Source organism: Eubalaena glacialis, chromosome 4, assembly GCF_028564815.1.
Source record: "Eubalaena glacialis isolate mEubGla1 chromosome 4, mEubGla1.1.hap2.+ XY, whole genome shotgun sequence".
Classification (NCBI taxonomy): Eukaryota; Metazoa; Chordata; class Mammalia; order Artiodactyla; family Balaenidae; genus Eubalaena; species Eubalaena glacialis.
The window spans coordinates 131,188,716-131,681,542 of NC_083719.1; the positions used below are offsets into that span (position 1 = coordinate 131,188,716).

General features: G+C 46.0%; 5 protein-coding genes across 7 annotated transcripts; 3 read left to right on the plus strand and 2 right to left on the minus strand.

Annotated features, from left to right (window-relative positions):
* Positions 1–167: 167 nt before the first annotated feature.
* On the minus strand, positions 168–689 carry LOC133090092 (glycine cleavage system H protein, mitochondrial-like). The gene has a single exon (XM_061188365.1). It carries the CDS (start codon positions 687–689, stop codon positions 168–170), a length of 522 nt encoding a protein of 173 aa, XP_061044348.1.
* A 32,781-nt stretch (positions 690–33,470) lies between these two features.
* On the plus strand, positions 33,471–255,169 carry GALNT10 (polypeptide N-acetylgalactosaminyltransferase 10). Of its 3 annotated transcripts, XM_061189890.1 has the most exons (13): positions 33,471–33,718; positions 126,564–126,650; positions 143,788–143,890; positions 146,508–146,646; positions 169,090–169,256; positions 213,883–214,068; positions 218,329–218,512; positions 223,975–224,092; positions 238,662–238,769; positions 243,898–244,119; positions 246,306–246,422; positions 250,423–250,572; positions 251,063–255,169. In XM_061189890.1, the coding sequence occupies exons 1-13, from the start codon at positions 33,560–33,562 to the stop codon at positions 251,219–251,221; spliced, it is 1,899 nt and encodes a 632-aa protein (XP_061045873.1). In that variant the 5' UTR covers positions 33,471–33,559; the 3' UTR covers positions 251,222–255,169. The 3 variants fall into 3 exon arrangements, with proteins under 3 accessions (XP_061045873.1, XP_061045874.1, XP_061045875.1); XM_061189891.1 differs by lacking the exon at positions 126,564–126,650 and having other exon boundaries at positions 33,472–33,718; XM_061189892.1 differs by lacking the exons at positions 33,471–33,718; positions 126,564–126,650 and adding an exon at positions 67,013–67,080.
* A 10,963-nt stretch (positions 255,170–266,132) lies between these two features.
* Positions 266,133–280,990, plus strand: SAP30L (SAP30 like). The gene is made up of 4 exons (XM_061189895.1): positions 266,133–266,856; positions 271,740–271,862; positions 274,076–274,174; positions 275,712–280,990. The coding sequence occupies exons 1-4, from the start codon at positions 266,659–266,661 to the stop codon at positions 275,838–275,840; spliced, it is 549 nt and encodes a 182-aa protein (XP_061045878.1). The 5' UTR covers positions 266,133–266,658; the 3' UTR covers positions 275,841–280,990.
* A 13,415-nt stretch (positions 280,991–294,405) lies between these two features.
* HAND1 (heart and neural crest derivatives expressed 1) lies at positions 294,406–296,653 on the minus strand. Its single transcript, XM_061188367.1, has 2 exons — positions 296,102–296,653; positions 294,406–294,510 (listed from the first exon to the last, which is right to left on the minus strand). Exons 1-2 carry the CDS (start codon positions 296,651–296,653, stop codon positions 294,406–294,408), a joined length of 657 nt encoding a protein of 218 aa, XP_061044350.1.
* A 167,926-nt stretch (positions 296,654–464,579) lies between these two features.
* On the plus strand, positions 464,580–466,386 carry LOC133090591 (eukaryotic translation initiation factor 2 subunit 3-like). Its single transcript, XM_061188990.1, has one exon. It carries the CDS (start codon positions 464,580–464,582, stop codon positions 466,311–466,313), a length of 1,734 nt encoding a protein of 577 aa, XP_061044973.1. The 3' UTR covers positions 466,314–466,386.
* The last annotated feature ends 26,441 nt before the right edge of the window (positions 466,387–492,827 follow it).

The following is a 492,827-nucleotide window of genomic DNA, read 5'->3' on the forward strand; positions in this document are numbered from 1 at the left end:
CCATTGTATATATGTGCCACATCTTCTTTATCCATTCATCTGTCGATGGACACTTAGGTCGCTTCCATGTCCTGGCTATTGTAAATAGTGCTGCAGTGAACACTGTGGTATATGACTCTTTTTTTTTTTTAAGTTGTTTTAAACTAGTTTATTTAGGGGTTCCATTTTCACTCCTCAATAGATTTTATGTATTTCTCATATGCTTCTTCATTCATTAGTTCATCTAGGTCTGAAGGGTTACTGAGTGTCATCTTGATCAGCCAACCATCTTCATAACAAGATTTGTTGACAAGTCCTGGATTTTCTGCTAGAGCTTCATTAATTTCAGTTACTTCTCCTGATAGAGGAGAATAGAGTTCACTAGCAGCTGTCACACTTCCCAAAGCACCAAATTCCTCTTGTTTGTTCAATTTTGTCCCAACTTCAGGCAGACTACAGTAAACAACATCTCCCAAAGCTTCCTGTGCAAAATTGCTGATTCCCACTGTTCCAACACCGTTTTCTGTTGTTACCCATTCATGTTTGTCTGTGAATTTATGACCCGACAGCAGAGCCAGTCCGGTGTGCTGCGCCCTGATGGCGCGCGCCCACAGTCCCCACGGCCGCGGCGGGCAGGGCGCGTTGGGCGCAGAGATGGCACGCAGGCTGCAGACTGCGACCTGCACGCTCCGCGCCATGCGCAGAGCCATGTTCGCAGGGGTGCAGAGGGTCTCCGCACAGCATCTCCATTGTGGTACATGACTCTTTCTGAATTATGGTTTTCTCAGGGTATATGCCCAGTAGTGGGATTGCTGGGTCGTATGGTAGTTCTATTTTTAGTTTTTTAAGTAACCTCCATACTGTTCTCCACAGTGGCTGTATCAGTTTACATTCCCACCAACAGTGCAAGAGGGTTCCCTTTTCTCCACACCCTCTCCAGCATTTATTGTTTGTAGATTTTTTGATGATGGCCATTCTGAATGGTGTGAGGTGATACCTCATTGTAGTTTTGATTTGCATTTCTCTAATGTTAGTGATGTTGAGCATCCTTTCATGTGTTTGTTGGCAATCTGTATGTCCTCTTTGGAGACATGTCTATTTAGGTCTTCTGCCCATTTTTGGATTGGGTTGTTTGTTTTTTTGATATTGAACTGCATGAGCTTCTTGTATGTTTTGGAGATTAATCCTTTGTCAGTTGCTTCGTTTGCAAATATTTTCTCCCATTCTGAGGGTTGTCTTTTCGTCTTGTTTATGGTTTCCTTTGCTGTGCAAAAGCTTTTAAGTTTCATTAGGTCCCATTTGTTTATTTTTGTTTTTATTTCCATTTCTCTAGGAGGTGGGTCAAAAAGGATCTTGCTGTGATTTATGTCATAGAGTGTTCTTCCCATGTTTTCCTCTAAGAGTTTTATAGTGTCTGGCCTTACATTTAGGTCTTTAATCCATTTTGAATTTATTTTTATGTATGGTGTTAGGGAGTGTTCTAATTTCATTCTTTTACATGTACCTGTCCAATTTTCCCAACACCACTTATTGAAGAGACTGCCTTTTCTCCAAGAACATGGTATATCTCTCCATCTCTTTGTATAATCTTTAATTTCTTTCATCAGTGTCTTATAGTTTTCTGCATACAGGTCTTTTGTCTCCTTAGGTAGGTTTATTCCTAGGTATTTTATTCTTTTTGTTGCAATGTTAAATGGGAGTGTTTCCTTGATTTCTCTTTCAGATTTTTCATCTTTAGTGTATAGGAATGCAAGAGATTTCTGTGCATTAATTTTGTATCCTGCTACTTTACCAAATTCATTGATTAGCTCTAGTAGTTTTCTGGTAGCATCTTTAAGATTATCTGTGAATAGTATCATGTATCTGCAAACAGGGACAGCTTTACTTCTTCTTTTCCGATTTGGATTCCTTTTATTTCTTTTTCATCTCTGATTGCTGTGGCTAAATCTTCCAAAACTATGTTGAATAATAGTGGTGAGAGTGGGCAACCTTGTCTTGCTCCTGATCTTAGTGGAAATGGTTTCAGTTTTTCACCATTGAGAATGACGTTGGCTGTGGGTTTGTCATATATGGCCTTTATTATGTTGAGGTAAGTTCCCTCTATGCCTACTTTCTGGAGAGTTTTTATCATAAGTGGGTGTTGAATTTTGTCAAAAGCTTTTTCTGCATCTATTGAGATGATCATATCGTTTTTATCCTTCAGTTTGTTAATATGGTGTATCACATTGATTGATTTGCATATATTGAAGAATCCTTGCATTCCTGTGATGAACCCCACTTGATCATGGTGTATGATCCTTTTAATGTGCCTGCAGAACACTTTAAAGTTCAGCTTTCAAGTTCATCGACTCTTTGCAAGTCATAGCAGCCCCATTTTACTGGTGAAGAACTTGAGGCTCAGAGAGGTTGAAGAATATCTTCAAGGTCAGGGAGCTGGGAAATAATAGAGTTTGGACTCGCACTCAAGTCTGCCTGGCTCTGACTGTGCTTCGGCTGCACTCTGCTATCCCTGTACATGCAAACACACACACACACACACACACAGATGCACACTGCAAACACGTCCAGATACTCTCTGATTACATCCTTATCCACATGCCCAAACACAGAAAGAAAGTTCACTGACATGTTGCCAGTGGGTCTAAGGAAGGATCTGTCTTTTTGAAAAATTTCTGGCTTGCTTGTAGCCAAGGCTTGCAAACTGTACATAGCAGCTTCTCAGAGATATCCAGATGACTTGGTTCAATAGATTTGCTCTGACATGTAGAAAGCAAAAGGTAGAGATGAACATTTGGGTTGTGTGTTTGATTTTTGCAGCCCTTCCTGTCTCGTCTCAGATTGTCCTTCATTCTCACAATAACCCTGTAGGTAGTCATGGAGGAAACTATTTTACGCTTTTAACAGGTGGGGAAACTGGGAATCAGGGTGTTCGAGGGTAACCCAGATGCCTCCAGCTCCATAATTGTCTGGGGTCCCACTTCTCTTCGATGCCCAATAACCATAGTCCAAGCTCCCTTCTACCTTGTCTTCAGGAAGTCCACTGCACATCTTCCCAAGTGATGTTATGGGTACCCAGGAGGAATGGTTAAATGTTCTAGCCATCTCTCCTGGCTGTCCCATGTCACATCCTAACTTGAGCAGTTCTTTGCTCTGCTAGACATCTCTGACTGTCTCACGACCTTTGCTCTGGATTTCTGATTTTCTCCTTTCTAAGGTAAGGACACCAACCCTCCCTTAATTCTCAAAGCACATCTCTTTGGGTGCTTTTTTGGCTATAAGTAACAGAACACCCAACTCAAATAGGCTTAAACAATAAAGAACACTTTATTCTGCTTTATAACCAGAAGTTCCAAAGTAGGGTAGCTCCAGGGCAAGTTAATTAAGGACCCAGGTTCTTCCTACTTTTCCCATCTGCCATCCTCATGCATTTTGGTTTTGTTCCAAAGCGAACTATGCTTTCTCTGGGTCACATGTTGGCTGACACTATTCCAGGCATCATTGGTAGAAACAACACTCAACAAAGAAGAGGTCTTTTCTTCCTGTATGTCTCTTTGTGTCATTGGACAGAACTTTGTCACATGAGGAAACTTTTCAGTGTGACTAACAAGTTCATGATTTGGATTATAATGATGGTTTCACACATGTGTACATGTGCCAAAACTTATCAAATTAACTATGAGCAATTTATCATATGACAATTATGCCTCAGTATAGCTCTTTCAAAACTATCTACTTAAGTAATGAATCAATATTGCGAAGAACTGAATGTCTGTGTGCCCCCCTCCCCCCCACAATTTATATGCTGGAATCCTAATCCCAATGTGACGGTATTTAGAGGTGAGATCTTTGAGAGGTATTTAGGTCATCATGAGGGTGGAGCCCTCATGAATGGGATTAGTGCCTTTGTGAGAAGAGGCCAGACAGGTAGCTAGCTCCTTCTGCCATGTAGGGATACAACGAGAAATGGGCAGATGCAACCCAGAAGAGGTTCTCATCAGGACTCAAAGATACTGGCACCCTGATCTCACACTCTGAGCCTCCAGAACTGTGAGAATAAATTTTGTTGTTTATAAGCCACCCATTCTATGCTATTTTGTTATAGCAGCCTGAATTAAGACTTACTTTCTCCTGGTAAAAAGTTAAGACATAATATATAAAGTGAAAACATCCTTTTCCACCATCCCCCAGTCCTTCTAGGTATCAGATTAGTATGTATCTTCCAGATCTTTTTCTATATATTTATAAACATAATGGTACCCATCGAATGTATATAGTATCACCTACTTCCTTGTTGTTACTGTTTTTACACAAAAGTCACATTGTATGATGATGTTGCACCTTGTTTTTTTTGAACACAGTACTTCTTGGGGGTCTTTCTCAATCAGTATTTAGAAATTCATCTCATTCTTGTTAACTTGCAAGATACAGGTCTATCACAGTTTATTCAGACATACCTCTCTGATGAACTTTAATTTGTTCCCAACTTTTCACTATTTGAAACAATCCTACAACAAGCATCCTTGGACCCTCCTCTTTGTGCAGAGTCCCATGACTTGGATCACAGGGCAATAGGGTTTGTACAATCTGAATTACCCTCCAAAGTGGCTGCACCCACAAGCAGTGGTTAGAGCACATATTTCCCCATACCCTCACCAACATCTGACATTATCAAAAAATTTTTTTGCTATTGGATGGATTAAAAAGATATGTCCTTGTTTTAATTTGCATTTTGGGGGGAATTTTCTCAGAAAAATAGATTCCTGAGTCCCATTCTCAAGCGTCCTGATCTGAGGCTCAAGAATCTGTGTGATTTACAACCTTCCCAGGTGATGCACAGAGAGGTTTTGGAACTAGTGCCTGAGGACCAGCGATGTCACTTCCAGATCTGTTGTTCTATGATCCTCGAACTCCTGCCTTCTCCTAAGCCCATGACTTGTTTAGGCCCAGTGTCTACACCATCTCTGCCACTTATGATTCTGTTTTCTCCATGAGGGAAGATTTTTTTAAGACAGAGGAAGTCCTGGCAACTATGGCCATTTACTAAGTTGGCTCTTGGAGCCATATTTCAGATGTCACTGAGGAAATTCTACCCCTCAGAAAGAAGGGACTAACATGTGCTAAGAATCTAATGGTTTCTAGATAAACATACTGGGTTTACTGGACACTTAACCTCCACGTGTTCATTTAAACCTCACAACAACCTTGGGAAGTATTATTGTACCCATTTTACACATGAGGGGACTAAAGTTCAGAGAGACGTAGTAATTTTCCCATGGTCAGACAGCTACCTAGGGGCCCCTGTTCCAGCTCTGTTGGGCTCCAAAGTCTGTGCTCTTTTCATTGTATCGCTTGCCTGCAAACTAGGGTGTCCTAGTTCCTAACTTCTGAAGGTCTCTAGAAAAGGTGCAAATATTTCATGGAACAAGTATTATTTTATCTTACTTAGCATGGAGTAGCTTATTTGATTCAATCCTGGAGAATTTGTTCCTGAAAATATGGACTGGAGAATAGATGGACTGGGGGTATGAAAGAGAATGATTACGTTTTACCTCTGATCATCCCTGCTGCTTCCCTCTTCTGGGATTAATGTGGAAGAAGAAAAATAGAAAAGCGGCTTGTATCACAGAATTACAATCAAGTATTCAATTTCTTCAGCTTTTTTTCTAACTGAGAAATTTCAAAGAACAGCATATACCAAATAACCAAGTATCCACCATCTAAAAATGACAATTCAAAAAATATTTGTCAAATTTCTTAAAAATAAAATAAGCAACATATTGCTCATCTAAAGATGATTTCACTTCCTCTCTACCTCATCCCCCAACAACCTCAGTCAGAAATTTGGATTATCTCTGCCAAATTTGTTTTACATTTTCAGCTGTAAGTATGTGTTAAATAACATGTATCATGAACAAATAAAAAAATTAAAAATTGAGTATATAAATGGTCTTTCACTGTAACTTTTATTCTGCTCCCTGCTTTTCTTCTCTTTATGCTATACCACTGAGAGCTCTTTAAAAGTTAAGAATCGTGTCTTATTTAATCTTTGCATCCCTGATGACCTAGTACCTTCTGGAGGCTCAGTAAATCAGAAAGGAAAGAAGGAAGGAAGGAAGGAAGAGAGGGAGGAAGGAAAGGTGGGAGGGTGGGAGGGAGGGAGGGAGGATGGATCAGTCTTTTGAGTCAGAACCTCCTGTGTGGCTCCCAATTAGACGTGAGGGTAATTAAAGAGGCATTCTAAGTCCATACCGTGATTTCCCTGCCCCCGAGAACTGTTCACGTCCATTAGAGCAGGCAGCTCCTCCATCCTTTAACCTGCTCACCATCCTGTTCTCCCAGGAAGTCCCAGGCATGGCTTTGAGAAGTTTGGGGCCACACAGCCGCCTCATGTTCTCAGCTCCAGTGTGGTCCAACTCTCGCTGGTGGTAAATCAACCAGCCAAGGCTGAAGCCTGCATTACTCTCTGTCCCTCAAAAACCCTCAGGGATTTGGGGAATTAGCTGCCAGTTCAAACACTTGTCTTCCCTCCTTTCCTTCTCCTACTCTGTGTTTGTCTCTGTCAACAATGGAGGGCTTTTCTGGATGACTGTCTCTGCCTCTCTGAGTATCTTTCTCTGTCTCTGATTCAAAATTATGCCTCTGCTTCCCTTCCTCACCCCTGCCTCTACCTTCCCACCCTTCCCCTTTCTATCCCCTGAGTCTAGCTGCAGCCATAGATCCAGGAGCCCAGCTGGGCCATAGATCTCTCCGATACTGCTGTTCTTTCCCTCTCACTTTTAAGAATGCTTTTTATGGTGGCTTCTAGCACAAACAGCTGTTGGAACTTGTTTGAGAAAACCTCGGGGAGCAGATGCTCTGGCAGTCCATCAGATTCTTCTTTGCTCTGCAATCTGAGATGGACTGGGGAAGAAATGCATTCATTGATTAACCCATTAAACAAATACTTATTGAGCTTCTATTATATGCCAGTCACCGAGGTGGACACTGAGAATATAACAGTAGGTAAAACAGCCCATGTAGAGTTTACAGTCTAACGGGAGAGACAGATATAAATCTAAGAGCCACTTAAACATATAAATAATTTATCATAAATGGTGATCAATACTTTGAAAAATTGTCCACAGTGTTCTAATAATAGTTCATGTCTGTCGAATGTTTATTATATAACTGCCACTATTGTAAACATTTCACATACATTTATCTTAACAAAAACGTAGTCCTATTTTACACATGATGAAACTGAGAACAGTGGGGTTAAACAACTTGCTCACAAGTACACAGCTTGTGGATGGAAGGATCAAGATTTTTTTTTTTTAATTAATTAATTAGTTTATTTTTGGCTGTGTTGGGTCTTCGTTTCTGTGCTAGGACTTTCTCTAGTTGTGGCAAGCGGGGGCCACTCTTCATCGCGGTGCGCGGGCCTCTCACTGTCGCGGCCTCTCTTGTTGCGGAGCACAGGCTCCAGACGCGCAGGCTCAGTAGTTGTGGCTCATGGGCCTAGTTGCTCTGCGGCATGTGGGATCTTCCCAGACCAGGGCTCGAACCCGTGTCCCCTGCATCGGCAGGCAGATTCTCAACCACTGCGCCACCAGGGAAGCCCGGATCAATATTTAAACATAACGTGGGGATTGGGGAGCAAGAGGAGGAAAGTCTTCCCCAGGGCTCTGTTTCCTTCTGTGTAGGAATAGAATTTTCTTTCCCAAGATCACATAGAGAGTAGGAGGCAGAAAAAGGACTGGAATCCAGCCTCCTAAATCCCAAGCTAATCCGTTCTAAGGTCAAATAAGCTGAAATGTGAAGGTTGACTCTGTTACTAAACTATTTGACTCTGTTACTAAACTATGAAGCCCCATGGGACTTCCCAGAAAAATAAAGAGGAGTATGGGGTTGGGTGATGGTAGGGAATGGACACTTTCCGCTAAGTTGGGCTGGTAGGGGCTTGAGCCTCTAACCCTGGGATGCACTTGGGGATGGTAAGCTCCTTGAAGGAAGGACTGTGTTATCTTCTCTATTGCATCTCCAGAGCTTAACACAGTGCCTTAATCATTATTTATTGAAAAAATAAGTTGAATCAAATGTGAAAAAGATAGAACAGATGGAAGCTCCATGTTTCTTCCAAGTTAGGGGTTTATAATTCCAATAACTTCATTTCTTTCCACTCTCACTAATACCAGCCAGCAGTGCAGGGATATTCTGCCAGGTATCTGGGTCAGTTTCTACCCTTTCTTTTCAATCTGCATATCCAAAATATATCCTCCTGTTTCACAAAACTCCCTTTTTATTTATTTTTTATTTTTTTGCTGATTCAGTTAAGAGCTGAGTTTGATCTAGAAACCTTACCTCTTAAGTCTCTTTTGATAAAACAGCCCCCAGAGCATCCATCTCTCTGAAGCCTCTTTATGAGTTTTGGAACTGAGTAAAATGCCGACCACTTTCAGGATAATTACATTGGAGCAGACACATTGTTCCTGGAATCTGTTTCCCAATCTGAGTAAACAGATCTTGGTCCTTTTTATGCTCTTGTAATATGCATTTCCTTCTCCATTTTTCTGTCTATCTGGAGTGCTGCCTGTGGGTTATTTAATCTCTGGACCAGGGATGAGGGAAGGATTTGTTTGGGAAAACATCTTCCACAGGACATTTGTCTATGAGGGGGCCTTTGGCTGGGGGGCTGCTCTTGGCTGATGCTCGCACATTCAACGGCTCTCTCTATCCCACAAAGAGGACAGGGAAGCCAAGAACTGCTCAGCAACCTTATGAAAGAGCGAAGAACTAAATCTACCCAGCAACTCAAGAGCCTTTAGGCTGAATCAATTAAAGCAATGCCCGCTGTCGCATCTTTCTTGTAGGTGATGTGCTACATAAGGGCAAACATGTGGGAACCACAGTAATTAAAGTGGCAGAGTCAGAACTGGAATCTACATCCCAACTCTGCCACTTAAATTAGCTGTGTGACCTGGGACATGTGACTTAAGCTCTGGTGGCATCAGTTTTCTCATCTGTGTAATGGAAATAATAATAGTATTTATCTCAAATACTTATTATAAGAATAAATTCAGATAATACCTTTAGTGCCTACAGATGATGATGATGATCTGTGACATGCAAAGTATTTTCACATTTGTGCTTGCACTTGATCACGTTTTCCTTGCTTTCCTAGTAGAGGACCTGCGTCAGAACCATGTTCTTCTGACCTTCAGTCTCTATGCTTTTTTATTCTGGGCCATACCAAAGGAGTTTGACTTGTTCTCTGTGACTCCTAGGACAAGGAGACAGAAGCTACAGGAAGACAGCTTGGATTCAAAATAGGGATATTTATTTTTAATGGTCAGAAGTATCAAAAAATGACTGCCTCAAAAAAGGAGTGTGTTTCCTGTCCCTGGTGGCACCCAGGCAGAGGCTGTCCAGCCACCTGAAGAGGATGTTGTAAAGAGAAGGGAAAGGTTAGACTTGGTGGCCTTCCAATTCTGAGAGTCTGAGCTTCTCATCAGAACAGGAAGTGTCTGTTTCTGCAGCTCTCCACCCCCATACTCCTCATTATTTTTCCGGGAAATCCCATGAGGCTTGAGAGTTTTATCTGTAGATCCAGCCCTCACGCTCTAGCCTATTTGACTTAAGAACCAGATTTCTTTGAGATTCAAGAGGCTGGGTTTTAATACTCTTTCTACCTCCTATTCTCTACATGATCTTGGGAAAGAAAGTTCTGTAGTTTGTACCTGCCCAGCATCAACTCCCATTCTCTGCTAACAGTTCCTCCACCTCCTTTGGGGACCACTCCTCTCTTACTCTCAGTCCATGTGGCTCTAGTGAGATTGTCTCATCTCCATGGTCAGCACGTGACCTAGGTATAACCACAGAATGTTCTGGCTCCCTGGCTACAGTAATTGGTTCAGGAATGGGCATCTGATTCAAGTTGGAGCAATCCGAATCCATCCCAAGTCTTTTGCTACAACTGCTGAGAAAGAGAGGCTCTTTTTCTGGAGGTTGCTAAGCTGGTAACATGCAAGTCTGGATTTTCTGGGGTCTACACAGGGGCAGAGCCTGCCTGAAAATGAAGTCAACACAAAGCAAAGCAAAGCTAAGAGGTAGTGAGAACAAATCCTGATGACATCATTCAAGTGCCTGAATCCAACAGTACCTGAAGTTAGACCTACTTCTGGAGTTTTTCAGTTACGTTAGCCAATAAATTCAGGTCGTGTTTGGTTTTTAAATTTTTGGTTACTGAATTTGTTTATTTCTTGGGTTCATTTGACTTGTATTCCTACCACATGTAACCAAGAGTTCCGACGAACACCTATCACAATGCGCTCGAGTGAGGACTTCCTGTAGAACATGAGTCTGGAGCTGCTCTCTTCTCTGTATCAAGGTATACCTAGTAAAATCCTTGGTAAAGACTGCTAATTATTTAATGTGTCACTCTGTGCAGAGAGCCATCAGGATCTTAATCAGAGCCATCAATACCTTAACCAGAGTGAAATTTGGGACCACTTCAACCACTGTCATAGTTATCTCTCATACTCCATATGCAGAACTCTAGTCTTTACCAGCATTTCCAGGAATTGCCCCCAACCCCGCTTTTTAGTGAATTAAATGACCATTCATCCACCAAATATTAAAAGCACCTATTATGTGCCAAGCGTTATAACAAATTATGTTTGGAATACAATGATGTGTGAGATACTAAGAAGCTTACAGTAAAACCAGGAGGCAGCATTTACAGGGAACTTTTATAAAACCAACCCCATGTGTCTGTCGTTTTACTAATTTTTTTTTATCTCAATTTCATATAGATTTGCTATTATGAATAGAATATTTTTTCTTTTACGTTTTCTAATTGGTTATTACTAGCCCTTAACTTTTTTTTTTTTAATTTATGTATTTATTTATTTTTGGCTGCGTTGCCTCTTTGTTGCTGCGGCAGGCTTTCTCTAGTTGTGGCGAGCAGGGGCTACTGTTCTTTGCGTTGCGTGGGCTTCTCATTGTGGTGGCTTCTCTTGTTGCGGAGCACAGGCTCGAGGAGCACAGGCTTCAGTAGTTGTGGCACGCGGGCTCAGTAGTTGTGGCACACGGGCTTAGTTGCTCCACGGCATGTGGGATCTTCCTGGACCAGGGCTTGAACCCATGTCCCCTGCATTGGCAGGTGGATTCTTAACCACTGCGCCACCAGGGGAGCCCTGTTTTACTGATTTTTTAAACTCATAGTAATACTTTATTAATTTCCTATTGCTGCAGTAATGAACTACCACAAACTTAGTGGTTTAAAACACACAACACAGTCCTGGATATCAGAAATCTGAAATGGGTGTCACTGGGCTAGAATCGAGGTGTCAGCAGAGCTGTGTTCCTTCTGGAGGGTCTAGAAGAGAATCTGTTTCCTTGCCTTTTCCAGCTTCTAAAGACTGCCTGCATGGCCCCTCCCACCATCTTCAAAGCCAGCAGCACAGCATCTTCAAATCTCTCTCTCCCCCTCTCTGATTCTACATTCCTGCCTTCCTCCTAGAAGGACCCTTGAAATTATACGGAGCCCACCTAGATAATCCAGGATAGTCCCCCCATGTCCGGGTCCTTAACTTTATCACATCTGCAAAAATCCCTTTTGTCATGTAAGGTAACATATTCACAGGTTCTAGGGATTAGGATATGGACATCTTTGGGGGACACTTATTTTTCCCACCACAAATACAAATAAGTCGGTATTATTATTACTATTCCCATTTTACAGAGAGAAAAATTAAGGTTTAGAGAGGTTAAAGTAATCCTCCTGATAGCTAGTAGGAGCCAGAGCCTTGATTCGTCCACAGCAGGTCTGATTCAGAGTCCATATGCTTATTCACTGTTATTCTGCCTGCCAACCCAAATGATTGTGGATTTTAAAGTCACACAGACCTGGGCAAGTCACGTAACTATCCTGTGCCTTCCTTTTGTCATCTGCAACATGGAGCTAATAATTTTATGTTTAGGAACAGTTGAGGTTATGCATGTGGCACTCTTCGCTGCACTGTGACTGGCACATAGTAGGTGCCCAATATGTGGCCATCATTCCTACAACTGTTTTTCAAAGGTGTCAGGGGCCTGAAGAGACAGATTCAGTGCCCTTGAATGGGGAGAGCGGCCCTGTCCCAGGAGGAAATGCTCACCTTTGGCTCAGAGGTATTATGTCTCCAAGGACACCTGCGGAGCTCAGGTTGGGGGAATACTTTCTGCTGGCTTCTAGAACACTGGTGAGAAGAGAGCTAGCCAGGTTTAGACATCTGGGGAGCAAGCCTAGGGCCAGACACAGGTGGGGTGTGGGCCTCTCATTGCCAATTGGTGGCCAGATGAGCAGATAAAGGAACCTCCTGCTCTCCCACTCCCCCGACTACTCAGCTCCTTAAGAAATGGCACGTCTACCCATCTGCTCAAACAAATGACTGGCTAGGCCCCTCTTTGAGAGAATGTACTTGGGGGGTGACCACACACCCCAGTCCCCCAGAACTTGACTGCTGGGGGCCCCCTCTGCCCTTGTCCCCGGCTGAGCTGCTTTGCTGCAAGGGGCGCCTGACAACAGAAGGACAGAAGAATTCATCACTCTCCTAACTTGTCCATTTGTCTTCGGCTCAGAGGGTCCTGACAGGGGAGTTTCCAGGGACCGCACTGAAGCGCACATCATTTCTTGACAGAGACACATGGCGGTGATTACACGCGGCGTTAGGCACAGTCACTGCAGCTCGGCGGCTCCAAGTCCTCTCCTGAGCACAGTCTCAGACTGCCTCCACAGCCTCCCTGGTGTCCAACTCCTTTTCTAAACCACGTGTGGGGATGGAGAAGGGGGAGAGGTGGGGGGTCAGGGGGTACAAGAGGCCCGAGACAGGGCTCTCCTGCCCTGAAGTGGAGATGAGGGGTCCCTCTGTCGGCACAGTTGAGTGGGGCAGCCTGGAATGAACTTCCCGCCAGCTTCCTGTCCAAGACACAAACGCATTCCTTCCATTCTCAAGCATGAGACTCGAACCCAGATCGCCCTGGGAAAGGGAGCATGGTGACACGGTATGAAGGACTAACAGAGCACTTCCTGACGTGAAAAAGAAGATGGAAAAAGAAGATGGAATCTCAGAGGTTTTCATGGCCATCAACTCCAATTCCTGTGCTAAGGTTTGAGTCCTTGCCTAACTCTGTCAGGTATTTATCTGGCATTTTCTTGCACACCTTCCTGGACGGGGGCTCACTTCTTAGGGCAGCTGATTCCATTCTTGGGCAGCTTTGACTCCTAGAAAAGTGCTTCAGATTGAACAGGAACCTGTCTCCCAGAGGCTGCTCTTGGTTTGGCCTTTCAGTCTACTTTCCCAATCACAGTGTTTCTCCAAGAGATGCCTCTTTTCTGAGAATCATATGGGGAGCTCATTAAAATGCAGATTCCTGGACCCAGCCCTGACCTGGTGAATCAGAATCTCTGAGGCAGGAACCTAAGGATCTGCATTGATAAGAATGCCTGATCTGTAAGATGAGCATTGTGGGGCCCCTGAAATGAATTCAGGGTGGTGCCCCCACACAAAGAATGTCCAAAGGGAAAGCCAGGAACCCAGAGGACAAACTTTTTCAACTTGTCAAACTCTGCCAATGGTGGGGTTGACTGAGGAGGAAGCCACATCAAATAGGGACGGACTAACCCAGGCAATCCCAAATAACAGCTAATACTAAGTACCCACCTGCATTAAAGGCTTTGACATAATCCCTCTGTGTGTAGGCGCTACAGTTACCTCCATTTAACAAGCAAGAAAACATGTTTAGAGCGGTGACTTGCCCAAGGAAATATATCTGGGAAGTGGCAGCGTTGAGGTTTGTCTGACTCTGCACCCCTGCCCACCATCTGCCAACTTGAAAGGAACGCCAGATCTAAACCTCCCAGGTCCAGGCCCCTTCCTTGATCTCAATGAGCAGACAAAGTTGTTGTCATTTAAGTGTGGAACCTGCTTTCACCCTCACCTCCAGGGTGAAATCTCTCCAGGTGCTTTTGAGGGGTACAGGCCAGTCCCAAGGAAGGCAGGGCTACCTGGGGCTTCCAGATGATGATTCTGGCCCTGGGGAACAGCACAGACCCTCAGGGAACAGTTCTGCTTCCACAGGCTGCTCACCTTACCCGGTCACTCCCTCAGTCAGGCCCACCCCAAACATTTGCAGGGCCTGAGCAAGGGTATAAATGGAGGCCCACATAGCACATGTCTGAATCTTTAGACGTTAGAAATTAAGGTAACAAACTGTAAAAACAAACAAACAAACATGTTCTAACTTCCTGTCTTGACAAATATTCTTTCATTGTGGCCTGGAAGGCCAAGTTCAAATTTAGCATTTGAAGGAGCTCCTCCCTGGCACTTGGCAATGTGGGGAGAGCTGGTCCCCAGCCCTGGCTCCTGGCACGGCCTCCTTTTTCTTCCACACTTGACTCTGCCCCACACTCCGAAAGCCTCACACACATGTGAGAGGACCACAGGCTGCACATCCTAGCTCTGTCCATGTGCCCTGCAAGCAGTAGTACCTTGGCCCCCCTGGGGCTGGGTAGAGTCATTCTGGGCAGCCTGCTTGGGTCACGACCCCTATCCGGCTGTCTCTGCCCCCTGAATCCATTTGCAGCAGGAGCCGATCATGGGGGCTGAGATGGGAGAGGTACCCTGCATTAGTATGTCAGTCAGCCTCTTGGGGGCTGCAGTCCCCTCTCTCAGCCTGGCACCGGGCCTGGCAGAGGGGGCTGGAAGGCAGCCCCTCCCACGGCAAATGAAGCACGGGACAAGGAAATGAAATCTTGAGCTATCACTCCAGCCTGCAAACGAGAGAGAGGGAGAGGGAGAGGGAAAAAGAGAATCTTATACTTCAGGCAGGGAAGGAGGTCACCTAGATCATGAGATCATATCTGCTTCACGCCTCACCTGAAATTTGCTTATTCAATCTTCTTGTCTTTGGATTTTAAAAAGAGTGTGATGCATCTCACTTGGGGATGATATCAGCTCCAATCCTATAGGTCAGTGATTACCAAAGCACCCTCTCGACTAGCAGCAGCAGCTTCACCTGTCGTTAGACATGCCAGTTCTTGGGCCCCAGTCTGACCTACTGAATCAGAAGCTCTGGAGGGGCACCCAGCACTCTGTGCTTAACAAGCCCTGCTGATGATTCTAATGCTCACTGAAGGCTAAGAACCACTGATGCAGGCCAAGCAGAGCCATTGATTGTTTCAGAGCTGAGTAGTGATCCGTGAGAGTTGTGTTCATCAAGCTGTATTCATTCAGCAAATATTTGCTGAGGGCCAAACACTGTTAGGCACTGGGGATTCAAGATACCGTCTGTGCCCTCAAGTTGCTCACAGTCAAACTCAGGAGCAGGCTAGTAAACAGATCAGTACACTAGGATATAATAAATGCTAACACCAGACAGGTGGAGAGTGCTGTCCCGTGGAGGAGTGTCAGGTAAGACTTCTGAGAGGCAGCTCTGCCGAAACTTGGAGAAGCAGGCATTGTCAGACACAGAACAGAGAGCGGTGAAATGTTGCTGGTGACAAAGGCTCTCTCCTTGACCAAACTTTCATCAGGCTCCTCTTAGTCCTCTTCTCGACTAGGCCATGACCTTGGCCCCCATCCTGTCTTTGGTCCACCCAGCCCAGTCTTAGCAAAGACTCCTGCCAAGTCACCCTTGAGATCTGATCAAATTCCTCATCCCTCACCCTTGATGTCTAAGCCCTTGGCCTGACTTTAGTGAGAATCCTGTTAGGCCAGTTTAGCAAGAATCCCCCTACCCTTGACGCCTTCTCTTAATAATTTTCCATCCATTGACCCCTTTGCTCTGCTCATTGTTTATAAGTTCCCAGCTGTCTGTTGTATCGTGAGTTGAGCCCTAGCTCTCTCCCCTATTGCAATACCCCTACTGCAATAGTCCTGAATACAGTCTTCCTTATCAGTTTAACAAGTGTCAGAATAAATTTTTCTTTAACACTGGACAGGGCAGCAGTTGTGCCGAGACTTAGAGGAAGGAAAGAATATGGCCCAGCCTGTTTAGGCCCTTAGGCCAACAAGGAGGGAAGCCTGGGGAACAGGGCCTTGGGAGGCTCTCCGAAAGTTTGGAGTTTGTCCTGAAGGCAGTGGGAAGCAGGAGGAAGTTTTAAGCAGAAGCATAGCATAATTAGGCTTTCATTCTAGAAAGGTCTCTCTGGCAGGCTGCTTCATGGTGAATGGATTGAGGACCCCAAGCCTGGAGCCCTGAGAGACCAGTGAGGAGACTACTGTCCCTGAATCAGAAACTCAAGCATCTGAATGTCTAATACCGTTCCCTGGTCAGTCAGCCGCAGCCAGGGCTGAGAATCACTGAAGTAGGAGGTGAAAGTGAAGAGACCAGAAGAGGGCAGGAGCAACGGAGAGGAAGGAATGTGTATTCGGGGGGTTGGGAGGATGTCCCCCAGGAGTCAGTGGAAGTCATCGGAGAGTCACTGCATTTTCAGAAGGCAAATCATGAGACTGCACAGGGGTGGTTAGTGTCTGAAAGCTTCATCCTCTTTTTCCTAGGAGCAAGAAAGATGCTGGATTTTGAGGAAGCTAAACCTCCCATAAATGAACCATTTGACTTAAGGAGTTTGATTAAGACTCATTCATTCACTCTTTCATTCATTCATTCAAGAAATGCTTACTGAGTACCTACTGTGTGCTGGGTGCTGTGCAAGGTGCTGGGGATACAGTAGTGAACAGAGATGGTCCCAGTCTAGTGGGTGAGGACGACTTTATACAAGTAATGACTCTAGTAAATGAAAAATCACAACTGTGCTAAGTGCTATGGAGGGAAAATACTTAAAGGATATATAATAGGGGATGTGACCCAGCTGGGGGGATCTGGAAAGCTTCCTTTAGACCATGTCCCTTGTCCTGAGGTGCAAAAGATGAGTAAGAATTAGCTAGGCTAACAGGGAGGGGGTGCTACAGGCAGAAGGACAGCATCAAAGGCTCTATGGCAGGTGGCCTTTAGCATCACCTGTTGGGCTCTTCACAGGTATGCGGGCCCAGATTCTCCAGTCTATGGGAGAAGCCTCCCCAGGCTGTAACCCCTGACACCCCTTTCAGAAAGCCCACTGTGGAACTGGTGCTAGCAGAAAACCCCATGTTCCCCACAAGGGGCAGATGGCCAAAGGCCTGTGTGAGTGCCCTGGTGGCCTCCCACAAGCTGACAGGAGAGGCCCAGGTGTGTGAGCCCAGACAACCTTGCAGTGAGGTCATCGCTGTCTCCCACGGGAGAAGTGCTTCCTGACAGCTGCTCTGTAGCGATTCTCCTTCAATTTCCATTTTATAGCTCCTTGTTCCCTCCTCAGTGGGAGGCTGTGTCTCCAAAGAAGTCAGGCTGACATTGCAGGCTGCAATTATCATGCCCTTCCCCTGGCTGAGATTACCTGGTCATCTCCCACCTTTGGTACTAAGTTTCCCTGCATTTATTCTATTGCGCAGATATTTATCAAGTACCTGCTGGGTGCTACAGCGGATGGGAATGGATCCAAACAAAATTTGGGATGGCCTTTCCATCACCCAACTCACAGGTGACCCCACACAGCCCATCAACAAATGTTTGTAGAGGGATTGAAGGATTGAGGTTAATTAGTATTATTTAAAGCCCCAAAGGTACCCACAAGAGAACTAAATATTGCAACATGTCTATCGAAGATTTGTAGGCAGAAGGCAGAAAGGGTAAGTGAGCTAAATCCTCATTAATCACATTAAGAAGTCAATAGATACTGTCTAGAGTTGATAAATCAAGGAGCACAGGTAATAAAGCTTTGACAGGAACCACCAGAGAATGACGATTAGGAGCCCTCAGGTGTCTGGAGTCTAACATCCTGAGATGAAATTCCATTTCTGTTGCTTACCAACTGTGTGACCTTGGACAGATCACTTAACTTCTCTACACCTTAGTTTTCCCATCTGTAAAATGGGCATAATGATGGTACCTACCTCATGGGGTTATGATGAGCACTTAGGGAAACAATGTACATAAAAGGATTAGCACAGGGCTTGACACACACGGCACACACTCAATAAATGTTAGCCAAGGCTAAAAGCAGGAACAGTTTAATAAAGGTTGGCCTCTGGGGAATAGGACATGGGTTGGGGGTGGTGTTGGGGGAGAAGGCAGCTGCTGTTTATTATAAGTTCTCTGAACTGTTTAATTTTATGACCATATGCACATACCTCATTGCTGAAAATAAAATTTTTAAACATTCATACAAACTGGGTGATTACTATGGAAAACTGGACGTTGACTGAATTTTCTGGCTTGAGTATCTCTGTTCCCACAACATTCAAACTCCTCCCCCCTTCCCTGTCCCATTTTCACCCTCAGTTGCCCTCATCCCCACCCCTTCTTGTTCCCTTAGTTCCTGTTTGTCTCGATTGTCCCTACTCTTAACTGCTCTCTGTAGTACTTGGTGTCTGTATTCATTTGTTGGGGCTGACATAACAAAGTACCACAGAGTGGGTAGTTTAAACACAGAAAGTTATTTTCTTCTGGAGGCTAGAAGTCCAAAATCAAGGTGTTGGTAGGTTTAGTTTCTGCTGAGGCCTCTCTCCTTGGCTTGCAGATGACCGCCTTCTCACTGTGTCCTCACGTGGCCATTCCTCTGTGCACCCATCCCTGGTGTCTCTCTGTAGGTCCACTTTTTCTCTTCTTACAAGGACACCAGTCACACTGGATTTGGACCTACCCTAAGGGCCTCATTTTAACTTAATTACCTCTTGAAAGGCCCTGTCTCCAAATATAGATTCTGAAGTACTGGGGGGTCAGGGCTTCAACATATGAATTTGGAGAGCATGCAATTCAGCCTGTAGCAATGTCCTTGAGCCATTTGGTGCCCTGGGGCCCAGGAACCTGTTGCAATGATATTATGAGGCCCAGGGCCAAATATTAAGCACATATCTGGGGTAGACAGTACCACCTGTGCTAGCAGGCTGTGGCATCTGCCACAAGGTGAGTGATCCCAGGGGTTCCTAGAAATGTGCACATCCCTCTCCAAGCCCTTTATGCACACTCAGATGTATGACCGCTCACCACATAAGGGTCCTGGGACTCAGGGCACCAGGACTCCTCCTGTACTCTGCCACCATCTCGTTGTGTGACTGTGGACAAGTCACTTCCCTTTTCTGAGCCTTAATTCCCTCCTCAATAAAATGAAGAAGTCGTTTGTCCTAAGAGACTTGCATTCTAATTCCTGCTCCTCCTTCCTCAATCTTTGTAGTCTAGAAAGCTTGAGTGCTTGTTTTCTGGTCTCTGAGACAGCAAAGTATATCCAATTCAACTATCTGGAGGCTCCTCCACCCCTCATGAGACAGATGCCCTCCCCATCCTCCACTGCTTCGAGATCTGGGGGTCTTGCCCAGCCTGCATCTGTCTATCCTTCCTCTGGTTTTCCTTTGGGGCAGGGGTGAGCCAATGAGACTCAGTCCTGGGATTTTTAGTGAAGCTATTTGAAAAAAGAAGTCAGCTTCCCCTGGCATTCCTAGCTGTCAAGATAATGTAAACCTGGAGCTACCAGCAGGCATCCTGTCACCTGGAAAGAGTAAGCTGCCTGAGGGCAAAGAACATATAAAGATGAAGCAGACTTGAGAAAATTTCTGGGGCTTGATGACATCCTTTAAACACCCGGATCTTGCTGTGCCTGAAGGCAAACTACCCTTGACTTTTCAGCGAAATAAGGCATAAATTTCTTTCCTTCTTTTTCTTTTTAAAAAAAATTTATTTATTTTTATTGAAGTATAGTTGATTACAATGTTGTGTCAGTTTCAGGTTTATAGCAAAGTGATTCAGTTTTACATATATATATTCTTCTTCAGATTCTTTTCCATTATAGGTTATTACAAGATACTGAGTATAATTCCCTGTGCTATGCAGTAGGTCCTTACCGTTTATCTATTTCATACATAGTAGTGTGTATATGTTAATCCTAAACTTTTCATTTATCCCTCCCTCCCTCTCCTTTCCCCTTTTGAAACCATAAGTTTGTTTTCTAAGTCTGTGAGTCTATTTCCGTTTTGTAAATACATTCATTTATATTATATTTTTAGATTCCACATATAAGAGATATGATATTTGTCTTTCTCTAATTTACTTCACTTAGTATGATAATCTCTAGGCCCATCCATGTTGCTGCAAATGACATTATTTCGTTCTCTTTTATAGATGAGTAATATTCCAATAAATATATATATACTACATCTTCTTTATCCATTCATCTGTTGATGGACATTTAGGTTGCTTCCATGTCTTGGCTATTGTAAATAGTGCTGCTATGAACATTGGGGTGCATGTATCTCTTCAAACTGGAGATTTTGTCTTTTCCAGATATATGCTCTTTCCTTCTTTTTCTCTTTATTTGTTTATCACCCACATCTTTTTTTAAAATATCTTTATTGGAGTATAATTGCTTTACAATGTTGTGTTAGTTTCTGCTGTACCCACATCTTTTTTGAACTGGTTTTCTGCCACTTTCTGAGGAGGAATCTTGTCCTTGAACATTGTTTATCTTCAAGAAAATCTTTCCGATGTTCCTTCTTTTTCTTAGCAAACTCTGAGGAGGAATCTTGTCCTTGAACATTGTTTATCTTCAAGAAAATCTTTCCGATGTTCCTTCTTTTTCTTAGCAAACTCCTACACAGCCTTCAAGATCCACCCAAACATCACCTCCCGGTGACCTCTCCCATGGACCCCTGAGAAAAATGAGAGGTTCCCTCCTCTGGGCTCTCATGACAGCCTGTACGTTGCTCCAATAAAACATTTAACAATTTATATCAACTTTTTGCATAGTTGTCTGTTCAGATCCCTGTATTTAAATGTTTGTTCATCTTTGAACCCTTAGTGCCTGGATCAAGGGATGGCACACAGTTTGCGTTTGATGAATGAGGGAATGAATAGTATATAACCTGAATCCTTCTGCTGTGACATCAGCCCTCATTTTCATTGCTCAGAAGAAATAGAAACCAATTTGTCACTCTGCTCTGCGTGGATTAGTCACAGTTTAATCAAGAGTGGCGTGATATATTTACTAAGCTAAGTAAATGCTAAAAAAAAATTCCAATTTTAATGCTGAATTGTCAGTGCTTTTATATGCTTACTCTCCCTTGCTACTCACCCCTCTTTTACTTACTTTGGGGGCCACATGGTGTAATAGACTGGGAGGTTGGAGAGCTGGGTTCTAGTCCCCAGTTTTCTCTAGGAATGTGTGGAGCTCATCTTCATCATGATGGGGCTGGACCAAATCAGGAGTTGAAACTTCTAAGACCCACAAGGGCTGTAGTGTCAACTTGGCCTCAGTGACCACTCAGCCCCGGTTTGTTATGACCATGTAGGAAGACAGGTCTAGTGCTGCCAGATCTTGCAGTTTTTAAGAGAAGTTGGGAGTGTAGGTTTTTATATAGAATGAGTACTTTAAAAAAAATATTATGTGCACCTAGGCTGTAAAGATTCAGGTGCTCTCATACACTGCTGATGGGAGTGCAAAAAGATTAGACCCCTATGGTGGGGAATTTAGCAATATCCTTCAAAACCACAGATGCATTTACCCTTTGACCCAGCAAATCCTACTTCTAGGGATTTCCTCTGAAGATTCACCTCCATGCTACAGAACAAGGTAGGCACAAGGTTATTCATTATGACATTAATAGCCCAAAATTGAAAACAACTTCAAATCTCCTTTTGAGATTCTGGGGACTGTTGAACCTTGGTTTATTCACACACTGTGGAGTACTTTGCAACTGGAAAAAAGGAATGGGACAATCTCTCTGTATTTTTATGGCGAGATCTCCAGGATCATTTACATGATAAAAGCAAAGTGCAGCACAGTGTATAGAAAGTGCTCTTGAAACTCACATCCCCCAGCTGAGGACAGAGAGCCTTTGCAAAGCCTACTGCATTGGTTCTCTCCTAGCTCTCCCTGCAGCTGGGAGTATGGGCTGTGTGTGTGTGTGTGTATGCCTGTGCATTTAGGCCTCCCAGGGTAAGTGGCAGGGACCTGTTTACTGCAGACCTCCTACAGGGACAAGCACTGCCCAGAGAGACATTGGCAAGACAAATATCCCATTAGAATGGCCTAAGACTGTTGGACTGGATTCCAACACTATTAAGTTCTAATATCAGTTCTGCCCCCAACAGCCATTGAGGACCTTTCTCCTTCCTCCCACCAAATACAGTTGTTATTTTTATGTTCATTTTTTACAATGCCTTTTCTACCACTGGACTGTGAGCCCCGGGAGACCATGATTGACCTGTTTGCCCACCACTGAAACTCTAGCACTTGTCATAGTGCCTGGCATGTAGTGGGTTCTCAATAAATAACAATTGAATGAATGACTAAATGACAAAAATGGGTGATGGACATAAAGAACTTAACATAGTACCCAGGCATGGTTCAATTACAGGTGGTAGTAGTTTACTTAATGTTAAGATGGTGGTGATTACAAGTTGTATGACTTTAGGCAGATTGATAAAATCCCAAGCCTTGGCTTTCTCATCTCTATTATGGATACAATAATACCTATTCCCAAGTGTTGTTATGTGTATTAATGAGATAACATAGGCAAATCACTCAGTGTATGGTTTGGCACATAAAAGATAATAAGCAGTGGTTCTTACTAGACAGAAACAGCGTAAACCAAATAAACTGAAGAATCAGGCAAATCCCTAGATGGATGTTGAAATGCAAAGGGCATTGCACAAACAATGCTCTCTCTGCACTTTCCACCGTCCTCTTACGTAGAACAGCCATCCGTTCTTCAAAAAGTGCTGGTTGAACAGATACCACGTGCTGAGCACCATGCCAGCTGCTAAGAGTAGCAGCAAAAAATGACTAATTAATGAGTCTGAGTTTCTTCTTGGGGTGATGAAAACATTCTAAAACTGATTGTGATGGTGGCTACACACAGCTCTGTGACTGTACTAAAATCCATTGAACTGGACACTTGAAGTGGGTGAATGAAATGAATGGCATGTGAATTATATCTCAATAAAGCTGCTGTTAAAAAGCAAAGAAATGAACAGTGGACTTGAGTCTACCCCTTCCTACTTAGGCAGGTCACTTCACCTCTCTGCTTCAGTGTTCTCTTCTGGAAAATAGGAATAATAATCAAACCTACCTCAGAGGGTTTTGGTGAGGATTAAAAGAGAGGCTGTTTGTAAAGTGCTAACTTAGAGTTTGGTATGTAAGAAGAGCTCCATCAAAGTTAGCTAACAGCATCCCCATCATCTTTATTAATATGTAAATGCTAAAATAGAAATTACACAAGTAGTGTGGGGAAAATTAAGCTAGTAGTATGGGCTCTTAGCTCCACTGGGTGGCAGGAGGAAGGAGTCAGTAAGGAGGTGAGGGAGGAGCAGATGACACTGAAGCCGGCTGAGAATGCGTCCAGACAGAAGGATGTGAAGGGCAGCCTAGAAGAAGGAACAGCATGAGCAAGGGCATGGGGATGAGAGACCACAGGATTAAGGTAAGGAACTACTGGCAGTTTTGCACAGGGTTCAAGGCCAGCAACTTGAACTTTATTGTGAAGGCAGCGGGGAGATCACCAGCAGGAAGCAACATGGCAAGTCTGTGTACCAGAATAGTCACTATGGTGGGGAGGATGGACCTTAAGAGATGCAGGACTGAAGTGGTGGAGGAGTTAGGAGACTACTGTAACAATTCAAGTGGCAGATGATAAAGGCTTTAACTTGGACTCTGAGACTAGGGTATCAAGGCCAAGGCTCCTTTGATCATAAGGGACAGAAGCTCGCTCATAACTTCAAGGAAAAGTTATACAGCAGGAAAGCCCACAGAAGCCCTAGGGCAGGGATCCGGATCCGGGCAGGCATCCCAGAAACAAGGACTTGAACTAGAAAACCAGGAGGCAGGGCAGTTATTTTTCATAATTAACTCTCTTAGCATCTCTATTCCTTGCACCTCTGCTCCATTGTCTTTTTTTAAACTAATGCATTTCTTGTGTTATTGATGGTTTCCGCTTCCTTGTAACTTCTCCTTGTGTGCTCCCAAAAAGTAATCTCCACCCTGATGCCCCCTGAACTTCCACCTTCAGGGACCACGACCAACTGCCTTCTTCCCTCTGTGCCACTTGATTCCAATTTCTGAGACAGAATCTGAGTGGCTCTGCTCATCCTTTTGATCCAGGTCAGGCAAATCATAGGCCAAGGGCCAGCCCATAGATGAGTGTCCACAAGGTAGAGAATTTGGCCATTTGAGGTAGAGAGTTTTGATCAGGGATTCTTCTTGCAGGCACCTGAAATATGTCTCATACAGTAGGCCTGGAGGGGAAGGGATACATGGAAAATGTATTTGGCAATAAAATCAGCATTATTAGGTAATTGTTTGAATGTGGGAGGTGAGCTGGAGTGGAGGCAGGGATGACATCACGGGTTGGCTTGGGTAACTGGGTGATCTCTCAGCTCCACTTTCCTCTGTGTTGGTGCTGTTCTCAGGTTCTCTGGAAGCTTCTCCACTTGATTCAGTCAGGGTCTCAGCAGAAAATGCATAGTTCTCCCACGCTGGGAAATGTGAGGCACGTAAGAGGACAATGGGAAGGGTATAGGGTAACAACAAAGAACAGTGCAGTACCCTGGGGCTAGAATCAGTGGTGTGCTGTCCAGCCCTGGCCTGAAGGGGGAGGGGAGGGCAGTTCTCAGAATCCAGAGAGGGAGGCCTGCCTGACAGCAGCTGTGGTCTTTAGTGGTGGACGCAGCCAGACTGTGACATCATCCCAGTAAGGAAGCTGGGAAAAGAAACACCCTGACCTGACTCTGCTCCCTCTTTTTGGTATCCTGCCCTGGCTCCCCAAGGGCTAACCCCAACAGGAAGACAGAAGGCAGGGAAGCCCACTGATGTATGCTATATAGCATCCCTGGGGCGGGGAGGAACAAGGGTAAGATATCCAGTCCACTCCTCATGGTGGGTCTGGAAGGGACCACTACATCCTGATAAAAGCCACAGAATTCAAATGCGATTGTTCTATTATATTTTGCCTTGGGTAGGTCAGGTATACACCCCTGGACCAATCACTGCAGCAGGAGCAGAGAGCATACTCTGATTGGCTAAGCCAGAAGCTGAGGGTGGAGTCAGCTCTGATCCAACCTCCCAGCTGAGATGCAGGAAGGTAAATCCCCAAAGACTAATCAGAGTGTTGTTAACTGACCAGATTAAAAGAACAGATGTTGGGACTTCCCTGGTGGCGCAGTGGTTAAGAATCCACCTGCCAATGCAGGGGACACGGATTCGAGCCCTGATCCGGGAAGATCCCACATGCTGCGGAGCAACTAAGCCCCTGCGCCACAACTACGGAGCCCACAAACCACAACTACAGAGCCCCGTGCCACAACTATTGAAGCCTTCGCGTCTAGAGCCCATGCTCCGCACCAAGAGAAGCCACCTCGATGAGAAGCCTGCGCACTGCAACAAAAAGTAGCCTCTGCTCGCTGCAACTAGAGAAGGCCTGCACGCAGCACGGAAGACCCAATGCAGCCAAAAATAAATTAAAAAAAGAAGAACAGATGTTCACTACTGCCCATAACGGGACTCATCGAGGACTTTTGAGCGAGGGTGGGAGGTGCGGGTGGGGAGTGGAGGGCGGTGGTGTTCCTGTTAGACTGATTAGGGGGAAGAGACCAGGGTGCACTGGTGAATGAGTGAGCCCGGTAGTAAGGGATGAAGCTGCGCCCTCTCCACGCCTCAGCTTCCTAGCAGGGACGAAATTTAACATTCTGTGGCTCCAGTGCTCACCAGCAAGTTGTTAACAAACAAGTTCAGCCTCTCATCAAGAGTGTAGATGTCTCCAGTAAAGACCACCAAGTCTTGCTTTCCGAATTCATTCCTTGCAGTTAGACTAAGACGAGACCTCTCCGGACCCACTGAAGTTTGCTGGAAGGTGCCACCTAGTGGAACATCCAATGACATGCCGCTTAGACCAAAGGAAACCGTGAAAAGGGTTTTCGAGCGGAAAGCCACGGAGCAGTAGTTCGCTCAAGCTTGGACTCACCTAGGAATGGCTGAGTCCTACCTCCAGAGGTTCTGACTTAACTGGTCTGGGGTGCCGGGTGGGCATCCAGAGTTTTAAAAGGTCCCGAGGTGACTCCATGTGCAGCCAAGGTTAAGACCACTGGATTATAGAGTACCCAACCCTTTATATTACAGAAGTGCCCACAGACAATGACACTTCTCCACGAGCCTCAGACTTCTAGGAAGTCCCTTTCCACTGCACCCTACCACCTCTCTGTTTGTATTTTGTACAACTTTCTTCTTTTATGCAAAAATGAAAAGTAATTAAACAGGAAGCCCTGATATTTATTTTAGCGGCAGTGCCAGGAGGAGGGTGGCTCCCTCTACATCTGATATGTGCATCTGACCCTTCTGACTAATACTCTGAGATGTACCCATCCAACGACGTAGTATATTGGCTCTTTGAGACATATGGCCTTCTCTGTTTGCTTTTTTTAAATCGTCATATTCTACCTGAGGCACCTTCCGCCTCCACTGTCTTGATTCAATAGCATTCCTTTATAGTTGGCAGGATAGGTTTAATTGGCATCTCAATGTGGAAATGACAAAGTAGACTCCAAGCGAGAGACAGGCAATTTTCTGTCTAGAGGTCATTTCAAATAGGCATCCTGCAAACCCTTTCTTTTTGTTCAAACCAGGAGCTGAAATGCCACTAAATGCACACACTGGACTGAACCACCATGTCTGGCTCCCCTTTTCGCATCCTACCTTGCAAGATTGAATCCCAGAATTTTAGAATTAAAAAAGACCTCAACAAGCATCTGGTTCAAAGGCTTTATTTAACGCAACCATATTCTATATTTATCTAGACAGCTCTAATTCCCGTTACCACATACATTCCTGGATCCATTAATGATAAAAGTGATGCTCAGAGAATTGGAGTGACAGGTCTGAAGCTGCACAGGAAGGGAAGGGCAAAATCTGGACTGATCCAGGCTTATCAGAGCCATGTGGGGAAATTTCAGCTCCAGGACTTGGGTTCTCTGGCTCTATATTTAGAAGTTTGAACCTTGTTAAATGGCCAGCCTGGTAGAGCAATTTGGGTCACTGACACCAGTGTTAATGAGTTTCCTGAGTGCAGGTTTTAAAGAGGTGAGTGATTTATTTCCCAAATGTTTGTTGAGAACCTATATTGGGCCAGGTACTGTATTAGGCATTGAGGATACGCTGGGGAGGAAAACAAACAAACAAATGAACAAAAACAAGATGATCTCTGCCAGTGGAGGACACAGTCCAGTGGAGGACACAGATATCAAACAATCACCCTGTAACTGGAAACACTGTGACTGTTAAGGAAAGGCACTGCTAAGGGGAGCTTAGTCTGTTCAGGGAACTCAGGCAGGCTTCTCTAAGCGTGTATGACAAGCTTGACCATCTCCAAGAAGAGGAGGAGCAAGAAGGCTTCAGGCTTGCACACACACAGAAGTCCAACACTCATAGTTTCTTGGGTTTTCCTTAGAGTCAAGCTGACCTCTCTCTCACCAGCTTGGAAATGATTTCATTACAGAGTCACGATTATCCTCATTTAACGTATGAGGAAACTGAGGCTCAGAGTAGCTAAGGGACTTGGCCAAGATCAAACAGTGTTAGAGGTAGACTGATTATCAGGCCAACACCTCCTGACTTGCTGATCCATTCCGCTTTCACACCCCCTCAGCTCAGGCCTAGGCCAGACCAGCCAGAGGGCAGAGCCCTTGACAAATGGGGCCAACCACACTGAGAAAGCCAAGGTAAGGACATCTAGTAGGAAAGGTTTTCGTATCCTCATCAGGAAGGCTGATGGCCTGCACCTGTCTTGTTGCCTCTCTTCCAATTGACCCTTCTTGCTGAAGGATGTCCTGGGGAGACTGAAAGTTCTGCCTGTTACTCATGACAAGTGGAAAACTGAAGAGTGAGCAAGACAATAAGCAGATCATAAAAATAAAGGAAAAGAAAAGAAAGAAAAGGAAGTAAAGATGGGAAGATGGGGGAAGAGAGGAGATACTTACCATTCCTCAAAAGTGTGCATTAAACACTTTCTATGTGCCAGGCACGTATGTTCCAGGACGTGGGGACAGAGCAAGAATGATCAGTTGAGATCTCAGCTCCATGCAGCTGACCTTCTATTTGGAGGAACTCAATAATAAACAAGTCAACAAGCAAATACATAAAACTATGACCAAGAGGGATATGCATTATGAAGAGAACACAGCAAGATGGAAAGTACAGAAGAGAGCACTTTGGGTGGGTGGTCAGGGAGGGTCTCTGTGAGGAGAGGATGTCTAAGCTGAGATCTGAAAGCCGAGAGAGAACAACAGTGGAGGAGGATCTGGGGAAACAGCATTCCTGGCAGAGAGGCCTTGGGGCTGGAATGAGCATAATGCATTCAAGGACCAGGAAGGAGGTGGGTGTGGCTGGCTTGGAGGGAGTGACAAGGAGCGTGATAAATGAGATCGGAGAGGCTCGGGCCAGAGGTGGAGGTTTTTGCCATGCAGCTGAAATCCTGTTCATCCCTCCTCGGTGCTCTTATGGGTGCTGGACTTTTACTTCACCTACAGTTACTAGTTACATTAGGCCAGCATCTGCGGTAAGCCCTTTATGCGAATTATCTCATTTAATGCCCACAATAGGCCTAGGACGGCTCACTCTGAAAGCAACATTTCTTTTTATTTTTTTATTAAAAATTTTTTAAAATTTTATTTATTTTATTTTTTAAAAATTTTATTGAAGTACAGTTGATTTATAATGTTGTGTTAATTTCTGCTGTACAGCAAAGTGACTCAGTTATACACATATATTCTTTTTCATATTCTTTTCCATTGTGGTTTATCACAGGATATTGAATATAGTTCCCTGTGCTATACAGTAGGACCCAGTTGTTTATCCATCCTATATGTACTAGTTTACATCTGCTAATCTCAAACTCCCAATCCATCCCTCCCCCACCCCCTACCCCCGGCAACCACAAGTCTGTTGTCTTTGTCTGTGAGTCTGTTTCTGTCTCGTAGATGTGTTCATTTGTGTCGTATTTTAGATTCCACCTATAAGTGATATATGGTATTTGTGTCTTTCTTACTTCACTTAGTATGATAATCTCTAGGTCCATCCATGTTGCTGCAAATGGCATTATTTCATTCTATTTTTATGGCTGAGTAATATTCCATTGTGTATATGTGCCACATCTTCTTTATCCATTCCTCTGTCTATGGACATTGAGGTTGTTTCCATGTCCTGGCTATTGTGAATAGTGCTGCTATGAACATAGGGGTGCATGTATCCTTTCGAATTACAGTTTTGTTTGGGTATGAAAGCAACATTTCTTGTTCAATTTCAGTTGATGACTAGATCAGTTTTCCCAGGAAAACAGCCTGAGCTCACGTGCTGCTCACATGTCTCCAATGGTATTGTCTTGGTGCGTGAGATACAGCACTGAGAGGATCCCTCACCCCCACCCCCGGGCCCCACCACCCCATGCCCAGTGCACCCCTGAGATTAAAGCTGGGTTCATGGGCTAGAGCTTCTACTGAGGACTGAACCGGCTGGTGTGCAGCTTTGATCAATAAGTCACTCAGGTAAGACATAAGAAACAGCTCAAATCCAATTTTGTGCAGGATCCTCCTGGGAGCTGGAAGGGGTGGGGAGGAGAGAGACACGGAAGATTTTCCCATACATGACCTCAGCTGCTATACTTCGCTCAACTCGTAATTATTTAGCACCTACTGTGTTCCAGGCCTAGAAGGAGCCACAGCTTAGCTTCATATGGTAGAGCAGGAGTAGGAGCTGAAATACATGTGCGCTGGCACCGCTAGCTCTGCTTTGGCCCAGGGCGAGATGGGCACCCTTTTTTCAAATTCCTCAACCTAGAAGGAGCACCAGTTTTCTGATTCACAAAAAGAGAAGTGTGTGCTAGCAGAGGCAGGGCATAATGCAGAAGACAAAAAATCACAAAGTTCCTCCTTGCTTGGAGCTCACATTCCAGAGAGGGAAACCAAAAATGATACCTGTTCTGAAGAAAAATCAAGCAAAAGGAGATGATGGAGGCGATCTCTGGTATTTTATCGATAGATCAGCTGGTGAGGGACGCTCTCTCTAAAGAACATTTGATTTCGTTCCTGAGAGATGGCAGGGAGAGAAGCGCGCAAAGGTTTAGAGGAAGAGATGCAATGGCACAGCCAATTTGCAAAGGCCCCGAGACCATTATCAACCTGGTGCATTTGAGGAATATAGCAATAAAATCAGTGTAACTAGAAGGGAAGGAGAGGGCACAATCTCGAAGTCAGGCCAGATCACTGAGGGCCTCATGGGTTGTGGTAAGGATACTCATAGACTATTCTAACTTGAAGGGAAGTCGTAGGCCAGTTCCCAGGAGCAGAGCGAGCCTCATGTTTGTAAACGGATCACTCTAGCTACTGTTTCTAGCACTGTGTGTGGTGCTGTGGAGGTGCATAAAAGTGTTGCCACATTGTGTTTCCCTCTAGAAACTTCCACTTTTGTCAAAGAGACCGGATGGAAATTCAATTACAGAAACACTACAGCAACTGCAGGATAAAAACCATAGGGCTATTCAGTGCAGTATTATTCACCATAGCCAAAAAGGTGAAAATAATCCAAATGTCCATCCATGGATGAATGGATAAGCAAAATACGTATATATATACAATGGAATATTATTCAGTCTTAAAAAAGGGTGAAATTCTGACACATGCTACAACATGGATGAATCTTGAAAACATTATGCTAAGTGAAATAAGCCAGACACAAAAGGTCTAATATTGTATGATTCCACTTATATGGAGTACCTACAATAGTCAAATTCATAAAGACAGAAAACAGAATGGTGGGTGGTTACCAGGGGTTGAGGGGAATGGGGGGGGTGGGAATTGGGGAGTTAGTGTTAAACGGGTACAGAGTTTCAGGTTGGGAAGATGAAAAAGTTCTAGAAATGGAGAGAGGTGATGGCTGCACAACAACGTGAATGTACTTAATGCCACTGAATGGTTAAAATGGTATTTTTACCACAATAAAAGAATTTAAAAAGGCATAGGGCTAGGATCTAGGGATGGAAGAGTGGGTATTCTAGGCAGAGGTAATAGCAAGTGCAAAGGCCAAGAGGCAGGAATGTGCCTGGTGTGCTCTGAGGAACAGGAAGAAGGCCAGTGGGCTGGGGCACAATGAAGAGAGTAAAGGGTGAGGGCTGTTCATAAATAGCCTTGTAGGACCTTGTAGTTCCTTCTAGGAATCCAGTGGAAGATGCGAAGCCATTGGAGGGATTTGAGCAGAGGGATGATCTTACCTGATCTTTGTTAAACCAGGAGCATTCTGGCTGCAGCTTTCTTTAATCTGAATCTCACTTGCAAACAAGGATGAGAAAAGCACTTACCTCACAGAGTAACTGTGAGCATTAGAAGAGGTAACGCTTGCCAAGGGTTTAACATGGTGCCTGGCATAGAGTAAGTATTTCAATAAAAGGTAAGCACTACTGTGACAAATCCAAAGACAGCAGCCCCCTGAGGAGGAGTTTTGGAGGACTTCATGGAGGAGGTGGCAGTTCAACTAGACATAGAAGGATGGACCAGGTTTCCACCGACAGAGATGGAGAAGAGCAGGCTTTCTGGGTGGAAGGAGCTGCGTGGTCCACAGCACATGAAGGAAAACAGCCAGCAACTAGCAGGGCAGGGCAGAAAGCAGGAGAGAATGTTTGATCAGCTCTAGCCTAGGTGATGGGAGTTGGGTTTTTTAAAAATTAATTAATTAATGTCTGTGTTGGGTCTTCTTTGCACGCGGGCTTTCTCTAGTTGCGGAGAGCGGGGGCTACTCTTCACTGTGGTGCGCGGGCTCCTCATCGCGGTGGCTTCTCTTGATGCGGAGCACGGGCTCTAGGTGCGGGGGCTTAAGTAGTTGTGGCACACGGGCTCAGTAGTTGTGGCTCGCGGGCTCTAGGGCACAGGCTCAGCAGTTGTGCCTCATGGGCTTAGTTGCTCTGCGGCATGTGGGATCTTCCCGGACCAGGGCTCGAACCGGTGTCCCCTGCATTGGCAGGCGGATTCTTAACCACTGCGCCACCAGGGAAGTCCAAAGATGGGCGTTTTGAAGGTTTTGTAGCAGATGTCAAGATCCGAGCTATGATTGCGGAAAACTGAATCTCCACTGCTCACCCTGGAGCTGGAAGAACTGGGAAGCAGGACTCATCAGGATGCTGGTCCAAGGCTGGGGGGCTAGCAGCTAGCCAGGCACGGGGGTCAGCGGCTGGGCTGGAGACCCAGAGAATCAAGAGAACGCATGTGGGGATGGCAAAAAGGAAGGCAACCAAGAGGGCGCGTCGTTCCTCGGCATCAGAGAGGAAGCAATTAAGTGAAGAGCACTGCAGGAGCCACAGGCATCGCCATCGGAGTCGGGCCCCTTGGCGGTCCGTCCGCAGAGCCCAGACGGCCCGACTTCCTCAGAACCCTCACCACGGTTATAGACACATTCGCTTGTCTAATGCGATTATGTGTTTAATGTTTCTGCTCCCAGATGTCAGGGCTCGAGCCTGTTTTCATTTCATCCCGGTGCCTGGCACAGTTTGCTGAGTAGCTGAAGGGGAGATAGGAACCGACAAAAGGTTTCGAGAAAGGGCTCCGTGAGCTGAGTGCCCAGAGGCACACGTAGGACTGGAGGGCATTCCAACTCCAAGGAGGCTGTATTCGCGTGAGAAAAAGTCCTGCAGAGAAGCTCCGGGCACCTCCCCGCCGGTTGGCAGGGACAACAGACAGGTGGCGGGGTGGGGTGGGGGACAGCACACCCCAGTTTACAGAGGGCATTCACACCTACTGCCAGGAACTCGGAGGGAAGAAAACCAGGGCCCGCCCACAGAACCTCGCGCGTGCAGCGCAGCTGCGGCTCCTTTTCCCGCCTGGGAACGCCGAGGCCCGGGGGGCAAAGGAGGTCCGCAGGTCCTCGGGACCGACCCTCTGGGGTTGGGAAGTCACAGCCCTACTCCCAGGCGCGGAGTGTCCGGCCGGGCTCCAGCACGATTTGCATATCCCTGGGGAGCCCGAAAACTCTCGGCTGGAGTCCGGAGCCGAAGTGGCCGGGCGGGACTTTGGGGTCCCTGGGAGCGCGTCCCAGCCCACACCAGTTAGCGCCCAACTTGCCAACTCCCCGACTTTCGCAAAGCTCCCGCGGGCGGGGGAGCAGCGGAGGAGCGGGCCGCACCATCGCGGCCCGAGAGGGGGGAGCGGTCTGCACTGGGCCCTCGCCGCCTCCGGGCGGAGCAGAAGAGCAGCGAGAAGGCCGCGGCTCGCGGCGTGTGGTTTTCGGCAGCCGACCGCGAGGAGGCGGGGTGGGACGCGCGGCTCGGCAGGACTAGGGGGCGGCTGTGTTGGCGGCGACCCCCCCCCCCCCCGCGGTGGCTGCGCGGTGGCGGAGTCCGGCTCCCCGGCCGGCGAGCGGCGGAAGTGCCGCGGAGTTGGAGCGGGGCCGGCGCCGCGGTCGCTTCTCTTCGCTGAGGTACTGCCGCCGCCGGGCGGACGGGCGGACGCGCGGAGCTGCGGGCGGCGCGGCGGGGCCGGCGGGGCGCGGCGGGGCTGACCGGCCCCGATGAGGCGGAAGGAGAAGCGGCTTCTGCAGGCGGTGGCGCTGGTGCTGGCGGCCCTGGTCCTTCTGCCCAACGTGGGGCTCTGGGCGCTGTACCGCGAGCGGCAGCCCGACGGCACACCCGGGGGATCCGGAGCAGCGGTGGCCCCGGCGGCCGGACAGGTGAGTCCCCCAGTTGCCATGCAGTTGGAAACACGCTCTTCCTGAATTCACTTCTGGCCTTCGGTTCCTTCCTTCATCGGCCCCTGTCTGCCTCCTCAGAGTCAGCTCCAGAGACTCCTCGGTTCTTCCCATTGTTTTAGATGGGAAAATTGAGGCTCAGGGAAGGATAGGACTTACATTACGTCCTACGTTATTCAGAAACCGAACCAACTGATGCCCAGTGTGATGGTCTGTTTCTTACCATAGGTTACCATCCTCTTTTCTGTCCCTGTCTGGTGTCCCCTCACCTCTTCCAGCATCCCTCTCTTTTGGAGGATCCTGCAGCCCTGTATCCCAGGATGACTCCTTCTTCTGGAGATGCTGGTCCTTCTATTTGGTGTACAGGTCTTTTCCGCTTTTCCCCCCACCTGCTGATCGCGATGTTTCCTACTCAAGTCAGCTCCTTTTCTTGTTTACCCATCTGCCCAAAGAGACACCTGGGCCTTCTTCCTCTCCACCCTCCTTCTTTCCCAGCCGTCTTTCTTTCCCAGATCCTGTAGATTCCTCGGAGGATGCAAGGATCACGCTCTCCTTGGAGCTTCAGGCCCTGGGGGATGGTGGTGGAGCTCCTGGTCTTTGAGGGGCCTGCTGCCTTTGACTTTCTGGGAATCCAGAAGTGGGGGCTGTGGTGGGAGAACCCTCAAATTCCCCAGAGGCTATTTGTGCCCAGTGCTCTGAGGATGGAACATCAGATGCTTCCCCTGTCCCTTCTCAGAGTACCCATGACCCCTTCTGAACTTGTCCAGGCTGATTAGGTGTTGTGTTTCTTGCAGCCAAGACTGAAATCTTAATTATTTTTGCCTCCTCTGAACTCACCTATGTACATTTGTGTGTGTGTGTGTGTGTGAGAGAGAGAGAGAGAGAGAGAGAGAGAGGAGTACATGTAGACTGATAGCAAAAGCTCTGTCACATCACTCGTACTGTCCTAGCTCCTAGCTCAGTAGGTGCCAGTGAGGCTATATATGCATGAACTGTTTCACACAGTGGGACATTTCAGGTTCTCTTGTGGGATTTGCTCGGTCCCGTGGGAAGTGGATAAGTTGTGCATCAGGGTTGAACTTGACTGATGGTCAGCCGGATAAGGGAAGAGGCTGACTTTGGATGGTTTTCCTTTCTCGTCCCAGGATCAGGCTGCTGTCTTGAGTACAGAGGGCTCTTTGCGACAGGGCTGACCAGTTTGAGGGCAGCCTGTCATTCTGGTCATTGCTGCAAACCATCCTGGAGGACCTGGTTAATCCTTTTGGTAGATCTACTGTTTGGAAAGTAAGGCCCCAACTCCTTTCCTAAACCCCTGGTTCAAACCCTGACAGCTGACTTCGACCCCTCTCTCTTAAATTCTGTATGTATATGGGTTTTTCCTTCATGAAATCTGTTCCCACCCTGTACTAGCATCAGGGTCAGGAGTTCAGGGTCCTGTCCTCAGCTTTACTATTAACTTGCTGTGTGTGTCCTTGACCACCTCCCATCTCCCTCTCTGAGCCTCCCTTTCTCCATCTGTAAAATGTGGTTACTGGTCCAGCTCCAGCTTTCTGTGATACTGTCAGTGAACCAATGTGGAGGGCAATGGCCACTTCTTTTTCCTTTCCTGAGGCAGGAGCCCCTTGTAGCATCCCTAGCTGTGAGGACTCCGTACTGGACACAGCCCCAGATCAAGGGGGCATTGTCCTGCCCAAGTGCAGACTCTCCTTTGGAATAGCTGTAGCCAGTTCTTTTTTTTTTTTTTAATAAATTTATTTATTTATTTATTTTTAGCTGTGTTGGGTCTTCGTTTCTGTGCGAGGGCTTTCTCTAGTTGCGGTGAGCGGGGGCCACTCCTCATCGCGGTGCGCAGGCCTCTCACTATCGCGCCCTCTCTTGTTGCGGAGCACAGGCTCCAGACACGCAGGCTCAGTAGTTGTGGCTCACGGGCCCAGTTGCTCCGCGGCATATGGGATCTTCCCAGACCAGGACTCGAACCCGTGTCCCCTGCATTGGCAGGCAGATTCTCAACCACTGCGCCACCAGGGAAGCCCTGTAGCCAGTTCTGAAAGAGCTCCTGACATTCTGCCTCTGCCTGGAGAAAGCCCTCGTATTTCATTTGCTGTGGATGCCAGAGAAATCCTGATTTTCATTTTCTATAGATCCAGATGTGTAGAGAGAAGGTCAAGGTTAACTGCCAGTTTGGCCTGAGCTTTCAAAGTAAATTAGTCACTTTCACAAGAGGGGATTGATGGAGTAAGGCAGCCTTTTGGGCAGAGAGAGAGGGGAGCAACAGCTGGGCGCTGTCGGAGCCCTTAACTGAAATGGACAGAGAGGCTCATCTGGGAAGGTCTAGTTCTTGTTCATTTCTTTTTCTCTGGAATATCATGAAGGGGAAGAGGAGAAAGAAGTGGTAAAGGGGTTTGGTGGTGGTGGTAGGGGGTGCCAACTGATGATCCTTGCTTTAAAGAAAATATCTTAGCCTCCTGGGAGCAGTAGAATGGAGCTGTTTCCCCAACGATCAGCTCTTCTAGGTGCCATAGGATTCAGCATTCATCTGCTGCCTTTCAGGAACACCCTGCCAAATTTCCACACAGCCCCTTTTTGTTTCACTCTCCTGCAGATGCACAGCACTAGGCTTGGCCTCGAGTCCTTTTGAATGTCAGCTGGCCTCAAGGGAGGAGGCTGACTTCTCAGAGTGCTGATGTTCCATCCCTCATCCCAGAGCGCTGGAACGTGCACGTACCACATCAGGCTGCTATCTGGGGAATCTGGCATCTCAAGCACACAGAGCTTCTTTCGACAGGGCTGACCAGTTCTGAGCTCAGCTTGTCACTCCTGTAATTGTTGAGAATTACCCCAGAGCACCTCATTGATCTTTTGAGTAGAAATAACTGCAGAGGCTCTGGAGGGAAGTCGGACAACAGGATTTTATCCAAATGAAAACTATATTCCTTGTGGATTTGAGAGAAGTTTCCTTGATGGTAACATACTCACCGTTTTAGTCCTTTAACTCCTTGATTTCTCCACTGGATTAAAGAATACAGGATTTTAAATTCAGAGCGTTTATCATCTGCTAGAACGTAAGTCTGTGTAACTTATGCTAGCTTATGCTTAGTGTACTACTGGAGCTGGGTAGGGCAGCTGATTTGTAAAGGACACATAAAGCTTCAAGGATTTGAGCATTCATCTGGTCGTACAGCTGGCTTCTTGGAAAGTTGCAAAACCAAGCAAGAAAAGCCAGTCTTGAAGCCATCTTCATTTTAATTTGGGGGGTGCCTCTCATTTCTAGTCCCAATCTGCTTAACAGCTTGGTTTAATTCTCTGGTCTGTTTCATATTCCAGGCTTGGGAACTGGCTATTAAGAACCCGTGTTAAGAAATGTGATGCAGTCCCTCCCCATTTCTGAGCCATAATCTCTTGTGAAAATGACTTCATTGGATAATAGCAAGCATGCAATAGAAATTGGTGGGATAATGGAATACCAACGACTTTAATTTTCAAATATCAAGAGTTTTTCTCATTGTGTCAGAGCTGAACTTTGTTCTTAGAACATCCAGAAATCAATACTTCCCTCCGCCCGCCCTGTTTTTTTATTCTTCCTGGTGGCAGAGCCTTACCCATCAGGAAGTTAAGTACCACAGAAATGTAGCCATGGAATGATTTGTTTAATTTTCTACAGAGGGGTTGGGATCCTTTAGATTGCTAATCACTTCTTTGTCTGCTTGCCCAACTGAAATCTGATGCCACTGGGGAAGGGTTGTTGATTTACCTGAGCAAATCTGACTTCCTGCATTCTTTTTTCATCCTAGGCTTGCAGTTTCCTAGGGAGCCCAACTGAGAAAGGTCTGGGAACAGAGGCCTGGGTTTTAGTTTGCTCTCTTGCCCTGAACTCACTGTGTGACCTCAGGAAAGTGGTTTAACCCCTCTGGGCCTTAGATTCTCCACCTGTGAAGTGAGGGCTTAGATTCAGAAGGAGAAAGGTAAATGTGTGTCAGAAGAGTGCTTCCCATCCCCTGGCCAGGGCAGACATTGCTAATCAATCACTTTCCCTCGAAGCCCAAACTTGGCCTCCGACTGTTTCTCAACACTGCTACTCAAGTGGAGTTAATGGCATGTTGAATCTTATTTGCACTGTAGGGGATAGATACTTTGTTAGGACTTTCCCAACTCCAGCATCCTGGGGTTCTGTGAGTTTGGAAGCTTGTGTTGGAAAGGCCTGGATAGCAGAAGTGTGTTTAAACAGGCCGCCATATCTACCTTGTGATGAGACCACTACTTAGGGATATGTTTATACTCTAATGCCTTCTCTCAGGCTGTGTTCAGCCTTTAATCTGTTGGCTCCAGTGACATGATAACAAAGAATGGAATCAGGAATGTAAAAGCAAAGGCCATTTAAAGGATAACCATCTTGCTTGCTAATTGTACCTTGTCCGCAGTCAGCTCTTACACAGAGATGGCATCAGGATCTCATCACTAAAAGACACCCTGAGGCAAACTTGGCAGCCAGAAATGTGTCCCGTGGCAGCTAAATGCTCACAAGGTGTTTGCAGTGGGCTCTGTATCATGCATATATCTGACTGTATGTCATGTATGTGTCAGAGCCAGCAAGGGAAGAGCTGATGCCCCCTTGCCCCCGATGCCCCCGATGCCCCCAGGAAGACTTAAATAATTTGAGTCCTGCTTCTCAGAGAACCATTGTCCTCATGCCCAGGAAAGGAGGTAGGCTATACATGCCTGAGTTCCTGTGGCTAAGGAGTGCATCGTGGCCTCTCCTCCCGGAAATGTCTTGGCATAGAAACCACATCCTCTTCTAGCACATAGCTTAAGCCTTGGCACTTGGAAGACAGTCAGAACATGTTTGCTATAGGATCTATGCGTGTCAGAGCAGGAAGGGTGCTACAGAAGTTATCTAGTCCAAGCCCCTCATGTAGTAGATATGGAAACTGAGGCCCAGGAGAGGGGAAATCAGTTCTCAGAGGGAGGGAGGCAGACCAGAGCCCAGTTCTTCTCCAAGTTCTTGCTCTGTTTCACCATGCATGTTTTTTCCCTTCACATCCTAATATTTGATCCTTCTCTACAATTATATCCCTCATGAGCCAAGATTATCACTCCCAGTTTTGGAGGCCAGTACGTATCGAGACCGATTATCTGCTGGAACTTACCAGGCTTTTTTGCAGATCTATTTTTGTAAATTTTCTTTCCGAATTTTTACAGTTTTAAAGCAAGTGAAATGTATTAAATTTTAAGGTGGCAATGGGATCCAGCAGGGCAATAGAGGAATTAAAAGGATGCATAGCATGTGGCACCATTACTGCTCCCCGTGGCAGACAGAGCCAATCTGAGTCTAAGAGCCACCTCAGATTCTCTCAGTTGCAGTTAACAGAAGGAATTAAGCCACGTAGGCTGAACTGAGTAAGGGAATATATTAACTCCTGTAACTGCAGTGGACTTCAGGTGTGGTATGATCTAGAGGTTCACATCGTAGACTGAGCCCCCAAGGTAGCAAGAAATGGTTGTAGCTCTTTCTCACCTCGTATCCACACCCAGATCCTACAGGAGAGAGTCTGCTTCTTCTGGTAGCTTCTTTATGAGAGAGTGGAAACTTGTTTCCTATAAACTCTAGCAAGACTCCTTAGGTGTTATTGGCCCAATTTGGATCTAACCATTCACACTTGTCAGGAGGATGAGCTATGCTGATTGACCTAACCCACCCTGCAGCTAGGGGTGGGGTCAGGCCACCCAAATCATAGGAAGAGCAGTTTCCAGGAGAAAAATCTGGATGCTGTCATGGGGAGGAGGGGAAATGAAATCTAGGGATGAAGCCAACAAATGTCCACACCAGAATCCTGCTGACACAGTGTCCCGGGCAGTCACTGCCGGGCATCAGACCTGGGCCTTGAGATAAAACCTCTCTGCTATCTTGGGCTCAGTTTTTTTTTTTTTTTTTTTTAAGATTGATTGATTGACTGATTGATTGATTGATTGCTATGTTGGGTCTTCGTTTCTGTGCTAGGGCTTTCTCTAGTTGCGGCAAGTGGGGGCCACTCTTCATCGCGGTGCGCGGGCCTCTCACTATTGTGGCCTCTCTTGTTGCGGAGCACAGGCTCCAGATGCGCAGGCTCAGTAGTTGTGGCTCACGGGCCTAGTTGCTCCGCGGCATGTGGGATCTTCCCAGACCAGGGCTCGAACCCGTGTCCCCTGCATTAGCAGGCAGATTCTCAACCACTGCGCCACCAGGGAAGCCCTGGGCTCAGTTTTAGTTACTGAACCTGCAGTCTGGAGGTCCGTATTCTCATCCCAGCTCTGCCACCCCCTGGCTGAGATGATTCACTCTGTGGGCCTCAGTGTCCCCGTGGGGAAAGCCCGGGCGCAAATGCTTCCAGCACAGGGTAAGTGGAGGGTTAAGATAAGGAGCAGTTAAAAGCTGCTTTTATTTAATCTTATGAGTTCTGCTGCCGCTTTCCTTTCCCCTCACAGGTGTTCTGAGAGCTGTCCCTCTCCCCCACTCCTCCACCCCCCATTAAAAGGCGGTTCATTGAAAATTTGTCTCAAGCTGAAAAAGAACTTCTGTCTCTTCAGCTTCGAGTTTTTTTCTGCCTGGCCCTTCTTAGCTGGAGGAGGCGGAGTGTTCATACTTTGGAAGCTAAACAATTCCGCTTGCTGTGGTGGGTGGGTGTGTATTTATGAGTGTGTAGCTTTCTCTCCATGTGTCTCTCTCCTCTTATCTTTGGATAGTTCCTGTTTGCTGCCCTCTGCTGAGTATAGATAGGAGAGGGAAGGGGAAAAGCAGGCCCATTTCTTCCTTCTCTTTGGTTTTGAGAAAATTCTGAGCTTCAGATGCTGAATGGTCTTCAGATTTCCTAGATGATAAAAGCCACAGTACGAAATGACACTAACAAGAAAGATGATGATGTAGATGATAAGATGGTAATGTCAATAATAATTAATAGCAGCTACCATTTATTTAGCACTTATTCTGCTAGGCATTGGACTCATAAGCCCTTTACCTGTATGTCTTGTTAAATACTCACAATTATAGACAGGTGGGAGCCAGTGAGGGAGTGGAGGCTCACAGAGGTACAGGTATTTGCCCAAGGATGGCCCAAGGATGCACAGCGTGTGGTTGTGGAGCTGGTATTTAAGCCTGTGAGTCTCTGACCCAGCGCTGAGGCAGGAGAAAGACCCTGCTTTCCACGCCGCCCCTCCACCCCTCCTGGGAGGCTGCCATGGGAGCCCAGATGTCTGCACAGAGGGGAGTGACCATTGCTCTAAGACTGAACTTCCTCGGTGAGCCCACAAGGTCATTTGGTGACCTTGAAGAGGAACCTTCACCCCACCCCTGCCGAAGCCCCATTGGCGTAACGACTCCCCAATCTCACTAGATTGAGACACTGTGGAGCAACGTGTAGGGCTTTGGCTTTGGAGCTACACTGCCTGGTTCAGATCTCTGGCCTTGGGCAAGTCACTTGACCTCTGTGCCTGGAATTCTTGGCCTGTAAAATGGGCATAATGTTAACTCTGGGGGTGGGCATTCTGAGGGTTGGATGAGTCACTGTGGGTGAGACCCTGAGCACCAGGCCTGGTACAGAAAGTGCTCAGTGAGTGTGGTGCTGCTGCGTGTGGGCAGTGCCTGGCTTAGAGTAGGGATCCATTCTTCTTGGCCTCCCTGTGGCGGAGGTAGGGAGGGATGCTTATATTGTCTTTGTCTGGAAGGTGGAGGATAGGTGGTTGGCCTCATGGCACAGGCTGCTCTTTGTACCCCACTCCCTGACTCTTTGGAATCTGAATCAATCATTGGGGGTGCCCACCTACTTCCTCCCTGAGGAGAGAACACAAATCCTCTGCATCCTTCTAGGCAATATTCTTTGCCGCTTCCAGGAAGTATTCTTTGGTCACTCTAGCCCCCAGGGGTCTCTCACCCTGCTTTAGTTCCCCTGAGCCCCCGGCTTTTTCTGCCCATTTAGACCAGAGGCCTTTCCAGGAAGGCATGGTCCTTTCTTTCTGCTTCTCCCTCCCTGCCCCTGTCTGTGTGTTCTGTGAGTCTCTGGACCTCCACACATGCTGCTCCCTTGCCTCTGACACCCTTCTTCCCTGCCATCTTGCCCCTAAACCTGACTCACCCCTGCTGGGGCAGCCGTCTCTCCTCAGGGGTCCAGAGCCCCTTATGAAAACATGCAGTGTAGTCATCATTTTTGATCTGTCCAGCCTGTCTGCTCCTGAAGGAACCTCCATCCCAGTAACCCTCTCTTGACTGCCCAAAGTATTTGCTGAGGGACCGAAGGAGCAGGTGAGTGAGTGAATGATGTGTGGGTGCTCGGTGACTGCTGGCCGAGTGCAGGAAGCCTGACCTCGGGGAATGGTTCTTCTGGAACTGCGGGGCGCTTCGGCGTCCCTGAGGAGCCTGGTAACGGTGGAGGCTCCAGGACCCGTGCCCAAGGAGCCTGCTTGGGCCAGACTGGGGTGGGCCAAGGAGCCATGTATTCAGCAGATCCTGCTGAGAATCCAGCAGGGAAATCTCTCCTCTCCGCCCATGTCCCCAGCTTGTCAGCACCCACAGGAGGCAGACCTCGCCTTCCTCCCCAGGTGCTTACTCCTTTCCCCCCAGGAGCGCTTTGAACGTCTATTCCTGGGGAGTGTGTTTAGCTGCAGCTTCCCCAGGTTGCCAGCCAGCTCTCCCCGGGGGACTCTGGTGCCTGTTAATAATGGCACCGTGTCAGATGCAGACAGCTCAGAGTCTGGGATTGGCATCTGGGATGGGCCGTGCATTTTGCAGATCCCTCTGCAGTGGGCCACAGGGACTCTCTGGGGCCCTAAAGCTTTGCTTTCCGCTGGTGCCTGTGATCTGTTGCCTTTCGCAGTTGGGTCCTCTGCCTTCCTGCTGTGGGGGCAAAGGTGAGATGCCCACAGAGGGGGTGGGTATTGAACTCAGGGCCTTCCCAGGAAGGGGTCACATTATGGAGACCCTAGGGGCCTCTCCCTTGAGTTGGAGAGAGTGTGTGATTGGGAACTGGACCCCTGATTCCCAGGCCCAGCTCTGCCTTCTCCTAAAATGAGCACAGTCAGCATTCCTGCGTTGTGTCGTGGTGATTAAATGACATTAAAGGTAAGAAAATGAGCAGAGAGGTTCCATGACGTATCCGGGGCCACACAGCTGGGAAGTGATGGAAACAGGGTTCCAGCCCAGGTGTCTCCCTCGAGCAGAGCAGAGCTCACAGCCCGAGGCTCCCTCCTGCTGCCTTGCCATCCTCTGACCTTGGGTGAGTCCACCCTCTTCCCCAGACGGACGTGGGAGGTTATCGCTGAGAGCGCCACGAGCCTGGTTCTTGGATCCATTGTGTTGGCTCTGGAATGCTCTTCTGCGAGCCGAATGCCTCAGTGCAGTATTGCAGCAGGTCCCACGGGCCGCCTGGGAGCCTCACTCCTGGGCAGCTGCCCAGTTAACCGGGGTTGTGTGTTTGGGCTGGTCTCGCCCTGTTACAAATGTCAGCCTCCTGGAAGAGGGAGAGGCCAGGGCTGCTGAGCAGAGCGGGCTGGCGGGGCTTTGGAGGAAGGGGGTTTCATAAAGGGAAACAGGTTGGAAACATCTTGGCGGGGGAGTGTGTGAAAATCACTTCCTGCTGCTAAAGCACATTGTACGTGCTCAACTGAAAACTGTTATTTCTGCATGCCTCCTCCTGAGCATTGATCAGTCAGCTGCTGACAGTTGAAACGCGTACCTGTGTGCGCGCGTCTGTGAAATAACCAGTTTCTAAATTCAGCACCTAACTTTACTGAAAAATTAGTGACTGTTTTTGGGGCACCAGGGACTATAGTTTGAATTCCTGGTTATTTTATTGGTAATAAACCTTAATGGCTGTCTCCTTCAGATAACTTCTTTTATTACTTTATTTGACGTTTGTATTACTTTAAAAAAAAAAACAACTTTATATGGTATTTTATTGGAGGTTGCAAACTGGTGGCCTGTGGGCCACGTGTAGCCCAGAGACATGTTTTGTGTGGTTCATCCAATGCTGGCCCATAAATGGTTGGATGTCTTTATTTTTAAATGTTAGTAAGTTGTTGTCACTACCTAAACATTGGAATATCTCACACTTTTAAAAATTATCTTTTCTGGCTTTTGGGGGAAAATGGAAAGGTCTAGCAGCCACAAAAAGTGGCTGGATCTGGGTAGCAGCTGCCCCGTCTAGACAGGCTCCGGCTCTTGAGTTGGCTGTGGCCCCTGCCACATCTTGTGATCTCAAACCTGGATTCCTCACCCTTTCCTGTAACTGTGCTGGCCTCTGGGGACATTGGAGTTTGGGAGCCCTGCTTTATAACCTGTGTCCAGTTTGTCACTTGACAGATGAGCCAGCCGAGGTTCAAAGAGCATAAGTGACAGGACAAGTGACAGAGCCAGTGAGCTGAGGCTGGTCCTCTGACTGAAAGCCTAATGTACTTTCCAGGGGGGAAAAGGTGGTTACTTAGAAATGTAAAATATAAGCCTTAGGCTCTTGAACAGACTCACTTAAGTTTATATCTGGATGATTCCTGCTCTGTGTGAGACTAGGAACCACTTGCCTTGCCTCTCTGTGTCTCTAGGGGTTCTGAATCTGAGGTCCACCCTGTCTAATACAGTTTGTTCCAGCTGTGTCAGGGGCGTGTAGGTTCATTAGCGATGACGTGAGCACAGAGTCCACTTTGTTTTCTGCCTGTGCTTCTTGGCGTGTCGGGGAGCCCCAGTATGTACACTCCTGTTACAGGGGGAGTGCTAGGAGTCTGTGAAATGAGAGGGAAGATGGCTTTCCCAGCAGAAACGGCACATGCCTTTTGGGGGTGGGGGCGGCCCTCAAAGGCATCCGGAGGGCATTTCTGGGAAAGAGCCTGTGTGAAGGCAGTTCAGCTGAATGTAGCCACCCAGGTCTCTGAGGACAGGGCCCTTTGCCAGGGCAGGAGTGGCTGCAGCTCCATCCCCCTCCCTACTGGAACCTTCCCTTAGAGGTTCCAGGTGGCTGCTGGTGCGGCAGTGGGGTGTGGGAGGACAGGGCACGGTTGGTGTGGTGGCCAATCCTGGGCTGAGAGTTCCGTCTCTCTTTCTGCCCTGGCACCACAGAGGTACCAATAACCCGCATTAATCATTGCACTCTTGCTGCCTGCCGTGCCTGGGGCCCATCTCATTTCTCCACTGTTATAAGTGCTCTTACTATGGTCATTTTGCAGATGGGAAAACGGGGGCTCAGGAAGCGTTAAGTAACCTCTCGGGCCTGCAGAACAAACAAGTGGTGAGACTCAGACTCAGATTTCTGACTCTCAAACTTTGCTTAACTGCCTCTTAACTGTCACGTTTTATTGATGCCCGTGGCAAGTCATTTGACCTCTCTTGGCCTCCATTTCCTCATCTATAAAGTGGGGATAATACCTTCCTGGCATGTGAGCAGAGTACAAGTAAAAGGGCCTCATCAGCTTTGAGACCTGAAACTCTTCCTGCGCCCCTCACTTTGGGCAGTTGCCAGATCTTGCCATCTGGTGTGTTCACTTTCCCGCTGGGGAGGGCGGTAGGGTCTCCCCGTGAAGTCTTCTCTGTGTGTCTGGGGTGTGCCTCTCCGGGCCTCCCTCCCCAGCCTGGATCCTGGCTGGGCCGCTGCTCTTCCCCTCCCCTGGCAGCGGGAGAGGCAGCCAAGAGCCCTGCCAGGGAACAATGGGGCACATTAAGAAGGCTGCCAGGTGCCAAGCCAGAGGTATTAAAGGGACATTTGATTAGTTTTAACTAATTGTCAGGGTTTTGCTCTCTCTTTTTTTCCTCTGTAACAGTTAAGGGGACAAAAAGCCCTGGTGTGGATTTCCTCCCTCCGTGGTTTGTGTGGGCTCTCTTTGGCTTTGGGTGTGAATTCGCCTCTTTCACCCCTTCTGATTCTCAGCCCTCTCTTTTCTCTGTGTGTGTGTCTCTCTCCCTACACCCCCACTCCCTCCCTACGTGTCTCCCCTCTGCTGTGTGTGTCTCTCTGAGCAAATATGATGAGATATGAGACTGAAGAAGCCATCCGCCTACCACTGTGGAATCCACAGTTCCGGGGGACTGTCTTTCATCTTGCCCTGTCTCCCCCAACTGCATCCCTGCCAAATGGTCAGCCATCGTTGGCTTGAACACCTCCAGTGATGGGGAACTCACTTCCTGTAGCTGAGCAGAGTCCTAGGTAATAATGCGGTGGCTCAGTGTGGCCTAAAGGATTTCTGGAGAGTCCACCACTCATCTTTGCAGGCTCCTCTCAAGTCTTTCCCTTCCCAGAAAGTCTTCTTTGACCTTCCTGCGAGAACTAATCTCTGTCTCTCGGAAATGCTTATAGAATTTAATCTGTACAGCTTCAGTGGCACGAATGTTGTAGTGCTATGTTTTGCCATTTCTCTAGGCAGAGGGAAGTTATATTGAAGGAGCTTTCCTAGCAGGACAGCTGAGAGGGCTTCCAGCTGGAGAGAAGGGGTTCCAGAGAGCTGCCATTTGGGCCTAGGCTTCCTCCTGTCTCTAGAAATTCCACCCCCAAACGTGGCCAGTGTATTTTATGTATTCTTGTAGCCCAGAGAATATTTTAGGCTTTGCAGGCCATATGATCTCTGCTGCAGCTCCCCAGCCCTGTCATTGTAGTGTGGAAGCAGCTGAGACAATACATAAATGAATGGGCATGCCCTGTGCCAGTAAAACTTTATTTGCAGAATCAGGCAGCAGACTGGTTGGCAGGCCCTGGTTTGCTGACCCCCTGTTCTGGTGTTTTCCTGGTGGAGGAAATGCCTTCAGTTGCTGTGTGACCTTGGGTGGGTCTTTCTCCAAGGACCACATCTCCCATGGATGAATGGACTGCTGTGGGTTGAATCGTGTCCCCCCCGAAAAGATACGTTGAAGTTCTAATGCCAGGCCCTCAGAATGTGACCATACTTGGTCATTGCCGATGTATTTGGTTAAGATGAGGACATGCTAGAGTAGCATGGTCTTGTGTGACTTAATCATGTGTGACTGACTGGTGTCTTTATAAGAGGAGGGACACAGTGAAGGAAGACGGCCATGTGAAGTCTGAGGCAGAGATGGGAGCTGTGCTGTGTAAACCAGGAGGCCTGGGGTGACCAGCAGCTGGAAGAGGCAAAGGCGCATCCTCCCCCAGAGGCTTTAGAGGGAGCCTGGCCTTGCCAACACCTCACTTCTGAAGTTGTAGCCTGCAGGACTGTGAGACAGTAAATTTCTTTTTTTAAGCCATGTAGTTTGTGGTAATGTTTTCTGGCAGCCCTAGGAAGTTAATGCATGGACCATTTTCTCGTCAGATTGTTTTATGTGTGTGCATGAGTGTGTTTGTGTGTTGTGTTTGGGTGGAGATGGACAAAACACTGCTGGCAAAGGCAGGGATAATTGTCTTAATCTCTTCTAGCTACTTCAGTTCCTTTTTAATTCATGGGAAAAATCCTCACTTCCTGTGGAGGATTAGCTTATTACCCTGCACATATGTATTCTTTAGCTAAAGCCATTCTCCTTGTTAAGAGATCAACCTCTTTCAAATTTTTTTTTAACACTTAGCCATTAGCCTTGAATACCAATGAGTAAACACATGTTACATTCTGCCTTTTACCTAACTGCATTGTCTCTTTTTTTTTTGAGTTCCCACTACAGTGGTTTCAACAATTTGTTTTTGTTCTGGGTCCCACCTCAGTTGATTTGGGACGGGGGTCATTACTATGTGATAGGTATGGAAAACAGCCCCTGCCTTCAGAGAGCTCCTAGTCTACAGGGGACATAGTCAAGTTTACAGTGATGTGGTGCACAAGGCAGAGCAGCCTAAGTACTGAGGGAGGGGTCAGCCAGGCGATGCCAGGAGGAAGGGGTCAGGAAGGACTTCTGAAAGGCAGTGACTTCTAAGGTGGCCCTGAGGAAGGTTAGGAATTTAGCAAAGCACCCATACTGGGATCGGGGTCTCTCAGGTGGCAGAGTCACTGCACATTTGGATGTGAGAGTCACTGCAGGGAGTGAGGGCTGTGTCACCGGGGCTCTGATTGGGAGGCTGGGCCTCAGGACACAGGGAAGCCAGAGATAGAGTTTGCACAGATGATGGCCTAATCAGAGGTATGCCTCAGAAAGGTGGAAGTGGCAACGCAGGAGGCACCGGAGGCCGGGGCAGCAGGTTGGAGGCTATGGGAGTGGAGGGAGAATGAATCCATTTGTCTGTATCCTGCACCCTGCTGTGGACCAGACGCTGTGCCAGGTAGTGAGGCCACCAAGCTGCGTGAATCACAGCCCCTGAGCTTCAGACGCTCATGATGGTAACTCCTCTGCAGGCTGCTTTGGCCAGACACGGTCTTAAGCACCTTACATACATTATTGTTCTTAATCTTCATAGCAATCCAATGGCAAACACGCTATAAATATCCCCATTTTATAGATGAGGGCACTCAGCACCAAGAAGATGAACTATTGCACCCCAGGTCACAGAGCTGGTCACTGATGGAGCTGTGGTTGGCCTGCAGGGTCCTGAGCTTTCACCACCACACTTGGCTCCTCGCGCCAGCCGAGTCACTCGGGATCCAGTGGGATCTCCCTCTGGTAGCCGCGGGTACGGGGTTATATGTGAGCACACAGGAGAGCCAGTTAGCCCAGATGGATGGAGGGGGGGTGGTGGGAGCAGGGAACGCTTCCAGAAGGAGGAACTCCTGACCTAAGTCTCTGAAGGCAGGGGCAGGGCTGGGGAGGGGTGGGGAGCATAGGGATTCCCAGCAGAGGGGAGGCACAGTCAAAAGCCCAGAGTGGGGAAAACCGTGTGGCGTGCGCAGGGTCTCCCAGGTTCAGTGTTGCTGGCCCCTAAGGAGTAGAGCCAGGAGTGGGCCTGGGAGAGGCTGGGGTGTTGGTGGGGTCAGGTCCATGGGCTGGACTCCACATGGCGGTTCCCAGAGACGTGAAGGGTGTCGGGCAGAGAAATCATGTCATCAGACTTGCTCTCTGATGAGTCTGGAGATCTAGAGTTGAAAAAGACCTAAGAAGTCCTTTTGTCAACTGCTGTCAGATGTCTGCACGTGAGGCCAGGTGGGACAGAGGAGCTCCTAGGACAGCACTTGCGGGGCCCGAGCGCTCCAAGCGCGGGATGAGACCCAGAAGGCTCAACCTGTGGTTCAGCTGGCTTTGGGGCCTATAGTTCTATTTCATTCAACATGTCATTGATCCAGCAGATTTTGACTAAATCCTGAATGTGCCCAGGAGGGCTCTCTGCTAAGCACTTGCCATTCCAGGAGGAAAGGACATGGTCTCTGCTCTTGTGCCCTTAAGGAACTGCTGGACCTCTAGGCACACAGTTCCAGGGCAGGGATGTGAGCAATTGGTGGAGTGGGCACGGGGCCCTGAAGGCATGGTAGAGGATGCACAGCAGCCTTTGAGCTGACCTCTGTGCTGCCCCCTCTCTCCTCGCTCCCTCCCCACGTCACCCGCAGGCTTATAAGGCCACAGCTTTGCCTGGTTTGAATCCCAGTTCTGCTCTTTACTAGCTGTGAGACTTTGGGAAAGTTATTGGATCTATTTCCTCTGTTAAAATTTTAATTTAAATCAGGATTAAATTAATTCACATACACAAAGCACTTGGAATAGTGCCTGGCATATAAAAAGTGGTACATAGATGCTGTTTTTATGTCAGATCCAGAATCCCTTAGCCTAACCCCTCTGTATGAGGCGTATTTTAGGATTCACAATTATGTTAGTCAGGGTTCTATCAGGAGAGAGAAACCACCCAGTAATCTGGACATGGAACTTTGAGTATAAAGAACTATTAACTGTGACAGGAGATTGGAGTAATGAAGGATTGGCTATTACGAAGTGAAGAGAGCTCTAAATATGTTCTAAAGAACGTGGGAATAGCAGATACAGGAGCAGCCACTAGCCCTCGGGCAGAGATAGAGCAGCAAGAAGCACACCCCGACTCCCGTTGAGACAGAATTCCTAAGGAAGATCTCCGCCCGGGCAGAGAGAGAGCTCTTAAGGAAGAGGGCTGAGATCTTGACTTTGTTGGGGAGGGAAGAGCTGTGCTTACTGAATGGCAGAGGAGTAGCTCTGGTGCCACGCCAGTGAAATGTGCTGGAGAAAGCTGTTTGTGGTGGGGTAAGCCGTTCTTGGTGAGGTGTCTCATGGAACACATTCAGCTACCAAACAGCCCAAGGGAGTAGGTGTTAGGGGGAAGCTGCCGGCAGCTGGATGCTGCTGGTCACTGAAGCTGGACGATGGAGAAGGTGTGCTTGCTACAGGAGCCTGGACCAGAGAAGTCATCCATGCTGCCTGCCTGGCAAATACACCAAAACCAGGATGAAAAACAAAAAAACAAAAAATCCTTCTGCAGTGTCTCTCTAGCATCTGCTGATCACTGTTAATATCATGTTATATGGCAAAGGAAAAATGTTTAAAGGGCCCAGATCCATTTTCGCACAGCTGTCAAAGAAGGTGGATTTGAAGTTGAGAGGCAATAAGTTGTCGAGTGGCATAAGAATCTTTCTGAATTAGGAAAGTTAATACAGAGTACACACTGCATTATGTAATAGCCCCAGCAGGGTCTATGGTTGCTCCCTATAATCATAACACATTTTTTTCCCTGTGGCAAAAATGTAAGAATATTCACACTAAGTGAATAAATAAAGACTATAAATAGCCTTATGTCTGTTCAGGTCAGGTTTTGTCATTAAACGAGTTCTAAAAAAACCTTTTGGATTCTGAAATCAAGGCTGAGGGACTGTTGACCCATATTATTTTCACTACCTTTCTCCAAGCAGCAGCCAGAGTGGTCTTTTGGAAATATGAATCATGCCACTGGCTCTCCTGGGGACCCATCAGTAGCTTCCTGTTGTTCTGAGATACAGACTAAACTCCACTCCAGGCCCCTCCCCACTTTGCCTCCCCCCTCCGCCCTCCATTCTACTGACCTTCAACAAGCCATGCATTCTCCTGCACAGAGTCTTTCTCATCGCGTGGGCGCTCTTCCATTTTACCCTACCACACACACACACCCCATGCATGCATGCGTGCAAACGGCTTGGTTAAGGCTGCCCCACCCTTTAGATCTCAGCTCAGGTGTCCCAACCTCAGGGGAGCTTTCTGATCCAACACCCCCAGCACCACATGCACACCCGCCAACCCTCACCCCAGTCGAGGCTTTTTTACTTTAAAGCACGTGTCTTAGTTTGTGATGACACAAACTTACTGTTAGTGTGATTATTTGATTAATATGTCTCCCTACTAAACTATTCTATAAGCACCATGAGGACAGTGGATGTGTCTGTTTTCCCCCTCATTATTTTATCCCCTGTGCTTTACCCAGTGCCTGGCATATGACATATTTGATCAGTGAGAAAATGAATGAACAATCTTGGATTGGATCCTGAAACAGAAAAAAAATTAGCATGAAGGACATTACATCAGATCAATTGGCAAAATTTGGATATTGACTGTAGATTAGATAATAGTGTTGTATCAGTGTTAAATTTCCTGATTTTGATGTCCTTAGTCACAGGAAATACACACCAAAGAATTTAGGACTCAACGATTATTATGTCTTCAACTTTCTCTCAAATGTTTCAGAAAAAAATTATAGCTACAGATAGATGGGGGAGAGGGGGAAAGAAAGATAACAGGAAGGTGGAAAATGGTGACAACAAACATGGTTGAAAGATTCACTGTGCTTTTCTTGCATCTTCTCTGTAAGTTTGAAATTATTTCACAACAAAACATTTTAAAAAATTTGGTGAATACAATGGACAGATCATCCAAAATGAAAATAAATAAGGAAACACAAGCTTTAAATGATACATTAAACAAGATGGACTTAATTGATATTTATAGGACATTACATCCAAAAACAGCAGATTACACTTTCTTCTCAAGTGCTCATGGAACATACTCCAGGATAGATCATATCTTGGGTCACAAATCAAGCCTTGGTAAATTTAAGAAAATTGAAATCATATCAAGTATCTTTTCTGACCACAACGCTGAGACTAGATATCAATTACAGGAAAAAATCTGTAAAAAATACAAACACATGGAGGCTAAACAATACACTACTAAATAACCCAGAGATCACTGAAGAAATCAAAGGGGAAGTCAAAAAATACCTAGAAACAAATAACAATGAAAACACGACAACCCAAAACCTATGGGATGCATCAAAAACAGTTCTAAGAGGGAAGTTTACAGCAATACAATCCTACCTCAAGAAACAACATCTCAAATAAATAACCTAACCTTACACCTAAAGCAATTAGAGAGAGAAGAACCAAAAAACTTCAAAGTTAGCAGAAGGAAAGAAATCATAAAGATCAGATCAGAAATAGATGAAGAAGAAATGAAATGATAGCAAAGATCAATAAAACTAAAAGCTGGTTCTTTGAGAAGATAAACAAAATTGATAAACCATTAGTCAGACTCATCAAGAAAAAAAGGGAGAAGACTCAAATCAACAGAATCAGAAATGAAAAAGGAGAAGTAACAACTGACACTGCAGAAATACAAAGGATCACGAGAGATTACTACAAGCAACTGTATGCCAATAAAATGGACAAGCTGGAAGAAATGGACAAATTCTTAGAAAAGCACAACCTTCCAAGACTGAGCCAGGAAGAAATAGAAAATATAAACAGACCAATCACAAGCACTGAAATTGAAAAAGTGATTAAAAACTTCCAACAAACAAAAGCCCAGGACCAGATGGCTTCAGAGGTGAAGTCTGTCAAACATTTAGAGAAGAGCTAACACCTATCCTTCTCAAACTCTTACAAAATACAGCAGAGGGAGGAACACTCCCAAACTCATTCTATGAGGCCACCATCACCCTGATACCAAAACCAAAGATGCCACAAAAAAAGAAAGCCACAGGCCAATATCACTGATGAACATAGATGCAAAAATCCTCAACAAAATACTAGCAAACAGAATCCAACAGCACATTAAAAGGATCATACACCATGATCAAGTGGGGTTTATCCCAGGAATGCAAGGATTCTTCAATATACACAAATCAATCAATGTGATAAACCATCTTAACAAATTGAAGGAGAAAAACCATATGATCATCTCAATAGATGCAGAGAAAACTTTTGACAAAATTCAATACCCATTTATGATAAAAACCCTCCAGAAAGTAGGCATAGAGGGAACTTACCTCAACATAATAAAGGCCATATATGACAAACCCATAGCCAACATTGTTCTCAGTGGTGAAAAACTGAAACCATTTCCACTAAGATCAGGAATGAGACAAGGTTGCCCACTCTCACCACTGTTATTCAACATAGTTTTGGAAGTTTTAGCCACAGCAATCAGAGAAGAAAAAGAAAGAAAAGGAATACAAATCGGAAAAGAAGAAGTAAAGCTGTCACTGTTTGCAGATGACATGATACTATACATAGAGAATCCTAAAGCTGCCACCAGAAAACTACTAGAGCTAATCAATGAATTTGGTAAAGTAGCAGGATACAAAATTAATGCACAGAAATCTCTTGCATTCCTATACACTAATGATGAAAAATCTGCAAGAGAAATTAAGGAAACACTCCCATTTACCATTGCAACAAAAAGAATAAAATACCTACGAATAAACCTACCTAAGGAGACAAAAGACCTGTATGCAGAAAACTATAAGACACTGATGAAAGAAATTAAAGATGATACAAACAGATGGAGAGATATACCATGTTCTTGGATTGGAAGAATCAACATTGTGAAAATGACTATACTACCCAAAGCAATCTACAGATTCAGTGCAATCCCTATCAAACTACCACTGGCATTTTTCACAGAACTAGAACAAAAAACTTCACAATTTGTATGGAAACACAAAAGACCCCAAATAGCCAAAGCGATCTTGAGAAAGAAATACGGAGCTGGAGGAATCAGGCTCCCGGACTTCAGACTATACTACAAAGCTACAGTAATCAAGACAGTGTGGTACTGGCACAAAAACAAAAATATAGATCAATGGAACAGGCTAGAAAGCCCAGAGATCAACCCACGCACATATGGTCACCTTATTTTTGATAAAGGAGGCAAGAATATACAATAGAGAAAAGACAGCCTCTTCAATAAGTGGTGGTGGGAAAACCGGACAGCTACATGTAAAAGAGTGAAATTAGAACACTCCCTAACACCATACATAAAAATAAACTCAAAATGGATTAAAGACCTAAATGTAAGGCCAGACACTATAAAACTCTTAGAGGAAAACATGGGAAGAACACTCTTTGACATAAATCACAGCAAGATCCTTTTTGACCCACCTTCTAGAGTAAGGGAAATAAAAACAAAAATAAACAAATGGGACCTAATGAAACTTAAAAGCTTTTGCACAGCAAAGGAAACCATAAACAAGACCGAAAGACAACCCTCAGAATGGGAGAAAATATTTGCAAACGAAGCAACTGACACAGGATTAATCTCCAAAATTTACAAGCAGCTCATGTAGCTCAATATCAAAAAAACAAACAACCCAATCCAAAAATGGGCAGAAGACCTAAATAGACATGTCTCCAAAGAAGATATACAGTTTGCCAACAAACACATGCAAGGATGCTCAACATCACTAATCATTAGAAAAATGCAAATCAAAACTACATTGAGGTATCACCTCACACCATGCAGAATGGGCATCATCAGAAAATCTACAAACAATAAATGCTGGGGAGGGTGTGGAGAAAAGGGAACCCTCTTGCACTGTTGGTGGGAATATACATTGGTACAGCCACTATGGAGTACAGTATGGAGGTTCTTTAAAAAACTAAAAATAGAACTACCATATGACCCAGCAATCCCACTACTGGGCATATACCCTGAGAAAACCATAATTCAAAAAGAGTCATGTACCACAGTGTTCATTGCAGCTCTATTTACAATAGCCAGGACAATGGAAGCAACCTAAGTGTCCATCGACAGATGAATGGATAAAGAAGATGTGGCACATATATACAATGGAATATTACTCAGCCATTAAAAGAAACGAAATTATTTGTGGTGAGGTGGATGGACCTAGAGTCCGTCATACAGAGTGAAGTAAGTCAGAAAGAGAAATACAAATATCGTATGCTAACACATATATATGGAATCTAAAAAAAATGGTTCTGAAGAACCTAGGGGCAGGACAGGAATAAAGACGCAGACGTAGAGAATGGACCTGAGGACATGGGAGGGGGAAGGGTAAGCTGGGACGAAGTGAGAGAGTGGCATGGACATATATACACTACCAAATGTAAAATAGATAGCTAGTGGGAAGCAGCCGCATGGCCCAGGGAGATGAGCTCGGTGCTTTGTGACCACCTAGAGGGGTGGGATAGGGAGGGTGTGAGGGAGATGCAAGAGGGAGGAGATATGGGGATATATGTATATGTATAGCTGATTCATTTTGTTATACAGCTGAAACTAACACACCATTGTAAAGCAATTATACTCCAATAAAGATATTAAAAAAAAATTTGGTGAATAGAAATAAATGAATAAAAGGGGAAAAGGATGCTAGGAGGAGGACACGCGTCCTTTTTGCAGGGCAGCTTGCTTCCCCCAGAGCAGGTGATCTGAGAGAGAGAGCAAGCAGGAAGCCACAAACTTCTGTGACCTAGTCTCTGAACTCGTACGTTGTCACTGACACTTTATTCTGTTAGTTAGAAGCGAGTCACTAAGTTCAGCCTACGTGCAAAGAGCGAAGAATTAGACCCCACCTTTTGAAGGAAACCATCACACAGTTCCTGAAGGCCCTACTGTGTGCTTGGCACTGTAGGTGGTTGAAGGGATCCAAGGCATGGATCAACGTCTGTCCTCTAGAAGTTTACATCTGTTTAGGGAAGTAAGACGTGCTCTGAAACTGGTCATAAGAACCAAACTATCCACGGCAAACCAAGTCAGAATGGATAGCAAAGGAGAGCTCTTTGGAGCAGTGACACCTGGGCTGGGCCTTCACGGGTGAGCAGTAACTCCCTTGGTTTTTGACCATGATTGTTGGCACCATTGTACGTGATAATGAATACTGATGGTAGCATTTGGTGCTGTCCCCGTGGCAGGCACTGTGCCAAGCAGGACTGCCTTATAGCACATCTCCATTTGTGAACAGCATTCCTTAGAATTGTGAAATGAGGCAGTCCTGATGCCAGGCGCTTCATTTATGTTACCTCGTTTATTGCTTTGAACTCCCTTATGGTGTCACTGTTATAACCCCCATTTTACAGATGACAGGATATGGTTTAGAGAAATTAAGTAACTCATGCAAGATCACACAACTGGTAAGCGGCAGGGGGTTAAGACCACAGGCCCTGTAGGTTTATTTATTTTTAATTTATTTTATTTACTTATTTTTGGCTGCGTTGGGTCTTTGTTGCTGCACGCAGCCTTTCTCTAGTTGCGGCGAGCCGGGGCTACTCTTCGTTGCGGTGTGCGGGCTTCTCATTGCAGTGGCTTCTCTTGTTGCGGAGCACGGGCTCTAGGCGCGGGCTTCAGTAGTTGTGGCATGTGGGCTCAGTCGTTGTAGCTCGCAGGCTCAGTAGTTGTGGCACACGAGCTTAGTTGATCTGCGGCATGTGGGAACTTCCCGGACCAGGGCTCGAACCCGTGTCCCCTGCATTGGCAGGCGGATTCTTAACCACTGCGCCACTAGGGAAGCCTGGCCCTGTAGGTTTAAATTCCAGCTCCCCTACTTTAAACTTTCAGAGCCTCAAGCAAGCGACTTTAACCTTCCTGTGTCTCAGGTACCTCATCTGTAAAATGCATATACAACTATTTAATGTTCTCCGCGCAGGGCCTGGCATGGGGTAAGCATTAGCTACCACTGCTGTCATTATCAGCTCAGAGTGAAACACACAGCTACGCTGTCCTCAACTTCTTCCCATTAGTTTGTTATAAAGGGTTGAGATGAGAGACGCAAGTGGTGACTACAGCCACCCACTCTTCATGTGCAGAGATCACGAATTTGAATGGAAAAACAACTCGTCCAGGCTGAACATGCCACCAGGGCTTAAGTGACTGATTCTGCCATTTCCAGTTTCTGCTTTATTTCCGTGAGAGAGTGAATGCTTCGAGAGGGATACGTGCCCGTTCCCTCCTCTATGTAGGAGGAGGGCCAGGTAGTGGCCAAGCTGGGTTTTAGGAAGCTGAACTTGAGTTGGCAACTTTCTTTGGAAGTGCTTTCCCTGTTGGGAAGCAGTGAGCACCGTATTGGATATAGGTCAGCATATAAGTCTGTGCTGTGTGTCCTTGAGCCAATTATTAAACTTTTCTGGGCTCCAAGGGCCTCTTTTACTAGAAGGGCTTGGCAACCCCTCCTCTCCAGCGTTCTCCATCAGGAAGAAGATGGAGAGGGTGTTTTGAAACCCATAAAACTCAGGTGCTAGGCTTTGGGACTCTTCATTCTCTTCCAGCCGTTTGAGGACTTGTGGCTGCTTTAAGCGCTTGGAATCCAGAAAGGCTGTTTGATGGGAGTTACTCCCCACCCCCGCCCCCCAGCCACGCACACCCTCTTTGCTGAAACATTCTAGAGAAAAATCAGTTTCAATCTTAATTCTGAGGATCCAAACAGCCTCCAAACAAAATCAAGAACCAGGTGGTTCTCTTTTTGAAAGTTCAAACCCGATACCCAACCTAGGGGACTTATCTTTTAGAGTTAATCTTTTTTCTTCTTTAATGAATTGGCATTTGTCTTCTGTGCCTGTTCGTTATGGAATTTATCCAAATGCTCCATTCACTGTGACTCAGAAGCAGTGTGCACTCACACCGCCACCCCCCGGCCCCCCGCCCCCGTGAGAACGGCAGAACCTACTTTGAAAAAAAAGTCTTCCTCCTTTCATTTTCTCACTTTAGACTAAAACGCTTCCTTTTTTGTAAACTTAAAAAAAGGGACTAATTTTCTCTTTTTAAAATTCGGATATACATGGACCAATTTTTAGAAAGATTATTGCACATCTCAATATATTCATTACCTGCTGAGGTTCTGAGTGAGTCTCCTCTGAATCATCTGGTGGCACAAAGTGATGGGAGGGGCGTCAGGCAGTTACCTGTACTGGAGGCTCCTTCTCAGTGTCTCTCCTCCATTTTCTCCCTGTTAAACTGTACCAACCATGAGATGAAAAGGGGAGAGGCTGAGGAAAGAGGAGGAGGAGGAGGAGAAATGTCGGCGAGGAGCCTGGGGCTGTCAGCGATTTCTGCTCTCCCGCTGTCTGACCGCAGAGCAATTACTTAAACTCAGAGCCCCGTCCCACCTCTAAAATGGGGATAATGACAGCATTCGCTGTGTCTCAGGACCGTGGCCATGATTACCTGAGAAAATACGTGTGGGAAAAATGCGTGGTAAATGCCATTATACTGTAGTTGGTTGAGTTAGGATTGTGTACACGTATAACTCATGTGATTAAAAAAAATTTTTTTTAAGGGTTGCTTTTATTTTTAGAAACAGAGTTTGAGTTGGAAGGGAACCTTAGGAATCATTTAGTACGACGTCTCACCCCAGGGAGGAGTCCTGTCTGCAGCAGCTTTCAAAGGTAGTCGTCTAGTCTTGGCTTGAATAGCTCCAGGGACGTGGAGGTCACCACCTCTCCCTTTTCTTCTTTCTCTTCATCATTCCAGCCCTTTCGTTCTTCTAGATACAGGATATACCAGTGATTTTTCTTTTCCCTAAAATAGACAGCAAAAGAATAATGTCACGGTTAAAAATGAATGAGCGTGCCGTGGCGTGCATTATGCAGATCTGCTGTCTGTACACACGGCTGCTGGAGGTATAGTCACCACTCTCCGGAGTATTTGAATTGCTTGTTTCGGGGGGTGGGATCTGGAATTCTTTTTACCAGAAGCCACTGAGTTATCAGGACTAAGATTGTGGCCTTGCAGCAGAGGGAGGACCGGGTAGGGCCCTCTCTGCTCTGTGCTCTGAATCCCTTTCTCTTTTTCAGCTGGTGGTTTTTCTGGCTCTAGGTAGATACAGATTTATCTGAGAAGTCCAGTCTGTGGCAGTAATCGTTACCTTCTCTCCTTCCCCTCTTCACTTTCCCCTCTGAAATGGGAAAGAGGGGAGCACTTGGTGTAAAGCCCCTTTGCTTCAGGCCTGCTTCTGCCACTGGGGTTCTCATACTTTTCAGTTTAGGATGTAATGGTGAGGAGGCAAGGGCCAGAGCTGGGAGGATCTCAGAAATCATCCCAGCCAGCACTTCACAAACTGTGGAAGTCCAAGTGGGTGCTTCGGATTCTGTAAACATTGTTTCAAATTGTGTTAATTCTTTTTAAAGCTGTAATAATAAGGAAAAAAAAAATTAAAACCACTCATCTGTGGGTTTTTTTGTTTGTTTTTTGGCTGCGTTGGGTCTTCATTGCTGCGTGTGGGCACTCTCTAGTTGTGGCGAGCGGGGGCTACTCTTTGTTGTGGTGCACAGGCTTCTCATTGCGGTGGCTTCTCTTGTTGCGGAGCGCGGGCTCTAGGCACGTGGGCTTCAGCCGTTGTGGCACGTGGGCTCAGTAGTTGTGGCTCGTGGGCTCTAGAGCACAGGCTCAGTAGTTGTGGAGCACGGGCTTAGTTGCTCCACGGCATGTGGGATCTTCCCGGACCAGGGCTCGAACCCGTGTCCCCTGCATTGGCAGGCAGATTCTTAACCACTGCGCCACCAGGGAAGTCTCTCATCTGTGTTTTATACTACATTTTTACATGTTGAAGATTACCAGCTTATTCTTCCACATCTGTTTGATTGAAGAGAATCCTGATGTTATAGGGCAGGTTGCATTAAAAAAAAAATGCATCTGCTGTCCATTACATCAGAAAAGTTTTCTCAACATTGGGCAACTAAAGCAAAATAGAGAAACGGTACTTTGAGGCAGGTGTAAGCTGCAAGCTGTTGTCTCTAACTCCTGAGGTCAGATTATTTATATTGATCAAAACAACCTCATTTGTCCTCACTGGTTAACTTCACAGTAAGGACATGTTATTAATTTGAAAATTTTAAATTTATGATAATAAAATGTAACTTCCTAGGCTTAGTAATGAAAGACGTTACTCATTGAAAACCTACCACCCTTTCAAAGAACATAGAACTGGCATCCCTCAGTGTAGTTTGGGATGTCCATCATCACTTGCTTATTAAGTTATGTCCCAGGTAGGTTGGATAACAACATGATATTTGTATTAGAAGGCCTGCCTATTGGCAGCTACATTCATATTTTCATGTTCATGTCCAGGCAACTGCTTTTTACTTCTGAGTAGACCCTGGCAGATTTTCCCCTTCTAAATTTTGTTAACGTCTGAAAGAGAAAAATTCTCCTCTCCTGTCCTCATGCATGAGAAATTCTTTCCTCTGCCCAGCACCAGGTGGTCATGCTTTAATTATAAAGGCAAAGCCTTTTACCTCTTATCTAGTTTCTTTCCCATGTACTCAGAGGCCTGTTGGGCAGTTTGCCCACAAAAGTCACTCCAGCAGCCATGGAGCACCTAGGATGATAAATAGATCACCCCTAGGCCTCCTGGAGGCTGAGCAAGCGCCATTTCCTACCTCTTCCTCCTTTCACTGGGTCGCTTTTCCACCCTTTTGGTCTGTCTGGCCGATCTCCCTGCCCCCACCCCTCTCCTTCCCAACCTTTGTGAACTACAGTGGCCCAGCCTCAAGTCCCGTTCTCCATCCCGGTGATGCTGATGGAGCCCAAGACTTGTATGTTCTGTGACCCCTGTGGAAAATGAGGATATCACCCCACCCTTCCTGCTCACAGGGTGTGTGTCAGGGGCAGGGGGGCAGTGGTGGTAGGGGGCACTGAGGGCTGAGGGGATTGGAGGTTCTGCTGCCTCTTCCCCTTGGAGCTGGTATCTGTGCTCTTTAACCCTTCGGCACCCCAGTCCTGTCTGCTGGCATATCTGTTCCCTCCCTTTCTTATCCCAAGAAAACAGGTAGAAGAGAAAGGAGATGGGGGGAGTTCCAGCTTACCTTCTAAATGAAATAAAATCAGTGAAAGTTCCCCCACACACAGAGTCAGCGCATTCCCCTGCCCCGTCATCAAAACAAACCTGGTTAAGGGACCTCTCCCTCAGATATCACCCCCTCCTCAAGCGGAACACAGGCTCAGCAGTCATAAAAGCCTGGATTTGAATCTTGGCTCTGTCATTTTTTATAGTTGTGTGGAACCACAAAGAAGATGCTTGACCTTTTTGAGCCTCAATTTTCCCACCTGTAAAATGGAGATAATAGTTACGAACGTCATAGACTCACGCTAAAGATTCATTGTGAGACTATATAAACAGGGCTGTGCCTGGCACTTTGTAAGGGCTCAAAACTAGCTATTAATCTTTTGGCGATAGTTGGCATTTGGAGCCTGTTTTCCTTTCTACAAATAAACTGTACAGTGTTAATTTACCTGTCTTGCCCTGGATAGAAATGTTGGGGTGAGGGTAGAAGAAAGGGAAGCATTCCATGGGATTTGTCCCCTTTACTCCTCCTGCCAACTACCTTTCCCCGGCCCCTCCCGTTTGATCAGGAGCAGGACTGTCCCAGTCCCAAGAGCAGAGAAGAGCCAGGGCTGCACATTTAGTCTTCTTGGAGCGGGCGTTTTGCAGCCAGCGATGCCATTTCTTAACGTGCTGTCGGCATCTTCTCCCTCCCCACCTTGTAGGTCCCTCTCGCATTTCAAAAGCCCTCCCAGGAGGACTTCAAGATAAAACACTTCCACCCTGGGCAAATCGTTTTCATTGAATTCTCCAGTTCGCTGTCTCCAGTGCTGAAGAGAGACATTTTAATTAATTACAGTCCCCGTGGGCTCAAGGATCAATAGCAGTAAAGAGCCGTGGGATGAATTTCTAGCCTCTGCTCTGTTTCCAGCTCTCTCTGTGACCTTGCACGAGTCGCTCAAAGCCCTCCAGGCCTCGGTTTACTCCTCTGTAAAATAGGAGTACCTGTTTTTTCCAGGAGTGCTGGGAGCCTCCAAAAAGGTAGGGTGATCAAAAGTATTATACACTGTAGAGTGCTGGGCACAAGTAAATTATTATCGGGATTATATTTATTCGAATCAGGGATGTTTCTCTTCTGAGCCATTTCTTGAACCTTCTTGCTTTTGCTTCTTTGATAAGACCAGCTGGCAGGTTCCATCTCTCTTTCTGAGCGTGAGAGAAGCAAGCAGCCCAGACGGAATTAGGCAGGTGGGTGTGTAGAGAGCGTCCTGCTCTCCCAGCCCTAAGTTTCTCCAACAAGGAAGAGTGATCATACTAGTGGGACCTGGGATAAGAAGCCAAAGCCTGGGATTTTTCCGAAGGGTCCTGGCCCCCAACTGTTCTGACATTCACTTCTCTGGCCACCTCTGGCACTGAACCTTTATAACCATGAACAGAAGCCTTATTTATTCCAGCCTCTTCTTCTTTCTTCCTGCAGTGTATTCTACACACAGCAGCCAGGGTGATTTTTTTTTTTTTTAAGTTTTTTTTTTAAATTAATTAATTAATTAATTAATTTATGGCTGTGTTGGATCTTCGTTTCTGTGCGAGGGCTTTCTCTAGTTGTGGCAAGCGGGGGCCACTCTTCATCGCGGTGCGCGGGCCTCTCATTATCGCGGTCTCTCTTGTTGCGGAGCACAGGCTCCAGACGCGCAGGCTCAGTAATTGTGGCTCACGGGCCCATTTGCTCCGCGGCATGTGGGATCTTCCCAGACCAGGGTTCGAACCCGTGTCTCCTGCATTGGCAGGCAGATTCTCAACCACTGCGCCACCAGGGAAGCCCCAGGGTGATCTTTTTGATGTACAAGTCTGGTCATGTTCCTACCCTGCTCAGAGACCTCCCACGGCTTCCCACAGCCTTTAGGACAAAATCTTGAGTTCTTGGTGTGGTGGCCCAGGCTCCGCGTGACCTGGCCCTGTCAGCTTCTCCAGTCACCATCTCCTGCTCCCCCTCCAACTCCCTTGGGTCCAGCGTAGCCCACCCACCATCCCCAGACACACATTCTCCACCTGGTCCACAGGCCTCGGACATGCTGCCCATTGGGAATTCCCCTGGCCTGGTCCTCCACATGCTTTGGGTCTCCGCTGAGACGTCTCCTCCCCCAGCAAACCTTCCCTGACCACCCTGCCTTCCCTCAGTCTGGGTGGGTTCCCCTGGCACCCTGTGCTTGGGAAAGTTATGGCCCCATCCGTATCCCAGGACAGTTCCTTTCCTTGGTAGTTTCCTCTCACCTTGCCTACCCCCTACCAGTGCGTGAGTTCCTTGAGAGCTGTGCCTGTATGACTTGTGGACTGTCATAACCCGGGGCCCCTAGCATGCCTCCTGCCGCAGAGTGCGTACCAAATAACAGAGTGAAGAGTGGACTTAGAATGTTACCACTGGATGAGAAACCTGGGGGAACACCATCACCTGGGCACCTCTCAGACGCCAGCTTCCTGACCCCACCCCAGCACGGATGCAGGTTCCTGTGGGTGTGCCAGGAATCTGCATGTTTAACAAAAAGCACACACTCAGGTGGTTCTGATGCAGATTTGAGGTCCTCTCAGCGATCTGGTCCAAGCCTTGCATTTTGCAAGACAGGAAAGTGAGGTCCTGAGATAGATAGTAAGTGACTTCTGCAAGATCTCAGTTCCCACCCCATCCCTCCCTCTCTTTCTCTCTCTCTCTCTCTCTCTCTCTCTTTCACACACACATTTCTGTGAGATAAAGTAAGGGTCCAACACTTTTTTCACTCCCAAAATGTTGATCTTCAAGAAAGCCATGGGAAGCACAGGAGAGAGAATTTTGTCTTTTGTCCCTGTTCTAACCTTAGATCTGAACTAGGAAACCTTGGCATATTTTTATTTCCTTTCCATAAAAAGTACCTACCTCAGAATATGGGCTACTTATTTTTAAAATTCGAAACAATTACTTTCAGTCCGAGATGTATGTAATTTTTTAAAACGTAGGAAATCCCTGATGTTTCATTTTTCCGTTTCAGAGATGATTTGTAGAGAGTATGAATTATCCTGCCTGGTGCCACGAGGTCTGTTTTTATCCATAAGGGGATGCTGCGAGTAAACTGAGAGGACATATTTACTGTTGCTTATAGTACGCAGTGAGGCTGCCTCTCTTTAAAGCTCGCTAGAGAGAAGCCATGTAGCAACATGTGTTTGTAATTCATTCCACCAGCTCATTAGGACAAAATGGGGAGGAAGGCTCCACCAGCTCCACATGGGGCAGATAAAGTGGAGCGTGTTCAGAGGAAAGCTCTGGGGACGCCAGGGAGTGAGGAAGGACTAAAGAAACTGGATGTTCAGGTTTTCATAGAAGAACCAGAGGCTGCAAATGCCTGAAGTGCTGGGATGGCAGGGAGAGGGCATGAAAGGCAAGGAGAACCTGGACCTGAGGGTGGGAAAGGCCTTCCACTGGAGGACAGGGAAGAACTTTCCAGCAGTGGAATCCTGCCAGTGAGTGTCCTCAAAGGTAATGAGTTTTCTCATCAAGAGAAATGTTCCAGGCTGGGGCCGTCTTACGGGCCTGTCACAGGACATCTTGGGTGAGGGCTGGTCCGGACTAGATGAAGTGCAAGTCCCCTTCTTGCTGACTGGAGAGCAGACCCAAAGGCACCCAGGCTACCCAGGGAGCTCAGTGAGGGAAGGGTTCTCTGACGGAGGCTGTGGGCAAGTGAGACGGTTGTTCATTCCTCAGCTCCAGCTGATGGCTTGGGAATGTGGCGCCCGTGAAGCCAGATCTTCGGGTTTTTCAAGAAAAGACAGACTTCTGGATTTTTTTTAGGTGGACTTTGCGTTTTAAATATTGCGCAAGCCAAATAAAGCCATCTGTGCCTGCTGGGTCTTGGCTGTGGTCTGCCAGTTTGACCCCTCACTTCCAGGATTCTCAGGGTTATGTGCGCTTCAGACTTTGGGGGGCAGATGGGTGTGAACTGAGTGAGGGGGGTGGGATAAGGATTATCTCTGCTTCCAGCAGATGGGGAAACAGGACACCTGGAGGTTCAGGGGCTTCCAGAGAGACCCAGTGCAGGGTAATAACAGTTGAGGGCTAGAACTGGGCGAAGCAGGGTGAATGGGCATGGTCACGAGTGCAGTTTCCTGACTTGCCTATTCTACTGACATTTCACTTTTAAGCTTTTCTCTAAAAATAATGTTCGATGAAGAGAGCACTAGGAAGGCAAATACTTCCTGGGGGTAGGGCTGGAGCAGGGAATCCAGCCTCCCAGGGCCACTTTCCTTCCCTGTCCTGCACCCTCCAGGGGCACCACCTGCTTCACAGGTACTATGAATGGCGCCCCCTGGGGTTGTGCTGTGCTCAGTCTGCACGTTCGTGCCTGGAGCCACGTGAAAACTCTACCTCTCCTGTCCCCCAAGGACCTGTGTCTTTAGGCCTCCAGCCATGCCTGAAATCTCCATTATAACTCTGCTTTTGGGTGAAGGCGTCAGGGCACTCAGAAATCTCTTTTGAAACGCACGCAGGAAAAGAAGAAAGCCCACAGGAATGCAACCTGACATCTGTCTCAGGCTCGAAGTACTGGACTGCCAGGGACTTGGGCACTGAATAAATTAGCTTTGCCACGAAGCCAGCCTCAAAGAGCCAGTCATATCCAAACCACATTTATGGCGCTCCCCGCTGCAATTCGAGGCCTGTCTGCCTCGCTTCCTAACTCTATTTTATGCTGAGACGGCACTTTCAGGAGCAGCTTTCAGACCAACGTTAGGCTTTGCTCCCTTCGCCCGTGAATGGCTCACTTGCTTTATTTTGTTGTTGTTGTCGGTAAGTTTTTTTTTTAAAGTATCAGTGCTTTCTTTTCATACAACTTTGTTGAGGTATATTTGAAGTACAGTAAACTGCACACTTTAAAAGTGTGTAACTTGATCAATTTTAACATATATATAAACCTGTGAAAAGATCATCACAGTCATAATAAACATTCCTATCATCCCCCAAAAGGTTCTTTGTGCCCCTTTGTAACGTATCTCTCCCTCTGTCTCCACACAATCACTGACCTGCTTTCTGTTTCTCTAGATGAGCTTGCATTTTCTAGAAATTTATATAGAAGGACTTATACAGTTTGTGTTCCTTTTTGCCTGCTTTTTTTTTTTTTTTTTTTTTACTAAGCATGATGATACCGAGATTCATCCCATTCACCTGTTGAGAGACATTCGAGGTGTTTCTAGCTTTTGGCTGTTACAAATCTAACTCTTTTGAACATTTGTGCGCTAGTCTGTGTGGATATATATTTTTGTTTTCTTGAGAAAATACCTACAAAACAATAGAATGGCTGGGTGGTATGGTAGGTGTGTGTTTAATTTGTTAAAAAACTACCAAGTTGTTTTCCAAAGTAATTGTCCCATTTTTCATTCCCACCATCACTGTGTGATAGAGTTCTTGTTGCTCAGCAACCTTGATGGCACTTGGAATGGTCAGTCTTCAATTTTAGCTGTCCTTATGGGTGTGAAGAAATGAAATTTACATTTCTCACGTGTAATTTACATGCTCTCATGAAGAGCATCTCTTCATGTGTTTATTGACCATTTTGTATCTTTTGTGAAATGTCTATTAAAATCTTTTGTCGATTTTTAATTGGGTTGTCCTATTGAGTTTTAAGAGTTTTTTTATATATATTCTGTAATACAAGTCTCTTGTCTGATATATGTTTTGTGAATATATTCTCCCAGCCCATGACTGTGCCTTTTTGTTTTCCTAAAAAGGTGTCAGTATCATCTAGTAAAATCTGGAGCATATGGAGTTTCCAGGGATAAGAAAGACATTGAATATTTAACAAATGTGACAAACCTTAAGAATTCTGTAGACCCTTAATATGGTACCAACATGAATGAAAGCATATTTAATATCATATTAATTCTTGATTTGGAAATTATTTTGCATAATTTGAAAAACAAACACCATACTAGGTACTAGAGGAGATAGAAAGAAAAGTAGAAACATCATCAAACATGGATACTCTTCTCAGGAGAGTCACATCCATGGCAGAGGGGGTATGACACATGTATTCTGATAATAATTATTGTTATAAGCTATGGCTTTACTGGCATGATCTCAGTCAATCTTCAGAATAGTCCTCTGATACAGATTTTCCCCACTTTGCAGATGAAGAAACTGAGGCTTAGAAAAGTTAAGTAACTTCCTTAGTTCATACAGCTAGGATATGGCAGACCTGCATTCAATGCCAAGTCTGACTCCAAAGTCCATGTACCTAACCTTTAGACTAAATTGCCTCCCAAATAGAGCATAAGATAGGATGTGTTAAGAATCATAAGAGTGTTGTAAACAGGGTGTTATAGAGTAAGAAGTGAAAAAATTTATTTTTGGCTCTGTACCAGGAAGCACCATGGAAGAGTTAACATTTGATTTGGGCCTTGAAGAATGTACCCAGCCTCAGTAACAAAGATGGCAGAAGGGGAATGCTTGAAGGGAACAGTGTAAGCAAGGACTCAGAGGTGAGAATGCTCATGGGATCTATTGACTAAAGCCTAGTATTCTTCAAGGAGAATGGTGAGAGAAAGGGTGATGAAAATCAGTTCTTAAAAGGCCTTGAAAATCAGGCTAAGATGTATGAATTTGATTCTGGAAGGCAGTTGTGATCCATTGATTCATTTGAGCAGGAGGGTGGTGGGTAGTGATTTCATGGTGGCTGTGTATCATGATGGGATGAAGTCTAGATGGACAAGGATGTAGAAGAGGGGCAGAAAGCAGTTGAGGACCTTGTGATCCCTACTGTAGGTACTGAGGGCCCCAACTAGGGCATTAGCCATAGAAATGGACAGGAAGGGATAATTCAAAACTGGAAGCTATCTTCCATCCATACATGAATTTTTAAAAAATTAATTAATTAATTAATTTATTCTTGGCTGCATTGGGTCTTCGTTGCTGTGCACAGGCTTTCTCTAGTTGCGGAGCGGGGGCTCCTCTTCGTTGCGGTGCGTGGGCTTCTCATTGCGGTGGCTTCTCTTGTTGCGGAGCACAGGCTCTAGGCGCACTTGCTTCAGTAGTTGTGGCATGCGGGCTCTAGAGCGCAGGCTTAGTAGTTGTGGCGCATGGGCTTAGTTGCTCTGTAGCATGTGGGATCTTCCCGGACCAGGGCTCGAACCCGTGTCCCCTGCATTGGCAGGCAGATTCTTAACCACTGCACCACTGGGGAAGCCCCGTGATTTTTATTCTATCAACTTTTCTGTAATCTGGGATTAATTTGTCCCAGTCCCTTGCTGCCTCCTCCTTCTTTGTCCATCTGTATCTTGCATACTTCATTGCTCCCAGACAGTGGCCAGGGAAAAGAGAGAAACTCCATTTGTCCTGTCAGTAATTTGTTAGCTAATTCTGATAAATGAAGTGGTGCCTGGGTGCCTGGAGAAGGCTGAAACTTCTGGCCAAAATGAAGCTTTATATTATTCATACATTTCTGTATTCATTCAGTTAACCATATTCATTCATTTACCATTCTGATGTGTTTTGTCCAACTCCACCAAGCAATTCTCCAATTCTTAGTGGCACTGAGTGTCCTACAAATTTAACTCAATTCTGACACTTTTCTACTTTTCTAGAGTTAGTGTCAGATGCCACAGGTTAAGGGCTCAGTCCCACAAGACTACCCCACTTAAGATGCCAGTCACAAGTCCAGGTTGTCACCTGTGCTTCTGACTATCTAGCTGTAAATCAGAGGTTCCCACGACCTCTTCCTCGAGTTCAATTAATTTGCTAGAGCAGCTCACAGAACTCAGAGAAACGTTTACTTATGTTTACCAGTTGATTATAAAGGATATTATAAAGGGTACAGATGAACACCCAGATGAAGGGTGAGGTCCAGAGGGTCCTGAGAGGAACCAGGGTGTGCCACGATCCTCTCATGTGTACCAACCCCCAGAAGCTCATCAAATCTCCTTATTCAAGAGTTTTTATAGACATTAATCTGCAGCAGCCCCCTTCCCCTTCCCAGAGGTCCGTGGGTGGTCTTTCTAGTGATCAGTCCCATCCCAGGGCTACCTGGGGGGGTCGCACCCTAAGCAACCTCATTAGCATAAGCTCAGGTATACTCAAAAGGGCTTCTTATGAATGACAGAGGACACTCCTATGACTCTGGAAATTCCAAGCGTTTTAGGAGCTTTGTGCCAGGAACCTGAGACAAAGACCAAATATGTTTCTTATTATACCGCAACCATCCATTCATCCAAACATTTACTCATTTGGCAAACTCTTAGTCATTTGATATTTATCAAAGTGTCTATTATGAGCCAGACACTATGGTAGGTGCTGAAGATACAGTGGATAACATAGCACAGCCTCTGTCCATAAGAAGTTCACATTTTAGTGGAGAATTATTACTGCCATCTTCTTCTGGGCTTTCTTATTGTCTCACCTTTTCATGTTTTTTTTTCCCCCTGCCCTTTCTTGCCTTCTTTTGGATTTTTTTCTCATTTTACTTTTCTCTTCTCTTCAACTAAGAAAGTTCAGTATTCTGTTTCTACACTTTGAGTAGTAAACCAAGAAATTTTAACCTGTATTTTGAGTCTAAAATTAATCAATATACTTACTCTTCTTCCAGCCAATACAAGGATCTTAGTGAACCCCTCAGCTTTGATCACCCCCTCTTCTGACTTACAAGCTATTGTTGTCATGTATCTTAGTTATTATTTTTAATTCCATAAGACTGTACTCTTACGGTTTCACGCAAACCTTCCAAATGGAATCACTTTCCTTCTACCTGAAGCATATTCTTTTAAATTTCTTTGAGTAAGGGTCTCTTGATAGCAAACTCTAGGTTTTGCTTGAGAACTTCTTTATTTTGCGCCTGTCCTTGCTAGTTTGACAGTTGTTTACCCTTATATATTCAATACATTATTCTACTGACTTCTGGGTTCTGTTACAGCTGTTGAGAAGTCAAGGGGTCATATTGAAACAGGAGGGAAGGGGACAGGGCACAACCTTTAAAAGAATGATATAGCCATAGTACACGGTGAAAACTAGTGAGAACCAACTGGGTCCAAGATGGCAGAAGATTCATGGCTATCTTGGACCCAGTTGGTTCTCACTAGTTTTCATTGTGTACTATGGCTATATCATTCTGTTAAAGGTTGTGCCCTGCCCCCTTCCCTCCTGTTTCAATATAATGATTATTCCTTTACATTAAATCTATCTTTTCTCTGGCTACTTTTAATATTTTGTCCTTTTTGATGTTCTGCAGTTTCACTATGATGTAGATTTTTAGAAACAGCTTTATTGAGGTATAATTGGCATAGAGTAAATTGTACATGTTTAAAGTGTGTAATTTGGTAAGTTTTGACCTGTGTATATACTCGTGAAACCATCACCACATCAAGATAATGAACATATCCATCATCCCCCAAAGTTTCCGATGTCCCTTTATGCTTGTAACCCTTCCATCCTGTCCTTTCCATTCTCCTCTGTTCCCCAGGCAACCACTGATCTACTTTCTATCACTATAGGCTAATTTGTATTTTATAGAATTTTACACAAATGGAGTCATACAGTGTATACTTTTTTTTTTTAAGCTGACTTCTTTCACTCAGCATAGTTATTTTGAGATTCATTCTTGTTGTAGCATATATAATAGTTTGTTCCTCCTTATTGGTTGGTGATATTCCTTTGTATGGATATGCCACTGTTTGTTTATCCATTTACTTGGTAGATATTTGGGTTATTTCCACTTTGGGGCTACTGTAAAGTTTTTGTGAACATTGATGTTCAAGTCTTTCTATAGGCATATGCTTTTATTTCTCTTAGGTAAATCTGTAGGAGTGGCATGGCTGGATTATATGTTAGGTGTATACTGTTGGCCCCCCATATCCACGGGCTCCACATGTGTGGATTCAACCAACTGGATTGAAAACAATTTTTAAAAAAATTCCAGCAAGTTCCAAAAAGCAAAACTTGAATTTGACATGGGCCAGCAAATATTTACATAGCATTTATGTTGTATTAGGTATTATAAGTAATCTAGAGATGATTTAAAGTATATGGGAGGGCTCAGGACCTTCAAGATGGCAGAGGAGTAAGACATGGAGATCACTTTCCTCCCTACAAATACATCAAAAATACATCTACATGTGGAACAACTCCTACAGAACACCTACTGAACGCCGGCAGAAGACCTCAGACTTCCCAGAAGGCAAGAAACCCCCCATGTACGTGGGTAGGGCAAAAGAAAAAAGAAAAAACAGAGACAAAAGAATAGGGACAGGACCTGCACCTCTGGGATCGAGCTGTGAAGGAGGAAAGGTTTCCACACACTAGAAGCCCCTTCACTGGAGGAGACGGTGGGGGTTGGGGGGGAAGCTTTGGAGCCACAGAGGAGAGCGCAGCAACAGGGGTGCAGAGGGCAAAGTGGAGAGATTCCCGCACAGAGGAGTGGTGCCAACCAGCACTCACCACCCCGAGAGGCTTGTCTACTCACCCGCTGGGGTGGGCGGGGGCTGGGAGCTGAGGCTCGGGCTTCGGAGGTCGGATCCCAGGGAGAGGACTGGGGTTGGCTGCGTGAACACAGCCTGAAGGGGCTAGTGCGCCACAGCTAGCCGGGAGGGAGTCCAGGAAAAAGTCTGGACCTGCCTAAGAGGCAAGAGACCATTGTTTCGGGGTGCACGAGGAGAGGGGATTCAGAGCACCACCTAAACGAGCTCCAGAGACGGGCACGAGCCGCGGCTATCAGCGTGGACCCCAGAGACGGGCATGAGATGCTAAGGCTGCTGCTGCCGCCACCAAGAAGCCTGTGTGCAAGCACAGGTCACTCTCCACACCTCCCCTCCCGGGAGCCTGTGCAGCCTGCCACTGCCAGGGTCCCGTGATCCAGGGACAACTTCCCTGGGAGAACACATGGCACGCCTCAGGCTGTTGCAACGTCACACCAGCTTCTGCCGCCACAGGCTCGCCCCGCATCCGTACGCTTCCCTCCCCCCGGCCTGAGTGAGCCAGAGCCCCCTAATCAGCTGCTCCTTTAACCCCGTCCTGTCCGAGCGAAGAACAGACGCCCTCAGGCGACCTACACGCAGAGGCGGGTCCAAATCCAAAGCTGAACCCCAGGAGCTGTGCAAACAAAGAAGAGAAAGGGAAATTTCTCCCAGCAGCCTCAGGAGCAGCGGATTAAATCTCCACAGTCAACTTGATGTACCCTGCATCTGTGGAATACCTGAATAGACAATGAATCATCCCAAAATTGAGGTGGTAGACTTTGGGAGCAACTGTAGACTTGGGGTTTGCTGTATGCAACGGACTAGTTACTGACTTTTATGTTTATCTTAGTTTAGTTTTTAGCGCTTGTTATCATTGGTGGATATGTTTATTGGTTTGGTTGGTCTCTTTTTTTTTTAATTACTCTTTTTATTTTAATAATATTAAAAAATTTTTTTTATTTTAATAACTTTATTTTACTTTTTGTTTTCTTTCTTTCTTTTTCTTCTCCCTTTTCTTCTGAGCCGTGTGGTGACAGGGTCTTGGTGCTCTGACCGGGTGTCAGGCCTGAGCCTCTGAGGTGGGAGAACCGAGTTCAGGACACTGGACTACCAGAGACCTCCTCGCCCCACGTAATATTAATTGGCGAGAGATCTCCCAGAGGTCTCCGTCTCAATGCTAAAACCCAGCTCCACTCAAAGACCAGCAAGCTCCAGTGCTGGACACCCTATGCCAAACAACTAGCAAGACAGGAACACACCCCACCCATTAGCAAAGAGGCTGCCTAAAATCATAATAAGGTCACAGACACCCCAAAACACACCACCAGACACGGTCGTGCCCACCAGAAAGACAACATCCAGCCTCATCCACCAGAACACAGGCACCAGTCCCCTCCACCAGGAAGCCTACACAACCCACTGAACCAACCTTACCCACTGGGGGAAGACACCAAAAACAACGGGAACTATGAACCTGCAGCCTGTGAAAAGGAGACCCCAAACACAGTAAGTTAAGCAAACTGAGAAGACAGAAAAACACACAGCAGATGAAGGAGGAAGGTAAAAACCCACCAGACCAAACAAATGAAGAGGAAATAGGCAGTCTACCTGAAAAAGAATTCAGAATAATGATAGTAAAGATGATCCAAAATCTTGGAAATAGAATGGAGAAAATACGAGAAATGTTTAACGAAGACCTAGAAGAACTAAAGAGCAAACAAACAATTATGAACAACACAATAAATGAAATTAAAGATTCTCTAGAAGGAATCAATAGCAGAATACCTGAGGCAGAAGAACAGATAATTGACCTGGAAGATAAATAGTGGAAATGACTACTGCAGAGCAGAATAAAGAAAAAAGAATGAAAAGAATTAAGGGAAGTCTCAGAGACCTCTGGGACAACATTAAACGCACCAACATTCGAATTATAGGGGTCCCAGAAGCAAAAGAGAAAAAGGGACTGAGAAAATATTTGAAGAGATTATAGTTGAAAACTTCCCTAATATGGGAAAGGAAATAGTCAATCAAGTCCAAGAAGTGCAGAGAGTCCCATACAGGATAAATCCAGCGAGAAACACGCCAAGGCACATATTAATCAAACTATCAAAAATAAAATACAAAGAAAAAATATTCAAAGCAGCAAGGGAAAAACAACAAATAACATACAAGGGAATCCCCATAGGGTTAACAGCTGATCTTTCAGCAGAAACTCTGCAAGCCAGAAGAGAGTGGCAGGACATATTTAAAGTGATGAAAGGGAAAAACCTACAACCAAGATTACTCTACCCAGCAAGGATCTCATTCAGATTTGATGGAGAAATTAAAACCTTTACAGACAAGCAAAAGCTAAGAGAATTCAACACCACCAAACCAGCTTTACAACAAATGCTAAAGGAACTTCTCTAGGCAGGAAACACAGAAGGAAAAGACCTACAAAAGCAAACCCAAAACAATTGAGAAAATGGTAATAGGAACATACATATCGATAACTACCTTAAAGTAAATGGATTAAATGCTCCAACCAAAAGACATAGACTGGCTGAATGGATACAAAAACAAGACCTGTATATATGCTGTCCACAGGAGACCCACTTAAAAGGGTCATACACCATGATCAAGTGGGGTTTACCCCAGGAATGCAAGGATTCTTCAATATATGCAAATCAATCAATGTGATACACCATATTAACAAATTGAAGTATAAAAACCATATGATCATCTCAGTAGATGCAGAGAAAGGTTTTGACAAAATTCAACACCCATTTATGATAAAAACTCTCCAGAAGGTAGACATAGAACTTACCTCAACATAATAAATGCCATATATGACAAAACTACAGCCAACATCATTCTCAGTGGTGAAAAACTGGGACCATTTCCACTAAGATCAGGAAGAAGACAAGGTTGCCCACTCTCACCACTATTATTCAACATAGTTTTGGAAGCTTTAGCCACAGCAGTCAGAGAAGAAAAAGAAGTAAAAGGAATACAAATTGGAAAAGAAGAAGTAAAACTTTCACTGTTTGCAGATGACATGATACTATACATAGAGAATCCTAAAGATGCCACCAGAAAACTACTAGAGCTAATCAATGAATTTGTAAAGTTGGTGGGATACAAAATTAATGCACAGAAATCTCTTGCAGGCATTCCTATACACTAATGATGAAAAATCTGGAAGAGAAATTAAGGAAACACTCGCATTTACCATTGCAACAAAAAGAATAAAATACCTAGGAATAAACCTACCTAAGGAGACAAAAGGCCTGTTGCAGAAAACTATAAGACACTGATGAAAGAAATTAAAGATGATACAAACAGATGGAGAGCTATACCATGTTCTTGGATTGGAAGAATCAACATTGTGAAAATGACTATGCTACCCAAGGCAATCTACAGATTCAGTGCAATCCCTATCAAACTAGCTATGGCATTTTTCACAGAACTAGAACAAAAAATTTCACAACTTGAATGGAAACACAAAAGACCCCAAATAGCCAAAGCAATCCTGAGAAAGAAAAATGGAGCTGGAGGAATCTGGCTCCTGGACTTCAGACTATACTACAAAGCTACAGTAATCAAGACAGTGTGGTACTGGCACAAAAACAAAAATATAGATCAATGGAACAGGCTAGAAAGCCCAGAGATCAACCCACGCACATATGGTCACCTTATTTTTGATAAAGGAGGCAAGAATATACAATAGAGAAAAGACAGCCTCTTCAATAAGTGGTGCTGGGAAAACCGGACAGCTACATGTAAAAGAATGAAATTAGAACACTCCCTAACACCATACATAAAAATAAACTCAAAATGGATTAAAGACCTAAATGTAAGGCCAGACACTATAAAACTCTTAGAGGAAAACATGGGAAGAACACTCTTTGACATAAATCACAGCAAGATCCTTTTTGACCCACCTTCTAGAGTAAGGGAAATAAAAACAAAAATAAACAAATGGGACCTAATGAAACTTAAAAGCTTTTGCACAGCAAAGGAAACCATAAACAAGATGAAAAGACAACCCTCAGAATGGGAGAAAATATTTGCAAACAAAGCAACTGACAAAGGATTAATTTCCGAATATGCAAGCAGCTCAATAACAAACAAACAACCCAATCCAAAAATGGGCAGAAGACCTAAGTAGACGTGTCTCCAGAGAAGATATACAGATTGCCAACAAATACATGAATGGATGCTCAACATCACTGTCATTAGAGAAATGCAAATCAAAACTACAATGAGGTATCACCTCACACTGGTCAGAATGGCCATCATCAAAAAATCTACAAACATTAAATGCTGGAGAGGGTGTGGAGAAAAGGGAACCCTCTTGCACTGTTCATGGGAATGTAAATTGATACAGCCACTATGGAGGAGAGTATGGAGGTTCCCCAAAAAACTAAAAATAGAACTACCATGTGACCCAGCAATCCCACTACTAGGCATATACCCTGAGAAAACCATAATTCAAAAAGAGTCATGTACCACAATATTCATTGCAGCTCTGTTTACAATAGCCAGGACAATGGAAGCAACCTAGGTGTCCATTGACAGATGAATGGATAAAGAAGATGTGGCACATATATACAATGGAATATTACTCAGCCATATAAAGAAACAAAATTATTTGTAGTGAGGTGGATGGACCTAGAGTCCGTCATACAGAGTGAAGTAAGTCAGAAAGAGAAAAACAAATACCGTATGCTAACATATATATGAAATCTAAGAAAAAAAATGGTTCTGATGAACCTAGGGGCAGGACAGGAATATAGACACAAACGCGGGGTATGGACTTGAGGACATGGGGAGGGGGAAAGGTAAGCTGGGACGAAGTGAGAGAGTGGCATGGACATATATACACTACCAAATGTAAAATAGATAGCTAGTGGGAAGCAGCCACATAGCACAGGGAGATCAGCTCAGTGCTTTGTGACCACCTAGAGGGGTAGGATAGAGAGGGTGTGAGGGAGATGCAAGAGGGAGGGGATATGGGGATATGTGTATACGTATAGCTGATTCACTTTGTTATACAGCAGCAACAAACACAACAATGTAAAGCAATTATAATCCAGTAAAGGTGTTTAAAAAACATTAAAAAAAAAAAAGTAAATAGGAGGATACTATACCATTTTACATAAGGAATTTGAGCATCCATGGATTTTGGTATCCTCACGGAATCCTCAAACCAGTTCCCTACAGATACTGAGGATCTGCTCTATTTAACTTTTTAAAAATTGTGGTGGTACCATTTTAAGTTCCCAGCAGCAGTGTTTGAGAATTTTAGCAACTCCACATCCCTATCAACACTTAGTATTATCAGTCTTTTCAATTTTAGCCATTCTAATAGGTGTGTAGTAGTATCTCATTGTGGTTTTAATTTGTATTTCTCTGATGACCAGTGATGTTGAGCATCTTTTCATGTGCTTATCTGCCCTGTGTATATCTTCTTTGTAATGGGTTTGTTTAAATCTTTTGCCCATTCTTTAAAAATTGGGTTGTTTTGTTTCTCATTATTGAATTTTGATAATTCTTTATATTCTGGATACAAGTCTTTTATCAGATACATGGTTTGCAGTATTTACTCCCTGTGGCTTGTGTTTTTATTCTGTTTACAGTGGCAGAAATTTTAAATTTTGATGCAGTTTGATTTATCAGTTTGTTCCGTTATATATCATGTTTTTGGTGTCATATCTAGAAATATTTGCCTAACCCAAAGTCACAAAGTTTTTTTTCTTATGTTTCCTTCTAGAAGCTTTATAATTTTAGGTCTTAAATTTAGAGCTGTGATCCATTTTGAGTTAATTTTTGTATGTAGCATGAAGTATGGATCAAAGTCCTCCTCATCCTCTTCCTCCTCATCCCCATCCCCCCTCCCTGCCCCTCCTATTACATATTGATATCTAGTTGTTCTAGTATTATTAGTTGAGTATACTGTCATTTCTCCACTTAATTGCCTTTGCACCTCTGTCAGAAATCAGTTGTTCATATATCTGTGGGTCTATATCTGTACCCTCTATTCTGTTTCATTGATTTATTTATTTTTCTTTTTTTTAAATTTCTTTTTTTTTCTTTTTTTAAATTTTATTTATTTATTTTATTTATGGCTGTGCTGGGTCCTTGTTTCTGTGTGAGGGCTTTCTCCAGTTGCGGCAAGTGGGGGCCACTCTTCATCGCGGTGCACGGGCCTCTCACTATCGCGGCCTCTCTTGTTGCGGAGCACAGGCTTCAGATGCTCAGGCTCAGTAATGGTGGCTCACGGGCCCAGTTGCTCCGCGGCATGTGGGATCTTCCCAGACCAGGGCTCGAACCCATGTCTCCTGCATTGGCAGGCAGATTCCCAACCACTGTGCCACCAGGGAAGCCCCTATTTGTTTTTCTTTATGCCAGTACCACACTGTCTGGATTACTGTCACTTTATAGTATGTCTTGAAATCAGGTGTTAGTTATCTAACTTTATCCTTTTCCAAAGTTGTTTTGGCTATTCCAGGTGCTTCGCATTTCCAGATGAGTTTTCGAGTCAGTTTACCAATTACTGTAAAAGAGCCTGCTGGGATGTTTATTGGGATTACATTTAATCCATTGGTCAGTTTTAGAAAAATGGACATCTTATCAATAGTTATTTTGTATATTGCATAGCTTTTTTGATTGAGTTTTTTATTTACCTTAGCAATGTTTTGTTGTTTGCGGTCTTTACATCTTTTTCAGATTTATCCAGCGGATTTGATAATTTTGGATTTTCTCATGAATGTTATTGCAAAAATTTCAGTTTCTTGTTCATTGCTAATATTTTAAAATACAATTTTTTTGTTTGTTTTTTGGTTTTTTAAATTATTTTTATTTTTATTATTTTGGGCTGCATTGGGTCTTCGTTGCCGCATGCAGGGTTTCTCCAGTTGCGGAGAGTGGAGGCTGCTCTTCATTGCGGTGTGCGGGCTTCTCATTGCGGTGGCTTCTCTTGTTGTGGAGCACAGGCTCTAAGCATGCAGGCTTCAGTAGCTGTGGCACGTGGGCTCAGTAGTTGTGGCTCACAGGCTCTAGAGTGCAGGCTCAGTAGTTGTGGCACACGGGCTTAGTTGCTCCGCAGCATGTGGGATCTTCCTGGACCAGGGATCGAACCCATGTCCCCTGCATTGACAGGTGGATTCTTAACCACTGCACCACCAGGGAAGTCCCCAATTTGTTTTTTAATATATTGTCTCCTGCAAACTTGCTAAACTCACTTATTATAATAGCCTTTTGTGTACATTACATCAGTTTTTCTACATAGACAATCATGTCTTTTGCAAATCTTTTCAGTCTAGGTGACTTTGTATCTTTTTCTTGCCTTATTGCACTGGCTAGAAGCTCCAGTACAGTGTTGAATAAAAGCTGTGAGAGTGGATATCCTTGTCTTGTTTCTGATCTTTGGGTGAAAGTATTTATTCTTAATGGTGACATTATACGTGATGCTAACTGTAGCTTTTTTGTAAATGCCCTTTATCAGATTGAGAAAGTTCCTTTCTATTTCTAGTTTCTTGAAAGAGTTTTTTTTTTTAAATCAGGAGTAGATGTTGGATTTTGTCAACAGCTTTTTCTGTATTTATTGAAATGATTATTTGGTATTTCTTTTTTAATCTGTTAATATATGGATTATATTGACAGATTTTGGATGCTAAACCAACCTTGCTTTCCTGGGATAAACTCCACTGGTCATGATTTATTATTCTTTTAATATATTGTTGGATTTGATTTGCTAAAATTATATTTAGAATTTTAATATTTGTTTTGAAGAGGGTATTTTTGTGTAGTTTTCTTTTAATGTTTTTGTCTGGCTTTGGTATTAGTGTATTTTTTAAATCCTGCTTGGCATTAGTCTTTCAGAATCTTGGATTATTGTCTTTTATCAGTAGGAAATTTCTCAGCCATCATCTCTTCAATATTTCCATTGTCCCATTTTTGCTTTCCTTTCCTACTGTAACTTTAGACATTTTTAAGAACTTTCCACCATATCTTCCATGTCTCTTAGCTTCCTTCAAGTATTCCTTTTTATTTGTTTTTTTATTAATTTTTATTGGAGTATGGTTGCTTTACAATGTTGTGTTAGCCTCCATTGCACAATAAAATGAATCAGCTATACACATGCAGATATCCCCTCCCTTTTGGACTTCCCTCCCATTTAGGTTACCACAGTGCATTAGGTAGAATTCCTGGTGCTATACAGTATGTTCCCATCGATTGTCTATTTTATACATAGCATCAATAATGTATATGTGTCAATCCCAGTTTCCCAGTTCCTCCCACCCCACCCCTTTCCCCCTTGGTATCCATACATTTGTTCTCTATGTCTCTGTCTCTGTTTCTGCTTTGCAAATAAGATCATCTGTACCATTTTTCTAGATTCCACATATATGCGTTATTATACGATATTTGCTTTTTTCTTTCTGACTTACTTCACTCTGTATGACACTCTCTAGGTCCATCAACGTCTACAAATGACCCAATTTCATTCCTTTTTATGGCTGAGTAATATTCCATTGAATATATATAGCACATCTTCTTTATTCATTCCTCCACTGATGGACATTTAGGTTGCTTCCATGTCCTGGCTATTGTAAATAGTGCTGCTATGAGTATTGGGGTGCATGTGTTTTTTTGAATTATGGTTTTCTCTGGGTATATGCCCAGTAGTGGGATTGTTGGGTCATATGATAGTTCTATTTTTAGTTTTTTAAGGAACCTCCATACTGTTTTCCATAGTGGCTGTATCAATTTACATTCCCACCAACAGTGTATGAGGGTTCGCTTCCTTTTTTTTTTTTTTCCTCAGTACTGCATTCTGAATAATTATCTTGGAGTTCTCTTCTAGTTAATCAGCTATTTGAGCTAGTTAGGCTACTGTTTTACCTACCCATTGAGTTTTTTTTTTTTTTTTCCTGGTAGTATAGTTCTAAAAGTTGTATTTAGATATTTTTCAAATCTACTTGTTCTTTTTCATAGTCTCATTATTTTTTCATATTTTAAATCCTTTCTATTTATTAAAGCATGTTAAACACATTCTTTTTCTGATCACTGAAGGGTTTTTTGGCAGGTCTGGTTTTGCTGTGTGTTTTTTTTCACTGCTTTTCTGGTACCTCATTTCTTTATACATTTTGTATGTTCATTTGTTTTACCATGGACTCATATTTCGTGGAACCTTTTCTGTGGGAATTCTCTGAAGGTGTGTTCCTCCAGGAAAGATTGGCATTTGGTTGTGCCACATACGTGGTGGGATCATTTTACATTAAATTCTCAGTTTGAAGTTTTCATACCTCCCAGGTACTCTGATTATGGACCACAAACTTGTACGAGGGTTGGCTTGTGGCAACAAATTCTCAAGAGAGATTCTTTCCCACCCCATTTACTCATTGCCGAAATTTGAGCCAGTCCTCTGGGTGATGTAGGAGTCCTAGCTCTATGTGATTGCTGGTATAGAGTGGACCCCTATACAACTCCCCACCTGGTGTGGACTCTGGCTTTGTCCTCTGTGTCCTGTGTTGTAAGAGGATGTGCAAATCAACACTGGTGTTAACCTGTTTTAGTAAATGCCCTCAGACAAAAAAAGCCAGTTTCACTTCTCCTTGCTTCTGGGTTCCTATTTTCAGTTGGTTTTTGGTTTCTGATTATTTCTTACTTTCTTGCAAACTTACCAATACATTTAAAAATATGTAATTTGTTTCCTTTATTACTTTTTTATTCTGCTTTTTTGGTTGTTTTTAGGTAGTGGTTTATCAGAGTATCCAGTCTACCATACTTCTGGAAATGAAAGTTGGGCCTCAAACATTTTATGTTGTGGTTGTTAGAAACTGTTTCTTCTGTGGGATTAATTGCATTTATGTCAGTTTTGGTTTTCATTTCCTTTGGTAAACACCAGAAAGCCAAGGGAGGGAGGGGTTTATTTTTATTTTTATAACACTGTGTTATTAAGACCATCTAATGAAGCCCTGGACTTTACATCTTTCCCTTTTACTAAATCACCTAAGCCACCAGAGTTGAGGTTTTGTTTTAGTTTGATTAAAATACCTGTACTCCACCACATCTAGAGTCAGCCCCTTATTATATACTCTCATACTGTTCTTCCTGAGGGCCTATTGCTAACCAGCTTTGTGAACCTTGGGGTTGCTGTCTCCTTATTTGTAGATGAGGGAGATCGGTTGGATCTGTAATTCCCAGTCACTGGTCCACAGACTTGTTCCAGTTGTTGAAATTTTCACCAGTCCAAGGTAAAATTAAAGAAAAAATGGGGAGAGAGCAGTGAGTTTTATCAAAGAGCTTATTGTGTTACTTATCCCAAGTGGATATCTTTCCAACTTGGTATAATACGTCCTTTATTTTCTGAAATGGTAGCAGACGATAGGTTGTTTGTCTCCTTGGTTGGTTTGAATGTATTTATTGAACAGAACACAAAGCTGATAACATTAGGTCTCTTCCCAACATTTTGGTGTCCGGGGGGAATCTTTTCAAGTACATCGAAATCAGAAGTCAAGGAATCGCCAGGTTAGATAACTTTGAAATTGAACAGCCTCAGCTTTTCCATTGTATAGAGTGGGAGAGATGACTTTCCTTTTCCTATTAGCTGTAAAGTTTGGGTTTTGATTAACTTAATTTTGGGTTTTATTTTTCACCATGGGCATATTAGAATGAGAGTGAAGCCCGCTCTCTTGGGAGGAACGAGGCCATGGTGGGGCAGTACCTTGGTCCCTCGTCTCAAAGTCATGCACGTGTTTTCTAGGTCATGGTTTTGGTAGCAGCCTTATTGATAGCATATCTCTTCTGTGTACACTTTTTAGCTCTCTGGGTTACAGATAAGTCCTTTGACACTTGCATGCTTGCCTTTGCATTCCAGAATCCTAGAAACCCAGGTTTTCGTGCCCATCAGCTTTTCTGCACAGGATTCTGGATACTTTGGGTTGTGGATTAGCTTCACTCCAGAGAGCCTGTTAATTCACATTCCCTTGCAGTATGTCAGCTCAAAGAAATGCTGCAGGCATGGGTGGCTCTCTGCCCTCATGGGAGGGAGAGCCAGAAGGCTCAGCAAACAGCACAGTGACCTGTGAGAATCTTTAAGGCAGTGGGAAGAAACTGAAGGAAAAATATTTTAAGCAGATTTTTATAAAATGTGACAGTATTAGAAAGCCAGATCACGGGTGGGTTCAAGGTCTAGCTCCATCTTTCATTGCTGTATGGCTTCAGACAAGCTGCTTAATTTCTCTGGGCCTCTTATTTTTCTCCTTAATAAAAATAGAAGGCTGTTTTCTGTCCTTCTTCCTGTATTTGTTTGAAGGTTATTTGACTATTGTATGTAATTTGGTTATTATAAATGAGCTACTGTGGGCTATAACAGTGGTCAGATGCCAATAAGATTTATTGATTTATTCAGCGCACAAGGCATAGTTCTATGGGATGGGGGTGCACTGGTGCAAAAACCACTCCCTGCCTTCAGGAAGCTTGCATTCTAGTGGAAGAAACAGATGATAAACAAGCGAAAAACATTAATAACAATGATGTTGGGTGCTGTGAGGGAATAAACAGGTTGGTGCAGGAGAGTCAGGGAGAGGGTTCAAGGAAGTTACTATGAAGAAGTGATGGTCAAGCTGTGACCTGAAGTCTGGAAAGAAGCCAGGAGAAGAGTTTTAGGCAGAAGAAACAGCAAGGACGGGGCCCTGAGGCCACAGAGAGCTGGCTTGCTTTAACACTAGAAAGGAGTGCACCGTGGCTACAGGGCAGGACTTGTACTGGATACATGGTTAATTTTATACAGTGTGAAGCAGCTTCAACTTCCTTTCACTTTTTTTCCCCTATTTTTCAAGCTTATTTGTCTTGGAGAACAAAAATTAATTTGTAGATATGTTCTAGATATTAAAAATCATTCCTAAAAATATCTTTAGAATGCAGAAGGGAGAATACTATGCGGTAGAGTGTGGGCTGTGGAGTCAGTTGCCCCTCGGGTTCTCATGGGCTCTGCCACTTAGGAGCTGTCTGACCTTGGACAAGTTACTCAGCCTTCCTGAGCCTCAGTTTCCTCATCTATAAAATGAAGATAGTAAACCCTGAGCTCCATCCCTCAGAGGAATGTTATGTATATAAGATATTTTAGAGGAAATGATAAATATGAAAATGTGTGGAGGGTTTAAAGAGCATTATTAACGGGAGAGAGGATGTCTTGTCTCCCGGTTGGCTCTTTGCAAATCCCAGGCTTGCTGGGCTGTCGAAAATAGACAACTCAGAGGCCATGTGCCTTGGCTGGGGTGAATCAGTGCTAGCGTGCAGGTAGGTGGGAAGCCCATTCCAGGGCCGTGTCCTTCGCGTGCTGCAGCAGCAGTATTACAAGGAGGTAAATGAATAATAAATGAAGGGCTCTGAAGTCAGGCTGCCCCTGTAAGATTTCTGTGCCGAGGAGACTCAGCAGAAAGGACACGGCCTCACTGTGCCGTCTCTGCAAGGAGAGGCCGGCTCTCTGCAGCCGGCGCTGGCGGAGCCAAGGCTCTGGTCTCTGAACACAGTATGTGGCTCCCAAGGCGTGGAGGCCTGGCCGTTGCCCTGGGTTGCCCAGTGGGTTTTGTGGCAGCGCTGAGATGGGGCTGTAGCTCTTCAGAGCGCCACCCCAGTGCTCGTGGCACCGTGGCCCTCTGTGTTTGGCATTCTGAGATGCTTACTCATTCAACAGCGCATGGGTTGCGCACCTAACCATGTTTCTGATACTGTGCTAGCCCCGAGGATACCGGGTAGGCAGGGCCCTCCCTCGTGCCACGTCCAGCCTCATTGGGAGCCAGGTTGTTAAGTACTGTAATGGCAAGAAGGTGACAGAAGTGCTTTTGTGGGTCAAGTGGAGGGTGCAGTGGGAGCACACAGGTGCCAAACTCGGATTTGTTTATGCTTTGGGGGACCCTGGGAAAGCTTCTTGGGAGAAGTACCATTTAAGCGAATATCAAAGGATGAGGTTAGCCAGGTTGGAGTATGGGATGAGGAGAGGATTCCAGACAGAGCATCCTGCTTGTCTGACTGGGACTTGACCTTGAAGGGTTGAACAGTGAGGTTTGGGACCAGAAAAGGTGGGTGGGGGTCTTGGAAGGAAGATGTGCTCCGTGGTGAGGAGTTTAGATTTTATCCCAATGTCAGTGAGAAGCCGTTGTAGGGTTTACATGGTCAGGCTTGCATTCTGCATGGGTCGCTGCAGCTGCTATGTGGAGACTGGCCAGGAGGGGACCAGGGAGCTGCTATGTGGAGCAGCCATCTGGGAGCCGTGAAGCCCAGGCAGGGGACGATGGAGAGGAGTAGACACATTCAAGAGACAGACATTTAAGGGTTGGAATTAACAGGACCTGGGACTGTGCCTTGCTCCTTAGGGAGTTCACTTTTCTACTGAATATCTTATGCAGACATCATGAGCCATGGTACCAGCATCAGGTTTACTGTGAAGCTTCACGGCCCCTCCCCTCCACGGCCCTGGGAGGGGCCTAGCAACATGTTCCATGGTCATATGTTCTCTTAAAATTTGCAGAAGCGAGATGGTTTAACCACACCCAATTAAGACCGCTGCCTCTCTCACCTCTGACTCCCCCTCCTGGCCCGTGGTATTGGGGTGACCACAGGCATTTTTAGGATCCTACAGTGAGAAAATTGAGTTGGGACTACATCTAGCAACATATAAAAAATACGTCATGTGCCTATCTTCATTTCATATTCTTTCTCTTAAAGAGCCTCTCCTTACCCCTATCCTCACCCCCCAAAACACAAACATCAGGTCCCACAAAACTGGATCTGTCCATGATGGTGGCTGTGATTGTTCCTACCTGTGCCCTTAGTGGCTGGCAGTGGTGGCAAGAGCCAGAAACTCTGCTCCAGGTAAAGGGAAGGCTTACGAGGCTGTAAGCGCCGTGTGCGGGTATCAAAAGTGCTAGCTTGGAGAATGCCGTATGGACTTCTTTTTCTTTCCGTAGTTGCATCTTGGGCACAAAAATGATGGCGTTTACTCTGTGCCAGGTTTTGTTCTAAGCGCTTCACATCGTGACTCATGTCATCCTCAGAAACAAGTTTATGAAATAGATAGCATTACCTTCATTTTACACGTGAGGCTAGTCCTGGTTAGTAAGTGGGATCCGAACCCTTGGAATTGGCCATTAGAATCATGCCACACGGGCTGCGACCAGTGCAGTTGCCCAGGGCCCTGTGCTTAGAAGGGCCCTGCACTTGGTTCATTGCTCTGCTCTTGCCACCTTGAAATTCTTAATTTTTGAACAAGGGTCCCTGTGTTTTCATTTCGCCTTGTCATTAGACCTGGGCAGGGTCCATGCCCTCAACCTCTCACTACATTATTCAGAATATGGAACAAGCTGCCTCATAAGGTAGTGTGTTCCCCGTCCTTGGAGGTATTCAAGCAGAGGCTGGATTACCCTTTGGCAGGAATGCTTTAGAGGGGACCTAACTGCCGGATGGGAGGAAGGTGGGAGGTTGAGGTAGACAACCTTTAGCATCTAAGATCCTCTGAGCTGAGATTCTACGACTCTGTAACTTTCCTTTCCACAGCTTTACGAAAGTCAGAAACTAGAGGAAACAGGCCCTGAGGGAGATGGTTTAATGCAAAGAATTTTGTGAAAAAGTGGGACAGTTCCCAAAGGAATGAAATTTGTGGAAGGGCACAGAACCTGGAGACATGTCCTTAGACAGCTGGTGGTGGCACTGGGCCACAGTCCCCTCACAGCCCAGCACAGGCCTGCTTCTCTCCCCACGCTCATCAGAAATGTCCCTGACCAGCTGCACATAAGCCAAATAAGCGTGAAATGGGGGGACCTCTTGGTCTTAATGATGGGTCTGCAGGTTCCACCCCCGGGTCACAGGCCACAGCGACAGCTGTACACACTGCTTAGGGCAGCACAGATGGGCTGTTTCTGAGGCCGCAGTGACACCTGTCGTCAGGCCATGCTCTTTGAGGAACTACCTCCTGGAGACAGGAACACTGATTTGAGCTCCAGCTCTGGGGGGACCTTTGGGCGTGACTTCCTCAGGAGGTCTTAAACTGTGTTTTCTGGAGCCCTGGGGCGTGTGTGTGTGTGTGTGTGTGTGTGTGTGTGTGTGTGTTGGGGACTGAGAGTGGCAGTGAGAATGGGAGGAACAAATAGCCCTCCAGATGCTCTCTTGTGGCTGAGCCTCTGCCTCTCAATTCCAAGACCCTGAGCAAGTTATCTCATCTCTCTGAGCCCCAGTCTCTGCCTCCGTAAAGGGGACATGAGAGGAGGCATGTTAACGCTTGACTTGATCCATTTTATCTCGGTGTTTTCATTAACAACACAGTTTGTACAGTGCCTTGGGGTTTTCAAGAAGCTTTTCACATATGTGATCTCACCAAATTTTCCTAACAGCCAGAAGGTCGTATCGCCCTCATTTTATTGATCAAGGCACGGAGGCTACAAAGTCAGGCCTAGAAGTTCACAGTTGCATGAAAATCGGGATCCGTTGTGTTTTCTAAGTGTTTGCCCTTTTGTTTGTTGTGCTGATGACAGGGTCCCACAGTTTGACATTTACGTAGTCCCAGGCCTCTCTGAGTGCACAGTGATGTGTGTTGAGGTTTGGGAGCCCTCAGTGTGCTCCGTCTTACGTCTGCTGTGGCTGGAAGGGGACTGGCAGGGCCCTCTGGATCCCGAGCTCTAAAGCTAGACCCCGCGTGTTCACAGCGCCAGTCTGTCACTCACCAGCTTGCTGCATGACCTGGGACAAGTGGCTTAATCTCTCGGAACCTGAATTATCACGTGTGTAAACTAAGGACAGCCATAGACCTACCACGTGAAGCTCTTGTGAGAATTCAATAAAATAATCCACGTAGGATGCTTAGCCCAATGCCTTACCCAATACATCTTAGCTGTCGTCATTACTATTATTGTAATCATTAGCACTTTCACACTAAGTGTCTCCATCTTCAAATTGAGCCACTTTCCATATTTTGGCCATTATACATAAAGCATTTTTAATAAACTTGTTTTTAGGTTTGAAGTGGTAGGCTCTTCTGGTTTTCTTTTTAGCATCTGTTAGAAGTATTTTTAAAAGCTCTGTCTGAATTCATGGGGAGCCCCTGTAACTCCACTTAAAAGCAGATCTTATCACTAAAAACCCACAAAACACCTACGTGAGAATGGAGGAGTTGGACCGTAATTTATGGCGTCCGCTTCTCGCTGCCATTTGGCATTTTGCAAACTGCCACTGCCATTAGCCATCACTTCTGGTTTTTATGATCTTGTGGTTGGAGCACTTTGATTCTCATAAGAGAAACAGGGTCACATTTAGAAAATGTACCCTATGCCGAGCTGGAAAATTAGATCCCTGAGGGTGGCTGACGGATGGGGCCACACAGGGAAGTGTGGCCTGCCAGCCAGGCCGAGGTGTGCCCTTTCCGTACACCCCAATTGGATGCTGTCTTTGTGTCTCAGGCCTCAGCCGGCCAGGCCTGGGCTTTCTGCTTGGCAGTGACCTGGGTCTTGGGCAAAAGATGTGTCGCTAAGTACCAAACCATTTTCCACGTGGTTGCCCTTAACAGCCTTGAGGTTGGCAGAGATAGAGCTAGGATTTGGCCGGAATTCCTCCATGGCCCTAAACTGGTTCTTCACATCCAGGTAGTGCAGAGCGTTTGGAATATTGCAGGTGAGAAAGCATGAGTTAAGTGTGGCAGCAACGTACTGCACTAGCAATAGGCGAGACACTGTCTCCTACTTTGGGCCTCAGTTTTTCTTGTGCTCAATGGGAAGATGTGATCTGAAGGAGCTCTGAGGACCATTCTTCCAGCCCATTGAATTTCTTGATTCCCATGGGATGCTTGCCTACCAAATTTTACAGGACTTTTGGGCAATAGAAGTTGAGGGTTGTCAGAGGAGGCAGGAAGTCTCATCTAAGTTGCAAATTAAAAAAAAAAAATCAAGATATTCACTGTGTATGAAAAGGAATACCAGGTCCATCATTCTTTAATACATCAGCATACTTCTGAGAGTCTGTCCATCTGGAGGGTCTCCAAGACCTCGGACGGGTCTCTCCTCCTAGACCCATTTCTCCCTCTGTAAAATCCCTCTAGGATACTACGTTACATTAAATATCCATGTCTACTTAGGCTCCTCTTGGCTGTGATCGTTTCTCAGACTTTCCTTGTTTCTGATGACCTTCACAGTTTCTAGGAGTCCTGGTCGGGGATTTTCGAAGAATCTACTGGAATTTGTCTGATGTTTTTCTGATGTTTAGACGGGAGTTATGGGTTTTTGAAAGGAACACCACAGAGACCTAAAGTGCTATTTTCATCACATATATCAAGGGTACATACTATCCATGTGATTTATCACTGCTGATGTTGACCTTGACCACCTGGCTGAGGTATGGTTTGTCAGATTTCTCCACAGTAAAGTTACTCCTTTTTTCCTCCTTTCCATACTGTACTCTCAGGAGGGAATCACTGTGCGCAGCCCTTCCCCTCCTCTTTTGGGGTCATTCATGTGTTTCGTGACACTATTGACTACCCCGTACGTGCCTGGCGCAGCACTAGGGACCAGAAATAGGAAGGGACAGAAGATGGGGCGTCTGCCCTCAGGAAATTCGGGGTCTAGGAGGCAAAACAGAAAGTAGGCTTGCAATCACAAGCCCTTGTGGTAAGCAAGAAGGTTCTGCAGGAACACAAACAAAGTCCCCTCACACCAGGCTTTCCTATTTTATGTTTCTGTGCTTTAAGTGAATTTTCCTAATTGCCCTACATTTCCTTCAACCGTAAAATTTTAAATGTTAAAAAAGAAAAAAGAGGCCAGCTTATTTCCTTTCCAGACTTACCCTGTGACTCCTGGATGTTATTTTTTTAAGCATCCACGTCGCACTTTCCCTGTTGAAAGCATTTTTTACTCATTAATTAGTAATCCACATTAATATGCAGATTGAATTAATCTATTTCAGGCAGAAGTTTGTCCTGAGGAAGCAAAATAGCTTAAGTGTTATTCCTCCCCACCTGCACCTTTTCTTTCTCCCCAGCCTCCCACCCTCTATCCCAATCATTATTAGGATTATTGCCGTGATTATTTAATGCTGATGGGGTACCGCAAGTGGCTGCTGTGCTTCCAGGAACTCGGGGGAGGGTGCGTCCCTGTGCTCTGGACTCAGAGCTGCGCAGAGGCTGCCGTGGGGGGTTCATTAGCTCTCAGAAACTGAAATTGGCCTCATAAATAGTCATCCTCAGGAAACGGTTTCCGCTCTCCTGTTTCTGTTTCAGTTGCACTAAGCTGAATTCCTGTTTGGCTCTGTTATTGTCTGAGGAGACTTTTACCTTCAGAAAAAAAAGTGTATCCTCCATAATGTACCTTACCATTTATTGAGCTCTTACTATGTACCAGGAGCTCAGCACACCTTACTAGGTACCAGGAGCTCAGCACACCTTATATTCAATTCACAACAGCCTCCTGGGCATGGCTCTGTTGGTTTGCCTCCTTGTAGAGATGAGGCAGCTGAGGCCCAGTGAGGTGAAGGCTCAAGGCTGATAAATGTCAGAGCTGGGACTTGAACCCTAGACTGTAAAGCTCCAAAGCCCTCCCTCTTCATGCCTGTCTTTGGTCTATCTTTCAAGGCCTTCCCAGCCTCTCTGCCCACTTTCCCCCATGTCACCATGTCCTCCTCTTCTCGTAGTGTCAGGTGGGGAAGGCTTTCCAAGGCTATTTCATTTCTGTCTCATTAGAACTCTGCAGGGTAGGGGCTGGCTTCATCCCCACTATAGAGGTGAGTCTGGCTCAGGACCCCTCTCCTTGCCCAGCTCAGAGTCACCATCCTGGGCAGGAAACATCTCTGTCATCACCAGCCACCTGTGGAACACCACTTATTGGCTCCTGCTGGGGTTGTAGATGTAAACGTTCCTTCCCTGCCCTCAACGAGCTCATATTCTACTGGGCGAACAGAACACCTGGAGTTCCAGGTGTCTCATTTAATTGGGCACTTCTGTTTCTGGCCTTGGAGTAATAGATGTCTGCTTTAATAAGCAATTACTACATGCCAGACCTTTTGCTCAGAGATGGATATCCCTGACTCTTGTTCATTCCTCATACCCTCCCCAGGAGGTGAGTTTGTTGGAATCCCCATATAATAGGCGAGGAAATGGAAGCTCAGAGAAGACTGAATTGTTTAAAGGACAGACACTTAGGACGTGGAAAAGCTTTTGTTCAAACCCAGATCTAGCTGAATCCAGAGCTCCTTATTGAGTTACCTTGACTGCTTCCCTTTTAGTATTGCCTCTGTGTGTGTGTGTGTGCACATCCATATGCAAGCTTACACTTACGTGTATGAGGTACAGGACTAGGTCAATGAGGGACACGATTCTAAACAAGATGTGTCCCTATTGTTTTGCGCGTACAGGCTGACGGGATGAGAGACCCCAAAAAAACCCTCAAGTGCAACTGAGTATGATAGATGCTACAGGGCAAGTCCTGGTTCTGGGTGCCCTTGGGCAAGTCTGTCAACGTAGCCCCAGTTTCCTCACCTATAACATGGTGAGGAACATCTCCCAGGGTTAAGATAAGGTTTAGAAGAGAGGAAGTACATAGAGCACTTGGTATGTGGTAGGTCCAGTGAATGGTAGCCCTTCCTGCCAAAGTGTTAGTGAGACCCTAATCACAGGGTCGACTACTCAGTAAGGGTCAGCTGGACACAATTTTGGGGACCTCTCAGTCTGTTGGTCTTGTATCCACAATGAGATGTTAGGATGCTTAAGGACATGGACCATTTCTGATAGTTTTTTTAAGGACATGGACAATTTCTGGGTTGAATGTGAGCCTCCCTAGCACACAGAATAAATGCTCATGGATTAATTGAAAACAATCCTATTTTGTGGCTGGGGAACAGAGTCTGGGAAGCTGTGAAAAGTCACGCAGGGGTAGCTGTCAGTATTTTATTTAGGAATCTCAAGTGTTGACAGGAGTCCAGCTCCATGGATGAGGAAAGGGAAATTCAAGGCCAGGTACACCGAGGTGTACTAAACCATCGAGAAGATGCTGTTTCACTGTGCAGCAGAGTTAGACTTGGGGTTGAGTCCCTTTGGCTACCTCCTAGCTACATGACCGGAGCCAGATACGGCAGAGCCTCAGGTGTCCTCACCCGTGATTTGGGGGAAGAATACCGGCCTTGCAAGTTGTGAAGATTAAATAAGATAATGATCAGAATACATTTAGCACAGCTTTCCTGGGCAGAGCAGAGATTAAATGTTCAGTATACGGCTGGAGATGTTACTTTGAGGGGGGCTCCTTGCCAAGAATCTGAGCCCCACAGAGTTCTGCCTGAGGGATGGTCTATTTCAGACACGTGTCATTCTCACTTTTGACTGCGGCTCTTTCTGGAAATGCCCATGAAAAGAATGTGTGTTTGCCAGTTAGATGAGGCTCCTGTGGAGAAGCCCCACCCCAGCCCATTCCTGAGGAGTCTGAGCTTGGAGTTTGGCAATTCCTTGGAATGCTGGGCCAGAGCTGGGGAGCAGAGCTGCAGGCTTAGCCAGCCCAGAGTTCTTGGATTGTGGAGAGAGACATTTGGGGGGAGAGGGAGGATGTTGTAGAATGCTGCAAAATACAGATAAGCTCAAACACAAAAAGATAATCCCCAGTGATTATGATCATTCAGAGATAACCACATTTATATTTTAGTATCTATCCATCCACGTTTTGTTATTGTTGTTGTTATGTGTCTTAGTTCAGGCTGCTATAACAAAGTACCAAAGACTGGGTGGCTTATAAACAACAGAAATTTTTTCTCACAGTTCTGGAGGTTGGAAGTCTGAGATCAGGGTTCCAGCATAGTCTGGTTCTCGTGAGGACCCTCTTCCACATTGCAAACTGCCGACATCTCGTTGTATCCTCACATAGAAAGAGAACCAGTGTGATGGTATTTGGAGGTGGGGCCTTTGGGAGGTAATTAGGTCACGAGGTTGGAGCCCTCTTGAATTAGTGCCACTCTTGAAATGCCTTTAGACAGCAATACTCTTTTCCCAAAGGAAGTTTGAGAAAACATAATCATTTTTGTCCAGTGCTCACTCTGAGGCAGACCCTATTTAAGGAATTAACTGTATTAACTATTTTAATCCTCACGATGACCCCATAAGGTAGAACTATTATTGGCCCTGTTTTACAGATGAGAAAACCGAGACACAGAGCGGTTAAGCAATTTGCTCAAGGTCACACAGCTCCTATCTGACAGAACCAGGAGTCGAGCCCAGGTTGTCTGATTCTGGGTTGTGCATTATTAACCATAAGGAATATTGCCTCCTTTGATTAAATCTCAAAGCGAGGAAAAGTTGTTTACATGGGAAAGCACGGCCGACTCCAGGAACACTCGGGTCCTCATGGCACAGGTCCTAAGTTAAAGGGTACCTGGGTGCAAACAGGAGGAGTCAAGTCATTTGTTCAACGAATACAGTGTCTCCCATCTGTCCCCTCCGTGAACTGCCAAGTGCTCAGGAGGGAGTGAGGGTGGAAAGCGAGAGTCATCCCTGCTCTCTTCGAATTAGTGGCATTTAAGTTTCTGAAATGCTCGAGTTCTGAGCTCTAAAGCGTACTTAGGGAGCTTCTAGTCCATAGCCCTCGTTTCACAGACAAGGATCAGCGACCCAAGGACGGAAGGCGTTTGCCCAGCAAGCGAGTGGCAGTGCCGGGAACCAGAAGCCACGTCTCCAGCCCAGTGCAGGACCGTGACAGCAAGCTCTTAGTTTCCATTGCCACATTCCACACCAGCTAGGGGTGAGAAGGCTCGTTTTCTCCTAAACGGGGCGCTTTGACCATCCTGGGCGCTGAATGGCTGCCTGGTGATGGATAGATGACAGTAGTTAGATATCGTGCATATGGCCTGCTTTACGTATTGCATGATCACAGCCACATTTGTATCGTGAATCATTCCAACCTGCTTCATCAAGAGATGGATTTCAACCCCTCAGAGGCTTTCTTGGGGACTACCAGATCAGGTTTGTTCTGTGAGCCCAGAGGGCAGCGCTGGGACTGGTGAGACTGGGGGAGTCCACCACTTACCCATTTAATAAATGAGTTTAGAATGCCTTTTCTATGCCAGGGAGAGTGCTCAGGAAAGAGTGACAGTACAGCAGACAGCAAGGGTGGCAGATGTGGAAACATGTCCAGTAAAATGGAACAGGTACTGTGAGAGAAGCAGGTACAGCAGCCAGAGAGGGCACAAAACAGGGATGGTCACTTCCACCTGAGAACAAGACTTTAAGGAGGTGCCAGCTCTGGGCTACGTCTGGAAAGATGAGTGTGGATTTGCCAGACAGATGGTTGAGCATTCCTGGCTGAGGGAACAGAGCACAGTGGTGTGAAAAGTCCACAGTTTTTGTGTCCCCAAAGTAGTTAGGTGTGGAGCATGCGGTCAACTTGGGGGGAACCCAGGTGTAAGATAAAGATGGGGTGCTGATCACCACGGGCCTTGTGGGTTCTGCCCAGGAGCTAGAACTCGACCCTGAGCAGCTCAACTTTGCAATCTAGAAAGCTCACTGGACTGTAAGCCCAGAGAGCAGACTAGAAGGGGGACTGGAGGCCAGGAGACCCTTTAGAAGACTTGTGTGGGGGTGCAGGGGCACGAGATGAGGACCAGAGCATAGTGTGGCAGTGGGGATGGACATGCAAAGACAGAGAAGAGGCTAGATGTGGAAACAGTCAAAGAGGTGAAGTCAGCACGACTTGGTTGCTAGGGGGACATGGGGAGGAGGGGCAAGGTGATGCTGAGGAGAGCAGTGACAGCTGACATGCATGGAGCACTTAGCTGTGTGCCAGGCGCAGCGCTTAGCACCCAACACAGGTTATCTCATCTCAGCCTCACCACAGGCGTTGTCCCTGTAAATACGCTGTCCTCACGTTAACAGCTGGGAAACTGGCTCAGAAAGGTGAGAACTTGCCCACAGTGACAGAGAACGAGTCGCGTAGCTGAGGTTTGCACCGAGGCAGTCTGCTTCCAGCTCCTGCTTTAATTATTCTGGACCACAGTTGTTGGGGTCTCTGGCTTCCATCACTGGGTGAACGTGGGCACTGTCCTCTGCTGCCGGCCACATAGAGGAGGCAGAAGGGGGTAGGGTGCCCTGGTCTTATTGTCCCAAATTAGAGCTCCAGAGAAGCTGTCGGGAGGTATGCAGAAGCACTGGGAGTGGCTGAGCATGGCTTTGAAATAGCTTGCAGCGGCTTTGCTGCGGCACAGCTTTACTTTCTTTTCTGATGCTGTGGGAAAGGCTCTAGACTGGGAGTCAGACTAGTTTAGCCTCTGCTGCTTTTCAGCCACAGGACCCTAAGTAATAAGTCACTTCAAGTCCCTGGGCCCGCCCTTTACCTCCCTGCATAATGAGGTTGTTGGTCTGGTCTTCCTGTGCATGAAAATCACCTGGAGGGCTTGTTCAAACACAGATTTCTGGGACCCACTCCTAGAGTTGTGATTCAGTCGGGCGGGCGGCTGGTAGGGCCTGGGAATTTGCATTTCTGATCACTTTCTAGGGGATGCTGCTGCTGCTGGAGTGGGGACTGCACTTTAAGCACAACTGTCCTAGGTGCTCCCTCTGTCCCTTGAGCTTATGGCTCCATCCCCGTGGGCAGGGACACACTAGGCAAATGGACACTCTCATAGTAATACCATAGAACATTCAGTCCACAGCACAGAGCGTCAAACCAGTGAAAGGGGTGGCACTTTGAAATGACAACAGGGTACAATTCACCCTGCCCTTCCATCTTCTTCTACTCTTGTTTAACCTTTCTCCATCACCGGTCACCCCAAGTCCAGATCCTTCGAATAACTTGTTTCACTGTGTGGTTTGGGGATGGATGAGTCAGTGGAGGAACCCTATATACCAGCTATTGTCAGGGCTAAGACACCTGCCCTGAACAGTTGATGGATTAAAAACACCCAGGATGGGCATAAACTCCCAGATCCTAGGGGCTCACCAGCTTGAGAGATCAAACTCCTAATAGGGTAGGTAGCCAATAGGCTAACCTTCCACCTTGGTTTCAGTGGCCTGTGGCCTGAGCTTTGCCACTGGGGCAAGGAAAAGAAAATCTTCTCTCTCTTGCTCTCCACCAGAGCACTCATCTTGGCCCCCTTGGCCTTCAAGGGCATATAAGGGAATGTTTTTTTTCCTGATCACACTCCAGGCATGAGCAGCATCACGCCTTCTCTGTGACCCTGTGCCAGAGATCTGATGAAGAAATTCCAGGGAGACAAATGGAGATTACATGGAAATCAATCACACGCAGCTGGTGTTCTCTGCAGGCAACTGTTCAATTTTATTTCCTTTTCATTTTTCTCCCCATTCCCTGGGATCAGCTCCTTTAAGAGCTTGACACCAGCTAGACTTGTGTGATTAAGTGGTAAACTTAAGCTGGCTGCTGGAACCTTCTGTGTGTTTCTGCAGAAATGGGAAATTGATTGTTCAGGGCAACCAATGGGTCATGAGTCCTCTGGACCACTAAGAGCATGGGGACTGTTTAAAGGTATTTCTTGGAGTGGGCTTTTTTATGATTTCCCCTTAACACTTACAATTTGGGCTGCTTTCAGCTGCACGTAATGATATGGAGATTCATTATCTCACATAACAAGAACCCTAGCAGAAGGACAACTGTGAGATTAATTAATTCAGTGGCTCAGCAACATTATCTGAGATTTGTATTCCTGCCATCTTTCTGCTTTGCCATACTCGGCATGTTCTCCTGAGGTTAAAGTTCCTCATTGTCTCAAGATGGCTGCTGTAGCTCCAGCTATCACTTGTAGACACAGAAACCTGCAGGATGGATAACTGGACAAAAAAATCAGAGCTCTGTTAGGAAGGAGGAAGGGGTTGGAGTGAGAAATGACCACCGGGCTTGTTCAATCTAGGAGTCAATCCTTGTTCAGAAACATTTATCCTTTCTCCTCTGCCTAAGACTAATTAAGTACAGACATCTTGTCCTGGCATGATGAGTCTTCCACAGTATGCCCTCAACTTATATTTCTTGGTTTTATTTTGTACTGTTCTCTGTGTAGAGACGTTGGGCAGCCAAACAGGACCATTTTCTATTGCCAGAATTTGCCACAAACCTCATTTCTACCTCCTTGCCTTTGCTTAGGCTGTGTCCTGTGTCTGGAATACTCCTTGTCTGTGATCCTTGTCTCTCAACACAGACATGTCAAGGGAAAGGTATAGAAATGGAGCCTTGGGAGTTCCTTGGTGGTCTAGTGGTTAGGATTCAGCACTTCCACTGCCGTGACCCTGGTTCAGTCCCTGGTTGGGGAACTGAGATCCCACAAGCCGTACAGCATGACCAAAAAAAAGAAGAAAAGAAATGGAGCCTTTCTCTTCTTCTTCCCATCTCTATCTTTTAAAAACAGTCTTTTTAATGCAAAATAAAATACAAGATACAGAAAACCACACAAAACAACTTCAAACTTAATGAATTATTACGGTGACTCTCCTTGCAGTGACCACCTGCCAGAAAATAGAACATTGCCAGTCCCTCCAGAAACCCTTCTTGTGCCCAATTCAATCATCATTCCCTTTTGCTCCCTAATAGTAACCTTACTTTTATAGCAGTCACTTCCCTTCATTTAAAAAATAGATTCATCACACCAGTGTGCATCCCTAGCAGTTTAGTATTACCCGTTTTTAAATGTGATGTTTTTATAGTCTCTTTTAATCTACAGGTTTCCACTCTAGTCGTTTCTTTTACTTACAATTTATCTATTAAGAACCCCGGCTGGTCAAGTTTCCAACAGTCTAGATTTTGCTGATTGCACATTCGTGGCTCAAGTTATCATGTTTCTCATTTTTCTTTATTTTCTGCAAATCAGCAGCTGGATCCAGAGCCTCAGTCAGACTGATGTTGATCCCTCTGGCAAGAATACAGGCGATATTATGCTTCTTTGTCAGGAAGCACGTAAAGTCTCTTGGTATTCTGATTCTATCGTTTCTTCTTCATTTATTCGTTGGAAGTCTCTTCAAGTTGGATCCTGAGTCCTGTGGCATGCTGCACTAATCTTTGATAGCTTCCTTTCTCTCTGCTATATAACGATGTTTCAGATTCATCTGGTACATTTCCTCGCTTGGACCTAGAATCAGTCATTTCTCAAAGAAGCCCTTTGGTTTCTTTTAGTGGGGAGTGATATTTTAAGACCATTATATGGAGACTAGAGATGCTCTTTGCCACTGGACTTGCTCCTGACCTTTTCATTGGACAGGGGTGGAAGATTATAAATAAGTTTATATTTATATTTTATTTACATTTAAAGATAAAATACCCAATGACATTGGAAATATATGTTTAATTTAAATTCAAGATTCTAGACTTTTTTTTTTCTTCTTTTTCTCTATTACATCTGTTATCGCCTTTCTTTACATCAAAAACCCAGGCTTTCAATAACATAAGCGATAGTAGAATTAGACTCTTTTTTCTCATCTCACATTATATACACAGCAATATCAGAATAATAATATTACTAAAATATGATTACTCAAAACACTAAAAAATCTTTTTTGCATATACACTCCCCATTCTCACCCCATTTTTTAAATAGTTGTCCTTTATCTGTATTATACTACCCTTTCCCCCTTTACTCTCACTTTATCTTAGTTCTGCAGGTAGCTATGTATTTAATGTTCACCATCAGCCCGTATGCTGATACCTCTCTAGTCAGAATGGTTGTCTGAAGCATGTTTTCTATTAGATTCCTTAGAAAGGGCTCATGGGAACAAGAACAATATTTCTTGAGTTCTTAAATGTTGATAACATTTGTGCCCTTAGTAGTAGAAAGTCAGTTTTGCTAGGTATAAAATTCTTGGTTCACATTTTCTTTCCTTGAGTGTCTTGAGTATGTTAATTCCAGTTTCTTCTGATACAAAGTGTTACTGTCAGAAAGTCTGGTGATAATTAATTTCCTTTGCCTTATGAGTACCTTGCCCCTTTTTCTTAGGTACCCAAAAGTACACTCCCTCCCCACCCCTTTCTTCCTTCCGTTCTCTCAGTAAATTTACTGGATTATGCCTTAGTATTGGTTGTCCTGGATTGAAATTCTTAGTTATGCAATTTGCTTTTTCAATATGTACTTTCAAATGTTCTTTTTTCTTAAATTTTAGGAAATTTTTCTTGAATTACAGTTTTAGTATTTTTTCTGTTGTCTTGTGGTTTTCTTCTTCAGAGACTCCTCTTAAATATATGCTAGATCTTTTTTGCTTATCTTCATTATTTGTCACTTTCTCCTTATTCTTTTTAAAAAATTTCTTCTTGACTTAAAATTTTTATTCTTTTTACCTATTGAGGGCATTAAGTGTTATGGGGTTTTTTGTTCTTTGTTTCTTCTAGTTTAGTGTTCATTTCTGAAATGATTTCTTCTTTTATTGCTAATTCTTTTCTGGTTTGTTACCTCATTTCTGAGTCTTTCTAATTCTAATTTATGTTATTTCATATCTTGGAGCATTTTGTTAATGTCTTTTAAGCTTGTTTTGAAATACTAGGTTACAGTTTTGATCGATTTTATGAGCATGTTTTTCAAGCATGCTTTCATTGCTCATAGGAATGCTATCCTGCTTCCTGTTCTTTTTCAGATAATAATTTAGCATAAGATTTGACATCAGTACTTTGCTGTTGTTCATTTGTTGGTGAAATCTATTTTCTTGAACTTTCATAAAAAGGTGGGGTTTAGGAAAGCTTTTCTAACTTCATAGAGCTTCCCATTCTCTCTCCCTCCCTCTCCCTCTCTCTCTCTCTTTCTGTCTCTTTTTTTGGTGTGTAATGTTTAAAAAATATGGTGGCTTGACTTCCCTGGCAGTCCAGTGGTTAAGACTCTGCACTTCCACTGCAGGGGCATGGATTTGATCCCTGGTCAGGGAACTAAGATCCCGCATGGTGCATGGTGTGGCCAAAAATAAATAAATAACTAAACAAGCAAATAAATAAATAAAATGGGGATAGTTAATACCACCCACATCTCATAGGTTTATCGTAAGGCCTAAGTAAAATATAAATAAATAAATAGATAAGCAAAAATATGGTGGCTTGCTTTCTTAGATTTCCTGGCTCTGTTTCCTTCTCCCACTTTTATCTGAAACTCCTCTTTCTTCTATCTCCATCGTTCCTGTCCTGTTCAATTTGGACTTCACTCAGCAGTTTCTCCTCAGTGGAGATGTTGATCTGCCCTGGCAGATCAGCTTCAAGAGTTCATAGGGGCTGGGCTGCTCCAGCCCTATCAGACCTGCTTACTGTGGCCCTCCTATACTCATCTGTTACTAGATTGGGCAAGAACCCTCCAAGTTTTAGCTGCTGTTCTCACACTGGTGTATTGTGCTTTCCCAGTGAATGCCCATTGGCTGTGTGGTATCCACTCTAGGACTAGCAGGCACTGCTCCCATTGCTTCTTTTTATCCCCCTGTACAGACACCAATAACGTGCAAGACTAGTGCTTATTGGTGGCTTGTTCTCACTCACCTATTTGTATTTTAGGGTTCATGGGGATGCCTTGTGAGCTAATCTGGTTGTAATTGTTGTTCCATGGGTTTTGTTATCTATTTGCTTTGTGCAATTATGTGAGGATTCAGAGATAGTGGAAGAACCGTGCCACCTCTAGTGCCATCTTTCTTCTTCATCACCTTAATTCCTCCAGTGCCTCTTAGAGACATAGTAGATGCTCATAAATGTTGAGGTTATGCAGAGAATTGTTCCTGTTGGCAGAAGAAATATTTACCTGGAGGTATTTGTTTTATGCAGCCCTTTTGTTAGCAAAATTTCTGTGGAGTGTTTTTTTCTGTCTTCAGACAACTTTTATTAACTAAAAGGTATAACATCCAGTCAGGAATTATTTACTGGCATCAATGCCTCTTTGAAAAATGTACATAACCCTAGGAAGACAAATAAATTTTTATGTCAGATGGTGATTCTCATTGGTTGATAATGACTTTCTGAAGCCTTATGTTTAAGGAGTCTAAGACCACATCACAGCTCTCCGGGTTTATAAGTTAGGGTGCTTTGGGCTGCAAGTAACAGAAGGTCAACTCAAAATAACTGAAACAGTAAGAGGGTTTAATATATTGCAATAACAAGGAGTCCAGGGTTCAGGCTGCTTCAGAGCTAGTTAGTTTAACAGCTCAAAGATGTCATCAGAGACCTGTTTCTTTCCATCTTTCTTTTCTTTCAGCCTCAGCATGTCTGCTTTTTTTTCCCTCAGAGACGCAAGATTCCTACAGGAGCTCCTGCCAGGAGCAGAGAAGACAGTGTTTTCTGCCTGTCACCTTTTAATCAGTGAGGAAATCCTTCCCCAACCTCTTCCTCTAACCCCAACAGACTCCCTCCATTGGTTCTATCCTTGAACCAATCCTTAGTAAGGAAAATGGGACCACCAAGATTGGTCCAGACTCACCAAGATAGATTCCTCAATTATGTGAAGGAAATATGGTAACTATAACAAAATTAGGGCTCTGCCAGCATGGCACAAGGGGAAAAGGGCTCTTAGATAAGCAGTTGCAGTGCTTGCTACCATGAGATGTTCATGATTGATTAACTAGTCTACTACAGGCATAGGACAGAGATGCCGGTGTCCTGGCCTGTATTTGTTGCACCTGGCGTGACCCTTTACAATTTACAAAAATGCTTTCTCATCTCTTTTCTCTACTGTTGTTCTAAACTACCCTTGATCTAAGCAGATCAAGGATTATCAATCATCCTTATTTGATAGTAGTGACACTGACACCCAGAGAGGCAAATTGCCCCACACAGCCAGGAAATGACAGAGCAGGGCTTCCAGACTACAGATCCAATGTGCCTTCTACCTTCTCATACTTTCCAACTCTTGTTACTGGCTGAAAACCAGGTTCCTTTTCCACAGGCAGGAAAGAGCCACTAAAAGGGAACCTGGGAGGTTACCAAGGCTAGGCCTTGTCAGTGTTACAGTCTAGTCAAGACCTTGCCCTACAGGAAGCCTTTGTTTCTTCTTCTTTTTTTAAGTAACAGCTGTATTAGGGTATAATTTAATAAATTTACCATACCATACCATAAAGGTTGCCATTTTAAAGTGTATGTTTTAGTGGGTTTTAGTATACTCACAGAGTTGTGCATCCACCACCACTAAAGCCTTCATTTCTTAGTAACCTTTGCCTCTGGAGTGGGTCGGTTGACAGAGGAAGAGCCTTATGATGGCTCCCTGAGGTCTCTGAGCTACTTGTTTCTCATGGGTAACAAATGCAGATTCCTGAAGGGGTTCTGAAGGCTCCTTGCATGAATGATGCCTGGCTGTGTGAGGGAGTGGGGCAGGTTGTGGAGAGTGTGGAACGCACCCCCTCTAGTGGGGCCTCTGCTGGTTACTTAGCTGCTGTCAAGAGTGGCTGTGCTGGGTTGCCAGGTCTTCCGGTTACACAAGAGAAGCTGGACATTTGGATCTCTCAGAGAACTTTCTGGATTTCTGGTGGTTGTCAACATATGGTTTTGTCTTTAAAAAGCAGTGTGTGTGGTCCCTTGTGTTATAGATTGGAGGCGACCTTAGACCTCTAGCTTGAGACCTCTTTTCTTTGACTGTGTCTCATTTTATTTAATCTATTTTCATTTTTTAACTCATCTCTTCCATCTGCTTATTATTTCATATCACCAAGTGAGTAAGGTTTTCCTTGTGGGTCACAAGAGCCAGCCAAGTACCAGGTAAGCCCCTAGAAGTTCCATTAGCTGAACGTAATTGTGTTCTTAAATGTTAGGAGTAAACAGTCCCAGGAGAGAGGGAGGGTTTGTGATAATCTGGTTCTCATGTTTGTCTTCAAACACTGTCACACTGTTTGGATGAGGTGGCTTGGTTTCCACCCTTGTTTCATAGTCAGCCACTGATGTTTTTGATGTTAACACTTCTATGTGGGCTTCAACAGCTGTCTCCCCATACCCAGCTGCTCACACCATCCCCACCCATCTTATCTTGCGCCCTAGCAGAGGAAAGAAATGGTTGTATTTGATTGGGCAATGCTTTGCTATTTCGCCTCTTTGTGGTTTTTACACTAACCCTGTGAAGTTGTCACTCCCATTTTAGATGTGTAGAAACTGAGGCCCGGAGAGGTTCAGCAAATGCCCAAAGCCTCTCCTCTGGCCACTTACAGAGTCAGTTTTGAATCCTGTCTGCTGACTTCAAAACCAGTGTTCTGTTGACTTCTTTATGCTTTCTTGCCCTTCTGATTGTACTTTTATCTGAGTGAAGCTGCCTGACGCTAGATCTTAAAGTTGAATTTTAGAGGTTAGCAAACCTCACTTCGTCTCTGCCTTCCTAATATTTTCTATTTTTTAAAGAATGTTGGTATTAGGACTCTTTCAGTTGCAAGTGACAGAAACTCTTCTCAAACTGGCTTAAGCGAAAAAGGGTATTTATTGGATTATGTAACTGAAAAGACTGGGGATGCACTGCCTTCAGGCGTGGCTGAATCCTGGGGCTTCAGTGTCTTCGGTAATCTATGCTTAAAGCTGGTTGCTTCTTGGGCTTCCCTGGTGGCGCAGTGGTTGAGAATCTGCCTGCCAATGCAGGGGACACCGGTTCGAGCCCTGGTCTGGGAAGATCCCACATGCCGCAGAGCAACTAGGCCCGTGAGCCACAACTACTGAGCCTGCGCGTCTGGAGCCTGTGCTCCGCAACAAGAGAGGCCGCGATAGTGAGAGGCCCGCGCACCGTGATGAAGAGTGGCCCCCGCTTGCCACAACTAGAGAAAGCCCTCGCACAGAAACGAAGACCCAACACAGCCAAAAATAAATAAATTAATTAATTAAAAAAAAAAAAGCCGGTTGCTTCTCCTCAGACTGGCTCACGCTCCCCCTCATGGCGGCAGGAGGCCTTTGGCAGCTCCAGCAGCAAGAGAAAGGCTCTTTCCTGATCCTTGAGTCATAGTCACTGAGCCAACCTCCTGTGTCCACTCTGGTTTATGACTTATCTCTAAACCTTTCTTTGTAGTCAGGAGGAAACCATACTCTGGTATATGAGTCAAGTCGTCACTCGTGGAACTGAGGGGGAGGCCAGCTCCCTAAACCTCATGCACTGACAGTGGGAGAGGGCTGGTTCCCCAAGGTCAGCGTGTAGGTTCTAGAAAAGCAAAGGAATGAAGATTGGGAGGGCAGTTGCCTGCTTTTGTGTTTAAAACAGCAGATATTTTAATGTTCATTAAGTGTGCTTAGGACCAAAAAACACTATGGATAAGAATCGGGCTTTCCAAGAAAAAAGGGCCGAATACAGAATTTTAATAGCCCTTCAGAAACAGGTAATATGTTATGAGCAATTCACATATACTCTTAAAAAAATAAAAGGACCATTGGGACATTTGCCAAACCCATACCTTTCATAATAGAAAAAGAAAGGGCAAGCTTTATTTTCCCACGCATAACTAATATGTGTACAATATAGATTTCCTAGGGTCTTAACACAGCTTCCTAGCAGAGCAGTGCTTCATTTCTCTGGCATCATTAGGGAGTGAGGTTTTGTGGATGAGTGGATTTTACAGATATGTTTGTGCTTTTAAGATTTAAATCTGTAAAAAATGTATTTCTTAAAACACTTCTTTGTACCAACAGAAGATGCTGATACATGAACATAAATAAACGTTTTCTAAGCCATTTTGCTCCACGCTTCCAGAAGTTAGGATATATGTCAGTAGGTGTGAGAATCCACAGAATAAACGTGACCCTTCTTTTCTGGACATGATTTGGTGGTGGTGGAGATCGGGGGGATGACAGTACTTATATGAAAATAACTGTGAGTACATTATGGAATAGAAGGCTAAATTCTTAGGAGTTTTTCAGAAGAAACCTGAGTTGATTCAATTGCTAGCTGGAGTCTACCTTCCCTCCCTACCTATCCATTTCTCCCATTCATGTCCATGTGTCTTTAGGGAGAAGTAGACCTCTAATGCATTCAGAGGCTACTTAGGCTCTTTGCCTCTTCACCAGTATCTCTAAGCTGCTTTTTGCTTCTTCAGTGTGTATTGTCTTGAGCTGTTCTTCATCACTGCTTGGTCTCAGGAATAATTGAGCATTGCCAGGAGAGACCAGACAGTCAAGCTTTTAAAAATGAATAACATTGAAATTCACACATATACCTAAATTCGTAGACTTGGCAAGACAGGAGTTCTGTTATTTTTCTATAAAATAAATCCAAGTGCTATGGGACTTGTTCAATGTGGACCCATACTGGGAAGAGATTGGGGAAGGCTTTGGGACTCTGACCACCAGTGGCCTGGCTGTTCATGGCTATTCAAAACTTATAGTTTTTATCATGAAGCTGAATAATTGTTGGTCCCCAGTGAGGCCTGCCTCTGTCATATTTGATGACAATCCAAAAGTGCAATTGTTATTTCTCTTGGATGGTAGTTTTTTAAACTTTATTTAGTTCAGAAACCTTTTTTGTTTTACTTTTTATTTTGAAATAATTTTAGATTTACCAAAAAAAAGTTGCAAAAATAATCCTTTGTACCCTTCACCCAGCTTCCCCGAATGTTAACATCTTTCACAACCATAGTACACTTATCTAGACCATGAAACAGTATAAACCAATCTATAGACCTTATTTGAACCTTGCCCACTAATGTCCTTTTTTCTGTTTCCAGATCCCACATTACATTTAGCTGTCACATCTCCTTAGTCTCCTCCAGTCTGTGGCGTTTCCTCAGTCTTTTTGTTTTTCATGACCTTGACACTTTTGAAAAGAGTAGCCAATTATTTTGTAGAATGCCCCCCAGTTTGGGTTTGTCTGATGTTTTCTCATGATTAGTTTGATACATTTGAGCAAAAGTACCACAGAAGTGACATGTGCTTTTCTTGGGGCATCGTATCAGAGGTACAGGATGTCTTATTACCAGCGATGTTAAGATCATGTAGGCCAGGTTCCTCTAGGGTAAATTACTATTTTCCCCTTTGCAATTAATGAGTCTCTTGTAGGGAAATACTTTGAGACTATGTGAATGTCCAGTTTGGGACATTTTTCTTCAAGGGATGTTTTATGTGAAAGTCTAGCATAGAAAACAGGTAGAAGTGACTTGTTTTTAATGAAATGGACATGGGATGGGGGCAGCAGCCCAGCAGCCTCTTCCCCTCTCCCTCCCTAACACTACCCCTGAGCCTGCTCTGTTGAACCCCTAAGCATCTCTGGATGCTCTTTGAAAATCATGGCTCTGGTTTTGGCTTTTCGTTTTTACAATATGTACACATTGTATAAGCCCCTGCACTCAAAATATTCTGCAAGATGGTATTCTTTCAAATTGAAATTAGCCAAGTTATATTGAACTTAACATGATGTATCAGCAAACATTTATTTAGCACCTCTGTGTACCAGTCACTGTTCTAAATCTAGGGAATAGAAAAATCATAGAACACAGCCCCTACCCATTAGTCGTGCATCTTTTCTTTCAGAACAGAGAGGACTTTATAATCTAGACCCAAGAAAGAACTGTGAAAGGAGGAAACAAACACACAAAAAAATCGGCTTTTTGGTGAGGGAAAGATACTTGAGGATTTGGGGTTTGTGTTTTGAGTGAGTGCAGAGGACACTGTGACCTAACTAGCCATCAGGCCTTGGTCATAAGCAGTACTTTCCCTCTGAGAAGCATATGTACTTTAGTGGGGAAAAAAATAAAAGAGAAAGAGAGACAGTTCTAACCACCCCTGCCCAAAAAAGAGCCACTGTTTGGTCTTTTGATTCTTCTTCCCATATTTGAAAGACTCCAAATTCTCGTCCTTCACGGATGAGGTGTTTTAGCTGTCCGTAATTACATTATTATTCCACACACTGTCGGAACGCTTCTTGCTGAGGAGGAAGGATTAGGCCGAGGAGGCTGGAGCGAGCGTGTAGCCTGTCAGCTGCCCCTCGCCTGGCAAAGGAGATTATGCCTCCGAAACGGAGGTTTCTGGCCGAGCCTTTGTTACTTAATTAGTCTCCTGTCTCTTTTCCCTTCGTGACAGTGGCAGGATCCCGGATGCACCCCCTTTTAGACGAATGCAAATGCCTCTAACGAAGTTTTCTAATCGTTCCTCTTCAACAAATCCGAAAATTGTCAGAACCACTCTAGTCACTGGAAATTCAAGGGTGGAAAATAAGCTTTAAAGGCATATGTTTCTCAAGGGAGGAAAGTAGCAAATACCATCTCTTTAAATTCTGTTTAACATGAAGCCTTTATTGACTGCTGATGATGGTTCTGCACAGTTCAGTGCTCTTTTAAGTGAATATTTAGCTTCTTCACCAAGTCAGTACGGCCTTGTGGATCTGTAAATTTAGATGCTGATCACCACCAGAAGTCAATGTATAAAACGGTTACAGTTTAGTAAAGTGGTAATAGATCTTATGCAGTATCAGGTTAAAGGGAATGTATAAATATTGCTTTATGAACCAGCTTCTGCAGAAAATAGACACCGGTTGCTCTCTCCCCTCTCTGTCTCATAGGATGAGTTACGGGATGGCCCTATTAACTGCACTGGAATGTGAGGTGGGGTGGAGGGGGTGACCCATTATTAAGCAGCCGCATCCAGCCAATCAGCCTTAAAGAATTTGACTTCAAAGGTCAGTAAAGATTCCCGGCACTGTTAATTTTATTTTATGAGGCACCACTGAAACACACCAACTCATGCCTTGTCTTTGGTTTTTGATGAAAAAAAGGAAGAGATGAAGTTTTGAAGGGTCCTAATAGATTTGCCCTAAAGAGCAAGCATTAGTTCAACCTGTGCGTGTCACAAGTTGGGGACCTGGGAAACGAAGGCCCAGAAGGAGAGGGACCTGGCTCTTGGCGCTGTCCAGCAGTGTCACATGCTGCTGGTGAAGTCAGGGACCTCAGGGAGTTTACTCAGAACCTAAAATCCCTGACCTCTGGGCTCTTCAGGAGTTGAGGCCCTTGGGCACCGGAGTTCGCCCATTCCGCAGCTCTGTGTTCAGTGCCGAGGGAAAAAATGTTCTGTTGCCCTTCTCCCACAGGCCAAGTAGGGCCCAAGCGAGACTTTTATTCTTCCGACCTGAGGCATGTGGCTCCCTCCACCTTGGTAGACCAGAAAGCCCTGGACTCAGAGTCATGCCCTCTGTGAACAACACCTGAGGCAAATCACAAGCCCAGGTTAGGGGCCCTGTGTGGACTCTGCGGTTCCCTCAGCTTAGCAGTGCTCACATTTTGTTGTTGCTTATTTAATTGTTTGTCTCTCCCGCACAACTGAAAGCTCAGGATGGGACATTACTCCCTACCTGGCTCGCTGTGGTGCCCCCAGAGCCCGACATGGCACCTGGCACGTGGTGGACCCCTTGTGATTATTGTTCAAGAATGAATGAGGTCAGCCCAGATCTGTGAGCCTGCATCTGCAAAATGGGGATAACTTGACCCCTTTCTACCCTCTATGGGGACAAGTAAGATAACATACCTGGAAGAGCCACGACATGCTACAGAAATGTGAAGAGATAGTTCACGTGAGTTACTGGTAGTAGTGTTACAGCACAGGCTGTAGCTGGATTGCATTTAGCTCCTAGAGATGAAAGACACCTCACATGTGTTCTTCTCCTCCCACCTTATAGATTAGGGAGGGCCCCAGAGAGGTTGCTTTACCTGCCAGCATCGTGCAGGGATTCCGAAGCTAAGCCAAGACCTGGTCCCAGGCTCCCTGATTCCTTCCCCTCAGCTCAGTGCTCCAAGTCTTCATTCCTGCTGGAGAAGCTATGGAGTATTTAATTGGCTAGTCTGTGATGTGCAGCATGTCAGAGCTCATTACTGTGGTGGGGCCGGTGGGTGTCCCTCTCCAGAGCCAGCCCCTGTTGTAGTTCAGCGGCCCCAATTAACTTCAGAACTCAAGGCAGCCCAGCTGCGCAGGTGTCCCAGATCCCCCAGGGCCCTGAAGACGCGCTGTCCTCCACCTCAGCCTGACCTGCTGCCCTTTCCCTGAGCTCCTTGTTGATGCCGAACAGAAACATTTCCCAGTTAAGAGGCACGAGATCATTCTGCTTGGCCCTGAGCTGGGCTCCCAGCCAGAAGTCTTAGCAGGCTGGGGTGGTTACCTCCCCGAAGGCTGCATGCTCAGCGCCCCAGGCTGTCAGTGCAGCGGGTAAGAGACAGGTGCGGTGGGATCCACCAGAATCAGGGATGAAGGCCTTCTCTGGACTAGGCTCTGTTTTTATTCCTTTATTTTAATGTTAACACCAGGAAAGGCAAAAGGAGGTTGGGGAATTGGCCCAGATTCAAGAAAACGAAAAAGACATGGGAAGTAAATATGATGCAGAACCATGATTCTATCTTGGTTTGAGGAAAAGATACCTATACAAACGGTTTGGAGACAGACAATGGCAAGTGTTGGTGAGGATGTAGAGAAATTAGAACTTTTATTCAATGCTGGTGAGACTAAAATGGTACAACTGCTTTGGAAAGTAGTCTGCAGTTCCTCCAAAAGTTAAACATAGAGTTACCATATGACCTGGCAATTCCTCTCTCAGGTATATACCTAAAAGAAATGAAACATATGTTCACACAAAAACTTGTACATGAATGTTCATAGCAGCATTATTCATAGTAGACAAAATGTGGAAACAACTCAGATGTCTGTCAAATTATGAATGGATGTACAAAATTTGGTGCATCCTTACTATGGAATATTATTCGGCTGTAAAAAGGAATGAACTACTGAGCCATACTACACCTTTATGCTAACTGAAAGAAGTCAGACACGAAAGACCACTTATTATATGATTCCATGTATATAAAATGTCCAGAATAGGCAAGTCCATAGAGATGGGACATAGATTAGTGGTCTCTAAGGGCCGATAGGGAGGGAGAAATAGAGAGGGACCGATAACGGTACAGAGTTTCTTTTTGGGGTGATGAAAATGATCTAGAATTAGATAGTGGTAACGGTGGCACAACTTTGTGAGAATATTAAAACCCACTGAACTGTACACTTTAAAAGTGTGAATTTTCTGTTATATGAATTATGTGTCAGTGTAAAAAATAAATAAAAAGTAATTGGGGGACAACGGGGAAATTTGAATATAGAGTGTATGTGAGACCATAGTTTATATCATTGTGGCGGTGGAATTGTGGTTATGTGAGAATGTTCTTTTGCTTGAGAGATTGCATGCTGAAGTACTTAGTGGTCAAGTGTCATGACATCTGCAGTTTACTTTCACATGATTCAGCAAAAAATGCATAAAAGGTTGGTGAGCAAATGTGGTAAAATATTAATAATTGGTAAACATAAGTGAAGGGTGTACTGGTGTTCTTTTTACTAATTCTTACAACTTTTATGTTGACATTGTTCAAATGAATAGGTTAGCAAATAATATTTTTAAAAGGCAGGGAGGTGGAAATGTTAGAATTCTAAGGGACAGATGTAAGTCAGAAGGCCTTTGGGCTGTCCCCCTTGACCCCTTAGTCTTTGTCCAGGATGAGGCTAAACAAACACTTGTCTCAGCCTTCCTTGGGGGAAATGAATTCCATTTCTGAGCAGTACAGACCCCCACTCGGCTGTTCTTAGGGACACTTAGCCAAATGCTGTGGGCCCACGTGTTGACTGTCAAAAGAAGAGGCTTTCTTCTGCCCTCCCGTGGGCCAGAGAGACGGCCAAGGGGGCCTCTGCTCACAGCTCCCTCCCTGACCTCATTCCGAAGTGAAGCAGAGTTTCCTCTCTCTGTCCGTGGGAAACGCTAAATCACCAGCAAGCATAATTTCTCGAGAGAAAGAGTTCTCAGTGAGTTTTCTAAACCTGACATGTTCTTCCCTTGTTGGCAATATTTAAATTTAGGGAATGATATACGAAATCTTGTCAAGTCTTTTGTTTCTTTTCCCAGTCCCCCAAGTATGAAAACAATCAGCAGGGTCTCAGGCAGTCTTTAGACTCATCCCTTCCAGAACAAATGGTAAAACCAGTCATCGGGAATGTTAGACCTGGCAGGGACCTTGGAGCTGCCTCGTTTTCCTGACGCCTCCAAGGCCTTCCCCAAGCAAAACCCACCACCCTCACACCTCGTGCCCATCCAGCAAATATAGTCAAGAGCGCTTGCAAAAAAGAGCCTTTAAACCAACAACTGCTTTTACAGTGTGCAAGCTAATTTTTCAATGTGCAGATTTGCTATGAATTTATAGAGTGTTTTGATTCTAAATTCACAATGTGCATCTTTAATGGCTCCAAGTTGGGATAATTTCATGCTGTTTATATCCTAGCAGCAATGGTTTATGTATATTTCCTAAGTTATTACCCTCCTAGAAGAAGAGTGAACAACCTCCTTTTACAAAAGACAGTCTCATATGTCCTGGTTTAGTGCATCTCTCTTCAAAGGCCATTTTGCATTGAGATGTGAGGAAAACATGACAGCTGTTTGAGGCACTCACCCCACTTTGCAAGCAGGTGGGTTTGTGGGTTTCCTGGACCCTCGTACTCAGCTCCCAGATGGCCCTGCATTTGAGAATCACCAGTAAGGCACTTTGCAGTCTCCTGGAGTTTTTCCTCTTGAGAAATTTTTCAACCTTATTTCTGGAAAAGAAAAAAAAAAATGTCGCCCACCTCCCTCCACTCCCATCAGGGAAGAACTTTGTTATTGTGCAACGAGAACCTTAAAAAAATGATCTGGGAATTTTCTTTTTGGGAGTCCAGCCTGAGGAGGTAATCAGAAACGTGAGATGTAGAGGATGTTTATTGAAACTGAAAATAATTTTTTGTTGTAGTAAAATACATATAACATGAGAAAATTTTAATAGTAGAAAATTGGAAGCAATTAAACGTCCAGCAGCAGGGGATATGATTCATCCATGTATTAGAATATCATGCACCCTTTGAAAACACTTTCAAAGAACTTTTAATAACAGGAAATTTCTCTTGACACAATGATAGGTGAAGAAAGCAGGTTCCAGACCTCCAATTAGGTCTTCAGATTTCAGATTTCAGACACATGCATTGAAACAAGATAAAAAGGGTAACCACAAAATTATTAACAGTGGTTCTTATTGGCTGGTGGGATTATGAAGGATTTTTTTAATTAATTTTTTTTAATTTTGAGATAATTGTAGATTTGACAGGCAGCTGTAAAAATATTTCAAAGAGATCTGGTATACCCTTTACTGCGTTTGCTATAGGGGGTTTAAATTTTTGTGTATGTGTGCTTTTCTCTTTTTCAAATAATCTACAGTCAAAAAAGAAAAACAAAAAACACACACAAAAAATCTACAAGCAGGGAACATAAATTTAAGGACTATCATTTAAAAAAAACAAAAAAACAACGTATTCATCCTTCTGAAGAACCTTGTTCCAAGTTGTAATCAACGTCCCCTTTGCTTGTATCCCCACAGCCCTTTGCCTGGCCTTTCGGTCCCCTGTAGATCTCAACACCTACTAATATTGTAGTTAATTGGGTCTTTGCCTGTGTATGGGCTTCCATACAGTGAGTTTACGTTGGAGAAACAAGGCATGCCTTCCAGAAGCATCAGGTTTACTCACACTCTTTGGAGAAGAGAGGACAGAAACACAATAATCTTATATTACAATAAAGTTAAAATAAGACATCCATATTATAGAGTGGAAAGTAAGGTTTGAGACGCAAGATGAGTATTTAAGACAAAGTCAAGTCGCTGTTTGGGAAGCACAGCTAGTAGCTGTTGAAGAAATGCTTCTTGAATTGAACTGTGCCGTCTGCTCCTTCAGCTGGCTTCTTGGGGGTATGTCAGGGAACACACAGCACTGTAAGAAATCACTGGGGAAGAGAATGATTGGAGCCACTATCCTTAACTATAAAAAAAACTCTTTAGATTTTTTCTCTGCCCTAGGGCCATGTCTTGCTGGAGTGCACACTACCAGGGAGTCAGGGGCCTGGGCTTGGATTTTTGACCCCAGCATTGACCTCGGTGGGAGCCTGGCAGGACATCATGTCTCTGGGCCTCCTTCTCCTCGCCAGCAGAATGAACTGTTCAGACCATTGCTCAGGGCCCTCTAACTCTAAGATGCTAAGGTCAGTCAGCCTGTAGCATGTGACTTTCCCAGGCTTCCCAAACTCCTTCCACCTAATTGAAAGTGCACAATGAACCTGCAAGGATTTTAGCATCCTCAGAAGTTAGTCTTCATTGATTCAAGTATTTCTCTACCTCTTTGGTGAACCTTCCTGTCAAAACTTCTCTTTTGTCATTAAAAAAAAAAAAGCCTCATGAGAAGGAAGGTTGTAGACATTAACTAAGAGAATACCCCTCTTTTTCTCCCCCTTTTCGTTCCCCTAAAGATTATCTTGGGGATGTCAAAAGCAATTTTTATAGGCAGGTTGGTCTTTTACAAGAGATGTGTTTACAAAGCATGAAATTAACATTTTTGCACAGAGCCAAATAATTGCTTATAACATGGTGACTTTTGTAGTAAGTTTGCAGCTTGAGCAGTTATTAGCAAGGTCAGATGGTACATGCAATAATGCAATTAGCAGACCTCATCACCAAAGCGAAGTTAGCCAAGCACCTTGTGAGGGAACAGGTTCCTCCTGAGGAGTTTGCCCACGAGGTCATTTCAGATGTTGGGAAGAGTACAGTCTATTCACACTGCAGTCCACCGAACACTGTAGTGTTACAGGGCCACCCCACTCCTGGAGCTTCAGACTCCTACGAGCCTGCATACAAGCCTACACTCCTAGAGGGGCTGAAAAGGCTCACCAAGCAAGGTCCAAGCACTTTACTGCTCATGAGAGGGTTGGCTTCACCTTAGACTAAACATCACATTGGAATTAGGGAGTACCAGATGACAGCATCTCTGGGGGAGAGATAATAGAGCAGACAAGTTCAGGCCAATAGCTTGCACATTCCAGTAGCAATTCCTTTCAGGAAAATCTACTCAAGGAAGCATGTTGATGTGTGATTTTGGGCATGCATTCTTACTGGTAATGTTAGGTGATATAACAGATCAACCCTGAAACATCAATGTCGTAACCCCACAGAGATTTATTTCTCACTCACAAGTTACACTCTGGCCTTGGTCTCAAGAGCGTCCAGAAGAGAGAGGGAAGTCGGGGGGAGATGGAATTATTGAGAGGTTCTCAGGGAACTTGGCTACAATTCATTTGGGAAAATATAAAGAATCTGAGGTGCTCTCATCTTTTTGTGGCTCAGATCCAGGCATGTGGACAGAAGAAAACTCTCTCTTCCTCTGTGTGCACCCCACTGGCAGAGTTTGTACTGTAAAACAAAAGGAGCAAATAACTGTTGGAGATATCCTCTACTGCCTGGCTGGGGATCAACTTGCACAAAGCAAAGAGTACAAGCCTTGGAGACCTACAGACCTGGGTTTACCACTTACTACATCTTTGGCTTTGGGCAAGTTACTAGACCCTTGTAAAATCCTGGCTACTGTCTGCAACTTGGAGATCATCATTGCACCCACCTCCTAGGGTTGTTTTGAGGATAAAATGAGGTAATGCATTGAGAGGGGATTATTCCAGAGACCAGCACATAGTATGCACACATCATCTATCCACTCATTCTGTTTATCCCGCTAACATTTTTTGAGCACCTCTGTATGTCTGCTGCTGTGCTAGGTGTTAGCAAGCCAGGTGGACAGTGAGCTCCTGCCCTTCTGGAGCTTATAGCCCAGGCACAGATATGCATGAGTTAAATAATCACCCTAAATGAAGGTTTCCTTACTAACTTAGTGCTCTGAAGGATAGGACCGTGCTGTGTTTGCCAGAAACCTAGGCTGAGAAGTCAGGGAAGACTTCCTAGACAAAATGGCATCTGAGCTGAAATGTGAAGTTTGTTTGATGGAGCAGAAACAGGGTGTGACATGTGTCCTTGAGGAAATAGCATGTGCAAAGGTCTCATGGTAGGAAAAAGGGAGGTACCTTTGAGGAACTTAGGAAAGTGACTGGAGCTCTGAAACCCAGGGAAGCATGTGTAGGAGGGACTGGAGAGGTGGGCAGAGGCCAGGCCGTGTAGAACCTAATACGGCTGTTACGGAGTTTGGTTTCATCTTAAGAGGCATGGGAAGCCACTGAAGGTTTTTAAGCAGGTGCTCAAAAACTGTTAAACTCAATAAATGTTAGCTATTATTGTTCCTTTCCGGGAACTTTTATCCTATATCCCAACAATGTTAGCTCTCTTACAGGATTCTGTGAATACATAATTTTAAAAAGCCAACAAGCCTATCGATCTGTTTGGCAGTCTGAGAGCAGGATCTGTAATATGCCAGAGCCACTTGGTCCATTAGGATGTGCTTCCTCCTCTAGGTGGGATTGGAAGGGCACTAAAAGCAGCCAGCATCCAGGACAGAAATGTGACACTGTGAGAACAGGAGCAAGGCCAAGCTGGATGTGGCCGGGACCAGCAGACTCTACAGGCTGAACCGGGTAGGCTTCCACAGCCCACACCAGGCCGGCTCCAGCCCTGTGACAGTGGTGGATACAGGCTGGCGGGAGGACACCGGTGCCAGGGAGGGAGGCTGGCAAGGTGAAAGCAAACACGACATCTGCCTTAGAGAGTCTGGGAGGGAGCTCAGGGCTGGATTGGCAGAGGGCAGGGGGAACTGGGCTCTGGGTCAGAAGACCCAAGGGAGACAACCCAGATGAAGGTGGGCCCTTGTCTGAAGGAAGAAGAAGTCTGGGCTCTGAAACTAGTATACGAAGTCCAAGTACCTGACCAACATGAGGATGCTGAGTCCCCAGATCTGGAGCCCAGCAATCCTACTCTTTCTCCTTCCAAGGGCCAGATTGATCCCCAAATCCAGGTGGCTTGGCTGAGACTCCTGGTGGGGATCAAGTGATCCCAACTCTCAGAACATATTTGACACTTTATCTGGGGGGCTCTTGTCTATCTGGTTCAAAACTGGAGCCCCCGGAAACTCTGCTGCCTAGTAAAACTTGTGTTTCACGTCTTTTGGCCTTTATCCACTCATCTGTCTATTTCCTGTGGTGAATCCTGAAGTTGGAACAGGACAGTATGTATTCCTCATGCCATACTTTTATCTAGCTCCAGTCTAGTTGTGGGACTGGATAACCAGTCATAGAGTTACCCGAACTCAGCATCATTCTGCTGAAGAACAAGGGCAGGGCCAGACTGGCGGATGACTCAGCAGGCTTTTTACAGATAAGAAGTGGATGGGCAGAGCGATTGCTGCTCTGGTTTCGTGGGTGACCCAGCTCAGAAGATGGTGAGGACCGCTTCCACGCATGTGTGGCCCTTCATAGTCACAAAATGCTTTCGTGTCCGTGGTCTCCTTTGAGCCTCCATATGCTGAAGGAGTAGCCTGGGCAGCTGTTACCCTCCCCCCTTTTCAGGTGAAGAAACTGAGGCCTGGTCATTAAGGGTCCCATGTGAAATCACAGCTCCTGCATCAAGAAGTGACCAGTTGGGATTAAGCTGCTGGGAGGAGCTTGTGTTGCTCACTCTGTGTCTTAAAAAAGAAGAGAGAGAGAGAGAGAGAGGAGAGAGAAAGTGAACTTGGACTAGAGACTTGATTGGAGAAACAGTAGCCTGGACAAATATTTAAATCCTGTAAATGAGGGCGGGGCTATATGTAACGTAGATAGTACTTCGTGTGGGGTTAACAATGGAGTCATGGGTTTCTTTGGATGATTTTGCTACATTCAGGCTTTCCAAGTCCAAGGGCATGTATGGGTGTGTCTGTCTGTCTGTCTTGTGTCTATGTCTTTCTGGGGAGGAAGCTCAAGTTAATCTGTCTATAAACTTTGCATTCTTTGAGCCCTGATATATTTCAGACACTGGCCCCATAAGTGCCACATGTCCAGTCATCTGTGACTCCTTTAGGAAACTAAAACCCACACCAAGAGAGGGAAGGAAGAGTTGAAAGCCAGAGATGCAGGTAGGGTCCACGGCACATTCAGGTCAGCCGACAGAGCGTGTTCTTAGAAAATCAACCCTCGGTGGGGTGAAGACAGAGAGACTGCCCCACCCACTCTGCCTCCTTCTTGTGTAATTTTTAAAAGCATGAGAAATGAAATGGGGCCCTTCCCATCTGAGACAGCTATTTTCTCAGGTCTCACGCCTTCCTTTTTTTTCTTTTTTTTTTGAATTTTTGAATTTTATTTAATTTATTTTTTTATACAGCAGGTTCTTATTAGTTATCTATTTTATACACATCAGTGTATACATGTCAATCCTAATCTCCCAATTCATCCCACCACCACCACCCCCGCCACTTTCCCCCCTTGGTGTCCAAACGTTTCTTCTCTACATCTGTGTCTCTGTTTCTGCCCTCCAAACCAGTTCATCTGTACCATTTTTCTAGGTTCCCCATATATGTCACGCCTTCCTTTTGAATAGCCCGAATAATACATCTTATAATTATGCCCTGCCTGGCAGCGTGTTTCTGCCTTCTGAGTGATAGCTGAAATTTCTTGGCAAGTGAATGCCATCCACAACCAGCCTCTCTTTTCCCACCCTGGTTCCCAGTGGCCCCTCTGTGGCCATCTTCCGATCCACACTGGCCTCCAGGGCTGCCTGCCCCACAGTACTTCAGTCATTTCATCAAGAAGGGTCTCCCAACCTCCTTGTTTATCCCAGGGGCACAGGGAGGGCTGAGCCCCACTCCAGAGGGAGCCATACCAATCTGATTAATGAAGGTAAATAGGGGCGTGATCGGCAGTGGCTTAAGCTCCAGACGGGTAAGCTGGGCAACAGCAAGGGTCTGCACCTCCACTGGCAAGTCAAGTGGGATCAGTTTCTTCACGGGTCCATGGACTTCTCTCATGCTCGAAGTCCTCTTCAGGAGCCTTGAGAAGGAGCCGGGCTGTTGGATAACGGGGGGAGGGGAATTGCTGGTAGTCTGCCAGAATTGCCATGGGTGTTTTGTCCCCTTCAGGAACATGATGTGGGCAGACGTGATGTCAGAGGCCTCAGGGTCAAAGGCAACTCCCAGCTTTAGGAACTTGAAGAAGTCCCTCCTGAGCTTTGGGTTAGCCAGCTCCATGTCCCTATCCCGGCTGCCACTTCCTAATTAGTTTCCTCATCTGTAAAATGGGATGACGATAGTGTCACCTTCCAGGCTTGTTGTGAAAATAAGACTTGTAAATTGCCTAGCATAGCCTGGCACATAGGAAACCCAATAAACGTTGGCCCTCTGGGTTTTCTCTAGGAGAGAAAGAGGCTCTGTCTTCCAATACACTCTTTACTATCAGGAAGGAAATGGGCTCAGCTTGGAGATGGGTCCAGGATGGGAAGCAGATAGGAAAGGGGGCCACAGATGGGCATTGCCAGGGGAAACACTGAGGTACAGGAAGCAGACAGGAAGGTTGGGAATTGTGGGCGGCTGCCTGTGGGCCAGGAGACCAGTGGAGAGGTTGGCAGTGTACCCAGATAGGCAGTGAGGCTCTTGACAGATCTCTTGAGGCCGAGGATATGGAGATGTGGCCCCTTTTAGGACTTCGATTCAAGCCTGAGTTCCAGTCCAGCAGCCCCAACGGCTTGCTGAACATGCACTTTTATAAGCTTGAACACTGGCCAGTTGAAAACGTGATTCTGGTTATTTCTCCATCATGTGAAACAAAGACTGTGGGGAAATAGTCACATGAAAAAGACTTGAAATTTTCCTGTTCAGTGAATGAGGGCAGAAGATGCATAATATATGGTTTCTGAAGCTGCAGGTGGTTTAGGGAGAGAGTTTGCAATTTGGGGAAACATTTAATACTTTTGCAAGTTACAAAGGAACAGAGAAATGCCAGGAGCTTAATGTCCAGGATAGCCCTGGACGAATACTCTCAGACAAGCCAACCTCAGGGGCTCAGTTTCCTTATTAAAAATTCTGGAAGGGAGAGGGCAGACAGCAGAAGCAAGAACTACAATCCTGCAGCCTGTGGAACAAAAACCACATTCACAGAAAGATAGACAAGATGAAAAGGCAGAGGGCTATGTACCAGATGAAGGAACAAGATAAAACCCCAGAAAAACAACTAAATGAAGTGGAGATAGGGAACCTTCCAGAAAAAGAATTCAGAATAATGATAGTGAAGATGATCCAGGATCTTGGAAAAAGAATGGAGGCAAAGATCGAGAAGATGCAAGAAATGTTCAACAAAGATCTAGAAGAATTAAAGAACAAACAAACAGAGATGAACAACACAATAACTGAAATGAAAACTACACTAGAAGGAATCAATAGCAGAATAACTGAGGCAGAAGAACGGATAAGTGACCTGGAAGACAGAATGGTGGAATTCACTGCTGCGGAACAGAATAAAGAAAAAAGAATGAAAAGAAATGAAGACAGCCTAAGAGACCTCTGGGACAACATTAAACGCAACAACATTCACATTATAGGGGTCCCAGAAGGAGAAGAGAGAGAGAAAGGACCTGAGAAAATATTTGAAGAGATTATAGTCAAAAACTTCCCTAACATGGGAAGGGAAATAGCCACCCAAGTCCAGGAAGCGCAGAGAGTCCCATACAGGATAAACCCAAGGAGAAACACGCCGAGACACATAGTAATCAAATTGGCAAAAATTAAAGACAAAGAAAAATTATTGAAAGCAGCAAGGGAAAAACGACAAATAACATACAAGGGAACTCCCATAAGGTTAACAGCTGATTTCTCAGCAGAAACTCTACAAGCCAGAAGGGAGTGGCATGATATACTTAAAGTGATGAAAGGGAAGAACCTACAACCAAGATTACTCTACCCGTCAAGGATCTCATTCAGATTCGATGGAGAAATCAAAAGCTTTACAGACAAGCAAAAGCTAAGAGAATTCAGCACCACCAAACCAGGTCTACAACAAATGCTAAAGGAACTTCTCTAAGTGGGAAACACAAGAGAAGAAAAGGACCTACAAAAACAAACCCAAAACAATTAAGAAAATAGTCATAGGAACATACATATTGATAATTACCTTAAACATGAATGGATTAAATGCTCCAGCCAAAAGACACAGGCTTGCTGAATGGATACAAAAACAAGACCCATATATATGCTGTCCACAAGAGACCCACTTCAGACCTAGGGACATATTCAGCCCTAAAGTGAGGGGATAGAAAAAGATATTCCATGCAAATGGAAACCAAAAGAAAGCTGGAGTAGCAATACTCATATCAGATAAAATAGACTTTAAAATAAAGAATGTTACAAGAGACAAGGAAGGACACTACATAATGATCAAGGGATCAATCCAAGAAGAAGATATAACAATTATAAATATATATGCACCCAACATAGGAGCACCTCAATACATAAGGCAACTGCTAACAGCTATAAAAGAGGAAATCGACAGTAACACAATAATAGTGGGGGACCTTAACAGCTCACTTGCACCAGTGGACAGATCATCCAAACAGAAAATTGACAAGGAAACACAAGCTTTAAATGACACAATAGACCAGATAGATTTAATTGATATGTATAGGACATTCCATCCCAAAACAGCAGATTACACTTTCTTCTCAAGTGTGCACAGAACATTCTCCAGGATAGAGCACATCTTGGGTCACAAATCAAGCCTCAGTAAATTTAAGAAAATTGAAATCATATCAAGCATCTTTTCTGACCACAATGCTATGAGATTAGAAATCAGTTACAGGGGAAAAAACATAAAAAACACAAACACATGGAGGCTGAACAATACGTTACTAAATAACCAAGAGATAACTGAAGAAATCAAAGAGGAAATCAAAAAATACCTAGAGACAAATGACAATGAAAACACGACAACCCAAAACCTATGGGATGCACCAAAAGCAGTTCTAAGAGGGAATTTTATAGCTATACAAGCCTACCTGAAGAAACAAGAAAAATCTCAAATACACAATCTAACCTTACACCTAAAGGAACCAGAGAAAGAAGAACAAACAAAACCCAAAGTTAGCAGAAGGAAAGAAATCATAAAGATTGGAGCAGAAATAAATGAAATAGAAACAAAGAAAACAATAGGAAAGATCAATAAAACTAAAAGCTGGTTCTTTGAGAATATAAACAAAATTGATAAACCATTAGCCAGACTCATCAAGAAAAAGAGGGAGAGGACTCATATCAGTAAAATTAGAAATGAAAAAGGAGAAGTTACAACAGACACCACAGAAATACAAAGCACCCTGAGAGACTACTACAAGCAACTCTATACCAATAAAATGGACAAGCTGGAAGAAATGGAGAAATTCTTAGAAAAGCACAACCTTCCAAGACTGAACCAGGAAGAAATAGAAAATACGAACAGACAAATCTCAACTAATGAAATTGAAACTGTGATTAAAAATCTTCCAACAAACAAAAATCCAGGACCAGATGGCTTCACAGGTGAATTCTATCAAACATTTAGAGAAGAGCTAACACCCATCCTTCTCAAACTCTTCCAAAAAATTGCAGAGGAAGGAACACTCCCAAACTCATTCTATGAGACCACCATCACCCTGATACCAAAACCAGACAAAGATACTACAAAAAAAGAAAATTACAGACCAATATCACTGATGAATATAGATGCAAAAATCCTCAACAAAATACTGGCAAACAGAATCCAACAATACATTAAAAGGATCATACAGCATGATCAAGTGGGATTTATCCCAGGGATGCAAGGATTCTTCAATATATGCAAATCAATCAATGTGATACACCATATTAACAAATTGAAGAATAAAAACCATATGATCATCTCAATAGATGCAGAAAAAGCTTTTGACAAAATTCAACACCCATTTATGATAAAAACTCTCCAGAAAGTGGGCATAGAGGGAACCTACCTCAACATAATAAAGGCCATATACGACAAACCCACAGCAAACATCATTCTCAATGGTGAAAAACTGAAAGCATTTCCTCTAAGATCAGGAACAAGATAAGGATGTCCACTCTCACCACTATTATTCAACATAGTTTTGGAAGTCCTAGCCATGGCAATCAGAGAAGAAAAAGAAATAAAAGGAATACAAATTGGAAAAGAAGAAGTAAAACTGTCACTGTTTGCAGGTGACATGATACTATACATAGAGAATCCTAAAAATGCCACCAGAAAACTACTAGAGCTAATCAATGAATTTGGTAAAGTTGCGGATACAAAATTAATGCACAGAAATCTCTTGCATTCCTATACACTAATGATGAAAAATCTGAAAGAGAAATTAAGGAAACACTCCCATTTACCACTGCAACAAAAAGAATAAAATACCTAGGAATAAACCTACCTAGGGAGACAAAAGACCTGTATGCAGAAAACTATAAGACACTGTTGAAAGAAATTAAAGGTGATACCAACAGATGGAGAGATATACCATGTTCCTGTATTGGAAGAATCAATATTGTGAAAATGACTGTACTACCCAAAGCAATCTCCAGAGTCAATGCAATCTCTATCAAATTACCAATGGCATTTTTTACAGAACTAGAACAAAAAATCTTAAAATTTGTATGGAGACACAAAAGACTCCAAATAGCCAAAGCAGTCTAGGGGGAAAAAAACGGAGCTGGAGGAATCAGACTCCCTGACTTCAGACTATACTACAAAGCTACAGTATTCAAGACAGTATGGTACTGGCAGAAAAACAGAAATACAGATCAATGGAACAAGATAGAAAGCCCAGAGATAAACCCACACACCTATGGTCAACTAATCTATGACAAAGGAGGCAAGGATATACAGTGGAGAAAAGACAGTCTCTTCAATAAGTGGTGCTGGGAAAACTGGACAGTTACATGTAAAAGAATGAAATTAGAACACTCTCTAACACCATACACAAAAATAAACTCAAAATGGATTAGAGACCTGAATGTAAGACTGGACACTATAAAACTCTTAGAGGAAAACATAGGCAGAACACTCTTTGACATAAATCACAGCAAGATCTTTTCTGATCCACCTCCTAGAGTAATGGAAATAAAAACAAAAATAAACTAATGGGACCTAATGCAACTTAAAAGCTTTTGCAAATCAAGGGAAACTACAAACAAGCTGAAAAGACAACCCTCAGAATGGGAAAAAATATTTTGAAACGAATCAACGGACAAAGGATTAATCTCCAAAATATATAAACAGCTTATGCAGCTCAATATTAAAAAAACAAACAACCCAATGAAAAAATGGGCAGAAGACCTAAATAGACATTTCTCCAAAGAAGACATACAGTTGGCCAAGAAGCACATGAAAAGCTGCTCAACATCACTAATTATTAGAGAAATGCAAATCAAAACTACAATGTGGTATCACCTCACACCAGTTAGAATGGGCATCATCAGAAAATCTACAAACAACAAATGCTGGAGAGGGTGTGGAGAAAAGAGAACCCTCTTACACTGTTGGTGGGAATGTAAATTGATACAGCCACTATGGAGAACAGTATGGAGGTTCCTTAAAAAACTAAAAATAGAATTACCCTATGACCCAGCAATCCCACTACTGGGCATATACCCAGAGAAAACCATAATTGAAGAAGACACACACACACACACACACAAAAAAAAGAAGACACATGCACCCCAATGTTCGTTGCTGCGCTATTTACAATAGCCAGGCCATGGAAGCAACCTAAATGCCCATCGACAGACGAACGGATAAAGAAGATGTGGTACATATATACAATGGAATATTACTCAGCCATAAAAAGGAACAAAATTGGGTCATTTGTAGAGACGTGGATGAATCTAGAGACTGTCATACAGAGTGAAGTAAGTCAGAAAGAGAAAAACAAATATCGTATACTAACGCATATATGTGGAACCTAGAAAAATGGTACAGATGAACCAGTTTGCAGGGCAGAAATAGAGACACAGATGTAGAGAACAAACGTATGAACACCAAGGGGGGAAAGCGTTGGGGGGGTGGGGATGGTGGTGGGATGAATTGGGCGATTGCGATTGACATGTATACACTGATGTGTATAAAATGGATGACTAATAAGAACCTGCTGTATAAAAAAATAACTAAAATAAAATTCAAAAAAAAATTCTGGAAGGAATACTCAGTAAATGATTAATAGTGCTTATCTCTAGGGAGTAGGTCTAGGGGTTGGAAGTGGGAAGAGATTTTTATTTTTCATTGTATACCCTTTTGAGTTTTTGAATCTTTCACCATGTGCCTTTATTATTTTTATAATTGCAAATCGAATTATAGGGTTTGTCTTTTAAAAATGCAATGAAGGGTTGGCTTAGATCACTGGTTTTCAAACTTGTATTTTAGCAGTAGAACACTGGTCGTATAATCTTACTCGGAAGCCTAATGAATGTAGGACGAAGAAGAAATCTGATCCCTTATTGCCCAGGGTCCCCCGCCCCCAGCTCCTGGTTGCTGCATCTCTAAGGGATCCATTGAATGCAGTTTGGGAATAACAGATCTAAATGATTTCTCTCAGGCACCTCCCACCTCCCCAATCCTATGCTTCCCTTCTGTTTAGCAAAGAAGCTGGGGCGTCCTAGCCCTGAGGTACAAGCTGCTGCTTCACTGCATAGCTGCAGATGCCCCCTACCCCTCTGGGGAGTCAGCACCTGGGAAGGCTGAGCTGTGCACCGGCTGAGTGTTGCTCAGACTCTGGGGAACAGCAAACAGGTCACCCTTAGATGGGTTGAAATGATAGAGGAATGTTAACAGGTGGATTTTGCAGCTCTTCTAGGTAAATCTGAACCTGGGGCTTTGATAGGCAGGATGCTAAGGGGACGGTGAAATGGTATGAGGTGGGAGAAGACTCATTCACCTTGTAAAAGTGTGGTTAGGAATGTAGACCTACTGCTTGTTTACACTATGATTTTGGCGAACTACTTAGCTTCTCTGAGTCTCTTGTTGAATCTGTAGAAAGGGGGAATACTTGTGCCTACTTTCTAGGACTGTCGAAAGGATTAAATGAGATCGTAGGTCTAAGTGCCTGCCATAGTGCCGTGCACATGGTAGGTGTTCAATAAATGTTGGTAATTCTAATCATCATCGTCACCAAGTTCCTAGACAAGTCAGAAAATGGCCTTGCTATCTCTTCCCGTATATTCTTAGTTAAATCTTTGACCTCTCAGGACCTCAGTTTCCTTACTTATAAATTAGAGGTGCTCAGGAATTGCAAATGGGTGGCCCGCTGGACCAAATCTAGCGTGCAAACATATTTGTTTATCCAGATAGTATGTTAAAAGTCAAGAAGTATTCTCCAGAAATCTGAATTTTCCAGACTCTTAAAAACTGAGCATCTGTTTTCACTGACCATCACTTGGCAACTTTTCACCAGCCTCCATCCTCTGTATTATCTTACACCTGACCACCCCCCTTCACCTGCAGGCAGTTGAGTTGGCAAAGCCTAGACTAGAAGGTTTCAGGAATTCTGTGGCTCTGCCACTTTTTCATCCCATGACCCTGAGTATATCCCTTCATCTCTCTGGACCACCACGTTACCATCTATAAAATGAGTGAGTTGAGCTTCCAGCCTTGGCTTTCTTTGAATGTTCTATTCAGTCCATAAACCTTTACCGAATTCCTGCTATTTCCAGGAATTTTACCAGGCATTTGGGAGGATGCAGAGAAGAATAAGAATGGGTGTGGCCCAGAGATCTTTTACAGCCAGGCTGCCCCAAGTGTAGACTGCAGAATGGCACCAGTACACAGTGCAATAAACACAGAAATTGAAGACAAGCATTTAGAAACTTTTATGGCAGTTGGACTTTGCCACAACAGCCAAGTGCGTGCTCAGTGGACGTGCTTTGTTGAATAGATATGGATCACTTCACGTGTTGTCAAACTTGTGGTGAGTTACAGGCGCAAGCTGTGTACTCATTCAAGCTACTATTGCTGCTTTACAAACCGCCCCAACCCTTAGTAGATTAAAACAACAGCTGTCATTTACTTGCTCACAGATCTACAGTGTGAGCAGGGGTGGGCAGCTCAGGTCACCTCTCCTCCACACACTGCCTACAGGGTGGCTGCACCGGGGCCCATGCGTCCACTTCCAACATGGCTCAGTCACAGAGCTGGCAGGCTGGTGCCTTGGTCGCCTTTCCACGAGGATGCTTCTTCTGAGCAGCATGGCTGGGTTCCACTGGCCGCTGTCCTAAGGGAGCTGGGCGGAAGTGCATGGCCTTGTTATGATCTAGTCTCAGAAGTCACATTGCTTGAAGGATTCACAAAGTTCTACCCGACTTCAGAGGGAGGGGATCTAGATCCCATCTCCTAATGCGCTTGTGGAAAGGTTCTAGAAGAACATGTGGGACATAAGGTTTTGTTGCAGCCGCCTTTGGAAAATATAATCGGCCACTCTATATGGAGATGTATTTGTTTTCTGTTGCTGTGTAACAATGAACACAAACTTGTTTTATTAAAGCTTACTGTATTAAAGCAATGCACATTCTTTAGCTCAAAGTTTTATAGGTCATGACTCCAAGTTTACTCAACCGGGTTCTCTACTCAGGGTCTCACAAGGCTGAAATCAGGGTGTCGCCAGCCTGGGCTCTGGTCTGGAGGCTCTGGGGAAGAATCCACTGCCAGGCTCATTCGGCTTGTTGGCAGATTCAGTTCCTTGTGGTTGTAGGTTGGGGTCCCCATTTCCTTGCTGGCTGTCAGCCAGGGATTGCTCTCTGCTCCTAGAAGCCACACACATGGCCCCTGGATATTCAAAGCCAGCAATGTCACATCAAATTCTTCTCACTCGTTGAGTCACTTTGACTTCATGTACTGCCAGATGGAGAAAACTCTTCTTTTTTGTGTGGCTAGATTATGTCGAGCTGGATAATCTCTTGCCACATAACGTAATCAGTAGAGTAATAGCTCATCACATTCCCAGGTTCTACCCACACTCAAAGGGGAGGGGAGTGTAAGAGGATGAGGGTGATTGGAAGGCATTCTTAGAATCCTGCCTGCCACAGATGGTTTGGTTCGCGATGAATTGAAATTAAAACGAAGTGGTTCTTCATCACAGATAGTTTGAAAGCACTGGTTTAGGACCCAGTAGAGAGGAATGACATGTATGCAAATGGCTGTAATTTGGGACCTTAAGGGCTAACTTCCAAAAGGAGAAGGGTAGAGAGGGCACAGTGAGAGGTCAGTGGGAGGGAAGATTATTGTGTAAGTGGAAGGGGATAGAATTAGGGTTTCTTGAGGATGTTGTATTTGAACTGAGCATTGTAAGACAGGTATAATTGGGATCTTTTAAAAATAAGGCAGGGTGGCAGGATTGCAACAGTTACATTTCTGTTTGGTGCCTTGGATGCAAACACAGAACTGAACTGAATCTTCTGAATCCTCTCTAAAGTCATTTTATCGCTCTATGACCACAAACAATACTACATGGCAAATGACCCCAAAGCTCAGGGGCTTCAGACAGCAATCATGTGTTATTGCTACGGGTCTATGGGTCAGTTGGGTGGTTCCTCTGGTCCCGGCTGGGCTGTCTCATGCATCTCGGACCAGCCGTGGTGGGCTGGGCGGCTCTGCTGGCCTTGCTGGGCTCTCATATCTTTGGGGCTTGGCTGGCTGTCAGCTAGTCCGGTATAACCTCGGTTGTTCTTCACACGGTTCCTCTTCCGCCTGCCCCTCCCCTCCTTCTAGCATATACTAGCCTGGGCTTGTTCCCTTTGAGGAGACAGACGAACAAACACGAGGGTGGAAGAGTGCAGGTCTTAGAGGCTTGGGCTCAAAACTGGCACGCTGTCACTTCTGCCTCCTTCTTTTGTCCACAGCAAGTCACCAAGCCTGCCCAGATTCAGAAGCTGGGGAAACAGACTCCATCTCTCGGTGGGAGGAGCCAGAGGATCCCACTGCAAAGGGTATGGACACAGGGAGGGCTGGAGGATTGGGGCCACTCTTTCAATCTGTCTACCACAGGCATCCTGAGAAATCTTACTAAATTCTCTAGACGAAAAGAACAAGAACCCCCTCCCGACTTCAACTCCATTGTTTCTCAAGCTAAGCAAAGGTTTTTGGAGAAATTTATGTGTGAGAAACCATCTGGAAAATGTACAGTGGTCCATTAACCAGAGTTATAAGAAGCCAGGCGTCTAAAACAGTCTGCAGTCTTCTGTGTGAGTAGAAGGCAAAAGAGGAAACTTTCTGGGCAACCTGATCACCTTTGCTTCTGTGGTACCTTCACCAGCCCACATTAGACTCATCCTTCAATGCCCAGCCCCAGTGCTCTCTGCAGAACTGTTCCCAGAACAATTATTTTGGGAGAATAATTCTTTTCCCAGGTTCCAGTAGCAATTTTTAGAATGAAATGGTATCAAATCTGACCTTTGATGTAGACAAAAAACATTTCTTTTATGTTACTTCCTGAAGCACCTAACCCAAGGCCAACAAATAGTAGTTGCACAATAAACGATCATTAGATGAATAGATGAATGAATGGTTAGATGAGTAAATGGATGGCAGATGCTTCCACACTTGACTGAAGCTTTCTTTTAGAAGAATCTGATATTATCATAAACTTTATTTCCTTCTCTCCAAATCAGTATGTCAACTTGAAATCTTTTGTAGTTGTTCCATGTCTATGTGCTTGAAAGAAAAACCTGGAAAACTGATTGCACAGGGGAGGAACCCTGTTGTGTTCTCACTCATAAACCCTATCATTATTAGCATAGCATTGCAAACTGAGGTCCATGGGTTCCCGAGGATATTAATCATTCTCTAGCTGAAGGGAGTGGCGGGGCGGGGTGGGGGGGAGGGTGGGGTGGGGAACTTCTCATCAGATAAATTTGTGAAATGCTGGATTAAACAGTGAGGCAGCTTTCTTTTTTGTGAGACTTCACAGAGCCTTTAATAGCTAATATACATCTAATGTATCTCCAAGAGAGCATTAGAATATGTAAGGGTTGAAAATTGGAAGGATTACTTTTTGTGGGTGAGGCAGGGCAGGGGTGCAGGGAGGAGGGAGGTATAATTTTTTCTATTGTGGTAATACATAACATAATATTTATCATTTTAACCGTTCAGAAGGGTACAATTCAGTGGCATTAAATAGATTCACAGCGCTGTGTAACCATTACAACTACGCCCAAAACTTTTTCATCATCCCCGACAATAACTCCGTTTACACAATAACTCCCCCTTCCCGCCCCCCACCATTACCTCTATTCTGCTTTCTGTCTCTGTGAGTTTGCCTATTCTAGGTCCCTCTGTTGACTAAAAAAAAAAAAAAAAAAAAAGCACAACATGAGAGTTGTGAGTTAAGTTTTATCTGGGGCAAAATGAGGACTATAGCCTGGGAGATAGCATTTCAGGTTGCTCCGAGAAACTGCTCCAAAGAGGTCGGCGGGGTTGGGGGGGGGAAGTCAGTATATATGTGATTTGGGTGAAGCGAGGTACGTGCAATCAAGCACACACGTTTGCAGAAGGTAGCGCTGGTCACGAGGAGCAGATGTCTCCGTTAATTATTTTAGTGCTATTCTAGATATGAGGAGATGCAAGAATTAGGCTCGTAAAGTCTTATCCTGAAACTATCTACCTGAAGACCTGTTCTGCCAGTTTTTCCCAGAGCACCAAGTGCCTCATTCCTGATCTCCACCCTGAACCGCTTTCAGGGTGTGTTGAAGGTCAGTGGCTGCAGTGGCTAGTGACTTCATCTTTGTAGAGGCAGATGGCAAGTGCCAATTTTTAGTTGGCACCTCATATAAGTGGAATCATATGTGTCCTTCCATGTCTGGCTTATTTCACTCAGCGTAATATTTTTGATGTCCCTCCTTGTTGTAGCATATTTCAGAATGTTATTCTTTTTCTGGCTGAATAATAACTATTCCATTGTATGTATGTGCCACATTTTGTTTAATCCTTTTATCTGTTGAGGGACACTTGAGTTATTTCTACCTTTTGACTGTTATGAACAATGCTGCTGTGAATGTTGGCATAACAAATATCTGTTTGAGTCCCTGCTTTCAGTTCTTTTGGTTACATACCTAGGAGTGGAATTGCTAGGTCATATGATACTTCTACATTTAAACTTTAGAGAAACCACCAAACTTTTCCACAGAGGCTACACCATTTTACATTTCCACTAGCAATGCATGAGGGTTCCAGTTTCTTTGCCAACACTTGTTATTTTCCGTTTTTTAAATTATGGCTCTCCTGGTAGGTGTAAAGTGGTATCTCCTTGTGGTTTTGGCTTGCATTTCCCTAATAACTAATGATGTTGAGCTGTAAGAGTCCTTTATGCATTCTGAATATAAGTCCTTTATCAAATGCCTGTTTTGCAAATATATTCTCCCAGCCCATGGCTTGCCCTTTGAAGAACAAAGGTTTTTAATGGCAATGAATTCCAACCTACCCATATTTTACACTTTTGTGTCCTATTTGAGAAACCTTTGCCTAAACTTAGGTCACTAAAATTTGCTCACATATTTTCTTCTACAAATATTATAGTTTGGCTCTTATGTTTAGGTCTGTTATCCATTTTGAGTTAATTTTTGTGTATGCTGTGAGGTGTAAGGATTGAGGTTTATTTTTTGGCACGTGATACCTAATTTTTTGACACCATTTGTTGATAAGATCATCCTTTCCCCATTGCATTTCCTTAGCACTTTTGCTCATAATCAGCTGATTATATACCTGGACTCTCCACCCCATTCCCATTGATCACATGTCTTCCCTTGCTCTAGTACCACACTCTCTTGGTCACCGTAGCCCTTGAGCAGGCCTTGCAATTAGGACGGATTAAGTTCTCCAACTTTGTTCCTCTTTTTCTAAATTGTTTTGGCATATTCTTCTAGATCCCTTGCATGTTAGTTTTACAAAGATCGCATTGAGTCTCTAGATCAGTTTTGAGAAGATTGACATCTTAACAATATCAGGTCTTCTGATCCATAAATATGATGTATGTCTCTGTTTATTTAGATCCTTGATTTCTCTCAGCAGTGTTTTGTAGTTTTCAGTGACTAGGTCTTGCATAGTTTCATTAAATTTATCCCTTCAGTATTTAGTATTTTTGATGCCATTGTAAATGATATTTTTATTTCCATTTCCAACATTTCGTTGCTGATATTTAGGAATACAATTGATTTTCATGTGACAACTTTGTATCCTGTGACATTGCTGAACTCACTAGTTCTACTAGTGCTTTTGTAGATTCCTTAGGATTTTTTAACGTAGATAATCATGTCATGGACAGATATTGTTTGACCTCCATTCTGCAGTCAAAAAATGGAGACCTAGAAAGACAAGGGACCTGTCTGCTGTCTCACTGTTCATAAATGCAGAGACAGGAGTTTGAAACCTGGATCTTCTGGATCCTCCTTCAGGGTCCTCTCCACCACACCCAAGTTGCTTCTCAGGATTTCAGGCCTCAAGAAAAGAAGCTTGTATCAGCTGAGACTAGATTTGAATGGTTAAACACAAAAGAAGTTTATTTTTCTCTCACTTAAAAGTCTGGAGGTTTGCATCCCAGGGCTGGTATGACAGTTCTGCTTCATAAAATCCTCAGGAGCCTAGGCTTCTTCCCACAAGTAGCTTCACCATCCCTAGGCCATGGACCTCCATCTCATGATCCAATATGGTGGCATTTGCATTCTAGACAGCAAGATAGAAGGAGTAAAGAAGGAAAAGGTGCCCACCAGTGATGTCTTCAGGTAGGTTCCGTGGACTGCCACACGACACCTGCACCCACATCTCTTTGGATAGAACCCAGTTGGGCCACACCTAGCTGCAAGGATGTCTGGGAAATATCATCTTTATTCTGAGAAGTCATATTCCCAGCTGAAATTTCTGTTACTGTGGAAGAAAAAGAGAACAGCTGCTGGGGGATAAACAGCAATTTCTGCCACAACCTAAAGGGTAGGAATCCAGAAAGGAAACAACTTGAAAATTGTTGACGAAAAATTAATCAGTCGATCTAAGAAAGAACTGGACAATTTTTTTCGAGCCAAATTTGAGGATTATAACCGGGAAGAGCATCTCAGAAAGCTCTGAGAACTGTTTTGCCAGTTAGAAATCAACGCACAGTTATATAAGTTTTCTGAGACAGGGGGCTGTGTATCAAATGATGTATTATTGACAGTTTACATAATCCAGATCTAAGTGTCATCCTGGGGGGTTGTGTGACCCCCTTACAAAATCAGGAAGGAATGTTATCTTTTAAGGAGTTGTCTTGTTGATGGTAGGAGAATGTTGCTCTTTATGGTTGAGCAGGTATTCCTGCAGATGGGGGAGGTTTGGTCGATACACAATGCACAATGCAGATACACAATACACAGTGCGGGGAGAGGGGAGGCCAAAGGGCAGAGAAGACTTTTTATGTTTAAATTTTTCTCGTCTTGCTATAAAATATGAATTGTATTTCACAAAATGAAAGGAGGAAAAAGGTGGCAGAGTTCAAAGTCGGTTGCATCTTTTACAGATCATTTTAGGATCAGGTGAGCCAGCTCTCTTTAGTTTTTATAGCTCGTTAAGTTGACCTGAAGCCATTTAGTCAGAGGATAAAGTTAATCCTCAGAACCCCTTATGGTATTACATCCTTGTGACTATATTAGACATGTCTAATCATGGATGACCTTCTTTCATCTAGAAAAGATAAAACAAAAGATGTCTCCTCATTCATTTGGTCAACAAAAATTGCTATCTCCTACCCTCATGGACCTCACAGTTTGAGGAGAGATAGGCAGTAATGAAATAAGCACCTGAATGAATGTGAAATCACAAAGGAGCCATAAGGATGCTACAGGGGCACACTCAGGGACTGTGATCTAGTCAGGGAGGTCAGGGAAGGTTTGCCTGAGGGTTTGGATTCATTTCTGCAGGAGAGGCTACTTTCATAGCAGAGTGGTGTATTCTGAGAAAACCATCCTTTGTGCCATTGTGGTTACACCTTACGAATCCTGCCTGGGGCACTGTACGAGTAAGAGATCGTTATTTAAGAACAAGGATGCCAGAGTGAGAGTAGGATGGGGGTAGGGGAGGGGGTAGGTGGAGGAACTGCTCAGGGACTTTGAGAGAGTCCTTTGTGGCTTACACCCCAGGAGAAATGGAGAAGAGGAAAGGAGTTCAGAGGTTCCAAGATGGCAGGTCGAGGAGGCCTGGATCATAGTCCAGTCAGAGACTTTCCTTGGGGCCCAGGAAGGAGCCCAAAGAATTTTGGGAGCCCAGAAGGAATTTTCTAATAACTGGAGTCACCTGTATGGAGGAAGAGAGCTTCCCATTCTCTAAGCACCCAAGCCAGACCCAGGGACCATCCATGTGCCGTAACAAAGAAAGGGTTACTGGGTCCAGTGGGCCATCAGAGGAGGTAGCATCTAACCTCCCACTCAGCGTCTAGATTCTGTGACTCTGAGACCTGGAACAGGGGAAGGTCCTAGCAGTTGTGGATGAGGGGAGGCCAGTACCAGAGGAGGGGCCAGCCATCTGTCACTTTCTGCTTCTCCACTTCCTCCTGCTTGGGGAACCTTTGCAAGCAGCGAGCAGAAAGAGAGCCTGAAGAAATCAACCAGCAGACTTCAACCTACCAGATGTACTTGGGAATTCACTCTTCCAGCTTAAGGCAGGCGTGGTAGATGGGTCCCGTCCTCTGGCCAACACTGGTTAACTGGTAAGGGCCGCTTGGAGCACAGTGTTGAGAAGGATTCTCGGAGTCTGGGACCCATAAGGAAAAGTATTACAATAGGTTGGTGATGCCTGCCTTTATCCTAGTGTGATTGTGAGGAAGAAATGGGATGATATATGTAAAAAATGCTTTTTAAATTGCAAAGTGCTATCCAAATAATAACTAATAACGGTAGCTATGATTTTAAGTGCTTCCTAAATACCAAACACTGCTAAGAGCTTTACTTCTCACAATAACCTTTACGTTAGATACTGTTAATATCCTGCCTTTTACAATCGAGGAACCACGGCTTGGAAGAACAGTGTAATTTGCCTAAGGTCGCACAGCTAGTGAGTGTAGAACCGTGACACAAGCCTAGGTGTTTCTGACTCCAAAGCAAGTGCTTTTATAGACTTTGTTTTGCTGTCTTCAGAATGTAGGGGATTATAACTGTAATTATTACTATTAATAGAGCAACTATTCTATTACTTGGGGGCTCAGCCCTAATTCCCCAGCTAACGGGGTGTGTTTGCAGCCGTTTTTTGGTCCCTGGAAAGGTTGGAGCTTGCCTTCTGTTCAGCTTATCAATACTGCCCGCCTTTCTCCTGACCCGTCCGCATCCGCTCTGCAGAGCAATGTAATGACCCTGTGTTACGCTCCGTTCGCCGAGCCTCTGAGAAGAGCACTTTTTAGCAGGCTGCCTGTGGTTGTTCAAGACTCCTCGTGAACAAGGCACAGAAGGATGATTCACTTCCGCAAGTCGTGCTTTCCTGAGAGCCGACTGTGCTCCCCAAACCTTTCCAGGCACGGAGATGTGGGGAGCAGCGGGCCGACGTGTGGTAGGAACTCTTAGCTGTGATGATTACACGCATGGGGTGGTTGGCAGTTTGCAGAACACTTTCATATCGATTTTCTCTCCAGGCCTCAGTTTTGTCATCTACAAAGTGGATGTAAGGACAATAATGATATAGTAAAGTCTCATCTTTCGAAAGGGTTAGGTTATAATAAACTTACCACTTAAGGTGAAAATAACGTAAAATCAGAATCACCCTTGACAATCACCCATGGAATATAAAGACAAACCACCTCTCAAAGGCCCAACTGAGGGCTCCCCTGGTGGCGCAGTGGTTAAGAATCCTCCTGCCAATGCAGGGGACACGGGTTCGAGCCCTGGTCCGGGGGGATCCCACATGCCGCGGAGCAACGAAGCCCGTGCGCTACAACTACTGAGCCTGCGCTCTAGAGCCTGCGAGCCACAACTACTGAGCCTACGTGCCACGGCTACTGAAGCCCGCGTGCCTAGAGCCCGTGCTCTGCAACAGGAGAGGCCACCGCAATGAGAAGCCTGCGCACCGCAATGAAGAGTAGCCCGCGCTCGCCGCAGCTAGGGAAAGCCCGCGGGAAGCAACAAAGACCCAATGCAGCCAAAATTAGATAATAAATAAATAAATAAATTTATTAAAAAAAAAAAAAAGCCCAACTGAGGCAGTTTTTCCTCCAGCATTAAAACTGATGACTATTTCTCTGGTTGAAGTCATCACGGTGCCTTCTGAGGTAATGAAAATACTTATCTTCCAAGAGTAGGCTCACTCGGCACCAAAGTGCTCACAGTACCAGAGGCCAGAGGGAACTAGGGAACTAGGCCCCTGAGGACATCATCCAGGATACAGGCTCGCTGAGCGTGGGGACAGGAGGATCACCAGCCTCCCTAGTTAGGATTTCTTTCTCTTTCTTTTGGACCATGTGTCACTGAATTCCTGAAGCTTTAACTATATATATGATACAGTTCTATTAGGTCTGATTTCCTGACTTGCTGTCTATGAACAGGATTAAAGCTTGAAAATAACATGTAATGAAGCAAACACCAGGCTGGGTGAGGGGAGATCTGGGCTCAGGCCCCAGGTCAGCTCCACCTGCATCAATGGCATCTTGGGCCTATGGACCTTCAAGATGAACTTATCACCCAAGTGTCCGAGTCCTGAGGCTGCATTTCTTGACTGCAGACTTGCAGGACCCTTGTGACTCTATTAAAAAAAAAAAAAAAATGCTTATGTCCATCCCAGCTTCTACCTTCCTGCCTAAACTGGCGTCATCTCTGCCTATACCACTGTGATGATAGCCTCCTCCCTGTGTTCCGCCCTTCCTCTTGGCCTCCTAATCCTTTCTCCAGTGGCTATAAGAGAGCTTTCCAAATGCAATCTGATCTTGCCGCCTCCTTCTATAAAATACTTCATTTCCAAACGCTTCTGGGGAAAGACAAAACTCTCATCCCTGCCCACCTCTCATCCCCACCAGGCTTCCCCTCCTTCTCTGTGCAACACACACCCCGATCTTCTTTTAGTCCCTCCGGTTTCATATTTGCCCAGCCAAATATGGGCCTTTGCACATCTTCACTTCACCCTCTGTCTGAAATGCTCTGTTCTCCTCTCTCTGCTGAGTTTATTCTAATCATACTCCATCTGTTTCCTCAGGGAAGGCTTTCCTGACTTTTCTGTCTGGATAAGACCCTCCTGATCTGATCTGATCTGAAAGAAAGGGACTCTCTTTGCACCATGTATCCTTCTTTTCTGCACAGGCCACTGTAACTATTTAAATTTATTTGTGGTTCTGGATTAAAGTCTATATTCCCTTCTGCCACACACACTACTATAAGCTCTATGAGAGCAGGGCCCTTATCTGTGTTGCTCATCAGTGTATTCTTCTTTTATTTATTTATTTATTTATTTATTTTTGGCTGTGTTGGGTCTTCGTTTCCGTGTGAGGGCTTTCTCTAGCTGCGGCAAGCGGGGGCCACTCTTCATTGCGGTGCGCGGGCCTCTCACTGTCGCGGCCTCTCTTGTTGCGGAGCACAGGCTCCAGACGCGCAGGCTCAGTAATTGTGGCTCACGGGCCCATTTGCTCCGCGGCATGTGGGATCTTCCCAGACCAGGGCTCGAACCCGTGTCCCCTGCATTGGCAGGCAGATTCTCAACCACTGCGCCACCAGGGAAGCCCATCACCAGTGTATTCTTTATACCTAGCACAGAGCCTAGGCATGTGCTTGTATTCATTAAACATGTAAGTGGATGGGCCGATGGATGGGTGAGACACCCAAATGAACATTGTCAAATGATCAGTGTTGTTGTTGTTTTGTTTGTTTTTCCGGTGATAAACCCTTTGGAAACTTCCTCTGAAGAAAATGGTACAAGTTGCAGTCATTCTTTTAGAATGAAAGAAAAGTTACTGAAGGCTCCATTTGCCCTTTAGATAGTAGGTATTACAAACATCTTGGCTCTTTTTCTCTCTGCTGTTTAAAAAGTCTTTTAATGAGCTTTCACACCGTATGTAGCGAATGACCTTTTCTAGAGTCATCTGTACAAAACAAAAGGGTGAATTGGACGAGTAGGTTGCTTCTGCCCTTGGAAGCACAGCATCAGCCTTTTTAAACAAGGGTTCCTATTTGTGAATGACCTTACCCTCTTAGGGAATGGGGCCCCGCCCAGATTTCAGATTCCGACATCCTGGTGTTGAGACCACAGAGTTATCGGAGCGAGGAAAATTGACACGCCTGATTCCTGGGTGGAACAGCAGGACTTGCCTGACGTGGCCACGGCCGACTTCGTCAGTCTTGTGGTTGCTGGGTTATAGTGTCTCTGTCCATTCATAAACAGTGCCCTTTAGGGGCAATTGTTTTCTCATACTGCTTGGTCCTGGTTGTAGTGGAAGGTAGGTTTTCTCAGAACAGCGGCCTACCAGGTGAGGGCTGGGCTTAGGTCAGCTCATTTGTCTGACTTCTGGAACGCCGGAGAGCGGTCCTCAGCCTACAATGAGGGTACATTGCTTCTGAATGAAAACAAAATCGTGTTTCTCTCTGCATCTATCCCAGGAAGAGGGGGACTCTGAGATTAATTACAGGTGGATAGGTAGTAACATTTTGTTCTTAGACCTCTACTCCAGCCTGTTCCTTGCTCCAAGACCTTTTGTGGCTCCCACCTGCCAAACAGCTCAAACGTAAGGCCCTCAGGTTCTGGTCCAGACTTCCTGGCCTCCTTGTTCCTGACTCTCTGTTGCATCCCACTCACCCCAGCCAAATCAGTCTCCTTGCCACTAAGGAAACAGGTCCCTTACTTTCTAACCTCCATCTCTTTGCACATGCTTCCCCTCCAGCTGGGCTCCATCCCCCCAGTCAAAACCCTACCCATCCTTTCAGGCAGCTATCAAAGACCTTGCTTCTGCAGGAATTTTTCCCTGATGGTCTTAAGTAGAATTTAACCTTTGGCTCTTGTAAATAGCTTTAGAATTCATCTGTACAACTTTCAAGGCACTCACATTACATACAGTGTTGTGTGTTTTTTCCTTTCGTATATCCATGCTGTTTGTTGAGGCCAAGAATTATCTTATTTTTCTTTATTTCCTCCACAGCTGTTTGGACATAGTAGGTCCTTAATTCCTCAGTGGAGTCATCCTCTTTTATGAGGTGAATGAAGAAATAAAACAATTCAGCTTATGTCCTCAAAACTCATGAAGAAAGTACATTTATCAGTTGTTCAAACTCCCTTGCTTAAAGCAACTTTATGCTTTTGGCTAAATTAAGTCCTCCCCAGCCCTCTTTGAAGGATAACCTTGAAGGCAACCTTGAAGAGAATACTTTGCTGTGTTGTCTGTGTGTGTGTGTGTGTGTGTATGAAGGTTATTAGAATAATCTACTTAGCAGATAAACAAATGTTTGGAATTACATGGAGTCATTTAAGCCTCAAAGCAAAATCATTCCAGCGCCTTTGTAGGGTTATTTGAGAGGAGGGTTGGGGGCAGGGAAGCTATCCTAAAATTTGCAGCAGAATCTAATCCGTTATAGTCCTCAGACCCTGGATGAAGCAGATGCCCTGCTCAGTTTTCCTTTCCACATTGCCGTTTTTGAACATACAGCCCTTTTTCCATTGTTTTGAAGACACTAGCCAGCTCAGCCAGAGACACAAGTGTCGTCTCTGAGCGGTAGCTGCCGAGTCGGCAGTGCTGGGATTAGAGTATGTGCTTTAACAGACCTTTCTCCTTGGGCAGAATACAGCTGGCTCACTTCACCACCTTTCTTCCTTCCCTCCAAAGGATGCCAGGCACACTAAATAGTGATTAAACAAAAGATTAAAATTCCATTTGTGTGTGTGTGTGTGTGTGTGTGTCTGAACACTAATCGATTCTTTCAGTGGAATGTTAAGTAAAAGCATGCAGATACCAGAAGCAGTTATTTAGAGCGGCCAGTCAGAATCCATTTCCAATTTACTGTTTAATGTGATTTCCACAATCATTCTGCCAGCCTCCTCCCCACACTCTCCCTCGCCTCCCTTGCCCTGTGCTCCTCCCCAACCTCTCTGCTTCCTGTAGCAAAAGGACATCTGGGAACAGAGGGCAAGGAAAGTAGCAGAAGATGGTTGCTGAAGGAAAATAATCACAGCTTTTATAGACAAATCTGTGAGTCTGCACAATTAAAGAAACTTAAAATTACCTCTGGATTGAAACCCAGACATGCTTTTTTGCATAACATTAAGTGATTGCCATTGCATAAGAATCGCTGTCTTTTGAGAAGCATTGTTCGTGTTTTTCTTGTTGCGAAAGGTCTGTGGCATTTGTTTCTGTTGTAGAATGCCACTATTAACTAAGGACTTTCTTCTTTCCTCAAGAACAGCGAATTTCCACGTGGGCACATAACCTGCTGTTAATGAGGAAACTCTCTAAGTCCTGTAATCAGCAATAGCCAGTTGAATTGGCTCAGGTGTTCAATAGGTTCCTTCTGCAGGGCTCCCAGTTTTATTATTAGATTCCCATCTCTCTCCTTTTCCCCCAAACATGACCATCACATACACCAGATCATAATCCTTCTCCAAAAATAACGTATTAATAGTTGCACTCCTTTACCGAAGGGGCCTAACTTTGTGCCAGACTCTGAGCTAGATGCGTTGTATAGATGAGTTCAGTTCATCCCCTCAGGTGCAGGTTAACCTGCAGGTTATTCTGATAGTTTTCCCTATTTATCAGTCAAGGAAACTGGGGTCCACCTGCCCAGGGAGTAAAACCTAAGTTTTTGCATCTCTGGAATCAGAATGCTCTGAATCATCCAACTAGACTTCCTGCCCCATTAATGAGCAATCATTCATTCAGTCATTCACCTGATATTTACTGAGGGCCTAAGGTATTGACCTAGGAACACACAGTGACAGCTCAAAACAGATGTGCCCCTGCCTTCAAGGAGCTCACAGTCTAACCCAGGGAGAGAACAGCCAGATCTGGTTTGGTCTTTGGGGCTGACAAACTATGGGATTTTGGGCAAGTCTGTTCTACTCTGTTAGCCGCAGATTTCGTATCTGCAAGTGAGGCAGCTGGATTTTGACAAGTGGTTTTCCACCTTTATTGTGAATCACATGGGGAATGTGTTTAAAGACATCTTCCTGGCCTCCTACGCCCAGATATGTTAATTTAATAGGTTCAGGGTGGGGTCCAGGCATTTGTATCTATAATGAGAGCTCAGGTCTCCCAAGAACCGTCCTTTGAGAGAGACTGATCTGGCTATAAAGCCATTAGCATCTACAAAGGATCTGTGTTGTCATGCCTGTATCCCCAGTGCCTACCACAGTGCCTGGCACATAGTAGATCTCGATAAATATTTGGCAATAGTTGGAATGATCTATCTGTGGGGTTTCCATGGGTGGATGTCAGAGACTCCTGATCAAAATTTTCATAAAGGTTTCTGGATAGGATTCTAAGGGCCCTTTGGGCTCTGAATGCTCAGTGGTTTTAGGATCGAAACCAACTCCTTCTCTGACCAAAAGCTCAGACCTATTATTGGAAATCTTTTAAACTTGTATAGTAAAATTTGAGTCCTGTATCTAGGTGATTTGATGAAATGTCAATTTACAGTAGATTCTTAAAATCCTAAAGGAGTTGGTACCCACATTCTATGTGTAAACTCTGAAAGTCCTCCCGATAACACAGTTTGTGATTTTTCTCGGTTGATCTGAAAGTACCTTTTGGGCAGGTAGTGCTGTCTCTATTTTCCAGGTAGGAAAATCGAGGTGCCTGTGACTCTTGTAGCTTGTCCAAGGCCACACTACAAGGGCTCTCTCCACTAAAACCCAACGTGGGAGTCAAAGAACATAGCTCTTATTCTCTGGCCTGCTTATGTGGCCTTGGTTGGGTAGCTTGGCCTCTTTGGACCTCAGTTTCCCCACCTGTAAGATGGGAGACAGGTGGACTAATTGTTTCTGAGCAGCTGCGTAGCTTGGTTATTTGAGGACCCCCCTAGTAACATGTTTAGACATGCGGAAGTCCCTATGGCAGCAAGCTCCGAAGTCCTCTTAGTTTAGGGAGGAAATAAGAACTAATGAGACCACCTAAAACAGGCCACCTCTGCAGATCATTCCAGAGGGACATGCATCATTAAGGCAAAGGCAATGAGGTGGTAGAAGCTGTTAAGTGTGAAACTCCCAGAATTTTGGAATCTTAATTCTCTACCCTGTTGGTTCAGCAATTCACTGTTCATTCAAGGGAGTTTACCTCTATTCGGTCACAGCTGTGAGATTCAACCCCGTGCCCTGTTCCCAGCAGTGTGAGAAGACTTCCACAAACATATGGAGGAAACAGTGTCCTTTCTGGACTCTTAGACTCTTGAAATGTCCTTGTAAAGGTCGCCTCACCCTTGCTGCTCAAAGTGTTTTTCAGGCATCAGCAGCATCAGCCATCCCCTGGGAGCTTTTTATTTATTTATTTTTTTATAAATTTATTTATTTATTTTTATTTTTGACTGTGTTGGGTCTTCGTTGCTGCGCGCGGGCTTTCTCTAGTTGCGGTGAGCGGGAGCTACTCTTCGTTGCAGTGTGCAGGCTTCTCATTGTTGTGACTTCTCTTGTTGCGGAGCACGGGCTCTAGGCACACAGGCTTCAGTAGTTGTGGCTTGCAGGCTCTAGAGCACAGGCTCAGTAGTTGTGGCGCACGGGCTTAGTTGCTCCGCGACATATGGGATCTTCCCGGGCCAGGGCTCAAACCTATGTCCCTTGCATTGGCAGGCAGATTCTTAACCACTGCGCCACCAGGGAAGCCCCCCTGGGAGCTTTTTAGAAATGCAGAGTCTCAGGCCCAGCCCCAGACCTCCTATATCAGAATCCATGTTTAACAAGATCCCCACGTGATCGTACTGTGCAGGAAAGTTCGAGAAGCACTAGCCCTAACCCCGCACTTGAGTCCCCTCCTTCACATCCTGATAAACAGGCGAGCATCCTATTCCTGGCCTCCTCTATCTTCTTCCAAGTGCCCCTGTTTCATCCTAATACCAGTCCAACTTTTAGAATTTCTTCGCTATCTTAAACTAATCCCTCAGTCATTCAGTAACTTCTGCCCTTGGCACTCACGATAGCCTCAGGGCCTCAGAGAACAAGACAGATCCTCCTGTGTCCCCCACGGCTTCCCATCTCCTAGTCCTCATACAACAACACAGTTTCTAATCTTCCTCATACATACCTGTATGTGGCAGCCTGTTGCAAACTCACTGGGGCCAGGAAAGTAAGACAAGTGAGAGATGAGAGCCAGGTGAAATGCACTAAAGAATGGCGGGGGACTGTGGCAAAGTGGAGAGCCATGTGCTGCCCCAGCTCGGTCAGAGCATTGACGTGTCTTTTGAGTTTTCAGGAGAAGCCAATGAATCTTGATAAAACAATAAGAAATCCCTCCATTTTTTTCATGCTGGCAGTTTAAAAAAAAAAAAGATCCTCAGAAGCCACCAGGTTGTGTTTGCCAGTGATCATATCTAAGGTTTTTGTGACCTTTGATGATGAATATCTGCTCAGCTTGGATACAATAGCCCAGGTGTAGCCTGACCAGCACAGGGAGGCAGGATTATGGCCTCCTTCATTCTAGACCAGTAGTTCTCAAACGGGAGTGTGCATCAGAATCTCTTGGAGGACTTATTAAAACCCAGATTGCCGGGCCCCACCCCCAGAGTTGCTGCTGCTACTTCCTGGGCAGGGCTCTGGAATCCGCATTTCTAACAAGTTCCCAACTGGTGTGGATGCTCCTGGTTCACGTTTTGAGAACCACTTTAGATTCGTTCCTCCCATTAAGGCAGCCGCGGTTTGCAGAACCTCTTTAGGTCCACCAGTGACCTAACGTCGTCAGTAGAAGTTCCCAGTCTTTGGGTAGCAGAAGAGGGAGAAGGAACTGGGAGGGAGGGCTGGAGGAAAGATTGCTAACCAGCTCTTGACCGACCAATCCTGACATCTAGAGGTAGAATATTTACTTCGGGCAGATCCCTGACCCATTCCAAGATTCAGTTTCCCTGTCTGTGAAATAGAGCAGTGGCCCCAGCTCAGTTTCCAAGTATATGTGTTCGCTTGTTCGGAGATTTGATTGTCAGTTTGTTTTTAGCAGAGGACCTTTTAAAAATGAAATCCCATATGGAACCCCGGTATAAAAAACAGACAGATGCATTGCGGGTCTGATTGAAGGAGGGGAGTCAAGCTCTTACTCTCAGCCTCCACCTTCCCAAGGCAGCACTGAAGGGTCTCCTGTAGAAATGTAGCTCACCACAGTTGAAACCTGCTGAAGGAACTTCCAGCTCAGCTCCTGTGATTTCTAAGCCCCCGAGAACTGTTTGCAGGCACGTGGCCTTTGTTTTTGCCCTTTGTTTTTGCAGTTTTCTTTCCCTCTCTGACCACAACGTCTGGCATGCCCACTTTCAGAGTTTTCTTCTTGCAACTCGGAGAGGTCTGTAGGAGAGGGAATGCCAAGGATTGTTATTATCATTAGAGCCGTTGTGGAAAATCTGCTAACGCGAGAATCACCCGGAGCCTTAATAAACAGGAGTAAGGATGATTTTATTCCAGTGGCTTCTTGTGAGTGCTAATGTTCCAGCACACCACGCATTCAGGGACTAGTTAATTATATAGGAAATAGGACTAGTGGATTCTGCATGCCACAGTGGCAAGAACAGGTGTGCGGGGTTTTTAATGGGTGAGGTGAGGTGGAAAGCTGTTCTCATGTAGGTGAACACAGGTCCTTAAACAGCCGTGTGGAGCAGTGTTACCTTGGGAAGATTCTTACTGAGCCCTGGGGCCAAGTCTTTAGACTGGACTCTTGGCGTGGGAAAGCATCTGGCACCTTCTGATGACCCCAGACACTGGAATGCAGCCTCCTTTAATTAGGGAAACTGCTTCCTAATGGGCCCACCAGCATGGGCTCACCTTCCGGAACACAAAATAAATGCCTTCCTCTCCCAGCCCCTGGGACTGCTCTCCTGTGGCTGCTATATATTCCTGTTTTCTTTCAACCATCTAAGTGCTTGTTCAGACCTTCCACACACATTTGACAGCTGTTCCCCCTCTTTGGGACTGGGCCTTCTTTGGGACTGCAGAGATGACCAAGACCCGACTTCTCTTCCTGTGCTCTGTGCTCCTTGGGCCCAGCCCAGCCCTGCCGTGCTCCACCTGCACCTGGAAGTCTATGCCCAGGCCATGTGCTCTGCCTGCCTCTCATTTCGCTTATCTGAAGCCCAGCCCAAAGGCCCCCATGTCCATGAAACCTTCCCCAGTTCTCCCAGGCAGAAGTGAAGTCCTCTAGCACTTTCTCCAGACCTCTCACCCAAGATTCACTGCCTCTGCCCTGTCTAGTACGGAGCCACTAGCCACCTATGGCTCTTGAGCACTTGGAATGAGGCTGAACTGAGATGAACACAAGTGTGAAATACACACTGGATTTTGAAGACTTAGTACAAAAAAAAAAAAGGAATGTAGAATACCTCAACACTTTTTTCCACTGTGTGTTGAAATGATAATACTTTAGATGGAGTATATGGAGCTAAATGAAATATATTATTGAAACTCACTTCACCTTTTTATTTTTAATTTGGTTGTGCCGGGTCTTGGTTGCGGCACATGGGATCTTTAGTTTCTTCATGCGGGATCTAGTTCCCTGACCAGGGATCAAACCCGGGCCCCCTGCATTGGGAGCATGGAGTCTTAACCACTGGACCACCAGGGAAGTCCCTCACTTAACCTGTTTTTAAAAAAATTTTTAAATGTGAATACTAGATAATGTAAAGTTATATATGCAGCTCACCTAGGTGGCTCACGTTATATTTCTGTTGGACAGCATCACACCTACCTCTTTCTCTCTTCCATGAAAGGAATGTCTGTCCATCTGTTTTCTCTGCCGCGGGTTTGTAAGTTCCAGGAGGGTGGACACTGTGTCATCTTTCTGAACTTCGCACACCTGGCTGGCACGGAGCAGGACTAACAAAGCTATACTGAGGAAATTAATAAATCAACCAATGATGACAGACATTCAGTCAATACTGAAAGCTCCCTTAGGCAGTGTAATTTCTGGGTCTCTGTTATTAAACTTATTTCCCCTTTTCTTCTATTTCACAGTTTTTGTCTTTTTTTAAGGGCTCACACAATCAGCAAAAGAAGACCCTTTTCTTGGGAGATGGGCAGAAGCTGAAGGACTGGCACGACAAAGAAGCCATCAAGAGGGATGCTCAGCGTGTAGGTACGAGAGCAGAGCATCCACGGACGGTCCCCGGGAGAGTGTTTGCACACGCGCATGTGTGTGTGTGCACGTGAATGTGTGTGTTTAACGGGGGTATCTGGACCTCCTGTTGACTCCCTGTCCGTTTGCCATCATCCTTCCCCTGGTTCCTGGGATCCCCTGCTTCACCTGTTAGCTGACCCCTTTCTCCACTCACATCACCAGATCCACTGCCTTCGGGACTTTGCCCTGCTACCTCTATGGTGATAGAAAATGTCTCCCTCCTCGAAGATATTTTACCACTAAAATGAGGAGCAGTAATCGTAAGAGCCAACACTTATTGAACACGTATGGTGAACAAGGCCCAAGGTCCACACTTTTGTTGGTGAAACTCCTAACCAACCTTTGTAGCACATTTGATGAGAAGGGACCTGGAGCTCAGAGAGGTGGGGTAATTTGCCTATAGTCACACAGTGAGAAAGAGGCAGACTTGGGACTTGAACTCAGGTCTAGAGGACTGAGTTGATCCCTACCCAGCACCATAGCCACAAGGTTGAATGAATCTAGTGGGCTTCAGCTGAAGTTTTCTTTGCCTAATTAGCCTTTGGAACTGTTGCTGTTACACTGCAGAGTTGGGAAGGGGTGGGGTGGTGCAGAAATTATGTGGCGAGTCATCTCGAGAGAGAGCCTGGGCTAGGAGCCAGGAGAGCAGCTCAGGTACCACCTACCAGCCATGTGACCATCAGATAAATTCCATACTCCTGGAGCCTCGGTTTCCCCCTCTGTCAGTGGGGCTCATGCTTCCTACTTTGATAACCTCAGGGTGTTGTTGTGAAGGTGACAAAGTATAATTTACAATACTGGAAAGCACCGTAGAAATATAAGGGATTGTATTTTATTCATTTTTATCTCAGAGGTACCCACCACTATTGATTTTTTTTTTTTTAAAGTTATACTATGAAAAAACCAGATGACAATAAGGTTCTGAATAGAGCTGATGTAACAACTGATGGTCAGGGAAATCGAAGACAGGACATGCATTTTTCTATATGCCAGTGATTTAAAATGAAGGGGGGCGGGCAGGTGCTGCCTACATTAAGAAAGGAAACATTTGAAAAGAGCTAATTTTCCAGGCAGTTATACCGGAATTATTAGAACATTGGGCTAACTAGCCAGAAAAGAGTAAGCAGTGGCGACATTACTGAGAATAATAATAACCAGCATGTGTTGAACACTCACTGTGTGCCAGGCATCTTGCCCTGCATTCCCTCCTTAATCATCACATTGAAGCTTCTCATCCCAGGGAATACAAAGGGCAAAACTCAAGACGTAGAAAGGCTGAAGGTGCTCCTGAGGTGACACAGCTGGGAGCAGCAGGGCTGGGCTTCAAACTCCACTCTGCCCAGCTGCAGGGCCTGAACTCTGAATCGCTCCCCTGCACTGCCTTCCCGAAGCTTCCCTCCCGGCCTGAACAGATGCTTCTGCTCTTCTTTTTCTGCCTGTTGCATTTGTGTCCCTTGCGGGATCTGTGCTGGGCACTGGTCAGCAGTGTCTTATCACAGAGCAATGCAAGTTACAGGTGGCAGAGTCCTCTCTCTCGTTGGGCTGGATTGGAGTAGACACCACCCCTGGGCTCCCCTCTTTGCTTGCACCTTCTCATCAAGCTGATGTTGTCAACATTTACTTTGCAAAGTAAACGGGGTGTTGCTCAGTCCACAGGCTCCAGAAGGTGAGGTGATGTTGAATCACCTGACTTTTATTACCCTTTCTTCCACACCCTTGCCAATGGCAGATGCTTGGGCTATTATTGCAGGGGTTGGGGGACATCCCCACCTACCATCTGCACCCTGGGAACCCAGAGAGTAATTTCCTGGAGCATCAGGGACTCTCTCCCCAGATGGATTGTAAAGAGAGAGGAAAACTGGTTCTGGATCCACCCAAATCCATTGCTCAAAACAACACTTTTCAGGCAATCCAGGCCTAGGCTAGGCAAATCTTAATTTGTTTGCTGGCTTAAAAAAAATCAAAACATCGTTTATCATTTGTGGCAATTTTGATTTATGTATAAAGCTTGCCTTGCCTAGAGAGTAATCATAGTATTTCCTCACATGGTTTATAGGGTTTATAGTTTACAGAAAGCTTTCATGTATGCAACCTCTCATTTGACTTTCTCAGCGTGATGTGGGTACCAGACAGGAACAAGCTACATGTAGTTCAGAGAGGTAGTACTGGCCCAAGGTTGATCAGCTCATAGGCAAGTGACCTGGCCTCCCGTCCAGGTGATCAGACTTAAAGGTCAGGGATGATTGGGGCTCCTGGCAGAGTGGGGGAAGCATGGGCTTTGGAGCCCAGAGACCTGGTTTTATAGCCTTTCTGAGTCCTGGTTTATCTGTCTGTAGAATGAGAGCTCGTATGCCTACCCTGACAGCTTTGCTGGGGAGATTACATGAGAACAGGTCTGAAGTGCATGCTACGCCCGTGGCTGAGTCTCATTCCCCTCCCCTCTTTAGTCCTGCAAAATCTGGAGGAACACTGTATATCAAGTGTAAAGTTCTATCTTGGTGATTTAACCATATTTTTCATCTTCCCTTCCCCACTCCATTTAATTGGCAGCACTGACTTTGCTCTTTGCTCCTAGGAAACGGAGAACAAGGGAGGCCCTTCCCCATGACCGATGCTGAGAGAGTGGATCAGGCATACCGAGAAAATGGATTTAACATTTACGTCAGTGATAAAATCTCCCTGAATCGCTCTCTCCCTGATATTCGGCACCCAAAGTGAGTGTAACATCTCTCATCTTCTGGGATCTAAGGATTTTGCCCTGGGCTCTTGTTGAGAATTAATTAAAGAAAAAGGTACATAAAGCACTGCTGGAGGAGATTTCCTCCTGTTACCTAGGGCCTTCGTGCACAGGTTCGTGTGATCAGATTCTCCTAGAATTTAGAACTGGTGTGGCCGAGGGACAATATTGTCTCTCCAAAAGAGTTGGTCTCCTTCCTCTTTTCAACCAGCGGAAACCATAACCTCTGTATTTCCTTTTTTGACTCTGGCCCACAGGGAAGTCCAGACCTCAATTTGCAAGACAGTTGCAGCAGCCGTTTCAACTCTCCCTTTCTCCACCTTCTGTGTGTGACATTTTTATTTTTTATTTTTTTAATCTTTATTTTAGCTATCCTGTGCACCTATACATCTATATGTTGGTTATAAGCTATCTCAACTCACTTTGAGAGAGAACATATCATAATGATTATAAAGATAACAGTGGCAGCTAACATTCTTTGAACAGGTAGCGTGTGTCAGGCACTTCGTTTGCATTGTCTCAGGTCCCTGTGATGTAGGTCCTGTGATGATGCCCATTTTTACGGATGAGGAAACTGAGGCTTAAAGGGCTATTATAACTCATGTAGGGCCACACTAAGAAGCTGAGCCAGTTCTTGAGCTCCAGTTCAACCAAAAACTATACTCTGGATCTTAAGCCATCCTGCCTCCCCTTTTTAATAGGAGTACTGTAGTGGTCATGGTGATTTTCTAGCAGAAGGGTACCTCTTAAAGTTGCTGTGCATTAGCATCACCTGGAGGGCTGTTAGTTCGAACACAGGACCTTGAGCCTCACGCCCATGATCCCTGATTCAGTAGATCTGGGTCGGGGCCCAAGAACTTCATTACAAGTAAGCTCCCGTGTGATGTTTGTGGGGTCCACACTTTGGGAACCACTGCAAGCAGATTTCAAAATTGTCTCTTCACGAAGGCAGTACTGAGTAGAAGTGGAGCATAAACTGTTTTGCTCAGGGACTAAGAAATTAGAAGCTGGGAAAAGATAACAACAGCTAACACTTATTAGGTACTTACTGTGTGCCAAGCATTATTCTAAGCCAGCTGTTCTCAGAGTGTGGTTCCCAGGCCAGCAACAGCAGCATCACCTAAGAGCTTGTTAGACATGCACATTGTTGGATCTCAGCCCAGGTCTACGGAATCAAAAGCTCTGCACAGGGGCCCAGCCGTCCGTGTTTTAACAAGCCCTCCAGGGGATTCCGATGCAAAGCTGAAGTTTTATATATACATTCTTTTTTTATATTCTTTTCCATTATGGTTTATCACAGGATACTGAATAGAGTTCCCTGTGCTCTACAGTAGGACCTTGTTGTTTATCCATTCTAAATGTAATAGTTTGCATCTACCAGCCCCAGAACCAAGGGTACTTTAAGTGCATTAATTCAGCCAAAGCTTCCAAAAGCCCTATGAGATAGGTACCTTTATTATCACCATTTTACAGATAAGGAATTGAGGCCAAAAAAAAAAAGGTTAAATAGTTACCGTGAGATGATACAGCTGGTAAGAGGTGGCACTAGAATTTACATGCAGGGAGTCTGACCTAGAATCCATAAGTCATAAGCTCTTTCCACCTATAAGGACTCAGTTGGTAGAATGTAATAATAAAGAATCTTGATAGCATGTGTGGCTACTTACAAAAATGCTTTCTGCCCGCTTACATCTTTCAGTTCCTGCAATAGTGCTTTGAGGTTGGCATTTTTATTATCATCTCCACTTTGTAGATGAGGAAAGCACACAGCTAGGAGTCCCCACCCGGAAGGTGTGCTGCTTGCCCAGGACTGGGCCCAGTTTGCAAGGATTTCTTGCAGCGAGGGGAGGGAGCGAGGGCCTTGAAGGGCTTGCTCGGGGGTTTGCACTTCATTTCATGGTCTTCACTGTCAAGCCCGGGATTTTTTTCACCTAAGTCTGAGAATGTAATTCAGATATTACTGATGTTGTTGGATTCAGAACTGTGACCCGACTCTGAGGGTCAGAAACTCAATTTATATGTTTAGCCCCTCGCAGAGTTCAGAATTCTTCACTAATTTCATCTTTCTAAGTCTGGGAAAGAAGTTTCATCTGGGAGCATTATTCTGTCACCTCAGCTACTGCTCTGTGGTTCTGTAGGTTCTCAACTCTGGCTATACCTGGGGTGGTTTTAAAAAAATACAAAAGCTGGGGCCCTACCCCAGCCACTGGAGTCTGAATCTCTGGAGGAATAGCCTGGGTCTGAGGATCTTCTGAAATCTCAGAACGTGATTCTCGCATATAGCCAGGGTTGAGAACTGCTGGTGTGAAATAAGGAATATTTTTACAGTGAGAGAGAGATGCTTTCATCCATTCATTCATCTGTTCATCCAGTAAATGTATATTCACGGTCTTCTGTGTACCAAGCCCTGTGCTGAATACCAGGAACACAATGATAAATGAGCCATTATTGCTGCTTTGGGCAAGAGTGGGGGGGGGGTGGATGGCAGAAGCAGGTCATTACACCACAGATGAGAGCCAGTGAGGGGGTGGGCACAGGGTGCTTTGGAACCCCAGGGGACACCCCCACCCGACACCAGCCTCTGCGGGAGGACATTGCACGTAGAGGACTAAGCAAGATGGTGCTTTGCCTTAACAACTAAAGGGGCGAGTCTCCCAGCTGTTAGAGGGAGAGCCAGGGGCGGGGAACAAACCCTTTTGTCTCCCAGTGCAGTGCTCTCTCCCGACAGCCCAGAAGAAGAAAGGTCTTCATAATCAAGGCGTCCTAGGACCCACAGATAGGTCTGTGAATAGAATTCAGGAGGGTCTGTAAACTTGGATGAGAACAACATTGCATTTTTCTTTTCATGAACCTCTCACTGAAACCTGGTGTTCCCTTCAGTTATGACTGTAGGCAACGAAGCACCTATGATATTTTCGCCAAAAGAAATCATTTACTTTCCCATCACTTTACAGATATCTCGAAATGTCACAGATACTCATCACTGCTTTGGAATGAAGATAGTTTTTAGAACTTCCACTAGATCTTGTCATTTAATGTGTTAATGAAGAAGCACGTTTATGACTCTATTTCAAATTCTTTTATTATTTTTTTTTAATTAATTAATTTATTTATTTATTTTTGGCTGTGTTGGGTCTTCGTTTCTGTGCGAGGGCTTTCTCTAGTTGCGGCGAGCGGGGGCCACTCTTCATCGCGGTGTGCGGGCCTCTCACTATCGCGGCCTCTCTTGTTGCGGAGCACAGGCTCCAGATGCGCAGACTCAGTAGTTGTGGCTCACGGGCCTAGTTGCTCCGCGGCATGTGGGATCTTCCCAGACCAGGGCTCGAACCCGTGTCCCCTGCATTGGCAGGCAGACTCTCAACCACTGTGCCACCAGGGAAGCCCTCTTTTATTATTTTGATAACAGTATTTCAGTCTAACTGGTTTCCTTTACAAGCTCATCTATTTTATTTTATTCATTGTACACACTGTTCTGAGAAGTGATGATAGGCTTCACCAACCTGGCAGAGAGGTTCAGGGTTTGGGTTTAAGGGGAGGAGGCCCAGTTCTGTGTGGATGTGAATTGAGCCTAAGGCTCTCCTGTATTACCAGCCCACCCACCCAACCAGTATCTAAGTTATGGCAAAAGATGTCGCTAAATCCAACGCTCCTGACACCCACCCTTTTTTAGAATCCCGTTGTGGAAGCTGACTTTTTTTTTTTTTTTTTTTTAATGGTAAAGATGGATTTTATAAAATCATTAAGCTGCTTCACTTTACAATTTGAGGGAAGGGGCTACAGTGGAATTTTGCAGAGCTAAGAAAATTGTTTACATTGCTCTGATAAGAAGCAGTTTAATATGAACATCTATAAACATCCATTTCATATTTGCCATAGTTTGTTGTTAATTTTTTCACATGAAAGTTTTGTTTTTTTTGCTTTAAGCCTTGAATATGTATTCATTAAGACTCATTTAAGCACTAGAGCACTGCTAAAATTCCCTGATTTAAAATATCCAAGTTTCTGATTACATAACAAGACCTCAAATATTTGGCACCTATACAACTGGCACCTTTCAACAAATGGAATTCTAGGCAGAAGTTAAGAAGAGCTATTGAGAAAAGCCAAAGGCACGAGTTCAAAGGAATTTCCTGGTTGGGCAGGTCTCTGTAAAAGCAAAGTGTTCTGGGATGGATTGGAAAGAAAAGCATGCAACTAAGCACACTCCATCCTGTAGGCTCACAGGGCAAATGAGCATTGAAGCTGAGCTGAAGAGGAGTAGGAGAGCAGTGATGAGCAGCAGGAGAAAGAAGAAATACCAACAGTAAAGGAGGGGAAGGAGGGTTAAGGCATGATTGGTATAAGATAGACCAGTATGAAGAACAGGAAAGGAAACATCAAGAAGGGAAAGAAGAAAGCAGAAGGACAAGGGTGTGAAAAAGAGGAAATAAAAATATGAAAGATCCAAACCAAGGAGAAATGGAATCTTATCCAGAATATCCTATTATGTTATAATACCTGAAAGTTAAGAATTCACTCTATTTAATCTTTATTAGTCCACATTGGCAAATAGCAGCACTTATTTTGATAAGATAAAAACTCAAATTGCTTACTCAATTGCAAGAAACTGTCTCACATGGATTATCCCATTGGGAAGCCGACTTTTCATAAATGAGTTGACAGATGTCTTGAAGAGCTTTTCTTTTTTTCCAGGGGAAGTGGGGAGAATCTTTCCTGCAGTTTGACAGCAGAAATGTGTGAAGAAGTTAGAGCAGTCAAGCCACTCAGTCCCTCCTGTTGCTTTTAGCTTAAACAACTTCTCTGGCAGGAGCTGAGGTTTATGTTTGCCTTCTTCTCCTTCAAACTGAATTTTGGCAGCAGCCTGTCAAGGACAGGACCAAGGGGCTGTTTGTTTGCGCCAGCTGCATTTGCTTCCTCCAGAAGCTGCACCAGGGAGCGTGCAGCCACGGAGAGTGGAGACTAGGTGGTCCGGCCCCACCTGCTGGGTTTGCATGTGGGAGGCGGCCAGCTGGCTCTGAGCAGGCCTGCCCTTGGCCCCTCCTGCCAAGGGAGCAGGAACAAGGATGGCTGGTGGGCTGGCCCACTTTTCTTCTCCCCGGGGGCCCTGCTGGGCTGCGTGGCAGCCACACATGGAGGCCCCCTCCAGGGCACAGAGCTGGTAGCAGCGGAGTCCCAACTGCTGGAAGTTGCCCGGTCTAAAAGTTCCTGGGCACACCCCTCCGTTGGATGATCAGCTTCTTCCGTGCAAAGATTATCCATGATGGGGGTGAAAGCAGCCTACAGTCCTGACCTGCTTTCTCCAGTCGATGAATATAGCTTCCAGTAATGAATGAACCTGAATGGCATCTTTGTCACAAGAAAAGGCCCGAGTCTACCAGATTCCTAGTTCCATGCTCCTTCTTGATTTTTCCTTTTTGTTAAATTAACATGGTTACTTTATGGTATGTGCTCAATTTCCTCAAAAGAATTTATAAGCTCATATTATTATAATAGGCCTGGATTCTGTTGAGTGCCTTTACATCCCCAACAGGCTACAAAAGCAGCAAGGGATCTTCATTCTCAAAGAATGAAGATCACTGGAAATAGTAACTATGTGGGTAAATATATACAATTTTTTCTTACTGTTTAAATCTTTCAAAAAGATATCTGACTGGGGCTTCCCTGGTGGCACAGTGGTTGAGAGTCCACCTGCCAATGCAGGGGACACGGGTTCGAGCCCTGGTCCGGGAAGATCCCACATGCTGCAGAGCAACTGGGCCCGTGAGCCACAACTACTGAGCCTGCGCATCTGGAGCCTGTGCTCCGCAACAAGAGAGGCCGCGACAGTGAGAGGCCCACGCACCGCGATGAAGAGTGGCCCCCGCTCACCGCAACTAGAGAAAGCCCTCGCACAGAAACGAAGACCCAACACAGCCAAAAAATAAATTAATTAATTAAAAAAAAAAAAAGATATCTGACTGTGTAACCCAAAATAATAACATATCCTTGCGTTTAAAGCATAGATAAAAGTAAAATGTATCCCACCATAAAGGTTAGAGGGGAGAAATGTAATATAGTAAGGTTCTCCTACTTACAAAGTGGTATAATGTCATTTGAAATTAGACTTTAAAAGTTAAAAGTATATAAAAGTATATACTGTAAACCCTAAAAGGAGCACTCAAATGGCAAAACAAAGAGTTGTAGCTAATAAGCCAACAAAGGGGATAAAATGGAATCATGAAAAATATTCGGTTAATCCAGAAGAAGGCAGAAAAGGAGGGAAAAAAGAACAAAGATCAGAAAGGAAAAATTGAAAGCAAGTACCAAGATGATGGACTTTAACCTAACCATATCAATAATCACATTAAATAATCATAGTAATTACTTTAGTGGAAAAGCAGCTTGTCAGATTAGATAAGAAAGCAAGATCCAACTACATACTGCCTGCAAGAAACACACTTTAAAGATAAAGATACAAATAAATTAGAAGTGAAAGGATAGAAAAGATCTTCTGTGCTAACATTAGTCAAAAGAAAACTAGAGTGACTGTATAGTAATATCAGTCAAATAGATTTCAGGACAAAGACAATTACCAGGGATAAAGAAGGTCATTTCGTAATAAAGGGATCATTCATCAAGAGGACATAGCAATCTTAAATGGTTAAGCAACTAATAAGAGAGTTTTAAAATACATGAAGCAAAAACTCATAGAACTGCAAGGAGAAATAGACGTAACCACAATTATGAAATTTCAACACTTCTCTCTCAATAATTGATACAACAAGTAGACAGAAAATCAGCAAGGATATAGTAGAGTTGAACAGCACTGTCAACCAGTGTGACCCAGTTGACATTTGTGGAACACTCCACTCAATAACAGCAGAATATGCAATCTTTTCGAGTGCATACATAACATTTACCAAGATAAACTATATTCTGGGCCAGAAAACAAGTCTCCATAAATTTAACAGGACTCAGGTGATACAAATTATGTTCTCTGACCACAGTGGAATTAAATTTAGAAACCAATAATAGAATAGTGTCTTAAAATTTCCAGATGTTTGGGAACTATGTAACTCACTTAGGAATAACAGATGGGTCCAAGAAGAAATCAAAAGGAAAATTAGAAAGTATTTTGAACAGAATGATAATGGAAACAGAATATATCAGAATTTGTGGGATGTCACTAAAGCAGCATGTAAGGGGAAATTTTGTAGCATTAAATGCCTATATTGGAAAAGAAGAATGGTCTCAAATTAATGACATCAGCGTCTACTTTAAAAACTAGAAAGAGTAAGTTAATCTAAAATAAATGGAAGAAAGGAAGTTTTTTAAAAGATCAAAGCAGAGATCAGTGAAATAGAGAATAGAAAACCAATAGAGAAAAATCAATGAACCCAAAAGCTGGTTCTTTGAGGTGGTCAATTAAATTGATGTCTTAGCAGCCTGATAAAGAAAAAAAAGAGAGAAGACACAAATTATCAATATCAAGAATGAGAGGGCTTCCCTGGTGGCGCAGTGGTTGAGAATCTGCCTGCCGATGCAGGGGACACGGGTTCGAGCCCTGGTCTGGGAAGATCCCACATGCTGTGGAGCAACTAGGCCCGTGAGCCACAGCTACTGAGCCTGCGCGTCTGGAGCCTGTGCTCCGCAACAAGAGAGGCCACGATAGTGAGAGGCCCACACACCGCGATGAAGAGTGGCCCCTGCTTGCCGCAACTGGAGAAAGCCCTCGCACAGAAACGAAGACCCAACACAGCCAAAAATAAATAAATAAATAAATAATAATTTAAAAAAAGAATGAGAGAGGTGACATAACCACAGATTCTATTACTGTTGAGAATAGTAAAGTAATATTCTGAACAACTTTGTTCCTATAAATTCAACAACTTAGATGAAATGACAAAGTCCTTAAAAGATACAAACTACCAAAACTTACTCAAGAAGAAATGATTCATTTAAATGGCCCTATATCTAGTAAAGAAATTGAAATTATATTAAGAACTTTCCCACAAAGAAAACTCCGGGCCCAAATAGATTCCTCGGTGAGTTCTACAAAAAATTTAGGAAATAATACAAATTCTACACAACTCTTCCAAAAAGTTAAAGAGGATGGAGTACATTCCAACTCATTGTGAAGAAGCCAGCATTACCCTGATACCAAAACCAGACAAAGACAACACAAAAAAGAAGATTACAGGCCAATATCGCTGATGAACAGAGATGCAAAAATCCTCAACAAAATATTAGCAAACCAAATTCAGCAATACGTCAAAAAGATCATACAACCGTGATCAAGTGGAATTTATTCCAGGGATTCGAGGATGGTTCAACATCCACAAATCAATCAACGTGATACACACCACATTAATAAAATGAAGGATAAAAACCATATGTTCATCTCACTAGATACAGAAAAAGCATTTGATAACATTCAACACCCATTTATGATAAAAGCTCTCAATAAAGTGGGTGTAGAAGGGACGTATCTCAACATAATAAAGGCCATATGTGACAAACACACAACTAATATCATACTCAGTAATAAAAAGTTAAAAGCTATCTCTAAAATCGGGAACAAGACAAGGATACCCCTTCTCACCACTCTTATTCAACATAGTATTGAAATCCTAGATAGAGCAGTTAGGCAAGAAAAAGAAATAAAAGGCATCCAAAATGGAAAGGAAGAAGTAAAACGGTCACTATTTGCAAATGACATGATTTTATATACAGAAAACCCTAAAGACTCCACCAAAAACCTATTAAAAATAATAGAATCCAGTTGGAAATGGATTTGTTATCGTGGTTTGCTAAGCATTGCAGTATCCACAACATCCGGATAGAAGGGTAGGGAATCAGAAAGAGGGAGAGCACTGAAGGGAAATCACTCCTTGGACCCAGAAGAGCTAGAGGCTGAGGACCTATTGAGGGACCACCACCTTCCTTCCATGATAATGTGGCCTTGGTGTTGCTGGGGGTTGAGAACCAGGAAAGCCTGATGTTTATAAATATATGCAGAAACACACAGGGAATCTTCTGGAATGGTGATGAAAGCCCAAGCAGGAAAGGCCTGGGATGTAAAAGAATTGAGTTTTTCTGGCCCAGAAGGCATCACCAGTTGTGCATTCATGGGACCCCAGGGGACCAAAGGAAGCTGTTGGCAGAGCTGCTGTCTGTGTGCTTGGGCTCCTGCTGCATGGACACCTCATGAATGTATTCAGAGCTAATTAAATCAGGAATTTAAGGCAACCGTGTATGTGTGTTAGGGGCTCCTTTCTCATTCCTCCATCCCCGATCTGTTGCCCACCTAAATGCAGCCTCCTCCTACTCATTTATACTAAAATGATCAAATGTCAGTCCCTGCCTTGAAGAGATCTCAAGCCTATTAGTCAGTTGAAACTTTCTCTGCAAGTCATTCACTCATTAATTGAGCAAATACTTATTGTGTGCCTACCATGGGTGCTTATTACTTACTAGCCTACTAGTGTAGGCTAGTCCCTGGGAAAACAACAATGAACAAAATGGGCAAAATTTCCTTCCCTCTTAGAGCTTACATTCTACTGGGCTGGGGAGGTCATAAACAAACAAATGAATATATTTATTTCCCAGTGATGTAGGGAAAGAAAGAAGCAAAGTAAGAGGTAGAAAAAGTGATGAGAGAGGCTTCCCTGGCGGTCCAGTGATTAAGACTCCGTACTTCCACTGTAGAGGGGCACAGGTTCGATCCCTGGTTGGGGAACTAAGATCCCACATGCCGCGGGGCACAGCCAAAACAAACAAAAAAAAGTGATGGGAATAAGGTGTATTTTATTTCAGTGGTCAGGGAACGCTTTGCTGATTAGATGACATGTGAACAGAGAAATGAAGAAGTGAGGGGCCTAGCAAGGCAGTTAACTGGGGGAAGAGCCCTGCAGGCAGAGGAAACAAGTACAAAGGCCCTGAGATCATCATGCTTGGCTGTGGTACCCAGTGAGCCAGGAGGAGAGTGATGAGAAACAAGGCTGGAGGAATGTCAGGGTCATGGTGGGGCTTTGGCTTTTACCAAAGTGAGTAAGATGGGAATCCCTGGAGGGTTTTGAGCAGAGAGCGCCATGATCCGATTATCATTTTCGAAGATCCCTTTGGTTGCTATGTTAGAATAGACTGAGGTGGCCAAGGGTAGAGACAGGGAGAATATAGTTAGGGGTATATTACAGACTCAGACCACAGTGGGAGTAGAGATTACCAGTGGCCGCATTCTAGATATACTTTGAAGATGGAGACTACAGAATTTACTTACAGACAGTATAGATATGAGAAAAAAAAAGGAGTCAAGGATAACGCCAAGGTTTTTGGCCAGAGCGACTGGGGAGATGGAGTTGCCATTACAGAAACGAAGACTTTGGGAAGAGCAGGCTTGGGGGAAATCAAGATTTGTATTTCAGTCAAGGTTAAGATGTTCTAAAAACATCCAAATGATGATGTCAAGTAGGCAGTTGAATAAATTATGCCATTTGTGTTGTGAAAAATGGAAATGGTGGTGGCATCCTTTTTTGATTATATTATATATTATATTGTGGTTTTAATTAACTCACCTTCCTTGAATAGCAAGAAATGTCTAAGGCATAACAGATAGTAAATCTAAAAATGACCCAGGATCAGCTGTGCTCTGTGGTGTGGTGTGGTGTGCAGGATGATAGTTTGTGTGCCACATTCAGGTCAAAGTGAGGGCGGTGCACATCTTCTGCCATCTACAATGGGAGTGAATGGCTGGAGTCTGTGCCCACCCGTCTCCCACCCCCCCAACACACAGTGCCAGGAGGTATGTCAGACCCTCTGTACAACAGTGAAAGGCTTGGAAGATGTATTTAGTATGTATTAGCAGTTCTTACCCTTTTTATCATGATTTGTATGGTGGAGTAAGCTCACTTGACACTTCTGTAATGGAGTGCTTGAGTGTAAGATTAGCGCCCAGAGATCCTCAGGATGAGAGCGATCCAGACTCCCTAGTTTGGCAGGTTGTTAGCAAGGCAGTTGTGTAGGGAGGGGCAGGGGGCAGAAGGAGGCTGTAGCCTGAATGATTTGTGAGCTGGGAAAGGAAAAAGTCCAGGTTTCTTTGTAGCATCACTGATTCTACAGGAAACTTCAATCGTCTGTCCTCTGAAATTAAATTTCTCTCTTCTGAGCAATAGTGTTTCTTCTAAGACAACAGTTATTGATCCATCAGACCTAATATTGGGATTTAAAGGTGCTCATAAGCCTTAAAATGAAATGGCAGCCAATAAAATTTCTCAAATTGACTCCTTTTCTTGTAATTTTTAAAACAGATTTCAGTGAATTCAGCCCTTTTGTTGAAATTACGGAGATAAATGGCTTATACACAAAAATGGCTGCCTGTCAACTGAAAATCAAACGGGCATGTATCCCATATGATTTATGCTGGGTGAAAACCACTTGACATCCACGTGCGCTGCTGTGTGGTTTGTTTTCTCTTATCATTTCTGCAAACAGACGCGTTTTCTAAGTCTTCTTGAAATGCGTGCTGTGTTCTCCATGAATACTAAACGCCTGCCATTTATCTAGTGCTTGTGTGCCAGGCATCGTGCTGAGCACTCCACCAGCCTCAGCTCACGTGTTCCCACTTTGAGGTTTGGTGTGACGACGTTTTCCTTTCCTTTATGTTTCAGCATCCTCTTCTCATTTACAAAAACTCTTGTCACAACTCTTTTGTGATTCTGGCCTCTCTGAAATCGTTTGTGTCTAATGGGGATTACTAGCTCCATTTTACAGATGCACACACTAAACCTCAGGGAAGCTGAGTTCTTTGCACCAGTTCACACAGCCTGTAGAAGGCAAAGGAGACTCACACCTGGACCCCAGCCTGTGCTCCTTCTGCTGCATCATGCAAGACCGAGACCCATTCCTCACAGGGAAGGAAGCAGACATTTTTACATTCGAATCCTTTGTGCGTGAAGGTTCTTGGGCCAGGCGTAGCGAGCAAGGTTGGCTAGATAAATGGACACAGCCCGGACACTGCTTGAGTTGCCTTTCACTCCCGCTGCTGAAGGTAACATATGCTTGTCCAGGAGCAGATAAATCGCCCTCAGTAAAATTGGTTACAGAGATGAATTTGATTTCTAAGTGGTATTGCCCTCGAATGGATTTAAGGGAAAAGAGAATAATGACTGGAAGATAAAGACAATTATCAATTCTCTCCCTTCATTAAGATGGTATCACGGGCAGCATGATGATAAGAAAAGCGAAGCAGCTCCCCTTGGGAGCAATGTGACATAGACTAGAACATAACTCCCTCCTGATTGTAAGCCTCCTTCTCCACACCTTTTTGGGGGACAAAATCAATAGTGCCCCCACCCAGCCAGCCACCTGCAACCCTGAATCTGCCCAGGTAGTGAATGGTATCAGTTTAGCATTCTGTAGACTTTTCCTTTGCTTATGCAACATATGGAGACATAGCAAGAGGTTTGGGGTTTTTTGGTCTGGGGTTTTTTTCCCCCACAAAAATGTGGTCATACTCTGTGTATTTTATTCTACAGGTAGCTTTTTTCGCTTATATTATGGTCGCTTTTCTAAGACATTTCTAATAGCTGTATAATATAACACAGGAATCTCATAAATTCAACCATTGCTCTGTTGACAGGCATACAGGTTGTTTCCATTCTGGAAACACTGGCAAAAACACCCTTGAACATGTTTCTTTACATTTTAGTTTCTTCTTTTCTCCTCTGTCATGAATCATGAAGAATCTTGATATTAAAGCCCGTTTCCTCCTTACCCTGTTGGCCTGACATCTGGCATCTAATGGGAGGTGTGGTCCTTATGGTTGTTATTTCATGCTGATAATTCCGGGCCTCTTGACCTCACCTACCGTGTTGATTAACCAGAGTTCCTCCCTCCTGCTGTCAGCCTGTGTTTAAAGTTTGAGCACATGGAACGCTCTGCATGTTACGTCTGCAGAAGGACCAGTTTTATCAAGTGGGACAGCCATGTGAAGAAACTGTTGGGTTTTGCTGTGTGCTTTAAAAATTTTTGCTGTTGTTGTTGTTTTTTTTACACCTGTCTCAAAACTAGATATGATCCGAGCAAAGGGCTTTCCAAAATGTGAGTTCAAAGGGAGAGGCAAAGACTGCACAAACCAAGATCCTTTAAATACTGCTTGTACCTGAAGTCTCTGGTACAGGTTAGGGGGCACAAAACTGGTGATGAACTGGTGGTGCAGAGGTGCATAATTAATACTAATAAGCTTTGTTATTCTCTTAACTGCCTGTTGAGAGGAGGGAAGAGCAGGTGGGTGCAGCAAAGCCTCCCCTAAATGGAAAAGGACCTTCAAAAAGGTGTCAGCCTCAGCACATGTTGTCACACTAATTTTCCGACTCCTCTGGTTCCAGCCAGACTGTGTTAAAGAGAAACCCACGCCTGTCTCATCCCCCACAGAGCGGGAGAGAAGGGCTGCGGAGCCGAGCCTCAGCTGTAGAGAAAAGGCTTGCTGTCGGGTATGTCAGGAGAGGGCCCAAACCTGCATCTGGAGGGATGATGAGGGTGAAGGGCAGGAGCTTTTCACACTCTGCCCACTAAGATCCAGTTTCTTCCTTTTGTTCCAGAGCCTGGAGCTATTTATAACTTCCACTAAGCTTCTTGGGGGCTCCAGAGCCCGTAAGACATAGTCTTTCTGAGAATGTTGTATTATAAGGAACTGTCCTTTATACAAAATACAGAGGGGAGAATTTCAGAATTTTGAACTTAAACCATTTGCTGGAAAATGACCTACACCGTGGCCTCGGGGAGGTGGAAACTCACATTTCTGAGCCAGATGCTATACCAGGTACATTCACATATGGTATGTCATTTATTCCTTGGGACGGCCTTAATAGGAAAGAGTTTTATCCCCGTTTTGCCCACGTGGAACCTGAGGCTTAGGGAGGCTGTGACCTTCCCCAAGTGACGCACTTCTAAGTGACAAAGGTGAGATTTGAATCCAGATCTGAGGGTCTCTTCAGCTTATGCCCCTTCCCTTACCACGGTTTCCACCTTGGGAAGTACCCTTACTGAAGCCCCTTGCCCTTTCCTGGCATGGCCATCCCTGATTCCAAGAGAATTGAAATCAGGAACGTTCTCTTTGATGTGAGTTCTCCTCCACATTTACCTGTCTGCAAGGCCGGAGCTAGCTACTTCTCCCTCCTTGTGGCTGTTTTAAGTGTCCATTCTCACCTAGTTCTCCTGTCATCCTCGTGGTGTTACCATCCCCACTTCACAGATGAGGAAACTGAGTCTCAGCAAGGGATGGAAAGCTGCCCCAGGTCTCACAGCTGCAGAGTAGCACAGTCGGGATTTGAAACCAGGCCCAGAGCACTCTTGCTCCCTTAGGCACATGCAATATTGGGTGTGTTCATGGACTTGCACTTCTTTTTTTTTTTTAATATTTATTTATTTATTTATTTTGGCTGTGCTGGGTCTTAGTTGTGGCATGCGGGCTATTTAGTTGCGGCATGCAGACCCTTAGTTGCAGCATGCGAACTCTTAGTTGCAGCATGCATGCGGGATCTAGCTCCCCCGACCAAGGATCGAACCCCGGCCCCCTGCATTGGAGCGGGGAGTCTTATCCACTAGACCACAAGGGAAGTCCCTGGACTTGCATTTCAATTTGGTCTGTGGATAGTGTCCCATGTTAGGTAATTAAATTTTTTTTTTTTTTATGTTCCCTTCAAAATGACTGGATTGTTCTTTTTCAAGGTTGACTTGGAGAGAACATTTTTGAAATGCTTCTCTTTGATTTTGACTTCTTTTCTTTTTTATTCTAGTGCTCCAGAATTAAGCCCTGAGGGTGCATGTTAAGGGCCAGTATATTAGATTCATCTTTATGCCCAAGGGCTCAGAATCCTTTAGGGAATATTCAGCTGGGGGCTGCTCAATCCCCAGTGAGTCCTCCTACTGCCTCCCACGCCCCACCTCAGGCCTCAGCCCAGGCCACTTTCTCCTAGTCAGTGAATGATCAAAGTTCTCTTCCTGCAGCATGAGAGAGGCTGCCCCCTTCAGGTCAGAGGGCGCACCTGGGGAAGTTTCTGCCTCTGTCCTTCAAAAGCCATCCTTAGTTCCAAAACAGATTCATGTGACTGATGGGGCTTAGAGATTATCCAGTTATATCAGCAAGATCCTTAATAGTTACAAGTGACAGAAACCTAACTCAAACTGACTGAAGAAAAGACAACGTATTGACTCACATAACTGAAAAGGCCAGGAGTAGACGATGGCTTCTGCCAGAGCTGGATCCAGGTCCCTAAATGATGCCAGCAGGAACCTCTCTCTCCAGCTCTTGGCTCTGTTTTCTGTTCTGCTAACTTCATTTTAAGATAGGGAACAGTCTGTATGGTGGCCCCAGGCAGATCAGACTTCTATCCTCCCACGTTCATTTTCAGAAGAAAAGAGCTTCCCTCTCTCCCAGCTGTCTCAGCCAAGATTTACTCTGATTTACAGGTGCCCATCCCTGAACCAACCACGGGGGCTGTGGAGCTGGGATGCTCTGGCTGAGCCAGGCTCTCTTGCCCACCCTCAAGGCAAGGCAAGGACCTCCGCCAAACCCTGTGAAATTTAGGGCTGGGAGATTTCCCAAGGAGAATCAGGATGCTCTTACCAAAAGAAGGAGAAGGAATACAGAGCAGGCACGCCAGACTTGCCCTTTGTCCAGCTCCCTTAACGACATAAGGGGAACCCGGGGTCCGGCAAGAAGATGGGACTTGGAATGTTGCATGGTAGAGCAGAAACCAGAAGCCAGGATTTCAGACTCCTACCTAGTTCCCGCAGTTTTTGTTTTTTTATCTATTCATTCTTCTTTTTGCTTGTATAATTAATAGTACATTACCCCTATAAAAATATTTATGTATACAGGACAGATGGGTTTCAATCCAGGCTCCAGCTCTTACCAGCTGTTTATTTGACCTCTCTGCCTTGTTTGCTCCTCATTGTAATGGGAGTAATGATAGTCCCTACCTCATAAGAGCATTGTGACAATTAAATGACTTAATGCATATAAAGTGCTTAGAAAGTGCTTATTATGCCCAACATAATAGAAATCCTTAACAGATATATTCTGTTATAATCATTGTCATCTTCCAGCTTATTTTTTAACTGCTATCAGTACTCTCTAGTTCGAATTTTTCATCATTTATTTAATCTTTCCCCATTGATGAACATTCACTTTGTTTCTACTCTTTTCACCATTTCAAAGTGTGTCAAGGAGCACCCCTGAACGTGTGAAGGAGCACGGTCCTCACGCTGTGAACATCTAACTCAACTTTGTCCTGTTGAGGTCGGAACCTCATCAGACTGTGAACCAGATAACAAGGGAAGTGCTTGGGCAAGGGGTGGGATGTTTTGCACTCAGCTCATAGTCGTAAGGTTTGAAATACCACAGTTGCCTCTTCCTTTATGGTGTCTCCTGGGGCCAGAAATACTGAGCCAAGGGGTCACCAAGATTGATGTCATGTGATGGAAATGTCATGGTGTCCCTGCTTTGACCTTCTGTGAGGGCATTGCTCTGCCCGTTCCTGCCCCCGCAGGGCCCCTTCTAAGTGTCTCAGGAGCCCACTCTGTATCTGGGGACCCATGGACACTGGGAGGCCATCAAGTCAGTGTGCCATGTGCCGTGCTGTAGAAACAAATATTTGTTCAGAGAAGAGCTTGGAGGAAGGCATACCCTAAATGTTTCATGGAGGTCAGCCCCCGGTGTCAGGATGTTGAAGTCATTAGCGGTTGTCTTTTAGCCTTTCTGTGTTTTCCAGCCTTTCATAGTGAGCAATTACCACTTTTGTCATCAAGAAAAATATTGTAAGCATTATTTTAAGTAAATACTCTCTAGATTTGAGGCTTGGATCCAAGTCACTTTCCACTAGGGGCTCCATTTCCTCATGTGGAGAACGGGGTTAGCACTCCCAGGTTTGTCTCCCTCCCAGGGGCTGGTGCAGCTTAGAGAAAAGGGAGAGTGCTCTATAAACCGTCAGGCACGTTGAACTGGGGAAGGAGGAGGTTATTATTGTCTGGTCGTAGCCAAACCCAGCCTCTTTGCATTGGGAGCAGTGCCCCAGTTGCCCCGTCCCAGAGACCACACTCTGAAGGCATCGGGCAAAGGGATGCTTCGAGTTTATCACACATACAAGGACTGAGCATACTCTACTGTCCAGTGTTGAGATCTTAAGACACAACATGCAGACAGGTCTTAAAGGTGACAGCTAAGATGGGGGTGTCACTGGGGTGGGTGGTGGCCTTCTCTCTTCCTCCCTGCCACCCCCAGGCCTCCTCTGTCTGTTGCGATCTGAGGCCTAATAAGAGGAGGAGAAATGGGGCTTTTCACATGGGCTCCCAACAGGGAGGTGGTCTGTGGGAGAGTCTGTGGAACCAAGCTTCCTGCTGGATACCGGAGAGATTCATTTCAGCATGGCACACAATTTTTTATTTAAACCAGTAGACTAAGCTGGGACCAAACTAATGACGAGTGCCTGTGGCAAAAGTCGAAGTGCCATTTTGTGTTTATTTAGTAAATAAATGAGTGGATGGTTAGAGGAGGGAGAAAAAGAGTAGACCCTCCTTGCCTCCCCAGAAGCACATGATCAAGGCTGAGCCTTTTATTTAACTTCTGAATAATTTTTAAATCCAGGATTGGGTTAAACTAGAAGTGAATTTAGTCTGTTGTGGCATCATCTGCTTCCCTTAGTACATGATGGTGTTTGTGTATCTATCGGCAGGCTGTGGGCCCCAGCTCTGGGGTTCAAGAGAGCCAGGGCTCTCTGCGCCGTAATAGCGCTGTTGTATTTCACCCCATGGACCCCAGGCAATTTATTACAGCTAGCCCCCCCCTCCAACCCTGCCGCAACGAGTGAGCCTCCTGTGAAATTGGATGGAAGGCAAGAACTCTTGTAGAAAACTAGATAGCACCTGTCTTTCTTGGCCACAGAGGACGCAGCCAAATTAAGGGAAAGGGATTTTTGAGAAGAGGTGCTTTCGTTCATTTGTGAAGGTCGACATAATGAAGTTGGAAAAGGCTCCCCCAGAAGACTGGCTGAAATGATCAAAGGGGTTAGAGAGGTGGGGGAAGAGGCGGAGAAGGGCCCGGAGGTGGGGCCTGGATAAAAGCAGTGCAGCCAGATGCAGGAGCAAGAGGGGACATGAAAGAAGGAGAAAGAGAGAGACTGACCTGTCCATCAAAACTGGACTGCCAGAATTAGGGGCACCCTGTCCATGCACCTGTAACTGGGCTCACAGCCAGACACCATGGGTTCATTCCTGCCCTGTCCCACCCCCCAGCTTCCCTTGGTGCCTCTAGCAGAGGTAGAATTTAAAGCTAAGGAGACTGTGGACCCTGACCTGTTTTTTCCTCCCAGCGTTTCTTTCTGAAAATTGTCAAACATACAGAAAACTTGAATGAACTGCACACAGAACACTCATCGAGATTCCCACCATCGAGATTCTGCAATTAACATTCCTCTAATGATTTTATCACATATATATTTTTTTAAAGATTTAATTTTGTATATTATTTTTGGCTGTATTGGGTGTTCATTGCTGCACGCAGGCTCTCTCTAGTTGCGGCGAGCAGGGGCTACTCTTAGTTGCGTTGCGCAGGCTTCTCATTGTGGTGGCTTCTCTTGTTGCGGAGCACAGGCTCTAGCGTGCAGGCTTCAGTAGTTGTGGCACACGGGCTCAGTAGTTGTGATGCACGGGCTTAGTTGCTCTGCGCATGTGGGATCTTCTCAGACCAAGGCTCGAACCTGTGTCCCTTGCATTGGCAGGTGGATTCTTAACCACTGTGCCACCAGGGAAGTCCCAAGGTGGGCAGTTTTGTTATTCCCTCTTGGCCTGACTGGTCCTCAGCTCCCCTTTTCTGGGCCCTGGGAAAATCCCTAATATCTCTGTTGAAATATACCCCTAAGATGAAAAGAAATGAAGAACAAAAGGAATCTTAAATTTTCTGTAATCATATTGTTAGAAATAATATTAATATTGCTTTTCTGAAACTATTGTACATTATAGGAAAAAAGCAAGCAACTGTTAATGTTAAGAACCTAGATTTTTAGCAAAAGAGTTAGAATATGTAAAACCAGAGAAAAACCTAACAAGAAGAGAAAACTACAGACCAATATCCCTTATGAATATAGATGCAAAAATCCTCAGCAAAATACTAGCAAACCAAATTCGGCAACATATAAGGAGGATTATACACCATGACCAAATAGGATTTATCCCAGGAATGCAAGGTTGGTTCAATATATGAAAATCAATCAATGTAATGCATTATATTAATAGGATAAAGAACAAAACCCATATGATTGTATCAGTAGATGCAGAAAAAGCATTTGACAAGATCCAACACTTCTTCATGATAAAAACATTCAACAAACTGAGAATAGAAGGGAGTTCCCTCAACCTGATAAAGAGTATTGATGAAAAACGCACATTAACATTATATTTAATGGTGAAAGATTGAAAGCTTTCCCTTCTAAGGTCAGGAGCAAAACAAGGATATCTGCTCTTGCCACTTCTATTCAACATTGTACTGGAGTTTCTAAACAGTTAGACAAGAAGAAGAAATAAACAGCATCTAGTTTCAAAAGAAAGAAGTAAAACTGTCTCTATTTGCAGATGACACTGTCTTGTGTATAGAAAATCCTAAGGAATCCACACCAAAAAAATATTATTAGAACTAATAAATTAGTTCAGCAAGGTTGCAAGACACAGGCTCAATATAAAAAATCTATTATATTTCTGTACACTAGCAAGGAACAATATGAAAATGAAATACATATTTACTAGTCATTTCTCCAAGGAAGATATACAAATAGCCTATAAGCACATGAAAATAAGCGCAGCGTCATTCATCATTAGGAATATGCAAACCAAACTGTAATGAGATACCACTTCACACCCACTAGAATGGCTATAATCAAAAACCTGGACAATAACAAGAGATGGTGAGCATGTGGAGAAATTGGAACCCTCATACATAGTTGATGGGAATGTAAAATGGTGCTGTCACTTTGGAAACAGTTGGCAGTTCCTTAAAGAGTTAAACATGGAGTTACTTTATGGCCCAGCAATTCTACTCCTTGATATATACCCAAGACAATTGAAAACATATGTCTACCCCAAAACTTGTACGTGAATGTTCACAGCAGCATTATTCATAATAGCCAAAAGGTAGAAACAACCCAAATGTCCATCAGTTGATGAATGAATAAATAAAATGTGTTGTATTTGTACAGTGGAATATTATTCAGCCATGAAAAAGAATGAGGTACTGATGCATGCTACAACATGAATGAACCTTGAAAATATTATGCTTAAGTGAAAGAACCCAGACACAAAGGCCACATGTTATATGATTCCATTTGTATAAAATGTCTAGGATAGGAAAATCCATGGGAACAGAAAACAAATTAGTGATTTCCAGGTACTGGGGGCAGTGGATAATGGGTAGGGACTGGGGGCAGTGGATAATGGGTAGTGACTGCTAATAGATATGAAGTTTCTTTTGGGGGGTGATGAAAATGTTCTGGAATTAGATAGTGGTGATGGTTGTACAACTTTGTGGATATATTAAAAATTACTGAGTTATACACTTTAAAAGGGTGAATTTTATGTTGAATTTTATGGTATGTGAATTATATCTCAATAAAAAAGAGGTACAATATAAAATTAAAGTTTAGTAAAACTCTGTAATTTTATATGTTTATGAAATTGTATATATATATGAAATTTTAGCATAAACTCATATCTATTCAAATATATCTGTAGTGCTGACCACCGTAAAGGCGTAGAAGCCATAACCAGCATAATAGTAATGAATGTACTTAGTGCCCATATTGCAGCATCTAAATGGTTATATTGATAATATTAAAGAGCCAAGGTTCCTTGGCAGAATGGTTGATTCCAGGTTAGAGCAAGAAACATACAGGTTGAGGCTGGAGAATCTTTTGATACCTTTTGTCAGAAAACAAAGAAGCTGTCTGTACTCTGTGACCATGTGCAAAGGACTAGGAGCCAACTTGAGAAGACCGCCTTGGGCTAAAAATAGGCTTATTTGGGAACCAAGAAGAATAATACTAGCACTGAATTGAAACATATTAATTATGTTAAAATTTATGAGTTCATAATGAAAACAAATAATTGGCCATCTTTGGAGGATGCTAGGGAACCAAGTCCTTCTGAAAATCAGTAAATTAAGAATCAAGAACTTAGCCTATCTTTCCTGTACTTCAGTGTAGCCAAATAGTTGACATGGTAAAGTTTTTCTCCATGGAAGTATTCCAGCTAGTAAAGAAAGAATGATAGAATTAGAAATCACCATTTTGCAAACCCCTGATGAAATAAAGGATTTAGATGCGAATCATCTTTGGCCACCAACATCACAAAAGGAAAGACAACTGGACATTATGCGTTTCCCAAGGAATGCTCACACCAGCACCTATGAAGAGGCTGCCAGAATATCTCATCGAATTAGGTCAAGCCTCTAGATCTAACTACCAGTTTACAGGAGGCAAAGTGGGGCAGACAGAGGAACATGTTGAGAGACACCACATCAACGCAGGAAGCAAAATGCAGACTGTGGGAAATACCATAGAACAAATGACCCAGTTTCTTAAACAAATAAATGGTAAGGGGAAAAGAGACCTAGGAGATGCATCAGCTAAAAGCGTAATGTGGGCCTTGTCTTGATCCAGATTTAAACAAACCAGCTGTAATAAGACACAAAAACATCAGGGAAGTTTGAACACCAACTAAATATTTGCTGATATTAAGTAACTATGTTGATTCTTTGGGGTATTACCATGATATTAAAGGCCCACAGGAACAGGGCCTTCTGCCCCCAAGCTTACCATGGGGCTGGTGGAGAGCAAAGGAGAAAATGTGCCCTCTGCCCACAGGGCCCAGGGAGGGAGAGAAGAGGGGCCAAGCCAGTGAAGCCCAGTTTATTCTTCCAGGTTTAAGGACACATGGTTTCTCCTCCATAGAGAGGAATGTGCAAGGGGTGGGCAGAGAGACAAGAGTGTTACCGAAGGGCTATCTTCTACATGGAATCATGAGGATGGACAACCATGTTCCTATCACAATTGAGGCATAAACAAGTTAGTGCATGTAAAGCACCAAACCCCGGTGCTGCTCCATCACTGTTGGGGGTTGTTGTTCTGTAACTGCTCGTGTACAAAGCTGGGTGGGGGGGTCGTGTGTGTGTGTGTGTATATCCCTGTGCACTCTGTGTGCAGGGATTAGAGGCAGGACTTTGGGATGCCAAGTAGAAGAAAGTTGTGAAGTGACCGTGGTGTCCCCAACTTTCACTCATTCCCTGAAGCCTGGAGAGGAAGTAGGAATTGCAGTTAGCTGAACCACGTGCGTGAGTTCTCCTGGCAACATGAGAGCTGAACCTGTCCTCTCCCTGTCCCCCCGTGTCTCCCTCTAGCTGCAACAGCAAACGCTACCTGGAGACGCTCCCCAACACCAGCATCATCATCCCCTTCCACAACGAGGGCTGGTCCTCCCTCCTCCGCACCGTTCACAGCGTGCTGAACCGCTCGCCCCCGGAGCTGATCGCCGAGATTGTCCTGGTGGACGACTTCAGTGACCGAGGTAGGGCCCATTTCACCCAGCTTCCCACCCTCCACTCTCCATTCAGTGACTTGCCAAAGGGGTGGTAGGTTTTCCCATCTTCAGCAGCACCAGCATGTGGGCCACCATGTACTGATGCTTGAGGCCATGAACCTGGCACTGAACACAAGTTTCTTACTTAGTCCTCACAACGACCCATGAAATAGGTTCTGTTTTTATCCCATTTGTATCAACGCAGAAGTGCATTAAGCTGCAAATAATAGAGAACTTTAAATAATAGCTCAAACAAGTAAGGGGTTTATTCATTTATTCATTCATCTGATAATGAGATCCAGGATTGGTACAGCTGCTCGAGTCTATCATTGGAGAACCAGACTTCTTCTCTCTTCCCACTTCCTCATCCTCATGGTTACAAAATGGCTGCTGTACCTCTGGGAATTCTACCTTCCAGGCAGGAAGAAGGAGGAAGGGCAAAGAGAGCAAAGCCTCTTCCTTTGAAGACTTTGCCTTCTTATTCAGGAAAGTCTCCCCAGAGGCTTTTGGCCAGAACTCTGACATTTGGGCACCCGTATCTGCAAGGGTGGCTGGGAACGTGAGTGTTCTGATTTTTGGCCTCTTTAGTAGAAATAGGAAAAGAAGTGGATTAGAGAAGGTATCAGGACAGCCCACCTACAGTATCTGCCACACCACTTTACAGATGCAGCAACTGAGGCTCAGAGAGGTTAAGTGACTTGCCCTTGGTCACACAGCTCTTAGATGGTGATGTGGTGACTAAGCCACGTCTGTCTGACCCCACGCACATGATCTTAACCACTAGACCACACTGCAGAGCCTCTTCACTATGAGCCTCACCCATGGGTTTAAGAGACACAGAGGTGGAGCCACAAATGAAATCCAAGAAGAATTAGCCCTCCAGCCAATGGTCTCGAGCTTATTCTTTGCATCAGAGCTTTCACCACTTGCAGCAAAATCAAGAGAAGCCCTTTCCTCTTCTCACTTTCTTGTAGAGGCACTAATAAGTAGTGAAGAGAGGGAATCTAAGTACACTCCAGAATAATCAAAGCTGAGCTGCTTGCCGCCCCGTTTTAGTACTACACCCCACTTACGTGGCGGGGTGTGTGTGTGTGTACACACATATACATACACACACATTTTGAACTCAGTTCCTACCATCTCTAATTCTCCCCGTAACTCTTTTTTTTTTATTATTTATTTTATTTATTTATTTTTGGCTGCATTGGGTCTTCGTTGCTGCGCGCGGTCTTTCTCTAGTTGCAGTGAGCGGGGCTACTCTTCATTGCAGTGCGCGAGCTTCTCATTGCAGTGGCTTCTCTTGTTATGGAGCACGGGCTCTGGGTGCCCGGGCTTCAGTAACTGTGGCTCACGGGCTCTAGAGCACAGGCTCAGTAGTTGTGGAGCATGGGCTTAGTTGCTCCGCGGCACATGGGATCTTCCCGGACCAGGGCTCGAACCCGTGTCCCTTGCATTGGCAGGCGGATTCTTAACCACTGCGCCACCAGGGAAGCCCTCTCCCCTAACTCTTGACATACACTCATTGTCATGGGACCCTTTACTTTTCCTTCTTTGCTCTTATCACATCAGAATTAAAATATAAATAAGTGTAACATGTGAGCATTGTGTGTGTAAACATTGGCCTGTCGTGTGTTTCCTCTACCAGATTCCACATTCTGAGAGCTGGCACCACCCCATCAGTCTTGTTCACTACATATCCTCAACTCCTTAGGCATATAGTAGGTGCTTAATACATGTTTGACAACTAAATGATCAGAGCTCGTTTCCTCTGTTCCCTTAGCACTTCCGCCATGGTTACAATAGCATCCATTATATGAGATTTATTTGTGTCCCTGAAGCGAGGTCTGTGAAGTCACCTGTGGGTGTGTCTCCTTGTGTCTGTAGCACCATTCTTTAGCAATAGTTACCTCTTTGATCCTGGCCCTGTCACTTATTAACTCTGTGACCTTGACCCAGTCACTTAATCTCTCTGTGCTTCAGTTCCCTCATCTGTAAAGGGGAATCTACCTCTTAGGTAGCTATGACTATTAAGTGGGTTAATACATGTCAAGTGGTTAGGACAGTACATGGCACAAAGTGAACATTAGAAATAAACATTTAAGCTTGGTATTATCATTATTACTGTTAACATTATTTATGGCTAGTTTGTTGGAGTGGGTGTCAGGGATAAATGTACAGACATGGTGGTACGGTCTCCCCCTTTCCGTGGGTGAAAGGGCTTTGCAAATTGTAAAGCACTAAAAAAATGTGCTATTGTCCCATCTTCCGCCTAAATTGTCTCCCCATCCATTCACCATTTCGGGGACCATTTCTATGTGCCAGGCCCGTACATTATCTCATTTATTCTTGACGACAGCCTCTGAGGGAGGCCCTGGGGTCTCTGCGTCTCCGATGAGGAGCTGGGGTCAGGTGACTTGCCCAGACTTACACAGCCAGTGAGCAGAGCACCCAGACCCGTGGACTCAGAGCCCCAGACCCGTGCTCTACCGCTGCCTTTCCTGCCTTTCGTCCTTTACCCCTCCTCCTCTCCCAACCTCATCCTTCCCCCAGTTTGGGCCCGCCACCCCCAGGCCACGGGCTCTCAGCCAGGTGGTGAAAATGAATATAAATGAGCACATTGCTCAAGTCATTAACTGATGTTCATTTACTGTGCTGCGGCAGACACAGCCCCTGCTCCTCGGGGTGAACACCCGAGCCTTCCTTCAGGTTCTTGAGAGCCACAGCCGTGAGGGTTGCCCTCTGCGCTTGGCTCCCCTTCTTCGTGTACCAGCCACCGCAGGGCCTTCTGTTCTGGAGCACGCCAGGCTCCATCCTGCCTTGGGATCTTCTCGTGTTCTTCCCTCTGCCCGGACATCCTCTTCCCAGCGCTTCCCACGGCTGGCTCCTCTCACTCTATCTTCACTTCAGTCCCCCACCCCTGCCGCTGTGCTCTCTTCTCCACGTGGGGTCACAGGGCTGTTTGCTGACCTATTATTAGCCTTCCTCATTAGACCATTTGTGGTTAATAAATGTTTGTGAATTAGTGAATGAATGAATGAGGGGGGGCAGAGAAGAAGGGAAAATATGTGGCAGCTACAGCTGTATCCACACACAGGGAAAACCATCACTCGCAACAGGGTCGTCTTCAGTCAGCGAGATAGATGTGGCTGTGGGAGACACAGCGGTTCCTTTGGTGACCGGTGCTGGCCCACGTCTTTGGGGTTCAGGTTCAGGTCCCTGTCGCCTGTTTTCTGAAGCATGGGACAGACCCATAGCACTTGGCAGGATCCATCTCTGAGTGTCCCAAGGCATTAGTCCTCCAGAGGGAGAGTGAACCCGGCATCATCCAGATTAGAAACAGCAGTTCTACTTGTTGGGTTAGAAAAGAGCTTCAAGGTCATCCAAGGCTACTGGCTTTGAACGTGTGCCTCTGAGCAGTAGGGGGCCCAGGAATGCGTCAGGGAGCGCTGTGAGGGCTGTGAAGAACCTCACAGGTGCAGGTGGGGTTCACGTACCTCTCCTGGCATGGTCTATATTTGGTTTCTGGAAAATTGTTCACTAAGAGGAACTCCACTGCTTAAAAATGTGTGAAAATTGCAGATGTAGCAGCCTACTCATTGTACAGATGGGAAACCTGAGTCCTGGAGCAGTGGACAAGCTTAACTTAAGAGCACACGGCCAGCTGGTTGCCGAGGAGAGACAAGAATCCCCACTCCACGCTCCCTGTACAGCCTGTCCCCTCGTCTTAGCTGTGAATGTGAAACATCTGCAGAAGCACGTTACTGTTTTCTACCCCCCAGGATGCTTCTCAGTGCATCACTTTCCACTGTACTGAAGAGCAAACTTCTTGCTAAAGAGAGCTCGTTATCAAACACGACCAATCCTGGACCATAATGGTTTATGCTCCAATATCCCAATTTCCTCAGTGTTGTACTCAGTGATGAAAATAATGTGATCCCCCCCCCAATAAAAAAAGACCGTAACAATCTTGAGAAAGAAAAGGTAAATTTTATAAGAATGACATTCACCAAGTAACATCTGTTTCTCCAGAGAGCAAAAACATTAACCCAATGCAGTACCGTTCCCAAACCCTAGTAAGATAGAGAAGAGAATGAATACTGTCCCCTTTCACAGACAGGAATGAGAACTGAGGCCCCTGACTGTTGCCCTTTTTTCTCAGTGAATGGGGCATGGAACCCAGAGGAGAACTCTTACCTCATGCCCCTCAGTCCTGCACATTAGCTGTCAGATTTTGCAACCTGCGTTCTTCAGAAAAGCAATCATTCTTCTTGTTTCAAGAAGAAATTCTCAAGGCAGCTTTGGAAGAAAAACTTACTCAGCAGTGATTGTTTTAAAAATGAGATTTGAGAGAAACAACTTCAGAATTATAGAGAGGCCTGTCTCAAGTACGGCAAATATGGGCCATCGTGAAAGACGGATTTCTCTGGGCCACGTGAGCAGAGGCAGTTCTCAGAGTTGAAATTCATAGATGCTAACTACAGGCTTGATTGGCGCTGCCTGGCAGAAGGCATTTTCCTCTGAAATGAGCCTCTTCCAGGATCCTCAGGGCAACTAATTTTAATTTGGCTGAGGGTCAAGACCTCGGGTAGGAGACAAAATTGGAGCAGATGAATTCTTGAAATAAGATCCAGAGCTTTGTGCAGGCAGCACTGGGGACTAGAGTGAAGGCAAACGGCCCCGGAATAATCCTGGCCCTGCTTGCAAATAGAGCACTGCGGAGTTTTCCAGGGGGCTCCAAAAGCTCTTCAAATGTGGAGGCTTGGCTTGAGGATGAGGAAGACATAGAGGTGTTTTTGCACTAGTGGGAGAAAGGTGAGAGTGTAGGGTGGCAGACCTGCCTCCAGATTACATTGCCCAGATAGGAGATCTTTATTAGGAAAAACAAAAGGGATCTTTGTTCATTCGTTTCTTTCTATTCTCCTTCCCCTCCCCATTTCCAAACAATATTGGTTTTCCAAAAAAAATAGGATATGTAGCCATGGATGGGATTATTGTCTTTGGATGAACTGTGGGCCGCCTGGAATGATGAGGTGCAGAAACGAAAGGCTATGATATGATCTCACTGACATCATTTCCCCCAACTCAGCTCCCCATCAGCAAACAAACAAAAACGTACACATGGAAGGGTTCCCTGAAAGGAGGTTCTTAAGCAAGCAAGCGTTTGTGGAGCTATCAACAGATTGTTGGCGGTGATTGGTGCTGGAGGGAGTGTGGACATTGCAGGGCCCGTTAGTACACATGGTAGAGGCTCTCACCCTTGAGACCAAGGTCCCAGCTCTTCCTTCTATGATGGGCTTATTAACTCTGACCTGCGCTGTCACACCATGCCAGTCCTGGAGACACGTCAAGGAGATCCGTTTGCCCTGACCCGATTTGCATTGCAACGTACCACTCTTGACACGAGCCCATCAGCATCTATTTCTCGTTTCTTGTCATCTCTCTCGAAGCCTTAGTTTGCTTCCAGGACCACCACAACTGTCGGGATGGCCATTCCCCACTTTCACCGTATTGTTTGGGTTCTCTTCACCTTGAGTTTTGTGCTGCTGATTTTGTTTTTCTCTACATTTGTCCTGGTTTCATTCATATTCATATATTCAGCAAAATTCATGAAATGACTCTGTGCCCGTCGCTGCAGCAGGTGCTGGGGCTACAACGGGAATAAAACAGACTTCTCTTCTAAGGCTCACATCCAGCAGGGCAGACAAACAAGGTAAGGGGCAGTCGTAAGACCATGGAGTATGTGCGCCTTGGTGGAGGTCCAGGCGCTGTCGAGCACGGAGAAGATCAGGGAAGACTTCCCAGAAAAAATTCCAGCTGAACTCAATCCTAAGGATAAGCAGATACTGCTCCTTGGGGTAGGGAAGGGAGAAGAATGTTCCAGGCAGAGGGAACGTCATGAGCACAGGCTAGGAGTCAAGACAGAAATGTGGAAAGCGCAGAAAGAGCCATGCATAACCTCATCTCCTGGAGGCAATTACTGTTAACATTTAGGGTTCTCCCCTTTCCCAGTGTTGTTTTTTTTTTTTAACAGGCCTTATTTTTTAGAGCAATTTCAGGTTCACAGCAAAATTAAGCTGGAAGCACAGAGAGTTCCCATCCACCCCTCTACCCCCTACACATATCCCCCCATACCCACTCCCTCATCAGTGTCCTGCACCTGCATCAGAGGGGTACATTTGTTACGATGGATGAACCTACAGCAACCCATCATTATCGCCCAAAATCCATAGTTTATATTAAGGTGCACTCTTGGTGTTATATATTCTGTGGGTTTGGACAAATGTGTAATGACATGTGTCTAGCATTGTAGCGTCATATGGAGTAGTTTACTGCCCTAAGAATCCTCTGTGCTCTGCCTATTCATCTCTCCCTCCCTCCTAACCCCTGGCACCCACTGACCTTTTTACTGTCTCAGTTTTGCCTTTTCTAGAATGTCTAATAAAATTGGAATCAGACAGCATGCAGTCTTTTCAGATCAGTTTCTTTCACTTAGTAATACGCATTTAGTGTTCCACCATGTCTTTTTATAGCTTGTAGCTCATTTCTTTTTAGTGCTGAATACTATTCCATTGTCTGAATGTACCACCATTTACTTATCCATTCACCTACTGAAGGGCATCCTGGTAGCTTCCAAGTTTGGGCAATTATGAATAAAGCTGCTCTAAACATCAACGTACAGGTTTTTGTGTGGACGTAAGTCTTCAGCTCACTTAGGTAAATACCAAGGAAGGTGGCAGTTGCTGGATCATATGATAAGAGTATGTTTAGTTGTGTAAGAAACTGCCAAACTGTCTTCCAAAGTGACTATGCCATTGTGCATTCCCACCAGCAATGAATGAGAGTTCCTGTAGCGCCACATCCTTGCCAGCATTTGGTGTTGTCAGTGTTTTGGATTTTTGCCATTGAAATAGGTGTGTAGTGGTTTCTCATTGTTGTTTGGATTTGCACTTCCCTGTGACATTTGCTATTGAGCATCTAATCTGCCATCTGAACATGTTCTTTGGTTCCCAGTGTCTATTCATTTCCATTTTCTCTTTCATACCCTCCCAATCCCCCTCCAGTTGCAGGCCAACTGAAGTAACTCATGTCAACAGTCTGGTGTGTATCCTTCTAGACCACTCTGCATCATAACACTAACATGTAGTAACAAGAGCTAATACTTATTGAGCATTCGTGCTCAGTGCATTTACCCATTCATCACCTCAGCACTGTTGTGGCTTCTGTCATTCCCAGTGTGAAAACCACTGGACTCAATGATCTCAGACCTCCTTTTTCTACTTAATAAAGGTAATATTTTATCCCCATTTTACAGATGAGAAAACTGAGATACAGAGAGGTTAAGTAAATGGCCAGTCTACTTTAGAACAACGAGGCAGGACTTTGATTCAAAACCATGCATTCTGATTCTAGAACTTTTGCCCCTAATCTTTACATGTTTTTTCCTCCCCTTTTAATGGGATCATACTGTACACATTGCTCTTCTTTTTTTTCCCTGTTAATGTATCACAGACATCCCTCAGGTCAATAGGTATAGTGCTAACTCATCTGTTTTTTTACTAGCTAGATAATAATCTATAATGTGAATCTACATTTAGCCCTTTTACATTACGCTTTGTGTAGTGGACATCCAGTTATATTTAACTTTGTATCCAGGTTTCTTCCACTAAGTTTTCTACAGTCATTTCCCCCTTGTCGTTATAAAATGACTATCACATCTCTCCTCCTCTGAGTCAGTTGTGAGACAGAGACAGGATTCACATGACTCCGGAATATTAGGCGTATTGTTGGAGAGGCTGATCCAGAGAGCACAGCACGGATCTGTCCCTACCACTTTGCTCCTGAACTGACTGATGCAGGGACAGGCTGAGCAGCGAGGAGCTGTGGGCCTCCCTGGCAGGGCAGAGCCTGTGCCGGTGAGTGCACCACAGCAGGGAAAGCATAAATTAGCAGGCCGTGTGGGCAGCATGAGCATTCGTACTTTGGCCTGCCCTGTGTCCCCTCTCCTGGCCGCCCCAGACATGAAATATTGTTCCTTCTTTGGAACTGTGAAGGCAGGGGAAACCGTTCCATCTTACAGATGACAAAACTGAGGCTCTGAGAGATCGATAGGAGGTGTCCTAAACTGCTTACCTGCCCTTAGAGGAGTCCCCTCCTGGTTAGTCATCCTATTTGACGGGAGGGATCCATCTTCCCCATGATGGGTTCTGTAACCTTAAGAATCACACTTTCTATGTATCAGTCTCTAGGGTGTCTTACCACTAAGAAAATCCACAGGTTTCTTGATTCTCTTCTCCTTTCATATAACATCCTGAATGCTTCTCCCATCAGACTCCAAAGGAGAGAGCTGCTAAGAAGATTAAAGCTGTTACAGAATATCAATTAGTTTATAATGGGGGAAATCTATAAACCTTTTGGTGGCTATCTGGCAAGAACACAGCATGCAGGAGTCGATATGCTTATGGTATATTTTGTGCATCTTAAAAAAAAAAACCAGGATTTTGTGAATCAAGCACTATATAAATGATTTACTGGGATAGCAAAAAAAAAAAAAAAATCAAATAAATCGCTCAGATTGCATCTGAAGCATCAAAAGCTCTGATGTTTGGGAAAGAATCGTTTCTGTAGTGGAAAATAGCTGCATTATATTTTCAGAAAGGTGATGCTTCTATAGCGGTAGGCGAGCCTTCTATATTGTAAAAACTTGGTGCAGCAGAACTGTGCTAAATTGCTGATACTCTCCTGATTTTCTTGTGAGGATTGAAGTCTAACCTTTTCCACTGTTTTAGTGTTCCCTTAAAAATTAAATGGGGGGAAGCAAAACCCAATGAAGCAGGTGACTGGAGGTCCTTGGAATAAGGTCCCCAGGGAGAGAGCCACAGAGCTGCCCCCCTTCTGTCATAGTCTTTCTTCAGAAAGCTCCTGGGCCTTTCTGCCAGCTTAGGTCTGATGTGAATTGTTATTTACTCAGGGCCTAGAGGGAAATGAGATTTGAGGCTGAAATAAAAGAAGGAGGTCCCTTAGTACCTCACTTGATCGAGTGCAAATCATCCAAGTCCTTTTCCCATCCTTCTTTTAACTCAGTAAGTGGGGAGCTGAAAGAGCTGGTTTTGTCTGCCTCATAGAGGGGAAGAAGCAGTAACAGCAATAATAATAATGCTGTGTAACACCTAGACAGCACTTACCATGTGCCAGACACTGTCGTAAGCAATTTAAACATATTATACTTAGTTTTATTGAGAGCCTCTTAGCCAACATTTGCCTAATGGGAAAATTCACATTTAATAGAAAATTCAAACCCAAGTACAAGGAATTCACCTCTTCTCCATATCCCACCCCCTAAATAAAACAACTTTTAGGTAAAAACAACAACAAAACTGCTAGGTAAAGATATGAAATGCTCAGTCATGCCATCTGATATACAACCATATGTCTAAGGAAGTATGTTCTGCTGTTTTCGTTCACAATCAGTGTAACTGGACAGGGCCGGTACCCAACTCAAGTTCAGCTGCTTGCCGCTCAAAAGGCCAATACTCAGGAGACAAGTGTTGGCGGGAAATGAAAAGTCTCTTTATTCAGGGGCCAGCAACCTGGGAAGATGGTGGACTAATGTCCTAAGACCATCTCCAACTTGCCGGTTAGGAGATAAAGATTTTGAAAGCAGTGTGAAGGAGGGAACTGCAGGGTTCATGATCAGCTCATACACAATTCTTGGATGGGTTGGCATCAAGATGAAGCTTCAAGCGTCACCCCTGTTCTGGTTTCACCCGGTCTGAGGTCTCTGTGCTTGCGGTCCGCAGTTTTCTGGTGGAGGTCTGCTTCCTGTAAAAACAACTTAGGAATGTGTGTCAGGCCTTTATCTGTATCTTTCAGGGACCTGGGAGTTCAGTGACTCTGGGGCTGATTTATAGTCTCAATTGTTACCAGTTTCCCAGACCAACAAGTATTGTTAGTTTCTACATCTTCACATTTCCTAATCATTAACTCCTGAGCCAGCCTTTTGAGACTCAGGTGGGGGGCCTGGGAGACTAAAGCTTTTCTACAAAGAAGAGGCAGGTGGAGGACATGGGGGGGGTGTCAGGGGGTCTGTCCTGGGAAGGCCCCATAGGGTCCTGCTTGGTTACATGAATATTAGCCAGCTCCTCTAAATAATATTGGTTCTAGCAGGTTAACGAAGCACATCGGCCAAAAAGTAGGCATCAGCTCTAACCTACTGACCAACACCAGACCCATGGGCAGCTGTGAAATGACTCATTGGCAAAAGATATCAGTACTTCAGGAATTCTTCCCAATTTCCTTGCAAAACTTCCAGTCCCCGAAAGGTTCAGTCACGTCTTTATCAGGCAGCCACAGCTCCAGAGCCAATTTTGGTTTGATTTGAATCCAGAGGCACCTTCAGATCTGTAAACACCGGAGGCTTAAAATGTTTCCAGTTTTCATAGCCAAAAACAGGCAATGCTTGACAGTTCTGAAGATCAGGAAGGCCATATCCAGACATTTATACATCTCTTATTTATTGCAAAAATTAAAAGGAGAAGATTGCAGCCCTGTTAATCAATATAGTGTTCGTGGGCATTGAAGTTTTCATTTCTCTTTTCTCTCTTTTTATTCTCCTGTTTTCCTATCTGAAACAGAAAAATCTCATGAAAATGTAATTCTTGCATCATTGTATAGAACAAAGAAACAGGCATGTGAAGACCACAGTAACACTCTTTCCTCTTGTACTATTTAGGGACGTTGGGTCCTGTAAAGTATTAACAGACGCAGACTGCCTTTTTCAACCTTTGGGATCCTTGTATACACTCAGGTCCTTCTCCTGAAAGACCAAACTACTCATTCCTCCCAGAGTGATAAAAATACATATATTTATTTGTTAGCTTCATGAATGCAGACCTCTTCAGAGATGCCCACATTGTTTATGAGCAACCGGGAATCTCAAAATAACCAATAACTCCCACCGTCTACTGTGCCAATTAATGAATGGGATTTATTGGGCATTGCTAATAATATGTAGTGAGGGTGAAAACAGGTGGAATTATAAGGCTGTTTTCTGCCCAGTCTTCTCAGAAACTTTTAATTTTTTTTTTTTCTGTGTGCTGTCAGAATATATGGTCTGGAATATTCTAAATAATAACTGCACTCCAGTCTCCATTAATGGAAAGCTCAAACTAACAATTACCTTCCCAGAAACCTCCACAGCAGCCAGCAGATCTATTTTAACCAGGCAGGAGGAAAGACCAGCCCTGACCTTTCCCAGAAAACATGTTTCTGCTTCCTTATGACAGAAGAAGCAATACTTTTAATTCATGAGTGAATGAAGATGACCTGTAAATAGACCTTCCTCCCGAGCAGAGTTGACTCTCAGCATTCTTTGTCGTAGACGCAGAACCCTATCGCCCCCATCTCGCACCCTTTCCAGCTGATGGAAGACAGGGTGGCGTAGTCAGTTTGGTGGACTGCTCTTCACCTACCATTCATTCCTTGTGATCTTGAAGGGACAGCCGGTCGGTGATACCACCCAGCCACGAAGGAGGCTCCAGCCCACCTGGCCGGTGCCGTCCCATCCCCATGGCCACGGTGATTCATCCAAGGCGCCAGCCTGTGATGCCAGCTGAGCCTGACCTAACTCCAGGCCAGTTCTGCCCCTGTCCTTTCCCCTCCCGTGAGCCAATACACCGTCCTCTTGCGTAAATTCATCGCGGGTGGGTTTCCGTCACTCCCAACCCACAAGCCGTAACTACCATCCTCCCTTTCACGGGTCAGGTGAAGATTAAGTGAGGTAATGCACTAGAGATAGCGCAGGGCCCAGCCCACGGTGGGCGTTCAGTAACGGTGCTCACCGGTGACGCTGTTGTGGTGATGGGGTTTATCATGACTGTCCACAGGGCGGTGAGCGCTCGGCTACCCCATCTACCTCAAGAGTCTCGTTACAGGGATTAGATGAAACTAGAAATGTGAAAAGAGCCTAAAGAGCTAAAAAGTGCCATAAAGACATAGAGGAGGATGCTGATTTCCACAGAAGGCAAGAACCCTGAGGAGAACCCTCCAGTCAGGTGGCCAAGGAGAAAGTGACCTCAAAGGCAGGCAGTCCACGCCGGGAGTGTGTCCTACACGGTCTCCGGTTCCAGCTAAGTTCACGTAGGGCTTCTTAACTCTTATCCCTATCAGCACCAACTGAGGAGCTAGTTACATTGCAGCTTACCAGGGCCCACTCACAGAGATTCTGATCGGTGGTTCTGGGGTGGGCCCCAAGAACCTGCATTCTCAGCAGGCAGCTCAGATTACTTTGATAGAGTTGAAATGCTGCTCAGACTTGGAAAACACTGGATTATAGGAATAGAAGACCGTATATCACAAATAAATGCTTTGTGATACAGTTGGATGGTGATATCTTTGGATGTAGATCCTGGATTACCTTAAGTGCAAAACTGCATGGCCCTTATCGGAGGAGCTAAGTTAAGATGCCTTCAGCCTCAGTCAGACCCCTATTTTTCAGGATGCCTTGTCATAAATAACTGCCTCACTGTAACAGGCCAGTGCGGATTTATGGTCCCACATTTAATTTCAACCGCTATTCATTAATCCTGATGATCTCACTTAAATTATTAAACAGTCATATTCCAATTTTGAGGGCACTAATTATATCCTTGAGAGGCTGTTATTATCTGGATGATCACATGCACTCAGCCAACACTAGACTGTTTTCTCCCCACTCATCAGAATTTTATACTTTTTCAGGATTTTGTTAGTTGCTGAGTGTGTGTGTTTCATATGACAGGATCTCACTGCTGAGGAGTTATGAAATATTAGAGCAGGGGTTCTCAAATTCTGGTGCACATAAGAATCACCTGGAAAGTATGTTTAACATGCAGATTCCCAGGCCCCACCCCAGCATGAGTCCAGGTTCTCTTGTCTGGGTGGAGGCTGGGAATCTGCATTATAACCAGCTCTCTGGGGATTCTGATCCAGGCACTCCTGGGAGCACTATAGGGAAACTGAAGCCCAGAGAGGGGAAAACTCTCATTCACAGCCCCACAGGAGAGCCACAACCTACATCTCTGGCCTGTTGTAAGGACCAAATGAGATAATAGATGGGAAGGCACTTTGGAAAGTATTCAGCACTCTATAAATACAAGGAGGCACTATTATTTTCAAGCTGGAACGGCTTTGTGACAGAAATGGCTTGGCGCTTTCTCTCTAAATTACCATAATCACCTGTTTGAGGCCCCAACCAAGCCCATAACTCTAAATTCACCAGACATGGAATAAATTCCTCCTGAAATGTCCAATAAAATGTTTTTTGATGTGAGAATGTGCTTGGGTCCCTGCCTGGTCCTCAGTCAGAAGCACCCTGCCTTCTCCACTGCTGTCCTATCTATTCTGGGGTAGACCAACATCTCCAATTTGGGGGTACCTGGCTTAAAAGCCCTGCTTTCCAGCACATGGATTTTGATCTTTCCTGGGACATTTAAAACTTACCAGTGAACCTTTGTGCCCCCAAAAGCGCTTTCTCCGTATGAGCTCACTTCTAACCACTTTCATGGCCTTAGAAATAGAAAAACTCAAGTCAAGACAGCCGGGTTTGGGTTCTTTCAGCTCAGGGTACTCACCTGCTTATGTGTGCTGGAGTAACCTGGAAGGCCGGGTCAGTAATTCTGAGAGCTACCTCTGTGCACCTGTTCCACGTCTGTCCTGCTGTGTCATGATTAACTGGACAGCTCTTAGGAAAGCGTTTCCTCATATTGAATTATACTTCTCCTCGCCACACCCATCAACGGAGTCTACCTCTGCCCTGATCTTCCCATGACTCCCTCCAGGTTGCTGAAGACCCTGTTTGTATCCCTACCCCCAAGTGCCTCCCACTGCAAAATAAATTCCTAAAAAAATGTGGTAGAGTGAGTTCAAGAACAGGCACTCCAGTTCTATTCACATTTCAACCTTTATTTTTAAATATTTCTTCCACACTCCCGCGGATCCTATCTTTCAGCAAGCTCTCCACATGTAAAACCTCGAGTTCAGGCTTTGCAAGTTACCCACACACACAGTCTATTTTTAAATCTGGAAGAAATCAAGGCTTTCCACTGATGGAAGAGAGCTTAGTGTTCCCAGGCAGCACGACTTCAGAGTTCAGGGAATTTCTGCCCTGCTTTCAGGAATCTTCACCCAGCCTCTACATTTTAGAGCGGAGGAAGGGAGGCCCACTGGGTACTTCAGTCAGGTGACTGGTTCATGACCAAGTCCTGCTCCCAATCAAGGAACGCCTGTGGCTGGCGGGGTGCAGTCCCCACAGCTGTCTGGCGCCTCCAGAGGTCAGGCACACAATCACAGCCGTCGGTCCAGACTGTTCCTGGTCAGCAAGACCATCCATTGTGCTCAAAGGGCAAGGCTGCAGCAGCACGTATAGACTCCCGGTTTGTCCTTTTGTTTTCCTTCACTGACTTAATATATGAGCCAAAGCTCATCCTTGAATACCTTTCAGGCCCAACTAGTGCAGTCAAGTATCCGCCCCATTTTAACATGTTAGCTAATTGCTAACACAGCATATACACTGCACTCTTTCAACAGGACTGGACAACAGTTTCAGTCATCTAACAAAGGCATTTTCCCTTATGACAATTTCTTTGGATGCTCGCCAGTGTCTATAGCTAACTTAATTACCCAAGCCCACCTTGGCAGTACCAGGAACCAAATTTCATGACCACCAACTCCCCTGTAGATACAGCATAAAATTATGCATGTGCAAATTATTTTTGAAAAAACTAGATGCAAAACTTTAAGTCGTTTGGGCTTTGGATCCTTGGGTTCTAAGCACCCTAGGTTTAGAGTCAGACAGTAGGGTGACATTGAACTAGTACTTAACCTCTCTGTGCCTCAATGAGTAACACTGGGCTACTTCCTTAAAGAGTTGTGCAGATTCATTGAGATATTGCTCGTAGAGGGCTTAGAACAGTGGCTGGCTCAGAGTAACCGTGGGTTAACCATACCATAAGCATTAACCTGGATGCCATAATATTCCTTGATTATGAAACTCTCTGTGTTCATCTGTTCCTTCTTTTTCCTTCATCCCCCTTTGTATCTGCAGCTTATGGACCCCAAAACTTAAACTTCATTATTAATAATAATAATGTATGAGAACAATAGTAAATGCCACTCTTTATTAACACTTAATATGTGCCAGGAAGTGCTAATTCATGATCTCACTGAGTCCTAGGAGATTGGCATTATTGTCCTGATATTACAGATGATAAGACTGAGAACTAGAAAGATTCAGTTCACACAGCAAGCAAATGGCAGAGTCAGGGTCCAAACTCAAGTTTATTTGGATCCAGAATACTACTTTATTATGTATTATTTCGTCTATGACGGTAGGAATAGCATGGAAGGGTTTTATGCTTTATATTTTCCTATTTTATTTCTTATAGATTCATTCACTCTTGACTCCTTGACTTTGAAAATCAGGGGGCAGGTTGACCTGGGATGGAATATCCACCTATCAGGAAAATGAATGAAAAACTAGACATTTTTCTGCCTGAATCCCCACATTTGATTTGCTGAGGAATTTTCCCCCTCTAAAGCAAAGTGTGATTTTCTTTCCCTTCAACCTTCATGCCGCTGGAAAATTTTAAATTATTCAAGACATTGAAGGTTTATTATCTACTGCAAGGCTGTAATGTAATTGCAAGGTATCATTTAAAGAGCTGTCTGTCTGTATGAACCACCTTGTTCTGAATACCTCCTGCTCCTGATAGAGCGAGATGTGTGTGTATCTATCAGCGGTGGTTTATAACTGCCTTAGATCAACCGTATTATTCTTTCTCCACGGTCCAAGCCCCCAGATAAATGTCTGGTGATGCACGGAGCATTGAAATCATTTGTGTATCATCAGTGGTTTATTTCTCTTCTGTCATTTGCATCTTGATGGACAGCCATGTGTTTGAGGGATTTCATTTTCGTTACAGACTTCGATCACATTGCCCGTGTGTAATACCAATTTGGATATTAACCACCCCAATTAGGGAATGCTCTTTCAAATATTATATCACCCCCAAGTGTGCTATTCATACCATGTTCGTCATGAAGATATAAATGCCAACTCTTGTCTTAGTCTTGCTTTTGACACCTGTTTCCATATAGAGAGGTAGCCTTTCCCAGTGTTAATCATCAGTGACAAGAGAAAATATCTTCGTGTGGGCGTGGGTGGGGAAGATACATCATTTTTTCCTCCGTAAATGTCTCATCAATTCAGTGGCATTATGGAGTAAAAAGTTCATCAAGTGACGTTTCCAGGTATTGATATGGAACAAATAGACCAGCTCTGGTTCCAGCCCTGCCAGTAAATAGCTTTGTGACCTTGAGCAAATTACATCATCTCTTTGGGCTTCAGTGTCTGCATCTATAAAGTACGGATGACTTCTCACATCCTGTCAAGCTTTAAATCCTAGAACTTTAGGATGACTTTCCTCACTTCTTCCTTAGATTTTAAAGTTAGAATTTGATGCCTTATAGTTGTCTTAATGAGTATCAGTTATTAGATACAGCATTTCCCTTAAGAACAGCTGAGGTCTGGAAAAGTATTTGCCCTTGCACAAAATGACCCAATGGCTCTGTTTTCAGAAACCCAGGTTTGGTATTTATATTTTTTCCTAAATCTTCTTCCTTGTTGCGTGACTCTTAGATGATTTTTACTTCTTGTCACTTCCAGTGTGTCTGTCCCTAGGAGTCTTTTCCGCTTCTAATTTGCTATTTCAGATCAGCTTTGGAATCAGAAATCCAGTTATTAAAGTTATTAGAATTTTATCTAAAACAGGGGGTAAATAGGTCCTAAGTGGGTGACTCAAGGCTCTCGCCTAAGCCATGATTGTGGGCGCCATGTTTAGTGGCCTCACAGAGGGCCACTTAAATTCACATTTAGTTCTAAATGGGAATAATCAGGGAGGGCTTCCTAGAGGAGGTATCATTGCCTAATGAAGGGGGTTCCTGGTCTAAGGGAACAGCATAAGCAAAAGCACAGGGGCAAGATAGTCTGTCAGCAATAGATTGATAGTAGTGATTATGGGGAGACTGCCCTTTGAGTGAACAACTTCTGTGCTTCTCTGCTGCGCTGGGAGCTCAATATTTCCCAGTCCCTACTGGGACATTATCTGACAAAGGGGTCCACGCAGGAAATACAATCCGGGAGATTGTAATTTAAATTCTGAAATATCAGAATTTCCAGACGTTTAAGAAACAGTATGTCAGTGTTTCTGGGTCAGTGGGAACAGAATGTTTGAAATCAGAGCTGGTGCAAATAATGCAGGATCTCAGGTCACCATGATTATCAATTACAGAAGAACCATAAGTCACAGCCCCTCCTGAATCCCTAGAGCTGTGCTGATACAGTAGCCACTAGACTACTATTTAAATTTAAATTAATTAAAATTCAATAAAAGTAAAAATTCAGTTTTTCAGCTGCACAAGACACATTTCAGGTGTTCAACAGCCTCACATGACTAGCGGCTGCCACATAGGACAGCACAGACACAACATCACAGAAAATTCTATCGGATAGTGCCCCTCTAGACGGCCATGTGTGAAAGAACAGTTAACATTCACCCCCACAGAGCAGGAGGTGGAGGAGGGGGAGGGTGGGAGGTGGAGCTTCGTACAAAATGTCAGGATTTGCCCCGTTCTTCAGCATGGCCAGGGCTGGTGCAGGATCCTGGGTCCACAGTCCACAACTCAAAAGTCCACTGTAACCCATGCAGGGGAATAAATTTACCCCTACTCTGCTGGTGGAAGTGTAAGCTGACAGTGTGAATCAAAACTCCTTAAAAACATCCTTTGGGCTTCCCTGGTGGCACAGTGGTTAAGAATCCGCCTGCCAATGCAGGGGACACGGGTTCGAGCCCTGGTCCAGGAGGATCCCACATGCTGCTGAGCAACTAAGCCCGTGTGCCACAACTACTGAGCCTGCGCTCTAGAGCCCCGAACCACAATTACTGAGCCCGCGAGCCACAACTACTGAGCCCACGTGCCACAACTACTGAAGTCTGTGCGCCTAGAGCCTGTGCTCCGCAACAAGAGAAGCCACCGCAATGAGAAGCCCGCGCACCGCAATGAAGAGTAGCCCCCACTCGCCGCAACTAGAGAAAGCCCGTGTGCAGCAACGAAGACCCAACGCAGCCAAGAATAAATAAATAAATTTTTTTTTTTTTAAAAATCCTTTGATCTAGCAGTTCCATCTCTAGAAGTTTTTCTGAGGAAACAATCAAAGATGTGCAAGTAGATGTATGGACCTGTATGTTCACTGTAGTGTTGTTCATATAGCAAAACCGTATGGGACTAGCCAGTAGTGTGCTGGGAAAAGATAACCAGCTGGGGTGGAGGTGGGGAGCCCTAATTTTTGTAGCATTTGCTGATTTCTGTGGTGTGAAAACTCCTCCCGTAGCTGATTTCAAGCTACCAAAATAACATAGAGTTGAGAATATTTACAGTTGCGTCTCATGAGCCTGTACAGCCCACTTCAGCACCCCACTGGCAAATAGCCTAAATGTCTGAAAAGAGGCAACTGATTAAATAAATCACGGTAGAAAATGCTGTGAAGCCACTGAAATCAGTGGTTCTCAAATTGGAGTGATCATCAGAATCACCAGGAGGGCTTGTTGAAACCTCGTTGGCTGGGCCCCCCGTTTAGGGTTTCTGATTCAGTAGGTCAAGGTCTGGCTGAGAATTTGTACTTCTAGTGAGTTCCCAAGGAAGACTGATCCTGATGGCCCTGAGTCCACACTTGCAGAACTACTGTTGCAGAAGAAAATTTGATGACATGGTTGTTACCAAAAAGATCCATTTTGTAAATAAAAATTTTGTGAGTATATATGTATGTATAGTAATAATTATAATAATAATAATAGCTACATTTATCGAGTTCTTAGAATGTGATGAGCACCGTGCTGAGTATTTAACATGCATGATCTTGTTTAATCCTATTATCTTATTTAACTGTTCTACAAAGAAAGTTACATTAATGTTATCCCCATTTTATGTATAAGGAAACAGGCTTAGAGAAGTAAGGAGTCACCCCTTCTCTGGGTCACACATCTGGTGGGAGGTGGGACTGGAGTTTGAACCTGAAGCTGACCTTTAGGTCTGCCCTTGGACCACTCCAGTACGCTGCCTTGTGTACACTCGCTCGTGGTTCACCTGTGGCTACACAACACTGAAACACGACCCAATACCTGTGGTTATTTCTAGACAGTGGCATCACAGGAGATTTCTGTGGTTTTCTCTGCATTTTTATGTTTTCCAAATTGTCTACAGTGCAATATTTTTATAGTCAGGAAAAATATCCCACTTAGTAAACAAATAAGAAAGGCCATTGTACCCATGGTTTACTGTGTATACACCTTGCCCTTGGCATCCTTTGGGCTGGGCACTTCCGTTCTCTTTAGCCCAAGGTCCTTCTTGGCTCTGCTCAGCCACCAGCATCTGTTTACCACTTTAGAGTTTACAGAGTTTCCACTTTGGGTAGCTTGCCTGATCCTCACAGCAAGCCTATGGGTTAAGACATCTGACTGCTTCCATTTTACAGATGAGACAGCCGAGCCTTAATAAAGTGAAGTGACTTGTCCAAGGTTACACGTCTAAATAGAATAGTTTTCCCTTCAGTTATGACTCGTTTATTTTCTGGTTCCCCCTGCTAGTTCACAGTGCAGTTTAGTAGTTCCCATTTACTGAACACTTACTTTATGTTAGGCATTTTACTGAACAGGACTGCACTAACTTCACAACAACCCTGGAAGGCAGATATTATTAGCACATTTTTAGGGATGTAATGGAGACTCAGAGAAGCTAAGTGCCGTGCACAAGGATACATAGGCAGTTTTATGACTCCAAAGCCCATTGATTCATTTGGAGAACATTTGTAAAACACCTGCCATCTAACTTGCTCAGCAGATGCCTGAATTTCTGAGACCAGCCGTTCCTGGCCTGACTCTGCACCCAGCACGCGCACCTGGCAGGGCTCACAGTGGGAAGGCTTGCTCTGCCAGCCCTGGGCTCAGACCACTGTTAAGCACCCTGAACTCAACGCAGCAGCTCTGGTAGGAACAACTCTGGGTGCTGACAGCTTCTCCCCAGGTGGACAGAAAGTTCCCTCTATAGGGGTGTTCACCTAAGGAGACTGGCCTTCGATTGAGTGCTTTCTATGTGCCACACTCAGTGTTAAGTGGTTTGCACTCACTTCTCCATAATTTTTCACAGCAGGCCTATGAGGTGGGGATAGTGTGATCCCCATTTCGCAAGTGCAAACCCTGAGGCTGGGAGAGGGGGAGTGACTTGCCCAAGATCACACAGCTGGTACGTGTAGAGCTGGGAGCTTCTCTGGGCTGGGCGGGCCCCTGGTCCTTACCACTGCTTTCTGCCATGACGCTGCCTGCCCCCAGAGGCCTTGTCTGTCATTCAGGCAGCAGAATGGAATTGGCCTTGGACCTGTCACTGACACATGCCATTTTTTTTCAATTATGCCAATTACACATCTGTTTGTGCAGACACCTGTTTAGTGGCACTTAATGCTATGAAGCCTTGTTCGTGGCTGGTGTCCATTGGGTAAAGCCCGAGTTGAATGGCAGAGACATCAGCAGGTGTGTGAATGATGGATTGGCTACCAAGTACGGTGATGGTGAGCTCTGAGCCCTGCCAAGTGCCTGAACACGTCACGTCAGCCACCACAGCTGCACTGTCATTATTTTCTGGATATGTCAAGGGGCCAAACTTCCATAGCAGCTTAAGAAATTTTGTTCACAATTTTGGGTTGAAGAAGCCTTTGATCACACCAAGGTTTTATATTAGGACATAGTTATAGCGGGGAAGAAATTTCACAGGGCCCCCCAGTGCAGGCAGGCAAAAAAGTAAGCTTTTTTAAAAGAACGGAATTTTCTTTTGTCATAAGCTCGGTGTCATATGAAAAGTGATGCTTGGATCCAGGGACCCTCACCGGCTCTGACCCGCCCCCTCCTGTCTGGTAACTGCCCAGTCAGTCCCCAAGCCCAGGCCTGGGTTTAGCTCTGGGGAGCAGTGAGGGCTGTGAGGACTCACTCAGCGCATGTTCTTCCAAAGGTATCATCTCTGTGCCAGGACCCTGGCTTTGCCAAGAGTTCTTATTTTTGTTTTCCGATGTTGGTTCTGGCCTCCGTCTCCAGGGGTGGTGTGGGCCATGGTGGTTTTGGTTTTGCTTTGTTTGGGGGAGGGGAGGTGGTGGTGGTGAAGAGAGCGAAGCAGCAGTTGAGAGTAAAAAAGGGTAGCAGTGACGCCAGCACCCCCAAAAATAACCTTTTTTAAATATTATATTATCCTAGCACACATGATTTAATCATTAACCAAATCCCGGGCCAAGGTTCTCATGGGAGAAGCACTTTCCACCCCACCCAGAGGAGTGGAACCAAGTTGCCGAAAGGCCTTTTCTCACTTCCCACCTTCCACCCGCTCCCTGGAGGAAACCAGGCTGCAGGGGATCGCGGTGGCCCTAGGCTGCAGTGAGCAGTGTCCCTTGGGCGCGCTGGCTGGAGAGGAGAGAGATCACTGAGCCAGGCCATCTGTGCCTCTCCATGGCTCCACGGTCTCCACTGGGTCCCTGCTGCAAGCCAGGTCTCCAGTGGGACTTTAGGGATATCCTGATAAACCACCAGACGCGGTCCCTACCTTGAGGAGCTGGGGTCTAGAGGCAGATGAAGTCTGTGCTGCCAGCAGAGAATGGGCAGCAGGTAGTGGAAGTTCAGAGGTCAGAGTACCTTCTTCCCGCTCACCTTGTCCTCCTAGCAAACTGTTCACCCTTCAGGACCAAGCTTGTGAGCCGATCTCTTCCCCCATCTCCCGTCCTCAGACAAGACAGGAAGGGTCCTTACCTCCTGTCTGCCCCTCTCCTGAATCACTCACGTGTCTACCTTCACAGGGCAAGATCCAACATGGCCAGGAGAGCGAGGCCCAGAGCCCAACCTACCTGTCCAACCTCACACCCCCCAGGACCCCCCTCTCTCCTCATCATCACTTCCTTTCTGCCTCCTCCAATTCCTCCTCACCTTCCAAGTCCAAGGTGATCAGGTCCTCCCGCCTCCGAGAAGGCTTCTCTGATGCTCTAGCCCAGGCTGGACTCCCCTCCCTGGGGTCCTGAAGCTTGCATGCCGAGCCTGCAGGGTGGACCCTCAGTGTCTGGTCCCTCCTGTTCCAGGCCTGGCATCTGCCCCTCCAGCTGGAGAGTGAGCCCCTGAAGGACAAGGGCACAATGGGGGTGGGTCTGCCAGAAACCTTGTTGGCTATATGAGCACCTGCTTAAAAATGATGTGTTTGAGGCTGCAGCTGCTATTGAATGTCCAAGAGTTGATTTGGGGGTATCCTGACTTTTCTTTTTAAGCGAGAATCTCTGATCCATTCACTCCTCTCCCAGCATGAATAAGTTGGTTTGCTCCCATTTTGCAGATGAGGTCACTGAAATGCAGAGGGTAAGCGACAAACACGTCACGTTGACTCCAGACACCATCCCCCATTTCCGCTCTCATTGTAATCCAGCAATGTTGGCTACATGGGAGTAGCCACATTTTAGAGATGAGGAAGGTGAGGCCCAGAAAGGATAAATGTGTGGTCTGAGGTCACACAGCAAGTTCAAGGCCAGACTCACTCAGGCCCAGAACCCGGTCCACAATAAGGTCCACCCTGCCTCCCAGCCCCTTCCCCTTCCTCCCGTCGCAGACCCAGGGCCGCCTTCAGGCTTTCAGCTGCAGGACTGAGGGAGACCTCATCTCCCGAAAGCCTCTGTTCTGATGTTTAGAACAGGAATGGACTCTGAATTCATTTCATCTTTTAGCGGAAGCATAAAGGTGTCTCCAGCTAAGAAGATTACGTCTGCATTTATAAGACCCGCTGAGTGTGCCAACCCCTCCTCTCACACGTGCTGGAGACCCCGCAGCTGCGCACACCTCTGGGTTGATGCCAGTGTTCGGTGTGGAGATGCCCCCACATTGCCCAGATTGTCCCTTGAGCTTTGTGCCTTCCCATCTGCACGTGAGAGGAAATACATGGGGAACCCTTGAAACTTGAAGTACCTGATGCTTCTTTTAGGGAGAGCAGGGAGATCAGGCAGCCAGGAATGGTGTGAGGGTTCAGGGATGAGGGGGAGAAAGGGTCTGGGAGGGCAATCCAGGGCATGGGGCCAAGGGAGGGAGCCCAGCCCATCGGGAAACAAGTCCTCAGGCCCGACTGTCGCTGACTCACTAGTCACCCAGCGAGCCCTGCCCTTCTCTGGGTCATAGTTTCACCCTCTGTGAAGTGAGGAGAATGGCCTGTATCTATGGTTTTCCAAATTTTTTTCTTTCTTCAATAATGAAACTTTTTTTAAATTAAATAAGTTTCAGGTGTACAGCGTCCTAGTTCCGCGTCTATATGCACTACAGAGTAATCTCCACCGCAAGTCTAGTTACCACGGAAAACTTTTTTCAAAAGAAATTTTACCCAAGAGCCTGATGTGAATATGTTTTTAATTAGAAAGTTTTTAATTGAAAATTTTAAAAATTTTAAAATTATATTAATTAAAATAATTTAAAGTATGGCTTCTCCCCCATGAAGGTAGGAGGAGAACCTGGGTTCAACTCTAGGGCCCACAAGTGAAAACCATTGACCTCTGTGGTTTCCCAGCCATGGGGTCTATAGGGAGGAAGGGCCGGCAGGGGTGGTCCCAGATCAAGAGGAGCTTCAGAGGCTGAACTCACAAGGGCCTCGGGTTCCAAGGGACCCCTTGTTGTGCCTGAGACCAGTGTTTCTGAAGCTGAGGTTCAGTGGATCCAAGAGTTAGGTAGGTTTTATTTAATTTCCTTTTTCCTTTTGATTTTTAATCTTTTAAACTATTATTTTAGCAACTGTAGAGACACTTTGCTGGGAAAATTCACACTTGGAAGTCAGAAACCTTGGTTTCCTTGGTTAGTATTTCTCAGATAAATCCTTGGGTATGTTTATGGAAGAGGTCTCCGTAATATTTTTCTTTTAAGAGGTACTGTGCATCACTTAAATTTGAGAAACCTTGGCTCAGTTCATGCCAGAAAAACTGCCGAGTGAGCACATTTTGACCAGGAAGAGGGCTTGGTGTAAGAGAGTGGTCCAAGGAGGACAGGATGCAAAGGTGATTGCAATATAAGGGTAAGCACAGGAGAGCAAAGGCTGCATATCAGTGTGTACGTCTGGGCCTGTTCCTATGCAATATAAAAACCAAGCAAAACATCTGTAACCATATATTTTTTCCCCCAATGCTTGGAAGTATATAGATCCAAGTGGTAACAGTGGCCTGGGTGGTGGAATTACCCGTGGTTTTTATTGTCTCTCTTTTCTGATCCGTTAAACTCCTTTGGTCTTAGAGAACCCCATTTGGTAAATTACTGCTCCTTTGCTCTAGGTCATAAACTTCTAGCTTTGAAGAGTTTATCTTCTTTTCAAGGTGCTGGATACAGCCCCATAGACCTTCTTGTTTGACCTTCAAAATAATTTTTTAAACCTGATTGAATTGAGAATATTTAGAAGTTAGGAGAATTCCACTAAAAATCTGGTACTCCGGTTCTCCTGGTATCATCTCTGGGCCCACATTCCCATGTGACCCCAGCTAGGTTTGTGGGTTTCCATCTGGTCCATGTCACACACATCCCTCGGCTGCCTGGCCCTGGAAGCATGTGGGCCCCCTCTTGTCTCCATCCTGGGGCCCTTTAAGCATTCCGTAGGGTCTGCCCCCACTGTGAGCTGAGGTGGGGACTTACGTGGGGCCCCGGGTGCTCCAAAATTTAGGATTTAGGGGCAGTGACTGAGTTGGAAGAGAAGGTTTTGAGACCCTTTTGTACAGTGCTTTACATAAGATGAATGGGGGAATAAAACAGTGTTTGGGGGAGCTTCCTCTGATTATATCCTCAGTAAGTACTGAATATTAGACCAAAAGCATCAGTGAGGTGTTGGTACCTCTACCTAGCAGTTCATCTTTCTGAAAGGGCCAAATGGAAAACAGTCTTTACCATTTTTCTCCTGAGATGAAACTCACAGAACCCTGGGAAGGAGTTGGGTTTAGGACAGTCAGGTGCACTCTGGCCTTGATAAAATAGAAAAAATGGAATTTGAAGTGTTGTGTGTGTGTGGAGGGGGTGTCTTTAGAAGATGTAAATTGGGGAAGCGGGGTTTCCTTGGGGTCTCCAAGGTAGAAGCCCTTTTTCCTGGCTTTTGGTGTAACCACAGTAATAATAACTATGGCTAACAGTGTTACTACTCAGTTTGTCCCAGACCCAGGGCTTGCTGAGCACTCGCATATGTGATCTCGTTTCATCCTAACACCTTAAGAGAGGAGGTTCTATATTATCCCCACTTCTCAGATGAGGAAACGGAGGCTTAGAGAAATTTAAGTGACTTGGCAGCGCTGGTCTGTAGAAAAGCAAGACATTCGACCTAAGTCTGCCTGGTTTGGAGCCTGGCTGTTAACCACTGTGCTGTATGTACTCCCACTCCCATCTGTGTGTCCCCTTTCATTTTCACGACTGCCAGTAATGATGATGTTCCCATTCTCTGCATCTTTAAGCACCCTCTTATGTAAACAATCCTGCCTGGCCAGCAGGAAAAGGGTTACCATCCCCATGTAACAAGAAAGTGAGGAAAGCGACCTTTGTGGGGTCACACAGCTAGTCCTGATTCTAATTCCTCAGAGCATTCCCAGGACACGGTCCCCTTTGATGGTGGCCACGCCCTCCCCAGCAGTCCCGGTCCTTCAGAACTTGTTTCCACAAGCCTCTGCCTCATTGGATGCGCAGTCTTCAGAGTTGAGTTCCCCCGGCCCTGTTTTCTGCCTGTGTGTATGAGCCTTGCCACCAAAGCCTTATTAATCATTCAGAGTTGAAGGTTACCAAGAAGAATATGCCAGAGTGTGACAGGCCATTAGTATTTGTGTTGTAAGGAAACCAGTAATCATCTTAATTGGTGCACACTTTGGAGCAGAGCCGAGCTCTGTTCTGAAGGCTTGTCTCCTCCTTCATATACCATTAACGCGTCAAAAGCCACGGAAACATGCCTCCCTAACCACCGCTGTCCCCAGAGGCAGCTTTCACCCCTGAAGTTCTGGGCCAGCCAGGTTAGACAACCTTCTTCAGTCAGACCAGCTGAGTGGCGGTGTCTGACCCTAGGAAAGATTTATGAGGTCGGTGGGGCAGCCCCGCCTCTGGGGAATTCAGGCCCAGCCCCATGGTTTGGATGGTGACCAGATTTACCTCCGAAGACGCAGGTCTCCCCGGAGGCCAGGAGCAGCCTGCGGAGGAAGAGCTTAGTCCCCCTCCCCTGTTCTGTTCTTCCCAGCGGTTATTCAGTGACCGACCCCCCCCCTCCCCAAATCCTAACAAGGTCTGGGTTGTTTTGTTTTTCTTTTCTTTTTCTTTCTTTTTTTGAAGGTTTACTTCCCTTTAAAAAAAATATGTAAGTCCTCTCCTTCCTCACCTCTCTCACCAGAGACTCTTGGAGGAGCAGGGCCTGGCCCACTCTTTGAGAGCATTTCTTTTATGTATCACCCCCAAAAATGATGTTGTCCAGCCCCACTTTATCTAATCTGTATTATGACAACAGAAGCTGTTTTTCTAAATCATTATTTTATTATATCCAATATGCCATTTAAAATATACCCTCTCTCCTCTCTCCTCCCTCCACCCCACCCTCCTTCCCAAGAGTCTCACCATTCTAAACAGGAACTGCTGGGGGGACAAAAATTGGGAATTCCACTTTGGAGGGAAATTTGGAAGTACCCAAAAAGTTTTAATGTGCACATCCTATAATCCAGGAATTCCATTTTTCGGTGTCCTAGAGAAATAGTCACCATGTCTATACCACGAGGCACATACAAGGATGCTCACTGTAGCACTATTTGTAAGAGCACCAAATTAGAAACAACCTAAGTGCCCATCAGTAGAGGAAGGAGCATAAACTGTGATGTATCACTAATATGGAATATGAGGCAGCTATTAAAAACAAGGCACGGGATCCAAATGACATAAACAGAACTCTAACATGTACTATAAAGTGTAAAAAAAGCAAGCTGCAGAACCATTTATTTATAAATGCACACACAAACAAAAGCAGTACTTTATGTTTTCAATGTGTACGCATATGTTTGAGTAAACATATTAGAAAAAGGCATGGAAGACATACTCCAAACCGCTAACAGCCATTACCTGTGAGGCAGGGAAGTGAAGTAGGATCAAGGATCATAGCAAAAGAAACTAAAGAAACTTTACCCTCTTGTATTTGTAGTTTTGGGGGTATTTTTAACAAGGAGAATATGTGTATTATTTCTCATTTAATTAAAAAATAATACTGTCTTAAAGAAAAGAAAGTGTTTGACCCAGCAATTTATTTCCTGCAGGGTTCAAGAGATTTTAGCATGTTCCCTTTCCAGGGTTCGGGGGAGGGGTGGGGTGGGAGGAGGTTTATGTCTTAAGCCTTTATAAGCTAAATTTTTGTTTCTTAGCAAAGCCTCTATTTGATACTCATACATACTTAAGAAATATCCCTTTCAATTGAAAGAAATCATGCATTACTTCTTCACTGTTTATTAACAAGCTTTTTCACTGGTGAGAAGACAGTGGACTCTGTATAGTTATCTGTTTAAGGCTCTGTTTCCTTTGCATGGTTTCTTTCTACCTAGAATGTCTTTCCCCACCTCACCACCCTAATGATTCCTTTGAAACTCTGCTTGGGAGACCTCCACTCCCCTTGGTCCCCTCCCCAACGTTCATCCAGTCCTCGGGTGCTGCTGCTAATCTTTGCACATGCTTCCACTATTAAAGGAAGGCACGGTGGTTAGGAACACATGCTCTGGAGTCACACGGACCTGGATTCAAGTCCCTGCTCTGCCACTTACTAGCAGTATATAAGATCCTCCAACTCTCCAAGCCTCAGTTTTCTCATCTGTAAAATGGAGATGACAGTCCCACTTGTAGGATTGCTATGGGTGTTAAATGAGATAATACTTGTAGGATGCTTGGCACCATGTCTTGTACAGAACCACTCTCACTGTGTGTCAGCTGTTGATGTTATTCTTGTAGCAGAAATATCTTCCTTGATAGACCTGGGGCCTGAGCTTGGTTGTCTTGGCTTCTGATCTGCTCACGCCCTCCCTGGCAGATAATGGAGGCTCAGTTAAATGTTATTTTGCGCTGAACTGTGCAATAAGGAATATGGAGGAATGGTGTTCCAGACCACGGGGATTTTCTACTAAGGGGACACGGAAGCCCCAACAGACGTAAAATATTAAAAGAGGCCATCAAGACAGTGGGTTAATTGGTGATATTTCATTTATTTTCACAGATCTGATTTGCAAAATGAGCACGTATTGTACACTTTTTTAAATGCTCTCCCGTGCCTAGAGGAAGGCAATGGTAACCCACAGGAACGGGGCCACCGGTGGGTGAGAGGCAGGCCTGTGACAGACCCAGATAGAAAAGGCACTGAGGAGCCAGGGGCTGTTGCTGTCATGCCACAGACCATACTACCTGGCTTCTGGGGGATGCCAGATGTCCATGGCTTTGCAACCCAGACGGCCATCTGGGTCTCTGCATGGGAACAAGATGCCTCACCAGGGCTGAGAGCCTCTCGCCACAGCGGTCCTAGGCCAGTGCTTTCTCTTTGGTCTTAAGCTTATGATATCCCAGATATGAGCAGCTCCTTCTGTTCTGCCCAGCAGTAAGCGTTAGAGGTGTGTGTGTGTGTGTGTGTGTCTGTGTGTGTGTATTTGAGCACAGGTTAACAAATCACATACATGCATCGAGCAACTCATACACAACCAGAGGACTGGAAAAATCTGTCCAGTGCTGCTCTGGGTTCAGAATACACAAAACCCCCAGCCCATGTTGCCTCATACATACCCACCCTGTGGAGTTCCCTTGAAGGCAGCATTCCATGTGTTTTCTAGCCCTTGACACACTAAAAAAAATACAACAGTGATGTTTAGAGAATTCATACAAAAATTTTAATGAATGAAATCATATTGTGTCTAATACTAGGTTCAAGCAACTTTGCCAGTGGTTGATTTTGAGAGTTTGGGTTTAAATGAAATAAGATTGACTATGAGCTCGTCATTGTTGAAACGGGGTAATGGATACAAAGAGAGAATTCATTAGATTTTTGTGGATATTTTTGTATATGCTTGAAATTTGCCAGAAATAAATTGGTTGATTTTTTTCCCTGAGGTTCAAATTCTCCTTTGAGAACATGTTTTACTTTAATCTGTACTTTTTAAAAGGATTGTTGTTGGTGGGAAATAAATTCTTAATGAGTGTTATTAAAAAAGAAAAAAAAAGTCTCCACTTTAGCAACAGTGTCAGCCTGTCAGTTTCATATTTGTTAAAGGGCAAAAGTATTCCCCTGGGGGAGATTTTCCTGCTCAGTGCGCAGGAAGAGAAAGCTTTCCTTACCACCTTTTCCTTTCCTTACTGATTTGAGGGTAAAATCAAGATTATCTTCTGTAATAGGGACATACAAGTCAATGAATTGATTAAAAATATCTAGTTCAATTTAAAAAACAACAACAACAACAACATTGAAAGTACAAGTTACTCCACTGGGGCAGGGAGACAATTACAGGGGCAGATAAGATAGGCTAGAGCTTATGGAAAGAAAACCACATTCTCTCCATGCTGATTACTAAATGCATCTCAGAAGGAGCCACTGGGTTAAAGGATTAGGTCCTCAGAGCTGGATCTTCACCAGTCTTAGAGCCTTTTGTATGGACAGGCAGGTTGTATTAACAAGTATGTCATCTTGGAACCGTAGAATCACACAGTCCCAGGGCTGGAGGGGGCCTTCAAGGCCATGCCATCTTTCTCCAATGTTTGAGTCTTTTCTACGGTTTGCATTGTAAGTTCAGCCTCTGAATTCTTCCAGTTATGGACAGCTCACTGTCTTATGAGCTATCTCATTCCTTTACTGGACAGCTCTTATTATTAGAAATCTCTTTCCTTACTTTGAGCTGAACTCGCTCTCTGCAAACTTTTTCTTCTGGATCTAGTCCTTTCTTCTGAAGGCAGACAGCATAGTGTCAGAGACAGGACATGAGCTACAGAGGCAGAGAGCCTGGTCTTCTAGTCTACCAGTTGTTGACTTTGGGCAAAGTACTCCATCTCTCCCAACCTTAGTCTCCATGTCAGGCAAAATGGCGCTGCTCCCCTCACCTGGGTTAATTGGTAGATCAAGAGAGATAGTAGGAAAAAGGTCATGATAGATCTACATGTACTGATATAGAGAGATGACTATGACATATTGTTAAATGGGGGGGAAAAAGCAGGTTTCAGAAGAAATAGATAAATAAGCACAAAAACACTGGAAAATTGGGTGAGCAGTACACCAAACTATTAAGAATGTCCATCTCTAGTGGATGAGACCAGAGTGGCTTGTCACTCACATGTTACCTTCCTCCATGATGGTTAAAAAAACTTTTTTTTATAACAAATGCATCATATTTAGGATCACAAAAAATTAGTAAAGACTTCTCCATTTTAGAAAGAAAAAGATAAAACATTCAGAACACTTTACATCCAAAAATGAAGTCTACCTGTATCAGTTGCGGTGTTTCTTTCCCTGCGGTCTGTCTGAATTGTTGAGGCATGCCCTAACAGGATTCTGTGCAAGTGTGCACCTACAGGAAATGGCCTTAAACATTAACCATTGTTAATGACTGCTTTAGGTTCTGCCCCCACCTGCCTCAGGGCCTTTGCATTTGCTGCTCCCTCTATAGCACCTTGTAATCAGTTTGTGTTATACTGAAGGATGGTCACATCTGAAACACAGCCATCTCACAAACAGACTTGGATATGATGGGCAAAGATATACCCTTTCATTAAGTGGGGAGTGATATTTGAGTGGGAATTTCATGAGTGGTTAGTTCACTGATAAACATCAGCTGTGAAGTTGACTTTTGCTTCCTGATGCTACCTCCTATGCTTAGAGACTCACAAGTGAATACCTAGATGGCAGTGCCCCCTGAACATGCTTGATGTCTTCCCTTGGGTGACATGTTGAGCCATGTCATGGTGACATGGATTTTAAAAAATAAAAGCAGCAAATGACAAGGAAAATATATCAAGCCAGGATCATTCACCAGACATCTGTTAGCACCTGCCACATGGCAGGTGCTGTGAGGGATGGGAAAATAAATCACACTCAGTCCTGCCCTCAAGAAGCTTGCTGCTGGGCAGAGAGACACAAGTCCTGAACCCGAACGTGCATGGAAAGCAGAGCACGTGCTACACTCAGTGGCGTCAGGAGAACATCGTTCGCACAATTGCTGATTCAGGAGCACTTTGAGCTGATCCTGGAGGGAAGCATAGGATTCCCTGGGACAGAGAAGCAGAGAAGGATGTTCTGAGCTGTGAGATTTGCAAGAGTAAAGGAACAAAGGCAAGAAAATTAGTCAAGTGGTGTCTGCAGAGAGAGGATTGGGTGCAGGGTTGAGATGGGAGATGGATCTGGAAAGGTGAGCTCTGGATATTGCTGGGAGGCCTGAAGTGTCACCAGATGACATCAGTAGACCTGTGCTGTAGCAACAGTGTGGATGGGAGGAGAGGTAAGGGATTAGAGGCCAAGATGACCTCTGTGCACAGGTTAGTTCCTGATGTGGAAGTTTCTGTGAATAGCTGAAGATACCATGGTTCCTCCTCCGGTGCTAACCAATTAGGAAGCAGAGAGGGAAGAGGCCCGGATGAGGTCTCAGGACTCCAAAAAGCAGAGGTTTCCAGAGGTTGGGTTGGGATTTGGGGGGATAGGGAGCAGTAGTTAGAGAGGGTGGTAAGGAAAGCTTTCTCTTCGTTGGCACTGAGCAGGAAAATCTCCCCCAGGGGAATACTTTTGCCCTTTAACAAATATGAAACTGACAGGCTGACACTGTTGCTAAAGTGGAGAATTTTTTTTTTCTTTTTTAATAACACCTTAAACGATAGGCATGGAAGCCAGCATCCTAAATGAAACACATGTTGCTCTCCAGCACCTGACAACCTGACATAATTTAAGAGCAGCTACCAAGAACACACAACTGGAATTGCCCATGAATCTGCTCCCCTGGATGGGCTCCAACTGGGCGAAAAAGTGGGGATGGCCAAGTCCAAGGGACCCAGCCTTGTCTTCTCAATTGTAGCTGATTGGTGGGGAGTGGCTTTCAGAAAACAGGGGTCGCTGTAATTAACTTGATAGTGGTAGTTTCTGGTATGTTTTTATTTGTCATCTGATTATTAAACAGATTTATGACCCTACCCACCCACTGAAAAGGGACCAATGCATTTAGTTGAAGTTAAAAGTGGAGATAAGGCTGCCTGTTTAGATAATAGCATCTCTTTTTTAATAGATCACTCATCTTCTGTGAAAGAGGGGAGAGGAGTTAATTTGTGTGATGAAGTGCTTTCTATTTCTGGGAGCTGGCTGTTGGATGTGATTGCTTGAGGAAGGAGTGTAATTCATTCTTGAAATCACCAAAAGCATGTTCAGGCCAAATACCTGTGCCCTGAGGAGTGGGGTAATTTGTAATGTGATACCAAGGAACAGAGGGGCTTGTGGTTTCAAAGCAACTGTTTGGGGAAGGTGTACAGTTTGTCTTTAGGTTGGAGGTCAAATTCCCATTCATTCTCAGAAAAGTGCCAGAGAAATACAGGCAGATCTCGGAGGTATTACAGGTTCAGAAGTGAGACACATGAATTTTTCTGGTTTCCCAGTGCATGTAAAAGTTATGTTTACACTACACTGCAGTCTAATAGGTGTACAATAGCAGTGTGTCTAAAGAAAACAATGTACCTACCTTAATTTCAAAAGTACGTTATTGCTAAAAAATGCTAACCGTCATCTGAGCCTTCAGTGAGTCATAGTAGTAACATCACTGTTCATAGATCACAGTAAAAAAATATGAAAAATGAAAAAGTTTGAAATACTGCAAGAATTACCAAAATGTGACACAGAGACACGAAGTGAGCTGTTGGAAAAACGGCGCTGACAGACTTGCTTGACGTAGAGTTGCCACAAACCTTCAATTTTGTAAAAAACGCAGTATCTGCGAAGCTCAGTAAAGTGAAATGCAATAAAACGAGGTTTGCCTGTAAACCTAACAAGTTAATCTAAGCCATCAGACCAAGAGGCCACTGATTGTAAGGGATGGTGAAAAGAGACACATTAGGGCTTGAATTCAGAGAAAGCACCACTAGTTGTGTGATCATGGGCGGTGACAGACCCTTCTTGAGTCTCAGTTTCTACATCTGTAAAATAGCGTTACCCCTCATAGGGTTGCAGTGAAAGATGTGTGTGGGATGAGCCAGCCAAGTACCTGGGACAGCTCCTGGTGCCTAGTAGGTGTAAACCCGAGTCTGCTGTCTCCTTGGCTTCTGGCTTCTGCTCAGGGACTCACTCTGTTTCCACTCTGGATGGAGAGCACCCGGAAGAGTCCATGTGCGCAAAACTGGAGGGCTTTAGACTTTACTGAACACTTGATGGAAGCGGCAGAGGAGGGGTTTGCATCACGTATGTGCTTTGCTCTGACTCTTCCCGCCACACAACGCCCAGCCTACTGGTTCCCCTCTCCTCCTCCCAAAGGTTCCCCCCAGAAATGCATTTTGTTACTGGAACGTAACAAAATGGGAATCAGAATCTCCGAGGCTGCCCAGTGAGTGTGTGAAAACCAGGTCCCCTAGGGTTTCTTAGGGCTGTGGTTTGAGAAGCCTTGCTGTGAGCATCTCAGGAGGTGCATTCGTCTGTCAGATCTTTTCTCACTTGAAGGTGAGAGGAGGGTCCTGGTGGGAGGTGAAGGGGAGTCCAGGCCAGGTGGGGACCACTGTGAGTCTGAGGAGGAGGATGAGAGGGCACCCATCCCCTTCACAGTTTTGCTAGGGTCAGGAAATAGTTTTGGATTCCTTGGAGAGCTTTAGTTTTTCTGTTATTCTAGCAGGAAACATGGGGTTCTGTTTCTAATCACTTACAGATCCTAAAATAGTCATCCCTTGGTATCCATGGGAAGACTGGATCGAGCACCATCACCACCACACCCTGCCCTCACAGATACCAACATCCCTGGATGCTCAAGTCCCTTATATAAAATGGCGTAGTACTTGCATATAACCTACGCTCATCCGAACGCTTTAAATCGTCTCTGGATTACTTATAATACCTAATACGATGTAATGCTATGTAAATAGTTGCCACAACATGGCAAATTCAAGTTTTGCTTTTTGGAGCATTCTGGATTTTTTTCTGAAGATTTTCAATCCGTGGTTGGTTGCATCCCCAGATGCAGAACCCACAGATGCAGGGGGCAGCTGTATGATCACAATCGCCTAGATTTATTTCTCTGAGGTCACCGTCTGCATTACGTTGGACCAGTGTCCCTCAAACGTTTACACGCATCAGAATCACTTGGAGAGCTCGTTAAATTCCAGATCGACAGCCCCACTCCTCTGATTCAGGCGGTCTGGAGTGAGGCCTAAGAATTGGCATTTCTCATAAGTTCCCAGATGATGCTGTTGCAACTGGTCTGGGGATCACACTTTGAAAACCACCCTGTTAGAGCAACAGAAAGGAATGTGCCCAGCAGAGTTCCTGACACACAGCAGGAGTGCAGTAAGTGCTTTCTTGATTAAACTGAACTGAATTCTCCCTGGCAGAAAGACCTTCACTAAGGGACGGTTGGTTCACTACTTTCAGCAGTGCAAGAAATGGCTCCTTGATAGTGAATTGTATGCTTTTTAAATGAGTAAATTGTATGATATGTGAATTATATCTCAATAAAGCTATTATCAAGAAGCGGGGGAGGAGGGGAAGAGGGAAGGGAAAAAAGAAAGAAATGGTTGTTTTTTCAAAAACACACATCGAAAGTGTCTGTTAATGCCTTAGAATGTGTTATAAGAGGACCCGCGTCAAAGGAGAATGGAAAAGGCCTTCTAGCTGAATTCGGAGGCCCCTTTCAGCTCTGCCACTCTCTGAATCTCCTCCTAGAACTCTGGGCCAGAAAAAGGATGTCTCTCCTGAAGGGCTCGTCTGCTTTCCTTTTCCAAACAATAAATGATGCCTAAATGCCTGTACATTTCCCCTGCCAAAAACCCATCCTGGTGCAAACGTAGCTTTCCTTCCTGACCTCTCTTTTAAATTTTCCTGCTATTTATATTTACCTGTCTGCAAGTTTTCCAAGCAAGTGAAAGCCCTGGACACCCCAGGGGGTAGGAGATAGGGTTGAGGTTGTGGGATTGGAAACTGGTACCCACCTGGCAGAATGGAGAGACCAGGGACTTTGAGGGGTGGTGTAGTTTCATGGTTAATAATGCCCACTTTGGCACCAGAAACACCTGGTCTGATTCCTGGCTGTCACCTCCTAGCTGTCTGAACATAGATTGGCATAGAACTTTTCTAGGCCTCAGTTTCCCCTTGTCTAAGATAGTTCACACTGCCTGCCTTAGAGAGTTGTTGTAAGAATGAAACGAGACAATGTGTGTAGGTAACAGTGCTTAACACTGAGCCTAGGCACACGGTAAGCACCCAGCAGAAACCATGACACTGACGGTGACGATAAAGATGAGAGCGTCTACCTCATGTTAACAATTGTCCTTTGGCTAGAAGCACCTGAGTATCAAAATAGGACAAAGGGTTTTGCCTGCTGTTGTGAACCCTGCCCACCTCCAAATGGATTGGCAGTGCCTTAGAATACAGTGGCTAAGACTTACAAGTGAATAAATCAATCCTGGAAACAGACGAGCTATGACACTTTAATAGCCAGAAGCCCAGCGGAGCTGAGATATGACAAGACCCAGAACACCTAGAAGTCCCAGAAGCCAGCCCAAGCGTGCGGAAGGCAGCCTCTCCCGCTGCACCTCTGCACTATTGACAACACCCCCGAGGCCAGAGAACCAACAGGAATTGGTCTGGTTTGTGACTTGTTCCTTACTTCCCCCCTCCCCTTCTTCCCCCTCTCTCTCCTTCCCCTCTCCTTCCCCCTTCTCCTCTTCCCTTGCGGTCCCATCCACGGGGCCCTCTCCCATATGCTTGGTGTCCTGCCAGCTCTGGCGACACACAGAGCTCCTTTATTTTTGGTGCCCCTCAGCAGGAGTCTCTGCAAGGCTCGATGGCACCAGAGATTGAAGCTCTGGACTCTGCTTGGGAATTAATTTGATTACACACAGCAGTAGAGCAAAGATTCCTGAACAGACTGACAGCAGCCCAGACCTCAGCAGCCCAGACAGAAGGACCGGCTTGGATACAGACTCTGAGGCAGAAGGGGTGGGTCGTCCTGGGGCCTTTGGACGCCTGAAAGAAGATGACATGCAGGGGGCAGGAAGGAAGGGAAGGGCAAGATGAGGCTGAAGAGGGGGAAGGACCCACCATACACAGCTTGTCATCCTTGGGAAGGATTTTGGACCTTCTTCCGAGAGCCACGGAAGCCGTGGAAAGGTTTTAAGCAAGAGAGCGGAAGGGTGCCACGGTGCAGTCCTCTTCTCTTCCAAGAGGCCCCCTGGACTGCGCGTGCAGACTGAAGAGAGACAGAGTGGACGCGGGGACAGCAGTCATGGCTCTTTTGGTTGGCCATAGACCACAGTGGTCCAGACAAGAGACAGCAGTGGCCAGAACCGGGGCCGTGTTCTTGCTGTGTCATTGTTTCGATGCCAGTGTATGAGAACCTCTCTTCTGTCTCAGTGTCCTCAGGCTGCCGCAACAAGGCATCACAAACCAGTGGATTAAAACAGCAGAAGTTTAATCCCTCACAGTCCTGGAGCCTAGAAGTCTGAGATCAGGGTGTCGGCAGGGCCATGCTCTCTCTGCAGGTTCTAGGAAAGGATCCCTCCTCGCCTCTCCCTAGCAATGCTTGGTGTTTCTTGGCGTGTAGAAGCATCACTCCAATCTCTGCCTCTGTGGTCAGTGGCTTCTCCTTGTGCGTCCAAATTTCTTCTTCTTATAAAGGATACCAGCCATTGGATTAGGGCCCACCCTAAATCAGTATGACCTCATCTCAACTTGATTACATCTGTAAAATGCTATTTCCAAGTAAGACCACATTCCTAGGTACTAGGACTTCAACATACCTTTTGGGGAGGACACAGTTCAACTCTCAGCAACTCCTCTTAGTGCAACTCCTGGTGCACAGCCCACCAGGGAGAACCATCCTCAGAGTTCTAAGTGCCCTTCAGACCAGACAGGAGGGAAAAGCTCCATTCAACACAGGAACCAGGGAGGCTGCAGTTCCCGGGGAAGTATGTGCATTTTCAGGTGGGATATACAAGGAGGACCAAGGAAGCACAGACCTTGGGTTCTGGTCCTCACTCAGACCTCAGTAGCTGAGAGATTTAGGGCAAGGCCTTCCCTTTCCTGAGCCTCAGTTTCCCCTCCAGTAACACCAGAACTGATGATACCTGCCCAGAATTGGTGATTGCGGGGAGTCCAATGAGATAATCACCAAGGATTTCCTGAGAAGATACTGGGTGCCCAACATTGGGACAACTCACTGGGTGTGTTCCTAGGAGAGGGACAGCTAGTCCAGAGGAAGCTGTAATATCCTTCCATGTTAACCTCCCTGGCTTTTCCCCTCTAATGGCACGATGGTTACAGGCACAAACTCCATCAGCGCCAATATCATCCAGTGGGCAGGGGCGGGGATGAAACGAGAGAGGCCAGCAGTGACAGTTCCCAAAGCTGAGTGATGGATCCTTGGGGCTTTGTTATTCTATTCCACTTTTTTTTTTTTAATTTATTTAGTTTATTTATTTTTGGCTGTGTTGGGTCTTTGTTTCTGTGCGAGGGCTTTCTCTAGTTGTGGCAAGCAGGGGCCACTCCTCATCGCAGTGCGCGGGCCTCTCACTATCGCGGCCTCTCTTGTTGCGGAGCACAGGCTCCAGACGCGCAGGCTCAGTAGCTGTGGCTCACGGGCCCAGTTGCTCCGCGGCATGTGGGATCTTCCCAGACCAGGGCTCGAACCCGTGTCCCCTGCATTAGCAGGCAGATTCTCAACCACTGCACCACCAGGGAAGCCCCTATTCTACTTTTTAAAAAATATGTTTGAAATGATTCTTAATTTTTTTAAAAAAAGTTTAACAAAGAAGCCTACAGACTCCGGAGCCAGGTTGCCTGAGTTTAAATCCAAGACCTGCCACTTACTGTGTAGACCTGGGCAAAGTTATTAAATCTCTCAGTGCCCCAGTTTCCTCATTAGTAAAACAGGGATACCAGCCTGCCTCGTGGAGTGTTTGTGAAGATGCGATGCGTAAATGCATGTCGGGTGCTTGGGTTCATGCCTGGCAGGGAGTGTACTAGACACATGGTGACCGTTATTTACAGAAGTAATGGTACCAAACATCATCGTGTTGCTGATCCAAAGTCATCACCTTCAAGGGATCACACCCTCAGCCTTGCAGATCCTCTAACCCATGACTGCCACTTGGACACTGTCTTGGTTTGGGTTTCCTGAAGCAGATCCTGAGACAGGATTTGAGTGCAAGGAGTTAGTTTGAGAGGAGATTTCAGGAAACAGCAGCAAGAGAGTGGGGAAGTGAGAAGAGGAAGGAGAGACAGCCAGGAAGGGTGCCTATGCCGGGCACCACGGCAGGCAGCCATGGTGACCCCACTGGGAGCCAGCACAGAGCACGTGCTCGGGGTTATCCCGCCTGAGGGGCGAGGGAGCCGGGGCGGTTGTGCACACACACGACGGCCCTCGGTGGAGGTCTACCACGTGGATGCCGAGCCCCAGGCAGTGGCAGGTGCTGGCAGGTGGGAGGCAGGCAGGCAGAGAACAAAATGCTGAAGGGGTCTGGGCAGGGCACCCAGAATCCACCTGGGAGCACTCTGGTAAGTGCTCTTTGAACACCTGCGTAGAGCCTTACCCTGATGGGGGCTCACCTTCAGGATCAGCCTCACCACCCCCACCCCCATTGGATGGCTGTGGCTCCTCATGAGATTAGGGATAATAAGGGCAAGAGCAATTCTGTATTGCTGTGCCATCAGAGCAACCCCTGCAATGGGAATGATGCGTCTGCGGCATTAGGACAGCTGCCTTCCTGCTGCATCAGGGCAGACATCTCTCAGCCCTGGCATTTGCACGCTGAGCCAGGGTATAGCCTCAGAGTCTTTCTTAACATTGCTTTAGCTATCCATTACACACCTGTGAGCACAGGCACTTCCATGAAGCCTGTTTGCCATCCCTGTCCTAGGGCTTATGAAGGTGGGGGGAAGTCCCGGCGTGGAAAACGCCGTGCCACAGACTCACTGTATGATTCTGGGCAAGACAGTTAACTTCCGGTCCTAGCCGTCCCTCTCTGGGTAGAATGGAGGGTCTGACGGAAGTGAGGCAGAGATGGGGTTTGGTGCTCTGTTAACAGTCAGGCAGGGATGGGTTTTAGACCTTGGCTCCATCATTTATAAACTGTGCACCTGGGGGGGGGCGCCACCCGCTCTGAGCCTCATGGTGTCTTTTTGTATAAAAGGGGGCCATAGTACCCCATTTGTAGTGGTGGTGTAGGCGACAGAGATTATGTATATACAGTAGAGAGCTCCGTGTGTGAGCAGGGCCTCAGGAATTGTTCCGTGTAATTGTCATCGTCAGAACCATCATCATCTTCATCTAAAGCCCCTTCCAGCTCTAAAATTCTATGACTTTACGGACTGTCCTCATCCAAGAAGACAGTGTGATAAAATAAGGCAACAGTCTTGATTTTGTGTAAATGTTTCTAATAAGGACAGGAGGAGCATAATTGCCCCTAAATAATTGTGCCGACTTTGCCACAAGCTGTCAAAAGGCCTTAATTGGTCCATCTGTAATGACTGCGGCCATTTGCGTTTGGGGTGATTTAGCAATGGGGCTGTGCCCGAGCAGGGCCCTCAATGATTAGAGCCGGACAGGGGGATATATCTCCCTCTGTTGGGAGTAGTGGTGTGTGGTATAGGAGATTATCTCATCCTCGTGTTAATGACCTACCAGCTGAACCCAGCCAAGAAGAAGCGCTGGTCACAAGACAATGACTGTGGATTTTTTTTTCTTTTCTTTAAAGATAGTGTTCCTGCCCAAACAGCAGCCTATCTGGAGCGTGATCATGCCTCTTGCTATCTTGTCTCACTGCCCAAGAAAGTCTCTTTTGGAAAGATTTAGTCCTTCAATTAGGGCAAATTGATTTCTGCTCTCTACAGAGCCACTGTTCCAAAGAGAAGTGGGAAAGGGCCGGAGAAGCCGTATTAATCTTTGCAAGCAAGCAAGAGGCGATCTGGAGTATTTTTCAGCCTTCCAGCCTCAGGTTGTATATGAAGTTAATCTTTCCTCTGTATATCTTTTAATTGCTCTGACTTGCAAGATGCCAGAGAACAAAACACACCTCATCTCCACTCTTTAAGTTTCTGGAGACTTAAGTGTCTGGAGCAGTGTTTCCCCAAGTGCGCCAGCACAAAAGTGATTAAGCGGTACCTAAGATGGTCTCAGGTGGCCCGGAGACTTTGCATTAAGTAACATTGACTCATGGGGAGAGAATGCTTCCTCTTTTCAGCTCTCTTTCATTTCCTCTGATTACCCTCAGATGGAAAGTCTTGGCTGGTTGCTCATATCTCCCTTCTTGACAAAGAGGGAGGCAGGAAGATCTGGCTAAAATCTAGTAACGTCGCTTTATTCTTATTTGTTTGGGTTTTTAAATTTATTAGCTCTTTATCACAAATGGTACCGATTTTCCATTTATAGTTTTTAATGCTTCCTTTTAAAATAAATTAAATTTTTAATTGAAGAAAAGTGAGCTGGGACTTGCCTGGTGGCCCAGTGGGTAAGACTCCGCACTCCAATGCAGGGGGCCCGGTTCGATCCCAGGTTGGGGAACTAGATCCTACATGCATGCTGCAACTAAGAGTCCACATGCCGCAACTAAAGATCCCTCATGCCACAACTAAGACCCAGTGCAGCCAAAATAAATAAATAAATATATATATATTTTTAAGTGAGTTGATTTAAAAAAAAAAATCTTAAATAAATCGTAGTGAGGTTGGCAGAAGTGGCAAAAATCGTGCCAGTAGTATATGATTATGAGAGATAGGGAAAACACAGCTAGAGAGGGGAAAGCCTCATGTTTCTACAGAGAACCCAGCAACTTACTGGCTGTATGACCTTGGGCAAGTTTCTTAGCTTCTTTGAGCATCAGTTTTCTCATCTGTCAAATGGGGAGAACTGTAATGCAGAGTATGATTTTATGAATCAAGGGAGATAAAATATGTGAAGCTCCTTTGCAAGTCATAATCTGCCTTACCAGTGAAAATGGTTCATTTCTATACAGGTTAGAAAAATAAAAGGTTCAGTGGGTTCTGGATCAAGCAGTCAAGGGGCCCTGCCTCTACTGTTAACTGTTGCACCTTCCCTTCTCTGGACTTCAGCTTTCTGTCTATAAAATGAAGAGACTGAACTACTCCAGTGCTTTCCAGGCCTAGCTGTACATCAGAATTACCTGTGGGTCAAGTAAAACCAAAGATGCTGATGCTGCCTTCAGTTTACCAAATCACAGTCGCCTGGGAGGCTGCCCAAGCAGCTGTATTTGCAGCCAGCTCACCAGGTGATTCAGCCACAGCCCCTGAATTAGGAGGGCCCTTCCAGCTCTAACTCCAGATGGAGTGAATTCAGAGCAGAATTATCTGACTTCTTTAACCCAGCAGGCTTGTTCATATTATTGCAAAAGCTCATTCTTTTTCATTGCTGAATAGTATTTCCACTGTATGGATATACTACATTTTATTCATCCATTCATCTGTTGATGTGTATTTGGATGATTTGATTTTCAATTTGGGGATATTATGAAAATTGCTGCTATGAACATTAGTGTACATGTTTTCATGTGGATGTATATTTTCATTTCTCTTGGATATACACCTAGGAGTAGAATTGCTGGATTGTATGGTAACTGTGTTCAACTATTTATGGAACTGCCAGACTGTTTTCCAAAGTGGCTGCACCATTTTACATTCCCACCAACAGTGTATGAGAACTCTTATTTCTCCACATCCTTGTCAACACTTATTATCTTACTTTTTCATTATAGCCATCCTAGTGAATGTGAAGTAGTATCTCGTTATGATTTTGATTTATATTTCCCTGGTGACTAATGATGTTGAGCATCTTTTCATGTGTTTATTGGCCATTCGTATATCTTCTTTCAAGAAGTGCCTATTCATGTCCTTTACCCATTTTTTTAAATTGAGGTAAAATTCACATAACATAAAGTTAACCGTGTTAAAATATACGATACTATGTTAAAGTATACGATTCATTGGCATTTAGTACATTCATAACGTTGTGCAACCATCACCTCCATCTAGTTTCAAAATATTTTTACCACCCCAAAAGGAAACCCCATACTTATTAAGTAGTCACTCCCTATTCCCCTCCACCCCAGTTCATGGTAATCACTGATCTGCTTTCTGTCTCTGGATTTACCTATTCTGGAATTTCATACAAATGGAATGATATAATATGTGACCTTTTGTGTCTGGCCTCCTTTACTTAATATGATGATTTCTAGGTTCATCCACATTGTGGCATGTATCAGTACTTCATTTCTTTTTTGGCTGAGTAATATTCCATTGTATGGATATATTCCATCTTTGTTTATCTATTTATGAGGTGATGGAAATTTGGGTTATTTTCACCATTTGGCTATTGTGAATACTGTTGCTATGAACGTTCACGTATAAGTAATCAAAACATTTTTTAGGGACTTCCCTGGTGGCGCAGTGGTTAAGAATCTGCCTGCCAATGCAGGGACATGGGTTCGATCCCCAGTCTGGGAAGATCCCACATGCCTCCGAGCAACTAAGCCCATGTGCCACAACTACTGAAGCCTGTGCACCTAGAGCCTGTGCTCCGCAACAAGAGAAGCCACCGCAGCGAGAAGCCCGCACACCACATGAAGAGTGGCCCCCGCTCGCTGCAACTAGAGAAAGCCCACGCGCAGCAATGAAGACCCAATTCAGCCATAAATTAATTAATTAAGTAAAAAAAAGAACCCAAATATTTCAGAGAGAAGCAAAAACAAAAAAACATTTTTTAGCTGTCCTGGATTCCTTGATCCCTTGCATTTCCATAAAGTTGAGTATCAGCTTGTCAATTGTCAATTTCTGCAAAGAAGCCATCTGTGATTTTTTTGACCACATTGAATCTGTATATCAACATAGGAGGTATTGCCATCTTAACAACATTAAGTCATCTGATCCATGAACGTGGACTATCTTACCGTTTATTTTGGTTGTTCATTTCTTTCAACAGTGTTTTGTAGTTTTCAGTATACATTTTGTACTCACTTTGTTAAATTGTAAATGGTATTTTTACCATTTTAATTGTATTTTCAAATAGCTTTCTTATTTGCTAGTCTATAGAAATACAGTTGATTTTTAAATGCTGATTTGTATCCTGAAATCTTGCAAAGTTTTCCTGTTCTAGTTTCTTTGTAGATTTCTTAAGATTTTCTGTGTAAACAATCATGTCATCTACAATTAAAAATACTGCTACCTTTTTCTTTCCAATCTTTATGCCTTTTATTTCCTTGTCTTACCAGTTGCACTGGCTAGGAATTCTAGAACAGTACTAAAGTGGAGAGAAAGTGGACAGCCTTTCTCCTGCTCTTAGTAGAAAAGCATTCAGTATTTCACCATTAAGTAGGATATAAACTATGGTTTTTTTGTAGCCATACTAGAGTTTTCATAAAGGGCCGTAACCCTGATTAAAATCAAGAGACACTAACGTTAAGGCTGGCACTTTTAGTAGAAAGAGACTGTCTTTGAGATTTATTTATAACGGCTTTTCCAGGCATGGGCCAGAAGCCAGCCTACATTAGAATAAGCAAGAAGAGGAATTGGTTGTTATGTTTAATAAGAACATCTGGGAGTCTCTCTACTTCAGGCACAGGGGGATCTGGAGAATCAAAATGTTATCAGGATAATGTCTCTCTCCATCTTTTCACTCTCTTTTTACATGTTGACTTCAGTCTCAGCAGATCTTCCCACCACCTCTCATCACCTCATTTTGCTAAAGATGTCACAAGCAACTCCAGACTTAGGGCCAACCAACCTAGCAACTCTAGTAAGAAAAAAGGGCCTCATTTTTCAATAGTTCTGAAAAAGAATTCTCAGGATTCATTGTTTGGACCAATTCAGGCCACATGTCCATCCCTGAACCAATCACTGTGGCCAAAAAAATGGAATGCCCTGATTGGTCAGGCCCAAGCCACATGCTCCTCCCCCTTGGAGATGCAGTCAAGCCCACCCAAGTCTGAAGGACTGAGAAGGGGAGGGGCAGTTTCCCAAAGAAAATCAGAGTATTGTTGCTAGAAAATGAGGGAATGGGTCCCAGCCAGACATAAACCACAGCTGCTAACGCCCTCGTACAGAAGGTCTCTCTGTGTTCCAGGTCTGGCACTAACACTGGACCTCTTTAAACTTCAGTTTCCCCCTTTGCAACACACAGGTGGTTATTCCTGCCCTTCTTCACCCTATCTGAAAGGTCCAATGAGACAGTGCACTGGAAAGCTCTATCTAAACTGTAAAGTGCAGTGCACATGTAAGGAAGGGGTCACAAGAATGATTACTCACCCATCTATCCATCTGTCCTCTTCTCTCTTCCTCACAGAGCACCTGAAGAAGCCACTTGAAGACTACATGGCCCTTTTCCCCAGCGTGAGGATTCTACGAACCAAGAAACGGGAAGGGCTGATAAGGACCCGGATGCTGGGGGCCTCAGCAGCAACTGGGGATGTCATCACATTCTTGGACTCACACTGTGAAGCCAATGTCAACTGGCTCCCCCCCTTGCTCGGTAAGGGAGGCTTGCAAGGTGAGGTAGGCGGCCTGGAGTGAGCCACTGGCCTCCGGTCCTGCTTTCTGCAGGGAGTCATCTACACTACAAGGCTTCCCTTGCCTGCTTGAGATGCACCCAGCACAATGCCAGGCGCCACGAGGGTATCAGGCCCTCAGGAGTGCTCAGAGCAACCTTAAAAGTTCTGTCCCTTCATTTTACAGAGGAGGAAGCTGAGACTCGGAGAGGGGAAGTGACTTGCCCGAAGTCATAAAGCACATTAGTGTTAGTGACATGATTGCTTCTCCCAGGTTACTTCAGGTGTTATTGGAAAGCAAGCCAAGGCTGCCTACTGCTAAGAGCCAAATTGTAGGGAACACCATCATACCAACTTAGAACAGTTATTATTCACTGCACTGCTGCTGTGAGCAGGGAAGGCTGTAAGCTTTATCTTCAGCCCTCACAAAACCATGCCAGGTCGAAAGTCTCCCCTTTTTATAATAGAAGAGACTGAAGTTCAGAGATTTTGAGTGACTCACTTGGTCCCTTGGTCAGTAAGTGTCAAAGTCACCATCTCTCTGGCTCCAAAGTGTATCTTCTTTCAGGATTCCACACTGCCTCCCTAAATTCATTTCCTCTTTGGAGAGTTTCTGACCGCTCTCAGGTAAGGGCTCCAGACAGAGGGCAGTGTGATCCAGGAGTCATCCACGTAGCCTTGTGGACAGAAGGGAGACACGAGGCCTGGCTGCTCGGCAGTGAGGTTCCTTATGGATGGCTGAAGAACCAGGTCTGAATCCCTAGGCTCTGAGCTTTGAGGAAGGCACTGAGCTGCTGCTGACAGGTGGACGCTGAAGAGGAAATGTCCTACTGGGGCTGGGAGTCAGGTGAGGGACAGAGATGGAGGCAGATTGGGGAAGATCTGTCAATCCAGAGAGAAAAGTGAACGCCTCAAAAATGGATGGGTATGCTCTCCGTAACAGAAAGCATAGGGAGCAAAGAGCACTCGAGTTCAGGGCAAACTTGAGTGTGTATCAGAATCACCTAGAAGACTTGTTAACACACAGAGTGCTGAGTTGTTGGTTCAGGAGGTCTGGGGCGGGGCCTTAGAAGCTGCATTCCTAACAGCCTCCGGGTGGTGCCAGTGCTGCTGGTCCAGAGACTGTACTTCGGGGAGCACTGGTTAGGCCCCCATTCAGAAGTGAGGACAGAAAGCAAAACCCACACGCTTTAATGGGATAACCCAGCAAGTTTGTTTCCTAACACAGATCAGCATGAAACTCTAATATCAGATGATATGCTTCTGACCCCAAGGGTCCAGGATCCCACTGGGTTAGGAAAAGGATATAACCCAGATCTTCTGGTCAACTGTTTACTTAATTAAACCAAGAGATCTGCATCTGCCTCTCATGACTGGAAGAGAACAAAAAAGAAAAAAAGCTTCACTATAAATCACCTAATTGGGACTTCCCTGGTGGTCCAGTGGTTAAGAATCCGCCTTCCAATGCAGGGGACGAGGGTTTGATCCCTGGTCGGGGAACTAGGATCCCTCCTGCCATGGGGCAACTAAGCCCGCATGCCGCAACTACTAAGCCCATGTGCCACAACTAGAGAGCCCACGTGCCACAACTACTGAGCCCACGCGCTGCAACCAGAGAAGCCCGTGCGCCATGACGAAAGGTCCTGCGCGCCGCGAGGAAAGATCCTGCGTGCCACAACTAAGACCCAATGCAGCCAAATAAATAAAATATTTGTTTTTAATTTAAAAAAATAATAAATCATCTAATTTATAGTCCTGAAGGAACATCGCGTTTGGGGGGGGTCATTCAGTGACTCATAAAGAGACTGAAGTGGTAGAACACGAAGCTGAGCTTGTGGTTAACAAGCCTTAACCCTTGTGTTAACAGCCTTAACTCTGTTTCTATGGAAATATATGAGGGTAATTTTCATAATCTGCAGCCATACATGGAAGAAACATTCTTCCTCTTCTTTTTCCCTTTTTCCAATAGAAATGTGAACCACTGGTGTAGATGTAAAAGTCTATCCCTTCTAATATGAGCAGCTGACCAAGCCCATCACGGCTTTTGTCTCTGAAACCGTGAACATGCACAGTTCACTCTGCCTTCTTTGGAAAGTAGGCATTTCTGAGCCTGAAAGGAATTCAGCTCCCCTGAAAGGAAAGCCACTGTTGATCATCATTTTCTTCATCTCTGTCACCACCATCATCACTGTCATCATCATCATCATCATCATCGTCGTCGTCATCATCATCATGCCTCTGCTAGTCCCTTATCTTTTTTTGATCACAGCCCACATTTGAATGTGACTGGTAAAGCGGACAAGGCAGGCCTTATTATCCACATATTGCAAATGAGAAAACTGAAGGGCAGAGAGAATGAGGGGGATACTCACCCTCCCAGCTCCTGCTTCTGAGCTGCTTTCAGCGATCCTGGGCACAAAGGACGTCAGCAGAGGGCTCATCACGTGCTCGATGCTGGGCTAAGCATCTTGGCCCCATCGTCCCACTTGGTCTTCACAGAGATCCCAGGAAATTGGTGCTGTCTTCCTCCATTTTGTCGGCCAGGAAACAGAGGTTCAGAGGCATCAGATAACCTTTTCCAAGGTTATACTGTTCGTAGATGACAAAACCAGGGTTTGCACCTGGGCATTGTGTCTTCAAGTGAGTACACCACCGTGGACTGCTACCTCTGATGCCACTGCCTTGACCTTACACCTCCCCCAATCATCCAGCATCCGGCAGAGCACTGTGTCCTCAGCACACACCCTCCCTGGAAGGGAAATCCCTCACGTGGCCATGAATTATCAGGAAGGGAGGCTCTTTTCTAGATCTTTCCCTGGGAAGATTCTTCTGCTTCCTTAAGAATCCCTAGGGAGCATGTCCACAAGGCAGATCCAAGCTCCACCCCAAGAGATCCTGATTCAGTGGGCCTGGGGCAGGCCAGCCCTAGGGGGGTTTTTAAACACACCCTCAGTGCTTCTGGCACTGGTGGCCCCAGATCTACACTTGGGGACACAGCGTCAAAAACACCATTTCTCAGTTTATTGACCATGTGCCACAGTTAGAAATACATTAGACATGTCAATCCAGTACACAAATGTACACACTGATGCAGTATGACTGAAGTATTTCCCAAAACTACTTTCCCTCATCACCTAGAATGCACCCTGACATTCTTTTTTGCTTCACTACGAACACACACACACAGTTTCATGACCCACCTATGGATCGTGTCTTGCAGTTTAGAAAAAGGCAAAACTTTTCTTTGCTTTCTCTCCTGGAAGAAAAATCTGCTGTAGCTTGATGAAGCCTGGGCCCTAGGCAGCTGCCAGCCTACCCTGGCCCTACCAGGCTCCCCATTCCAAGACTTGGACTCGACTCCTGGCCCAAGCAGCCAGGCACCCAAGCACAGCCCACTTGCCCCTCATGGCAGATCATCTGCCCCAATCACTGGCACCTCCTGGCTGTAGTCAGGGCTTCTTGGCAGGAAGCGCACTAAAGGGCAGAGAGTGAATTTTATAGAATCAGCTTCTCCCTGGCTTGAAAGGGACATAGAGCCATCTAGGTTAAGACCCCCGTTTGCTATCTTGAGTCACCTTGCCTGCAGCATTCCTGCAGGGCAGAGGTCCACCAGGCCCTGCTTGCACGCCTCCAGTCCTGAGGAGCACATGGGATAGTCCGTTCCCTCTTCAGTAGTTCTGACTGTTGGAAAACATGAGCTGGACTCTCTCGCAAGGACCATTTGTTCTCTGACGGCAGCTAGGAGGTGTTGGGGAGCTTCAGGGACAGGCAGTCTGCCATGAGGGGCAAGTGCTGGAGTGCCTGCCTGCTGAGCCACAAGTCAAGTTCAGGATTGGGAATGGGGAGGGCCAGAACAGGGACCCTCCCAGAAGGAAGTTAATCTCTTTCCATAGCAATGCTGAGCATGATAGACACCTGTGCTCAACACCTTCAAGCATTACTGTATCCAGTACTCCTGCAACCAGACCCTCTTCTCCCCATTTCACAGAGGAGAATGCTGAGGCTGAGATGTCATTTATGTAGCTGGCCCAGGGCCCTCTCAATGGATGGCAGGATGGGCTGGGAGCCCTGGTCCATCTTGCTTAAAACTTGTGCGCTTTCTTCCTCACGGATTCTCAAACTTGAGTGTTCAGAGAAATCACCCAGGAAACATGTTAAAAATGTGAATACGTTGCAGAGCAGGGTCATGCACGTAGCTCCTCTCCCATCCGGCCTCCCTAATGGGCATCTCTTGGCTTTTTCAGACCGCATTGCTCGGAACCGCAAGACCATTGTGTGCCCAATGATCGATGTGATTGACCACGACGACTTCCGGTATGAGACGCAGGCGGGGGATGCCATGCGGGGCGCCTTTGACTGGGAGATGTACTATAAGCGGATCCCGATCCCTCCAGAACTGCAGAAAGCTGACCCCAGCGACCCATTTGAGTAAGTACAAGTGACCCAGGCCGGTCCCAGTGGCTGACCCCAGGGAGCCCTCCCCAACACACACAACTCAGGATTGCCACCTCCCCCAAAAGTCCAGTGCAGGGGAGCCAGGGCAGACATCCCCAACAGAAGCACAGTCCCTCCCAGCTCGTCACAGAGCCTTGGCTCACGGACCACCAAGCTGATCACCTCTTCCTTGCCCACCCCGAGGACTGCCAGCCCGGGGTGGCAAGCCTAGCACCCAGTTGTAATCATCATCATCATCGTTGTCGTTGTCGTTGTCACCACCATTTATTGCACACTTTCTAAGTGCCAGGCGCGGTGCCGAGCACACTACACCACGCTGATCCTATTTAACCTCCAACAGCGTATGTAGTAAAAATTATGATCCATGTTTTCCAAATGGGGACACCAAGGCTCCAAGAGGTTAAGCAGCCTGTCCAGGTCACGCAGCTGTGAAGCGGCAAAGGCTCAGTGCCTGGCAGGTCTGTCTGCCTCTGGAGCCGACTTTCCCATCCATCAATTACACCCTCTTGGAAGTATCAGGGAAATAGCTTGTCCCACGGTGGAAGTGTGGGGTGCGGGTGTGTGGACCGGACCCGTAGCATCCTGTAATGGCAGAGCTAGAGGGAGCCTACAGGTAACGAACTCCAACCCCTTGCAGATGAGGAGACTCGGGCTCCAGGACAGGGAGGGGCTTCCCTGGGGACACAGTGGGCTAGTGGCTAAGCCAGAAGCAGAGCCCAGTGCCACTCTGGTACCCCAAGCTCCAGAAGGGTCTTTTCTCCCACAGTGGGCTCGCCATCCCTGCAGCTGTCACATGAGCCACTCCAGCTCTCCTGCCAGAGGTGTGGAAAGACCTCTGGGTACAAAGCCAAAGTCCAGCCTCTCCAGCTGTACTGGTTTCCTGATTAGTTTCCTAATTGTCGCTGCAGTAATAAATTACCACAAGCTTACTGGCTTATTAAAACAACACAGGGACTTCCCTGGTGGTCCAGGGGTTGGAGCTGCGCACTTCCACTGCAGGGGCCGCGGGCTCAATCCCTGGTCGGGGAACTAAGATGCCGCGCGGCGCAGCCAATAAATAAATAAATAAAATAAAACGACACAACTTTATTCTCTTAAAGTTCTGGAGGTCAGAAGTCTGAAAGGGTCTTACTGATTTAGTGTTGGCAGTGCTGCGTTTCCTTCTGGTGCCCCAGGAAGGGATCCATTTCCTTGCCTTTTCCAGCTTCTAGAGGCTGCTCACATTCTTTGCCTTATGACTCCCTCCATCTTCAAAGCCAGCAACATAACATCTTCCAGTCTTCCCCTCCTCCCTCTCCTTGTCTCCCCCTACACCTCCCTCCCCCTTTCCTCTCCCAGTCTCTTGCTTCCATCATCACGTCTCCTTCTCTGACTCTGACCCCCCTGCCTCTTTCTTCACTTATAAGGACCCTTGTGATTACATTGGACCTATCCAGGTAACCCAGGGTAATCTCCCCATCTCAAGATCCTTCACTTAGTCACCCTTGCAAAGGCCCTTTGCTGTGTAAGGCAACATCGTCACAGGCCCCGGGAATTAGGACATTGGCTTCTTTGGGAGGCCATTATTCTGTCTACCACCCCTGCCTAACCACGGCTTAGCCCCGGTGAAGTCCAGCTGCTCTGCATCACCCTCCCCATCTGAGAAAGGGGCTGTTGGCGGCTCAGCCATCTTCATGGGCGCAGTGCGCCCAGGGTTTCTGGGGGGCCCCTAATGCTGTGAGCCCCAGGGAAGGCTCAGAGCTAGGAAGAGGTGGGCTTGCTTGAGGAAACGGAAGGTGACCGGGGCAAGAGAGTAGCATGAGCTGAGAGTGGAGGGCATGAGTGGATCCCCCGTGCTTCCTCAGCAGGCCAGACGTTTGTGCTCTGGTCCTGACCTCCTGTATCCTAAACATGGTCAAACACTACTACTAGAGCCCTTCTTAGGCCACAGATACGGTTTAGCCAACACCACATCATGCAGCCAGGTCCTACCCCAGTATGCCCCAGAGTCGGCCCCCAGTCGTCCTGAATTCTTGGAGAAGAATGCTAATAACAGGAGTAACTAACATTTGGCCTGACTTGGCAAAACAGTTCCAGCTGACATGACCGTGCTTGAGTCTCACAACATGCCCTTGGGTGTTGTTGGAACTCTCTCCACTTGACTGATGGGGATCCTGTGGTTCAGAGAAGAAACGACACTTGCCCAAGGTGACAAGTAGCAGAGGCTGAGGTTAGGCAGGCTGCTCCAGAAAATGGAATTTTTAGGGTAACCAGAACCCCCTTTTATGGTTTGAATCTTTGCCATAAGCCGACTATAGGCCCTAGATCTTAAAGGTACATAATGGTGGGTCTTGGCCCATTCAGTCTCCTCGTTGCAGGATGAGGAAGGGGTGGGTGCAGGTTGTGCAGCTGGTTAGAAGCAGAGGCCCAGCTAGTTTTGTCTGCAGTCTCAGTCTCCTCATCTGGATATTAAAGGAGTTGGCCCAGCCCTAGAGAAGGGACTCTCAACCCTGGCTGCATGGTGCCATCACCTGGGGAGTTTATTTAAAACAAAGAATAATAAGATAATAATAATAAAGTTATTAAAATAAAGTTAAAAATAAAAATAAGAAGAAGAAGAAGAAGTATAACAGATTCACTTTGCTGTACACCTGAAACTAACACAACATTGTAAATCAACTGTACCCCAATAAAAATTTTAAAAAAAGAAGAAGAAGAAGAACCACCCAGGCTGCCCCTGAGTCCAGTTACACCAGAGTCTCAGGGTGGGGAATTTAGGCGTCAGTTCCCAGATGATGCTGACATATGGCCAAGTTTGAGAGCCACTGGCCCAGATGCTTCCCGAGGGACTCTCCATCCTTTGTACCCTCCAGTTCCTTCCAGAAGTCTCTCTTCTGTGTTGCACTCGGACAAAACCCCAGGAACGGGCCACTAAGAAATCCTGGTCATTGTCTGCACACCTCCCCATGGTGCTCGGCAAGTGGGCACGCTGCAGGCCCAGAGCCGTGTCATGATATTTGAAAGACACAGGCTTTGGTGGCAGCTCATCCACTTACTAACTACATGCCCTTGAGCAGAGCATATAGCATTTCTGAATTTCAGATTTCTCCATGTGAGAAGAGGGCTAGTAATAGGGCTTTGTGAGAGCTGGTGATGTTGGTGAGGTGAGTGGCACACACCAGATGCTCAGAATTGTTGCTATTGTTACTGTTGAACACAGCAGAAAACAGACCAGGCTAGAGGAGAGGCCTCCCTCTGGAGGTGAAGCCTCGAGCATCCAAAATGCCTTACAGCTAATATCCTACCTATCCTACCACGGCCCCTGCCGCTGGCTTCCACCCAGGCTGATGTTTTTGTGCAGAGTCTTAGGTTTGATTTCCCATGAAGCACCGAGCCAGAAGCACTCTCTGCCCTCCAAGCATCACGGCTCCAGCCAGAAAAACCCGAAACCCTACAACCTTCATAAGACAGAAGACAGTTGATACTAATAACACCTTACTTTCCTATAGTACTGGATACTTTCAAAACTGTACTAGCAATGTGAGCTAGCAAGTGTAGCTCTACGTCCCTGTGTAGATGGGGAAAGCAGCTCAAAGAGGTTAAATCAGCACTGTCCTATAGAAGTATAATGCTACTCGCATACGTACTTCTGAATGTCCTCATAGCCACGTTAAAAAAAGGTAAAGGGAAGCAGATAAAATTCATTTTAGTAATGTATTTCATTTAACCCAGTATATCTAGAATATTCTCATTTTAACATGTGACCAACGCTTTGAAATTATGAATGAGATCGTCTCTGTTCTTTTCTTCACATTAAGTCTGGGAAGTCCAGTGTGTATGTCACACTGCCAGCACCTCTCAGTTCAGACCAGCCACACTGCAAGTGTCAGTAAGCCGCATGTGGCCAGTGGCTCCCGTACCCAGCAGCACAGGGTTCCGGGGCTAAAATCTTCACCCCAGACCCACCACAGGTTTGGGGAGAGCTGAGGTTGCAGTGAGGATTTCCCCGTTTCTGATCCGGGCTCATGAGGTCAACGTGAGGAGTAAATTCATTTTGGTAATAAATTAGCTCAGTACAGCGCTTGGCAGATTCAAGGCCTCGGTCAGTGATCAAGGGAGTCCTTTCTAAAGGGGTCCGCTCCTGTGCTATCAGGGCCCATCTACTGCAGGAAGCCTCGCAAGGCGTGTGGGTTAACTCACCTCTTTCCAAGTCAGTCCACTTCCCCTGAGCGTGCAGTTTCCCAAGCCAGGAGGGGCCGCGGAGGTTGCTGCTGGAATGGTTTTCCTTGGAGGGTTTGGAGTTTTCTAGTGGAGTCAGACAAGACCACAGCCACTCAGAGAGCTTTTCACACAGCAAACACTGGTGGCCCCTCCCAGGTGCTGGCCCCGCGGATGGCGCCATGGGAAACTCGGGCAAGCCACACCCCACGCTTGATCATCTCTGCCCCCCGAGCTCGTGCTTTCTCCTCCTGGGTGCCTTCCCCTCCCCCAAGCTCCCACTTTGTTCATAGCCACCTCGAATGCCACCCCTCTGAGCATCCTTGCTTGACCCTTGCCCCAGCTTCCCTCCTCACCCCGAAAATCTGGAGGCAGATGCTCCCTCCTTTCCCGTAGTGCTGGCTGCACCTCCCAGAGGCCCTTGTTACACCCCACCTGTCTTCTGGGCCCTCCTATCCTGAGGTGGCTGCCCTGCCATGCTGGCATCCCCTGAAGATTCCATCTGACCCTGATTTACCTCCAAATTCTTCCAGCATCTGCTTCTCAGCTGGTACTCGATGAAGAAACGAATGAGAGAATGAATGAGCGGAGTTAATCTTATCCCAGTTTAACTGAAAGAACAGTGACTGTGGCTTCTTCTATAAACTCTCAGCAGAAAAAAAAATATCTGTGCTGGGATTACAGAGTGAGAATCATCAAACAATCTTATCCAAAAACACAGACTCCTAAGCTCCATTCCCCCAGAGACTGTTTTGTAGGTCTGGGGTCAGGCCCAGGAAGCTGTATGTGTTTTCATCTCTCTAAGACATTCTACAGCCTGTCAAAGACCTGATTCAGACCATTTAATCAATGGGAGGACTATAGATTAGATATAGATATGCATATATATATATATATATATATATATATATATATATATATATATAGTACAGTTGCAAGGCCCACAGGGAAAAAGCACTATGATTTCATTTCACAGGTATTCTTAGGTGTTAACCATGTAAAGGAATTTTGGGTCCATTGGTTAAAATGTAGCATTTATGAAGAAGTATAGGCAAGAAGGAAGAAAGCCAGGGGCCTCACTCAGAAGGGCTTTGGATTCCCTGCTGGACAAGTGGGCTGTGTTCACAGAGCAGCGGGGGGCATCACCCCTGGGAGAACAGCAGTGTCCGAGAGCAGGATACCCAAGGAGCACACGGCCAGGACGTCCGCGTTTTCACACCAGGTTCTTCTTCCCGCAGGTCTCCCGTGATGGCCGGCGGACTGTTCGCCGTGGATCGGAAGTGGTTCTGGGAGCTGGGCGGGTACGACCCAGGCTTGGAGATCTGGGGAGGGGAGCAGTATGAAATCTCGTTCAAGGTGAGCTCTCGGGAAGCCCCCTTGTCCTTGGCAGGGCGCCCGTGGGGCCTGTCCTGGCAGGCTACCTGCTTAGCATCTGTCTGAGCCTGGTGAACAAGTCAGGAGCCGCCAGCCACTGCTTGCTGTGTGTGTGTTGGTAGGGGGGCGGAGCGGAGGCGGCAGCATGGAGATCCTCAGGTTGCCAAAGGCTGGCCTCAGCCACAGCTCTGGCTGGTGTTTGCCTTGCGTTGTCCCTTCTCAGATGACAGTGTTGGAATAAGACAGGCCTCACTTCCACTAGAGATGGTGTGTCTCCCATTGAGACGCCCAGCAGACCAGCAGAGGGGAAGAGAGAGCACAACGGCCGAACAAGACACGTGGGCCAGCAGGAAGCTCTGCTCTGAGAATGGTCCCCTGGCCTCATAGAAGCCAACTTGTCTTTAGTGGTTCCTGGCCACCCCTCTCGAGTCTTCCCTTTGTATCTGTCTCTGCTGGAGTTTGATGCACAGAGACCAGGGGCGAAGAGCTTGAGTTGTGGAGTCAGAGAAGCCTGAGTTCCAATCCCAACTCCATCACTCAGTAGCTGTGTGACTTTGGGCAAGTTAGATTACTTCTCTGAGCTTTCTTCCCTCTTCTAAGAGAATAATCATACTACCTACTTTACAGAGCTTTTGTGAAGATTAAATGAGATAATATCTAGAAAGTGGTTAGCACCCAACCTGGGGACACAACCAATTAATAACTGGTAGAAATTATTAAAGAGTCAGTGAAAATATATTTACTATAACCTATTAGACCAGCCCATGTGCTGTAGAAGCTTCTGACAATGGTGGTAAAGGAGGTGATGGTTACTAGTTAACTATGCAAACTTCTGAGGCCCCATTCCTCCCCTTTTTGTGAGATTTTTGTATTGATCTCAAGTGAAGAACAGAAGCTTAGTCCCTCTGAGGGGAAGGTTAGCTTGTCCTGTGCCCCTGTGGTCGGCCAGGGCCTGCTTTTAACACCCCTAGAACCCCTGGTAAGGCATATCCCCAACCCATGAGGGATGGCCAGCAGCATAACTGGGCTGAGCCCTGTGAATACGCAACCCAGATGCCTGCCAAGTCGGGCATCAACTTCTTACGTAAAGGACCATTGTCACACACGGCAATTAAGGTTTCGGCGCTGGGGTTAGATTGCCTAGGTCAGGTCGTAGCTCTGCTACTTCGTACCAGCTGTGTGATCTTGGACAAAGAATCCTTAACCTCACTGAGCCTGTTTCTGCTTCCATAAAATGGGTTTAATGATACTTTAATTCTCACAGGGTTGTTGAGAGGATTAAATAAGTCCATTCTTGTTAGGTGCTTCTTAATAAATATCCTAAAAATTATTTTCATTATTGTCATTGTCCTCGTGTACACCACTGGGTGAGCAGTTCAGAACTGGGGGACATAAATTCTTGATTAGCAAGAAAACAACCTGGAATTCTACTGAAACATTATTTTGGTTTGAAAGGCAGTCTATGTCCCTTTTACCTTCAGACTTCTGAAGTTGTCTTCCATAAGGGGGCCAGCCCCCTAAATAAAACTAATATTAAAATCCAGGGGTGATATTAAAAATATTTAACAACAGTGATGACACAAGCGCCAACCAGTCAGAGCGGATGCCAGCTACCAACAACTGCGCACGCACCCTGGTATGCAGCAACTCAAGTGCAGCCGTGATCAGAGCTGGCAGGACCCTGTGTGGAGCCCTTCACAAGTGTTGGCTTATTTAATCCTCAAAGCAACCCTAGGAGGGTGGTATCATTATTATAAACATTTCACAGGGGGGCAAGTGGAACTCAGACCCAGGTCCCACACAGTTGAAACTAACAGAACCAGGACCTGAACCCAGGTCTGCCCAACTGCAAAGCCCATGCTCTCACCCGCTGTGTTGTATAGGCCTCTGCAGGGACATGAGAGCACTTGAGAGGAAAACTAGCCTAAGAGGTTGGCTGTAATCTCTTACTCTTTCTTCTCAGTTTTTGCCTCCTCCTGGGGTTAACTTACTAGGATATCCTGCAGCCTCTCAATGAAGTGAACTAGTAACAGTCTAAGTCAGAAATAGGTTTGCTCTCCCAGCCAACTCTGATCCATCAGTAGGAGCTGCCCCAGTTCTGTGTTAATATGTATTGCAAGGCTGTGTCTGAGCTTATCAGAAAAGGAGTGGTGATTGATTAGTGATGTCTGCCCTGGGTGCAGGTTTGGCAAGTGATGACACGTATGTCATTTATTTAGTATCCCTAGCCCATGCAATCTAATTTTCCAAATGCACATCCTTACAGTGGAATCACATACAAGGAATCAGAAGAGTTTTAACTTCACAGTTCCTCAATCTGTCAATTAAACAAACTTAATTTATGAAGTTTTCTACTAAGTTTGTTTCCAGAAATGGGCACATCAGTGTTCTGAGTTCTCACCAGAATGTAAACTTCAGTAGGGTAACGATCTTTGTCTGTTGTATCCCAAGAACCAAAAGGATTGCCTGACAGGGAGAAGGCACTTAATAAAAAATTGTTGGTTGAATACTCAGAGCAGGTGTAATACTGGCCAGAACCAGCCTCCTTGGTCAAGAAGTCCCCCTTCAGAAGCTCCCTCCGTGGAGAAGGGTGATTGGAGAAAAATGAGCACAAAGGAGTTTCTAAACCCAAAATGATTTCAGTCTGTGCGTTTCAAAGACCCATTTGATGATGCTCATCAGGCAATTATGGCAGAACAATTGGCATTTTCCCACCACAGTTTATTTACAAAAGACACGGTAATGAAGCCGTATTGAAAGTCTCTCATCCGGGAGGGGGAGGGAGGCTGGCTCCTGTTGCCATTTGATCCAATTATCTCCTTCACTCTGGAGAGGAAATGAGACAGTGTAATGAGGAGTCCCCCAGGTCTGGAAGGGAGACATTTCTCCCTGGGCTTTCTCTCTTCGGGCTTTGAGAGCGCGAGTTCCTGGAGCCGGGGGCAGCCCCTCTGCCAGTGCACTGTCTCCCGGGCCCCCGCGGAAGGCCTGCCCACAGCGCTGAGGGCACAGGAGAGCCCGTTCTCGTCTGCCGGCGACGCCTCCCTGGAATGCCGGCTGTTCTGTTGCAGCCAGAGCAGGGCATTTACGAAGGGCCAAATTCCCTCTGATTAATCTCTGCTGAGATCCCTTTTCTTCTTGGTGACAGAGAAGAGAGACTGGTCTGAAAGGCATGAGTGTATTTTCAGAAATTAAGATAAATTGATACGTTAAAAAAAAAAAAAAAGACAAATTGATACGTGCCATCAGGGCTGATGGATTAATAATTTGGTTCCAATTTCAGACCAGGCCATCTATCCTGATGGGAAAACCCCAGAAAAGATGTTCCGAAGGCTCTGAAATTTCTAGGAGAGTCATTGACTCTTTTTTTTTTTCCCTCTCTCTCTCTCTTAGCCGACAGAGCTTCTGTTTCCAAAAGGCACGGTCACATATGAGAGTTCTCCTGCTTGGCAGTTAGACTCTTCCCAGTTCTAGTGGTCGGATAAATCTTTAACCCTGTAGACTGGCCTACACCCACCTCCATGAGCTGCTTACCATCCCTTGCTTTCTCTCCACTCTCCTCCGCATTGCGTTAGTCTGGACTCTTGGTAACAGGTAACCAAAATCCTGGTCAATCTGACCCCAATCTGACTTAAGCAAAAAAATTAGAATTGATTGGCCCACACAACTGAAATTCCAGGGTAGATCCTCCAGGCCCGGCTGGATCCAGGGACTAACCCATCTCATCTAGGCTCCATCTCGCTTAGTCCCTCAGCTCTGCTTTCATCTGGGTTGGCTTTCCTCTCAGGCAAGTTTTCCCTTGTGGAAATACCCAGCAGCCCAGTGGGAAAAGAGCTTCTGTTTCCCATCATTCCTGTAGTAAGTCCCCAGGTTGAGTCTCACTGGCCTTCTGGTCCCTTGCCCCTCCCTGAGCAATGTTCTGATCTGTCAGCTGCAGTCTGAGTCTGATTGGTCACATGCCCATCCTGGAGCTAGGAAAGTGAGATGAGCTGGTTCCCTGAAGGAAAGTCCGGGCATTGTGTGCAGAAGGGGGAATGGAGGTGGGGCAGGGCAGACCACAGGTGTCCACCTCACCCAGCCACATGGAACTGCTTACAAGCCCCAGGCTCACATGCCTGGCTATCTTTGGAGGCATGCACTGTTCATTTTTCCTGAAATGCCCTTCCTTAGTCTGGCCAACCCACAGTCATCCTTCTGGGTTCGGCTCATCTATATGGCGTCCTCTCAGCCTTACCTGAGCTCCCTGTGATGCTTAGGGACCACCCCAATGTCACTCCCAGCATGGCACCCAGTACCTCCTGTTGACAGGACCCAAGGGTTGGCCTGTCTCCCCCACTGCACTCTGAGCTCCCTCGAGGTAGGGAGTGGGTTTTGTCCATCTCTGTACCCCAGTTTCTGGCCCATAATAGGTGTTTTAAATAATTGTTAGCGGCATCAATTCCTATCTGATACAGCTTCCTTCATCCTGCTCTTCCCAGGCTTACATCTGCACCTTTGGGTAATGGCGATGTGACGAGAAAGGTACTCAGTGAGAAGGCAGGACGCTGGCTTCTCATCTCTGCTCTCTGTCCACCTGGAGACCCTGGACCAATTGCCTGATCTCTCTGGCCCTCACATCCCAGATGGTGCTGATAGAGTTTTCCTTCCTACCCAAGAGAGGCTCAAATCAGATGCTGTGGAGAAAGCCCTTGGCCTTACGTGGATGCGAGGGTGGTTGGATTAGAGGTGGTGGTGGCAGGACCAGCAGAAAAGGGACCTGCAGTGTCCCCAGGAGGCTGAGGTTAGGATGTCTTCAACTTTGAGGTCCAGGAGAGGAGAAGTGTCCACGGGACAACATGGCTGAGCTGGCGTGAGAAAGATGTGGGCCTTGGGGCAATGTAAGTGGATATATCTTTTGTTAGCAATTTGGCAAAATCTGTTACATTTCAAAGCAAGCACATTCTTTTACCCAAAATTTCACACCCAGGAGTTTAGCCAAGAGAGACAGAGCAAAGATTGAGGTAGGAGCTGTCTGTTGAAGCATTACTTATGAAAGGGGAAGACTGAAAATGACCTAAATGTACATCCTTAGGGCATAAATAAGTTAGAGCACATCCCAACAGTGAAATATTATGTAAAAGAAGTTAGATGCCTCCAAAATTAAGTTTTAAAAGATGTGAAAATTTTGTTTTTATGTATGTATATATAGTCTCGTTTTAATCTTAAAAATATGACAAATGCAAACAAACAAACAAAAAAAACTGAGAAGAATCTCCTTCTACCAGCTAACGTTTACTGAGCACCCACGTGCAGTAACGTGGGGCCCCGTGCCCCCCCATTTTATAGATGAGGAAACTGAGCCTTAGGTTAAATCCTTCCACAATGTCACGTGGTTGGAACAGGGATTTCAGCCCTGCTGTCTGACTTCAGACTGATCCTTTGCCTTGATGTACTCTGACCCACGGTGCCACGAAAGCTTCCCGTCCCTTGGGGCATCGGGGGTGGGAGGGCTACAGTGTGGCTGTCCCTTTCTGCTTCATTGTTTCTGTAACATTGAATGCGTTCATCATCAGTACATATCACTTCTGTAATCAGGAGAAAAATTAATATTTTTTTTTAACCGAGAAGAAGGGAAGACTGTTGTTTCTTCAGCCTCCCGGCCCTCCCCCTCCCCGCCCCATACACATCCCAGTGCTTCATTTGGACCATTTGCAAGTTCAGGGATGAGATTCTCCCCCAAGTGAGGTCTACAGAGAAGGGAGTCACGGTGAGGAGACCCCCAGGGAAGGATGGAGACCCCAAGCGCACCTCTGCAGGGTCTGTTCCAGGAGGCAAGGGCAGCAGCCTGCTGCCCTTGGAGAGAAAGATGGAGACGTACAGAGGGTCCCTTGGGGCAGGCTCGCTTGAGCAAGGGGGTGACAGAAAGCCACACGAGGGAACGAGGGAGAGCCTTGTTCCGAGAGGGAAACCCACCACATCTGAGCAGAGGCAGGAGGCCTCAGTGGTGGGTGGGTCTGCATAGTACCAGCACTGATACAGTTACCAATGGCCAACCCAGCCCCAGACTGCCGTGGGCAGATTTAAAAAAAGGGAACTCTCAGATTTTCCTTCCTTGAAACTCATGTGTCATCAGGAGGGTTGAGTGAAATAGGGTGTATGAAAAGAAAGTAGTATGCACACCAGAAACGGGTGAGGAGTGATGTTGTGACCTGATGCCCCAAGTTCTTAGTGGACAGGGCCAGGGTCCCTCAGCTGGAAGGTGGCAGAGCCAGGGCTAAATCCCAGATGTCCTGACTCTAAGCCCACTGCTCATCTCATTCCACCTGGAGGGAGGGGGCAGCCTGGAGAGAGGCCACTGCTACAGGGAGGCCCCGGAAGTCAGGACCAGCCCTGAGGGGGTTAAGTTGCCGCCCAGGAGGGCCTTCGGGGCCCCCACGCAAGTGCCAGCCTGCCATCGCCTCTCGCCATCCCTTCCACCACCCCCTCCCAGCCCCCTCTGACTCAGCCCAGCTGCAGTGTCGCTGCCGGGAACCCGGCGCTAGCTCCTTCCTTCGCTGGGTTATCCGAGGATGCTGGGAACTTGCTCTGCCGCAAGCAGCATTTTCCTCCCAGCCACACGTACCCAGACTTTCTAAGAGCTGTCTGCCAAGAACAGGGAAAGCATTCTGCTCCTGACTTTGAGCAGCCATTTGAAATTCCATGAGTGTCTCTGTCTGTGGGCACCTGCCCCTCCCACCACTCCTCCAGGAAGATGGCTTGGAAGCCCGAGGGTCACCTGCAGTACATCGCTCCCTAACCAGCCACGCGCCCATCTCTTCATGCCTCGGTCTTTTATCGCTAAAAATGGAGATAAGAACTTCTTCAGAGGTTATAAAAACTAAATGGTAGGGACTTCCCCGGCAGTCCAGTGGTTAAGACTCCATGCTCTCAGTGCAGGGGCACAGGTTCGATCCCTGGTCAGGGATCCCACATGCCACAAGGCGAGGCCAAAATAAAAAACTAAATGGTATAAAACGTTTGTTTAGCCTGGAGACAGACAAAAAGAAGGCAGTCAGTGAGTGGTAGCTGTTTGGATCAGAACCTTCATGTTAAAAAAGGAGGCATAGTACATTGGCTTTGGAATCAAACCACCTGGGTTCAGGTGAAAGCTCCATCAGCTAGTGTCTGTGTGACCTTGGGAAAGTGACTTAACCTCTCTGGACTTCTTGTAAAGTGGCAATAGAATGATCCTTATTGCATAGTGTGGGTGTGAGCATGCTATTAATCAAAATGTGTTAAAAGCTTAGCTCAGCGCCTGGCATACTGTAAATAATCGATTATGATAGCTGTTAACGTCAGCACTGTGGTCAATGTGTATGGGCTGCAGTTGCAGGAAGACAGGCGTGGAAGGAGCTTTGAGGCCGGCAAGACAGAGGCCAAAGACCTTGGCTCCGGGCCCAGCTCTGGAATGAACTCTGAGTGAGACCTGGGACAGTTCACCTGCCCTTTCTGCTGAACCTTTACTTCCTCATTGAAAGGACACTAATAACCCCAAGCTCACAGGGCTGTCTAGAGACACAGTGTGAACTGGCAGACACCATTGTCCTGAGAGGGGCTGTCACTAATCCAGGAGGCACTAGTTCTCAAAGTGTGGTCCCCAGCCCAGCAGCACCAGCATCACCTGGGAACTTGTTAGAAACGTAAATTCTCAGAGCCCACGCAGAGCTGCTGAGTCAGACGTCCCAGGGGTGGGACCCAGCAGTCTGTGCTTTAGCAAGCTCTCCGGGTGATTCTGATGCTCACTCAAGGCTGAAAATCGTGGCTGTAATCAGTAGGTAAGGTCTTGTACAGAGTGGATGCTCAGGCTGGGGTGTGGAAAGATAGAGTAATGGGTAGGTTGGTTGGCAGGTTGGCCCACAGGTACCAACACCTTCACCCCACTTTCAAGGCTCTATATCATTGGGTCCACACTTGGCTGCCAGTTTCTGTTCCATCTCTTCCAACAGGGTTTTAGAGCAAGGCTGACCAATGACCAGGCTATGTGTGAATGAATGAATGAATGAATGTTTGTACTGGGCTGCATTGTTCATGGAAAGAAAAGCACATGTGCCCAAGAGAGCAGAAATGTGAGTGCACTGCAGCTGGCTCTCAGCAGCCTCCACACGTGGCATCCAGGGGGTGTGGAGGGGATCGGAGGTGACCGGAGCAGGGGGCAGAGGCCTTGACCGCAAGCCCAGGGTGACCCCTTTGTCCTGCAGATAATACAAGTGCCAAGAGGGGTCTTTGTGGAAGACCATGATAGGGTCAGGACCAGGCTTTAGAAAGATCAAAGGTGCAGTCTCAGATCTGCCTAGTTCTGGGGGCCCCCACCCCAGATTCCACTCTGGGCTCTGCCACTTATGAGCTGAGGAGCCCTGGGGAAGGCACTGGACCTCGCTAGGCCTCGCTTTCCTCATGTGTAAGAGGCATGCCAGTACCTCCCTCACTGGGTGGTTGGGAGATTGCACTATTTCAAATATGAGGCAAAACCTAACAGATCCTGCAACTTAACTGAATTCATTTATTAAAGGAAAAAAAAAGCCCTAATGTAAGGCAACCACCCCCCATTTTTTGGCCAAGTTGACTCTAAACACCTCAGGATATTGTTTTTCTTTTTTAAATTAATTAATTATTTTATTTTTGGCTGCATTGGGTCTTCGTTGCTGCACACGAGCTTTCTCTAGTTGCGGCGATCAGGGGCTACTCTTCGTTGGCAGCGCACAGGCTGCTCATTGCAGTGGCTTCTCTTGTTGCAGAGCACGGCCTCTAGGTGCGCGGGCTTCAGTAGTTACAGCACGCGGGCTCAGTAGTTGTGGCTCGTGGGCTCCAGAGCACAGGCTCAGTAGTTGTGGCACACTGGCTTAGTTGCTCCGCGGCATGTGGGATCCTCCCGGACCAGGGCTCGAACCCGTGTCCCCTGCATTGGCAGGTGGATTCTTAACCACTGCACCACCAGGGAAGCCCCAGGATATTGTTGAAACAGTCAAATATTCAATTTATTAATTTAGATACACATATGCTTAAAACTATATTATATAAAATCGTATATTAACCTAGAAGTAAATTTAAATGGATTTTTAAAAGAAAAATAAAATTGGGTTTTTTCCTGCTCTTTTACCAACTGTACCCTGTAACCAGTATAAGCATCTAAAATGAACATGAGTGGGATCCTTTCATGCTGGTGAGACTTCCTGAAACAGTATCTTGTTGTTCGAAACAAACTAATATGTTCAAAATCATATGAACTTCCAGAAGACATGGATCCAACGCCATTCCTTCTTTTCTGAAGGGAAATTGCGTGGCATATGTGTGGCGCCCTCCACCAGTAGCGCCAGCCACCATGTGCCCAGGTAGCACCATTAGGATTGCTCAGAGTCCTCTGTGCTTCAGAATTACCTCATTCCAGCCTCATCACAACCCTAGGAGGGAGGCACAATAATACATCCCATATTGCAGGTGAGGAAAATGAGGCTTTCAGATTCATAAAACTTGCTTAAGAGCCAGAACCGAGCTCATCCCGGCTACCCTATGTTCTTCCTAAGCTCACAGATAATGCAGGATAATTGGTGACGATTATTCTTTTAATTGCATATTAATGGTGCAGCTCCCAAGCGCAACTGAACAGGGTTTGGACTTCATCGGGGTCCTCAGCCGAGCTGCCAGCCGCAAAAGCCATGGCTGGCTGGTCTCTTCTCCCCTCCCTGGGCAGGTAGGGTGCCCATCCATTACTGATTGGTTTCCAGGCAGCCGTTCCCTTGAGAGAGAGGTTTCGCCCCGCCGCTGCTCACTCGCGGTCCCTTCAGCAGGACGGCCCCTTCACCACTAACTCACCGGGGCCCACTGTGTCTTCCTGATGCTCATCACCACTCGCTTCTTTCCTCCTCAGTTTAGGAGGTAAGAGCGAGTAATTGTCTTTTATAGACACTGTAATGAAGCCTGTCATCACACAAAAGAAGTTTGCTAATAAAATAAATCAAAGCAGCAATGAAAATGGATGGGGAGCCAGCTTTTACAATTAGATTTGTACTTGTCTAGTGGCATGGTGCTTCCAGGGAGAAGACTGATCCACAGGAGAAAACAGCACCAAGGAACGAGATGGCAGGGTGTGTTTGGAAACTCCTTATGGTGGAACAAGGCTCCCAGAGCAGACAGCTGCACCCCCCGTGGGGGTGGAGACTAGGAAGGGGAGGGAGGGAAGAAAGCTGACAGCAGAGAGGGGCTGCAAGATGTCATCTCAGTGGCCTGTCTTTGTCCCCATCCATATATGATGGGGTTCCGGCCAAACACGGTTGCAGCTGCTGCCAGCTCTGCAGCTCCCCTTCTCTCTGCCACCAGCTGGGCTCTTCTCCTGCCGGTGTATCACTTGGGGGAGAGGAGAAGACCCTCGGGCAACCAAGCCCCGTGACTGTACCCCACCTGCCTGGCACTGTCATTCTCCTGGTCAGTTGCAGGTTCTGCCACCCAGTCTGTTTGAAAAACTACATCATGTCTCTGAGCTTCACTTTATCCATTTGGGAAATCAGGCCATAGGATAAAAAATACCATGGTGTTGGGCAAAAGGGCAAATACTGTATCATTTCAAGGTGGTGGTATTTCTCGTTCTTTCGCAATTAGAAATGACTGACATTAATCAGGTTTGCTACGGCCAGGCATCAGGCTGAGTGCTCTTCACAGCTTGTCTCAGTCCCTCTCGGCAGCCTTGCAAGGTAGCAGTGACTGTCATCCCCAGGTCACACGGCTGCACTGGTGGCGTTGGGATCGGAAAACAGTGTCTGCTCATAACACCCCGTGCCGTGGTTTTTGTGGGTCTTGGGTGGCTGCTGCCTCAGCTGTGAAGGAAGGGAGGTGGGGGGCCTGAAGGTACACAGGTAGGTGACATGGACCATGAGCTGAACCTGGAGTCCAGGACCGGATCTGCCCAGCTCCCCAGCCCACGGCAAGTCATGTTGTAATTGCATGCCTCCAGCTTCTGTCATGTCCCGGGATGGAGAGGCCCCTCCAGTCTTGGGATCCTGCCAGATAACCAGCGAACACCACGGGGGTGGTGCCTGCTATGTATGATGTGTTCTGGGGGGCCAGAGGGAGTTCTGAAGGGTTGAGTGTACCCTGAGCTGGGCCCCTCTCAGACTGCTCAGGTGCTCCCAGAGGACTCAGGGGTTGGGAGCAGCTTTTGCTGAACAGGTGTGCGTTTCTCTAAAGGCAGTTTGAGTTCTGACTCAGCCGTCAGTGAGTCATGTCCAGGGCAGGGAAGCCGTGGAGTAAACCCATCGTCCAAAGCCAGCACTCCTCCTGGGCTGCAGACATCCCAGGAATCTGAGGGCATTTTGGATGCCTCAAACCTCTGAGTAGATCAAGGTCACCCTGGTCCCTCAGGAACCTTCCGGCTGATGGCCAGCGTGGTCAGGGCCAAAGAAACCCGAGGTCACAGCACAGGGAAGGATTTGGAAATTGATAATCCGTCTGCATAAAGGAAGGTTCCCTGCCAAGCAGAGCCAGAGACACAGCCTCATTAGCTAATGCGAGTTTAATATGGAGTCGAGAGAGCTGGACACCGGCCTAGTCAGCTGCCCAGGAGACGTTCACAAATAGAGCAGGGTAAGCTGTCCTCCACCTGCTCAGTGCTGCTCTGCCTTCCAAAAGGCAAGGGCAGCCCAGCGGCGACCTGGGCAATATCCACCAGACAAAAACATTGCTTCCACATCAGTCACTTTGTATAAAGGAAGAGTCATTGTTACAGGATGCTGGCGCCTGATCAATGTCTCCTGCTTTGAAAATAAACTTCTTGGCTTGGCCTTGACATTAATCTACCATCAGGAGCCCATTATCTCAAGACCAATGTTCTGTTCTATTGACTTGCTCGATTTTTTTTTCTCCCCCAAGATCAGAATATAATTGCATGTCTCCAGGCAGCATTTCCACTAATTGCAGGCCCACGCATGCCTATCCCTTGTGGGAAGCCCAGGACAGAGTACATCTGGGGTGGGGAGGAGACAGTTGCTGGCAGGAAGTGATGGGGGACTGAGGCCCCTCAAGTGTGCAAGGAGCCCTTCTAGAGCCCCTGAATTAATCAAGATACGGAGCGGAATCCCCAGTATCCTGTCAAGCAGTTCAAGGTGGAAAAGGCTCTTCTGCACGGAATCGGGGTTGTAGATATCCCCACTCCTGCTCCTCACTCCACAAATGAGGGAATACAGTAATGAAATTAATAATAAATGTCCCAAATCCAGCCATGTCCCACCATCGCCACAGCCCCACAAACCCTAAGCCATGACTGCTTTGTATCTACAAAAGCCCCCGAGGCCTTCCCTCCCCCAATCCTGAACCCTACAGGCCATCCTCCACTCCACAGAGTCATCTTTGTAAAAGAGAGGTGGATTGTGTTGTGTCCCTCACTGAAGACTTTCAGTGAAGACTCCTAGTTCTGCTGCAAGAGACCCTTACGATTGTCCCACTCACCTCTGTGACCTCCCCTCCCCTCACTCCTGCCTTTGCTCCCTCTGCTCCAGGCCTCTGGCTCCCTACCCCAGGGCCTTTGCACTCGCTCTTCTCTCCACCTGCTCTCTCACCCTTCAGATCTTTATTTTATTTTACCTTCTCATCATTTAAGTCTCGCCTCAAATACTCCCTTCTAGGTGAGGCTTTCCCGGACAGGTGGGGGTAGCGCAGCATCCCATACCTCCATCCAGTGAGTCCATCCAGTTACCTTGCTTTGGCTTCCATAGATCACACATCACCATCTGAAAGTCCCTGTATTAGTTATCTACTGCCACAGGAAAACATAATCTTAAAGCCATAATAGACAGTTATTATCTCAAAGTTTGTGTGGGTCAGGGATTTGTGAGTGGCTTAGCAAGATAGTTCTGCCTGGGTCTTTCATGAGGTTATAGTCAGGGTATCAGCCAGGGCTGTGGTCATCTGAAGGCTTGATTGGGGCTGGAGGAGCCTTTTTTAAAAAAAAATATTTATTTATTTATTTATTTATTTACTTGACTCACCGGGTCTTAGTTGCAGCACATGGGATCTTTAGTTGCGGCATGCGAACTCTTAGTTGCAGCATGCATGCGGGATCTAGTTCCCCGTCCAGGGATGGAACCCGGGCCCCCTGCATTGGGAGCGCAGAGTCTTAGCCACTGGACCACCAGGGAAGTCCCTGGAGGAGCCACTTCTAAGATGGCTCATTCACGTGGTGGGCAGGTTAGCACTATTAGCAGGAGGCTTCAGCTTCTCACCACCTGTACCTCTCCATGGGGCTGTTTGAGTGTCCTCACAACATGGCAGCTGGCTGCCCCAAAGCAAGTGATCCCAGGGAGCAAGGTGGGAGCCACAGTGTCCTTCGTCATTTCTGTAGTATCCTGTTGGTTACACAGGTCAGTCCTCATGTGCTTCATTTGGGAGGGTGCAAATACCAGGAGGCAGGGATCATTGGGGGCATCTCGGAGGCTGGCCACCACACTCCACCTCCACGAGAGCAGGGGCCTTGGCCAACTTATTCACTGCTGTATGTGCCTAGCAGCATGTGTGGCATGTAGCAGGCACTCCATAAATATCAATCAAATGTATGAATCCATCATTTGTAGTATCTCACACTGCTGTGACTGGGTGCCATGTCCTGTGCTAAGCACCTTACCTACAATACCGCATCCCCTGAGCCTGCCTCATTTAATCCTTTACAGGTGAGGAAACTGAGCCTCAGAGAAGTTAGGTGCCTTGATCCAAGTCACAAAGCTGTATAGTGGCTGAGTCAGGATTTGAACCCAGGACTGCCAGAGGGGGTCTGTTTAGGCTGGGCCCCTCAGTGGGTTGATTGTACTTGTTAAGAGTTCCCACACTGTTGTCAGACCAGGGTTCCAACTCAGGAGATCTCTGTGATACCGGTTGTGGAGGGAGACACAAGGAGAAGCATCAGCTCCCGCACCACAGGCAGCCTTGCCCGCCTCTGCCCTGCAGGAGAGTCAGGGCAGGGAGGCAGGGGACTGCTCAGGGTGACCCAGCAAGATCTAGAAGGAAACAACAGTATTTAATGCCAGAGTCGGCAAATACACAGCCTGTGTGCCACCTTGTCCCCTGTCATACCTGCGGACAGCACCACGAAGTGATCACCACAGTCTTTCCCAGAGAGCCCCGCCTACCCCTCACAATTCTCACACTTGTCCAGAGGTCAGACTCTAGAGTCAGCCTAAGCTGGCTCTGAATTCTGGCTCCACCATGTACCAACCCTGTGACCTTATTCTTAGCTTCTCTGAGCCTCGGTTTCTTCATCTGTAAAATGGAGCTCCGTTACTACCTACTTGATGGGTTTTCTGACGAGGCTTCCGTGCAGCTGTGCGTGCGAAGCCCATAGTGTAGTGTTTGGCCATGAGTAAGCACTCGATGCCGTGAGCTGTTTTTACTGCTGTTGTCACTGCTGTGTTTTCCTACATCCCTAGTTCTGTGAATGGGGGCTTTAGTACACAGTCCATGCTGATGCTTCCGATGAATGCACGAAGGAACGCTGGCCTTTGAGGAGGCTGTGAATTGGAGGCAGAAATATCATCTTCTCTCACTTCTCACCCTGCAGGTGTGGATGTGTGGAGGCCGCATGGAGGACATTCCCTGCTCCAGGGTGGGCCATATCTACAGGAAGTACGTGCCCTACAAGGTCCCCGCCGGAGTCAGCCTGGCCCGGGTAAGGTGGTGGCTTTCCTAGGGGGTGAGAGGTTGGCCTACGACCATTGGCGGAGCAGAGACACCCCGTGCCCTAGGCCTAGTGGTCCCTAGGAGTGAGGATGTGCCCCTCCCCCCACCCTCCAGGTGAAATCCAGTTTAAAAGAACTTACGCGAATTCCCTGGCGGTCCAGTGGTTGGGACTCCGCACTTGCAATGCTGAGGGTATGGGTTCTAAGCCCTGGTCGGGGAACTAAGATCCCACAAGCCTCGCAGTGTGGCAAACATAAATAAAAATAGAAGAACTTACTTAAAGCCCTGCTTAATCACTTATTAGCTCTGTGACCTTGGGAGGGTTGCTGTAAGGCTCTGTTTACTCCTTTGCTTCAAGGAAGCTCATTTTTTCCAACTCTTAGCATGGCCGGGAGAATTAAGGAGATAATGCAGTTTCCCAAAGTGTGACCAATGAGATGATTTTAGGTGGTCGACGTAGGAACATTTTTATTTCCATGTGTTGAAATTAATGTGGATTAGAAATTAATGTGGATTAGTGTAGCAAATTCATGATTTCACAGACATTATTACTTAGGATAAAGCTAAAGTAGGTACAAAGTTAGACTAGGGGTGATTTAAAGAAACATGTTGGTTAAAATTTAATACAGGTGGAGTGGTGTGTTTGGGAAAGACTGAGATGGCACTTAAAAGCTCCTGGCACAGCAGTGGTTAATAAATGTTAGCGTCTTTCTCTTCTCCTCACCCCCTCTCCACTTTCATGCCAAAAATTCTGTGTCAAACTGTTTTAGTGCCTTAGAATGGTTTGTATCAATCATTGGTCGAATTAAAGTGGCACTATCTACAAACGGCAATGTAAGCCAGAAGTTTTTGTTTTGTATTATTAATATTTCACTAAACCTTAATAACAAAATTTTTAAATCTTAAGGGTCTTGAAAAAAATCAAGGTGACCCCAAAAGAACAACGAAGAGGTGGGAGGGTCCCCAGAGGGTAAAGAGAGCCGCAGGGAGGTTTGGTGGGATCTGGAAAGGTCACCACACAGATATGCCTGTTGGAGACCCCCCACCTCAACCCGTGAAGACGCCTCCCGACAGCGCCCCCCCCCGCCCCCCCGCGAGCCTGTTTGGCTTCAGTCCACACAGCCTCCTTATGCCCAGGCCACTGCCTCCCCCTCCCCCATCACCTGACAATCAACGAATTGTAGCCTCTGGGTCTCGGAAGGGCCCTTGTCCTGCGACTTACAAGAAAGACCAAGAGGCTCAGAGAGGCAGCTGTCTCCCCAGGCTCCATCCAAAGGTGGGATGCTGGGCTCTGGAGGCGGCCGGGGCTGCTACGGGGACCGGCTTTGAGGAAAAAGAGAACCAGCAATGCCCTCTAGTGGTCGAAGATTCCAACGACAGCCGTACCAGCCATCCGCGCTTGGGACAGCCTTGTCTCATGCGGGGTGCGAGGTCTAGTTCAACAGGAGAGGCAGGAATCACGTTTCATCTGAAATACCGTTGGCAACCCCAGAGGAAGGAGCCAGGCGGGAAAACCGCGGAGTCGCTCAGTAAGCCCAAGACTGCGACTCTTCCAACTACTAGGGACTGTGGGACCATTAGGACACCTCTTACCCCTGAGCAGGACCACTCCCAAAAGCATCCTTTCCCTATCCAGAGCTGTCACGTATTGATATAAGACTTGCCCGGTAAAGACACACCACCACCTCCTGTTTATAGATCCATAGATGAACTGTAGTAACACATTAAAAACTTCCTGAGCCAGGCATTGTGCAAAGCATCTTACATACTTATCTCACTTAGTTCTCACTTTTTTTTTTTTTTTACTCTGAGTTAACAGAATCATGTTCTTTTTTTGTTGCGGAGCATGGGCTCTAGAGCGCGGGCTCAGTAGTTGTGGCGCATGGGCTCAGTTGCTCCGCGGCATGTGGGATCTTCCCGGACCAGGGATCGAACCCGTGTCCCCTGCATTGGCAGGTGGATTCTTAACCACTGCGCCACCAGGGAAGTCCCCTCACTTTTTTTTAATCCTTATTTTAGAGGTGAGGACAGTGAAATGTAGAGACACAAAGAAACTAGAGCCAGAATTCAAACCCACTTAGGTCTGACCAGTGCCTGGCACAGAGTGGTTGTCCTTTAAATAGCGACTGCTATTGTTATTAGCAGTATTAGTGTCAGCATCAATATTAGCAAGACTGGAAAGTTGATTTCAATGTCTTATCTGAATTCTGTGTTTTCACATTTTAACTCCTTTTTTCACCTGTCAGTACTGAATCAGTCTCCTGTTGACTTTAAACCAGTTAAGTCTGAGCAGTGCCCATGTAGGTTGGTAGGACCAAAGGTGCCTGAATCAAGCTCTCCTAACTTTTTATTACAGTATCTAACTACCCTCTCTTAGTTGCAGATCATATTTTACATGTTTTTTCCATGTTTTAACAACCAGATCCTTCTAGAGTATTGTCTCCTAGAACATCGTATTGATAGATTTGAGGAGAGGTATCCTAAAAGCCCCAAGAGAGCCAGATAAAGAGGGAAACCAAAGTCTTACTAAAGGTATACAGATTCCAGAAGGACAAATAGCCAGGGAGCAGTGGAGTAGCAATTCAGGAAGGATGAACTGGCCACCAGCTTGCCTGCCTCAAAAAGAAGTAGCCAGTCTTAATTTATTTACTAAATTTGCTAAGATCCTTCTCGTCTGTGCCTCTGGGCAAGGGGTCTTTGGGAAGGCAATAACAGAAACCCACTCAAACTTGGCAAAACAAAAGTTGATTTTTGTTTGGAGACTTGATTCTGGACAATTCTCTGTGATCCAAACTCAAGAAAAGCAGGGGGGCCTCAGACAGGACTTGGACCCAGAACTAGGAAGGTGTTAGGAGTAGGGATAAGAGGAGCACACCGCCTGCTAAAATCCGAGAGTCCTTTTCATGACTCTAGCAAGGGGAGAGGTAATAGAAATAAACGTAAAGTTTACTTTACGTTTAAAGTAAACGTCCCTTAGTTTGGCCCAGTAACTGTACAAAAGTTCAAGATCTGGGAGAAATGACTTACTAAGCCATGTCTGGAAAATGCAATATTCATTAAAATAGTAATTTGAGTATCATTTAAAATTAGAATATTATTTGATTTGATCCTTTAAAAAGCATCCTGGTGAATTTCAACACCTTTCCTTGGTCAGATTGGCCATCCTTGCCTGTGGTTGGAGAAGAAACCACGGTGGTCTCTCATCGTCCCTGTGGCTTGAGCAAATCAGACAGGGAGCCAGAGGACCTGGGTGGCAGGGCAGGAAAAGGAGACTCTTCAGATGTGCTGGCCCACTTAGGCCTTCAGCTTCCTCTGGGCACAGTTTTAAATTAAACCCAGCCTCTGCTGTGCAGGGGCCTGGGGGGGATAACAATGTTCCTGAACTGATTTCTGACCCACTGTTGACCTCTTCAGCACTCAGAAAAAACGAGACAGCGGCAAGGAAATTTTGTAGTTTCCCAGTCCCAAACTCAGAGCCAGCAAAAGTGAGGAGTTGGTGGATTTGGGCTTCGATGCCAGGGCCTTCCTCCTGTGAGCTTCCTTCCTCCTTACTCAGGAGTTGGCAAACTATTTTTGTGTGACCTGTAAGCTAAGAATGGTTTTTACATTTTTAAATAGCTGAGGGGGGAAAAAATCAAAAGAATAATAATATTTTGTGACACATGAAAAAATCAAATTTCAGTGTCCATAAATTTTGACACCCACACCCATTCACTTACGTAGTGTCTAGGGCTGCTTTATAGCTACATCAGAGTTAAGACCACATGGTCTGCAAAGCCTAAAATATTTACTGTCTCACCCTGTACAGAAAACATTTGCCAACCGCAGCCTTACCTTCTGCCTCTAGGGCAGTCATTTACACTAAGGTGTGAGTGATTGATAACAGCCTAAAGTGCTAACTCGCTTTTACCCTTCAGAAGGAAATCTGGATTGCAGTAGGGGGGAAATGATATGATAAAGCCTAGAGAATTAAAGCGGGAGAGGTATCCTGGCAACAGCCTGGGGTTGGAGGAAGATGTTGGGAGCAGGGAATTTCCCCTGAACCCTGATGCTTTGCTCTTCCAAGAAAAGTAAGAGGTTCTCAGCAGATGGGATCTACACTGCAGGTGGAGTGAGGGATTTTCATCACAGTTACACAGAAGAATTCACTTTTCCTCTCTCTCCGAGTCTACTCACAAACAGGATGTTTCCTCACCTGCTGCTGCCTCTACTTACCAGTAATATGGTTGTCATTTTTTATTGATTATCTTTGTGTTTTGTAATCAAAGTAGCAGCAACCTTAACACCTCAAAGGATTGTTAAAAATTCCAGCTGCTGAGGGAATTTTACCTTCTGGTTGCAAATTATAATTCGTTTTTAACCAGGCAACTTGGGCAGCACTCTTAGTTGAATGTGACAAAACCCAACTCAAATTGGGTTAAGCAGAAAGGGAATTTACTGACTCATGTAAATGGAAAGCTCTGAGGTTGTTCTGGCTTCAGACATGGCTGGATTCAGGAACCAAAAGAAGTAATGTGTTCCTGGCTCTAACCCTCAGCTCTGCCTCATTCTGGGTTGACTTCAACTTTGGACAGGCTTTCCAAATGGCCCAGCAGCTCTCGGCATCTTACCCACCAGATCTTACCCAGCAATTCTTCCCCATAGTTACGGAAAAAAAAAAAAAAAAAAAAAAAAAATCCGGGGCTGATGCCTCTTGATTCTGATTGGCTTGGCCCAGGTCACATGCCCACTGCTGACCAATCCCTATGTCCGGGCTATCTATATTCCCATTGGCCAGGCTGGGTCACATGCCTTTCCTTCAGCCACAGGAGATAATAGTGAGGCAGGGGTGGGTCCCCAAAGGAAAATCAGTGGGAGGCGATCTGTAGAAAAAGAAGGGATGCAAGATGGGCAAGAAAACCAGCAGCAGTGTATTATTCAACCGTAAGTTGTAGAGTCCTTAAAATATGCATAAATAATAAATAGAAATATAGAAGACTTCAAAACACGGTGGGGCTGTGGTCCTTGATGCAGCATAAAATAAGAAAGGTTGACCTCCACCTCCAGGACCCTTTGCACCCACTTTTCTCCTTGGCCCTTCGGAGAGCCTGACCCTTGCACCTGCCTATCCCTTCCAGAACCTGAAGCGAGTGGCAGAGGTGTGGATGGACGAGTACGCGGAGCACATCTACCAGCGCCGGCCCGAGTACCGCCACCTCTCCGCTGGAGATGTAACTGCCCAGAAAAAGCTCCGCAGCTCCCTTAACTGCAAGAGTTTCAAGTGGTTTATGACCAAGATCGCCTGGGACCTGCCCAAATTCTACCCACCTGTGGAGCCCCCGGCCGCAGCGTGGGGTGAGGTGAGTCTGAAGGGCCAGGCAAGCCACATAATTGGGGCCCGGCACAAAATGCACGTGCGGACCCCAGGTCCAAAGGTCAGAGAAAAAAGTGCCGGTAACACAGCATTGGAAATCAACTATATTTCAGTAAAAAAATTTTTTAAAAAAACAAAAACTTATCGTCATCTAAAAAGTGCCAGTAGAGGTATAAAATATAAAACTTTTTACTTTCTTTCGGTGGTCTCTCTTAGCCTTGTGGTGGTGTTTTTGTTTGTTTGCTATTGAATGTTATAAGTAGAGAAAAATTAAAACTTTAAATTATTAGTGTGAATTTTACCATTCATCTTTATATTCTGCAGTGCCAGTTTTAAAGGCAGTGAGAGCATTTAACTCATGTACAGTTGGTGAAATTTCACAGTCTGTATTTCAGACCTTGTCCATGCATTTGTATTTTTTACCAGAGCAGTGGAAACACTGCACAAAACTAACTCAGCTGTTTTTATTTCACTTCTTGATAATGTACACGTCCTATCAACAGTCTCTACCTTGGGCTTACTGATGAATGAGAGAGAACTGAAGGGAAAGGAACTGTGGGTTGCCCCCTCCTTCCCTTTGCTTCTGTGCTGTTATCTGCTGCTGAAGTAGTTGGCTCATCCAGGGAAGCATCACAGAAAGGACATGATAGGGCTCCCCAGTCCCTCCTGTGTCTTTGACCAGCGTTCCTCTTTGTGCAGCTGAAGCCAGTTCTGATTGGCTCCCAGAAGCTTCAGGCTGAGAAATCCCAAGCTTGGCCCAACCCAGCAGAAAGTAAACACCTCTTTCCCAGTAGAAGAGCCAGCAAAGGTCCAGGATTGAAGTCTTATCCTTGGATTCTGCACCAATCACTGTGGCCATTGGAAGAAGGGGGAAGCAAGGGTAGGATGGATGCTCTGGCCACGGGATGGGCCAGGAGCCGTGGCCCCGTGGAAAATCAGGGCATTTTTACCAGAGGAGGAGAGACACGCGCTGGGCCGGCAGAAACATCAGATGTTACTTGTTCACACAGCAACTTAGAGGGACCGTTCCCAACTAAGCCATCTGCGTAGCCCCGCCCGACACCAGCATGAGTTTTCTAGACAAGGTGTCATCTTGATTTCCCTCATGAAGCTCTTCATTTCTTTGCCGCTTTATTGGCTTTCTCCCCCGTGTTAGTTCAGGTCCTCCGAGAAGCAGACACCAAGATGGGACTAGACGTGCAAGAGACTTACTGGGGCAACGCCTGAGGAAAGAATTGAGCAGGGAGGCAGGGAGAGCCGTCAGACCGTGATGCTGGGGAAGAAGGGTCCCAGCCTGCAGTGAGGCTCTAAGGAAGTCTGGCCGTGTTAACAGGCAGTCTTCTGGCCAAATCACCTGCCAGAGGAGCACGCATCCCCCTGGGGGTGGGCCTGCCTCCCTCAAACGCTGGCTGGGGGCGGCGCCGGGGAGCGTGGCCTCCTCTCGGACACAGTGGTGGATGCAGAACACGGCAGCTGGGTGGTCAGACCCCTGCAGCCGGACATTGGAGTTGGCCTTTTCTGAGCCCCGACACCCCCTACCCCTCAGTCGAACGAGGAGCCACGTCTGTGAAGTAGGAGCTGCACGATGTGATGCCAGCACCTGGCACGGTGGCTTGCCTGCTGTCCGTGCTGGCTGGCCACGCGAGCGCCAGCGCCTCCACGCTCCCACGGTGTTCCTCCCCGCACGCCACCCCCACCTTAGTGAGACCACTGTTCCTCTTTGGAGCCTCCCATTCACCCGCCCTGAAAGGCGGAGCCTCCAAGGCCCGACGGCAAAGGCCCTACACTTTTTCTAGAGTGGTTTTCACGGCATAGTCTCTAGATCACCTGGAATGAGGGGAAAATTTGATCCCTGGACCTGTTGGGTCAAATTCTCTGGGAGAGGAGCCGGGGAGTCCTCCTTTTAACAGCCCCTCCCCTCCAGGCTCCCGCCACCACCCCAGGACTCTGTGTGCTCTAAGACAAAGCAGGGTTTAGCAGAGCGGCTCTCTGTGTTCCTTTATTGAGGGGCTCAGGGCCCACCCACCAACCCAGGGCAAGCTTTATTAGGACAATTCAGCACTCAGCCCATGTGATGCCTCTGCCTTGGTTCCCTCCCCCCACCCCAGCAGGGGCCCAGGCAGGTATCTCGAGGTGGCTCACTGGTCCACTCTTTGCTTCTTTCTTGTCCAGATCCGCAATGTGGGCACAGGGCTGTGTGCAGACATGAAGCATGGGGCCCTGGGCTCCCCACTGAGGCTGGAGAGCTGCGTCCGGGGCCGAGGGGAGGCCGCCTGGAACAACATGCAGGTAAGGGCCGCTCCTCAGGACCAGTAGTCGGGCTCTCTGTGCCATCGCGGCCTGCAGTGCTCACATGGTCAGGACTGGGAGGGAGAGGCCGTGGGTCAACGATGAGTCTCGGGACTTCCCTGGTGGCGCAGTGGTTAAGAATCCACCTGCCAATGCAAGGGACATGGGTTCGAGCCCTGCTCCAGGAATATCCCACATGCCACGGAGCAACTAAGCCCATGCGCCACAGCTACTGAGCCTGTGCTCTAGAGCCCACGAGCCACAACTACTGAGTCCTCATGCCCCAACTACTGAGCCCGCGCGCCACAACTACTGAAACCCGTGCACCCTAGAGCCTGTGCTCCGCAACAAGAGAAGCCACCATAGTGAGAAGCCCATGCACCGCAACGAAGAGTAGTCCCCACTCACCGCAACTAGAGAAAAGCCCACGCGCAACAACGAAGACCCAACACAGCCAAAAATTTTAAAAAAAGATTCCATGCTTCCAATTCAGGGGGCGCAGGTTCGATCCCTGGTCGGGGAGCTAAGATCTCACACAGCACGGCCAAAAAGAAAAAAAATGTTGAGTCACAGGTCAGCCCAGGGTATGCATTATAAGAGCCTCCTGAACACCTTGGAAAGAGGAATCCTGCACATCAGTCTGGACTATTGGTTACAAATGACAGACACCCAGCCCAAGTGGCCATTAACAGAAAGAGGGAGTTACTGGCTTGTGTCACTGAAAAGTCTAGATGATGTCATCAGGATCTCTCTAGGGTCTCAGCTCTGCTTCCCTCTCTGTTGGCTCCATTCTTAACCTGGCTGTCTTCCCATGTGGTGGCAGATGTGACCACCAGCAGCACAGGCTGCCAGCCCCCCAGTGGAAAGGCATATCCTTTCCAAGAGTTCTGGAGAAGTCCTGGGGCTCTCACACGTTGGGTTTCCTGAGTCAGTGATGATGGGGGTGTGATACAGTCCTCTTACTGACCTGGGCCAGGAATAATGCCTGTTCTCACCAGCCCGAGTGGAAAACATCCTGGTTCTATCAAAGAAATTGACATTGTAGTTGAAAATATCCCCACAAAGAAAATTACAGGCTCATAGTTACTGGTGAATTCTCTCAAATGCTTAAAGAAGGTAAGTTACTGATTCTACAGAAACTCTTTCAGAAAAGGAGGGACTACGTCCCACCTCATTTTAGGAGGCCAGCATTACCTTAATAGCAAAACCAGACTAAAACATTATAAGAAAACCACAGAGCAATATCCCTCATGAACATGATGCAAAAGTTCTAAACAAAAGTTTAGAAAATTATATCCAACAATATATGAAAAGGGTAATACATCATGGCTAAGTGTAATTTATCCCAGGAATGAATGGTTGGTTTAACATTAGAAAATTAATCAATATGATTCACCATTAACAAAATGAAAAAGAAGACCATATGATCACCTCAGCACACCCAGAAAAACCATTTGACAAAGTCTAACATCCATTTCTAATAAAAACTCTCAGCAAACCAGGACTAGAAAGGAACTTCCTCAACTTGATAAAGGGCATCTGTAAAAATTCTACAGCTAACATCATACTTCATGGTAAAAATCTGAACGCTTTCCCACTAAGATCAGAAACAAGACAGGGATTCCAACCTTATCATTTCTATTTGACACTGTTCTAGAGGTTCTAACCTGTGGCAAGAAAAAAATAATTTCATCCAGGTGGGAAATGAAGAACAAAAACTGTCTTTATTTGCAGAGTATGTGATCATCTATGTAGAAAATTCAATAAAATCTACAGAGAAGCTACCAGAACTAATAGCTCAGTTTAGCAAAGTTGCATGATACAAAAGTCAATTGTTTATATACTAATAGTGAAGAATCAGAAGTTAAAATTAAAAACAAGCATTTACAATGACAAAAAATATGAAATACTCAGGTGTGAAACTGACAAAAGATGTGAAAAACCTGTGTACTGAAAACTACAAAATATTGCTGATAGAAACTAAAGAAGTTCTAAATAAATGAAGATACATACCGTGTTCATAGGTTGGTAGACTCAATAATTGATATCAATTCTATCCAAAGAAATATATAAATTCAACAGAATCCTAACATTCTAGTAGGCTTTTTTGTAAAAATTGAAAAACTGATTCTAAAATTCATATGGAAAATGGACAGGACCTAGAATAGCCAAAACAAAATTTCAAAAGAAGTACAAAGTTAAAGACTAACATTGATTTCAAGATGTATCGTAAAATGTCAGTAATTAAAGGTGTCATATTGACATAAAGAAAGATAAATGGAACAGAATAGAGAGTCCAAAAATAGACCCACACGTATGTGGACAGCCAACTTTTGCAGATGTTCAAAGGAAATGTAGTGCACAAAATATAATCTTTTCAACAAGTGGTGCATATCCATATGCAAAAAAATTTTTTCAATAAATACCTTAGACTATATACAAAAATTAACTCAAAATGGAGCATTGACCTAAACATAAAACCTAAAACAAAATATTTTAGAAGAAAACATAGGCAAAAGTGTTTGTGACCTTGGTAACCCAAGCCATGATTTCTTAGATACAACACCAAAAGACAATTCATAAAAGAAAAAAATTGATAAATTGGACTTCTTCAAAATGAAAAACTTCTGTTCTTTAAAAGATACTGTTGAGAAAATAGAAAAGCAAGCCACGGACAGGGAGAAAATGTTTACAAAGCGTATATCTGATAAAGAACTTATATTTAGAGTATAAAATTTCTCAAAACTTAATAAGAAAATAAGCAATGCAATTTAAAAATGGGCCAAAGGTATGTACAGACATTTTTAGCAAAGAAGGCATGTCAGTGGCAAATAAACACATCAAACATGCTTAACTTCATAGTTATTAGAGAAATGGAAATTAAAATGATAATCTATTAAAAAGACTAACCATACCAAGGGTTGGCAAGGATGTAGATGAATTGGAACCATGCACACACCGCTGGTGGGAATGCGACTGGTACAACCAATTTGGAAACCAGTTTGGCAGTTTCTTGGAAAGTTACACAGGGATCCAGCCATCCCTTTTCAAGGGATTTATCCACGAGAGAAGAAATTATGTATACGTCCATACAATGGCTGGTACACACGTGTTCATAGCAGCTCTATTTGAAATAACCAAAAACTGAAAACAACCCAGATGTCCAAGAACAGGTAAACTGAGTACCATGCAGTGAAATAATACTTGACCATAACAAGGAATGAACTACTAATAAATGTTGTTATAACATGGATGAATCTCAACAGAATTGTGTTGAGTGAAATAAATCAGACCAAAAAAATACATACTGTCTGATTCCTTTTATATAAAATTCTAGAGATTGTGAACTAATCTCTAGTGATGGGAAGCAGAGGAGTGATTGCCTAGGGGCATGAGGAGTGGAGAGGGACAGGAGGAAAAGATTACAGAGGCGCGTGAGGGTGCTTTTGGGGTGATGGATACGTCCACTACCTTGATGATGATGATGGTTTCACGGGTGTCAACTATGTCAAAACGAATCAGACTGTACACTTAAATGTGGGCAATTTATCGCATGCCAAATATTGTTCAGTAAAGCTGCTGAAAAAAAAGTTTATCGACCAAATACAATATGTGAACCTGGTTTGGATCCTGATTCAAACAGACTGACTGTGAAAAGAAACATGTAAGGCAGTCTGAGAACACTTGAACTCAAGATATTTGATGACATGGAAGATTCTGTGGTAACTTTTCATTGTTATCATGGCATTTACTGAAGTCATGACACCTGGTGTGGTAGGATGTCCAGGATTTGCTTCAAAATAACGTGTGGGTGGGATATGGTGAGGGGAAGGCTGTAACAAGATTTGCCGTGAGTTGGTAATCCTTGAAGCTGGGTCACTGGGACAGGTGTGGTCAATAAACTTTTTTCTGGACCCCTGTGTTTAAAATTCCCCATAATTACAAAAAAAGAGAGTCCCCTAGCTTTGCTGCCCGCGTCACGATGTGCCTGTGTGTACAGGTGTTCACCTTCACCTGGAGAGAGGACATCCGGCCTGGAGACCCCCAGCACACCAAGAAGTTCTGCTTCGATGCCATCTCCCACACCAGCCCCGTCACCCTCTACGACTGCCACAGCATGAAGGGCAACCAGCTGTGGAAGTACCGCAAAGTAAGACAGGGTGTGGGGGGAACAGGGAAGCCTGCTTGATTAAAAAAAAAAAAACTGTGGTGCCTCACTCCTGCTCCCCAGAGCCCCTCCCTCACGCATTTGTTCCACAGACCTACCATGCCCGACCCTCCAGTCATCAAGAGAAAGCAGAAATTCAGCTTTTTATTTGAAGTCTCTAGAATCTTAAATGTTGGCAGCTGAGCCCATTTCTTAAAAAAAACCACCTTGAAAGCCAATGAAATTTGACTGGAGATGGGCAGTGATTAGGGCCCTGGCCCGAAAGTGGCAGGCATCACTTCTGCCCGCATCCCAGCGGGCACAGCTCAGGCACGTGACAAGGCCAGCTGCAAGGGAGGCGGGCAGTGCCCACGGTGTGCTCGAGAGGAGAGCCAGACAGGTCTGCGAGCCTCCCTCCCTCCTTGTTCTTACTGCTGCTGCTGTTTGTTCACCTCCCCAGCGTGGCCCGGCTGATAACCTGCCTGTTTTGCAGGACCAGACCCTGTATCACCCCGTCAGCGGCAGTTGCATGGACTGCAGTGAACGTGACCACAGGATCTTCATGAACACCTGCAACCCCTCCTCTCCCACTCAGCAGTGGCTGTTTGAACACACCAACTCAACAGTCTTGGAAAAATTCAATAGCAACTGAGCCTTCACGTTCCCGTGGCAGGCCTGGCAGGGTCCTCTCCGGCATTCACTGCAGCCTCCCTCTCCCAGGAGAGGCAGGGCTTCTGCGGACTCCGTCACATAAAAGCTGCTGGCCAGCCGGGCCAGGGCAGAGGGGGCGCTTGAAGCTGGGCCAGGTGTCTGCCTGGCCCTGCAGGCCCCGAGTGGTGGAGGCGGGATAGAGAGCAGACCCCACAAGAGGCCCCACTCAAGAGCAGAGCCTGCTGCACCCCTGGCGGCATCATGGAAATCCAGGAGAGCCTTCAACTTTGTCACCACGTTCCCTTGAGCATTATGCGGGAGGACTGCCAGGGCAGCTCTAGACCACCCTAAAATGAGTCCTCCAAGGCTGCCTAGCCTTCAGGTGGCTCATACATGACAGTCCTGCAGAGAGAGAGGCAAATTCTGTCTGCAGGGGGGCAGCTTTTAGCACCAGTGCCACCCATCTGCAGCAGAAGGGAAAAAGTCTTTCTTGGGGCCACTGGTTTCAGCCTTTGAATTTTTGCCTGCCCAGCATCTGTTCTTTGTCACAGCCCCAGGAGATGCAGTCGAAAGCCATGCCTCGGGCCCTCCGAGTGTTCAGTACTGACCACTGGCCAACTGCCAGGCCTGGGGGCAGCAGCGCGACCCGCAGATATTCCTTTGCAGCTGTGGACAGACGGGATGTCTCCCCTTGCTCTCAGGGTACTCGAAATGCCCATTTTAGTGCTCTCCGGGCACAAGGACAGCCCAGCCACCAGCTTTTCAGGACTGTGTTTCAGATGGCCTTGGGCCTGTGGCACGGGTCCAGTAAAAGACCTCAAAACTAGAAATTCTGGCTGAATTTCCCTCATCAGTGCTTCCATCTCTCTCTCTCTCTCTCTCTCTCTCTCTCTCTCTCTCTCTCTCTCTCTCTCTCTCTCTCTCTCTCTCTCTCTCTCTCTCGGCCAATTGCCTGCCTCAGGAGAGAAACAGAGGTGTGAGGTCCGGAGGCCTCCAGGGTGGACCGTGGGCACGATGCCTAGCCTCTGACTCATCGTGGTTCTGGTTCTCATATGGAATTCTAGAATTTTTAAAGAACTCTGTACTGTGATCACAAACTAGAATGCCACATAGGATTCTGGTATTCTAGCATCCAATATGGATTTCTAGGATGCTGTGATTAGCCAGCCAAGTGTAAAACATTGAGGCAGCCCCCAGCCTAGAGACAGTCTGTGAAGTCCAAGTTTGGTGGTGCTGGGGGAGGGGGCAGGGGACCTGTGTCCATCAGCTCTTACCGGAGGCCTTGGTGTGACACGGTCCTCAGCCCAGACCTGAAGCCCTGCCACCTGCCACCATGGTCACAGCTGCAGTGGAGAACAGATCCCAGTGTCCCATGAACAGACGTGCACCTAGCTCCATGCCGGTCCTTTGTGTTTACCTTTCGCTTTGTTAATTATATGTCAGCCTCCCAGAGGGCTCCCAAACTAATACGAAGTGTTTCTGTAACCAGCCTGCCACCCACTGATTCAGAAATGGAAATCGCAGTCTACAGCCCTCGGCTTCTGCCAGCTAGCCCAGGAAGTCCTTGAATCAGTATTCCAATTAGAGTCGAGCCTCTCGATTGTGTTATTTACCAATGAAATAACTGAGACATAAATCTGGGAGCAGAGCCACGAATCTGCCTTTGAGATGCTGGCTGATCTCAAGGCTGTCAGTTATCTGGGGAGGGAAGTAAACACTCCCGGCCACCACCACCCCGATTAAGCGTGCAGCGGGCAAAGTGTCACTTCCACTTCTGCCTCAGCACAAGCCCTGCTCTGGCCACCTGCCCGCAGGAGAGGCGGCCCCGTGCTTACAAAGCCTGCTTGTCGATCCCTGGTGTCTTTTCCAAGGGAGTCTATATCTTTAGAAGTGGCCCTCTGTAGGAAGGAGTCAAAGATGAGACCCATTCCAGAATCTAGGATAACAAGAGTGTCGCAATTTGGGAGAACTGAGTTAGGATTCATCATCAGAGAGTAATTCAGCATCATTAAAATAAAAACTGTGCCTTTTAAAAAGAAAAAATGCAAATGTACAGCCAATCCCTAAACTTGAATCATTTCCTAGTGCCTTGCTAGACATAAAGGGGCGGGGTTGGGGGGAGGGGAAACATTTTTGGTGGTGTGTGCAGTTCCTGTTGGATGAGTGTGTGTGTCTTAATGTCTAATTTCAAGCAGGAGGCGTTGGGCCTAGAGCAGGATCTGAGACAGCAATGCCTCCCAAGGGCCAGAGGCCAGAAGTCATTCCATTTAATGCAAGTAACACCCCAAATTTAAAGGGTGACTGGATGGCTCGTTTAATCTGTGGCCAAGAAGGGCCTCAGCAGCCCCTGGGAGAGGGCCCTGTTTGGAAGCCACGCCTGCAGCCCCCAATCCCACGCCCAGGTGGAGTGCGGAGCACTGGCTAGGTTTCCAAATGGTCCCACTCCAAGTGGGTGACAGGATGCATGTGGAAAGCAGGAGCAGCGGCAAGCAGTCCTCAGTCGTCCTCTTTTCCATCCTTTGGTTCTCCTTTTGAGTCTGGTTTTGCACCCTCAACAAGGGATGGGCAGGTCCTCTGAGCACTCTGGCATTTGTAATTGCTGAGCCCACATCTGTAGATGCCGAGACTTGACATAGATCAGTTGACATGGCCAACTGATCGCACATACTAGCCACCCATTGTTTTGTCTTCATTTTGGAAAACCACCTGGCTCAAGGATCCAGGTCCCTGCTCCACCCCGACTGATGGTCAGTCAAACAGCCAGGAGCCTGTGGAGGTGCTGTCAGCCAGGTAATGGGTGAGAATGTGGACCCTTTTTCCTTTAAAGCCTTTCTTCTGAGCATGAGGTCACAAAACAGGGTATGGCTAGAAAGTATCATGCCTGTGTGGCCCACCAGCAGCCTTTCCAAAGGGGGACTCCAGAAACATTTTGGAATGCAGAGAGCATCTTCACTGTCAGTACAAGGCCTTGGAGGAGGTGGCTAAGCGTGCAGGCACATGTGTGAAAAGCCATTCGACCTTGTGCTTCCAGTTGGAGCTTTCAACTTTTAAAACAGTCCAGGAGCTATCAGTTCCCTATTTTTGGAAGAAGTAGCTCAGAGGCAGAAGGGAGTACATCCACAAAAGAGATCTAATGGGAGATACAACCTTAGGACCTGGGGAGGAAGAGCCGTTCTTGTTGAAGATGTAGTTCTTGTTGAATCTTGTTGGATTCCCAAAGTCCACATTATATTCGCCGCCTGTTGAATTTCTTTTTCTCCTTAAGAAATAGGTGATGTCCTTGAAGATGGCACCATATTTCTTTCTGTGCGTCTCTACTTTTCGTCTCTGAAGTTTCAAAAGAGTGGCGAAGCACTTTACAGTAGTAACTGAGAAATCTGGACTCCTTGCTTCAGGGATCCCTTGTTTGCACAGATTGGGTGATCCTTTGTAATTCTTAGAAGGCAATGCATTTTTAATTAAGTTTTCTGAAGATTTCTAAGTGTGGGAGAAGGGCAAGGAGTGAGTTCTGTCCTGGAATTGTTTTCTGCTTTCAACTGATGCATTTTTGTGAAAATCCAAGTAATATGCTTGTTCAAACTTGATCTTGAGCCAAGGCCCACTGTCACCTTTGGGGTGGGAGTTGGACCTACATTCCAAGCGACAAGGTCCTCTTAACATCCACTCCCAAAATGGCTTTGATTCAGCCATGCCAGCCAACAAGGTCAGGGTCCTGCTCTGTTACAGGCTTGAAGGTGGATCCCAAAGGGATTACAAGCAAGGAATATTTGAGAAGTCAGACCTCGGATTCCATAGAGAAAGCTCGAGACCGCCAACCTCTCATCTCCTGCCTGGAAAAGTGAGCCTTTGTGAAGACCTGACTTACCATGTACAACTGTGATTGTGACTGTTGTTGAGTAAACCTCCAGACTTTTTCTCTAATGTGGTCTCTGGCTAATTCCTTGTCCTGCGCCATTCTCCAGTCCATCACTCCCCGTGTATTCGTCGAGCACCCGCTCAGTGCCCAGGGCCTCTGCTAGGTCCAGAATAAATTCCCAACAGCCATCGTTCTAGAGAGGAAGGCAGACCTCAAACAACTCACCGCGATGATTTCAGGTGTGAATAGGGCTATGAAGGATATAAACAAGGTATTTTAGAGACTGGGGTAGGGATCAACGTGAGGTAGGATAGTCAGGGAATGCCTCTGTGAGAGCTGGATGATATGAGGAGGGAGTATGATCCAAGAGGCAGTTTGGTGGAGGAGCATTCCGGGCAAAGGGAACAGGCAGTGCAAAGGCCCTGAGGCAGGAAGGAGTTCACAGACTTAGGCGGGGTAGCCCACAAAGGGTCTTACACCCAAAGACCACACCCACGAGTGGAGGATTTCAGTGAAAATATGAAACAGGCTTAGCTCATGTCTTATGTTCACCCATGAGCCACAAGTCCCTGCTTACCAAAGCATTGTGATGCTTCTGAGTATTCGATTACGTAATACCATGTAGTGGAAAGAACACTGGTTGGCCCGGCTCTGCAACAGACTCGGTGAGATCTTGTGCAAATCCTGCCCCCTAGCTAGGTCCCAGTTTTACACAGTGAAGTGAGTTTTTTGATGATGCTTCCAGCTCCACCTGTGCTCCTGTGGCTGAGTCTTGGGGTGGGGCTGCAGGAGGCCATGAACAGAAGCTATCCTGGTGCTGTCGTTCAGAGCCCACTAGAGGGCGCTGTGGACCGCGGCTTGGAGAAGGCTGATTAACCGAAAGGGGGATCTGATCGCTGGCCACTGCGGCAGGTTTGAGCCCTGGAACAGGAAGGTAGATATTGTCTTTTGTAACTCGTGTTTTTTGTTGTTGTTGTTGTTTGAAAAATCTTTTACCACCCATGAATTCTAAACATTTTAATGGTTTCTTTAAAAAGATTTTACTAGGAAATAAAGGGAGGGAAGAACATTCCAGGTGTAGGGGCAGCCTGGGCAAAGACCCTGTGGGGGGAGCATGACAGGTATGAAGGTCAGTGAGCTGGAGCAGAGTGGGAGAGACAGAGGAGACGAGAAGGAGGGGCAAACCGAGCCAGGCCCGGCGGGGCCTTGCGGGCCATGTTACCGAGTCTCTGATCTTTATTTTAAAAGCAGCAGGAACCATTAAAGGGTTTGGGCAGAGTGAGAGCGTCAGTTGTGCCTTTGACGGACGTCTAGAGCCAGGAATGAGTTGCTCAAGGTGCTAGGCACGTACTAGGCACCTGGAGCCCGCAGAGTGAGAAACAAATCCAGGGCAACTGGCCCTCAGGTGCCTCTTCAAAGTCACTGACAGCTGAGGCGGGGGGGGGGGGGGGGGGGGGGGGGGGGGGGGGGGAGAAGATCACGTTTCTCATCCGTTTTAGCCCCTCATCCTCCAAGTCTGCAAGCAAGCGGAGAATTCAAGGTAAAAAAGCGCTTAGCCGGACACACAGTGGGAGCTCTTTTGTGTTGTTGGCATACTTATTGGGAAACAGATTCAGAGAATTTACCAGTGTGCTGAAAGGTTTGCATTTTCCTTTTCTCGCGGTGGGGTTGGGACTTCGGGGCTCCTGGCACTTAGGACTCAATAAGTATTTGATGAATGGACAAATGGATGAATAATCTAGTTTCAGATTACACTTCAGGCCTTTTTTTCCTCCACTCACAGCCCACGGATCCTATAGTGAGTTCTACTATGTTTGTTATATGCTATTTGCCCTTGAGAAAGTCCCTTCCTCTCCCTGGGCCTCAGATTCTCCTTACAACCATGAGAAGAAGGGGAGCAAATTAGATAACGGTCAACCTGGAATATTCTAGTTCCACAAATCTTGCATCCAGTATTTTGCAATGGCCCAGATCGTGTTAAGGATTTATTTTCCAAGTTCAGCTATGGGATGGGATCCCCTCCTGGTTCTATTATTGGTGTCTCCCACCCTCGAGCTTCTGGGCTTCTGGTGAAGTGGGTCCAGGACTCGGCATCCGAAGCTTCCTTCCTGCAGCTGCTCACAGCTCTGCCAATCTCTGGCCTCAGGCAGCTGGCTCCTCTTTTGTTCACCCTCAATGCCTGGGCTGCCCAGCTTGGCAATACCTGGCGTCCCAAATGGTGCTCAGGGCAGCCTGCGGCTCTTGCCTTCAAGTCTGACTTGATTCAGGTTGGCAGGGTGACAGCCCCGGGCACACTTCACACCCACTCACACACACAACTCCATAGAAACAAAAGAACACACGGTGAGCCCTCAGAAAAAGCAGGTTTCTTAGCAACTTTACAGCCTTCGTTCATGAGCTACTTGAAATTGAAGCAGCGTCTGATCTCCTGCCAGCTCCTGCCTGGGGATGGGGAGAAGGGGATGGTGGGTCTGCCTTTGCTGGAGCTGAGAGCTCAGCTTCCCCACCGCTGGCCTATCAGTCAGCCTGGGAGGCAGAGGCCTAAATTCCAGATTTGTCCAGGTTCTAGGAGAGTCCTCGCTACGGTTGCTTCACAGCTACAGCTGCAGAATTCAATCAACAAACCATACTGAAACATGTACTGTGGGCTCGTGGTGGTCCATGCTCTGTGCCCAGAGTGGTTGATCCCACCTCTGTCCTCGGCTCTGGAAAAAGACAGGTAAATAAGGGACCACCTGCAACCTCTAGAGCCTAGTGATGAGAACAAACAAGGACACAGACAGGTGAGAAGAGAATAACTTGATTCCTGCTGCACTGCCTACAGGTTGCAGTTTGCACTATTTTAAAACTTGCAGCTTTACTCCAGGCCTTTAGAATAAAACCCAAACTTTTTAGCCAGGCCCAAAAGGTCCTTTGGAGCTGGCCCCTGCCTGCTTCTCCATCACAGTCCTAACAGGGCTTAGGTGCCCACACAGGCCAAGGCTTTCCCACCTCCAGACCCCGCTGGTCCCTCTGCTTGGAATGTTCTCCACCTGCTCTGCAGCTTCTTTTCACCCTTTGGGTCTCAGCCCAACTGTCACCTCACCTCTTGATAGAGGCTTCTCTATCAAGAACAGACCCACACACATCATTCACTCATTCTCAGCACCTCTGTAGCTCCCCTCCTCACACTTACCCTAATAACACAGTCCGTTCTCGTGATTCACAGCAGTTTCATTCTATAAAGTCACCATGGACACCAAATGAGCGAATACAGACCCATCGCTCCTAGGCGAAGCACAGGATTAGGTTCCTGCCAGCCTCTGGTCACCACATTTTCATCAAGCCATCAATACATAACCTTGTTTTATGTGCATTTCTGTTTCAAGACACTTCATTTCATATAGATCATTAATTCATTCACATTGAACACACAGCCAACACGATAACTCATGCCTCAATGAAACTTATCTAACATATATCTTTTCTCCGTCAGGCACATCCCAGCCTTCTGTGCTTAGGAACGCTAGGCAGTACCTCAGCACTATGCTTACAGGGCATTTTAAACCAAAGCCATCAACTAAAGCACAAAAATGTAAACAGTGCAACACAGAATAAGATGGCAAGAAGGACTTTTGTTTACAGTGTGAGAGCTGAATTGACCTCAGCTGGGAACATGCGTGGTGGGTGACTCCAGTTTTTCTCCACTCTACACATGCACACGTCCAGAAGTGACCTCAAAAGTGCAGCAAGTATCGGTTTTGAGGTTACAAGTACATTTTAGTGAGTAGGCAAATTTGCAAACACAAAATTAGCAAATGAGGATTATTTTAATTATCAGTTATTTTATTCCTTCATTTAGGTGTTTGATGTCTTTCTCCTCCACTGGACTTCATGAGGGTAATGCTCTTTCTGTACTGCTCACCATTTTATCCCCAGCTCTTAGCAGAACTGATTCGGACTTTGGAAATTGTTGAGCTATTGTTGAACCAAATACCTATCTCTGGAATTTTCGTTTTGTGAGATTTATTAATACTCATGATTTATGTCACTGTTAGTTGCATATTTAGTGAGGGCCAAAATAAAACAGCTTTCTGGGGCTTCTTCCTGACCACACTCACAGAAGATTGATGGATAAATCAAAACTTGATTTTTTCATGGGCATTAGAATTTTCCAGGGAGGCAAATAATTACATGCAGTTTCCTAGTCTCAGCTGAATTATTCCTTAGAAACTTGCTTGGTAACCTAGCATTAAAGAAAGAAGTGGAGAGGGCTAAGGGAATTTTTGCCTTCCCCATGACAGAGTATACACAGGCCCCTACATCCATACATAAATTCATTTCTGAAAATGTGACTAGTCTCAAAAGTCAAACAACAAATGCATTCTGTCAACAGAGCACATCTGTTCCTAGGTGATAAAATATGGTATAACTCTTCCAATTACACTTGCATTTTTGGATACAATCTTTGATGATATATATCCAGTCTTGGCTAATATAACTTCAATTTGATTGTTTTCCTTCACAAATCAAAAAGCAGGCTTAAGAACATCCAGTGGAGGCTAAAGGTTCATTCCTTTCAATAAATCTAGTTATTTCTCTTTTTTTCCAGTTTTAAGTCAGTAAAATGTTATCTTTTAAAAATTTTTATTGGAGTATAGTTGATTTACAATGTTGTGTTAGCTTCTGCTGTACAGCAAAGTGAATCAATTATACATATATACAAAAATTACATATATACATATATAATTACACATATATCCACTCTTTTTTAGATTCTTTTTCCCACAGAGGTCATTACAGAGTATTGAGTAGAGTTCCCTGCGCTATACAGTAGGTTCTTATTAGTCATCTATTTTATACATAGTAGTGTGTATATGTCAATCCCAATCTCCCAATTCATCCCTCCCCCCACTTCCCTCCTGGTAACCGTCCAAGTTTGTTTTATACATCTGTGACTCTATTTCTGTTTTGTAAACAAGTTCATTTGTACCATTTTTTGATTCCACATGAAATCTAATTATTTCTATCTTTATATCAATTATAAAGAGTTAATGATACACATACTTCCTTTTTTAAACAGCCTTATTGAGCTGTAATTCACCCATTTAAAGTGTATAATACAACGTTCTTAGTATATTCACAAGGTTATGCAGCCATCACCACTTCCTAATTCCAGAACACTTCTGTCCCCCTAGAAAGAAGCCCTGTACCCATTAGCCGTCACCCCCCACCCCGGCCCCCCGACCCCAAGCCCCTCAGCCGTTGGCAACTGCTAATCTTACTGTCTCTATGGATTTCCCGTTTCTGGACATTTCACATAAATAGAATCATGAAATATGTGACCTTTTGTGTTTGGCCTTCACTTAGCATAATGTTTTCAAGGTTTATCCATACTGTAGCATGTATCAGTACTTGATTTCTTTTTATAGATGAATAATATTCCATCTTCTGGATAGAATTTTGTTTATCCATTCATCAGTTGATAGATATTTGGGTTGTTTCCATGTTTTTGGCTATTGTGAATAATGCTATGAACATTCATGTACAGGTTTCTGTGTAGATGTACCCTTTCATTTCTCTTGGGTAGATACCTAAAAGTGGAATTGCTAGGTCATCTGGTAATTCTATGTTTAACATTTTGAGTAGCTGCTAAACTGTTTTTCCAAAGTGGTGTCACCACTTTGCATCCCTCCTAGCAATAGATGCAGGTTTCAATTTCTTCAGATCTTCACCAACACTTGCTGTTGTCTGTCTTATTGACTGTAGCCATCCTAGTTTGTGTAAAGTAATATCTCATTGTGGTTTTCATTTACATTTCCCTAATTATTAGTGATGTTGAGCATCTTTTCATGTGCTTATTGACCATTTGTATACACTCTTTGGAGAAATACCTATGCAAACCCTTTGCCCACTTTTTAATTGGCTTGTCTTTTTATTATTGACTTGTAAGAGTTCTTTATATATTCTGTATACAAGTCCCTTATCAGATATATGATTTGCAAACATCTTCTCCCATTCTCACTTGCTTGATATGCACATGCGTCACATCGCTACTGTTGGTACTTTCACTTTTCCATTCACACAATTTTATGTGATTAAGATGCAATAAAATAATCAAGTACTTTCCCAATCATTGCTGGGCAGATGGATATGGAGACCGCCCATGCGGAAACTGAACAGTTGGCGGATAAGCAGTGCCACCCTGCCGTCTTGTCCTTTGATGTCTCTTTCCCTAACATGCAGAAACCTGAACTCAATGGGAAGCTTAGAGGTGTCATCATGTAACATATGAAATAATAACTACCGCTTATTGAGCACTTACTATGTGCAAGACATTGTGCTAAGTGCTTTACATTTATCACATTTGATTTTCACAAAAGCCCTATAAGAGAAGTACTATTATCTCATTTTATAGATGAAGAAAACTCAGGCTCTTACAGTTTAAGTTGTCAATGGTTCTACAGCAGATAAATTGGCAGAGCTGGGATTCAAACCAAGTGCTTCAGAGTAGGGCGCCCTACTCTGAATGAGGAAAATAAGGCTAAATTTATTCCATTTAGATGACTGTCCTTTATTTTGAGATTCTTCCTACTTTTTTGGTGTTCTGTATCGCCTACTAACAGTACCAAAAGACGGTGTTTTTCTTACCGTTATTATAAAAGAAATATAGTCACATGGTAAAATATTCAAATAGGAAAAAGCGTTAACTTCAAATTCTTTCTACCTTTCCTTCCTTGACCTGCAGTCTCCACCATAGAGGCAACCACAATTACTAGTTTGTGTATCCTTCATATATATATGTGCATGAATGTGTGTATAAAATTTTCTTGAAATACGAATGGAACTTATACTCTACATACTGCTTTGTATCTTTTCTTTTTTCACTTAATAAATATCTTGGTATCATTGAATATATTTAATTTATTGAAAAAACGTTGACTGAGTCCCTACTCTGGTAGCCACCAGAATTGGAGAATTAGTGTTGTATGCACTCGAGCTACAGCAGCAAATAATACAGACATGGTCCCTGCCTTCATGGAGCTTATATTGTAATGGGAGAGACAGTCACACAACAAAAAGAATAATAATAAAAGAGATTAATTGCATATTGTGATGAATGCGAATAAGAAAAGACACTGAACAGATAACAGATGGGCGGGGGAAACCACCTGCTCTTAATCTCTCTGGGGAGATGACATTTACATTAAGACTTGAGGGATGGAGCCAGCCATAAAGGAGCAGGTGGAACAGCATTCCAGTCAGAGGGAACTGCCAGTGCAGAGACCTTGAGGTAGGGAGGAGCTTGGCCTTTTTGAGGAACTTACTGAAGAATAATTAGAGCCGAGGCACAGGGAGCAGCGCAAAGAGATGGCAGGGGGCAGTGTCAGAATGCACTGGGAAGCCGGTGAGGGGCCTTAAGGAGGGTGTGGCATGGTCTGGTTTGTGTAGATGCTCCCTAGAGAACAAGTGACTTAGTGACCAGCTCAGAGGCCAGTGAAACACTTCAGGCAAAAGATGATGGTGGGCTGGGCTAGGCGGCTGGCTGCAGAAAATGAAGCCAAGAGGACAGATTCTAAATATCTATTGGAAGTAGAAGAAAGTGTCTTGATGATGGGTTGGCTTGGAGTGGGGTGAGAGGAAGGGAGAGTCATGGGTGATGCAGGTTGCAATTTATGAGTTTGGGTGTCAGAGAAGGTTAACTTGAACATCGTGGTCTGTGATGCCTCTGGAGCATTCCAAGCAAGGAGCTGAATGTTGTTATCTGGAGTTCAGAGGAGAGGTCTCAGCTAGAATTATAAAGCTGGGGGTTATCAACCTGCAATTTTAAATATCTGGGGGTAGGTTTGGGTATGGAAAAGAATGTTATAGTTACTGACTCAAGTTGCCCATTTAAAAACCTAGCTTTTCTTAAAGGCTTTAAGTTCAACTTACAAATCTTGTTATTCCATTATAAGTCTAGTAATTTTTTGTATGAAGATAAAGACAATCACTTTCACTTGTTCTGATTACTATTAAATTAATTCTTAAGTTTAGTAGCTTCAGTCCTCAAACATTTAACAGACTTACAGCCTTAATTAATCAAATTTCCTTAGACATTTCAGACTACAATTACAAAATTAATATGCCTGATTTTCTCAAACACTTTAAATGTCCAATAGGGCAGACTTACAAATCTAAAAAGCCAGATCTTTCTAAGCACTTAACCATGCATTGTAGATTAATTGCCTAAAGTTATAAATGTAACAAGTCAGATTCTCTGGGCCATTTCAAGAATCTTAAATCCTACACAAAGCAGAACAAGACCACAGAACCTTCTCTCCTGTATTCATTCCTTCAATATCTGAATATTTATTTATATCTCCTCTCTTTTACTTTTTACAGTAAATCTGTAAAAAGTTACAGATTTACTCCCCCAGCAAGCGGATCAGAATTTTTTCCAAATATTACTATTTGGACCTAACCTATATAACAACATGGGGAAAGCTTATGAGAAAGCTTTCCTTGAAGAAAGACTATGAAATTGTATGTAAAGGATGGTTAAAAGCATGTGCCCCGCCCCCAAGAAAATACATAGAGGCTGGGGGTAATTAGGAGAGAAACGGCACAGTAATTTGAACAGGGCAAGGTTAATATAAAGATTTATTAATTGTAACAGGGGACTGTAGTAATGAGGCATTGCCCAGTAAGAAGTAAAGAGAACTCTAAAGAATACAGGAATAGCAGATGTAAGGAGCAGACAACACTCCTGGGGCTGAGATAGAGCACCCAGGAGAAAGGACCCCCTCCCCTCCCCCACCAGAAGGGTAGTGCCAGGGGAAGCTGGTGCTGAAGAAACTGTGTGTACTGCAGTAGCCTGGCGCTGGATGCAAATGCTATTTTGAAAAAAATATATGTGGGAAATGTAGGAGCTCTTATCCATACCAATCAGGTTTGAAAGCAACATCACACACTGCCTTGTACAGATACCCAGCTGTTTTCTGTGTTGATGTCTGAGCTCCCCTGCTAGAAGATATCCTCTTTTAAAGCAAGGATTATATTTCATCTTCCTCGTGTGGCCAAGCCTAAAGTGAGTATACATTATATGCTCAATAATTTATTTTTGAATATATGAACTCTGAGGGAAGAATCTTACTCAACTTGCCTTTTTTCCATTAATTTTTTATTCTGTTTTCCTACTGTAAAGGCAAGAAATATTTATCGGGGAAAATGCAAAGGTAGAATAAAGGGAGAAAAATATCCATCATAATTACTGTTGGTACTTTGGTGTATTTCTTAGGCACAAATAGTTGTTTTTCTTTTTTCTTTTTTTAAAAACATAGATGTACACACATCATATCCCATATGCAATGTTATATCCTGTATTTTAAACTTAACGTAAATAAAGCACTTCTCCAACTCATCAACTCTTTGTTGAAGAGTCAGTGGTGAATTATTTTATTTAGAAAACGTTTACACTGATGTTATGAATGCAAATGACTGCAAAATATCTCATTCTGAAGATGTTAGGTTGTTGATCTAACCATTTCCCTTGTGAAACTTTTGGTTCTTTTTAAAGTTTTCCTATTATAAATAATCCCATAATGAACATTGTTGTGTATAAAATATTCTCCGGTAGGCCGATTTCCTAAAATGGCTGACCCACATGTGAAATTACTAGGCTAGTGGGTACAAATACGTTTAAGGCCACTGAGGAAAACTGAAGATCATAGGACATCTGCTTCTAAACATGAAAACTGGTAGCTTCGCGTTTTCAACAAGACACAAACCAGAAGCCTCTTCAATGCCACCTAGTACTACCAAAATAGGTACACGTGCTTAGCTAACGCTCCCAGTCCCCTCCACGCCCCTCCCCCTGAGAAAATGCTGCCCAGCCCTAAAAGACTGCATGACTGCATGACCCTGGGCTAGTCCCTTCGGGCCTTTGGCCCTCATTTGTCCCCAGGCTACCCAGTGGAGAGGTGGCCTGACTAGGCGTGCCGAATTAGAGGATTTCCCTACAGCCCTGGGTGTGCGTTTGAAGTCCTGGGCGCCGAACCCCAAGCTCCGGGGCTCCGCAGGGCGCGGTCACCTCGCGGGTAAACCCGGAGGCTTAAAGCATTAGAAGCTACAGTTTACAGAGCTCCAGGGAGGGCCCAAAGTACGACGAGCCCTTCTCCACGCCGAGATTGGCCCAGCCTTTTCTACATCTCCTGCGCAGCGCCTCCTCTTCCCCGCGGTTCACCTAGACCACCCTCCAGACCTAATCCTGACTTCCGATTCTTCCCAGCGGAAGGGTCACCCAAGCCCCTTGGGTCCCCTTCCCTCTCTCCTTTTCTTTCCGCGCCGACCAAGCCAGTCCCAGTCTCCACAGTGGGGGGTCTCCGCCACCCTAAGCTTCTGACCACCTTGCAAGACCCGCCATCAGACCCCCATCACCTCTTCTGCACGTCTTTCCACGTTATCTGTCCCGATCGTCCCTCTGTCTTTCCCGCCACAACTGTCTTTCTCTCCGATTTCTATCCCGCCGGTCTGCGGGTCCTCTGGCCCTGGTCCTTCCGTTTCACCCTGTCTGAACCTCTCATGACAGTTTCTCTATCCCCTTTAGGTCCCCCCTCACATGCCCCTCCGCGTATCTCTCCCTCTGCGTCCCCGCCCACGTCTGCACTTCTGTCCCCCGAAAGTGATCCTCCGTACCCGGAGTCGGGCCCTGCGTCCAGCCGGGACCCTGCTAACCATCCATTCCCGGGCCCGGAGAGTCTGCGGCCCGGTTCCCCTCCCTCACCCGGGGAACTCTTCCCTCTACCACTTTCTCTACTTTGAACCCATCCCAGCAGAGTCCAGGAAGTAGCCAGGCGCCGGGGACTGGCGGCGATGGCGCCCAATGGGACGCGCCAGCGGCGGCGGCGGCCCCGCCCAGAGTGCGAACGCGGCCAATGGACGCGCGGAGGCGGGACTTCCGCTGTCCCGCGGAGGGCGGGGGAGCGAACTGTTGTGGTGCGGAGCGTTGGGCGGGCGGCGGCCGGGCGGCCCAGGGGCTGCCGGGGGACTCGGGGCGCAGCCGAGCGGCTGCAGGGGTGGGGCGGGCCGGACGCGCCGCGGGGCCCGGACGCCACGGGTTCGAGGCCGGGCCCCGCGCGGGGAGGCCGCGCCACCCCGGGGGAGCTGCCCGGCGGCGAGTTTGTCCGGCACCCGAAATAAGGCGGGAGCCGGCGGGGGCCCTCGGAACCCCCTGGCAACCCGGGCCTGGAGTCCTCGGGGAGCGGCTGCTTCCTGGGACGCCCTCCCAGACGTCCCCGCCGAAGGGTAACGGTTAAGGGCCCCCGGCAGAAGGCGCCTCCGGGTGACTCCCGGCGGGGCCCTGCGAGCCGCGGGAGCCGACCCCGGGGCCGCGAGCGGGGAGGAAGGGGCTTGGCGGAGACGCGGGGCCGGAGACCGAAGGAGCGGGAGCCCGGCGGAGCGGAGCCGGGCCTCCCGGGCGCGGGGCAGGGCAGCGCCTCGGCTGGAGACGGACTCTGGGACCCTCGAGTGCGGGGGCCTCGGCAACCTGCCCCGCGGGGAGCGCGGCCGCGGAGTGGCCTACGGGGGACCCTCCCCCAGAGGGGCCGGCCCGGGGCGGGGAGATGAACGGCTTTAGCACTGAGGAGGACAGCCGCGAAGGGCCCCCCGCCGCCCCCGCCGCCGCCCCGGGCTACGGCCAGAGCTGCTGCCTCATCGAGGACGGCGAGCGCTGCGTCCGGCCCGCGGGCAACGCCTCCTTCAGCAAGAGGGTCCAGAAGAGCATCTCGCAGAAGAAACTCAAGCTGGACATCGACAAGAGCGTGAGTCCGCCTCCGCCCCCGCCCCCGGCTGGGCCCCCGCTCCGGGCAGCTCTCTGGCCGCTGCCCCGGGCTGCGGGCGGGACTCGGGGGCCCTCCCCGCCCTGGGCCTCGCCGCCCTTTATCTGCAAACTGAGGAGTTGGGCTTGCAAAGGCCGCTCGGCGCTGGTGGGCTCTAACTAGGACTCTGCCCAAATCCGGGAGGTTAGCGGCGGGGGCTCCGAGGACCCTTCCTGCCTGGGAAGATTTGACACCAGTTTTTAGCTCGTTTTATTGGTGTACACATGGGAGCAGGAAGAGGTGGGTTCATTTGGTTGGCCCACGGAGGAGCAGGTATTAGGGAGGAGGTGATGAAGGGACCCAGCTCTTCTCCAACTTCTCCCTCCTTCTCGGATCCGTGTTATTCCTTCAGAAAAAGAAAGGTGGCAGTTACGTCCCTGTCTGGGGCGGCCTCAGCTTCTGCAGAGGGTCACCGAGCTCGCTGCTTAGCAGGCAGCTGTGGGGACATGGGATTTTCAAGGATGTGGCAGAAATAAGACCAAGATCTGGTCTCGGGAGGTGGCTCTGGCAGTCGAAGTGACGGAAAGGAAGAAAATCCATTTTTATAGGGTTAACTTCTTTACAGATGCCCGGGAGGGTGGAGGTGGGTAATTTAAATTTGAATAGAAAACTTTTTCTGTGTGATTTTACCACTTCTAGTTAACTATTCTAAAGATGTGCCTATTGTCAACCAGTTAAGAACTGTTTAGTTTGACATTTGTTGCTGCAAGCCTTAAGTGGCTGTCTGGTGATTAGGAATTGGAAATAAGTTAGAGGGGTATTTAATATTCAGGTAGACCAGCTAGGAGATTAGGTGGTTAACATCCATTCTCTTTTAGGACCAAAATTTCTCCACTTTGGGGGGAAATCAGAGATTGCTTGTTAAACTGAAAGGGCACCCACTTTTCCATTTCTGATTTTACAACTGAAAATGAGGCCCAGAGATAGGAAGTGACGGTGCCAAAGTCACACAACACCTAAGAGGCTGGTTAATTTCTTGAATCCGTTGTCTGATTTACTTCCAAGCCCCATGCATAAGCCTTGATTAAGTCTTTAATAAGTAAAAAAAAATCTTCCCTGCCCTTCCTTCTACGCTCTTCACTCTCACCCCCTTTTTTTTTAAGTTAACAATTATATTTGCAACTCTTGAATGAAAAGATGCTACTTTTAAGTGGTTGAGGGTGAGTTGATGGCTTTCTTAGTACAAATCTCTATCAATGAATGAATAAATGAATGAAAGGAATTCATCTAAGGAGACAACTGGCTAGAGACTATTGTGGCCTGAATTAGGACATGTATGAAGTGAAATGCTTAATTCTAAGACAGTAATGAATTCATCCTCATGGAAACACTGCCCGCCTTCTGTTTAGGTTGTTGGGAGCCTTTACTTGAGCAGCTTATAATAATATTTTACAGTACTAAAAAAAAAGAAATTCCCAGTTCTTTTAAACCCACCATCTGAACAATTGTGCTGCCGCAACTGGGGCTCCATTTTCCCAGTGACCCCACTGGAAAACCTGTGTTGGGCTCTGTTGACTGTTTGACACACGCTGTCTAGAAGAGAGGCAGCCTGAGCCTGGTACTAGAGTTCCCAAAAGGTAATGCTTCTGAAGGAGTAGGATTTCAAGGCAGTTTGAAATTACTCACAGTTTGTTTGAAGGTGGTGTTGTGGAGTCATTACTTCTGAAAGGGATTCTATTTCATTCTCACAGGCTTGGGCAGGAATTCAGTTCTAAGTAACTGCTGTGTTACAAGAATTTTTAGCTGTTGCAGAAAGTGAAACAGGAAAAAAAACACTAGAGCCTTTTCTACCACCCTCCTTTCTCCACCCCCAACTCCCTAAAGGCCACTGGGCTCTGAAATTTCTGAAAACCAATATGTACTTGAAAACGGTTAAGGAGGAATAATGACTGTTTATCTTGTAAAAGGGTCTAGCAGAGAACCTTTTTAAATAATAGCACCTTAAATCCTACTCAGGCAGTTTAACTTCTCTCATGTAGACATTGGCAGTGTTCTGTGATTTATTAAGATATAACATGCTTTCAAACATCCCTCCAATTGACATATATCTGCTTTTTTCTGGAGAAAAGTAGAAGTGGAGAATAGAGTAAGGAAAACATTGCAGGAGGCAAGGACGTGTGCCAGGGGTTAGAAGGTCTGGATGACCTTGGCCAGGTCATTTCTCCACTCTAGGTGGCTTCAGGTTATCCCTCTAGAAAATGAGATGGGAGCTAGGGGGGTTACACTGGTGATTGCTGGGTTGTCTTCCATCTAGGATTCCATTATTCTAGTGTCCTGACCTGAAATCTCCCAGCCACAGCTTTAGGAATCACGTCTTCTGCCTGTTCTTTTTCCAAGTCTGTCGCTATGAATTTGAGGAACAGCTTAGTCTCTCAGACTTTACATGTGAAACTAGCTAACATGAGGGCCAGCTTCCTGTGAGGGATGTAGGGTATGCTGTGAGTGTGCTTTCTTCCCTCATAAAAGCACATCCAGTAGTCTATACATCAACTAGATGAGATTCTTTGAGACAGTGACAGGTGCTGTGTCCACAGGTCATTTGACAGAGTTGAATCTGGCAAAGCTATTCCAATTTGTTGCCATATGTAAATGTGGCTTTTACTGGCCTAAGCTGCTTTTAGATGCAAGGGGATGGCTGTGTTGATGCAGCAGCATGTATTGATTACCTGCTGTCTGCAAGACACCCTCACAATGTAAACTTAAAACTACTCATGACTCACTAATCCAACCACATGAAAGTGCTAATTCATCTGAATAAAAAACAGTTTTCATTATTTTCTCCGTGAAAAGGCCTGAATTAATTACGCTGGTTTCCTATCAGTTTACTTTTATCTTTAAGCATTTGAGGAATAAACTCAAATTCAGAAGTCTCTCAAGAACATTTGCGCAACATCTGGTTCAGTGTTAACAACCCCAAGTCATTTACACAGTCATCCTCCATTCAACCCTGCTAGTTATGTTCTTTTTTTTTTTTTTTAAAACATCTTTATTGAAGTATAATTGCTTTACAATGGTGTGTTAGTTTCTGCTTTATAACAAAGTGAATCAGTTATACATATACATATGTTCCCATATCTCTTCCCTCTTGCATCTCCCTCCCTCCCACCCTCCCCATCCCACCCCTCTAGGTGGTCACAAAGCACCGAGCTGATCTCCCTGTGCTATGCGGCTGCTTCCCACTAGCTATCTATTGTACATCTGGTAGCGTATATATGTCCATGACACTCTCTCACCCTGTCACATCTCACCCTTCCCCCTCCCCATATCCTCAAGTCCATTCTCTAGTAGGTCTGTGTCTTTATTCCCGTCTTGCCACTAGGTTCTTCATGGCCTTTTTTTTTTTTTTTTCCCTTAGATTCCATATATATTTGTTAGCATACTGTATTTGTTTTTCTCTTTCTGACTTACTTCACTCTGTATGACAGACTCTAACTCCATCCACCTCATTACAAATACCTCCATTTCATTTCTTTTTATGGCTGAGTAATACGTTCTTCACATCTTAGCTGCTGTTGCCACCTTCACTTACTATTATAATAAGCCTCCAGTCTGCATTAGAAAAGCAGCAGTTGTATCCAGCTTCTTTTTTAAAAAAGTTTCTTATTTATTTATTTATATATTTTGGGCTGTGTTGGGTCTTCGTTGCTGCGCGCGGGCTTTCTCTAGTTGCAGTGAGCAGGGACTACTCTGTTGCCGTGCGCGGACTTCTCATTATGGTGGCTTCTCTTGTTGTGGAGCGTGGGCTCTAAGTGCGCGGGCTTCAGTTGTTGCAGCACGCAGGCTCAGTAGTTGTGGCACGGGGGCCCTAGAGCGTGTGGGCTCAGTAGTTGCTTCACATAGGCTCAGTAGTTGCGGCTCGCGGGCTCTAGAGCACAGGCTCAGTAGTTGTGGCGCACGGGCTTAGTTGCTCCGTGGCATGTGGGATCTTCCCGGACCAGGGATCAAACCCGTGTCTCCTGTGTTGGCAGGCGGATTCTTAACCACTGCGCCACCAGGGAAGTCCCCCAGCTTCTTTTATGTTGTTCCACCTTGTGAGAATTTCTGCACCTCTTTCCACTTCTCTTTGTGGATTGGATGTGTGGTGATGCAAGAATTATAAACAGATACACAGAAATAGTTTTTCAGAGGGTTGTCATCGTACAGTAGTAACTGTTGTCAGTGTAAAAATAGGATGTCCTCTCTACCATTACCACAGTGCCTTCTTTCCTGCTCCTGGGGACCGTGCATTCCAGCGAGGTATAAGTTCCTAACTCCTACAGGTCTGAAAATGTCACGTCTCTCCCTGCTTCAAAAACCTTGGGGGACCCTGTCTTGTTTGAAGGAAAGTCTAAGCTGTTCTCATGCCCCTGACCCCTGAATTTCTCCTGATGCTCCTACACAGGCAGTCACCTCCATCTAAGTGACATGGTCTCCTCAGGGCCTCCTCACTCATGCCTTCCATCGGCCTCATTTGAAACCTAAGTCGTGGCTTTTCCCATCTGGAATGCTTCCTGACTACCTGCAAATCCTCCCTTCTGGTCAGGGACCTCCACTCTAGCTAGCTCAGCCGCAGGGCCTTGCCCTTTGCTGTATCCATACCATTTGTTGTATTTATCATTCAGGGGAGACTTGGTTTATAACGCACTGCCTAGTGTGATATTAGCGTTCTCTTTGAGGGGTTCTCATTGTGCAATTCAGTAGGCAACTTGTGGAAATGATGGCTTGCATCTTGTTCTTCCTTCGGTCTCTCCAATGCCTCGCAAGGGAGAAAAGCCCCATAATTTGACAGATACCTGTTGCTGTTTCCATGGAATTGGCAACTCTGACTTTAATTTGCTTCCCAACAGGTAAGACACCTGTATATTTGCGATTTCCACAAAAATTTCATCCAGAGTGTACGAAATAAAAGGAAGAGGAAGACAAGTGACGATGGTGGAGATTCTCCTGAGCATGACACTGACATTCCTGAGGTAAAGGTCCAAAACTTTACCTTAAGAAAGCTGGGAGAATGGATTCTAACCTGATCCTTACCTCTGGCCTGGTCTAAGAAGTAATTTTGGTCTCCTCTGTGTTGCTGTGGTGTATTTGAAAAGTGAATCATAGAATCACAGTAATATGGAATCTGAGAGCTGAAAGCTTAGAAATCAACTGGTCTGACTGCCCCACAATTTTACAGACAGGCACAGACACTCAGGGTCACACACACAGTTTGGGGGCCCCAGTCCAGTGCCCTCTCCAGTAGGCTGTGCTGACTTTCTTCAAAAAACCCCTGAGAAATACTTAAATACAACCACAATGTCAAGTTTTTAAAAACTTTGTTTTTGCCCTTAAAGTTAGAGACTGAGTGTATATGGATTGGGGGAAGTCATTTCCCCTCTGTTTTCTGGTCTGCAAAATGAAGGTGTAAGTTGTCAGGTCACACCAGCTCTGATTTTCTATCACTCTCTGATTCCTGGTCCAGGCTCGTTCCCAAAGATCTATTCCAAGGTCAGTTACACTGGCCCAGGGTTTCTCAACCCTGGCACTGTTGACGTTTGGGGCAGATAATTCTTTGTGGTGGGGCTGTCCTGTGCATCGTAGCATGTTCAGCAGCATACCTGGCTTCTACCCACTAGGTGCCAGGCACCCCCCCCCCCACCCAGTGTCTCTAGACACTGCAGGTGTCCTCTGGGGGGCAGGATCATCCCCTGCTGAGAACCGTCGCACTAGATGATGAGCCCTAGGCTTCTCAAACCAGAAGCCTGCCTTTCCTTCAAGGTGCCAATGTCTATTAAGCAAGGCTACGGGGAGGAATATCGAATTTCCTTTCTATCTAAATTGTTTTCACTTAAGACTCAGCAAAAGAAAAACCATTTATAATGTACACTGAATATTTGATGCATGAATATTTCATAAGGCAACCGCCTGTTAGCACTCAGAGTGAAAATGACTGTGTAGGAATAGAAAGAGTAGGCGGGCCTTTGTCTGCAGATGTGGAGGAAACCTTTGAAAATATGGCCCTTTCCCTCTGCCCCTTCCTGTGTCCCCTTTTCTAGCATTGGTTTACAGTATCTTTCTAATGCTTTTAGCATTTTTATTATTATTTTATGAAGAAATGGATGTATTCACTTTCTAAATGCTTTTCACAAAAAAAAAAAAAAAAAAAAAGGTTTGAGGAATGTTTGAAAAGAATGAAGGACTTTGGTCCCTCATATTGATCATTCATTTTGTTTTTAAGTGCTCTCCACCTGCCTGAAGCAAGAACATCTCTTTTAGAGGCAGGTAAAGGCAGCCCAACTTTCTGGGCCTTCAATATTTCATGACTGTGCAGCTTTCCTCTCTTCCTTTGTTAGAAAAAAAAGGGAGGGTCCTTTCCCCTCTGTTACCCAGTCATCTGCAGAGACCCTGACCTGCTGATTTGTACATTTGCTACAGTAGCTTTGAGCTTTCTCTGGAAGGCTGTTAAGGATCCTAATACCCGAAGGCTGAGCCTAGGGGAGAACTATTTGAGAATACCAGTACTTCCCACTGTCCTCTGTCATGTCCCTCTATCTACTCTGTGCCGAGCTCTGGCCTGTCTTCCTCCAGGATGTCTGTCTGCTTTTACCTTTGCTCTCCATGCCTGCTACCCCCTCTAGCATCAGCACCCCTGCAGAGCTCAACTTCACCATCTCATTTCTGGACCATTGCTGCAGCATCTCCCTCCACTGTCCCTCCACCCCCCAGTCAGTCTTCCCACAAACCACCACAGATCCATCTTCCTAGAACAGCGCCCTCCCACCTAGGTTCTCTCCTTCTGCTTGTCAAGACACGCTACCACCCAGTCTCACCTTTTAAATCCATCATGAGAGCCTCTGACCCCCAGCCCATATGTCCTCTCATGGCTTTTCGAGCCCATGGCCTTCTCTCTCATTCCCTCCTCTAGTTCTGTTCCTCACTGTCTCTCTAAACCCTGCCTCTCCTTAGCGGAAGCTTCACAACCTCCATCAGCCTTCTGGGACCACCTCTCCCCCGCCAGGACTCTGCCTCCACTGTTGTTTCTGTCCTTCCAGCCAGTTATTAGTCCTTGGCGGACCATTTCTAAGACTTCTTTGTAGTCTCTCCATCCCCACCCCTATCTAGTGTAGTGTTAGGCACACAGTGGGCTCTCGGTGAGTCGTGGCTGGTCAGGTGATGGATAATGTGTTTCTCCTCTTCTCTCTAGGTTGATCTGTTCCAGCTGCAGGTGAACACTCTCCGACGTTATAAACGGCACTACAAATTGCAGACCAGACCAGGCTTCAATAAGGCCCAGTTAGCAGAAGTAGGTAGACAAAATTGCGCTCTAAAGAGGGAGAGCCAGCATTGTGCTTCTGATGGTGACCTTGATTCTCCGTGTGTGTCTATACATAATCCCTTCCATACCTCTGGAAGCAACTTCCTCTTCCCTCTTTTGCACAATTTAGAATCCCCCAGCTTTAGACCTAGAAAGGCCTGATTTCCATAAAAGAAAGCAGGGCGCAGAGAAAAGAAAGGACTTGCTTAAAATCATACAGCAAGTTGGTAGCTTGGAATCTCAAGACTCCTGATTCTAAGTCCTGAGTGTTCTTTTGTTTGTTCATTTGTTTGAATCTTGTTTTGCAAGATTCTTTCTAGATATGTTCCATTCTGCACATGAGGTGTGTCTGATTAATCATCCCCAAACCTTTACTCATGTCCTGTAGGAGCTATTTTTCTTTCTTTGGTTTTTTTCCTTGATTTCTTCTACTCTGATGTTGGTAATGGAAGTATTTATTATAATGAATGGAGCCTAAGAACGTTTTCTCCTGCCCTGAGTCCCTAACACAGTTCCGGGCATGGGATGGGGATGCGGGTGCTTCACTGGCCATTATTTTAACATACTGACAGCCTGCCTTGATACTTCTGTCCTGTTGGCATTTGTGTGGGTACCCTCTCATCCTTCTTTTCTAAATGTGTTTTTCTGTCTATTGTAGAAAACTTGGGAAATGATGAAAAATGCAGTCCTACTGTTCAGAGACAACCGCTCTGTAGTTTTCGTTCTCTGACTCCCTTTTTATCTGTCCCAGCGCCCTCGGTCCATCCAGAGATTTCCTTATGGGGTTACATCCCTGTTGGTTTTTGGTCTTCCCTTTAGAGCTTTCTTGCCAATCCATCATTTTTCCTTAAACCTCTCCTTCACCAGCGTCCAGATAAACCATAGAAGCACACAAGCCTTTCCTACTTCAAGATAACATTACCCACTTGCTAGTGTCCACCCCTGGTGGGAGGGGTGGGATGATATGGGGCAAGAGGAGACCTGCATTCTCAGGACTTGGAAATAAAGTATCGGGAAAACATAGTAAATGATGAATTTTTCTTCAAATCTCATGTCTTTCAAGAGGCAGTTATGTACTATTTAGATGGTTTTTTGGGTGAGACACTTATATCTGTTCAATTGGCTATTTATTTGACACAATTTTAAAAGGACACTTTTCTGCCCAGTTCCTGGGCCTGAGAGGTTATGGTAGCAGCTGGTCAGCCATTGCAGTCCCAGTCTCTTGCTCCATGAGGATGACCTTGAGACTATGCCACGATGGACAGTTGGCTGCCACTGAAACAGAACTGCACCTTAGGAGTGTTGTGGAATAAAGTGTTGCGTTTGGGAGCCTGGAAACCAAATCACCTAAACCTGGGAAAAAAGGGCATTCTGTATTCTGTAGCACTGCAGGAAGTTCTGCAGTGATCATAACCCCTTCCATAGCTCTGGGAGCACCTTGCTGTTCCCTCTTGTGCACAGCTTAGAATTTGTGGCCCTGATGGTTCACGTGGTGTAATGGGCTCTATTTTTCCTCCCCATGTAGACTGTCAGCCGACACTTCAGGAACATACCCGTGAATGAAAAGGAGACGCTCGCTTACTTCATCTACATGGTGAAGAGTAACAAGAGTAGACTGGACCAGAAATCAGAGGGCGGCAAGCAGCTTGAGTGATGATGAAGCACATCTTCAAGAAAGGAAGTATAATGCTTAATGCACAGGTGATATCTGCTACATTTAAGCCCATAAAGACTGTTAAATTTTATTGTAAATAAAAAAGTTTGAATGTTGAATACTGTAAATCTTTTTGGTCAGGAGGATTATATTCTCATGATTCAGCATGTTTATACACAGACTTTCTTTTAAGGCAACTACTGGACTAAAAAAAAACAAGATCGGAAAAAGAATGAAAGAAAAACAATGTATTGCTACATTCAGCAAAGCATTAAGTCAGTTCTACTGGAAATGTGGGATGACAGATATTTTGGTAGTCACCTTGTAATTCCACGCTGCCACATGTGTGGTGTAGCCCTGGACCAGCAGCGAGGTACGGCTCTCCGGGGAGGTACATGAGCAGACCCGTCTGCTGGGGACATAGGCGCCCCTCTTTGTTGCAGGCTTTGTCGCTTATCAGCAAATCTGTTTGACACGGTCCCTCGCCAGCCCTGTGCTTTGCACACAGTAGGCACTCAGTCAGGATTTGCTGGTTAATCCAGCTGTCACTAACAGTGCCAGCCTTGTGCTTCCCACCTCTAGGTATTGAGACCTCTGCCATTTCTGTTGCTCACCACTTAACTTCCGGAGTGTGAGGAAATCCTGATGCACCAACAGGATATATCAGGTCAGACGAGAACTTCAGGGCAATCTCATGTGCCACGCTGTGTCTGTGGAGGTTCCAGAAACACTGAGGCAGAGCCCCTCCCGGGAGCCGCGGCTCTTTGTTCACCCCTCCATGCCTCATGCTTCAGGGTCAAGTTATGTATTGTGACTTCAGCCATTCTCCTGCGCCAGAAATGCTTTGACAAATGAAGATATTTAGTGGTTTGGGGCTCATGTTCTCAGAAGTACTAATCCTTAATTCACAACCACAAGAAAGCTGCCAAGGACCATGTGGTTCCTGCTCCAAAGTCCAGCTCTGGGATAGAAAGTCTGACCAGCTTTGACCTCCTTGGGGGTCAGCAACAAATCATGGGTTTGAGCAACACAGGTCAGTGCCATCCGATATTCATTTTTGTGAGCAATTTGCCTCTCTTTTAGGGGGGACGATTGCTAAAGTTTTCTAAGTATTAACAATTACCTGATCTTTTTTTATGTTCAAAAACTCAGATGCCTCTATCTAGTTATATCAGAGCCAAAGTATCCTTTGAAAACAAAGCTTTATATCCAAAAGTATGCTTTTGCAAAATTTTCTAGTCAGTGTGTTGGGGGGCAGAGGGTGTGGACAGGGAGTGGGAAGAAAAGAGAAGAAAGGACTTGAATTCTAATTTCTGACCATCTTGACATATATTGTGGTCAAAGGTATCACTTTCTTACTCAGTTTGCATTCTGAGTTCTTTCTTAAGCCTTAAAAAATAAAAGCAGCAGTGGACAGCCTGGCCTGGCAGAGCATTTTAGTGACTCACAGACGGCTTAATCTGAGCATCCACGCAGAGAAGTCAGAACAACCCCACCCCCCGGCCCCCAAGCAGTGTGGTGGAGTGGCCAAAGGTCTCAGTTCCGTGGAGCATGCATTCCGTGGACGGGGACAGGGCCACCACTCTCACTAAATAAAACGACGTGTGTTCGCTGCAGCCAAGGTTTCACCAGTGTTCACGATGCATGTCTAGCAGATTGCAGCCTTTTAAAATATGTATAAATGAATGTACATAGAGCATACTCTAGACTATGAGGGGATCTTATTTTCATACACCTGACCGTGGATGGCACGTCAGGGTGCTCTCTGCGTGTTTTTAGTTGTGCAGATGCAATAGGTATTTAGAGAGTGTCTCGCTACTCACAGCTGAAGGCTGTTGATGTGTGAGCATCAAGAAGGCTCTAAAGTATGTGGCTTATGTAGGTTTTTTCCCGAGAAGCTGAGTTAGAAAGGTTTTGAAGGCGTCAAACACCAAACCCCCTTTGTCAAGGGGAGTGTTTTCTCATCAGGCTGGAGTTTGGGGACAGGTGGGGTTAAGGCATTGGTAACCTGCTCTCTGGAAATGTCCACATCTTATTGAGAAAAGAAGTGTATCTTTCTGATGTTTGAACCAGAATTGTGGATGTGTAGGTCTTGTCACTGTTTCTTCAATAGCAGATCTGTGTTCCCAGTTGAGAGACAGCAGTACGCTTCTATACAAGAAGCTGTGGTGTTAGGCTCCGTCTGTTCAAATGTGTCTGTAAGAGTGCTTTCCTTCCCACGTGAAGCATGGGGAAACTTTTCCCTCTCAGCCAGATGCTGTGCGCGCTCGAGTCCCAAGCCGTCTTTCCTCTAAGGAGAGGTCCTTTGGAAAGTGGAGGTTATGGGTGTCTTTTCAACCGTTGAAAGCATGTCAGGTGAGAGAGAAGACAGAGCTCTCTGAACTTATATTTTCCTTGTGTGCAGAAATCTATTCTTTTATCAGACCACTAAGCCACTTGCCTTAGCCTCTTCTGCAGTCTCCCATGGCTTGATCTGGGGCAGGAGACTTCTGCCTGTCAGAGGTGGCCGACCCTCCAAAGCAACCGGATCTGGCTTCGGGGAGCAGTGGGGCTTGGGGAAAGCAGCCCTCATCGTGGCTGCCTGCTTTTTATACCACCTATCAAGGACTCGTGTGTCTCTCCGCCTGTAATGTTGCAACATTGCCTTCTCTCCTCTTGGTGCTCCTGGGCAAAACTGGAATGTGCAATCCAGAACTGGCACTGTCTTAAAGAGCACAGCTCCTGCCTCAGTTTCCAGCCTGCTGTGATTCTTTCATATGCCCTGAAGGGTGTCACATGGAATTGTCAACATCTTGCCATTTGTGTTGCTTCATTTTAAGGTTTTTAAAAAACAAACGGACAAACTTCTTATTTCAACGAACAAACCCTTAGGTTGGCAACATCATGTGAAAAAAATCATAGCTGAATCCCTTGAAAGATTGCAACCAAAGGATTCAAGACCGCTGGTGTAAAAGGAAGAGGAATTTCATTTATGTGATACAGCCGCCAAGTTGTTAGACGTTCCTGTTATAGCTAAATAGTCACAGCTAGTCTTCCAGAGAGCAGATATTAATAATTGTTTGCAGCTGGAATGTTGCGTCTAACCTTGGCATTTCAGGTGTTTATTTTGTGGGAACTTTTTTGTTTAATATCCTGGAGGGCACCTGCCTGGTAGAAAGGAGAAAGTAGGAGAGGGAAGTTACTCAGGGGCCCGACCATGGATCCCAGAGTCGTTGCTGCACAGAAATCATCTGAAGGCTCTCAGTCATTACCGTGACAAGATCCAGAAGTTGGGAAAGGACCTTTAAGTCATCCAGTCCAGTCTCCCCATAGGTGCTGGCATTCTGCCTACAACCGTCCCACCAAGATTTGAGCAGTCTGGGCTTAAACACCTCTGAGGACAGAGAACTCACTACCTCCTGGGGAAGGCTGTTCTATCTTTGTAAACCTCTGGCTTTTCTATGTTCTCTGGAATTTCCATCTTAGTCTCTGCCTAATGGGGGCCAAGTTAGTTGGCCAAGGACCTAATTGCTGCACTGTCCCAGGGCATAGTGTTTGTCTCTGGGGAAGGAGCAGCTAGCATATAGACACTTTGGTGTCCTGGCTGTCCTTCCCCCCCGAGTATTAGTTCCTTATTGGAGATGTTGAGGAAACCCCAAAGTCGTCCTGCTGGGATGAAGTATAACATCATTATACTCCCTTGATCTTGCTAAAGCTGATGGAGGAGGTCAGGGTAGGAGGGAGTGCTATCAGGCTGCTAAAAAAAATACCTTAAGACAGAGGAGGCCTTAGTTTTGTGCTTGCCTCACAAAAACTGATGCTCATATCACTTAGGAAAAGTTTTAGCTAGAAGATTTTAAAATATGGTCATTGCTCTGTCTGAAGTTGAAAGGTTATAGGGCCCCTGAGGGCTTGTACCTTAAGATTCCTGCAAGTACATCACACATTGTTTTTATGGAGAAAACAAAGCTTAGAAACTTGGGAGAACCACATGTCTCAGTGTCAGAGAAGTGCCATATTTTCAAGCTGGGAAGTCCTTTGAGGTTGCCATTGCCCAGTCATTGATTTTTAGAGATGGGGAAACTGAGATTTGAAAAGACTTGCCCGAGTGCTGTGGCATCATCTGGACCAGCCTTCTGTCCTCCTGACGCTTCTGGCGCTCGTTCACTTTCCAACTTGCAGCATAGCTGTAACCCAGTCTGCAGTGAGCTGCCCTCAGAACCTTGAGACCTTGCCACTGAGCAGAGGTTCCCAAGGCCAGCCTGGCTCTCAGGGAAACAACCTGTAGAACTCAAGGTTGTGAGACAGGGCTGGGAAGGCAGTCAGTTGAGTTTTGCAAAATGAATGGGAGGGGAGAACAGAAGGAGCCTATAATTTAAGACCAAGGTTCCAAAGTCCTGGCGGGAAATGTGGTGGTGTCCTAGACTCTAAATTCTCACTAAATACACTTGCCTTTCAGGTGGGTCACTCAGGTGACCCTGACTTGAACAGACACAGCTCTGTGGCCCTGCCGTTTGCAGCCCCCATCCCTGTTAGCGAGAGAGGCAGTTGAACTGAAGGACAGGTGAGCTCAAGATCATGCCCTGGGAAGCATGGTGCTTTAGGGATGCCTTTGTATTCCTTTCACTTTACTACAGACTGTTTTCAAGTTTATGGTTAGGAAGGGTAAAGTTGATCCCATTTTTTGAGGTGGAATCCAGCCGGGGGCAAGGTGGGACCTTTTCTTAGAGTAGGAATGTCTACAATCAGTCATTTCATCTAGCTTGCATCTTCAAACACAAACCCTTCAGTGGCTTTCACTTAATGAACACATGTTTGCCAATGACAGAGGCTTGTACAGGATCCCTGTTTTCACATGTCTATTATCTGTTATTCCCGTCAGAATGTTTTGGGGGTGCGGGTTGGTTTGGGTTTTTTTTCCATTTTGTAACTGCCTTATCGAAAAGCAAGTGCCCTTCCATTCCAGGCTTCCTCATATTGTACATGTTTCCTGCCAAACTGGGGGGATCATTTGTATTTTAATTTTGTAATCTATGGCTCTGTACTGTTGAAAGGCTCTCAATTCTGTGGGGTCTCCTTAGTATGTATGTGACTTTTCATGTTGCAGTATCACACAGATGGGATGGCCCGACTTTCGCTCTTAATAAACGATCTGAATGAGAAACAAGAGACACACTCTGTTGTTCCCTTTGAATGTCCACATGGAGCTCAGATGCTTTCACCTGCACATTTGGCCGCTGGCTGTGTAGGACAGTGGCTGGCGACAGCAATCTTTCCTCCACTCGCCCTTCCACTCCCAGTGCGCACCATGGGAGTTCAGGTCACAGAAGTGTGACCCTGCCCTACCACTCACTCCTGTGCAAAGAGATTGGCTGTGGTTGGATGGCCCGAGTCGAGCCTGAGTGCTTCGTAGCATAGCAGGTACCCTGGCCCCAGAGCTTCACTCTGGTCTTCAGTTATCCACCTATAAAAGTTCTAAGTAAACTGGATGGATGGTTGCAAATTAAAATGCCTGTTGGGGGCGGGGGGGCGGGGGAGCTGTGAACTGGAAAATCCAGGTCCCTTCTAAGGGCAGCCACCGCTGAGCTCCACCCTGTTGTTGTCACGTGGGAATGCCAGCCCTGTGTGGCCAGTTCTCACGAGTTCTCAAGAGGAACTGGAAATACAGACCTTTATATAAATATCTCAATGTTTAACTGTCTCAAAAACTTATATTTAGCGATGTATGAACTGGCATTTCTTCACCTACAGTAGAGCCTTGGTATTTAAAGTTGGTCCACCATCTGAACACTTGTTAGACCTGCAGAATCTCTGCCCTGCCTCGCCCGCCAGCCGGCTACTAAGTCAGAGGCCCCAGCAAGTCGCCTGCTCATGCTGGGCTATCTGACTGAGCTGATTGTTGGAGGCCCCGGAGGCCTCTGGGATGAAGCCCCTTGGCCAGCCAAGCCTCAGACACAGGTCTTTCATTTCAAATCTGTCACTAGTGTCACTTTACCACATCTCTGTCCTCAGCAGCATGAAAGGGGGAAAATGCAGTAAATATTTCTGTTCATATTAGTTGACTAGTAGTACTGCATGCTAGCTCTGAAATTTTAAACAGAAATTTACAAAGTACGGTTCTTCCCCTCAGTACCCTCACGCTCTCCCATTCCGCTCCCATGTAAATAATGTGGGGGTTGACTTTTCAGGAGGCGTTTTAGGGGGCGAGGAGAGTGGGGAGTCTTGGCTGTCACTGGGAGCCCACAGGGTCAGTGATGGTTTGTTGCCGAAGGATGTCTGAGTCATCTTCCTCTAGAAAGCAAAGGAAGGTCTAGTCTTCATACCATGTTGCCTCTTGATCTGAGGTACAGCGTAAGTAGTTCCTTTCACTCCTCTGTCTGCTGCCCTGCCCTTTCTTTCATATGTAACTGCTGAGGGCTGCCTCGAGCCCCTCACACACCGAACCTAGGAGAGGTGCTTCGTTGCCAAGCTTCCCCCAAACTGGCCGGCCCCTGCTGGAGTCGACCTCCTTTGAGGATCCACAGATATTGGTTGTGATGGAAGGAGGAACCCATATCTTACTGTACCATTAGGACAGAAGTTCCACTAGGAACCGGACATCCTTTTTTCAAAATAGACCTTGAGAATATTGAATATCAGATCCGCTGAGGTCCAGCCTCTTTGAAAGGTAGCACTTGCCACCTCCCACCCCCATCAGAATCTCCTATGAACTCTGTTACAATGCCAATTCCTGGGCCCCATCCCAGATTCTCAGTATGCAAAGCTCAGGGGTTGAATTCCAGGAATATGAATTTTTAAAATTTCCCCAAATAAGACTTAAGCTCATTATAGTTGAGAAGTACTAAACTGGTCCAGAGGTTTCCCAATCCAGCGGCTTCAACCTGATCAGGAATACTGGTTAGAAATCCCCAGTAAGACCTACTTAATGAGAATCTCCACAAGGGCGGCCCAGGGAAAATTCTCCTGGGGAATTTGCACATCTAGGTTTAGATGGCACTGAGTCCAACTGCCTTAGGCCCAGGAAGGGAAAGGAGCTACGTTCAACCTCAAGCAGCTCAGAAAGGTCAGAGCCTGAGCAAATACAGTGACATGCACAGCCACAAAGACACTTTTAAGATGAATCATTGGAATAGATGATCTTCCATCTGGAAAAAAAAAAAAGAATGAAAATAATCCACAGTTCCCACCACAGTGCCTGGCATATAGGAGGAAACAACAAATGTGTGGAATTGAATCTTCGATTTACTTAACAGTTTTTTAGTTTGTAAGGCTCTTCCACATCCCGATATAGTAACAGCCATCAAGTGCAGTGTGCGTGCCAGACAGCCTGTCACTAGTTTTACATACATTGATCCATCGTCATATCAAGCAGGAGCTGTTATTAACTCCGGTTTACAGAGGTGCGAACGCACGCTCGGAGAGGTTGAGGAACCGCCCAAGTAATAGTGGGAGCTGGAGGCACTCCTGGGAGCGAGTCCAACGGTCGTCCGACCCTAGGGACACTTGTCAACTCCACCATCAAAGAACTCAGGAGCACCGCGCTTTGAAGCAGTGCAGCTGCAACAGTTCCCCTTGCCCTGATCAACTGGATTCACTAAACTTCAATGAGGGATTCCTCGAAGTCACTAAGACTCTAGTTAGGAAGTTTAATAACGTTTAATGGAGGTGAACAAGGTACATCCAACTTTCCAGCCAGGTTTTAACTTACCAGAGCTGAACAGAGATTAACAAGCCCAGGAGGTGTAAAGGCACCTGCATGATTTAATAGGGTTAATGAAACTGTCAGAGGTTGGCCGAGAGGGACAGAACTGGAGCATGCCTCTGTTAACGAGTCAATCTGGTTGAGGTCAACAGCCATTTATGAAAGAGCGGAAGCCTGCCCCGGTTCGCCCTGGGCACCACAGGGGTAGCAAGGAAAAGAAGGCCACAACCAACATGCCAACCATGGTCCGTCCTGGTTGGTGGGATTTGGAACGTTACTGTCTTCTTTGTGCTTTCTTGGTGTTGTCTAAATTGTTTATAATGAGCATGAATCATTTTCACCAAAACTGTAAAATAGCAAAGCAGTTTTTTTAAAGTACTCTCAAAGCATTTACTCTCCACTTGCATAGTTTGTTACATATTTCTAAAACCTGTAGAAAACAGTAAGCGAAGTAAAAACAACAATGATAATAGTCTTAAGTTAAGGAAGCACTTAACCGTTATAAAGGGCTATCACCTGTTACTTCCGTGGGTTTTTGTCACACACTACAAAATAGGAATGTACAAAGTCACTGGTCAGCGGGGAAAGCAAATCCTCCTCTTCTGCCTCCCAGACTGGTGCAGTTTTTTCACTGAGCACTTACTATGTGACAGGTCCAACAATAAGCACTTTACTAGAAGTACTATTATTCTCTCTATTTGATAGATAAGGAAACAGAAGTTTAGAAGGGTGAAATGGCTTTTCCAAGGTCACCAGAGAGTGGTGGGTGGGGAGGAGTCAAACACAGGTCTATCTGACCCCAGAGTCCACTGTGTCCTGCTGCCTACTGATTGGATAAGCTAGCATCTCATGGGAGCATTGTTTAGACCAGTGAAGAACTGTCAAATATGTCAAATAATAGGTGACTGGTTTTAAAAGTATTATACTTATGTCAAAATTGTAAAATATTTAATGACATAGAAGGATGTTCCTATCAGTTTAGAAATACCAGATATGTATATATACATATGCCTATTATATGAATATATGTATGCATGTGGATATGCATATTTATATATCGTATGTATACCCTTGGCCCTCCATATCCACAAGTTCCAAATCGAGGATACAAAGGGCCAACTGTACCATGCCATTTTATATAAGGGACCTGAGCATCCATGGATTTTGGTATCTGTAGGGATCCTGGAACAATTCCCCTGTGGATACAGAGGGACGACTGTACACGCTGTATGTGTGTATATATATATATGTGTGTGTGTGTGTGTGTGTATATATATATATGTATATGTATACATACATGTGTATATACACACACATTCCTGAATCTGTGACTATGGGTGTATCTGTAGGTATATCAAAACATCTATCTACTAACTCCATGTATAGCCATACTATGTTTGTATCCATATTATTCAGAGTAAGGGGGAAATGGTCAGGAAGGAAAGGGCTTTCTGAAAATCAAGGGAGCTTCCTGGAAGAAGAGGCTCCTAAGTGGGCCCTTGAGGGAAATGGAAGGTTTGACAGGAGACAAGGGTGAGGGGAAGTCCAGTCCAGAGCAGAAAGCCCCACATGCCGGAGTGAGGAGTTTGTACTTTGGAGTCACCAAATCTGCTATCATTAAAAACCAAACCAAACAACAGAATGTGGTCAAGAAGATGTTTGAGTGTCTGCCGTGAGCCAGGTACCTGGGGGAATCTGGAAATGGACTCTGCCCTCCAGGAGCTGGGAATTTCAGAGGAGTTCATACCCATACAGGGGTGGAAAGCAGTCCTTCCACTGCTGAAATCCTAGGGTCCATGAGGAAGCCTTGGAGCCCCTGAGTTCTGATGAAGGAGCCAAGCGTAATGAGCTCTGCCGTCTTGGAGAAGCCAGTGAGGCCTGGCAAATGTAATGAGCTTAATTAAGCTGGGGCAGCTAATGAGACTTCCTGCATGGCCGCCAGCAAGGTTGGACTCTGCTAAGTGAGCAGAGGGAGGACACCTGTGCCCAGCCAGACCCCTGTGAGCAACCTGCTCAGGAGACAGGGGATGTGCAAGAGTGGCCGAGCCCCAAGGAGCAGTGCAGTCCGAGGAGCAGGGGTCAGGCCCAGCCGTGTCAACAAGCAACCGCCTGGAGTGAAATCATCTGATGAAGCTCAGCGCCGCCCAAAGAATGAGGACTGAGAGACTTCAACCTTACTGGGGTTTAGCTCAGCTAGGTGAAGTTGAACTTGACTGAGCCAGTTTAAACAGTCCAAGGAGGCCCTGACATGTTCAATGATAAGAATGTTTTCTTTGTGGTTGCTAATGTCATCTTCAAATGCATACTATTCATGTTTCTATCTAGGAATATTTCCAAAGCTGAACATGAAAAGTGGTCAGGATGACATACCTGCAGCAATGGTAGCTTTTATTTGTTAAACACCTACTAGGTGCTGGACACTGGGCTAGAATACTTATGTGCACGGTTGTAATCCTCACACAAACCTGCAGAGAAGCTGTTATCATCCCTAGTTTTCAGATGGGGTAACTGAGGCTCAGAAAAGTTAAATAGCTTACCTAGGGCCTTATAATGAGCCAGAATTTGAACCCATGTCAGTCTGACCCCTCCATTGCATCATGTACCCTCTACCACAGAAGGAAGTAGAATATTGGCTGTGTGGGGGAGATGGAAGAGTAGTAAAAGCAGTTAGAAAAACTCAGGATCTCAGCAGTCTTGGGTATTTAGGGGGAAACAGCCCTCTGCATTCCATTAGCCCAAAGCAATAGTGACAGAAGGATTCTGAGTTACCAAGAGAAGATTATGTTTTGTTCAGTAGCTCCTATCCAAAGAAAAAGAAAGGAAAAAAAATACATACATATATGATGCATTTTAGACTTTACATAGTAGGGAAACACAGACCCCTGCCCCAAGGCACCTTTAGGGGATCTTGGATTGCAAACCCCTAATGTCCCTCGGGAGTTAGCCTCATGCCCAGGACTCCTGGCTCTGTGAACTTTCTGGGTCCCCTCTCTGCTCCCGTCAACTGCCAACAGAAGCTAGAAAAAGTGTGCCCTGGAACTCGGGGGTCACTGCATAGGGGAGAGAATCTTGGCTGATTCTCTACATTGAACGCAGAGGAGGGAGAATGGCCACCAGGTGGCGCCCTCCCCTTAGTGCCAACCCCAGGCCACCTAGGAAGGCAGGCTCAGGGCTATTTTCTGTCCCCGTCACAAGCTGCTGTGTTTGGTGAATGCCTTGATTCATACCACTGGAAAAATCTGGACAGTCAAAGCAGAAAGGGACTTAGATCTCTGGTCCCAACCCCTCATTTTACAGATGACAACAAGGTCCAGTGGGAGCCAGGAAGTGCCCAAAGTCACAGAGCAGGCTGAACCCCCTTCTCTTGACCGGTGGGCCTAGTGCTTTTTCCACCACACTAACTGTTCTCACACTCCCCCAAACAAATCCCACACCCCACCTGGGACTGCCAGAATACTACGCTGAGCCAGAGCTGGCTCAGCTTCCCTGCCATTCCCCGTTGCTTCCTAACCAGGCCCTGGAGTCCAACCCCAACTGCTGCAACAGCAGCAGTGATAATAGCTCATGTTTACCACTTCCTACTCTGGGCCAGCCTATGAGCTTCCCACTCATTATTTAATCATGATTGAATCTTCACAATATCTCTGCAAGCTATTCTGCTTTCCTTTTTACAGAAAAATGCTCAGAGAGGTTAAGAAACCTGCCCAGTGCCACACAGCCCATCTAACAAGCTCATCTCGCTGTGAGTATAGGCCTGCGGGCCAGTCCCAACCTCCTTGTTGACATTCACCCCGTCTCTTATGCTATATTCTCTGTTTCAAAACACTGTCAAAAGAGCTTTTCCCCTTTTTGCCCGACAAGAGTTCAGTGGGGTGAGGAAAGGTATTGTTAGCCCATCTTAGAGGTTAGAAAACTGGGGCCCAAGAGGATAATTGGTCTGAGGTCACCTGACTCATGGGAGACTTGGATCTGGAACCCAAGATTCCACCACTGGGCGGGACACTCCAGAGGACACTCCACATCTCACTGCCCCACCTACAGCCCTGCTGATGTCCCTGGAAATCATGGGACTCAGCGGCTAAGACTGCAGGTTTGGGAGACAGCCAGGTCTGGGTCTGCCTGCCACGTATTAGTCATGTGACCATGAATAAATTACACACGTACCCTCTGTGGTTGTTGGGATGAGTAGATGTGTCCATATAGGTTGAGCACTGCTGTTGGGTACACAGGAAGTGCTCAGTAAGTGGTAGCTACTTATTGATATGATTAACTAAAGCTCCATATTTAATATTCCTGCTACATGATCCGTTAGACCTGCACTGTCCAAATGGCAGCCACCAGCCATGTGTGCTGGCTTTTGCATGCTTAAAATATGGTCCAAACTGAGATGTGCTTTAAGATGTATAAAACACACCCCAATTTCACTTAGTATGAAAAAAAATGTAAAATACCTCAATAATGATTTTTATTTTGACTACATGTTGAGAGTATATTTTAGGCGTATTGAGTTAAATAAATATATAAAAATTTAATAATAAGTTTAATATTAAATATATATTAAATTTAATATGCGATATATTAAATTTAATAATAAATTCACCTGTTTCCCTTTATTCTTTTAATGTGGCTACTAGAAAAATCATAATTACATACATGGCTCCCATTGGTGGCTTGCATTAAGAGAAATATACTACTATATTCGTATATTAAGAGCACTGTGCTACTTAGTGCTGCCTTGGACGGTTTCAGAAACTCAACTGCCTCAGCCTGCCTGCCCCTGGGTTTGTCTTAATGATGTGGGATATAAGAGCTTTGAACCAGGGATCCACTCACTGGCTATGTGCCTGTGGGCAGGTCACTGCAACCTCTGTGCTGATCTTTCCAAAAGAAACAAACAAGCAAACCAAAATAAATCCTCAGTGCCTCACAAGGCTATTGCAAGGATTAAATAAAATAATAAAAATAGCTCTGCCTTGGACACCATGTTAAGTGCTCTGCATGCCTTATCTCATTCGACCCTCACAGGCCCCAGGAAGTTGGGGCAATGATCTCAGCCATTTTGTAAATGAGGAAACTGAGGCTCAGAATTGTTCAGTAACTTGTGCAGGGTCTCCTGGCCACTGTCAGGTTCTGTGCCCTGCACTGCAAGGAGAGGGGTTAAGTAGACAAGAGGGAAAGAAGAGTACAACTCCCCGTGTGACCTTGGGCAAGTCCCTCCCCTCTGTGGGCTGCAGTTTCCCCTTCTGTAAAATGAGGGAAATGTTTGGATGATAGGTAAGGATTTTTGAGGTCCCAGTGTGATGGGACGCTTTGAACAATTCAGGGAACATAGACTTCTGGAACTCCTCAAAAGTCCGATGCCTTCCATTGTCCATTCTGTGGGGATAAATGTGCGTTTCTGTTTGTTTTAATAACATTTGTAGGAGCTTTTATATAGTGTCTATGTCTGCTTACATTAGATGCTGTGTATTATTAAGAGTCTTTCACATTTTCCCATATAAACCTTCTTTTTTTTTTTAATATAAATTTATTTATTTATTTATGTCTGCGTTGGGTCTTCATTGCCGTGCACGGGCTTTCTCTAGTTGCGGCGAGCGGGGGCTACTCTTTGTTGCGGTGTGTGGACTTCTCATTGCAGTGGCTTCTCTTTTTGCAGAGCACGGGCTCTAGGCGCGTGGGCTCAGTAGTTGTGGCACGCAGGCTCAGTAGTTGTGGCTCACGGGCTCTAGAGCACAGGCTCAGTAGTTGTGGCGCATGGGCTTAGTTGCTCCGCAGCATGTGGGATCTTCCCAGATCAGGGATTGAACCCACGTCCCTTGCATTGCCACGCGGATTCCCAACCACTGCGCCACCAGGGAAGTCCCATATAAATCTTGTTTTTTATGGGTTTGGGAGAGCTCAGCTGTAAAAACTCTCTTGGCTGAAAAAAAAATTTTTTTTCAAACAAATTAGATTTAAATCAGGAGGCTGGTTTCAGATACTTTAGAGCCTGCATATTTTTTCTTAGCAGTCACTTTTCATTTAAAAATGAGACTGGCTGATTACTTAGTTTTGTTTCTTTTATGAAGATTTAGTAAGACCACAAGCTTCACTGCTGGTTGCCTGAAGAGAAGGATCCAGAGCCATTTCCAGTAGAGCCCTGGGCCTGGAGTCTGCTGACTGCCAGCTAATGACAACTCAGTCTTTGACTGCTGTGTGACCCTGAGCTGGTCATTTCCCTCTCTGGGTCTTCTCCTTCCATCCATGGGGAGCATAATTCCTGCCCTTCTCCCTTCTAGTTTATAAGGAGAAAAATGTGCTCAAAGAAGTGAAAGTACCAAGGAAAGGTGAATGCACTATACAAACATCACAGGCTGGTGCAAAGAATAAAGTGCTGAGTTTTTCACCAGCAGAAAGTATATTCCTAGAATCAGTTTTACAGTTAGGAAAGAACCTAGAGGTCAAGGAGCCCACCCCTTCCTCATTTTATAGATGGGATCCACTCTGATCCAGGACAGAGGAAGAGGGTTCCAGGGGAACGCTGGAGTTAGAATCCCAGATCCCTTCACAAACCCCCTTCTTTCTTTCTCTACTTACTTTAGGGACCAAAGAAGATCAGACTAAGAGAGGCTGTATTTGTAAACACATACACACACACACACACACACACACACACACAACTTGGAGGTGCTCCAAGATGTGGGGAAAAGCCAAGTCTCTGGAGGCAGCCAGAACTGCCCTTTCATCCAAGCCCAGCCTGCCTTTTACCTCCTATGTATGACCTTGAACAAAGTTCTTCACCCCTCTGAGCCTCAGCTGCCTGAGTTTAACCTCGTACAATCCTTGTGAGGCTTGAATGAAATAATACATGCTAAGGGCTTAAATAATTTCCTTAATAAAATATAACTGTTGTTATTATTTCATGTATTATAGGATTTAAATGTGAGGAAAAGACTACATTTACTGTGTGGAAGGAATAATAAACCCTTCAAGACAAATATTTACTATTGTATGTTAATTGATAGTAATTATTAGGATTATTTCTTATTCATTATTTATACCCACAGTGCCGAGCACAAGGTGGGCACTCAATTAATGCATGTTGAATAAACAGTGTACTGAAACTACACTGGCCACAGGAGAAATTAGAAGGAAATTTCAGCTTAAGTTTTTATTGCAAAAGTAATACTTATTCATTGTAGTACATATATATATATATATATATGGCTAAGTAGGAGGAAAAGTCAAAATTATCCTAATTCTCACAACTCAGAGGTAGAGGTGTAAATGTTTTGATGTATATTCTTCCACTTTTTCTCCATGAATGATATTTATGTATTTATTTTTACATAAAGCAGGTCACTGCCTGCTTTAGTAAGCTGAGAAAGTTTTGTTTTCCCTCACTTGTATCAGGAACACTCTCCATATCAATTACCACATTTTTTCTAGGGGCTGAGTAGTAACCCACTGATGGATTTATTTAACCAGTTCTGTAATTATAACACTTTGGAGGTTCTTTTATACTTTTTACTCTTTAGTAGACGAGTCCTTTAGTTAAAGCTTCGTAACATCAGTTAGTATTTCCTTACGACAAATTCCTGGAATTTGCTTTGAAGTTAGTGATCATTCCATTCCCCCACTCCCCAGATTAAAAAAAAATGTTATGTCCTTAATTCAAATGAATAATGATACCATCTACCACAGCCAGGTGGAGGTGGGTTTCGGACAAACCGCGTTGAAACCTGGGAGAGAATAAGAAAGTAAAAGGCAGGCTCTAAAGCGATTCCATGGAGGGAGAGCTAATGACGGATGAAAGGAGTTAGAGCCCGGTGCGGGGAGAAGATCTGGACCCCGAATCTGGAGCCCTTGGCGAAAACTGGTTTGTGAAACCGGGAGCAACTCTGTTCTGCGCTGGGGGCTCGGCTTTTGCAGTCTGGGAGTGAGGGCTGGAAATGTGGCACGGGCGTTCTAGTTGGTGGAGTAAGTCTTTGGGAAACTGGGAAGATATCCCGGTGACCCCCTCAATGGGCATTGGCCCCCTGTCTCAGCTTCTGGGTGCTAGGTCTGAGATCAGGACCAGACATGGCTGGGACCGAATGTTAGATTCCTTCGCTGTCTTCTCCAAGAGGGTTTGCACCCGGCCGGATGGGGTTTTCGGAGGAGGCCTGCTTATATGCCAAACTTGGCTCTGGCTGCCGCGGGCGGTACCCCTCGGTACCCCTCTCTCCTTTCACTGGCCGGGGCTACAAGAAAGCAAGACCCGGGTGCGCATTCTTCCCGTGCCTGGGATACTTCATGGTGCTAAAAATAGTCGCGGGCAGCGTGCTCTGTGTTTAGCCAGAGAATGGTCTGTAAACTAAACTGGAGTCCTGGGTTCAAATCCAGGAAAGGTCCCCTCCGTGCTGGGGCACCTCAGTCGGCTTGCTCCCTGAGTCTGTTTCTCCGGATTTCTAAGGAGCTTCCCAGCTCTTGGAAAGAAAATGAAACAAGGAAAACTCGATTTTTCTTTTCTGCTCCTCCCGGAGAGGCCTTGGGGCCTCGGGCCGGGTACTGAGGCCGGGGGAGGGGTGTGCTGGGACTGCTCATTACCGCGAGGTGTTGCCCTAGTTAAATCGCGGGCCTGTTTGATCTGGCGGCGGGTGGCGAGAGGGAATAAAGAAAAAAGTAGGGGGGTCAGAGTAGAGAGAAGCTCATACCTCCGCCGTTTCCTTGCGCCCATAAAACACCTTTTATTAACTCCTTCGCGTCCGGAAAGGCCCACGTGGCCGCTCAGGACTGCCACGGTGTTTACAGCCCAAACTAATGGGGCCCCATATTCACCCCGATGCCGGGACGAGGCGCCTGGGGCACGCCTGGCCCCGGAGCTGCCCAGGGTCTCCTTTCTCGGCCCCAAGCCCGGGCCTCCAGCTCCGGATGTGGAGCGAGAAAGCGCCGAGAGACCCGTGCGCGTCCTAACGCCTCGCTCGCAGTGCGCTCCGGGGGCCGTGCTGGCACCGCAGACCATGAGCTCCCTCGGACGATCGTGCGAGCTGTTAGGAGACATAAAAGCGCTTAGCATAGAGCCTCGCACACGGTTGCGCACAAACCACACTGGTTGTCCGTACGCTGTTATTCAGGGACACACAAACGCCTGCATTTGCCCGCCCCAGTTCAGCCCAGCACGCACCCGCGCCTTGACAAATGCACCCGCTTTTATTCACCCCTACACCTAGCCATGGGTGCGCACGTGGAGGCTCGGAAACTGCTCTCCGCACATTTCTTAAGTGCCCGAATTAGCCTGCACATACCGCCCCCCCCCATCCGTTTGCACAAATCCATATACTCTCACAAATACTTGAGTGGTTTGTTGCTAGAGAGAAACCTAAACGTCTCACTTTGACCATGAGCACTCACAAGCTTCTTTCACTCATGTATAAAATCATAGCTGCTGCGCCTTGCCGAGTCCTTACCGCGTGCTGGGACTGTGCTCCGCAGCCCCTCCTTGGCCCCCGCTCAGCCACGGGGCTCCGTGTGAGTTCCTGCACCATGACGCGTACAACTGCAGGTTCAGAATTTCACATACGCGAAAGTATTCCCGAGGGCATTCCCCTGTTCCGAGCTACCCTGCCCTCGCGTTTTCCTTCGTTTGTGTGACAGACCCCCTTCCCAATAACTCCAAACCGCGGCCTGCAGACACCGATGTGCTTACTAACCCACAGACAGGCCCAAATGCTGACCCACAAAAGTCCTAGCTCATCCCCTCTGGATCTAATTCGTTTCCAGTTTTCTGTTCTGTGGGTTCATTAAAGCTATCCTGTCCTGCCCCCCCCCATTATCTTCTAAGGAGAACTCTACTCTTTGTTCCAGGAGTAAATCCTTTATCTGCCCCCTTCCCTTGATTTGATTTGCAGTTTGGCTTGGCATTTATCAAAAGAGAAGTAGAACAGGAGGTGCTCCAACTAGCAGAAACGATGGAGCGGGGTGGGGATACCCACCAAGATACCACACAGGCTTCTGCTGATTTCAGAAAATGTTTTATTAGTCAAGAGCATAGATACTGCTTTGCAAAGGGAGGGGGTAGTGAGTGGTCATATAGATTTGAGGTAGAAAAAGGGTGAGGACGGGGGATAAACAAACACCTGAGCGCAGCAGGCATGGTAGGTAGTTTAATACATAAAAACTTTTCAACAAAGGGAAAAGTTTTTATTTACAAAGGAAGGAAGAACGAAAAGGAAGAAAAGGAAAGAAAGAGAAAGGAAGAAAAGCAAGAAGAAAAAAGAAAAGAACGCAAGAAGGAAGGAAAGAGAGGTAAAGAAAGAGCCATTTCCCTTGTAACTAAGTAGGAAGTGCAGCGACAAAAATAAAATAAAATAAAAAACACCACTGTTTGAGGGAGGCCAACAACAAAGGCAGCCCTCCATCTTCCTGGTTTGGTTCTCTTTCCCTGGCAGAAAACTATTGATTCCTCTTATTGCATTTTAATTAGGGAGGAGAGCTCGCGGAGGGTTTTGACGCGAAGCCGACAGGGGGGCGAGAAAGACAGGCAGACAGCGTAGTGAGGAAGGCGTTAGGGGTTCTAAATTCGCCCCAGAAGGGTTGGAAGGGTATGTCTTAGCGCGCTTGGGTCCCGCAGTCCTTCCGTTTCGAATCGTGCAGCCACGAGCCTCCCTCTCGGTTGCAGGGGTGGGGGTTTTATATATATATTTCTCTTTCTCTTCACGTATTAAAAACAATTTCAAATGACATTGCACGTGCGATCCAAATGTGTAGTTGCAGCCAGCGACCTGCCAGCGCCCAGCAGAGGCTAGGCGGAATGCTCCCCATAAGCCCCTGGCACCCAGAGCCTGGCACTCGCCTCCGCCTTCCTCTGCTCCCGGGGCTCCGGGGTCGAGCAGCCGTGGCGGGGTCCTCGGCGCAGGCCTCGGCTCACTGGTTTAACTCCAGCGCCCAAACTTGCTGCGGCCAACCTGTGCGCCCTTTAATCCTCTTCTCGCCTGGGCCCAGGGCAGGAGGAAAGCCTTCGTGCTGCTGCTGCCAGAGGACACACACAAGAAAAGAGGCGAGAGACAGGTTTAAATGTTTCTGCTCCGCTCGCCCAGGCGTGGGGTAAAAGTGGGGGTGGGGTAAAAGGTGTTGGGAGCAGTAACTGGGAGCCTTTAAATAAGTGACGAATTTCTGTTTGCGAAATAGGCAAACAGGCTCATAAATTTGCCTTTATGCGCCGAGTTCCGGGGGGGGGTGGGGGGCGGGATGGGCTGGGCAGCTTCTGGGGGCTTGGTAGTGAGAATTTTCTGCGGCTGGTGAAACTGATGCTCTTAGGTTTGGCTTTATGGCGCCGAAGGGAGACTGCAGGGGTTGGAATGGGAGGGGTGGGAATCAACAGTTTCCTTGCTCGAGGACCTGCTCCCCGCACGCATCCCACTTTCCAACCTAGTTTATAGCACCTGGGCATAGATACAGGGTTGGGTCTCTGCAGCCGGCTCTGGGCACTCAGAAGGCTACACGAATGAGCGGGGGAGTTGGCCTGGCTTAGCATCCCCCTTCCCCGCTACTTGAAGGAGGCGGCAAAGCGCAGGGAGTCGGGAGACGCCCAATAACTACTTCCAACGAGGGCGTCTCCCGGGGCCTGCATGTCCTCCAGCCCAGGGCGGCGGTTTAGAGACTCAATGACCACGGTTTTTCCCAGTCTCCTCAGGTGACTTCCCCAGTTTACCACAGCCCCTGCAGGTCAGATAAAACCCAGGGGGCTCTCTAGTCTCCAACGCGCGGTGTTCCTGAGCGCACCAATCTAGAGAAACTAGTTCAGTTCCCCAGCCTGGAAATCACTGCCTTCAGAGGTCCCAGAGCCCTGCGCCAGCGAAACTGAGCTCCAGAAGTGTCGCCTCACTGGAGAGGATCGAAAAAAGCCGAGTAGGGATTGCGATCTCCAAGGCCAAAAGAAGTGAGTGACTTGCTTGTCGGCGTTTATACACAAAACCATCAAGGTGGCCCTAGGAACCAGCCGTGGGGAGTGGAGCGGTGAAACATCCTCCAGACAGGGAATAAACTGACTTGTTTTACCCAAGTAAACAACTCCTCGGGTAGGTGGCCTTCACATCCTGTCCCGTTCTGGGCCTCAGTTTCCCTATCTGTACAATGATGAAAGTAGACCAACCTCTCTGGCAAAGGCCCTTTGAAAACAGCAGCGGAGCCCATATGCAAAAATTCACATTCAGGCAAATTAAAGTAACGAACTCCTACAGCATTCTTAACCTGGCTTCCAGGAGATCCCAGGGATGAATCAGGACCCCTTGAAACTGGAAGTGAAATATATGGTGTGTGCATTTTCTCGGGGTCTGAAGCTTCCAATGGATTCTTAGAAGGGACCCTATGAGCCTGTCCGAAAAGTGTAAGATTCTGTCTTCATTCACAGCCTTACAAACACTATCCACATTACAGATGAATTCAAATATGAATCTGCCTCCCTCCATGCACACAATCCCACATTTCAACCATCTCAGAACTCCCCGCAGCCTCTCAAAATCGCACGAACGGCAACGCAGACTCCTTCCCCTGCGTACTCGGCCTACGGATGCTCACCGCGCCCGCGCCCTTGGCTAGAGCATATGGGACCCAGACTTACCAGCTCTCTTTTCCGCTTGCTCTCACGGCCGCCATCCGCCTTCTTGAGTTCGGCCTTGAAGGCCTCGGGGTCGCCGGCCTGTGCGTCCTTGGCCAGCACGTCCATCAGGTAGGCGATGTAGCTGGTGGCCAGGCGCAGAGTCTTGATCTTGGAGAGCTTGGTGTCAGCCGGCACATTGGGGATGCACTCGCGCAGCTCGGCGAACGCGCTGTTAATGCTCTCTGTGCGTCTCCGCTCCTTCTTGGGTCCTGAGCCTTTCCGCCGGCCCAGGCGGCCGCCGAGCGCCTCCAGCCGCCCGGGGCTCTGGCCGGCCCTGGCGTCTGGACCGTAGGAGGCAGCGGCTGCAGCGGCTGCGGGCGGTGGCCCGCCTGCGGGGAAGTCCGGGGCAGCGTCAGCGGGGCTCAGCAGCCAGCTCTGGAAGTAGGGCCGCTCCTGGTGACAGCGCGAGGCAGGGCCGAAGAGGAAGGGCTCGTGGAGCATGGGGTGCGCGGGGTGAGGGTGGTGATGATGGTGATGGTGGTGATGGTGTGCGTAGCTGCCCACGAGGTTCATGTTGGAGCGGCCCCTGGCCTGCGCCGCCAGCCCGATTAGCGCCGCCCCATGCGCCCCAGAGACTGCCGGAGCCACCCGTGGGCTCTGGGGCGGCGCTCTGGTGGGCACCGGCTTTGAGAGATTCTGGGGCAAGGCTGAAGATGAACACCCGAAGCCCGTCTTCTGGCCGGCTTCTGTTGCAGGCGAGGACGAGGATGCTGAGAGACCTGTTTAACCCTTCTGCGGCCTCCCCTTCAGGGTCTGGCTTATATAAGGCTGGGGCTTTGATGTCAACCTCTCCCTGGAGCCAATGGCAGGGGGGCGGGGAGGAGGAAAGGGGGATGGCCGTCCCTGGTTTTAAGCTCAGCTAGCGCTACTCGACTCAGGCCGCCTGCGGGGACAGGGAGGCGGCCCCGCCTCCGCCCCTCCCCCCCCCCAGTTCCCGACTTGGGGGGGAGACGGGGGCTAGTACTTGAGACACAGGCCTGTCAACGCCCAGGACGGCGTCTGTCACCCCCTCCCCGTGGGCCCAAGAAAAGGAATCTAGAATCATGGAGCGAAAAGGCCTTCACCTAGATTTTACAGATAAGGAAACTGAGGCGCAAAAAAAGAGAAAGGTTCTTGTTTCTAGACCTTCCAGAATCCAAAATAGAAATTCCAGAGGTTCCCAGTCCTGAGCGGCATCTGCTCTACTTGGTCTCAGAGCCAGAAAAGGAGAGCGCGCTGCTGGAGGCAAGATAGGCCCCTAATGTTGTTCCCTAAGCACCCCCAGTCCTTAGTCACCGGCCCATTCTGCGGGACTGCAGCAGGTCCTGCACCCGGTAGAGCACCCGCCAACTCTGGCCAAGTCTTGTCCTCTACTGCGCAGGCGGCCACCCACTGGGGAAGAAGCCGGGGACAGGAGGTGGGAGGAGAGGGGTGGCGAGTAGCGGGGAGGAGGGCTCCAAGCCCACAGGCATTTACTAGTTTGTTTCGGGCTCCAGAGCTTGAGGTCCACTCTTCTCACCTCCTGGGCGCCTGATCCAGTCCAAAGGCCGGCCAGGCTGATGCAGGGGCAGCCTCCTTCCCGCGGGACTTGAACGGAGAGCCCGGAGCTTGGCTACGCTGGGCCACCCCATGCAGGTTATCACAGCTTGAGAATGTTTGATTCTCGGCGCCAAAGCTCACACTGCGAGAAATCAGCGTTTGGCGGTAAACACACACCGAGGAGACCACGACCTCCACACTCTCCGAGAGGCTCACGCAGCCGGAGAAACTTATCGCCTGGCATCTCACACCCACCGGCGTAGAGACGCGGTCCTGGCCGCGCAGACCTCCGCTATTTCCACTCCCGGCTAGGGCCCTTACGCTTGTCGGATTCTGTCCGCGGGGGCCTTTCTCTGGGCTGGCATTGGGACCTGGGAATCCCAGGGTGGCAGCGCTTGCGACTGGAGTTCTCTGTCTTACCTCCCGATGGGTAGCTTCCCAGCTGATGTCCTCATACCTGGGTCCCTCCATCCTCACCAACCTTTCCCAGCCAAGCCCCTTCCCTAGGTGGCCTGTCAACGCCCAGGACGGCGTCTGCCACCCCTCCCCATGGGCCCAAGAAAAGGAATCTAGAATCATGGAGCGAAAAGGCCTTCACCTAGATTTTACATATAGGGAAACTGAGGGAGTGTGCCCTTCTCTCAAAAGCAACGTGGAGGCGAGGGTGAAAGGAGAAGAGAAATACATGACTGCTCTTTTTATTTATTTATTTTTTAAAATTTATTTTTATTTTTGGCTGTGTTGGGTTTTCGTTGTTGCACGAGGGCTTTCTCTAGTTGCGGCCAGCGGGGGCTACTCTTTGTTGCGGTGCCCGGACTCCTCATTGCGGTGGTTTCTCTTGTTGCGGCACGCGGGCTCAGCTGCTGTGACTCATGGGCTCTAGAGCACAGGCTCAGCAGTTGTGGCGCACGGGCGTAGTTGCTCCGCGGCATGTGGGATCTTCCTGGACCAGGGCTCGAACCTGTGTCCCCTGCATTGGCAGGCGGATTCTTAACCACTGCACCACGAGGGAAGCCCCCATGACTGCTCTTTTTAGAGGGCAAATTCATTCCTTTACCCATTTCTTCAACAAGTATTTACTAACCCCCGCTGTGTGTCTGGCACAATTAGCAGCCCAAAGGCAGGGGGAGAAAGGTCAACTCGCTCATTTTACAGATGGGAACAGTGAGGCCCAGAGAAGATGAACAATTTTCCTTGGGGGTCGGGTAGCCAGTGGGTACGCGGTTTTCCTCTCCCGTACAGGGAATAAACAGATGGCGGCGGGCGGAGGGGCGACGACACTGCAAGGGAGAAGCCAACAAATGCTTAGTCCAGAGCCGTTTCCCCTTGTGGGAGCTCGGCTGGGCTGTGGGCCCTAGAGGTGCGTGGGGGGAGGGAGGTCCTTGTTTCCTGCCTGAGGCGGCTGGAAACCCGCTGCTCTCCTGGGCGCCTGGCGCCAGCAGCGCTGGGGTTGGGCCGAGCGCGGAGCCGGAGGCTCGCGGGGAGGGAGCACCCGGCGCCCGGTTGAGCCGTGGCTCCGCGGGGTCCCGCGCCTCCCTGGCCTGGAGGCTCTCGGGAGTGCCGGTGTGCGGGTAGAGACAGTAATTACTCTGTGGAAAACGACTTCAATCCTCGACACACATCCAGCCGGGGTCCTAGTCCGGCAGGATCTCCACCGGCATACCCTCAGGCCCACCATTACACATGCACATAAATATGCACACGGCCTCACAAAAAATCACGGGCATACGTGCATTCGTGCAAACGCCACAACGTATGTGTATTCTCCCGGTAACTTATTTACACGCATGCGACACACGGCATTTCGATATTCGTGCATTCCTAGGATTTTACACATTATCTCTCTGTCACCCACAGGGCACACACCTCGCTTCAGATGTGTTACAGCTCTGAGCCACTCCCAACCCTCCATGCAGGCATGCCTACAGATACCATCACAGCAGAAACACATCAATTCTACACAAATATCACAGCTGCAGGGCTTGACACATACTCTTTGCTGTCACACTTGTGCACAGGTCCAACCAGTTTGTGTCAGTTTCTTACAGTGCCCCACAGTTGTATTCACAGCACAGACTTCTGAAAACCCCATTCCACATTTCATGTGTTCTCAGTTCCCACAAACACACACAAGTACACAGCCACAATTACTACAGTATATGCACAGGTGCTCAGAAGTAGAAGTTTTCACATGTTCGCCCATTACACACAGGCACACAAATTCCAAACACTCAGACAAGTTGAAATCCATTCTGTCTTACCTACAGTAGTCACGGTCACAAGCCCTGGAGATGAAGTTGAAACAACAGTATGCACAGTATCACAGCCCCCACCCCCATGAACGAGGAGCACGGGGTAGACCGGTACGTGCAGTGACCCACATACTCACACACTCACAGCTCCAGCACCCACCCTCGTGTCCCAAGAGTTTTCCAGGGTTACACAGATCACTCAGGGCCCATAAAGACCCTCCAAATATCCAGCCTGCTTAGTGTGGTAGGGAATGCATGATCAGTACTGGACGATGAACCCCAGTCCCATGAGCAGCCTTGAGGGCCCCCAGATCCCCCGACAGTCCCCGTGGGTGGTTAAAGAGCAGGGTGCTGGCAGTCCCCTGGGCCCCAGAAAGCACTGCTCTCCACCCCAAATCAAGGAGTCTAAGTAGTCCTCCAAACAGTGCCTGCTGTGGGAGCATGGCCCTCGAGGACCACTGGGGCTCCAGGCTGGGAAGCCTCCAGTGGGATGGACGCCAGGGAGATGGCCTGTGTAGAACGCGAGGCGCCTAGGCTCCAGACCCGGCCTTCTGAAAGACCCCAATGTGCTTTTAAGTCCAGCGTGGCTCAGGTGCATTTGGAACGACAGTGGGAACCCAGTAAAGGTGTTCTCTCTCTCCTTCCCAGGCTATATGGTGTGGGAGGTCTGGGGCCCAGGAGTTTGGCCGAAATGTTTCTAAGCTGAGAGGCAAGAGATGTGCCTTGAGTTCTGGCTCTACCTAGCACCTCACTGTGTTCCTTTCCCTCTCTGAGCCTCAGTTTCCCCATTTTCAGAAAAACGGGGACTGATAGTATGGAGTTCTGTAATTCCCAGCTCTGGGCTGTTGCACGGCTCCCCTCTGGTTCCTCTCTCCCAGCTCTGGGACTTCGCGCTTGGCTCTGGGGCCCGGAGACTCTAGCCTGCCCAGGCCCACAAAAACAGACTAAGGAGCAGGAGTCTGGGACTCTGGGGTGGGGCGGGGCGTCCTACCTACCAGTCTCAAATCCCCCTACCTCCCCTCCGGACCCGCATCCCGCGGTGGTCGTGGGGACTGCGCCTTCACAAGGTCTGGCACTCCGAGCATTTGTAAATGCACGCTTCTTCCTCCAGTTATGCTAGTGAGGTCGGGCCAGCACCCTCACCCCATTTTACAGGCTCTTAAGCACATAGAGGTTAAAACTTTGTATTAAGGGAGTGTTTAAGAGAGCCTCGCGGAAGAATCGCACCCACCCACCGGGACTGAAACTCAGCACTGGCATTCTGCCCTGTGTGAAACTTCGCATCCTCGTTTCCCTCCTCTGTAAATTAGGGTGCAGTAACACCCGCCGCAGAGGGCTGGTTTAAGATTAAGCGAAATTATATAGGTGAAGCTCTTAGCACAGTGACAGTAAACCTGGATAAATGGTGGCTCTGTTTTTAGGAATATTAATTCCACAGGGGAAGAAATGGAGTTACATGAGTCATGACTACATAGCCCTGGATAGGGAGGGAATCCAGGCATCTCCTTTGCAGGGTTCTGTTCTGATCTGACCGCTCCCGTTTCAGACGGCATCGAGTCCTCTTCTTTCCCCACCGCCCCTACAAAACCCTACTGTCAGGAGGCTGGAGATGGGGGAGACCGAGCATCGCCAGGTGCGGGGGGATTATGTTGCCAGAGACCTGAATTCCAGTTCCAGATCCCACCCACCCGCATTTCCTTTGCTGTATGGTTTGGGGGTGTAGTTCCTGCCTCCTCCAGGACTCAGTTGTCCCATCTGTACAGTGGACTGGCTGTACTCAAGCCTCGGACGCCTCGGGGTCCCTCTCTGGCCTGCCCCGCTCCTCCCCTCACTCCCGCCCCCAGGACTGGCAGGCCTGGGAGAGCCCGTGCCGCGGCGCCTACCGCAAAACCTTCTCCCGCCGCGTCCCGTGACCTTGACGCCACCAGCAATCCCCGCACCGGACCCCTTATCTAAATAGGGCCGTAAATCAAGGAGCTGTCAGGGCCCGGGTAATTACAGGAACTCCATAAAAAGGACCCGGCCGGCCGCCTGTTTATATTAGCGCGGTGTAAAATATTCTCGCTGTCTTGGGGAATCGCGTCGCGCAGTAACGCGCCATAAATCAGCCCGCGGGCCATTTACCCCGCGGCTTGAGCGCGCAAATCCCTTAAACATCTCTCTGCAGCATCTAGAGTGTCTAGGACTTTCCAATCTGGCCCAACCTGCTCCCCGGGGCTGGGAAAGCCTGGGCGGGGCTGGGGGTTTGGGGGACAGTCAGGGCAGGGAAGAGACAGAAAGTGGGTCGATTTCCCCTAGAAGCTCGTTGGGTGAGAGGCTTCCTTGCCTTCGCCAGTATGTGAGAGTAGCAAGTCTGCTGAGATTTCGTGTTAGGACCTACAGAGGAACCGGCCTAGAGAGGAGGGGAAGGGGCTTCCCTAAGGACACAGCCAATGGGTGGCAGAGACGCAGCTAGAGCCCAGACACCTAGTGGAGACCTGGGCTCCACGGCAGCCTCTGTCTTCCCTTATTTCCCCCTTTCCTGGGATGAGGAGTGGACTGGCTAGAGAGGGTCCAAGCCACAAGCTGATATTCCATTCTCTACCGTTTAGCTTCGGGAATCCCTGAGCTTCCTGCAACTGTGCACAGAATTATGTGTGAATGATATTGTGTGTCGGGGGGGGAGCTCTGATTCCTAGTCCTGGCCCCCCTTGTTTTAAAGGTGGGAAGCAGGCCTAGAGGATGGGGCACACAGCTAGAAATCGAAGACCCTCCTGCCGAAATAATCCCTTCTGGTTTATCTCCCCCACGTTCTTTCCTAAAGAAAACCTAAGAGAGAGAGATTGTAGGTGTGTGTGCATGGGGGGGGGAGGGTGGTGAGGGGTGCAACCCTGTCCGTTCTTAGGTTTGTAACAGCCTCAAAATTACAAAATCTGTTTAAGGTAAACCTGATGCTGCCCGTTGTATAATGCATAACACAAATCAAGCTTATGGAAAAAGAATATTAAATTTTCCATGTTTTCCCTCGGCTCTGGGACCTGAGGATTCAAGGGAGAATTAAACATTTTCCTCCCCCATTCCCTTTTTCTTCCGAAGTCCGTAAATGACAACGTGTTTACACAAGTTTTTATGTCGTCTGAGCTTCGTCCCGGCTCCGCTTCCTCCTCTGTGTATTTTCTGGGCAGAGAGATGTCTGCTTCAGGACGCGTTCAACCTAAACAGAACCCCGTCTGATTGGAAAATGTATTTATTTGAAAAATCGTAACTCACAGCTTTGGTGAAAACGGTCCCCAAATTTATGGGATGGCTTGGGGCACGGCGGTAGTAAATTAAAAAGTACTGGACAAACCCCCCTCCCCAGTCCCTGTCGAGTCCCCGCAGCAGCACCAGTCAGGTTCTCGGAGCTCCGGAAGAGGAGCCCCCTCCCCGCTCCACCCTGCCGCCGTCTTCAGCCTCCCTGCTGCAGTCCCTTGCCGTGGTTTAGTGGCGTGTTAGCAGGCAGGTGGATTTCATTCTGGTTCCTTTCACCCAGTCAGTTTGCTTTCAGGCAATTTCATTCAGGGCAGCCTCACAGCGATTAGTTTCAGGTGGTCGGTTAACAGTGTTCTGTTGTGCACCAGTCTGTTTTAGGCATATCAGGTTTTTTCGTTAAGTGCACGCTGGTAAGTTTCGTGGTGCTGGGTTGCATGTAGCCGCCGGTCCCCAACTGATTGATCAATTGTGTGCCGAACTGTTCCATGCCAAGAGGTTTATCTCTGGTCAGTGTCATGAAGGTCAGTTTCACCGCCTGACCGTTGCTTCCCAGGTCAGGGAAATTTTTTCCTTTCAGTTCAATCTGAATTCCGCAGGAGGATGGAATCAACCCACTCCACCTATTTCCTTGATCCTTCAACCAGCCTACCCCAGCTGAGGACTGGGAAAAAGCTGGAGCTGCGAACACGTCCTTGAGGACAGGCGCCGCAGCCCCCATAGGCTGGGGAGTCCCATAGTCCAGGCAGAGCTGGATGCATGGGGCCTTCACCAGCAATCATCGAGTCTGCTTTCTCCTGCAGACACAGGGCTGAGCCATGTCTCTCTGACTTTTTTTTTTAACTAAGGATCAAGCGCCACTCTGGCAGCGTACCCACGGGGAGGAGGGCAGGCTCTCTGCTCCCGGCTTGTCCGTCTAAGCGCTGCTATCTCGGGGAGAGGCGTTGGCGATTCACCCAAAACTGTTGCGCTCCTTTCTCCAGAGTAGGCAAAGGAGCGCGTTGGAGCGACGCAGTTCTGTGCACGAATGGCAGCCAGGTGTGTGGGAATGCGGGAATCTGAGGTGGTGTGGTAACTCATTCCATCCTGTCTGTTCTGCCGGGGCCACCTGCCTCATAACCCATCCGCTGGTGGAGCCCTCAGCCACTACCTTCTGGGACTGATCTATACGCAGTAGCGTTGGTTGGAAGAAACGCAATACCTTTCGGCAGAGAAAACCCAGCTGGATCAACCTAGCCCGTTCTGGGAGATTAAGAACTGGTGTGAGGTAGAATGAGTCAGAAGTGGTGAGGGGATAGAGGGCTCCTTTTCTGCTATCCTCCCTTACAACTTGGGGCCGGGGTGGTAGAGGAGGGTAGCCCTCCTTCCTTGGGCCTGCTTTCTCCCAACCTAAAATGGCCTTGCTCTAACGAGCGGTGGGGTCCGCACATTCTCCTGCACCCCTGCCAGGACCAGAGCGGAGATGGACTTTCAAGGTTGCTTGGAGGCCGAGGTATTAATCTTGGGAAATCTGTGCTAAGACTTTCGGCACTGGACTGGGTTGGGGCATATAGATCAGCAGCTGACTACACTTACTGGTGAATATTCCCAGCTCCCCACTTTTTCTTTCTGCGTATAGGCATTCAGAAACTGAGCCTGTGGGCAATAAACAGTATCATTATTAGTCTTATTATTTTAAACGGGGCCAGGTTACATCCGTCATCTTTCCCATAATGGTCAATTGTAAACACACTTTACAAGAGAAAAACAAAAAGGGGATTTAATGTTGATGCTAGGAAAATGCTTAGCACTGGCATTGCTGGGGAATTGGCAGGCTCCCCGGTCCTTTGGGAGAGAAGTCAAGTGCTTAGTGGTTTTGTTTTGTTTTGTTTTGTTTCCGTTGAATTTCTAAATCTCTCAGGGGTCTCTTTAGTTTAGCGAGAGAAGTCCTCCCTTTAAAAGTCAGGGATGAATCAGTGGGCCTCGGCTTGGGAAGCAGGAGTGAGTGGAGTAGGAACCTGCAAACTTGGCAGACTGAGTCCTGATCATTTTCACTGTCACTGTCAATCTTCTTACCAGCACCGTTCTCGGTTTCAGCCTCTTTCTGCCCTACCGTTCCCCTTGCTGCAGCGGAACCTTGCTGTTGAGTGGGGAGATGAGAAGATAACTGAATGATGGAAAAAACAGAAATCAGAAAAGAAAGGCAAGAGGCATGAGTGGTGACTGGAGAAAGGGGAAGTGTACTCTGGTTTAATCTCATTATCAAATATCAGAGCAGGTTTCCTTCCAGAAAGCCTGGATTTGGCCACCTTTCCTGGTGTGAACATCTCTCCCTAGCCATGTGGACAGCCCTGTCACCTCACACACACACACCCCACAGGACACAAGATTGTCCTCATTATCTTCCCCAAACCATTCAGAGCATGGAGCAAAGAACAAGAAAAAAGTCACAGTGGAACCCAGCTCCCAAACTTAAACCAACTGCTGCCAGTTATTAAATTCATTTTCATCCATGCAAGCCTATTTTTTTAAACAACAACAACAAAAGTAGCAGGAGAAAGAGAGAACAGAAAGGAATGCCTAGAAACCAGAGCAGAAATTAATTTAATTACCTCTTTTCCCCTGCCATAAATTCCGCAGAGGAAATCAAATCTTTCTGTGCATGTGTGTAAAACCCAATCAGTCTATGGAGCTCGCCAAAATCCATTATGTCTTAAACTGGGTATCCTAATTGGATGAATCTGAATGTACCAGGCGACCAGGCATCAAGTGAACCAGGATTTTCCAATGGCGTTCGCCACGGAGCCAGAGAGGATAAACATCGGTTGGAGCCACACACTAACCAGCTTGCCCTCGGAGAAGGGGAACCTGGGCGCTGGCAGAGGCATCCTAACGTTTTGCGTCAGATTTAATGGAATATTTCTCATAAACAGCCAAGTGTCTCTCCCAGCCACTCACCTGACATGTTTCTGGTTGTTTAACTTCAGATCTGACAGAGGATGATAACCTGCAAAAGAGAGAGGTTGTAAATGCTGAGGACCCTAAGGCTGGGCAGTGTAAAGGCTGCCTGCTCAAGAACTAGGACAGGGCTGTGATTTGTAGGACCCCAAAATGTTGTCAGACCACTCAGGGCAAGCAGGGTGGCTGGGAGAGGAGACTAGCATTCGGGAAGGGAGAAGCGCACAGACAGGAGAGCTTTGGGCTGCTTGCTCCGAGGAAATGTGCCGCTTGTTTTGTATTCCATTTTGTCACATGGAGCCTGCCCCTCCCTCGTACCTCTCCCCCCTCCCCACGGGCACACTGATTTATAGCGCCCGTTAAAAACACATAATGGATGCAATTAGCTGTGGCACTAGAGGAAAAAACGGGAGGAGTTGACTTTATTCCAATAAGAGATAAATGTCTTTGTTTTCATGAACTTAATTCATTAATTTAAATTCCTGGGGCCAATTTTTTGGAAAAATCATTGCTGCTTTCTTTGCTACATGAGAATCATCCTAGTAGGCATTCATTGTCAAAGTTTAGTGGGTATCACAGTCCCCTTGTTGAGCAGGTCTCTAACGTAGGGAACCCTGTAGGGGAGGAGTGGGCATGGAATCTGCATTTTCAGTAAAGGTCATTAGCAGATTCTGATGCAGGCACCAGGCTTTGAGAATAGGACTTATACCGCTCTGGTAGAGACTCAGGAGTAACCTACTTACTGACATCAATTCTTTGTCTTGTTAGCTGTGTGTGACTAGCAAAGTTAATATATACACACAGTTAAATATAATAATGTCTATTGTGGAAAATTTAGAAGATATAGAAAAGTATAGGAAGAAAAATCAAAATTTCCTTGATCCTAACAAGTTATTTAAGCTCCCTGGGCTGTAGCTTTCTTCACAGAATCCTATAGACCCCCAAAGGGGATAAGGCTCTCGTGTTCCCCTGTCCTACCCTTAGCACCCAGCGCACACCTGGTACACAGTAGGACCTCCAAAAAATATTCTCTGAAAGAAATCATTGGTTAAACAAAGCTGTAGGATTAGATGACCTCTAAAGTTACTTCCAACCCTAACATTCTGTTTTTCATTCTCTGCTCTAGGAAAAAAAAATGTAATTGCATAAACTCAGATATATTTGTCACTGGGACTCTTGACATTTAAACATGTGTGTGTTTCTTCTCCATGTCTTGTCACTTGATCTGACAGCTTTCTGCTTGCTCTACCTGATATTAGTTTAGCGTTGTCCTTGCCTGAGGCAGTCCAGCCATCACTGTGGATTGGAACTGAGTGGGGCGGTCCCCACCTTATACCAAACAGAACAGTCAGAGTAGATTTTTGAAGACTCCAGCAAAACTGCACAGACAGCTCCAGAAACAGGATAGTGGGGTGTCTGCAGTTCACAAATGTGCGATTCTCGGGACTTCCCTGGCGGTCCAGTGGTTAAGACTCTGAGCTACCACTGCCTGAGGCACGGGTTCGATCCCTGGTTGGGGAACTAAGGTCCTGCGTGCCGTGCAGTGTGGCCAAACAAAACAAAACAAACAACAACAACAGACACAAATGTGCAGTTCTTTCCTGAAACCATGACACAGGCTCCTCTCCTTCTGTCACAGTGTACGAACGGTAATGGCAGTGGTGTTAAGCTTTTATTGTATGCCATGCACTTTACACAGACTCTCATTGAATCCTCCGAGCAACACTCTTAACTCCATTTTATAGATATGGAGTTCATGCCCAAGGCCACTCAGCTAGGACATTGGAGAAGCAGAATTCAGAGCCAGGTCTCCTTGACTCCAAAGTCCTTGCTTGTTTTTAACCACTACAATGATGTGTGTGTTAGGGGGTGGGTAAGGGTGTAGTTAAAATGCTAAAAATACTTTTATTTCTCCAATAGTATTTTTAAATTTTGAATTTTTTATACAATTTTTAAAGGTTACTTTCCATTTACAGTTATTACAAAATATCAGCTATATTCCCCATGTTGTACAGTACATCCTTGAGCCCATCTTAAACCCAGTAATTTGTACCTCGCATTCCCCCACTCTTATACTGCCCTTCCCACCTCAACCACTAGTTTGTTCTCTGTATGTGTCTGCTTTTTTGTTGTATTCACTACTTTGTTGTATTTTTTAGATTCCACATATAAGTGATATCATACAGTATTTATCTTTTTCTCTCTGACTTATTTCACTTAGTATAATGCCCTCCAAGTCCATCCATGTTGCTGTGAATGGCAAAATTTCATTCTTTTTTATGGCTGAGTAGTATTCCATTGCATATGTATATATACCACATCTTCTTTATCCATTCATCTGTTGATGGACACTTAGGTTGCTTTTGTATCTTAGCAATGGTAAATAATGCTGCTATGAACATTGGGGTGCATGTATCTTTCTGAATTAGTGTTTTTGTTTTTTTTGGATATATACCCAGGAGTGGAATTGCTGGGTCATATGGTACTTCTATTTTTAGTATTTTGAGAAACCTCTATCCTGTTTTCCACAGTGGCTCCACCAATTTATATTCCCACCAACAGTGTACGAGGGTTCCCTTTTCTCCACATCCTCTCCAACATTTGTTATTTGTGTTCTTTCTGATAATAGACATTCTGACAGGTGTGAGGTGGTACCTCACTGTGGTTTCGATTTGCATTTTCTTGATGATTAGTGATGTTGAGCATCTTTTCATATGCCTGTTGGCCGTCTGCATTTCCTCTTTGGAAAAATGTTCTCCAACAGTATTTTAACAATAATGTACTCTCATGAAAGAAGAATATAACCTGCTACCCAAACAGTGAAACTCTGTTTCACTCCCTCACCCACAAACACTATATACTAAGAATCCTTCCTGCTACACAGAGTTCATGTTCATCAGTTTTAATAGTAGCATCAGGTGTTCAACAAGTTGCATCTATAGAGATGATTCGTCATAATGAGGTTATAACCCCATAAGGAGAGGAGCCAAATTGTTCTACTCAGCAATGTATCCCCAGGACTTAGCATAGTACCTACACATAGAAATTACTTAATAAATATTTGTTGAATGAATGAATGGTAACTTGCTTAATACAGACAATTCTGGGGAGATGCCTCTGGCGATATGATCACCCAGAACTTAATCATACAATATAACCCCATCACATGGTGGGTGCTTAGGAAGACATGGTTGAAGGAATAATCTTTTAGGAAGAGAGCTGGCACATGGAATTTTTAAAATAAAGTATCACCGAAATTAGTAAAATAGAACTAAAATAGATTCTCCATCTTAGTTAAGTCCCTTGCTGCCTCCTTCATAAGGAAGGCTATGTTTTCTGATCTCAGCTCTGTGCCCCTTATTATGTGATCCCAGTCCCCAGATCTTCCCCAAGGATCATCCAGGCCTGAAGGTCTGAGTGTTTGTATGGTCCTAAATTGTGTGTCCATCACCAGGTCAAGCGTTGCATGGAGTCAGACCTCAGCCAAGTTCATTGGAATGATTTGAGGTTTGCATCCAGTCCTTGATTCCAGAAGTCATACTTTGCACCTACTCCCATTTACACTTTTAGAACCCATTTTTAGGAAAAAGGTGAGTATGATCTAATGGTGAGTAAAAAAAGGAGGGTATAAAATTAAACATACTGGGATTTTTTTTTTTCAAAATAAGAAAGGCTTTATTTTTAAGACAAAACAAATAGCATGGGGCTTCCCTGATGGCGCAGTGGTTAAGAATCCACCTGCCAATGCAGGGAACACGGGTTCAAGCCCTGGTCCGGGAAGATCCCACCTGCCGCGGAGCAACTAAGCCCATGTGCCACAACTACTGAGCCTGCGCTCTAGAGCCCACGAGCCACAACTACGGAAGCCTGCGCGCCTAGAGTCCATGCTCCGCAACAAGAGAAGCCACGACAGTGAGAAGCCGGCACACCACAACAAAGAGTAGCCCCCGCTCACCGCAACTAGAGAAACCCCGCGCACAGCAACGAAGACCCAACACAGCCGTAAGTAAATAAATAAATTTATTTATTTATTTAAAAAAAGTAGCATGAACCAACACCTAAATGAAAGTGAGTGGAGAAATCCCTGTCAGTCCAGTGGTTAAGACGCCGAGTTTCCACTGCAAGGGGCACGGTTTTGATCCCAGGTCGGGGAACTAAGATCCCGAATGCTGCATAGTGCGGCCAAAAAAATAAAAGTGAGTGATTTCACTGGGTTTTATAAAAGAGAAAGATGCACTCAGGTGTCAACTAAATACCGGAACCATCAAATAGGCACAAGAAAGAAGACACCCTAAAATAATCTTTGTTGGTGGAATCATTGAAATTATGGATGATATTTTTGCTTTTCCTCAATTTTCCAAATGTATTGCTTGTTGTGTTTTATAGTTATAATTCTATAATTAAAAAAGAATTCATACTCCAAACTAAATATACAACCTACTCATATGACAGGAGATAGTCAATAAGAAAAAGTTCTAATGCAACTTTGGCAACAAAAATAATAACAACAATAACATTTATTTGGCATTCATAACGTAGTAGGCAATGAATTAAATACTTTACATGGATTATCTCAATTATCTCAAAAGTACTTTATCAAAAAAGTGCAGTTTTAATTCCCATTTTGCAGATAAAGAAACTGGGGCACAGAGAATTTAAGTAACTTATTCAAGTTCTCCAGCTGGTAAGAGGCACAGTTGTGATTTTTTTTTTAACCTGTTGATTCTCCAAACACATTTATGAAAGGATGGAGAAAAGAGGGAGGGAGAGAGGAAGAAAAGACATGAGGGAAAAAAATTATCCCTTTGGTAAGAATAGTTGGACCAATGAAGTAGTTGTCTGAGGTATCCGTCATCTAACTTTGCATCGGAATCACCTAAGGGGCTAGTCAGAAATGCAAAATCTCAGCTTCACCTCAGAGCTACTGAATCAGAATCTGCATTTTTAAAAACATTCCAAGGGATTGTTTGGGAATTGTTGGGATTCCAAGTTTGGGAAGCCCAATAATTGAAGATAGTAAATATAGAATCCATTTGTATTTGTCTGGACTGGTACCACCTTGTCAGAAATGGGGGCATAGTTGCATGAATCAGTGTTTTTCAAGGTCCAAGTCATGTCTGTTTCATGGATTGGGAAAATGCCTCAATGGATTGCAATCAGAAATTTGGAAAAAAAAAAAAAAAAAAGAATAGAAAATATCAGAGTGCATCTCACAAAGGAAGGGTAAGGGTTATTACATGAAACTTTTATTTCAAGGGTGTGTACTGGGTCTTGCGGTACGATGTGTCTTATGCACTCTCTGTCAAAAAAAGTTTTAGCAGCTGGCCTTCACACCGTGGCCTGAGGCAGCCATGAAATTCCAAGCTGACATTTAGAGGTGCGGTGGGTCTACTTCCTGTTTCTGATAAATGTAAGAATTCAGAACGAAAGGGTTGGGTCGGTGGGAGGAAGGATGGGTGGCTCAGAAATTATCTATCTTCCTGTCCAGATGCAGGAACCTAGGCCCAGAGAGGGGAGAGACTTGCCCAAGGTCACACAGCAAAACGGAGACTTCTTGCTTTGGAAAGGGGAGCCTAACGTCAGGTCTTTCATTCTTTTTTTGTCCCCAACCATGAAAGACCTGGGAGGCTGGGGGGATCATCTGGCCAGGAGGCCAAGCAGCCTGGGGGACATGACTGTGGAATGTGTTGGGGAAACAAGACGCCTTCTCTTCCAGGCCCAACAAGCCAACAGGCCTATGTGTGGCCAGAAAGGGCTCTGGTTATCTGCCGCCCGCCTCTGTTTCGTTTGGTCTGTCAACTCCAGCAGCAAAGTGCCCCAAACGTGTGAGGCTTGATAAAAGTGGGAAGGTAAGAGGATGGAGGTGGCAGAACATCAGGGACCAGAGCTTGAGAGATGTTCCAGAACCTCCACTTCTACATTTCCTCTCAAAAGGCTGGGAAAGTCAGTCAGACCCTCCTCTCTCCCTTCACAGCCTCCCCTCCCTGTGAATTTGTGGCCTAGACCCCAAACTTCTCCAGGGCACTGGGTCTTCTCATCCAGGATGGAACAGGATAAACTCTTGAAACTTGGATGCTGGATCAGGGGATTTAGACTTTTAAAAAGAGGTCTACCCTCTTATTCTTCCTTTTATTTTTTAATTCAAAAAATAACACAGAGAACTTGGGAAAGAGAAGAAAACAATTCTACCACTCCCAAATAACTATGTTACCATTATGACGTGCATAGTTTTCAAAATGGGCCATAGAGTCTATCCTGTTCACTTTTCTCACTTAGCGATGGGTTGTGAGCACTTCTTCTATCTTTTTTTTTGGTCAATGAATATTATTTACATTACTGGACATTTATTTGATAAGAAAGAATTATTGTTAGTTGTTTATTTTAAATGTTTTTTATTTTTAAAATTTATTTATTTTTTGGCTGTGTTGGGTCTTTGTTGCTGCACACGGGCTTTCTCTAGTTGCTGCGAGCGGGGGCTACTCTTCATTGTGGTGCGCGGGCTTCTCATTGCGGTGGCTGCTCTTCTTGAGGAGCACGGGCCCTAGGTGCATGGGCTTCAGTAGTTGTGGCACACAGGCTCAGTAGTTGTGGCACTCGGGCTCAGTAGTTGTGGCCCACGGGCTCTAGAGCGCAGGCTCAGTAGCTGTGGCGCACGGGCTTCGTTGCTCCGCGGCATATGGGATCTTCCCGGACCAGGGCTCAAACCCGCGTCCCCTGCATTGGCAGGTGAATTCTTAACCACTGCGCCACCAGGGAAGCCCTAGTTGTTTATTTTAGATATGACAATAACATTGTGCCTATTCTTTTTTAAAAAGTGCTTTTAGAGATACATTCTGAGCAGTTTCTGAGTCAAATGTCTGGGGTTCCCTTCAAAATAGTACAGGAGGGGGAATTGAGTGGGAGTAGAGAGAAAATAAGGTTGGCCATAAGTTGGTAATTGTTGATACTCTGCTGTCTACCTTTAAAAATACAAGGTTTTTGCAGTATTCTTCTGTAATACCAGTTTTCACCTATTTTGGTCACAGATCCCTTTGAAAATCTTAAGCAAGCTATGGATCCACTTACCAGAAAAATCCACATTCCCATACCACATCCACAATTTTAGGAGGTTCATAGTCCCCTGAGACCCATTCATGTACCCAGGTTAAGAACTTCTGATCTACAACATGATTTTTTTTTTAAAGACTTCAGAGTATTCAGGCAGTTATATCATGAATCACTTAACCAGTCCCCCTATTCTTGGGAATTTTTATAATAATTATAATTATTATTAATAAGACATTCTATTACATATGTCTTTGCATGCATATTATGACAAATTCCTAAAAGTATCAAAGGATATGCCTGTTTTAAAGGCTTTTCTTACAGCATATCATGTTGTCCCCAGAAAGCATAATTAATGTCTTTGAATATCAGTTCCTGGCACTGCAGTCCTGCCATCTGGATGCAGCCTGGCTTAGGCAGCCAGCAGCATGTCCTTGGGGCAGCTCATCTTGCCTTTCTGAGTCTCAGTGTCCCCACCTGCAAACACGAGGAGGTTAAACCAGCTGACTCTAGGATCTCCCACTCCATTCTGTGATTCTTCCAACCCGGGAAATCTGGCAAACTCTGTGTGGTCCTCACAGGCCCTGTAATTCTGACTTTGCTCCTAGAGAAGATTCCACATGTTCCCTGCCACAGCCCTCCACCCCCAATCTATCTCTGGCCATCTCTGGTGCTCTTCCTAAAACATTCTTGGGCAGTGGTGCCAGCTTTAGCAAGCTCCTGAGTCAGACCTTTGGGGTTGGCATCTTGACTCCAACCAAGGGTAACTGTGGGGAAGTGGCTTAGCCTCTCTGTGCCTCAGTCACCTGTTAGATGGATGTTTGATATCTGTACCTACCTCACGGGGTCAGGGGAGGATCAGGTGAGGTAATACACGTTAAAGTGCTTTGAACAGTGCCCAGCATATAGAAAACACTCAGCAAATACTTGCCATTATTATTACATCTTCTGCTCAGCCACCACCCCACTACCCCCCACCCAGGACTTTCCTTTGCCTGCAGGGTGATGTACAGACCCCTCAGAGTGGAAGGCAGCCTTCAGCAGCACCTGTCCACACCTACCCTACAGCCTGTCTCCCCCTCACACATCCTGTGGTTAAAGCCAAATGGAACAATTCCTATGTCCACCCCTTCCCAACCTCATGCCCTAACTGCTCCTTCTTGGTGCCTTGGCTGGAGTTTCCTCTCCACCCCCAAAGCCTCTCCTCCCAGTGCCCTCCGGAGGATGGTCAAGGGCTCAGATCTATTCATGCCTGGGCCAGACTGAGCCCCTTGAAGTCCCTGGACATACACTGGCTTCAGTTTCCCAGTCTGTAAACTGTCCTGGAGGATTGGATGGTCTCTAAGGCCCTCCAGTTCTGGACAGATCACTGGTTCCAGAACGAGACCTGGAAGGTCCTTCGCTTGGCTTCTGGCTTCATTTATGAACGCCTGGTGTCCATCCCTGGGAAGCCCTGTGTGTCACCCCAGCACCCTGGCCCAGCTGGCACAACCCACAGACCTCATTTATGAACGCCTGGCTTCGTTTATGAACGCCTGGTGTCCATCCCTGGGAAGCCCTGTGTGTCACCCCAGCACCCTGGCCCAGCTGGCACAACCCACAGACCTCACTGACAGCCTGTGATGTCAGAGCAGCACCGTGGGAGCCAGGATGTCATGGCCAGAATTTGAGAATCCAGGGTCAGGAGCCTACAGAGCCAGCAGGCCTCTTCCACCCCGGCCTGGAGACCTTGGTGACATCCTTTGCCTGTTGGGACACTCCTTTCTCTCACCTGAGGAGTGTGACACGTGTCTAAAGGACTAAACCCTTTGGAAGTGCATTCTGCAGATTTGGGGCTGCTCAGCCCAGGCTGGAACCTAAGTCTCAGAGTGCGGGACGACCTTGGGCTCAGGCTCACCAAACCCCAAAATGATGGGGCCTTGTTTTCTCAAAAGACCTTCAGGCCTAACATTCAAGCCCCAATCTGCCAAGGCCACATACCTGAAATGTTGTTTCCAATGCCTTTCCTCGGGTAGCCATTATTGAAACTCACGGAACATGTAGGCTTTAACATGGAAGGAAATTGAATTTTTGCCCCCTCTATCCCTTTCTTGTTTTTTCTGTGGGGCTAGTGATGAGTTTTCTGTTCACTTTAGGTCCTAAAAAGTCCTACAACCATTTCCAGTTACTAAATATAGCCTCAGTTCAGCCCCCCAAATCGTCACATCTTCACACTGAACTCAAAATGGAGCCTTCTCCCTGCGGCCTCCGCCCCCAATCTGGGTTGGTCAGTAGGAAGCCTGCAGTCAGTGAGGGAGCATATTTGGTCTCTTCTCTCTTTAGCTTCCGCCTTGCGCATCTCCCCCTCCGCTCAGAATTTGACAGGCTTGATTTCCAACCCTCCCGGTTTGGAGCAGCTCAGGACGAGAGTTCTTACTTGATGGGTCCTGTCGAGGTAGCTGAGTTTGGGCGCTGTGGACTGGGCAGGCGTCTACAGCAGACTCCCTCATGGAGCCTTTCCGTGGGTCCTTTGGAGACTCGTTCCGACCTCCCCATCTCTGAAGCGCGCACCTTGCAGGTCCTTGGCAAGGTGAATATATCTTTATACCGCCTGGCGGCTCGCCTTCCTCAGGCTGCGGCATCCCGAGACCTCTGTCTGCTTGCCCTCCAGGAATCCCTGTGGGACAGACCCTGAAATAAGCCCCTGCTGGCTCTCTCTCTAGCTGTCCCACGTGAGTCTCCCCCTCCCCCCAAACAGCAGAGCCATTCCTCCGATGAATTCTGAGAGTGAGCTACCCAGGGCAGCCGCCGCTCCTGTGTTCCGCGGTCAAAGCTGTTGGCCAGTGCAAAGGTTGCCCTTTAAATGGGACAGGCAGGGGTCAAGTAGCAGCCTATTGTGTCCACCGAAATGCAGGAGGTACGTTTTGAGCTTTAAGAGTAGTTACTCACAGTACCCGTCTCCTATCTGGAGATGAAGGGGGAAGTGTCCCCGGTACTCCTTTTGCGGGGAGGGGGACCCACAGCACACCAGCTGCTTTCTTCAGAAATTTTCCCCTGAACCTCAACTACTTCCAGTCCTTTAAAACCCGCCCACAATGTGGGTGAGGGATTGAGAACAGCCAGTTTTTGTCCACCCTGTAAATTGTGTACCACGGGCTTGCACCTTGCTCTGGGAAGTGGCATCTGTTATATCTTGGCCTCTCGGCTGCCACTTCCACTTTAATATCTAGTTACACTTATAATGATAGCCACCCTTAATTTGATGCTTATTGTACATAGGGCAGGCTCAGAGCTGACCACTTGTAGTGAATTTTATTTTCATTTTTTTCAGCTTTCTGTATTCATTTCTCCTTCTTCTGCAAACAGCGTCCTGATTTCTTTTCAGGTAATCGCCTCTCCCTTGTTGTGTGTGGGCTGTTGGAGTATTCAGTAATGGGATGTACAGCAGATGCTCATGGTGCCCTGTTCAGACTCCCTTTCTGGGCTGGTGCACCCTCTCCCAGGTGCTGTGAAGGTTGGATGCTAATGGCTCACACCTGCCTCCTTGTCCTGAGGCAGGATTGCCTTAGGTGAATTACTTGGAGCTGATGAGAGGTTGCACCTGGGGTGGCCAGTGGTCAATGGCTGACTAATGTAGCGTAAACCCAGCCTCTCTGGGCCTCAAAGGAGGACAAACCCTGTGGTGTAATCCATGCTCCAGCACTGCCCTTGGGATCAGCTGAGGCTAGACTTCTCCTGAAACCACATCTCTGACCAGCTTCTTCCCCTACCTAGTTCTGTTGTGGGCCTCCTCTTCTGACAGCACTATCTCAACAAATACATTGCACAAGAATCCACTTCTCAAGCTCTGCTTCAAGGGAGCCTCGTGTAACACAGGTAGAAATGTGAACCAAGGTGGGCCAATCTCCTAGGACACCAAATAAAGGATGGAGGTGAAAAAGTGTTCCAATGGTGGCTCCCTGACAAGGTTGTCTATTATCCCTGCTGTTTTGATTCCTGGAGCTCCTCTGGTTCTTCAGATTTTCTTTGGATTCTGAGTATTCCACATCCTTCTATCCCCTTTTTTTTTGTTTGTTTTTGTTTTTTTTAATCGTTACTTTTTTTTTTTAAAGATTTATTTATTTTATTGATTGATTGATTGCTATGTTGGGTCTTCGTTTCTGTGCTAGGGCTTTCTATAGTTGCGGCAAGCGGGGGCCACTCTTCATTGCGGTGCGCGGGCCTCTCTGTATCATGGCCTCTCTTGTTGCGGAGCACAGGCTCCAGACGCACAGGCTCAGTAGTTGTGGCTCACAGGCCCAGTCGCTCCGCGGCACGTGGGATCTTCCCGGACCAGGGCTCGAACCCGTGTCCCCTGCATTGGCAGGCAGATTCTCAACCACTGCGCCACCAGGGAAGCCCCTTCTACCCCTTTTTGCTCACTTTTTAGCCAGACTCCCTTTCTTATGCCCACCAAAGAACAGTACAGATAGAGCATGTAAATGCACTATCCTAATCCTCCAGTCATCCTAAGTACATTAGGAAGCTGAGGTTCAGAGAGGTGTAGTCACTTGCCTTAGGTTACACAACTAGTAAATACTATTACTAGGAGCTGGGCTTTGAGCGCAGGTCTAACAGCAAAGCCCTGCTTTTAACCATTCTGATGCGCTATCTCCACGTGGAAGGGTAAGCCGGTGTGAGCCACAGCCCCCCATACCTCCTCTCCCTTAGGTTAACATGCAAATGAGTGAGTCACCACTGCTCCTCCAGGCAGTGAGGGCAGTGCAGGCTAAGTACCTGGGTTTTGGACTTAGATTGGAATTCAAGCTCAGCCACTTGGTAATGGTGTCAATTGGGCAAGTTACCTAAGCTCTCTGAGCCCCAGTTTCTTCATCAGTTCAATGGGGGCCATGATGCCTAGATAGGATTGTTGGGGAGATTAAAGGAGGTCCTGAATGTGGTTAGCCTGGTGCCCAGTATGTAATGGGCACTCAGGAAATGGTAGCTGTTAATAATTGTTGTTGTGTTGTCACTTGCTGTCACACAGGGGTGACTTGAAACATTTCAGCCAGTGAAGGGCCAGAGGAGGCCCATGGCAAGGACTTTTTCCTGGGCTCCCAGTGTTCTCTTGGGCTTTCTGTCCTTATCCCAGGTAGACCTGTGAGGGATCCCCCCAAGGGCCTGCAGAGTGTTACAGGCCTGCAGAGGCCAGGCAGGTGATGCAATTGACTGGAGTGGCTCAGGTGGGGCTGTATGGAGCTGGAGGGCAGTGCCCTGTCTTAAGGGGGCAGCGATGCTCGGTGTCGGCCGGTTGTAGCCATTTGGGAGTTTAGGCCCAAAGCAGCCAAATCCTGGAGTTTTCAAGAAAAGCAGAGAATCTAGGTTATTATGTGAAATTTCCCAATTTTCAAAGGTTTTAACTTAAAGCACACTTTTAATGCTGATGGGCCAAACTCAACCCATCTGCGGCCGGATGTAGCCTCCATTTGCAACTCTGGCTTAAAGGCTTTGGTCAATATTTGTGTGAAAGCAAAAGCTGCCCTATCCCCAAATCGGCAGAATTCATATCCGGAGCTTGAAGGTGGGGCTGGTCTGGGGGCTACTTCTGCCTTTGACTGTTACTGGTTTTAGACGCTCCTTTAGAAGGAAGGTGTGCCTTCATAATGTGAGTCGAGCCCAGGCGATTAAGACCCAGTTCCTGCTCCTGAAGGAGGTAGGGGTTCATGGGGTGAGATTTCACGTTCACCAACAATACATGAAAAAAAAAAAAAACAATACATGGAGAGGAAAGAAGGCAGGTGTGTGTGTGTGTGTGTGTGTGTGTGTGTGTTGCAAGGGGGATGAGGGGGATGAGTATGGAATGGGTCCAGCTCAAAGCTCAAAACCGGAACCCTGAAGTTTCAGAGTAGCTTTTATTTTCATTTATTTCCATTTGTAGAGGCAAGTAAGAAAATTAAATATTTACCGAGCGAATCTAAAAAGAAATGAAATAGAGCTGGTTTTCTCTCCTACGGATGTCCAGGAAATATTATCAAGAGAGAAAAATAAGTTGCAGGCTAGTGTATAGGATGATTTGATTTCCGTAAAAGCAACAATAGCAATACAAATCCCAAAGAGACCCTATGCCAGGAGGTACGTGTCTGTGTGTGAACCAGAGGAACAGTGTGGAATGGTCCCCATCGGCTGTTAACATTGGTTACCTCAGGGATAGGGATAGGGAAGGGCTGGATAACAACTTCTCATGTGCCTATATATATCTATATCTATATCTATATCTAGATAGATAGATAGATAGATAGATAGATAGATAGATAGATAGATAGATCTATGTATCTATCTATCTATCTATTTTTTGGCCACACTGTATGGCTTGTGGGATCTTAGTTTCCTGACCAGGGATTGAACCTGTGCCATGCCAGTGAAAGCGCCAAGTCCTAACCACTGCACTGCCAGGGAATTCCCTCATGTGCATACATTTGTGTTCTGTCGTTTTATTTGTTTTAGTAAGCCTGCACTGCTATTGCAATCTGAAAGTCATACGATTAAGAAAAAAAAATACGATTAAAGGAGCACCTACCAACACTGACTATAATCCAAACAGTAGAGCCATGTCATTTGCCCCCATAATTATTTTTTTATCGAAGTACAGTTGATTTACAATATTGTGTTAGTTTTAGGTGTACAGCAAAATGATTCGGTTATACACACATATATATATATAGTATATATCTATATTCTTTTTTTCCCGATTTTTTTCCTTTAGAGGTTTTTGCAAGACATTGAATATAGTTCCCTGTGCTATTCGGCAAATCCTCATTGTTTATCTATTTTATATAAAGTAGTGTGTATCTGTTAATCCCATACTCCTAATTTATCCCTTCCCCACTTCCCCTTTGGTAACCGTAAGTTTTCGAAGTCTGTAAATCTGTTTCTGTTTTGTAAATAAGTTCATTTGTATCATTTTCTTTAGATTCCACATATAAGTGATATCACGATATTTGCCTTTCTCTGACTTACTTCACTTAGTATGATAATCTCTAGGTCCATCCATGTTGCTGCAAATGGCATTATTTCATTCTTTTTTATGGCTGAGTAATATTCCATTGTATATATGTACCACATCTTCTTTACCCATTCCTCTGTTGATGGATATTTAGGTTGCTTCAATGTCTTGGCTATTATAAATAGTGCTGCAATGAATGTTGGAGTACTCATATATTTTCGAATTATGGTTTTCTCTGGATATATGCCTAGGAGTGGGATTGCTGGATCATATGGTAGTTCTATTTTTAGTTTTTTAAGCAACTTCCATACTGTTCCATAACTTCCATAGTGGCTGCACCAATTTACATTCCCACCAACAGTGTAGGAGGGTTCCCTTTTCTCCACACCCTCTCCAGCATTTATTGTTTGTAGACTTTTTGATGATGGCCATTCTGACCAGTGTGAGGTGATACCTCATTGTAGTTTTGATTTGCATTTATCTAATAATTAGTGATGTGGAACATCTTTTCATGTGCCTGTTGGTCATCTATCTGTCTTCTTTGGAGAAATGTCTATTTAGGTCTTCTGCCCATTTTTGGATTGGGTTGTTTGGGGTTTTTTTTTTATATTTAGCTGTATGAACTGTTTGTATATTTTGGAAATTGAGCTCTTGTCAGTTGCATCATTTGCAGATATTTTCTCCCATTCCACAGGTTGTCTTTCATTTTGTTTATGGTTTCCTTTGCTGTGCAAAAGCTTATAAGTTTGTTTATTTTTGCTTTTATTTATATTGCCTTGACAGACTGATCTAAGAAAACATTGCTACGATTTATGTCAGAGAATGTTTTGCCTATGTTCTCTTCTAGGAGTTTTATGGTCTTTAAGCCATTTTGAGCTTATTTTTGTGTATGGTGAGAGGGAGTGTTCTAACTTCATTGATTTACATGCAGCTCTCCAACTTTCCCAACACCACTTGCTGAAGAGACTGTCTTTTTTGCACTGTATATTTTTGCCTCCTTTGTCAAAGATTAATTGACCATAGGTGTGTGGGTTTATTTCTGGGCTCTCTGTTCTGTTCCACTGATCTATATATCTGTTTTTGTGCCAATACCATGCTGTTTTGATTACTGTAGCTTTGTATTATTGTCTGAAGTCTGGGAGGGTTGTGCCTCCAGCTTTGTTATTTTTCCTTAGGATTGCTTTAGCAATTCTGGGTCTTTTGTGGTTTCTTATAAATTCTAGGATTATTTGTTCTAGTTCTGTGAAAAATGTCATGGGTAATTTGATAGGGATCACGTTAAATCTGTAGATCACTTTGGGTAGTATGGCCATTTTAACAATATTAATTCTTCCAATCCAAGAGCGTGGGATATCTTTCCATTTCTTCGAATCATCTTTAATGTCCTTTATCAATGTTTATAGTTCTCAGCATATAATTCTTTTATCTCCTTGGTCCATAATTATTTTTGTCAGCTACATTGCTATACATGTTCAGTATAGAAAAATCAGAAAGTGCTGAAAAGTAAAAAAAGAAAAAAGAAAATAATTGAAATTACTGGAATTACCACCCATTAACATTCTGGTACATATCCCTTTGACTTTCAGCTCATAAGGACAGCTAACCTTTTCTGTGTGCCAGACCCTGTGCTGACATACAGGAACCACAGTGCTAATTCTTGCCCCACGATGCAGTTCTTCCCAAGTCACACTCAGGACCTGGTGGTTCACAGGCCTCTTCCCTGGGAGACTCTGGGTCAGTGTAGGGGGACCAGGCCTGGGAATCTGAATTTAGCAGGCTCCTGGGGAAATCCTGATGCAGGTGCTCTTTGGACCACACTTGGAGTCAGCCAGCAGTGGTCCAGCCTGCTCATTGCCAGTGAGCAAGACTGAGACCCACGGAGAAGCCACTTGCCCAGGGTCACCCAGCCCGGGTGGCAGAGCCCAGACTCCCCCATCCCCACCTCCTTGAGAGCTCTCCCTGCTGGAGCTCCTGCCGCTTTCCTCATGCCGACAGATGTTATTGTTTTCTTATGCCTCCAATTAAACAAAAAATCCTGTCAACGGGCGACAGGCCTAATGCAGGGAGGCATTAACCAGACTTGCAATCCGACCCGGGCCTGCTCCTGTAGGTAAAGTGCATTCCCTCCCCGGGCCTCCCTTGCCAGCTCCCTCCCGATAAAGGGCCCCACTGAGGCACCGTCACCCTGCGTGGTGGGTACTGTGACCCCCGCAGAGGCCTCTGGATGCAACTCAGCCTGTCACCATGGCAACCCTGCTGCCGCCCAGAGGCCCACTGAGAGAGGCTTTCCTGGATGCGAGAAAGGTCCAAGCTGGGGAAACTGAGGCCCAGAGAGGTGAAGGGCCTGCCTGAGGTTACCCATCGGATGGGGGCAGAACCTCTTGCCAGCTTCTTTTCAGCTTTGGGCTGTTAAGGGAAGTGGAATAGGATTGGCAACTCTGGGGGAAGGTCCCCCTGGAACAGGGCCTGCAGGAGGTAGAATGCATTGCTAACATCAGGACTGGGGTCCTTCCTGCATCTCTGCTTCTGGTCCCAGGAGCAGAGGCCCTGGGTGGCGGGCAGCTGTGGCCTCCCCAGTTCTCCTTTTGCCCACCTCCCAGAGTCCTGTGTGGGACCAGGCCCCTGAGGGGGAGGTGTGGACTCACATCTCAGGCCAGGGCAACACTTAGGGAACAAGTTCCAACTCCTTCAGGTTGAGATAGGGAAACTGAGGCCCAGAGAGGATGGAGGTACCCATCCAAGGTCACACAGACTCAAACCCTATCCTCTGAGTCCCTAACAAGCGCTCTTCACACAGGGAAACCAGTCACCTCAGCCTGTTTTAATTCTGCTTAGAATTTAGCACTGTCATTTTTACTTTTCATTGACCACTATCTGCTTCTAGTTTTTAGACTGTAAGCTCCTTGAGAGCAGATAACTCGTGCATCTCTCATCCCCAGTGACAAATACAGTGGTGCTTAATAAATACTTATTAACTGAAAGAGTAAATGAAAGAATGACCTAGTGTGTAGTGAGCTCTCTGACAACAGTGGGATGCAAGTGGAGGCTGGATATTTACCTGTGGCCAATGCTGTCCAGGTGGCATATGCCTTAGTCATTAAGAGAAATTAAGAATCTCTGCTTTGTTATTTGCTTGCTGTGTGACCCAGGGGAGGTTACTATACCTCTCTGAATCTCACTTTCTCCATATGTAAAATAAGGACATTAGTAGTACCTAATGCATAAGGCAGTTGTGATGATTATATGAGATGCTGTGATAAAGAATTCAGCCAGGGCCTGACAGATAGTGAGCGTTCCACAATCGTTGATAAAATTCCTTCATTGGGAGGCCAGGTGTGATGCATGGCTCGAAGATCTATTCTGATCGTAAGCCCCTCTGACTGTGACACATGGACTCTTGTGTGGCACATGCACTTGCTTGAACATCTTCCGTTGTGTCTCCCAACCACCCTTTGCACTTAGCGCCTTATCTGTGTCCTCCCTAAGCCCCGAGCCTCTGGGGCTGGGGATGGCCAAGTTGCTTCCCTCACATTGCTAGCAGTGTGAAGGGGAAGACAGAGCAGGCCTGGCCCCGATGCTCAGGGTGTGCCACCCCAGTGCCCATGGGAAGCAGGAGGGAGAGAGTTGCATTTCTGCTAGAGTCATCAGGGAAGGCTTCCCCAGCCCAGAGGAGTTGGGACTCCAACTGCACCTGGCCAAGTGGGCAGGATTGGGAAAGGAGAAAGGAGGGATTATAGGCAGGAAGAATGGCATGAGGGAAGGCCTGGAAGAAAGGGTGCATTCATTCCTTCACCTGTTTGTTGATGGGAATGTTTAATGAGCACCTACTATACAGCAGGCCTTGGCAGGGCCCTGTACTGGACAAGACCCCCCAGTCATAAGGAGTGGGACAGACAGATAAACAGACAAAAAGAGAAGTGGGTGCACAGCGCTTCCTGGGTGTCGCTGAATCTACCGGGGCTCGGAAAGTTTCGCGGAGGAAGGCACACTTAAGCTGAGCCCTGAAGGAGAGAGTGGGGCAGGACAAGTGTTCCAGGCAGAGGGAACAGAGTGTGCAGAGACCAGCAGCAAGAGGGAGGGCTTTGAGTTCAAAGGCCTAAAAGGCATTCATGAGGCCAGAGTTCAGTAGACAAGAGGGAGACTGGTTGAGGTAAGGGTGGCAGGAGCCGGGTCACAGAGGGCTGTGAACCTGAGGCTTTGACCCTGAGAGCCGTGGGGAGTCACAGGAGAGGTTAGAGAAGGGGCTGTGTGGATCAGAGTTGCACCTGCTCTCAGGTCACTGTGCTGTGCGGAGGAGGGAGAGGGTTAGGTGGGATGCCGTCCAGGTGAGGGACGCAGAGGTCAGGAAGGAGCAAAGTCTCGCAGCAGGGCCTACCTTCACAGGGTGGATGGGACTGGGCAGGAAGAACGAGAGGGAGGGAGGCAGATGGGTTACAGAGGGAGAGTCACTCTAACATTTTGGCTCAGAGATGTTTAAAAGGCATCATTTCTCAGGGACCTGGGCGGGCAACCTGATACAGGACTGGGCTGGTTAGTGAGCTCACCAACAATTTACTGAGTACCCACTGCATGTCAAGCATTGTTCTAGGTCCTGCAGATACAGTGCTGAGGGATGGAAATTTTGGTGGAGCAGAGAGATAAGAAAAAAACAGATAACATGGCAAGTGGTGGAAATGTGTTAGAGAATAATAAAGCAGAATAAGGGTAAGTGTGAGAGGCCAAGAGGGATTGTAGTTTCAAATAGGAAATCCTCCTTCATAGGGACACTCTTTTTTCTATTTTCATTTTTGAAAAATTGCTTTGAGCTCTAGTTTGTGTATCATACAATTTACCCTTTTAAAGTGTACAATTCAGCAGGTTTTAGTATATTCGCAAAGTTGTGTGATCATCACCACGGTCTAATTCCAGCACACTTTCATCACCCCTAAAGGAAACCCTGTACCTGGCAGCAGTCACTCCCCCTTCCTCCTTCCCCCACAGTCCCTGGCAGCTACTGGTCTACTTTCCGTTCCTATGGATCTGCCTCTTCTGGACATTTCATATAAATAGAATTTTACAACATGTGACCTTTTGTGTCTGGCTTCTTTCCCTTAGCGTCATGTTTTCAAGGTTCATAGTAGGGCAACTTTGAGACACAGACCTATAGGATGTGAGCAAGTCAGCTTTGCAGATGTCGGGGGAGGACACTCAGAGCACAGAAGGCACGGTTAGTGAAGCCCAAACTGCCCAGCCGTAGACAGTGAAGCACTTGCTCCTGCCGAGCTGCCCTGGGCCCTCATGGAAGGTGGTTAGACAGCCTCTGACACCCAGAGACTTTGAAAGGCCCCTTGAGGCCTCCGTATCCTCGTCAACAAAACTGGGAGTGGGGAGTCATTTGGCTCCTCCAGTCACGCAGAATTGGAATGACTTCCCAACGGATGTGAGCCTGTGCATCAAAAGCCTAGAAGGGGTGGAGGGGCTGGTGTTACTGTGATGGTTGGGCCCAGTGGGGCTTGGAGGGAATAGAGGGGTGGGGGAGGGACAGCTGGGCTTAGGCTTAAGAACCAGCTCTCCCTTTCCTGGGACTGGGGGTGTCCTGAGTGCACCAGGCCCTGCGGGATCTAGACAGGGGATTTTCACGGGATTTTTTTTCTCAGCCAGAGGCTGAAGACTGGAAGATACCTCCTTGTGCTCATTGGCAATTCTGGGTTTTTCTGGGCCGAGTCAGAGATGGAGTCTGGGAAGGGGAGGAGATGCCTAGAGCTGGCTGGAAAATCGAGGTGTAAGGAGTCCAGGATGGGAGTCTCAGCTCACAGTGACTTTTGGCGAGTCCCTTCACCTCCACAGTCCACAGACTCCCCCAGTGAGGACACAGACAGTATAGTCCGAAGTCCTTCCTCACTTTGACCCTCCAGGACTCCAGACCCCTATAATCACTGCAGGAGAGAAGACACGTGCCTCAGGGGCACTGAGACTTGAGTAAACTCAAGATGGGACACATGGTTTTTGACATGTGGTCTGACAACAGAGTACAGTTTTTCTCTGAAAAGGAATTCATTTTTTCATCTGAAAATATTTTAGTTTTCAACTCTAAAATGTAGGGTCTTCTGTTAAAGTAAACTACAATACCATTATCACATCTGTATCAGTCAACTAATGCATAGTAATGCTGAGTTAACAAAGCCTCCCAAACTCAGTGGTGTAGAAGACAGGCGCTGGTTCTCTCTCATGTGGGTGTAGCAGCTGGGTTTGGGTGAAGTAGATGGGGCTTGGCCACAGGCTGCTGCTGGGCTCCGATCTTTTCCATGTTACTCATTCTCTTGGGGCCAGTTGGCTACCCCAGGACAAGTCCGCGTGTTGAGGGCAGGAGCTAAAGAGCAAGCCCAGCCATGCAAGTACATTTCACCGCTCTGCTGGGTCATCTTCACCAGCATCCATTGGCTAAGGCAAGTCACTTAGCCCAACTTCAAAGGTAAAGAAAAAGACTGCACCTCCCAATAGGAGGAGCTGCAGAATTCCCCATAGATTCAGGGAAGGGTGAAGAATTGGGTCCATTTTTGCCATTAGCCAAACCCAGCATCCTCTACAGGAGACCAGTGAGGTATTTATTTGTTGGTTGGTTTGTTTATGTTTCTTAATGATTCATTGCAGTTATTTATACTTATTAATACTCCTTTTTTTCCCCTCCTGTCTTTAGGCAGTGGGAGCCTCTTCAATTTAGCATGACCCCAGTAGTCTCTGAGAGCTTCCTTGCTCTGTAGTATTAATTTTAAGACGTTCCATGCTCATACTGTGCATTTCCTGCTTCTGGCCTGGAATCAGCCTATTAATTATATTTTAAAGGCTATACAGTTGTAAGGTTTAAGAGTCAAGCCATTCTTTAAAGTACAGAATGTACAGCACACTCCCAACCCCCAACCCCTTCCCTAGAGGCAGCCCATGAATCTGTCAATGTCCCTTGAATCTTTCTGGAGGTTTTCTATGCCTAATTAAGTGTAGGTGATATCCATCTTGGTTTTTAAACACAAGATATAAGTTCATTTTTTATTTCACATTTTACAGTGTGTAATCATTTCATTTTACAGCATATAATAGTAATGGCTAACACTTGGGTAGCATTTACCATGTGCTGGGCAAGGTGAAATGGAAATCTGCCTAAATCCCGAGTATACACCTTGTACTGCCATCTCCAGGGCACCAGACATACCCGCTGTACAATTATCGCATTTGACCAGATCAGTGTTTCCCCAAGTATGGTAAACTCGATAATTTTATATAATACAAAGTGAGCATCTGTTGTTTTAATAGTTAGGAATGTATTTTCATATATAAGAGAAGAAATAAAACGAGGGTGACAAGGAAGCCTGCAGTGTCCCATGATTGTTTGATGGGAGTTGCTGCTTCCATTACTGAAGCTGAGTTTGTTTGGGGCCAGCCCCTGGCTGTCTCTGAGCAGAAGGTAACTGGGAACTCTTGTTTCTCATTCCATTCCCACTGCTACCTTTCCAGGTAGTTATGGGCAAGTCCCTCTATCACCCTGCATCTCTGCTTCCTCGCCTACTGCAAAGACCCAGCCTCCAGGCGAATTCTGCAACTTTGATTAGAATCAAGACATCCCCGAGCATCACAGACTCTTAGGCGCCATCGATTCCAAGCCTTTCCTTGTACAGACGGGGACACTGAGGCCCCAAGAGGGAAAGGGCTGGCCTAAGGCCACACCGTGAGTCACACAGGCCAGCCATCTTTATTCCACACCAAACTGTGCCAGAGGTTGTGTGTTCCTGGGGGCAGGGGGGTGGGGACGGGCGACCGCAGTTCTCTGATCTGTTTGGATAAGGGGGAGGATACCTTCCTTCTAAACTCAATCAGAATTAAGGGATGAGAGCAGCTTCCAGGAGGAAAAATGAATAAAAATACATGTTCAAATGGTACAAAAGAATGAACCGTGAAAATTGTCTCCAACAGTAAATCTCCCTCCCACCCGTGCCTGTCAGTCTCCCTCTCCAGAGATAACCACTGCGTGTTTCTTGAGTATATTTCCAGAGAGATTCTGTGCACACAGAGGTAAAGGGGTGCCTGTGTGTGTGTGCACGAGTGTGTGTGTGTGTGCACGTGTGTGTGTGTCCTGAAAAAATGATATGCTCAGAGTTTCAGTTTGGGATGATAAGAAAATTCTGGAGAAGGATAGTGGTGATGGTTGCACAACACTGTGGATGTCTTTCATGCTACTGAATTGTACACTTAAAAGTGGTTAAAATGGTAAAGTTTATGTGTCTTTTACTACAGTTAAAAAAGTAATCATAATGTGCCTGCCATCCATATTTTCCTCCATCTTTTTCAGTTAACGGTGTGTCTAGTACATTATTCCACCATCGCCCCATGCGGTGATCTGTTCTTGGTCACCTTGGTCAAGGCGGGAACTTTGTTTCCCCAAATGCCCTTCACTGTAGGGTGTCTGGTTAGAGTCGGCCAGAAGAATTTGTGGAGATCTAGAAGGTGGAAGCAAAGAGGCCATCCCTCTCAAGGTTGTGACGGTCAGATGCCCCCACGGTGGCAGCTTCTCCTCACTCTCTTCACGACCACCTCCTCTTACCAGCTGACTGGCAGGGGCCGGGACCCACCACCCAGAGGATGAGGGTGGACCAGAGAGATGCAGCCACCCAGGCATATCTTCCCCCAGCCCTCCCAGGGTGGCCCTTTTGCTGGTTCCTCAGATCACGGGGTACCTCTTACCCACCAGGGTCTCTCCTGAATCCCCATTCCCTCTGTTGTTCCCCCATAACAAAGCCCCTTGTTCCAGAAATCACAGTGGTTTTGTTTCCCTGAGGGAACCCTGAGTCTTTCACCCATGTTCTGCCTTGTCTTTTGTATTTTTAATTGTGCTAAACACACAACATAAAACTTACCATCGTAAGCGTTGCTGAATGTACAGTTCAGTTGTGTTAAGTACGGTCACATTGTTGTGCAACCCATCTCCAGAGCTCTGTTCATTTTGCAAAACTGAAACTCTGCACCCATTAAAGAACCAGCCCCACTCCCCCCTCCTACTGGTGACCACCACTCTACTTTCTGTCTCTATGAATTTGATTCCTCTAGGTACCTCCTATGAGAGCAATCACACAGAATCTATCGTTCCGTGACTGACCGATTTCACTGAGCGTGATGTCCCCGGGGGTCATCCATGTTGTGGTGTGTGTCGGAATTTCCTTCCTTATTAAGGCTGAATCCGAGTCCACTGTATGTATGGACCACATTTTGCTATCCATTTGTCCATGCACGGACACTCGGGTTGCTTGCACCTCTTGGTTGTTGTCGTGAGTGCTGCTGCCACCTCCTTCCGAATGGTTGCGCTGGAGGAGAGCAGCGAGGCTGAGAGCACAGGCTCTGGAGCCAGAGGGACCCAGGCTTGAATGCTGCCTCTGGACCCTGGGGACACAGTGGGCACATAGTAAGTGTTCAGTGAAGGAGAGCTGTCACCCTCACTACGGCCATCTCTAGGAGAGGTTCTCCTCTCAAACCGTAGCCGCAGCTCCCCCCTTGGGTCATCCCACCCTCAGCAGCCCTAGGGCTCCCACTGTCTCCAGGGGCTTCAGGTGGCCGCAGTCTGTCGCAGTCTCCTGTTCACACTGTGGGCACACTGGGCCGTGGAGTAGACTCCGCACCCCCCCACCCCCGGTCTTTTCACCCTTGGCACAAGCTGCTGTGTGTGTGCACATGTCTGCCCTGCACATGAGGGCCCCATGGGGGCCAGGTCGCAGGTGGAGTCACTTGCCTCTGGAATGTTCCAGCCATCAGCTGAAAGCATCAGGCTGGGTGGCAGCTCTGCCCTCAACTTGCCTGTTCTCTCATTTGCTTGTTCACATTCTGGGGTTGAGGGCACTGGCCCAGGAGTCAACACACCAGCCTTTCGTCTCCCACTGCGGCAGCTCATTCTGTGAATTCAGACAAGCCCCTTCCCTCGGTGGGCCTCCCTTTCCTCTCTGTAAAACGCAGGGATTGACTGGATTCAAAATGCTCCCCCAGAACACCTAGGCTCTGATTTTCATCTGGCTCCTTTGAGCCGCATTCATTTATGTTTCTACCCGTCCATCCATCCTCCAATGATTTTATTTTTTTCACCTTTCTTGGTGTTTCTTCTCATTCCAAGGTGTAGTGCTGGCACATGGCAACATTTCCAGTGTAGGGCTTAGAAAGTGAGCGTCATTCTTAGTGACATCCTCTAGATCTGTGGTTTTCAATGGGGTAGGGCGGGGGGTGCTCCCCAGGGGACGTTTGGGAACGTCTGGAGACATTTTTGGTTGTCACAGCTTTAGGGAGGTGGGAGAGGAGGTATTGCCACTACTGGCATCTAATGAATAGAGGCCAGGGATGCTGCCCAACATCCTACGGTGCCCAGGACAGCCCTTAGGCAGAGAATTATCCAGCCTATAATGTCAATAGAGCCAAGGTTGAAAACGCTGCCCTAGAGATTGATGCCGTAAATATTTGCAGGTTTATTTTCCCTAAAATGTCTGTGAATATACAAATATAAATATGTGTATTTTTAAAAGTGCAATTTACTTTGTTCCTTTAATAAAATTAGCAGTGACATTTTAAGCATTTAGAATCGGATTGCCTAAATTGGAATCCTGACTTCACCACTTACAGACTGCATGACCTAACTCTCCACTCCTCCCTTTCTTCATCTGTCAAGTGGGGATAATAACAGTACCCACTTCACAGCATTAGCACGGTGTTAGCTGCTTGTTGTTACTGGTGTTTTTCTGTATTTGTGAAATACAGAAAAGGAGGGAACAGCATCCCTGTGCCCACTGCCCAAATGAGGAAACTAGGACTTGGAGTCCACCAGCGACTTGATGCAGGCAGGCTGTCCAGGAAGTCAGTGGCAGGGTTAGGCTGGAACTCAGGGCTGTTTCCAGCTAAGTGCAGCACTTCTGATAAAAGTATATGTTTCTGTTTGTTTATATATTTGCTTTATTCTGTTTTGTTTTGGTGGGAGGCGGGGGCAGGTCCAGAAGAGTGGAGGGCCCTAGCCCTGTGCTCTGGGGTGGGAGAGAGAGTCTGTCCCAGGCCTCAGGGCCAGGGTCCAGCCCCCTCTGCCCCAGCCGCCCTGGGGCTCGGCCTGGCTCTCCCGTAGGCTTCGAGCAGGCCCTGCCTTATCTCCAGACGCCTGTTATCTGCACACCCATCTGTGGACAAATGGCCAGCCGGCTGGCTCCTGGTCACCCCCGCCGGGAGGGGGCCCCTCCTCTCAGGTCTGTGTCTGGCAATTTGGGCTGGAGCCCTAGGTGGGGGGTCTCACAATGGAGGCGGCACAGCCCAGTCCCACCCCTGGGGCTTTCAACCCCAGAATGAACAGCTGCTTGGATGTTCTGTTCATGGGCTAGGAATCCAGGCCAGGAAACTCATCCCGTCCCACCACCCTTCACTCACTTGTTTTATAATGTGGGTGACGGCTGGGATTGTCTTTCCCATTGAGCAGATAGGGAAACCGAGGCTCAGAGAGGGGATGTGACTTGGTGCAGGTCACACAGCAAGGCAGTGGCACTGCTGGGAGTAGAGCCAGGCCCCCGGCTCCTATCCTGGCCTCTGAGAAGGAGAGCCCACAGACCCCAGGCCCCATTGCCATGGAAGCCAGGTGGCTGGGACACAGAAACTTCCCTCTTCGGGACTTCACTTCTTAAACAGAGACAGAAGTGAGGGAGAGGAATGGGCCTGCCCTTAGCTCCCAGGAGACCAGGGGATCAGTGGGTGGGGTGAAGCTTGTGGCCTCCAGACTCACCGTGCCTGGGTTCAAGCCCTACCCTCCCTACTGACTCTCAGCATGACTTTGGACAAGCAGCTGGCCACCCTCTCTTTGCCTTGGTTTCTCCATATGAAAAATGGGAAAACAAGACTCCTTACCTCATAGGGTTGTTGTGAGGATGAAATGAGTTAATCTGATAAAGCACTTGGAACAGTGCTTGGCACCTGACTACTCATAAGTAAATGTGAATTGCTGTAATTTGGGGGTTGGGGGCATCTTTTTTTTTTTTTTTTTTTTTTAGTTGCTGTTATTTTTATTACTAGTATAGTGTAGTAGGAGAACACAGTAGAGTACTTGTAGTAGCTGGGCTGACTGCATGACCTTGGGCTACTGACTTAACATCTCTGAGCCTCTGTTTTCTCACCTGCAAAATGGGGCAGTGAGGGGCAGTATGTCTTTGTGGCTCTGGAGAGGGGCTTGGCATGGAGTGTGGCCCCAGCAGCCAGGGTGGGGCAGGGCTCTGCCAGGGACCCACAGGGAAGGGTGTCTGCCTGTAAGCTGGAGACAGCCTGTGGGCCTTTGTTTACAGAGCCCATCTGTCCTCTGATGGATGCAGCCGGCAGAAGTCTGTTTGTAAGTTTCTCCTGGAAACATGAATCAAGGTCTGTTTGGAGAACACGTGGACTCCTCTGTCAAACATTCCACCCGTGCTGGGGCCGCAGAGCCCCAGGGAGCCAAGAGCAGAACGTGTCCCAGATCGTCCCCAGGGACAGAGCTGAGGCCCGGAGACCGAGCCTTCCGGCCAGGCCTCAGAGAGACAGCCTGGGCTCGGCAGCCTCCGAGACAGATGCCTTCCCTGGCCTCAAGCAGCTCTCTAGAAAGCAAGATAAGACCCGAACCCGACCAGAAAACAGGGAGGGAGAGATAAGGACCCATCTGCTTCCACTCTTGTCCCCTCTGATCTTCCACAGCTGCACCAGAGTGGTCTTTTAAACATGTAAATCTCTGCCGTTCTCTCCTCACAACCCACCAGTGGCTTCCTTGGCAGTTGAGTAAAGATCAGTTTCCTTAAAAACGGCCTTGGTCCCGTGGGATCTTGCCCCTGCCCACCGTTCTCCGGCACGTCCACCCTCAAGCTGCTGCTTTCCCAGCTCCTCCAGCAAGCCGGCCGCATGCCTGTCCCGGTGCGTCCCCCCTGCCTCCTTGGTGCCCGCAGTGGTCTCCTCCCCAGAGGCCCCCGATCACCCTGCCGTCATAGCACCTTTCTTTCCATGATGGCCCCTGTCAATTTGGGATTATATGTGTATTTGATTGTTGATGATTTCAGTCTCTGTGTCCACAAGGGTGGGGTGCTCTGTGTCCACCTGAAAAGGGGGGTGATGATACCTACTTCACAGACAGAGCAGGTGAGAAGTAAATAGGGGGGGTGTAGGGAAAGCCCTTAGTCAGAGCTCAATAAATGATATCACGATTACAGATTTCCATTTCACCACCATTCCAATCTGAAGAAAGAGGTATTACTGTCTGCATTTTTTCCTGTAATACATTAATTTGATTTATTTTTAATGCTACATGTATTTTATTTTTTTTTAATTTATTTATTTATTTTTGGCTGTGTTGGGTCTTCGTTGCTGCGCGCGGGCTTTCTCTAGTTGCGGCAAGCGGGGGCTACTCTTCATTGCGGTGCGCAGGCTTCCTCATTGCAGTGGCTTCTCTCATTGTGGAGCACGGGCTCTAGGTGCGCGGGCTTCAGTAGTTGCGGCACACGGGCTCGGTAGTTGTGGCTCATGGGCTCTAGAGCACAGGCTCAGTAGTTGTGGCACACGAGCTTAGTTGCTCCGCGGCATGTGGGATCTTCCCGGACCAGGGATCAAACCTGTGTCCCCTGCATTGGCAGGCGGATTCTCAACCACTGCGCCACCGGGAAAGCCCGCTACATATATTTTAAATGGAAACAATTTCAAGTGTATAGAAATGCGGGGGGGAGTAAAGTACATAGATGTTTTTTTCCCTGAACCACTTGAGAATAAGTTGGTGATATAATGCCCCACCTCCCTTGAACATTTTCATGTTTATTTCCAACAAACATGGACCATCTCCTGCAAACCGTAATATAGCCATCACTGCTGGAAATCACCACTGGCACACTCCTGCCATAGAATCCTCAGACCCCATCCGCGATCATGCACCATGCTAGAATCAGGTGTGGCATCCGTCGTTGCATCTCCTAGGTCTCCTTCAGCCTGGAGCAATCCCTCAGACTTTCTCTGACTCTCACAACCTTGGCAATTTCAAAGATTACTGGCCAATTATTTTGTAGAATGTCCCTTAATTGTGTTTCATCTGATGATTAGATACAAGTTATGCAGAAGGAACACCACAGATGTGATGCTGTTTCTTCTGTCTGCATTTTTTTTTAAAGGTAAGGAAACCGAGGAGGTGCAAAAGGGGGAAGAGAAAGGTCTTAACAGTGGCCTCTGAGTAGAAAACACCAGGGTGGGAACGTATGTGGCTTATTCTACTTTAAGTCCTTTCTGCTGCAAGAATGTCCTCATTCACTAGAGGTTTACTGAAGCTCAGCCTGGCCAGAATGATGCCTCCTGGCATCAGGTAAGACACTGGGAAGCAGGTAGGGGCCAATTTAGAAGTGCTCGTCACTCTCTCCAAGAGATGAGGCTGCTGGGCACCCAGCTTCCTCTAGGTGGCGCACAACTCTCTGGGGAAAGGAAGGAACCCTGGTGAAAATCCAAGGGAAGGAGGGATGGTTTTAGAGAGGTAAGCCCTGCCTATCCAAGTGGGGTCCCACAGAGGAGTCAGCATTGCACCCCCATACTCCCCCTAGAGGAGGGACCAGTATCCATTCATTCATTCATTCATGTACAACAAGTATTTTTCTGTGCCTCTTTCCTGCTGATAGCTAAGGCTCTTGCCATCTGAAGGTCACAGCTCAAAGCAAGGGAGGGAAAGGTTGTTGGACTTAGAGCTCAGGATACCCAGGTTCAGACCCAGGTTTTGCCCCTGAGTTACTGTGAGACCCCTTTCTGGGTTCCAGCAGTTTTTAAAAAATGAGGGTGTCAGCTTTGCTAGATTGGGGGTCTCTTTCATCACCTAACCCCCCCATGCCCAGCCACCTCCATCATGAACCCATCCCTAAATCTGACTGGCCCTCTGCTCCAGACTCCTCTTTCCCATAAGAAAGCAACCAAGGTGTGGGGTTAAAGTGTTCACAAGCAGGTGAGAATGAAGCTTGAAAGGGCCTGGGGTATTTACATGGTGGGGAAAGCGCTGGCTTGGCCAAGAAATCTCCAGCCCCAGAAAGGGGGGTGGTGGTGGAAGGAAGGAGCTGGCTTATCTTGCCCCCCTCACCCCCAGAGCAGAGCAGTACCTTGATCCCCATCCTTCAAGTGCTGCCCTCCGGCCTGCTCACCAGGAGCATCTCACCCACTTGGAAATCGCAGCACGGGGTGTCTAGGGACTGATGTCTGCTCCCAGGTTCCCCCTCGCCCACAAACTCTATCCCCTGGGGCAGTGACTTAACCTTACCGTGTGTGCCTCAGTTTCCTCATCTGTTAAACAGGAGCCAAGAACACTTTTCCCACAGGGAGGTGGTAGTCACAACTGCTGATTAAAATGCTTCCATACGCTTTTGCTCCTAAGAGCAGGACGGATGTAAGAGAGGGCTGGGAATACTCAGCACCCTGACTCACAGGAAGATCATGTGGGAGGAAATGGGGCCCCCAGGGTGCTCATCACAGATAAGGGGCCCTTTGGTGCTTTCTGCATCACCTACGCTAATAATGCTCAGTCAGGGACTGTAGCTTGCAATGTCCAAAGCACTCCCATATCCATGGCCTCATGTGACCCTCACCCTCTACCTTGATGGTGTGTGTGTGTGTGTGTGTGTGTATGTGTGTGTGTGCACGCGCAAGGGTGGGGCAGCGGGACAGGGCTGAGGCTTGAGAAAAGAGGTGTAACTTGCCTGAGATCACACATCCAGCTAGCGGCAGAGTCAAGCTGTAGAGGAATCAGGCAGGCCTGGGTTTGAGTCCCAAGCTGTGTGACCTGAGGCAAATCACTTCACCTCTCTGAGTCTCAGTTTCTTTATTCATCCCATGAGGATAGCTCAAAATTGTTTTGAGGGTTAAATAAAATAAGTAGCGTGAGATGCAGGGTGCCATCCTGCTTTTGGTAATTTTCAGAGTGAGAACACACTTTTCATGGTTCTAAGGGACCATCTTTGGGGAAGGGGATTTTTCTTTTTCTTATCTCACTGATATGTTTTCCCTGGCTCCCTCCTCCTCCCCCATCATCTCTTATCACAGTCCGTCCCTGATGTCTTCCTGGTCTACTGTAAGCAGCATGAGGTCAGGGATTGGGTGTGTTTCTCTATTAGTTCGTTCAGGCTGCTAAAACCAAGTACTAAAGTACTGGGTGGCTTATAAGCAACAGTAATTTATTTCTCACAGTTCTGGAGGCCAGAAGTCTGAGATCAGGGTGCCAGCAGGACCGGGATCTGATGAGAAACTTCTTCCCGGTCTCAAGTTGCAGAGTGTCGACTTTTCACTGTAGCCTCACATGACGCAGCTCTCTGGGGTCTCTTTATAAGGGCACTGATCCCTCTCATGAGGGCTCCACCCTTATGACCTAATCACCTCCCAGAGGCCTCACCTTCTAATACCATCGCATTGGGGATTAGGATTTCAATATATGTATTTGGGGTGGGGGCAGGGTGAAGCAAACATTCAGCCCATCACAGCCTTATTCATCGCTGAGCACACAGCACTGCACCTTCCCCTGTGTAAAAATAGTGAATGGCTGGCATTCTAAGTGCTGACCGTGGCAGTTCCGTGCTAAGCCCTTTCTCTGCCTCTTCTCACTCCTCACAGCCCTCCGAGGTAGGAGCTGCTATTCTCATCCCCATCATAAGGACAGAACTGGAGTTCAGACAGGGAAAGTAAGTTGCCAACAGGGCCACCTCTAGGGTGAGGCAAGAGGGGCACCCAAGGTGCAAACATTTTGCATTTATAAAGCCCACGGTGCCAGGAACATTGGCCACACTAAATCCATGCTGGCTATTCCATGAGTGTCATTGTTGCCTTCTGATTCTCAGTCCCTCCTTTCAACATCCAGGGTTACGTTGCCCCGACCCATGGCCGACCAACACCAGCCCTTAGGGCTTTCCCCAGCTGGGCGGGGTGACCCTGTGCTAACATTTTCCAAGCTCTGTTACTCAACTCTTATCAGTGACCAACTCCTGTGCATCAGAGAGAAACGGCCGCCACTTGCGTGTACTGCAGCCCTGTTTTGTCTATTTATAGGAAGCGCGTGGTCTTAATGCTGTTTCTGTTACTATGGCCGGCATCTCTGCTAACTGCGCACAAAAGCAGCAGAAAGCTTCAGTCCCGCCCAACAGAAAGCCTGAGAAATGTCTTTCTCCAGAGGCCTTTGAGAAAGCAAACTGCTTCAAGGGGAATTTTAAGGGTCAGCTTGCCCCATTCCCTGCCCCCGTCCCCTCATCTGGACAATAACAGCTCCTGTCTCCGAGATCATTCCTGCAGGTTCCAGCCGAGTGGCAGGATTTGACTTCAGGGTGGCAATTAGCCTGATAAGACCATAACCTCATTTTCCTGCCTCTGGCCAGAGCAAAGAGACCAGCTAGCTGGAGCCTGCCCGGCGGACCCCTTGGCCAGGGCCTCCCTCACTGGACTTAGAGTCAAGGACCCTAGTTCAAGGCCTTGGGCAAGGCTCTTTCCCTCTCTGGGCCTCTAATTGCCCATCTGTGAAATGGAGCATATTCTGACCTTCATGGACTTGTGGGATAATAAGTGAGAAGTTGCTTTGGAAAGCATCACTGGCAACAGTGCATTGCTGACCAAAGACATACACAGAGCTGGGGCCGTTTCTGGAGTATTCCTGAAGGAACAAAGGAAAGGGCACTAGCCAAGGAGTCGGAGGGACCTTGAGTTCTGAGTCCCAGCTCCCGTGTTCACTGGCTATGTGCTCCCAGGCCAGCTGCCTGTTTCCTCCTCTGTAAGATGGGGCATTGTCTGTGCCTTTCCCTCCTTGCACATGGTTACGAGAGGCAGGAGACACTGGTGGTTAAGATCACAGCCTTCAGATTAGAGGACCTGGGTTCAAGTACTGCCTCAGCCACTTACTAGCTGTGTGCCCTTGGGCAAGTTACTTAACCACTCAGAGCCTCCACTTCCCCATTCATAAAATGGGGAGAATGGTAGTTCATACTTATGTAGTTGTGGAGATTAAATTAAGCAAAGTAGGGAAAGTGTTCAGCACAATGATGGAAAGTGGTGAGGGGACCCGGGGACAGCTGTGTGATCTTGAGCACATATATAACTCTGCCTCCTTGACTTGCTCTCCTCCTCTGAGAAGTGAGGCCAGGCAGCACAGGCAAAGCTTAGGCTTCAAGAACATACCATGGAACGGCAGAAGGGCTCCAGCGATTCTCAACTCAGTGTCAGATGAAGAAAGGTGTCTTTCTATCCACAGTCCTCTACCCCTTCTCTGCTTAATGTAGAAGCAAAGAATGTTGGCCATGAAGCCAACTCATCAGCTGTGCAATGCTGGTCAAGTTAGTGAACCTCTCTGTGCCTTGCTTTCCTCATCTGGAAAATGGGATAATAATGTCATACTACCTCTTAGAGTTGTTTGAGGACTAAATGTGTTCATGTACGTAAAGTGTTTAGAGCAGTGCCCACCCTCCAGTGAGTGGAGTGCTCAATACATATGAGCTTTTCTTTGAATTATTTTGTAATACTGGTTTTCTCCTCAAGTCACCTTTGCAGCGGACGGGGCTTGGCTGAAACCCTGGGAGTGTGTGGAGAAGCCAGAGAGAGTCAGAGAGAACCCTGAGGCCCGGCCCTGCCACTCGCATGCTCAGTGTTTTTGGCAAGTCTTCTCCCCTGTCAGGGCCTATCTCCACACTGGTAGGATGAGAGGGTGAGACCAGGAACCTTCCAGAATTCTAGGTCCCAGGGTGGCTTGGTCCCTGCGAGAACTCCTGAGGGGCCCGCTTTGCTTACTGGCCTCCGGGCGATCTGGCGGGGCCGAGGTGCCCGCCTTGGTGGCCCCCCTTGTCTCACTCACTCCACAGCTCTGGCCCTGAAAGAAAGCAGACCCCGCCCTGGCAGTCACATGAGCTGACCCCAGCCCGGGCCTTGGAAGGACAGGCTGTGATGGGAGCCCGGGGAGGAGGGCGTGTGGGCCGGTGTGTGCACAGAAACACATGAACGCTGACCTGGACAGACACGCACGGCAGGCACGTGTGCTCCGACACGGGCATCAGCCGGACAGCCCACAGCGGTGCTCCCCATGCCTCCCTCAGTCGGCCCCTGGCCAGCCCCCCGCCCCACCTTGATGTGGCAGGACCCGGCCTGGTGCTCTTGCCAGAGACACTGAGCATGCAGGTGGCAGGGCCGGGCCTCGGGTTCTCTCTGACTCTCTGCGGCTTCTCCACACCCTCCCAGGGTGTCAGCCAAGCCCTGTCCGCTGCAAAAGTGACTTGAGGAGAACACCAGTATTCAGAATAATTCAAAGGAAAGCTCATGTGTATTGAGCACTCCACTCACTGGAGGGCAGGCACTGCTTTAAGCACTTTATGTACATGAACACATTTAGTCCTCAAACAGCTCTAAGGGTTAGTTTGACATTATTATCCCATTTTCCAGATGAGGAAAGCAAGACATTTGTTGCTTGATTGAACATGCGAAGGCTTCACGGAGGGGGGCCTTTCCTCATCCAGCCCCCAGACCATGGTTTCTCCCACAGCACAGACCCTCCACTGCCAGAGGGACGAGAGGACTGTCGATAGCTCCCAGATGAGCCAGGCTGACTTGCATACGTACACGTTCACTGAAATGTGTCTTAGATAAAATGTGACCGGTGGTTACAGTGGAATAACAGATGTAATAAAAGAACTTTTCCTTATTTTTAGAAGTTTCTTCTCCAAAAAATAAATTTAAAAATAAAGGTAATTTTAAGTTTTTTTAAAAGCCCTTTAAATAAAGATTTTAAGTCAATAATAATACAGGTGGAACTCAGGTGTGGTAACACCTTGGGTGCTTGAGGTTTGTGACACCGTTGACACCATTCAGTCCAAACCCTTCGTCTCCATTTTACAAACGGGCAAACTGAGGCCCAACTCAGGAAAGGGTCTTTCCTAAGATGAACACTTGCTTGGGGACCCAGAGAGCAGGGCTCTTGGCTCTGGCTCTGACTGACTGTGTGACCTTGGGCTAGCCACCTCATCCCCAACTTCAGGTTTCTCTACTGCAAAATCAATGATGGGAATTCTGTGGTGGTCCAGTGGTTAGGACTCTGCGCTTTCACTGCCGAGGGCCTGGATTCGGTCCCTGGTCGGGGAACTAAGATCCCACAGACCTCATGGTGCGGCCAAAAGAAATTAAAAAATAAAATAAATAAAATAAAATCAAGGAGAAATCTCTCCCCACACCACTCGCCTCCCAGGGTGGCTGTGAGGATTGCAAGCCAGAGGCAAGGAAGGGGAGAGCACCTTGCAAACAGATTTAGGGCATTGTCTCCATGCGAGGCAGAGCTAAGTCCAGAGCCCAGGTCTCCTGACATCCCCTCCTGGGCTTGCTTCAGGGCAGCACACAGCACCGAGGAAGGGGAAAGGGTGGGTTTCAGAGCCAAGTGGGAGGTGCCTGAGTTCAGTCTCTACCTGTTTATTCATGCCTTCATTTTTTTTTTTTTTGGAGTACTATGTGTGGGACGCAGTGTGAAATACTGGGAAGGCACAGGGGAGCTGGAGGAGGCAGAAGTTAGTCCAAAAATTATATAAATAAATGTAATATTACAAGTGCAACATGGCATATGTTCACAATGTGGGGAGGGACATTTGTTCTGGTTAGGGAGGTCAGCATAGGCTGACCAGGAATGATGATCAAACTGAGGTTAAAGAAGAAGAGGAGTTGACAAAAGAGATGGAAAAGTATTCCAGGCAGAGGAAACAGCCAGTGCAAAGACCCTGGGGTAGGAGGAAACAGGAGCACTTGAATTACTTTAGCGTGGTTAAGGTACAGAGTCACAGGTGAAGCGTCCTCGGCCAAGTGAAGCTGGAGAGCTAGGCAGTGCCAAGCACACAGCACTCAAGGGCCAGTTAGGATTTGGGCTATAATTGTAAGAGCAGTGGAAATCCATTAAAGGCTTTTAAGCAGGGAGTGATATCCATTGTGATAAGCTCACTGGCTGCAAGTCAAGTGTGAAAGAAAAGAACATGAGGGGAGACTTCCTTTACAGAAACCAGAACATGCAATAAAGTCACTAAAATCAGATCAGTCTGATATTGGGAAAGGCATAGACAAATAGATCCATGGAACATGATAAATAATCCAGAATTAGATCCCAGGATGTAGGTGTTAATATTGGACAAAAGAGGTACCTCATCCCAGCAGAAAAAGGGATAGTTTATTTCACGAATGGTGCAGGCCCAATAATGTAGCCCACTGGAATAAATTAAAATGAATGTTCATCTTACACCATCAAATACTGAATTTCAGGTGGATCAAAAAATTTAATGAAAGAATTAAAAGAATATAATATATTGTTAGAGATTCTAGGAGACTGCATGTGTGAAGTAGAGCAGGGGTCAGCTAGCTGCTGCCCAGGGACCAAATCCATGGCTGCCTTTCACTTTTGTTTTTGTTTTCATAACAGCTTTATTGAGATATAATTCACATACCATAAAATTCACTCACTTAAAGTGTACAGTTCATTGATTTTTAGTATATTCATAGATATGTACAACTATTACCAAAGTCAATTTTAGAACATTTTCATAACCTGAAAAAGAAACTCCACAACCATTAACTATCAACCCCCTATCTCCTATCCTCCCCCAGCCCTCAGCAACCACCAATCTACTTTCTGTCTATAGATTGGCCTGTTCTGGATATTTCACAGAAATGGAATCATACAGTATGTGACCTTTTGTGTCTAACTTCTTTCCTTGAGCCTAATGTTTCCAAGGTTCACCCATGTTGCAGCATGGATCAGGACTTCTATAAAGGAATACTATTCCATTGTATGGCTATTTATCCATTTATCAGTTGATGGACAGTTGGGTTGTTTCCACCTTTTGGCTATTATGATTAGTGCTGCTATGAACATTCATGTACAGGTTTTTGGTGGACCTATGCTCTCATTTCTCTTGGGCAGATACCTAGGAGCAGAATTGCCGCTGCCTGTTTTTATAAATAATGTTTCATTGGAACATGTTTGTTGATATATTGTCTATGGTTGCATTCTTGCTACAATGGCAGTGTCAAGTAGTTGCAACAGAGTCTGTACAACCCACAAAATCTGAAATAGATACTGCTTGGCCTTTTACAGAAAAAATTTTGCCAACTCATGATCTAGAGGCAGGGAAGACCTCACCTTTCAAGGCTGAAAATCAAGAAGCTATAAAAGAAAAGAGATCTTATTTAAAAATTAAATTTGACGTTATATATGGTCAGATATATCATATATATATTTGGTATATAGGATATTATATATAAGATATATCATTATATAGTATATATAAAATCTATACAACCCAAATGTTCCTCAGTGATAAATGGATAAATAAAATATGATATAGCCATACAATAGAATATTATTTTATATATATAATATAATATTATATATATTAAATCATATGTATAAAAAATATATATATATATAAACACAATCTTTAATATGGCAAAAGATGCTAAAAAAGTCATTAGGCAAAAAAATAGAACTTGAAAAAAAGAAGTGTAACACTGACAACAGAGAACGAATTCCTATCTTGTATCAGTCAGGGTCCTGGTAGGAGGTGGGTGGCACACCAGAATTGAGTCGTTTAAGGAGATGTCATGAAGGGACAATACAAAGAGACTGTTTTGAAAGGTGTGGGCAGGGTTGAGGAAACACACCCAGGGAGGTGAACAAGAGCTGGTATCAGAAGGGAATCATTTCTACCTAGGACCTGTGCCCAGTGGGAGGAGTGGGGAGAGCTTGGGAATAAATACCCCAACCTCTCTTTCCTCCTGCCCAGTGACTTCCAGCTGTGCCTCCCATTGGCCAAACCCAACCAGAAGCTGAGGACTGGGAGCTCTTTATAGTCCCTGTGGTGTAAGAGGCACAAAGCAGATGGATAAAGTCAGAGAGCATGGATCTGGAGGGGCAGGTAGAAGATATCCAGCATGTAGATTGAAAGTAGAGAACATCCCAATGGAAAAATGGGCAAAGGGGATGATTAGAGAAATAATGACTGAGCAAATTAAATGGCCAAAAAAGATTATGAAAAATGTACGTATGCAAGTAGTCAGGAAAACCTAAATAAGTCTAGCAATATGATAGAGTTTTGCGTCTGTCAGAGCTATAACACCTACTGCTGGTGTGCACGTAAGGAAAGTGGTACTCCCACATGTTGCTGGTGGAAATGTGAAGTGTGACGGATGTTTGGAAAGCAGCAATTCAACTCTTGGGAATCTACCCCATAGGAATAAAGACCCCGATAAGGAAGGACTTATGTGTAAGAATATTATAGTAGATGCTGTCATACTTACAGTTGCCCATCATCTTTTGAATAGCCTTTCTCTGACGTTTGGGGAAATCCCTGTGTTGGAGTTGGAGTTCCACCTCCCCAATTTAGGAATCTCAAAGTTGCTGCTTGGGTATGGCCATTCCAGTGGGTTTCCACCAATCAGATGCACCCAGTGAGACGTCTTTTTTAAAATTTTTTAATTTTTGTCTGTGCTGCGTGGCTTGTGGGATCGTAGTTCCCCAATCAGGGATCGAACCTGGGCCCCTGGCAGTGAGGGCGCCAAGTCCTAACCACTGGACCACCAGGGAATTCCCAAGGCTTCCTTCATTTTCTGTGGGTGCAGGGGCAAACAGGGAGTCCAACTCTGGTGGCTGCAGTACCAGGGACAGTCTCTGAGGGGCTGCAAGGTGGAGCTCTAGGTGCAGGATGGCATGCAGTGGGGTGAGGGCACGACTTGGTGAGACCGCAGCTGGTGAATTCACCAGGCTATTCTGTGGTGCGGTTTAGGGCTTTGATCTTAGAAACTGAGCCTCCAGCTCAAACAGGATAAGCTGCCATGGCTTCTTAGAACCCTACCTAACACTTACTGCAACATTGTTCCCAGTGGTGAAAAAACTGGAAACAGGGAATGACCATCAACAAGGCAACAACTGAATAAACTGATCCATCCACACAACGGAATATTAAGCAGCCATTAAAAAGAATAAATTAGAGTTACGCTAGCTGACTTGAAAAGACAGATGTCTACGAAGTAATGGTGGGTGAAGAAGGCAAAGAGCAGAAAACTATAATATGGTCCCATTTTTTAAAAAAAGAAATAGTGACAAATAAATTCTGTATATGTAAATGTGGATACAGGTACATGCTTAGAATTGAATGAGTTCTATTTAGGATTGAATGAGCGGATTAAAACACAGGACACACACTAGGTTGTTGACATGGAGTGTGGGGCGCTGTGGTGAGGGGAAGAGATGGAAAAAGAGGAGCCAAACGAAAAAGGAAAGAAGGAAAACTGTGCTGACTAAATGAAGTATATTTCTGATCATTTTAAGGTATTCACAGAAAATTATACGTGTATGTATTTGTATGTATGTGTGTATGTATTGTGGGCATACACATAAAGAAATCATATTTAAAAGATTTTAAGACAAAAAGTCGCTGGCTATAGTATTAGGACCGCCTGCTGGCAGGGTGACTGGTTGGGAGGTTGTGCCCTTTATTTATTATTTTTGGCTGCGTTGGGTCTTTGTTGCTGCACACGGGCTTTCTGTAGTTGTGGCGAGCGGGGGCTACTCTTCGTTGTGGTGCGTGGGCTTCTCATTGCGGTGGCTTCTCTTGTTGCGGAGCACGGGCTCTAGGCGCATGGGCTTCAGTCGTTGTGGCACATGGGCTCAGTAGTTGTGGTGTGTGGGCTTAGTTGCTCCGCGACATGTGGGATCTTCCCGGACCAGGGCTGGAACCCATGTCCCCTGCATTGGCAGGCTGATTCTTAACCACTGAGGCTATGCCCTTTAGCAGGGAGGGGGGATGGTGACTTGGACCAGGGGCTGACAGTGAGCATAGAGACAAAAGGATGGGCTTGAGAAACGCCCAGCAGATGGCCTGGACAGGGAATGGGTTGGTTTGTGGGGTGGTGATAGATTTCCAGTTTGCTACTGACTGGGTGATCTTGAATTCCTCCATTCCCTCCCCTGGAAACTAAGGAATGATACCACCTATTTCACAGAATTGTGGGGATGAAATGAAAGAACATATAAAATGCCCAGCAGAATGTGCCCATCACCTTCTTTCACTCCCAAGTAACTCAGCCAGGAAGCAGCCACCTAAAAACCAGAGCCTGCTTGGTAGGGTCTCTCTGTCACCCCCAAAGACCATGTGTTCTGGGGGTTTGCCCAGGGGAGGCTGAGGGCCTGGGATGCTCTGATCATCAAGGCAAGGTGGGACATGGAGAAGGTCCAGGGCAGGGTGGGAGACGAGGCTCAAGTATCTTGTTTGTTGTTGCAGAGCCCAAGCCACTCTGGGAGGAGCCTGGGACTGGGATGTGTGCAGGCAGGGAACTCTACCCCAGGGACCATCAGTCTGGCTTTTGTCTCAGTGCCCTGATTTGGCCATTAGAACACACATGTCCATTCAGTCCAGTTCGGTTATTGAGTGCCCACTGGGTGCCAGAGAGGCCCTCAGAGAGTTTTCCTTAAAGAGCCCCAGAAATACATAAATACCAAATAGTAGTGGTGATAAGAGCCAAATGAGCTGGGCAGATAAATGGAATTTCAAAAGAGGAGGGAGGGGACACTTCCATTAAAGAGTGCTCCTGGAAGGCTTTTGGGAGGAGGTGACTTTTGAAGGATGGGTGGAATTTGGACATGTAGCCATGGGCAATTTTTTTTTTATCTTTCCTTTTTTTTAAAAAAGGGAAATTCTTCCCATTCTTAGAGGATCAACTCAAAGGCTGCTTCCTGCTTACTGAATCCCACTGGTTGGAATTATTCATGTTTTCCCAGCACCCCCATTGACAGAGCGTTATTAACAGTGCAAACTGTATGCTGCTTGCCCGATGTCTTCCTGTCTAGTTGGGAGGGTTGAGCTGCTTGGGGACAGGGGCGGTGTCTTCAGGGTTCTTGCCCTAGTGCCAGGCACCTTGCACCTTCACTTAGTATTCAAAAAACTGTATGTTGAATGAAGGAAGTGTAACCAATCTTGCAGCTAATATTTATTTGACCATCCATGTTTTTGGTGAAAAAAACAGTTCTTTATTTCCTTAATCGGGCCATGAAAATGTGATTCCCAGAAACAAGGAACAGTAGCTTGTGTATTAAGCCTTTACCATATGTCAGGCACTTTACAAAGTGCTCTGTAAACTTCATCCATATAACCCTCAAGACAGTTCTTTAAGAAGAGGCTTTTGGGAATTCCCTGGTGGTCCAGTGGTTAGGACTCCATACTCTCACTGCTGAGTGCCCGGGTTCAAAAACTGGTCAGAGAACTAAGATCCCACAAGCTGTGTGGCACAGCCAAAAAAATAAATAAAGTTTAAAAAAATTTTTTTAAAAAGTTTAAAAAATTTTTTTTAAAAAGAGGCTTTGAATGTGCCCATTTCACACCCGGGAAAACTGAGATTTAACAAAGCCAGCGCTTTCTAGAGTAATGGCAGAGGTAAGATCAGAACCCCAGACCCCTGAGTGCCATCCCTCACACACACACAGCACTTTGTATGCATGCTCATGCGTGAAGAGTCCCCAAATTTGTAAAATTAGTGATTAGTCCTGATGGCCTTGGATAGCACCTTCGGCCCTGATAAGCCAAGGACTCAATCAGTTCCATGAACATAAAGATGATCATTTAAACTTGAGACCCAGGTGACCGTTATTTCGCAGTTGAGAAAACAGGCTTGGCAAGAACCTGTGACTGGCACAAAACACTGGCTCCTTGGTGGTGGAGCTGGGTGCCGGGCCCATCTTTTGTGCTCCCCAGCCTGTGCTCTTTTTCTCCATGCCTCAGCATCTCTTGGTCCAGCACCCTGACCATGGTCTACGTGGTGGCTGCAGCTGCATGTCCTGCTGCGCACCGGCTCTCGGGTCCTGGAGGAGATGGAGGTCATTCCTCATTGTCCCCCACTCCCCGCCCCGCCATATGATCCCTGCTTTCTTTTTCAAGAATATTTGCCATGTCCCAGGCACTGTGCTAAGCACTTTACACACAGCAGCGCTTTCACCTTCAGTAAAATCCCATGAGGCAGGTGTTAACATTATTCCCATCGAATGCGCGGCGCCCCGAGACTCAGAGAGGTAGAGGGGCTAGCCCGGTTTACTTAACTAGGGAGCAGAGGTGCTAGGGTTTGACCTTAGGTCTGCCTGATCCGAAGCCCAACTTTCCCAGGCATGTGCAAGCACCCACAACCACAGCTCTGTGGCGGCCTCTGTGGAGAGGATGAGAGTTGGAGGGCATCCACCCCTGGGGCCTTGGAATCTAAACGTCTGTTCCTTTGCCCAAAGGCTTTGGGGGCGAGACACTCCTCTTTGTGGCAACTCTAGGCTAGGGTGAAGATTTTATGGAACAAGGACACTGAATGGGTGAGCAGAGAAGAACACAGCAATAGATGTAAAAGTTGCTAGCACTTAATAAATATACCATTCCTTCTTTCCTCTTGCCTCTCCCTCTTTCCCTTGGATGATTAAGAGCCAGCCTTTGAAGTCAGGCAGACCTGAGTTAAAATGCTGGTTGAGCAACTGACTAGCTGTGTGGCCTTGGACAAGACACTTAACCTCTCTGGGCTTCAACTCCCTCATCTGCAAAGTTGGGACAGTGACTGACACTATCTCACTGTTGTTATGTAAATCAGGAATTATGTGTAAAAGGCTCAGCGCAGTGCTGAGTGCATAGCAAATGCTCAGTGAATAGGAAGCTGTTATTATTAGCCTCTTTTGCTCTCAGTTCTTCCCCTAAATAGCCGTGACCTTGGACAAGACCCTTATCTATGGGCCTCAGCTTCCCAATTTGTACAGTGGGCGTGTTAGACTAGGTCAGTGTTTCCCCACCTGTGGTACACTGGTGGTAAGCTGGACGATTTTACGTGATACAAAGTGAACATGTGTCATTTTAGGTTATGAATATATTGTAATGTATAAGAGGAAAAAATAAAACTCAGATACCAAATGCATGATTTCATGGGTATTGTTTGGAATGTAGCTAAGCAAAAAGGTAATGATTGAAAGTAAACACCATTAAGTAAATAACAGATCAGGTGGTGCTAGGATGTGGCAGAAATTGAGAAGGTGGTCCTTGAAGAGCGGCCGTGGGGAAGACTAGGCCAGATGATCTGGCTTTGATTACATGGCAGCCCAGAGAAACTGAGTGACTTGCCAGAGGGATCCTTTTACACCCCGCTATATTTTTAAGCAGCCAGGAGCCCCATTGCCAGGAGTTGGGCTAATGCCCTTTCAGTACACATTGCAAAAATGATGTAAATAACTCATTCAGGGACTTCAAACACGCCACCTCAGATGTATGGTGGGAGATTACAGGTTTCTAAGACGCAGCCCCTCCATCATCCCCGTGGCTTAGAGGCTTGCTGGAGAGTGGAGATCAATGCTGTGGTTTTATGAGCAGCTGGGCCACGTGACCAGGGCCCAAATCCTTTGCTTTATGGGTTGTTTACACATTCCTGGTGAGAAACGATTTACATTCTGGGCCCTGAGCACACTCCTAAATCAGCTGCCGGGTTCTTGAAGTTGGAGGTGAAAGAGATCTGTGTATCGGTGGGCACAAGGAGGCAAGGAGGAGGACAGAGAAGAAGGCTAGAGGAGGGCTGGGGAGGGGACCCCCTCAGGGCCCCTCGGTTTCCTGAAAGTGGCAGCTGGATCCCATTTCTGCATCAGTAGGGGGCGCTGTGCAGGGCCTGAAGTGGGGAGGACCCCCGAGGGGTTGCAGATGCACACTGGCTCCAGGTGCCCTGGGCTCCACTCTACGCGGGCACACGTTAGCTCACTGGGTTCCCACAGCAGCCCTGGGAGGTTGGGATTATTCTCATTTTCAGATGAGGAACCAGGGGCTCAGAGAAGTGAAGGGGCTTGTTCCCTCTTACACAGCTGGGGAGTGTCCGGGAAGGATTCAAACCCACTCTAACGGAGGCAAAGTCTATGTTCTCACCACTAAGCTTTCTTGTCACTGGGGCTCCCTAGAAGCCATTTGGGCTGGAATTTAGGAAGTGTCTCCTGGCTCAGAGATGGAGGATTAGCAGATGACTCTTCCTGTCTGGGTTTTGCCCCTGACTTAGCTCAGTCACCGTCTGAGAATCCCATGTCACAGAGTTGACCTTAAGGATTCAATGCACAAGATGCCCGGAATCATGGGGCAACTCAGGGTACCCAGTGGGCCCCTGTTTGCTCCTTCTCTCCCCATCCCTCCCCGTCCTTATTCCCTGTTTCCTCTTCCTCGTCCCGGCCCCTCCCCCTTCTATCGCCCTCCACCCTGAGAGCGTCCTCACTGTGCCTTCATTCTTCTTGTATCTCTCTCCTTGTGGTTTGCACCCACTGGCCTCAGCTCTGCCCTTTGTAGCTGCCCGGGCTTCTCCTAGGAAGGCACTGTGATGTTGGAGGCTGCGCTCAGCCCCACATCTTCTCCAAGCCACTCAGTGCCTTCAGCAGTTCCCCAAATCACATGGGCTCTAGCCCCCTCCTCATCCTGACTGCTGCCTTCTGAGGTCAGGGCAGAGAGATGACCCGAAGTTGGAGAGTGGAGTTAGTAGCAGCCCGGGTTAAGGAATCTTCTCCCTCTAGATTGAAAGGCAGCTAGGGCTTGGGGAAAGCATGTAGGCTCTGGGATGCCTGGATTACAGTCCTCTTCTGACGCTGGATCACCTCCCTCAAGGCACTTAACCTCTCTGAGCCTCCCTTTTCTCCTCCGTAAAACAGAAGTAATGAACACAGTGCACAGCTGTGCTTTTTGCTGCCCAGCAGCCTTCCATCTTCCACCTTCCACCTGGTACCTGTAAGGCACCATTTCTCTTCCACCCTCAGCCCATATGGTTTGGAGGCAACCACACCCTCCACTCAGGGACTCAGCTACCCACACTTCCTTCACCCCTCCCTCCAGTGACTGGTTCAGGGATGTACACGCGACCCATTCCAGCCAATGAGAGTCCAGCTGCGAGGGACAGCCACTGTCTCTTTTCAGTATGTGTAAAGCTGTGAGAATGTGTCATATGAAGTCACTTTTGTTGTTTTGCTATCATGAAGGAAATGCATATCTGAGAATAGAACAACCCCCCAGAGCAGAGCCAAGCCCAGAGATGGCGATATTATTTGAGTGCCTACATTAAGCTGTGCCTGAAGCCAAATTCTTTTGACTTTCCAGATACACAAACCAACACATGCTTTGTGGAAGATTATTTACAAAAATGGACACGCTTCCTTACCCCTCTCTGTATCCACGTTCTTGTAACATGGCTTTGCAGTAATTCCCACCAAGAGGTGGAGTCTTTTTCCCCATTCCTTGGATCTGGGTTGGTCTTGTGATTTGCTTTGGCCAGCGGAACATGGCAGAAGTGACAGTGGGCCAGTTCCAAGCCTAGGCCTCCAGGGGTCTTGTGCACTTACACTCACTCTCTTGGACCTATGAACCACCTTGGGCTAGCCTGCTGGAGGACAAGAGACATGTGGAGGAGAGCCCATTGTCCCAGCCAAGGGCATCCTGGGCCAGCCCACAGCCTGCTGGCTGGAAATGCATGAGAGAGCTCAGCCAAGATCAGCAGAGCTGACCACCGAAGCTGAGCCCAGAGGGACCAGAAGACCCACCCAGCTGACCTGTAGACTCATGAGCAATAATAAATGCTCATTATTTTAAGCATTGCACTTGGGGGCAGTTTACTGTGCAGCAATAGCTGATAGGTTTTTTTGATTTGCTTAAATTAGTCCTGATTGGTTTTTCTGTCATTTTTAAGCAGAGAATTCCACATGATACAACTATAATACCTATCTCATAGGACTGCTGCTAAGATTAGAAATGATATCGGCAGAGTACCTGACACTTGAGGTGCTCAGTAAATGATAGCTGTTGTCATTTGTCCCTATTTATCCTCCCAGGTGCATCCTCATCCACATACTCCAACCAGAGGCAGAAAATTCTCTGCCAATGTGGAGAATAGACACAGGGGAGAAGATAGAGGGGTGCCACAGGTGGCCATGCTGTGTGGTACCCCAGTTCCTTGGCCATCCTCTTCCCCATCACAGAAACATCTAGACTGACTTCAGGCTCCATCTCCTGGGACACATCAAAGTGATTCATCTCACTGGCAGCAAGCATGGACCTCAGCCCTCAGAACTAGTGCTCTGTTACCTCATAAGTGCTCCATTACCCACAACACCTGCCATTGTGGATGCATTTTTGAGACACAGGGGTGTTCTGTTTCTTCTGTATATACTTAATACTTAAAAGTGTGCTATATAATTAATGAGTCCCCTGTGTATACACAGGAGGTCCCCTGTTATTTGAATATTCATTATCCAAGGTCCCTAGGGTTACAAGTTTGCAGAAGGAAGCAATAGTGCATTGAAACATGAAACAATTCACTAATGGAACTGATACTTTAAAAAATGAGTCACCTTTCCCCACATGCCGCTTTAATACAGATTTCTGTCTCCACCCGTTGCATCAACTGTTTCTCTCTGGTCTTTATAAAGACACAAAATAATAGTACAACTTGGTGATTGAGTGAAATTGCAAATATTGTTAAAATATATAGAGATATATGGATTTCACGGAATCAATGAAAATAATGGTCTTGAACTGCTCAGGTCCTTGCAATGTCATTGACAAACTGGGACACAGCAGAGTTAGGCCCGTTAACATTGTAAAAGAGGAAATGACCCCAGGGGTTTCAAAAGAGAACAGTTTGACTATTAAAGGATGACTAGAAACCCTTTGGGAAATTGATAAAACCCTTGAATATTTTCACACTAATGATTTTCTTCATAAATCACGCTGAGACAAAAGTAAAGTGAAAGACGTTGTCATATGACTTGATTAGAAAACAATGTGCCACCAGAGCTAAAACAAGCAGCGCTTGATTTCTTTGCTCATGCTAAGAATTAGCACATAGTCACAATTACCAAAAATTCAATTCAACATATTTCTGCAGTGTTTTGTTTCGTTTTCCAAGGTAAAGTCCAAGTCACAGTCTCTCCCCAACAGACATACACACTTTGGTGTGAAATTTTGGCCCCCGTGCCAGAGGGTTCACATTAAACAACTCTCTCCTGTGTCGTTTATTCTACATCCTTCTATCTCAGAGAATGAGGAGGCCAAATTGTCTCTGGGCAAATGGAGCTGTGGGAGAGGTAAGCAGGGTACATACAACTGGTAGACAGGGTTCCTCTGCGGGAAGTGGCCTCAGGAGGAGACCAAGCGACCCAGGTTTGCCCCCCATCTCTTGGAGGTGATCCCCTACGTGCTGCTAAAGATGAGAATGAGATGCTACCTCAGGGTCGAGCTGAACTGCTGTTTAAAAAGTCTTCAACAGGGAATTCCCTGGTGGTCCAATGGTTAGGACTCCTTGCTTTCACTGCCAAGGGCGTGGGTTCAATCCCTGGTCGGCGAACTCAGATCCCGCAAGCCGTGGGGCGCGGCCGGGAAAAAAAAAAGGTCTTCAACAAGATCTCCCTATTTACATGATGTTGTAAATCAACTATACTTCAGTCAACTATACCTATGATTCAGCCACTCCACTTCCTAGCTGTATATCCCTGAGCCAGGCACTTTGCCTCCCTAAACTTCAGTTTCCTTGTTTATAAAATGGGGATTAAAAATAGTAACACTGCAGAGGGTAGGATGAAGATTAAATGGGAGAGCAGATAAAGAGGGGGTGCCCAGGGCCTGGCACGGGGTGAAAGCACAGAAAAGGTCAACAACTGCTGGTAGTACATTGTTCACTGTAGTTTGTTTTTTGTTTGTTTAGCAGTGACTTTTTGGTGATCACAAAAGCTGTGCGTGTTTACAACAAATCTCTTAAAAAACCCCAAAATGCAAAAAAAAAAAAAAAACCTATAAAATGTTGGCCGCTTTTCTTTTTTTTTATAAATTTATTTATTTTTCATTTTCTTTTATTTTTGGCTGCGTTGGGTCTTCGTTGCTGTGTGTGGGGGTTTCTCTAGTTGCTGTGAGCCGGGGCTACTCTTCGTTGTAGTGCACGGGCTTCTCATTACGGTGGCTTCTCTTGTTGCAGAGCACGGGCTCTAGGCGCTCGGGCTTCAGTAGTTGTGGCACGTGGGCTCAGTAGTGTGGCTCACGGGCTCTAGAGCTCAGGCTCAGTAGTTGTGTCGCGCGGGCTTAGTTGCTCCACGGCATGTGGGATCTTCCCGGACCAGGGATAGAACCCGTGTCCCCTGCATTGGCAGGCAGATTCTTAACCACTGCACCACCAGGGAAGCCCTGGCCCCTTTTCTCTATACATATATGCATTAAAAAAATTATGTCCATAGCACGCATACCGTGCCGACTTCCTTCCTTCCTCTGGCAGCGGATTGCACAGAGTTCCCAAAGGATTGTGTTTCTTAAATGCCCATTACAGTCCTGCTTTGCTGGGAAGCGGGAAAGGAAAACTGAATTGGGCCACAAAGAGAGCAGCCCTGCTCCCTTTGGGGTAGTAGTCGGCCCCCCTCATTATGGGGCACGCAGCCCCTCACACCCCTGCCTGGAGATATTGGTGGGAATAGTCTCCCCCGATGCAGTGCCCGGCCTCTTCTCACCTCTTCCCTGCTCAATTCCCCACCACCCACACCCCTGCTCTCCCGCCCTGCCCCTTCCAGGTGTCAAATGGGGGAAATTTCAGTCTGGAGTGAGTGTTTACTGCTTACTTGAAACCCTTAAAAATAAAAATTCATCATAAACTGACAGATCCTTAAATTTAACTGTGCCAACAGTGCCACTATAATAAAGCTCCACTTGAATGGATGTTCTGTCAAAACCACGTGGGCTCCACCTGGCTCCCTCCCTGCGATAACGGCTGAATTTGAGGAAATGCTCATGGGATGTTTATTGGGGTGGAAGGCACAGATAGGGCTTGCTCCAGGTTAACCTTTTTTTAGGGGCTTTCGTGTTGCTTGGCGGACAGCCCTGGGCCTTAGGCCTCGAGTTCTGAGTGTCCTGCTCCACATGCACACAGAGGAAGCACAGAGAGGCAGAGTGAGCAGTAGGCAGTGTGGGCTTCAGGCTTGCTTGGTTGGAATCTTGGTTCTATAATGATAAGCTGTATGACCTTCAGAACCTCACCTAACCTCTCTGTGCCTCGGTTTCTCTATCTATCAAATGGGGAGTGGTGACAGTAGTTCTTCCTTATTACGAAGCCTAAATTAGTTTCTGTAACACGCAATAACTGGGATATAGTACGTCCTCAATAAATGTGTGTGTGTGCTTATGTGTGAGACTTTAGGTACAAAGGGTAGAGTTAATGTGACTCCTTACCATCGAATTGATGGACTCCAGATTGCCTTCGACTCTGCCCCACAAGCAACATCACCTTCAACATAGTAGTACATGTCCTTTATGGACCTGTGTGAAAATTTCATTAGAATCTATAGCTGGGAATGGAATGGTTAGATAATATATATGCACCCCTGATTTAACTAAGAACTATAAACTGCTAACCCATACTCTTGGCCAGTTTTCTATTAAGGGTCGTTTTCTTGTCAATTGTCAAGAGCTCCTTTTTATTCCTGTTAGGTTTTGACAACGCAATTTATCTTCCTTCAATCTGTCATCTCTTTACTACATCTATGTTATTCTCCATTTTTAAATCCTTAATTTTGATATATTTATATTCTTTTTCTGTGTGTTGAGTGCTTTTTAGCTTTACATAATTTTTATTGAGTTATAATGTACACACAAAAAATGCGCAGACTTTAAATGTATAGTTGGATGAGTTTGGACATCCACACTCATGTAACACTACCACAATAAAGATATAAAACACTTCCATCACCCCAGAAATTTCCCTGTGGCCACTGGCCACTCAGTCCCCACAAAAAGCAAATACCGTTCTCATGTTCATTGCTGTAGGTTAGCTTCTCCTACTCCAGAACTTCATAAAAATGGAATCACACATTTTATGGCTGGCTTCTTTCACTCAGTGTGTTTTTCAGATTTATTTATGTCATTGCATGTATCAGTAATTTGTTCTTTTTTATTGCTGAATAGTATAACATTGTAAGAAATTGCTTATCCATTCACCTAATTATAGACATCAGAGCTGTTTCTAGCTTTTGGCTATTGTGTATAAAACTGCTATTAGCATTCACATACAAGCCTTTTGTATGTATGTATGTATATATATATGTATAAATATGTGTGTATATATATTTATATATACATATATTCATTATCTATAAATATAATATTCTAACATATGTATTTATTTCATTCTTAGAAGTGGTATTGCTAGGTCAGAGTGTAGGTGTATTTTACCTTCAAAAGAAACTGCCAGAGAGTTTTAAAGTGGTTTTACCATTTTACACTCCAACCAGAAATGTAAGAGAGTTCCAGTTGCTCCACCAACACTTGATATTGTCCATGTTTTTAATTTTAGCCATTCTAGTATATAGTATCTTATGTTGGCTTTAATTTGCTTTTCCCTTATGTCTAATGATGTTGAATAGCTTTTCATGTGCTTCTTGGCTATTTCTATATCTCTTTGCAGAGTGTCTATTCAAGTCTTTTGCCCTTTTTGTTTTAAATTGGATTGATTGTCTTTTTATTGTTGAGTTGTAGGAGTTCTTTATATATTTTAGTTGCAAGTCTTTTGTCAGATGTATATGTATTGAAAGTATTTTCTCCCATCTGTCTCATCTCTTCATTTATTAATGATGTCTTTTGATGAGCAGAAGTTTATATTTTTGATGAAGTCTAATTTATCAATTTTTAATAGATTATTTATTAAGAGCAGTTTTAGGCTCACGGCAAAGTGAGCTGAAAGTATCAGTGGAAAGTACAGAGAGTACTGCTCCCACACAGGCACAGCCTCCCCACTATCAACATCTCCTACCAGAATGGTACATTTGTTACAACTGATGAACCTACATGGATATATTAATGATTATCACCCGAAGTCTATAGTTTACATTAGGGTTTACTCTGGATATTGTACATTCTATTGATTTAGACAAATGCATAAAGACATGTATCACCATAGTTTTGTACAGAATAGTTTCACCGCCCTAAAAATCCTCCATGCTCTGCCTATTCATCCCTCCCTCCCCCTAACCCCTGACAACCACTAATCTGTAATTTTACTATTTCCATAGTTTTGCCTTCTCCAGAATGTCATGTAGTTGGACTCATACAGTATGTAGCCTTTTCAGATTTGCTTCTTTCACTTAGTAATGTGCATTTAAGCTTCTTCCATGTCTTTTTATGGCTTGATAGCTTGTTTCTTTTCAGCACTAATTGCATTGTCTGGATGTACCACAGTTTATTTATCCATTCATCTACCGAAGGACATCTTAGCTGCTCCCAAGTTTAGGCAATTATGAATAAAGCCGCTATAAATATCCATGCAGATTTTTGTGAGGACATAGGTTTTTGACTCATTTGAGCACAATTGTTGGATCATATGGTAAGAGCATGTTTAGTTTTATAGGAAACTGCCAAACTGTCTTCCAAAGTGGTTGTACCATTTTGCTTTCTCACCAACAGTGAATCAGAGTTCCTTCTGCTTCACATCCTTGCCAGCATTTGGTGTTGTCAGTGTTTTGGATTTTGGCCATTGAAATACGTATGTAGTGGTATCTTATTGTTGCTTTAATTTCCAATTCCCTACTGACATATGATGGTGAGCATTTTTTCATAAGCTTATCTGCCATCTGTATAACTTCTTTGGTGAAGTATATGTTCATGTCTTTGGCCCATTTTTTAATCAGGTTGTTCATTTCCTTTTATTTTTTAAATTTTATTTATTTATTTTTGGCTGTGTTGGGCCTTCATTGCTGCACGCAGGCTTTCTCTAGTTGCGGCGAGCAGGGGCTACTCTTCGTTGTGGTGCGGGGGCTTCTCTTGTTGCGGAGCACGGGCTCTAGGCGCGCAGGCTCAGTAGCTCTGCCGCATGGGCTTAGTTGCTCCGCGGCATGTGGGATCTTCCCGGACCACCAGGGATGGAACGCGTGACCCCTGCATTGGCAGGCGGATTCTTATCTACTGTGCCACCAGGAAAGTCCCCCCGCCCTTTTTTTTTTTTTTTTTCGCCACGCCACGCAGGATCTTACTTCCCCACCCAGGGATTGAACCCCGGCCCTCGGCAGTGAAAGCGTGGCGCCTTAACCACTGGACCGCCAGGGAAGTCCCAGGTTGTTCATTTTCTTATTGCTGAGTTTCAAGTGTTCTTTGTACATTTTGGATAACAGTTTGTTTTTTTTTTTTTCAAAAACTCAGAATGATTTATTCTTAAGCATTATATATACCTTTATAAGTGCATATATGACATGTTTTATGTACAGGGATTGCATAGTTCTTTAAGGACAATGTTATATATCTCCTGGAAAATTATTTTCTACAAAAATACAGTGTGAAAAATAATAGATCAATTTAGGAGACTAAAATTATACAGGGATACACAAAATGGAGATAGGTTTTCATAATCAATAACAGTATTCTCACCCTCTCCTACCTCTGACCACCTCCATCCAGGGGATCATTACAGGGCAGAAAACTTTATTAATTAATCAAGGACAGTGCTTCAAGGTACTGGTTCCCAGATCGTGATGGAGAGAAGGGAAAAGCCACAGACAAACAACACTTTAGCCAACACTTCAGTAGTTGGCTAAAACCTTGTGTTCCCACATCTTCCTCCACCTGGGGTGGAGATATTCTGGTCACTGAAACAGTCGTGAGCCTCCCACTGCTGACTTTTCTGCAGTGAACTCAATTCCCTTGCCCCACTAGAACATGAGATAGATCTCTGTTCCTCCCAGCTTGAGATCCTTTCCACTGGCTAAAAGTAGGGGACAGGCACAGGCCAGAGGTAGAGAGGGGCTCTGAGGCATGAGGGAGGCACATCCCGCTGTGGGTCTTCTGTGAGCTCACTGAGCAGCTGCTCATCAGCCACCTCCAATGGGCCCCTTTCTTCTTCCCTTTCACTGTGGTTTACCTGTATCTGCTTGTTTGAAAACTCTGAGAGAGCGCACTGCTCTGCCTCAGCTTTATCTCCAATGAGTGCCCTGCAGTTTGCCACAGATTTGCAGTTAACATATAGCAGAGCAGGTGGGACAGAGGATGTTGAAACACTCCATGCCCAGGGAAATCATCTGGTTGGTTTGTTTTTGGCAACTACTGGCCTCTGAGATAGGCCAGCAGTACATAGGACTGTACTTTCTTCTCTCCAGGGAAGAGGTCTGTGTCCTGGGTATCCTTTCCTGTCCTGGAAGGAGTAGGTTGTCTGCTTCAGATAAGTCCAGCTGGAAAAAGCCATCTCTGTATTATTTTCTCTGAGGTATCAAGCAAAGTGGGGCAGAGGTAGAGTGGTAATTAAAAAACCACCTCCAGCATGGTCTGATGGACTGGTCATGTGGTTATCAGCTCTGAAGTCTCACGCAGGATTCAAAATCTGGCTCCACTACACATGAGCTGTGTTATCTTTAAGTCTCAATTTCTCTGTGACTCGGTTTCCACATCAGTCATTGCGAGATTACGCTCTGAGCCACAAGAAACCTTTTATTATATCCTAGCCATTCTTCTTAGGGCTGGAGAAACAGAGTGGATTAATAGTTCTTTGTCAGATATCTCTTTTGCAAATATTTTCTCCTAGTCTGTGGCTTGTCTTCTCATTCTCTTTATAAATCCTGCCTATTGAGATCTCTCCAAGAGATATTTGTCTACCCCAAGGTTGACAATATTCTCCTGTTTTTTCCTAAAGGCTTTATAATTTTAGCTTTTGCAAGTAGCTCTTTGATTCATCTGGAATTGATTTGGAGGTATAGTATGAGGTAGGGATTGAGATTCATTTTTTTTCTCCTCACAGAAATCTAGTTGTTCCAGCACAATATGTTGAAAAGTGTTTTCTTTCCCCATTGAATTACCTTGGAACTTTTGTTGAAAATCAGTTGGCCATATACATGTGTGGATCTATTTCTGGACACTGTTCTGTTTCATTGATCTGTATATCTATTCTTTTTTTTTTTAATTTATTTTTGGCTGTGTTGGGTCTTCGTTGCTGCACATGGGCTTTCTCTAGTTGCGGCGATTGGGGGGCTACTCTTCATTGCAGTGCACAGACTTCTCATTGCAGTGGCTTCTCTTGTTGTGGAGCATGGGCTCTAGGCGTGCGGGCTTCAGTAGTTGTGGCACGTGGGCTCCAGTAGTTGTGGCTCGTGGGCTCTAGAGCGCAGGCTCAGTAGTTGTGGCGCATGGGCTTAGTTGCTCTGCGGCATGTGGGATCTTCCCGGACCAGGGCTAGAACCCGTGTCCCCTGCATTGGCAGGCGGATTCTTAACCACTGCGCCACCTGGGAAGCCCTGTATATCTATTCTTGATTATTGTGTCTTTATAGTTAAATCTTGAAATCAAGTAGGATAAGTCCTTCGACCTTTTTCAAGATTGATTTGAATATTTGAGGTTGTTTACATTTCCATATAAATTTTAGCCTTAATTTGTACTTTAAAAAAATCCTGCTGTAACTTTGATTGAGATTGTGTTGAATCTATACATACATTTGGAGAAAATTAATATCTCAACAATGTTGAGCTCTCCAATCTATAAACATGGTATAACTCTCCCTTTGCTTAGGTCTTTTTGATTTCTTTTATCAGTATTTTGTAGCTTTTAGTGTAGAGGTCTTACACATCTTTTGATACACTTATTTCTAAGAATTTTATGGGTTTTGGAGCTATTATAAATAATACTTTTTACTTAATTTTTTAAATTTTCTGTGCTACTATACAGTGAAAATTAAATTTTTTTAATATTGACCTTGTGTCCTGAGTTTAATAGTTTCTGTTGTAAATTTCTTATGTTTTTCCACACATAATCATATCATCTGTGAAAAAAAACAATTTTACTCCTTTTCCAAGCTGTATACCTTTATTAATTTTTCTTTTCTTGTTGCAATGGATAAAATAACGATTTTAATGTTGAATAGAAATGGTGAAAGTGTTACCAAACCAAAGTTGGGTCTGCTCACCTGCGCACAGTAAAGCCAACTGGGTTGTGATGAAGGAAAGTGCAGTGTTTATTGCAGGGCACCAAGCAAGGAATCCAGGGCAGCTAGTGCTCAAAACACCCAAACTCCCTGATGGGTTCCAGGAAAGCATTTTTAAAGGCCAGGTGAGGGAGGGGGAGTCCCAGGGTATGTGATCAGCTCATGCACAGTTCTCTGATTGGTTGATGGTGAGGTAACAAGGTGGTGTCACAGAGGTTAACATTATCAATCCTTTGGCACCAGTAGGTATGGGGGCTACATGTTCATGGTCATCAAGTAGTTAATTTCTTCCATTTGGTGGTGGTTTTAGCATCTGTAAAACAACTCAGGAAATGTACATCAGATATTATATTATCTAGGCACTTCAGTGAAGAGGATATGGGGGAGGGGGTGTCTGTCTCTGGAAGGCCCCATAGTGTTCTGTTTGGTTACAAAAGGGGATATCTTGGCTTTGTTCTTCATTACTTCCCAGAGATGTTATAGTTTTTGTTACCATTTATGAATGGTACTATATTTTTAAATTGCATTTTCTAGATGGTTATTAATTTTTGTAGGTTGAGCTTGATTTTTCTAAGTCAATAAATATAGTCACTGCAAATAGTGCTAGCTTTATCTCTTTCAATTTTTACATCTCTTAATTCTTTTTCTTCTCTTATAGTTTTGGCCGATTTCTCCAGTATACATCTAAGAGCAGCTCTTATCAAATAGGAAGGACTTGAAACTCTTTTTAACTCCATTTCAAAAATGAGGAAGGGAAAGAAATTAAAGATGATACAAACAGATGGAGAGATATACCATGTTCTTGGATTGGAAGAATCAACATTGTGAAAATGACTATACTACCCAAAGCAATCTACAGGTTCAATGCAATCCCTATCAAACTACCAATGGCATTTTTCACAGAACTGGAACAAAAAATTTCACAATTTGTATGCAAACACAAAAGACCCCAAATAGCCAAAGCAATCTTGAGAAAGAAAAACGGAGCTGGAGGAATCAGGCTCCCAGACTTCAGACTATACTACAAAGCTACAGTAATCAAGACAGTATGGTACTGGCACAAAAACAGAAATATAGATCAATGGAACAGAATAGAAAACCCAGAGATAAACCCACACACATATGGTCACCTTATTTTTGATAAAGGAGGCAAGAATATACAATGTAGAAAAGACAGCCTCTTCAATAAGTGGTGCTGGGAAAACTGGACAGCTACATGTAAAAGAATGAAATTAGAACACTTCCTAACACCATACACAAAAATAAACTCAAAATGGATTAAAGACCTAAATGTAAGGCCAGATACTATGAAATTCTTAGAGGAAAACATAGGCAGAACACTCTATGACATATATCACAGCAAGATCCTTTTTGACCCAGCTCCTAGAGAAATGGAAATAAAAACAAAAATAAACAAATGGGACTTAATGAAACTTAAACGCTTTTGCACAGCAAAGGAAACCATAAACAAGACGAAAAGACAACCCTCAGAATGGGAGAAAATATTTGCAAATGAAGCAACTGACAAAGGATTAATCTCCAAAATTTACAAGCAGCTCATGCAGCTCATATCAAAAAAACAAACAACCCAATCCAGAAATGGGCAGAAGACCTAAATCGACATTTCTCCAAAGAAGATATACAGATTGCAAACAAACACATGAAAAGATGCTCAACATCACTAATCATTAGAGAAATGCAAATCAAAAGTACAATGAGGTATCACCTCACACCAGTCAGAATGGCCATCACCAAAAAATCTGCAAACAATAAATGCTGGAGAGGGTGTGGAGAAAAGGGAACCCTCTTGCATTGATGGGAATGTAAATTGATACAGCCACTATGGAGAACAGTATGGAGGTTCCTTAAAAAACTAAAAATAGAACTACCATATGACCCAGCAATCCCACTACTGGGCATATACCCTGAGAAAACCATAATTCAAAAAAGTCATGTACCACAATGTTCATTGCAGCACTATTTACAATAGCCAGGACATGGAAACAACCTAAGTGTCCAGCAACAGATGAATGGATAAAGAAGATGTGGCACATATATACAATGGAATATTACTCAGCCATAAAAAGAAACGAAATTGAGTTATTTGTAATGAGGTGGATGGACCTAGAGTCTGTCCTACAGAGTGAAGTAAGTCAGGAAGAGAAAAACAAATACCGTATGCTAGCACATATATAGAGAATCTGAGGAAAAAAAAAAAAAAAGTTCTGAAGAACCCAGGGGCAGGACAGGAATAAAGACGCAGACGTAGAGAATGGACTTGAGGACACAGGAAGGGGGAAGGGTAAGCTGGGACGAAGTGAGAGAGTGGCATGGACATATATACACTACCAGATGTAAAATAGATAGCTAGTGGGAAGCAGCCGCATAGCACAGGGAGATCAGCTCGGTGCTTTTTGATCACCTAGAGGGGTGGGATAGGGAGGGTGAAAGGGAAATGCAAGAGGGAGGAGATATCGGGATATATGTATATGTATAGCTGATTCACTTCATTATACAGCAGAAATTAACACACCATTGTAAAGCAATTATACTCCAATAAAGATGTTAAAAACAAAAATATTGGGAAAAAAAATGAGGAAAGGAATTCCCTGGCAGTCCCATGGTTAGGACACGGAGCTTTCACTGCCAAGGGCCCGGGTTCAATCCCTGGTCAGGGAACTAAGATCTCACAAGCTGCCTGGCACAGCCAAAAACAAACAAACAAACAAGCAAATGAGGAAACTGTTACCCAGAGAAGTCAAGTTATTTGTCCAAGAGCTCATAAATAACTGCTGTTTAAAAAATATAAATTTATTTTTTAAAATAATTAAGTTTCTTGAAGCAAATTTAGGAAATAGAGGCAAAAGAAATAAAATACCTGTATGGTGCCCATCCAGAGATAAGTGCCATTAATATTTTGGGTTATAGCTTTCTCGACCTTTTAAAATACATATATAGTTGGCCCTTGAACAACACGGGGACTAGGGGTGCTGACCTCCATGCAGTCAAAAATTTGCATGTAACTTCACAGTTAGCCCTCAGTATTCACTATTCCACATCCAAGGATTCAACCACCCATGGATTGTGTAGTCCTATAGTACGAATTTAGTGAAAGAAATCTGTGTGTAAGTGAACCTGCACAGTTCAAACCCATGTTGTTCAAGAGATAACTGTATATTTTAATAAAAAACAAGATTATAATGTAATGCTGTTTTATAATGTGCTTTTCTTACTAAGCATTTATCATAAATATCTTTCAGGTCAATTAACGCACTTAATGTTTGCATAGTATTCCACCTATGGCTGTACCATAGTTAAGCATTTCACAATTGTTCAATGGCTACTTTGGTTCTAATTTTTCATTATTCTTCACTTCACTGTGAAGAATTTCATTATTACTACATTTTAACCAAAAAATGATGACAATTTCCTTGTACAAATTCTTGAAAATGGAATTGCTAGGACAAAGGGTCTATAAAATGTTCAGGCCTTTGATATCTGTTGGTAAGATACAACTTTTAACAGGTATATAGTAATGAATAATTCCATGTTGACTTTTTTTTTCCTTTCCCTCATATAGGACCCATTAATCTTCTCACTGGCTCTACCCATCCTCTACCCTTTTCTAACTGGAAAATTCCAAGCCTAATCTTTCCTCACCCCCATTTCAGTCATTCAACAACATTCAACAAATATGTGTTGAACACCTACAAAATTCCAAGTTCTGGAGATCCACTGATGAACAAAACAGAGGCTTATGCTTGCAGAACTTGTGTTCTAGTGGGAAGATACAGATAATGAATATAACAGGTAAGTAGGGGACTTCCCTGGTGGTCCAGTGGGTAAGACTCCGCACTCCCAATGCCGGGGGCCCAGGTTCAATCCCTGGTCGGGGAACTAGATCCCACATGCATGCCACCACTGAGAGTCCGCATGCCGCCACTGAGAGTCTGCATGCCACAACTAAGAAGTCTGCATGCCACCACTAAGAGCTCGCGTGTTGCAACTAAAGATCACGCATGCCACAACTAAGCATGCTGAAATGAAGATCCTGCGTGCTACAACTAAGACCCGGCGCAGACAAAAGAAAAAAAAAAAAAAAAGAAAAATACCAAATAAGTAAATTATGTGGCATGTTAAAAGATGACAACTGATATGGGGGAAAGAAAACTAGAATAGGATGATGAGGATCAGGAATAGTGGGCGAGAGATGGGGGAGACAGTTTGCAGTTTTACAAAGGAGGGTCAGAGTAGGTCTCATTGAGCAGGAGACACTTGAGTAGACTTGATGGAGGTAAAGGATGGAGGGGAAAGAACATTCCAGGCAGAGAGATCAGCAAAGCCCCTAAAGCAGGAACTGTCCTTGTATATCAAAGAAGAGAAAGGTCAATGTGGCTGGAGCAGAGTGAATACTGGAGAAAAATAGGGAGATGAGGTCAAGAGGTGATGGACGGATGACAGATTGTGCAGGAATTTGTGAGGTTTTGTAAGGACTTTGGCTTTTGCTCTTCCCTTGAAGATTTTGAGCAGAGGTGTGACATGGTTTGACATGTAATTTACAAGAATCACTGACTGTTAGGAACAGGCTGTAGATGCTGGGCGATCACCTAGGAGTCTATTGTAGAAATACAGCCTAAGGATGATGATGGCTCACACCAGGGGCTAGCCACGGAGGTGGTATGAAGTACACCACCAGAGTCTGGGTATATCTGAAGGAAAGCCAATGTTTTCTGTTTTCTTCTGCCTGCCCCTCTGGATTCAGTCTCTGGCTCTCCCCACCCTGCTCTATGCCCTGGGAGACTGAGCTGTATGAACTCCATCCAGAGTCTTCTTTGCCCTGTTTCCCATTGGGTTTGGCCGAAGGAGTTTCCCATTGAGTTTGGCCAAAAGGAATACTGGCAAGGGATCTGACGGAAGGAGAAGTGTGAGGTTGGGGTGTATTTCCTCGACTTCCCTCCTTTCGGTTTGGCTGAGCCCTCTACCAAGGGCACAGCTCTCATCAGGCAGCCCACCCAGAAAAGCTGCTCCTCAGGGGTGGATAACGGCTCCTCCCTTTGCCCGTCAGACCTGAGTGGTGACAACTCCCTGCTCTTGCCAGCCCCAGGGTACCACGTTGTAAGTGGTTGTTTTTTCTTAACCCTGCCTGTAAATTTGTGGATAGTCCTTTTATTAAACTCTCCTCAAAACACCCAATTTGAGTGTGCCACCTGTTTCCTGCAGGGACCTGACTGATAGATTGGATGCCGGTTGTGAATGAAAGTGGAGTTAAGGATGGCTTCTTTGGCTGCAAGATCCAGGGTTCACCAGGTCCTCCCCTTCTATACAACTCTGTGCCCCAAACCTGGCCAAGGCGACTTTGGGAGCTTCATTCCCCTTGGCAGTACCCGAACTGCATAGAGCTTCTAAAGAGTAGAAGGTAAGGGTAAACACAGCCATATTTTCCCACCCCCAGGTCTTCCAGACAAAGCCTGATAGAGAAGGAACCCTGGACGAGGAGTCAGGAAGCTCCCTTGTCTGGTCTCTGTGGAGTAACTCCCTGAACAAGCGTTAGCAAATGACTGCTCAGAGCTTCAGTTTCCTCACCTCTAAAACCAGTAATAATGAAACCTAACTCAGAGGCTTGTGGGGGAAGATCAAAGAACAGTGCTGGCCTCAACACCATGCGGTCTGGTGTGTGAGCTTGGGAGCCAGAAGGCCACGACTTGTATTCCAACCTTGTGGTTTACAAGCTGCATGACCTTGAGGAAGTTGCTGAGCCTCAGCTGCCTCATCTGTAAAATGAAAATAGTAATAGCATATGCTACCATGCAGGGGATTGGAACTTAAATGAAATGAGGGTGTGCTTGACAAGTGAGTATTTAGTAAGTGTTATGTAGTTAACAAATATTAAATTATTTTCTTCTCCCCTTCTGTGAAATGAGGGAGTTGAACTCAACACACAGGATAACTTTCTTTGCTGATGTGAAATCTAGGGGCTTATTGAAAATTTTATTATGTAGCTTTTCAAAATTATACAAAAATGTATATATGCTAAAACAAATATCCATGTACCCACTACCAGGTTAAAAAATAAACTTTACCAAGGTAGTTTATATATATGCATATAATGATTTTCAGTGTTTTTAAATTTTGAATAATTGGTATCATATTATGAATTAGTCTGCAACTTGTTTTGTTTTTTTCCCTCAACAGTATGTTTGTGAGATTGTCCATTTTACTGCTGTGTGGTGTCACATTGTATGAATTTGCCACACTTTATTCATCCATTCTCCCATGGATGGACATATACATTGTTTCCAACTTTTGGGATTACAAACAATGCTGCTCTGAACATACTAATAACTGGTCCTGTGCCCCCACACATAGTTTCCAAGTCTGAGTTTGTGAGTTTCTTTTCAGCCCTGCCAGATGCTGGTATGAACTCTGGTCCAGATGGGGGAAGGGGAGGGACACTGGACTGGGGGTAAGGGTGGAGAGGAGGAGTCCGGGAGCTGAATCTCACTTAACAGGTTCTGAAGGCTTTGTAAGTAACAGCACTTAGAACCCAGTGTCTTGAAGATTTAAGTGTAAATGAATCAGAGCCATATGGATAACATTTGCCTTAAATGACACGGGATTTGGAGGGTGGAGGCAGTGCTTTAGGGGAAGGTGCAGGTGGTTTGTGGGTTGTCCTCTTTGCTCGCTGAAGACCTGTACTTCCCTACCAGCTGGTTGTATGTAGAGGAGTGCAAACGCTTAGCTGCCCAGGTGCCCTTCCCACAGCCTGGAGGAATCAAGTAGCCAGTGCAGCCTCAGGCTGCCTGAAGGGGGCACTGAGGAGCCTCAAAGCTTCAGGAGGCTTAGTACTAGTTCCTCCTTTGACACTGCTTTGCTGTGTGGCCTTGGGCCAGTGCCCTGCTTCTCTGGGCCTTAGTTTCCTTCTTTGTCAATGAGAGGCCTGGGGGGTGGGATAGCATAGTAATCAGAGCCTGGGTTTGAAACTATCTTCTAACCTCTTTTTGACTGTTAGACCTTGGACAGATTACTACTCAGCCCCTCTGTGCCTCAGTTTCCTCATCTGTAAAATGAGAATATTAATAGTATCGCTTCATAGGTGGTTGTGAAGAATAAATGAGCTAGTAGTACACCTAGAAGGTGCCTGTCTCTTAGAAAGCACTCAAGTGGTACCACTTTTGTTTTTTCGTTATGGTCCTTATCAACGATCGGTCCAAATCTGATTTTCCCTGGCATTCTCAGGCAAAGATGATGGAAGTGAGCCTGAGAAATGAGAAAGGGTTACCCAGTGGCCAGACGTTTCCTGTTCTTGTAGCAACTACATCTCCACTTCATGTTTATCAATTCCATACCAGGTTAAATGTGAATATGTACACATATGCTTACAAAATGGATCATGCTGAGTTATAATCTGTTTTTTTCACTTTCACTGTGCTGTGTATATATTTCCTTGTCATTAATATTCACCTCCAACATTTGTCTATATCTGAACCGGCGCACAGCAAACAACCATTTACCAAGTGCTTACCGTGCACCAGGCATGGTGTTAAATGTTTTCCGTGTATGTCCTCATTTAATCCTCAAAACAAGAGAAGGCATTTGGTATTATTATCACCCCCATTTTACAGCTCAGGAAAGTGAGGCTTGGAGAGGCTAAATAAACTGCTTAAATTATCCCTCAAGTCCAGACCTGCCGACTCCTGCCCATAACTGCTGACCTGCTCCCAGGCAGGCACAGGATTGAAATACATCATGAAGTAACCTCAGGCCCCTATTCTTGGACACTTGGATTTTTTTTCTGACTTCTCACTCTTATCAACAGCATGTGATGATCATTCTTTTAGGAAGATCTTTGCCTACATCGAGATCGCTTCTTTGGGATAAATTCCCAAAGTGGATGGGATGGTGTTTGGAGCCTTTGTTTTGGAGATGAGGAGAAACAGAGGACCCCAGCCAGACAGGAGGGATAGGCAGGAAGCCCTCTAGGAGGCGGGCCCGACTGGAAAGCCAGGATGCCTGACTAATCCACAATACATGCTGCTTCGGTTTATCTGAGGGATGGTGGCCCAAGCTCCCCAGGCTTACCCTGAAGCCTTTAGGAATCTAGCTTTTTTTCCATCCTGGTTTTGCTGACTTGGCTGAAGTCCCTGCTCAGTGGATCAGCTGCAAGACACAGTCACACAACACACACCCACACACACCCACACACACACACACACACATACACACATGCACACACAGCCTTCCAGGAATCAGGCATGAGGGAGACACTTGCCGGGAAGAGGCCAACTTATGGAAAGTGGGGGACCCTACCTTACTCAGAAGGAAAATTTCCTGGGAAAAACTGTTCACCAGACTTACATAAATCATTTCTTCTCTGAACTGGCCTGGGTTCATTTACCATTTTCATAACAGCTTTATTGTTTCAGAAAAAAAATGACATGTTCATTGTTTTTTAAAATCCCTGAGAAATGTATAAATATATATAAATATATTTGAAGATGTAAAAGCATTTAAAACTCTCATTTCAGACTGGGTGATATAAATCAGTGCTTTTCAAGCACTGGGCATCTTGTTAAAATGTAGATTCTTTTTTTTTTAATTAATTAATTTATTTGTTTATTTTTGGCTGCGTTGGGTCTTCATTGCTGCGCGCGGGCTTTCTCTAGTTGTGGTGAGCGGGGGCTACTCTTCATTGTGGTGCATGGGCTTTCATTGCGGTGGCTTCTCTTGTTGCGGAGCACGGGCTCTAGGTGCACAGGCTTCAGTAGTTGTGGCACATGGGCTCAGTAGTTGTGGCACACGGGCTTAGTTGCTCCGCGGTATGTGGGATCTTCCCAGACCAGGGCCCAAAACCATGTCCCCTGCATTGGCAGGCAGATTCTTAACCACTGCGCCACCAGGGAAGTCCTAAAATGCAGATTGTGATTCAGGAGATCTGAGTGGGGCCTGAGCGTCTGCATTTCTACCTGCTCCCAGGTGAGGCCGATGCCGCTTGTCCATGGCCAAGTCTGCAAGTAGGGAGGACCACAAGATATATTTGTTAAAACAGAGATTCTTCTGTTGTGGCATTGTAACTCCAAAATATCCTTATGTCAGAGCAAAGGGTCTTAAAATCATTTGGTCAGAGCCTCTGCTGACAGGTGGGGAAACTATGGGCCAGTGGAGGGATGGAGCAAGCCCAAGGCCAGGGAGCTCGAGCCAGAGCATGGCTCGGGCCTCCAAGCTCCTTTCATTTCCTCTGAACCTGGAATCTAGTCAATTTCGACCGTGGGACCAGCAAAGGCTCTGAGACTGGCTGAGGGGAGCAGTGGCCCATGTAAGGAACAAGGCCACCAGGCAGAGGGCAGACCCCACGCCCGCCATGCATACACTGGATGCTTTACATGCCTACATTCTCAGAAAATCCTCACTATGGCCCCGCGCAGTACATCATCAACTCCATTTTACACAGAGAAACCGAGGCTCAGAGAGCAAAGCAATTTGTCTGAAGTCACACAGCAAGCGAGTGCGGAGCTGGCATGGGTCCTGTGCATAAGATCCCCCAGCACTGTCTCCCAAAGTCCTCCTTCAGCTCCCACCTTCAGGATCTCTACCTTACTGTGCTCGAACAATGGTTCACTTTCTGTCGGGGGAAAACCAGTATTGCTTGAAAGAGACTGTAGAAAATAAATACAACGAAAACAAAACAGTGTTATTGAAATCTAGCTAGATCTTAGCACCCTGCAGAGCCCAAGGCCTGCTCTCCTTGTTAAAAGGGGAGATCAGCAAACGTTAGAACCATATTAGAGACAGACTAGACCACACTGAGGTTTTCCTCTTGATGAACTTCAAAGAATCGAAAGAGAGTAGAAGAGAGAATAATTTTGCAGGACATGGTCCCACCTCTACCAGTGCCCTGTACGAATTCCATCTTTCTTCCATCTCTCCAGCCAGCCATCTCACACTGCACTATGCTACCTTTGTGCCCTGAGCCAGGTGGCGTCAGTCAGGATTGGCTTCCTGGAAGAGGCACCTGGACCAGATTTCACATCTTGGGAGGCCTAAGCCTGTGGCATCTCTACTTCAAGCTCCTTGTGTCCCAGGGGGTGCAGTCCTCTCTCCTCCCCAGGGGCCTGGGAATCAGTCAGCAGGCTGCCTGGAGCCAGGGCACACTCCCTCCCAAAGAGATGACCCACCAGCCTGTTTGCCTAATGTGACCACTTTGGAAAAATTGTTTGTTCTCATCCTGCTAAAAACAGCTTCAAAGTGACTCCTGTCTAGACTGTGCCAGGATCGATTATCAGATCCCTGACCTGATCGAAACCACAGGGTGACATAGTCATTTGCTTTAATGCAATTAAAGCAAAATATAATAATGTATCCAGGCCAGGGACAAGAACGAGGCTTCCTGGAAGGTGGGAGGAGAAACCAGCTCTGGATAACTTCTTCTCGGCTCCAAAGAAGTGAGTTTAGACTTTTCCTGCCTCTGTCTCCAGGGCAACCTTGGGTTCTGGACTGCCCCTTGCTCTGCTGAGGGCCACCAGGTGAGGGTGGCCTGGAAGATGGGGAATCGGGAGAAAGCAGTCGTGGGATGGGATGTGGGTGGGCGTGGGGTGAGCACAGGCCAGGAGGAGGGGCTCCGAAGAAGAAGGAAGGAGGGAAGAGGGAAGAGATCACAGAGAGAGGAGGAAGTGGATGCGGCTGACTTGGTAATTCCCAGAATCTCTGACAAATCCCCAGTCCCAGGGAGACCAGAGCAAGCCTGGCAGGTCTTCGCAGAGGACAGCAGCAGGTGAGGTTAATCCAGTCGTCACCGGAAGGCACCAGGAAAATGGGTTTTCACTTCTCAGGGAGCGACAAGAACAAGGAAGATCAATGCAAAGACCATGGCCTTGTGGTCAGACACTGCCGGGCCTGCCTCGCGCCTTCTGACCAACATCCCAGGGTTCTGTAGAAGAGCCGCCCCCGCAGGACAGGCAGGGAAGCCCTCAGAGCATTCCGTGGGGCACTCCACACACCGCCACAGGGCCGCCGGCACAAAGTGCGGCAGACTGGCGGCTTAAACAACAGAAATGTGTTCTCCCAGTTCTGCAGGCTGGGAAGTCCGAAATCAACGTGTAGGCGGGGTTGGTTCCTTCTGAGGGCTCTGAGGGTTCTCTTCCAGGCCTCTCTCCTGTGTCGTGGATGGCTGTCTTCTCCCTGTCTTCTGTCTCTGCATCACTCTGTGCCCAAATTTCCCCTTCTCATGAGGACACCACATGTATTGGATGAGGACCCACCCCAATGACCTCATTTTAACTTGATTACCTCTTTAAAGACCCTGTGTCCAAATAAAGGCATATTTTGAGGTGCTGAGGGTTAGGATTTCAACATATGAATTTTAGGGCGGGGACACAATTCAACCCCTAGCACTGTCCATGGGGAGCCCCCCTCCACTGCTGCCTTGGGGAGAGTGAGAGAGGAGACCGAGCTCTGGGGATGCCCAGTGCCCCCTGCTCCCTGACCTTGGGAAATCAAGTCCCCTTCAGGGGCCTCACTTGCTCCTCTGTGAGTGGAAGTGGAAACACTGCCCCCACTGCGTGGAGAAGAACACTAACTCCAAGCGCCTTCCCTTCCATGTTTACCAGACTTTGTGAGCTGGGAAACATCTTTGGGAATCGTGTGTGCTCTCCTTTGCCAAACTCAGGTTTCCTGAGGACGACTTCCTACCCCAGAAAGTACAGCTCTGGTACCCTTTCTTCTCCTTCGTCTTCCTCTTCCTCCACCTCCTCTTTTTATTGACTCCCAGAGGCTATCGTTATTTTATTGTTTGCTGTTATTCGCTGCCCCTTATCACAGATTTCATTTTGCAGACGTTGTCCCAAGTGCTTTACCATCTTCGTCTCATTTTACCCTCCCAGTAACCCTATAGGGTAGGAACTATTGCTATTCCCATTTTATAGATGAATAAACTGAGGCTCAAAGAGCTGGGGTAGGGCCCAGAGGACAGAGCTGGGACACTAACGGGGGAAATTTCCAGAAGGCAGATCTCAGCTCCGCAGAAGGAAGGCCTTCCTCATGGGCTGCCTGGAAGGTAGGGAGGTACCCATCCAGGACCCTGCCTGGAAGGAAGATCATGGGCCCTTAGAGTCTTGGGGTGAGAGGGATTTGAGGGGTTAAGTCCACATGCCTCTTCTGGGCCACATAAACCCCTCTTTAACACCTCGAAGGCTCAGCCAATGAGAGACCTCAGGGGAGAGGGAGGGACTCTTGCAAACCCTCCCAGGCCGACTTGCCAGTTGCCCTGCCAGCAACTGCCGAGCACATGGCAGGCACTCAACACACACGTAATAAATAAATGATGGTGCCGACCATTTGCAGTCAGAAAAATAGCCATCTTTGGTACAAGATGACCATCTACCAGGCTCAGGCTAAGATTCTGACCTATAGTTTCTTGTTTCAGTTCCTCCTCTTCCAAACCCTATGGGATAGGTGCGATTATTACCCTGGTTTTACAGCTAAGAAAGCAAAGACCAAGGAGGGTTTAGTAACTTGCCCGTCTGCCTGTCTCTGAAGCTCCGGACAACTGCATTAGTGGATCTCAGACTCTGCCCACAGTAGGGGGGGGCGTATTTTAACTGTTCCAACAGCCTTGGATTTCCAGCAACCCCCAGCACACAGTGGGTGCTTAATAAATACTTAATGAATTAATGAACTGATTCATTCATCAAACCTAGTCCACTGAGGTAGACATGTTAACCTAACAAACAACGAAATCTCTTTGGGCCCATAAGATTCCCCCAGCCCAGTGCCTGGCACACAGTAGGTGCTCAATAAATATTTACAGGATGAATGGCCCTCTGGCCCCTAATGTGAACAACTCTGCCCATAAATTTCAGCTCTAGGCACTTTGAAGTTCCCCCAGGGAACAGCTGCTTTTCTTGTTATCGAGGCCCCCCTGCCCCCATCCTTCCCCCCGCCCTCCTGGCCCCCTGGGCCCATCCAGGCCAGGGACCTGGGGCCGCCAGAGCTGGGAGATAAGGATGATGGATGGCCAGTCGCCTGGCTCCACTGAAGCCTGGGGTTTCCTGGGAGCAGGAGACAGTCTAGTGATTCCAAAGCCCCTCGGAATTCGAGTGGAGAGAGCTCAAGGAGGGGGCGGGGACAGGGGCAGCGTACGAAGTGTCCCTATCTCCTCAGAGATGCTGGACCCGACAGGAGGTTTCAGCACCCCCTGGCCACCTTGATCTCCTTCCATGTTGACAAGGCTTCCTTTCAGCATGTGCTGGACACCAGGACTCATCATTGGAGCTTCCAGTGGGAGTCTGGAGGATGGCCTCCCCCTCCATCCCACCCCACCCCTCCCCACTGCATTGGGCCCAGAATCTGGAGGCAGGGCAGGCTGGCTTCCTGCTTTGTAATCTGGGCTCTACTGTTAATTGAGTCCTTGGCAAAATAAGAAATCATTTTACATGTTGTACACCTTAAACTTACATAATGTTATAGGTCAAATATATTCAATAATTTTTAAAAAAAGAAAGTCTTCCTCACTTGTAAAATAAATCTTGTGGGAGGCTTTCCCATCCAGCAGTGCGAAGATGAGATTTTAAGTAGCTAAGGGAGAATCAGCTGGGGCTGAGCACAGTGGATGCTGCCTCGATGATGAAGCTGGCTTAGCCTTGGATCCAGGCAATATTCGTCATTGGTTTGTTTAATTTAAAATCTCTGATCCCCAAACCAAGACACTTCCTAGGTTTGGGTAGATCGTAGAGCCTGAACACGTAAGATTTTGAAGGACTCTGTGAGACTGAAACTTGTAAGTTTCTTTTTGTCCTTCCCTCTCTCTGGACTTAAGTTTATTTTAAGCCTTAAAATATATATATATAGATAGATAGATAGATATAGATATAGATATTTAATTGCAAACAATATTTGAATGTCTTCCTTGTTTAAAAAATAAAGATAAAGTGCCCCACACAAGGTACCCTCAATCCTGGACTACTCCCCTCTCTTTCCAGAAACAAAACCATCGTTTGCAGATGCACCCCCAAAGCCTCCTCAGCACCTTTTCATGTATCTGTCCACCTACAGCCAGATATCCAGAAGGAGTGGGGTTTATATCAAAGGAATCAGCCTACCCAGGTCTTGGTACCACCTCTACCACTCAGCCCTGTGTCCTGGAGACCCATCCATGCTGGGACATAGGGACACATCTCGTTGCACCTTACTGGGGTTCAGCTCACGGTTGGGTGGCCCGGCCTTTAGGGTAAGCTCTAAGAGGGCAGAGACTTGGTCTGTCTTGTTCAGCGGTGATTCCCAGTGTCTAAAACAGGGCCTGGCAGTTGTTACTCAATAACTATTCCACGAATGAAGGAAGAGATGAATACATGCATGACCTGATGCATGTAAGACATGGCAGTTGCTTCCAACTTTTCACCGACACAGCGGGTGCTGTGATGAGCATCCCAGGACATGCTCCCCGTGTTCACTTTTGAGGGACAGTAACTTGTGGAGGCTCCCTGCAGCTCCGAAGAGCACAGTTTGAAATCCTCTGATTAGGCCCAAGCCTCTATTTCATAGATGAGCACTGGGACCCCAGAGAGGGCTGACCGCTCGTCCCAAGGTCACCTAGCACGTCAGGAATTGAGGAGAGCCTTGGGGGTAGTTTGAATTCTTCTGCCGTCGTGAACTCTCTTAGTACCTACACTTTCTCTGACTCCCAACTCCAGCCTGTGCCCCTCAGGAGGGTGACTCTCGGGACAGAAGGTCTGATTCACTCTGCATAGAGAGGCGTCTGCCTCCAGAATCAGGAGGGTTTCATCCTGGGGTTCTCGTCCCAGTATTGAATTGTTTTTTGGGTTTTTAAAAATATTTATTTATTTATTTTGGCTGCTCCGGGTCTTAGTTGCGGCATGCGGGCGTCTTAGTTGCAGTATGTGGGATCTAGTTCCTGACCAAGGATTGAACCCAGGCCCCCTGCATTGGGAGTGCAGAGTCTTACCCACTGGACCACCAGGGAAGTCCCCCAGTATTGAACAGTTGAAGGATCTGGGTAAATCACGTTTCCTCCCTGGGCCTCAGTTTCTCTAATCTGTAACTCTGGCCTAATGATTCTTGACTAACTGTTATAGTGAGGATGACAAGAAAGAGTTTGTGAAATACAGAAGAGGCATAGGAATCTAAGAGAGGGCTAGTTCAGTTTACAATGTAGAATTTTTTAAAACAGTTTTCAGATTAAAAGATACAGCAGGTTTCCACTCTTATAAAAAAATGAAGAATTATATATATACATATATATGTATTTGAGTAAGTTTGTGTAAATGCAGAAAACTAACAGCACTTACTCAGCAAATGTTAATTATCAATGGCCTCCTCTGGAGTTCAGAATTGCCAAGGAAGTAAAGAGGCTATTAACATTTTCTTACTACACCCAGTTTTGTTGATTTTCTAAAAGCTGGACAAAACAAAAGATATATTTACACATTAAGTATGTAACCTCAAAAAATCAAAAGAGAAAAGATAAATATTGCTAATAGGAAAAAAATTAAAGCAAAGGCTGCAAATAATTTTGTTTACAAAAGTAAAACTACAAATAGCTAAACAAGAAAAAGATCTTTTTCTTGATCAAATAGAGACAAAACAGCAATGAAATTTCCTTTTTTGCCTATAAAATTGTAAAAAGTGATATGAAATAAAGACCAAAAGGTTTTCATTCCTGCCTAGGGAGAGGGTAATCATGATTAGGGATTAGCAGGAAGGTGGGGACATCTACGCCCCTCACAGCGATGACATGTCCGTCCTGTCCTGCTCCCCGAGCCATCCCGAGGACAGGGGGAGATGACAGGACAGGGTCGCCACTTCCTTCAGCTCCCCCCCTCCTCCAACTGTTGGCGTCTTCTGACCCACTGCCCCCGCCAGGGACACTCCTTCCTCATCAGACCTAAATCCCCCTTCTTCTGATAAAAGAGTCCTGGATCCTGTGACAAAACCAGAAATGATTGGGAAGGTGCCTGGTGCACTCCGACTGTCCCCTACTCCCAAAGGAATTGCTAGGTTCAGAATAGAGAACCCTGTTGTGGGATCAATGGTCATCTCTGTGAAGCCTCTCCCTCTAGGCAGAACTGCCCCAAAGGCTTTATTTTGGTGCGTTTTTTAATGGGAATACACTGCCATACTAGGAAGAGCCTTTAGCAGTCATCTGGTCCAATAGCCCCATTTTATAAGGGGAAACTGAGGCATAGGAGGGCTTATGAGAAACCCAAATCACCCAACTGATTGGATGGAGCTATGTCTAGAACCAAGGTCTCTTGACTCCTGATTCAGTACTCTTTCTGCTCAGATTGATATTTTTATTCATTTACTGATTCTGTTGTTTAATTCCGGCATATCGAAATCTATTATCTCCCTGGTCGTGGCTAAAATTCCCGCTTGTTCGCTTGGGGAAGGAAGTGGTCCTGAGATATTATACGTTCACAATGGAGATCATGTAATATTTAAAAGGAGGAAAGATGGGAATTCCCTGGCGGTCCAGTGGTTAGAACTCCGTGCTTTCACTGCCGAGGGCCCGGGTTCAATCCCTGGTGGGGGAACTAAGATTCTGCAAGCCGTGCAGAGCAGCCAAATAAATAAATAAATACTTTAAAGGAGAAAAGATACAGTTCTGACATTTAAAATAAATAGCATTAATAATAAGCTGTAAACATCAATTAAGAAGTAATACAATTAAATCATTTTAAATAATAAAAATTTTTAAATAAAACAATTAAATCACAATATACAGATGCAAAACACAGGGCATTGTTAATGTGCTTGACACATGCCTTTGTCTTTGTTTTACTCAGCCCATCCCCTTGACCAAGAAGATCTGCTTAGCAGGAGATGGAGGAAAGTTGCAAGGAGAGCCAGACGGTAATTCAGTCTCTATTTATCACAGAATTCATGTCAAGTACTTACTGACCTGCCTAAAAATGTGTCTTGGTGTTAAGCAGATTCTCCTTTTAAATTCTCAAGAAAAAACTATTATATAAAATGGTGGTTAAGAGTAGGGCTAGGCAAAGTTTTTTGGTTAGTAGCCAGATAGTTAATGTTTCAGACTTTGCGAGTCAATGATTCCCTTGCAATTGTACCGTGAAAGCAGCCACAGGCAACACGTAAACAAGTGAACGTGACTGTGTTCCAATAAAACTTTATTTATAAAAACAGGAAGTAGGGAGGATTTGGCCCCTGGGCCGTAGTTTACCAACTCCCAATTAAGAGTCAGGCTTGGGAGTCAGACTTTAATTGGCACCCCAACTCTGCTGCTTCTTCATTTGTGAGACCTTGAGCAACTGGCAAAATTATTTGAGCTTCATCTGTGGAATGAGGATAATAATTGTACCTGGTCACAGAGCAGCTACTCAGTGGAACACCATTCAGCTCAAGCATTTGTAGGTGCTCAATAAATGGGACCTAAACAGGTAGGACACAGCCCACTGTTCTGGAAGAGACCTGGGTTCCCGTTCTAAATCAATTGCCCCTACCAGCCATTTAACCTTGGCCAAGTATGTCACTTAACAGCTCCAAACTCTGTTCCGTCCCCCAGTAAAATGGGAAGAGAAACTCATTTATTGCCAGGACCATTTTTTTTAAATTAATTAATTAATTTATTTATTTTTGGCTGTGTTGGGTCTTCGTTGCTGTGCGCGGGCTTTCTCTAGTTGCGGCGAGCGGGGGCTACTCTTTTTTGTGGTGCGCAGGCTTCTCATTGCGGTGGCTTCTCTTGTTGCAGAGCATGGGCTCTAGGTGCGTGGTCTTCAGTAGTTGTGGCATGCAGGCTCAGTAGCTGTGGCTCACGGGCTCTAGAGCACAGGCTCAGTAGTTGTGGTGCACAGGCTTGGTTGCTCCGTGGCATGTGGGATCTTCCCGGACCCGGGCTCAAACCCATGTGCCCTGCATTGGCAGGCAGATTCTTTTTTTTTTTTTTTAATATTTATTTATTTATTTTTGGCTGTGTTGGGTCTTCTATTCGAGTTGGGTTTCTGTGCGAGGGCTTTCTCTAGTTGCGGCGAGTGGGGGCCACTCTTCATCACGGTGCGCGGGCCTCTCACTGTCGTGGCCTCTCTTGTTGCGGAGCACAAGCTCCAGACGCGCAGGCTCAGTAGCTGTGGCTCACGGGCCTAGTTGCTCCGCGGCATGTGGGATCTTCCCAGACCAGGGCTCGAACCTGTGTCCCCCGCATTGGCAGGCAGACTCTCAACCACTGCGCCACCAGGGAAGCCCGGCAGGCAGATTCTTAACCCCTGCGCCACTTCCCTAGCAGGGAAGTCCCTGCCAGGACCTTTATATACATTCTTAATTAACTCTCACAACAGCCCTTGTGTTTGTCTCCATTTTACAGAGAGGAAACTGAGTCACAGAGAGGTGAAGGGTTTCTTAGTGGTAGAAACCAGATATTTAAACAGGGACTGCCTGACTTCAAAGGTTGAGGTATTTCTTTCCACTCAACTATGTTGCCTCGCTAGAAAATGAGAAGAGGCATACGCTTCATAAAGCCCTCCAATCCATAAGGCCATGGATTCCTGCATCACCCATCTGGCACCTGGATCTCCTCCCAGCATCCCTGCCCAGCCTCTGCTTCCACATCACCAGTACATGGGGGCTCAGTACTGCCCTAGACAACCCACTTCCTCTTTGGTCAGCATTGACTGTGATAAGATCTTGAACTGAATGGACCTGTACCCCGTCAGTTCCACTAAGAATCCAAATTCTCCCTGAGGACCCCCAATTTTTATCACCCTTCTACAGGATGCTCTCCCAGGGTCTGATGACAGCTTTATACCCCCAGACTCCACAGCCCAGTTCCTGCAATTGCGCCTCCTCCAGGGGACATGGCATGGAGGCCCCTGGCCTTCCTGCCACCCCACCCTGGGCCTACTCCAGTGTGTCTCTACCCCTGGAAGACTGTGGCACCCAGAACTGCGTTCCTGCCCAGGGCGCTGAGCTGTCGCAAAGGTGAATCAGCTCGGGCCCATGATAACATCTGCACAGCCAGCCTGGGAGGCAGGTGCTTCTTGCATGGAAGGGGTGAGTTTGGGACACAGAGGAGCCTATTCTGTCCTGGGGCGGGGAGTGGAGGAACATCAAGAAAAGAGGCTCCCCTTTCTGAGGACAAACTTTTGAGAAAGGAGGATCTCGGCCTGACTCTTACAGAAGCTGGGTCTTCAGGAGCCTGCATGGGCAGGTCGGGTAGGAAGGACTTACCAGGAAGGGGCAAGGCTGTTGTGGAAACAAGTTTGTGCTTTTTAAGCCGAGAGGATGAAGAAGGCTGATGATGCTAATGTAATCATTCAGAGGGTACTGATCTCCCTGATCGCTGGGAAGGACCCCTGGGCTGGAGCCAGGATCCCTGGATTCTATTCCCAACTCTGTTGCAGAACTCCTGTGCTGTTAGGGCAATCATATCTCCTCTCTGGGCCTCAGGTGACCCATCTGTGGGATGATGGGGGGGCTCCCTCAGCCTCTTGGAGAGACAGTATGATGTAGGGGTAAGAACTCAGAGCTCTAGGGTCAGATGGACCTGTGTGAATCCAGCTCTGACTCTTCCTGGCTGTTTGACTGCAGGCAAGGTACTTAACCCCCTGAGCCTTGGTTTTCTCATCTATAAAATGGGATAATGATGAAGTGCTCCATGCACCTGGTCCCACTCAGTAAAAGGGGGTTGTGGTGGGGGTTATCTAATGGCTCATCCTCCTCAGCATTCTGAGATTCCACAAGTGGGAGTGGGAGCCATGGGGTGCACGTCAGGGTGGGGCTGTTGGCAAGACCCTGAACGACCCCCAGGTCCAGCTTTGAGGGGCACTGGCACTCTGGCCACCTCTGCTGCCTGCATGGTCCTCCTGCTAGGCCTTTGCCCTCTCTGATCTCTCCCCAGTCCAGATGCCTCTTCTGCTTCATCAGTTCAGTCCTACTTACCCTCCAGGACTCTGTTTAAGAGCCATCTACCTCTGGAAGTCTTCCCTGACCTCTTCCTCCTCTGACATCTTCGGATTCTCTTTGTGAAACCCGTGCTTGGCAGCCTGAGATTTGCATCATCTGGTGGATAAAGCTGAGCTGCAGGCAGGGCCGACTTATCCACTAGGCACAGTACTGAGAGCTCACGATACATGTCAAGGTCCACAAAAATGTTTTAATATCTCTTTAAATGAGAAGAAAAACATGAAAATAATAATAATGAACATATAAAACAATGAATTTATCTTTATACCAACACAGTGGTACTTTAGAATATTTTTTGATGGAGGAAGGGGGGTCATGAAGGCGGAAGTGCCCAAGGCTCACGGAAGTCCTAATACAGCCCTGACTGCAGGGCTGTGTCTGCGCCTCACTGTGCATCCAGGTCGAGCACAGAGCTCTGCCCAGAACGGCTAGACTGAGGGCAGGGACGGGGGTCTATCCTTCTCATCACCATAACCCCGGTGCCTAGCACACATAGGAGCTTGATAAAATATGTATGGCAAAGGAATGTCAGTCGGAGGACACATATGTGTGTATGTGTGTATGTGTGTGTGTGCCTCTAACGGTCAGACAAGAGTCTTTCCTGCGTACCTTTGTTTCCATCTGTAGAATGTGACTAAGCAAAATCAAGGCCAGGCACTTAGAATCATAGACTCATAGGAAGTGAGAGTTGGAAGGGATCATTTGTTCATTCCATAGACATTTCCCAAGCACCAACCATGTGCAGTCTGTGTTCGGACTCTGGAGACCACCATAGGGGGCTCTAATGGCCGGTCCTCAGAGGGACTTCCAGGGCCCTAAGAACCCCTGAATGTGTAAGTAAAATTTGGAATCTGCACCTGTAAAATGTCCTTCCTAGAGAGACACTCTGACATCAGACTGCCAAAAGGCCAGTGTCTCCAAAATGCTAAGAACCACTAGTTCAAGTCCATCACCCAACAGGCTTTTTTCAGAGTTGGGGAAATTGAGGCCTAGGACAAGGAAAAATGACTTTTTCAAGGTCACACAACTAGTCGAGGGCAGAGGTGGGCCCCTCCAAACCTTGACATCTCCACGAGAAGACCCCTTCATTTGTTGGCAGGGGTGGATGGAGAAGGGCCTGCCATCGAGCTGGTTCTGTGGGTCTCTGGATTCCAAGGAGCCTCTCTTCTGAACCCCCGCCCTCCAACACACACACACACTCACACTCACACACACACACACACACACACTCTCACACTCCCAGGCATCTTTCACAACAACCCCCAGGTCCAACCATTGGAGGCCTGGTTTGGGGCCTGCCTCAAGTCAAAAGCAGATAACCTCTCCCAGGGATGTATAAACATCTAGTGGGCGTCCAGGGCAGAAGAATGTGGAAATGGATTCTTGTCCCTCTGAGCACCGAACATCTTCTGCCAAGATTGCTTCGAAGTTTCTGGGACCTCTCGGATCTGGGCCTGAGGCCCTTTGTGTCCCCCAGATGTTTTCTCACTGTCAGTGACTTCTGCAACCTCAACAAAGCAACCTTCTCAAGCATCCGGGATCCCACACTCCATCTGCACGTGCCTTTGTCGCAGCCCCACACGTTCCATGGCTTGCAGCCCACAAGCCAGGGGTTTCCAGCTGTGGGCTGGCCCTTCCTTCAGAAGGGTGTTAATGGAGGAACCTATGGGAGATTTTATGTGGAGACAAGTGGTTTGAATTTAAGCGGAGGGCACAAGGGAGCTAATTAGAAAGCCTAGTTATGGTAAATAGATATTTGTTTTATCTTACATTTTTAGAGAACTAAATCTTAGAAAAACAGAACTGAGCTTGAAATGAAGCAACACCTTTTCTCCCCCTGAACTACAGTTTGTTTCCAAGTTAAAAAAAAAACCAACTCTCCACAAATTTGGTCAAAAGAATCAAGGAGAAATGCACTGAAGCTTTGTCCAAACCTGGGGACCAGAAAATGTGGCAGACGAGCCCCATGTAAGTCTGGGGACTATGGGTTTGATCTCAGCGCTGAGTAGGCGGAAGAGAAGCAAGCACAGGGATGCATGGAGACTAGAACCCTGCCATCCATCCGCAGTGTTAAGAGTTGTTGCCAATGTTTGGAAAGAGCGAAAAATGATTCCCACCGCTGTCTTTATTTAACCTTCTTGTTGCTATTTACCAGTTCTGCTTCACCTGGTAGAAGCACAGGGATGAATTCTGGATGTGTTTGGAGTGACCTGGAGTCCATTTTTGGAAAAGGAGACTGTGTCATTGAATTACATGGTGCTCCAAGCATGGCCAGCGCGCCTGTGCACATGCCTACGCATGCGCACACACACGCACACGTGCGCACACACGCACACACACACACACACATGCACACACGCACGCACACACACCCCACTCTGCTCCAAGGACACCCTCCTCACACAGCCCTCTCCTCAGCCTCCCCAGACTCCCCTTTGGTTTCCTCAGAACTTGCAGAGAACTTGGCGAGTTCTCTTCCAGAACTTCCTAAGCTCAGCCTCCATCAGAAATACTCACGCAAGTGAAAATCTCCTGAGGTCCTCAGGAGAGAATTCAAAGGCCCCCTCACACTGACCACAAAGGATGACAGAATGAAGTTTCTTAGAATCAGAGCTACTATAGAACCTCTCACAGGGCTGTGGTGAGAATTCAGTGCCTGTTGCTCAGCCCAGAACATAGTGAGCGCTCAGGAACTATTTGTTGAAACCCATGATGGCAGGAAAGGAAATGCTTGTGGTTGTTACTTCCAGCCAACGCTCCTTCCCCAGAACAAGTCTGAGACTGTAACATGTCGGGGACCTTCATATCTGGGGGCCCAATGACAGGCCTTTTGGGGGTCAACCAAGGCAACTCAGAACCATAGAAAATGGGAGTTGAAGGGATCATTTATTCAGTTACTAATTCAACTAGTATTCAGTGGTTATGTTATTAATTTTGTGGTTGGATCCTAAATCCTAAACCTGTATAGTCATGGCCTCCAGGTTGGAGAATATCTCAGAAATCCATCTTCCCTTCTTACCCTGGCATCTCCCTAATGGACAGCCAGTTGGCCTCTTTTTTTTTTTTTTTTTTAATTTATTTATTTTTGGCTGCGTTGGGTCTTCGTTGCTCTGTGCGGGCTTTCTCGTTGCTGTGCGCGGGCTTTCTCTAGTTGCCGCAAGCAGGGGCCACCCTTCCCTGCAGTGCACAGGCTTTACATTGTGGTGGCTCCTCTTGTTGCAGAGCACGGGCTCCAGGCCCACGGGCTTCAGCAGTTGTGGCACGCAGGCTCAGTAGTTGTGGCGCACGGGCTTAGTTGTTCCATGGCATGTGGGATCTTCCCAGACCAGGGCTCAAACCCATGTCCCCTGCATTGACAGGCAGATTCTTAACCACTGCGCCACCAGGGAAGTCCCCAGTTGGCCTCTTGAATGCACTGGCGATGGGCCTCCACCACTGATGAGGAGTGAGAAAGCATATTCTGGTGCTGGGCTGAAATCTGCCCTCCTTCCTGAAACGTCCAGCCACCGCTGACCCACTTCTGTCCTTCAGGGCTTCTCAGGTCTGCTGCTCTTCTCCCCCAGGGGGTCTTTAAGTTCTGTGAAAACAGCTCTGCTGGCTGTCCCCACCCTACTCCCAAACCACGAGTTTTGTCAGGCTCGAGTTAGAAATTTCTGGAAAAGACAAGAAAATCCTCCCATGTCGTTGTGGTTCAAACTAACTCCCAGGATGTGTGTGCATCTTGTGTTTTTATCTGGCAGAAGCAGCCCGAGTTGTCCCCAGATCCTGAGTCCACGGGCTCCAGTGGCACAGCCCCCATGGCATGTGGGAAGCCAGAGTCGCCAGGTTAGGGCCACCTCCCTCGTGTCCAGCTCTCTCAAGGCCATGTCCACATGAGAAAAATTTCCATTTCAAAAAAGGGAGAAGGAAAGAATCTAAATGGGGTCAAGAGAATCGGCTTCCCCCATGGGCAAACTGTGACCTTAGGACAGCCTCTCTCTGGGACTGTTTCCCCATTTGTGTAATGGATTGAGAGATCCCTGGGGGAACTTTCTGGAAGTAAGGTTCAGACACAGAAAAAGGATGTGATATCTGAATAGAGGCACCTGATGCTGCCAGGCCCAAAGTTGCCATGGCAACCATTTCCTCCATCTCTGAAGTTCTCCTGCACCAGAGGGGACAAGCAGCTGTGCCTTCTGCCTAGAAGGGTTGTCCCCTGCTTTTCACAAGGCTGGCCCCTCTTATCCTTCAGGCCTCTTCTTAAATGTCATCTTGTGAAGGCCTTTCCCGGCCACGTCCAAACAAGCTGGTCCCCCTGCACCCTGTTTCCTCCCTCCTGCAGTGATCACCATCAGAGATTATTTTATTTCATGGTTATTTGTTTGTAATGTCTGTCTCCTGGTAGATGTCAGCTCCACGAGGCCAGGAACCCTGTCTGTCTTGTTACTGCTGCATCCCTAGTCCCCTGCACAGGGTCTGGTACATATAGGGGCTAGATACATGTTGAATGAATGAACAAGTGAATGAATCCATGAATGAGTAAATAAGCCTGGGTGGCAGTGCCCTATGGACTATACACCTCCCGTGAGCCACTGCCTTCTCTTCCCTCCATCTCTACCTCCCTTCATCCCTTCCCTCCTTCCTCCTGGTCCTGCCCTTTCTTTGCCCTCATCAGTCATTTTAATTTCAGCTGCCAACCTGTCCTTCCTTCTCCTCCTCTCCACCTGTCCACTTCACATGTGCACTCAAGGCCAAGGTGTACCCTACCACCACCACCTCCATGAAGCCCACCAGGATAGGGGTAGCTCACAGAGCTCTCTGCCCTTTCAAACATCTAAAGCCCTTATTGACCTGGTGCCCTGCCATTCACCATGGACTTCCCTGGATGGCTCCTGGTCACAGCCCCTGGAGGAAGTAGAGCAGCCATGCATAAAAGCAAAACACAAAGCGCTCTACACCTGGCATACAGTGTTACTAGGCCCATTTTCCTGACAAGAAAACTCTGGATCAAAGTCTCTACTACTCTAAGTACACAAGGGAGTAAGTGAGTGGGTGTGGGTCAGCCTCTGACCCCAAGTCCCCTGGCCTCCCTGTGCTCTATGAACTCCAGCCCTGAAGGTTTACTATTTTAACTTTTATTATGAAAATTTCAAAACATAAACCAAGAAGAATAATACAATGAATATCTATATGCCCACTCTGTGGCCTGGTATTTTAGCCCTTATTATCCATCGTTCTGTCTCCAGGATGAGTTTGCATGTTTGTTTCTTAGACCTCAAATTCAAAGCACCAAGTTAATCACCCTCCTGTGTTCATGATGTATTACCACCATTGGTCCTTTTTGCCCGGATTTTACATATTTGTTTTCTCTATTCCTTTTTTTTTTTTTTAATTTTATTTATTTAATTTATTTTATTTTTTGGCAGCGTTGGGTCTTTATTGCTGCATGCAGGCTTTCTCTACTTGCGGCGAGGAGGGGCTAATCTTCGTTGCGGTGTGCGGATTTCTCATTGCGGTGGCTTCTCTTGTTGCGAAGCACAGGCTCTAGGCGTGCGGGCTTCAGTAGTTGTGGCACAAGGGCTCAGTAGTTGTGGCTCACAGGCACTAGAGCACAGGCTCAGTAGTTGTGGCGCGCGGGCTTAGTTGCTCCGCGGCATGTGGGATCTTCCCGGACCAGGGCTTGAACCCGTGTCCCCTGCATTGGCAGGCGGATTCTTAACCACTGCACCACCAGGGAAGCCCCAGTTTTCTCTATTCCTTTTTATCCTCATTGCCCATTCCTATCCTACACACACACACACACACACACACACACACAAAGGCAAATGTTCTATTGGTTTAATTTACCCATTTTTTAAAATGAAATATGCATGGTTATTTTGCGTGTGTGCATATTTATGTGATAAAAGAGAAATAACATAAAATTTACGATTTTAACCGTTTTTAAGTGTACAATTCAGTGACATAAGTGTACAATTCAGTGACATTAAGTGCCTTCATGATGTTGGGTAGCCATCACTACTGTCCATCTCCAAAACGTTTCCATCACCCCAAGGAAACTCTGTACTCATGAGCAATACCCCCCCATTTTCCCCTCACCCTGCCCCCGGTAACCACTATCTTACTTTCTGTCTCTATGAATTTCTCTATTTGCCTATTCTAGATAGCTCATACAAGTGGAATCATACAATATTTGTCCTTTTGTGTCTGGTTTATTTCATTTAGCATAATGTTTTCGAGGTTCACCCATATTGTAGCATGTATCAGAATTTCTTTCCTTTTTATGGCTGAATAATATTCCATTGTATGTATAGACCACCTTTTGTTTATTCATTTATCTGTTGACGGATATTTGCCTTCTTTCCACCTTTTGGCTATTGTGAATAATGCTGCTATGAACATTGGTGTACGAGTATCTGTTGCACTTCCTGTTTTCAATTATTTGGGTATGTATTTAGGAGTGGAATGCTGGTCAAATTGGAATTCAATGTTAAAGTTTTTGAGGAACTGCCAACAGTTTTCCACAGTAGCTGGGCCATTTTACATTCCCACCAACAATGCACAAGCGTTCAGATTTCTCCACATCTTTGTTATTTTCCTGGTTTTGTTCTGTATTGGTATTGGTTTTTTAAAAATAACCATCCTAGTGGGTATGGGTGGTATCTCACTGTGGTTTTGATTTGCATTTCTCTGATGACTAATGATGTTGAGCATGTTTTCAAGTGCTTATTAGCCATTTGTATATCATCTTTGGAGAAATGTCTATTCAGGTCCTTTGCCCATTTTTCAATTGGGTTGTCTTTTTACTGGTAAGTTGTAGGAGTTCTTTATGTATTCTGGATATTAATCCCTTATCAGATATATGATTTGCAAATATTTTCTCCACTCTGTGGGCTTTCTTTTCACTCTCTTGATAGTGTACTTTGATGTACAAAAGTTTTTAATTTTGATGAAGTCTGATTTATCTTCTTTTGTATGTGCATAGCCTGTACTTTTGGTGTCATATTTTAAAAATAATTGCCATGAAGATTTCCCCCTGTATATTCTTTTATGAATCCATTTTGAGTTAATTTTTGTACATGGTGGGAGCTAAGGGTCCAACTTCATTCTGTTGCATGTGGCTATCCAGTTTTTCTAGTACCATTTGTTGAAAAGACTGTCCTTTTCCCGTTGAATGGTCTTGGCATGTTGGAAAATCAGTTAACCATATATGTTAGGGTTTATTTCTGGGATCTCTTTTCTATTCTACTGGCTTCTATGTCTATCTTTATGCCAGTACCACAAATGTTTTTGATTACTGTGGCTTTGTAGTACATTCTGAAATCAAGAAGTATGAGACCTCCAACTTTGTTCTTCTTTTTTTTTTTAATATATGAATTTATTTATTTATTTATTTTTGGCTGCGTTGGGTCTTCGTTGCTGTGCGTGGGCTTCCTCTAGTTGCGGCGAGCGGGGGCTACTCTTCGTTGCGGTGCGTGGGCTTCTCATTGCGGTGGCTTCTCTTGTTGCAGAGCATGGGCTGTAGGCGCCCGGGCTTCAGTAGTTGTGGCTCGCGGGCTCTAGAGCGCAGGCTCAGTAGTTGTGGCGCACAGGCTTAGTTGCTCCGCGGCTTGTGGGATCTTCCCAGACCAGGGCTCGAACCCGTGTCCCCTGCATTGGCAGGCGGATTCTTAACCACTGCGCCACCAGGGAAGTCCCTGTTCTTTTTCAAGATTGTTTTTGGCTATTTGGGATCCTTTGAAATTCCATATGAATTTGAGGATGGGCTTTTCTATTTCTGTAAAAAATACTGTTGAGATTTTTATAGGTGTTGTATTGAATCTATATGGGTGCTGTGTCATTGCTGTATCTTTTTTCACTTTACTTTCAAGACCCATCCATGTTGCTATGTGAACATTGGGTCTGCCTCTGTCATATCTAACTTCTGCTGCTCACTCATGGTTACCCATCCTCTGCCCTTTGAGGGACATACGGTTCCTTGCAGTTTCCCACGAACACAACAAAGCTGCAACACACCCCCTTGGGCCAGCCCCTCTGCATGAGGATCTCTGTGATATTCCCAGTGCACTTATCCATGCGATATAATTGTGATTAGCTAATACTTATGGACCCTTTATTAATTGCCGGGTGCTGTGTGAGCACTTGGTCTGCATTCTATTATTATAATAACATCTCTGTGGAAAATGTATTACTGTTATTTGCCAGTGTACATATGAGGGAACTAAGGCTCAGAGAAGTTGGGAAGTATCCCGGCCAGAATCTGAACGCAGGCCAGCCTGGCTCTGGCACCTGTGAGCCGCATCCCTGTGCTCCAAATCACGCCCCCCGACCATGGGACATCAGGGCCCGGCTTACAGTGCCTTTAGGCTCCCTATGTGCTGACTGCACATGCGCCAAGTGCCCGATGAACACCTGGGCCTCGGGGACCTGGAGCCTAGAGAGGGAAAGCCCAACATCACCAGCAGCAGCTGAAGGAGCAGCGTGAGGCCCGGAGCCCAGGCAGTGTGACCCCTGCCCGTAGCGTGCTGCAGGCCGGCGGTCAGGAGAAGGGTCACAGTGCGCACATCTCCCTCGGCGAAGGGCCCTTCTGGCAGCCCATAAATCCAGCTGGACCCTGCTTATCCTGTTTATTGGATTAGCGGACTGGGCGTCTCCCTATAAATCATCCAGGGTGATTTACGGGGAGGCCCTGGAAGGTCTGAAGGCCCGGCTGACGTGGATCCCTGGGGAGGGGCAGATAAGTGCCGCCTGAGCCCCCCTCGGCCCACCTCCCCATCCCAGTGAGGGCTGGTGATGGGGACCTCTTGCTCCACCACCCCCATCCGGTGAGTCACTCCACGGTCCTGTTCAAATCTGCTGCTCTTCTTGCAGGCTCCTGGCCTAGTTGAAGAGTTCCAAAGGCAAAGCATCTGGTGCTCTTAGGGCCCGTCTCCATCAAATAGTGCAAAGTAAGAATGATAAAATATGACAGGCAAATTGCGAAAGAACAACGAAACCAAACTGTGAGGGAACTGAGGTTGCGATCTGTATTAGACAAAATGCATGGCTAACTTATACCATGTGCCAGGTACCTGTCAACCTTTTTTTAACATGAATCATCATTTTACACCACAATAGAGCTATAAGATTACCCCTATTTTACAGATGAAACCACTGAAACACAGAGAGGTGAATTGACTTGACGAGGGCCAAGGTCACAAAACATGAATCCCAGTAATGAAGGTGCGATTCAAACCAGGCAGTCTGCTGCTAGAGCCAGGAACTTACTTCTTCCTTCTGTTAGCTCAGTGCACAGGCAGGGGTGGGGTGGGGAGAGGAGTTGACTAAGGCGGTAAAGTGGCACATTTAAGATACGGGCTTTGCAGTTGGAAAGGCCAGGATTTAGGTCCTAGCTCAGCCACTTACTAGCTTGTGACATGGATGAATCACTTTAATTTTCGGTGCCTCAGTTATTCCTCATCTGTAAAATGAGCTAATAATAGCAAGTCCTTCCTATGAGGGCAGGTCCCCTTCTGTGTGTTTTGAGTAACAAATAGTGTATTAAAGGTATGCTTTGCACAATGCCAAATGTGTAGTTAAGCATTCAGTAAGTGGTAGCCTATCGATGGATTAATTTTTACCCTGATCTTAAGAAGTTCATGAACCAGTGGTGGGGACTCAATTTCACACAAGAAACTCCAAAGAGGATGGAGCATTATTGTGCAGAATGAAGATCCAAACTAAAAGGGGTGGTGAATTTTAATAGGAAGTACCAGAAACCTCATGGAGAAAGAGGCTGGGACTTGAGCTGTGAAACCCAAGCAAGATTTCCTAAAACTATGAAAGTGGGGAAATGCTGAGAGAGCTTCCTTAGCAAAAGTGCATGGTGAGTGATGGAGGATGCCCTTTCAGCTGCCATCCCGTACACTAATGGTTTGCACCTGTCTCTCCATATCAGTAGAGATGGTATCTAATTCTTCATGAAGTCTCCCCTATGCCTCCCCATGACTGACTGGTAACAGATCCTCAGTACATGTTGTATGGATGGATGGGTGGATGGGTGGATAGATGGATGGATGATGGATACATGGATGGACGGATGGGAGAGGTGAATGGATGGATGGATAGATAGATGGATGGAAGGATAGGTAAGTAGAATGAATAGAGAGGTGAATAGGTGGGTGGTTTGGTGGGTGGATGGATGAATGGATAGATAGATGGATGGACAGGTAAACAGAATGGAAGCACAGGTGAATAGGTAGGTGGATGGATGAGTGGATGGGTGGATGGATGAGAGTGTGGCTGAAGGTCAGGTGCATGAATGGTGTCTGCCTAGTGAGTTCCCACCTCCAGGCCTTTGCCTTTGGGGTTCTCTCTGCCTGGATTACTCTCCAAGATATTCCCTTGGCTTAGCTCTCTCATTTCATTTAAGGCTCTGGTCAAATATCACCTCCTCAGGGAAGCCTTCCCTGACTGCTCAATCTAAAATAGAACCCTCTTTGACTATGTGCCCTCCTATATTTTTAACAGTATTTAGTACTCCCTAACTTAGTAGATATTTGTTTGCTTGTTCGTTCCCTCCCATCAAATGTAAGTTTCATGGGAGCAGATGCTTTCTCTGCTTTGCTCACTCCTCTATCGCCAGCACCTAGTACAGGGCCTGGCACACAGTAGGCGCTCAATAAACATTTGTTGAATGAACTGAAAGGTGTAATAAGCAGCTTGGTGAAAGCGTGGGGTCCGATTTTAATCTCTGAAACCTCTTTGCAATGTTGAAAAAGTGCTCTACCAATGTTAATGCTGATATTTTCTCTCATTTGTTTTCTCACAATTTACATGTCAGAAAGGACCTTCTCACCCATTATCCCATATGCATGCCCTTGAAGTAGGCAGGAAATACAGTTGAGTAATTTTTTTTTCTCACAACAGAAATATTTTTGCAGATCACAAAGTGTTGCTAATTTTCCAACTGAAGGGTAAGAAATATAAAGTGAAATTCTTCCCATGAGCCTCTCACCCTCCTCTCTACTCTGAGATATTCACTGTTGAGAGTTTGGGGCAGCAAGAGCTGCGACTTAAACTCTGAGCCTATATCCCTCTGACTCTGGAGCCCATGCTCCTACCCTGTTCCTCCCACATCCCTTCCCTGGGTCTCTTCTCCTCAGCCCCAGCCCTGTCCTGCCCCCACACTCTGTGCTGGGGCCCTGGGCTTCTACCTGACCGAGGAGAGGCCTTGGCCCAAAGAGGCTGCCGCTGCCCCGCACCTCTCTTCAAGACTTCCCTGCTTCTTCATGTATTACCATCTTCCTTTCAACTGTGCCCCCCTCAGCTACCCACCCTACCCCTTCTCCCTCCCCCTCTGCAAGCTCTTACCCCAAGGTCCACAGACATTCTCCAGTTTTCCCCATTCTCCAAAGAAAACCCTCCCCAGTTCTTTTTCTCCTTCAAGCCACCACTTCCTCTTTCTCCTTTATTTCACCACCAAATTTCTTGGGGCAGAAAGGATTCTATGTGTCCTTTCCAGACAGTGCCCCCATGAATGACTTGGTGGTTGGACAGACCTGGATTTCAGCCCTCACTCTACCACTGGGTTATAGTGTGACCTTGAGCAAGTTACAGCACCTCTCTGAGCCTCAGCTTCCTCTTCTGTAAAATGGGACCATTGACATGCTTCCCTCATGGGCTGTTTGTGTTCATGAGACGAGATAAAGAATGTAAAGGGCCTGGTACCACATGCGGCATATAGTAGCAGGAATTACTTTGTCATTCACTGCTGTCTCTCCAGCCCTAGCACAGTGCTCACATGCAGGCTTAACATTAAATATCTGGTGGGTGAGAAATTAATGAGTTCACTTCATTCACAAGGGGCCTTGCTTCCCCATCACCCTTTGCTGCTCAGGCCCTCGCTGCCTGTGACGGTTAATTTTTTTTAATTGGGGGAAAATATAGATAACATAAAATTTGCCATTTTAACCATGCCATGCCACTAAGTACATTCACATTGTTGTGCAACCATCACCACCATCCATCTCCAGAACTTTTTCATTATTCCAAACTGAAACTCTATACCTATTAAATAAGAACTCCCCATTCCTCCCTGCCCTCAGCTCCTGGTAACCACCATTCTGCTTTCTGTCTCTGTGAATTTGACTACTCTAGGTACCTCAGATAAGTGGAATCATATAATTTTTGTCTTTTCTGATGGTTAATTTTATATGTCAACTTGGCTAGTCTATGGTGCCCAGTTGTTTGGTGAAACACCAGCCTAGATATTGCTGTGAAAGTATTTTTTAGATATGATTGATATTTAAATCAGAGACTTTGAGTAAAGCAGATTACTCTCCATAATGTAGGTGGGTCTCATCCAAGGAGATATATATATATATATCTCCTATTGGTTCTGTTTCTCTAGAGAATCCTGACTAATACACTGGCCCTGCTCCTCTGCATAGACCTTATCCCCATCTCTTCTCAGCCCAGACATCACCTCCTCCAGGAAGCCATCTGGAGCATTCTCTCGTGGGACACTTGCCATATATGGCCTCATAGAGGGAGTTTAATCCTTGTGAGCAGGGACCGTTTTTGCTCCCTGCTTCAAACACTCATTCAACTCTGCTCTTTCTCAGCGGCACTGGGATAGCTGGGCTTTGTGGGTATAACATAGTTTTGTGGAACTTGATCAATTTGTGCAATGGCCCCAGGGAGCTTTATAAGGAAACTCATCCTCATCTTAGGCAGAGCTCTCTCCCCGCACTAGAATTTGACTTGGGGCAGAATCCCAGCCGGGGGGTTAAGCCCCACAGCATTCTCCCACACCTGCTGGGACTATCCTACTGTCAGCCAAGAGCCAGAAAAAGCCTTGAGGACCACCTGCATGAAAGAGGCTCTTCCCCGTCCCAGACTTGGGCAGGCAGCTAGATGGAGGCACAGCACCGGCCCCTCCATTTCTCTACCTTGCCCCCAGGGAGCCTCGAGTTCCCCAGGTGGAAGGTGCCACGATACCCACAATGATTCCCATCAGGCCCGGGAGAGGACAGCAGGACCGCTCTCCTGCTTCCTGATGCCTGACAGAGGCCGTGACAAGGATGAGGAGGACGGGCTGCCCCTCAGGACCCGGCCCCCAGCCCCCGGAGGCCGTAATGTGCAATGGTTGGGAGCCAGGTTTGGAGCAGAAGGTCTGCTTTTGAATCCCACGTCTGCCACTTACCAGTTGTGTCCCCTCAGGAAAGCCACCTAACATCTCAGACTATTTTCCCACCTCTGAAATGAGAATAATAATGCTTATCTCAGAGAGAACTTGCAGGATTAAATGAGGTAACACACAAAGCACCTGGCACATGGTAATCACTCTATAAATGACAGAAATTATTATCGTTGTTGATGCCATTTTCTTTATGACTCGTGTGACTTTAGGCAAGTGGCTTAGCCTCTCTGTGCCCCGTTTCCTGATCTCTAAAAACAAGGATTAAAATAACAATAAATGCTCCACAGGGTGGCTATGGGCGTTAAATGAGATAAAACATGTAAAGTGCCCTGGAGGTAATAATCCCTCAATACAGAACAGCTATTATTAGTCATTAATATTTATTATTACTGTTATTATTATTTGGGCTGGCCGACCGAGGTAGCCCCTTGATCCCTCCAGCTCCGAGGGATCCGAGGCTCCGGGTGGAGAAAAATCCCCGTTCAGAGCCCCCTCCCCCCACCACCCCTCAGGCCCCTTTGAAGTCCCCAGGGGCCCCAGGGCCGTGATAAATGTCTCAGCCCTATAGGTTATGACTTGCTGCCAGATTTGACATTAACCATCATGCTCTGGCTGGGTGTTTGAAGAAAGTGGCTAAATGCTGCTGGAGCTGATGGGGGAGATAGCAGCCGAGGCCGGTCTTTGAAAGCCCCCCGGCCGCCCTGGCGAGAGGGAGCGAGGAGGCCGGCTCTGCTCCAGCTGTTTAGTCTACCAATCACGGTGGTGACATGGAGTCTGTGCTGGCATGGGGGGGGCTGCTGCCGGCACTGGGCAGGGAGGGGCCGCCCCACAGCCACTAGGGGGTTTCCTTGGCTTGCTTTCTTTTGAGGGGGGATGCGTGTGCACTTTCACACTTTTCGGATAAGAGGAGAGACGTTGTAGAGGAAAAAGAGCAATGGACTAGCAGCCCAGGGCCTGGGCTCAGGCACCGTCTTGCTCTCCCCTCTTTCTCCCCTAGGAAGGGGCAGCACGTGTAGTGAGAGGTTCATATCCCAGGCTTTGGAGTCAGCCGGTCCCCTGGCTCTGCCTCTTCTTAGAGTGAGCCTTTGGGAATGATCCTTGACTTCCCTGAGCCTCAGTTTCCTCATCTGTAAAATGGGGATGAATAACAACACCTCCGTCGTGGGGTCCAGTAAGAATTAAATAAGCCAGTGAGTGTAATACATCTTGCACAGAACCAGGCACCCAGTAGGGTCTCAGCAGACAGAAGCTGACCACCAATATTGGCTGGGGACACAGAAATAAAGAGCCAAGTTTCCTTTTTGGCCCCTAATGTGTCCCCAGACACCTTATCCCAGCTGCCAGTTCACTCCACCCTTCTCCATTCATTTGTTCTTTCAAACAATTTTCATCTGAGGCAGAGAAGCATCATAATTAGAAATAATAGCTACCAGAGCACTTACTACATGCCAGGCACTGTGTAGAACACTTTACATGCCACAGCTGGTCTGGGAGAAAAGCATTCAATGAGATAACAGTGAACAGTGCCTGGCACTTAGCAAGTTCTTAATAAACAGTAGCTGCTGTGATTTTTGAGCACCTACTCTGTGCCAGCCTGTGCTAGGAACCGGAGACCCAAAGCTTGGTGGAGAGGGGCTCTGCCTTCAAAGCACCATTAGGACAATCCAGGTTAGGCTGCAATAACAAATGTCCCTGTGCTTAGGGCAACAAAGACTTAGTTTGCACTCATGCTACATGTCCAGTGCAGGTGGGCAGGAGTTTCTGTTCACCCAGTCACTCAAGGACAGCAGCTGGTAGACCCTCCACAGGGTGACGTGCATTTGCAGGATGACAGAGAGTATACGGCAAATCACACACTTGCTTGTAAAGTTTGTGTCACCAGCATTTTATTGGCTACAGTAAATCACGTGGTTCTGCCCAACCTCAAAAGTAAGTGCCCAGAGGGAGAAGGAAAATGATGCCCACAAGCCCACAGTCCAGGAGTGGAGGCAAATATGCAAACAGCTATCCCAGTGGAGTTACGTTCTCACCAAGCGTGTGGGAGCACAAGGGAGAAGCAATTTTGTCAAGCGGTCTGGGGAGGCTGTGTGGCAGAGGTGACCTGAGAACCTAGACTTGGCATTTAGAGCAGTGGACAGTTCTTATGTTGGGGTCCAGGACCCATGGTTGACCTTCAAGTATCCTGGAGCCCCCTGAAACTGCAAAATCTTGTATATACGTGGGTTTGTCTATTTTTCAGCGAAGAAAGTCTTAGCTTGCATCATCTGAGACTTAGGCCACCAGATTCTATGCCTTTCTCCTGACATTAGTCTTTCTAGTACAGCGTGACAATCTTAAAGTGTGACCTTCAAACCACCTGCCACAGAGAGCCTGGGTGGTTGTCAAAAATACACAGTCCGAGGCCCTGCCCTGACCAACTACATCAGAATCACTGGGGGTTGGGCCTGGCAATCTGCATTTTAACAAGTTCTCCAGGTTACCCTGATGCCCCCTGAACTTTGAGACCTTCTCTGCCAGAGAGAGCCCTCCCCAGCCCAGTCAGGCTGTGAATGAGGCATGGTGAGCCATTCCAGAGCCCAGCCATGCACCCTAGCTGATTCGACCCTCACAGAGACAGGGTAGAGGTGAAGGGATGACGCTCCCCTTCCACCTGGCACATAGGAGGTGTTCGGTGCATGTCGCTGAGGAGAGAAAGACCGGAGGTGAGAAGTGTGCAAACAGGACAGAATGGCCTAAACATAATATGCTCTGGAATCAGATGGCCTTAGGTTCAAATTCTAGTCTTATTTTTTTTTAATTAATTAATTAATTAATTAATTAATTAATTTATTTATTTATTTTTGGCTGCGTTGGGTCTTCGTTGCTGTGTGCAGGCTTTCTCTAGTTGCGGCGAGCGGGGGCTACTCTTTGTTGCCGTGCGTGGGCTTCTCATTGCAGTGGCTTCTCTTGTTGTGGAGCACGGGCTCTAGGTGCACGGGCTCAGTAGTTGTGGCACACGCGCTCTAGAGCGCAGGCTCAGTAGTTGTGGCGCACAGGCTTAGTGGCTCCGCAGCATGTGGGATCTTCCCAGACCAGGGCTCGAACCCGTGTCCCCTGCATTGGCAGGCGGATTCTTAACCACTGTGCCACCAGGGAAGCCCCAAATTCTAGTCTCGATGGTTACTAGCTGGGTGATCTCGGACAAGCTCCCTACCCTCTCGGGACCCCAGCCTCCTCATCTGTCCTTGGGAACGACAGTCTCTCTCACCTGCCGCGTGGGACGATGTGGGCACACAGCACACGTTCTCTAAAGGGTGGCCAGAAGGATAATGACTGTTTTAATAGTTGTGGTGGGTCTCATGAACCTTCCAGAGGTGAGCAGAGAGAGAACACGACATGGTTCCACTCTGAGCACTAGAGGCAGGATTCAAGCCCAGGCAAAGCCCATTGCTTCCAAGCCCGGTGCCTGGTCCTCCCCGCCCACTGCCATCCTGGCCACAGCGGAGGCTGCCGTGCTGTAAGTGTGCACAATTGGCCTCCTCCCCTAGACACACACACACACACACACACACACACACACTCTCTCTCTCTCTCTCTCACCACCTCTGTTGTTCGTCGCCCCTGTTGAGGCCCCACCTGACACGGGTAGGACTCGGGGCCAATGGCCAAATCAGTGGTCCCCAGCGCTGGCTGTGCTGAAGAAGAGCCTGGCGAGTGTGTTCAGTAGACAGAGTCCTGGGCCTCTCCCGGCAGGTCTGATTCTGCAGGTCTGGATTCGGCCCAGGAAATGCATTTTAATCTGCTCCTGGGAATTCTAATCCTCAGCGAGGTCCTCAGGTCCCTGAACCCAGGTGGTTCAGATGTGCGGGTTTGGAATGTCTGACAGGCAGATGGGGGTCCTGGCCACACAGGACCCTGTGCCCAACAGTGACACTGCCCCAAGGTGAGCCCTTTCCCTCCCCAGGAAGCCACCTGCCCACCCATCTTCACGATGCCCTGGGCTACCCTCCCCCTTGTGGCCTGAGGTGAGGAGAAAGGGCAGCCGTATTTTGGGTGGGTTGGGGGAGTGGGAAGAGAACTGACAGGGGGTCAGGAAACCTGCCACAGAGATGCTTCTGCTCCCTCCATAACTAGCAGGCTTCCCCATCTGCATGTGGGGCTCCCTCCCCTGATGGAAGATCAGAGGGGGATGCTAACCACGCAGCTAGTGAGGCTTATCCAGGGTCCCCCATCCACCCGGGGCCCCTTCTGAAGCCCTGCACCCAATTTTGCCTTCTCTTCTTTAAGCAGGGCCCCATAAAATCCACACGGGGGCCTGACGGAGACAGGGCTGTGCAAGCGCAATGCGTACGTAGGCTCTCACCCAGGAAACTCACCACCTAAGACAGGGGAGAGGCAAGCCCTCCTAAGATGCTCCTGGAGTGTGCCCCTCCTCTGCCTGCTTTGATTTCTCCACTCTTCTCCCAGCCAGAGGCCTGCCTGGGGCTTTATCAGCCAGGAGTGGCAGGGCTTACTAATCAGAGGCCGCTCCGGGCCCAGAGGATTAACTCTGCAGACCCCGGGCTGGCCCGGGTCAGGCACCCTGACTACCAGCTTTGCCCCAGGGTTCTCAGCTTCAGACTTCTTGTAGCGGGAGAGGTGGGGGGGCGGAGGTTGATTTCAACGGAACTACCAGCAGTCAGAGAGATTAACGCTAAACGGAGCACCTCACTCTCCTGCTGGCGACCCTCCAGGGGGCGTCCTCTACTCTAGAATAAACTCCAAACCGCGCCCCACTCAAATGGCCCTGCCCACGTCTCTGAACTCAGCCTGCTCCGGCCACGCCTGCCTTCTTTCCCTTCCTGACAGCACTCACCCCCATGCTCTCGCCCTGGAACTGAGGCACTGGCTCTTCCTGTGTCTGGAACCCCCTTCGGAGATCTTCAAAAGACTCCTCCTCCAGGTCTCTTGTCAAAAGTCACGCCCCAGAGAGGCCCTCCCACCCCACTGTCACCCTAGCATATCTCTGTTTTATTTATTTATTTTATTTTTAAAATAAATTTATTTATTTATTTTTGGCTGCGTTGGGTCTTCGTTGCTGCGGGCAGGCTTTCTCTAGTTGCGGCACACGGGCTTCTCATTGTGGTGGCTTCTCTTGTTGCGGAGCACGGGATCTAGGCATGCAGGCTTCAGTAGTTGTGGCACGCGGGCTCAGTAGTTGTGGCTCGCAGGCTCTAGAGCACAGGCTCAGTAGTTGTGGCGCACGGGCTTTGTTGCTCCGCGGCATGTGGGATCTTCCTGGACCAGGGCTCGAACCCGTGTCCCCTGCATGGGCAGGCGGATTCTGAACCACTGCACCACCAGGGAAGTCCCTGTCTGTTTTATTTTTAAATCACAGACTGAAATTTGTATCATATGCTTCTTGTCTACCTCTGTCATGAGGAAGGGAGCTGAGTGTCCCTCTCCAGGGCTTAGGACAGTGCCTGGCCCCTGATGGGGGCTCAAGAGCAATTTGCAGGGCAAAAGGATGAGGTTATGGACCTGTCGAGCCACCGTCCTGGGCTCTGGGCAGGGGTGGGTGGGTGGGTGGGGAGATTGAGGGCAGCTGAGCCAGGATCCCTGCTCTAAGGAGCCCATGTGCTTCTCACTGAGGTAGAGCAGACTGGGTGGGTGTATTTAGAAAGGCAAGCAGTGAAACTCTAGGGACTGGCATGGAGGACGTGGTGCCACACCGGCCGTGTGTTAGGACGTGGTGGAGCTTGTTACAAGCCGGTGTCTGGATCGCCCCTCCAGGAGCAGGTAGGGGCAGAGGCACTCTTGGGCCTCAGTGGTCAAGGAAGGCTTCCCAGGGGAGCTGTGTTGTGAGCAGGGTGCACAGGTACATCTGGGCGGGGAGGTCGGGGGATGGGGTGGGAATCACAGGGAAGGCTGAGCACCGCCCCTTGCCCTCAAGTCCAGGACCCCAAGGTGGGATGTGGTGAGACCCAGGGAGGCCCTGGAAAGGGGAGGCTGGACCTGGCTTCAGACCCCCTGCTGCTCCTTCCAGCCACCCGTCCTCCCAGGATCCCATCCTCTCCTCACAGAAGCAGTTCTGCCCCTCAGCTCACATCCGCTGGCATCAGAGACCAGCTCATAGCCTGCCTCCAACCCACTCCCAGCAAGAAGTGGGGCAACTCTCAACCCCTGCTTCCCCCACCTGTACTTGGTCCTCTGAACTGGGCTTGGGCCATGGTCCTGCCAGTACAAAGCTGAGTGACCATAGGAAAGTTATTCAAAAGGAATCTCTGAGCCTCAGTTTCCTCATCTGTAAAAAGGGATGATGGGGAACAAGATAACAGGAGGGTTACACAGGCGAATGCGCGAAGGGCCCCAGCACAGCGTCCGGCACACAGCAAGCGGCCTGTGACTGCCCCGGTGTTCTGTCTGGTCTTTCCCCCAGTCCAAAGCCCCAAGGCCTGAGGGCCTCCTGCCTTGCCCTGGCCTCTAGCGCCACCTACTGGCCCTAAAGTAGAACGACGCACCCTGCAGTCCCGGAGCGGAGGACACAGGAGCCCGTGTGCAAGCCGCAGATCCGCCCTGACTCCCCACGTGATGCAGACAGGCCCCGACCCTCTGTGCGCCTCACAGTCCTTACAGGTTAAATGGGGATGGTGGTGTCCCTCGGCCCCCATGTTAGCTTAGTCAGAGGCCTTCAGAGAGTCTTGGGGAGCTAGCTCAGCCTGAGCTCAGAAGGCAGATCCCTAAGGCGGACATGGGGGTGCTGCGTAGAACGACGGTCACATCCAGTCCGCCGTGGAGGAGCAGTTGCAAGGCGAGTGGCCGCTGGACGCAGGGCCCAGACCTCTGGGGTTTAAGACGGGTTCAAGGCTCGGCCTCTCCCCTCCCCAAGGCAAGATACACAGCTGCTGGTTCCGACTCCGTGGCGCTGACAGAACCCTGGACAGTGGATGCTCCAGAACCACCGTTTCACCTATCACAGGTGCGCGCGCACACATACACACGCGCTCACACACAATCTCCCAGACCCAGACACCCGCACCCAGGAAGTTAATGTTTCTTCCTGCCTTGATTTGTTTCCCATTTCTCCCCTCAACACTCCCCCTCCCCTCAGTGTCAGCTCCTGCAGGGAGGACAAGGTCCTCAACTGCCTTCTCACCCTGTATCCCGGGCACCCCGCACGGGACTGGCACAGAGCTAGCTCTCCACGACCACTTGTAGAGTTAAAAAATAGAACTACACTCACGACACAGACAGGCACGCCCGGTCCCAATCATATCCTCCACCCGCACGCACACCGTGTCGATGATTTACTCTCCCCACTCCTGCTAACGCCCCACGCGAGGTCACGGAAGTAGGCGAACCCGCGAACGGTCGAGGGTACACACACACACACACACACACACACACACACGCTCTGGCGCACGCGTGCGCACGCCGCTTGCGCGCGGCGAGAGCATCTGGTTTCCATCCCAGCCTTCCCGCTTCCGTCCTCCTGCGGTACCCGGGTCCTTCTGAGGCTGTCGGAGGAAGGAGTTGGGACGCGCCCCCAACAACTGACAGGCCGGCGCAAGGATTTTACCTACACGCAGGTGTTAAATTTCCCCCAGCGAATCCCACCCCCTCACCCAGCGCTGCCTTCCTTCTCACTGGAGCGTTAAGTGTTTCCGCACCCTCTGCTCACCCCCACGCCTTAGTTCTCGAGCTAATCACCGTAATTCAAATGGGACCAGGCACCTAGCGAGCACACACGCCACCACCGCAACTTAGACCGCCAGTGTCCGAGTCCTAGCTCAGCGCTGACCGGGTGGGTGTCAAGTAGACTTGACCACTTGCACAGTGACTTGACCTTTCTTGGCCTCAGTGACTTTCTCTGCGAAATGTGACTAATAACAGTACTTACTTCCCCCTGGAATAAGTGAGAATGAAAAGAGATAACGTATTAAGCCTGGTACCACCATGCCTGGCACTTGTAAAATGCTCAAAAAATAAGAGTTACAGTTAGTAAAGAGTCTTTAATATGATTATTCTTAGGACGCTATTGAGACAAAATATCAGGGCTGGACAGGGCTCCTTGGAGCCTCTGACCTCCAAATTGAGAACCCCCAAATCTCTATTCTAGCCTTTAATTCCAGACCCTTTTCTCCTGATGGCTTACAGGTATTTAAAAAAGAAAGAAGGAGAAAGGGAGAGCGGGAGGAAGAAAGAAAGGAAGGAAACTACAGCTTTATTGAGATATAATTCACATACCCTTTTGAAGTGTACAATACAGTGGGCTTTAGTATATTCAGAGAGTTGTGCAACTATCACCACTATCTTTTTCTAGAATATTTTTATCATCTCAGCGGTCTCATACCCATTTCCCCCAATACCTCCCATCCCTTGGCAACCACTAATCTACTTCCCATCTTTATGGATTTACCTGTTTCAGACATTTCATATAAATGGGAGTATACAGTTAAATGATCCTTTGTGTCTGGCTTCTTTCATTTATTGTGTTTTCAAGGTTCATCCATGTTGTAGTGTGGATCAGTACTAAATTTCTTCTTCTTTTTTTTTTTTTTTTTTTTTTGCTGAATACTCTTCCATTGTATGGCTATACCATATAATCTTTATCCATTCATCCCTTGATGGATATTTGAGTTGCTTCCACCTTTTGGCTATTGTGAGTAGTGCAACTGTGAACATGGATGTACAAATATGTCTGAATCCTTGCTTTCCATTTTTTAGTGTATCTACCCAAAAAATGGAATTGCTGTATCATATGGTAATTCTGTGTTTAATTTTTTGAGGAGCTGCCCAACTGTTTGCCACAGGGGCTGCTCCATCTTACATTCCCACCAGCAGTGTAAGAGGATTGCAGTTTCTCCACATCCTCTCCAATAATTGTTTTTGATTAAAGTAATCCTACTGTGTGTGAGTGTGTCTCTCATGGTGGTTTTGATTTGTATTTCTTAAATGATGTTGAGCATCTTTTCATGTGCTTATTGGTCATTTCCATATCTTTTCTGGAGAAATGTCTCTTGGTGCCAGTACCACCCTGCTTTTACTATAGCTTTGTAGTAAATTTTTAAATCTGCAAGTATGAGTCCTCCAGCTTAATACTTTTCAAGCTTGTTTTGGCTATTCTGGGTCCCTCAAGCTTCCATATGAATTTTAGGATCAGCTTGTCTGAAAGGAAACCAGCTATGGTTTTGTAGGGATTGCACTGAATTTGTGGATCAATTTGGTGGAGTATTATCCATGAACATAGGATGTCTTTCTGCTTGGGTCTTCAGTTTCTTTCAGCAGTGTCTTGCACTATTGTTAAAGTTACTCCTGAGTATTTTATTCTTTATGGTGCTTTTGTAAGTAGAATTGTCTTCTTAATTTCCTTTTCATCTTTCTCATTGCTGATGTATAGAAACACAATTGATTTTTGAATATCGAAAAAAAAAGTGTATCTGAAGCATCTGTCAAAATGCTGATTCCCAGACCTGCCTCCATAGAGTCTGTAGTGAGGCCTGGAAATCTGCATTTTAACCCTCAGCAGTATACTTTAGGAAAGGCTAGCCTGGTCCTGTCTGACATTGTGTCTAATATCCCTTCTGGGCCTTTGCACATGCTGTTCCCACTGCTTGGAACACTTTTCATCCAGGCTTCTAACTGGTTAAGACCTACTCATTTTTCAAAACCCAGCACAGTGTCCCTTTCTGCAGGAAGCCTTCCCTGATTACCACCTCCTCCTAACTGGATTGGGTACCCATAGCATTCTGAGTTTCCCCCTCTCTCTTAGTATATATAACACATTATATCGATTGTCCTTTAAAATTATTTTAATTAATTATTTTTTTATTGAAGTATAGTTGATTTATAATGTGTTAGTTTCAGGTATAGGGCAAAGTGATTCAGTTATACAGATATAGATTCTTTTTCAGATTATTTTCCCATATAGGTTATTAGAAAATATTGAGTATAGCTCCCTGTGCTATACAGTAGGTCCTTGTTGTTTATCTATTTCATATATAGTAGTGTGTATATGTTAATCCCAAATTCCTAATTTATCTCTTCCCCCTACCTTTTCCCCTTTGGTAACCATAAGTTTGTTTTCTATGTCTATGAGTCTGTTTCTGTTTTGTAAATAAGTTCATTTGTATCTTTTTTTAGATTCCACTTATAAGTGATATACAATATTTGTTTTTCTCTGTTTGACTTACTTCACTTAGTATGATAATCTCTAGCTCCATCCATGTTGCTGCAAATGGCATTATTTCGTTCTTTTTTATGATTGAGTAGTATTCCATTGTATATATGCACCACATCTTCTTTATCCGCTCATCTGTTGATGGACATTTAGTTTGCTTCCATGTCTTGGCTATTGTAAATAGTGCTGCTATGAACATTGGGGTGCATGTATCTTTTCTATTATTTATTTATTTACTTACTTATTTTTATTTTTAATTTTTTTTGACTGTGTTGAGTCTTCATTGCTGTGTGCGGGCTTTCTCTAATTGTGGCAAGCAGGGGCTGCTCTTCATTGTGGTGAGCTGGCTTCTCATTGTGGTGGCTTCTCTTGTTGCGGAGCATGGGCTCTAGGCACGCGGGCTTCAGTAGTTGTGGCACGAGGGCTCAGTAGTTGTGGCTCGCGGGCATTAGAGCTCAAGCTCAGTAGTTGTGGTGCACAGGCTTAGTTGCTCCGTGGCATGTGGGATCTTCCCGGACCAGGGATCAAACCCGTGTCCCCTGCATTGGCAGGCAGATTCTTAACCACTGCGCCACCAGGGAAGTCCCTGTATCTTTTTGAAACATGGTTTTCTCCGAATGTATGCCCAGGAGTGGGATGGCAGGATCATATGGTAGCTCTATTTTTAGTTTTTTAAGGAACCTCCATACTGTTCTCCATAGTGGCTGTACCAATTTACATTCCCACCAACAATGTCGGAGGGTTTCCTTTTCTCCACACCCTCTCCAGCATTTATTATTTGTAGACTTTTTGATGATGGCCATTCTGACCAGTGTGAGGTGATACCTCATCGTACTTTTGATTTGCATTTCTCTAATAATTAGCGATGTTGAGCATCTCTTCATGGGACTTTTGGTCATCTGTATGTCTTCTTTGGAGAAATGTCTATTTAGATCTTCTGCCCATTTTTTATTGGGTTGTTTGTTGTTTTGATACTGAGCTGTATGAGCTGTTTGTATATTTTGGAAATTAATTCTATGTTGGTTGCATCATTTGCAAATATTTTCTCCCATTCTGAAAGTTGTCTTTTGTCCTTTTAAAATTGTGAACGTGGGGGACTTTCCTGGTGGTCCAGTGGTTAAGAATCTACCTTCCAATGCAGGGGACGCGGATTCGATCCCTGGTCAAGGAACTAAGATCCCACATGGCACGGGGCAACTAAGCCCATGCGCCGCAGCTACTGAGCTCACATTCTCTAGAGCCCATGTGCCACGACTAGAGAGCCTGCATGCTGCAACTACTGAGCCCGCGTGCTCTGGAGCCCTCACACCACTACCAAAGAGCCCGCGCACTGCAACTACTGAGCCTGCACGCTTTGGAGCCTGCCCACCACAACTAGAGAGAAGCCCGTACGCTGCAATGAAGATCCCATGTGCCGCAACTAAGACCTGACACAGACAAATAAATAAATAAATAAATAAATAAAAAGATGGGCAGAGAATCTGAATAGAAATTTTTAAAAAATAATAAAATAAAGAATGTGGGAATTCCCTGGCTGTCCAGTGGTTAGGACTCCACGTTCTAACTGCCAGGGCCCGGGTTCAATTCCTGGTCAGGGAACTAAGATCCCACAAGCCTCCCGGTGCAGCCAAAAGTAAATAAATAAATAAAATAAAATTATGAATGCATTTTTCTTGTAAAAACTGAAAATATTGCAGGTGAGCCTTAAATCCTCTTAACAACCAGCCCCACTGTTTGATGTGTTTTTCCCCAGATTTGTTTCAGTACATTTGCAAACATACTCAACTAGAGTATTTCATTTTACGTAAGTGGTATCATACTGTGCATGTTGTTCTGCAGCTTGATTTTTCACTGATAGCGTGCCTAGAAAATCCATCTGTGACAGTACCCACCACGTTCTGTTTATCTACTGCACAGCATAGCAGAGCATGCCCAGACCCCAGCTGGCTTCACCATCCCTCTGTTGATGAAGTTTCCCCTTCACACTTGTTTTTCATGTCTCCATCTTCCTCACTAGATTGTCAGCTCTTTGAAAAGAATACACAGGCTCTGGAGTCAGACCGCCTGGGTTCGAATTGCATTTCTGCCATTTACCAGCCGTGCAACCTGGGGCAAGTTCCCGGCTTCTCTGTCTCATCTGTAAGACGGGGGCAATGATCAGCCCTCATGGGGCTGATCTGAGTTACAACATAGAAAGCACTTAGCACAGGTGCCTGGTATACAGTAAGTGCTCGATTAATGATTGTTAGGTGAATCACCAGATGAGCATGGCAAACTGGTGCTTTGCTTTGCTTCCCCCAGAACGTAATGCCCCTAAAGAACAATGAAAATTGCCATGGTTAGCAGAGGTTAGGAAATGGATGGAGTGAGGATGCCTGTGCTTTCCATAGCCTGGGGGGCAAGGAAACTGGATTAGGAGGAAACTCCTTGGGGTCAACATGTAGTTCTGTTAAGCAAGCCTTGCCATGGGCTTTTGTGGTGCCTCTAGTACAGTCACAGGGACTTACATCAGTCAGGGAGCCAGTATTTGCCTAGTGGCAAGAGGTCCATCCAGCCTGGAAATCAGGCAAATTCAAGGCAGAAATGGGTTCAAGTCTTGGTTCTGCCACTTTCTAGTTGCATCAACCTTGGGAAAGTCACTTAACCTTCCTGAGCCTCAGCTTCTTCAACCGTAGAATAGGAAATGATGATGCTTACTTGGAAGGATGTTATAAGTATCATATAGAGCTTGTGTAAAGAGCTTGCCTTGGTGCCTGGTGTATTGGTGATGCTCAATTTGTTTGGCCTCTGGATCCAGCTGTGCCTGAAACTATACCTGTCAACTTTTCTGTTAACTGAGCCAGTAAATAATTTTTGCTTAAGTCCATCAGAGGTGAATTTCTGTCCTTCACGACTCAAATAATATGGCTAATCCACAGAGTAAATTTTGTTGTAAAGCCCCATATTCTGACCCACTATTCATCTCCCAGCTCTCATGTGACCCTGAATAAAACAAAGAGACATATACATGTATAGGTGGTCACTTAAGAATAAAACGAGGTCAGTGTTTCACCGTTCGCATTTCTTTCTCCCTTGTTTAAGCCCCATTTCACATGATCTTGGGAAGCAGAGTTTATTCCAGCTAATCACAATAAAGTTACAATCTTTCACTGAGCTTTCACCCTGGCCTTGGGGGAGCCCTTCTCCATAAATCATCCCCCCAGATTCCTTCCCACTGAGGATGCAGTCTTTCTCTGCCTCTAGAGGCAGCATGGGAAGCAGGGAAAAGGCTAACTCTGGAGCCAACAGTGCTTGGTTTAAAACCCAATTCTGCTGCTTGCTACCTATGTGACTTGGGGGTGAGTTACTTGCCTCTCTGGTGTCTATGACTTGGTGGGGGTCGGGAGGGGGAGGGAATAATATCTCTCTCAGGGGATTTTGACACAAAAAATATATATGCTAACACAGAGCCTGGCACATAGTAAGGACCAAAGAAAGGATAGCTGGTATTATTGTTAATAATAGCAAAGCATTTAGCACAGTGCCTGGCACAGAGCACTCAGGCACTATCAATTAATATTTGTCGAAATGAGTTGAATTCAAGTCAGTGTCATAACAAATGGTGGGAGAGCAATTGTGATATATTTTTTCTTTTTTCAAAAAATATCTCTAGTAACCAGTTGTCACCACACAAAAATATTTTAATGTAATTGACTATATTCCCCATGCTGTACATTACATCCCAGTGACTCATTTATTTTGTAACTGGAAGTTTGTACCTCTTAATCTTTCTCACATATTTCACTCATCCCCTACCCGCCCTCCCCTCTGTTAACTACCTGTCTGTGCTCTGTGTCTATGAGTCTGTTCTGTTTTGTTCTGTTTGTTCATTTGTTTTATTTTTTAGATTCCACATATAAGTGATATCATACAGTGTTTGTCTGATTTATTTCACTTACCGTAATGTTCTCCAGGTCCATCCATGTTACTGCAAATGGTGAAATTTCATACTTTTTTATGGCTGAGTAGTATTCATTGTATATATATACCACATCTTCCTTATCCATTCATCTATTGATGGACACAAGTTGCTTCCATTTCTTGGCTATTATAAATAATGCTGCAGTGAACATAAGGGTGCACATATCTTTTTGAATTAGTGTTTTTATTTTTAAATTTTTTTGAAAAATACCCAGTGGTGGAATTGCTGGATCCCATGGTAGTTCTATTTTTAATTTTTTGAGGAACCTCCATACTGTTTTCCGTAGTGGCTGCACCAACTGACATTCTCACCAGCAGTGTACAAAGGGAACCTTTTCTACACATCCTTGCCAACACTCATTATTTGTTGTTTTTGATAATAGCCATTATGACAGGTGTGAGGTGATATTTCATTGTGGTTTTGATTTTCATTTCCCTGATGATTAATGATGTTGGGCATCTTTTCATGTGGTTGTTGGCCATCTGTATGTCTTCTTTGGGAAAATGTCTATTCAGTTCCTCTGCCTGTTTTTAATCGAGTTGTTTGGGTTTCTTTGATGTTGAGTTGTATGAGTTCTTTGTATGTTTTGGATATTAATCTCTTATCAGATATATCATTTGCAAATATCTTCTCCCATTCAGTAGGCAGTCTTTTCATTTTGTTGATAGTCTCCTTCACTGTACTAAAGCATTTTAGTTTGATGTAGTCCCATTTGTTTATTTTTGCTTTTGTTTCCCTTGCCTGAGGAGATATATACAAAAAAATATTGTTAAGGCCAATGTCACAGAGCATACTGCCTATGTTTTCTTCTAGGAGTTTTATGGTTTCAGGTCTTACATTTAGGTCTTTAATCTAATAAACTTTGAGTTTATTTTTGTATGTGGTGTGAGAAAATAATCCAGTTTGATTCTTTTGCATGTAGCTGTCCAGTTTTCCTAGCACCACTTATTGAAGAGACTGTTCCCCATTGTATGTTCTTGCCTCTTTTGTTGTAGATTACTTCACCAAATAAATGTGGGTTTATTTCTGGGCACTCTCTTCTGTTCCATTGATGTATGTGTTTTTTTTCGTTTGTGCCAGTACCATACTTTCTGATTACTGTAGTTTTGTAGTATATTTGTAGTCGTATATTTTGAAATCAGGGAGCATGATACCTCCTACCTCCAGCTTTGTTCTTCTTTCTCAAGATTGTTTTGGCTATTCAGGGTCTTTCATTTTTCCATACAAATTTTAGAATTATTTGTTCTACTTCTGTGAAAAATGCCATTGGTATTTCGATAAGGATTGCATTGAATCTGTAAATTGCCTTTGGTAGTATGGTCATTTTAGAAATATAAATTCTTCTCATCCATGAGCACTGTATATCTTTCCATTTGTTTGTGTCGTCTTCAGTTTTTTTATCAATGTCTTATAGTTTTCTGACTATAGGTCTTTCATCTCCATGGTTAGATTTATTCCTAGGTATTTTATTCTTTTTGTTGCAATTGTAGATGGAATTGTTTTCTTAATTTCTCTTTCTGATAGTTCATTGTTAGTGTAGAGAAACACAGCAGATTTCTGTATTTAATATTGTATCCTACAACTTTACTGAATTCACTGATGAGTTCTAATAGTTTTTTGGAGGTGTCTTTAGGATTTTCTGTATATAGTATCGTCATCTGCAAACAGTGACAGTTTTACTTCTTCCTTTCCAAATTGGATTTGTTTTATTTCTTTTTCTTGTTTGATTGCTGTGGCTAGGACTTCCAGTACTATATTGAATTAAAGTGGCAAGACTGGGCATTCTTGTCTTGTTCCTGATCTTAGAGAAAATGCTTTCAGTTTTTCACCACTGAGTATGATGCTAGCTATGCGTTTGTCACATATGGCCTTTATTATGTTGAGGTATGTTTCCTCTATATCCACTTTGTTGAGGCTTTATATCATAAATGGATGTTGAATTTTGTCAAAAGCTTTTTCTGCATCTCTTGAGATGATCATGTGGTTTTTATTCTTCAGTTTGTTAATGTGGTTATTACATTGATTGATTTGCAGATATTGAACCATCCTTGCATCCCTGGAATTAAATCCCACTTGATTATGGTGTGTGATCCTTTTAATGTATTGTTGAGGGACTTCCTTGGTGGTGCAGTGGTTAAGAATCCACCTGCCAATGCAAGGGACACGGGTTCGAGCCCTGGTCCCGGAAGATCCCACATGCCGCGGAGCAAGAAAGCCTGTGCACCACAACTACTGAGCCTGCGCTCTAGAGCCTGTGAGCCACAACTACTGAGCCCATGCGCCACAACTACTGAAGCCCGGGCACCTAGAGCCTGTGCTCCGCAACAAGAGAAGCCACCGCAATGAGAAGCCCACACACCACAACGAAGAGTAGCCCCCACTTGCTGCAACTAGAGAAAGCCCATGCACAGCAACAAAGAACCAATGCAGCCAAAAATTTTAAAAAATAAAAAATAAAAAATGTATTGTTGAATTGAGTTTGCTAATATTTTGTGGAGGATTTTTGCATCTGTGCTCATGAGGGATATATTTATATTGGCCTGTAATTCTTTTTGTGTGTGTGTGGTGTCTTTGTCTGGTATTGGTATCAGGGATATACACACCTCATGGAATGAGTTCAGAAGCATTTGTTCCTCTTCCATTTTTTGGAATAGTCTGAGAAGGATAGGTGTTAACTCTTCTTTAAATGTTTGGTAGAATTCACCTGTCTTCTTCTGGACTTTTGTTGTTGGGATTTTTTTTTTATTACTAATTTAATTTCATTACTAGTAGTAGGTCTGTTCATATTTTCTCTTTCTTGATTCAGGCTTGGGAGATTGTACATTTCTTGGAATTTGCCCATTTCTTCTAGGTTGTCCATTTTGTTGGCATATAATTGTTCTAGTGATCTCTTATGGTCCTTTGTATTTCTGTGGTGTCAGTTGTGACTGCTCCTTTTTCATTTCTGATTTTACTTATTTGGGCCGTCTTTCTTTTTTCTTGATGAGTCTGGCTTAAGGTGTATCAATTTTGTTTATCTTTTCAAAGAACTAACTCTTAGCTTCACTGATCTTTTCTATTGTTTTCTTAGTCTCTATTTCATTTATTTATCCTCTGATCTTTAATTAATTAATTAATTTATTTATTTATTTATTTATTTTGGCTGTGCGGCATGTGGGATCTTAGTTCCCTGACCAGGGAACCCACACCCACTGCAGTAGAAGCACAGAGTCTTATCCACTGGACCACCAGGGAAGTCCCTCCTATGATCTTTATTATTCAGGCACTCAGTAAATATTTGTTGAAATGAGTTAAATTCAAGTCAGTGTCACAAAAATGGGAGGGGGAAACTGTGATATATTTTTAAAGATTTTTTAAAAGACTTCAGAGAAATAAATAAATATGATGAAAGACATGATACCTGAGATTTGCTTTATTATACTCCAAAAAAGAAAAAAGTAAAGGTAGAAAAGGGTAGATAAAAATAGTGTGGCACCAGAGGGCAGACAGCAGAAGCAAGAAGAACTACAATCCTGCAGCCTGTGGAACAAAAACCACATTCACAGAAAGATAGACAAGATGAAAAGGCAGAGGGCTAGGTACCAGATGAAGGAACAAGATAAAACCCCAGAAAAACAACTAAATGAAGTGGAGATAGGCAACCTTCCAGAAAAAGAATTCAGAATAATGATAGTGAAGATGATCCAGGACCTCGGAAAAAGAATGCAGGCAAAGATCGAGAAGATGCAAGAAATGTTTAACAAAGAACTAGAAGAATTAAAGAACAAACAAACCGAGATGAACAACACAATAACTGAAGTGAAAACTACTCTAGAAGGAATCAGTAGCAGAATAACTGAGGCAGAAGAACGGATAAGTGACCCGGAAGACAGAATGGTGGAATTCACTGCTGTGGAACAGAATAAAGAAAAAAGAATGAAAAGAAATGAAGACAGCCTAAGAGACCTCTGGGACAACATTAAACACAACATTCGCATTATAGGGGTCCCAGAAGGAGAAGAGAGAGAGAAAGGACCAGAGAAAATATTTGAAGAGATTATAGTCAAAAACTTCCCTAACATGGGAAAGGAAATAGCCACCCAAGTCCAGGAAGCGCAGTGAGTCCCATACAGGATAAACCCAAGGAGAAACACGCCGAGACACATAGTAATCAAATTGACAAAAATTAAAGACAAAGAAAAATTATTGAAAGCAGCAAGGGAAAAACGACAAATAGCATACAAGGGAACTCCCATAAGGTTAACAGCTGATTTCTCAGCAAAAACTCTACAAGCCAGAAGGGAGTGGCATGATATACTTAAAGTGATGACAGGGAAGAACCTACAGCCAAGATTACTCTACCCGTCAAGGATCTCATTCAGATTCGATGGAGAAATCAAAAGCTTTACGGACAAGCAAAAGCTAAGAGAATTCAGCACCACCAAACCAGCTCTACAACAAATGCTAAAGTAACTTCTCTAAGTGGGAAACACAAGAGAAGAAAAGGACCTACAAAAACAAACCCAAAACAATTAAGAAAATGGTCACAGGAACATACATATCGATAATTACCTTAAACATGAATGGATTAAATGCTCCAACCAAAAGACACAGGCTTGCTGAATGGATACAAAAACAAGACCCATAAATATGCTGTCTACAAAAGACCCACTTCAGACCTAGGGACACATACAGACTGAAAGTGAGGGGATGGAGAAAGATATTCCATGCAAATGGAAATCAGAAGAAAGCTGGAGTAGCTATACTCATATCAGATAAAATAGACTTTAAAATAAAGAATGTTACAAGAGATAAGGAAGGACACTACATAATGATCAAGGGATCAATCCAAGAAGAAGATATAACAATTATAAATATATATGCATCCAACATAGGAGCACCTCAATACATAAGGCAACTGCTAACAGCTATAAAAGAGGAAATCAACAGTAACACAATAATAGTGGGGGACCTTAACACCTCACTTGCACCAGTGGACAGATCATCCAAACAGAAAATTGACAAGGAAACACAAGCTTTAAATGACACAATGGACCAGATAGATTTAATTGATATTTATAGGACATTCCATCCAAAAACAGCAGATTACACTTTCTTCTCAAGTGCGCACGGAACATTCTCCAGGATAGATCACATCTTGGGTCACAAATCAAGCCTCAGTAAATTTAAGAAAATTGAAATCATATCAAGCATCTTTTCTGACCACAACGCTATGAGATTAGAAATGAATTACAGGGAAAAAACCGTAAAAAACACAAACACATGGAGGCTAAACAATACGTTACTAAATAACCAAGAGATCACTGAAGAAATCAAAGAGGAAATCAAAAAATACATAGAGACAAATGACAATGAAAACACAACGATCCAAAACCTATGGGATGCAGCAAAAGCAGTTCTAAGAGGGAAGTTTATAGCTATACAAGCCTACCTAAAGAAACAAGAAAAATCTCAAATAAACAATCTAACCTTACACCTAAAGGAACTAGAGAAAGAAGAACAAACAAAACCCAAAGTTAGCAGAAGGAAAGAAATCATAAAGATCAGAGCAGAAATAAATGAAATAGAAACAAAGAAAACAATAGCAAAGATCAATAAAACTAAAAGCTGGTTCTTTGAGAAGATAAACAAAATTGATAAACCATTAGTCAGACTCATCAAGAAAAAGAGGGAGAGGACTCAGATCAATAGAATTAGAAATGAAAAAGGAGAAGTTGCAACAGACACCACAGAAATACAAAGCATCCTAAGAGACTACTACAAGCAACTCTATGCCAATAAAATGGACAACCTGGAAGAAATGGACAAATTCTTAGAAAGGTATAACCTTCCAAGACTGAACCAGGAAGAAATAGAAAATATGAACAGACCAATCACAAGTAATGAAATTGAAACTGTGATTAAAATTCTTCCAACAAACAAAAGTCCAGGACAGATGGCTTCACAGGTGAATTCTATCAAACATTTAGAGAAGAGCTAACACCCATCCTTCTCAAACTCTTCCAAAAAATTGCAGAGGAAGGAACACTCCCAAACTCATTCTATGAGGCCACCATCACCCTGATACCAAAACCAGACAAAGATACTACAAAAAAAGAAAATTACAGACCAATATTACTGATGAATTTAGATGCAAAAATCCTCAACAAAATACTAACAAACAGAATCCAACAACACATTAAAAGGATCATACAACATGATCAAGTGGGATTTATCCCAGGGATGCAAGGATTCTTCAATATACGCAAATCAATCAATGTGATACACCATATTAACAAATTGAAGAATAAAAACCATATAATCATCTCAATAGATGCAGAAAAAGCTTTTGACAAAATTCAACACCCATTTATGATAAAAACTCTCCAGAAAGTGGGCATAGAGAGAACCTACCTCAACATAATAAAGGCCATATACGACAAACCCACAGCAAACATCATTCTCAATGGTGAAAAACTGAAAGCATTTCCTCTAAGATCAGGAACAAGATAAGGATGTCCACTCTCACCACTATTATTCAACATAGTTTTGGAAGTCCTAGCCATGGCAATCAGAGAAGAAAAAGAAATAAAAGGAATACAGATTGGAAAAGAAGAAGTAAAACTGTCACTGTTTGCAGGTGACATGATACTATACATAGAGAATCCTAAAAATGCCACCAGAAAACTACTAGAGCTAATCAATGAATTTGGTAAAGTTGCGGATACAAAATTAATGCACAGAAATCTCTTGCATTCCTATACACTAATGATGAAAAATCTGAAAGAGAAATTAAGGAAACACTCCCATTTACCATTGCAACAAAAAGAATAAAATACCTAGGAATAAACCTACCTAGGGAGACAAAAGACCTGTATGCAGAAAACTATAAGACACTGATGAAGGAAATTATAGTTGATACCAACAGATGGAGAGATAATACCATGTTCTTGGATTGGAAGAATCAATATTGTGAAAATGACTATACTACCCAAAGCAATCTACAGATTCAGTGCAATCCCTATCAAATTACCAATGGAATTTTTTATGGAACTAGAATAAAAAATCTTAAAATTTGTATGGAGACACAAAAGACCCCGAATAGCCAAAGCAGTCTTGAGGGAAAAAAACAGCTGGAGGAATGAGACTCCCTGACTTCACAGTATACTACAAACTTACAGTAATCAAGACAATATGGTACTGGCACAAAAACAGAAACATAGATCAATGGAACAAGATAGAAAGCCCAGAGATAAACCCACACACCTATGGTCAACTAATCTATGACAAAGGAGGCAAGGATATACAATGGAGAAAAGACAGTCTCTTCAATAAGTGGTGCTGGGAAAATTGGACAGCTACATGTAAAAGAATGAAATTAGAACACTCCCTAACACCATACACAAAAATAAACTCAAAATGGATTGGAGACCTAAATTTAAGACCGGACACTATAAAACTCTTAGAGAAAACATAGGAAGAACACTCTTTGACATAAATCACAGCAATATCTTTTTTGATCCACCTCCTAGAGTAATGGAAATAAAAACAAGTGGGACCTTGAAAAATAAACAAGTGGGACCTAATGAAACTTAAAAGCTTTTGCACAGCAAAGGAAACCATAAACAAGACGAAAAGACAACCCTCAGAATGGGAGAAAATATTTGCAAACGAATCAATGGGCAAAGGATTAATCTCCAAAATATGTAAACAGCTCATGCAGCTCAATATTAAAGAAACCAACAACTCAATCCAAAAATGGGCAGCAGACCTAAATAGACATTTCTCCAAAGAAGACATACAGATGGCCAAGAAGCACATGAAAAGATGCTCAACATCACTAATTATTAGAGAAATGCAAATCAAAACTGCAATGAGGTATCACCTCACACCAGTTAGAATGGGCATCATCAGAAAATCTACAAACAACAAATGCTGGAGAGGGTGTGGAGAAAAGGGAACCCTCTTGCACTGTTGGTGGGAATGTAAATTGATACAGCCACTATGGAGAACAGTATGGAGGTTCCTTAAAAAACTAAAAATAGAATTACCATATGATCCAGCAATCCCACTACTGGGCATATACCCAGAGAAAACCATAATTCAAAAAGACACATGCACCCCAATGTTCATTGCAGCACTATTTACAATAGCCAGGTCATGGAAGCAACCTAAATGCCCATCGACAGACGAATGGATAAAGAAGATGTGGTACATATATACAATGGAATATTACTCAGGCATAAAAAGGAACGAAATTGGGCCATTTGTTGAGACGTGGATGGATCTAGAGACTGTCATACAGAGTGAAGTAAGTCAGAAAGAGAAAAACAAATATCGTATATTAACACATGTATGTGGAACCTAGAAAAATGGTACAGATGAACCGGTTTGCAGGACAGAAGTTGAGACACAGATGTAGAGAACAAACGTATGGACACCAAGGGGGGAAAGCCGCAGGGGGGTAGGGATGGTGGTGTGATGAATTGGGCGATTGGGATTGACATGTATACACTGATGTGTATAAAATTGATGACTAATAAGAACCTGCTGTATAAAAAAATAAATAAAATTAAATTTAAAAATTAAAAAAAAATAATAGTGTGGCAAAATATAGATGGTTCTTGAAGCTGGGATGTCAGTTGCATTCTCTGCTTTTGTGTATGTTTGGAAATGTTCACAATAAAAATTTTTTTTAAAAAGCCTTAAAAACAAAGAAATAAGTTGAATCAACTTTGACCTGCCCGAGAGAAAGCTGGCCTCTACTCTTTGTCCAGGAACCTGGGTCTCTCTTGGCGTGGGCACTAAGACACAGACTTGGGGTGAGTTAAATGCTGTCTGTAAGCTTACACCCCAGAGATTCCTGGATCCCAGGGACAAGGGCTACTCAGCCACACATATCCTGGTAGCCAGGGTTCCTGGTGGGGACATTTCCCATCTGGGAGCCACACAGTCTGACACCCCACCCACTCTCAAACACACACAAAACTGGCCCCAGGACTAGCGGGAAACCGGGGCTGCTTTTTTCTTTTTTTTGAATTTCACTTAATTTATTTTTTTATACAGCAGGTTCTTATTAGTTATCCATTTTATACATATTAGTGTATATATATCAATCCCAATCTCCCAATTCATCACACACACACACACACACACCCGCCGCTTCCCCCCTTGGTGTCCATACGTTTGTTCTCTACATCTGTGCCAGGGCTGCTTTTGATGAGACATCTAATTAGGTGAGGGCTGGGGGGTTTTTGTTGTTGTTTTTGGTTTTTTTTTTTTTTTTTGGCTGCACTATGCAGCTTACGGGATCTTAGTTCCCCAACCAGGGATGGAACCCGTGTCCCCTGCAGTGGAAGCACCGAGTCCTAACCACTGCACCACCAGGGAATTCCCAAGATGAGGGCTGGTTTTTTGTTTGTTTGTTTGTTTTTAAATTTATTTATTTATTTATTCTATGGCTGTGTTGGGTCTTAGTTTCTGCGCGAGGGCTTTCTCTAGTTGTGGCAAGCGGGGGCCACTCCTCATCGCGGTGCGCGGGCCCCTGACTATCGCGGCCTCTCTTGTTGCGGAGCACAGGCTCCAGACACGCAGGCTCAGTAATTGTGGCTCACGGGCCTAGCTGCTCCGTGGCATGTGGGATCTTCCCAGACCAGGGCTCGAACCCACGTGTCCCCTGCAGTGGCAGGCAGACTCCCAACCACTGCGCCACCAGGGAAGCCCTGAGGGCTGGTTTTGATTAAACTTCCTAAGTAAATTATTACTCAGACTAGAGGCCCATTGTGAAGCAGTTGTTTATGACAGTGGCTAGAATTTGCAGTCCTGTCAGAAGCACCTGGTGTGTGAGAAGTTCTCCACGGACACCCAGAGGCTCCTTGTGGGTCACAGCGGTCCCTAAACTGCCTCTGGCGAGCTCCTGGCTAGATCATAAGAAACAGAGCACTGAGTGAGGAGTCAGGAGCCCGAGCCCATCCTGACTGTGCAGCCCCTTCCGACTGACACTCAGCGTAGGCATAAAGGGGTCCTCTGGCGTCCCACAGACAGGACACAGAGCAGGTGCCAACCACTGGGGAACAAAAGTGATGTCCAGGCTCCTCTGCTCACTAACTGGGTGACCTTCAGCCACTTCCTTTGCCTGTCCGAGCCTCAGTTTCCTTGTCTATCAAATGGGGAGGCAGCTCTTCCTGGGTCTGATCCAGCGCTACTTCCCTGACCTCCCAAAGGGGGTCCCACTTGATTTCTGCTCCTGTCCCAGCACTTGCCCAGTTTGCAATGACACATTGATTTGATCGTTTACTTGCTTATTTCCCCTGTCCCTCCCCAGCCCTTCCCCCAGATCTAAGCTCTAGGTGGTTGTGCTCTGTTTAATCTGCCATTCTGTCCCCAGCACCCAGCCCAGTTCCTGATGTAATGGGCCCCTTGATAAATATATACTGGATGGATACATAATAAGTGTTCAATAAATTATAGCTATTCCTCTTATTATTATTATTACTCCTGTGATTCCTGAGCTTATTTTCTTCTCTATTACATGACGATACTCCTATTTACACCCCCAGAAGTATTCTGAGGACTGACAGGATTAGTGTTTGGAAGGACTTTGATTAGCCCAGGTTAATGCAAAGAATTGCTAGCAAGTATCATCTGGAATGTAAGGCCAGTGCCAGTGAGCTGCCAGGCCTTAGGGGAGCAAGGCAAAGATGGGAGCAGAGCCACTGGCAACTGGGTGCAGCAGGGTAGACACCTCTGTGACATGGCAGGTGTGGTCTTTCTTTGCTTTGCTTTTTTTGTTGTTGTTGCTTTTTTTTTTAAATTGACATATTGATAAAATTGGTATATAACATTATGTTAGTTTCAGGAGAACAATATAATTGGATCTTTGTATACACTACAAGGTGATCACCACAATAAACCTAGTTACCATCCATCACCATATAGCCAACCCCCCTCACATGTTTCACCCACCACCCAAACCTCCTTCCCCTCTAATAACCACCAGTCTGTTCTCTGTATCTAGGAGTTTTGTTTTATTATGTTTGTTCATTCATTTTGTCTTTTATATTCGACATGTAAGTGAAATCATACGGTATTTGTCTTTCTCTGTCTGACTTATTTCACTTAACATAATACCCTCTAGGTCCATCCATGTTATATCGCAAATGGCAAGTTTTCATTCTTTCTTATGGCTGAGTAATATTCCATTGTATATATACACCACATCTTTATCCATTCATCTATCACTGGACACTTAGGTTGCTTCCATATCTTGGCTATTGTAAATAATGCTGCAGTGAACATAGAGATGCATGTATCTTTTCAAATTAGTGATTTGTTTTCTTCAGAAAAATACCCAGAAGTGGAATTGCTGGATCGTATGGTAGTTCTATTTTTAATTCTTTAAGCAACCTCCGTACTGTTTTCCATAGTGGATGCACCAATTGACATTCACACTAACAGTGCACAAGGGTTCCCTTTTCTCCACATCCTTGCCAACACTTGCTATTTGTTGTCTTTTTGATGATAGCCATTCTGACACATGTGAGGTAATATCTCATTGTGGCTTTGATTTGCATTTTCCTGATGATTAGTGATGTTGAGCATTTTTTCATGTGGTTGCTGGCCATCTGTATATCTTCTTTGGAAAATGCCTATTTAGGTCCTCTGCTCATTTTTAAATCAGATTATTTGGGGTTTTCTGTTGTTGTTTGTTGATATTGAGTTGCTTGAGTTCTCTATATATTTTGGCTATTATTGGATATATGATTAGCAAATATTTTCTATAGCTTGTCTTTCATTTTGTTGATGGTTCCCTTTGCTGTGCAGAAGAAGCTTTTTAGTTTGATGTAGTCCCACTTGTTTATCTTTGCCTATGTTGCTGCTCTTCATTCTTGATGCAAATGTAACAACTTTTACACTGTTGCAGAGCAGATGAAAGTGATTTTTATTTCATGATTTCTAAGTGTCTTTTAACTGTTCCACCAGAGTCTGACAGTTGTGGTTTCCCCCTCTAGAGCACAACATGGAGACACTTGTGGAAGAAGGTGGAAGAGAAGGGGAGGCTTCAGCTATGCCTTTGGGGAAACCTGTCCACTCCCAGGGAGGGTATAGGAGACAAGACTTTCCCAAGGCCATAGGAGACGAAGGTCATCGGGAATGGTGGAGCAAACTGTTAGTGTCCTACCTCCATCATCTGTTCTTCTTTTTCCTTAATAACAGAATTCCAATTTTCTGTGTGCCCAGTTTAAAAACTGAATTTCCCAGCCTCCTTTGTAGGTAAAGAGACCACTAAAGTCTAAGCAAAAGTCACTGGGTGGGACTTCCAGGAAGTCTCTTTAAAGACAACTGACTAGGATGAGAATGGTGTCTTTTACCCTTCTCCTTCTTATACAGAACTCAGATGTGATGGCTGGAGCTTCAACAGCCATCTTGGAACATGGGGTGACCTTGAGGATAAGAATCACACACTAAAGACTACAGAGTAGAAGGAGTCTAGGTTTTTGATGGTATCATAGAATATAGCCATCCCAGTCATAGACTGCTGGCTCTCGATGTCTCATTATATGAGAAATTAAAAAATTTAGTCAGATTTTTGTAACTAGAAATTCAACACAATTTTTTACAGGCCAAGAAATTATGGAGGAAAGGGCCTACCATGGCATCCAATATGTACTGAGTAAGTGGATGAAATAATCAATTAGTGAGTAAGCTAGGGAGGGAGGGGGAAAGAAGGAAGGAAAGGAAAGGAGGAAAGATGGGGGGAAAAGGAAGGAAGGAGAAGAAGGGGAAGGAAGAGAGAGAGGTAGGAAGAGAGAAAAAGGGAGGGAAGAAGAAAGAGGGGAAGAAAGGGGCAATCTGTGATGGCCCAAGAGTGTGGCTCTGATCTAGAAGTCCGTTGAGGGTTTGAAATAAGGGACATTTTTGGCAAATTCAAGTCCAGACCCTCTCCATGCCTCCCCTTTAGATCACCCTCTTGGGAGAAGGTAGGGGTATCATTTTGTCAATGCGACCCCCCAGGTTCTGGTGGCTGACTCCCTCAGACTCAGGTAAACATGGAGCTGGACTCAGACCAGAAAGGCCTGGCCCCCAGGTTCATGTCTGCTGCAAAGAGAACCCCAGAGGTCTCCTTCCCTGTCTGAGCTAGTTTCTCCACCTGGACCCTAAGGCAGACCCTCTGAAGGGTCTACACAGCTGTGACTCACCCAGTAAGATGTCTTCAAACTTGCCCCAGAGACTTTCCTGTGATAACTGTAACCTCTATGTTCTGGGTAGACATGTCTGCTCCTTTATTCCTCAGGATGGCACAGAAAGCTTAATGTTATCAATATTATAACAGACACAGTAATGGAGGCTCATACACAGGCTACACCTTCCTGGGGCCGCACAGCCAAGGAGGGCAGAGCCAGCCTTTGGACCCTCGTGGGTCTGACACCAAAGCTGCACTGTCAACATCTGCATTTCATTCCCCTTCCAGACCTTTCTTTCTCTTCACGCCCTCCCTGAGTTGAGACCCCAACAAGTGGAAGAAGCTGGGTGGAAGCTGCGGGCAATTGAGGGTGCTCTGTTCCCCATCACACCCACGGCCCCTGTCCTCAGCCTCTTCCCATCTCTGGCTCCAAAGCGGAGAGGTGGCCAGCCAGATGCACAGCCCAACCCGGTGCCTCTAGCGGAAGACAAATAAAAACAAAACGGTAATGACTGGGATCCCAGTGAGCGCATGGGCAACAATTTTAGCCAATTAACATTCCTTTGTGGTTTGGGGCATCCCCTGCTTCAGCAGCACCTCGTAAATGTCAGGAGGGGCTTGGGAGCCGCCTGGGTTTCTCTGAGGCCTGGCTGAGGCTGGCACCCTGAGCCAGGCCTGCCCAAGTGGCTTCTCCCTGGGAGGAGAGGGGCGAGCACAGCCTTCCAGGGGCTGCAGGGAAGCCAGAGTGAGTGCCCTGCCTGGGAGTGCTAATCAGCCTCACAGGGGCGGGAGAGATTTATGGCAATAACGGGAGAACCTGTCTAATCACGGCCTGGATTGTGTTAAGCCACCTCCCCAACTTCCCTCCCTGGACATAAGTCCACTGGGACAATGGGCCAGTCCTGGCCTAGCTCAGACTGCAACGACAAGTCCAAGGATGGACCACAGTTGCTTCCAGATATGATCATTTAGGTGAGAGGTGACTTAGGAGTGTGAAAGCTTGATGGGATCTCTAAGGGAGGTGGAGACAGAGGTCCAGGTAGGGGCCAGACCAAAGCGAGGTCACACAGCAAGGAACCGCCAAGCTGGGGTCCGGAGCAACCTGAAGGCTCCCTGTGCAGTGCTTTTTCCACTCCCCCAGGAAACCCCACAGATGACTTGCTACCGCTCTCTGTCCCCATACTGGGGGATGCTGGGATTCGGGTCAGCCAGGCCTGGGATCAGAGGGCAAAGAAGCCAGCCACCTGCTCCACTTCTCAGAAGGGCAGATATTCTAGCCTGGGGGTGGGGGAGGGAGTGGAGGAGAACAAACAGTCAAAATATAAAAGCTGTTGAGGACCAGAAGCCACTAGAGGACGGAGGTGGAGTCCGATCTTACGTTGTACTCCCCACTCCACCCCACCCCGCCTCCGACACACACCCATGGACTCAGCACGGAGCTGGGCACGTGGGAACTGTGGAAAATAAACGCATGCTGACATATTTGTTCTCTCTGGCTAAGAGAGACGGTGCCCCACCACGCCTGGGGAGGTGGAGTTCGGTATCTCTGCTGTCCCTGCACATCTCCTTTGGGGAATCCTGGGAAATGGAGGGATTTCTCCGAGCCGGTGTGTTTGAGGCGCCAGGATCGCTGTGACCTCCGTCGCTCTTGGGGCTGACGGCACCCGCTGCACCAGCTCTGCAGCGCGCGCGGGTGTGAGCGGGCCGCGCTAATAAATCCCGCCAGGAGGGGGCGATAAACACCAAGACCCAGTGCCGGGGCCAGGATCCTTGAGATTCGCTCACCTTTGGGCATCTAACCCGCCACGAGCGGACCTTGGATCGCGCATCTGCTGACGGTCCCACGGCTCTTCCGGCTGCGCTCCCCAGGGTCAGTGGGTGTGGGTGTGGGCTCCCCAGAGTTTGTGTATGTGGGTGAACAAGGTGAACGCCCCCCGAAGACTCCTAGTCCCGAATCTTGAGAAAGAGATGACGCATTTGAAAAGCTGGTATGGTGGGAGGAGGGATGGTAAAGAGAGATGGAATACCCGGGAAGGCTACTGTCTACTTGATGAACCTCCCATCAGAAACCGTGCAATGGGACACTTCTTGTCCGTGTTTCTCTGTCTCCCCCTACTGGAAATCAAGGGAGCTTTACAACCTTTTTAACAAGGAAGATATTCCTTTTTTGTTTTCCTTTTCTGTCCCTCCCTCCTTCCCTTCCTTCCTCATCATTGCTTTATTTTTAAGTTTTATGTGTCTGGTTTTTTTTTCCTCCTTTACTTTTAAAGGAAATAGAGTATGAGACAACGAATAAAATACTAAAATTTGTCTGGTTCCTGGCAGAGTTCCAAGTCATACTGTTAACTTATAAAACCGAGCTACAGAATAATATAAACTCGTAACTCCATATGTGTACATGCACATATATATGAATGTAAATGGCCCGAAAAGTTTGGGGAAAGATCTGAAAGGATGCACACCCAACACGATGACTTCTGGGGAGGGAGAGAGGCAAAGAGATTTTAGCTTTACCTACAGTGTTTGCATTGTTAGATGAGAATGCACTATGTGAAACTAAAAATTAATAAAAGTCGCTTTTTTAGTATACTAATTTATGCTGCTTGAAGAAATTACAGTATTCACTATATGGTTAAGTAAAATGCTAGTTATGAAGTAATACATATGGTATAATTCCATTTCTTAAAATAATGTGTGTGCACACACAAAAAAAGGCTGGGAAAATAAAAATTTTACCAATAGTTCTGAGTGATAGGGTTAAGGCAATCTTTATTATTTATTCAATAATCTATGTCAATACTATAGGTCTATATTATCATTTTTAATAGTCTATGGGCATGTAATTTATTTAAGCAATTCCTTATTGATGGACATATAAGCAGCTTCCAATATTTTCCTATTACAAATGATGTTGTGATAAACATCTTTCATTACATAAGGATAAATTCTGGAAGGGCAACCTCTGGGTCAGAGCATGGCACGTGACATTTTGATATATATCTCACCAAACTGCTGCCCCCAAAAGTTTGACTCAATCTCAATTCCTACACCACAAGCCCCACACATTTAGCAGTGTAGAGAATGTGTGTTTTCCCACTTAACCTCCAACACTGAAGATTGTCATTCCAAATTTTTCCAGCCTGGTAGGTATAAAAGGCTCTCTCATTTTATTTTTATTTATTTATTTATTTATTAAATTTACTTATTTTAGGCTGCATTGGGTCTTCGTTGCTGCGCGTGGGCTTTCTCTAGTTGCAGCGAGAGGGGGCTACTCTTCGTTGCGGTGCGTGGGCTTCTCATTGCGGTGGCTTCTCTTTGTTGTGGAGCATGGGCTCTAGGCGCATGGACTTAGTTGTGGCACACGGGCTCAATAGTTGTGGCTTGCGGGCTCTAGAGCACAGGCTCAGTAGTTGTGGCGCACGGGCTTACTTGCCCCGAGGCATGTGGGATCTTCCTGGACCAGGGCTCGAACCCGTGTCCCCTGCATTGGCAGGTGGATTCTTAGCCACTGCGCCACCAGGGAAGCCTAGCTGTCTCATTTTAGATTGTGTTTCTTTCATGACCTAAGTGGTGAAATAGGAAGACACGTTTTCCTCATGCTTTGCCTTCTCTTAATATGCGTTCCAGGGATGGTACTCTCTTAATTATATATAGTCTTTATACTAAGTCTTGCTATTTGATAGAAGTGTCCCTTCTAGGTCTTCCAGTTTCATTACTTTGTTGACTATTGTTTACACTTCCATGTAACTCTAGAATAAGTGTATTTGGCTGCCTCTTGTGAAACAATAGAAGTAATAAGTCCTACCCTGCCCACCCTCTAAATGCTATTGTGAGAACCCAATCGAACAATGTATGCAAAAGTGTTTTATAAGCTGTGAGAATAATTAACAGCAACAACAGCTTATTTTCAGCTTTTGCTGGAAGCCAGGCTCAGCGCTAAGCGTACACATGCATTTACCTCACTCAGGTCACACCACAGCCCTACGAGGTCTGTACTGGTGCTAGTCCCATTTTACAGATGAGGAAACTGAGCCTGAAGGAGCCTGAGTGACCTGCCCAGTGTCCCAGACCTGGAATGACCGTCGGGGTCCCACACCAGGCAGACTGATTCTAGAGTTCACTCCCTCTACCCACAGCACAAGGCAAGGGCTGCAAAGACAACAACCACAAAACAAGTGTTGAAAACCAGGACCTCGACTCCTAATAGGTGAAGTAGCCACGTGCGTCTGTGCACAGCTCTACAGGCAGCTGAGTGTTCTGTGACGAGGGCCAGCTGCACGCTCCATCCTGACAAGCTTGGGCAGGTCCCTTGACCTCGCTAAGCTTTAGTTTCTCGAGGACAAAGTGGGGTTAATGGTATGGGCCACCATGTGCTGGAGATTAAGTGAGATAATGCCTATAAAAGTGTTAACACAATGCTTGGCATGCAGGAAGAAGGATTTTCTTTAAAAAATCTGTCACCATCTTAACCATATTTATGTGTTTGTTTTTATTCATTTTTTTAAATTGGGGTAACATAGGTTAAAAATATGAAATGCTTCACACTTTTGCACAGGGGCCGGCCGTGCTGCTCTTCTTGGTATCGTTCCAATTTTATTGTATGTGCCACCCAAGCGAGCACAGGAGCAAGGATGGTAAAATGTGGCCTTTTCTCCTTCCAGCTGTGACACCACAGACTATCGCTGCGTGATTTGGCCGTATCGGCCAACCTTTCGGTTGCTGGGTTTCCTTTTTTTGTAAGCGGGGATGACGGCAGCGCCGACCTCGGGATTTTGTGTGTGGGTTTATGGAGAGTGGGTCCTCCTGGATGTGAAAAATGCTGGACAATGTGGCCATGCCATACCCAGTGATGTCACTGGTCAGGTGCTCTGCTGGGGGCTGCAGAGGGAAACCCCGAGGGGTTCCTCAGGAAGAGAAGGCATAAATAAGGGGATATGTACGCTGTTAAAAGGGCCAGCTGGGAAAGCAGCAGCCCTTGCTGCAGAGGGACCACCCCCGGGGTGGGGTTGCTGAGCTGTGGAGGGCTGGCAATGAGCCAGGCAGGTTTGGCCCAGCAGAGGGGAGGGAAGAAGCTCTGAGGCTGACCTGGCTGCTCGCTCTAGGGTCCCCTGCCTCCCCCCGACCCGGGGCCGTCTGGTTCAGGTAGGTACCCTGACTGCCGCCTGCTGCAATGCCACCTCCACCCCTCTTGGGAGGGATGGGGATGGCTGGTGGCCTTGGCTGAGTAACAAAGAGCACCAGCTTCAGAATCGCACCCCCCTCCCCAGGACTGACTCCTGGTCTGGGAGCCCGGCCAAATGACCCCAGGCCAGACGCTGCCTGCCGGCTTGGTGACCCCTTGCTGCTTTCCCTTTGAACCTCCCTGGGCCTCCTCTGGGTCCATTTCCCCACAGCCACACTGAGGCCCTCCTTGCATGTTGCTTAACCTCTCTGGATCTGTTTGCTCAGTGCTAAAATGGGAAATGGAACCTTCTTCCTCCTGCTGGGGACTGTGGAGACTATGGGTTTAGCTAATAGATGTGGAAGGGATTAATGTCAAAGAAACCACCCTGCGAATATTAACCTCCTTTCTTGCCATGCAGCCTTAGACCCACCTGTTCCTTAGCCTTACAGAGCCCTGCTTCTTCTCTGAGAGTTTGGGGGCACTTCTGCATGAGGTGTTTCATTGCCGTGTTCATTCATTCGGCCAGTGTATTTTGGGGTGCTGGGCGCTTTGGGAGCCCAGCCGTGCTCAGGCAGACCTCATCTCCTCCTCTCTGCTTCCCCCAAGCTGGCGGGCAGTCCCGCTCCAGGCGGGAGGTTCCCAGTGCTAAGCCAGGCACCAGAGCACCGCAGAGTGAGAAAACTCAGGACCATGTGGCACATTTCTCACAGAGCTACATTTATCTAACCACAAGCAAATTGTAAAAAGTTCTTTTTTTTTAATGGGATGGTAACCAGAGGGGGTAGTTGATTTTCTAAATGTTCTTCGTTGGCGAAATGAAAAGCTGGCAACTCTGATGTGGCAGGAAGGTTCTAGAATGGCTCCCTGGGATCCCCTGTTCCTAGTATGTAAGCCCTTGTATCATCCCCTGCCTTGGAGGATAGGCTGGGCCAGGTGACTCACTTCTAAGACTAGAATACAGCAACAGTTCACTTCCATGATTAGGTGGCACAAGATGGTGACTTCCGTCTCGCTGGGTGACTCTGCTCATGTCTTCTTGCCTTGTATGCACACTTTGATGAAGCGAACTGCGACTTCGGAGAGACTGACAGTGTGGCCAGGAACTGCGGGTGGCCTCTGGCCAGCAGCTGGAAGGAAGTCAGTCTAGCAGTTACTGAGGACAAACCCTGCCAGGAGCCACATGGGCGTGGAAGCAGACAGCTCACCAGTGGAGCCTTGAGATTACTACAGCCCGGCTGCAGGGCCCGGACTAGGGTGAGGCAATTGGGGCATGTAGGGGCAAATGGGTTTTAGGGCGCTTCCTGATGAAGCAATAGATAACCAATACAGCTGAGTATTTTTTTTAATGTTCCTGACCTGTGGGGTCCAAACTTCAGGTGCCTCTGGTGGTAAAAACAGGTCCTTACAACCTCTTCTCAGATAACCATGTAAGATGGTATCTTAAGGGTGGTGAGGCAGCCCCAGGACAGACCTGGATTCTAACTCAGCCCTTTCTCGCTTAGCTAAACAGCTTTGGGCAAGTTACTTTGACTCCTCTAAGCCTCAAGATCCTCAGCCATGAAATGGGTATAATACTGCTTTCCTGGGACTTCCCTGGTGGTGCCGTGGTTAAGAATCCGCCTGCCAAGGCAGGGGACACAGGTTCGAACCCTAGTCTGGGAAGATCACACATGCCGCGGAGCAACTAAGCCCGTGCGCCACAACTACTGAGCCTGCGCTCTAGAGCCCGAGAGCCACAACTGCTGAGCCCACGTGCCACAACTACTGAAGCCCGCGCGCCTAGAGCCCATGCTCCGCAACAAGAGAAGCCACCACAATGAGAAGCCCGAGTACCACAAAGAAGAGTAGCCCCCGCTCGTTGCAACTAGAGAAAGCCCACGCGCAGCAACGAAGACCCAACGCAGCCAAAAATAAATAAGTTAATTTTTTAAAATACTGCTTTCCTAAATAAGATAATGGGCGTAAATACCAATAATTACCATTTCTAGAACTTTCTTTGGTGTCAGGGCCAGTGTTAAATACTTTACATGCATTATTGCATTTTATCCACACAAACATATAAGGTAAGTTGTTATTACCAGCCTTCTTGAGATGAGAAAACTGAGACTCATAGAGGCCTGGGACCATTGACTCTGGCCACACTCCAAGGCACAGGACCTGTGTGTTCCTGCCGCTTTGTAGACCCTGGGTAAATTGTGACTTGAATGAAAGGGAGGAAGAGAGAAGGCAAGCATCCCAATGGATGCTTTCTCACTTGTGACCACTAGGTGGCAGCAAAGACAGGCAGACGATCATCCACCACTTAAAGCTTCTCTGAAAATTTGATTCCTGAAAACAAATTTGTTTAGCTGAAAATTGACTCCTACCTTATTTCCCTAACTATGTATGGAATGCTTGTTATGTGCCAAATGGTTTACAATAATTAGTTGTATTAATGCTTGTCACAGCCCTATGAGGTCTTTTATTACTAACTTACAAAATAGGAAACTGAGGCTGAGTTAAGTCACTTCCCAAGGTCACACAGCTAGAAAATGGCAAGAATTAAGTTAGTCATTTGGTGTGACTCCTGCCAGAACTTTCCCATGCCAGTATACCTGAGTTGCTATTTACCTTTATCAAGAAGGAGAGAATAGTTTTGTTTATGTGTGTGTTTTCAGAATTCTGTTCATACATATTATTCTTCAACGTCCTTTTTCACCTGTGAAAAACAATGAATCTTGGAAATATTTCCAAGGGAGTCCCGAGCCTTCTGACATCTGTACTGTATTCCATAGTGTTGCTGGATCACAAAATGTCTAGGTAATCAACCCTCTGTGGATAGGCATTTGAAATCTTCCAGTATTGTTATGCTCCTACCAAAAAAGAAAAAAAGCTTCTGCAAACATCTGTGAACAAATGCCTCTGTGGTAGGATTTGGTCCCGCCGATTCCCAGGAGTGTGACCCTGGGTTGTGAGTTGTGTGCGTGGCTGTGTGTGGATAGAGACTCTAATTACCCACAGGCAGGCTGTGCCGTTTCGTTCCCGCCTGCAGAGAATGTGAATGCCAACCTTGGGGTGATCAGTGTTCATGCTTCTGCCAGTTTAAAATAAGAAACTTTTGCTAATGATTTTGGTAACAGATGCAGCTACCTTCAGCTTCCCCCTTCCTTGCAGGTGAGTGGTCAGAGGTTGAGTGACCAAGAGTGTCCTGGCAGGGAGAGATAAGAGAAGAAAAGGGCTTCAGTCCCCTCCCAGGCAGAGGCTCCAGCTGAGTGGACACCCCCTGTGTGTGCACAGGGCACATTGACAAGGTGCCACTTTTTAGGTTTCAATATACAAGTCCCATCACAACCAGACTAGAAGCCCCTAGGCTTTTGTTGACACCATAGGGCAGCAGGGAGGGGAGGAGGTAGGATTTGAAAACAGCTGGAAAATACCTCAAGGGAGAAAGGGGACAGGCAGGACTTGTAGGCCCCACCCTGTGATTTCAAGACTCTCAGAGGGACGATCTCTTCAGCCTCCTTACAGTAGATGGGGGGGGCTTCCAGAACATGGCGCTATTGCTCAAATGAGACTTCTGTGTCAAGTCCCCGCCCCTCCCCTGACAGCATCATGCCTCAGCTTCCTCATTCCTCTCCGCACCCTATCAGCTAAGAGCAGTGATTTCCCCCATTTTACAGATGAGGAAACTGAGGCTCGGGGAGGTGGATGCACCCCGTGGCACAGATGGGGTGGTGGGCAGTACAGGGCGGTCCTAGCCTCAGGAACACCGAGCTCCGTGGCCATGAGGGTGCTCCTGGACCAGCAGTGGAGCTGGCAGGGGCTCTCCCAGGGAGGGCGAGCTGAGTGTCATTCTCCCTCCACCCTCTTCTGGGGCTGCCCGCCCCTCCCCGGGGCACAGATTATCTGTGTCCTGGGCACACAGCTGCAGACTCTCACCAGCTGAGCCCCTCCCTGGAAGGCAGCATCTGACCTTTGGACATGTAAACAAGCCTTGGCCTGGCCCCGGGGTGACCGGGCTTGTCCTTGGGGCCTGCAGACGTGGGCATGACCAGGTAGGCATGTGCGCATGGGCTCAGGGTCACGTGGCCTTTGGACTTCCACTTATCACTCAGAGTTGATCCTGGGGGCCCAAGGGCATTGTGTCCATCCTGATGTGGCCCACACATTGGGGGCCTTCTAGGATGTTTTCAGGGCCCAGGTTACTTCCTAAAAGAGGACCAGCTTGGAACCAAAGAATCCCAAGGAAACTCGAGGCTCAGAGAGGGGATGATATGTATCCAGGGCCACACAGCAGACCAAGTCAGGTCCACAAACATAGACCAGGCTGGTCACACCTTCTCTGGCTCTTAGCAGCCTTGTCTGTCCAGTGGGGAGAGGTCCGTCAACATCCCTGGCTCACACCCCACCTCCCTGCTGCAGACCCAGGCCCCAGTGGTTCTCATCACCCACCCCTCGCAGCTCCTGTTATCTCCAGGGCCCTGGAGGCTGCTGATTCCTGGGTCTGGGCCCACCCTCCCTGGCCGCACCAGATGGGTGGGACTGTAGGGGCTGCTAGGGCCTGATATGGACTCGCTTGGTGGGCCCTGGCTTTATCAGTGGGGCCTGGGGCTCTGGGCAGGCATGTGGCCCGTCTGGAGGAGGGAGCAGTGAGGGGGGGATGCCCAGGTCCTGGGCAGATGAGATACAGGACAGGGACTTTTTTTAGTAATTAAAAAAAAAAATCTATATTGCTTTCTCTGATTAGAAAGGTTCAGGCATGTTACAACAAATTTAGCAGAACAGAAGTAGATGGTATTGAAAGCGAAAGTGCCTATAAATCTGTTTCCTACACATAATCCCCAGGCCCTGTTTGGGGTTGTCTCTCCAGATTTTTTTGTACACACAGACTAACCTTGGCAATTATTTACAGGATTGGAGTCACAGTAGGTTCCAACCATGTGGCTTCTTGGCTTCATATGTGTTACTTCATCTCTGTGAAGCTCAGTTTTCTTCTCATCTATAAAACCCTGCATGGATGTTGTCAATATTACACAAAGTAATGCACGTGAGGCATGCAGCCTGGGCCCAGCCCCCAGAGAGCTCTCAGTAACCATCAGTGTCACCTACATTGCTACATAACTGCCTTTATTTTTCATTTGACAACACAACGTGGACATCTTCCCATATTGGTGCCAAAGATGTAGCCCACTCCTTTTGACAAATTCCAAGTCTCCTTGTCTGTGTGAGTCATCGTTTATTTTTTAACCGATTTTATTGTGGTATAATTTACATACAGTAAAATGCACCCATTGTAAGAGTACAGTCCAATGAGTTTCAAAAATTATACCATCATCAAGATCTAGAAACTGATTCACTTTGTTATAAAGCAGAAACTAACACACCATTGTAAAGCAATTATACTCCAATGAAGATGTTAAAAAAAAAAAAAGATCTAGAACATTTCTTAAAAAAAAGAAAAACAAGGGACTTCCCTGGCGATCCAGTGGTTAAGACTCCGCACTTCCAATGCAGGGGGTGCAGAGAACTAAGACCCCGCATGCCGCGTGGTACAGTCAAAAAAAAAAAAAAAATTAGAACATTTCTATCACCCCCAGAATTCCCTCGTGCTCCTTTGTAACCAACCTCTTGTCCCCATATCCAGCCCCAGATAACCACTAAACTAGTTCCTGTCCCTGCAGTTAGATTTCCCTTTCCCAGAATTTCATTTGAATGGATTATACAGCAGGCGCTGGTTGGGGCAAGGCTTCCTCACTGAGATTCACCTGTGTTGTTGTGTTCTGAGTTCATTGCTTTTCATCGCAGCAGAGTGTTCCACCGCTTGGATGTGCCAGTTTGGGTTTCCCTTCACCTGTTGATGGACATTTGGATTATTTCCCTTTGAGGCTATTAATCTCTTATTTTCAAAGCTGCAATGAGGAAGGACATTAAGATTGTTTCCAGGTGTTTACTGTTACCTTATAAATGCTACTGTAAGGAGCAGCCACACACGTCTCTATGGTCATTATTGCCAGGGGAACGTCATGAAGCTAGAGGTATAATACGTAGAAAAAATTTTTTTAAATAGACCTCTTTGTTCCAGCTGGAGACCCAGAGGCCCAGACATGGCAGACAATGTGCCTAAAATCAACCTGTGGATCAGTTTCTATGCAGAGGCCAGAACCTACCTCTGCCTTTACCCACCACTCCCCAGGGCTTTGCACAAAGCAGGGTGGGCACTCTATAAGGAACAGCCCCAGCCTATCCCCTAATGGTGTTCAGGACCTCAACGATGACAATGATGATAGTGGTGATGGTGTCACAGTGTTAACTGCCAGGTACTGAATGCTAGGCAGTGTCCTAAGGGCTTTGCATGGATCAGCTCACGTTAATCCACACAACACCCAATTGAAGGAGGTGAAACTATTATTCCCATTCTGTAGATAAAGACACTGAGGCACAGAGAGGTTAAGCATCTTGCATGAGGTCACATGCCAGAAAGTGGCAAAGTTGAGACTTGCACCAGGCAGGGGAGCTCCAGAGCCACCACCCTCAAAGGCACATTGGTCTTGAGTCCCTGCTGAGCAAGGAAGGTGGCGTATGTCACCACGGTACAACTTGAGTCAGACACCAGGCGGCCTGCGCCTTCTGTCCCCAACTGGCTGTATGATGTGGGTGGTCCCTTTCCGTCTCTGGGACTCAGGTTCTTCCTCTACAAAAAGGGAAAGGGGGCAGTTGGGCAAGATGGCTCTCAGGATCCTTTGGCAATGCGGTTCTAGATTATTTTCGAGAGATGGGAGGACAGAAGAGGGAGCTAGAGCTCGTGGCTTCACTCCCTGAAGGAGGTCCGGAGAGGCAGGTGGTATGGGGGCTTTTCTGAGCTGGAAACTGGAGGCCTGATCCCAGTCCCCAGTGGCCAGGATGGTGAACTGAGCAAGAGACTTGGCCCCTGTCCCCTGGGGCAGGCAAGGGTGGCCCTCCTGTCACAGCATATTTCACTGCTGGCTTGGGCGCCTGAAATCCATGGAGTCAGCGTCAGGGGATGCCCAGCACTTGAGAGCACCACATTCCTAGTCTCGAGCCCCTCCTTCGTGCTCCAGGCCCCCCATCTCCTCACTCCCCTGGCCCCTGCCTCCAGGACCCATGCTATAGGTGGGTCCTGAAGGCAGGGAACTTCAGCCCTCTCTCCAGCTTCAGTGAAACCGTGTGCACAGCCCTGTTGTCAAATTTATAGCAACTGAAAGATGTATACACTATATATAACATTTATTGAGTACTGTAATAATTTATGTGACTTAATATTTAATCTTCCCAAGGACCCTATGATGTAAATATCTATTATCACATTTTACAGAGGGAGTATCCGATACTCAGAGAAGTTGAGTGCTTTGCCACAAGTCACACAGCATATACAGGGCAGAGCCAGGACGTGGGTCCAGGCAGACCATTCCTGAGCCCACGCTCTTAACCACCACACTACATCTCCCTCCCCACTTAATGGCATCCCAGAACCTCTGGCTCCTTCCTGATACCATCCCTCCTACAACATCTGCCCATAAGCCAGGGTCTGGAGTACAGTTTTGCTGTTAAAGACACAGTTCCCCAGAACTGATGGTCTTGGGTTCAAATCCTGACACTACTGTTCACTGGCTGTGTGTCTTTGGGCAAGCCTCACAGCCTCACTGAGCCTCACCTTGGGCCTCTATAAAATGGGAATGACAACCAGATCCACCTCACAGAGTTGTTGTGAAGATTAAATCAAGCGTGCAGAGCAATGGTTCACAAAGTATGGTCCAGGGACCCCTGAAGATCCCCAAGACCCTTTCAGAGGATCCATGAGGTCAAAACTGTTTTCATTGTAAGACTAAGACCTTTTTTACTCTCTTTCTCTCATGAGTGTACAGTGGAGTTTTCCAGAGGCTATGTGTCATGTTATTTCATAGCAGATTGAACACAGATGCAGATGTGAGAATCCAGCTGCCCTCTATTAAGCCAGACATTAAAGAGATTTGGAAAAATGTATAACAGTGCTACTCTTCGCCCTAATTATTTTCTAAAATATGGTTATTTTTCATAACAGAGATTTATGTTAGAGTGCTTATCATTATTTTTACATCATTTAATATTATATGTCTCAATTTCTATTTCTGATACAGTAAACATTGATAGACATAACCACCATAAACAAAAATCTTTGGGGTTCAGTAATTTTTAAGAGTATAAAGAGGGTCTTGAGACCAAAAAGTTTGAGAACGGCTATGTGAGTGCAAGGCACTGGCTGCGTTTGTGGAAGGAGGCGCCCTTGACCTCGGACTCGCTAACATGCATCATTTTCTGTCTCCAGGGCCGAGTGTCCACTCCTCTGCCTGCCCTGCTGGAGATCATTGCTGAACTGCAGGTGGCTGAACACTGGCCAAGAGAGACATGGTTCCACAAAGGTTGGTTGCTCTGTGACCCTGGACTAGGCCTTGAGACACTTTCAACTTCTCCTTTCTCCACCTGAAGGACAGGCATGGTCAGCCAAGCAAGTTTCTCAGGTACCTTAAACTGGTGGATAAGTGTGAACAGTAAGTCCTAAACCTGCCAGCCTCGAGGCTGGAGCTTGAGAACCCCAGTGGGAACGCACAATCCGCCCCCAGCTTGGGGAGGTGAGATTCCCTATAGCAGGGTCAAGAGACAGAATGTGGCTGTGGAGAAAGCTCTGCACTGGGGTCACCTGGTCACAGTTTCCAACCCCTGCAAACTCTGGTGCAGGACCCGCAGCCTCACGGCGCTTCAGTGATGGCATCTGTGAAGTGGGAAGGTTGAACCCGTGCAGCTGATGTTCCCCTGGGAAGCCCTAGGCATGCAGGCGTCCTTTCCCTTGGTCTCCTCACCTAGAAGGCAGCAGGGTGCAGAGGTGAGAACACGAACAGGAGGAAGAGCTGAATTGGGAGCTGCATGGCCTCATCCAGGCTCTGCCAACTTCCCGCGTGACCTCAGGCAAGTCCCTGCCCCTCTCTGAGCCTCGACTCCCAGGAATTTAAAATGGGCACAGCCTGATCGAGCTCAGAGTTGGCTTCTGCTACCCTGTAAATCTGATGGCTGGTTGGAGATTCGGCAGACACTGGACTCTCAGGGCCTCATATCCCAGCTGAAATGCCATCCCCCAACATCCTTGTCCTTCTCCAGAGGGCCAGGCTGTTCCCCAGTCACTCAGCAAACCTTTATTCAGCACCCACTGTCACCAAGCCACAGGGCTGACTGGAGCCCAGATAGTTTCACTTCTTTGTTTTCCATTCTACTTAATCAGGATCCCAGGAACATTCACTTGGGGCCCAGGGCTGGACTAGAGATAAGAGAAATGAAAAGTGTGGTCTTTGTCTTATAATGAGCCTGGGACTTCACTAGGAGAGGCATTGTTCATTCATTCATTTATACATTCATTCATTCAATAAATATTTATTGAGCACCTACTCTGCACCAGGTCCTGTGCTATGAAGAAAGCAGACACAGGCCCTGCCCTCATGGAAATTATAGTTTAGCAGAGGAAGCAGACATTAAATAGCTAAACACACAAGTAAGGTATTATTATACATTCTGATGATTTCCATAAAAAACTGGAATGAGATGGAATAGTAGGAAAGATATTTCCGGGGGGATTATGAACAGCTGTTATTAACACAGACCTTGAGGACAGTGGCATCAGCATGTAAGTTTATTTTCTTCTCATAATGAGAAGTCTGGAGGTAGTGGCTGCCGGTGTTGGTTCAGCAGTTCAGGGATGGGGGCCTCGGTTCTACCTCACGTTCCCAAGATAGTTACTTGAGTGTCAGCCTTCATGTGTGTATTCCAGACAGAAAGCAGGAAGGATGGAAGAGCAAAAGGGCACACCTAGGTTCTCTATCCCCTTTTAAGGAGCCTTCTCAGAAATCCACACAACCTCTGCTTATATCTCATTGGCCAGAACATGGTCACATAGCACACCTGGCTGGAAAGGAGGCTGGTAAATGAAGAATTGAGCTGGGCCTCCTGAATGAATTAAGAATTCTGTAAGAATTAAAGAGAGACAGGATACTGAGTGGGTCTATTAGTTTCCTGTTGTCACTGTAACAGAGGACCACAGGCTTGGTGGCTTAAAACAACTGACATTTATTCTCTCACAGTTCTGGAGTCCAGAAGTCCAAAATCAGTATCACTGGACTGAAATTAAGATATTAGCAGGGCTGCCCTCCCCCTGGAGGTTCTAGAGGGGAATCCATTCCTTGCTTCTCCCAGCTTCTGGTGGCTTGTGGCCACATTACTCCAGTCTTCAAGGCCAGCATCTTCAAATCTCTCCCTGCTTCATCTTTGTATTACCTTCTCTCTGTATGTGTGTCAGATCTCCCTCTGCGTCTCTCTTATAAGGATATATAGGATTGCATTTAGGGCCCTCCCTGATAATCCAGAATAATCTCCCCATCTCAAGGTCCTTAATTTAATCAGTCTGCAACTGTTACCCTTTTTCCGAATAAGGTAATATTCATAAGTTCCAGGGATTAGGCCCTGATTTCTTTGGTGGCCATTTCTCAGCCTACCATATAGTAGGTGACATCAGTTTCTATTCCCAGGGATTTCATTTAAATTGAGGGGTCAGAGAAGTCCTCTCCAAAGAAGAGATATTGCACCTGAGATGGAAAGGATGCATGGGAGTTAGCCTGGGGAAGTGTGGGGGAAGAGTGTCTTAGAGAGAGGGAACAGCATGTGTGAAGGCCTGAGGTGATAAAGGGTTTGCCATATGGCAGTGGGGCTGGAGGGCAGCAGAGAGAGATGACCTGGGGCCCAGGAGCCCGGCAGCCATCGCAGGGATTTTTGTCTTTATTCTACTTTTAAGAGATCACTCAAGCAGCTGTATGGAGACTAAGGCTGTTGCCATAATCCAGGTGAGAAAGGGTGGCAGCTTGGCCAGGGCCATAGCTGGGGGTTGGGTCAGAGAGGGCAAAGGCTTGGTGAGAGATTGTATAGGATGGTGCTGCAGCCTTGATACTGGGCCAGAAGGATCCAAGGTTTTCTCAAAAAAAAAAAAAAAAAAAGAATTCCTGAGTTTCCATAGTTGAAAGAGTCCTTAGAAACCATTTTCCAGTTGGGGATACTGCATCCCAGAGAGGGACCTTGACTCGCCCCCGCCATGGGGAAAGAAGAGCAAAGCGGGGACATAAATTCATTCAACCATGCAAAGAGGAAGAGGCCAGAGAGGGCCCATGAAGCCCTGAGAGTTTTCCTGCAGGAGGTGGAAGTTTGATCAGATCCGGATAGAAAGAGGGAAGGGACAAGGGGGCCTTGTGATAGAGCTTCATTTCTTCTGGGTTTCAAGTCTTGCCTTTTCCTTCCAGCTTGGGAGCACTTTGGGCAGGGGATGTATTTGAGTCTATTTACCAAACCCAGGAGTTGTATGCAGGGCAGGGTAGTGTGAAGGTCACAGTGGAGAGCCGGTGACCTCGGACAAACTATTCTGTTTCTGAGCCTGTTGCCCCATCCATGAAATGGGGTAACAACAGAGCCTACAAGACAGGATTGTTCTGAGGATTTGGTGAGATAAAGAATTAAATCTAGGGGTGGATTTACAGAGAAGCTAATGAAGCTTAAACGTCAGGGCCCCTCACTTGCCCTGCCACTTCCCCTGGAAGGGGCCCTGGAAATGTGTCCACATGGTAATCAAAGGGTGTGTGGCCAAAAACATAGGACGAAATATAAGAGAGCTGTGTCAAACAGTTAATTCATAGTGTTACTTTATTTCTCTGAATTTTGTGATGTTTATGGAATTGGTAGTTGTTTTTTTTTTTTCGGACGTGCTTTGCTGCTTGTGGGATCTTACTTCCCCGACCAGGGATTGAACCCCGGCCAATTGGCAGCGAAAGCGCCGAGTCCTAACCACTGGACCACCAGAGAATTGGTAGTTTTTTACAATTTGCTATTTGCTGTGCTTTCTTTTCACGTGCTAAGTAAACATTCGTGTTGTGCTAATTTTGTATTTATAATTTTGGATTTTGTACTCTTTTTCCTAAAGAAGCCTGCTAAGATCATGTGAGCTTCAGGTTTCACCAAATCCGTGCCTGTTGGCTGGGTGGCACTCACTGTCCTAATCTGCCCATTGATGGGCTGAGTGGGGCGTGTTGCTAGCAGACCCGCCTGGTTTGGAGCATGTAGGTGAGCACAGAGCAGGTGCCAGGGACGCTTTCTCTTGCCACCTTCAGACTCTCTCCCCAAGAGTGAGCTCCATGAAGGCAGGGATCTCTTCTTACCCCTCTCCAGACCTGCTCCACTCACCACAGCACCTGGCACATGGCAGGCCTTTGGTCCAAAGGAGGTGAACGAGCGAACACGTGACAGACGAATGAAGGGTGCTGCTACGTGGCTCCTGGGCGGGGCTGACCCTGGACCAAGGTCCCGGGGGCTGATTCAGAGGGATGAGGGGATGAGACAGCTGTGGCCTTGGCCTTGGCTGACGAGAAGAAAAAGTTCTACCCCCATCACCAAGCCACAAAAACGCCTCTCCAAGAAGGGCCACTACCCTCCCAACCACATGCCACTGGGACCTGAGCAAGAGCTCCTTTGCCCTCTGACCTTGGGCTGAACTTCAAACTCTGAGCAGGCCACCCTCTGGTTCTCAGGGCACAGGGTAGGCAGAGAGCAAATCGCTCGGGAAGTGATGCGGGAACTGACATAGGTTATTTAACCTTTCTGGACATCAGGTTCTAGGAGATGTGTAACTCTGAGCAAGTTACTTCACCTTTCTGAACCTCAGCTTCCACATCTGTGAAAGGGGGCAGTAAACGTATGTACCTCATAGGGTTGTGGTGAGGATTAAGTGGGATAGCCCTGTAAAGCATTTAGCACAAGGCTTGGTACGTAATAAGGGCTCAATAAATATCATTTTTTATTATTCCTTCTACTCATTATTCCCAAATGCCAGTCTGAGAAGTTTTCTTTGATTCAAGGTGAAATGAGAAAAATAAATTATGGATGGAAAGCTCAATTTATTAATATCTCCATTTTCTTCTATTTATCTTTTTTCTAAATCCCCATTACTGTATTAATTTTACAATAAGAAAAAAGGAGCAAAAGTCATATATAAATTAGAAATACCACACACACGATAAACATATATATATATGACAGCAATTTTTTCTCTGGGTGGTGAAAATAAGGGTGAGTAGTTTATTCTGTTCATGATAAATTTTCCAAATGTTTTATAATGAGTATGTGTTTCTTTTACTAAATAAGTTATTGGAAAACAAGAACAAAATTTTATTCAGCTCTCTATTCTGAGAGTGTGTCCTTCCCACTAATTTCATGTTAAAAATGTTCCTTCTTTTTATGAAATCATGGTCAGAATAGATAATTCAGTTTTCTTAAAACCCATTGTGGGCAAAATTTAAAATGGACATCCCTATCCCCCATTTTTTTTCCTGAAATTTTACTGGTCTGTGATAACCACCCACCATTCTAGATCAATGACCTTATTTGAGAGATGGGGAAACTGAGACCTAAGAGACCAAGCAAGCTTTCCCCTTTTTCATTCTAAAAACGTAAGAAATACAAACAATAATATCACAGGCATCCAAGTCTTCCTACTCAGAATTGACAGCTATTAAAAGTTTATTATATGTGCTTATCCTGTGTGTTTATTTTATTTATTTATTTATTTATTTATTTATTTTTTTTTTAAACATCTTTATTGAAGTATAATTGCTTTACAATGGTGTGCTAGCTTCTGCTTTACAACAAAGTGAATCAGTTACACATATACATATGTTGCCATATCTCTTCCCTCTTGCATCTCCCTCCCTCCCACCCTCCCTATCCCACCCCTCTAGGTGGTCACCAAGCACCGAGCTGATCTCCCTGTGATGTGTGTTTATTTTAAATTACAGAGTTGAAGCCCCACTTGTCTCCTTCATTCTCTGTCTCAGCCCCTCCCCCCCACTCCCCCAACCCCCAAACCCCACGACCACTATTATATGCAGCACATGCATCAAAGACCAATATGTGTAGTAGTGTTCAGTGTATGTGTTTCAAAGTTACGTAAATGGTATCAGACTGCGCATATCATTCTGCCACTTGCTTTTTTCCCCCACTTAACATCATGTTTTCAAGGTACATCTGTATAAATATAAACACTCTTTATCATTTCTCTTTAGTATTTATATAAATACTAAAGGTCTGTATACCTGGCTGGTATAACCATTTCACTTTGAAGTACATTTAGGTTGTTTCCAGATGACTTTCCAAGGTCACACAGGAGTCAAATGCCCTTTCCCCTGCCAAAGAGCACAGACGCACAGTCACTCCATGGCTGATACAGTTCAGAATACAGAGCTCCACCCGTAGTCACCCCCGGTCCATCTCCCTGGACCCACACTTCTCTGTTCTCCTTATCTCCTGGAGCCCCAGAGATTCAGGGCCAACTCAGCTTCACAGTGTGAGTAAAGAGGGTTGCAAAGTAAGGGTCTTTCTTCCAGGACAGAAGGCAAAGACACACTTGGGCACTTCTGGCCTGGACTCAGTTGTTCCAAAACATGGTTCTGATCGTCAGACTCCTTCTAAATGGTCAGCAGAAGAAAAGGCCTGTGGTCGTCAGTGCTGTTCACCAAATATTCTCATTCTCCCTGCTCAGGGCACACAGTAGGATGTACATCTCTGCAGAGTTACGCATGCCTATGTGACTTGCTTTGTCAAAAAAAAAAAAGTGAGAGGAAGTAAGCAGTCATTTCCAAGTGGAAGCTTTAAGAGCCAGTGTGCAAATGACTGCATTCTCTCTTGCCTCCTGGAATGGCTAGTGGCAGTATTCAGGTTGGTGGCTGCTCTATCAGCTTAGGGCCTGGAGTAAGGACAACACAAAACAGAACCCCTGGGCTTCCCTGGTGGTGCAGTGGTTAAGAATCCACCTGCCAATGCAGGGGACACGGGTTCGAGCCCTGGTCCGGGAAGATCCCACATGCCGCGGAGCAACTAAGCCCGTGCGCCACAACTACTGAGCCCACGCGCCTAGAGCCCGTGCTCTGCAACGAGAAGCCACCGCAATGAGAAGCCCGCGCACTGCAATGAAGAGTAGCCCCCGAGAGCCGCAACTAGAGAAAGCCTGCGCGCAGCATCAAAGACCCAACGCAGCCAAAGATAAATAAAAATAAAATAAATAAATTGAAAAAACAAAAACAGAGCCCGTCATAGCCCCATAATGGGTGTCTTAAGCCACTATCTTGGGGTTGTTTGCCACTGCAGCATATCCTGGCCAATCCTGTCTGTTACAGGGCCGTGTCTGGGGAGGCCCTGTTGCTGTGAGCCTGTTCTTTTGTTAAACGTGTGTTTGCAGACTCCAAGCCCTCTGATTTCCCAGGAACGTGCTGCAGAGGAAACACAGGTACTCCTTGGGGGCCCTATTGGAATAAGGAACTTCAGCAGTGAGAAAGCAAGGGATTCTCAATCCTTATAAAAGGCACTCAGACAACAGAATGATAGCCTGAAAGTGTCATTTCCTAGCTGATGTCCTTGGGCTGGTGGAGGATTGAACAAGGTACATATGTCAGATACCTGGCACAGCCCCTGGTACGTGGTGAGCTCTGGGCAAATGCCTGGGCAGCAAAGATGCTCTGTGAAGCCTCATTGTTAATAGCAAAAAATTAGAAACTAAGTATCTAACAGTAGGGGAAATAGTTTAATTATGCAATGTCCATGTACTACTAAGAAGCCAAAAAGAGGGAAAAGGAGAAGGAGGTAAAACCACGTACTGTCCATAATTACAGACTATCAGGTGAAAAACGCAAGTTATCCAACAGTTTGGTTGGAGACAGACAGACTTGGGTTTGAGTCTCAGCTCTCATAGCTGTGTGTCTTAACTGCTCTAAGCTTCAGAGACTGACAATATTAGGAGCTCCATAAATGTGAGCTATTATCAGTACTTTACTGTTATCACTATTAATAACAAACCTATGGGTGAACATTGGCAGAGTACCTGACTCCTTTTATCATCGCTCTGTCATCCAGTATTTCATCGCCCCAATGACCCTGTGAAGTTGATCTTAATCCATTTTATACATAAAGACACGGAGGCTCAGAGAAGTTAAGCCAACTGCCCAGTCCCCAACTCATTAACAGGGAGGTCAGGATTTGAATCCAGTTCTGCCTGGTTACAAGGTTCATACTCCTTAACCACTGCACCCTGCTGGCACCTGGAGCAGATAACAAACTTTCAGTGTCATGGGATCATAGCTCTTTATTTCTGATGGAGTCAACCTGGGACACTGCTGGAGCCACATCCCCAAGGGGACCCCACAGGCAGGTCCAGATAAAATGAAGCCATTGGATGAGCAGCTCTCAACTTTCTGGTGTTCGCAGCCCAGTTTGAATACTGGATTTGATTTGAAATCCAGAGTCTTCCATACAGTAGGAAACAAATGGGCAATGGTGACCACTATGATAGCCTGCCTCCAAGATGGCCCCATGGTCTTCACCTCCTGGTATTCACGTCCTTGTGTGGTGCCCTCCCACACTGAGAAGGGCTGACCTGTGTAAGCAACAGGTTATTCAGGAAACAATGTTGTGTGACTTCTGGAGCTAGGTATAAAAGACAACGTGGCTTCCATCTTGCTGTCCCTTGCTCCGGCGAAAGCCTACCTCCATGGTGTGAGGACACTCAAGCAGCCCTATGGAGAGGTCCACATGGTGAAGAACTGAGGCCTCCCGCCAACAGCCATGTGAATGCGCCATCTTGGAAGCAGATCCCCCAGTTCCAGTCAAGCCTTCAGATAACTTCAGACCTGGCTGACATCTAGACTGCAACTTCATGAGAGACTCCAAGCCATAGCCTACACAGCTAAATCATTCCTGCATTCCTGATCCACAGGAACTACAAGATAATATTTGTTTTAAGCCACTCAGCTTTGGGGTAATTTGCTACATAGCAATAAATACACCATCATAGTACAATGAAAAACAATGCCTTGAATATCTTTAAAAGAAAACAAAACAGTTACTAGATGACTCTCTCTGTCCCCTTTGGCACATGTGTCGGAAGAACTAACCCTTCCACAAAGGCCATCCTCTCTTATATACTCACCTGGCCTAGTTCTCACAGCTTCTGGTAAACACACCATCTTTCTTTGGCACCAGCTTTAAAATGGGCCTCCCATCTGTCCTGTGACTTGTAGCCAGTTAACACCTTTCTGTACCTTCCTACAATCCAATTCAAACAAAAAGCACTGGAACAATATACATCATGGCTTGTAACAAAAATAAACTTTATGCGCTAGTAAAAGCTTGGCAACTCCTCTTAGAGGTCATGAGACCACAGCCCACTATGTTAGGTGATTTCATCAAAAGCTGAAAAAGGAAACTTCACCCATTTTGAGCCAAACCCCTCCTTCTGTTCAGACCCCTCACTGCCTTCTTCTCTGGGCCTCTCAAATTTCCGGGGGCCCCTCAGCTGGAGAGGAGCCCTTCCTTCCTACGGTAAAATCTGCTTTCAGTGGAGAAGCTCAGGGCCGTGAGGCTTTTCAGTAACAACACTTTGGTTCTGGTTCATTTTAGCTCTGTCACCTTGGATAAGTCACTTATCATTGTACCTGAGCTTCCTCTTCCCTGCTGAGGCTAACAACAGCACCTTCCTGTAGAGCTGCTGAAGGGATCAAATGAGAAAAGAATTGTGCAGGGCTTAGCACGGTGCCTTGCAATTAGTAACTGCTCATGTGCATTTCATTGTTAATGAAGAATAACAACAGTAATGGTAGCTGTTATTTATTAAGGGCTTACTACAGGCCTAGCATCTTTTAGTGCACTGCTATCTCATTTCATCCTGCCAGATTGGGCTTCTTAAGATCCCCATTTTCAAAATGAGGACGCTAAGGCACAGAAAGATGAAGTGCCTTGCTCAGGATCACACAGGTTCAGGCGATGAGGCATCAGAACCCTCACCCTTGACCACTTGGCTCTGCAGCCTCCCAAGAGGATTGGATATAGGGCCCTGTAAATATCAGGAATACTGCAGGGATTGGAGACTACGAGAGATGGTGCAGCGAAGGAACACATAGCTAAGAGGCAAAGAGAGTTTCCTGGGTGGCCGAGTCAGGCATGACTCTGTGGAAGTGGAAGGCCTCTGCAGGTGTTATCACCTGTGTCTTGTCTGTAACTGGAGTCCGGGCCTGGACATGTGATAGTCCTGCTGATGGCTCTGCCTCGCCCCTCCTGAGCACCTGCTCTGGCCACAGCATAGCATGTGCTCATTAAAATTGGGTTCTGCTGGTGGAAAAAGTCAGCTTGTTTTGTTTGCAAAGATGAAATAGCATAAATATGATAGCGTCACCTGGGACCAGCTTTGGCCCAACTCTGTAGCACTGAGTCCTTCTCACTGAACCAGGAAGGCAAACTTGCAGAACCAGCATCGTCTGCAGCTTGGGGCCCTCTTCCTCCTGGCTCTGACCCCAGGGAACCCCTGTGACTCAGATGATAATAATAAGAGCTGTGGAGGTGCTGAGCCCTGTGCTTTCTGTGGCTGGGGCTCAGAGAGGTTGAGTTGTTGGATAAGGTGGCCCAGCCAGTTAACATTCTGTTTGACTGTGACAGAGGCCAGGGGCTTCCTGCGTGCAAGTGAGGATCACTGTGAAAGAAGAGGGACTGCTGAAGCCACCGGACAGGGTGCAGATGGTGCAGCCCCTCAGAAAACATTTATCCAGGGAGGCAGGATAGTCTAGCACACTGGTTCTCAATCGGGGGGGGGGGGGTGTTCATTTTATCCCCAGGGGACATTTGGAAATACCTAGAGACATTTTGGTTGTCACAACTGGAATGGGAGGTGCTACTGGCATCTAGTGTTCAGAGACCAAGGATGACGCTGAACATCCCACAGTGCACAGGGCAGCCCCACGGCACTGAACTGTCAACTCTCCGGCCCCAAGTGTCAGTAGTGCCGAGGTTGTGAGACCCTGCCTGGTCCAGCAGTTGAGAGGGCATGCAGCCCCTGGAGTTGGAGGCACCCTTACTAGCTGTGTAACCGGGAACAGGCACTTCACCTCCTCAGTGGCCCCCTCTGTAACACTGGGGATACTAAGCTGAGCCAATGCCTGTTCACAGCTTTTGGGGGACAGGCACACAGTAAGTGTTCCATAATGTTGCTTTTTTTTTTTTTAATTGGAGTATAGTTGATTTACAATGTTGTGTTAGTTTCAGGTGTACAGCAAAGTGATTCAGTTATATATATTCATATATTCATTCTTTTTCAGATTTTTTCTCATGTAGGTTATCACAGAATATTGAGTTCCCTGTGCTATACAGTAGGTCCTTGTTGGTTATCTATCTTATACATAGTAGTGTGTGTGTGTTAATCCCAAGCTCCTGATTTGGCCCCCTGCCCCACGTTTCCCCTTTGGTAACCATAAGTTTATTTCGATATCTGTAAGTCTGGTTCTGTTTTGTAAATAAGTTCATTTGTATCATTTTTTAAAAATTAGATTCCACATATGAGTGATATCATATGATATTTGGCTTTCTCTGTCTGACTTACTTCACTTAGGATGATAATCTCTAGGTCCAAACATGTTGCTGCCATTGGCATTATTTCATTCTTTTTTATGGCTGAGTAATATTCCATTGTATATATGTACCATATCTTCTTTACCCATTTCTCTGTCAGTGACATATACATGGCTTCCATGTCTTGGCTATTGTAAATAGTACTGCAATGAACATTGGGGTGCATATATCTTTTTGAATTATGGTTTTCTACAGATATATGCCCAGGAGTGGGACTGTTGGGTCATATGGTAATTCTATTTTTAGTTTTTTGGGTTTTTTTAAAAATAAATTTATTTGTTTATTTATTTTTGGCTGTGTTGGGTCTTCGTAGCTGCGTGTGGGCTTTTCTCCAGTTGCAGCGAGCAGGGGCTACTCTTTGTTGCAGTGAGCGGGCTTCTCATTGTGGTGGCTTCTCTTGTTGCGAAGCACGGGCTCTAGGCGCACAGGCTTCAGTAGTTGTGGCACGCAGGCTCAGTAGCTGTGGCACGTGGGCTCTAGAGCGCAGGCTCAGTAGTTGTGGTGCACGGGCTTAGTTGCTCCGCAGCATGTGGGATCTTCCCAGACCAGGGCTCGAACCCGTGTCCCCTGCATTGGCAGGCAGGTTCTTAACCACTGCGCCACCAGGGAAGCCCCTATTTTTAGTTTTTTAAGGAACCTCCATACTGTTCTCCATAGTGGCTGTACCAATTTACATCCCCACCAACAGTGTAGGAGAGCTCCCTTTTCTCCACACCCTCTCCAGCATTTATTGTTTGTAGACTTTTTTTTATTTTATAAATTTATTTATTTTAGTTATTTATTTTTGGCTGTGTTGGGTCTTTGTTGCTGCGCACAGGGTTTCTCTAGTTGCCGTGAGCGGGGGCTACTCTGTTGCGGTGCGCGGGCTTCTTACTGCGGTGTCTTCTCTTGTTGCAGAGCACGGGCTCTAGGCTTATGGGCTTCAGTAGTTGCAGCACGCAGGCTCATTAGTTGTGGCTCTCAGGCTCTAGAGCACAGGCTCAGTAGTTGTAGCGCACGGGGCTTAGTTGCTCTGCAGCATGTGGGATTATCCTGGACCAGGGATCGAACCCTTGTCCCCTGCATTGGCAGGCAGATTCTCAACCATTGCACCATCAGGGAAGCCCTATTGTTTGTAGACTTTTTGATGATGGCCATTCAGACCAGGGTGAGGTGAAACCTCATTGTAGTTTTGAGTTGCATTTCTCTGATAATTAGTGACGTTGAGCACCTTTTCATGTGCTTTTTGGCCATCTGTATGTCTCCTTTAGAGAAATGTCTATTTATATAATGTTGCTATTGTTAATGACCGAGGGCATGCCTCTGCAGAAGAGCACTGACAAGGTAGACAGCGAGGAGGCCACAAGAGAAGCAGACTTGAGAGGGTGGAGGAAGGCAGAGGAGGCCCTGACGAACTGGAGGACGACCTGTTCTGGCATTCAAGGTCACTGTGTCTTGCTTCAGCCTACGTTGCTCACCCTGCCTCCCACTGCTCTGGATGGTCACTGGGCCAGGACACCCGGGGCTTTTCCTACTTCCACAGTCCCCACCCTCTGAGGACCTCCTCCTCCAAGAGGCACCTTGACCAGCCCAACCCTTAAGAATCACCTGGCCCTTATCATAGACTGAATCAATAGGCTGGCTATAGAGATAACCAGACTCATTACAGTCATATCCACTCAGACTTGCAAAAACACACCTGTTCTCATCTAAACACACAAGCAACCTCAAGGCACACCCCAGCCCTGGTCACAGACTCACAAATGTATTCCCATACACTCACGAACACACATACACAACCATAACGCAATCTCACCAAGGCACACGGAGTCCCATACACACATACACACACACACACACACACACACCCCACTGGCACACAATAGCAATACATACCCAAGTACATGCTGTCACACTCACAAACCCACAAATTCATGTCCATACACATATTTACATGCAAACTCAGGAAAGCCCATAGATCTCATATATATACACACTTGTTTAACATTTAGGCATATAAAAAAATCCGTACATATACACAGAGACACGTTCTGAGCACACATACTCATATACAGCTATCAATGTGCTTATATCTATAAGCATACATATGCATACATCATTCAAGATACACATACAGGACTTCCCTGGTGGTGCAGTGGTTGAGCATCCGCCTGCCAGTGCAGGGGACACCAGTTCAAGCCCTGGTCCGGGAAGATCCCACATGCCTCGGGGCAACTAAGCCCGTGTGACACAACTACTGAGCCTGCGCTCTAGAACCCACCAGCCACAACTACTGAGTCCATGAGCCACAACTACTGAAACCTGTGCGCCTAGAGCCCGTGCTCCGCAACAAGAGAAGCCACCGCAATGAGAAGCCCGCACACTGCAACGAAGAGTAGCCCCGCTCACTGCAACTAGAGAAAGCCTGCGCACAGCAACGAAGACCCAACGCAGCCATAAATTAATTAATTAATTAATTAAAAAAAAAAGATACACATACAGACTCCTATACATCCTCCCAAACACACACACAAAGACATTACAACAAAAAGAAAACCTGTCCTCTCTATGCACACAGATATGCTCCTGTAGCACATTTCGTTCATTCATCAATTCATTTATATTTTTAAAAATTGCTAAGGAAACTTCCTTGGGCCACCTTCCAAATTCAACCTTGTATTATAGCTACTGTGTAGCCCAGCAGAATGTGCCAGTAGATCATTTCTCCCTTTAAATTTCCACTTGCGGGTAGGCGATGTGGATTTTCTCTCTGCCTTGCAAGACCCTGGTTAGCAGGGCCCCGGCTCCCTCATCTCCGTCCCTTTCTAACTGCCCAGTGCTCCAAGGCCTCCACACGGAGGGAGGTGATCACTAAGGGTCCGTGTCTAGAGGTGCCTCTCCCAGCACTAATCCAACCGCTGCAGGGGTGGGTCCGCGGGTGTGGCTAGGAACCGCGTGCCAACAAGGACACTCCGGGATGGGGGATGAGTGCCGGAAGCTCAAGACCTTCCCTTCGGTGCCTCCCACCCCCCCACCCCACACTCCGCTCTTCTCAGGCCCGCCAGCACCCACCCAGCCCTAAGTCGTCAGGCGGCGAGCGGGAGGACGCGGGGGCTGGGCTTTCGGCCTCCCCTCCCCCTCCCTTCCTCCGCCTCCCTCCCTTTCCCCTCTATCCTCCTTCCTCCTCGCTCCCCTCCCTCCTCCTTTGACCCGGCCAAGCCCGCCCCCTCCCCTCCCCCGCCTCCTTCCCCTCCCCTCCCCCGCCTCCTTCCCCTCCCCTCCCCCGCCTCCTTCCCCTCCCCTCCCCCGCCTCCTTCCCCTCCCCTCCCCCGCCTCCTTCCCCTCCCCTCCCCCGCCTCCTTCCCCTCCCCTCCCTCGTGGCTCAGGCTGCCCGAGGCTGAGTCATCGCCGCGGACGCTGCCCGGAGAGCTGGCGAGCAGGTAGGGAGGTTGTGAAGAAAGCGACCCTGTGCGACCCGTGACCGCCACCACGAACAAGGCTGAGTCCCGGCGCATGGCCCTCTCCCCGAGACGCCTGCGAAGAGGCACAGACAGGGCCCAGGACCGCGATGGGGAGGAGCGACGGGCCCCGGAAGGCGCTGATGCCGCCTCCCTTACAGCAGCATTTTGAAGAGCTGCACATAGGATGGAATCTAAGCGTAACATTAGGTGGCATCCAGGCCAGGCATCGCAGACTGGCGGCCCACGGGCAGGTTTGGCCTGCACCTGATCTTTATTTGGCCCATACAGTGTTGTTTAAGTTTTAGCCAGATGCCAGTGTTTAAACACCGTAGGATATTTCATAGGGGGGAAATCTGATTCCCAAGTCTTGAAAAATTAGAATATATGCCAACACTGGGCCAATATTTCCCATGACAACAGTAGCGTCCTGCTGAGTGGGGCTGCCTTCTTTAGTCAAGGCATTGCGTCCTCTAATTCACCACAGTCCCCACTACTCCTTCCTATTTCACCTAGGCCATTGAACTTCCTTTCTGTTACCTGCGAAGCCCCTGATTTAGTGATTCTTAATGTAGTCCATCCTACTCATTTCTCAGATGGGAATGAGGAAATGGAGGTGGGAGTTTCCCAGTCACGCAACGTGTGGCCTTAATGCAGAAGGAGAATCCAGCTTTCCCTCACCTACCAATCTTCCATCAAACCATTTTGCTTCCTTTGGAATGCAGGCTAAGGAAAGGAATTGGCTTGTGAAAAGTGGGTCCCAGGAAATGATCTGGAGATCAGGGTGGACGCCAAATAGAAGATTTTTTGGAACAGTGATTAACCAGAGAAGGGTACAACAACTTCAGATTTCTTTCTATATAAGGGCAGATCTGTACTAAGGAATTGAGCAGAAGTAGAGTGTACAGCAGCCCGACTCTGGAGGTGATGGTAGCCTCTCAGGATCTTTCCCTTGGAGTTGGAATGGAAAACAGAACTAGGGTAAGTGGATGGATGGCACAGTTGGCAATTCTGGCAAATTTGGTTATAAGAAGTTGTTTTCAAGTCACTGGAAACTTGGCCTTTGAGACACTAGACTGTTGTATAAGGGTTGCAAAGACAATATGCCAGTTTGCTTGGATTATTCTCGTGTAGTGCTTCTCAGTCTGGAATATGTACATGATATTTGTAAGAGGAGAATTGTGATTCAGTAGGACGGTGATGGAACTGAAGCTCCTACATTTCTGACAAGCTTCCAGGTGATGCCAATGCTACTAGCTCCCAGACCCCTCTTTGAGTAGCCAGGCTCTGAACTCCTTGTGCCTTCTGTTTATTTGCAAGGGTCTTTATTACAAGGCACCGAAGAGGAAGGGCTCAGAATCAGAGACCTGGAATCCTAGCCCACCTTTTAATAGCCAGGTAACCTTGGGCAGGCTGCTCATCCTCACTGTGCCTCGATTTTCTCATCTGCTCAATTGGAATCAAAGAACACTTACTTCCTTAGGAGGATAGGGAAGGAAGAGTGAACCGGACGTGTGGCCTCACCACAGTGCGTGGCTCATGGTAGGAGCTCTGGAAAGGTAGTTTGTGTTATCATGCTCTCTAGGGGATTGCCCATGGGCAGTGACACCCATAAGCAGCATGGTCAGGGAGGGGGGAAATATGAGACGTTGCAGGATGAGGATCGAACCCCTTCATGTGGCCTTACAGGCCATGTGTGGTGTGGTCACTACCCAGCCCACCCTTGCCGCACTCCCTGTCTATCCACGCTTCAGCCACACTGGCTGCTTATTATCAATAGATCCTTCAGCTATGGCACTTTCTCTCCTCAGGCCTCGTACATGGTGTGCCTCGTGCTTTAGCTGCCTGACCCCTTCTTACCTTCAGTCTCAGCTCCTATTCACTTCCTCAGCGATGCCTTCCTTGATCCCCAGAGTCTTTAAAGTAAGGATTTAGAGGGTGTGTTCTGGTAGAAAGAGAGTACAGGGGACATCTCTTGAGGATATATATACATATATATATATATATATATAAAGAGAGAGAGAGATCACTGTTTTTAATAGAGTCTGTGTTTATTTAGAGCAGCTTTTTGGGGAGGGGGTGGTCGGAGGGGAGGAGGAACTAAACACTGCCCCCGTTAGACTACAAAATGCTTTTTTGCAAATTAGAAAAAGGCACAGCTTTGGGAATTCCCTGGTGGCCTAGTGGTTAGGATTCCCGGCTTTCACTACCGTGGCCTGGGTTTAGTCCCTGATAGGGGAACTGAGATCCTGTGAGCTGTGTGGCACAGCCAAAAAAGAAAAAAAGGCACAGTTTGGGCAGGACTGGATCTCCGCTCTTGCCTGCCCTCTCCACCTGTTACCTTTGTGCGGTATACAAACTGTGCAGCCTTAGTGCTAATGCTTCCCTGCGCAGCCTCGTGACCAGCTTAATCTTCCTGCCTGGATTAAGTTCCTTTTAGGAACTCTCTTCACTCCATAAAACTCATCACACATCAGAATTAGGTGTCTTGAGAATGATTAATTTAAAAATCCAGTCCCCTGTACTAGACTCTATATTCCATCAAGGCAGAGACTATCCATCTTGCTCTAGGCTGTATCCCCAGTGCCTAGCCTGGTGCCTATAACAAAACAGGTGCTCCATAAATATTTGCTGAATATAGTTGACTCTTGAACAACACAGGTTTGAACTGTGTGGGTCCACTTATACCTGAATTTTTTTTCAATAAATACTACTGTAGTACTATATGAGCCACAGTAGGTAGAATCTGAGGATGCAGAACTGCAGATAAAGAGGGCAGGTTTAAAGTTATATGCGGATTTTCCGTTATAGGGATGGTCAGTGCCCCTAAATCCTGTGTTGCTCGAGGGTCACCTGTATTATAGGAGCTCATTATCTACCAAGAGAGATAGGACTCATCAAAATAACCATGGCATGAGATGGGGACTAAATGTTGCAGCCCCAGGGAGGGAGGTGTCACTTCTAGCTGAGGTCATCTGGGAATGCTCACAAAAGAGGTGGTGTTTCGGCTGAGCCTAACAGAATAGGTGGAGTTCGTGAGACCCACATGAGTGCGAGGGTGTTCTTGGCAGTGGGAACAGCAAAAGCAAAGGTACGGAGGGAGAAAAGTTCACTGTGTTCCTTTGACAGGTCACACATTGTGATCAGCAGACTGGCCAAATGTGTTTTGTGAATTAGCTGCTAATATTTAAAAATAAGATTTCACATATAGATCCAGATTTCTCAATTCTCTTGAAAAATTGTAAGATCCCAACAGGCAGCAATTGATTGACATCAAGAAGTGACAGTCCCGGGGCTTCCCTGGTGGCGCAGTGGTTAAGAATTCGCCTGCCGATGCAGGGGACACGGGTTTGATCCCTGGTCGGGGAAGAGCCCACATGCCGCGGAGCAACTAAGCCCGTGCACCACAACTACCGAGCCTGCGCTCTAGAGCCCGTGAGCCACAGGTACTGAGCCCATGTGCCACAACTACTGAGCCTGTGCTCTAGAGCCCGTGCTACACAACAAGAGGAGCCACTGCAATGAGAAGCCCGTGCACCGCAACGAAGAGTAGCCCCCGCTCTCCGCAACTAGAGAAAGCCCGTGCACAGCAACGAAGACCCAATGCAGCCAAAAATAAATAAATGAAATAAATTAATTAAAAAAAAAGAAGTGACAGTCCCTTTAGAAGGTCTATGCTTTTGCTCCCGTTTGCCATAGTCCACACCTTTCCCCGTGGCATTGGTTTTTTTAAAAAATATATACGTATTTATTATTTTTTAAATTTTTATTTATTTTTGGCTTCATTGGGTCTTCGTTGCTGCATGTGGGCTTTCTCTAGTTGTGGCGAGCGGGGGCTACTCTTCGTTGCGGTGCGCGGGCTTCTCATTGCGGTGGCTTCTCTTGTTGCAGAGCATAGGTTCTAGGCACGTGGGCTTAGTAGTTGTGGCACACGGGCTCAGTAGTTGTGGAACACGGGCTCAGTAGTTGTGGCTCGTGGGCTCTAGAGTGCAGGCTCAGTAGTTGTGGCGCACGGGCTTAGTTGCTCCGCGGCATGTGGGATCTTCCCAGGCCAGGGATCAAACCCATGCCCCTAGCAGGCGGATTCTTAACCACTGCGCCACGCCACCAGGGACGTCCCCCCCATTGCATTCCTATACCCAGCTCTCTTCGCTCATTATTGTCCCTTCCTGGCCTGGCTGTGCGGCTGGCTAGCAGACCATTTGCTTGACTTAATGGGAGTTGTAAGGAAAGGTGGTTCCCATCTTACAAGTCCTTAAATGCCAGACTAAGGAAGTTGGCCAATACCCACCCTAAAGGAAACGAGGAGCCATTGAAGGTTTTTGAGCTTCTAGGTTCAGTAAGGCTGTGATGGACTTTAAGAAGATCCTCATGGACTGTAAAAAGAGGCACAGTAACCCAGAGCAGGGGCACGAATGCCACGGCTTTTTTTTTTTAAACTGGTGAATAACAGGCCTTCTTGTCTAATGAAGTAAGCTGGTAAGTGCAGCAATTTCAAGGGTCTTCAGCTCCACAGAGCACAGCCAGGCCCGAGTTCAAAAGGAGGACCCTCAGGCAAGGAGGCTGATGAAGTTCTGGAAACCGAAGGAGTGGGGAGCTCTGCGTGAGGCTTTAAATGAGAAAAAAAAAACATGGACTGACTCATAGTTGGAGGACAGGTACTTCCAAAAGGCAGAATTTTAATCTTAAAGGTTTCTAATGCCTCACACATAGATGACATCCAACTTGCTTTTGCTTAGCCTTGAATATTTGCAAATACATTATTTTGCTTTAAAAATAATTGTTCTCCTGTTTATAAAAATAATATATCCTCATCAGGAAAAAATGGAAAATGTAGAAAAATGAAATGAAGCTAATAATCACCAGTAATCCTACCACCATTGTTAACATGTTGGTGGATTTCCTTGTTTATTTTTTCAGTGTATTTACGCTTTTTTAAACAAAGTTGGGGTCACATTTCATATATAACTGATTGCCCTTTTTTGACTAATACTATGAATCTTTCACCATGAGAATGTATTAATGCATCTTCTTGTAAAACTTTTAAATAAGGTAAAATTCAGAAAAGAAAAACACTATTTATTAGCATTTTTCTGGTTTATGACATATGCTTTGAAAAAACATTTTGCCTCTTTGTTTCTTCCCATTCTCAAAGTGTAGTCAGGAATCTGACTTTTTTCATCATGCAAAACAGATACTGTCACCCTTATTTTACTGAAGGAAATGAGTCACAAAGATGAAATCATTTACCCCAAATTGATCAGTCAGCAGCTAGTCCGGGGTAAGACTACAACCCCCAGGCCTTCTGAGTCTGGCTTACTGCTCTGAGAGGAGGGGGGATACACAGGCTGCTCTTCCCCACTGCCATTACATTTAGTTTAGAGAATGCCAGCTGTGCTTTATTTTTTAATTAATTATTTATTTTAAGTTATTTTCTTTTTTTTTTAATTTTTGGCTGCATTGGGTCTTCCTTGCTGTGAGTGGGCTTTCTCTAGTTGCGGTGTGCGGGCTTCTCATTGCGGTGGCTTCTCTTGTTGCGGAGCATGGGCTCTAGGTGGGCGGGCTTCAGTAGTTGTGGCGAATGAGCTCTAGAGCACAGGCTCAGTAGTTGTGGCACGGGCTTAGTTGCTTCACGGCATGTGGGATCTTCCCGGACCAGGGATCGAACCCATGTCCCCTGCATTGACAGGTGGATTCTTAACCACTGTGCCACCAGGAAAGTCCCTTTATTTTTTAAAAATATTTATTTATTTATTTATTTGGTTGCGCTGGGTCTTAGTTGCAGCTCGCCGGCTCCTTAGTTGTGGCATGCACACTCTTAGTTGAGACGTGTGGGCTTCTTAGTTGCAGCATGCATGTGGGATCTAGTTCCCTGACCAGGGATCAAACTCGGGCCCCCTGCATTGGGAGAGCGGAGTCTTAACCACTGCATCACCAGGGAAGTCCCCAGCTGTGCTTTAAATTCTGGGAATCAAGGAGGCTTTAAACTGAGCACAGTTAATCCGAGTATACTTCGTGGAAGAGGCAGATTTTATGCAGCATCTGGAAGGTTTGTCCAATAAATAGATTAGTCAGTGGCAGGCACCCAAGCCTACTGATTCCCAAGTGAATAGTAATACCGGGCTTTATCTTGTGGCAAGCCTTACTAAGCCCTTGAACACTGCTTATGTTATTTAGTCCTCACACCCAACTGTGTGAAGCACTGCTATTTTCATTGATTTAAAAATGAAGAACCATGGGGACTTCCCTGGCAGTCCAGTGGTTAAGACTCTGCGCTCCCACTGCAGGGGGCACTGGTTCGATCCCTGGTGGGAAACTAAGATCCCATAGGCAGCATGGCCAGAAAATAAATAAATAAAAATTAAAATAATAATAATAATAAAGAAACAAGCACAGAGCGGGGAGGTCTCACAGCTAGTGAGTACCAGGGCAGAGGTTTGAACGCAGGTATCCTGGCCCCAGAGCAGTTACCGCATTCCATCCACACACCCTCCCTGCCTGAAGGTTGAAGGTTGAGCAGCAAGGCCCAGGCTTTGTACCCCCGCCGTCACTGACAGCTGACCGGTTGTGCTCAAGGGACCGAGGGACGCACAGGCAGTGCCGGGGATGCTGCGCTGTTTTGGGGGACTGTGCGACAATAGCCAGCCGGGGAGGGCGCCCGGAGCCCTCCGAGAGGATTCCCAAAGTGGGAAAATATAAATAAAAAATGAAAATATAAATAAAAAATTCCCCAGAGCATTAGGCATCCCGCGGGCATTCCTCAGTGACTGTTTCTTGATTCTTCTTTTGATTCCGAAATAAACTCCAGCCTGAAAGGATAGAATCTAGAGGACGACTTGCGTTCTAGTCCTGCCTCTGCCACTCTCTGATTGTGTGATCTTGGGCCAGTTACTTTCCCTCTCTGGGTCTCGGGGATTAAAGCTGGTCCTTTCACCTGGTCTTTGCAGTTCATGTTCCAGCGCGCTGTGGCCAAAACAATGCTGGACCTTAGGGATGACTCGGTGGCAACTGGAGCTGTTCGCCATGTGCAGGGGTCCGTGGGTGCTGGGCCCACCCTGCTCTTGCTCCGCACCCCAGCGTTTGCGTGCGCAGGAAGGCTCTCGGGTGTCCTGGGGAGAACCCAGCCCAGCCGCAACTCTGGGCAGTGCACTTGGGAGTGAGGACACGCACGCGGTCGGAGGCACTTGAATTCCTTCCTAAGATCTCTGTTCCCCAGGGCCCAACTCGCCTGAAAAGACACCCAGCCTTGCGTCTACTAGCTCAGCCCAGCAGCTCCACTCCGCCTTCACCGGGCAGCCGGTGATTCTCAGGCACAGCCATGCCTGCCCCTACGAGGAAACCTTCGCTGGTTCCCCACTGCCCCAGGAATAACGTCCAGACTCCTCAGAATGGCAGAGAAGGCCTGCTTCCACCTACCCCAACCTGCCTCTCCAACTCTTTTGCCCTGTCACCTTAATGTAGAGCTTTGTGGTTTTAAAAGTAGGGGCACCTGGATTCAAATCCCCCGAGTCTGCCTGTTCCTGGCTTTATGATCTTTAGGCAAGTTACCACACATCCCTAAACCCTGATTTCCACACCATTAAAATGGGGGTGGTAGCACCCATTCCATAGGACTGTGTGAGAAATTAAATGAATCACTTAGCATGGTTCCTAGAACATGGTAAACTCTAATAGGCCTTAAGTGCCTGTCCTTATTATTATAACAATTCTCAGCCTCATTTGGCTACCACCTCCTACTTCCTGAAGCTCAGCACTATTTCCCAACACTGTCTCCATACCTGGAAAGCCCTTCCCTGTCCCTCTTCTCCACCCAGTATGCTCCTACACACTCTTTCAAGCCCTATTCAAAAGCATTGCCTGTGAAGACATTTCCCTCCTTCCCACTTCCTTCCTCCTCTCTCTGCCTGTCACCACTGTATCCCAGGGGCCATGCTTAGTGTCACCTATGGTGGAACAACCAGCATTACACACCTCTCGGTAGGATGCAGTAGACTACAAAACTCCATCTATTTTTGCTCCTGCCAAAAATATTGAGCCTGAACCTAATCAGGTCTTTAGAGCTGGCTTCAGTTTACAAGAATTTCAGGGGATAGAGGAACACGTTATGTAACCCACAGAGAAGCAATCAGGCAAGTCCAGAACGTGGGACAGTTTATAAGGCAAACTGATGTGATTTGTTAAAAGTCAACATCGTGAAAACACAACAAAAGCAAATGCACTGGAGGAGGAGGTTCTAGATTCAAAGAGATCCTAGAGTCTAACAAGTAAATGTAAGATGTGATTCTTGATTGTATCTTGGCTTGTTTTCTTTTTAAAAAAGCTGTAAAGACCAAGTTTTTAGACAGTGGGGGAAATCTGGCTATGAACTGCGTATTAGATGATATAAGGAAATTATTAATTTTGTGAGATGTGGTAAGTGTATTGTGGCTATGGAGGAGAATCCTTATTTTTTGGAAATGCACGCTTAAGTGTTCAGGGCTGAAGCGTTAGAATATCTGCACTAAACTTTAGAATAGTTCAGCCACAAATTTAACATATAGTAAGATGAAATAAATATGGTAAAATGTTGACAATTGTTGAATCTATGTGATGATATGTAGGTATTCATTTTATAATTCTTCCTACTTTCCAGTATGATTCAACATTTTCAGAATAAAAAGGTCTATTTATTTATTTATTTAAAGTTTTCCTTCTCCAGGGCTCCCACAGCAAGTTTTTAGACCTTTATTAAAGAACAAATCACAATATATGGAGGTGACGTATGCCAGTGAGTCTTGCTATTCAGATTACAGATTATGAACTCCTGGCAGTAGGATCCAAAGTCTGGATCAACTGTATTTCTCACAGTGCCAAGTTCATAATAAATACTCAATAAACATTTGTTCAATGAATGAAGACTTTACTCGTGCTACAGTGCATTGTCCATCAATAAACTTACTCGGTAATCTCCAGAATGAAAATGATAATGACAAAATTTAATCAAGCACTTACTATGTGCCAGGCTTGGTGCTAAGTCCCTAACATGCATTATCTCGTGTAACCCTCACAGCAGTCGGAAAAATGTTGATCCCATTTTACACGTGAGAAAACTGATACACAGAAAGATGAAGAAACTTGCCCCTAAGATCACTCAATAATGGCAGAAGCATGTGGTTGTAACCATTACACTATGTTGCCTTGTCCCTCTCTGGCACCATCCTATTGGCACAGGTAATTATGTAGGTACGTGTTTTAGTACCTACATCTACTGAACTAGGAGCCCTTCAAAGGCAGAGGAAAGAAAACATGTCTACACAAAAACTTGTATACAAATATTAACAACAGCATTATTCAGAATAGTCAAGGAATGAAAACAGCCCAAATGTACATCAACTTGATGAATGGATAAACAAAATGTGGTATATCCACACAATGGAATATTATTCAGCCCTAAGAAGGAATGAAGTACTGATACAATCTACAATATGCATAAATCTCGAACACATTACACTAAGCGAAAGAAGCCCATCTCGGGGACTTCCCTGGTGGCCCAGTGGTAAAGAATCCGCCTTCCAATGCAAGGGATGCGTCTTTGATACCTGGTCAGGGAACTAAGATCCCACATGCCGCGGGGCAACTAAACCCGCGCACCACAACTACTGAGCCCGTGCGCCCTGGAGTCCACACGCCACAACTAGAGAGAGAAAACCCACACGACCACAACTAGAGAGAAGCCCGAGCGCCACAACGAAGAGACTGCACTCTGTAACGAAAGATCCTGCATGCCTCAGCGAAGATCCTGCGTGCTGCAACTAAGACCCGACGCAGCCAAAATAAATAAATTAATTAATTAATAAATATTTTTAAAAAAGAAGCCCATCTCAAAAGAGCACATAATATATGATTCCATTTAAATGAAATGTCCAGAATAAGCAAATCCATAGAGGTAGAAAGCAGAGTAGTGGTTGATTAGGGCTAAGGGGTTGGAGGATTGGGAGGTGATAGCTAAAGGGTCCAAGAATTCTTTTTGAGGTGATAAAAATATTCTATGATTGATTGTGGTGAAGGTTGCACATGCTTAATATATCAAAAACAATTGAATTTACAATTTAAATGGGTGAATTGTATTGTGTGAGAATTGTATCTCAATAAAGCTGGATAAAAAAGCAGAGGAAATATCTTACGCACCAGTGAATCTGCCAAGCTAGTTGAGTGAAAAAAGAATGAATGAATGAATGGCTGTTTCCATTGCAAATGACAAAAATCTACCGTACTTCCGAAGTGTAAAATGGATTTCCTTGACAGCCTTACAGGCATGCTCACTCTTAGCTCCCAGGAACTCAATTATATACTAAGAAACCTGATAATTCAATAAATAATTCCTGAGGTTGCCAGTGCTACTCCAGAAGAAAAGAGAAATGCACAGATGATTTCTTTCAGATACAAACTGTGGGATTGCTGAACAAGGAGCTGCCAGGATGTTCTGTCTGGGAAGGGTCCTGGAGGTCTCACTGTGATCTGTTTCTACTTGGCAAACCTAGATTCATTTATTTGGGCTCATCTGACTATTCCTGTGGTTTTTTTCTCCTTGCCCTGGTCATTCAGAAGGACGGTTGTAAATGAAAGCTCCAGGATAAAATACTTTATGAGGTTCTGTGGAAATAACTTAATAGGGAAAGACCCAAACACTTCAGTGGGTGTCCATCAACTGGCAGGGAAGTTGCTTGTTCAAAATGTTGGTTCCGGGCCTCATCCCTGGAGATTCAGATTCAGTGCAACTAGGGTGGGGCCATAGAAACTGCGTTTTAAATAAAGCATCTGCGGTGTCCTTGATACAGGGGATGCCTGGCCATATGAGAAACACTGACCTAAATAAAGCATAGACAGGAGGAACTGAAATGTGTACATTATCTCAGGCTGAAAAATGGGTTTGCTTAGGGATCTTAGAGATAATGGAATTTAAAGGTTTTCATGCTGTGCCCCCTGGAACTCCTTAGGACTCCATGGAACACTTGGAGGGGCTGTTGAGTTGGTGGAGGTACAGAGGTGCAGATAGGTCTACCTCAGCACATGCCCCTTTTAACAGCTCTATTTCCATTTTTTTTTCTAAACTAAGATATTGGGTTTTATTGCTTGAAAGCCATTAATCATGCCCTGTCCCTCATATGCAAGTGGAAAAACTGAGGACTAGAGAGGAAAATATTTTCCCAGGGTAGCAGAGTGACAGCACACTGATGGCAGAACCAGGGCTGCTACCAGGGCTTCACTTCCAGCCCAGGGCCCTTCCCACTAGGGAATGCCAATTTGGACACATCCCTTTATCTCAGGGTGGCTTTCCCTCTCTGCCTGCAGCAAATCCCACACAAGACAGGAGGGCCTAGACTAGGGTAGGAGGAATGAGGCATCCTGCCTCCAGCACAAAATTTAGGGTGGTGCCCCAAAATTCAGAAATCAAGACAAATAATATTTTAATACAATATATTAAAAATCAAAATTAATGCCAAAAAATTCATGATGAACAAAATACCAAAATTTTACATAAAAGTAAAATCAGTACTGATTTTTCCTTTTGCCCCAAGCTTCAATATGGCTCTCTACAGCACTATTACTTATCCTGCTTTCATTTAAAGTTTTGGTATTTTGTTCATCATGGATTTTTGGCATTAATTTTGATTTTTAAAATATTATATTTGAACTTCCCTGGTTAAGAATCTGCCTGCCAATGCAGGGGAAACGGGTTCGAGCACTGGTCTGGGAAGATCCCACATGCTGCGGAGCAACTAATCCCGTGCGCCACAGCTACTGAGCCTGCGCTCTAGAGCCCGCAAACCACAACTACTGAAGCCCACGCGCCTAGAGCCCGTGCTCCGCAACAAGAGAAGCCACCCACCGCGATGAGAAGCCTGCGCACCGCAACGAAGAGTAGCCCCCACTCGCCGCAGCTAGAGAAAACCTGTGTGCAGCAATGAAGACCCAATGCAGCCAAAAATAAATAAATAAATAAATAAATAAATAGATTTATTTTTTAAAATAATAAAATATTGTATTCAAGTATTATTTATCTAGGTTACTAAGTTTTTTTGTGTTTCCCTTAACTTGGTGCCTGAGGCAGGTGCCTCATTTGCCTCACCCTAATCTTGGCCCTATAGAACAGGTCTTTTGGCAGATTGCTGAGTAAATGCCCCATTGTCCTCTGGGAATCCCTCCAGATCCTATCACTTTATTTGTCTGATGGAACTGATGTTTGTTCGGTCTCACTGTGACATTGCCCTTGCCACTTGACCTGCAGAGAGGTTTGTAATCTGCAGGGGATATTTGTTTTGCTGACCCAGCAACATTCTCCCCTCTCTGGGGACAGTAATTGTTAAGTTGCTTGGGTTCATTCCCTCCCCATCTGTGCAGCTGACTCCAGCCCATAGCCTAGAGGTGGGCATGTGACTCAGCTCTGCCAATCAGAGGCTTGCATCCTCTGGCCACAATGATTGGTTCAGGAGTGGTCATGTGACTCAGTTACAGCCAATGAGACTCAATTCTGGAGGTCTGGTCTGAACTTCGGGAAAGGGAGACTTTCTCTTTTCTGTGGTAGCTGAGAGGACAGGATGTAAGCCACCTCGGGCAGACTCTCTGAGACACAGAAGACTGCAGTGTGGACAGCAGCAGACAGAGGCAAGGAAGAAACATCCCGATGATATTGCTTGAGCTCCTGGATCCAGCTGTGCACAAGGCAATTCTACACTCTGGACTTAAGGGAAGTGTGGGCCAACTTTTGCCCAAGTCAGTTTAAGTAGTGTCTCTGTAAGGAGTAGTGTCTCTGTCACATAGCTGATTCACTTCTTCCCTGCAGTCTGTCCAGGTTGTCCCTGGAAGATGCCTTGGAGAAGCCCAGCACCAGACTTCCATCCTGAAGATCTTCATCCAGGTGATGGCATCCTTCATCCAAGGGCAGCCTTAGAAGGCAGAGTATTGGTAACAACAACAACTCTAGATACCATTACTGAGCAGTAGTGCCACTGTCAGGTCCTGTGGTAAATATTTACACACCTATATACTCATTTTCTCCTATAACAACTCTACAAAGTAGATTCCATTACTAACTCCAGGCTGAAATCCGGTCCATCCATCCTCAGGCCAAATGTCCCAAATCACCAACTAGAGGCAAAGGGAAGGCCCCGGTTAACCAGCAAATGAGCCTGCTTCCCACTCCATTGTGCTCTTTCGTAAATGGATAGACTTTCTAGGAGGCAGACTGTTTCTAAGAACAGCTGAGCCTGGGTATTAACAAACCCATATCCCCACACTTTCCCATAGCACTGTCAACATCTTGAAGTAAAAAACCTTAGGCCAGCTAGCTTCCTTTGACCTGGGAGTGAAGCTCAGCACCTCAGGCAGCACAGGCCTTCAAAATTAGCGGTGGCCTATATGAGAAAAGAATCTAAAAAAGAATGACTATATGTACACGTATAACTGAATCACTTTGCTGTACACCTGAAACTAACACAACATTGTAAATCAACTATACTCCAGTAAAATAAAAACAAAACAAAACAAACAAAAAATTAGTGGGTGGGTCGACTCACTGACTGTGGCCGTCTTTGCCATCTTTTTTTTTTTTTAATTTTTATTTATTTATTTATTTATGGCTGTGTTGGGTCTTCATTTCTGTGCGAGGGCTTTCTCTAGTTGTGGCAAGCGGGGGCCACTCTTAATCGCGGTGCGCGGGCCTCTCACTATCGCGGCCTCTCTTGTTGCGGAGCACAGGCTCCAGACTCGCAGGCTCAGTAGTTGTGGCTCACGGGCCCAGCTGCTTCGCGGCATGTGGGATCTTCCCAGACCAGGGCTCGAACCCGTGTCCCCTGCATTGGCAGGCAGATTCTCAACCACTGCGCCACCAGGGAAGCCCCGTCTTTGCCATCTTTGCTCATTTATTTATTCAACAAACATTGATTGAGTGCCAGCTATATGCCAGATCGCATTCTCAGCACTGAGGATACAAATGTTGAACAAAACTGGGGGCAGTCTGTGCCTCCAGGGAGCTGACAGTCTTGTCAAGGAGGCATGTATTAAACAAATAATTGCACGTGCAATTATTTAATTATAAGTATGGAAAGCAATGAGAAGGAAAAGTTCAGGCTGATATGAGAATGTGCGATAGAAGCATCTTAAACCCATTGGCGGACTAACTAAGCAACTTTATTCATTTGACAGGTGTGTTTGGATTGACTGCTCAGTGCTAGGCACTGTGTTTGCTGCTGAGTGCTGGACAGAGAGGGGAACAAGGCTCAGCCCCTGCCCACAAGGATCTTGCCATGCACAACAAATACACCATCTGACCAGCTGTCCCACCTGCAGCCTGTGAGCAGCTGCAAGTTTACAGCTTTGACATCCACTTGAAAGAACAACGCCATGCCTGCTTCCACAGGTGAACCAAATATATTTGACTGGTTCCATTGGCCTCATATTGGTCTTACTATGTCTTTCTCTGACCCTCAATGACTTTTGCTCTCTAGGGTTGGAAAAGTTGGGACAAATGGTCACTGAGCTTATTGAGAATGTTTTATGATGCTCTGTAAAAATAGGGTCTTGGGTGAAAAATACACATAGTCTCATTGGGAGAAGAAGGCATCAGGAAAGGGAAGGGACTGGGGATTGAAACTCCCTGGGCCTTGTGGCTCCAGCCTGCTGAGGACAGGAGCTTGGCTTTGATGGCAGGCCTTTGGTGATATTTCTGGCTGCCTGTTCCCAAGGGTATGAACCGGAGTGTGTTCCCAGCTCACCACGGGGAACTTTCTGGATGGCTTTATTATTCAGAGCATATGATGCTTTGGCTCCAGTAGCCAGAGACAGTCAGCGATTCTGCAGAGCTGGGTTCTCAGCAGCAGAGGTGAGCATGTGGGTGGTTTCAGACACAGGAAGTTTGGCTCAGTCCTTCTTAGAGCCAGCCTCCCGCAAAGCAGCCAGAATCACTTGGCCCCCTGGGCCCTAATCCAGGCCTGAAATGTGACAGTGTGGGGAGATGGGAAGGGAGTGGCCTCTGACTGTATCCCCACTGGACTGAAGCACTTAGAGGGTGGGGAATGCAGCTGATTCTTTTTTGTATCTCCCAAGCCTGATGCCCTGGGACAGGTGTCTTGTATCTCATATGTTGAGGGCTTACTATATGCTAGGCATTAGTTCATTTAATCCTCACAACAACCCCATGTGATAAGTTCTGCTATTATTCTCATTTTATAGGTAGCTGAGGCTCAGGGTAGTGGAGGAGGATCCACACAGATTACAGAGCTGTGCTACCCTGTCATGTCTCAGCATGGCCCTCAGAGAGCAGACAGTCAGCAGAGTGGGGGGGTGGTGAGGATTCTCTTACATGTGGCTGCTTGGGGTGGGGCCTGGAATAGAAAGTAGCTAACTCCTGGGACAAGCCTTCAACTTGGTACAGAGCCTTGACCATCCTGGCACTAAGAAGTATGGCATTAACTATTTGGAGAATAACATAGAATGTAGCATTTTGTCACTTCACTAAGGCCTTACTTTATATCAATAATAATTATTTCTTTTCAGTCACTGAGTCAAGGGCTTTATGTATATCATTTCATTTAATCCTCATATCAAGCCATGAATAGGTATTATTATCCTTCTGAGGAGAGAGACATTAAATAACTTGGCCAAGGTCACAGCTAGTGAGTTACAGAGCCAGGATTCAACTTAAGAATGCGTGGCTCCAAGATCTCCTGATTCTCTGAGCATCAGAGGCCTGGCTCAATTCCTGGTTCCTCCATGAACCAACTGTGTGCCCTTGGCAAGTCGGTTAACTTTTCTGGGCCTCATTTTCCACATCTGTGAAATGGGTAGGTTGAGCTAGATGATGTGTTAGGCCCCCTCCGTCTCTGATATCTAGACTTTGAACCCCTTGAGGGATATCACTTATGTATCCCCAGCACCTAGCAGAGGGCCTGGCCCAGAGTGGGTCAACATCTGTTGAGCTAAATCTATCCTGATGGGGCCCCAGCTCTTAGCTCCACAAGTAGTTGCCATTTCCAAATCTCTGCATTTCATAGCCTCCCCCATCCAAAGATACCATAATTTATCCATTTTGATTGTTTTCCATTTTTCCTATTAAAAAAAATGTTCCTGGCCCAGGGAGGCGGGGCCCGCCGGCAGGGGGATCTGTCTGCAGTCCTCGCAAAGCGGAAGCCTGCCACGCGGTCAGCCTGCCACGTGGTCAGCCTGCTGGCAGGCACTGTACAAATCCATGGGGAGAAAAGTCCAAGCAGTGAGGCCTCCGCTGCACCGGCCATCCTCCTCTCCCAGGCCTGGGCCCTAGTTGGCCCTCCCACTTCCGCTGCCCCGCCCTGCACAAGGGGGCTTGCAAATGGTCAGGCAGCCACCACGACGCCTCCCTTCCTCTCCGGGCAAGATGGCGGGGGCGGGGGGGCGGGGGGGTGGGGACGCGAGGCTGTTGTGACTTTAGGGCAGCCGCACCTTTCTCGGCAAGATCTCAACACTGTGGATGTTACCAAGTTGACGCCACTTTCACATGAAGTTATCAGCAGACAGGCCACAATTAATATAGGTACAATTGGTCATGTAGCTCATGGGCAATCTACGGTTGTAAAAGCTATTTCTGGAGTTCACACTGTCAGGTTCAAAAATGAACTAGAAAGAAACATTACAATCAAACTTGGCTATGCTAATGCTAAGATTTATAAATTTGACGACCCAAGTTGTTCTCGGCCAGAATGTTATAGATCCTGTGGAAGTAGTACACCTGACGAGTTTCCTACAGATATTCCAGGGACCAAAGGGAACTTCAAATTAGTCAGACATGTTTCCTTTGTTGACTGTCCTGGCCACGATATTTTGATGGCTATTCTGCTGAACGGTGCTGCAGTGATGGATGCAGCTCTTCTGTTGATAGCTGGTAACAAGTCTTGTCCTCAGCCTCAGACTTTTGAACACCTGGCTGCTATAGAAATCATGAAACTGAAGCATATTTTGATTCTACAAAATAAAATTGATTTGGTAAAAGAAAGCCAGGCTAAAGAACAGTATGAACAGATCCTTGCATTTGTACAAGGTACAGTAGCAGAAGGAGCTCCTATTATTCCAATTTCTGCTCAGCTAAAATACAATATTGAAGTTGTCTGTGAGTACCTAGTAAAGAAAATTCCAGTGCCCCCAAGAGACTTTGCTTCAGAACCCCGACTTATTGTTGTTAGATCCTTTGATGTCAACAAACCTGGCTGTGAAGTTGATGACCTTAAGGGGGGTGTAGCTGGTGGTAGTATTCTAAAAGGAGTATTAAAGGTGGGCCAGGAGATAGAAGTCAGGCCTGGTATTGTTTCCAAAGATAGTGAAGGAAAGCTCATGTGTAAACCCATCTTTTCCAAAATTGTATCGCTTTTTGCAGAGCATAATGATCTTCAGTATGCTGCTCCAGGAGGTCTTATTGGAGTGGGAACAGAAACTGACCCCACTTTGTGCCGGGCTGACAGAATGGTGGGGCAGGTACTTGGTGCAGTTGGAGCTTTACCTGAGATCTTCACAGAATTGGAAATTTCCTATTTCCTGCTTAGATGGCTTCTAGGTGCACGCACTGAAGGAGACAAGAAAGCAGAGGAAGTGCAAAAGCTGTCTAAGAATGAAGTGCTTATGGTGAACATAGGATCCATGTCGACAGGAGGAAGAGTTAGTGCGGTCAAGGCTGATTTGGGCAAAATCGTTTTGACTATTCCTGTGTGCACAGAAGTAGGAGAAAAAATTACCCTTAGCCGAAGAGTTGAGAAACACTGGCGTTTAATTGGTTGGGGTCAAATAAGAAGAGGAGTGACAATCAAGCCAACAGTAGATGATGACTGAAGAATTAAATAACAGATTTGGATGAAGTCGGAATTTCTCTTAACAACCTAGGGGTACATTTTCAAAGCAATAGTGAGGAATTAACTTCACAGCTCATTACCTTAGGAGTAGCTGCAAGGTTATTCTCATTTTTTAGTGATGAAAAGTTAACCTCTAAAATAGGGTCTACAATAAATGTAAAAATTGGCATAATGTTGGATTGAATCTACATTTTAACCAGAAATTAATCATTCCCAAATAATGTCTAATTTATACATCAGTGCAGGTTTGAAAGCAAACTGCTACAACCAGCCTTTGCTGTAGCACACATACCACTGAATCTGTTTGAAATAAAATTTTTCTTCTTAAAAAAAAAAAAAAATGTTCCTGTATGTCTCTCTCTTTTTACTTTCCTGCATGTCTCTTAATGGACTAAAGTGTCACTTAGTGTATATCCAGATGTGGAGTTTTTGGGTCATGGGGTGTACACAAATCCCTCTCAAAAGCTGTTGTAGGAATTTACATTCCCACCATCTGTAAGAGCTACCCTTTCCCCATATCCTTCCAAAACTGAAGTTTGTCAGATTTTTAAAATTTTGTCAGTTGGCTGAGTGTGAAGTGGCATAAATACATTTTAACTTTTCATAGTGGAAATTTTCAAGTATTTACACAATAGTAGAAAGAATAGTATAATGAACTTCTACTGTACCTATCATCCACCTTCAACAATTAATAACTCCTTATCAATTTTGTTCCCTTTATATTCTACCACCCATTATTTTTAACTGAATCCCAAATATCATACCATTTCATCTGTAAATATTTCAGCAACATCTCTAAAAGATAAGACCTCCCCTTTTTAAACACAACCACAATACATCATCAAACAGCACCAAATGTCAACAATTCCTTAATATTATCAAATATTCGAGTCAGTGTTCACATTTCTCCAATTACACTATTTTTTTTATATTTGTTTGAATTGGGATTCAAACAAGGTCCATACATTTTTATTATTTTTTTAAAATTTTTTGGCCACACTGTTTGGCATGTGGGATCTTAGTTTCCCGACCAGGGATCGAACCCGCGCCCCCTGCAGTGGAAGTGCGGAGTCATAACCACTGTACCACCGGGGAAATCCCAAGGTCCATACGTTGTGTTTGGTTAATATTTGCTAAGTTTCTTTTAATCTATATGTTAAATCTCTGTCTCTCTTTTTTAGTATCTTGACATTTATTTGTTAAAGAAATCAGATTGATTTTCCTGTTAGACTTCTTCCTAGTTTAGCTTTTGCTAAATGCATCCCTGGGGTGTCATTTCATGTGTTCCACAGTGTCTGTATTTCCTGTAAGCTGGTAGTGAGGTCAAGAACAGGGGTTAACAAACTATAGCCCATGGGTCAAATCTAGCCCCTACTCTTTTTTGTAAACAGAGTTTTGTTGGAACACAGCCATGCCCATTTGTTTAGTTTTTGTCTATGCCTGGTATTTGTACTATTCAACAGCAGAGCTGAATAGTTGCAACAGAGACTAGAGCTATATAACCTGTAAAGTTTAAAATATTTGTTACCTGGCCCTCTAGAGAGAAAGTTTGTCAACCCCTGCGTCTAAAGTCTTGACCAGACTCCTGCTTGATTTTGGAGGCATGATTTCTTCATAGGAGGTGGTATTGATTCCATCAAAAGGCCCATTATGTCAAGTTGTTTCTGTTTTTGTAATATTTTCAGTTAGATCAACTAATTCATAACAAGTGATGATATCCCAAGTCAATCCTTCTTCCTTCCTTTTTCACTTTATTTGTTGGAATGCTTATGTAAAGAGCAGCTTCCTCTCCTTTACTATTTGGTTGCCTGAGGCACAGTTCTTACAGGAAAGACAGAACAAGTGCTTAATTGTTTCCCTTTATTTACTAGTTTTCAAAATAATGAATTGATTTCTTAATATCTTCTGAAGATGATCACTGAGGTTTTTTGTTTATTTTTAAAATATCCTTGTGGACTCGTGGATTAAAATATGTTTGATGTTTTTCAACTAATTGCAGTTATTTTCTTTACTGATGCTCAAATTGTCCTGACTTTGGCCAATGCGAGACTCTTCGGTTACCTGCTGAGTCTCTTTGCCATAACTAGCTTCCTTGATTTTTGGCATTAAAAGATAGTCTAAGTACATATTGTGCATTTTCTGTCCTAAAGCTGGTATCAGCTATTTATTTGTTTGTTTGTTTATTGAGGAGCCTGGTTCCTTTTAGTGTGAAATAGTATTTAGAGACTACAGTCTGGACAATGAAGTTGCTTTCTAAAGTGTCGCTCATTGTTTCTAGGCCTGAAAACAGTAGGCAGAGCTAGGGAATATGTGTCTGTTTTCAGATCAGCTGCATCAAAAATTCACACTGAAACTTCCATTTTAAACCAGAATTATAAGATTTTCACTTAACCCCTTTCCTGCTTCATATGTATCTCCTTTCTCTGGAGCCAAGTCCTGGTTCTCAACACCAGCAGCATCAGGACTCATTTGCTTCATCCCATGCTACCTAGCCGACAGTCCCACAATAACAATTCCAATGCTGCCGCTAACAATACGATGACTGAAAACCGGCAGCCCTTTATAAACATCAGAGTGAAAAATTCTGAAAATGAAACAGGAGAGGACCTCAGCAGGAAGGGTCTGTGCTGACCCCATATAACTGTGTGGCAGTTTGCATTACTGCTGGAATTTTTAATACTGTATTCTGTTGGTCAGGATTTTGTTCTTCAGTGTGATCAACTCTTAAAATCATAGTTTTTGCCCTTTTAAGTGTCTAGAGAATGGAGAAACAGGAGATTATAGCAGTGTAGGCTGGTGAGATGATTGTTGGGTTGGTAACCCACGTATGCTGGTAAGCTCCAGGCTTCAGTTCCCCTCCCTAATACATGAGGATAAAGAGAGGAAGGAGATATTTGCAGGAGGGGCTTTGGGGCAAGTCAAGTCATCCCTCTGAATCATTTCCTTATGTATTAAAAAAAGGGGGCAGGGATTGGACTTTACTCTCGCCACAGCAGTTTTCTTTCTGTTCTCCAAACACACCTGCTCAGGGCCTTTGCACTTGTAGTTCCCTGTGTCTGGAACACTCTCTATCCAGCTCTTCCAATGATTGGTTCCTTGTCATTACTCAAGTCTCACCTTCAATATCACCTCCTCAGAGAGAGCCTCTCTGACCACATAATGTACAATAGCAACAGCCATTACTTGATCGTATCACCTATTTCCTTTCTTCAGGGGTCTGTTACCTATCTGATCTGTTTACTTGTTTAGGTCTAGCTCCCCTCTTTCTAGAATGCAAGCTCAATAGGAGTAGGATCCTTGACTTTCTTGTTCACTGATGTATCCCTAGACCCTAAAACAGGCCAGGCAGGCACAAAATAGTTGCTGAATAGTGATGCTTATTGAATGAATGAATTCCTGGTAAATGAATAGATGGCTTAGAGAATCTCCAAAGTCCTTTTTAGCTCTAAGTGTGAGTGTAATACAATATACAATACAGCGAGTGTGAACTTACACACAAGCATGACTGTGCCGTTTTACAGATGTGGAAACTGAGGCAGTGAGTGACTTGCCAAAGGTTTCACAGAGAAGGCAGTGGTGTGGTCTAGAGCACCGTATGGGAAGTCAAAAGCAGGGGATTCAGGTTTGGGTCCTCACACCAGTCAACCTTCCTTTGAATAGCCAGGTGAACTCAACAAGCCCTTTACCTCTCCCAGCACGGTTTTTCCATCTGAAAGAGAAGGCGTACTGTTAACTCTGGTCTAGGGTGACTGTGAAATAATGAAGCTTCCTAAACTGAACAGTACTAAGCATTTTGCAGAATGTTTTGCCCTTTCTTTACTCCCATTTAATTCCCGGAGTTGGGGGCTGGGGAGGGGAAAGAAGCCCAGGACCAGGGCTGTGGAGGAGGGGCGAGCCAGCTGGTTGCCACAGTTTGTTTACTCCCTGGTCTGCCCCTAGCCTAGAAGCTCTCACCTGCTCAGGTAAAGAGGTAGGGGAAGCCTTGCTCAGCCAATGAACTGCTGTCCTTCTCTTAAAGGCACCCAGCAGCTGGCAGGAAAACCAGCCCTGCGATCTGGAGAGCTCCCGGGCAGATGCCAGGAGGCAGCTGTGCAAGCTAGATGTAGCGAAGCCCTCTATGGCCACGCTGTGACCCCAGGCCTGGTCACTCCACGTCCTGGAGAGTGCTTTCTTCAGGGAGGCCTCCTCCACCTTGCCCAGAGCAGGCTTTCCAGGAGTCTCCCACGCCTAGCTGCCTCGGCAGACACCTGGGGAGGAAAGACAGCGTGGCCTTGGCAGCTGCCGACCAGGAAGGAGCCCACAGGTGCCAGGGAGAAGCCATTTCCCTATCCTGATCCCCTTCAGCAACACCGGTGAGTCCTGATGCTCTGGCCTTCTCGAACCTCATCACAGAAGGGTGGGGTGGGAAGATGCCTCTCCTGAGGGGCAGAAACCTTGGGTGCCAGTTCCAGCCCTGCTGTGTGACCTTGAGCAAGTCACTCCAGCTCTCCGAACCTCACATGTCCCATCTGGGAAAATGAGGAGCTCACACTTCCACGTCAGCTTGCCCCTTGTATTACTTTCGCCTGTCACACTCCTTGTTTTGAAAGATTTTTGTCTGCCAAGCTGTACCTGTTACATAAGTCGTTAATTGGTTTTTCCCCTTGCATGTTAATTGGGGCCCTATCACAATCAATCAGTGTTTTCTGGTCAGCAGGAACAAACCCTGGCATTACCACTGAGCTGATGTAAGTTTAACCATAGCAAAGAAATGTGGTGTTTTAGTCTGTGAGATCTTATCTAGAAGCAATATTTGATTTTCATTTGGCCTCTTGAAATAGGAGAAATAGGGCATGGCAAGTAGTTCCAGAGAATGGGGACCCTAGGTGAGAAGCCCGTAGATCTAGCTTGCATGGTGTGTGAGGGTACCAGGCAGAAATACTGACTTCACACCCCAAGCCCAGCTTTGATCTCTACAATGCTGCCTGCCACATGGGATGCATTCTTGAAAGTGGGATCCTTTGGCCTGAAAACTTCCTGTGTGGGGTTGGACTGTTCCCAGGTGTCCCCACACTGGGTTCATTCCCCAGCTCTGAGTGAGGCTGGGGAACCCTGGGTTGGGGAACTGAGGTCTTCCTCAGGCCTCTGCTGGTGGGTAGCCGGGGGGGTGGGGAGGAGGGGGAGGTGATGGGAACAAGTTACTGTGAGCGCAGGGCCTGAAAGCCAGGAGTGTACGGTGGACACAGCTTGTTCTGGGAATCAGGAAACAGGGCTAATCTGCATTGACTAGCTCTGTGACCTCAGGCTAGTCTCCTAACCTCTTTGAACCTCAGTTTTCCCAGCTGTAAAATGGGGATTATAATCTTGGCAATGCTCACCTACCAGGATTATTCTTAGAGCCAAATAATATTGTGTATTTCATGGAAGCTTAAATTTCACAGTCTTTAAAATGCATCCAAAATTCAGAGATTAAAAGAACCACAAACATGCATTTTAGAATCGATGCAATAGAGTAATGGATGTTTTGTAAAATGTGACCTCCATGATAAAGAATTATTTCAGTGATGAGGGAATGGTGACTGCTTGTTGTTTCTTTTCCTTTTTAAAAGTACCGTATATTGGGATTTTTTGAAACGTAGACTCGTAAACAGAAAGCAGGGCGGAACAGCTCATTGAGTAATGGTATTTTCTAATGACTTCTGGAACTGAAACCCAGGCCTGGAATGTGGCCCTAGTACATGAGGCAGTATGATATGTGCTTAGAGCGTGCACTTTGGAGTTAGGCAATGTTGGGTTCAAATGCAGGCTGGGAGACTTACTGGTGACCTTGGGTGTAAGTTACTGTGCTTTTCTATGCTTCAGTCTCTTTTAAATTCTAAAATGGCATGGGGGGAATGTCACAAGTCCTGGCTGACATCGTTGTTGATAAGTTGGGGTTTAACTTAGGATAGGGACTCAGCACCCACATATATGTTCCACTAGAGATGCCCAGATCCAGAGGGCTCCTGACCCTTGGAGAGTCAAGTGGGCCAGATAAACTGATTCAGGGCAAGACACTGCGGTCAGTTTCCCCATCTGGGGCCCCTCCCACCCTTGTCACCTTCTGGGGCAGAAGGAGGCTCCAGGGAGACGCTGGAGAAGCAAGTGCTTGGAACCAGTAAATTCCCCCGAGTGCATGGGGCTATTGCTGCTCCTTGCTTTGGGGGCCCAGCCACGGTCCTAGCCCCTTCTGTTTGGTCATTTGAGCCTCCTCACCCTGTTATCCCCTCTCCCGCAGCTCCCTGCTGAGCACATCAATCACAGGGAATGAAGTTCAGGGGTCGTGACAGTGTCTCCCCTCCCAGCGAGTCTGCAGGAGGATGAGGTGGAGTGAGAGCTGGAATAGAAGCTTCCCAGGAAAGGGAAAGGGAGCCCCTCTTGTCCAGGCTTTGGGCAGACGGTGTGTGAGAGTGTGCGTGTGTGTGCACATGAGCTAACAAAATTCAAGTTGAAAAATTCTAAGAGTGTGAAGGCCCCCAAGAGGTCATGTTAGCCAGCCCCCTGCTCTGGGCAGGAGTCTCTTCTAACCAACACAAGAAGGTTGCAGCTGTACCCCAGGGAAGCCTTCTAAACATCTTTCCTTGGTAACTAGCCATGGCATCTCAAAATCCTCCCCAGGGTGTGTGCAGGCTGTGTGTGCGCATGTTTGAGGGCCTTGGGTGTCTGAGTTAGAGTTCCATGGGCACTGAGCACTCAGACCTTGCAGAAAAATAAGTATGAGGTGGAGGGACTGCGGTGCAGTGAGGGATTTGAGGTTTTCTCCAATCACCATGAAGTTTAGAGGCACTTTGGAGGAGCTACATTTATGGGGTGCCTATTATGAGCTAATGATTGTGCTAGGTGTTTTAAACTCATTACCTCATTTAATCCTCACAGTAGCCCCTTCTATTATTCCCATTTTACAGATGAGAACACTGAGGCTCAGAGAGGCTACAAATCTTTTTTTTTTTTTAGTTTTGGCTGCATCGGGTCTTAGTTGCGGCGCACGGGCTCCTCGTTGCAGCATGCGGGCTTCTCTCTACATGTGGTGTGCAGGCTCAGTAGTTGTGGGCACGCAGGCTCTCTAGTTGTGGCCTGCGTGCTCAGTAGTTGTGGTGCACAGGCTTAGTTGCCCCGCGGCATGTGGGATCTTAGTTCTCCTACCAGGGATCGAACCTGCATCCCCTGCATTGGAAGGCGAATTCTTAACCACTGGACCACCAGGGAAGTCCTGAGGCTACAAATCTTGAATAAGATTGCTCAGCTAACAAGTGGCAGAACTGTGATTCAGATCTTTATACGTCTACATCCAGAGCCTGGTCTCTTACCCATTCCACTGGTAGTTGCAAATCAGGCCAAATACTAAAGTTCCCAGGTGCATTTTGTTTGGCTTACACAGTGTTTTGTTTTGTTGTAACATTTAAAAAATTTAGATGCCAACATTTGAAAATACAGCTATTTAACATAAAAATCTAGGTTCTGATTTCTCTTTAAAGATCAGAAGGAAGACGTGGCACTATGGGTCCACATTCTCATAGCCAGCAATCAACTAGAACTGATGATCAGCAGCTGCCTTTAAACAGGGCGTGTGACCTCTAGTTTGCCACAGTCCTCACCACTCCCTACTCTTCCATCCATTCCACTTTCCCGTTTATGGTACCAGCCTGGCCCCACGGGCCTGTGGAGATCTGGGTTCTGGTCCTAGCACTTGAGCTGGCTATGACTTCAAATAAGTAATGGCATCTATCTGGGCTGTAGCTGTAACCTGGGCTAGGTAACACTCTGAAATAACATCCTAAGTGGCTTTCTGTGCTGCTTGGGGGAAAAGCCCTAAGTCTCCAGCACATCCACATTTTGGTGACCTGGCTGTGCAGGATCTGAGTCTGTGTACATTACGCCAGGAGTGGCTGGTGTTATTTGCTCTTTGTCGCCATCATTCCACTGCACTACATGTGTGATGTCCCTGGTGACAGGACATTTGGCGACAGGTAGGGCCTGGTGGCACCAATCCTGGTGTGGTGCCCATTCCTAACACTTTGATCAAAGAGTCTGACTTCCACGTGCCTCTGTTTACCTGTTCCAGAAAGCCAGATTGAGATTTCAAAATCTGAGTATCTTCTTCTGACCCCATTTTCACTATAGGGTGCGTGAGAGAAAATCTACAGCCCAGCTGAGAATGTTCTGTCTTTCTCTGTTAAACACACACATGCACGCACGTACACACACACACACACACATATGGTTCAGAAATAGCCATGCTTTATAGGTCTTCCCATCTATCTAGTGTCTTGTTCACATTTCTGAGATCAGATCTTTAGAGCCATGGAATAGTAGAGATGGAAATGTGTAGATCATCGAATTCAATAATAGCAAATATATTTTACTTCGTTTGCTGATTCCTATCAATCAGTAGAACATTGGAAAGGCTTCTGAAGCTACATACGAGCATGGAATGGTCATATACCGAGATCTGTCAGCAATATCTACTGTGGGCATGGCAAGGGGTTGTAGCAGTACTTATGCCAGAAATTATACAGATATGAAAACTGGGCTGGGAAGGGGAGATGACTTACCCGAAATACTCAGCAAGACAAGGAAAAGTCAGATCCAGAAGCAGGATCTCTCTTGACCTGCAAGCCACTATTGCTTCCACTATATTAGCTCAGAGAAGGAAACTGAGGATAGGAGGGAAAATGACCGAAGCAAGCCGAGGACCCAGGAGTCCTGGCTCCCCCAAGAAGCCTGGCTGGGGTTGGAGCTAAGGAATTTAGCTCTGTCCCACTAGACCGAGCCCTGCCAGATGACCTGTTGGCTCCTGCTCCACTTCTTAGAGTCCCTTTGCTCCTGCCCCAGTTTCCTGTCTCATTTTCCTCAGGCTCAGAGAGTGCATGTCGCCTCCTGGGATCCTGAGTCCTACATGCCCTCTTTTGGGAACGAGCTCCCCAGCCCCCTCTGTTCTGGAAGAGAAGTCCTAAGATACAGGTTCTTAACCTTATTGATGCCATGGATTCCTCTGGCAACCTGGTGAAGCCTACAGACCCCTTCTCAGAGTGTTTTTAAATGCATAAAATAAAATACATAGGACTACAAAGGAAACCAATCATACTGAAATATAGTTAACAAGATAGTTTTTAAATTGTTTATGATATAATATGTACTTCATTAATACATTTAAAATGAGATTGGGCGGCAGATATAATAACCGTTGTAATTTTAGAGTAATAATGAGCATAAAAGATCTATGACAACTGTAACGTGATAGAAAAATACCTGTGATTTCTCTTGGTTTCACAGTCACAGGAACCATCAGAATTACTGTGGTCATTGCCTACATTCAAATGGAACAAAGTACTTAACTTGAGTTAGAGGTTAGTGAAAATAAAGATGGAAGTTTTCCCATGCAGACTCAGAGACACCCTGAATCCTGTCTGTGGTCCCAGGCTGAGAGTCCCTTGCTCTAGGGTGTTCAATCGGGAGTCTGCTAGGCCAGTGGTTTGCAAACTGTGGGCCATGGAACGCTGGGGATTTGGGGAGTGTCTCAGAGGCTGCCAAAGTATGGGGAAAATGAGGACCACTGTCCAACCAGACAAACAGCCTCTGAATCCATCACCTCTGCCTTGCCTGAGCAGATTTTTTATTTGAGTTCATTTTTGTGGTTCATATGAGACCCCTTTGTAAAAAAGGGTTCACTTGTTCCTGTCTGAATGTCAAAAACCTTCACTTAGCCCTGCCTGCCTCTTCCTGTGACAGAAAGTAAAGCCAAGGCCTAGAGCAGTGAAGGGTGCTAGAGGCACATGGCGTGTGGTGGCAGGGTCGGGCTGTGGAGTCCAAGGAGGTGGTGGGAAGCAGCTGGGCGGGGGTGAACTTCCTGCTACCTCTGCCTGCGAACTGTTCCAAGGAAGCAGTCGGCTGGGGCCAGGTGCGGGACCAAGAGTCAGGAGACCTTAATTCGGGGCCCTAGATCTGACACAACCTGGAGCTTCTTGGAGACAATAATATATGGATGTTGAGAGGACGAAATGGAAAGTTTTTGGGTTTTTTTTGTTTTCTTACTGAAGTATAGTTGCTGTTATATGTTACAGGTGTACAATATAGTGATTCACAATTTTTAGAGATTATATTCCATTTATAGTTATTATAAAATATTGGCTGTATTCCCCGTGTTGTACAATATATCCTTGTAGCTTATTTTATACCTCTTTGTAAGAGGTAAGTTTGTACCTCTTGCCTGCGCATTCCCCTCTCCCCACTGGTAACCACTGGTTTGTTCTCTATGTCTGTGAATCTGCTTCTTTTTTTTTTCTTTTTTTTAAACGTAGATTTTATTTATTTATTTTTGGCTGCGTTGGGTCTTCGTTGCTGCACGCGGGCTTTCTCTAGTTGCGGCGAGCGGGGGCTACTCTTCATTGCGGTGCGCCGGCTTCTCATTGCGGTGGCTTCTCTTGTCGCAGAGCACGGGCTCTAGGTGCGCGGGCTTCCATAGTTGTGGCTCGAGGGCTTCAGTAGTTGTGGCTCGCGGGCTCTAGAGCTCAGGCTCAGTAATCGTGGCGCACGGGCTTAGTTGCTTCGCGGCATGTGGGATCTTCTGGGACCAGGGCTCGAACCCGCATCCCCTGCATTGGCAGGCGGATTCTTAACCACTGCGCCACCAGGGAAGTCCTCTTTTTTGTTATATTCACTAGTTTGTTGCATTTTTTAGATTCCACATATAAGTGATATCATACAGTATTTGCAAAATGAGAAAGTTTTAAGAAACACAAAGAACTATTGAAGGGATTTTAATATATTTGTCTCTAAGCCAGAGACCCTTTTCTCAACTCTCCCTTGGGGTCTTTCTTGCAACACCAGCAAACCCTCTCACCCACACAGTACGACCCCAGTCACCGAGCTTGCTGATGCAGTCAGATTTGTGGCTGAACAGCCAATCGGCCTGTCACCTCGTCTGCCAGTTGACCTCCTCAATTCCTCCTCTTTCTTGTCCCTGCTGCTGTGTCATGATCTCTGGCCTGCATTTCTCTAACAGCCCCCAGTCTCTCTCTCTGCTCCAGTCTGCCTTCCATGGGGCCCAGACGCATTCTGACCATAAGTTTTGACCATGTCCTCCTGCTTCAAGGCCTGTGATGTCTCCTCACTGCACACAAGGCCAAGTCCTGCCTCCAGAGCAGGGCAACCCTAACTCCTCAGGATCTGCCTGCAGCCTCCCCCACCCTCCCTTTTCTAGCATCCCCACCTCCTCTTGCAGGGGAACTGCTGCACTGTTTCCAGAGGCCTCCCTGCCTTCTGCCTGAGCCCAGACAATAGTGCAAGCCCTGGGAGCTGTGGGAAGACTAGAGGATTCAGGAAACCAGAGGCTGACCTGATGGGCAGGGGAGTGGAACGTGCAGAGGACTCCAAGGAGTTCTGCTGATAGGGGCAGGGGACAGGTGTGGCTCTGTCCTCTGTCTGGGCCAGACAGGGGTTATTTTCAGAGACCAGCCAGTGACGGTGCAGAGAGTTGGGAGCACCTTGCCCAGTCAGGGAGAGTCGACCATTTGCTACGCTTACCCAAACCAGAGGCAAAAACCAGGTCACCAGGAACAGAGTACAGCTGAGCAGTGGCGAATTCATAGAATCCCTGATTCTTAGAATGTCAGAGCTAGAAGGGACCCTGTGGATGTTTCCTCTAGTCTAACTCCTTTCTGCTTCAAACAGAAAGGTTAAGCCCAGAAATGGGGAATGACTTGCCCAGGGCCACACGAGTTTGAGGCAGAGCCTGGACTGGAGCTGATGTCTGATTTTCTTCCCAGTCTCCATCTCCTCGGCTCTGGCCTCTGAACTCCTACCAGGAGACTGAATAACTGGCCCAGGACTGATTTACCAACAGTGGATTAATGTGTCACTTCTAGGCAATGCAATGCTGGCTCTTACCAGGGGTTGTCAACACCTTAACCCAAAGGTCCCCAGAGACAGGTTACAAGTGTGCTGAGATATAACACCCTCAGGTCCCAGGTGGAGCCCAGGGTAGCCAGAGCCCCCAGCTCTGTTGGGACAGTCACCTGCAGGCCTCAAACAGGCTCATTAGGTTAGCCCAGCAGGTATCCAAATGTTATCATGTACTGTGATGGGAAAAGTCAGGAAGCACTGTCTTCACTCCAAGGCACGAGTACTTTTAGGGGTGGTGTGGGCGAAGGTGGGGAGAGGGGGAGTCTGAAGACACAGGTTCTAGCTCTAGCTGTACTGTTTCCTTCTAACTTGTATATTCTGGGTGGGGTAGCGGGGGATAACAGGAGAAAAAAATAAGAGGTACTTTTATTAAGGTATCTTTCAAAGAGTTCTTTAAGTAGGTATTATTATCAGCTCCATTATACAGATGAGGAAACCGAGTCAGGGGACTAAAGGGACTTAGCCAAGATCCCACAACTAGGGAGAGGTGGAGCTTAGATTTGAGCCTGAGTCTGTCTTTCTCTGGATTCTGTGCTCTTAACTGCTCTGCCATATGGACATGTTTGGGGACTAGTGGCAGAGAAAGATTTGGGGCCTTTCAATCCTAGTTCCCTGACATCAGGGCTGCTGAGTCTCCAACCACCACAGTCTGCCAGGAAAGGGGAGGCCCAGTCTGCGAAAGGGGAGACCTTTCACAGGAGGGAAGCAGGCAGTAGGGTCCTGAAGACCCTGAAGAAGTAAAGACTACCCTGACCCTTGCCTTCATGGGTGTGAGATAATCAGCAGGACTTGGGGTGGGTGTTTTGCATGAAGAAAACCATGATCCTGCAGTAGAGTCCCCACACCCGAGGGAGGGAAAGGTAGTAAGACATCATTGGGCGCCTCACTACCTCCGAAACTCATGGAAATAAGGCACCTTGTTCACCATGCCGACCCTCCATTAAAAAATAACCTCTAGGGCTTCCCTGGTGGCGCGGTGGTTGAGAATCCGCCTGCCAAGGCAGGGGACACGGGTTCGATCCCTGGTCCGGGAAGATCCCACATGCCGCAGAGCAACTAAGGCTGTGCGCCACAACTACTGAGCCTGTGCTCTAGAGCCCGTGAGCCACAACTATTGAGCCCACGTGCCGCAACTACTGAAGCCCGCGTGCCTAGAGCCTGTGCTCCGCAATGAGAGAAGCCACCGCAATGAGAAGTCCACACACCGCAACAAAGAGTAGCCCCCGCTCGCCGCAACTAGAGAAAGCCTGCGCACAGCAACGAAGACCCAACACAGCCAAAAATAAACAAACAAAATAAATACATTAAAAAAAAAACCTCTATTTATAGATCCAGTGATTCAGCCAAGTACCTTATTATACACATTGGCTCACTTACATCTTCTCAACAGCGCTATCTTGAGTGTTTCCTGTTATTATCATTGCCACTTTACCAGGGGAGGAGTCTAAAGCTCCAAAAGTTCATGGAACTTTTCCAAGGCCACACAGTTGGCAAATGACAGAGCTGGGATTTAAACTCAGGTCTCCTTGACACCCAAGCCCATGAGGCTCTTGACCATTATATTGTAGTGCAATATGGCAGAGTGGGGAAAAGCCCTGTTCTGGTTCTGGAGTCAAGCCCCAGGTAGGCCAGTGACTTCTTAATGGACTTTAGTCAGGGAACCTTTGGGCAAGTCTTCTCTGGGCCCAATATCTAGGATTATAGAAAGGTAATTCTAATTCTGCCTACAGTTAAAATTATGAAATTGAAAGCAACTTACAAACTGTTATCCATTTATTCAAATAGTGTCTCTTAAGAACTTAAAGCAAGTGAGGACTTGGCACTGCAAAGAAGAATAAAGCATGGTTCCAGCCCACTGAAAAATGTAACATAAATGTTAGGTGAACAAGAGTCTTTTATTTCTAATAATTATGGTAGCTTATTGAAGATCCACCCTCCCACTGGAAATTGTTAAAATAGCTGAACAAAATAAATGTGTCTATGTATGTGTATTTGAAGACATTGGAGAACTACCAAAACAAGAATGACCTGAGGGGCAAAGATTCCAGAGGTAAGGGAAATGCAGAGAGGTAAGCCCCATATCCAGCTGCCACTTTGCCCTTCAGTATGCTGTTTCTCAAGAGATGGCTAAGAATCTGAGCAGAGCATCTGGAGATGTTATGAAGCTGGGGTATAAAAATTGGATTTCTAGGTCTACCAAGCAGGAGTGTCCCTAATAAACACTCCTAGTTGTCAAATGTAACCCCCAAAGGGCTACACCCTAGGAGTAGAAGTGAATTAGAAATTGACCAGCCCCAACAGAACTGAAGACTAACATCTAATCAGTTAAACCTCCTTTGTATGACTTAGGTTTAAATGCCTGCCAGAAGCAAAAGTAAAAATCTCTCTGAAGGAAGATAATACCATCAAGGGCCTCAAATTTTCCTATAATTTTTTTCATACGCAATATTTAGCATTCAATCACAATTTACCTGACATCTCAGTAGACAAGAGCAAATGGTTGAAAACCAAGAGGAAAAAATAGACAATCAAAATAGGCCCACAGAAGATCCAGATATTGGCATTATAAGACATGGACTTTAAAACATGTGATTAAAAGGAATTCCCTGGTGGTCCAGTGGTTAAAAATCTGCCTTCCAATGCAAGGGACTTGGGTTCCTTGGTTGGGGAAATAAGATCCCACATGCCGCAGGGCAACTAAGACTTTGTGCCGCAACTACTGAGCCCGCGTGCTCTGGAGCCAGTGCACCACAACTACAGAGAAGCCCACATGCCACAACGAAGAGCCTACATGCTGCAACAAAAGATCCCGCATTGCTGCAATGAAGATCCTGCGTGCCACAACTAAGACCCAGCGCAGCCAAATAAATAAATATTAAAATAAATAAATAAATAAATAAAATGTGATTAATATGTTTAAGACATTATATGAGAAGATGGAGAATTTCAGCAGAGAACTAGAATCTATCAAGGAGAATCAAATGGAAATTCTAAGCCTGAAATACAATAACTGAAGTTAAGAACTCAAAAGTATGTAAGATTACAGTATATAGTACAGCTAAAGATGAAATTAGTGAACTGAAAAACAGGTCAGTAGAAAATATTTAAACTACAGCACATGTAATACAAGTCATATGGAACATGGTGAAAATATCTAAATACAAATAATTGAAGTCCCATTGGGAGGGAGGCAGAGAGAAGGAGAGAGGGAAAAGAAGAAGAAAGAGGAGGAGGAAGAGGAAGAGAAGGAATAGAAGAAGAAAGAAGAAAAGGATGAAGGAAGAAAGGAGAAGGAGAATGGGGAGGTAGAGGTGGAGGGGAGAGACTTGAAGAGAAATGAAGCGATACCAGAAGCAGTATTTGATGGTCAATGATTTTCCAAAGCCGGTGAAAGACATTAAGCCACAGATTTAAGGATCACTTTCAACACCAAGCAAAACAAATATAGAGAAACTGAACTAGGGCCTACTATGTTATAACTTCTAAAAACCAAAGATAAGGGGGAAAATTTTGAAGGCAGCAGCAATAATATTGACAGGTTCTCAACAGAAGTTATGAAAGCCAGAAGGCAATAGAAAGATATCTTCAAAGTGACAAGTGAGTATCAATATTGTGTGAGTATAGATGAATGGTTCTTAAGTTTTAATATGAGTATGAATCACCTAGGCTGGGATAGGGAGAGGGGTGTTAACATTTTAGAGTCTCATATTCTGCCCCAGATATTTGGATTTAGCAGCTCTAGAGTAGAGTCAAGGAATCTGCTTTCAGGAAGTATTCTGCTGCTTCTGATGCAGTGGGTCTGTGGTAGTTGTTAGCAGTGATGGGAACAACAGTTCCTCCCATTCCCGTACCCATGCCCATTTGCAGTATGACTTTGCCACAAGAGATAGAGTTTATTTTTTCTCCTTTGAATCTGGGTTTGCCGTATGGCTCACTTTGACTAATAGATATCAGTCGAAGTGATATTATGGGACGTCTGAGCCTTGGCCTCAAGAGGCCTTGCATTTTCAGCATTAACCCTTTTGGAGTCCAGCTGCCATGTAAAAAAAAATTTGAGCCTATCCTTCTGGAGACATATGGGGAGCAAGGCACAGCCAGTAGCCAGCACCAATCACCAGATAGATGAGTGAGGCATGGATCTGTCTGGGTCCAACCAGGACAGAGAAACTACACAGTATTTGAACAGGGAAAGTTTAATATAAATAATTATTCATTATAACAGGAGGTTTGGAGAAACAAGGGACTCACTAATAAGAAGTAAAGAGAACTCTAAAGAATATAGGAATAGCAGATATAAGGAGCAGCAGCTATCCCTAGAGCTGACATAGAGCACCTGAGGAAGAGCCTCCCCCTTTGCCCCAGGGCTGAGATCCAGATCTCGTTGGAGAGGACATGGCTGTGCCCACTGAATGGCAGAGAAGTCACTGTGGTACCATGTCACGCCAGTGGACTTGGTAGAAATCATCCTCTGAAAGTTGCTGGAAATGTGCCATCTCAGTTATCAAGAAAGCCATTCATATAGAAATGTCTCACCAGAGACACTTTGCTACAAAAATCACTTGACAAGAGCTCCCTGGGAAGCCTCTGGCTGCTGTGAACTGTAGGAGCCTGATGCTGGAGAAGCCATCTTTTGGAGGAGCTGGGCCTGGGAGACCCACACGCAGTGCAGGAGCCTGGTGAGCCTGCACACTGAAACCAGGAAGCAAAAAACCTTTCTTACTTTAATGTCTCTCCAGTTCCCTCTACTGACAAAATTAAGCAGCATGCCAAGAAAAAGATATTTAAAGGGCCCAGATTCATTTTCCTAGAGCAGGCAAAAAGGGTGAACAGCAAGGCCATTTGGACTATCCAGCCCCAGTCAGTCTCCATGACTATAACTACATGAGCGACCCAGATGATACTAGCAGCACTCTCTAGCTGAACCCAGCCCAAACTGCCAACTCTCAGAATTATGTGCAAATGAATGTAGTTGTTTTTAAGCCCTAAGTTTTTTTGTTTTTTTAATAAATAAATAAATAAATAAATTTATTTATTTATTTATTCTATTTTTGGCTGCGTTGGGTCTTCATTGCTGCAAGTGGGCTTTTTCTAGTTGCGGCGAGCGGGGGCTACTCTTCATTGCAGTGCGCGGGCCTCTCATTGTGGTGGTTTCTCTTGTTGCGGAGCACAGGCTCTAGGTGCGTGGGCTTCAGTAGTTGTGGCTCACAGGTTCAGTAGTTGTGGCGCATGGGCTTAGTTGCTCCGCAGTATGTGGGATCTTCCCGGACCAGGGCTCGAATCTGTGTCCTCTGCATTGGCAGGTGGATTCTTAACCACTGTGCCACCAGGGAAGTCCCAAGCCCTAAGTTTTGAGATAGTTTGTTTATGCAAAATATCGTAATACCAACGTCGTGAGTAATCTGGAGTGTTTTCCATTTCCCACTCTTGAGTCTGTACAGTTCCCTCTGCCCAAAGTGACATTCTTGGCCCTGTCTGCCTAATGAATGTATTTTCCTGCAGCTACTTAATTAATTAATGTTTTATTGACTTACAGCATATATGTAGAAAAGTACACAAGTCATAAACCTACAGCTTGATACATTTCCACCAGTTGATTATGCTTTGTAAACTACAGTCAGATGCCTGCCCCCATGCTCCATTCCAGTCACTAGCCATGCCCCCAAGGATAAGCACTGTTCTGACTTCTTATACCATGGTAAGTTTTGCCTGGTTTTGCACTTAATGTCAATAGATCATACAGTGTGTTCTCTTTTGTGTCTGGCTTCTTTTGCTCAAAATTATATCTGTGAGATTCATCCACATTGCTTTGTGTAGCTATAGTTTATTTTCATCACTGTATAGTTTTCAATTTTGTGAATATACTACAGTTTACTTATCTATTCTATTGGTGGATATTCAGGTTGTTTCCAGTTTGGCCCTGTTACGAGAAGTACTACTGGCATATGCCTTTTGGTGAACATATGTATGTATGTACTTCTGTTGGTTATTCTTAGGAGTAGGATTATTGGGTTATGGAGCACTCTCACAGTATATTAAAACTTTTTAAAAATCAAAATATAAAGTGGTATGCATAGATTAACAACAACCATATGAAAGGAGGGGAAAAAATAAATACCTATGCATGGAGTAAAAAAAGATATTAGAAGAGAAAAATAAAACAAAATGTTGACATGGTTTATAAAGGAAATAGGGGTGATTTTTTCCTCTTGACATACTGTCTTTCCCAGTAGTTGTATAATGACCATGTACTCTTTTAGAATCAAAAGAAACACTTAATCCTATTGATCTCCAAAGTCTTGCTCAAATGCCACCTCCTTCCAAGTAGCCTTCCAAATAACATAGCCAGATCACCATAGCCAGCCAGTGTCTTACTTCATTTTTACACTTTCTAGAGCAAAACCACATTGCAGCAGGAACACAGTACCTTACCTAGAGAAGGTGCTGTCAAAATGTCTGATCCTTTCCCTATAGTCATATAAATTTCAGCAGCAGCTCACATTTCTCAAAAGAGTACCCCAATTTGCCAGTAAGAAGGCAGGGATCTGAACCCAGATTACCACCTCCATTTTCAATTTGAAAGCCCTTGACGCTGGAAGGGTTAAGCAATAGGCCCATTGTCACTCAGCAAATCTTTGGAAGAGGCATTCTAAACAGCTCATTCAGGAAAGAGAAATCTGGTGCAAAGCATATAATCCAAGTATATTTTGAACAGAGCAAAGAGCAGGGGAAGAGATTAAGAAAAAAAACAAACATTTGGAAACTTCAGCTTTGTATTACCAGCTCTGTAACTTTGAGCAAGTTAATTTACCTCTCTGAACTTCAGTTCCCTGTCTGTCACATTGGAAGGATGACAGTGGACTAATTTCCTGCATGGCAAATAGGGTTCAACTCTGATTAGGTGGTGGCCGCTGCCTAGAGTGCTGTGTTAAGAAAGATTCTGAGGACAAGGCCAGGCTTAGTGGGGAAGGGTGCTATGGTTGATTAATAATTTCTGCCATGAGCAGGGGATTTGAAGTTGGTATTATGTTTATTAGAGATTTATTTGTCTTTCCTGGATGTATTCCTCTTCAAGATCCTTTCCAGTCCTGTGTTCAGAGTTCCTGGGTTTAGATCTATTCGTGTTTGGTGGGCATAATATTCATCCCATAGGCAATTCTCTTAATTCCAAAGGGGAAGGAGTTTTAATTATCTTCTAAAACTATAGACTTCGTCTCCAGCAATGTATGTGATATATATTTAAGTTATCCGTAAGACTCTCAGAGATCCTTAGAGATGAAAATGTCTGGATACAAAGTGTTAATTACATAATTGTAATAATTCTTTTGAGATAAATCATATTATGACAGTTGCCACATTTGACAACCTTTCCTGTCGCACATTCCCCTCCCCTCCAGTTAAACTTGGTCCCAGGAAGTGAGTGTGTATCCCGATTGGTGTAGCAGGCAGTGGAGTCAGTATATAGGTGAAGAAGGAGGAATGTCCTGGGTACTGTACCAGGGTCCCAGACCACTCCGAGTCCCCAAGATTGGCTCATTAGCTCTGTCGGGACTCACTTGGAATGTTACATGGCTTGGGATTTCTGGAAGGAGGTTGATCTTTGCCCTGTCTTTGAAACAAATATCCTATGACCTGTGGGAGAGTGAGAGGTATTGTTTGAACAATCTAAGTAACACATAAATTTATATGTTTGTGGCTGACAAGGCACTCATAAACTGGATGACAGATAAGCACATCATGTGGGTCTAGCAGAATAGTCAGGCTGTCAACACAGGCTTTGGAATCAGACTGCTGTGAGATTGAACATACGTCTGACATTTATAAATAAATTTGCACCAGTCACTTAACCTCTGTTTTCTCATCTGCAGAATGGGTTTAATAATAGTACCTACTTCAAAGGGTTATTGTGTGACATAACTCATGAAAAGCACAAGTGTCTGGCACAGATTAAGCTTGCCCTACATAGGAAATATTACTATTAATATTATCTTAAAAATAATTATTAGCAGTGATTTCTAATTTTATATGAAAGAAAACTCAAAAATACGAATTCAGGGACTTCTCTGGTGGCGCAGTGGTTAAGAATCCGCCTGCCAGGGCTTCCCTGGTGGCGCAGTGGTTAAGAATCCGCCTGCCAGTGCAGGGGACACGGGTTTGAGCCCTGGTCCGGGAAGATCCCACATGCCACAGAGCAACTAAGACCGTGCGCCACAACTACTGAGCCTGCGCTCTAGAGCCCGTGAACCACAACTACCGAAGCCCACGCACCTAGACCCCATGCTCAGCAACAAAGAGAAGCCACCACAATGAGAAGCCTGCGCACTGCAACAGAGTAGCCCCCACTCACCGCAACTAGAGAAAGCCCGCGCACAGCAATGAAAAGCCAACGCAGCCAAAAATAAATAAATAAATAAATCTATTTTTTAAAAAAAAGTGTTTAAAAGAATCCGCCTGCCAATGCTGGGGACACCGGTTCGAGCCCTGGTCCGGGAAGATCCCACATGCCGCGCAGCAACTAAGCCCGTGCGCCATACCTACTGAGCCTGCGCTCTAGAGCCCGCGAACCACAACTACTGAGCCCACATGCCACAACTAATAAAGCCTGCGTGCCTAGAGCCCATGTTCCACAACAAGAGAAACCACCACAACGAAGAGTAGCTATGGCTCGCCGCAACTAGAGAAAGCCTGCGCGCATCAATGAAGACCCAATGCAGCAAAAAAAAAAATAATTAATTAATTAATTTAAAAAAATACGAATTCAACTTCTGTAAACTTTGTGGACATCAAGACAGGGGCTGGAATGGGGTGAAGTTTTTTTTGTTGTTTTAATAAGTAACAGAATGCTCTGTTTAAAAAAGTTAGAAAATACAGATTGGCCAAAAGAACAAAATCAGTACTCAGAAATAACCACTGTTTATCTTTTGGTGTATATCCTAATGATGATGACATACATGTATTAAAACAAAAAAGGACATTTGACACAAATAGTATCACACTGAACAAGCTGTTTTATAGCCAGCTATTTTTCAATGAGTAAAGGGAGTCTACAGGCAAATTACTGGGTTTTTGTTTGTCTGGTTTTTTTCTTATTGTAATAAAAGCCACCTAACATAACATTTTCCATTTTAAAGTGTACAGCTCAATAGTGTTAAGTATATTCACAGTGTTGTAAAACAGATCTCCAGAGCTTTTCATCTTGCAAATCTGAAACTCTGTACCCACTAAACAATTCCGCTTTCCCCCTTCCCCCAGCCCCTGGCAACCACCATTCTACTTTCTGTTTCTGTGAGTTTGACTATTTTAGCTGCCCCACATAAGTGGAATCATACAGTATCTGTTGTTTTGTGATTGGCTTATTTCACTTAGCATAATGTCCTCAAGCTTCATCCATGTTGTAGCATGTGGCAGAGTTTCCTTCCATATTAAGGCTGGATAGTATTCCATTGTATGTATGGACCACATTTGTTTATCCATTCCTCCACTGATGGAGTTTGATGTTGTTTCTACCTCTTGGCTATTATGAATAATGCTGCTATGAATATGGGTATGCAAATAGCTCTACAAGACCCTGCTTTCCATTCCTTTGGTTATATATCCAAAAGTGGGATTGCTGGATCATATAGCAGTTCTTTTTTTTTTTTTTTTTTTAATATTTATTTATTATTTGACTGGGTCTTAGTTGCAGCAGGCGGACTCCTTAGTTGTGGCTCATAGTCTCCTTAGTTGAGGCTCGCTGGCTCCTTAGTTGCAGCACGTGGGCTCATTACTTGCAGCACGCAGGCTCCTTAGTTATGGCATGCGAACTCTTAGTTGTGGCGTGCATGTGGGATCTAGTTCCCTGACTAGGGATCGAACCTGGGCCCCCTGCATTGGGAGTGCAGAGTCTTAACCACTGCGCCACCAGGGAAGTCCCCATATAGTAGTTCTATTTTTAATTTTTTGAGGCAGCTACATACTGTTTTCCATAGTGGTTGCATCATTTTACATTCTCATCAACAGTGTACAAGGGTTCCTATTTCTCCACATCCTCTCCAACACTTATTTTCTTTTTCTTTTTTGATAGTAGCCATCCTAATGGGTATGAGGTGAACATATATATTGTTTTAACACAATCCTAGGGGGAATGCTTAAAATCCTCAAAAGAGCAAACCCTTTTGATACTGAGAAATGTGGAATCTTCCTTTTTATGTATAAATGACTAACAACCTTTCTGAAGCTTATAAAATTTAATCTCATCAAACATATTCTGCTTTGTGGATGAGCCTCCCATCACTCCAAATTTTAGGGTGTTTACTTATCGAAGGGCAGTTACTAGTTTTGTGATGTTGTAGCAGGTCAGCCCTTGATACTTGCTTTCTCCTTCTCAAAAACCGAACTACTTCCCTATGTCTCTCTCTTTGATTTCCTCCAAGCCTTTAATCTCCTCCTCCTTCTCTGGTTCCCATCCCTGCCCTCTCCTCTTGAATGAGGTATTTTCCATTGTTCCAACTTTCCAGCCTGGTTCCAACCCCTTCCCCTCAGCCCTGCCTGGCAGAGGCCCTGAAATTCCCCTACTTCACTCATACACTGGGTCCCAGGAACCCTCAGATCTTTGTCTCTGGCTTCAGGCCCTTGGTTAACCTGATCCAGGAACCTGCTGGGGTGGCGGGGGGAGGTCTGCACGTGCGTGCATGCGAGCGCCTGTGTGTGTGTCTAAGGTGAGATACTACAAGCTGTCATTCCCTTTGCAGACTTGGTTCCCACGTGTGCATCTCACCACACTGAATATCATCCTATTGTAGAGACACATTCTTTTTCTCACAACCTGACCCTTATATGCCAGTCAGCGTCTAATCTGGACCCTCTGAAGAAACAGTCGGCTGTTAAAATGCCCAAAGAAACCATGTCTGAGAGACCATGCTGGCTCCTATGTGCTACCTTTCTAAAGACTTTTCTTGAGCCCTTTATATTATACATTTTTTTTTTTTTGCCATAAATGCTGACCTTAGACATTGATCCCCTCATGAAATAGGACTCCGCCATACCATTTTATCATTTTTAAAAATTGTGTTTGGGACCTCCCTGGTGGTCCAGTTGTTAAGACTCTGCGATTCCACTGAAGGGGGCACGGGTTCGATCCCTGGTTGGGGAACTAAGATTCCGCCTGCCACGCAGTGCGGCCTAAAAAAAAAAATTGTGTTAAATTTACAACAATATACTGTACAGATTTTCTCATTTTTGCTTTTTTTTTTTTTTACTGTACAGATTTTAAGTTTACAGTTCAATGAGTTTTGACAAACATAAACCCCTATGAATTATAAGATTTTGATACACAGTCAGCTAATTTAGAGAAATTGCAAGAGTCCACAGAACTGTTGGAAAGAGTATGGAGTTTGGAGTCAAGAGACCTGGTTACCAAGTCAAGCCTCACATTAACCAGCTGTGTGACTTTGGGCCCGTGCCCTCGCCTCTCTAGGCCTTGGTTTCTGATCTGTACAGTGAAGAGGCTGTCTCTGGGTCCACATGGCATAACAGGTATTGAACAAAGGTCACACAAGATTCCTGACATTATGCAGAGCTACTGTGTCCTGCTGATATTTGCAAAAGTGAATGCGCATCACCTGGATCCTGCCAATCAAATTGCTGAAGCAGAGAAACTGAAGAAACAATAATTACAACAATAAACTAAGATGGCAGAAATCAGCCAAACCAAGCCCTACATCTTGTAAGAATGTACCAAATGCTTGTAAGTAAGCCCTTCTCAAATTTGTTTGCTCTGGTACATTAATAAAAGAAGATTCTGAAAGGATTAGCTTCAAATTCACAAGTACCCAAAACACACTGTTTGCCAAATAGGTTGAGTTTAGCTCCTTTGCTGTTTGGAATCTAATGTGCCTTGCTGAAAGAGGAAAGGGCTTCTCTGACAACATAAGATGAACCCCTCCCATTTAGATAGCATTTTTCACTTTTCAAAGCCTTCTTGTCTATTTCTCATTTGTTCTGTATATCGGTTCTATGACAGAAAGCAGGACAGGGATTATCCGTCCCCTTTTTTCAGGTGAGGATCCTGAGGCCCGGAAGGATGAAGTGAATATTCTTACAGTCACCAGCGAGCACAGCCCTCTGATTTCCCAGCCCAGTGTTTTTGGGCTGTGCCCCACTCTTTTGCAAACAAATCAACCAACCCTGAGAACAGAGTCCAAGAAGAACTAAAAACAATAACAAAACCAAGAACATTCATAGGTGGCAGTTAACAGTAACAAACGTTTATGGCCTTCCCACTAGGTATTAACACTTGCAGTTCTCCCAGCAGCCCAATGAGTGTTCTGTCTGTTTCACAGAAGAGGAAATGGAGGCACCAAGAGGGCTCCTGGCTTGCTCAAGCTCACAAAGCAAGGAGGTTGTGGAGCTGAGATTCTGCCCAGGCCACCTGGCTCAGAGCCCTGGCCCTTCACCCCCATGCTACACTGCCTCCTGTTTCACTGTGCTGCCGAGTAAAGAGTTTTGATTTGACAAAGCTGTTGACTGACAAGATGAGCAGCTCTGAGAGGGCGTGAGGCCTTTATTCTTGGCACTTCGAGTGGAATCAAGGTGATGGTGATCATTACTGAGCACTGTTTAGGGCAGGTAGGGTGTAGGCAGAGGGCTGGTCAGTTGTCCTGGAAGGTCCCTTCTAACCAGAGAGTGTAGGGTTTGACGAAATCTCTCATAGATCCCAATCTTTCAGTTCATGACATTGACAAGTCCTCCTGGCTCTCAAGCTTCTGGCTTGAACATCCTCTCCCAGCCCGTCCTGCCTGCCAACCGTCCCCTCCTCGTGGACACTGGGATCAGTGAGTTGGGAGAACAGGTGGCTGTGCATGGATCATCCTGGAAATCTGACAGCATGGTCTCCAGCCCAGGGACTAGGGAGGAGGGACAGCAGAGCACTAAATTACAGGGTGTCTGCCACCTGATTAAATCAGCGCGAGCGTCCAGTGCTGTGGAGATGCAGCACGCCAGGCTCACTCCTGGGCCCAAGGCCCAGATGTTAGTCACAGAACCACAGTCAGAGCGCCAAGGGCCCTCAGCAGCCCCTCATCCAGCCACTGCATTTCACATGTGGGGATACTGAGGCCCAGAGAGGGGAAGCAACTTGCCAGAGACCACACAGCATTCCTTCAGCAAAATATTAAGGGTCTGCTGTGCCAAGCACTGTGCTTGTGACTGGGAATACTAAGGGTGAACAAAATAGCCATGAGCTCCACGCTCACAGTTTACATGTTAGTGGAGGAAATGGGAAAAAGCAGAGATTGTGATCTGTGCTATGAAGCACATGAAGTACTTCAGCCAAGTCGATTAAGGGAGGTCTCTCTGGGAAGGGGCCATTTAAGCTGAGGCTTGAAGGATGAGAAGTGCAGGCTGTTTGTGTGCGTGTGTTGGGAGGATGTGTTCCAGGTGGTGCCCCCAGGAAGGGATGAGTTCCCAGCGTTTGAGGAACTGGCCCAGGGCAAGGGCAGAGGAGAGGAGCAGAGAGGGGAAATTTGAGGTGGATGGAGTCTGGAGCACACGTGGTCTTGTGGGCCGAGATGAGAGGTCTGGAGTTTATTTCTGTTGCACTCTGAAGCCATTGGAGGGTTTTATGCACGGGAGTGGCAGATGTGCGGTAACATTTCCTGCTTTTCCCAGTGGAGGGGCTCCCTGGGAGCCCTGTCACCCTGGAGGCTTGCAGAAAACACGGCAGGCAATGCTATCAGTGCAAAATGAGCCCGGCTAAACCTTGTCTTTGGTGATCTCTACGCACTTTACCAACATTAGGTAATTAGACCACTCACGTTATTTGAAGTTCCTTATTCCTATCATGTGTCACAGATCCAGAGACTCAAGTGCTATGGGACCCTGTGGGAATTGGCAAACCTCTCTGATCCAGTGACTGTCACTGAGTCAGGCAGTCAGGCAGCTTCATTAGTTTGCCACAGCCTTTCCCCATCTCATTTCTGCGACCAGCACTCATCTTCTTTGCCATAGAGGTGTGAAATGTTAGAAACTACCATCAAGACTGCTCGGATGGAAAGAAATTTAGTTCTAGATGGCCATAGTTAGGCCGTAGTTCATACTTTGGCTCCTGTGACCACACCTCCTTCCTGGTGCCTTGAGCAGTGCAGTGAGTCTTCAAGGATGATGACACAGATCAGTAATCCAATCATCAAACATTGACAATGTGACCTCCTGAGTCACATGACCTCATCTGAGATAAAGGGCAACTCATTTCTTTCCTCTTCTCAACCAAGGAAAAGGGCTGAGGAAGTCTTGGCGGGGAAACTCATAAACATCCCTGAAGGTCACCAAATGCCAAATCAATCTGCCTTACCTCCTACCCTCCCTTTTAATCTAAACAATTCCCACTCTCCAATTTTAAGTCCTAACTCAAGTACAGCCACCTCCAAGAAGTCTTCCCTAACTATCTTTTCCCTGTCCCTCTGGCCTGTACTCCTCTCTGCCTCCCCTTTAGTCTCTTGAACTTGTCTGTACCATGTATTTAGTGACTGGCATGGCGTCAGCCTGTGCAGGGATCTAAATGAGGGTACTTGGCTGGGAGTAACAAACACCAGAGGAGGCT

Coding starts and splice junctions, on each gene's coding strand:
- LOC133090092 (XM_061188365.1), bottom strand. CDS start 689: ATGGCTCTGCGCATGGCGCGGAGCGTGCAGGTCGCAGTCTGCAGCCTG.
- GALNT10 (XM_061189890.1), top strand. CDS start 33,560: ATGAGGCGGAAGGAGAAGCGGCTTCTGCAGGCGGTGGCGCTGGTGCTG. Junction 214,069..218,328: donor CTGGCTCCCCCCCTTGCTCG/GTAAGGGAGGCT, acceptor TGGCTTTTTCAG/ACCGCATTGCTCGGAACCGC. Junction 238,770..243,897: donor CCGGAGTCAGCCTGGCCCGG/GTAAGGTGGTGG, acceptor TATCCCTTCCAG/AACCTGAAGCGAGTGGCAGA.
- SAP30L (XM_061189895.1), top strand. CDS start 266,659: ATGAACGGCTTTAGCACTGAGGAGGACAGCCGCGAAGGGCCCCCCGCC. Junction 266,857..271,739: donor AGCTGGACATCGACAAGAGC/GTGAGTCCGCCT, acceptor GCTTCCCAACAG/GTAAGACACCTGTATATTTG. Junction 274,175..275,711: donor ATAAGGCCCAGTTAGCAGAA/GTAGGTAGACAA, acceptor CTCCCCATGTAG/ACTGTCAGCCGACACTTCAG.
- HAND1 (XM_061188367.1), bottom strand. CDS start 296,653: ATGAACCTCGTGGGCAGCTACGCACACCATCACCACCATCACCATCAT. Junction 294,511..296,101: donor GCAAGCGGAAAAGAGAGCTG/GTAAGTCTGGGT, acceptor GTCCTCTGGCAG/CAGCAGCACGAAGGCTTTCC.
- LOC133090591 (XM_061188990.1), top strand. CDS start 464,580: ATGTTCCTGGCCCAGGGAGGCGGGGCCCGCCGGCAGGGGGATCTGTCT.